The 571,829-nt window shown below is 28.8% G+C and overlaps 32 protein-coding genes and 2 long non-coding RNA genes across 55 annotated transcripts; 15 read left to right on the forward strand and 19 right to left on the reverse strand.

The window, feature by feature from the left end:
- Window positions 1-1,846: 1,846 nt before the first annotated feature.
- hop (tyrosine-protein kinase hopscotch) lies at window positions 1,847-10,318 on the forward strand. Its single transcript, XM_015514503.2, has 18 exons — window positions 1,847-3,158; window positions 3,216-3,466; window positions 3,958-4,077; window positions 4,167-4,318; window positions 4,475-4,597; window positions 4,668-4,804; window positions 4,863-5,075; window positions 5,263-5,387; window positions 5,943-6,096; window positions 6,165-6,312; window positions 6,389-6,496; window positions 6,658-6,740; window positions 6,816-6,893; window positions 7,439-7,549; window positions 8,523-8,651; window positions 8,711-8,884; window positions 9,093-9,262; window positions 9,323-10,318. The coding sequence occupies exons 1-18, from the start codon at window positions 2,403-2,405 to the stop codon at window positions 9,696-9,698; spliced, it is 3,408 nt and encodes a 1,135-aa protein (XP_015369989.2). The 5' UTR covers window positions 1,847-2,402; the 3' UTR covers window positions 9,699-10,318.
- Window positions 10,266-12,725, reverse strand: LOC107166021 (ubiquitin-ribosomal protein eS31 fusion protein). Of its 3 annotated transcripts, none has more exons than XM_015514504.2 (4): window positions 12,566-12,725; window positions 11,959-12,067; window positions 10,496-10,713; window positions 10,266-10,439 (listed from the first exon to the last, which is right to left on the reverse strand). In XM_015514504.2, exons 2-4 carry the CDS (start codon window positions 12,059-12,061, stop codon window positions 10,308-10,310), a joined length of 453 nt encoding a protein of 150 aa, XP_015369990.1. In that variant the 5' UTR covers window positions 12,062-12,067; window positions 12,566-12,725; the 3' UTR covers window positions 10,266-10,307. The 3 variants fall into 3 exon arrangements, with proteins under 3 accessions (XP_015369990.1, XP_015369991.1, XP_015369992.1); XM_015514505.2 differs by having other exon boundaries at window positions 12,555-12,673; XM_015514506.2 differs by lacking the exon at window positions 12,566-12,725 and adding an exon at window positions 12,440-12,560.
- Window positions 12,726-13,332: 607 nt separating this feature from the next.
- RfC38 (replication factor C subunit RfC38) lies at window positions 13,333-17,329 on the forward strand. Of its 2 annotated transcripts, XM_089229137.1 has the most exons (9): window positions 13,334-13,549; window positions 13,633-13,724; window positions 13,804-13,941; window positions 14,019-14,184; window positions 14,253-14,452; window positions 15,807-15,925; window positions 16,005-16,173; window positions 16,238-16,331; window positions 17,191-17,329. In XM_089229137.1, the coding sequence occupies exons 2-9, from the start codon at window positions 13,638-13,640 to the stop codon at window positions 17,238-17,240; spliced, it is 1,023 nt and encodes a 340-aa protein (XP_089085263.1). In that variant the 5' UTR covers window positions 13,334-13,549; window positions 13,633-13,637; the 3' UTR covers window positions 17,241-17,329. The 2 variants fall into 2 exon arrangements, with proteins under 2 accessions (XP_015369971.1, XP_089085263.1); XM_015514485.2 differs by lacking the exon at window positions 17,191-17,329 and having other exon boundaries at window positions 13,333-13,549; window positions 16,238-16,546.
- Window positions 15,927-17,452, reverse strand: LOC107166011 (uncharacterized). The gene is made up of 2 exons (XM_015514486.2): window positions 17,149-17,452; window positions 15,927-16,718 (listed from the first exon to the last, which is right to left on the reverse strand). The coding sequence occupies exons 1-2, from the start codon at window positions 17,450-17,452 to the stop codon at window positions 16,696-16,698; spliced, it is 327 nt and encodes a 108-aa protein (XP_015369972.1). The 3' UTR covers window positions 15,927-16,695.
- A 2,662-nt stretch (window positions 17,453-20,114) lies between these two features.
- On the reverse strand, window positions 20,115-32,437 carry Fkbp39 (FK506-binding protein 39kD). Its single transcript, XM_089229136.1, has 9 exons — window positions 32,221-32,437; window positions 31,907-32,002; window positions 26,158-26,325; window positions 25,992-26,093; window positions 24,239-24,385; window positions 22,541-22,860; window positions 22,289-22,474; window positions 22,044-22,222; window positions 20,115-20,806 (listed from the first exon to the last, which is right to left on the reverse strand). Exons 1-9 carry the CDS (start codon window positions 32,225-32,227, stop codon window positions 20,725-20,727), a joined length of 1,287 nt encoding a protein of 428 aa, XP_089085262.1. The 5' UTR covers window positions 32,228-32,437; the 3' UTR covers window positions 20,115-20,724.
- Window positions 32,438-34,472: 2,035 nt separating this feature from the next.
- On the reverse strand, window positions 34,473-38,667 carry BORCS7 (BLOC-1 related complex subunit 7). Of its 2 annotated transcripts, none has more exons than XM_015514490.2 (2): window positions 38,477-38,667; window positions 34,473-35,736 (listed from the first exon to the last, which is right to left on the reverse strand). In XM_015514490.2, exon 2 carries the CDS (start codon window positions 35,668-35,670, stop codon window positions 35,353-35,355), a length of 318 nt encoding a protein of 105 aa, XP_015369976.1. In that variant the 5' UTR covers window positions 35,671-35,736; window positions 38,477-38,667; the 3' UTR covers window positions 34,473-35,352. The 2 variants fall into 2 exon arrangements, with proteins under 2 accessions (XP_015369976.1, XP_015369977.1); XM_015514491.2 differs by lacking the exon at window positions 38,477-38,667 and adding an exon at window positions 38,013-38,427.
- Window positions 38,668-39,893: 1,226 nt separating this feature from the next.
- LOC107166012 (SURP and G-patch domain-containing protein 1-like) lies at window positions 39,894-46,976 on the reverse strand. 5 transcript variants are annotated; one of them, XM_089228921.1, is made up of 14 exons: window positions 46,661-46,826; window positions 45,954-46,234; window positions 45,800-45,897; window positions 45,295-45,351; window positions 44,091-44,365; window positions 43,780-44,011; window positions 43,493-43,634; window positions 43,144-43,436; window positions 42,941-43,080; window positions 42,620-42,868; window positions 42,378-42,538; window positions 42,142-42,271; window positions 42,002-42,032; window positions 39,894-39,912 (listed from the first exon to the last, which is right to left on the reverse strand). In XM_089228921.1, the coding sequence occupies exons 2-13, from the start codon at window positions 46,208-46,210 to the stop codon at window positions 42,006-42,008; spliced, it is 2,061 nt and encodes a 686-aa protein (XP_089085047.1). In that variant the 5' UTR covers window positions 46,211-46,234; window positions 46,661-46,826; the 3' UTR covers window positions 39,894-39,912; window positions 42,002-42,005. The 5 variants fall into 5 exon arrangements, with proteins under 5 accessions (XP_089085047.1, XP_015369974.2, XP_015369975.2 ...); XM_015514488.2 differs by lacking the exon at window positions 39,894-39,912 and adding an exon at window positions 46,864-46,880 and having other exon boundaries at window positions 41,935-42,032; window positions 46,661-46,734; XM_015514489.2 differs by lacking the exons at window positions 39,894-39,912; window positions 46,661-46,826 and adding an exon at window positions 46,864-46,976 and having other exon boundaries at window positions 41,935-42,032.
- Window positions 46,977-47,019: 43 nt separating this feature from the next.
- On the forward strand, window positions 47,020-47,761 carry LOC149055087 (BET1 homolog). The gene is made up of 2 exons (XM_089228923.1): window positions 47,020-47,197; window positions 47,269-47,761. The coding sequence occupies exons 1-2, from the start codon at window positions 47,185-47,187 to the stop codon at window positions 47,619-47,621; spliced, it is 366 nt and encodes a 121-aa protein (XP_089085049.1). The 5' UTR covers window positions 47,020-47,184; the 3' UTR covers window positions 47,622-47,761.
- Window positions 47,762-51,827: 4,066 nt separating this feature from the next.
- Window positions 51,828-54,987, reverse strand: LOC149055088 (uncharacterized). 2 transcript variants are annotated; one of them, XM_089229666.1, is made up of 3 exons: window positions 52,880-54,987; window positions 52,415-52,792; window positions 51,828-52,352 (listed from the first exon to the last, which is right to left on the reverse strand). In XM_089229666.1, exon 1 carries the CDS (start codon window positions 54,224-54,226, stop codon window positions 53,471-53,473), a length of 756 nt encoding a protein of 251 aa, XP_089085792.1. In that variant the 5' UTR covers window positions 54,227-54,987; the 3' UTR covers window positions 51,828-52,352; window positions 52,415-52,792; window positions 52,880-53,470. The 2 variants fall into 2 exon arrangements, with proteins under 2 accessions (XP_089085792.1, XP_089085791.1); XM_089229665.1 differs by having other exon boundaries at window positions 52,415-54,987.
- On the reverse strand, window positions 52,184-52,788 carry LOC149055089 (uncharacterized). Its single transcript, XM_089229500.1, has 2 exons — window positions 52,415-52,788; window positions 52,184-52,352 (listed from the first exon to the last, which is right to left on the reverse strand). The coding sequence occupies exons 1-2, from the start codon at window positions 52,786-52,788 to the stop codon at window positions 52,184-52,186; spliced, it is 543 nt and encodes a 180-aa protein (XP_089085626.1).
- A 2,066-nt stretch (window positions 54,988-57,053) lies between the features above and the next one.
- On the forward strand, window positions 57,054-60,207 carry LOC107166025 (uncharacterized). The gene is made up of 3 exons (XM_015514512.2): window positions 57,054-57,380; window positions 57,710-58,071; window positions 59,885-60,207. The coding sequence occupies exons 2-3, from the start codon at window positions 57,751-57,753 to the stop codon at window positions 60,089-60,091; spliced, it is 528 nt and encodes a 175-aa protein (XP_015369998.1). The 5' UTR covers window positions 57,054-57,380; window positions 57,710-57,750; the 3' UTR covers window positions 60,092-60,207.
- On the reverse strand, window positions 60,120-68,342 carry LOC107166026 (RRP12-like protein). Of its 3 annotated transcripts, XM_089229915.1 has the most exons (22): window positions 68,268-68,342; window positions 68,043-68,200; window positions 67,775-67,964; window positions 66,520-66,646; window positions 66,254-66,454; window positions 66,076-66,192; window positions 65,576-65,776; window positions 65,273-65,511; window positions 64,940-65,201; window positions 64,711-64,881; window positions 64,434-64,552; window positions 64,238-64,370; window positions 62,827-63,063; window positions 62,530-62,759; window positions 62,341-62,464; window positions 61,983-62,274; window positions 61,753-61,907; window positions 61,217-61,479; window positions 60,958-61,136; window positions 60,771-60,896; window positions 60,471-60,548; window positions 60,120-60,411 (listed from the first exon to the last, which is right to left on the reverse strand). In XM_089229915.1, exons 2-22 carry the CDS (start codon window positions 68,170-68,172, stop codon window positions 60,200-60,202), a joined length of 3,786 nt encoding a protein of 1,261 aa, XP_089086041.1. In that variant the 5' UTR covers window positions 68,173-68,200; window positions 68,268-68,342; the 3' UTR covers window positions 60,120-60,199. The 3 variants fall into 3 exon arrangements, with proteins under 3 accessions (XP_089086041.1, XP_089086042.1, XP_015369999.2); XM_089229916.1 differs by having other exon boundaries at window positions 60,471-60,545; window positions 68,043-68,332; XM_015514513.2 differs by having other exon boundaries at window positions 68,043-68,332.
- Window positions 68,343-68,536: 194 nt separating this feature from the next.
- On the forward strand, window positions 68,537-75,870 carry LOC107166032 (RNA polymerase II-associated protein spaghetti). Of its 2 annotated transcripts, none has more exons than XM_015514521.2 (10): window positions 68,537-68,752; window positions 69,019-69,164; window positions 69,249-69,347; window positions 69,416-69,544; window positions 70,213-70,340; window positions 70,403-70,607; window positions 70,665-70,862; window positions 71,499-71,771; window positions 71,831-72,023; window positions 72,780-75,870. In XM_015514521.2, exons 2-10 carry the CDS (start codon window positions 69,045-69,047, stop codon window positions 72,860-72,862), a joined length of 1,428 nt encoding a protein of 475 aa, XP_015370007.2. In that variant the 5' UTR covers window positions 68,537-68,752; window positions 69,019-69,044; the 3' UTR covers window positions 72,863-75,870. The 2 variants fall into 2 exon arrangements, with proteins under 2 accessions (XP_015370007.2, XP_015370011.2); XM_015514525.2 differs by having other exon boundaries at window positions 68,537-68,738.
- LOC107172475 (bicaudal) lies at window positions 73,851-75,683 on the reverse strand. Its single transcript, XM_015522762.2, has 2 exons — window positions 75,135-75,683; window positions 73,851-74,081 (listed from the first exon to the last, which is right to left on the reverse strand). The coding sequence occupies exon 1, from the start codon at window positions 75,681-75,683 to the stop codon at window positions 75,141-75,143; it is 543 nt and encodes a 180-aa protein (XP_015378248.1). The 3' UTR covers window positions 73,851-74,081; window positions 75,135-75,140.
- A 2,637-nt stretch (window positions 75,871-78,507) lies between the features above and the next one.
- On the reverse strand, window positions 78,508-85,560 carry Exo84 (exocyst complex component Exo84). 3 transcript variants are annotated; one of them, XM_089228405.1, is made up of 13 exons: window positions 84,877-85,560; window positions 84,657-84,812; window positions 84,374-84,585; window positions 84,165-84,307; window positions 83,953-84,097; window positions 83,775-83,898; window positions 82,708-82,888; window positions 81,610-81,754; window positions 81,373-81,502; window positions 81,174-81,304; window positions 79,379-79,604; window positions 79,126-79,316; window positions 78,508-79,056 (listed from the first exon to the last, which is right to left on the reverse strand). In XM_089228405.1, the coding sequence occupies exons 1-13, from the start codon at window positions 84,926-84,928 to the stop codon at window positions 78,892-78,894; spliced, it is 2,001 nt and encodes a 666-aa protein (XP_089084531.1). In that variant the 5' UTR covers window positions 84,929-85,560; the 3' UTR covers window positions 78,508-78,891. The 3 variants fall into 3 exon arrangements, with proteins under 3 accessions (XP_089084531.1, XP_089084530.1, XP_089084532.1); XM_089228404.1 differs by having other exon boundaries at window positions 81,373-81,556; window positions 84,877-85,552; XM_089228406.1 differs by lacking the exons at window positions 83,953-84,097; window positions 84,165-84,307 and having other exon boundaries at window positions 81,373-81,556; window positions 84,877-85,558.
- A 1,995-nt stretch (window positions 85,561-87,555) lies between these two features.
- On the reverse strand, window positions 87,556-88,750 carry Tspo (Translocator protein). The gene is made up of 4 exons (XM_015514492.2): window positions 88,261-88,750; window positions 88,047-88,167; window positions 87,886-87,980; window positions 87,556-87,809 (listed from the first exon to the last, which is right to left on the reverse strand). The coding sequence occupies exons 1-4, from the start codon at window positions 88,369-88,371 to the stop codon at window positions 87,624-87,626; spliced, it is 513 nt and encodes a 170-aa protein (XP_015369978.1). The 5' UTR covers window positions 88,372-88,750; the 3' UTR covers window positions 87,556-87,623.
- Window positions 88,751-99,943: 11,193 nt separating this feature from the next.
- LOC107166031 (tetraspanin-33-like) lies at window positions 99,944-106,492 on the reverse strand. 2 transcript variants are annotated; one of them, XM_089229839.1, is made up of 9 exons: window positions 105,942-106,492; window positions 105,558-105,771; window positions 105,274-105,477; window positions 103,614-104,219; window positions 102,114-102,287; window positions 101,917-102,048; window positions 101,803-101,850; window positions 101,614-101,730; window positions 99,944-101,499 (listed from the first exon to the last, which is right to left on the reverse strand). In XM_089229839.1, the coding sequence occupies exons 2-9, from the start codon at window positions 105,651-105,653 to the stop codon at window positions 101,428-101,430; spliced, it is 1,449 nt and encodes a 482-aa protein (XP_089085965.1). In that variant the 5' UTR covers window positions 105,654-105,771; window positions 105,942-106,492; the 3' UTR covers window positions 99,944-101,427. The 2 variants fall into 2 exon arrangements, with proteins under 2 accessions (XP_089085965.1, XP_015370005.1); XM_015514519.2 differs by lacking the exon at window positions 103,614-104,219 and having other exon boundaries at window positions 105,942-106,483.
- Window positions 106,493-106,694: 202 nt separating this feature from the next.
- LOC107172487 (uncharacterized) lies at window positions 106,695-108,071 on the forward strand. Its single transcript, XM_015522774.2, has one exon. It carries the CDS (start codon window positions 107,199-107,201, stop codon window positions 108,069-108,071), a length of 873 nt encoding a protein of 290 aa, XP_015378260.2. The 5' UTR covers window positions 106,695-107,198.
- Window positions 108,072-111,646: 3,575 nt separating this feature from the next.
- Window positions 111,647-115,208, forward strand: Snap29 (Synaptosomal-associated protein 29kDa). The gene is made up of 5 exons (XM_089229840.1): window positions 111,647-112,114; window positions 112,187-112,288; window positions 114,255-114,435; window positions 114,507-114,617; window positions 114,757-115,208. Exons 1-5 carry the CDS (start codon window positions 111,833-111,835, stop codon window positions 114,888-114,890), a joined length of 810 nt encoding a protein of 269 aa, XP_089085966.1. The 5' UTR covers window positions 111,647-111,832; the 3' UTR covers window positions 114,891-115,208.
- Window positions 115,209-120,901: 5,693 nt separating this feature from the next.
- Window positions 120,902-123,466, reverse strand: LOC149055090 (uncharacterized). The gene is made up of 3 exons (XR_016192051.1): window positions 123,386-123,466; window positions 123,154-123,273; window positions 120,902-121,406 (listed from the first exon to the last, which is right to left on the reverse strand). It is a non-coding gene; the product is annotated as an uncharacterized LOC149055090 (long non-coding RNA).
- A 1,058-nt stretch (window positions 123,467-124,524) lies between these two features.
- Window positions 124,525-127,960, forward strand: Miox (Myo-inositol oxygenase). Of its 2 annotated transcripts, XM_015514510.2 has the most exons (7): window positions 124,525-124,673; window positions 124,786-124,966; window positions 126,480-126,688; window positions 126,995-127,131; window positions 127,203-127,337; window positions 127,454-127,549; window positions 127,723-127,960. In XM_015514510.2, exons 1-7 carry the CDS (start codon window positions 124,671-124,673, stop codon window positions 127,829-127,831), a joined length of 870 nt encoding a protein of 289 aa, XP_015369996.1. In that variant the 5' UTR covers window positions 124,525-124,670; the 3' UTR covers window positions 127,832-127,960. The 2 variants fall into 2 exon arrangements, with proteins under 2 accessions (XP_015369996.1, XP_089085344.1); XM_089229218.1 differs by lacking the exon at window positions 124,525-124,673 and having other exon boundaries at window positions 124,774-124,966.
- On the reverse strand, window positions 127,876-132,058 carry Vps37B (vacuolar protein sorting 37B). Its single transcript, XM_015514511.2, has 4 exons — window positions 131,700-132,058; window positions 131,448-131,619; window positions 128,371-128,453; window positions 127,876-128,302 (listed from the first exon to the last, which is right to left on the reverse strand). Exons 1-4 carry the CDS (start codon window positions 131,823-131,825, stop codon window positions 128,003-128,005), a joined length of 681 nt encoding a protein of 226 aa, XP_015369997.1. The 5' UTR covers window positions 131,826-132,058; the 3' UTR covers window positions 127,876-128,002.
- Window positions 132,059-132,308: 250 nt separating this feature from the next.
- Window positions 132,309-135,190, forward strand: Sirt4 (NAD-dependent protein deacylase sirtuin-4). Of its 2 annotated transcripts, none has more exons than XM_015514509.2 (3): window positions 132,309-132,530; window positions 132,936-133,381; window positions 134,809-135,190. In XM_015514509.2, exons 1-3 carry the CDS (start codon window positions 132,461-132,463, stop codon window positions 135,124-135,126), a joined length of 834 nt encoding a protein of 277 aa, XP_015369995.2. In that variant the 5' UTR covers window positions 132,309-132,460; the 3' UTR covers window positions 135,127-135,190. The 2 variants fall into 2 exon arrangements, with proteins under 2 accessions (XP_015369995.2, XP_015369994.2); XM_015514508.2 differs by having other exon boundaries at window positions 132,445-132,878.
- Window positions 135,191-139,816: 4,626 nt separating this feature from the next.
- On the forward strand, window positions 139,817-151,296 carry coro (protein coronin). Its single transcript, XM_089228716.1, has 9 exons — window positions 139,817-140,376; window positions 142,064-142,258; window positions 146,759-146,913; window positions 146,982-147,079; window positions 147,158-147,336; window positions 147,393-147,614; window positions 147,682-147,888; window positions 147,951-148,235; window positions 148,652-151,296. The coding sequence occupies exons 2-9, from the start codon at window positions 142,064-142,066 to the stop codon at window positions 148,874-148,876; spliced, it is 1,566 nt and encodes a 521-aa protein (XP_089084842.1). The 5' UTR covers window positions 139,817-140,376; the 3' UTR covers window positions 148,877-151,296.
- An 8,992-nt stretch (window positions 151,297-160,288) lies between these two features.
- On the forward strand, window positions 160,289-181,509 carry LOC107166008 (alpha-tocopherol transfer protein-like). Its single transcript, XM_089229217.1, has 7 exons — window positions 160,289-160,449; window positions 161,641-161,784; window positions 165,867-166,023; window positions 169,247-169,499; window positions 174,090-174,200; window positions 175,750-175,858; window positions 180,949-181,509. The coding sequence occupies exons 1-7, from the start codon at window positions 160,410-160,412 to the stop codon at window positions 181,083-181,085; spliced, it is 951 nt and encodes a 316-aa protein (XP_089085343.1). The 5' UTR covers window positions 160,289-160,409; the 3' UTR covers window positions 181,086-181,509.
- A 3,435-nt stretch (window positions 181,510-184,944) lies between these two features.
- Window positions 184,945-190,511, reverse strand: Ube2g1 (ubiquitin-conjugating enzyme E2G 1). 2 transcript variants are annotated; one of them, XR_001506106.2, is made up of 5 exons: window positions 190,221-190,510; window positions 189,740-189,842; window positions 189,038-189,135; window positions 186,379-186,699; window positions 184,945-185,155 (listed from the first exon to the last, which is right to left on the reverse strand). XR_001506106.2 is itself a non-coding variant. In XM_015514516.2 (4 exons), exons 1-4 carry the CDS (start codon window positions 190,264-190,266, stop codon window positions 186,443-186,445), a joined length of 504 nt encoding a protein of 167 aa, XP_015370002.1. In that variant the 5' UTR covers window positions 190,267-190,511; the 3' UTR covers window positions 185,053-186,442. The 2 variants fall into 2 exon arrangements, 1 of the variants encoding a protein (XP_015370002.1); XM_015514516.2 differs by having other exon boundaries at window positions 185,053-186,699; window positions 190,221-190,511.
- A 1,988-nt stretch (window positions 190,512-192,499) lies between these two features.
- On the forward strand, window positions 192,500-195,359 carry Ssu72 (Ssu72 CTD phosphatase). 3 transcript variants are annotated; one of them, XM_015514494.2, is made up of 6 exons: window positions 192,500-192,689; window positions 192,760-192,877; window positions 193,380-193,523; window positions 194,829-194,968; window positions 195,046-195,164; window positions 195,238-195,359. In XM_015514494.2, the coding sequence occupies exons 2-6, from the start codon at window positions 192,798-192,800 to the stop codon at window positions 195,337-195,339; spliced, it is 585 nt and encodes a 194-aa protein (XP_015369980.2). In that variant the 5' UTR covers window positions 192,500-192,689; window positions 192,760-192,797; the 3' UTR covers window positions 195,340-195,359. The 3 variants fall into 3 exon arrangements, with proteins under 3 accessions (XP_015369980.2, XP_015369981.2, XP_015369982.2); XM_015514495.2 differs by having other exon boundaries at window positions 192,763-192,877; XM_015514496.2 differs by having other exon boundaries at window positions 192,790-192,877.
- A 9,844-nt stretch (window positions 195,360-205,203) lies between these two features.
- LOC107166027 (agrin-like) lies at window positions 205,204-402,026 on the reverse strand. The gene is made up of 26 exons (XM_089228706.1): window positions 401,881-402,026; window positions 389,206-389,638; window positions 322,788-322,826; window positions 218,322-218,570; window positions 217,409-217,624; window positions 216,134-216,355; window positions 214,152-214,364; window positions 213,945-214,039; window positions 212,173-212,287; window positions 211,915-212,106; window positions 211,559-211,828; window positions 211,324-211,485; window positions 211,103-211,225; window positions 210,901-211,032; window positions 210,699-210,845; window positions 210,236-210,369; window positions 210,060-210,168; window positions 209,638-209,967; window positions 209,397-209,574; window positions 209,067-209,294; window positions 208,796-208,968; window positions 208,535-208,666; window positions 208,178-208,427; window positions 207,763-207,930; window positions 207,366-207,607; window positions 205,204-207,273 (listed from the first exon to the last, which is right to left on the reverse strand). Exons 2-26 carry the CDS (start codon window positions 389,609-389,611, stop codon window positions 207,260-207,262), a joined length of 4,539 nt encoding a protein of 1,512 aa, XP_089084832.1. The 5' UTR covers window positions 389,612-389,638; window positions 401,881-402,026; the 3' UTR covers window positions 205,204-207,259.
- Window positions 219,782-221,141, reverse strand: LOC107166029 (uncharacterized). The gene has a single exon (XM_015514515.2). The coding sequence runs from the start codon at window positions 220,964-220,966 to the stop codon at window positions 219,902-219,904; it is 1,065 nt and encodes a 354-aa protein (XP_015370001.2). The 5' UTR covers window positions 220,967-221,141; the 3' UTR covers window positions 219,782-219,901.
- On the reverse strand, window positions 401,971-416,740 carry LOC149055091 (uncharacterized). The gene is made up of 2 exons (XR_016191940.1): window positions 416,613-416,740; window positions 401,971-402,110 (listed from the first exon to the last, which is right to left on the reverse strand). It is a non-coding gene; the product is annotated as an uncharacterized LOC149055091 (long non-coding RNA).
- LOC107168166 (GTP-binding protein 10 homolog) lies at window positions 407,999-410,674 on the forward strand. The gene is made up of 8 exons (XM_015517479.2): window positions 407,999-408,145; window positions 408,242-408,348; window positions 408,417-408,561; window positions 409,001-409,165; window positions 409,509-409,727; window positions 409,785-410,023; window positions 410,083-410,206; window positions 410,271-410,674. Exons 2-8 carry the CDS (start codon window positions 408,274-408,276, stop codon window positions 410,492-410,494), a joined length of 1,191 nt encoding a protein of 396 aa, XP_015372965.1. The 5' UTR covers window positions 407,999-408,145; window positions 408,242-408,273; the 3' UTR covers window positions 410,495-410,674.
- A 437-nt stretch (window positions 416,741-417,177) lies between the features above and the next one.
- On the forward strand, window positions 417,178-480,738 carry LOC107168168 (Glucose transporter 1). Of its 2 annotated transcripts, XM_015517482.2 has the most exons (10): window positions 417,178-417,363; window positions 420,549-420,792; window positions 465,533-465,631; window positions 469,719-469,938; window positions 474,101-474,234; window positions 474,400-474,613; window positions 474,919-475,106; window positions 475,557-475,769; window positions 476,388-476,591; window positions 477,071-480,738. In XM_015517482.2, the coding sequence occupies exons 2-10, from the start codon at window positions 420,550-420,552 to the stop codon at window positions 477,212-477,214; spliced, it is 1,659 nt and encodes a 552-aa protein (XP_015372968.1). In that variant the 5' UTR covers window positions 417,178-417,363; window position 420,549; the 3' UTR covers window positions 477,215-480,738. The 2 variants fall into 2 exon arrangements, with proteins under 2 accessions (XP_015372968.1, XP_015372969.1); XM_015517483.2 differs by lacking the exons at window positions 417,178-417,363; window positions 420,549-420,792 and adding an exon at window positions 439,926-440,369.
- A 5,312-nt stretch (window positions 480,739-486,050) lies between these two features.
- Window positions 486,051-535,654, reverse strand: LOC107168167 (neuropeptide SIFamide receptor-like). The gene is made up of 4 exons (XM_015517481.2): window positions 535,365-535,654; window positions 534,298-535,019; window positions 504,230-504,329; window positions 486,051-488,035 (listed from the first exon to the last, which is right to left on the reverse strand). The coding sequence occupies exons 2-4, from the start codon at window positions 534,758-534,760 to the stop codon at window positions 487,273-487,275; spliced, it is 1,326 nt and encodes a 441-aa protein (XP_015372967.1). The 5' UTR covers window positions 534,761-535,019; window positions 535,365-535,654; the 3' UTR covers window positions 486,051-487,272.
- LOC149055092 (uncharacterized) lies at window positions 493,445-501,122 on the forward strand. Its single transcript, XM_089228708.1, has 2 exons — window positions 493,445-493,810; window positions 500,653-501,122. The coding sequence occupies exons 1-2, from the start codon at window positions 493,496-493,498 to the stop codon at window positions 500,923-500,925; spliced, it is 588 nt and encodes a 195-aa protein (XP_089084834.1). The 5' UTR covers window positions 493,445-493,495; the 3' UTR covers window positions 500,926-501,122.
- Window positions 535,655-571,829: the final 36,175 nt, after the last annotated feature.

Consider the following 571,829-nt stretch of genomic DNA (forward strand, 5'->3'; position numbering starts at 1 on the left):
TTTTATTATTTATACATTTGATATAAAATATGATATGGAAGTTTAATTATATGGGAAATAGATGGTAAAATATTTATTTAGAGTTTAGGAAATCATTAAAAGTTTTTGTGGTCTATTGACTATTATAGTCATGATATTGTAATAATCATCAGTAGAAATACCGATTAGTTGATTATTGTCCATATTATATTTCAACCATTTGACTATTATAATATATTCCATGAATGATTCAAACCAATATCCTTTTATATGTAATAATTTTTAGAATACATTTCTGAGATATTTTTTTATGGTGGTTCTACGTAGTGTTCCCACAGATGGTCTGAATATTATAGCATTTTCACTATCATCAACACTTATCTATTTAATGGGTCCACGACCCATGTTAAACTCACTTATTGTTTATAAATCCCAGCTATTTATAATTATTTTTGACTGTAACTATGTAATGTTAACTTCTAAAGAACTTATTATATTATACATATAAAATATTATATTGTAGCTATATTGGACTATAGGACTATTCAAATAATTAAATTGAATGAAGTAGGTATAGTCCATTTTAACAACTATAAGATAAGATGCTTATATATAGAATTAGAAACTGACTATAGTTAATAATTCAACATAATAAGTCAAGAAAAATGTTTGGTGTATACAAAATGCTAATATAAACATTTACTTTTACATCGGATTTACATCAAAAAGAAAAATTTTATATGTGAATCAACATCTTTTTATAAAATTAAAAATTACGAGCACGGGTATTAAAGCTTTTATTAATAGATAAATTAATGTACAGCAAATATCATTGAAATATATGTTTTTTTTAACTATGGGTACAAGTTCAAATGATTTTAACCGTTATAAGTTCCGAGTCCTGACTGATTATACTAATTAATTTTTGAGTTAACAAGTTATAAGTTTTAATATATAACAAATCAAAATTTTAAAATAAAATACCAGGATTTGTATTTAATATTTTCTTTTACATATAATATAATAACTAACCTATGACCTATTTACTATTTAGTCCAAATTCAACACATTATACATTTATACGGCTTAATAATTTTAGCAGTATGATAATAATGACATGTTTATTATGTTTAGGTCTTTTATAGTTTTATGCAATATCTGGAGTCTGAACTAAAGCGATTGAGTGCAACGGCATATTAAAACGTAACGAAAAATGATTACCTATTGTATTGCCTACTCTACTAGCTATATAAATCTATAATGATAGTGAAGTGGACTAATTTAAACTATTCGAACATATTCAGTTACTTCTATAAGTAGTATCAAGTAGTGCCAGTGGTGGTCAAATGATTTTGTAGGATAAGTGTTGATAACTGGTAAGTTGAGAAAATATCTGGGCCTCACAATAAAAAAAAAAATGTTCTACACACAGCACGAAATCACAGAATTGTAAAAAATACGAAAACCTATTCAGTGCTAAAACATTAATCCGTGGACGACACGTCATGTCACATACTACTACTATTTCTTTAACCTAGGACTGTGGGCTTTCTTTTTCTTATTAAATAATATGTTTGGATTAATATTTATAATTATTATAATATAAGGTATGGCTGAAAGACTGGAACACATAGATAATATAAGTACTTATATTAATATAATATATTATGCTGGAACGGATGAAATGCTGACACTTTGACAAGTGACAGCCTGAAACCACCTTACGGCTCACTCGCTCACTATAGTCACTAGCAAGGCTACGCGTCGTGATGCAACACAGCAACACATGTAGTATAAAATTGCAGTCATGCGCATCACGATTCACGAATTCACGATACAGTCAACAGTCAGTGTTGTTGCACTGTTGCACTGTTGCAGTCACAACCGGCGGCACCGAGCACCGATATGCGAGCCGATGCTGCGTTATTGCGATAATCTAATCTTCCAGAGAATATCGAACGCTACTTATCAACGTATCGACATACTATTATTATTATTCTACCACGGCAATACCGTATCAGCTCACGGCTGGGTTACTGAGTAATAGTTGATTAATAATAATAATAATAATAAATGTAATAGTAACCATATATTATATTAAGTGCTCACTGCTCACTATAATATAAAAAAGTAATAAATAATAATGATATGTGCTGATTGCGATTACATGACTATTATAATTTATAATGAGTGCCTACAGTTTCCGATTATTTGTCGCGATTTTCTTGGAAATACTTATTGTGTGCCCCACTAAAAAAGTAACTTCACCGTCTTATTTTTTCTATTCGTGCAGATAAATAATAATGAAATCTTTTATCCTCTGAGAATCGCGCGCGTTTCTGTGTTTCATTGACAAATATTGTTATTTGTTTTTGAATATTCGTAGTTTCCATCCGCTCGGAAACAGTACAATCGACTAAACTATGGATTCGTCGATTTCCATCAAAGTGCATGTAGCTGTCCAAGCGACTCCTCACGAGATACCTGTCACCATCAACACGACCGTGGAAGATGTAATTATCGAGACCTCGAAACTGTTGAACATTGGACCTGTGGCCAGACACTTATTTGGACTGAGAGTGTTGAGTTTCACTGATGACAATTTGTGGTTGAGTCCTTCTCTATTCATATTATATGCCAAAAACGAACATCACGTTTATGAGTATAAATTGAGATATAAAATGCCCGATGTCAAACGACTGAAGTCGATTGATTGTTATGCATATAATTTCTATTTTTATCAAGTTAAATCTGATTTATTGAAGAGTAAAGTCGCTGGGTTGTGCTATGACACATGCAAACGAGAACTCATTGGAATGGGTGTTGCTGACATGTATAGGTCTATACTAGAAGAGGACAAATCCAGAGAAATTGTCGAACAAAATTATAAACAGTTCATGCCACAAGAAGTTGTTAAGCAACACATGTTTTTTTTGAAAAAGCCTGTGCAGGAAACTTTAAAAATACTTATAAATAACAATACCATTGGCAATCTTTATGTACCAGTTATCAAAGAAAGTTATTTAGAACAATTCAACTCTATTGCACCAGATTATTTAGAAGAAGAATATAAGGCTTTATACAGTGAAAATGGCAGCTCTGTAAATGTTGCATTTAGAGTAAATCCATTTCATTCAGAAATGCCCGGTGTAAGAATGTGTACTGAAAACAGAAAAGAAGTATGTTAAGTTATTAGTGTTTAATTAGATAAATTTATTAACATACACTTGTTTCAGTGGGTACATTTAGCAGCTATTGAAGACTTGTGTTTTCTATCTACTACTGATGATGGCACTGTTGAAATATCTAGAAAAACTGGAATACCTATTCATTTGAAATTCTTAAGTACAAGTACAATGTTTTCATTCATAACGTTACTGAATGGCTATTATCGTTTAATGGTTAATTGGAATTTTGATTTGTGCGCATCTACTAATACTCCATCTTTAAGCAAACTTAAATCGATTCGTTCTCATGGACCTATCAGGTACCTGTTTTTATGTGTTTATGTTATCTAAGAAAATCATATTTTTCCTTCTAAATAATATATTATTAAAAGAGCAATTATTTGTTACATTCATTGTACCTTAAATATATTAACTATTATATCATTGTTATAACCCATACAGTTTATCTAAGGACTCAGAAAATGTTCTAATTTTTAATAAATAGTGGTTAGAAAACTATATTATTTTACTAAAAGAAATAGCTTTTGGACCAATTTTTTTTTTAAATTCAACAAGTGTGAAGATAAACTGTCCAGGTTATAATTTAGTTAACTCACAAAACTAAACTATTAAAAATAAATGTCTTCTAGTTAAGTTGAACAATGTTAGAGTGGATTAAAATATTATTTAAATCAAGTTTAAAGTTTTTCTAATAATATATTTATTTTAATCATTTTGAAAAATTATTATTTTAACAGTAAAAAATATATCAAATTTCAACTAATACCTAAAATACTGTTTTATTTAATAGCATAATGAAATCTACCTCTATCTTCAAAAAAAAAATGTCAAAGAAACATGGAAGTTTTATTCTTAGACAAAGTATGAAGAATCACGATAATTATGTAATTGATGTTTGTGTAAATCAGAGGTAACATTAAATTATCATATATTATGTATAAATTATGTTTGCATAGTGATAAATAGATATCTTAAATAACTATACAAACAAATTTTTAGTATGAAGCCGATGACGTATGTAATTGAAAGTAAGGGTGGACTTTATAAGCTTGCTGGTGATGATAAAATAGAATATCCTTCTATTTGGAGACTTATTACTAGCAATAAAATGTCTTTAAACTTTATTGAATGTATATTTCCATCAGATATTGGTAAGTTATGTTGATTGTAAAATAAAGTAGATTAACTAGGTAAATAATAAAAATAGGTATATATGTATATACTCAAAAAATATTATAAAATGCAATGCCTATTTAATAATTTTCAATCTATTAATATTATTATAATTACTATGTTTTAATTTTTAGCTATGAATGAACTGTTATTATGTCAAAACACAAGTATTAAACATAATATAGGCAATGATGATGAAGATGATAAAATCACTGGTCCTCATTTAATTAATAGTGATTCTATAAAACTGTTAAAAAGTAAGTGTGAACTAAAGTCTCAATAAAATAATAATCCTTCTTATTATTATCTTTAATTATAATTCATTAGCCATTTGTTCACCAAAAAAGAAAATGCAGTCACTTATGAAAGTTCGAGTAGCTACATGGTGCAAATCTAAAAGAAATGAATCTACTGTTGTGGTCAAATTATTTCAAGACGATGTCAATATAAATTTACATTTAATGGTAACAAGTTTTGTTAAAATAAACAAACATGTATTAAACAGTGTATTAACTTTTATAGGATTTGTTAAGTTTATCTAAGAGATGGAGTTCGGTGTCTTCAAGTGCTATTGTAAGACTGTTTGGTTTATGTGTTGATACACCTACTGCTTTAGTCAGTGAATACTTTGCTTTAGGACCCCTTGATACATACCTAAGAACCAATAAAGACAATATATTGTTTAGCAATTTAGTTGAAGCTGCAACATATATGGCTACAGCACTATGGGATATGGTAAATTTCCTTTATTTTATAAATATCTAATACAGGTTTTTCAATGCGATTTCTATGAGTGAATACATCTTATTTTTTATTAAAATGTTTATAGGTATCTCAATAATACACACACACACATATATATATGTATATACTTTTTGTTGGATTTAGGTATTTTTATTACTAATTTAGTATGTGATTTTAGGAAACTGCATGTTTAGTTCATGGAAAAATTCGATGTCATAAATTTGTGGTAGCTGAACATACAAAAAATTCCTTCATTGTTAAACTTACAGATCCAGGCATTCATAAATGTTATACTAGCCATGAGTTAGTATTCACAGCATATTTATTCAATAATTTTTTAGAGTATGTGATACCCGTGTGTTTCCGTCTTACAAGTGCGTAACATCGCAAAAACTGTTGACACAATATAGAAGATAATATTTTCTGTGTTGTATTGTTTTTATTTGTTTGATATCTTTAATAAAAATAAAAGTTATAATACTTTTAAAAATCTAATATTTTTAAGTTTTTCAACTTCAATAACTTTTGATACATTGGTCTTATTGAAAAAATAAAAACACTGACACAGTTAAAATTCTTCTTTTTTTATGATGAAAATTTGGTTGTTTGTTAGACTTCTTGATTCTTTCCTTCGCGGAACAATTGTTGCTATGTTATGTACTTGTAAGACAGAGACAACATATATGGGTATCACATCCTCTTAATGTGTTTGTATTAATATTTTTAAAACTAATTAAAATACATGTTATTTATCTAATTAGGTATAAACATCAAATTCATCACTATAACATCTATGAAAACAATATTTAAAATATTTTGCTTGTTCACGTTTAAGTTATAATTTTTTTTTGTTTTTAGTTTATATTGGATTCCAATAGAATTTTATAACTCTATAGAACTTGCTCGAAAATCTCCTCAAGCTGATATTTGGGCTTTTAGTTCAACATTGTGGGAGTTATTTAATTATGGTATTATATTGCCTGAAGTTCAAAATGTTGAGTTGTTTAAAAAAGTGAGTATTTATTGATGGTTTACTTCCAAACAACAAATTAATTTTTCAAATATATTTTTATTTTCTAGAAATTTGAAAAAAATATAAGAATGCCAAAACCAGATTGTTGTACAAATGACATATATCACATAATGACAGATTGTTGGGACAGTGATCCTTTTATCAGAAAAAAACCACAAGCAACATTAAGAGATTTAAGACAAATTTGGCTACAAAGTAAGTGATTCATTTGAATATACTTGACCTTAACTGTTTCTTTGTAATCATTAATAATGTATTATTATGATTAAAGTATATGCTAGTCCTCAACATGAATATACACCATTAAAAAAAGAAGAAATATACTGTGATGATGTCACTTGTTCTGATGCAACAATTTATTGTACTTCAGATTATACAAGTAAGATATAAGTTCTGTGTACTTTTTTCACAATAGGTCAATTTTAAAATTCTGCCATTAATTCATAAAACAATATTATAAATATAACAATTAACAACTATTAGACTTATACTGTTATTATTAAAACTACATTAAATATATATGTTTTATTTTTTTCCTAGTTGAAACATTTTTGGATACTGTATCAAGTTCTTTTTCGGGTAGTGAAACAAAATCAGATTTTATTGATTTTAATTCTAACCCTGTATGTCATCATAGTATATACTTATTGATCTATTAAAATGTATACACCAAAAACAATTATTTAATTAATTTTTAGGATGATGGAAGAAGTTATCAAAACGAAAATCCTATATTTTCGACTACCAACACAAGCTTCAATCAATTTATGGAACAGGTAAATAAATGTTATTTGTCAATTAATAAAATATATTATTGAAGTTTAGTTGACCATAGTCACGAATGTGTGCTGTGTTCAAATATCATATTTGCTAGCTCTCACCAAGGTATCTATTTGAATTCTTGATGTTAAATCATTGCTCCTCAGAAATACCCATGTTTTAACCCAGGCATACTAATTTTAAACACACCCTTTACATACACACCCAATAAACATGTTACCAATGTTAAAAAAAAAAAACAATTTTTAAATCGACTATATTTGAATGTATTTATTCAGTCTTTTTTAACACATTGACTGCCATGTGACTAGTGGTGGTCACTTGATATATATATTATAAGCCAAGCATATTTTACAGTATCATTCCAATTTTGTTAAGTATCATATTTGAAAAGACATTTAAAATATAAATTCAATTTAAAAAAATAATAACAAGTAACATTGCACTTACTATGATACCAATAGATGGGTTAAATAATATTTATGTTAATATGAGACATTGATGCCAACAATTTTAAACCAAAAATTTGTTTCGTGTGTAGCTTACATCAAAAGAAGAGATAAAGAACAATATGCAAAGTGCTATGAACTGCCAAAAAAAAACATATCAATTCAATAACGCTACATTGACTTTACAGCAAGTTATAGGACAAGTAAATTATTTTAATTTAAAACTATATTACATTACTAGTGATGGGAAAGTTCTTTTTAAAACAAACTAGTTTATTTAAAAAAAAAAACAATTTATAAAATACATAAATATGTTATATGCTTCAGTAATCAGTAGTATGTATCATCATACATTATATTATACATTTTCAATATCATAGTAGGTACTTTTCACATATAATTTTTGAGCAAATTTTTAAGTATTTTATTCTAAAATACTGCTGCATTTTTCTTATAAAGAAATACGAATATAACACTTCAAAGAAATTCCCTGTTCTGTATGACTATGAGTTATGCAATAAATATTATATTAATTTAACTCTTACTAAAAAATATAAAAATATGTACATTTGTCAATAGAAGCATTTGAACTGTTTCTATGATAATAATACAGAGTACTTAACAATATTATATTTCAGTGACTAATGTAAATAAAAAATACCACCTATAATTGCAGTGTTAATTAATATTTAGAAGTTATAAAATTACGTTACTCATTACATTAACTATTTTTATCTAAATTACGTTTGCTTAGTAAATGATGGCAGCATAAGAGAAGTATTGTGCAAACAGACCCTACTCTGCTGTTGGTTCTAAATTGGAAAACAATAACATTCGCTTTACTCAACATTATTTTTTCATTCAAAAAGTAGAATTGTTTAAATAATCTTACTTATCTAAAATGTTGTTTCAAAATTAGTTCATATAATGAATACAGAATAATAAATAGTAGGATACTGTTATATAAATTGTATAGAAGTATAAACTAATATTATACATGAACAAAATGTGTAAACATTAATTTATGGAACCTTTAATAATATTGTTGATTATTATCTAAAAAATTTGGAATCATAAATAAATTTAAATGAAAATTTGAGTACTTTTTTCCCATCACTGTACATCACTAAAAATTCTTATTATTAATAATGTTGTTATTATTGATATTGTCATTAGGGATTTTATGGAGTTGTATTAGAAGGTTTGTTAGAATATAATGATAATAAAAAAAAAAAAGTTGCTGTGAAGCATATGAAAAGATCATTCCAAACCGAAGATTTTCAAAGAGAAATTGGGATTATAGAAGTAAGTCTTATTGAACTGTTTTAAAAATGTATTGTATTCATGTTTGATTTTCATTGTAGGGACTCAGTCATCCAAATATTGTTAAAATTGAAGGTGTATTAGAAGAACCAAATTTAATGCTTGTAATGGAATATATTGAACTAGGTTCATTAAGTAGTTACTTGCGATTACATGAAGATGAACTTGTTGAAGAAACCAATAGATTATTAAAATACTCTTTAGACATTGCTCAAGTAATTTTAAATTTTTTATTTTTCATCATAATATTATATACTAGCATTTGGATCTTTGCTATACTATAATATGCATTTTAACAATAGACTTACACAATACTAAGTTTTGTGAAATATAATACAAAAATACTTAATTTAATATATTTTGTAATTTTGTTCATAAGTTAATTCTTATATGTGTTAAAAGTATAATTTATTTTTATTTTAGGGAATGGAATACTTAGGAAGCCTAAACATTATACATCGTGATTTAGCTACTAGAAATATTTTGGTATCAAGTCAGACAGTAGTAAAAATTTCTGATTTCGGTCTTGCTCAGTTTTTGCCTGATGAAAAATACTATTACTTACAAACAATGAGAGATTTGCCTTTGAAATGGTGAGTTTTGTAAATAATGGTTAAATTAAAATGTTAATGCTAAATTGTATATACTTTCAGGCATGCTCCAGAGGCTATTTTATATGGAAAATTTTCTCCTAAAACTGATATTTGGGCATATGGTGTGTTACTTTTTGAAATTTTTTCTTTGGGTAAAGAACCAAATGTAGTCTCTAAACTGGAAGAAAGACTAGATGTTGAAAAATTAATTAGAGTTTTGGAAGAAGGTCATCGGTTACAATGTCCATCATGTCCTCCATGCACCCTGGACATATATAACAAACTTATGCAGCCTTGTTGGGCTTATGCAGCAGGCGATCGTCCAAATTTCTCAGATTTAATAAATGTTATTAAATCACTTATGATCATTGAACCGGCTGAACATTTTACTCATAGACAATCATTATGTTTTGAACCAAATAATATCATGACTTAATTATTATACCAGACAATCAACATTCTCATGAAACAGTGGGGACTTATGACACGAGAATTGTAAAACAAAAATTGTTAAAATAGGTACTTAAAATGTCAGGAGTGGTATCTATTTAATAGTCTTCAAGAACTATTAAATATAATTATATAAAAATTGCACACTAGTAATCTAGTCAAACAAAATAAATATGTTACTACGTATGTTTTTAGATTTTAATATTTTGTTTAAATGAAGGAGGAAAATAGATAAAGAAACAGCAGAAACCAAATATTATTGTATATATTATGTTAAATACTATTAATGCATTTTATGTATGTTAAGATTTATTTGACTTTTATCACATATTATGCTTATTATTCAAATACTGTAGTTATTATTTGCTTAATTTAAAAAAGAAATGTTACTTAATATTTGTATGCAATAAGACTGTACTCATTATGTAAATAGGAAAACCTAGAATTTAATAATCATAATTGAATTTTTTTAAATATGACATTGGGACAGCAAACACTCAACACAAGGCAAGGGATGTTTGTTAAAATACTGTCAAAAAGAAAAATGCAAGACTTTTGAAAATAAACTGTATTGTACATAAAATTAAAATACAATTCATTTAGTTATGGTAGAGCTACACTTTCCACAGTAAAATCTGTTGGGCATCTCAGCCATGAATACTCCAGGCCCACAGTTTTCAGCAGCACATTCTTTCCTTAATCTATGAACCTTTCCATTTTCATCAACCTATAAATAATGATTATAATTAAGTTCTGAGTATTGAATTATTTTATAATTCTTACCTTATAGAACTTAAGAATTCCTAACTTGACTTTCTTCTTTTTGTGTTTAATCTTTTTTGGTGTGGAATAATTTTTCTTCTTACGTTTTTTAGCACCACCTCTTAAACGAAGTACTAAGTGAAGTGTAGACTCTTTTTGTATATTGTAGTCAGAGAGTGTGCGACCATCTTCCAATTGCTTGCCAGCAAAAATAAGACGTTGTTGATCCGGGGGAATGCCTAAATAATGAATTCAAAGTTTTAAAAGAACTGGGCAACAAACTACCTTAGAATATTGTATTTCATACTAATACATTTTTATTGTTTATTTATCATCATTAAACAAGCAAACCCAATTACAATAGATATGTGGAAACATTAAATAGACATAAACAATATAGATGTTGTGAGAGTAATACAATATGATTTAAGTGATTAAATTGCTAGAATATAAATCAAGAGATAATAGTTACACACAGAAATTTTAGTGGTAATCTATCAGAACATATATCAAATAAGGCGATAAATAAATTTTAAGTAAATGATTTATATCCCATACATTTTAACTAATTCTTAATGAATAACATACTGAGTGATTCTATTATCATTGAACACTCATTATAAAAAAAATTATTAATATTTTTGAAAATATTCCACATAGTTTAAAGTTGTTAAAAAAACAACGTTTATACTAAAAAATTATATACAAAAAAAATTTGATCCTTATAATTTTTTAAGTTTTTTACTTTTTTGAATGACGACTTAGTTTTAATTTTATATTCCAAAGCAGAATACTTTTCTAAGTATTTTGCTTGGTATTTTGATTCATAAAAATTGAATTTAAAACGAGTAGTTTATGAGTTATGAGTATTTAAAGTTTAGACAAGCGGAGTAGTGGACAAACATTTTGCGGGGTAACCCCGTACCACTCCACTCTGCCAATCTAAACTTTAAATATTTATAACTCATTAACTACTCGTCCTAAATTTGATTTTTATGAATCAAAATACTTAGAAAAATATTCTGCTTTGGAATATGAAAATAAAACTCTATGTCATTCAAAAAGTAAAAACTTAAAAAATTATATGGATAAAAAATATTTTAAAATAAATTTTTTTTAATAAAAACGTTGGTTTAAGAACAACTTGAAACTATGTAAAAAAATATTATCAAAAACATTAGTAATTTTTGAAATAATTAGTGTTCAATGAAATGTATTGCCTTAAATTTACTTTTTGGCATTACTATTAACTTTGGACAGAATTTCAGCAGGGAATGATGCTGATATATATACAGTACTAAAGTAGTAGTCAAAAGAGAAAAAAAACAATAACATTATATAGTTCAAAATGGTTTTTTTTTTCAATAAGAAAAAACATGTAAGCAGTTTTGAGTGCTGTTGAATAAACAGTAGTGATCCAAGAGTAAATAGGTACATAATTTATAAATAAAAAATAGTAGTTTAATCGTTAACATTAAGTTTACCTTCTTTATCTTGAATTTTCGATTTTACATTTTCAATTGAATCTGATGACTCAACCTCAAGAGTTATTGTTTTACCCGTAAGGGTTTTAACAAAAATTTGCATCTTGCCCTATAAAAATAGAAAAAATATTATTATAATTTTAATACTTAAAATTGCATAACTACAATGGTTTTTAAGAAGTACTTCATATAAAATCAAAATTTATAATTCACTATATTTAACTAATTAGTATTGAAAACAGAAATTCAGTTCACTAAATAATATATTTTCTACTAAAATTAATTATCTACTAGATAAATGATTAACTAGAAAAATAAGTATTAGTACTAAATGTCTAAATCAAATTATTATTTTAGTGCTATATCGGATACTACTCAGTTAGACGAGTTTACATTCAGTTCATATAAAAATTTAGAAATTATTATTGAGAATTGTGGTTAAATGATCATAATTAATAAATTCATAATCAGGTGTTTTAACCTAGAAATCCAATGAAAACCTTAAAATCAACAAACACGAACACTTTTTTTATTTTAAAGGAGAAAGACTTCAATCAAACATGAATAAACACAAACATACAAAATAGACATCATACTTAGTACTTACGAATCAACTTCGCACAAAAAGAAACAAGAAACGCCAACCAAAACTCAAAATCTACTTCAAACCCGAGCCATAAGTGAAAGAATTTTCGTTTTTAGCACATAACCTATACAAATTTAAAAGCTATAACAAACAAATTGTTCACTCGTAAGAATTAAAAATGTCTTATAGGGACAGATGTAGAGAAGGTTGGCAACATTGTTTTTAACTTATTCACTAATTTTTAAATGTTTGAAGGTTTGAACTTTTAACCTTAATTTGTAATTTTGTATGTTTATGATTATGATTTATGACGTTTTTTACGTCTCTATGCTTAAATACTTTTAATTTTCATGCATAAAAGGCAGGGGCGTATTTAGATATATATATTTTTTTTAGGGGGGGGGGGGCTGTGGTATCTTCTCCAAATGAAATTCCTATTTTCCCTATTCAGCCTATAAGAGTTAGAAAATTTACAACTGATAGGACATAATAAGCAGACTTCATAACAATTCCTGGATTTGGGGGGTTAGGTTAGCCTGAAGCCCCCTCAGCCACCCAATAAATACACCCCTGATAAAAGGTTTTGGTTTTTATGGAATATAATACCTAAGAATATTTAATAATATTCATATTTATTAATAATGTTTTATTTTCACTTATTTAATTATCACTAAATTATCTTTGGTTTTTTAGCTTTATCACATATGATTTATGATTCCGCCCATAGAGTACTCTATGTTCCCGCCAAATAAATACCGTAATGTCTGTAACAATTGATAATAATTTTTACTTTTTAGTTTATAATTATAATTTAAAGTTTAAACTTATTAGTTATTAGTAGTTTCAGTTTGGTATATAAATATAATATAGTTATAATACAAAATACTATATATCATTTTTTAGTAGCACTATTTGTAGTTACTTTATTTTAATTTTCTAATTGTCTTTTGACAATTAATACCTACTCATTATCAAATCGTCATAGTGTCACAGTTTACAATCTAGGTACTATCATTTTTTAAGAAATATATATTAATTAATAACTGTTGTTCTTCCTAATTATTAAAATTTAAAATTTATTTATTTAGTTATAATGAGTCTGTGGGCTGATAAATATCGACCTAATTCGTTACAAAAGGTTGATTACCACCAGGAACAAGCTCAGCATTTAACAAACCTTGTTAGTACATTGATTAAGTAGTAGTTTTACTATAAGCTATGTTGTACTTTTTTTATATTTTTTAACAATAATTTTGTAGGTAAATCAAGGTGACTTTCCACATCTACTTTTTTACGGTCCTAATGGTGCTGGAAAAAAGACTCGTATTTTAGCATTGTTACGACAACTGTATGGCCCTGGTGTTGAAAGGTTACGCACTGAACACATGAACTTCATGGTATAAAACCAATATATATCTATAAGTCATCCATTTATTTAATTATTTAAAAATAATGTGTTAATTGTTGTATATAGACTCCTTCAAATAAGAAATTTGAGATAATGACTGTGGCTAGCAATTATCATATTGAAGTTAATGCTAGTGATGCTGGTATGTATGACCGCATTGTAGTTATGGAGCTCATAAAAACTGTTGCACAAACTCATCAATTAGATTCAACCAAGCAGCGACATTTTAAAGGTAACACATCCCAGGTTGACTTGTATTAATAATTTGCCTTTTTTTTTTAAACTATATTTATGTTACAGTAATCTTATTAACTGAAGTGGATAGGCTTACTAAAGAAGCTCAGCAAGCTTTACGACGAACAATGGAAAAATATATGGCTACTTGTCGTATTATTTTGTGTGCTAATTCTATTGGTCAGGTGATTCCAGCCATACGTAGTAGATGTTTAGCTGTGCGTGTTCCAGCTCCCACTCATGAAGATATTAGTAAAATTTTAAAAGTAAAAATAATTTTTCAATAGTTAAAATAAGTAAAGTTTTACAATAATATCTGAGTAATATGTTAAACGGTTATATTCAACTGTTAAAAACAGTGATTTTTTTTTTGGGGGGGGGGGGGATAAGATCTCAAAGTGAGCATTGCCCCCAACTGATTTTTAAATGCAGATCTGCTGGTTGATTTTTGATTTTTAACTGGAACTGTTGTTGGTGACAAACATATTTATTTATACAATTGTTGAAGTGATATAAATAATATTGTGTTCTGGGAAATTATTAATTGCCACAATGATAGTTAATAGTTCAATCATTCAGTCACACGGGGATGTGTTTAATATGTATACTATCTAAATAAGTGTGTGCATGTGTTATGTAATTGATAATATTAATATTATACATTACTTTATATTTATATGTATTCAGAAAGACGTAATTCCACATATTTATGTTTAAATTAATAGTATTTTTTATAGTCATACACTTTTATAAAAATTTTCATGCAGTTGAAACTATGTTGAAAAATGATATCATGTTTTGATACAGTTTTTTTTTCAATCTCACGTTAGTATCAACGGTCAAATAGAAAATTTAAATACTTTAATAATTTATGGTGACATACTAATGGTTTCTAAAAAACTTCTGATATCTTAAAATTTAACTTTTTCAGTTAACATTAAAAAAACTAGGATATATAATACATAAAAAATTAAAAACCAGGTAACATGTTTTATGATATATTAGGCATTTGTTCCATGCATTTTTTAGATTAAAATTGTATGTGGAGGTCAGATTTCATGTGAATCAAGCAATTATTTCTGTTCTATTGGTTGGTTGAAACTAATAAGTTGAATTTACTGTCTGTGGGCCAGATGTGCTCGCGAATAAGTTTTCACTGGCCCCCTAAAGGCCAGTAAATTATCTAAAAGTATACGTAATATTCAAAATAGTATTTGCACGTACGTGTCAATTAATCACCTGTATCATAATTATATAACTAAGTATATTATAAGAACTATTATTTTTTAGTATTTATAAATATATATAAAAAATAGTATATATTTATGTTGTTTTTGGCTTACTAAAATTATTAATTTTTTATATGGCTTTGAATAAAAAAAATTTAGAGACCCTCTGCTATAGAGTATAGATGATAGACATCGTATTGGGATTACAGAGTATTATTTTCAGTGTATTCCTAGCCACTTACAATTATATTTAAATATAATATGTTTGCAGATAAATCTAATTTTTGTTTCCTGCCAATAAAAATTTTGATCTCTTTCATTAATTTTTGCTTAAAAAAATTAACTTTATAAATTTTATTTACTCTCGGTAATTATGTTACATTATTTATAGACAATTTGCAAAAAAGAAGGATTAACACTACCAGATGAATTGGCTTTAATTATCTCTCAGGGTTGTGAACGAAACTTAAGGCGAGCTATATTAATGTTAGAAGCTAGTAAAGTAAAACAGTTAGTATTGACATTCATATTTTATTTCATTATTTTTAAAATTATTATAAATATTTGTAATTTATTTTTGAAATAATAGGTATCCTTTTGATGTAAAACAAAGTGTTGTTGTACCAGATTGGCAACTTTATATTGGTGATACTGCCAAACAAATATTAAGCCAGCAAACTCCTGGAAAATTGCTTGAAGTTCGATCAATGCTTTATGAATTGATAGTTCATGGTATTCCAACAAATGTGATTTTTAAAGTAAGTAAAATAAAATAATTCTATTATTGATACAGGCATACATTAATGAACATACAATTTTCAGTTTTTACTTAAAGAGTTGGTGAAAAACTGTGACATTTCTTTGAAACATGATATTGTTGATATAGCATCATTTTATGAACATAGTTTATTAAAAGGTAATAAAACTATGTTTCATTTAGAAGCATTTGTTGCTAAATTTATGTTACTTTATTCTAAGTTCATGGAAGAGTCATTAAATGGTATATTTTAATTTTTATTTGTATGCATAAGTTAGATTTATATTTACTTTAAATTAATTGCAAAACAACATTGTACATTTAATTTCTATTTAATTTTTATAATATAGAGGTTGAACATTCTTTTATTGTAATTACCTTCTTATTTAATAGCTTCTTAATTTTCCAATTCTTAGCAGTAAATAATAACTGTCACTTTTTCCCATTTTCTCATATTCTGCTGTACTGTATCCCTCCAATGTTTCATAGTTCTCATCCTTTAGTCCTGTTATTTCCTTTCAAACTATCGACTTGGTATTTTCCTTACTAGTTAATATAAATTTAATAAAAATACATATAATAATAATTCAAGCTTCTAGTAAAATATTATTGGAAATAATTGAATATAAAATAATCCTATAGTACACTTTAACTTACTGCCAATTAATCAAAAATAAAAGAATATGATACAGGTTCAGTTGACTATCGAGTTAGCTTCATATAATATTATTGATTTTACAAACAATTATGTGCTCAGATTAGCTTATATTTTTAATAATATTGTTAAAAAATACTTCTTACAATTTTCACTTTATAATAATAATAATAATATAGTAATTATAAAACCAATTAACAAAACATGACTCTTAGTTCAAGTAATAGCCAGTAAGATGTATACTACATGTCTGTTGACAAGAAAATACAACACTAGACCCATAGTCTAATTGTATATCTATATTTGATTGATATTTATTACCTTCATGTAAGTGACATACTATTATTTCTTGATCGCTTGTAGATGGTTTTATTTTCAAAGTGAACTTAAATCTATTGTTTAACACAAATTGAGGTGTCTCATATTCAAATGTCCAGTCCATTGGCCGTCGAATAAATGCTCCATAATCAATGTCTATTACGGCCATGGTGAGACGTAATGTCTTTTTCACTGTTATAGTTTTATTGATTCCACATTTTGGACATAAAGTCTCTGAATGTTGTCGAAACATATTCACACACGAATTTACATCATTTGGAGTCAAAACTAATGAAAAAAATGTCATATTGATTTATACTTCAGAAAGATTTGCTGACAAAGTGTGTGAATGAAAAATTATAAAATAAATTGTTAATAACAATCTCTGTTTATATATAATAAATATAATTTTAAATCTTATCTGAAATAGGATATTTTTTTATGCCAAATCTATAAATTGTTATAATATGATCATTGGTGGTCAAGCAAATTGCAAGTGTATTATTCCCATAATGTAAATACATGAAATATGATAAATAAATGGCCTATGTAAGTTCACACACTGATAATTTCAACAGATTGTGGTTAAAAAAAAGATTAATATAATCAAAGAACTATTTATTTTTTCTGTGCTTTTATTAAAAAGTAAAATTCAATAATTCACCATTAATGTACTAACTGATAAAGATGACAAATAACTATAATCTTAAAGACATTGATATAGAAGAGCTTTGGTACTGAACAGATTTTTGACAAATTCATATTACCCATCTTTGATACATCATTAACAAAAACTAGTAATGCAATTAAAAAAGCGTAAGTAAGTAGAGATATGATCACTCTGCTGTACAGTAGGTTAGGTTAGGTTATAAGTGGGTTACTGTAATGGAGGGTATTAAATTTAAATTCAATGATATATCATTGTATACAAAAAATGGTTTTAAGTAGAGATAGTTTGTCAGTCTAGGATATGTTATAATATATTAATTATTATATTGTTATTATCTAAAAAAAAATTAAATTAATTCCAATTTAATCAAATCAACAATATTACTAAACAAGTGTTTGTAAAGTTTTAAATTTTTTTTTTTGCAGAATTAATTACATAATTACATGAAACCTTGTTTTAAATTTTCTATCCTTAGCTATAAATTTTAAACAACGAAAGAATTTGTAAATTTTCAATTAAATAATTTTGTTAAAATTTGAACTTGAAATGGTTATAAAAAGATAACGTGCCTAAGTATTTTTAATATTTTTAAACTGTTATTATATACTTTTGGGGAACCTTATATTAAATTTACAAGTTTTATGACAGAAATTTCAAATGTCTATAAATAAATTAAAAATTATTAAAATGTATTGAAAGTTGATAAAACAAGCATATGGTGTAAATTTCAAGTTTCTTCAAATATTTGTTTTTGAATAATAACAAAATAAGAATATTATTACAATAGAAATTGAGTGAATATCCAAAGTTGTAACTCAAATGTGTTCATACAAATTTAATTTGATTTTTCGGTATACATTTTTTATTTGATAAAAGTCTCATGAAGAATCTTGTATTGCCTTTTCAAATTTTTGTAATTTTACCTATTTTCAATGCTTATTAAAAAAAAAAAAATGTTTACAATGTAGTTTTAATATTTTTATAACTACCATTGTGACAATATATAAGGATTCTTGTATTACATTTTGAAATGCTTTTATCCAAAGAATATAATTTTATTGTAAAAAAACTAAAGATTTGAAATATTTTATCAAGTAGGGAAATCCCAATAAAAATTTCAAGTGCCCATGGTTTTAGAGTTACACTAATATTTAAAATAAATTTTTTCCAAAATTTATTTTACGTAAATATTACTGTTTTTCTTTAATTCTTTTTTTTTTTTTTGTTCCTATTAAAAATGTACTATGTAATATACAAGAATCAATAACACAGATTTGTCTAATGTAAAATTTGAGAATTTTTTGCAACTGTAAAGAGAATCTAGTTTTAATTTTCGTATTGTATCTAATAAAATAAATGAATAATTTTTGTACCCTTTCAACATTATTTATAGTATTTAAATAACAAAACAGATCCATATTTTAACACAGAATCTCTTTAAAATGACTTAATTGATCAGAATAAAAACCCAATATTTATTAATTGTAGACAAATATGCTCAATATGAGTTGAATAATGGATAATTACACCAAGGTCTCGTATGACAACTACTATTGTAGAATTACATAACAAGATTTTAATTGAGACATTTAGACCAAGACTATTTTACAAATCTATTTAATTGGTTATTTAACGTAGAGCAAACGTGTAAAACTATAATTAACTTTGAGTTCGTCACCAAAAATTTTAAATTTACAGTGTAACACAAATAGCAATATCAACTAAGAATACTAACAGCCACGGAGCTAGATGATGTCTTTGGGGTACACCAGAGGTTATTGGGAATTTAGATGAAAAATGTCCATTAACTAACACTTTTTGAATGTTTTAGTCAAGTATAAACTGAACCAGTATAAGACCTTACCAGAAATGCCAACAAAAGTTTAATTTTAAAACAATGATGTCATGATTCACTGTATAGAAGGCTTAACAGCTGGTGTTAATAAATGGCATTGACTTGGAGGCTAGCTTTTAAAGGTTATAATATAACAGTGGAAGAATTCTTAATGTTAGTTTCAATAATACAGACCTGATCTGAAACACTATATTATTTCACAAAAGAACACTTTTTAGTGATTGAGAATGTGAGACTAAACAAAAAAAAAAAATGAAACCCTTAGTTCATATGTTGGATAAAATATCATGCATAATATAATATTAAAGCTTAAATGTTATGCTTTTTTTCTAAATGAGCAATTATTTAAGAATTATAATGCCAATAAATATTTACACTGCAGGAGATAATACATTTAAATATTATAGCAATAGTTATATTTTGTGTAAAAAATAAAAAATGGTATAAAAACTATTTATTTGTTATATTTCTTCAATAAAAATAAAACATTAGTCCTTAGTACTTAATTCATACAGTAGACTTAAACATCAATATACTATCAATAAATTGTATGCTTAGAAAAATTAAATTTACATAATTTTATTCATTACAAATATCCATAAAAATTATGTTATTTAAAATATTTATTATTAACTAAGTGATAATTAATTACTCAGGAAAAATTAAGTTGGATCAAAAGGTATTTAATTAAAAAATGAATTGAGTTCATTATTAATTTATGAATTAATTATTTTATTAAGTCATTCAAATACAATTGGTAAATTACTGCTTAATAGATTAGACAAAGTCATTTTTTCTACAATTGCAAAAAATTGTCAGCTAATTAATATATACGAAGTATAATATTAACAATGGTTTACTTGAATTGTTGAATAAAATCTTTTCAAATTAAAAAAAAATGATGCTATATTAAAATTACGGTTTTGATTGATTTTTTTTTAAACAAAAACGGAATACTGATATTCATTGTTTGTGGTCATTGTAAAAAAATGAATGGTAAATAACAAAAAATTCATAGGAGTATCAGTCAGAATAAAATACATATTGGATAAACTTAATTAACATGTTTAAGTTCTACATCAAAAACTAAAGTACTATTGGGTGGAATTTCAGGCGGACTTCCTTTAGCACCATACCTGAAAAATAAAAAAGGTTGTTTTTAAGCAGCATACACAATAACAATTAAATATATTTTTTTTAACATTTTTATTTTGGCACAAAAAGAATCAGTGTATTTTAAAAATATGACACCTATTATTTGATTTTTCACTAATGAATAATTCAATGAACATTGACACCAAAAGAAACATTGCATAACAATTATTTAAAAATTATAACCATATTCATACCTAATATCACGATTTCAGTAAAAAAAAAAAAAAAAAACCGAGTTATGTTAATATCATAATCCTACTAAGGGGTAATAGAACAGACAAATTTTATGATAGTTAAATATTTTTCTTTCAATTATATGGTTTATTAAACAGATTGAGTATCTGAATTTATCACCGCCAACATTTCACAGCATTTAGAATGCTTAAAACCAATTTATCAGTTGATATCTATATATTAAATTACGACATGGCCTTTTTGACATCATGAGCCATAAGTTAATCTTACTGATACAAATTTATTTCCTTATCCAAAATTCTAAATTTAAAAAATCATCAAATTGGCATACAGCATGTAATAAGATTACATACGTTACTGATTATTGAATTATTGTGTCGGCATCGTCCAGTACATATATCGACATTTACGAGTGTTTCATTTTATAGTTATGAATAATATATTGTATACTAAAAGTGAACGGGATAAAGATAAATTAATATCAAAAGGATATACAGGGTGTTCCGTGAGGATTTATTCATTGCGATTTAAAAATTTGAGTGAATAATAGGTCTATTAGGAAACTCCATGATAAGAATGTTATCGGTTTACTATGTGATTTTTTTAAACATAATTCAGTATGCAAGTGAGTTATGAGCATTTTAAAACTAAAACGTATTACTTTCTTTAAAATGTATTTACTGTAAAAACCCACATGAAAACACTGGATTTTAAAAATTTGTTTAGTTTCAAGAATTCAAAATCATACGAATTGTGTTTCCTGATAATTGACTACCAATAAAACAATATTGAAATAAAATTATTTATCAAGTTTTCATAGATAAATTTCAATATACATGTCACGAGGCTCTTTTTTGTCATACTAAATGCGTGGCCCAACTTTGTTCAATTATAATATTATAACATGGAATAGTATATCGTGTGCACCTTTAATTCATAATTTCTAGAGTACAGTACATTTATTTTAATAGGTTAGGTTAGGTTAAATAATAGTGAAAACTAGTAACAGAAAATATTACTTACGCCATATTTGGTGGACATATAACTTTTCTTTTGCCTCCTACTTTCATACCAGCAATACCAATATCCCAACCTTTAATAACTTCACCACGTTGTAATCCAAATGTAAATCCAGGCCCTTTCTGCATGGAATCAAAAACTTTACCAGTGGATTTCAGACGACCAATATAATAAACTTTAACCTAATTATTTATAAAAAAAATTGTTTAAGTATAAAATCCCAATAATAAAAATGATTCAATACGAACATTTTTCCCTGGTTTTGCTACAGCACCATCACCTATTTTGAGATCATTAATGATAACCCCGCCATTTAACTTTTGTTGTTGATTTTGCTTATCTTTGGGCAATGGAGTATCTGGTTTAGTCTTTAATTCACTGAGTGGGGTCTTCGGTTCCTTGTTTTTCTTTTTTTTACTACTTTCCGTTGAACCCTTTGAATATAAAAATAAATAAAAATAAGATACAGTTATCATAAAGTAAAATCATTGTAAATTTACATTTAACAAAGATTGATTAGCATCAGGCGTTTTAGGCATTGGAGTCTTTTGACCTTTAGGAGTTTTTTCTTGACCTTTAGGTGTCTTTACTTGACCTTTAGGGGTTTTCAGTTCTTTTTTAGGAGACTTTTGTTCATTTCCGTTCAATTGTTTATTTGGAGTTTTTTGTTGTTGTTTTGTGTTTTTAGTCAATACTGGTGTATCTTCAATATCATCACTATCTTCTTCTTCTTCATCATCGTCATCGTCATCATCATCATCATCGTCGTCGTCGTCGTCATCTTCATCTTCATCATCATCATCATCAGCCAAATCACTTACTGTACACAATCAAGACATTCATTTAAAAATTAAAAATTTTAATTAAACTTAAAAATTTAAATGCTAATAAAATACCACAAAAATTTGTGAAAAAACATAAGAGACAGATAATACTATTTTAAAATTGTAGATGGAAAATATAGGGGGGAACTAGCTGATACCTGTGCCCGTTAAAAATACCGACTCAATATGTGTGTTTAATTTGTCGTTTAATAAATGGTGTAGTTAATAATAATGTACACAAAACTTCACATGAATTTATCTTATCTTTATCTCCAATAAAGAGATTAACAAAGTCATATACAGGACGAAAATTACTGCATTCAATCATAATAATATCTTGCATTCTTAGCTCGTCATTTATATGTACCTTAATATATATATATACAGTAGAACCTCTCTAATCCGTCACTTTCGGGACTGTGGGTGTGGTCGGAACGCGAAAAAGGTTGGATTATCAGAATATACAGAACATTTTTATATACATATTACATACAAGATTATATTAGAAATTTATTATATTTTACAATACTTAGAAAAAAAGCCAGTTATAGATTTTTCTTTAGCAAATGATATTCTAGACTTAGCTAAGACTAATAAGGGAAATATTAAACTAGCAATTAATTTTATATATGTACTATAAATTAGAAAATCCAAACTGTACTTTTTAAATTACATACATAATATTCATATCAATAATACTATGGTCGGATCAACCGGAGCGGCGGACTAGCCGAGGGCGTACGAGAGGGGTTCTACTGTATTGGGATATCCATAGTATATGATAAAAGGACATGATTGTCCAAAAGTCCAATATCCACACGCATAATTACATACATATTATGTATTTAGCATGAAAAGCAAAAAATTATGTAAAATAAGAATAAATAGGTAGGTACAACATTGTGGAATACACACAATAGTCAATGCATAGAAATATAGAAATAGCTAAATTATCCAGCTTCACATGTGAGTATTTAAGGTATTTTCATATTCACAATTGTATATAATAAGAGTATTGGCATACGCGTGATGCATGAGATTATTTTTATTCATAAACTCGCCGGAACAATTCTTATCCAAATTAATGACAAAAGGATAGGTGCAGGTATATGGAAATTCGAGGGCCGCTGTACAGCATAATACTTATTGTTGGCGAATAATTATAATTGTTAATTACTCCACTGAAACTCACAACATTTTTGAAAATCCTATCTTATTGCATGTTGAAAATATAAGAAGAACCTCTATTCAAAATTTCAAATTTGCATGTTGTGTAGTTTTTGAGTAACAGCAATCAGTGACCTAAGTGCTATTTGGATTTTGGATCTTTTATGCTATGGTAAAATTAAAGTAGATAACTAAATAAAAACTTACATTTTAATCCTTCATCATCATCACTATCATCTTCAAAATCCATGGTTTCATCATCATCGTCACTTTCTTCATCAGACTGATTAGTCTCATCCAATTTAATAGATTTATTTTTTTTTGAACCATTATCTTCAGATTTTCTTTTATTACCTTTAAATCATTACAAATATCATGCAAGAATGTTAATAGTAAAACCCAATTCATTCATTGTTATGCTACTCAAAAGCATATTTAATAGTCGAAATATAACTAGATTTTATTTAAATAAATTAAGTATGGGGTATTAAGTGGTTGAATTTTATTTCTAAAAATTGATCATTATTTTAATAATTTAATTGGAGAAATTTTTCTTTCTATTTCTTAAGATTGGGATGTTTAAAATTAAACTTGCATAGATATTATATTGTAAACTATTTTTTGAGCAATTAAAATAGTTTAGATTTAGTACTAGGAAATACCTTGATAGTTCACTTATTGACAAATCAAATGAGATAATTTAAAAAAATTTTAATTTGACCAGTTTTGTAGTTTTGTCTGGCTTATAATAATTTTGACCAAAAATATTGATCTATTCTATGCAGTCACTCACATGAAATAACCCACTTATTGCGTACATATTTATAAAACCAATATATGAACATATATTATATATTATAATACATATATTCTGGCCACCGAGACCGAGAGAGCACTACTCCTTGGTGCAATCAGCAATCAAATGAACAAGCTCCACAGTTTGCTCCCACTTTACTACTTATTTGCAGAGCAAAATACCATCACTTGCAATGCAGCGACAAAATCCATGATGGCGGCCAGCAAACCTGAGGTTTGGTGATGGGAGTGGGCGAGAACAGACAAGGTTTGGATGCCGCTTAATAGAGGTTTCTCGGTGGCTGGAGTATAGATAGCTGCCTTAATTAATTCTTTAAAAATTGTCGGTATCAAATCCCCAAAATTTTGATGATAGACCCTCTACATGTTTCGAAGTGTGGAACAATTATTAAGACGATAACTGAATGTCTTCCATCTTACTCTTAAGTTAAAAGTAAACTGACCATATTACTAAAATAAAAGTAAGAATATTAATTATACTCTGTTCAAGTTAAAAAAAACAACATCAGTGACCAGTTTTGTCAGGCAAAAACTGTTTGTCAACATCTGTACATTATCTATGTAGTATTAACATGCTCTCGTGCACAAGTTAAATTCCAACTACATCTGTTAAATTGATAAATGTTTACAAAAAACAAGATTTTTTTTTAAATTAAAATTTTTTAAGAAAATTATGTGCATTTTAAATTATACAGAAAATTAACTCGCTTTAAAATTGAAATAAATAAAAACCCTCAAAAAAACCTATATTGTCAACTAATCATATCCTTACTTCTAATTTAGTGATAGGTCAATTCACTATAAAATGAAGTATTCAGAACGTACTATGTGCTGTTATATGTTTGTAGGATGAAGTTAACATGTGTCATTTTCTTGATAAACCATTATAATTAGTAGTTTTTTTTTATCAAATCAATTGATTGATATTAGTGTAGAATATTAGTAAATTAAATTAAAATAATAATCACAGTCTTAATATTTAAAAAGCTTTTCTAATATGAACCCCTTTAAACTTAATATACAATACAGTTACTTAATGACTTCATTTCACAGGTAAGTTTTAAATAAAAGAAGTATCTTCTTTTGAGTTAGTATATAACTACTAATAAAGAATACTTATACAATAATATTTAAAAAAAAGTACCTTTTCCTTGCACAGCTTTATTTTCGGTTAAGTTTTCTTCATTTTCAGATTCACTTTCTAAATCAGAATATAATTCATCGTCTTCATTTAAGTCTAAATATCCTATAAATTCATAAGCCAAACGTTAATTTAAATTATATAATCAAATCTAAAGTCAAATAAATACCAGTCATATGTATGTTAGCAGTGGCTGATGTAACAAACTTTAAATCTGTTCCTCGAGGGAAAATATGATCCAATCGGCATTGGAACAGTTTTGATGCTTTAGACAAGTGACAAAGGATAACACGTGGGTTATCATCAGTTTCGACATATACTGTATGCACATCATCAGCTATACAAAATCACCAATAATAACATTAAACAACATAAATGTAGCAATATGTAAATTAAATCTAAATCAAGTTTTTCAACGAGATCAACAATAAATAAAATAATGTGTAGATCTCTTCTACACACTACACAAAATTTGGTGGTCAGGCTCATATAATAAACTTTAATATATAAAGCAGACTTAAAACTCAATAGCGTAAATAATTTGGTAAGTGTTTCTACTGAAGCAGTATTAGTGAACACCCCTTTGAGTGGGAGGTAGAATGGTAGTCCACATTGATCGTAAAAGGCGATCAAAGTGGACACAGTCCTTCTGGCAGGGGATACAGCGAGAGGCTAACAACCTATTCCAGTAAAAAGAACTGTTACGCAACCAAAACAAAGAAATCAAAACTCTGACATAGAGAATGGGATAAAGACTGGACACGAAAATCGGACTAAGAGGATTAAACAAAGGAAAACAGATTGAACAATCGCAACATGGAATATACAAACTTTACTACAAGCAGGGAAATAAACGGATTATCATTAGATATTATAAAATATAACATTGACTTAGTAGCACTACAGGAGCTTGGATGGCACGGACAAGGATCTATACATACGAAAGACTATACATTATACTATAGTGGTCTAGAAAAGAAAACAGGAAGTTATGGCGTCGGATTCACATAAGCAAGGAAATTAACAAGTTCTTTTTTAACTTGAAGCCATATCAGCCAGAATATGCAAAATAAGACTCAAAGGAAAATTCAGAAACACAACAAAACTCTAAGTACACACTCCAACTGAAGCCTCTGACAAAAAAGAAAATCTTTACGACAGCCTAGATAAATGCATTGATAAGATATCTAAACACAACATTATTATGATGGACGACTTTAATGCAAAGATCAGAAAAGAGGAGTCAATAAGATCAGTAGCAGGACAAATTCTCCCTACACGAGAATATGAGTGATAATCGCTTACTTTTAGCTCAATGTGCAGAGATACGTAGAATGATAATTACGGGGATAATATTGTGTCACGAGAAATATGTTTTAATAAGGTTCTCACCGCTAGATCGCGTAACAGACTTTTTGCCCTAACTAAAATGTTTGTTTATATTAAAATTATAGGTAGGTATGTACTATATTTTGTCTACAATGAAATGTAAATTATATTTTATATTGTAATACATTTTTCACCATAACGAAATCAAAGTATAATAATAAATTGTTTACTTATTTGAATGTTTTCAATTGTTTTTGTGTAGAATGGTGAAGTGTTTTATAGTATATTGCAAATCTGGTTATGCAAATTGCAAGGATAAGGAAAATAAACATTAAAATATAATCATAATTTATGTCATTTTGAAATGATAATTATTGGATACATCCAATGGTTAAATTTAAAAAAAAATGTAGGTACAGTGGTGCAAAAATTAAAAGAATTGTATGTAACTGCAGATATCTAATTATATACCTACCTACCTCCCTCCCTTATTGACTAGAATATAGTTAAAGGGGTACCTATGTTCAAATATTATTAAAAGAGAAGACTTCAACCTCCCCAATTCAAGCACTGGCTACATATGCTTTACCAGTCTTATAATATTAGTTTAAAGCTCCTACAAAAAAACCAGATTTTGATAAATGTCAAAAGTTATACCAAAAAGGGATATTGAACTAAGCACAAATTCATTTGTTTGTTCAAAGCACTTCAAAGAAGAAGAAATTATATGGTTTTGGAGTTCTGGAGAGGGAGACTCACAAATAAAAGTATTTAATAATAATAATAATATAATATATGTTCTTAATATATTTTGTTTTATTTAAAATAACAATCTGTGCGATAACTAAAAAAATCATGTTAAATTAAGTAGGTATATTTACATGAATATTATTAAATAATAAAAGATACTGTAACGAAGCTAGTTATAGCTATTCCAGGTAATACAATTATCCATATATATTCTTTCATTCATTTATTGTAAATAGGTATCTATTATAAAATATTTTCTTTGAACACAAAGTAAAAATATATCTTTCTAAATATATTTTTTGACAGGTGCAATTAAAAAAGCCAAAATTATTGAATGAAGCAATTCCTTCAATATTTTCAGGATGCCCTATATTGTGCATACTAAAAATTATAAAAAATAGGAAAAGTCCCAAAAAAAGGAGATGATGTGTCCACAATCTCAAAAATTGATCTCATGAAAATATATTTAGATATTATATTATGTATAATTTTACAATTTTAAATTCATTCTGCTTTTAATTATCTATCAAAAATTTAAAAATATTTATTTAATGAAACATTTTTAATATTAAACATGATAACTTTCAACATAGTAATCCAAAAATTTGCTTTATAATTGTGCATGCTAGAACAATTTAGTGGGTAGACATAACAAAAATTAATTACTAATATATTTTTTTTTAGATTCTGAGCGGACTGATGAATGTATTGATTTTACCATGATGTGTTTTTTTTTTGTGTCTGTCATCACGTTTTGGGGCAGTAAAAATGCTTTGATTTAAAAAAAAAATCACGAAAATTCACAAATTATTTTATGCTAGAAATCCATAAAACATTTTCTTTTTATATCTAAGAATTTTAAATTTTATGTAAGGCTCCTAACATATTTTTACAATAGCAGGTGAAATATAAAAGAAATATATTGGCATAATTTTTTTTTTAAAAGCATTCAAAGTTTGAATTTTAACAACATATGTAAAAATCACGAAAATTCGCAAATTATTTTAAACTAGAAATTATTAAAAAATTTTCTTTTTAAATCTAAGATTTAAAAATTTAAAAATAATCTATAATATATCCTAGACAGATAAACTGTCTTCGCTCAGAATCGTTTTTCGTATACAATGATATAATATCCATCCATTACAGTAACCCACTTGTAACCTACTGTACAGCAGAGCGACATCCACAACTTACCCGCCTTTTTTAAAATTTTTATTGACTTATTATGCATGTAAATATTATTTATAAAGAACAAGCTGATATTCTAGCACTGTTCATTATTATTTATTGATTTTATAATTTTACCTTAATTTGTTAATGTGTATATTTTATCTAGTATAACGTCAAATTTATAATACATGTCTTCATTTACATTAATTTATGTACAATTTTGTTTTTGATGAGACTTTTTGACAAGTTTTTGTTCATTTATTGTATGAAATCTGTATTTCAAACATGAAAATTAGGGCCAAAAGACTGCAGGGTTATCTAAAGGTAAACCTACGAATAAAACACATCCACTGGGACAATTGTTTGAATTATGAATATACGGCCGTGCGTATACCTCTATAATCTACCATGGACGAGAGGCTCTAACTGCGATACAGACCACTATTTAGTTTATGCGATAATCAGACAACGCTTACCTAATATACAAAAAGACACAGGTATAAAACAAAAAAAATGGTACACAGAAAACCTGAAACATTAAGATGGCGTAAAAGAATATCAAGAAGCTCTTGACATAAAACTAAGTAACTTAGGTGACATAATCACCAAAGATCAAATAGAAGATGAGAATTCCATATAAGTATAATAGTCAACGCAGCCTAAGGTAGATGTTATAGATGTCATCAAGCACGTTAGAAACGATGAGTGGTTTGATGAACAATGCATGGAAATTCTCAATAGAAAAAACCAAGCAAGAATAAAAATGCTGCAACAGGAAACTAGACAAAACTATGAAGCATACAGAAATCTAAGAAAAGAAGTAAAAGCCATATGTCACACAAATAAAAGGAAAATGATGAAAAACGCGTAGAGAATATAAAGGAAATAAACAATATGGGAAATGGCAGACATTTCTATAAAAATGTCAACTGGATTCGAAAAGGATTCTAGCTTAGTATTATCATGTATAAAAGAAAGGCGGATCAATAATTCACAAAGAACAAGAAATAACAGAAAGTTGGGAAGAACATTTTAATGAATTATTAAATAAAGATGTAATTACAAATGAAATAATAGAGGTATCATATGGCTCTCAACCTCAGATTGAAAAACAAACAAAAAATTAATTTGATTCAGGTATTGTCAAACTACAAGCTAACAGAGCCCCAAGAAGCAGCAGGAAATACAAAGATGCTATATTTGAACTTATATGCTGTATATGGGAAAATTAAGTGATGCCAAGAGATTGTAGTAACGGAATTAAATATTCCATCTTCAAGAAAGGAAATAGGACAGAATGTGAAAACTACAGAGAAATTATGCTGCTAACTGCTAAGTGTCCCATACAAAATATTTAACGAGTATCAGTGTGGCTTCCACAGCGGAAAAGGAACTACTGATCAAATTTTTATAATAAGACAGATAATGGAAAAATGTTTAGAATTCAATACTGATGTACACTTACTATTTGTCAACTATCAACAAGCTTTTGTGACCCTAAATATATCAGCAATGAACATAGCACTAGCGAAAAATGGTGTTCCTGTTAAAATAGTAAAACTTATAACAACATGACCCTGGAAAATGCAACGGCAAAAGTCAATATAGGAGGATGAGAGACTCATTGGACATAGATTTGGGAGTTAGACAAGGTGACGCCTTATCAGCAACACTGTACAATATTGTTTTACATGAGGCTCTAAAAGATACGATTAAAACAGGAAGTATTATAAGCAAGTCATGGCAAATCTGCGCCTATTTGATGATCTAGTAATAATGGCAAGAAATAAGAACGCCATGCGAGAAGCTTTCCATGATATAGAATACAAATGACAAACAATGGGTTTAAAGAAGTATGAAGAGAAGACCAAGTACATGAGACTATCCACAGTGAAGGCGCGCCACAGGATGCAGAATATTACAATCAGTCAATATAATTATGAGAGCGTAAAAGAATTTGTGTAACTTGGATCCTCCAAGCAACCGAGCATACTTTGAGAATATTAAACTTCTCATATCAAAACTCCTAAGATGAAGTTTAGTCGACTTAGTCGACCTGTAGTCTGCTATGGAGCTGAAACTTGGACATTGAATGGAACCAGAAGACAAAGACGACTAAGGAGTAGACAGATAGACGAAGTAAAGAAAGACCTACAACAGATGGGTATAAGTAATTGGAGAAGTGTTGCTAAACATAGGGATGAGTGGAGAGGAATTGATATGGAAGCCAAGGGTCACTATGGCTTGTAGCAATTAAAATTAGTAGTAGTATTAGACAATAAAATGTTTACTTTTGATATACACAGTTGGGAAGACAAAATTGTTTGTCCAAACAGGTATGAACTTCGTCTAGACAGTGTAAATTAGCAATTATTTTTATATACCTCTCCTACCATTATCAACCCTACTTATATTGTAAGGTAAATGTAAGAGTACTGTATAGTATGGCTAGTAAATATAAATCAAGAAACAAAATCAATAATGCACAATATCAAAATATTTTAAATTACAAGCAGACCATAGGTCATTTATATTCTAATAAAATTGTTACAGTAAAAATAGAATAAAATAAAAGGTAAATTACTATTCATTAAGTGAGATTCTAACATCAAATTAGGATATAATTTAGGTATACACAGAAATTGATATGTACGCTTAAAACATACCTTTTTTAACAGTTTCTAAATCAAGTGTAGCCATAGACAGATGGAATGTGTTCTCAACGACAGTGCTGTATTTTTTTCCTGGTTCCATTACTATGCCTGTAAAGTAAACAACGTTCGTTTAGTCAATATACATTTATAATTTATATATGACAAAAACACAAGTACTTATTCATCACAAATGTTAATATTGCTACGCAGTTAGTAATTAATACATAGGTATCAACGATTTACCATTAATTACAAAACGTAATACAAAAGATTCAACAGATACACACGTGTTTATAAAAACAGAGTACCTACAATATTATACTTACTCCACATTTTGTTGGTAGTATATTATGATCGCTTAAGAATAATAATAAAAATAATTGCGAACAATTAAATAATATAAAATTAACTATAAAACACGTGTTTAAATAGTAAAATTGCAGTAGCGAAAAAAAACGTGACTTCAACAAGATGAAGAAGCCGAAAATGAACGACGAGCGGCGTTAAACACTTGTATCAAACACTAAAGAAATAGAGCTGTCAGACGAATCACGAATAGACGATCAACAAATATGAACGAGGGTTACAATTAGAGCCAACCGTACCGATAGAAATGCGAGGGACGGAAAGCACACAGTAATTTCTCAGTATGACCATATAAAGAGAAAATTTAAGTTTAAATGTTTTGGCGCGTTTTTTAAATTCACATTCACCTCATGCATCGTACTCTACGCATATTTTAATTAACCCACAATAGTTTCAATATTAAATTTATCATATACATTTTAAAAAATTATCACTTTTTCAAAAACATTTCATTAAATTAAAAATCGTTAGAAATCATCGCTTGAGTCAGTGAAATTTAAAAACGTTCAGAAATAATAGTAAAGATGATGAGATCGTAAAACCAAAAGTTAAAAATAACTGTAAAACTAAGATACAGACATACAGCTATAATGGTATGTTCTTAATCATGTAGGTTTTCCTCGCCTTTTTTAGAATTTTCTAATAGGAACAACAAAAAGTTAAATTTAATACTCTTTTTATGACTTTTAGTATTTTATAACACCCAACTTTTCATCATATTTTCATTTTTTTTTTATATTACACATTAATCACTATAGTTTAAAAATATGATTAGCTACACTTTTACTCACTTTAGATTAGAACTAGTGTAGTACTTCGGCTTATTTTTTAATGTATCATCCTTTGATATCTCCACAAAAATAGAGGGAAAATCTCCTAGTTTATGAATTAAAGTAGATATTTTCAATTGAATTTCTTTTCCAATGTAAAAATTTAGAAATTAGGTACCTAATCATTAATTATTACACAAAATCAATTTTTGAGAAAATGGATTTTAGATATTGGTGTAACTCTAAAACAAATTACCGTAGATACATGAAATTTTCACTAATTGTTTGTATTAAAATTTTCTATACTTGATAAAATTTTCCTATCATTTCAATTCTTTTAAGTTATTTGTAGATATTTTAAATTTTAAATTTATGATTTTAAAATTCAATACAAGATTCTTCATGTGTTTGTCATCTACTTTTATCAATTAAGAAATGTCTACTGGAAAGTCAAATTCATTTTTTATGAGCTTTTAAATTACAACATTGGATAATGGATGTTCACTCAAGTTCCCTTGTACCGATATTATTAGCAAATAACTGTAGAAACTTTAAATGTACACCTTATGTTTATTCAGCCAATTCCTATAGTTCATAAATATTTCAAAATATTTCAACAACTTTAAAGTTATTCATAGACTTTTGAAATTTTCAGTTTTTATTCTATAAATGTGAATACAATTTTATTCATTGGGTCAAAAATCTTGGATGTTCTCCATAAGTGTCTTTGATATAATAGCATTTGGTCAGTTGGAAAATATTAAAAATACATGGGCATGGTTTTTATAACCGTTTAAAGTTTAAATTTATTTAATTGAATATTTACAAATTATTCAGTTGTTAAGAGTTGATAAAACATTTAATTTTAAAATCTTAGAAATGAATAAGGTTCCACAAAAGTAGTTAATTCTGTAAAAATAATCTAAAAACTATAAAAAGTTTTTTTTTTGTTATTGTAAGTTCAAATTTAGTCAATATTACAAATTAAATAACCAGGAATAACAATTTTAGTTATATAGTTGACAACAATCTGCAAATTTTTCAATTTCATTATTTTCTTTTGCAATCATAAAGTCCTTATATTGGGTTCTAATTGAAATACAATATTATAAATTATTAAGACAGTTAATACTAAATAATAGATACAATCTCCCACTTTTAACTCAATTTTGTAAAATCTATCATTTGGCACTTAGTCTTTTTTCACTAGTTCTTGAGGATAATACCATGTTATATTTCCATCAGATTAATTTTTGACCAAATGTATGGTCTGCAGCAGGTATTTATCAACATATACATCATCTATTAGTTTTATTATAACCAAATTCTTTCATTGTTGGTCTGAAGTAATACTTAAGATTGGACTAATTTGTTGAACTGTTGAATTCAAAATTACTGACCTCGCGCCATGGCATCCAGTGTGAGAAAACAAAATTCTAAAATGCTTTTTTTTTTTAGTTTATTGATAATATAATTGTTTTAATATACCAAGTATTTTTACAATGCTTTTACAATGTTTTTACAATATTATAAAGTTAATTTAATATGGTTTACAAATAAGTTTTTGGATACATTTTAGCTTGATTATGAATCTGGATGAGGATTCTTCTTGAGCTTCAATGCTTCAAGTAAAACATTTTGTGGTAGCAATGGCTTTTAGTCTACGGTTTTTGGTTTTTCTCCCAATGTTAAAGTGAAAGACAGCTTTTATTGTTTTTAATTTGGAATAACATTTTTCAATGTTTCATTGATCTATATGGTATTCCAGTGTCGTTGTGGAGTTGTGTGTTTTGCATGTACCATGGGGATTAAGAAGTATTCTGAAAATTTTTTTTTGTATCGTTTGTAATTTTTGTTTGGGATGCAGTTGCCTATATTGGGCATGCATATGTAATTAATGGTCTTATTATTGATGTGTATATTACAAGTGAGCATTTAATCTGAAGTGTTGAACTGTAATTTATTAGGGGGTATAAGATTTTTAATTGTGTATAGGCTTAGTTTATTTTTTTATTTATATGCATTTTTCATGTTAATTTTTTATCAAGATAAATTCAGAGATATTCAATTGATTGATCTTTATTATTTCATAATAAAGGCTGATTTTTGATTTTTAATTGAATTGAATTTGTCTTAAAATCCTGAAACTCCACAACTCCTTAGTTCTTTGTTTATTTAATATTAATACATATTTATTCTTTCAAACAAACACATATTACAAAAATGTAAAAAATTAAGTTGTCTAAGATTATTATTACATTATATAAAATACATTCACAAATTTATATGTACATCTACTAAAAATTAATTTAATTTATATATTTATCTTTGCATGGTTTGTACATGTTCCTTTACTTCTTCAATAAGTTGTATGGATCTTCTTAACTCTCCATATTGTTGGTTGAAATTAGTAGAAACATTTCTTAACTGATTTAAATTATGTTCAGTACGATCAATATTAGATTCTAGTAATGCGAGATTTTTGACAGTTTGATTTAACATTTCATGACTCTTGGAACTTCTGTGAATTTGCTTGATAACTGATGACATATTATTAATGTTTAACTTTACTCGTTCACTCAACAAATTTTTGGAATCACCAAAAAGGGATCTAGCACTTGTGCTGGAAGCTGACGTCATTATCAATTATTAAATATTAGTAATATATTGTATTGATTCAGTAAGTCAATATCACACCATAGTCACCTAAATAACAATTCATATTATAATTATAGTTAATATTTAAAAACTATACTGTGTGTTTAACAATAAAGGTATAATTTGGATTTTTTTCTACATAAAAAACTTACTAATATATTTATTTTTGAGAATTAAATTTTTTTTTTTAAGTTTTGTCACAATACCAACAAAATAATTTATTTTAAATTGTATCCCTTCTTCTAGAGTTCAAATTACTTTATTTTTTTTAAGTAACTTTGACTTATAAAGTTTTTTCTAACTTCAAAATTGACTTAATGAGAGCGAGTCAAAATTTTGACTTATGCATGCTGTATTTTACATATTTTCCATAGTTTATTTACAATTTTACAACGTTCCATGTGATTTTGAATGTTACTTTTTAAAAACTAATGTATAAAAAACATTTTAAATATTTTAAACATATTATTAAATTAAATTTAAAAAATAAAAATATGATAAATAAAACATGTATAAATCAATACTTTGGCACACTCTCGGTAATACAATTTCCTAGAAAAAAACTTATCCTTCACTTTATAGTAGAACACACTGCATACAGTGTTATAAGAAAACGTGACCCCCCATAACAAAAAATTTTAAAATTATATTTCAAGAAATATACTCATGGCAGAAAATTTCCAAAAATAATATTTTGAAAGTTTTTACTTCTTGAATAAATTAAGAAATTTACTCAAAAAATTGATATTTTAGAAATTTAAAAAAATAAGCTACTTGATTTATGAAAAGTACAAGGTATTTTTAACTTATTGTTTTTATAAGGTTTATTTTCCTACAGAAACGATTATGTTAAAAATCAAAGTACATTTATATTATACTGTTCCTTCCAATAATATTCATTGTTATATTAATACATTGATTGATCCACTCAGAAATCGTACAAATTATATTTTTTATTTTTATTTTATTAATCACAAACCTGAAAAATTTGGCCATTAGCTTTAATTTTAAAGTTTAGATATTATAACTATAAATATATAATATTTTAAACTCCGAATATAGTTTTGTAGAACATTCCAAAACAAAAGAAAAAGTATTTATTGAAAATATCATTATTATTTTTAGAGAAGGGTTAGTGAATCTATAAACTATATATTATGATATACCTCAAATCATGCTGAGAATTTATTGTTATATACTCGTTTAGTAAATGTCAAAGAGTATATTTTGTTATGAAAAGAGTTTGTTAACTTACAGGTTGTAATTCAAACACTACACGAAAATTTGTGTAACTTTAAATCTTTTATTGTTTAAATTATTTATAAAGAATATGTTGTAACACAGTATTGTACGAATCAGTTACCTATGAACGACGAGTCGACGACTAACTACATCTTAATTTAATGTCTACTTGTCTTGGCGACTCAGTTGCTTACAATAAAAAACATATTGCTTACACTACTCTACTATTGTTGAATAAGCAATTTATTTTTTTTTACTATTAAATAGTTGCTATTAACTAGATAGATAGTATTCATAAATTGTTGGATTAAATAATTTTTATAAATAAAAATGGATTTTTGTCTGTCTTTCTTTTATGCATTCCAAAACAGCTGGACAGATTGCGACAAATTTGGTACAGAGATATATAAGATCTATGGGCAGAAGATAGACCAAGTTAAAAAGTGATAGGCCCAACCCCAAGAGGTGCTGACTGCTGAGACATTTTGAGATTTACGATGGAAATTTTTGTTTATTTGTAAATGGTTGCTATTAGTGGTGGTTGGTTATTATTATATTATTGCTACTAGCTGAACTTGTGCACTTCATAGCCCATTAAAAATCCTACCTTTTTTATGGCTCAAACTGTGTGTTACATTTGTTTCCTTTGATTATGCTAGCAGTTTAATTTTAAGTACATATAGATAAATAATGGTTAAAATATATTAAGTTATCTTAAAATGATGTTCAATTTAGTATTATGTAAATTTATATACCGACAAAAGTCTGACAATTCAAATAATAAATTGAATGATATTTGGGCCTATCACTTTTTAAATAAGGTTATTTTTTCTTAATTTATTTTAATACCTAGTTATCTATCTATAAGTACAAAAGTATACTAGCATAATTAAACGAAACAAATTTAACGCACAGTTTGAGCCATAAAAAAGGTAGGATTTTTAACAGACTAAGAAGTGCACCAAACTTTTGATTATAGGTAAAACTTTAAAGTAATAACTATTACATTAAAAAAGTAGTCAGTAAATGTAATTTATTAATTAATTATTGTAAATTGACTAGAATGTCAAACTTAGACTTACTTAGTTATTTTTGTCCTAATTCTTAAAATGTCGAACCATTACTCATTAGCTAAATAATATGAATGTTGCTAAATTAATATCACATCTGTGCTAATCATGGACCTTATACAACTTACTGTGCTAATAAGTATTACAAAAAAAGAAGTTTGTAATAGTGTAATACCACAATTATAGTCTAGACTAGAGAGCCTTGATGGCTTGATATCAAGGCTCATCAAAGATATCAATTTTATAATGATTGAAACCACGATTTAAGATAGTACTATTTTAAATCGTGATTGAAACATATTAAAGTAAGATTATTATTATTATTATTATTGTTATTAATTATCTCTTTTCCATGATATAAGCAAAACCAAGAGTCAAGAAATTCTTATGAGTTTGGGAGCTGGAAATTACAATTCTATGAACTATGTAGCCTAAACTCTAAAGCATGACAAACTATTTTTTTTATAATAACTTACTCTATCATAGACTGAAGCGTGAAGATTTAATACGTAAGACATAAATAGCGTAAATTAATTAAGCCACAAGTCATTGCTAAAGAATTTTCAGAATTTATATTTTATTGTTAAAATTTTTAAATATTAGCTGATTTCAACAGGATTCTGAATTCTGATACAATCAATAATTCTGTATTCCTGTGCACGACACAGATATAGATAATATCTATAAATTATGTGGTGCACCCATAGGGTAATATAGAGAATATGGCATTGTACTATTTGAATTTGGTTGAAGCACAAATTGCCTCCCAGCAGTGTGACCACTTTTAAAGTCGTAACTTATGGTACCGTGGTAAATGCACTCCAAGATGGTTAGATACATAATATTATACCATAGACGATTATATTATAAAATTAATTATAATATAATATTATTATACCTTAAACATTTTACTTCCGTCTGTGGATTAACATTTAACGTATAATTAGTAATTATTAATTACCATATTATAGACAAATAGTTATTATTTAGTATTGTATCACATGGATTTATTTAAGTGAGTAATAGTTTAATAAATAAACACACATTTTTTCAATTTTTTTTTTCTGTTTGTTACTTACAACATAATAATATTAGATACAATTATACAAATAACAAAAAAAGTTAACAAAATTAAATTAGAATTAGGTATAGGTACTAGGAAATTATTAAATATACATAAAATGTATCCAACAGAATATAATAAAATTAAAACTCATAATCCTAATGGAAAATTTATATTATCCATTATATTATATAATATTGAATAGGGAGTTATAAAAAAATATATACTTGGCATATTGTTGTCTATAATAAATAAATAGACACAATTTTTTTCATTGTTTGTTATTTACAACATAATAATATTAGTTACAAATAACAAAAAAATGTTAACCAATTAAATTAGAATTAGGTATACTAGGAAATTATAATAATTATTAAATATACATAAAATGTAGCCAACAAAATTTAATAAAATTAAAACTCATAATTCTAATGCACAATTTATATTATCCATTATGTATAATTGAATAGTTATAAAAAATTATATTATTGGAATATGGTTGTCTGCTATAATAAACAATATAGAAAAATGTTATACTTGATTACCTATAGTTTTGAGTTCAACCACTTATATGACTTTAAATATATATATAAGTATTGTATTTATTTTATCTTAACACTCAATACTTATCCTTTATTTCGTAGTGCCTTTGCACTTTTTACATTGGGTTTCGTTTTGATAGTTTGCTTAAATTTTAAACCTTAAAAAAAAATTGTTATTTTTACCATCATCAAATTAAAAGAATATGTTTCACTTATCTTTAATTTTTGAAATAATTTAATCTGCTTCTTTTTAAAATCCAAATGAACTAAATAATAGTATTGTTAATTATTATATTGTTTTTGATTTCTAAAAAATATAAATATAAATACAAATCAATCAGTTGTAATAAGGAAGTAAATGTAAAATTTGAATGTGTAATATTAAATGTAACTAAATAAATTATTGACCCTTAAAAAGTGTAAGTTTGTCGTACCACATTCGAAGCGATGGAGTTTCATTATGACTTTTTAAACTAAATTTAATTTTGAGACACATATATGTTATAGTAATAGATTTAATTAATAGTATAACATGATCAGATAATGGACTATTGCTTTCAGTACTGTGATATTTAAGTGATTCAAATATTCTGGAGTTGTTTATAAAATGACTAAGAACCTTTGACTGAATAAATAGTTTATTAACAGCTTTATTTTGATAATCATAAGATTTTAAGATTTTTTCAGTATGGAAACATATTACAATAACGTAATCACTAGGGTAGCTTAATCCACCTTTTTGTTTTAATGTAATCAATGAATTTAAGAAATCTTCTTTATTTATAGCACATAATGCTGTTAAACACGTTTCACATCTAAGAACAGAAGTTAATTTGTGCACAACAAATCCTGCAATATAAATTATTACTTCTTTTGAAAAATCACTATGAAGATAATTATTTTGGCAAGTAATATAATCATGGTCTGATAAAAAGTTATTATGAATAACTGAATTTTCTTCAGAAACATCTACATCATAATTATTATTTGAACTATTGTTAATAACTTTAATTTGATCAGAAATCAAATAGTGCAAAATGTCTATGTGGTCTCTGTTCTATGTGGTCTGGTTACTCTATGGGTGCACCGTGCACGATTATCGGATTATATCATTCTATGATTATATAGAACTTCCCTATAACCATAGAACAGTGCTATAACCGTGGTTCTGTGCTTAGTAAAATTAAATATTTTAAAATCAGCAGCAGATAGAAGCCAAAGTCCACCGACTACCTATAGAACTTCTGAACTTACACAGATGGAACATAGAATATAAATCATCATGATAAACCCGGTAATATCAACAAAAAATATTTTTTTGTGATCTGTGTTCTGTGTATGATTTACATGATAAATTAAAAATTAAATTTATCATGATGATTTATATTCGGGTTGCTACAACTACCTCGAGAATCATCTGCTACGATTTAATAATACTCCGAATTTATTACTTCGAACATATATTACCACGACAGACTAAAACTACTCCGATATACTATCACACCGAAATTCTATATAAATTATTATTACTTATTAAAAATTGTTACGATGTGCAACTATTCCGAAAATATTGATCTGACGTGAGAATCGTGAGATGACTCCGAATTTCAAAATTATGTTTAACATTAAGTTAAACTTATATTAAGTTGTTTAAGTAGGTAACATTATAAGTATTATGTTTTTTCACTAAAAGGCTGTCTTATTTATGTTTTATATAGTAACTATATAAAACTAATACTACCTATATAACTATATATAACTGTTAAAATATTTTGTTTCATGATTTTTAATCATTTTTTTGTAACTAAGAAAGATTTTTTTAACCCTTATATAGGTATTTATAATATATTATAATGCGTTTTTTAACTATTGTTTTCAATAAAGGACACACTTTTTTTTAATTTTGACAATTATTTTATTGTTATATTATTATATTTAGTAGTAGTAGTAGAAACGTAGGAATAATATTTTTATTTTTATTTTTTTTTTTGGGGGGGGGGGGGTTGACTCCCATCCCTGCGTTCATGCTCGGTTCTCGAAGAAAAACGAGAAACAGAAAGTGATGCCCAAATGCTTGAAAGCTGGACAACATAATACACATGTATTCTCGATGTGCTTGATTCACATTCTTTGTTTCACTGCAAGAAAAGTGGGATTGTGAAAAGTAGAATGAACCTCGTAGATAGGAATTTAATTAACTGTTTTCGATAAAACAATCAATAAACCATTTTTCATACGACATAATATAATTTATAAAAAGTATATATACTTATTAGATGAACCAAATCAAAAGGATCAGAAATTAATAATTTAACAAAAAACAATACAATTATACTATATACATACTATAATAAAAACTAACACAAATTACTGTAAAATAAATTTCTTAAATATACCTATTTAGTAATATGGTCTTCGAGGATTATTCTGAAACATTAAATTTAAATATTTAAATTAAAACAAATAAAATAAAACTTTGTTGCATGTATTATAAATTATAGTTTTTATATTGTAAATTTGTGTAAATTTATCTTACCAAAGGATTAGGACGAAAACGATACGCTAACATCATTCGTTTTCGATAAGCATCAAATTCATCATCATTTTGTCTGAGTTCTGATGGTCTTTCAACGCCCAAACCATGATTTTCATTATGAGATCCGCCTCTGAAAAATACAAATATATATTTTTAAAATAAATCAAAAATGATTGTACTTATTCATGAAATTTTAAGGCAATTTCAAATATTTAAAACATTTTAAACAAAATTACTTGTTAACAGGCTCGACGATACCAGTACCACTAGATCCTAAACCTTGCCCTTCAGACCATCCAAGTTTTTGTAACATCTGAAAACCTATATTATCTTCTTTTAATTTAAATTCTTTATAATCAGACAAATCAGGTTCACGATCTTCTCTTAAAGCAGAATACTAAAAATAAGTTATATTTAGTAAATTTATTAAATATACATAATATACACAAAAGTATCATGACAAGTTTAAATTTAAAACCTTTTCCATGAACCTAGCAAGTTCATCAGGAGGTAAAAAGTCCCCAATGTGATGTTTATCTTTAGACTTTTCGGTTAACTCTTCAGCCCATCTTTCAGTAGCAACCATTTCCTCTTTTCTTAATTTATGCTCCCATGTACCACCTTCAGTATCTTCATCACTATCATATTCATATTTAAATTTTCCAGCTTTCTGTAAGCTCTCTAATTGTTGACGTTTTTTTAACATATCTTGATACAACAAATTAATCTGTAATAATAATTTAGATATAAAATAATATCCATGTATAAATGTAAAATAAATTATATATTTTAGTATAACTTTATAATGATCTTCTGCTTTCTTCCAATCTTCTTCAGATAAATTTATTGTTCCAAATGATTGCATAGCATACTGTATTAAAGCAGGATCATTTCGTCCAACTTGACTGATCATGGGTCCAGACATACCGGGAACACCGACTAATTAAAAATAGTAAGTTATTAGTAAAAATAAAAGAAAAAAATTGAACAGTCTTTGATTACCAAGTTTTTGAGCATTAATTGGTTGGGAAACAGTTTGACCAATAATAGAAGAAGTACCACCAATTGTTGAAGTAACCGGAACTTTAACATTATCATTTGCCCAACGACTTTTACGTTTACGTTTTTTTTTATTAGTTACATCTTCACTATCAAAGTTTGTAACTAGCAATTGGTTCAATGTTTGAGGTTTTATCTCAGTTGGTGTTAATTTATTAGCTATCATTTTAGCTTTCAAATATCCTACTCTTTGCCGAAAAATTGTATAGGCTGGAGAATTTTTATCCCTCAAAAATCTATAATATTTAACAACAGTTAAACACTTGATATATACATAAAATTTGATACATACTGTAAATTAACATCTTGGGGTCGTTCACGTAGTATGATATCTTCAATTTCATCACCGTATTCAGCAACCGTAGCTGCCAAACTTTCGACATCTTGATTTTCAAGAACTGCTTGCGGTTCACATCTCATCACTGTATTCAAAGCTAGACAACTCCGAATCAGCTTATTTTGCGATTAAAACGCAAACCCCCTTTCCCAATTTCCCACAAACAACCCAATTTATATAATAAATTATAAATGTATACATGATTTTATTTATACAAAAACTACAATTTTTCGTAACAGTACCTCTCGGAACCGGAGTGTAAGTTTCAATTGTCTGAGGTGTTGCATTTAACATATGTGCTGGATCTGGAGTTGGTCCTAAGGACACGGTAGATGTTTCAGTTACAATAAGTGATGGTTGCTCATCAGCATTACGAGGTACAGTTGTTGTTGTTGTAGTATCAGTAACTATTGTAGCTGTCAGTGGAGGAGTTTGCAACGGATATTGTTGATAAGAACCATGGGGAATATTCAACTATAATATAATTTTAAGTTAGCTATATAAAATTTTTAATTATTTAAATACCTCAATATACTATTTGTAAGTTTATTACTTTTGAATTATTTTGTGTTATAAATACTGGATTTTGTGTCTGATACATTGAAGTTGGTTGTGAAATTTGTAAAATTGGATGTGTGGTAACTATTGATACAGTAGGAACTTGAACCACAGTGGTCTGAGGTTGAGTTTGAATTGACGTTACTTGAACAGATGGAGTGTTATACAAATTAGGTGGTTGGTATGATTGACTAATATTATATCCAATAAAATGATGATCTGATATAAAGGGCTCGGGTTCTTTATATGCTTCTAAGCAATAATTTGACTCTAAAACATAATTATTACAAATTATTTAGAGGATGTCAGCTCACTATTGTTTTCTCTCTCTGGCCCATGCACAACATAGACAAAATGGTTTACGCAGAATCGTTTTTCAATGTTTTTAAGTGATCTTAGAGTGAAATCAGGCATTACAAAAAAGATAAAGAATAATGTTTTTGAGGGAAAGGCATATCGATTTCTCTAAATATTGTCTCAAAATAATTTAAATATCATTTAAATTTACAACATTTTTATTCTTTATTTTGAAGTCCAATAAAAATCAAATAACAACAAAATATTAAAGCAATACCTATGTCATTCCCTCAAAAATATTATTCTCTATCTTTTTTGTAATGGACAATTTTACCCCTTAAGATTACTTAAAAACAGAAAAAACGATTCTGTGTACAGGCGTTTTGTCTATGTTGCACGTGGGCTAGAGAGAGAAAACAAATAGTGCGCTGATATTCTCTTAGAGTAAATTTACATAAATAAATAATTACAATAAACTTCTAAATTTTTACTCAATTATTAAATTAATACAATGGATAATTCTTAAGATAGTAAAAACTCATAACCTCGAAAAGTAATAGTATTTAAAGAAAAAAATTATATCTTTTACTAATTTTTATCGATTTAAGTTTTTATATTCATTTATCTTAATTTTAAATACTTTTGTTAAAACTAGAGTGCAGATTTAATTCAAATTATATGTTCTAAGAATATAATTCAAATTGTTTTCAAAAACAATAGTACTACCTACTTATACTTTGAGAGATGATGATTGTTTACTGGGAATTTATTTTCCAGTAAATTAAATCATAAACAAAAATTTTTCTACAATATTTGCAGATAGGATTGTAAATTTTTCAAGAAATACTTTCTAAAAATGTCAATGATGTTATTTAGATGTCTTAAAATATTCTTATTTGTACCTAATTTTGACCCATGTTCAACTTCAGGTTCAATATTGTTTGGAAGATCTTTTGTATCTAAAAATATACAAATTTTGATGAATAAATTAATAGTAAAAAACAAAATTTGTATACATATAATGACATAAAGTACAAAATATCAGACCATTTTGAATATTTTTAGTGTAGGTATCTCAAAATAATATGTATTGGAAAAAACTATTCGTATAACTTAAAATATAACACTTTGAACTGCATCGAAAACAAATTTTTTTTTAATCAACTTTATTTTAATAAAAAGTAATTATGACGAAGAGAAAATAGTGACATGATTACATGAATAATACCTGAAAAATAAAACAACAGACATCTACGGTCAATTTTAAATAATAATTCTGGAATAATTATGCAGTATACACTATTACTCGCCTGATAATTAAGATTCTTTTTTTGTCTAAAATTTTTCAAGGAACCTGCTATGTTTGAAAATGGTACTATAACAAAAATATAAAAAGTCAAACTTTACCTTTCTCAAAAACTTCGGCTAAACTAGGTTTATTTTTATGAACTCCAGTTGACTCATATGGTAATTCTTCATTAGAACCTTTTGCTGAAGTTGCATTCCTGTTCAACCAAATACATTAATTTAAAAGAATATTTATAAAACTAAAAAAACTAACCTTTTTGTACTTCTGGATTTTTGATAAAATGATTTTATTTTGTCCAATTTTATTGTATTTTTGGTTATAGCCAAAGGTTTTTGTGATTTATTTTCTTCAGTTAGTTCAGCAATTTTCTTTTTTTTTTCTTCAAACCTAGCTTGAATTTCACGTTTTTTCTGTTCAATTAATTGTTGTTGCTTTGACATTTCTTGAAAACGTTCACTTCGTGATTGTTTTGATGGAGTTGTTTCAGAAAATTTACCATTTCGAAACATTGTTATATAATTTTCTTATATATGCTACATACGGAATAAATTAATATAAGAATATATTTACAAAACAATTATATAAATTTATACAACACAATGGTGTAGCAGAGCCTTTCTGCCTGAAGGCTACCCCCCCTCCCCACCAAACCCAAAATTAAAGAAAATTTAAATATCAGTTATTGTTTTATATAATTATTACATTAGACTTAACCATTTATTAAAATTATTATTTATATGAAGGTTTTTGCAAGTCTAAAATGTTATTTCCATTGCATTAACATACCAACCAAATTGATGAGAAATCAAAGTCAAGCTTAACATAAATAAAGAATTAACACCCTCCCCCCTCCTCAAAACAAACTACCATAAGCAAAACCCTATAAACACCACTGGGTAAAAAGTTAGTATAAATATAAGATAATATATTTGTGTTTAATTGTAATTTAATGCACTTACAGTATGAATAATAATGTAAGTAAGTCTAATTGATGAGTCAAATCTCATTATAAATTAGAATAATAAAATTATATCTATAGAATAATATACATTTTTGAATTAATGTCAACACACAAATTATATCTTCAAACGAACAAATAATTAATAAATAAATAAAATATCAATATAGAATAAACGCATTACTGGACAAAGAGTAATATTACCTAAATTGTAAAACAATAAAACATAGTTAAGTAACTGAACCACAGAACAAATGAAATCTGAAAAGTGAAAACCATGAGATACCTAACTCTTTTGATGTTATCTCCTATCAATATATGAGAAGTAGACAACGGGGCACTGATAAGCCAAAAAAGTGAAATACAATTTCATCAATTCGTCATAGCATTACAGTCATTCATGTTTCACACATAAAATTGTAATACAATTATAAATATTAAAATACATTACATACAAATATATATATTATAATAATGAATGTTTTTTTAAAACAAAAAGATAAAATATAAATAATTTTACAGTTGATGGATAATAAAGGTTTATATTTTATTAAACTTCTATGAATAAAAATTTAAATATTTTATTGGATTTATTATTTGTGTTTTCAGATAAAATAATGCGTAGATCTCACGGAGGAAATTATTATGATCCATTGCCTTCAAACAGTTCATATGGTAGCGAGTTTATTGAAACAGAAAATGATGATTTGACAGAACAGCTCAAAAATAAGGTGAATACTTTGAAGTCTCTCTCAATTGATATTGGTGCAGAAGTAAAATATCAGGACCGCTTACTAAGAGACATGGATCATGATTTTGAAACTACTGGAGGATTTTTGAGTAATACACTTGGTCGAGTTACAAGACTAAGTAGAAATAGTGGTGGCTACAATATGCTATATCTAATTTTATTTAGTTTGGCAGTGTTTTTTGTACTATATATATTTTTAAAACTGAAATAGAAATCTGTAATGTAAAACATATATTTTTATTAATTAATGGGATTAATAATCAAAATTCCATGTTTTTGAATTGTATAATCATATAAAGATTGAAATGATATGTATATTTTAATAAATAAAAACAGATTTTACTTTTTTTATATTGGTTATGGGTATAAAAACATTTTATTCACAAAACAAAAACTGATTAATATACTGTTACACCCTGTATTGTTAAATCATTATAGTGATCGTTCTAATCGATGTGAAATTAAATTTTTTTCAAATTGAACATTCAGTCAAATATTTAAAATTTGAATAATGTTAATGATTGTGAATACATATAATGGTCGTATTGGTATTACAGAACCATAATTCATTGTTTTCATTAAGCTGATGATAAGATTTTATAATAAGTATAGTTCCAATATGTTAATATGTTGTGGCAGACAGACATTTATTTTAATTTATAAATTTAAAATTAAGAATTTTTTCTAAAAATAAATTTCAGATGTAACTAAAAATGTAAAGATAATTAATCTTTTGAGTAATTTTCAATGTAAAAAGAATACTTTTTTATAATAATTTAAAAACTGTTATGCAATATTACAGTACATTTTCAAGTGACAGAATTTTCCTCTTATTAAAATAATATCTACCATCTATAATATTATTCATATACTTTACATTTAGTAAATGCGATATATAACTATAAAATGTATACAATAATGATGCATATAATGTGTAAGTGTATTGTACTAGTGTGTAATGTGTATATTACACCCATATACACGGTGTCCTGCGAGGATTTGCCCGTCAAAATTCTGGTTTTGTAATAATACTCAGGAATAATAACTAAAATTGTTTCATTTTTTAATTTACTTTAATGATCTTGTGAAAAATTTATAAAATATATTTTTTTATTGAATTATTTACAAATAATTTAAGATGGCCATTTTGTAAAGTTTATTTTTCTGAAAATATTGAAGTTTCAAAATTTTATTTTCATTAATTTTCTGATGTTTAATATTTTAATTTGTGATTATATCTATGGTTTATCATGCTCATAATGACACACATATATAGATAATAAACATAATTTGATGAAGACACTGTCTCACTCACTGTGTAGTCCAGTGGCTCTATTACTGAATACTGAATAATATTTTATTTTGTTACAAGAATATGTATATTATATAATTAGTGTTGATTTTCAGTTATTACGATAAGTATCATTTTGAACATTGGGTTCACTAAATCGACAATAAGAATGTTCACTTTGAACAGAGTTTATTTCAAATTTTTCTTGACTAATAAATAAACTAGGGACTGCTGTTTCTTTAATCCGCTTAATATCTGGGCGTTCTATAAACTCAGTGGAAGCAAAATGAATATTACATATACTGTGATGTGTTGGAACGAAATTGTGTCTTTTTATCGCAGCTATCACCTTTTCTTTCAGTACATTATTATTTGGAAATCTACAAAGGTTTTTAGGAAAATTGTACGTATTGTGTATAGCCATGTTGAAAACCACTTCCACAAAATAGATTAAATCTATTCTGTGCTACTGCCTACTACTAATACATACTTAAAAAAAACCACTTTTTCACGACCAGAACGATTAGCACATCCAAGCACACAACAAGTTTGTGGCATTTTAAATTAAAATTGTACTTTGTTCAATAAAACAGTTAGAGTAAAAATAAGTAACTTCTACTTTTTTATTTGTAAGTGAAAGTAAAGTCAAGATACAATGATCATTTGTTTGTTTTTATAAACATTAAATGGTGATGAATATTGTTTATTTTTAGATCATATTTTTTTTGTAAATATCACTATCAAACAGCGGCGTAGTTGCATAGGCCGCGGGTGACCCCCAACCTACTTTGAAAATTAACTTTTAAACAAAATTTGATAATTAAAAAAAACAATTATATTGAAGTTGTATAGTATTAAGTTCTGTGTTGTATAATTTATTTTATTATTTTCATTTACTGAAATAAATTATTAATTACTACCTACATATACTTGCCCCCCCCGGCCCCCCAACTAATATTCCTAAGTACTAAATGTATATATATTGTCATGGCTACGCCACTGTCGCCACTGCTATCTAATATTGCTTATTATTATAATAATTAATCTTATTATTTTATAAAAGCATATTTTTACTAAATTTTAATTAATTTTATTCGTGTATAACTTATTTTGCATTATATGTTTTTTGTCAGTGGCGTATTTAAGGTTTTTCCGCCTCTAGGCACTTTCCAATTCGCCGCCTTCCTCCCCCTTCATTCTTCCTACAATTATTTCTAAAACGTATTTAAATATACAATTTATTATATTATAATATTATATTAAAAAGATACATTGAGATATATGTAGATATATGATTAATTTTGAGCGAACAAAAATTAGTTGAGTTTGATTTCATCAAATGAAAAATAATTTTTCTAATTTTGTAAAAAAAATTGTTGAAAATTGACGCCCTCCAATGTTGCCGCTCTAGGCCCGGGCCTATAGGGCCTGTACCTAAATAGGCCTCTGGTTTTTGTATATTATATTAATATGTGTGATGCGAGTATGTGACATGAAATACCCGCCAAATGATATATTTAAAATTAGATATCACATTAATCGTATTGTATTATGATAACTACACAACAGAGCCCAATATGACTTTTTTTGGCGTCGGCTGTTATCACTAGTTAGCAATCTAGTTTATTATCTATATCTGTGTAATGACCACGGCTTAAGAATTAAGATATACAGGTTAGCTATCGGCTATCTAAATTGTATTGATAGCTGGGGTCAGAACTCGTCACGGGTTTAGCGCATAATTTCACCACATCTGTAGAGCGCTAGTAGTAAGTAGGGTCATATAGCATGTTAGGGAACTCGGAACTACCTATATTATTATTGGATAATTCAATATTGTGATTGTGATTTTCTATTTCTTTTCTAATTTCTGATTGAGATTTGCGAATTATTGCGATTGCCTTTAAGTAATTATTATGCTCCCTTGATGCAGAATATTCTAATTCTATTTTGCATTTTTAGCTGTAGATACAACTTTTAATTTATTTAGGTCATTTTTCAACATTTTTAAGTCATTTTTTTTATATTTTATGTAATTTTTTGTAGTTTATGTACAATGTGGGGGCATTTTTCTCAAATTTTAGGTTTTAAAGAAAATTTGTATAACATTAAAAAAATAAAATAATTTTAATATTATTATCGTGGGAGTTTTTGGTGTTATACATTCTTTATTTATATTTTACTTTTTAATTTATTTTCAATAATTTTAAATAATGCAAAAAATGTAAATGTATAGGTACTATTGTTTATTAATATTATAATTCATATTTTAAAATACTATTATACCCATATCTCTAATAAAAATTATTATTTATAAATACATTTTTTTCACTTATTATGTTTTTTTAGGCATTTTTAAGTTTTTTTTTTAGGTCATCTACATTCTAACTATATTGATAATGTATTTCTTTTAATTTTTGTGGTCCAATATTTTATCATAGTGAATAATGCCACGTTCGTGCTGCGTTGTTGGATGCCAAACTGGATATAAGTCCAACTCTAATAAAATTGTATCTACTTTCTCTTTTCCAAAAAATGAAAGTTTGAGGCAAAAATGGATAAATGTGATACCCCGAAAGGATCTTATTGTTACCAAAAATTCAGCAGTATGTGCTAACCACTTTACTGAAGATCAAATTATTACAAAATGGACTTCAGGGGTTGGCGACAATAAAGTGTGTTTTAATATATATAATAATTGTTTTAATCATTATTTATGAATTTGTGATCGTTATTCGGTACATAAAAAATTACAATATCTTAATGTAGGTAGGTAATTGGCTGGGCTGAAGGTTATTTAAAAAGTTTTGAAGATGATTGGATATGTTCTTAAACCATCTTTTAATAATATATAATATTATATCGACATAATAGATATCTGAATAAATATATTTAAATTTATTTTTTAATTTATATTATATTTATTTAGATATTAAATGTATGATCATTAATTCATTAAATTCTATCATGTAGGATACACTAGTACACTACCTATTATAAGTAAAATATAGCCCTACCTACTACTAGCGCTTTACGCGTGTGGTGAAAATATGAACAACTGAACCGTTACACAATCAGACCGTATAGCGGGCCGGCGATAGCTAACCTGTATATCTTAACCCTTTGAGCCCGGCTATTGGAAAAAATGAAAAAAGTTAAAATTTTTTTTGACAAAATTTTTTATTGTGGTGCAACTAAAGTCTATGATTTTTTTCAAAATTTTTTTTTAGGCCCTTCACTTACTTTTTTGTCCGGGACTTCAAAGTCCCGTCAGGTTGATATGCATTACAATGAAAATTAATAGCAAATCATTATTTGCATTAAAAATACGAGAAATCTACTTCTGATAATATAATTTTATTTAAATCGTAAACATAAAAATGAACGGACTTCTTGCCAATTTTTACTTTGTTATTTTACGTAAAAAAAAAAATAATACATAGTAGTAAAATTATAAAAATTTTTGTAAATAATTAAAAAAATTATACAATGTCAACTTGATGGTATTCTACAAAACAATTTTTCCTTTCATTGCAACACAGAAATACTCGGCAGTGGTTACACGAAGAAAGTGGCCGGGACTCTACTCCTCGAACGCTGCAAAGTTCACATCTACCTCTCTTTGTACCAAAACTTGGCCAATGAATACCCCTGTGATAAAATAAAAAATATAAATAATAATAAAAAATAATGATGAAATAGTTTTATTATACCTGTTGCCTAATCTGACGTCTTTGGAGTTGGATAAAGTTTTCTTTCTTCGATTTGATGGCGTTTGTGGAGCTGATCTTTTCAGGCTTATAGATTTTCTTGATGGAGTATTTCGAGCTGTCATCAGACCAAGGGCAACTGATCGACGGAAATCAAATACATCCGTTTTTTCAAACATTTGGCAATAAATGACATATGCGTTTACAAACGTTATGTCTAACAGTCCCCAAAAAATCCTAAGCCACCACTTTTTGGATTTACGGTCAACGTTATATAATGCCCTCAATCTGTCTGCGTGATCAACTCCACCCATATATTTGTTGTAGTCTTTGATTGGATTTGGGCACGATATGCTCAATCTAGAGCCATCTTTCATAGTCCTATATCAACAGATGTTATTTCATTACCGTGATAGTTTGACCCAATATGTACCACTTTGTTATCTTTCCATTTGAATATTCCAATACCTGAAGTAGAAAATCGGTAGTCAAATTCTCCCCGAGGTATTTCAGAATCTTTTTTGAAATTTTGTGGCATCCCTTTACGATTTTGTCTGATTGTACCACAAGCTAGTGTTTGTTGCGTTCTCAACTTTTCAAGGAGTGAAATAGTTGTAAAATAGTTATCGAAAAATACAAGTCTAGATTCGTTCCAAAATGGTTTTGTCAACTGCAATACAATTCTTTCTCCCAAATTAGTGTTCTCGAACTCTTTTTCTAACGTTTCGTTTTTTCCTTGGTACACCGAAAATTTCATAATATATCCGTTCTGGTCTGCAATACACCACAATTTGTAACCCCTTTTTATTGGTTTCATTGGGTTATATTGCTTTAACGTACTGCGACCCTTGAATTTAATCATAGACTCATCAACACTAAGTTCACGTGTTCCAGATGAAGACTCAAAAAATATTTGGTTCAAACTATTTATCATAGGACGTAATTTGAACAATTTATCTTTATTGTTCTGAGGAATATTTTCATTATTATTGACGTGAATATTAGATAGTATTTCTACAAATCGATCTCTTGTCATAACTTCAGAAATAGCTGGCACATTTAAATCTTTGGCCCCCTTCCAATAATGTTTATATGAAGGTAGTTTATGATACCCCATACAAAAATTAATTCCAAAAAAAGAGAGTAGTTCATTTTCTCGTAGTTTGAGATATTTTTATTTTTTTGAGTTGCGTACAGATTACTTTGGTCCAAAATATTTTCTATGATAGGATTAATAAGTTTTAAAAATATATCCGTTGCCGTTTTACAGTTACCAAACATCACTTGGTTGTAACCTAAACTTTTTTCATAATCTGGTAAAGCTGCTGTAATTTCATTTTTTTTACGCCATTGCCTATTAACTTCAACAGGATCTGGAGTATTATTAACAGCAAATTCTATAGTCGTATTATTATCGATATGTTCTGGTGTGCGTGTATTATCAAGTATAACATGGTCAGAAATAGATTTATTGGACAAATTAGTTGAATTTGATACTCGTGGTCTCAAAGTTCTAGAACAGTTTGGTGTATTAGTGGTTTTTAGACTTACGTCCTCGGTTTGATGGGAAAAGTCAAATTCCGGAAAATCAAAAATAATAACATCCGAATTATCAATTATTAATGGTTCTTTGTCATCTTTACCGGTTTCACATTCACTTTGCAAAAAAAAATTACCAAATTCAATTACCTCTTGTTGGGCTTGCTCGTCGGTATCACCATCATCTACATCGTATTCGTCCTCAGATTCTGGATCATCCGGAACATCCATTAATAGCCAATCTTCGATATCTTGATCTTTTTTACTTGCACTCATTTTGAAAAAAAATAATTCGAACAAATATTTTTACGATAAAAATTGACGACGAAATATACGAGACGTGCGTACGGAAGACTAAATTATATTATATTATATTGCGAACACACGATCGGGTGTTTTACGACTGACTAATACTGACGGGATATATGAGTCCCGCGACAAAAATGTTGATTAATTTCGTAAATATTGATAATATGACGACCAATCATATTTTATTTCATTATTGAGAAGTATTGAAAAATAAACAAACGATTAGCGTCGTCTGCAAGCAGATTATATACGCAGAATATAACTAGAAAAATACAATTGCTGGCAGATAAGAGTACGGTTGGGTTTCCCCTGTTACAGTGTAAAATAAATAGTCTATGAATAAGTATATTTCACTTTTTTTTTTTTCAACGTATATTAGACGGGACTCAGATGTCCCGCCAGGCCAGAACATACCGATATCTAAAAGCATATATTTTCTATTACCGATTAAAGTGTCCGGGACTCAAACGTCCCGCTAGTACCAAAAGGGTTAAACCGTGGTAATGACATAACAAGTCAACAAGATAAATTAAATTTATAAAGGTGGTTTCACACGAAGCGAATGTTCGCGGAGCGAACGCGATTTTAAATCGCCGCGAACATTCGCTCAAAATTAAACATCTATATTTAAGTTACGGTGTTCAGACAGAAATAATCGCCTGGATACAAGTTGCGAACAATCGCGAAAAATCTGTCTTGTTTAATTTTAGGCGAATATTCGCCGCGAGCGGCTAAAATTAAACATATTGTTTTGACTGGATTGATATACACTGCGCGATATCCGACGCGAATGTTCGCCGTTCGATATTTCGAATTTCGATCATTCGAACATTGATCACCAAAGTAACAATATTGTTTATATTGTATACCCGGTTTTTTTTAGTAATTATCATATTAACTTTGATAAAAATTAATTCATAATTTATTATGAATATGAGTTACGACGTAGAAGAACTTATTATGGAAGTATCTGTGGAAGAATCTATATGGAATATCAGTAAGTTATAAATATTATTTAAATTTTTTGATAGAAAAATAAATCTAGTTAATACCTTTGAGTGGTCGAGATTGAAAATTCCCAGTAGTATATTATATCATATAACTTATTTGGACCTTGTATTGAATTTTCAAGTTTTTTGAACCATGAATACAACTTTATCGACATCTATAGAAAATAACAACTAAAAAAATGGGAGATTTCAAATATCTATAAATAACTTAAGCAATTTTGAAATAGGTTGAAAATTTGATCTAGAATTCATTGATAAAATATTTGGTGTAAATTTAAAGTTTGTACAGTTATTCGTTTTTGAATGACAGCAGAATAAGAATATCGGTACAAGGGAAATTGAGTGAATATTCAATGTTGTAATTCAAATGCTCATAAAAATTTAATTTGACTTTCCGGTGGACAATTTTTTATTTGAAAATAGTAGACAAACTCATGAAAAATCATGTATTGATATTTTAAAAATATAAATCTTTATGAATTTCTAACTCGAAAAATATTGCAAATTTTCGTTATTTTTACGTATGTTGTCAAAATTCGAATTTGAAATACTTTTTAAAAACAAATTAAGACTGTATGTAATTTTAACGCTTTCAATAGTGTTAAATTTATCCATTTTAATAAAAAACAATTAATGACAACTAATATAATAATATATTTTGTAAAAATACGTACAGAACGACTGCAAATGAACACTGAACACAACTAAACACAACCACGATGTCTGAACAACTAATTGATGTAAAATAAACGATCAATTGTTTGATTCAAAAATTGGCGGGAAATGATGTTTGTAGTTCATTCACATCGAGCGATTAATCGTCTAGTGTGAATCCGAAATTAATGAACGAATAAAAACCGCTGCGATTTAAAATCGCGTTCGCTCCGCGAACATTCACTTCGTGTGAAACCACCTTAATGGCCACAGGCCCACAGAAATATGCAATATCTTGCAAATTTTTGTAATTGTATTTGACATTAATTGTATATTACTATATTCATATTATATTTGTGATCATGACTCATATTGATATATAATTTATCTTCCACTATTTAAATTTTATCCTCTTTTCTATGATAAGATAATATATATATAGCACAAAAATGATAAGGAAATAATCAAATAAGCCGTGCTGAATATTTGGAATAGTTTATTGGTGTAAGATGTAAGTTATTATTTGTAATTATTAGCTGTGATTACCTGCTGGTGCCTGGTTGTCTCAATTAATACATTTCTATCAATAATAATGGTATAGCCATTAGTCGAGATCCTTGTGGCTTGTGTATAGCCAAATACTATATACGACAATACGGGACAGCTATGGTAAAAACTGGCGTCCAGTTCTTATCAGTTCCCCCCGAGAATGTAGTTGTGGTTGCCGTAATTTACCCCTAAAAAATAAATGTTATATTATATAAAAAAAATGTTTATACCAACCAGTTATTACTGCATTATACTATTACTGCATTCGTTTCAATATATTTCCATCTTTTTTTTTTCATCTGTTGGATCTGGGAGTCGGTGACGAAACTGCTTTTGCATTGCTTCAACCTAATAATATTTCATCCAAAAATACAAGTTTTGTGTCTATAATTTATTCTTTATTGTAATTCTTTTTCAATAAAATTTTATAAAATAAATAAGAAAAGTATAAGAGTATAAATACATTGTATTTACATATTTCAATATTTGTACTGATAATTACTAACAAAATAAATTTAACTTTAACATAATGTTAGGTAGGCATATTAAATATGAGTAATTTTTTTTAATTTTTTATTATTTAAATATTTATATGGTACGATTGTACGAATATATTATTATTGATATTCAAACTTCAAAAATGGTGGGAAGTATCATCATATTTTAAGGAGTAAAGTTAGGCAATTTAATGTCAATCTCGGGGGGAATTGATAAGACCGGTCGCCAGGTTTTAGAGTAGTAAGTGTCCCGTATTGTCGTATAATAGTATTTGGTATAGCCTATAGCCCATGCCCCATCCTATTCATCCTAAATCATTTACGCATAAGTGTAGTAACAGTATTGAGGTTTTATATGACGTTGATTGTTGATGAGTATTGACAAGACGTATTACATAAAAAAACACACAAGTAAGTAATGACAACTGGACTCATATTCCACATATTTTAAATTATTAAGCATTAAAAATCTAAGTTTTTTATAACTTATTGAATCCACGAATTTCGATCAAGTTTATACTAATATAGTTTACACTTTATTTATAATTAAAATATTAAGTGGGTACCTACTATTAGAATAGTCATTTATAAATGTGAAAACAATTTAGCATATTTTCTTGAGTTTGAATACTATTCTATTTCTTTACTAAAAAAATGAGTATTATTTTAATGTAGGTACTAGTGATTTTTCATACAAATAATGATGTTATTTTTATTTTTATTATTTTATTTTTGTCTAGAAATAGGATTGCAATACATACCAATTTACAAATAGAGTAAAATGTCAGATAATAAAAATTCTATTCCATCACCGACTTTATGTAAACTATTGCCTACTTCTAACAAAATGTATACACCTTGTCGTAGAGTAGGACTCAAGAGAAAGTCTACTGGTACATTAGCTCCTAAGACTACATCGAAGAAAATAAAAGTTGTCGATGAAACATCAAAATCTATTGAATTTGCTGAAAATACAATAACACAAAATATTAAACCAAAAAACGATTCGATTTTAAAATTGGAGAATGAGATGCCATCAAATTTATTAGACAAACACCGTGTTATAAAAGTACTCAAATCTGAACTCAAAAATAGTGAACAGGTTAGTGACTGTTAATAGGATGATATATATATATATATATATATATAGTTAATATAACAGGTTCAACGGTGAATATTATTTCTCTCTCTCATTGGCATCATAACTCTTCAAGAGTTTTGGCCGCCACCGATAACTCCCTCCATTCTTCCCGATTTTGCACCTTTTCTTTCCAATTTGATATCCCTAGTTTCTCTAAATCCTGCTTTATACCATCTATCCATTGCTTCTTTTGGTGTCCCCTTGGTCTCTTCCCCGTGGGTTTCCATACAGCTGCCGCTTTAAGGTAATCAGAGTGACCTTCTCATCACGTGCCCTAACCATTTTATTCTTTGTGCTTTTACAAAGTTGATTATCTTTGGTACTCCTGTCAAGTCTCTGATCTCTTTGTTTATTCTTCTGCGCCAGCACCCCAGGTCGTTGTCATATACTGGTGAATACTATAGTTACTAAATATTATTAAGCCATCCTATAATCTTTTCTAAAATAATATGAAGTTTTTATTATTAGTTATATGAAGCATTAAGATTGAAATTCCATTTTTGAATTAATATTGCCAATGTTCTAACCGCACCTTATATTTAAAATGCCCAGTTTTGTTACTAAGTTTATAAGTTATAACTGTAAAATTTAAATATAATTTATTTCTTAAATAAATATAATTTATTAGTATTTTTGCATTTGTTTTACCTATTTATTTAAAAATTATATTAAATTTAAATTAAAAATTATTTATAATCAAATTTGTTGAGTAATTTTAGAATTCAATCCAAATTATAAATTAAATAACCTTGATGTCTGCCAGCTATATCGTCATTTAAAAGTTAAGAGGACGCCACACCCGCATGTGTTGTCTCCGTCTTATAAACGTATAACATAGCAAAATCTGTTGAGCTCAGGACAACTTTACTCCCTTTGTATTTATAGAAGAATTACCAAAATTCCACAATGCATAGGTAAGAACTTTATTATATATAATAAACTTTATCTGTGTCATAGTGTCGTTATTTTTTTGATAACATAAATATAATTAAAGTTGTAAGCTTAAGAAAATACATTTATTTTTTCATTAAATTACTTAAAATTATTGGTTTGTGCTATCAAAAAAATAATGACGCTATGACACAGATAAAGTTCATACCTATGCGTTGTGAAATTTTGAAAATTCTATTATAAATATTGAGGGAGAAAAGTTGTCCCGCGCTAAACAGATTTTGCTATGTTATACGTTTGTAAGACGGAGACAACACATACAGGTGTGGCATCCTCTTAAGGCTAATACATTTTTATAGATCTCCATTAGACATTGATGTCAAGAATACTTATATGCTCTATTCAAATAAAGACAAAAAATTTTTTAATATGCCTACTGAGGTCAGTAATTTGAAAATAATCTAAATATACAGCTCTCTATGTGTACATCTTGTTATATCACAGCCCTCAACTCTCATGTTCTTTTAATCGGTAATTGAGTGAAGAAAGAACATGACCTACTTTCTTTGTTGTTAGAATGGGTAAATCTAATTTTACTGAAATATAATGATCTTAATTATCTGTTTTCTTCTTATATTTAAAAACTTATTTATACATATCAAATAATATTAAATGTTTGGAAAATTTTACAATTTTTGACTATCCTAGATAGTTTTAAATGCAATAAGAAAAATTGTATTTAAAATCCAACGCATCCATGGCTCCATTTTTAATTAAAATTTGATTCAGTGCAATCTAATCACAGCATCAGTCACTGATTTTACTGTTTATATTTTTGTTATGTAACATTATGATTTTAACTATATTAATTATTCCTTTTCAGCATAATTTAGATCAAATAAAAAGTCTATCAAAAAAATGGTTAAATGTTTGTCAAGAGGCTTTGAGATCACTATTCAATAAGTTAAATGAAAATGAAAATTCCAATGTGCATACCATAGAAGATTTGATTAAAAGTTTAGGGATATGTCCCGATTTAATTCAATTTGATTCAAATAATCAAGAGTTTTACCAAGAAGAATATAAATAGTAATTACTATGAAAAGTAAAACATACAATTTAAGTGTTATTTAGTTATTTAATTTTAGTTCATCAATCATCAATAATAAAACAATGTTCTGAATTATTAAAGAATATTCTAATTTCTTTTTCTTTTTTTTTTATTTGAAGCTCCATAACTTTTGAAATCAGTATAAGAAAATGGACGAACATTTCCATTTGATTTCTTTCCTTTATTTTTGCCGAAAGATCCTTGTGGCTCATTTTGTTTTCTATTCTTCTTCATTTGTTTGTTTATCTTTCCTTTTTCTAAATTTTTATCTAATGGGCGATGAATACCTTTGCCACCAGCTGAAAAATACATTTTCTATCAGTATAAGAAATATATTATAATATTAAATTTAACATACGAGTATATTTTAATCGTTTTTTTGATGGCATGTCATTATCACTGAAGTCGTCATCAACATCATCTTCTTCCATACCTACTAAATTAAAGATAAAAATATAAATATATATATATATATATATATATATATTCAAATTGTATTTGTTATACATATACAATTAACTATAAATTATATCTTATAATGACAAAATAATGAATGGTTGAATATATTCTAAGAAAAAAATATAAGTTTGATCAGTTAATCATGGCAATTCTAATGTTTATATGGCAAATAATATAATCTATAAAATAATAATCTTACCAGATTGTGTTGGTGCTTGAGGTTCATCTGTGATTATAAGGCGTCCATCAGGAGCAGTTTTTATACTATCATCAACAATAGATGCCTTATGAATATTTGCACTAGGTTCATTTTTAGGTTTTGACACTTAATACAGAGAAAAATCCATTAATAAAAAACAATAAATTAAAAAATTATTTTAACTTACACAAAATTTTTCTGTTTGTAGTTGCTTCAGTAAAATCTAATATATCATCTTCACTTTCGTGCAGATAATTGTCAGCAGATTTTTTCTTTCTACCTTTTTCTTGTTTAGCTTTCGGGTTTTGTTTTAAATTAGTTTCTAATTCGTCATCTTCTTCACATTCAGCCAAAATCTCCTCAAACCTAAAATAGTATTAAAAGAAGATTTTTGATTTGTGATTTTATCATACAAAAATTATTAATAAAAAAAATAATTTACATACGTTTTAGGTTTAGATTTAAGACTAAAATCAACCTCAACGTTATCATTTATTTTCTCTTTTGTTCTTTTTTCTTTATTTCTTTTTAATCGTTCAGATTCTTTATTAATGGCACGCAATCGAACATGTGTTTGAACATCAGTATTTGGTACCATTTGTATTATAAGGTGTGTACCAAACTTACGCACCAGTCTTTGGTATATACTTTTAGTTTCCTGACGAAATTTCCGTTTACAGTCATCTGTCATTTTGGAAAGAGAACTTAACTAAAAATAATAATATGGTTCCATATATTATTTTTCCCACATTTGCTAGGGCGGTCAGTCTTAGCTAGATATGTATTGTTACTAATTAAATAATTTAATTGTACGTATTAATCAATATAACTTTATCTATGAAAAAAGCATGATTAATTTACAAACATCTCTATAAAAAAAATTTTACCAGATAGATACAATCAATTAATAGAAGCTTATTTTTGTATATATTATACAAAAAATAGAGTAAATACATTAATATTTTATAATAATTTAGCTTACAATGGTTGAAAGGTAGGGCATTAGACCACTGGAGAATGAAGTAATCATCACTTTGATGAAGCTTAAAGCAGAACTAACCACTTCTCTAGTCCCAGTTGTAATAAGCAAACAAATATTACTTAAAATTGTTTCAAATTGAACTGAATTAATTTCATCTAAAATAAATAAACAATATACCTAGTTGAATACATATTTTATTTTATTTATAAGTTATTTATTTTGATACATACCTTTCCGGTTATGAAGAACTGAAGCTAATGCTAAAATAGTACAACTTATCATGGGGATTGAACCAGCTAATCCTGCTGATAAAGCATTTAAAAAGTTTTCTAAACCATTTTCAACTTTAACTGCTAATAAAGCCATTTTATTAATCAATGAAAAAGCACATTCACGGCATCGTTTATTAACAGTAGAACCTTTACAGCAAAGTACAGCTTCAGGGAGATGAGTTAGTATACTTTGAAATACACTGTCGTCATCCGTATGATCTAAGAGATGTGTTATACATCTTAATCGAGGCTAAACATTCCATTTTATAAAATATTGATCAATAAAATGAAATATATTCAAAATAAAAGCAATTACCCCACGACTGGTAGCGGCAACATTTTGAGCTGTTGACAATATAAAGTTTTGTATGTTCGCAAAATATTTTTTTACAAATTTATTGCATGTTGGAGATTTAGAACTGCATATTTCTTCCAAAATCCTTTTGAATTTATTTTATGATTTTAAATGTTTTTATGAAATTAATTAATATAGTATGTATAATACCTAAAATATTTTTTTTCTTCTTTGAAATTTTTCAATTGTTTGGCTTTAGAAATTCGAGAATCAAAAAATGACTTAAGTGTTTTAACAGTTTGATAAGGTGCTAATACTCCAACAATATCAAGAATGCTTTCTATCACTGAATGGTCCGCATCTTTAGAATTATCCAGCATACCAGAACATTTGTTAAATAACTGTTCTTTTATTTCATCGTCTGACAATGTCAAATACATCTTTAATCGAAAATTAAAAGAATTAAGTAATTTAGTTTTGCAATGAAAAAATAAATATTTAATTCACTTTAATTGTTTCCAAAGCAGAAAATCTAGTAGCTTGTTCGTCTGTACCATTAGCAGGGTTAGTATATAAATTCAAACAGATTGGTAAAAAGTTTTTTGCAAAATAAGATAACTGTTCTTTATCATCAGATACATCATTTTTAGAAACCGAAGCTATAAGTTTCCTTATTGACACAAGAATTGTATCTCTTAACTCCTTGCGAGTACTTAACATAGTACCCATAGTTCTGGCAATAATCTAAAACAAAAGTAAATTAAGATTTAGATAATTCACAGAGGAGATAAATTGAACCTATAATCTAATTTATTGCCAATTTTTGTTTATCACAAAAATTGACAATTCATTTAATGATAAACCCCAGAGAAGAGAAAGATAACTCAATAAAACTTTTAAAGAGATCAATAAAATATAAATAATTTAAATTCAAGTTAATTTTATTGATCTCTTTAAAAGTTTTATTGAGTTATCTTTCACTTGAATTTAAATTATTTATATTAGGTACTTCCTTGGCGTTGGATCAATATTCATTTTACATGTCACCTACAAAGGTGTAGATACTATAGTCAGCGAAAATTATCAACTGTTAGATATAAATATTGATGAAGTTATTGAGGAACTTGCTAGCAAATTTTGGTTTTTACTCTTTATATAACAATAATAATTAATATGAAGTACTAAAAATGATTAATTATGTCAGTTTGAATTCAATACAGAATGTCTTAGTCAGTGGCGTATATAAAGAGGACTAGTGGACTACATTCCCTCAAAATTACAGTTGTAACTGTTAAATATATAGTAGCCACTAGGCGCTAAATCATTTGTTAGTTGCTATATATTATAGACCACCCTGAAAAATATTTCTTTATATGCCACTGGTCTTAGTGATACTGTGATAATAATTGAGGGACATATAAATATAAAATAATATTTGGTTTATCATGTTATTTTACAAACTTTAATTTACATATTTTGTTTTGTAATCAAAAGCAAGACACAAAGTAATTGAAGGATATATTACTTTTATTGTTTATGTTATTTATGATTATAATAAAGAAACACATTAATAAGCATATTATATATTATGCAACATTTTTCTTGAGTTATGTATACACTATGAAAATTCAAAATGTTAGATGCTCCATGAATTTTTTTTAGCGATATGGGTTTAAAGCAGCACAAGTTTGAAGACCACTGCTAAATAGCATAATATAGTAGGAAAATATTGGAAATCCTGTAGAGGACATGGGCGGCAAAGCTCTACCCCATTTCTATGGTCGTTATTCAATGCTTTATCCCTGCCCACTAAAAATTCCTAAATATGTGGCTGGAATAAATGTGACACCTACCACATATTTAGTTATTACTTATTATACATAATAAGAAACAGATATTCTCATGCATTCTATCTTACCCGAAACGATGTAGATATATCAGAAGGATTGGAACAAAAACTAGCCAATAGAGACCAAATTTGAGACTCCAGAAGATCATAACTAATGGCGGTTATTTTATCATTAGCTTTTAATGCATTTTCATACATTTCTCTAAAATAAATAGAAAAGAAGTTCAGAAATAATATTTTAAATAATTTAGATTAATATACTTACCGACATTTTAATGCCAAAGGTAAAAAATTGTCTATAAAGCATTTAAGTGTAGAGTTTGAAATACTATCTTTTAACACTGGTAATAACCAACTACGCTTAAATTCTCCAACATCATCCACCTAAAACAAAATCAAGATACAACTAAAACTAAAAACATAATTAAAATAATTATTTTGTTGATTTAGTTGACAAACAATCAATGGTTAAAATTTTTTTTATATAAATATAAATATCATATGACTTATCTAATAAGTGTCTAAGAGCAAAAAAAACATACCTTTAATGGAATAACTTTATCTGAGATAATAAATTCAGGCCCAATATACTTGATACTAGCTCCAATTGTCATTTCCAATTCATTAACAAATGTAATTTCATTGGAATCTCTGAGCTGTCCCAATGATTTTATACAATCTAAGAATATACTGGGAGCACATTTTCCATAAAACTGTAATACCACACTTAAATGTTTATACATACAATATAACAATAATAGTTAATTATACCTTGAAAAATGTAGACAGTGTATGTAGAACTTGGGGACAAGCATTTTTATACTGATATGATAAACACTGAGTTACTAAATTGAATAAAACAGAAATATTTTGATGATAAGTTGAATCAGTGGCACGTCCAATACACTCTTCAATAAGAATGCGTAATGTAGATCCAGATGCTTTTAATAATTCTGGATTGCCATTAACCCAAAGTTCAATACATACTTTAAATATTTTTTTTAGGTGGGAGATACATAATGATAAATCACTCCTACAAAATAAAAGTATAAGTACATAAATTTATTTTTTTACATTTAAAATTTTAAGCAGAACTTGTTTTACTTTGATAAACAAATGTAGGCTTCTTGTTGCACAGCTAACCAAGCTAAAGTAGGTTGTGTATCGATTAGTGTAGGACGATAATCAAAAAGAGCCATTAATAACTTGGCGTTCAATGTAGGTGAAAGAACAAATTCTGATGATGGGTAAGAAACAAATAATCCATGAAATACTTGAAAACCACACGAAAGCAGTAATGGATGGTTTAAAGTCATCAATTTTAAAACTTCTTCACAAAGAGGCTAAAATTAAAATATAGTTATTTTATCCAATTTATTTTAAATAAATCTATAAAATTGAATATACTTTGAGTTCTTTTTTAGGAAAAATAGGCATCAATTCCTTTAATAAAGTTAAAACATGGAGAATAGTTGTTGTGTTACTAGCTGATGTACCCGAAGTTAACACTTTAGTACAATATGTAGCAGTATAGCCAGACATAGGATGCATTATCTCTTTATTAGATTTTAATATAGCACACACCGCATGTTGAGCAGCTTTACGAATCTAAATCAAAAGAAAATGTTTGTTGTTAAGTTATAGAATATAAATTTAAATGTTTAAGTATGTGGCAAGTAATCATGCACCAGTTCAAAAATTAAATTCCTCAAATTGTATATTTGCTACATTTAGGTTTAGATAATGAAACTGGTTGGTTTGAAAAAACTTGCTTTCAAAATTTAATTTTAATATTTGTTTGAATTAAATTGTTTAAAGGTTTTGTATGTGATTATGAATTTGCAATTTCACAATTAAGTCCTTTATTAAATAAATCAATATACAATACTTCAAATAATTTCACTTGCCTTAGGTTTTGAATGTATGATAAAATTTAATATTGCATCATATACTTGTACTGTAGAACTATGAGACCAAACAATTTTTTCTTGAATACGAAGCAGCAAAGACAAACAACTAAATACCTATAAAATATGTTATGATACTATATATCAATACTTCTATAAAAGTTTCATAAAAACTAACTGATTTTAATAAATTATTATTATCAGATTCAGCAAACTTTGCTAGTGTTGTTAATAAAATTTGAGTTGTTGGTCCAAATTTACTGCAAAGAACTTCTTTGGGAACACATTTTATACCCATACTTAATAACGAAACCATAGCTGTAACACTATCTTCACAATCATCCTGTCCATTACTTAAGGTTGTTTGTAAAGTTGTAATCTAAAAGTGAAATTTCTTAAATATTAGTAAATTCAACGAGATAAAATAACAAAATGTCTACTTACTAGAGCTGCAAAATATTCTGTGGAAGTTTCTTTGCCTCCATTAGCCTTAATTACTTCAGTTAATGCTGCAAGTATGGCTAACATTTCCTTATGTAAATAAGAATTTGAACTAAAATTTTTTAGTAACCTAAAATGTAATATATTAACATGTTATATATTGTAAAATCTGTATGGCATTTAATAATAAAAAATTAAAATTAATTAAGTTAGAATTATTCAATTTTTCTTTCATTGCAAAATAATTGTTACTTAAACTTAAATTTGAAGAAAATGAAAAATAATTGTGAAATGTATAGTAAAATATTAAATGGACAAATTTTATTGTGTCATTCAAATACAATTCAAAATACTTACCTATTACTTTACAACATTTTAATATTAATCATTTTAAATATGTTTATTTTATTTTCAATAAAAAGACAAGCAAAATAAATAACTATACAGAAAGATAAACTTCTTAGATAAAAATATATTTAGTCATTGAATAATTTAACAATTTACAATCTGTCTATAAGATCAAAATAAATGTTATTATATAATATACAGGTATAAATAATTAGATTATGATGAAACAAGTTACTAATTAATGATATTTAACTGACAGTTAACGTCTAAATATGATCCATTTGGTCTTTCTTATATAGGCTCTCTATTTCTATCCCTCTTAACGTTGGTAAGATAGTGTCGAATCGATGATCGTTGAGACAAAAGTACGTACAAGAACAAGGAAGTGACAATGATAGCTGTATTAGGGTATCTTTAGAGGCTAGGTTATCAGCATTATAATGCGTTGTTTCTAGTATTATAATAATATCTATACATATATCTCCAGGGCATTTCAATTATTTATCCATAAATTGATAAACTTATTTAACATATAATTTCATGTGTCCTTATACTATTTGTGATTAAATGCTGCTTTTCTCACACATACTTTGGAACACAATTATGTTCTTATTATATTAGTTTTTTTATTGGAACTATTGGTACATCCTAATAAATATCTATCTGAATATATTGTATGTTTATTAATGTAATATGCTTTCACAGATTCTATATTTCATATAGTATATTGTAATTGGGACATCAGTACATAGCAATTGAAACAGATTGTATATAAACTGTCAATGATTAATATTTCTATAAATTATTTTGCAGAATAAACAATGCATAAAAGACTTTAAAGTGAACAAGCTATCAAATAAAACTTTAAAATATAAAAACAATAAAATACACAATATTTATAATAATTTACTTATTAAAAGATGGATTGGTACATGAACTCCAATCGGAAGCAAATGTCTCAAATGTTTTGTAAGTTGATGCGGAATTCTGAGACACAACATCATCTGGTTTAGAATTGTAAAAATTATAACTATTCGTAATATTATCATGTTCCTTTAATTTGTTTTGAGTTAACAAACTTTTTCCTTCATTTTCGATTCCTAAATTTAGGCGATAGATTATTAGGATATATTTTTTATTTATTTAGATATTGTTCATTTAAAGTTTTGAATACTTACCAAATAATGGCTTGCAAAAATTCATATGAGCTTGGGAACGATATTTTTTTGAATCTGGATTGGTAACTGAGCTTTGTCCTTTTACCCATCGTTTACCTTTAGATTTTAGTTTTTTTCGAAACTTTGCCATGATTAATTATCCAACAGAATTCGAGCCACTGAATTTAAAAATAATAAAAATAAAAATTAGTTTAACTGTTGGCTAAATAAGTATAATGTATATACTTCTACAATCAAAAAATCTCGAATCTACATGAAATATGAAAATAATATTTCCGTATCAAAATTGAAAATTATAGACTATACTACCTATAAAAAAAATAGTACCTACTATAGCACTATAGCTAATACATAAGCACGTGGATAAAAAGTCAAGGACGTTATAAAGTATGTTTGTATATTATCATACCACAGATTATCTATTTTAATGTGACTTCTTTGTTATCATCTATGCGTGATCACAGAATATATATAAACATAAATACATAACTATGTTTATATATCTGTGGATCGATCTAACATCTAACATCTATAATAATATAGTATATATCTTAAATCGTGATCTAACCACAGTCCACAGAAAACAGAATATGCAAATTGATAAATTGATTAATGTTCACTGTTCAGTTTCAGTCTTCAGTGGATGATTATTATTAACTTTAAAATTAAGATTGCGGTCTTCAATTCTTCATCATAGTACTATATCTGGAGTAACTTATTTAAATATTTTTGTTATTTGTATTTACTAGTCACAAATCAATAATACATTTATAGAAAATTTTATATTATTGGATTATTGGATTTAGTACTCAGTAATCACTAATCAGTAATCACCATACGTATATTAGCAAATTTTTAATAGGTCTATGGTATTTATTACTCTTGAAACTAAAACCCCAATTATCTAATGTTTATTATAAATAGTGTTATTCTGGCTTTGATTTATTAATATTAAAGTTGCATGTAAATTCTTAAGATTTGTGTCCAATTCAACATTTTGGCATGAATAATCCATATTTACTAAGAAAACAATTACAAGAGAATGAAGAAGAGTTATCAAATTATTTGCGTGATATGAACATTTGGCAAGAACAAATGAAGCGAAAAGAACATTCTCCTCCGGTACAGTTTATAATGTTTATATTATACTGAAATCTGAATTGCTTTAAAAAAAATTGTAAGTTTATCTCACAATTTAAATTTCAGAATCCCAATGAAAAGAAAAAATCTAAAATTAATCCACCAAAATCTAGTAAAAGCAAAATTTCATCATGGGATTATTCGGCTTGGGATAAGTTTGATGTAGTATGTATTATAATTATTAACCACATTCCATTAAAACTTGAATATTACATTCACATTTATTTCCTTAGGATAATGCTTGCAAAGAACTAGATACTCAAAATGAACTCAAGAAAAATGATAATTATAGTTCAAGTGTTGACTGTTTAAATAATAAGTTACAATCCAAACAGTCAGAAGGCCTATATGAAAAAAATTTGGTAATTAATAAAACAATTATAAAATTGTTCTGCTATTTATTTTACTAACATAAAAAAAATATTCAGCTTGTTAAAATCTACAAACTGTTCTTCTTTTTGGATTTTATGGCCATCAAGACAATCCCTTCACACATCCAATCATCTAGCGTCCCCTATCCACTGCTTTTATATTCCAATCCCATCCTACTTTCAGTGTTTCCATGTCTTTCACTATCTCATCTTCTCATTTCAATTGTGGTCTTCCCAGTGGTCCCTTAACAACTGAGTTCTCATCTTCAACCATCGTTATCAGATGTTTCTGGCTTCGGATAGCATGACAAGCCCATTGAAGTCTTCGGTTTCTGATTACACTTAATATGTTTTTTTTCTGGAACATAATTTCCAGTTCCTCATTTTTTTCTTACCCTCCACTCTCATGAAACTATAACTAAATATTTTTATCAAAAGTTATACTGATGTCCAATTATGACAGTTATGTTAGTTATCATCATATCCTTCTTAATACTACTTTTTTAAAACTATTATATTTCTTATTTTCTGACTGTATAATATATTATGTTGAATTTTAATTTAATTATTTGAATACATTTTAGTTTTTGATTTGTATAAAATAAAATATATAATATTAAACTTCCATTGTCATAATGATTTAATTATTTTTAATTTAGGGTAATGCATTAGTGCAAAAGCAAAAATGGGCTGAGGCTATACTAAGGTACACAAGAGCAATAGAATATTATGATAAAGATCCAATATTTTATGCCAATAGAGCATTATGCTATCTAAAGACAAATGAGTAAGACTTGCAAAAATATAACATTACTTAGTACATTATACAGCACGTTAATTTTTTTCCAGGTTTAAATTAGCAATAATTGATTGCACATCTTCACTTGAACTAGATCACACATATGTGAAAGCATTTCAAAGGAGAAGTGCAGCTTATATGGCTCTTGGAATGTACAATGAAGCTAAAAGAGATATACAAGATATATTAAAATTAGAACCAAATAATAAACAAGCTAAACTTGATATTGAAGTTGTGAACAATAAAATTAAACAGGTTAGTGAAATAATTTATATTTGTGCCTTTAATAATTAAATAAATAATTTTTAATAGTGTGAAAAGCAGAAAATCTCTGATATTAAATGTCAAAATACAAATACAACTAATAATTTACAAAGTAAAATTATTAGTTCAAAAATGTTATGTAAAGAAGATGACAAACCGATACAAATTGTTATTCCCAATTGGCCTCAAAGAGTTGGTTGTAAACAAATAACTTCTATACAAAAGCCTCCACATTTAAGATCAAAAGTAAGTAATCTAAACTTATTCAACCATAGAATACTAAAAAAATTTAATTAGACAAATACTTTAAATGTTCAAGTAATTATGTTTTGAATCATTATTGAACTCCCTTTTATTCCCTGTGTATCTCATTACATGTAGTATGGTTTATGATACAATGACTTACTGTTAACAATTTCTTTTCAACTTTTTTTTCCACTAGACCCGCAGTATGTTTGTTTAGACTTTGATGAGTAATTACTAATTTCATTGATTATAAATAATAAAGATTGCTTACTGGATAGGTTTTCGGTTATATGGTTTATGGTCGGCTAGTTGAGAGTATTAATGGTAGTCAATGGTAATAGATACAAATTTGATCTGCAATAACCTATTCTGTACAATATTTGTTTACTTGAATAGTAAGGAATAAGATAAATATTTTCTGACTAAAAGCTAGTAAAAAAAAAGATTAATATTTCATTATTTTAAAATATAAGTACCTACATATTATAATTAAAATATTAAATTGCTGATAATAAGCTAATATATTTAAATTTACATGAGGTAATACATTTAAAACTCACTAGATATAACTGACTAAATATTGTGTAATAAAGTTGATGATAATTTAATATGATTTTGGTTAATTATTTTTGTTAGAAACCTTTCAGCTCACTTAAAATCAAAGATGTTCAAGTAGACCAAGAAAAACTAAACAACATACATTTACTTCAAACCACGCTGAAGGAAGTATGTGCAAAAAAACATACAGATCAATCTTTAGACAAAGAAATTATTCCTATGAAAAAGAATTCTGTTAAAACTGTAAAAAATCATGTCACTATACCTCCTGTTCCACTAACATATGTTCAACTCAAACAAGATTGGGCATACTTACAAAATGATCCAAAATTATTGTTTCAATATTTCAAAGTATGATTTAAATTTTAAATTCATTAACTATTATAGTAACCTAATTAAATTTATTTTAGCAAATTCCTGGAAAGCGCATACCATCAATTGTACGTAATTCAATGGATAATGATCTATTTGTGGATATTATAAGGATTTTACGTATAGAATTCATTAAAAATGGATGTGATATAACAGATTATTTAATTGGCCTTAGTGAATTACCAAGATTACAAATGTTAGTGATGTTTTGTTCTAGTGATGAAGTAACAAGTAAGTATAATTGAACACTAAAAAATAATTACCGTGATAAATAAAAAAATTGAATATTTATTCTGCATTCATCTTAGTTATTTTTTCAAAAAACAACTGAGTAATATTTAAGTGAGTCAATTAATATTTGATTATATATTATGCATATACAGCATAATTTTGTTGTTAGGCATCAGAGAATTAGGAATTTATTAAAAAAATCAAAATTACATTCTTTAATATTTCAAATTTTGTTCTCTTTATTAGTTATAAGTAATCTTCACAGAAAATAAAGCGTAAACTGTGTTAAGATTTTTTATAAAAATGATAAATAATTAAACATACAAAATAGAAAGTGTCAGTAGGTACATTATTTTAAGAAGTCTTCTTTCACAGCTATTCTGTCATTTTTTTATTTTTCACTGATAAGTGATCATATACTTCAATACTTGATAAATGATATTGATAATTATTGTGAAAATCTATTTACATCAAAGGTATTCAAACTTCTTCGTTCCACGGCTCCTTTATGTTCACAAAAATTAGACAGTTTAAATCATAAATTACTAAAAGTCAATGTGCTATCAATTTATACAAAATATTTATTTATCATGACAGATATTAGTTTTCAGTTATAGGACGCTGTAGGGGACAGCTCTCGCGATTCCTCCGAGAGCTCAACGCACGGTTTGAGTACCTCTGATATAGATTGTAAAATAATAAAAATAATTTATCTATAAGTTCCATTTTATTAATATAGTATTTTTTCAATTCCAGATATCAAGGAATTGCTGAAATACGTTTCAAAATCTGTGTCAGAAAACGCTTTTAAAAGCCTTAAAGAATCTTTTGGAGTTTAATATTGATTGATAAATAACTTTATTTCATACATTTCCACATCATACTTACACTTTTTCATGCATTAAATTATTGAAATTAGTATTTATTTTTTTTTTTACAAGATATATACAATCTATACAATTAAGCACGATAAGTATATGTGATATTAGGGTAACAAAACATCATGGAGTTGCGTGAATAAGAAGCCACCCATCAGTAGTACTTAACTTGTTTATTATGTGATTACTTACAACTTATTGAGATGAAGTTAGATGATCCCTACACTATTTCCTTTTCAGTGTGCGACAGGGATTTCCAGGAAGTGACAGGATATGTAAGCCTTTTATAAGAGGATTTTCATGATTTTCTAATTTATTATAAAATTAAAAATAGTTTATAGAAAATAGCAGCTTCTTCTTCCACTGTTTTTATATTTATACCTAAGTCTTTGTGGAGGGTCATGTTAGAGACAAGGGGGGGGGCCTTTATGATTTTACGAAAGGTAATATTTTGGTAGGCCTGAATTTTATTTATTAGCCAATCCCCAAAGTTGGATACCATACGTCCATATCAGTGGTGTATTTAAGCACAGGAGTGCACCTAATTTTTTGGGCCCCATATAAAGTTTCAGTTGCTACTTGTTGATTAGACCGATTAGGGGCTTAAGGACTCCATTTATAAAATACAGCTAAAAGGCCCTGGTGCTATGCACCTCCTACACCCCCTCTAAGTATGACATTGGTCCATATGGGTTTCAGTAGTGGTTATGTATATTAGAAGTTTAGTTTTTAAAGATGTGAATTTATTTTTAGAAAGAAATACTTTTAGAGGACGGTAGTGGGCTTAATTAAATCATTAGATGTAAAACAAATAATTATTTGTATACACTATTTTATATTATTTATTTTGTACAGTTAACATTAATCAAAGCGCCAGTGCCTGTCAAATGAAAAATATGAGTTTTCCACATTAACACAATAGAAAAATAAACATGTTAAATCAAACAAATTTTAGGTAATAATAGTATATTTTATTTATACTTAGCAAAAAGTACATCGAACAAAATATAAAGTGATTTACAAGAGAAAGAAGTATTTATGAATTTTAAAATTTACAGTTTTCAGAATCAAATGCTATTATTTGTTTGTTTTAATTTTATTATAGTTATGATTGAATATGGTCACTACTGCAAATTATTAATGTTCTCAATATGAGTTGTTGTTTTAGTCACCATCAATCCTGAAATATAAAATAATAGATATTATAACTAAAAAAAAAAAAAAATAATTTGATGGAAGAATTGTTACTAAGTTTAACTTTTTATACAAGTTAATATATTGTTGTATGCACATCACAAGTACCTTTTAAATAAATTGTGGTTGGATAGTAGGAACATAAGGTTTATATAAGGATAAAAATACAAAATGAATCCAAAGTACGTTGGATATAATCCAAATAATCCTCTTATATAAATAAGTAATGAAATACATCATGAAGTAAACATCTACTATCTCCAGTTCTTATTTATAAGACGATAAATTTAACCGAATACTATCAATTATAATTTGAAGCCTTATAGGTGTATTATTACAAGTGATTTTTAATGTAGTTAATATAAGAAGGTATCGTTTTCCTTTAATATTTTAGTTAACAATTGGCAAGTTAATTTATAAGTCTTACTACCTATCATTTTTAGCACATGAATTTGGTAATCAAATTAAATTAAATTCATTTAGGTTTAAACAATCTCATTTTTAATTTAAATACAATGTCACTACAAACTTAGCTGATTTAAGATTTTACTAATAAAATCGACCAAAAAAAACAGTTAATATTCATAACAGTCTCAGCAAGGGTTAGCTATGATGGTGAACATTACACTTTCATAGTAAGGCTTACATGTAACCTCGCATGTAACAGACTACAAGCTACTAAGATATGTGTGAGAACATCTGTGCATAAATACACACTGAAAAGTCAAAATGGAAACTTGTGTACTCTGTTAATTTATTTCAACACATAAATACTATTACCCAGTTAATAAATATAAAATATATTCATTAATTAATTGTCTTGGACGTTCTTATCATGTAAATTAATTTGAATATAATTATTGAAACATTTCACAGAATAAGAGAAAACATGAACAAATATTTGTTAATTTTCTTTATTTAATTGAATTGTTATAAATTTGAGTAGATGATAATTTAAAGGAAACATTTCTAAAAGTTAATCAGTAACTAAAATGTTTTATAACCATAAAAAAGACCTTAAAAATAAATGTGTGTTTACCAATTATTATTCCTTCTTTGAGCTCTCTGCATTTTCTTCGACAATAGCTTTCTCAGTACTGTCAGTCTTTTCTTCTGACGATCCTTTGGCTACTACCTCTTCTTTGCTGGCATCATCAAAGTTACCGACCAAATCCGGCACCTCATCATCATCTTCAATTAATGATTTACTAATGAGATTATTACTAGCAAACCCACTGGCATAACGCTTTAGTTGACCAATTTCTTCATGACCCAACTGATTTAATATGCCAGGCAGTAGTTCAGACATTGATTTTGTATCACCATGCCCCGTAATAGCAAATGTGTTTGCTGCCAGTGAAGCTTGTGCTTTTGGATTGTTGAAGTGTATCACAGTACCATCGTCTTTGATCATATTTACTTCTTCAATTCCAGGTATTGTGTTAACTGTTAACTTTTTAAGTGTACTTTGGAGTTTTTTGTCGTCTGTGGCTGCTGTTGTGTGTACAACCTTCTTCTTTCGTCGTGGTGTACCTTTACCGCCTATTCGCACCTGGTCACTGAGTTTTTTCAGTTTTTCAGCGTTCATTTTGAGTTGAAAATATTTACCGTTGGCAAATGGTAAGTCGGCAACAAATTACTTATGTTAAGCTAACTCTACGTAAAAATGTAAAAACTTATGGTTAAAAATCCACTTTCACGGACTTAACCTGAAGTAAGACACAAAGAAAATTCGCTTAGTGCGAACATGTGACTTCAGAGTTTGATCAACAAAATGGATGATCCAATCACATCTCAGGTCCTTCAAAAAAGCCGAACTCGGATGTTTTCACTCTCGGTTAACCTCGGGATATATCGTTGAAAGCAAAGGGAATTTAATATACCTGAACCATGGTTCAGTGTAACCATAGAATATTCTTTTATAGGTCTATGGGTGTAACAGTATCTCGATAGCGCTATTTTTTAAAATTACCCATTTAATAGGTATGAACTCTGATTCACGTCGTCTCACGAACATCACTATATCTTTTGTTTATGATTATTGATTAGGTATTATTAAATATCTTTTTCATCAAAGAAATTGGATGTTATTAAAATAATTTTAAGTGAACTGACTGAATAATATCGAATATTATAATAATTATATAATAAATTAACTAAATAATATTCTGGTGCTTTCATAAGTCTCATATCAAATGTCAATTTCATTGATATTACTGATTTTAAATTATACAATACCAGGCCCGGATTGAACCGGTGAGCTACCGAGAAAATCTCGATCGGCCGCGTAAAAATTCAAGATCAGTATCATATCAAACACTGATATAAACTAGAATAATTTAAAATAATAATATAATGTATTTTATCTATATACGATATACGTCATAGAATTATATAAATATATTATATATATACCTAAAAAAAAATCAAATTTTAAACTTATAGTTATAAAAAATTGATTAAAAATCGCCATACTACTCATACTTAGGCCGTGACTCATGACTCATGAGTGTTGACTGATGAGTATAAAAATAAATGTATACAAATTGCATAAATCCAGGCGATCTATATTATATTTTATTTTATCTATATTATCTATCTTATAAGTTATATTTTGCGTTTTTTTTTAAATAATATAACTGAAGTATACTAAGTAACTTAATGTAATGTACCTACTGAATAGGTAATTTGTAAATGTGCTTTAGAGAAACAATTATTATTTAAAGCACACATACTAAAAGAGTGATCATAAAAATATTATTCGAATGGGCGATACTTTGTTGAGGGCCGGTAGAAATTTAAAATCTCGGTGGGTTAGGTCTCTATCCCGCGCTGTACAATACTAAATTATATTTAGTATATTTAAGTTTTCAGTCATAAAAGATCTAGAGGTACTATGCTTACTACATTTTAGTTACTATTCAGTAAGTATAAAGTTTATTTTTGAGTTTTAACTAGTCATTTTTTTTTTAAATTTAATCTACGATAATATACCTACATAGGACATAAAATGAAGATCTATCACATTGATATTACTAACTTAAAATATGGGTTTCTAATTTAAATGAATGTTATGTAAATATAAGTGTGGTAGACTGGAGAAAACTTATTTGTAATACTAGTACATTTAAAATTTACAGCGTGGCTTCAGCCCCCCCCCCCCCCCGTAATACAGCTAATAAACTGAACCAAAAAATTAGTTAAAACAATGTACAAACCATTTCATCAAATTTTTTTAAATACAAATAATTATTCTAACAATTTTGATGTATCCAAATCAAAATTAAAACAAGATTTTAAATTATTTAACTCGAGCACTTAGGTATAAAGAACATAGATCCGTTCAAACCCTATGTTAAGGTCGAGCCATGGCCCGACATATTTTGAAAATTTAAGATAAGACCGCTTCATATCGACCATTTTCTTCTCCAAGGTATGCCATTTTTTCCGATATTTAAATGTTGGGCCTCTTAAAATATTTTTCACCCTACTAGATTTTTAGGACTTCGGCGCCATTGTCCATGCTATTAGTTTGAAAGATATGGGGGTTAATAAATTAAATTGAATACTATTAATCCACCAATATTAAATATTTTTAACGGTGGTGCAACTTAATACTAGATTCAATATTATATCAATTGATATATTTTTAAATAATGTTTAGGGAATTTACTCCTTAGTAGAAAAGTTTTAATAATTGAGTAATCATTCATTTAAATGTTGCGTATTAGTTACATATAACAACATTTTCAAAAAAATTACCCATTAAATAATTTACAGTAAATAAGGAAGTTATTTTTAAAAAAAAATGTTGTATTGCCACAGGATACTCCTTAAATAGTAAAAGAAATCTCAAGAATTCAAATAAATATATAAAAAAAATTTTAAAAATTGCAAAATGGCAAAAATGGGAATAAGCATGTTTAGTGAATCACTCTATATATTAAGTATTTATCATCATGTGTTGGAAAAGAAAATTATCATCTTTTACATAGACAATGATTTTTTATTGAATATTTAATCTAGTTTGTACTTTGATGAAGTAAAATTATTCTGAAAAACTAACAAAACCAGAAAATTTCCACACCAATTTTTATACAACAAAATATTTATTTATTTATTTTTTGTAATTAAACAAATATTAAACGTAAATAACTTGACATTTTTAACAAATATTTAGATTAGCTTTTTCTTTATATGACTTTTGTGTTTTATATTGGATATTAAACCTTTTAGGAGTAGGTTAAAAGTGTATAACTTATGACTTGGGTTAGCCACAACTATATTATAAAATACAGTTGATAAGTTTAAAATCCTTTCCTTATAATATTTTTATAACATTATAGTACTCATTTTTAGTTTTATATTTTTTAAGTACAAACTATTAAGGAAACAAAAGAGATATTCTAAACTTTTTATTTGATATATATTATTCTTTATTACCAGATAATCTTTGTAATTAATACTATTTTTCATTATATAAATGTTCTCTATATTGTATATAATTAAAGTTAGTAACTTTCTTTTATAAATTAATAATATATTAATAGATAACAATTTACATTTAAACATAAGGTATTAAATAACCAGCAAATTAATATTTTTACTAAATAATACATGTAAGAGTAAAGTAAGTATAAATAATATCATTAAATAAATACAATAAATTGCTAACATATAAAAATAATATACATATACATATATTATGAAAATACAATACGATAAATTATGGTTTATTATTCAGTATTAAAACATTTAAAACAATATAACTATTTTATGAAAATAAATATACAATTTTAAATATATCCAGTTATATTTTGGGTAGGAATTACACCAAATTCTGATTTTAAACGAGTGTGAATTTGTGGATTTACATTTCCAGTAGATGCCGAATACAATTTGAAACAATGGGATAAAAATATGTCTAGGATAAATCTGGCATTTGTTGTAATAATATTTATCTATGAATTTAAATATAGTATAAGTATTTAAAAAAATGTAGAATTGTTTAATTATTTAAAAATACTCACATCATTTACAAAGTTTTTATTTTTCATAGAGCTCTTTATGTAATTACAATGAGCAGCAAAAACTTCATAAAGTAGTTGATCAATAACATTTGCCAAATCAGTTGAATAAAGCACTAAGCAATCATTTAAAAGTAATAAGTAAGTACGAGTGAATGTTATTGTGTTTTGAGTTAGCATTATCCACGAATCACCTAAAAACACCAAATTTATTTCATTATTTGTTCTGCAACATAATTTCTAAGCTCAAAATAACCTTTATTGTAAGATTCAATGTTTGAAAAACCATAATTTGTAAATTCATCAACAATTTTATCTCTCTGTTGTTTAGTTTTTAGATTGAAAGGTTTCCATTTGTCCTCGGAAAATCTTATTTTAATTACTTCAATAGTCTTTTCCTTAATATCATTTATTGATTTTGTAAGCGGAATTCTAAGTTGCCCATCAATTTGAAACTGAAGATCTATCCCATAATCACATAACTAAAATAAAAACATACCAATATTAAGATTTCAATAAATAATGTAGACAATTAAAAAAAACCCATATATATGCCAGTTAGAAATTTAATAATAGTAGTAGTAAGTAGGACTATTAGATTTACTTTGTTTTATGGACAGAATTTATCAAAGAATAACTTTAATGAATAAATGATAAGTCGTGGGAAGTATCCTTCAAATGAATATATAAATTTGGACACAATTTACCGGGATTAATATTGGCAAGAACAACCAGTTAATATAAAATAATAATAAAAAAATATTGTAAATTTTTATATAGTCATATTTTGGGCGGTAAAATTTTTTTGACTTTCTTCAACAGCATCTTTTCTGATAGAACAATAAAATAATAGCTACTTTGAGAGCTTAAAAACAAAAATGTCCTCTTAGTTTTCAAGAAGACCAGAGATTTTTACGCAAAACCATTTTTTGAAAATGCACCATTTCTATGTACAGAAACATTTTTGAAATACTGCAACTCTTATGAGCTATTCATAGGTATAAGACAAATGTTGAGTTTTATTAGATTTTTTTTCACTAATGTCTCTTAGAAATTTTTTTAGTGGAAATTAACAAAACAAACATTTGAACTTAAATCCACAATAATTTTAAATAAACGTCAAAACTAAACATTTTGAAAAAATTCATATAAATAACAAAAATTGACAAATTATTTTGAGTGAGAAATTCATAAAGATTTGAAATTGCTTATAAGATTCCCCTTAAGTTATACTACATTTTATTAAAAAAAAATTTACTGGAGAGTAAAATTAATGTTCTACAAATTTTTAAAGTTGGACGTATGAAATTGGATTTAAGATTTTCATATTTAGTTATTAATCAAAAACTAATAACTGTAATAACTCGTTTTGAACAATTATAAATTTTTATTTTTTTTGGGTATTTTATACCAAAAATATCAAAAGATTCAAAATTGAATAAAAGGTTCTTTAAAAACTGTTTTAATAGCAGTTGATACAATTAATGATTCATAGGCAAGGCTATTTTTCTAAGTCTTTACATTTCAATTTTGAAAAAGCTTGAAAATTTAGAACAATGATTTTCATAAATAGTTCATACTGTAATTGAGAAATCTAAAAAATATTAAACATAGTTATTTTTAAAACACATTTTAAATTCAAATTTGGATGAAATTATAAATTAAATCCAAAAATCGTGATTTTAGTAATAAGTTAAAAATATTATTTGTTGGTACTTAAAAGTTTCATATTAATAATTTAAATTTAACTACTGCAGCTCTATTGATTGGTTGTAAAATTAATTACTTTAATACTTTAATCACAATGATATTATCAAATATGCTCAGAGCTCAGTAATATTATAGGTAGTCTACAGACCGTCTTCTCTCAGGATCGTTTTTGTATACAATGATTATTGAATTGAAATTTAACACATTCATTATAGTGACTCTCTAGACACCTAAAAATATCCCACTTTTATTTTTTAAACTTTCCGAGTAATTTTAAAATTTATAATAGATACTGATTAGTTCTTAGCAAATAATTACTATTAAATTAATATTAATATTACCTCTTGACAATTTTTGTGTATCACTTTTATACACTCAGATAAATTGGATAATGATGTTTGAGGAACAAACATATGTTTGATTAAAACTACCATAAAATCATTGACTTCTTGAATTGTCCATAAAATAAAAGCTAAACAAATTTTTATCATACGGCTATATCATATAAAAATTACTTATTTAAGCTATTAGTGATATTACCTGAAGAACATGATGCACTATTTGGAAAAGCTTTGTATAAAAATTCATGTGTAATTTCTATTGTAGTTCCAAAAAATACCATTGAATATTTTTTAACAAATGTTGACATTGCACCATCACGTTTTACATACTGTAATTGAGATTTTAATAAATTTGAGCAAACTTTCAGGAATAGATCACATGCCTATAATATAAAAAATCAGTATAAAACAAAACAATTTTTTTAATATTATATACTTGTGAAGATTTATCCAATTGATTTAATATTCTAACTGCTCTTCGAGCTGCTCGTAATCCACCTTTATGTGATTTATCTGGAGAAACTTGAAGTTCTTTAGTTAGGACTAATGTTAATGCTTGAATACGATTTTCCAATTTAGTTCTGAAATATAAAAAAATTATTCATGTCTAACTATTACTACTTATGTATAATTATCTTAAACTTGTAAGTATATTCATACAGGTTTTAGTAATATTCATGAAAATATTTTTTAAATATTTTCAGTCAGCGTCAGCGAATTCCAGGAAGTGGAATAATAAAAGGCAGGGATATGTAAGCCTTTTATTAGAGGATTTTCATGATTTTCTAATTTATTATAAAATAGTAGCTTCTTCTTCTACTATTTTATCCTAAGTCTTTGAGGAGGGTCATGTTAGAGTCGAAGGGGGGGGGGAAGCATTTGTGATTTTACGAAAGGTAATATTTTGGAAGGCCTGAATTTTATTTAAATTTTATTTTTTAGCCAATCCCCAAAGTTGGATACCATACGTCCATATGGGTTTTAGTAGTGATTTGTATATTTGAAGTTTTGTTTTTAAAGATGTGAATTTATTTTTAGAAAGTAATACTTTTAGAAACAGGAGTGGGCATAATTAAATCATTAAACGCAAAACAAATAGTAATTTGTATACACTATTTTATATTAATTATGTTGTACAGTTAACATTAATCAAGGTGCCAAATCTTTTTGTTTTATATGAAGTAAAATAATATAAATATATTATTATTACCAATGTAAATTTATTATTATTTTTAGTTTTTTTAGCTTTCATTTCATTATAGTAGAAGACTAAAGGAAGGATGAATCTGCTTTAAAAGTAACTTCTCTCGCTGTTGTCTCAATTTTATACACACTTAACATAACAAGTGTGTACCGGGTTTATACTAGATTTTTTTATATAATTAATCTAAGCAATAATATAAATTATAAATATATATTAGTGTTTAGTATGGATCCAATTTTCAGATGTGATTCTAATCAAATTAGTTATTCTCTAAATACCTTTTAGTAATTAAAAAAATATATAATTAAGTAAAATGTATAAAATATATACTTTATTTCTTGTTCAATTGATGTTGATATTTGATTTTTGTGTTCATCTAAATATTTCCTGGCTTTAGTTATCAAAGAATTAGCATCTTCAAAATGTCTTTGAGCAATTAATACATCTAAATCATCTGCTAAATCAATAATCCATTCTGGTAATTCTGGTTCTTGTGTTTCAGGTTCAAATGCTAAAATTGACAATCAACTATGTTTAATTATATTAATATATAAAAATGTAAAAACATAATATTATAAGTACTAAATTATTATGTATAAAATTTGGATTCTGACAGTAGCAAGCACCAATAAGTGTATATTCTAACTGTATAATTGTTTTACAAGTATTCACTTATGTAAAGCTGCATTCGCAACTCACCATGTTGATTAGTTGAATATATTTAACTTTAGACAGCATATTCCCAACATTTTGTGACCTACATATAGAATATTTAGATATCATATTACAATATAGCACGGTGATTGGTGATTAGTAAAAAAGCGCAAAAAATAAATCTATTATTTTTCCAAAATCAGAATTTTGTTGGTTAGGTTACCAAAACAGGTCATTACAGATTTTTATCAATATTTAAAGACAATAAAATTAAAAATAACTAACTTCACACATAGCTCTAAAAGAGAATTTTTATATTACGTTTGGAAAATCTTGATATTAACATATAGGTATTACTAATACTCTAAACTACTACCCGCAAATACTAACTAGTTCAAATTTTCTTCCAGAAACCATCCTCAAAGGTGGAGATCAAATCATATGAATTATCCCAAGAAATGATGACAGACAGAAAAAAATTGTAAAACCAATACATTTATTACTTTGCTCAGATTCTAATTCTGAAATATAAACAAACTAAATAAGATTTCCTAGCAGCTAGGTAAAAATGGTTAGTTTCTAGAACTTTTATTTCTAACTAACTTTTTGGGATAAATTATTTTGAATTTAGATTCAACTAATTCATCTCTATGTACTTATAATCAACTATTTGATAATAATAATTTACAAATTATTCATATTTAAATATAATTATTTCAACTTAAGTCAACTTTAATTCTTACAATTATGAACTAATTGAATGGAATCTGTTCTTTGGATCATTTTATGGTCGATAGTACTTTTCGTTTTGTTTTCAACCAAGATTTGTGACTTTTTAGCGACTTCAAATTTTGATAACCAATCATTCTATAAATAGTTATAACATGTTAAATTAATTTTAAAACATTGCTTATCGCTAACCTTAAGTCCAGTGTTTGGTGCTTGAAATACTCTTGTTTCCGGAAAAGCAAGCAATTTAAAAGAATTTTTAATATCTTTAATATTTACAACAGCAAGATTACATAAATCATACATTGACTGAAATCTATATCTAGCTGGTCCTCGTCTAAAAGTAAACAAGTAAAATTTAAAGTCTACTGTGATACATGCTTTCGACTATAATAACTAATCACCTGCTAGACAACCAACTGGTAACAATACAAATATCAGTAAATAGATAACAATGAATTCTTTGGACTGGTGTATTTTCAATAGGATCCAATTCTAATAAATCTCCTTCATGCAAACATTTACGATCAGGAACATCAACTAAATTCTAAAATCAAGCTTATTATGTATACTATTACACATGGAAACTGTTTTATAGGTAGGTAATACAAACATTGCAGTTTTCAACTTTTTCCATAATATTCAGCAATTTATGAACTCTTTTTTCTTCAACTACATTATCTATTTCAACATTTTGAACGCCATTTACTTCTTGGCCAGAATTAGAAATTTGTTCGCTAACAATTGAAGAACTAGCCAATGAATTAAGTAAAGATGCTTGTTCAGTTAACAAATGTGACAACTGATACATTTCACCTTCTAAATCTATAAATAATAATAATGTAATTATTAACTATAGAAACTCACCAAACAAGATAATTTGTTTTATAACTTACTAGCAATTTCTTTGGCGGTATCAATAAATTGAATATAATTGTAAAATACATTTTTCTTGAGCATTGTATTTATTTGTTCACCCAAGGATTGTACATTTGTTCTCTGTTGTAACAATTCTTCAGGACCCATACATCTTTGAGATAACTCTTTTACATCTAAATTAATTCATAAATCATATGAAAATTTTTTGTTACTTGAATGTATTATATTTGTACATACATTTTTCTGGTTGATAATCACTCTCACCAACACTTTTAATTAACGAATCCATGTTAGGTAATAAATAATTATTTAAAAATAAATGTGAAGATATTTATACACAAAATAAAACTATAAGTATGCTGATTGAAAACAACTATGCATAATTATTGTGACAATACTGTTCCATTTAATAATATTATATGGTAATTTAAACTCTTGTAAGTTATACTGTTATTCTATAAATATTTTATAATTTTCCTCAATGTACTGTAATCAATCGGGGATCCACAGCTAATTTCTCAAGAACTCAAAGATTAGTAATTTGAAAGTATTTGTAGATGGCCGTTCACTTGTGTTACTACTCACTAGTAATGACTAACGAATAAATAAGACCAATTTGTGGTGAAATAAATGGTGGATAGCAAATACCTTACGCAGAAGAGTAGACCAGAGAACTAACAAGAAACATAAGTGATGAAATAAAATAATTAACAGGTTAGAAGGTTAGAACGAATTCAGAAATTTAGAATAATTGTAATAATAATAATTATATATTTATATTATATTATTGTTCTGTGATTATACTATTTTGATAATGCATTTTTTACATTGATGTAGGGTCTAAGTAAAAAATGCATTATCAAATGATAACAATTAACAAAACAACATTTATCTATTCTGTGCAACAACCATAGACCTTATATACTATGGCAACCACAGACTGTGAGTGAAAACTGAAAACAACAAATTGATACTAATTTCACTCGGTGCGTCGGTGCTATAATCATTTTAAAATCTACATCTACAGTCACTCTCGCCATGATTTAGGATACATTTAGGATATATAATTACATAAAAGATATACATAAGTATTTTAAGTATATCTCAAATCGTGATATACAGTATACACTAACTTGGATGACTTTTCGGGAATATTTTTACAAAAAAAAAAAGTTTATATTTATAAAAAATAACCATTGTATATATTATTATCGCTGTAACTAATATTTGGGGCTATAACTATTAAAAAAACTTGTTTATAAAGTTTTATAAACTTACCTCCCTCCGGGAGATTTTTTTTCGGTTCCCAGAATATATTGCAATTTACATTTTGATCTATATAAAGATTAATATCTATTCCATAGATAATAGGAATTAATGAATAGATACTAGCAAAATATTAGATATCCCTTGACTACAAAATTACTGACAACCAATAATGCACTTCACCAGTGGAGGATTTACGGCGGAAAATAGTACAAGGTATTTGGACCCACCCCTAAGATGTTGATTTATATTTATTTTAATTTATAAAAATAATATGTTCGAAATACATATTATATCCCCATTCTCTTCCCTAGAAATGTTGAAAATCCGCCATTGCACTTCACCAGTACCTTCTCAATTTGTATTTGTAAGCTTGTTTATTAATAATAAAAACAATAGTTTAAAAATCATTTTTCGGTAACTATTATTTTAAAAGTTATAGTCATTTCAAATGTATGATTAGGTATTTCGATTATGACTTTTGAGTATCATACACAAAAAAAAACAATAATATAAATTTTGTCAAAAACTGATATTACCATTATTTTTTCCCCTGATTAAGAATAATAATTGGTTTTTCTACTTTTGATCTCCTAGTACAGAATATATCCAATTAACTAGGTACCCAGAAGTCTTCAAAGTAAAAAACCAATGGATTTTTTTACCACTTTAAAAGCTTTTTACACACAAAAAATAAAATATAAATGTCTACAATTATAAATAACATAATATGAATCATTGTGTTCAGAAATGATAAATTTAAGGAGGTTATAGACTATAGTGCCTTGTTCAATTTGTGTTGCAAATAATTAAACTAACATTGCTTAATGACATATCATTAAGCGAGCTTACACTTAAATTTCTTTTTAATTCCAGTAAGAGTTATTTTTATGAAACTATATTACCTATACATTAATCAAGGTTTTTAACCAAAAAATAAAATGTTTAATTTATCTAAAAAAGTTAAATATTTAAAATTTATCGTCTGATAAACACTTAATTAAAGATGGACTAGAGACTCGACACAGTTAATAAAAAACCTGTTCACAATAAACAGGCACCAAAACTTATGGATGGTCATACACTTTAATACATTTATTAGAGACCCAAGTAAACAACTCGCTCACTACCTGCCATTAATGTTGTCATAATCATAATTTATTATTTTACATTATCAATCATGTTACATTATCTTGAAAATATTCTAAGCTTTGTTATAAGTGAACCTCTAACCTCTTATGAAACTTCAATGAAAGAACATTGTTTGTGTTAGTATGTGGATTATTTTATAATTTTATAACAAGTTTTGCATACATAAAATAGCTTATATTAGAATGCTCATAAATCACTTTAAAACTGAACTATCTATCGTAAAAAAAATCACATTCAAATACAAATAATGTTCATACCATAAGTTGTATAAGAGATTAATTTACTCTAAATTTAAACTAACAAAGCTACACATGAACAACTGAGGTTAAATTTGGTATGTTACACACTTGTGAGACGGAGATAACAAATACCTTTATTATGTCATTTTAACAGATATTTTAACTCCAAAATATTAACCTAGACAATTCTTATTTGCATATTAGAACATACTATCACTTTTTTTCATAATTATCATAATTATATATTTATAAAAACATATTGTGATGACAATTTAAATTTTAATAATAAAAATAATATTATACAAACTTATTGTAATATAAATACAATTATTCATCATGAGCTTTGTCTGATATTTCAGGGTTATTTTTATAAATATTATACGTCAATGCTGTTGCTAAAGACAACCAACCTAAATATGGAATCATAAGATAACTAGCCACTTTGTTTATTTTATAAAATGTTAAAATGCAACCAGCCACGTTTGTCCACAAAACACAAATTTCAACCAAACTCTGAAAAAAATTATAATGGAATATAATTTAAAATTATACAATAGTTAGGTAATAATTAAAAATGTAATCAGTGTACCCATTTTAACTGATGAAACTCAAAGAATAAAGGTGTCCATGCCCAATTTAAAACCAATTGTGATGCATACAATGCCAAAGGAAGTTTTGCTGCACCTTTAAATTAAAAATTGACATGAATTAAACTTTTATATTAACTTTGGGCATAAGGCATAACCTTACCAAAAAATCCACCTCCACTACGGTATACCATGTATGAGGCATATCCCATTCCTAAATACAAAGTTGTCCAAACTGGAGCAAACATATAATTAGGAGGTCTCCAGGATGGTCGATTCAATGTCTAAAAAAATGTATACATAAGTTATACGAAATCTTCTGAATTAGATAACTAAAATGATTAAGATAAAAAAAAATAAATATAATTTGTGATTACCTCGTACCATCCTTTGATGTTTTTCCGAACAAGGTTACCTACAATGAAACCACCAATCATGGGTGTTACTGTAAATGTTATTGGAATCCAAGGTATGGTGATTTTGCTCATTATGATTGAGGAATGTTATTATTCTTCAAAATCACCTTAAGTAATGTGCAAGGGCAATTATTGCTTAAGTTAATTTGACTTGTAATAATACAATTTTATTTTACTACTAAGTAGTAAGTAATGACACTTATCATACTAAAAAATGAACACTATACATTATATGATTGGTATCTTTATTGAATGAAAGAAGAACCACAGAGAACTTCCTATTCAGTAATCATAGAAGCTAGATAGTAGATAACTATTTACTATTTTACTAGAGAGCCTACATAATAATTATACTAGATAATAATAATTATAATTATTATCTAGGCTCTCTATATTTTACTATACTACTTTCATAGATAATATCTACAACCAGTGACCACCACGAATTAAAATATACTGGATACCCAACGACCTATATGAACTGCTATTTTTCTTGGACCCAAACTGACTTGCCAAAACAGCTGTTGCAAACTACACCTAGCGCTTGTTATCATATTAGTAGCAACTTTTACAAAATAATTTACCGCCAAATTTCTAAATATTTGGAATTAAATAAACAACCATGACAAATTATATTCGTCAATTCGTCATGTTAATTACTATCATTGGACATTGTTTATAACCAAGAATTAAAATAGACGTACATCTTAATTCATGTTTATAACTTAAATAGATTTCCCATTTTTCATTAATCCAAAATATTTTTTTCATTAAAACAAAAATGAGTTGTTGTGTTCCACTTTGTGATTCTAAAAGAAAAAAAAGTACTTTTGGTGTACCTAAAGATTTAGATTTATGGAAAGTTTGGAATGAAGCTTTAGGTTTTACATTAAAATCTAAATCCCGGATTTGTGAAAATCATTTTAAGCCTCAGGATATAACAAGAGAATGGATATCAGGCCATATTACTATGAGAATGAGGCAGTATTCTTACTTGGTGAATCAAAACTCAAAAAAACTAAGTAAAACAAAAAAAAAATTATCTAAATTAGTTAAAACATGATTTGTTGACTAATTTAATTTAAGGTTTGAACTGTATATTATGTATTGTAATTACAGGGTGATTGATTAAGCGTAAAACACTCATTATCTTAATCAATCACCCTGTATAAGTATTTCATGCAATTTGTATTAAGTAACTATATTAATAAATTTGTAAAATTATTTGTATTATGTAATAAAAAAAGATGTAAATAATATTCATTAAATAATTAAATGTGCATTTTTCTTTTACTACCTATTAATAATACTTACCTTTCACTTAACACTTTATCAATCCATTTTGTCATAGTAGAATATTTAGAATGGTCAATGGTGCCTATTAATTGTTAATAATATTGCAGATTACAGTAATAAGAAAATGCATGAATGTTTTAAATTAATCGTTCAAAAAAATCATAATATTATTTGTTATTTATGCATAATATTTTAAATAGTCAATCCATTAGTAAACATTTAATTCCCTTGGAGCGCTAGTGCACCTTTGCACATTGAAAGTCAGTTTAGGAGCGCCTTATCATATATCGTTGGGTATCCAGTATATTTTAATTCGTGGTGACCACTTTAAATACGTAAACCTTATCAATTTTTAAATACAAATGTACAATTATGTGCAATGGGTATAATTCTGAATTGTAATTAATAATTATTGTTCAGTGTTCACTAATCATTAATCAATACTCACCACTTAGTAGTTAGAACTTGGCATTAATTTTATAAAAAAAACTTAGTATTCAGATGTTATATCTGTATAGATGTATAGAAGCATTAAGCACACAACTTGACCGCATGAATGCAAAACAACGAATGACTCTTTATTATTTAACATTAAATTAATACAAAATATATCCTGGAAGAAATAACTATTTCCAAAGACATTACAGATTCCTTCACACTAAATTAGGAATATTATTTTAAAAAAACAATAGTATTAAAGAATCATAAAAAGAACAAAATATTAAACAGTATACATAAATTTTATAAAACATGAATTAATATAATAGTATTAAAGTATACATAAATTTTATAAAACATGAATTAATATAATAGTATTAAAGTATACATAAATTTTATAAAACATGAATTAATATAATAGTATTAAGGTATACATAAATTTTATAAAACATGAATTAATATAATAGTATTAAGGTATACATAAATTTTATAAAACATGAATTAATATAATAGTATTAAGGTATACATAAATTTTATAAAACATGAATTAATATAATAGTATTAAGGTATACATAACAGTCATGAACATTACAAATAAATACAATAAGAATCATGAAAATAAAATATAAAAATTAGTTTTACAAATTTAACTTTTGAGGTTTTTTAATAATCCTATCACTCTTCCTAACCTGTGTGACTTCTGGCTTAACTTCAATAACATCAGACTTAGTATTCTCTACCTCAGTACTAACTTTTCCTCCTTCCTCAATAATACTTTCAATTACTGGTTTATTTTCACTAACTCCTGTTCCAATATCACTCAAATGTTTATAATTATCATTAATATTTTTAATTCTATCAATAATTTGATTAATATGTCTTTTCCACGCTAAAGAATTATTAATTTGAACCAGATAAGTAACAGGTGACAATACTTTAATAATTGTGCCTGGTACCCACATATTACCAGAACCATTAATTTCTGCACATGACACTATCTCCAATCTTATAAGATTTCTCTCTATTGCCTCTAAAAACATGTTTAGCATTTTCCAAACACTTGTTATAATTATTCTTAGCAAAAGGAATTAATCTATCGAACTGAGTTGGCAAAATACGCCCAATGTGTAATTCTGCAGGAGTAACCCCTGTAGAACACTGTTTAGTGCTGTTATACGACATAACAAATCTATATACATCAACTTCAATGTCAGAATTAGGGTTACATTTTTTTATAAAAATTTTGAACGTACGAACAAGATTTTCAGCTGCGCCATTTGATGCAGGATTATAAGATGAAGTTTTAATATGAAAAACTCTATTTTTTAGTAAAAAATCTTCCATCTCTTTAGAACATAAAGATGGACCATTATCAGTCACAAGTTTAGCAGGAATGCCCCAATAAGCAAAATATTCTCTTAAAATTTTAATAGTTGAAAAAGTAGTTATATTAGGCATAAATTTCACATACACCCATTTTGAAAAAGCATCTATTATCACAAGAACCATTCTTTTATTAACAGGACCTAAAAAATCCAAATGAACCCTAATAGATGGACCATCAGGCCAAGGCCAACTATGGAGAACTGCCTTTGGAGGATTCTCACTATGAATCAAACAAAGTTCACATCTTTTTGTAATACCTTCAATATCTATATCAATTCCAGGCCACCAAATAAAAGAACGAGCGACACTTTTCATTTTAACAGTACCTAAGTGAGTGCTGTGTAATTCAGTCCGAAATTTAGACGGTATTACTAAACGATGTCCCCAAAATAATAATCCTTGTTCAATTGAAAATTGATCCTTACGGTTAAAATATGGTTTTAAAAAAAGAACCTGTTTTCCAGCTGCACTTTTAATACGGTGAGTTAAATGATGCAAAACGCTGTAGAACACAGGTCCCCTGTCAGGCAGGGAGGTGGCGATCGCGCGCAAGGACAAGTCGGGGACGCACCCATACAGTTTACTCCTCTAACCGAGGACGACTTAATCGTATCGTATAGCTTAGCTTATAGACATAATCCAGATAGTACTATAGAGACTTTATATAAAGGAAGAAGACTGATAATTAATCAATACTTAGGTATCTCTCAGAACAAAATTTATACGCATTCAATTGAACAACGCTCGAAAGTTAATGATAATGAAATGGAATCTTGGTATAAAGTGAGTGTATTCGGTAACCACGGTATTGACGTAGACGTAGTAAAAAATAATATGGTTTTAATTCTTCAGATAACTTTTTAATATCAGTAGGCCACTGACCAGTGAAAACACTAAAAAAAACTTGTTTAATAATAGTATCTTTTTTAATTTCATTACAAATATCTAAATCAGAAATTGTTTTAATATTTTCAGTAATTAAATTGATAGAGTAATTATCTGATTCTGAAGTATTAGAACTCACAGTAATATCTAAAGGAAGTCTTGACAATGCATCAGCATTACCATTATTTATACCTTTTACAAATTGTATTTCATAATTATAGCCAGATAAGAATATTGCATACCGCTGTAACCGATTTGCTATCATGACAGGAATACCTTTTTTAGGACCAAAAATAATGTGATAATAATAAAATAATAATAAAATGCTTATGATCTGTTCTCAGAATAAATTCACGACCATATACATATTGATGAAAATACTTAACTGAATAAACTATAGCAAGAGCTTCTTTATCTATTTGTGCATAAGCACGTTCGGCATTATTTAATGTCCGGGAAGTAAAGGCAATAGGCTTTTCTGAACCATCTGGTAATTTATGGGATAATACAGCCCCAATACCAGTAGGACTAGCATCACAAGCTATAATGATAGGCCATTTTGGATTATAGTGAATTAATATTTCCTTAGACAAAATAGCACTTTTAATTTCATTGAATGCTTTATTTTGGTCTTTACCCCATACAAAAGGTATATCTTTCTTAAGCAACTTATACAAAGGATTTGCTTTGGTTGACATATTTCTATTGAACTTACCATAATAAGTTACTAATCCTAAAAATGCTTTTAGTTGAGTAACACTACCAGGTATAGGTACTGATGTAATAGCTTTAACTCTAGCCTCAGGAACATGTAAACCATCTTTATCTATTTTATAACCCAAAAAAGTAACACTATCCTGGAACAATTTACATTTATCTTTCCTCACTGTTAATCCTACTGAACATAATCTTTCTAACACTTCTCTAAGTCTTTTAGTAACTTCTTCTTTAGATTTACCAGATATTATAATATCGTCATAAAAAGCAACTGTACCCTCAATATTTCTCAAAATATTTTCCATTTCACGCTGCAAGATACCAGGAGCTGAAGCTATACCATATGGTATACGTTTAAATACAAAAAGTCCTTTATGTGTAGATAAAGTTGTTAACTTTTGTGATTCCTCATCTAATGAAAGCTGTTGATAAGCCTGACACAAATCAAGAACACAAAATTTGGATGCACCCTGCAAAATTGCCATTAAATCTCCTACTCTGGGTATAGGATATCTGTCTATTTTAATAAATTTATTAAGTGTAACCTTGTAATCGCCACATAATCGAATCTTACCATCACTTTTTAAAACAGGCACAACTGGTGTAGCCCACTCTGAAGACTCTATTGGAATTAATAACTTTTCACTGACTAATCTATCAATTTCCAAACTCACTTTATCTTTCAATGCAAAAGGTAACACACGAGGCTTACAGAAAATAGGTTTAATGTTTTCATCTTTCAAAAATAATTTAAACACTTTAGGTTTATAACATCCAAGTACATCTCCAAACACTGAAGGAAAATCTTCAAAAATATTTATTTCTGTTTTTGATGAAAGTGAGTAAACTTCCCCTTTAATAGGTAATGATAAATTCTCAATCCAATCTCTACCGACAATAGGAGGACCACCTTCTTTAATTATATACAAATTCAACACTTCAATTTTTTTATGAAATTTCACACTCACTTTTAAATAACCCATTGGAATAATTAATGTACCAGTATAACCTTTTAAACTTATATCACTTTTTTGAATATCTTTCAATTTAAGATTCACTCTACATGCATCACTATAAGACAAAGCTGTAATTGAAGACCCGGTGTCAATTTGAAAATTAATAATAATTCCACTTACATCTAACTTAATATTAAATGGTTTAATAAAATTTACATCAACAGTCTCTAATGAAAACAATTTATCAATATGCAAATCTTCAAAATCATTTAAAATATTAGACTCTTCTAGTATATTAACATTACCAGCTTTACTTTTAGCTTTACAAACTTTTATTAAATGACCTACTTTAGAACATTTAGTACATGTTAAATGCTTATACTTACAAAATGGTTTTGTATGACCTGCTTTAACAAACAGTTTTACGGCCATAACTTGAATTGTTCGAAGAATCCTTTTGATTATTGGATATTGAATCTGATCTGTGTGCTTTCCTTGACTTCACTTGTCCCCATGGTTGTCTGGTTTGCTTAAACTTCATTCCTCGCTGATAATTCAATTCTTGTTTTTCCCAATGAGACACATCATTGTTCGCTGCTTCCATTGACAAACAAAGTGTAACACTTTTTTTAAACGTTAACTCAGGTTCAGACATTAAACTTTTTTAATGTTGTTATCCCTGATACCGTAAACAACTTAATCTCTCAATGAATCATCTAAATTAGTACCAAATTCGCAATACTGTGAACACTTTTTTAATGCGGTCACAAATTGACTTATTGTTTCTTCTGAACCTTGTTTCCTCTCCTTAAACTTGTAACGTTCAGTTAGAACATTAGGTTTAGGATTAATATAATTAGATAGCATTTCTTTTAGTGTGTCGTAACTTTTATCTACTGGCTTATATGGAGTACAAAGATCTCTGACTAATACATAACCGTCATTGCCCAAAAGTGTTAAGAACATTAATTTCTTTTTGTGTGAATTAATTTCATTTAATAATACATACAATTCAAAACGCTCAATCCACGAACTGAAGTCGTCGACTTTCAAATTAAATTCGGAAATGGTGCCATTAATTTGCCCTTTGCTAATGTTACCATTACCACTACCGCAACCATAGAAGCCTGCGTAGTTGCACTTTGATTGTTTGAGCGACTCATTATAACACTTTTTATTTTAAAACACTAAGCGTTTTAAATTAATATTACGCACTTAAAACAAATTACATTAAAATCAAATTTCATTTCGACACGTGGTTTTTTCAATTTACCTCGTCGCCACTGTTATATCTGTATAGAAGCATTAAGCACACAACTTGAACGCATGAATGCAAAACAACGAATGACTTTATTATTTAACATTAATTTAATACAAAATATATATCCTGGAAGAAATAACTATTTCCAAAGATATTACAAGATACCTACTTAGTAGTATGGTGGTTAGTGCAACAGACAACAGTTGACTGATTCACTTAAAAGTCAGACATCAAACCGATCAGAGTTCAGACCATATTATCATTTATTTTTAACTTTTAAGCAACATATAGGATATTAAGATATTACCTTATTATGTAATTAAATACAATTTGTATTATAGCCTATAGGACATAAATACAGATTGTATAGGTGACGTTGATTTTTGCTTATAGAATTTAGGTTAATAAATAATACATAATAATATATTGATGTTAATTATATTCAGTGTGTGGTCACATGATTACGTGGTACGCTAGTATGAGCGAAGGTGAAAGGCGAAGGCTGGTCACCTTTTTTAATTATTATTTTTAATAATTTGTATCTCGTAAATAAGTAGGCATAAATGCATAATTATCATTATTATAAAAACGCTATTTTGTTATTATTTATTTTTACAATCAAAAACAATTTGTAGTCTGTACCACTAATTACAACAAGAACATTGGCTAAATGTAACAAATTTAAATAGTTTACATATTTTAAAGAAAGAAGCCACCCTCTGATGATGACTCTTCCTAGTTAATCATGAGTCATGACAATGCATTTTTTTTAAATCATAAAAACGTAAATAATAGCTCTTAAAAAAGTTAAAGTTAAAGTTAAATTCTCATAAGAGTATAAATAAAATTATGAATATCTCCTTAAAGGTAAGCTTTGGTGGATAACAAATTAATTAAGCCAAATATAATACTATTTTATTTAAATTATCCATTAAATAATAAGATACTATTTACGAAGTTCACATAATGACTATAAAATTGCTATTAATCCGTTACTTTGCTTTTTTTATATCATAGAACAGTATGTAAAGTATGGAACAATAAAATATTGAAAATAAATATTCTTATGCGCAGATTTGATTGAATTTTTTGGGGGAATTACATTTTTCTTTACAAAATAAGAAGTGGAAAAGGACATTGAAAAATGATTGATTATTTTTAATATAATTTAAATTCAATTCATAAATTTTTTATTTATTTTCTCTTTATGAGGGATAAGTCCTCCAAACATCGCCTAAGTAAAATATTGAAAATACTAACTTAACAAAACAATTTATTTTATCTACATTTTAACTATAAAATATAAATAATCAATTAATCTGATTAATTAATGAATATATATGATTAATTTAATCATATATTCATATAATACCTGTAAACCAATCAACTTTCAATATTTCAAACCTTTAAGAGGACGCCACACCCGCATGTGTTGTCTTCGTCTTTCAAGTGCGTAACATGGCAAATTTTATGCTCAGCAGTTCCAATTTAGCTCCGTTAGTTTACAACTTAGAGTAAATTGACCTCTCATAAGAATTAAAGGTAACATTATTATCTAGGTTTTCACAGAGGCTTTTTATTATATTTCAATTTTGAAGCGAGTTATGAGTATTTTAAGATATACAAGCAATTCACAGTTTTAAAAATACTCATAAGTTGCTTCAAAATTGAAATATAATAAAAAGCCTCTGTGAAAACCTAGATATTACCTTTAATTCTTATAAGAGGTCAATTTACTATAAGTTGTAAACTAACGGAGCTAAATTGGAACTGCTGAGCATAAAATTTGCCATGTTACACACTTGAAAGACGAAGACAACACATGCGGGTGTGGCGTACTCTTAAGAGGTTAGGTTAACGTTAACGGTTAACCTCGTTACTGCGGTAAATTTTAAATCAAAAAACCTTTAGTTTAAAAAAAAAATAAAATTAGCTGGCAATCCTAAAAATATACAGCTGGTTGACGTCATATTTCAATGGCAGAAAAGGTAAATTAGTTGTTCTTTTCGATGAATGTGCTTATTCAACCAAATTTGGTAATTATGTGAACATACCTAGTTATTGGTCATGGTCCTATATTTATTCTAATAAAAAAAATTGAACTCGAAAGAACATCATCTACATCTTACAGAACACTGTAAAATTAAATATGTGTATTATATCATTGTGTACTGTAATTGAAAACTTGAAAATATGAATTTTTTAACCCAACATCATAATTAAAATAAACTGCAATATAAACACATGCATTTAATATAATTTTGAACGATTTGACAAAATCGTAATATCGGATGCATTCGAACATTTCGAACACATGAGATCCGAAAATTGATACTATCAAACAAAATCAACATAAACTATTAGAGCATTAGTACTAGGAACGCATGTAGTACATCGTGTTGTCAAGATACGCGGACGACTGGACGATCAGTAACGACCGCAACGCTGGGAACGTCTTTTCCGTATAGGACCCTGGTACTCGAAACGCGGTTTTCGCTCCGTCAAACGCGGTTCCGCGGTCACTCGACTTCGCGGTCCCTTTGACGCTTTACCGCCCACCGCGATCGCTCAACGCGGTTCACTGCCACTGTACAACTGAGCGCGCACGTCGACAATGACCGCCATATACACCGAATGCACGGGCGCACGGCTATAGAATATATCCGAGGCCATAAGCCCGTTATCAGTTTTTAAGGAGTTATGTTTAGGCAATTATTTTGTTCTTTGCGGTTATTCTCGTCTAACTGTGCAATGTGTAGCAATATCACTAATTAATAACTACTAATAAGTAATAAGTAATAATATTATGATGGATATATCATCCATTCATCCCCACCGGCCACCAATCACCCTCATCATACATAATATTACGAATCCGCATGCACATCATGCAATCAATTGTTTATGGACGTGAAATAACTATAATAGCTTGACAAAAATGTAAGTTTTTCCAAAAGGTTCGATTTAAAAAATATAAATATGTTTGAATAAACTAGTTTAACACTTTCAACTTTCCATCTATTGATGCACTTTTTCGCAAATACATGACGGTAACAAATATTTAAAATTACAGACATTTTTCATTCTTAGATTCTGAGCGTAATGATATAATGTATTGGTTTTACAATGATGTGTTTTTTTTTAATTAAACTATTGATTGTTTTCTACATTTTTAATTTTTTTTTAAATACTTCATATTTTTTAATACTTATTTTGCCAAAAATAAGAACTTAGATATTTACATATTTTGACTTTTTTATTGCGTTAAACTCCGTAACATAGTTATGTTGAATAATAAGATGAGATACGTTCAAACTCATCATTACAATTTATAATTAATTTCAAAATATTTTAAACACTTATCGGGCCCGTGCAAGCCTATTTTTTCACTTTTTACCCTCGCCATTAGCAAAATAGGATAGTCTCCCCCGTTGACGAGCAATGGCTTTAACCACAACCACGAGAATACGAGATGACAGAAGAGTTGACCTACAGCTTAAGGTCATTGCAGCCACCGACTGCATATTGATAGTCTAAAATCTTCGGCGTCTGTAATTACCAATATTATACTCGATGGTTGACTTGCAGGCGCAAGATAAGCTTTGCGTACACGACGAAAATGTCTGCACTGGCTGCTGGACCATCAAAGTCTTCGTTTGATTCTTCGGACTTGAAAGGATTTTGCGGATAATCGATTTTTATATCATTCACGATAATTACATAGAGAAAGAGCATCGGTGGGTAATGGAACTATACGTATGGAAGCGCCGAGTTCCTAGGTGGTACTAATATTCGATAGATCTAGACGGCTCCGAGACCAGACTGTCAATAATCGACGCCGCCACCAATTGTGTAAAATATGACGATAGGAAATCTTCTGCACTGTGTATATAACTATGGTCGACTTTACACAAGCTGTGTAAGTTTTTAAAACGTGATACTATATAAAAATATTATTAAATGTTTTCCGCGTTGTTAAAAAGACGTTGTCATACACATAATTCGTTAGTTATGACTACGAGTATAGGGAGTCCCACCTGTAACCTACACATCCTACATGGAAGCGCGTGAAATGAAGTAGTCCATCTCAGTCAATGGCGTACTCACGGGGGGGGGGGTCATGGGTTTGAGTAATTGTTTTATGTTTTTTGCAATAACATGTGCTGCCAGGCGTATTATATAGGCAATATAGGTAAATCTCTGCAATATTAATTTCATCCATAAATTAATATTTTTAGCTCATCGCTAGTATACCTTGTTCACCGTGAACAACTGATTGTAGCGGCGTAATTACAGGTGGCCCATGAGAGGGATTTGGGTGTCATATCCCCCACTTCATGACCTTTTTATATAGGTGAATAATATTTAATTACCTACTTATTTAATTATAAATATAATTATTTATATCAATGTACTAATATTTAATAGAAAACACATAAAAATCCGAATCTCCTATTAGTAGCTGTCCATAACTAAAATTATATAATTTCACTAACCACTATTGTCATAGAAATAGAGTTTAGCTCTCAAATGATTTTTTTTGGAAATTTTTCGATCCCCCCCCCCCCCCACAAACACACACGGTAGAACCAACTTTGAATAGGAACGCCTAACTGCTAAATAGAATAGGTATAATATAAAAAAATGACTTTAATTTTTTATACATGGAATTTATATCATTTTTGAATAATCAACAATTAGCAGGTAGTGTTAAAAATATATTTTTAATTGTTTATATATTATCTTTGGTAATCTAAACAATAAAAAATAAGTAATAAAAATGTATCACACTTAATTAGCATTATTAACATCACTATAAAACACATATATGCACTATAAATACTTACATTATCATATAAAAATACATCAGATCATATTTTTAAACTACTTTTTAAAGAAGCACCTAACACAAAATATGTCATTTTCGTTTCAAAGTATATTCAATACTAAGAAAAAGGGTGTATAATTAACATAATTCAACTAATTATACTTATGAGTGATGACTATTAGAAATTGAAAATCCATGTGACGTATTTTGGCCATGCATGTGTAAATTAGGTAATTCTATTTACACATGTAAAGGTTGATCAATTCCTATGATTAAATCAGAATTTTAATCTAATATTTGATTTTTTTTCTCAAATTTTTCAAATTGTTACTAGAACTTGGCCAAAAGACATATTATATTATAAATATCTTAATATATCAAGAAAATATTAATTTTGTTTACAATGGATTTTCACTTAATTTGTTTTTAGTAGTACAGTCTACAATAGTTTAACATGTAATAATAATTTGAAGATAGTGTTTTTGTGTTGTGCGCTCTCTTAAGTATTTCAAAAAATATATAAAATATAATTTTGTAAAATAATAAACAAATAATAATAAAATATCACATACTCGATTAAAAAAAAAAAATAATGACAGATGTTATTATAAAATATATGGGAATATTGATAGTATTTCATACTAACATACAGTTATTATGAAGTATCCACTATTTTAGTTACTTGAAGTTGTAATCATCCTGTATAATGTATATAATTATTATGTTTATTGATGATAATAAAATTAATATTAAATAAGTAATAAATCATGGATGAATTTAAATTACAATATAATATAGAAATTACATAGTATTTATGAATCAAACTAATAATGAATGAGCAACAAATAAAGTATAAAATACTAATTCTGAATTAGCATCTTAAATTAAACTATACAAGATAAATATATTGATAAATGTAATCAATACATTCATTGTTTTAGTGCTGGGTAAAGGAAATAATATTATATAATTGTTTATTACATATCTTAGATAACTGAGCCCATTATCACAGGGCGATTTCAAAATTCATTAATATTTTTTTAAATTTATTTACATCTTAAATTTAAATTGACTAAATTAAAAGTTAAAATTAATTTAGCGATATAAAAAAAAATTGTTGGACAATTTAATATTATGAACATTTAAATTATAAAAAACACATACAAATATTTTAAATAGTATTAATTAAAAATTGATAAAAAAAATCAAAATAGTTTTTTTTATATATATATAAAAACACCACTTATGGAATAATTTAGATTTAAAAATGTGTTCTAGTAACTAAATACAGTATTAATTTTATACCATATAATAATTTTATTATGGAAACATCATCTCGTTTCTCATACCTTAATTATTTTTCAAGAAGCCCATCTGGATTTTTGTAAATCAATTTGCCCTTCTAACGTTTTGGCTAAATTAATAATAAGAAGCTATAACAGAACAAATTTACAGTAAATTACTAAAATAGTTTATATTAAAAATTAAGGACAGGGCTTAAAATTGACTGTCCTTCAAAATCCAAACATTATTTAGGTTGTATTTACCTGAGATAGAGCAACACCTAATGCTACTCCTGCAATTGTATATAAATTTCTTTCAGCCCATATACGAATAACTTCAATACATCCACTAGTCCAAACTCTTTTACTAGCTTCGGCAACCTTATACATATCATGAGTTGTATAAACATATAAAAAATTAATACAACATATACTTATTTAATATATACTTACAGAGCTATCTTGAGCACCATAACCACACATGACATTTACAAGTCCTTTCTACAAAATAATAGGTTGCCATAAATATTAAGAATACAGTAAGAATACAGTTAAAGTTATGCTTACTGAGATATCTGTTGCATTGATACAACACGAATAGGGCACCCCACACTTCTCAACGCTTGGTGATGAACAGTTAAAATATTCATTTTTGGACCAATCAATATATCCTTCTGAACTAAGACCACAACATTGAAACTAAAACATATTATATAAATACATTTTTTATCATAAATATGGTATTTCTATTAAGAAATTTTTACTTCTTTCTGAGCAAAATCTATGAGGTTTTGTAAATCTGGATCATCACGGTAAGTGTGAATAATTTTATCAGTGAACGACTCTTCTAAAGTAGCTTGCATGTTATGCGGAAATACAAACCCGATAATTGCAATTCCCATTTCGAGTAGAAAGAATATTAAGAGACACAATGAGTACTGAAAAAAAAAGTTTCATAATAAATTATCTCATTACGATATATTTATCAGAGCATTTGTATACTTATAATATTTAACTTCAAGAATAAATATATTTTGAAAAGTAAGAGTTAAAGCACGTCTAATACTTCCTTGGCTACTGCTTAGTTGTACAATTTGAAACTTGGCTACCTTGTTACAAGAAACTAATTAAAACTAAATTAGGTTATGTTTGATTAGTTTTATTTTTATTAATTTAATGTTCAACATTCAACAATAATAAGAATTCATATAGAATCCCCTAGCAGTGTTTAATCCTATTTGGAAATAATTACAAAAAATAAAATAAAATATACATGAACAAACCAACATCCGGCTTGGTTTTCAAAAATTTGATACCTATTAAAAAAAAAAACTAATTTTCTATCAATCTAATTTTATAGCCATTAATTAAGGAAGTCCCAATCTTATCAACAACATTTAAACATTATAATATTGTGCATTATTCAACTTGACTACCACCTGCAACAATATAAGTAAGAGCAGTATCATAGTTTATTGAGAAATTAGTCACAGTAGGTTATTATTTTTCACTAGATTAGTTAGAAGGAAGCCATACTATTCACTATACTTATTTTTATAATAAAGGCAGTTTATGCTTCAGACTAATTTACTAAAATGTAGTCATTGAATTAAATTTTGAAATGGAAATTTTAACAGACCATTCTTCCAATTCCAAATAGCCACAAGATAATACAGTTTTCTTCCACACGCCTTAGAAATTACATGAAGCATAATTCATAACAAGTGGCAATATTACAGAAAATTTGAGGTATAATAGATTCATGACAAAGTATAACTTATAGGCAAAAATATACATATATTGTCAAAAAATAAGTAAGTAGTCTGTATAATATAATTTTTAAAATACAATTTAAAATTCTTAAGATAATTTATCCATATGACTTTATAATAAAACATCTTAATTTACTGTATTTGCTAAAAAGTTTAAAATTAAGAATTAACTTTTGTTAGTTCAGGAAGGTAGTAATTGAAATAAAAAAATTCCATTTTTCTGATTAATTTTTCAAGAAATATTTCATTTCTCTTAACATTAACAGTTATGCAGTCAGATTTTGTGCAAACAAATAAATCACATTCCTCCATCCCAGTACAGTACATCTGAACTTGACACTGTGTAAAATAAATGTGATTTTGTTTTAAATCAATAGTATTGTTTTCTTCATTATATTTCAAGTATGGAACTCTTAGCTTTCCATTATCTTCATCAATCAATAAGGTATCTTTACAAGTGTATGGACATTTTATCTCCAATAATTTTTTTACTTTATTGTTATGAATAACTAAACCATCTGGACTTGCACAAATCCAAGGTTGATTTTGATGAACTACTAGGCCACACTTTATAACACGTACATTATGTACAAGTGAATACTTTTTAGAAGCAAAATCTTCCATTTTCATTCCATATTCCACATATTTTAAACCTTTTCCTAATATTGTTTTGTCTTTTATAAACCGCTCAGCCAATTCCTCATTTCTATTACGTCTTGTACAGATCTGATGAGCTTTTGAACTTGCCGAGAGTCTTGTTTGCCTATGCAACCGCCAAGCACTAATGTTTGATTGCTCTATAGTGCTAAGCATAAGGTTAAGTATTTGATCTCTATCAATAATAACATATTTTTTATAAAATTTCAATTGGCTTTCATTCATTGGTTTTAAGCTATTCGTGTATATTGGAGACTTGGCTTGAATATAAAGTAATTCATCATAACAATCAAGAAGCTTAAAAATAATTTTATCATTGTTCATGCGCTCTGACTTCTTTAATCTATCAGTATTTTTTGTACTGAAATTTGATATATGTGAAACATTTAAATTGCTGACACAAACATTTGCATTCTGAGCAGCAATATTTTTGGAAGGTAACTGAAATTAAAGGGAATTATATTAAAATTTAAGGCTGATAAGATTGATTTATATTAACCAAGTTTTAATAAGTTAAACATAAATTTAATACATATTAATTTCTACATCAAAGAAAAAAGTAAAAAAATATGTAACTCACTATCCTAATAATTCTAAGCCATTTTTGAGATATTTCACTTAACATTATTTATTTATTTTTAACACTAACATAAAATAATAAAACAAATTAATAAAAATGAATAAATAGATACTACCTACTTACCTATCAATAAAGAATTATGAGTACATTAAAATAACAATTCAAAATATTTAAAAATTCACAGTTATTAAGTTAATTAATATTATATAAACTCCATGGAAACATCAAAAAATGTTTGTGTTTGTAGTTAGCCAAATTTTAAACGCACACTAAAATGTCTAAATAAAAGTTTTTTTTGAAATTTGTAAGCTTTTCTGAGTATTCTGTTAATAGAAAACTTGAACCCAAAAATGCCCACTATTTAGATGTGTTTGCTGACTAAAGGTAGGTTAGAGGAGTTTCACTTTTAGACCATACAGTATGAATAGAGCAAAGAACCGAATTCTCCCAAATAAAATGGTTGTATATATAAACGAGTCTCTGAATTAGACTCTCGATATGCTCATAATTGGGGCGAACTATTGCATATTTAGCTGTCAATTGATTTATATTTATATAGTATATCAATTCAAGTAGATAAATATGCAACATTCTCATTGTGTGTGGGCAATTTTATTTGTATAATTCAAACTCTTTGGTAACGTCTACAATATGCTACAAACTATTGGGACATGGGTCTATCCACAGTATTTGATCTAAAATGACACTGTGTACTAATTAGTTAGATGTTACAATAGTTAAAAACATGTGATTCTTTTATGGTTGAACACAAAATATTAATCTCATATTTATTTAGATATCTACACAAATAAGTAATGGTATGCTACATTTTATAACAACAATTTGCTATAAAAACTCTGATGATGGACTATTAATAATTTGAACACTATGAAACATAGGGTAAAATATACTCACAAATTTAAGAAGTGTCGTATTTTCACGTAGAGCACCAATACATCCGGCAAAGCTAACAATGAATATGATTTGTCCGGCTATGATCAGAACTAATGAGATATTGAGTATAACGTCTGAGAAGGTGTTTAACTTTATAGAACCCATAGTATTCCATTTTTCATAAAATGCAAATGTACCAGCTGCCACCAATAAACCGCCAAACAACTAAATTAACAATAACACAGGGTTTTTAATGGATTTAAAATTAATTATTTGAAAAACTATAATAAATGATAAACATATACCCAAAATAAAAAGTTCAGCAAAAATATCATGTACTTGACGCAAGGGCTAACGTATGTGAAATTGCTCACGCGTCTCCGATTCATTGCCACGGGCATGTTTATTTTACGGATATGTTCAATTCACACTAAACAAGTTAAGGTCACTATTGTATCGTATACCAACATCAATAGAACGATGTGAAAGACTTGTTGCAAGAAAAGATATTTATATTATCTACAAAACAGAAAAACAATATTCACTATTCAGTAACAATAATTATGGTGAGTTGGACATGGCTAATTTTTGTCTAATGAGCAATGAGCTAATGATCTCGACATCATGCAAAACAATGCTCCAGCCTATGAAACACTGGAACAAACGATGATTGTTATTAAAATTATTACCGTTTTTCTTGTTTGTAGTTAGTCGTGAAGTTATATTTGATATTTATGCGTTGTCTACGGCCACGGACGATACAACGACACACGCCCAGATTGTCCAGAAATGGCAGAAATTAGCAGCGACTTTTCCGGAATTTAATGATATCACAGGACAAGACTCCAACATGATAATATTTAATTATGGATCATATTTATATTTTGTAAGAAATGCCGCCTGTTGTTGTTGTGAGACGTGGGTGAGATCAGTAGTCGTGTCGCAGTACCCACTGGCCACTGGCTACTAGCCGAGTGTAGCAGTAGTAGTCGTCGAACAAAGGAAGCGATGAGTACAGTCCCAACGATCTACTTTGTCAGTTTGTAGTTTGTCTTGACTCTTGAATACGAGCATGGCTAAATAATTTATTTAGCCATGAGTTATGAGTAGGAGCAAGAACTAACTGTTGAAGTTTAATAAGTTTTTTAGTATTTACTAATTAGTAAACATAGATTTGACATGTAAACTATATAACTATATAAGTATAGACTATAGACTACAATGACCTCAGTACCTCTCTCTCAATTCGCCAACAACTAAAATCTATTGTTATAATTCAGTGATAACAACATGCAAAGAAGTTCGAAACTTCAAAACACAGGGTAATTTAAAAAATAATATATTTATATATATATATATATGTATAATGAACTGTACCTTGATATTCTGTGATATAACTATATATAGTTAGTTATATCATATTATCATGTTTACTACCAAGTACCAGACTATCTAGGTATTTGTGGTGACCCACAGCGACAACAATGTTACCGCGGTATCAGCGCGTCAGCCGCCGCAAGCTGCGCGCCCCTCCTTTTAATGTTATATAAGCATCACCTCCATGACACGACCGCGGTCGTACCACACACACACTGTTTTTTCTCTCCGTTCGCACGTACGTTACGCAACGCACGCTCTCCGTCGCGTCGAATTGTTCCGCCTTATTACCCAAAAAACCACGTTTATTGTATTGCCTGTTAATATTGAATTTTTTTATTGTTAATTTTGACTACGATTATACTTGACTTGAATAATCAATTTGTTTTCATTTATTATTACATTGGTAACCCGTCAACCGACACTTATAACCAAATTGGTGACCTCGACAATTCGAACACACAACACGTTCGGAAGACCACCGCGAACGACATCGAAGGTTCCGGCGTGTTGATCTCGGTCTCGTTGCACCAACACGCGTGTTATATTTTTCTTTTTTAATCCACGCAATGAGCCAGTTTGACATTTTTGCTACCGACGGCGAGGTTCCGAACGAAAATCGCGTCGACCCGAACGCTGCGTCCGCTCAACAACAACCGTTACACGTTCCCGGCCTGATACCGCCTCCACAAAATATTTCCGCGATCGAACACGTGCGTCTTCCCGGATTTTGGCGACACTCGCCACAGCAATGGTTCACGCACGCCGAAGCTGTCTTCCATAGCAACCGGATAAGAGCAGATCTGACCAAGCTGAACCACGTGCTCACGGCATTAGACGAGGATGGGATTCGAACGGTGTCGGACCTGCTAGGCCCGAACGCGCAGTATTCGGCAGTACGGGATCGTCTCATTTCGGCCTACGCCGTTCCACAAGCGACTCGCTTCCGCACCATTGTTCAACACGGGGGCATGGGTGACCGCCGCCCATCGCAAATGCTCCGAGACATGCGAAGTGTCCTACCCGAAGGAATCGGCGACGCCGCGCTTAAAGAGTTCTGGATGAAAAAACTACCTCCCACCATTCTCACCGTTATCTCCGGACTTGACGGACCTTTGGATACCTTAGCCGAGCGTGCCGATCGCGTGATGGACGCGAGCGCCGGACGCGAAATCTCCGTCGTTTCCTCGCCCAATACACTCGAGCATCGATTCCAAACGATGGAAAGTGCAATTACCGCGCTAACCTCACAAATAGCCGCCCTCGTCACGTCGCAGTCGAGGCAAGAACAGCAATCACGGCAAAGAATTTCTACGCGTTCACGGTCTCGAAACCGCTCACAATCGCGCCATCGAAACAAGGACTTTTGTTACTACCACAACCGTTTCGGGAAAGAGGCAAAAAATTGCCACGACCCGTGTAGCTTCCGTTCGGAAAACTAGTGGAAGCGGCGGAGGCCCCGCTGACTTCCGCCGCCCGCGCAACACGCCGCGTGTTCGTCAGCGATACGCGTACCGGCCAGCGGTTTCTTGTCGATTCCGGTGCTGAAATATCCGTGCTACCACCTACCGCAGGCGTGCGCCTGTCTTCCGACATAGTTCTGACGGCCGCCAACGGTACACGGATAAAAACGTATGGTCCTAAAACGCTACGTCTGTGTTTGGGTGTTAAACGAACGTACGCTTGGACGTTCGAGATGGCAGATGTCGCCCGCCCGATCATCGGTGCTGATTTTTTGCATTATTTTGGACTGCTCATTGACGTTAAAAATCATCGCCTCATCGACCCGTCAGACCAGAACGTAATTCAAACTATCTCCGTAGACTGCGTCAGCGCACCGACACTCGTCGTTTCACACACACATAAGTGGACCGAGCTGTTGCAGACTTTTCCCGACGTCACTCGCGAATCACCGGTACCCGTCAAATTCAAACATAACGTGGTTCACGAGCTACGAACCACCGGACCGCCATTATTCGCACGCCCGCGACGCCTACCACCCGAGCGCAGTCAGGTCGCACGCCGTGAGTTTGACTATATGCTCAGCAAAGGTATTTGTCGCCCATCATCTAGTGCCTGGGCTAGCCCACTTCTGCTGGTGGCAAAAAAGGACGGCGCATGCCGACCCTGTGGCGACTACCGACGTTTGAATGCCGTAACCCGCGCTGACCGGTACCCGTTGCCACATCTTCATGACTTTACGGCACACTTGGCAGGTCGAACGTTGTTTACTAAGCTAGACCTGGTGAAAGCATACCACCAAGTACCCATAGCCGAGCATGACATACCCAAGACCGCAGTTACCACGCCCTTCGGATTATTCGAGTTTCCGGTGATGTGTTTCGGCCTGCGAAACGCGGCACAGACTTTTCAACGCGTTGTCAATGAAATGCTGCGCGGTCTTGACTACGCCTTCGCATATATCGACGACGTCCTCATCGCGTCACGTAACGAACTCGAACACGAGAGACACGTCCGCGCAGTGTTGAAGCGGCTCCAAGAGTTCGGCATGTCGATTAACCCCGCTAAGTGCGTTTTTGCCGTCACCTCGCTAACGTTCCTGGGTCATGTAATTAACAAGGACGGTTGTCAGCCCAACCCAGATCGTGTCGACACTATTCACCGATGGCCACTTCCGGCGACCAAAAAAGGCCTACAACGGTTCCTAGGTTCGGTAAATTTTTATCGTAGATTTATCCCAAACGCCGCGGAAATGCAGACCACGCTGTACAACTTAGCAGCACAAGTCAAGAAGAAAGACGGACCGTTACAGTGGAACGACAGCACCCGCTCTGCATTCGATACCTGTCGCACAGCCCTTGCCGACACAGCAAACCTAGCTCACCCTAAACCAAACGCAGAACTACGCCTCAGCACAGATGCGTCCAGCACATCGATCGGCGCCGTGATCGAGCAAAGAAACGGTAACGACTGGCAACCACTAGGTTTCTTTTCAAGGAAGCTCACCAACGCAGAAACACGGTACAGTACGTACGATCGTGAGTTACTCGCGGCATATAGCAGCACCCGCTACTTCATCCACCTCATCGAAGGCCGCCTAACCACCTTATTCACGGATCACAAACCCCTCACGTTCATGTTCACCCACAAAAGCGAGAAGTACGTAGACCGGCAGGTGCGTCAAATATCATTTCTGTCGCAGTACATTCACACCGTTAAGCACATTCAAGGCACCGACAACGTCGTACCCGATGCATTGTCGCGACTTGAAACAGCCGCATTGCACAGCGGACCGCCCGATCCAGCACAATGGTCAAAAGCTCAAGCGGACGATCCGGAGCTACAACGAATTTTGGCAAATCCTGACAAGTGTGCGTTACGGTTGCAAGCGCGAGACACACCGTATGGACCGATTTACGCCGATTTTTCGACCGGCACTACGCGCACGTACGTACCGGCCGCCTACCGCCGCAGTGTTTTTGACGCTTTACACGGCCTCGCGCATGGTGGTCAAAAAGCAACGTCGCGGCTGATCAACTCACGTTATTGTTGGCCGGACATCAATCGTCAAGTTGGCCGATGGGTAAAGTGTTGTGTACAGTGTCAACGAGTCAAGACGGGCAAACACACAGTATCGCCGATTATACCGTTTTCGACGGCGGAACGCCGATTCAGTCATATACACATTGACCTCGTAGGACCACTTCCCCCATCAAACGGAAACAAGTACCTGCTCACATGCATCGATCGGTACACACGTTGGCCGGAAGCTTGGCCGCTTGAAAATATGTCCGCCCACGCCGTCGCCGTCACCTTAGTGAACCAGTGGTTTTCGCGTTTCGGTTTACCCGACGTTGTCACGACGGACCAAGGACGACAATTCGAGGCCGACCTGTTCCGGGCGCTGTCAGAAACGTTCGGGATACAGCACGTGCGTACCTCCCCGTACCACCCCCAGGCAAATGGTATGGTCGAGCGACTACACAGAACTCTCAAAGACGCGCTCACCACACAAGAGTCCGCTCATTGGAGCACCAAGCTGCCGTTAGTTTTGCTCGCCTTGCGCAGTACGGTCAAGTCGGACATCGGACTAGCCCCAGCGGAATTGGTATACGGCACTTCACTACGGTTGCCCGGCGAGTTGTTCAACCCCGCACCACCAACGCCGAGCCCACCGGAACTTATCGCAACGTTGCGCGACAGCATGGCACAATTACGACCTACGCCCGGTACGAACCACAATACGAGACGGTCAATATTCGTGCCAAAGGACCTGTCCAACGTCAGCCATGTGTTCCTTCGAATAGACGCGGTCAAACCACCTCTGCAACCGCGCTATGAGGGACCACACGCAGTTCTAGAGCGAAACGAAAAAAACTACAAGCTGCAGTGCAACAACCGCCGAGTATGGGTTTCCGTCGACAGGCTCAAGCCAGCATTCGTGCTCCGCGAGAACCCGTCGCTGACCGACCACTCTTACGCCGCCAGCACCATCACAAAAAAAAAAAAACAAGTCCGTTTTTTACTTCCCGGGGGGGAGTAGTGTGGTGACCCACAGCGACAACAATGTTACCGCGGTATCAGCGCGTCAGCCGCCGCAAGCTGCGCGCCCCTCCTTTTAATGTTATATAAGCATCACCTCCATGACACGACCGCGGTCGTACCACACACACACTGTTTTTTCTCTCCGTTCGCACGTACGTTACGCAACGCACGCTCTCCGTCGCGTCGAATTGTTCCGCCTTATTACCCAAAAAACCACGTTTATTGTATTGCCTGTTAATATTGAATTTTTTTATTGTTAATTTTGACTACGATTATACTTGACTTGAATAATCAATTTGTTTTCATTTATTATTACATTGGTAACCCGTCAACCGACACTTATAACCAAATTATATTTACTATGCATCACGGTTCAAGATATATCTTAAACCGTGCTATACATTACTCAACATTACAACTACTATAATTGTCTACGATAAATGAATAAATGATTTGTACGTCATCACTCATCATATGACTTTACGGCACAACAATATTGTTTAAACCTATGGCATTATGCAATATTGCAGTTAAGAAATAACAAATTATATTTTACTCTACGTACCTACTCTACCCTGAGACACCATTTTTACTTCTTAAGTGATTTTTTACATTTTTTTCTCTTGTCACATTAATTATTAATATTATAGGTACCTAGCTGTATAATTTTTTGTATTTCATAATTGTTTTTTGCAAAATGTCTAATAACCGATACGTAAGTAATTCGACACGAGGGATATTCGACGACGATGACGATGTAGACGACAATGAATTTTTGTCCCGAGTTCGACCCAACGTCGGTTATAGAAATGACCTTTTAGGCAATAATTTTGGTAATCAAGAATTAGAAAATGCACATAGACAAAAGCAACAAGTTGTTGAAACAACGAGAGATGTAGAACAAAAAACTTTACAGTCAACTGAAAGAACATTGCGCTTACTCAGGGAATCTGAAAATATTGGTACTGCAACAGCTGAAGTAAATTATTTTAAGTAAATATGTTAAAACAAATGGAAATAAATAATAATATTTGTGATTTTACTATTACAGGAATTGGTCAGACAAAGAGAACAACTGCAAAATACTGATAAACGACTTGACGAAATCAATTCTAATTTACGTATCAGCCAAAAACATATACAAGGAATTAAAGTAAATAAATTATAATTAATATTAAAAAATTCCACGGATACCTATATTAGATAAAATTAAAATAACTTTTATTTCAATTTACGCCTTGAATTTATTACTATAACTTATACTTAAGATTTCAGATAGTCAGCCCACTATTTATTTTCACTCTAAAACCAATCAAATCTACATTCAAATTTTTGTTTAGCTGAATAACTGATTATTAACTTATAAAAGTGGATTAAGTGAATCAAACCCAAAGTTAGGAACATAATCTGTGTTTGGATGTCAGTTTTTTTTTTTTTTTTAAATATTTCTATTTTTCTGTAATACATAAGCATTTTTAAATTGTAATATTTTACAAAGGTAATCATAAAAAAGTCAATTTATTATCACAAATTATGTTCATAACTTGAAGTTTAATGATATAAGGTCAATTCACTCTTATATTAAAATTTGTCTTCAGAGCCGGCCCAAGGTATTTTGACGCCCCGGGCAATTTTTTGAAAGGCGTCCTTAATCAAATGCTCCATAATATATTTAATACATTTTATACTTACTCACATATTTTGTTTAAAATTCTTATATTTATGGATAGGTAAAGGATTTCAAAACTTATTTGGATACAATTTATAGACGTATCGGCTGTAACACATACTTTTTTTGGTTTTCCCGAGATAATAATTATATTATATCATTGTATATTATTTTTTAATTATTTGTAATATAATGATAAAAACTGGAAAGTGGAGTAAAATCTATAAAAAAAAATATATAACAGAATATTCCGGCATAGATAATTTAGTCATTTAGCTATATTATTGTCAATTTGAATAAATATTACGCTAAAATTTATAAAATATTCGTATATTAAAAGCGCCCCAGGCAACCGCCCGGTTTGCTCGTATCTTGGGCCGGCACTGTTTATCTTCACAAAATTGGATCTGCTGAATGCAGATCTGTCATGTTTTGTGTATGTTAGAGATTGAAAACAAATGGTGTGTTGACATTCTCTATATGATTTATGGTTAAACTATTATCAATTGTCTTTACCTATACTATACAATAATTAATTTAATAGTGCATCAGAGTATTTATGGTTTTTTAAATTTTTAACTGTTTAAGTTAGGTTCTATCATGGACATATAAAACAATTAAATAAAAGACCATATTAATATTGAAGTCAGCAGCCATATACCAACAGGGCAATGTTGACAATGTTTCTATTATATGAAACTATGAAAATAAATTCATTATCTGTATTGTCATCAGTATACAGGGTGATTTTTTTATCGAAGAACACTCATTGTTTAAAAAAATATTAACTTTTTTCAAAATATTTTTTTACATAGTTTCAAGTTGTTAAAAAACAAACGTTTTTATTAAAATATTATATTTTTAAATATTTTTTATCCTTATCATTTTTAAGTTTTTTACTTTTCTGAATGACAACATAGAGTTTTAATTTCATATCCCAAAGCAGAATATTTTTCTAAGTATTTTGATTCATAAAAATCGAATTTAGGATGAATAGTTTATGAGTTATAACTTATAAGTATTTAAAGTTTAGACAAGCGGAGTAGTGGACAAACATTTTGCAGGTAACCCCGTACCACTCCATTCTGCCAATCTAAACTTTAAATACTTATAAGTTATAACTAAATTAAAACTCTATGTTGTCATTCAAAAAAGTAAAAAATTTAAAAAATGATAAGGATAAAAAATATTTTGAAAAAAGTCAATACTTTTTAAATAATGAGTGTTCTTCAATAAAAAAAATTACCCTGTATAGATCTAGTATATATTGAGTTAAATATTAAATGTTGGGATATGGTTGCATATTTTTAATGTGCCCATGGGAATATGATATGCAGTCTCCTATCTAGTTGTTTTATATGTCTATGAGTGCTTTCATTTATAAAAAGAAGTTTTTGGATATAAATAATATTTTATATTATTTTTAACTAATTTTATTTGTATTTTGTAGAGCATTTTTGGAAGTTTTAAAAATATGCTCAGTGGTAAATCAAATTTACCACCACGTAGTGCATCAACTGAAGTTGAGCCAACAGGGATAGCTCCATTAACAAATGAAATACGTAGAAGTACATTGAGTGAAACCTTAACACAAGCAAATTCTAATATTAGCTCTATGGATCAACATCCTGGTAAACATATATAATCATATTTTATTTGTTCACAAGTTTTATGATAATAAAATTTTGAAATTTTGAACTAGGTTTAAGAATAAGGGGTTTAGTAGATAATGAATCAACTTCACCAACTGATGTCCAATCCCATTTGGATAACAATTTGGATGAAATTCTTGGATCAGTAACTCGATTAAAAGGTATATAAATAATATTAATTAATTTTGCTTAAATGAGATGTATATTTTTTAATAAAAATAATATATTGCTTTATATAATTTTGAGTAAATAAATATATATTATCTTGTTTCTTTTTAACATCTATTATTGTATTTATAGATTTAGCATTGGGACTTGGTGGAGAAATTGATTCTCAAAATGATTTAGTTGAAAACATACTAAGTAAAGCAGACAAAGCAGATATAAATATGGAACGCCAAAACAAAGAGATAAATCGTATTTTGAAAAAATAACCAACAATATCGAGCAACATTCCTATCACATTAGATATATTTGTAGCATAAGACTCCTATTAAAATTACTTATAATTCCATATCTTATTTATAAATTTATAATGAACCTTACTTCTCTATTTATGTTTATATTACCTGTTTTTTATGTTAGATATGAAGTATTACTGTGTTAGAATCATTGAAGTATGAAATTATATGAAATTATAATATTTGTCAATTCCATAAATGAAGAAAAAAATGTATATCAATTATATTTACCTATTATTCATTTGTATACTAATAAAGTAATAAGTAATAAATAATATATTTGCACAAATATATGGTGTTAAAATCTTTCATGTCAATAGTTATACTTTTTATTTTTTTAAATTTGAATTTTATGTGATTTATAACTAAACAAATTCAAATCACATTTTATAAATTATTCTTAGGGCTTGAAATAATGAAACTAATTAAATAACTAAAACTTATATAATCATAAAAAGTCTTTAATTTATTTTAAATTCTAGGCTCAGCAAAAAAATGTAATGATATTACAATGGTGTTTCTTTTTTTTTTTCTGTCATCGACTTTTAGGGTAGCAAAAATTGTCCAATTTTCTACTTGAGAATGTTTTCTGGTATGAAAGCAAATCTAGTTAGTAATATGTAGGGCTCTGATGTTATTGCACTAAAAATATTATAAAATTGATTGCATAATTGTTGTGAAAAAAACCAAAAATTTCAATAAAAAAATATTTTGAACCAAAAAAATAAAAAATATACTAACAAATTATTTTATGAAATATATTAAGTCATTTTATTAAGTAATATTATAAAGTTTTATTAGATAGGTTTTAATTGAGAAAATAATAAAAAAGATTGAAATTCAAATTCTCGTCAGTTGTCATTAAAAATCTGGTAAATTGTGCGGTCTTCTTATTTTTTCAGAAATCTACAAATAATTTTAAAAAAATGTAAAACTTTTTATTTAAACTATTTTTGATTTGTTTTTTTTTACCTTACCTTAAAAATTATTGCACTGTATAATCTAACAAAAAAAAGTGAAAACATAAAAAAATATATAAAATTGTATTGAAAATGACGACAATCAACAAAATTGCAATAAAATTGAAAAAAGGTCAAAAATTGCAAAAAGTTGAACTTAAAATTTTTATATATTAATTGGTACTCATTTGAAACAAATTTATAACTCATTTAGCAACGAATCGGAACAATAGAAAAAAAATTGCATATGCAATTAAAAAATTAAAAATTATTAAAAAAAAAAATTACATATGCACATCCAAGCCCTAGTAATATGTGTTTTGGAGGTCAAAAAATTATATTATTTCTGATGGCAATATCGATCTAGTTGAGAGTAATTTTGAGAGAAAAAAATTTAAAATAATTGAGAAAAAAATAAAATGTCTACAAAATTATTATTTTAATGTTTTTCGCTCAATCAATAAACTTGAAAATGTCGTACTCGTACAAGGTTCTTCATAAGTCGTTTTATTAGCAAGTAAAAATATTTTTTACCACCATTTTAAGTTAAAAAAAGGCGGGAAAGTCGTGGATGTCGCTCTGCTGTACAGTATATAGGTTACAAGTGGGTTACTGTAATAGATGGAATTAAATTTGAATCCAATGATATTATATCATTGTATACGAAAAATGATTCTGAGCGAAGACGGTTTATCTGTCTAGGGTATATTATAGATTATTAAAAATTTTCAAATCTTAGATTTAAAAAGAAAAATTTTTATGAATTTCTAGCATAAAATAATTTATGAATTTTCGTGATTTTTACGTATGTTGTCAAAATTCAAACTTTGAATCCTTGTAAAAAAAAATTGTGACTATGAATTTATTTTCTTTTTCAACTGCTATTGTTAAAATGTGTTAGAAGCCTTGTATTAAATTTTCAAGCTTTTCTACCAAACAAATAAATTTTTATCGATATTTATAGAAAAAAAAAACTAAAAAAGTTGAAAAATTAAAATGTCAGTAAACAGCTCAAAACAAATCTAAATATTTTGAAAATTTTATCAAATATAGAAAATGCCTATATAAACATTCAGTGAAAATTTCAAATATCTGCGGTCATTTGTTTTAGACTTTAGAGTTACACCAAAATAAAAAAATCACTAATTGTGAAGTCCAGTGAAAATCCAATGTTGTAAAAATTTAAATTCCAAATGCTCATAAAAATTTAATTTGAATTTCCGGTGGACTTTTTATTTGTGATAAAGATTGACAAACTTTTAAGGAATCTTGTATTAAATTTTCAAATCTTAGATTTAAAAAGAAAATTTTTTATGAATTTCTAGCTTAAAATAATTTGCGAATTTTCGTGATTTTTACGTATTTTGTCAAAATTCAAAATTTGAATGCTTATAAAAAAAAATTGTGACTATAAATTTATTTTATTTTTCAAATGCTATTGAAACAATATGTTAAGAGTATTGTATTAAATTTTCAAGCTTTTCTACCCAACAAATAAATTTTTATCGATATTTTTTTAAAAAAAATTAATAATGATTGAAAATTGCAAATACCTATGCATAGTTCAAATTGTCGAAATTTTTTGAAAATTGCATGGTGGATAGAATATACTTAAATAAAAATTCGGTGAAACTTACATGTATTTATGGTCATTTGTTTTAAAGTTACATCAAACACCAAAATCGATTTTGTCGAAAACTGAGTGTGCGTAAAATTTCCCGTTTTTCCCTTAATTTTTTAGTTTGTTTATCCCGATTATTTAGAAAAATATTAAGAATTTTTTACTTTTAACTCCCCAAAGTACCAACTAGATTCACTTTCTGATCAAACGAGGTACTGAAAACTGAAGTCAAAAATCGAAGCACTTCTACTGTTCACCAAAACGTGACACACAAAAAAAAAAAAAAAAAATAAAAACATACATCATGGTAAAATCAATACATTCATCGCTCCGCTCAGAATCTAAAATGTTGGATATTACTATAAAATATATGGGAATATTGAAATCCTCTTCATAAAAACAGTAAGTATTTCATACAAATATGCAATTATGGAATCAACTCGTATGCAGTCAAATTTTAAATCTATAGCGTAGATACCTAGGTGAGTAGGCACACCTAAGTGATTAGGTACCTACCTAAAGGTCAGAGCAGGTATACATAACTATGTGTTTTCATGAAACAGTCTAATAGATCTATATAGAAGCGCCTACCTATATTAATCAGTTAACCTACTGCCTATTATAAGAAATTATAAAAAGCATTTTTAAATAATTACCAATATAAATTATTCAATGTAAAACCAATATAAAATATATTCCTCACAGACAGGCACGTAACTTAGGGCGCGGGTGGCCTGGTTTGGCCTGGCCACCCAAAATATTTACAGGCCACCCTTATGGCCACCCCATTACATTGAAATATTTTTGAAATACCCAAGGCTCAAATAAATGGGTAAAAAAATTAAACATATTTTAATATTTCTATTATCATATTTGTTATTGTTACATAATTGTCTTTCAGAACACTAGGGCAGGTTACCAGATATCAAAATTCAGAATAGAAATCGTACATACATGTTAGTCGTATTCGTCGTATTAACGGCGACAACAATGCATCTATATTTATTATTAATTATTATTATAAAGTCGTATGAACTAGCAGGTATTATTATTATTATTAGCAGGTAATTCCTATTCCAGTAAATCAGCATTTCCCATCGCGACATGACTTCTTAGTGGGTACCAGGATAATTATTATGTGAATTTATTACTAATAAAGTAATAACTAATAATATATACGTATGCTAGGTACTATAGATACCTACTTATAATCTATAAATATAAATTTAATCGCCGAGGTCTAATTAACTATAACAAATAATATATGTGACAGAGAGTATTTTAGTACAATTTATTTTAGGGGCCTTGAGCTGGCTCACCATAAGAGCGAGGCGGTTATTCTCTCACGTAGACGTGCGTTTGTCCCCCCACGGCTGACTGTCGGTGGTCATCAGATCACAATTTTCAACAAGATAAGATACCTAGGGGTTATATTAGACAAAGGGCTCACATTCGCGGCACACGTCGACACCGCTGCCAAAAAGGCAACCCGGACAGCGGCAGCGCTGTCCAGGCTGATGCCGAATGTAGGAGGCCCAGGGCAATGGAAGAGGAAACTGCTTGGCTCAGTCGTGGACAGCTGCTCTACGACGCCCCAGTATGGATCAATTCGATCAGCTGAGCGCTCAGCTAGGTCATCGACCGACCGTGGCTGATCTTCCTAGGATTATTTGCGGCCCAGAGTTTGAGTTTCTCCGGGAGGATCTCACTGAGAAGTTCGTGATACTAAGAGACGCCGAGGAACAGTTCAGGCTGTTCTATGGTATGGTGGAAGGCATCCTGTCCGCTAAAGAAGAGGAGGAAAGAGCCCGGCAGACCACCATAGCCAGTGACGCGACGGCGGAAGACGGGACCTAGACTATTTATAATAAAATATAAAAATATGATGTGTATAATGTGATAGTAGTGAGTGGGAGACTGGCCCACCACTGCTAATAGGTTTTTGTATTGATTATTCAATAAACGATGGGGGCCGGAGGAGAAGTATTGGCAACATAGTTCCTTCTCCGGTCCTCGATACCATACAAAAAAAAAAAAAAAGTACAATTTATTTTATTACAACAGTCGACAGCAATTAGCGAATGAGTATAATATTATTATTCACTTTTAATTTAAACATGTAATATTTAAAAGTGACAATTGTGTCTCAATTTCTGTACTATTTTCTTCTTTACGACTTTACCTAGCAATACGAGTAATACGACTATACTTATTAAGTATTTCAGTTGACGTTTGAAGACTTGTGGTTGTGGTTGTCGCGAATCGTGATCCATGTACAGTGTAATAATTAAATAACTAATTATTATATTCAGAAACTACAATTTTATTATATTATAAACAATATACCTATGTCCTATACATAAACATAATTCTATTAGTGTCTAGTGTGGAGGGGGGGGGGGGTAAGTAAAAATGTTGGCCATAACTATGCCACCATAATTATTTAATCTTAGCTACGTGCCTGCTCACAGAGTGTCAAAACTACTATATAACAACAATATAATAAATAATTACAATAAGTATATCTAAAGCATGACGTCAGCTCATCTTATACCAGATTGACGTCAATATAAGATTCCATAAGGCATAAACTATTATACCTATAGCATTATAGTGTTATAGACTATATTGTTTATAGAATATTATTATAAATCTTAATTCTTATTAGTATAATAGACAATAGTATAGAACTCGGATGTTTATGTCTGCATATTTTTTTCGCGCAACTTTATAGAATTATACCCGAAAATTATATTAATTAGATTCATGAAGTTCAGCTTTACTAACATATTGTAAACTTATTTTGCATATTTTTTATGGACACTTGACATTTTTCAATTTTTGAGCATAAAAAATAAGCATATACTGATATACCTATAGATTATTTAGCATACCTTACCGCGTACCCATTTACATTGTACTTTTTTATCGTATCTAGCTATGTTGGTTATTTATTATGATCATTTTTCAAAATAATTAATAATATTGTAAACATATATATTTAATCTTTTATGTAAACTATTTAAAAAAATGTCTAATTATCATAGGTATAATAATTATAGGTACTAAGAATATTATTTTTCAATAGCTTTTTAACTTTATGTGCTAACTTCAAATGATCTTTTTGTGTTAATAACCTGCGTTGGGAATCAGCCCGTCACGGGCATAGCCCATTCGGCTCCCGATTTTCCTAAACGGCTCCCGTTTTCAAAAAGGTCAATACCCAAACGGCTCCCATCGAAAAAAGTTTCACTATCAGGTAAAATCCTGGTAGTAATCCTGTTTTTTACAACTAAAATTCCTTCCCACTTCATACAGACTTAGGATTGTCTCTAAAGAGGTGTGGTTAAAAATGTGTTGTTGTTTTTTAAGGTTAAATTATAAAAATTATATTCTGTGAATTAAATGTTAAATGTAAAAAAGTTTTAAAAAATAGACAAAAATCGTACAAAAAAGTATGCATAAAATATTTAAAAAATGTATGTATAAAAATATAAAAAAAAATTATAGAATAGGTAAATTTTTGATGCACAATTTTTTTTATATAATCTATGGTAGTTATTTTATTTGATGAAAATTCTCGGATAATGTTTTCAATGGGCTCCTGTTTTTTGTCGGTTTTGGCGTATTTACACCACTTCGAGCTTTAATTTGTGTTTCGGATTGACGATTGTATTTCGATTAGCATGTCAATAACCTTGAAAATATTAGGATAAGCAGAATTGAATTCGTTGTTGAATCTGCTGTGGAATGATTCACAGCCATTTGTGGTCAAAGCAAGGGAAGATGAACATACAGCCCAAATTTCAGGAGGAAAATGACTATCTGACATCATATAATTTTCAAAAATATAGTCGAACACTTTGCAGTCCACTTAATCGTTTATCGGTTTGATAGCCATTAAATCATCTGTAAAACAATGTTATAACCACAACATTTGAACCTTTGGGATTAATATAATAAAGGCACTTTATTATAGGAATGTATATAGTGAGCATTGTTAACTAATAACTATATTGTATACTTTAATTTATACAACCAGATAACATAATATTATATGAATAGTAATTTTAACCTTTTGACTTTTACGAATGATATCTCCACATATTTTTATGTAGCTAATATATCAAAAAATATACTTACATGTATGAGATATAAAATATAATTAGCATCGACATAATATAGGTAACTTATAATAACATAAAAGAAATAATAGTAACAGTAAGTATAAGGTTAGGACGGTTAGGTTAATATTATTAGGTACCCGTATAATAAGTTAGTACCTTAATAATAAATATGCTTACATAGATAGTATATTATAGATACTCATTAATAGTAATAACTGTATCCTATAAGGTGTATTATATTATATGAGGAGTAGTATTGTTCATACAGAGCCTCCTCTGCTGTTGGTTATAACAGGAAAAAAAAGGTAAGTATGTATTAAATAAATGTTTTGTGCCTTAGTTTCACAAACAACACACTTATATGTGTTATATGTGGTGTGCTCTATATGTATCTACCTACATTTATCTAATGATTTATAGATATTTATAGATTTCTATAAATTAACTGCACTAAGTAAAATTTATTGTATTGTAGATACTTAAGTATACTTAATAGTTCAATTAAGTATCAGGAATTTTTAAGTAGGTATACAGTTCATATTTTATTGAATCATTTGCATACACAGAAATTTGTTGCAATTATATGGACGGTCAGGCTAATAACCTAAGTTGTTGAAGACTTATCTCTTTCAAATAAAAAAAATAATAATGGGTGGGCCAGGGTAGGTTGAGCTCATTGGTACTTATACCTATATGACTAAATAGGTATTAGAGCCAATCATTTCGCTAGAAATTATTAATTCCAACAACATACAACTTACAATAAGTATTATAAAATATTTAATATATAATTTAACTATAAAAATTACAAAATCAATAAATTATAGGTGTCTACTATTGAACGTTCTAAGTACCTATCTGTTTGAGGTATTTTAAACAGGAATTATTTAATCATTAAATTAATCGAATCAGAACTAAATTAATATTTTCTCAAATATTTGTAAGGAACAATAATTAGTTAAAATCTTAATAGAGGTATCAAAATCGAGACGCAAAACGAAGATGACTATATTAATAAAATAAAAGCTGTGGGTTAATATTAATTTTATGATCGATTCAAGTTGTTTTTTTTTATTATTTGAATTAAGAACTAAGCCTCGGCAACTATGGCCATTGGCAACTGGCAACAATGGGTTTAACTCTAAATTATTTACAATAAGTTACATATTAAATTCTATTGATAAGGTTGGACTTAGTAATAAAGGTTATTATTTGTCTTATATTATCTGGGTGGAGGGCTTCTTAGACAGGATGTTTGAGATGCCTGCTTCCCGATTCAAGTTGTTGAAAGTTATACAGTGTAAACAAAATGATAAAATAAACATTTGGGGAACATTTAAAATATTTAAAGATTTTAATTTTTTAGTTACCTACACCAAAAAAAAATTATCAATTTTGTCAAAAAACTACCCAAGCAATAAATAAATATTTTAGAAACACATTTAAAACATAACAATATTGCTATTGTAATTAATTGCTTTGTACAAAAATTCCAGCTTTTCTGGATAATATATTGTTTTTGTTTTTACCGATTATTATTTTGACAAATATTGAGAATTTTAAATGTTGGTCTCTCTCTCATAAGTACCAATTATAGATTCAAATGGGTAGTAGGTACTGCTAGTAGAATGTAGAAACGTCCTTCAAACCTGAAGATCAAAGCATTTTATACAACTACTTTTCGGGTATACAAAAAAAAAAAATGATTTAATAAAATAATATTATATTATTAATATATAACTATAAAATCAATAAACTCACCGCTCACTTAAAATCTAAAGTTGTAAAAAAGCGAATGGCTTACAATGTTAAAGTTGTATTTTGATACAATTTATAGCAGATAACTTTATGTCTATAATATAATAATATAGACAATATCAATTATTTATACATAACTATAGCTACTATAATAAGATATAGATAAATACCTATATCAAGATTCCAAGAATAATTAATGTAGGTACGTTTATGAATAGATAAAAAATTGTTGATGTTTATTTATCGTATAGATTTATAATAATACAAATTCCTCAATCAGTTAGATGATATATTAGAAAAAATGCGTAAATATTAGGTATAAACTATTTAATTTAAATGTATTGAAAACAACGGAACACTTAATCAATTATTTATAACATATAAGTATACACTATACAGGGTGATACGTTTAAAATAAGACATCATTCATCATAACCATTATATTTCAGAAAACAAACGTATTTGAAAATATTTCTGTTACATAATTTTGTGGTTATAAATCTATATTTTATGGGAAAAAAATAATGATATCTTCATTATTTTTAGTCATAATAATTTTTGAAATGTTTAACTATTTTGTGTGAGTTCATACATTTTTAGTTTTATATTTTGAAGCAGAATATTATTGGGAGTATTTTCATTAATAAAAATCAAATTTTGAACATAATCCTAGTCGACCAAAATTTTGAAGGTAGTATCCTAGCATCACTCTATACTTAGAATAATGTCATAAAAAAAAATAATAATATAAAAAATATTGATTTTTACTGACCTAAATATATGTAACATTAATAGTTTTTGAAATAATGTATCTTGTTTAAATAGTTCACTCATCGCGGTAGGTTGTATATAGAAATATGATGTGTTTTGTAACTATATAATATATAGTTTATTAATGAATAATGATTTACTTATTAATGTAGGTTAATTAAATATACAATATTATAATTTCGACATAAATTACTAAATATCAGTAATTTATTCAATAAAATCTTATTATTTATTTATTTTTTACAACCTTTAGGTTGCTATATATACATAGGTATAGTAGGTTATGACGATTGTTTATGCTAATGACACGTAATTACTGATTAGTTAAGCTGTTTAAGTGTACCAAAGTACAAATTAAGGCATTTAATTAATAATTATTTTGAGGTAAGAAGGTATATAAGTTGGAAGCTTTTTACCTAGTCAGCCATTTTCATTAGCTATAACGCTATAGGCATCTATTAATAATCAATAAACCTAAAGGACTAACTGTCTATATTCGAACATCAAACATTATATAATGGTACCTATTTTTTTTTTCATTACGCTTGTTTATATATACCTTCATATTATGTACTTTTTAATTTTATACTAACAATTTGTTGTATTACATACGAATAAAAATGTAATTTTAGGTTAAAAATAAAATCGAAATGCTAGATGTATCAGAATTGCTTAGACCAGAACCAGTATTTGCATCCAAACCTATTGGACGATACAGGGACTATGACATAGACCACGAGGATCCTATTAAAGAAAGAGTGAGGCTCACATACACAGATATGCATACGAATCAAACAGTGGATTACGTAAAAAGTAAGTCCAAATAAAATATTACTGGTAAAAAAAGATTTAGTCTTAAATTTAAAAGTGGTTTGAAACTGGTTTCTGTAGTAAATTGTATAATCTAGTGCACTATAGTTGGTACTTGAGGAGAACTGCAAGGGTAAAATATTCCCAGAACTTTTCAAATTTACGAAATAACGAAGATATTTACTCAATAATTTTAACAAGATAGATTTATTTTTTTTATAGCTAAGGCATAATCATTTAATAAAAATGTTCCACATAAGTTTAATCTGTGTAACAGAAATATCAAAATATCAAAAATATATTTTATTCTTATAGACATTTTAAGTTCAAAATTTGACGAAATTGTATACAAAAAAAAAAGGGTTTAGTTATTATGATGTCAATTATAACTCTAAACGAGGAATTTTTTGCCATTACGAGTCTTTTTCGATAATGTATTGTTAATTTCTATATAAATTGTTGCTTTTTAAAAATATTGAGACTTGTTCTAATTAATTTAATAGGTAGTATGCTATAGTGCTATACCATTTAATTTATAATAGGTAATATTATTCATATCGTTATCGTTCTAATCGTTTTAATGTATTTGTTGAATATTAGTTAGGTATATAATAGTGATAAAATATAAATATAAAATAATAAATAATATATCATTAAAATAATTCTATTTCCTAAATAATTTAAAATTGAGGGGGGGGGGGGTTCTGATTAGAAAAACAAGTTTATGTTTTATAGGACACTTACCTATTTAAAAGTTCCAAAATATTAATTGTATTTATATTACATGTAGTAAAAAATGTAATTATAGGTATTCATAATTTATACCTATGTAAAACTAAATATTAATATGTAATAGTAACAAAAAGATCTGATTAAGTGACAAAATATATTTACATATTATATAGATTCTAGTTAAATGTATGAAAAATATTATGACAATTATGAATAGTACTTAAATAATTTTAGAAATATACTTGTCAATAAATTCCCAAAACGATTATTTTGAAAAAAGTTTATTCATTACAAATTAATTTACTCCAAAAAAATAATTACATTTTTAAATTTTTTTTATATTTTAAAAAATAACTACTTGACTTATATGTTTTTACCATCGAAATTATATCTAAAAATTGGTTATTTAAAAAAATGATTCAAAGAAAAAAATTATTATTTTTAATATTTAAAACTGTTATTCAGTAGTCGTAATGCTAGCGTCTATAAATTATAATAATATAATTTTATACAAAAAAATATTTGTAAATATTAATTAGAACGTTAGTTATTTTATTTGTCAATTCTTTCTATTACACCTTTGTACTATATGTACAATATGTATTTGTACTATATGTATTTCCCCAATAATTAATTTAGGTAACAATTTCATTACCATGTCCATGTGCGACGTCTATTAAATAAATATAATATCTAATAGAAAATGGTTATTAAATGTGTCTACTAAATGTTTTGGTTAATATTCTCAATAAAAATGTTAACTGTTTTATTTTCCAACCCAAAGAAAAAATGGCTGAATGGTTGTCTTTCGATAAATTTGAAGCAACTATTATGGAAGCATTGGAATCCCTCAACAATTTAGTGGACGAAAGCGATCCTGACGTAAACATTCCCAACATTGTTCACGCATTTCAAACTGCCGAACGTATACGCGCTGTTCATCCAAACCATGACTGGTTCCATTTGGTTGGTCTGATACACGACTTAGGGAAAGTGAGTAAACTGTAAACGTGCACTTAAACTATTAAGTAATCCAGTTTCGATTCTAAACAAACCTTAAGCAGGCAATAGGTCGTATGTGAATCGCGAATGTTCATAATAAAATAGACAACAATATTATACATTTTCTAATAATAAACAATGCTGGTAATACACTAATACCATTGATTATAGAATAATCAATAATCAATGCTAATACTATACTCTCTAGGCAATAGCAACCTAGTTCCCAGTTTTTTTTATTTGGTGGGAGGGTATTTTGTTCACAAACTCATATTTGTTTTCTTTGCACTTAATTAGGTGATGGCTTTCAAAGGTGAACCTCAGTGGAGTGTGGTTGGTGATACTTTTCCTGTTGGATGTGCATGGGCAGATTCTATAGTCTATAAAGACACCACATTTAAAAAGAACCCAGACACCTATGACCCGAGATACAAGTAACTTTAATATTTAATTTGTTAAAATCTATCTAAAGCTAAATTATTATTATTGTATTTTCACTTTTCAGCACCAAATTAGGTATTTATTCGAAAAATTGTGGTTTGGATAATATCTTGATGTCTTGGGGACATGATGAATACTTATACAGAGTCTTAGTACACAACAAAACAACAATACCCAAAGAAGGACTAAATATGATTAGGTAGATAATAATTATCTCGATAAATTATTTTTGGTACTTATATATTTTTTAACTTGTTTGTATTTCATTTTTATTTTATAACTAAAAATAATAATACTATGCATATTGGATTGTAGATTCCATTCATTTTACCCGTGGCACTCTGGTGGTGACTATGACTTTTTATGCACTGAAGATGATTTAGAAATGAAGAAATGGGTCTTAGAGTTTAAGTAAGTGGTAGATGAGACTTTAAGTTTAATATAGAAAAGGTTTTTGTCTATTATCAAGAAACTTATTAATTATTGTATTATTTCATCTTGTATAATATCTCAAAAACCTTGCCACTCTGTAATTAATAGAAAAATATTATGAAAACTGATATTTTTCCTTTTTCTTTTTTCAGTAAATTTGATTTATATACTAAAGGAGGTGTCATACCAGATATAAAAGAATTGATTCCATATTATCAAACATTGATCGACAAATACATCCCAGGATTAATCAAGTGGTAAAGCTAAAAGTCAAAAAGGTGTTTACACAAGTTCAAAAACAATGATAACATTCTAATAATTGTATTTTGTTCTATATACATAATTCAAATTTATAAATGTATATTTTAATAATAAAAATAATAAATGTAACATCGTTGTTTTGTATATAATTATTAATTAATAAATTGTGAATTAATATTGTCTGTTTATAAATTGATTTCCTGGCATGGGCATATTAATGGGTACATTTGGATATGGCATTGAAGTAGGTTGAAAATAAAATGAATTGGGGTATCCAGGTTGTGGATATCCTGCTGTTGTTTGTTGAATGTTATTGATTGATGGTCTGAAGGAATTATTACGTCTACTTAGCAATTCAGACATTTTATCTGCTTTAGCTTTACGCAAATGCATATCCTTACGTCGCTTTAGGAATTCTTCCAAAAAGCCTTCTAAGTCAGTGTCGCCACTTAAAAATTTTTCTGCCAATTTCTAATATAACAAAAACAAAGATGAATTCAAAAATTTTTTTGGAATTTTTTAATTTAATAGGTACTTACATCTGATTCTTCTTCAGTTTCACAAGAAGCAGTTTGCAACAAAGCTAATATAGTTTCTGGATTCATACTACTTTTGTGTTGTTCTAAAAACATATTTTAATAATTTATTAAAGGATATACAACAAAATTAATGATATTAATAAGCTACTATTTATTTAAGGCTGTTGAAAACAAACTTTTTTAAGTGGTAGTGACTTATTATTAGTGTGCATGAGTTCCCTCGAACGTTTTATGTAATTAAAGATAAATTACAGCAAAGATTATTGGAATTCCATAATATACATACGCACAGTTATACTTCACTGTATTTTTCAATTAAAAAAGTTTAAATACAAAAGTCCCAAAAAAAGAAAGAAAAATTTACCTAGGACGAAAGTCCAATTTAATTTTGAAAACATATTAGAATTCCTAATTCTTTTTACTAGGAATGCACATATTTATTTTTTAATTTGCTTTTACTTTGGTGTTACTAAAATAAAACAAAAATATTATCCTATAAGGCACAAACAAGAAACAAAAAAATTTAAATATTTTTTCAAAATTTACCTATTATTCTAAATGCATAAAAAAATACCCAACAACGGTCTTGGGTAGTGACAGATTTATTTTTAGTTCTTAAATGTATTGTACATTTTTTATATTTAAATAATAACAGATTAACATTACATGAAAGATAAACTATGAGCATTTTAACTTTATGTAAAAGAAATATTATAATAATAAACTTAGAAAAAAAAGTACATAATATTTAAAACAACAGTATTCAGCATTATAAATTAAGTTGGTAACTCAGTTGATTAATGATAAATATGATTGGGTTTTTTTATACACTTTTCAATTAATAAGAAACTTTATCATTTGAATATTGTAAATGGATATTTAAAATGTTATTAATAAAATAAAATAATTCTAAACCCGTCTAAAATGAAATTGCAGGACTGCAGGGGACTAAAATATGAAATATAAAATAAATACTGATTAATAACAAAATGTTTAATTATTAAAGGCGTATTGCTATGGGTGTGTCTAAATGAAATATGAATTCATTAATAAGTTAATGATAAGTAACAGAAATCTACAGTATTTTTAGAATTAATTTTGGTTTCTCATCAATCACCATAATAAGCATGTGATAAATGTTTTTAAAATTTGAATTTGTTTGAGGTAATTTTAATTGTTTATAAATTATACTGTAATTTAAATCATAAATCATAGATAAGATAAGTATAAATGTGAAAGATAGATGGATCATTTACATTTAAGTACATAATAATTAATTGCTTAAATAGGTAACTTATAGTAGACTAATTAAAATTATTTTTTTATTGTTCTTGAAGCATCTGATCATAATCATGATTGTATTGGGTTATTGGAAATAACTAAATTTTTTATTTTTTAAGTTTCCATTTATGTTTTAAATGATAACATTTATTCTAATTCTGTAAAACAGAAGTTTATTAAAGTACTCTGATATATTAAAATCAAATTTTGGATGAATAGTTTAAGGATTATAAAATGGGCCCAAAACAGTTATTGATTTAGATAAACCGTATACTGATTAACCTAATGGAATAGGAAGTTCATAAATCAATTCAATATTAAAACAGTATTTTTTAATTTAGTTAGGTAAATATTATTCTATTTTTATTTTTTATCGAATAAAAATGACAACAATACAAATCTAAATATCGTTTTATACTATCTCAAGGGTTAGGTTAGATTATGTAATTTTAATGGCAAAAACGTGGAGTAAGCAAAAAAATTATTTTTTGGATATAAAATAAGATTGTACTGCAGATAAAAATAAAAATATAATAATAATGATAACATTTCACATAATTTAAAGAAATTAAAAAATACACATTTGTAAAAATTTTAAGACGCATGTTATTTAACTATTAATTATTTGTTGTAACTAGGGCATGGATTTTAAAGCATAGTGAATAACAAAACAATCACAAAATTGTTTTATAAAAGCAAAAATAAAGCATGACCAAAAATTAACATGAACTAATTGTAAAACTGAAAAAAAAAAATTTTAAATTAATTTAAATTGAAAAAAAGAATTCACAAGTCACAACCATGTATTTGCAAGATTTTCAGTAGTGAAACTGACTTTATTGTCTGACAGAATGTTTTTATACATATTATAGAAAAAAAACATGTAATATAACCATTTAGTCCGTACTCTGTATTCCGGACTTTCTTATTAATTTTTTTATAACTAAAGCACAGTGGTTTTCAACCTTTTTAACAATGCGGTGCCGTCTCATCTCCTACAAAACTTTCGTGGCACACTAATCCATATAATACGTGTATCATATTTTATATACATATATATTATATGTATAGGTATTCTGTATATTTATTATAAAATTACCTAACAGCTAACTTGATTTAGAATTAGTGAAAGAATATTGAATTGATATTATTATTATTATTTCTTTTAATTTAAATTTGATAAATATGAAGAAATTAAGCAAAATAAAAAATTAAATATTGAGAGACTATTTACATGTCTTGTAGTCAATTAGAGGATAAAATTTTTTTAGATTATAACTCTAGAATAGAGACTCCCAACATGGATAGTACCGACCCTTAGTAGGTTTTTTTAAGTTTTGAAGAGGACATTTTACTAAAAGGGGCATTAAGGGAGGCGAGTCTACTGTAGTTAAGTTAGGTTAGGATTTAGCATAGTTTAACAACTTCTGAAAAATACAGTTGACATGTTTGAAAAGGAAGATTTAAGACTGAGCTAGATATAATTTTATTAGCAGGAAATCATTAACCTCAAGGTAGTTAGTAATCAAAAGTAATTAATAATAATAATAATATTTAAACAACTAAACGTTCATGAATTTATTTATTTTTTTGAGAGGGCTGAAACAACCTAGATTCTATATAAACACATCCCAACATAACATTTAAAAACAAAAAAATGATTTATACAGATTAAAAATAAATATAAAACTCTTGAAAAATCCTATCATACTTAGTTATAGGTTAGTTTTCATTTATTGTTGTTAAAACAGAAAAATTATTTTTAAGTAATATTGCACTTAATTTAAGATACTTACTTAGAGTATTTACTTTTTCTGTAACACTCTTATAAAGCTTTTCTGCTTCCTCATACATTTCACATAATCTTTCTTTACCACTAACTAATTCTGGTTCTTTAGTAAGATTAAATTCAGCCAAAGATTGATTACTTGCTATTAACATTTCTTTTTCAGTATCTATTTCTTTGTTCTAAAATTAATGTTCAAAAAAAAAAATAAAATATTAATCACCTTCAAATGCTACAGTTATTCTCAATCATAACAACTTACCGGTTTTAGTTCTTTAGCATACATCTCAAATTTACTATCATCATTTAGTATTTCTTTGAGATCAGAAGCAGTTAAATGAGACATTAGCCCCATTACTGAACTTACAGCTGTTGAATTATTAAACATGATTTACTGAGACATTCGTGAGTAAATTAATATATATAAATGAAGATAAAATGACAAGAGTGATTGTAGGAGTGAACAAAATTAAAAATTATAAATTATAAAAGTTAAACTAAATACTAAAATCATTAAAAAATTTAACCCATGAATGACGAAGTATTGAAAGAAATGAAGACTGAGGTTGTCAAGTTGATAATATGATAACAAACTTCAGTAAACAAAGTAAAAAAAATAACATCTGTATCAGCAGCTGAATGCCGATTAGCAACATCCTTCATGATCCTACATTATTATTATTATTATCTACGCGGACACCCCCGAATCCCGATCCACGATAAAAAAAAAAGTTTATATCAAGGTAACAAGGACTATAGTCAACTAGTCAAGTATCTAGCCAAGTATCCAACAGTCAAATAGTATAAAGAAAACAAATTTGGAATTTTGAAATTGATCTGTCATGACAAAATAAAAAATTTCAACCTTTTGGGCTATGGCACAGAAATCAAATCGCAAATCAACAGTAGAAATAACTTAATAGATCTACGACAGAAATCTATATTTGAAATATGAGTACATTTGATCATAATATTATCACAGAATATATTTTAGTAATAATCCTTAGATAACCCGTTCTACAGATGACTGTGATAAATGATAATACTACCCATAGTAAACTGACTAGACTACAAAGTTTTCATACTTGCATTGGTAAGTTAACTTTACCATGACTTCAGTCTATTCAGTCTAATATTTGGTTATTTTGTGATTTGTGGTAAAATTTATTTTGAACAGTGTATTATTATTTCGTCACGAATTTGATGTTCCTAAATTTAAGATAGTGCATTCGAAAATCATAAGTGAAAATTAAATCTATACCTATCGTACATTTTAATATGATAATTTTTAAGACTCGTGAAGTAATTTTAAATTCAAGTAAAAGTTTAATTTTTAGGTTCAGCTCTAATTTTGTCCCAAAACACTCGCCTGTGCAATCATCAGATGCTATTACTCTTGAACGTTTCATTAAAGAACATAAAAAAATACTTGTATTAACTGGTAGAGTGTATCATAAATGGTTGATTTAAATATTGTAATGATATTCATTTAACACAGGTGCGGGAATATCAACTGAAAGTGGTATACCAGATTATCGTTCTGCTGATGTCGGGTTGTACGCGAGAAGTAAAAACCGCCCGGTAATATACCAACAATTTATTAAAAATCCAGAAGTACGTCTCCGTTATTGGGCTAGAAACTATGTTGGATGGCCAAGATTTTCATCAATGTCGCCTAATTATGCACATAAGTTTTTAAAGAATTTAGAAGATAAAAACAAAATTGTTCATATTATTACTCAGAATGTTGATAACTTGCATACAAAAGCAGGAAGTAAAAATGTACTTGAATTGCATGGAACTTCTTACGTTGTACATTGTTTAGAATGTGATTATAAAACTGATAGACATCAATTTCAAGATGTTTTATCAAGTTTAAACCCTCATGTTTCCATTAAAGAATTGTACAGTGTCAGGCCTGATGGTGATGTTGAACTCACTCCAGTAAGGGAAAACATTTTTAAATATTTTATTTTTTATTTATTTTCACCCTCTAATTAATTACATGCATTAAAACATTTTTCATCTAAAACTTAATAATTAAACTCCTACATATTATATACCTATTACATATACCTAACATGATTTATTAGAATATTCCTGTTACATTTGTGTTGTAGAAAATATAAATTAACATCATTGCTTGATTTTTTAAGAGGGGGGGGCAAGAGGACATAGTCACCTTTATTTTTTTCCCTTTTATTGAGCTAACTCATATTTTTTGAAATGTAACATTGGGGACGTTACATTTATTAATAAATTAGTAAATGTCAGTTTTTCTGATGTAAAATATAATAGCAAACATTTTTTTACTTTGTACCTACAACAAATTAATTGTTAAAATTCCTTATAACTATAAAAAATATAGTAATATTAAAAAAATTGTATTATGCAAGATAGTTCATGTCAACATTTATAGACCTTGTTTAATGCATACCTAAGTTAATAATTTAACAATTTATTAAAAATAAATAAATGTAATTTAATATTGTGTTGGTCTGATTATTGCTGTATGGATGTATGGTAATAGATAATATTACATATATATTCACGGTAATGTGATGGATGATGGCTAATTTCGACTGGAACGCTCTTTCATCCATTATACCCACTAATTCGCCCCACTCAGTGGCGTAGTTTCAGGTTTTTTTTTTCGGGTGTGCGAAGTTTCAAGCAGGCTATTTTGAAATTTCACCAGGCCATATAAAAATAGATATACATACGTATATGTATATTATCCTGCATTCAATTATTTCCATACATTATAGACCGGTTATTACAATTTGATTTTAATCATATAAATAATTGTAACATTCTAAAATTAAGGGGTGCAACCGCACACCCTGCCACCCCCCAAATGACGCCCCTGGCCCCACTTCTAATTTTTTTTCTAATCAAGCACAAGGTAACATGTTTTAAATCAAAATGTTTAACATTATTTTCGATTGCATAGTATTATTTACTTATTTGCAGTTAAAACAATTTTTCTTCTCAGTCACAATAAAACTTGACAGCCATATGTAGTGTGGCAGTTTAGTGTAGCCAATAAGGTTTCTCAATTCAGCTATCTATAATAATAACAATAACAAAATAATAATTTATTTAACATTGTAACAAATTGCATTTAGATTTTTTACATAACTTATAATTTATTAGGTATTTAAACCATTGAAAATAATTTTTATCTTGTAATTTGTTTACAAAAACTTAATCCATAACAAACATAAAATACCTTTGTTTACTTTTTGAGGTAAAATTATCTCATTTTATTTTTTTAATGTACAAAGTATTTACAGAAAACCTTTGCCGTGATACATATTTTATAATTTTATTATTTATAATTTAATTTTTATTATTTTATGATTCAACAGGAAGAAATTGGTGGATTCAAGGTTCCTAAATGTCCTCAATGTGAAGGAAATTTATTAATTCCTCGCATTGTTTTTTTCGGAGACAACATTCCAAAAAATCGCGTTCAAAGGGTGAATGATTTTGTGAAAGAATGTGATTCACTCCTGGTTATGGGTTCATCTCTATTTGTATACTCGGGTTATAGAATAGTATTGGAAACAAAATCTGCTAATAAACCTGTTGCTGTGGTAAATATAGGCCCAACTAGGGCTGATGACTGTGTGGATTTTAAAATTGAAGCCAAATTTGGTGATATATTACCATTATTAAATCTTTAATCTATCTTTAAGATCTTATAATTGTGACCTTTATGTATTTCTAATAAAAATATATTGTTTTTTACTTTCATCTACCTTTATCAACCATACATTTTTTTACAAAAAGTTATTTGTAAAATGTAAATGTGTATACATGTGTTTGGAGTTGCGCCTGAGTAGGTATAATTGGGGCGTGAAATTTATTTTGAGTATCTATACTTAAATTTTTTTAACAATAGACATTATTTAGATAGGTAATAGGTAAAAAAAATTAACTAAAGCTCTGTTTGTCTAGTTTTTTGTCTTTTCAATTTCATTTTTAGTATTGACGCATTTAAAAATAAAGTGGGTACCTACCTAAATGGGTGGACACCCCACTCACACGTTCGTCGATCATTTTCGTAAATTCTTTGACAATTGTAAAAGGCAGGGGCTACTAAGAACAATTTAAAATTTAAATAATTCAATACACGACTAAACTTACGCAACTTATCGTTTGACTTCGAACAGAAGGAGAACAGCACGCGGGCAAATTACGAAAAAATAAATAAACCGGTGTAAGACTTGCGTGTGTCGACAGAAACAATTTTTATTATACAAACAACAAATTCCGATAACACATTCGATATTGTGAGTACAGAATAAGAACGTCGATCGTCGAATGTGCGTGAGCGGCTTAACAAAAGTAGCAAGATCGGACGTTTTGAGAGTACAAATTTAAACGAGTTTTAATTGACGAAAATGCGATTATAAAATCGATGCACGAAAAGGCTAGTTAGAGATTAAACTGAGGAAAAATTCCAGAGGGGACTGATGTCTCGATAAAGTTTTAAGCGTTCCATATATAATTTTAGGTATAATGTCTAATGTATAGTCCTAATTTGTTAAAGGGGACGCTTTTTAACCGCCGTCAGAGGTAAGAGGACTGAGTCCTCCTGCGTCCCCCCCACTTTAACCCCTGGTCGTGAGGCGCAGTTCGATGTAAATGTCACGCGTCCTGCAAATACGCGGCTAAAAGCTCTCCGTCATACGTGTTGTATCTATGTTCGACGGGACTACGGGAGATAACTTTTTCGAGAAAAAACCCAGCTTCTGCCACTGACCACTGTCGTTCTGTTCGAGGACGACTCGCACGGAGATATTTGCTGACGCGTAGTGTGACGCCCGGTCTCAAGTGCGATAATCGTCTGTATCGACGTGCGCTCGTCGACAGGCCGTCAGGCATCGAAACTGGCTTGTGCGGTCGCCGTCTACGATAGTTATTGTTCGAAGGCTGGGAATAAAACGATGATAGAAATTCAGAAAACAGAACCTAACCAAAAAATCGTTGAATCTGCAGACAGCACTTGTATTTATAATTTGAAAACAAAGTCATAGGATTATAAAACTACAAATCATAAAATGCCATGAAAGGCACGGTGCCCCTAAACTGGCGAGGCGCTGGGCAACTGCCCTTTTTGCCCTGCACTTCCACCGGCGCTGCATATAAATTATAAATGTATTGTAATAAACATGTTCAAACATCGATAGAACACTATAATGTGTGTCGTATTTATGATATTTATCTTACCGTCGTCGACCGATTCACGCGCTGGCCAGAGGCGTGGCCGATCGAGAATACGTATGTCAGCCTATATGCATGTCGCGCAGCTTTTAACAATGATCTGAATAGCAGTGATAGCACGGTTCGGGGTGCCCGACGTCATCACCATCGACCAAGGCAGACACTTCGAGTAGGATCTGTTCAAAATTAAAATCACTCGTCGCACTCGAACGCCAAGAGAAGGCGTTCTTCAAGGTGCAACACAGCCTGTCCGCTCCATGGATTTACATCAGTCGACTCAAACGCTCGAGTGCAATCCGTTGACTTCCGACCGAATTTCGCCCTGTCCTTTTTGTTGTTGTATGTTCGTTACGGATCGACGTACCTACCTTCCTGTTCTTGTGAACAGTCGCGCGTGGCTCTTTATTTTTTGGTACCGACCAAATGACTTTGCGCAAGCATCACGTCTTTTTCACGCCGCTCGCCGTAGCCTTTTCGTGTAACGAAGTAACTCGTTCAAGTTTTTATTCTCGAAACGTCCGATCATCCGTGCAACTTTTGTTAATCCGCTCACGCATACCTGACGATCGGCGTTCTTAATCTGTTCTGTTCTCACAATATCATCAAATATATTATTGCAATTTGTTGTTTGTATTATAAAAATTGTTCCTGTCGACATACACGTGCCCAACACCTGTGTATTAGCGTTGCTTTTATTTTTTTGTAGTTTGCCCGCCTGCTGTTCTCCTTCTGTTCCAGACGCGGATATTAGGGGGGCATGGGAGTCACACGGATGCTCCCCTAAAATCTAAAAAAAAAAGAGGCTGGTGAAAAAATAATACCATTCATTATAGGATAGATCCATTCTAATATATAAAAAGTATAATGTAACAAAATATTTTATAAGCATAAAATGAGATGTAAGATTGAGTAACCTAAATATTAAAAAAAAATGTTTGTTCAATTATTTTTTAGCTTATTTAAAGGTCACCTAATCAGTAATCATTATTATCCTGATGTTGAAAAATATTAACATAATAAACCCTGATAATCTCTATTAATAATATTTTATGGCCACCCATCCCGTAAATCTGTTCTGGATTCGCGTCTGTTCTGTTCGGAGTCGAACGATAAGTTGCGTAATTATAGTCGTGTATTGAATTGCTCTTAGTAGCCCCTGCCTTCTACACTTACCAAAGAATTACGATAGTTATCGACGAACGTTATTAGCTGATAATCAGAATATAATACTATAATAACCGAGTGACAGTAAAAATAAATTAAAATACCGATGACGTCCAAAATAATTCATTGAAAAAAAAATGTAATTGGTTATGTGCACATCAATTCCTTTTTTTTTTTAGAAAAGTTATATTAATAAGAAAAAAATTCAAACGAATAATTACTATGAAGTTGTGATGGTGACAAAAACTCCCGTAGAGTAGCACAAGCCAGAAGAAGAAAAATAATATCTATATAATAGAAAAAAAGTTATTTTAATGGCAACTAAATTTAATATTATAAAAACATACTTAGTAATATAGGCTAAGTGTCTTCGCTTAAAATCGTTTTTCCTATACAATAATTTTACTTATCATTATTGAATTCAAATCTAACACATTTAATTATAATGACCCCTGAAGGTAGGAATCACGATCAAAAAGATATAATATATCACATTAAATTTCATCGTGATGGTAGGTAGATACCTACTGGCTACTGTACCGCCTGTTTACGCAGGCATGCAGTAGAGCGGTAGGTACTGGAGCTTGTTCACATTTTTTTTATCCTTATAAAAATCCTTATGGCTTCCCGTCCTTCCCGAATCTCGAAGCTTTTGAAAATGACTGGGGCAGTGGGGCTTTTCAAAAAAAATGCTCAGTTAGAAAACGAAAATAGTGTTATTGCCTCATAAGGTGATGACGTACAAGAATTTAAAAAATATACTTTAATGAGATACCACATTATCATGAATGATGAATGATAATATTATAGTAAATTTTACCACAATATTAATATGTATTAACTATAATATAACGGAAAAATATACATTATAGTATTATACGCTCATTAAATGTAAATCAAATATGATTGTGACATTGTGTATTTTATTAAAAACTCTGAAACAAATTAGCTATTAAAAAAATAATTTATCTATAAAACTATGAAATAAAAAATGTTATAATACGCTTCGGATGGTTTGACAGTAAATGAAAAAATAATTATTTTATAGTTTTACACTCATTATAATTTTATAGTCATTAATTTTGATGAGCATGGAGTATCCATTAATTTGGGCTGACTTACAGTATTTTTTAGGGACTAATCTCTCAACCGTAACTTATTTTCAAGGATTTTAAGTTTGTGGGACCGAGGAGGAAGAAAGAACTACCATTTGTGCGTGAAGAGTCAAATCAAATCTGCATATTTTATTGGACCAATTATACATTTTACGCTACTGTTGAGCTGTAAAACGAAAATTCAGTTTTACAAGAATTTAAATAATAATTTAATAGTTAGGTTATAACACTACAATACATGATTTTATAATCGAACTACGAATGTTGCTATAAATAATAATCGTTCGGCGTTGCGTAATAATAATATAAAGTGTCTCTTCTTGTTGGTTGTTGATGATATAACAGGATATAGGTAATAATAATAATAATAATAATAATATGTTATGCGTGTGCGGTGTGCAAAAGATTTCACGACACGAATACGAAACGCGTGTTCGCCGCCGTGTTGACGAACAGTAGAATTAATATTAAACAATATTATATTAATAATATAGTCTGTAAATTATGGCGCAGTTCAGTAGAATGTAGATGCGTACCACAGTTACCACCGCATTTTGTGGTATGTTCGCATAATAATAATATTATAAATCATTGAGTTTATCGTATTATTCTACATTTCTACATTTCTAGTATTTCTACATGTTCATAAATACATTATTCGCGTCAGACGTGCGCGACAACGACGACCACGGGCATCAACCGCGTCAACCGTAGCCTGCTTACGTTTACCGCTTTACCGCGATGCCGCCGCTCGCGTGGGGGTCCCGTGACGTTGGCGGCACTGCGGCCGTGGCGCTCGATGTCGCACTGGCCCGTGCGTCGTTGATTGTAAATAAACCGGCGGACGACCCCCGGCCGTCCATCCGTCTCACCGACTCAGTAGCCAGCCGTCGCGTTTCCAACTCGCAAACGCCAAATATGGTAGAGTGATTCAGTGATATTAGACGGGGACCTTTTTTTTTCCCTCCGATTCACGGCCAGTTCGCCGCGCCGTTCAGCCGTTGCTTAATATTGCCTTCTCCCCCCGCATCGCGCGGTTGAAACGACGTTCCGGTTATCTTGTCCGTCTGTAATATTTATTTGGTTTTAAGTATTTATTTATTTATTTTTTTTTTTGTCAACTCGCACACATTATAACAATTTATTACTATATAAATAATATCGTCGTGTGATTCCGTTGATCGACGATATCACGCGAACTTTGATACTTTTCAAAATAATATAATATTATTCTCATCCGCTAGCGGACCGCTTTACACACCTCACGTCTCCGCCACACGCACACACTCACGGCTGACGCTATACACATACACTTGGCTGGACCGCCGGAGCTCCGTTAGCAGTTTCCGAGATAACGCCGGGAAAATAATATATCAAATATTGTACAGATTATACTCGAGAGAAATTCCCGTTGCATGAGTCACCGAGGTGAGTTTACGTTAAGCGATTTGTCTTGTAATAAATTATACTGTAGTTGTGCCCAAGTCAAATGGAATCATTTTTTTGATCCAATAGGAATTATGTGCCTAGGTTGCGGTATTATCATTATTAATATTGTGTGTTTAAATACATATAGCTTACTAAAATGTTGCCCGAGGGCGTGAGTCATGTTACACTGTTTTCAGATTACTCACTACGAGTTTCTCTGTGTGTCAATTTTATTTCATTCCTATTGATCAACGTGTATACTTGATAAATGATAATTGGAATATAAAATGCCGACCAGATTGTCATACTTGTCTGTTAGTTGCTCGTTCATTTTTTTTTTTTTTTTGAATCCGTTTGAATCTTGATGAATATTTGTCAATGACAAAAATGTAGAGGACATCTGTCTATTTACACAAATTTTTTGGCATAAGGACAAGCTCAAGGATTAGCAAACTTAAGAATAATTAAAGTTCACTTTTTAGTTTTTACCAAAAAAAAAAACCAACTGTAGAGATTATAATTGTCTGGTTAATTATTATCGAGAGTCAATATTTTGAAAACCTGCAAAATGTTTAAAATTAATTTCTATAAGCAATCATTACTAATTTGTATGTAGTTATTTATTTTATTCCTTCATTAATTTTATTGGGAAATGGAAAAGAACGTTTAGATAGGTATTGTAGGAAATCATTAAATTTATTGGTTCTCAGTTTTTATTTATACATTTTTAATTTTAGATATGATTCGATTCATTTAAACAAATTTTGTTCAAAAACCAAATATTCTCTGAATTTATCTGATCACCTTTTAGATATTATTTAAATTAACTGAATTACCTATGTGAATATTATTGTGGATATTTTTTTATGGAAAACCCACAACATAATGTTCACTAGTTAATTTAATTTGACATCTATGATTGAGTTAGGTAGTAAATACAAATTTAAACAAAATTATAATGTAAATAATTAATACATAGGCTGATTGAATTTTTATACTGAAACAAGAGTAGTATTCATACATATTCAAAGCCATCACATAATATTTTTAAGTAGATTTAGATTTTGAAGTTAAATCCAGTCTTATGTAAGGTTTTGTTATAAAGTTGGAGATAATTGTGTTATACATTTTGAGAAAAAATTATCACAGGCGCTCGTGTACATTATAGTTCTTATAAATGCATTTATTTACAAAAAAATAATGATACTAAATGTTATATGATTTTTCTTATCAAATTCGATTTTTCAAATTGTTTGTGTAACTTTAACATTTAATATGTGTGATCAAGTTTACAATTACACATGTGTTATAGGTTTTTAATAATAATTGTGTACTACTAATTTTTTGGGGAAATTACCTATTGTAACCATGAATTCAAGTCCAAATTATGGTTTTCAACCTTCTTAAATATGCTTTTTAGAAGTATTTTACAATGAGTTTACAACTTATAAGTTCCTACATATTAAACAGTCTGGTCAGGTACATTACACTTGCACACCGTGGTCAGTCATACATATTTTGTTGTACAATTTATCAAAACCATGAATGACATTAAACATAATGATATTTGAGGAAAAAATAAGTATTTATTATTTGTATGTCTATATTGCATTTAAAATAATTTAGATGTTGGCTTATCCTTATGCTGTTCAATAATTTAATTTTTAATAATTTTGTTTATTTACAGATGTCTTTTAAAGTAAGAAGTAGTAAGTTTCGTCATGTTTATGGCACAGCTCTAAAACGTGAATATTGTTATGACAATATTCGAGTGTCCAAATCTTCTTGGGATTCCACATTTTGTGCAGTGAATCCAAAATTTGTAGCCTGTATTGTTGAATCAGCTGGTGGAGGCGCTTTTATTGTGTTACCTCTTTCAAAGGTAAGTTATCCAAAATTTTTAAATTTGAAAGTTTATGTATATATGTTAAATAATTACGCATAGAAATTGAGGATGATGTTCTTACTATTGGTACTTATATTAAAATAAAATATAACTAAATTAGGTACTAGTGAAGAAGTAATTATAAATGTTTCATATTTATAGATACATATCAATCAAAACCAGAACTTATTTCTCATTCCCATGAATCTGTTCTCAAATTTTTCTTTTAAAATTAGTTATCCAGGCTTTTATTATTTTCTTTATTAGTTCATTATCATTAGAATAAAAACAAAACAAAATTGCTAATTAGATCGAAAGTATGCCAAACTAAAACTAATTTTACTATTCATAGGAAAAAAGTAAAAGAAAATTATAAGTATATTGTTGGCATAAATTGGTACTTACAGATTATTTTGGGTTGAATATGATAGTTATTAATGTAATTTTTTTAAACCACAAATAATAATAAAGAATTAAATATAAATTTTATCTTTTTATTAACAAGATAGTTTACATTGTGGATTTAATTTCATCATTAAATTGAAATTTAAGTAGTAAATTGGAATGATGTTTTAGTTATTTCTATTCTATGTGAACTTTATCATCGACACCAAATATGCATTGTAATTTGATGATTTGTATATCTATCGTAATTAAATATGATGTCATAGTAAAGTAGCTACACAAGTAGCAACTACATCAGAAACAAATAATATTATCGATAAATGTATCAATATAATAATTTAATATTGTTGGGATATAGTTGTTGACTATCTTGTTATGATATTATAATATTATAATCATTGTAAGATATTATACGATATCTATTTCTAGAAGGAAATAAAAAATTGTATATACCTACATTTTCAACAGTTTTTTTTTTTTTGTCAACAACTTTTATTGTAATTTATTAATTTATTTTTATAAAATTATTACTGTTTTAGAAAACAAATATTTTGATAGGATTTTAAAATATAGTTTTGTTATAACAAAAAATTTATATTTTTAGTGTTATATAAAAATGTAAGTTAGTTTATATATAAATTAAGTATACTTGAAATAATTGTCAAGCTGTCTTATAGTCCCTGACTAAAAGGCAATAAAAAAATTAATTTATGCATAGATTTTATTTACAATTGAAAATTATAATATATAGGTATTAGATTTGATAAATACTTGATAATATATTTTTTATATTATTTTTATTTAATAAAAATTGTTTTTGGGAAACTTAAGCTACAGATCTGGAAATCTCTTTTTAAAAAATTAATTAAATTAATTAACAATTATGATTTCCGTTAAGTGGATATTAAAAAAAGATTAATAATCAATGCATAAATAAATGTTGACTCAAGTTATCCTATTCGTAATTGATTTGCGACTAGATTAAAAAAAAAATGAGTCACGGCTCGTTATAGTACCTACTACCTAGCTCATGATGGCAAAATTCACAACTGTAAAATCTATTTTATGCATATTAATGCTTATAACTTATAAGTATACAAAACTTTAGCTGAGTTCATCCATATTTTTAAGACAAACATCCAATAACATCGTAATTAATAAGTCTGTACGGTGCCTTGTATTTATTTTGATTCGTTTATTTTCTGTGGTCAGCACTCGACATAATCAGGGCAACCCCACTCAGTGACGTTGTAAGCCTAAAATTATTTATACATAATAACTGTTCATTATGATTTCTATATTTAAAGTTCTCTCAGGAGATTAAAATCATCAAAAATACATTTGAACAGTTGCCGTGTGCAAAATGCCAATTTTTCCTTGCACTCAATTTGTAGTATTATTCAATATCGATATTTTTTAATAAATATAATTTTGTTGGTTAAGAAACAATAGTATAATATATTATTGTAATAACATGGTAGTTACTATTTATCCTATTAAAAATATTACTTTTCTTAATTAGTTAAATTGACACATATTAAAGAGTTGTAAAATGTGTTTAAAAATATTTAATATAGGATATATCATATAGGTATACTGTATACTATACTATTATTGTTAGTTATAATTTTTAACATATAGATAAAAATATATTTAAATAAAAATTTATAAAATAACTGTGCATTTTAACAATATTACGGCTATACTGGCCAATTACTTTCATTCAGTACATTTTCAATGTATTTATCTTAATGGAATGACGTCATAATTAATATTCATGGTCCATACAAACATATTGCCAAGAAATAAGAATATGGATAGAATAAAAATGATGGACCCCCTACCTATATAAATTAAATGAACAATGCTAGCCCATGTTTTGTTATTTAAACTATTCGTTTATATTGTATTCAATTATTTCAATGGCGTTCTACGAAAGAATAATAATAATGTACCATATTTTTTGCATTTTGATAGAATTCGTATTTGTGCATTGAAAAATTGGTATTCTAATTGCATTGATGTTATTGTTTTTAATGTTATATTGAGGAATATTATTATTTATTACATGAGACATAACATGCACTATGTTACATTAATATATTATTTACAAATATAATCATGTACTTGGAACAAAATAAAATCATTATCATCATTCATATTGTACATTACTACATTAGTATGAAATAATTTATTTTACATAGTTATCGATGGTACATTTATACCGATTTTTACTAGAAGTGACTCATATCACTAAGATATGACGTGTGTACACTTATTAAACTATTTTTTATTTTTTTTGTTAATTCAAAACAATAGAACAGATTATATAGTTTCCTTATAGTATTTTTTTGTATCATTACTTATTTTGTAATACCTATGTGGTTGGATACTTTATAAATCATAATTTATAAAACCATTCCGTCCATAACAGTTGTGTTTTTTGTTTGTTTGAGTTACACAAGTTAATGTAAACGTATATTTATAAACTCAAAGTACTATATATATATAGTTACTGTGTAATGTGTATACATTTTTGATTCTGAGTGAAGCATACGTTAGTGGTTTTTAAATTGTTTATTTTGACATTATAATTTTTTTTTAATGTTCTCATTTGATGAATGTAGCTTAAAAATAAGAAATTTAACAAAAGCAATGTTAGTGATTTTGTTATAATTGAAAAATATTAAGAGGACCCCAAACCCGCATGTGTTGTCTCCGTCGTACAAGTGCGTAGCATAGCAAATTTTACACTCAGCAGATCACGTTTATCTCCGTTATTTTAAAATTTAGAATGAATTGACCTATTATAAAAATTAAAGGCAAGATTATTACCGAGTGCATCTCATAGGCTTTTTATTATATTTTAATTTTAAGCCGAGTTATGAGTATTTTTAGATATAAAAATTATTTTCAATTTTAAAATACTCATTACTCGCTTTAATATTAAAATATAATAAAAAGCCTATGAGATGCACTCGGTAATAATCTTGCCTTTAATTTTTATAATAGGTCAATTCACTCTAAATTTTAAAATAACGGAGATAAACGTGATCTGCTGAGCGTAAAATTTGCTATGCTACGCACTTGTACGACGAAGACAACACATGCGGGTGTGGCGTCCTCTTAAAGGTTGAAAATGTTTACCTATAATTTGTATTAGTATACATCAGAAAATATTCAAACAATTTGTTAGATTGCTTACTCATATTTAAATTTTGAAAGTTGCTGACAAGATTGAATTAATTGATGTAGTTATTTATATAATACACAACAAATATTTTTTGAAATTTATCTTAATTAAATTCTTAGTTTTAGATATTGTAATTAATAATTTTTATTTGAATTCAAGGTTATTTGTGTAACAGTGTAACTTCATATTATATTATGTAAAAATAATATATAGATCAATAGATCTTGAATATTATGGAAAATCGAACTTCCCCAGTTGCAACGCCATATGTTATTATTAGATTGATTAGGGTTTCTACAGAAAATATTTTTAATGAATCTTTGAGTGGTTCTTATAAATTATATTATGTATTATTATTAAATATTTTGTGAAAGGAAACTATTTCGGTTCTAAATTTATTTTAAGAATAAAATAATTTATTTTAAACTTCGCTATTGTAACTAAATATTTTGTTTTAGGTTTATGATAGATTTCAGGCTAATTATTTATAGAAGACGTGTACTAGCTATAGCTATTTTCAAAAGGAATTTTTGTTAAATTACCAATACTATGTTTTATTAAAATGTGGCTAGCTTTACAGAACAGTTTCAAGAAGTTAGCTCATTCCTTAAAAAGCTTATTTTCTACGTAAAATTAAACATACTTTATTTATAAATAATTTCCATATTTAAATACTTGTTGTTCACTCTAAATGGAGAAGAATGGATATCCTCATGACCTCACCTATGCCCGAATCTTTATCCTACATCTGAATATGACTATTTTTGTTATTACACACTTGCTAATTTTATACAAAATGGAATTACAAAAGAAAATATCAATATTAAATAATCGAAATTCATTTAATTATTTTTTTATCACTTGGAATAATATTAACTCCAAGATAAATGCTTTTTTAGACTGGTCGATTACCCGCTGACCAACCTGTAGTTGGTGGTCACAAAGGCCCAGTGTTGGACATAGCCTGGTGTCCTCATAACGATAATGTAATTGCTAGCGGTTCTGAAGATTGTGTGGTAAAAGTTTGGCAAATTCCCGACGGTGGAATTTCACGGTATGTGTACATTTTCATTTTATTTTTGAAATTATTTTATTTTATTTGAAAATCAATTTTTTATGTAGGACATTGACTGAGTCAGTAGTAGATTTAATTTATCATCAAAGGAGAGTTGGTCTGGTTTTATGGCACCCAACAGCTCGAAATATTTTATTATCTGCTGGTAATTTTTTTCTCCTTAGTTATGAATTATTTATTGTAAAATTGTAAAATGTAATATTTATAATTGTTTTATTTATAGGATCTGATAATCAAGTGGTAATTTGGAATGTTGGTGTTGGTGAACCACTTATTCATATTGACTGTCATCCAGATATCGTATTTAGTGCTTCATGGAATTTTGACGGATCACAATTACTGACAACATGTAAAGATAAAAAGCTGAGGCTAATTAATCCAAGAAGTGGAGAAATTCTGCAGGTATACATTTTAGTTAATTAATTAATAATATTTATATTTATTTATAATTATTTTAGGAAGCAATATGTCATGAAGGTAGCAAAGCATCTAGAGGTATATTTTTAAAAGGAGGCCTTATATTTACAACTGGTTTTAGTAAACTTTCTGAAAGACAGTATTCATTGAGATCTCCTGAAAAACTAGATGATCCTATTGTTATGGTTGAATTAGATACAAGCAATGGTGTCATGTTTCCGCTGTATGATCCTGATACTAGTATGATTTACTTGTGTGGCAAGGTAATGTGCTACTTTTAATGATGTTTTATTATTTGTAAGATACATATTAATAAATATATATTTTTAGGGGGATAGTGTTATTCGATATTTTGAAATAACTGCAGAGCATCCATTTGTCCATTACATTAATACGTTCCAAACACCGGATCCTCAACGAGGAATTGGTATGATGCCGAAACGTGGTTGTGATGTATCCATTTGTGAAATATCAAAGTTTTATCGTTTAAATAATTCTGGACTCTGTCAAGCAATAAGCATGACAGTTCCAAGAAAGGTAACTTATTTTATTTTTTATTTTTTAAACTTAAAAATTTTAATTGATTTTTATATTTTTAGTCAGAGTTATTTCAAGAAGATTTATACCCAGATACTATTGGAGATATTCCTGCTATAGATGCTGAAGATTGGTTTAATGGTCAAGATGCTGAACCTATTCTCATATCATTGAAAGATTATCATCAGCCAACACGATTACCTACTGCTTCTGAAATGAAGGTTGCTAAAAAGCCAAATATATTGGATAAACCATCAGCAAATAAAACAGTCAAGTCCAGTTCAAACAGTACAACAGCACCACCAGTAGCTAAACCACAATTTAATCAGCCACAGCAATCAATTCCAGTTAGTAATAATAATAACATTTAAAATATTGTTAAGTAATTTTTATTAACTAATAGTTGTGTTAGGTTGGATGTCTACCAAAGCAGTTGGTAGTGTGGTCGTAGTGCAAAATGTAATTGCGATTAGTATGCTTTAGGTTGTAGCAGTTATTTTTCACTGCATTGGTGAACACTTGTCTTAGGTTGATTATTATGTCGAAGAATTAAGATGTGATAGGTTTTTTATCAATAATTTATGTACTTAACTAAAAATATAACGGACTTATCATTAGCCATTATTCTTAAGTATTATTAGCTTATTATTGGTTCACTAAATTTTTAGCAATTTCATTGTTTATGCAACCAGTCATAAAATCATTTTTTTTATGTACATCAAGTTTTTGTAAATTTTTTATATTAAGTATTATTTACTTTTAGGATGATATTGTGAAAGAATTTAAAGAGGAAATTCGGAAGTTAAAAGCCATGATCGTCAAACATGAAAACCGTATTAGAGCTTTAGAAGCTCGTGCAGCTGAAGATACTACTGATGCAGCCAAAGATAGTGGTGATTCTCTTGTTCTAAAAAATAATGACCAAAATGATGTGGAAACCAAAGATAATGATACAGAATATGTGGACACTAATGACGATGATGACTAATTGTATGATTTAACAATATTTTTTTAAACAATTATAAGGAACTTTGAGATAAACTCGGTGTATTCCGGTTATATTTGATATATTTATAACAATTTACATTATTTAATTACAAAATAACATGCTCAAAGTGGTTACAATTCTACTTTTCTCTAGTCTTCAGTGTGTGTTTTAAAAAAAATTATTATCGATATAATATATTAAGCTATGTTCCTTTTTCTCTCAATTTGTAATTGTCCTTTAATTTATAATGAGCTATATTATTATTTGTATTCTTTCAGCACTTTTTATTAACACACAATGTTAATTTACTAAATTCTTATTGAATAATTTGAATAATTATTCCCAACTAAAAATAATGTTCAACAAATACTAGTTGTTTGGTTGAATTGTTCATTTACGCATAAATACAATTTTTTTTAGTTAAAAACATTGATTAATAGTTTTGAAACTTTCAATTGTCTGATTATAGACAATTATGTTAGCTACAAAACAATATTAAATTTCTATCAACATCTAGAACTTTTAATTAAAAATGTGCTTCCAAACAAATTTAGCTATTCCATGAATCTCTAGTCTTTTAATAAGCGTTACAATAAATATTGGAAACAATATAATATTATTGCAAATAAATAAATGCTGGGTTGAATACAAATAGTTTTTATGAAACTATAATAATGTTTTTGTGCTGTTAGAATTCAAAATGATCTATATAACTTTGATAACAGAGACAATTTTGACTGTAAATTATAAATATTGTTTATTTTAAAAAAGAAGCCCATTTATTTATAAGATATTGCAACTAAGTGCTTGTATAAAAAAAATTTGAAAAACTTAAATTCAACATAAAATATTTTAAACTTATTAATTTTTTTTGATAAGCGTTTTTGATTAATTTAATATATATTTTACTTTTAACAACGAAATTGCATTACTTTGCTATACCTTAAATTAAATTTATTAATTATAAAATAGTAACCCAATTATTATTTTAGTTTTCATTCTGTCCGTAATATGATATCAAATACAATAATTTAAATAATATTTATGCATTGATATTTTGATTATATATAATATCTATTGCATTTTAAAACATACTTTTATTATTGAAATATCTAATATTACTCATATCTATGACCAAACATTACAGCATTACAGTAAGAAATCATAATCAATTCCCATTAAAATATTTAAATATTATTTGGTAAAAAATAAACATTTATATAAAGTTTTAACAATCATTTACGATAAAATTGGAATGGTCTTGTATTAATTTACATTTTTTATTTTCCTATCATGCATTTAATAGTTTTAATTTTATAAATTGATAAATAAATATCTTACAATATTCAGACACAATATTATTTTGTGATACAATCATTGTAGTTATTGCATACTATTATCATAGGAAATTCTAACAAAACTTCACTTGTTATTTAAAACAACAACATAACAATGTTTGTTTTTTTTTTTATGATAGAATATATTTACCAAATAATGTATTAACATTTCTTCAAAAAAATGTTTTTTATTAAAATAAAAAAAAAACAGTACAACTTTTTTATGATAAACAGGGTGCTTATGCGAATTTGAATATAAATAAAATAACTTATATATATATAAAAAAAACTCAAGTGCCAATTTTATAATAACTCAGCTTTAATTATTTCAAATTTTATAATAATCAATTGTACAAATGCTCAACCTGTTTTCTGATTCTTAAATACTACCATTAAAATGCAATCGATACTTCAGTAACTTTATCCCATATACCTTTTACCATACTGAGCATCACATTATTGTGTTAAGATAAATTCAGAGTTAATATGTTAGAAATAATACTGTAGTTTCTTTCATTTATAATTTTTTTAATTCATATGTAAATATATTATACTTTTAATACATTTGTTATCTATTTTTATACATTTCTGTAATATGTTTGTCATTTGAATGTATTATTATTATTATTATTATTATTTAAAACTATTAGTTAATGGCTATTTAAACATACAAATTTATATACGAATATATCTGAACAAGGATATTGCGCTTTTTTTAATCCAAATATTTTAACCATAACTTCTTCCCTTATGTCTTACCTACTGTCAACAGATAGAATTTAAAATATCTTAAGTATAGTTGAAAAATATTGTATTTTGTTATGATAATAATATACATTGTGTTTTTTACTCTTTTCTTATGTATAATATATATATATTATGTATTATATATTATACAAATGTTTGTATAATATTAGATTAAAAATTTTTGTGTGTTTATGTGTGTGATCAGATCAGATAATGAACAGAGTGTATTAAACTTTTTGAAAACAAATTGTAAAACGGTTTGAATTTTCATTATTTATTTATTTGTATTGTATTGTTTTGTTGAATATATAAATATGTTCAGTGATGTGCCATTTACACACAGTAGTTGTGTATTTTTGATATATGACAAATAATAATTTGTAATCAACCTATATTTATGTTATCACCTTTCATCCAGAAATTTAATTAGTTTTTGGTGTAAACATTTGACAGTCATAAAAAAAGTGGCATACATTGAACAAATATGCCTACTATATTATCTTAATTATTTCTTATGAAATGTATTCATGACTATACATAGGTCAGCCTATCTCACACAAGGATTTTGAGATTTATGATGAAAATCGAAAACAATTTGGACTATATTTAATGTTAATAGCTTATTTTTTTAATCCCTATATGTAGCTAAATATTTATTTTAATGGTTGTCATTGGTTACATACATGGGCGTCCACAGAAATTTTTCTAGAGGGGGGCAAAATTAATTTTAAAAATAAATGAAAATTTTTTTATACATTTTATTCATAGTAAATTATTGTGTTTCGTCGTTATTACAATTAGGTAGGTATTATTATTAGGTACAATTAAAACATTAAAAAACATTATTATACCAGAATTTTACCAATTGCTGTGGAAATAACATAATTCCAGGGGTGGCAAGTGCCCTGTCTTCCCCCCCCCCCCGGGACGCCCATGGTTACATATTAAAATACTTTTATAATTATAGTTGAAATTTGACATATAGGTACATTTTTTACAAATTTATCGATTATATCAATTTGAAATAGAAATCCTATTATCTTGGATATTTTTTAAACTAAAAAGTACATTGTGGAGTAGGTTTTAAGGTTAATTTAAATTTTATAAGTACATTATTTAACATTTAAGTAATTAATTTTTTTAAATTATGGTATAATAATAGACAATGCGCTTGAGATCAACATATGGCGCGACATTATCAGTTTAGTAGCGATGGTATTAGTTATAAGTTTAAACTAAATTTCTAATAAATACGATTCTATGCCCCTGAAAAAAGTACTAATAATATTGTTAATAGAGAAATTATACAAAACCAGTAGTTAAGTCTTAAGTAGTACATATTAATCAACAAAATAAACAAATTTTCTACACAGACAACGCCAATCGTGACAGTTAGTACCTATATTATATAGGTAGGTATTTATAAAAAAATCAATTCTTTGGCACTAGTGATGCCGAATGTCGGTATTATATTTTATTCTTATTGTTTTACTTATTTTCCTAAGTTAAAAAAAAATTCAAGGTCGAAAAACGTAAGTAGTAGTTATAAAATTTATATTTTGACCAGAGCCGGATTGGTTAGGCGAGCTACCAAGAAAATCTCGGTGGGCCGCTTAAAGTTAAGGCCGGTAGTGTCAGAGTGTGGGTGAAAATAAATACATGTTAGAATAAGTAAATAAGTTTGTATCGATTTTAGACGTAATAAACTAATAAAAAATAATAGAGACCCAAATTTTGGGACAGTGAATATGTAAATGGGCCGCTTAGAAGGGAAAATCTCGATGAGCTGATATATACCAATCCGGCCCTGATTATGACTACCTATCGGCTATTACTTAAAATAGTTTTACGATAAAATTAAATTTTAAATCATTCATAATTAATCAAGTATGTTATTTTATAACCGTACATCTAAATAATTAATATTGTGGTAAGCCGGTAATAGATTGATACTTACTGAAGCTAATGCATATTATTTCACCTTTTTCTTTAAATTATACAAAATATTTGACAGGTAATAATTATTAAACTGGTTACAAGTGACAACACATACATCTGACATTCAATATAATACTTTATAATTTCTTAAAATAATTAGTTCTATAATTATGTTGAAGCTAAAAAAATTTTTTTTAATGTATAATGATATTTGAGTTACTAGAATTTTGTAAATTGAAAAGTGTTTAGATTTTAATAATACTATGATAGTTATATAGGTATAAGAATACAAGATGATTTTTTATTGTTATGAATTATTGCATATGTAATACATTAACTAGGGCTCGGATGTTGTTGCACTAAAAATTTTATAAAATTGATTTCATTATTGCTGTGAAAAAAACTCAAAATTGCAATAAAAAAATATATTAACAAATTATTTTATGAAATGTATTAAGTCATTTTATTAAGTAATATAAAGTTTTATTAGATAGATTTTAAACGAGTAGATAATACTGATAATAGAAAAAATTCAAATTCTCGTTAGTTGTCATTAAAAATCTGGTAAATTGTGCGGTCTTCTTATTTTTTCAGAAATCTACAAATAATTTTATCAAAATTTAAAACTTTTTATTTAAACTATTTTTGATTTGTTTTTTTAAAAAACCTTACCTTACCTTAAAAATTATTGCACTGTATAATCTAACAAAAGTGAAAACATAAAAAAATATATAAAATTGTATTGAAAAAAACGACAATCAACAAAATTGAAAAAAGGTAAAAAATTGCAAAAAGTTGCACTTAAAATTTTTTATATTAATTGGTACTCGTTTGAAACAAATTTATAATTTATTTAGTAACGAATCCGAACAATAGAAAAAAAATTGCAAATGCAACAACATCCGAGCCCTATTAATAACATAATTTTATTTGATAACGTATAATTTGTCTTTATTATATTTTGTATTACTTTAAATTTTATATTAGTCAATTATGTATAGAAACTAGAAACACACCTATAATAGTCAGGGGAATTGAACTTGAAAAAATTTTAGAGCATTAAAAAAATAGAAATTAATAGAATTCCTTTTCACCCACACTCACTAAATCATCGTACCTACATCATTTGCACTTATAATGAATAATTGTCTTATAAAATACCTATGCACATAAAAATTTATTTACTACCTACTATTGTGAATGTTAAATTCAGAATAATTATTGTAATCTTGTTGTACTGATCAAATTCATTTTTTGAGGAAGTTGTGTTAAATGAAAAAATATATCAAAAATAAGAATGTTTATTTCATGAAAATGAACCTGCATACATTTTAAAATGTATTAAATTCATCTTTGATGAAGTATTAAATAGGCTCGAAAAAATTAGAAATTGTTAGAATAATTGTTTGAATCAAATATGTTCAAGATTAGGTATAGGTATTGCAGTATTGTATAGGTATAAAATATAAATTTTGCATGCCTACCTATTTCTGACATTCATTTTAATACATTCTTCTGCAGGGAGTAAAATTAAATTGTGTGTGCAGTAAGCCAATAATAAATATGGAACACGAAGTAGTAAATTAAAAAAAGTGCAATATTTTTAATTCGTATTACTATATTAATTTAGGTTATATATGATTCAATATAAGGTATTTACTAATTTCCTTCCTAACTAAAATTTCATGCTGAAATCGCCTGTCACATAAAATATAGAACACTGTAGAAAAATATTAAAGATTTTTTATGCCATAGAACAGTTTTACTAATAAGTATATATATAATATAAATATATATATATATATGATATGTAAATTAAGTCACTACATAGACAAAATACAAATAATCTGTCGGCTAAGGTTACCTTTCATTTTTATGGATATACATTTTTTCAAATTAATAATATTACTTTTCCAATAAAGTAAATTAATAATTTGATATAAATCAGTGGTTATCCTGGAAGTATTATCTCTATACAATTATCTGATTAGGTAATCAATAAACATACTTATAAAAAAATCGGGATTCTTACGTTTCTGGATAAAATTCTCTTCTGCAATTTTCATGATTGCTGTTTTTAACCTTTAACGTGTTTCCAAGGCATATTTTTCAGTGGTGAAAGTCCTCTTCACAAAATTAATATTTTATAATTTTAGTTAGTCACCACGACGTGTAAGAAGAGAACAATTAATCCGATTTGAAAATGGTTAATTGGTCGTATTCGTATGCCAAGGGTTGAAGGAAATAGTGAAGTCACATAATCGAATATTATAAGAACTTAATAATGTACACCAGTTGCTTATATTACTTATTATTACACAATATCGAAAGTTGTTCACATGCAAAATACAGAAAAATTAGGAGTATTTTTATTATAATGATATTGCAGTAATGCTAAAATTAGTTTTAGAACTTTAATTTACTTTTAAAATCTCGTCGCTTAAAAATTAAAAAGATTTTGGTAAGAAAGCTTTTTTAATATTGATTATATATAGGTATTAGGTAGTATAGTATATATATAGGTATTATTTGGTTTATTTGGTTTTTTAAGTATATTCGGTGTGATGCAGTATACATGATGATTGATGAATATTCAGGGGCCAGAGCTTTCATTAATTCTGCTGAAAATAAAGACCTTTTCACTCTACTTTTCCCTGCCACTTCTATATGCGAAAAAGAAATTTCTGCTATGGCCAATATTAAAAAAAAAAAAAACAAAGGAACAAATTGGATGTCACGCATGACATATGCATCAGCTTAACTAAGATTATACATACCTCATTGGGAAATATTATATAACAATAACATCTAAAATGAGCCGTGAATTTCAGAAGTGAAATTTATTCTGCCAAATTTAAAACCAACAATACGATTATTATTTGATTTATTTACTATCATTTATCATATTATTATAATTATAATAGTTTTTTAAGTAACTTTTTTGAGCTGTAATAGTTGATACTAAAAACCATGTATATAAAAAAAAAAACAGTTTTTATTAATAAGGGTACCTAGATAGGTAAGTTGATTTTGAGGTATTACTTACCTAAGATATTTCACCAAAATATTTTAATTTAAAAATAATACTTTTACTTAACAGAATTAGGTATTCGTTATTCAGCATTACATTATACTGAAATTAAATGATAAAATTGCTTATTATAGTATAAATATTATGATTAATAATATTATGCAATATAAACTTTTTTTCAGTGGGGGTTGCGACCTAACAATTACTAAATTAGTGGGTTGCCGTAACATATTAAGGTTGGGAAACACACATCACTGGTATATTATAGTACCTACCGTATAGTAGGCTGTAGGCTGCACTTACATATTTATATACTGCCTAAAGACGGCTAAAGTAATCTAAGTAATTTATACAATTTACCTACACAATACACATACGCGCAGATTGTGGGTATTCTATAGCCATCAATCATCATCGTCTTACATTTTAGTTTTTAGTGTGTTTTAGTTTGAATTACAATTTATTATTTTTATTATTTAGTACCTATCATTTATCAATGTAACATGTAACTAGATGAAAACTATACAATTAATTTGTGTTTTGCCAAAGATTAATAAAATACTATACCTAGTTGTAAATAGTAAAAACGAATTATTAGCAGTTCCTTATTATGACATTTTTTGTGGCATCTTATTATCGAAGGCACCTACTTATCAACTAGATTTTGCTAGTAAGTTATGTAGCTGATTTTGGTAATTATTACAACAACCTATATATGTTACTCAATACAATATTATATCATGTATATCATGTATCACCACTTACCTTACCTACTACTTCTGTCTTCTAAATAACTATTATATTACTATATTTATATACCACGTAATTAACAAAAATATGTACCCAATTTATGGATCTTATTATTATTAAGTACTATGATGGTAATATATACATATAATCTATAGAAGATAAGTGGGATTCGATATAATGATGTACATTATGTATTCGATATAAATACATATAATTAATTTTACAAACATTTAAATAGACATAACGATGACACAACACAATGTCATAATGTTAATGGCGTTAATGCAATGTTAATACCTACAATTTAAAATGCTTATCATATTTTTATTTGCTAATAATAAACTTATAATATAGAATTTAAAAAATGATACTGATCGCTGCAAGTTGCCACTGACCTGTGTAAATGTCGAACCAAAACGAGTTATCGCCGTATTTAATAACAGCAAAGTAATAGGTAGCAGTGTAGTTAGTATAACAAAAATAACAATTAATGACGTATGGATTACCTAGCCACTTAGATACATTTTTAATTATATACTGAATAATATTTAGTTGTCATATACATATATTATTTATACCTAACTGCCTAAATTAGGTATCAGATGTATTGTGTAAGTTTGTAAGCTGTTAAGTTACAGATATAACCTACCCTAAGAAATAAAAATACTCTTTGCTATTTAGTACACATTATAATAATGAATTATTAATTAATCCCTTAGATCATATACAATGATCAAAGATTAATCCTTCGTTCATAACTTATAAAGTCATCATCACGATTAACTGATTTTATAGATTAAAAACTAAGATTTCTTAATTCAAATTTTATTACTTCATGTCTTTACAATTTATGTATTATGTATAACAATTATAATACTATATATATTTCATTAAATAATAAATTGTACTTCATTTATTTATAGTTTAGTGAAATTGTTAAACTAGCTTTTAAGTATAGACATCTTATTAGATTTGCATCCATTATAGGTATGCGCAACAATTTGCCAATTTTAATTTATTAAATATTATTAAATATTCTTATATATTTAACTGTTAGGTATATTAATATATTATTATAAGTTGGTAGTGTTAACTTCAGAAACTTAGTCTTTCGTGCTATATTTATTATTTTTCCTGGTTTTTATGTCCGAATCAATATTAACCAATTTAATATGACTTTAATTTAGTTGTGATTTTGTTAATATTCGAAGTAAACAAACAACTAAATTAAATCATTATTATACTTTACTACTTTTATCTTTAGTGTAGCTGTGTAGCATACGCTTTACACATAACACATACCATGATATTTATATAATATGATGTAGGGCAGATTTAACTTGTGATTTTAAGTGTCAAACTGTCAAGCTTGTAATGTTTGACGATCAGTCGATCAGTGAATTTACTTCTGATAACAAAGCCATCACTAGACCCTTTTATTGGGGGGGGCTTCACAAATTATATATATGTATATATATATATATATAAATAAATCAATTACAAAATTTAAATAATTAAAAACAAAGATACAAAAAACAAAGTACTTATAATTAACAGAATCACAGTATTAAAATATTTGTGTAAATATTCATTATTTAAATGTAAATTAATGAATATGAACACACAAAATAAATATTATTTTTATTGATTTGAACATATTGAACATGCCCCATTCGCCCTCCCCTTGAGTGCGCCCCTGACTGATAACTAATCCGATAATATCATACACTATTTTATGTCTAACGAACTGTTGTTGTAGGTTACTAAAGAATGTTTTTTTAGTTTTAATACTATATAATATAATGTCAAATACCTATGAACAGTATATAGACGTATAAAATTGTTTAAAAAACATTTTACACTTTTCTATGTTAAATACTCTATAACTACTCCATTATGGCATTATACATAATAATAGGCACTCTATAGAGATAAATGGTACAAATCCACCATTGTTTATTGACTTATAATATGAGTTTTAAAGTAAATCTTGTTTTTTTACGAATATACCTACATGGTATAAATATTGAATAAATCACGAAAACATTCTACAGCTCATTTTCATTTTCATTTGGTAGGTACCCAAAACAAAATTATGATAAATCATGTGAATGTATACCGAGGTTAATAAACATTATGGTTTAAGATTTTTATCATGCGTATTTTTTTGGATGAATGTACATCCTACACGAGACCTACACAATTATAGGTACATTGGTTGATTCCTATATATGTTGTGGAAAAAATTACACATACAAATTCCTACATGGTAAAAAAAAATTACATTCTTATTTTAGTTCCTAGACTGAGAAAAAAAATACTTATAGTTATTATCTGCCATTCGTGGAATAATATTATATTATACATTGTTATAAATTAAATTAAATAAAATTTAATTAATTTAATTAATTATAATAAAATACAATATAATATGTATTATAATTTTGTATAATAATATGTTAAAATTAATTGATGCTAATGTCTTAAAATATTTAAAAAAATAAATATTTTACTACAAAAAATAATTATAAAATAAAAATATATTATATTTTATACATTTAAAATGTGAACTCGACCAGACGGGTAAAAAATATCATACGCGTTTAATGCACAATTTCGGACACCTAAATATTTAACATAATCGTTCTGATTAATCTTGGGTAACTATTGCATAATCAAAAATTTGCTATTTATATAATTGTCCTTTTCATCGTATACTTTTATCTGCAGATTATTGTTTCCGTATTAATATTTGTAGTTTTTATTTTAATGTACTTTTGTATGACGTGTATCTTGAAAAAGTTTGAGAATTTGAATGGTTTTAAAAATACGCGGATGTTGTTGATAAAAGTTTAGGGTATGATCGGTGTAAGATTATAGAAGGTACCTTACACAAGTATTTTTTTTCCCGTACAGAAACTTATACCAAGCTCATTGTTTTTATATTCGTGTAGGAACTTACACATATCATATTTTGAAGGGGTTAACGGATAGGTATATTTTTTACCTGCGTTACTCTCGTGTACAGCAACTTATTACTCCTTCCATATTTACATTGAGAATTTTATTATACAGAATATTACATAAATGCAGATGACGAATGTAGATTTGTATCCTCGAAATCTTGAAACATACGAAAAATACCTTCAAACATTGTATTTTTTGATTACAATAAAAATAAAAATATATGGCAACCGTTATAACTTTTCAACTGCCATGTACATAATTTATTATTACCTATCATTATTGTCATTGTTATGTTTTGTGAGAATTTTGTTATATTTTCTTAAGCAGGTATATATAATATACAGATCACTGCAATCAGTGTAAAAGAGACGTTTTGCGACATTAAATTATAATCATGGGATTAACAATAATATAAGAAAACAAATTGTTTTATAAACATAATTCCCTTCCCCTCCCCCTCCTAAATAACATCATGTACGCACGTGAATGGTAACGTAAAACTGGTATGTGTATTATACATATTATACTTGACGACCTTGCCACCACTTTTCGCTTTGTTTATTTAAATGTTTATTCGTTCCCCTCCAATTGTGCATTATTATTGCTACGGGAATAGTTAATGAAGTAATCGTGCATCTCATATACCTACACAACTATCATTCGAACTGGCATAACGATTTGATCGCCGACGTCGATGAGTCTATACCTAATTGTGCTCGAATAGAAAACTAACACGCTCGTTTCTCGCCGATATTAATTAATCATGCCTTTAATAGACGACGGATCTGGGATCGTTCTCAAGGGTAAGCCTATATGTTATGCACGCATAGTGTTTTAAATAATAATAATAAAAAAAACTCGGAATTTTTGAGTTTTTCCCAAAGACGACCGGCCCTTAGCAACCAATACCTACCCAAATCGGCTTTCATATGATGAGTTACATAACACCTATATAACACGCACTCTCAAGACTTTATTTCAGTCATTGGGCTAATGACTTGAGTAATAATTTTTGACATAAAGATGCAATTAATCCTAGATTCACGGTATTTCCGATCTCTAAATATCTTGTTTTCTTGATCAGCCACTCTTTAAACTCTTTCAACTCCACTAGTGTTATTCAGCATGTGTATTGTATTATTTTACCAATCTAACCTAACGTTTAAATATTTTATTTCGATTTTCATTTTCTGTCTCCGCCAGAAGGTTACCTATTACACCGTAACAGGGTTAGAAAACCGTTACAATATAATATTATTCATACTTATTTACACTCGATCTTACACCATTAAAGTTTCCCTGTACGTTATGGATTATAAATCTGTAGGGTATTAAAATTTTTGATATCGAATGTTCTCAAGTACTGAATTTTCGGGTTATCTATGATTATTTCATGCTTGTTGTTCTAAATGTTGATTCAGAATATTTCGAAAAAAATATTACAAAAATCAAGGTAGGCAATAATAATGCGGGCTTCGAGTTATGCGAGGATTGGTGAAAACAAATCAAAGAGAATTCGCTCAAAGTTATAGGTCTGCTGGTTGTCACTAGTGACTAGGTATAATTAAAATTATTGTTTTTGTTATTTTGACCTTATGCGATATAATTATTTTTTCATAAGTCATATAAAACCATCCTGTGAATCTTATGGGTATCAATGATTGTTACTGTTGATAAAAAAAAAATTATTCTGACGTCCTTAAGAGTATTTTTGGTTTTTTATTCATATTATAGTCTTATTTTTAAAGTATCTTTTGTATTTATCTAGAAACTAAGCTGCATAATTTTACTATCGTTTTTAAAACGCTATTTATTTTAAACTAAATTATAGTAAATATTATTTTTCTATTAAAATTAATTTGTTTTATTGTCTACTATTATAAAGTCAATATTATGTAACGTGTATTGACTTTGTTTTAAAGTTGGTAATTTGTCTTGGCAGCTAAAAGATTTTCATAATTAAATATTACCGATGGTGTATTTGTATTTTTCAGAATCCATAAAAATTTTAGAAAAATCAACTGTGCCAATTACAGCAGACGAAGAATACGAGAAAAATCCAGAAATATCTAAAGAAAATATTGAAGATTTAAGAAAATGGATAGCAACACAACCACATTTACCACAAAACATCCCAGGTGAGTCATTTTTTAAAACTAAAATAACAATAATGTTTTAAATATACAAGGTTTTTAACTGTTGTTCTTCATTATTTAATCAATTAAAGTGTATGTCGGTGTTACTGGTGTTAGTAATGAGTTTTAAAAAAAATCTTACATAGGTACGTAATTTATTTAATTTAAAGTTTCACTCTAATTATATACTTACAACAAGCAGATTATTGATCTGGTACATACAAGTAGGTATGATCATCACAAATTCAACTTTATAATTATTGTAATATATATGTAGGCATGTCCAAAGTATAATTCTTAAATTTTTATTAATTATAAACTTGATAATAATATAGGTACTCATATTCGATGCCCACCATATCATAGGTATTTTATTAAGTTATAAATACTATTAAATGTCAACGAATTTTGAAAACACATGAAGATTATATGTACCTTAATGCTTTCATTACTTAAGTCGGATTTATTTATGTATTTTTTAAATTATCAACACCCTAATTATAAACAATACAAATAGGTAAGTCATTATTATAGCACCTTTATAATAAGTAGGTGTAAGTATACTTAAAGAACCTACAATCTACTTAATTTTATACAAAATAAATGCACGTTGATATATTATTTATTTTATATGATATCATTTAATATTATGAGTATTTATAATATTAACAGTGCTATTTTATGAACTTTTTTTAGAATGAAAAGATAATTGAATTCTCAAGAAAGTATTTTTTAGTACATACTTATATAACGTAAATTGGGTTGTGCTTGATTATTATTTGCATTTTCTCTATATATTATTTCGAGAAATCATATTATTCTTATTTAATGGTTATTAAAATTGTCTTTGTTATATTTTAATGATATTATAATTATCAGGCTTAATATATTTAAATTCCATTATGATTCAATTCCTTTATACAGAATACTGAATATTTCTTATTAAAATATCCATAGGGATAGGTAAGTAACTTATGGACTATAATTATTATGCCGTTAATGAATATCCATCATTATGAATTATTATGTTAATACATTTGAGATTTTATTCATTGAATAGGAGGTATATAATTATGTTGACAAAATATAAAATATAAAATAACATTAAATATAAAAAACAATTTTAAGCACCTAAACAATGTTTATTTCATAAAAATAAATGTTGAACAAAAACACGATAAAGATGCATTTTTTAATAATATTGTTAAACGTTAAAAAAATTGGATAATTTCATCAATCGATACTTTTATTTTTTTAATTTATACATATAATCGTTGATTATTTTAAGACTGTGAAACTGTTACTTGTTTGTATGTATTTAAGACTTGTGCTGCTTTTATTAGAGAGATTAACTTTTGTTAAAATCTGTTGTTAATTGTTTTAATATTTTGTAATTTCCGTATTTTTTTTTTTAATTTTCAATAATCATAATTAAATGGGGTTAATGATTTAATGTATTACAATTTTTACACAATATCTAATTATAATTCAATTTAAGCTTTAATTGACATTATAAGAAAAACTATAATATATATATTAAATGTGTTTGTTAACAATTATTTATGCAATAAGTTCATCATATACTTTCAATGTATTAATTCTACTCATGTATTAAGAAGTATTTATATTTAAATGAACTATTGTACTCGAACAGTAAGATAAATATAACATTTAGTATATATTTAAATCAACATAAAGTTGTCGCTTACCTTCAGATTTTCATTCGAACTATACATATTTATAGGTCCTTATGTTAGTATCAAGGTTTTTTTTTTAGATTTACTTGAATTAATGATCTTATAGTAATATAGTATTACAATTTACAGTTTTTTTTTTATGAATTCATAAGAATGAACGACTGATTTATATAAAGACGTGATTTTAATTAGTAAGCATTATTTATATTTATTGTACTACGTCGTGTGCATTTTATTTGTAAGTATAACATTACAAACCATTTCATTTACGTTGGGATATGTTGAAATAGTATAATAAAAAAATAAATTACTAAGTAGTATAATATTATAATATAACAAGTTAGATATTACTATATGATCTACCGTCCTACCGAATAAAGTAAATTCGTAATCATTTTACCATTTTATTTGCAAATTGACCTTAGGTAGGTACCTAATATGATGAAGAAGCAGTTGCCTCTATAGGAATTATTGCCATATCAGTAGCCTTCTTTTTAGGTACAAATGAAAAAAAAAGACCTTTAGGGAATATTGTAATTTGTAATTATTATCCAATGACTTGGAGACACAAATATTTTTGGAAATGATCGTTTATTTTTAGTTGCAATTTGGGTAATTTTAAGTTGACATTTTGGAAATTTGAAATTGTTTTGTAGATTAAATCAGATAAATACATAACGTCTACTTAAATACACTTTATATACGTATGTTATTTGTAAATGATTAAAGTCGGAAAGTAAATATGTCTCGTCTAAAGTTAAACAATTGTTTTTACATCATATAAGTACGTAATCTCTTATTATATTACAGATAAATCCAAATACACATTTAAAAATTTAAATATTGGTGTATTGACGTAGGTACATAGTAAATAATGGTAACAAAAATATTAAATTAAGCCTGTTTTATCGTTTTGTGTTCCAAAATGTATAAACAATAACTTTATTAGTTAATTTGATAATATATTTTGTACAGTCACGATATATTGATCATATATAAATAAGAAATGTATGTACGAATTGGTTATCTAACCAGTACAAATATACTTAATAAATTGTAAGTTTATTATTAAGTTTATTTACCTTTTATTATTTACCAACAAGCTAAAAAGAAAATGTTTCAAAATATTGTGGCATTTTCATTGTGTATAATAACAAGCATATTCCAAATTATATAATACGGAAATATGCAATTATTTTGTTTATTTTTGATTCATAAACAGAATTGAATTATTAATCACGTTTATAGCTTAAACTTTTTTAGGAAATTGAATACACCAAACAACCAACTGTACAAAGATACAGACAATAAAGTATAAACATACATTTTGCTTCAAAAAAGTCCTTCTAAGAGAATTATAAAATTAGAATTTTAATTTTATAAGCTTCGGTTTTTCAAATGAGAACCCTTTTTACCGTACATTATTGAATACAGTGCTTTTAAAACTATTTTTAAAATGAAAACACTGATAATTTAGATCCATAAAAATGGCGAAACACTTGAAATAATTGCTGGATTTTTGAAAAAGTAACAAATAAGACCTATATCTGTTTAATAAATTAAAAATGAAACTTTATTCACAATTGTTTTTTCTTATCTGTGGTTTTTACCATCACGTCATAATGCTATAATAATAATGTCACATATTTATATTTTGAACATGCAGGTACAAAACAAATGAACAATTGCTTTGGTTACACAAATCAAGTTAATTTGTGACTTACTATAGTGTCGCGATACACCAGTTGAGAACCACTGGTTTAGAGAATAATTTTTCTGAAAATACTGATGTGCCTTATTCAAAATTCGCATAAGCAGTTACTATAGTTTGTCAGTTATTAAAATATTTATTTTTATGATGATAGTTTTTAAAATTTGTCTTACAAAAATATAAAACAGATGTAATATTGAATCTAGTGAATCACTCTGTATATATAGAATATAAATGTTTGTTTTGCATGATTTTTAAGACTTATCAGGGACATAGCCATGGGGGATCATGTGCAATACTGTTGTAGGTATAATTATTATCTATTTATATTCTATTCTATGAGAATCTCGATGTATAACGTATAAATATTATAAACAGTGACGTATTTAGGGGGACCTGGAGGTACATTTTTAGGTTCATTAAATTTTGTGGATCATTTTGTTATAATACGGCACCTAGGTCATTTGGGTGATAAAAAAAGTAATGTCACTCAGAGACTAATAAACTATCGTGTTTTTTTTTACGAATACACATATTGCTAAAGAAATTTACATTGGAAGGGAACGTTTTTTCTTCTTACCTGTGGCGTAAAATTCCTATATACGTCTTTGATTATAAACAATATCTAGACACCTATAACATAATTAATCGAAGTTCATCACTGTTTATTTTTTCAGAGGAAATGCTGATACTTTTTTACCATAGCTGCTTTTTTGATATGGAACAAACCAAAAGTTGCATAGAAGTTTACTACACACTCAAAACAGAAACTCCAGAATTTTTTGCGAATCGTGACGTTTTTAGACCAGAACTCGTTAATGCCCTCAATGTCTTGTAAGTAAAGTTATTCCATTTTTCTCCTTCGTGGTGTTATTTCTACAACCGTTTAATATCTTTGAACTTTTGAAAGCTATATTTAATGTTTAGTATACTGTGTAGCTAACTTGTATAATATAGAGTTGACAGTTGAATTATCTTACCTCCATATCCATTAAGTTTTAATAACTAGGTAAATAGGTATATATTATTTTATTTAGTGTACCTACTGAAAACTGGTTTATTTTAATTCATTATACATAAATCGTGATTTGTGACTTATTGATTTATAATTTTAAAATAATATGTTTGTTATAGTTTTTAATTTTATTATTGATAATTTTTTTATTGCACATGGATAAAAACTATGCGTTGTGTATAATACCTTAACAATTTAACATTTAAAAATCCCGAAATAAAAATATATGGTATTTAGTATTCACTATTTCAATTATTATTATTTGTAATAAATTATTTCTTCAGGTTTTTAACATCGAAGGCATGTTAGGAATGGCGGGCGTTTTGTTACAGCCGGCAAATATGTAAAAATGTTTTCATTATAATAATATGGCATGCCTATAATATTATATAGTATGTATAATGCATGCCTAAAACTGATAATAAATAAGTGGTCTAAGTTGGACATTATTAATATTGACAAAGCATGAGTATAGGTATTAAACATAAATAAATAGGAAATGTTTGGATTAATTTTTACATGCACAGTAAACCAACTTACTTCTTAGCTACTCTTATAAATATAAAAAGAATATTATGATATTTAAATGTACCTAACTAGTAACTATGTAATTTTAGTATAACATGTTAAGTAACACTATTTGAGTTATGATTAGTTCTTTGCAATAAGTATTGTTTGAATTGTTTTAAAATTAATTTCTAACGAGTAAAATATTTATTACAGTTTTAACGAGCAGAGTAGTAGATCAGCAAATAAAATTCTTCTGTAGAATAGGACATAAAAAAAAAATTAAAAAATTGTAACGATAAAAAAGTGTAATGATTTTATATTATTTCAAAAACTTAATAGTTCTTGAAAAAATCACCCTGTATAGGTGATTGTGTACCTGCAGTTTTCGACAGGAAACCACCGATTGAACTGTAGGTTATTTTTTCTCGTCATATAAATGTAAATTACAGGTCATATTTCAAGAGAGGCCAAAATCCATCATATACTTTTATTGTTTAGTGTAAAAACAAAAGTATAACAACAGCAGAGTCATAAATAGCATACAAAATTAAAAACTGATAGTACAGCATGGGTTTGGATTAAACTTTTAACAGTTCATTAAATTTTTGAGTTATTTCTAGGTTCTAGCTTAAAATAGAAATGTTTCTAAAACTGTTAAAAAGCGTAGGTATTGAAATATTGTTAAACACCCACGAGAAAACACAGGTAATCTTTTTAGCTTTAAGCTTGATAATATTTACTCAATTGTTAAAGCTTACTAAATGTCTACTCATCGTTGGAACTGCTGAACACGAATATCTGCTGTTTTGCACGTGTGGATGTTGCAGGCATCCTCTTAACTGCCATTGATAAAAAAAACTAGGTAATTTAAAACCAGTTCGAAAACATATGGAAATAGATAACCAGGAAATGATTTGTGTATTTAGTTTGGCCTCAACAGATAGAAAAATGTAATGATTTTAAAATCCAAAACTCAAAAATCGAAATAAATGGAAGGTAACAACTTTTGGGTCAAAAATCAATAATTGAAACTCATTTCAATTTATTGCTTTTTGTATCTTAGAACATTCATAACTATTAACTGTACTATCACTAACAAACCCTTTTCTCGAATTATCGTGCGAAAATTATAATGATATATTTTATAAATATTGTATTAACTACGCCTAACTAGAAAATGTTCGCATATTATGTTTTGTTACACACTATACACACGGCGTTTATTTTTAAATAACTTAGGACTTGAGTACCTAACACTTAATATAGCTACCCCGGGATGCACTGCAAATGAATTTAAGTACGATCTAAACTAAGCACGATATTTTCTGTCATCAAATAAAAAAAAAAAACAGTTTGAAGTTGTGAAAATATTAGCTTATGCAGGTTTGGATTTGGACCATGAGTCATGAATCATGATAGTTGATAGTTGTTAAAGATAGTTAATAAATGGATAATTAATTAATTAATTAATAGATAGTGTTTAAATAATGTTGTTTGCCTCGATGCGTATACCTAACCTAACCTTAAATTAACTTGATATGTAAGTACATAGATATTTTGCCTTTGTTTTATCTTTCTTAGATGTTTGATGAATTGTAATGATGATATGATTAATATTAATTTTAAACATTTTGAAATCTACTCAATAGACTAATATAATATATAATACTATAATAGTAATCAAAAGGTATTATTAAATGGCTATAACATGGATAACGCGTGTGGGTAATTAATTGTATACTGCACAATCACGGTGTGCCGTTTTATTTAGGATGGCTGTAACTAAAAAAATCTCTGAATAATTGAATAATACATTTTTCTTATTTTATGTAACTTAGCGTCCGATGTTATATTATATCATATAATATATCAACCGAATAAAATCATTCGTGTATCGTATGTTGTTATAATTATTAATTATACTTTGATTCAATGGTCGTTGTCATACAATTTATTTATTTCTATAAAATTTAAAGTAAAAAGTTGTCATCCTTCACAATAATAATTATTATAATCCTTGGGTAGGTTATCTACGGCTTTGTGATATTTGAGTAGGAATCACATTTATAAGCGTATGCAATTTCAAATTAGAACTCAATTTGCAATATTGTTACTATATTTATACTTTTTATTATTTTATTTAGATTATAAAAATGTGCTTGCCATAACAGCGCATTTCTATATTTTTAAAATAAGTTAAATAGAATAACACGATAAATTATAGCTATAAGATAATTAAAAGTTTCTGTTCACATAAAAAATTCTTTATTAAATTAATCGTATTGAAAATGTCAGATGAAAGTGTTTTGGTTCTTATTAGTAGGTACTTACTTGGTACTTATAAAATTTTACAACCCACAAAAACTGAATTACTGCAGTAAACATTATAACTTCCTAGTTCTTCTAACTAATCTAACCGTGGTAAGACATTTGAAAAATTATCAACGAGGGTACAACAACGTTTATATTTTTGAAATAAGATGATTTATGAACACTGTCTTAATATAAATTTATAAAATCCTTTATTTGCAGAGATTACGGTTGTTTGCCAATCCGCAGCCCAAATGACTATCAAATCATCTACCACAAATTACGAATTTTCGAGGCCAACAAATATGTGTTTAACGACGGCGTAAAATTGTTGATTATGGCAATGGATGCATGCTTCAAGGTGGACGGTACTTGTCCTGGCTATATATTCTTATTTGACATGCGTGGCGTCCGATTGGGCCATCTCACCAGACTGAGCATATCTTCACTCCGAAAATTCTTCACGTTTATACAAGTAGGTATTTACAGGATAAAACATTACGAGACCTAAATTGTAGTTATATCTTAAAATAATTTGAAAGGCGATTTTTCCTACAGTGAGACACATTTTTCACTATAGATTGTTCACTGCATGCCGAAAAACAATATGTTTTTCGTGTTAAATGCCTAAATAATTTTAATTTTCAACCCCGTTTTTTGTATTGGAATAATTGTATACACAAATCCATAACGTATTATTTTATAGACAATGTAAAAAACCGAATAAAAATATACAGGTGATTTGTATTTTTCCCCGCGACTACCTACTTACCAACCTATTATGTTTGTCCGAATGATTGGACTTTGTAATTAAATTACATGTTTTTGCTGGAAGAGTATTGACAGTATGGTATAATTTCAGTAAATAATATTATAATATAATATAATTAATATTAATATTAATATTTCAGTAAATAATATTATAATATAATATAATTAATATAATAATATCAATATTAATATTATTTACTGAAATTATACCATACTGTCAATACTCTTCCAGCTAAAACATGTAATTTAATTACAAAGTCCAATTATTCGGACAAACATAATAGGTTGGTAAGTAGGTAGTCGCGGGGAAAAATACAAATCACCTGTATATTTTTATTCGGTTTTAGATTCTGAACGAAGTGATGAATGTATTGATTTTACAATGATGTGTTTTTTTTTTGTGTCTCGAATTTTTCTTTTTAATTCTAAGGTTTGAGAATTTAATACAGGCTCATAATATAGTTTTGAAATAACAGTTGAAAAATAAAAGAAAATATATAGCCACATTTTTTTATTACATGCATTCAAATTTTAATTTTGACAACATACGTAAAAATCACGAAAATTCGCAAATTATTATAAGCTAGAAATTCATAAAAAATTTTATTTTTAAATCTAAGATTTGAAAATTTAATACAAGATTCCTTACAAATTTGCCAATCTTTATCACAAAAAAAATGTCCACCGGAAATTCAAATTAAATTTTTATTAGCATTTGAATTTCAAATATTGACAAAAATTCGTCAAAACCATGAATATTTGCAAATTATTTTGTAGTTTAAAATTCATAATATTGTTTGTATTTATATCTAAAGTTATAAAATTTAACACCAAGTTTTCCATAAGTTTTGCTTCAAATAGCTATAGAGAAAATTTGAAGCGTCATTATAGGAAAAATGTTTTGAGCGTTTGAGTTTTAAATTTTTATGAATTCGCGTAATGATAACGATTTATCCTCAAACCAGGTATTCGTATATCTATGATTATCTAAGGTATTATGAATTATGATAACTACATTAATTGATTAACCATGCCTTATGCAAAATGCGTCTTAATTGAAAAATAAAATATTTGTTTCAAAATAGAATATATGACAATATTTAAATATAATATATTATCCTAGACTGACAAATCATCTCCGTTCAGAATCGTTTTTCGTATACAATGTTACCTATCATTGCATTCAAATTTAATCCCATCCATTACAGTAACCTACTGTACAGCAGAGCGACAACCACGACTTACCCGCTTTTTTACATTGTCTATAAAATAATACGTTATGGATTTGTGTATACAATTATTCCAATACAAAAAACGGGGTTGAAAATTAAAGTTACCTAGATAGTTGTTTTACAAAGGCACCCTCTGTCGAAACCTAGGGGGGCGAGGGTGACATTCATTAGTTAAATAACTAGAAAACTAAGAATCAATTAAATTTATTTTATTAAATTATGAAACAAATGTACATTTTTTTTTTTTTTTTTTAATAATAATTGTTTATGGCATCAACTACATGGTTAATAGCCGGCGTTACATATTAAATTTACATTAATTACTTACATACTTGCTTAGTTTCTACTTATTACCTATTTTTAAAGATTTACATTTTAATCCAAGTTAAAAAATGTACATTTTATATCTGAACAAAAATAAGATTTTAAAGTATAAACTAAAAATTGAGTTTTTTCAACAACTTTTTACAGTTACAATAATATTTCTATGGAGTGACATGTCACCTCTTTCCATCCCCCTGTTGTTGTTTTACCAATTTATTAACTGCATGAAGTTAAATAGATTGTATACATTTCAAAAAAAAAACATTATTTGCTATCACTTCTCATTATTGTCCGATCGGCATACATACAATATTTTATTGTTGTTTACTTTTTTTTCTGGTTTTGCGAATGGGTCAAATAAATTAGATCAAGGCTAACAAGAGTCAAGAATACAGAAACGTAAAAATGTACCAACCTATCTAGTATATTGCAGGATACAATATTATAAATGTAACTCTTTTATTTAAAGCAAGTAATGTTGTGTCCTGATGTTTTATTGTCTAACATATATTATATTACAAGTAGCGAGGATTCAATTCAATTAATATAACTAATATTAATATATGTTAAATCACAGCTTAAGATGATGTCAGCGAACAATGTTCGTTTTCTCTGTTTAACCCGAGAAAACTTTGGGTTCAGCAGAACCAGTTTCATGTTATCATCTTTATAGAATTGATTTGCCAATTACCTAACTTATAAGATAATAATAATAACATATCGTCTGGGGCTTTCGTTGATATTTAAATATTAAAATTATGAGTAATTATGAACATTTTTATTAATACACACAACTCGATAATTACAACTCGATTTAAAATTAAAATGCCAATTAATGAGGTGCCATCAATAATATTCTCACCTTTAAGTTTGACAATCAGTCATTTTTCTCAAATAACAAAAATACAAAATAGGTTTTACTAATCAAAAATGTGTTTAGTTGCGCTTAGGTCATACATAGAAAACATATTATAAATTGGTACGCTGACACATCCTCTTAAATAATTCTATAGATATGTTGTAATTATGACTAAAGTATATTTAGTAAAAATGATTTTCGTATCAGCTCTACATTAAAAAATCGTGAATAGGCTCAACTGGATTTTAAATTTATAATTTAGTAGGTAACATAAAAATATTTTTTTTTTTGAATATTGTACTTACCTACTATTTATTTGATTTTTATACTTCGATGTTATTATTATGTATAGTAATTAATAACTAACCATCAATTACAACAATCGTGATATCTAATAATTAATAACACTATTCATTTTATTAAAATATAAATTCACAATTTTTCTTTGCCACACGCAATTTAGGTATACTTACATAGGCTACGCTACATAATATTGATTATTGTTTATCATAGTTTCATTTTGAGTGCCTAATTGTTGACATTAAAACGCATTCAATCAACTAAATCTTCTATTATTCTAAAATGTATTGTTTACTTTTTTTTTTTTTACCTCATTCCGTTTATTGAATCCAATGATAACAACGTGTTGTTGTTTACATGTTCGTGTTTACACTAGCTGTTACAGAAATGTCAATTTGTGTATATTATATTATGTTCATCGAATTTAATTGCAAATTAATTATTGGTTATATTTTATTTGGACTTATCGACCAGGAAGTTTAATAACGTGTTCTTAGAACACTATTTCCCTTACTTTATAGGCCAATGTGTATTATCCTATGATGGATATAGGCATATAGCGATATCCAATATTATATTGTATATAGCTACTAAACACTACTTAAATAACAATATCCTCAAAATGAAATTACTCATGTAAAGTAAAATATTTCATCAATAAATAGTTTATACATATCCTTTAATGTACCTATTGCAATAAAAATTCACAGTTTCTTGTTATGAATGGTAAAATAATAAATTCTTATACAATATATCATATGCAATGACCAATATATTAATAGTACCTATCTCTTAATAAGTTGTATTTACAAAACCCATAAAAAATGAAATGCGTGTTGAATTCTGTGACGATATTGGATAAAAGAGAATGGAGTATCTCTAATTAATTGTACTCATTACAATAAATATTAAAAACCAATTATAGGTATTTTATTATCCAAGTGTTACTTTGCTGGAAACTATAAGTTCAGAAATGGTATTTCGCATATTTAGAATATCTACCAATACTGGCACTAGTGATACTCAACAATATTATGGAAAAAAATGTAATTTGTAACTTTTACTATTGATTTTAATAATAATTTAATGCATTCATAATTATATTGCTAAACGTAAATGTTTTTTGTACAGCCTTGACCTATGGGCCGTATAGTAATTTTGTTGAATATCGTAGTTTAACGAACTGTTAATAATATTATAAGTATTATCCATAACAGATATCTAACATTATATAACGATTGTGCTTAGTCCTAAAAATGTATAAACATATTTGGCAATAACTTGCTTTTAAGAATTTACAATCAATACTATTGAGACTTATGAAAACCATGGTTACAATAATGGTAAATACTTAAATCAGTTGAATCTTGATTAAATGATAAATTATTAAAAATAAAATAAAATCCAAAAATAGGTTTAGTTGGACACTAATTTGTTTAGTTGTGTAAGTGTCAAATGTAATATATAATATAATAAATTAAAATAAAATATTTTTTAAATAGTGTAAGAAGTAACTAAAATAAATTTTGTTTCTTACTATGTTTCGTTATTAATTAAGAATGTATTATTGTTATTCCAGGAAGGATTACCTGTTCGTTTGAAAGGTATACATGTCCTGAACACGCAGTCAATTGTTGACAAGATTATGATGTTGCTGAAACCTTTCATGAAAAAAGAGCTGTTGAGTATGGTAAATAGGAATTAATTAATTAATAAAAAAAAAAATTATATCTGCGTATAATATGTAAGCCGAAATGAATACTAATTGCATTTTTTTGGCTTGAGTATTTCTGAACAAAACGCTGTAAATTTAGTTTTTACACGGATGTTTTATCTTAAATAATAATTTTTTTGTAATATTAATTTACTTCACGACATTTCTTAAGCATAGCTTTACCTAGTTCACGGTCCACATATAATGTTTAAACCTACTAGATCTATACATTCCATATAAACTATACAGTCAGAACGTTTATCTACTTTTTTCCCTTTTACTTGTTGATTTCATTATGTGGTAACAATTTTATTTCTGTTGTTTTATTCAATAATTAAAACAAACATATTTTGTACTTTAACAGTTCGAATGCACTCCCTCAAATTTCACTTGACGCGTAACGTGACTTTGCAGAGCAAAACTTTCCAATACTTAATCACTATGGTAAACATTGTACCATAATAAATATTATATTATACTGTTTGGGGCCGCGTTCGCACCAGTCATTTTAACGTTTAAAAGCCAATAATATACAGTCGAACGAAAATAATACGCCGAGGTTTTAGTTGTTTTAAAATTTTTAATCGAATCTCAAGTCTCGAGTGTCTGCATATACTGTTTAATACTATCCGTCCAGTATTCCGGTGTAATCATCACAGTAGATTAGCTCCTTAATTTCTGATATGTCATGATCTAACCGCGTCTGTGCCACGAACCACTATACATATTCCCGTATATATATTATAATATTATACAGTAGTCGGTGCTGGATATCGACAAGGTAGTATTACATCCAAAATCAATAATTTGAATTTGTCAGACTTTGCAGGTTGTATACGTTTTTTACAAAATGACATAAATCGTGTCAATAAATACTACATATTGTATAATAATATGCTATACAACGCAACGCAATAACTAAACCGAGCGGTGGTCAATCATTTTAATGATCCGAACCGGTCGAACTCAATATCTCGCGAGTATACTTTGAAATACCTACGCGACGATACAGCACAGATTTATATGGGCGCATGTGCAATGGCCCTCCCAGTCGAAAAAAAATGGACTTCAAAAACCCAAAATATGATTAAGCAGCCCATAGATATACACATTTTATACGGTACGCGTGTAAATATAAGAGAGTAATACATCTGTATGCATAAATTATTTTATTCCGTCGAATTAAAAAAAAAAAAAAAAAAAAACAAGACGATAAAATTATTCGCACATACCTATACATATATTAGTAGTAGGAGCTATAGTTTGGAAATGTTTTTCATACAATTTACATAAATATTTAAGTGTTATGTATTATTGTATTTCATGATATGATCAGTTATAGATCTGTATGTATATATGATGCAAAGCTCAATAATAAAATTTAGGTTAAGTTATGCAAATCGAAGTAGATCTTTGATCTATATATTATAATTTATACATATTATACACACATATAAACATTATATGATATTGATTTAACGGCGAAACACGGTTAAATCATCGTCACTGGACGGCTTCGTTTCAGGTGCACTTCTACACAGAAAGAGACGTGGAGAAAATTTACGAAGCGGTGCCGAAACAGTGTCTGCTCGAAGACTACGGCGGCCTGGCGCAATCCATCGAGAAAACGCACGGTACGCATAATACCTAATAAAAGTATTTTATTATACGACGTTGTTATACCTACACAATAATAATATATATCTACATTACGTCGGTCCCGTATACATTATAAGTCACATCGTCACGACATTACAATATAACGCAGTCGGGCGTATCCACCACACTCACAATATGCGTGCAAGCTGTATGTGTCCTCATCTAAAGCATATATTATATAGCTTACGATCGTATTGGTAGGTACCCATGACCCATCATAGGTAAAGGAACTCCTCTAGAGCTCTGGAGCACGACTCATCTGTACGTCTGTGTACACAATTATTATGTAAGTTGATTTCATTTTCTTTCCCTATATCGTCGCGATCCACAGCCTATAATACGGATTGTAGGTAAATTATCACCCGCATGAGGTTCTTATTATTTTATTTCAATATATAGTGTTTTAACGGGAAAAAAAGAGTTCATAAATAAAATATCTGTAAAATATATATCATATAATAATGCACACAAATGTAATAAGTTTGGTAAGTAGTATAATGTATAAAGAAAAAAACATATATATGTTTATAATATTCGTCTGTATAGGAGTCGCATATACCCCATGGTACCTATATATAATATATATATATGCATATGTATATATATTATATACAGGGTAATTCTTTTATCAAACAACACTCATTATTTCAAAAACTATTGACTATTTTCAAAATTTTAGAGCCATTTTATTCTAGAACTATTCATTTTTTAAAAAATATTTTCATTTTTCACCCTTATATTTATCAGGTAAACCATTATCAACTTTTGATTTTCAAATGACAACCTGCTATACTTAAAATTTCATAAACTAAAAAGGCTATTTTTTCAATGAATTTTCACGTTTAAATTTTCATTTTTCGTTAATCCGTTTACAAGATATAGCCTCCCAAAGTTGGGTGGTGTTTGTGTGTTATAGGTGTATGTTCGGTGGTATTTACACGCAAACACCATATACCTTTGATAAAAGAATCACCCGGTATATAGGATGATATACCAAACATGCTCACCCTCATTTTCCCTTCAATAATGCAGTTATTCATAATCTTATTTTTGGAATTTTCAAACACAGTGAAACCTCTAAATACCGGACACCCTCGGAAAGTGAAATTCTGTCCGTTATTTAGAACGAGCAGTTTGTAGAAAGTTTATAGTCGGTTCTCGGGAAAATATCCGCTATTGGGAAGTTTTATATTGTAAGACTGAGTTTTAAAATTCTGGAGATTTTTGTACTAATTTAAGAGTGTCATTAGGTGGGTGGATATACAAATTTTTGTTTTTAACCGACCCCCCCCCCCCCTTATTTTTGTTTTCAGTTTACAATTATTGCAGGAAAACCAAATTTGTAAAAAAATAAAAAACAATTTGAAAATATGTTAGTTTATTTAAGTATAGCTGGTACTTAATAATTCAGCAAAAAATCAAGTTTCAAATGAATTTGTTATTAAAGAAAATACAGAGGGTAAGAATATATTATATATAACACTGGGTAAATCACACTGTATACCTATAGAGTCAGTCGCCGAATTGTGTAAGTTCCGGCTTCTTATACCTACTGCGTGTTCGTATAATTAACATGATACATACCTATAATAGATTCCAACATTGTAATAATATTATATGTTTTTGGTTAGCTAGTTACATGTACGACACACACTACAAAACAAACTCGCAAACACGAGTGTACACAAATGTAGCGAGCGTACATACCTACTTACCTATATATTGTAATATTGTTTATGCAAAAATATAATATATAATTTTCTACGCATTCGTCCGGACGTCGTACTATCCTTATTATTATTATTACCAATACAAACGAAACTTACATATATATATATGAATATAAATAGGTTATACCGCACATACGTATATTACACTTAAATACGTTCTGTTCTCAAGGTCCACCGTTATTACATAACATATCGGTGTACGGGAATTTTTCGGTGGGAGTGACGCGGGAGAGTATCGTGTCTTTTCATACATAGGTACCTATATATTAGAATATAATGGCATATTAAAAATATGTATTCATGTTTGTGCATAATATTATTATCATATATATAGGTACGTGTGTATGTAGGTAGGTAGGTCGGGGTGTCATCGCGATTACAATATTATATTAAGTGTGTTATCATTATCATAATAGCGCGGAGCTGGGGTTAAATCGCGAGTCTTGACCCGGCCGGCGGACGCGTGAGATTTTTTTTACATATATAAATATATATATATATATTATATAATAATATTACTATATTAGATCTTCTGTTGCTAAATGTCTAAATGTACCTACCTATATACGCCGTGCTATTGTACACACGTTTGTATAATTAGGTCATGCGGACGACTGCAACGCATAAACGAGAATTTTTTATATTATTAACTCACATATTATTATCATGACCGGAGGACAATTCGTGATTTTTGTGTTTTTGAACGATTTATAGCATCTATACTCATAAACTGTACAAAGTATACACCACACCTGGGTGGCTGGGTGTCTGACTGATGTCCATCGACCATTATCACTTATTGTGCACATACCCCCATATCCATCGGTCCATAAAAGGATGACCAACTACCCGTTAGGTATTATATAACCACTATTAGGTATTATACATAAATATAACTGTAATTTACAACACGTAAAACTAAATAAAAGGGCATAGTGCTGTAATCTGCGTCATTGTACCTTATTAAGGTATTAACTATCTACTTAATGCATATTAAATAAGTAAAATTTCAGTTACAAATAAAATATATAAAAATCAGTAATATTCTAATTATAAATAAATGTATATAATATTATACATATACCTTGTACCTATCTACCTATATATTGTATGAATAAAACCTAACAGAAATTTCTATTCGTAATAAGAACTCGATTTAGTTGACAGTTTTTATCTCTTTTCTTCATAGCTTTTCTCTATTTGAGTACCTACATTTTTCTGTTTATACTTGGTTGATCATCCCTATTATGTTCATTCATAGTTCCAACTATTTGTACAATATATTCAACAATTAAAGTTCAAAGTGTTGTGCAGATTGCATATTCTATTTCGTTTTCCGCCATGGCGCAAAATACGTTTTAAGTATTTTTATATTTTGGCGCAAATTACAAGTTATAAAATTGACTCAAAATACAATCTTTCCCACCACTTCCTGGCTTCCGCTTAAAACCCGTTATAATATTTGTTGGTAACCTCGATTACCTTCATTATCTTGACTAGGTACATTTTTATTTCGAAGGTTATTTTACTATTTTATTTGCGTCTAAATTAACATTTCATGTGATGTATTAAACTTAAATATGAATTATATATAATAATTATTAATTTAATCTAATACCTATACATAAAATAAAATATATTACTTATATATCTCTGATCATCTTTGATATGAAAAAAACTTCGAGTATGTCATTGGATAAAAATTCTTTTTTTTCTTTAATAACATCTAGACCTGCGCTCGGATAGCTTACATTTAAAGCACCCCTAATTTGCTATGTTGATCTACAATCTATAATTAAACGATAGATAACCCAAATAAGTTATCGGTTAAGGCGGTATTCCGAGATAAACAAAATATTGTTATTGGGTCATGAGAATTAGTCAGAGATGACCAACAAGTGTACCATTTCATGAACTTTAAAACTTAACTAATATTTCAATACGCACACAGACACAATTTATACATTATAAATTATGGTTATTTGAGTTCTATAAATTGGTAATCTCAAACGGGAAAACTATATCATAAGTATTTTTACCTTGAGTTCATGTAAGTGGTAATAATTATAAAAATTCTATTGAAAAAAAAAATCGAAATTGCATGACGAGGAAATCAGTTGAATCTATTTGGTACGTTAACAGATATGCGTTAAGACTTTAAGAGTCAAAATTGTTCGTAATACCTAATAATATCTACGCCAGTACGATATACTTACTGAAATTAGTATTTCAAATACATAATAGTTACATAAGTCATCTATAGTACTTACCTAATTTTACTGAGAGTAGAAATATGTACCTATTAACACTCCAAATGTATTTAGCTATTCTTATTTATATTATTAGGTATATAAAATTTGTTTTATTAAATAAGATAAATTCCGGGAACGGGTGGGAACTGTTTAGCACAATACTGCAACGCGGACCCTAATATACGTATACCTAGATAATACGTACAGTGTATAACCTATACATTGCTATTTAGTTTAAGTCTTATAATTTTCTCTTTGAAAGTTTAAAATGAAACTTAAGTCATAGGTTTCTGCATTAATAATTGTTAATCAAAAATCGATACTATAGTAATCGATAGTTTTTAAAAATTCGAGAAGGAAAAAATCATTAAATACGTGAAATTAAAGTGTTATAAATGTCCAATGAAACAAACTGTGAATTATGGATAGTATTTTTTGAGATATGCAAATTTTAAAAGACCTATGGTTTATGACAAGGAAGAAATTTACACTCTGTACCTATAATAGGTACCAATATTATAATAGTGAATTAGCAACAAATAATAATATGCTTACATAGTGCATATGATTAATGCGGTTTGTTTTAATTTTTAATTTATGGAATACCAGAGAAAGCGGAATAACAAAAACCACTAATTACATTTCTTTTTAAAAAATTTTTATTAGAAAATATGCAATCTATACACAAAGGCATAATAAGAATAATGTGTTACAATATAATTCCAGTGATCGCACTTCATTTTGCTTAAATATAATTTGATATATTTTTTTATCTAATTAATCAGTGACGGCTCGTGGGTTTTTAATAAAGTAGTGTACATTCAAAAAAATATATAGCCAATATCATATATATATACCTATATATAATATAATATAAATATTGTATTAACTAATTGTTTACAAATTTTAGTTATTTACTAATTATCTTTTATTTTATTTAACACGATTTTTTTGAATTTCTGATAATGATCGGAATAAAATAAACGAATAAGTAAAAATAAATTATAACGCCGATCCCGACGTGTACCTATTTAAAACAAGTTTTTTTTCCTTAACTAATGACGATTAATTTTGATTTTACAGCTCATTTTGTCGAATGGATGAAATTAATGAAGCCGTTGTTTGAAGACGATTACCAATACAAAACCGACGAATCAAAAAGGCCAAAAAAGAGTAAAAAGTCCATATCAACTTCATTTAAATCGTTGGAAATCGACTGATGTTAGAAATCTTGATTGCAAATTACAACGTAATCGGAAGACGAATAATGAACCATTATTTATTAAGAAATATTCTCGGGTCGGGTAAAAATAAGATTGTTAATAAATATGTATTTAACTTATTTTGTTAGAAAAAAATCAATAACTAGGTAGGTATGATGATATTGTGGTAAAATGTAACGTTTTTATTTTTATCACTTTTATTAAGAAATGACAGAAAACTTTATTATATTCTCGTCGCTGTACATACAAACTTTACGAGTATAAACATTCGGAAGTATAGTATTAAGTATTTCTTAAGTATTTAGGTATTAGTCAACATGCTATAGCCTATAATATTAAGTTATGGCGATATTATGTGTATATAATATATATTATTAAATATAAATATTATGTTTATCATTAAAGAACAAAGTATTATATATTTATATTGATGATTACCTACCTACACGGCTACACGTAAGAGTCGAAAATGTCCGTAGTTGTTTACGTCAACATTTCAATCGTCATCCGTCGGCCATCTCCATCTGCAACCGGTCCATTATAATTATACGATTATTATCGTACAGATTCATCCGTTCCTGTTGGTTTGTATCGCTCTATAATCGTGTATATTAATATTATATATTATCATATATCATACATTTATATATCCGTATCGGGCCGTACATAGGTTGATTCAGTTGAGTGTCGACAGTATTTTATCATATACGTATTCAATATTAAAAAGATAATTATTATAATCACATACCTGAAATGTTATTGTAATTTAAAACTTAATAATAGATACGTCCATCTAAATATCATATTACATAATAGACAACTATATAGCTGTACGCATAGTATCGACCATCGACTAAGTAGACATAATTAATGTCTTAGAAATATGCATATATAGATAAATGATGAGAATAATCAAGAATATCAATTAGGTACAAATTACAATATTATATATAATTAGAACAAAACAGATCTTAATATAGTGGTAAAAAACATGCGCGTTGGCTGGTCATAAAATTAATTGTTTAAAGATTTTATTAAAAGATGATGTATTCTTACTTTGTAATGGTTAATAAATAATGTTTCTTTATAATCAAACAGTAAAAAATCTTAGACAGGATGAGCACTCTAAGCTTTTATAAAAAAAAAAAAAAATTACGAATAAGATTTTTCATTACAGAATAATATTTTATTTGCCAATAAGCTTCATTCATTACATAATGCTCATCACTTGAACAGAAACATTTTGCTCAGCACTAGTTGTAGTGTTGTAGAAATCACTGAAAAAATTTGACAATTGAGTAGTTTCAACTACTTTTCTGTTTGACTTGACCTAAATATTTGAATAAATATAAATTATTAATTTTAACATTGGAATTTTTACTATTTTGAAGTAATATAACAAATAAAAAAAATTGTCATTACCAATTGCAGATTTCCAAATATTGAAATTTTATGCTTTTTGGAAAATCCTATACATTTATAGTTGGCAGACGGTAGTAGACATAGGCAAATGTAAATATACTGTCTCTCAAACATTAAATACACTTAGAGCTTCATTGAAATAGATTTAAAATAATTTTTATATAATAACAGCTAATATCATAAGGTAGGTATAAAGTCACAATTAAAACCACATTTTTTAATAACAGTACTAGAAGTTGAAATTACATGATCTGATTTTAAATTACCCAAACTGGTATATTTAATAGGTAATTCATATTGTTTGAAAAATTAGTCTCATGTCTAGGGATTAATTTATGTTTTCAAAAAATAACCGGAAAATTACACACTTTTATATTAATTATTAAAATAATAATAAAATGTATATTTATTTAATCAAACAAAAAAGCTTCTTCTATTTTTTTATTTTTATTTTGAAAGGTACTGTTACATAATAATAATAAAAAAGCTTTCATAACAGTGTCTAAATTATATAAGTATAATTATAATAAGTTTGTGTTTTTTTTTCAAATGGCTCCTTTTATTTACTTCTATGCTTATGAGGTAATTCATATGAACCTACAATATGTTTTAAATTAATATTTGATCAACATAGGTGTTTTTTCCGATTCTTAATTTCTTATGTAGGTATTTGAACTATCCATCAAAGGATGCTAAAATTAAACTAGCACCACTAAGCAGCTCCAGCGATGATGGATTTAAATACATCAAGAACCAGTCAATATGTATAAAACCATAAAATTCTGCGATAAAACTGAGTAAACTTTCAAGTTTTAGATGCTTATAAATTAATTTAGAAATTACTTAAGATGGTTAAAAAAACAAAACTTACAGCTTAAAAAAGCATGACTGACTAGATACAGTAACATTTGAAAATAATGTTGATAAGCTTAAAAATTCTCTAATTGAAAAACCTAAAATCAAGTTAATTTCATTTCATTATTGTTACTTACCTAAGTTTGGTTAATTTAACCGAAAGCGGTATATCTTCATGTTATAATGTAAATTTTATATCGTATAGGTTTTAGGTTAGGCCCCAAACCCTATCCATTATGTTTAAGAATATATAAGTATCTAATTGGTTTTTAATTATTTTTGCACATCAAGTAACTAAATTTAGTTTATCACTTAGTTGAGTTAGTTGGTTAACTGAATTGGTTAAAAAATAAAATCTTGAATGTCATCAACCATTCATCAGACTTTTGCATTATAAATGATGAAAAATAAATTTATACTGATGATTAACTATTATAAAATAGGATATAGATAATCTTTACTATTTTGAAAGGAACAACAATTTTTGGTAGGACAACAATATTATCTAGAATTAATTAAAATAAATGATCTATAATATCCTAAAATTTAGTTATTACAAATAAAACAAAAATTCATTAAAAAAATTGTCCAAGAATGAAATTCATATGTATTAATTCTTATAATATTATGAACATTGGAACATATTAAGTTAGTACTATATACAACAGCGCTAAAATTTTGGGAGTGGAGTTATAGGCCCCACTTGGTATTATATGAAAAGAAAACTGTAGGGGTATTGCCTTCATAAAAATTCAATCAAAAATATAAAAAAATTAAACAAAGACATTTTTTTTTACTCAAGATTCATTTTTTACAGTAATAATATGTTTATATATTCTAGTTTAGTTTATAAAATGAAAGAATAATAATTGTACCAATGTACTGACATAAATCATTTCCTTAAAAACGAATACAGGCATACAGCTAATGATATTTACCAAATTTATCATAGGCAATATAAATTAATAATTTTAAATAAAAATTGAATAATTACATTTTTCCCCAAAAAAATAAAAAGAATAAGTTGAATTTTAAAAGATTCATAATATTTTATAAAACATTTAAAACGGTTATTTTTATTTTATTTTTTTTTGGGGGGGGGGGGATTAAGCCACCCAGCCCCTAAATTGTGCTTATGACTATATACATAATACAAATTTATAAAATGGCAATGTAACTGGATAATAATGATATAATAAGTGTCACAATAAGACATGATCAGTATGTTAATTAATTTCGGTTGGTATGCAACTGTGCATTTATGTATTTCTTGTTTCTAAAAATATAGCTTGACATATCCATATGTATATTTTTTTTTTATACATAAAATAACATGAAAATTAAGTTTTTATTTACACCCTAGATTGTTACAAACATTAAATTAAGTTAAGCAATTCTTAAACCATTGAAAAATATAACTACATTAAATTGTACTTAACTGAAATTCAAGCTAAACTTGTTTGAAGATTACAACAAGAATAAAAAGTAAACAAAAATGTATAGAAGACGAGAGTATACTTTTTTTTTTAAATGTACATTATTAATTTTTTATTATTTAATTTTTAAACACATGATCAAATTTAAGAATTCTGTAAAGTATTATATATTTGTTCAAGTTAATAGATAACCTTATAAAATATTTTATTGTACTAAGTAAGGTTCATAGGATATTTTTAAGATACAAATATTTAAAATATGGAACATCTTATTTTATTAGATGTTTTAAAAAAAAAACTTACATTTAAAAATCACATTATATAAAATGTTGTTGGTTGTTCTACATTTGCTACCTGAAACAGATTAATTATTATTAAACTTACGAATATCCATGGTTTGTGATACAAACATGATTAAATTGTTAAGACACTAATAGTCAGACAATTTTATTTTTTTATTTTAAATAACAGTACTTACTCAATGTTTAATTTTAGTAACAATTATAATAGTTCTTATTGCATACAAATTGTCAAATTAATTTTTATGTTTAGTTCTTGGTGGTCATGTAATCAGTATAAGTAAATGATAATAACCAAATAATTTAAACAATTACATTTTTTGAATTTGATTTATCAAAATATTCAGCAATAATTATAAGTATTGCATAATTTAATGCTTACAACTGAAATATTTATAGGTGTAGTATATTAATTATAATCATAATTACCTATATTATGAACTTAAATTATTGTCTATTCATTAAGATTCACAAAATAACGATAATAAGCTAACTTCAAATTTAATTTATTAGAAAAATAATTTATAAATGTGTGTAGTAAAAACAGTTTATTACTACTTATAGTTAAGAGGATGCTACACCCGCATGTGTTGTCTCCGTCTTACAAGTGCGTAACATAGCAAAATCTGTTTAGCGCGGGACAACTGTTCTCCCTCAATATTTACAATAGAATTTTCAAAATTTCACAACACATAGGTAAGAACTTTATCTGTGTCATAGAGTCGTTATTTTTTTGATAGCACAAACCAATAATTTTAAGTAATTTAATGAAAAAATAAAAAAATAAATGTATTTTCATAAGCTTATAACTTTAATTATATTTATGTTATCAAAAAAATAATGACGCTATGACACAGATAAGTTCTTACCTATGCGTTATGAAATTTTGAAAATTCTATTATAAATATTGAGGGAGAACAGTCTCGCGCTAAACAGATTTTGCTATGTTATACGTTTGTAAGACGGAGACAACACATGCGGGTGTGGCGTCCTCTTAAGTATTAAATACAGGAAATGAAAGTCGGAAATTTGAATACACAGTAATAAAAAGAATGTAAATTTATACGAATAATTGGATGTTTGATTTAATTTTATCCATGAATGTTTACAGGAAATACAAATAATGCAGCTGTACTATTGTTTAATAACATTATAGTTAGTAAGTAATCTTTAATGTTTTTGAACTTCAAATGATTTTAATATATTGATGACAAACACAATGTAGATAAATATAAATAAATATACACATTATAAGGTAAAATGAACAATATTGTTTACCCTGGCATCAATAATTGATTTATACGTTGGTAACATGTGAGTAGAGCAACTGGCAAATTTGTTATTAGATATCTTCTTGACTCTTACGCACACAACGTGCAACCTTGCGTTTGAATTCTGGATAATTGTCACGCCAATCTTTAGCTGCATCTACATTAGCTGGACTTTCATCATTAGGATCAGCCAACATTGAAATAACTGATATCAATATAGTCTCAACAGTATGCACTGGTAACCAACGTTCACTTGCTTTTTCATAACCCCACTTATCATCACCAGGTTCATGAAGTATTGATATACAAACGTCACCACTTTTATCAACTAAATATAAAAATAATATGAACATTTATTACATAAATTAATACATTTTTAAATACAATAATATAAAAATAAATTTTTTTGAAGAACAGTAGGGTCAGTCAAAAAATATAAATTAAATAATAAGTAATAACCTAGTGATAAAATTCATCAAATAATATGAAAATAGAAAACGGAGATCAATACAGATTGTTACAAAAGTAATTTTAAAAACTTTATTCATTTTCAGATTTACTAAAAAGAAAGAGGGGTAGTTAAACAAAATAAAGCAGAGTTGGTTATTATTTGCTTAATACTAGGTCATTCTTAATATCAAATGGTTTGAAAATTTAATACAAGATTTTTTTAAATTTTTTTTAATGGCAGTTTAAAAATGTAAGATAATCAGTCAGTAGCCACTATTTTTTTTTTCATTAACATTTAAAGTTAAAATTTTAACGAATTTTATCAACAATTTGCAAATTGTTTTGTAGTTAAAAACAAATAAAATGTTTAATATTTAGAGTTAAGGTTTGACAATTTTTCAGTATTTCATACTGTGATCATAAAGTTTAAAAATGACATTAACACTATTTTGTTTAATGGATATTTTAAGTTCAAACTTGGACAAAATTAAGTTTAAATGGAGAAAAACAATTTTAGTTGTTATTTTGTAATTAAAAAATAATAAACAGACACCTACATGGAACTTTTAAAGTATCTATATTAAATGAAATGTTGTAAATTAATTCAATTTACTGTTTGACTAATAATAAAATGAATTAATTTAAAGCTATAATAAATAATACACTTATATTTTAAAATAAGCTGACAGTCCATCTTCACTCAGAATTGTTTTTCAAATAAAAAATGTTTAAATCATTGAATTCTAATTTCACACATCTATTACACTTCTTCCCCTTTTTAATAATGTTATATGACACCCTCTTCCCTGTCTATACCAGAAAATCTGTGTTAATTTAATATGTGATCAAATTATGGAAGAATTATAAATACTTTACAAGATACTTTAACCATTTATCATGTTAGTACATTATTGACTAGTCGCTATATTGTATGTGCAATTTTAAGTGCATACCTATGTCTTACAAATATTATAATATAGTTGAACATTTAACATTATAATTTTTGAATTCTTATGAGTTATTTCTCTCTTAACATTTAACATTGGCATTCCATTTCTACAATAAATTTTGATAACAGATAAAAAATGTGGCAGTTAATCATTAGAAAATGGTATGTTTTTTTTTGGTGTGTCATTACAAAATAATAATTATTAAACATTTAAACAATTCACTTTTTTAACAGTTCTGTTGTAAAAAAATTATGTAGTACAACGGACAGTCAACCAGTGGCAATGTGATACATGTTATAAGGTGTGATAGTAATAAATCTATAATTATTGAAACTAAGGCCGGTGACACACATGAGAAATTTATTTTGTTACTTGGAAACGCATGTATTTAAATGGAGCAACACATACTGTTGTTTCCGAAACGTTATCGCAAAAATATTTTGTAAGCAAGTTTCATGAAACCAAACACGTTTGGTTTCATGTGTAATTGTTTCGTCATTTCACTATATCAACTCCCGCGTAGTTAACAACGTAAATAGGTATGTACAAATATGATAATTTATAATAATTTATATTGTTATTGATTATGATTATATTATAGTATTAACTACCTTTTTAAACTATCTTCTATATTATAAAGATTACAGAAAAAGTACAAATATCAATAGGTAACAGTAAAAATGTAAAAAAAAATAATGCAAAAGTTTAATACCTATTGGTTTCGATTTAACCACCACTGGACCACTGCAGAACAATAATGTCATCATCGGACGACATCATTAGACCAACTAAAATGAGCTGGGCGAACTAAATGGTGGGTAGGTGAGAAAATATTTATGAAACAAATTTTTTCTGTGTGTATTGACCATGAAATTTGTTTCGTGTGATTCATTGTAAAAAACAAATTTCTCATGTGTGCCACCGGCCTAACAAAAAGTTTGTCTCAATAATTGCTAGATTGAAGGTTTAAAAATCAAAACTAACATTTAAGAACATAATTTAAGCATGACAATTGAGTAACTGTTTGAAAAATAGAAATCTGATATAATATATGCCACTATTCAGCACTGAAGATTAATTAGGAAGCCAGTTTAAAAAAAAATGCAATTTTATACCTAAATATTAAATATTTTAACCTAAGTTATCACTTAATCAGTTTTAATTTAAATATGTAGATGTATGCAAATCTGTTTGTTTCTACTTATAAGAGATTTAGGTAGGTATACAATATAAATTTCATTCTTAATGATTAATAAATAAACTTACTATTAGGGTGCCAAATTTCAGTAACAAATTTCATTTTTGGTGGCCTCAATGGATACTCTTTAGGAAAATTAACATGAGCCTTGAAAAATCCTCCTTCACTGTAAAAATAATAGTTTTTAAAAATATTATAACACATTTTAACAGGATTATTCTATAGTAAGTATAATAAATTGATAAGCTTATTATTACCAATATCAGCAATAAATGGTTAAAAAGTCCATTTACTTAAATTTTATAAAAAAAAAACTTTAAATTATTGCATTGAAACAACTTGTATACTCTTATAAAAAGAAGGCACGTTCTAAATAAACCTTACAAAAGAGTATAATCTTGTATTTTCCCACGATTAGTCAGAGTATCAAACCCAGTTGTAAAATTAAATATTTTTATATCAGAATTCTAAATTTATAGGTTAGTGAATTTATCTTATCTAAGAAAAAATAGTTTATTTTAGTATTTTATTCAATTGAAAATTTACCTAGTTGTCAAAAAAGAAAACATATAAAGATAATAGCTATACAGATACTCGACAATTAAACAAGGTTTAGTAATTAGGTCAAATAAAGATGTTGATGTTATAAAAGACCAATGATCAATAATAATTGATTAAGATTATTAATATAATATATTACTTCTAAATAGTCTTAGATACCTACATAACATAAAAAAAAAGATAAACGGTTAAATTTAATAGCTACTTACTACAAGGTGTCTGGAGGTCCAATAATGAGCACTTCCCATTTGTAAATATCATTATCGTCTATGAGACCAGCAGAGAACCCTTCTACTGGGTTCTTGTGCAATTCTAAAAAAAAAAAAAAAAACAAAACATTATTAATAAAGACAGTCAAATGACTTAACCAACTCCAAAAACCCGATCGATTCACAAGTGTCAAGGAATACGATTTGGAAGGTATATAGTTTCTTATTTTTGTTGCGATAAATTACCATCGGGTAAGGTACTAAGGTTTAGTTTGAAAACATTTAACGTAAAAAAACCCGAGACAAAGTAATCATTAGGATACATGGTGGGCCAGACGGAATTTTGAAGACACGTGAAAATATTTTCGGTTGACCATCGGGATCAGACGCTAAACACGACAATCGGCCATGGACATCAAACCACCACAGTTTCGATCGCGAGATCGGAGAACAAAAACAGACGGACCGCTGCGATACTTACCAGTCAGTTGTTTTTTTAATAATAGCGCCGACTGTAGTTCTGACATTAAAATTGATTTCGTCACCCAAAAGTGATGTTGATTAAAAAAATTTTACACTTTTGAGGGAACAGGATTTGTTGAGTGCTAAGCGTTAAGTATTTTGTGCGGGTTACCCGTATTCCAGCGAATGGAAAATATTAAAATAAAGGAACTAAGGGACACAGAAGAAAGAATAATAATAATAATAATAATAATAATAGAAACTGTATTATGTTATGTATCAAACAGCAGAACGGGCGCACGGCAGTGCGGCTTATTGGAAATAAATTACCGGAACGGGTCGACGGTCGTCGTGCGTCTGCGCCACTGTCAGTGCGACAGTGTGACCACGACTTACGGAACTAGACTGATGCAGTGATGCGTTCTCTCGACCATCGCACCGTAGACACGAGTACACGAACACGACACTGGTCTGTACTTCTCACAGATATCTATACTTAGTATAGATATCTGTGGTACTTCTGTAGTAGTGTAGTGTCTGTACAGAGTGTACAGTGGTGTATACTACGCTCAACGCTGTCGCCCATCAATCTTGCCGTGGGGCCGAAAATCGGACAGCGACGATTTTTCTTTAAATTATTATAATTGTTAATATTATTCTGACCCTTTCTTTTATGTTTATGACCCCTTTTAAGACGTAAGATCCGTTTAACCGAGAGTTCAGAGATGTGACCACTAATAATCGTATAGCCATAGCGTTATGGACTTATATGTGAGGGCTATAAGTTATAAATTATATTCAATTATATTTCTGGTATACCTACTACCTACACATCATATATATTATAAAAATTTAACTAAAAAAAATTACGGGATGGAGGGGGGGCTAATTAACATTAGTTACATGGAGGCTTCAGCCCTAGATAATCATTTAGAAGATCACGACATATAACATCGTTTGTTCTTCGTTAAATATCCTATTTTTGTCCACATTTTAACTTTAAATAAAAAAGTATAAAAAAATTGTATTTTTTAAAATATATTTTTTAGATTTTTAGGTGACAGTATAAACTACCTACTTAATATGAGGAACCAGAAGAACCATCTATCAAAATTAAAATTGCTAATCCTTATATGTATAAAAATTGAACACTTAAGTTATAAACTAGAAATATAAAACGATTTGCAGATTTTCGTAATTTTATCACAATTCTGACTTTGAACATGCTTATAAATATTTTATAGTAAGTGTAATTCTAAAAATGTTAGTTAAGTATTTTCGAAATTTTTCAATTCATTGGTGCATATGATCCTATGAATATTTTATGAGTATAGTAAGGTATTTATATTTAATTTTCGAGATTTTTAACCGAATGGAAATTTTTGTATTGACATTTAGGTATAGGAACAAAACTAGAAGAATACAAATGTTTATGCATTGTTCAAAAAGATTAAAAAGATTTTTATAAATTAGGTAACAAATAACAACGATAATAAGATCAATTGAAAAATTTACTCATTGTAAAATAACATAATTATTTTCGTAATTCCATCATCATTATAATTCCCTGCCTATCAGACTCGAAATTCCCCCCTGGAGGGCGAATCTCCAACATTACAGGTTGGGAACCTTTGCTCTGGATGTTTTGGTATAATTTTAATTTTTAAATGATTCTTTTCTAAATAAAAATTATTTAGAAATCACTGAACTTAGAAATATTTTATATTATATTGTAATATTATTATTGTATTTAAAAATTAAGGCCCAGTGTAAAAATTACATTTTAAAACATACCTATCATATAATGGCTTTCTAGTTCTAATAATTTTTAATACTATTTGCATTATTTCAATTTTTAATGTCTATGTACATATTATATATTTTCATTTCTACTAAGTAAATTCCACGGTTAAAGATATATTCATATATCTTTATATCTTTAATCGTGGTAAATGCTGATTGTTTGATGCTTATAAATTATAAATCATCAACCATATTACGAATATGACGGTAGATGAATAAATTAATAGTTTGAAGATTTGAAGACTTGAAATTTGAACACTTACCTATGTGAATTGTATTATTCTAATTAACATTCTATACACTATAAATGTCTAATACATTTGGTCAAAGCGTAGCTGGCGCCGCTGGCGGCTGCCGACCTGGCCGACATGCGACATTCCGTGTTCTCACTGTTTTTTTTTTTCAAAACAAATTTTATCTATTGAAAACATGTTCATGAGCTCTTATCAGTTATCATTTTGGTCACCTTATCTGGTTTATCACAAATTTTCAAATTACAACAACATTGTTTTTGTAATAAATTGTTTCATTTGAAATGTTTGATTTTTTTCTCCTATTATATAATTTCTTATTATGTTACTAATTTTATGTACTTATTGTATTTTATTTAACTGAATCGTTCAAAAAGTATGTGACGTATAACAATTTTCTATTTCGTTTAATACATCTAATCTACATTATTAAGGTACTTTTAATAATAATTTGTATAACTAATTGTTTAAATATTAAATAAAAATGTTTTTATTTTGTAATAGTAGGTATACTTCATTTTTTAAATTTTTAAGTTAGTACTATGGCAATCAATGATTTTACAATAGCTGTGGTTTGTTCAAGTAATATGAATCGAAGTATGGAAGCACATGCTTTTTTAAGGTAGATTATTAAAAGTTATTTTATATTGTTATGAATATTCTATTTATTATTTGCCACTGTCATGACTTGTAAGTGTTGTTGTAAAATGTTTTTCATACATTTAAATTGAAGTGAAAGTATTTTTTTACTCTTATTAGTCATCAGATGATAATTCTTAGTCACAACCAATTAAAAAAAAACTTAAATCAAACATTATTTTAATTATTTTTAATTGTTAAGTCCTACCTAGTTTATATTAGTATATTTAATTTGATAGAAGTGTACGATTTTACCATTTATTTATTATATTTTTGATTTTAGGAAATTTGTTATTAACTTTAATCTATGAAAAATTGAACACTGAATTATCACATATTGTTATTTATTAAAAATTAATAAATTTATTTGACTAGCTTTTGTATTCTATTTAAGTTCCTATGTCTAATAACATTATAAATATTTCCTTTATGTATATTTATCATGATATGAAATGTTTTTGATTAATTTGTGCTTATGATTATAGTAAAAAAGGTTTCAATGTTCGATCATTTGGAACAGGAGACAAGGTGAAGTTACCCGGAACAGCACCAGACAAACCAAATATATATGATTTTGGATGTTCTTATGATGAAATTTACAGAGATCTATACAACAAAGATAAAACATAGTATCCTTTAAAAAAAAAAAAAAAAATAAAACAATTTAATTGTATTTTACTTTTTTGTACATTGTATAACTTTATTTAATAATGTTACCTTAGCTATAATTTTAAGCATTGCAGACATTATCTTTTTTTTGTGTATTATGTATTTTCATTTGATATTTAGTGATTGAAATTAACAATGATTTGTAATAACTGAATTGTTTTGAATAGACGTTAATAAGTTATACTAGGAATGGATTGAACCAAAATTTTCTGAAAATTTAAACTTGACTCAGTGAAAAAGTTAAACCTTATTCAGAGGTTAAAGTGGGAAAAAATTCCAGAGAGGACTAATGTTTCCAAAAAGTTTTAAGCGTTCCATATATAATTTTATGTATAATGTCTAATGTATAAAATCCTAATTTGTTAAAGGGGACGTTTTTTAACCGCCGTCAGAGGTAAGGGGACTGAGTCCTCCTGCGTCCCCCCCACTTTAACCCCTGACCTTATTAATTATTATTAAATAATATTCTTTAAACAATATTTATTTTTACTTTTTTACACAATTAATAAAATAATAATGAACTTGAAAAATTAATCATAGAAGTTGATCTGGCTTGTTGTAAATTTTGTTGTTTTGCATGAATCTTGTATTTTTTTAAATAACAGTAATCATTGATTATTATGTTAATCATATGGAAATGTCTAATTAAAATTATAAAACAGTCATTTATTAAATTATACAAATAAGTCTAAAAGTACAATATAGTTGAGTAAAATATAAAGTAGTTTAAACCTTTAAACTAGATGTTTTTGAAAATATATTTAATATATTTAAAAAATTGTCTTTTCTTCTGAAAATTTATAAATAAGATCGTCTAGGAGTTAATTTATACATTTTTAACGATTAATACTCATTTTTATTCAGTTTAACTTTCGTATCTTCATTTATTTATGTTTTATTTTTTGTATACAATTTATAAACAGTTTATATTATATGATTTAAATGTAGTTTTTAAAATAATATTATATATAATTTATATTTATACTCTGTTCAAGTTTAAAAAACAGCAGCAGCTAATTTGTGTACAGTGGCTTGGCAATACTACTTGATAGGTGTACAAATAGTTGACATGTTGGGGGTGGAAACTGACAAATGGGGTGTTTCGTGACTGCTGCACTATGAAAATTGTCATTGCCGATTATGCTTATTAACTTGAACAGAGTATATTATATAGTTTTGATGTTATTTATTGAAGATTTTATTATTTCATTAACATATTCTCAATTATTTTTATCATTATTTTCTTAACACAATTTTATATTTAGTTATACACAAAATGGTTTATTAAATATGTTGGATAGAAATCGGCGGATAAAGCAACATCCAGAAAGATTTCAACAATGTAATGAACAATTTACTGTAGTTATTACGTGTGAAGAAAGAGTATATGATCAAGTTCTTGAGTGTATGTTTTAATGATAATCTTATCATTTTATTATGAAAATTAAAATTAAAATCATATTTATTTAATAATATGTTTAGATTTTGAAACTATTCAAAGTTTTGGAAATAAGCCAGTTCATGTTATCAATATAAACATTCAAGACAATCACGAAGAAGCAACAATTGGAGCATTTTTAATCTGTGAATTTGTTACTTTGGTAATATTATTTTATTGATACAGTTTATCCAAATATCTAATGAATATTATTGTAATTTTTTTCTCCATTTTAGTTGTCCAGAAGTGAAGATCTTGACAATGATATTGATCAATTAGTTGTTAAATATGAAGAAAAATGTCAAAGGTCACTTCTCAACTGTGTACTTTTTTATTAAATCTTAAATTTAAATTTAAATGTGACTATAATTTATAATTCTTTATCTAAGTGATTAGATATTAAATATTGTATTTGAATCAACATGAATATAATATAATATAATATAATATAATATAATTATATTATATTGGGAATAAAAGATTTATATCATCAAGTATAATATATACTATATTTTATTTTATCAATAGAAAAATGACTCTGGGCCCATTGATTGAACCCCTTTAATTTTAATTTTAAATTTAATAATATTTATTGATTTTAGTCTTTGAGCGGAGTATGAAATGTATTCTTTTAAAAAAGTGACAAATATTGAAATATGCTTGTTTCAACTTTTGGTAACAAATTTAACTCACTTGGTTTATGCATGACAAAAATATTGAGTAAAAAGCTTGAAAATTTAATACAAGGTTTCTCATAAGTTCAGAATATCTTAATTAAAAAATATCAAAATCAGTCATAATAATTTTATTAGCATTTAAAAATTATTTTATTGGGATAAATGAGATAATTTTTCAGGATAAGAATTTTCTTTTCATCATAATTCAGATGACTGTGTTGAATGCAGTTACTGAGGTATCAACTTCATACCTACTCGTAATTGTAGTACGGATTCTTTGATTTAAATCAATTTTTTAGGCTGGAAAGCAGAAGAGTTAATTTTAACTGATATTACTGCATTGATTGCATGAAAAATGTGTAGTTATACACAATAGCATTCCTACATTGGCTACATTAGTGCTGATTGAATCATGATATGTTGAATAAATCTATCATTATTGTTATTTATCTATGTAGTACCTACGCACTTTCTTTTGAAGCAATCAATGTTATTTTAACTTATGCTTGTTACGATGTATTTATAATATGTTTTACTTTTAGATAAAAATTCGTTTATGATAGGTAATACAATTATATTATTGATATGAAGTAGTACTTACATAAATGTTTGAGGGTGTTATTATAGATTGCAATTAGAAATAAAATATAGGGATTTGATCTCAATAACGGAAAAACTGTTTTGATGGAAACCGAGAAAAGTGTTTACCATGTTCATTAAGTGTATCGTGTATCAGATTATGAAGTGATTTAATATTCACTCGTTTTGCATATTTTATATTATGCGTAAAATAAAGCAAAATCTACTCAAAATCGTTACGTGTGTGTTTCCGAGTTACGATAGTGACAACCGTGTCGTACTTAACGATAAATTTAAAATATAATATCGTAGGTATCTACGTCCAGTCTATATATCCTGAATGGACGAGGCTAGTTATTGGGTCGAGCGAACAAGTGATAAATGTATCAACTTCCTACTTAGGTGTTATATTGGGTTTTCGTTATTATTATTACTATACATAGAACTGGTACCGAACTCGAAGTTTTTTTGTGGAGCGAAATCTAAAATTGTTTGTCCACCCATCACTGCAGCGCAGAAGGGACAGTTGCCCCGGGCCCAAAATCTTTGTAACTTTGTATTGGTTTGTTTTCAAATTAAAAATACGAATGCCGTCTGCAGATTCAACGCTTTTTTGGTTCACTGAACTTCGATCGTCGTTTTATTTCCAGCGCGGCCGAATTACAAGCCAAGCGCCGAACGACTATACTTGACAGCCGAGATCAACAAACAAGACTGTTCGCTACTGTGGACGACGACATGCGCCAGCCTGTCGACGAGTGCAATGTTTGCCAACACAGCACCTGAGCCAGGGCGCCGCGGTCGAGCCGTCCTGGAACAGAACGTCAGCGGTCAGTGGCAGCCGCCGAGTTTTATACCAAAAAAGTTATATTCCGCCGAACAAAGATACAGCACGTAAGACAGAGAACATCTCGCCACGAGCGACGTTTACATCCAAGTGCGCCTCGCAAATAAATTCAATGGGTAGACTGAACATTTATAACGTAATTTATTGTATTACGTATAATCGAGTTTGTGACTTGTGAATAGTACCAACAATAAATAATAATAATATAATTACTACACGGAGCGATATAATGTCAAATAATAACTAAATTCAATGGCTTAATACGGACGCACGACAGTACGACATGGTGCAGATTTTCGTGTGAACAGAAAAAATACGCGATGACGACCGCGATGATGACCGCGATGCGAACGGTGGAAAGCCGAAAACTTTGAAATTTCAGCGAGTCTAGTCTCAATGTACTGAAGTACTAACATCTATATTCTATACCTCGTTTTCTCATTATTAATTTAAAAATAGAAAACAAAATATATTATATTAGGTATCAGTATTAATATCGAAAACCATGATAATAATTTTTTAAACGGATATAAAAATATAATACAAATTTCTTTAAACTTTTTTATTTTGTCACAATTTTTTTTGTTTATCGTGTCGTGTCGTCTCAAAGACTCCCCTGACGAGCCGTCACTGCGTTTACACTCAAGGCAGAAGAGATCGTCGATCGACAGGCGACAGGTACGACAAATTTCGTCTCTGCCTCAATTCATATACACACAACGTCGAACACATTTCCGGCAAGGACAACATCGTCCCCGACGCGCTGTGGACATTTATAAATCGCCGAGACAACAGCGCTACCGGACTCACGGCAGTGGGCAATCGACTGAGCTAACGAAGTAACGAATCAGTAACCAGGCCCGGCTCAAGTGCTTAAACTCAACTAGGCAAACTTGAGTTTTGTCGCCACTCTTACATGTAAATACTACATCAAATTTTTTTTTTTACATAAACAATACTAAAAAAGTCTTAATTTTGAGTTCATTTTATTTATTTACATAAAATTAACAATTAATTAGATTAATAAATACTGAAGTCGAAAATCGAAGCATTTTTAATGCCCCAAAACGTAATGAGACACAAGAAAATATAAACACACATCATGGTAAAGTCAATACATTCATCACTCCGCTCAGAATCTAAAATTAATAAAAATGTAAACATTTCATTAGAACTTGACTACAAAAATGTTAAATGCCGTCCCTAAAAAATGCTGCCCTAGGCGTGGGCCTATGCCGCCTACCCCTTGAGCCGGGCCTGTCAGTAACGATCTGCAGCTCCAGTGCATTATATCGCTGATCCATACAATTATACTGCAAGTTCGTTGTGTCTGCTGCACCTCTCCGAACGTCGCGGCGTTCGGATTATTGCACGGGCAAAGCGCGCAGTTTTCGACTCGTTTTACACCGGGGGTCTTTAAACCGCGGGCCGCCCTGTTGTCACAATATGCAGCCCACGATCACATTTTAAATTCAGCATGTACATTTTCTATAGTTCAATAAAAATTATAACAGTTAAGCTATCGCTGTCGCAGAAATATGCGATATGAAAAATTTGTAATTAAAAAAAAATTTTATCTATGTATATGTTTTAATAATAATAATTTGTAATTTTAGGTGTACCTACCTAATTTTAAAAATTGTAATAATAAAACTGAATTTTTGTATAAAATATATGTTTTTACTACGAATGCAGCCCGCGAGGTTTAAAAAAAAATAATATTTGGCCCGCTGCAAAAAAAGGCTGAAGACCACTGTTTTACACGGTCAAGCTCACGTCGGTCGCCGCGTCACCTCTCGTCTAATCAAATTGCGCTATTGACGCAGGCCATTTATGGATCGGGAAATCACGCGATCGTCTCGAGCCTGCAAACCGCGTCAATGTTCACAAACACACGACGTCCAGCATCACGCCGAGCGACGCTTCGGTCGCATTCGCCTTATTGACTTGATTGGGCCGCTACCACCGTCCAGCGGATACAATAGTGCCTACTAATGGTCGTCGACCGATTCATGCGCTGGCCGGAAGCGTGGCCGATCGCGAATATAATAATATGTTTGTTGGCCTATGCGGTCGCGCCGCTCTTAACAACTATAACTGGATGGCGCGGTTCGGCGTGCGCGACGTCATCACCACCGACCAAGGCAGCACAACTCGACAGTTCAAGTAGGATCTGTTTGAATCACTTTGAATCACCTTCGGCATTCAGCTCATTCGCATCACCCTCAGGTCAATGGGATGATAGTAGTACTGAAGGTCAGCCAAGCTGCCTATCGTCGTACTGTACCTAGCTGCGCCGCGTAGCGTATTTCTGAACCCTAACTGAGCTGGGGCACTAGTGCCCGAATCCGGTTAGACTCCGTAGTGCGCGTCTTCACTACGTTCCCTAACTGATTTAGGGCACACTTTAAATATTCGTGTAAAAGAATAGTTTTGTACCTATATTAATTATATTTACATAATAATACATTAAATTACGAACCATTACAATATTGTTGTCATAATATAAATATATATATGCTATATACAACTTAAAATATTAGGCTTGTACATACATTAGTAATTAGTATATATAAACTATATTCACAACACACATACTATAATTATATAAAAGTTATAACTAATACAATATATGTCGTTAGTACATTTTTTTTGTACCTAACTTAGTATTTTTAAGCTTTAGTAGTTTAATGCTAATAAAGAAGTAAGTATAATAAATAATTAAACTAATACATTTATTTATATTCCATATAATTTGGGTAGGTAAGTAATATTGTTATTTATTTACATTTTATGTTAGTAAGTCAGAGCGATTTGGAGTTACATTTATTATCGTTAATAATGCTAGCTAGATTAGTATTTTTAGACTTTAATGATACTGATTTTCAACATATAAAGTACGTAGGTATACTGTCAGTCTTATCGATAAACTTTTCCCACCCAAGCTATCTTTAAGTGTCATACAAATATACAATTATCTTTTATAATCGAATATTAGCTGTGTCCAGTGTGTGGTGCCATATTCCACAAATTGTAACACATTTACCGTTTATAAATTGTTTGGAGTTATAGTTTGCAATATTTATAATGGAGTACCTACATCAAATCAGTTATCAATGCAATCGATGAAAGTGTTTTTATTGAAAATATTGAATTCACTAGCAATGAAAGCTATAAAGTAGTTTTAAAAACGAAAATTGATTCCGACGATAACAATTCGTACACTACTAATTGTGACAACTGGGTTCGTAAATATCCTGAACACACGAAAACGAATTGGATTGTTTACAAAACTCATCCAAATTACAAAAAATTTGAATACCGTAAGGAATACGTCTGTCAACATTCCGTGAAGAATAAAACTACACATGCAGAATCCAATGCAACACGAGTACGCAACAAAAATTGTACCTACAGCTAATATTGATATTCTTATTCGAAAGAAGGCGAAAAAAAATTTAAGAGATACTCATATGAAGAAAGGATCGAATTCTAATGTACATGTAAGTACCTGCGCATGTAATCTATAGCAATTAATAAAATATAGTTTAAAATATTGCTATATTTCAATAAAAAAAACATTGTTTCAAAATGTATAAATTTGTTGGATTATTTAAAGTAAAAATTATATAATACTTTACAATTTAAATTATTAATTTATTTTTGATTCATAAATAGAAATCTTGTTGCTATGAAAAATTCAAATCGTTTGTACATAATTAAAATACATAATTTACATAATTTATTTAATAGATAACTTTTGAACATACTCACAGAATTCATGTCGCTGAGGCATATAGTTTCCTTCGTGTTTCAAAAGTGTTCAAAATAATTTTAAACAATACTTTTCAGAAGGTAATATAGCATAATATAGCATGATATGTTATTAATTATTATCATTGATAAATTAAAAATAAAACTATAAAAAGGTATAATAATGTATTGGAATGACGCCAGCAGGAACGAAAAAAAAATGCACGAGGTACAATTTATAACAGCTGAAGAAAGTATGGATGTTGTAAAAATATTAGCGAATGCTCAATGTAATCCTACTGAGAGACAAGTTTACATGATGTATGATACTTGGAGGTCAACATTATTGTTATTATATAATAATATTATCTATAGTGTTAGGTTTTAACAATTTTTTCTAAGTATTAGATTCTGAGCTGAGCGAAGAATGTGTTGATTTTACAATGTTGTGTGTTTTTATTATTTTAGATTCTGAACGGAGTGATGAATGTATTGATTTGACAATGATGTGTTTTTTTTTTGTGTCTGTGTACAGCATAACTAGTCGAAATAATGCTTCAATTTCAAACTTCGGGGGTGGTTTCCGATGACAAAGTGAATATCCTTGGTGCATTATAGAGGTCAAAATTAAACAATTTCCTACAGTTTTCAAAAAAATCGAGAAAAACAAAAAAAAGTGACGGAAAAACGGGAATTTTTACGCAAAACCAGTTTTCGACCAAATCGATTTTTTTATATGGTTGTAACTAAAAAACAACTAATCACTGTAAATACTTGAAATTTTCACCAAATGTTTATATTAGTGTTATCTATAAACAGTTACCTTTTAAAAATATTTCGATTTTTTTTGAGCTATTTATAGACCACTGAAATTTTCGATTTTTCTGAGAATTTTTTTTTGGAATGTGAATAAGAAAATTTTGAAAGGCCAAAAAAAACTTGAAAATTTAATATAAGGTTCCTTATGAGTTGTTCTTATTGTAGTTAAAAAAAATCAAAAATTGTTAGCCACAATTTTTTTTTATAAGCGTTAATAGTTAAAATTTTTACGAAATATGTCAAAATCGCCAAAATTTGCAAGTAATTTTGAAGTTGAAAAATCATAAATTTTTTGTATTTATATCTAAGGATAAAAAATTAAACACTAAGTTTCCCACATATATGTATATTATGACAACAATATTGTATGGTTCGTAATTTAATGTATTATTATGTAAATATAATTAATACAGGTACAAAACTATGCTTTTACACGAATATTTAATAGTGTGCCCTAAATCAGTTAGGGAACGTAGTGAAGACGCGCACTACGGAGCCTAACCGGATTCGGGCACTAGTGCCTCAGCTCAGTTAGGGTTCGGAAATACGCCGCCGCGTATAACACTGCAGTCAAAGCGGGCATCGAACAAGCTGCGTCCGATTTGGTACACGCGGCATTACCAAGCTCAGACACTCAGGCGAGTACTTTCAGCCCGCTCAACTCGAGTCACGACCGCCCTAGCTGGGTATAGCTGCGTTGTGAGACTCCACGATGCAGCTCACCCGGTACGAACCACGCGATACTCAAACGCGCTACGTTACCTGAGCCGGGTCAGTCACGTTTTTGTCCGGATCGACGAGGTGGTCAGACCATCACCGCTCAGTTAACGTTACGAGGGCTCTCACTCGTCCGCCGAGGGGAGACGTTCAAGGAGCAACGCGAACCGCCCACGGCGTGGATCTCCACCGATCCACTCAAACCTGCAGCATTCTTTGCACGGAATGATCCGCTTGCTGAACACTGCACGTATATACCTTTACGCAGTCCAATCCGTCGACGTCAAGTCAAGTGGTCCTGCTCTTTTTTTGAGGTGGGGGGGGGGGGCATTCGCGGTATCGCCACTCACCTACATCAACCCAATCGTACCAACCCAATTTCGCCATGTAGCTATTCACGCAAACAGTCGCGCACCGACTTTGTATTCGCATTTTTGTCAACTAACTCGTTCATAAGCTTTTATTCTCGAAACGTACGATCGTTTGTGCAACTTTTGTTGATCCGCTCACGCACACTTGACGATCGTCGTTCTTAATCCGTACTCCAGGGGCGCATAAAAGGAGGGGGTTGGTGATGAGCCCCCTCCCCCCTGGACATTTACTTGTGTACGTGGTACCTACTATGAAACTGTTTACTGACAATTAATCGAACTAAAACTAAAATATATCCACAAAAGAGTACAAAGAATGTGCTCTTCTCCAACCAGCGCCCCAAAACTTCTGATGGTAACTTAAAGTTGTACTGTAATTGTATTCCCTGCAGGTCACCTAATATCAAATACCTCGGTGTATAATAATGGACAGAAAATCAACTAGGAATCCACACATCACCTCTAAACAAGGCTACGAAAGGCTAAAAGTTCTATACCCATCATTGATGATCAACCGACAAACTGCATTAAGCTGGAGATGTACTCTTATGCTATATAAGCAAATCCTACGACCGTTATTTCTTTACGCAGCCCCAGTGTGGAGAATTCGTGCAAAATCTCACATACACAAAATACAAGTTTTCCAATCAAAAGTTCTGAGAATCATTTCTAATGCTCCATGGTTTGTATGTATTGATGCACTTCACAAAGACTTTCGGCTACCCACAATAATTGAGTACATAAAAAAATTAGCAATCAACCTCTTCGACCACATCAGCTCTGCTCACAGTGTAAAATTGTATAGACTAAGTGGCCCACCTTCTGTACACCGACCCAAGCGTGAACGCCCACACGACTAGCTGTTATAACTATTATAAATTATGAACATGGCACCAAAACACCCAAAAATATTAATGTTCACCGAGGTAAATAAATTGATAAATTGATATTTATACGAAGACAGAAATGCAATGATCAACAGGGGCGTTCCGAAAGGAAAGTTTCTATCCCCCCACCCAAGGGTTTTTTCAATTGGCAAAATTATGTAGAAGTCGGTCGTTATTCAATAGCGGAGGTCTTTTTTATTTGTATTTGACTAATATTTGTTTCATGAACATTTGCTTATTTTTATTATTTTTATTACTTTTATTATTGTTAATAAAAGTTTTCATCAATGAATCAATTTTACGCACTTCCCTGGAAGATGAGCTGAATACGCCTCTGTTGTACTCTCAAAATCGAATGTGTTATCGAAATTGGTTGTTTGTATGATAAAAATTAGTCTTGTTTGCGATAAATATTTCTTTCAAAACGGATGGGCTCAAGAAATTAATAATTCGTGCATCACATTACTTAGAGGTAGGAGGTAGGAAATCTTAATCCGTACAACATTTTAGTTATTTTCTGACTGAATAAACAATAATAATACAAGTTAATAGTTGGTAATAGGTAATAATTTGTTTGTTATCACGCAAACATAAAAATACTATTATTAGTACCTAATTAATATGTATGGCGTGAAATTAGGTATTATACAGACTATACCAATATTATAATTGGATGTATATACATTTAGGTTAAATAGTGACAATAAATCAAATTTGAGAAGAACCCACGGGAACAATGTAATATAAGTCTATATTTTATAGGTAGGTATTTTTAGTGTAAGATATTGTGTGAGTATAGTAAGTTTTCAAAAAGTTTTAATTTGTTTATATTATTAAAGTGAGTATATACAGATATACGGTATAGGTATACATTATATTATGTATAAACGTATAACGTAAATAAATAATAAACACATAGTCACATGAATGTTTCTGTTTTCATGGTATTCTTTAATTCTTCAACGGTTTTCTTTATTAGTTTTGAGTTTCCATTAATACCACCGCCGCAGGAGATTGCTTTATTAAAATATAATTTTACCTTTGACTTATTAATCTCTATATGTATATATATATAATATATATAAGTAGGTATGTATCTACAGGTTGCCACAGTGATATTTTTATACCAAAATTGATTAAAATGCAATTATGTGTACTGCATTTGAATGTTTGCGATTTTACAAAATATGTGTATGATATCGTTCTGCAGTTTGCGTGTTATGCCAACGTCATCAAATTATTGCAGTTCTATGGGCTACGTTCAATAATTAAGACGAATAAATATAGCAAATAAACCAAAATATTACAACAGTTACCACAATATAAGGTACGTCATAACCATTAGTACTTTAGTAGGCCGCTGATACGTGTAGGCACGTGACGAAGTTTGATTTAATATGGTTGCATATTATTATATTATGAAGCTGTCGCTTTTATTTTACGACAATCATTAGACGTCGTATACACACATGCTCTGTTATAACATTTACGAGTATTACACAAATCTTGAAAAAAATGTCGATCTAAAATATTGAATGATTTTCAAATCAAGTTTATATGAAAAAGTTTTTTTTTATTATATCAAATCAATACCTTAATAATGTTGTACATATTACTTAATACATCTAACACTGTAATAAATTAATACCAAAACTGAGTAAAATGCAATGAATGTTTTTCAAACATTCGAATGTTAGTGAATTTTCAAACGTCTAAGATAATATTGTACTGGTGGTAGTGTGTGCTGAAAACGCCTTAATATTATTAGTGTGGTGCTATAGAGGCTGCGTGCGATAATTAAGACAAATTTGATCGCAAATAAACCACAGTATTACATTGTAGGTACGTCATAACCATTAGTAGGAAGCACGATTAAAGATAATATGGTTGCCCAACGAACTATGATAAGAAACAATTTAATGGAGCTCATAAATTCTTTTATTATCAACGATACCCTAGAAACTTTCACTAGCGCTCATAGAATATGAATTAAGTACTAGGCATCTGAATTCAATAATGTTCTGTGATAACAGTGATAATATGCACAATGCACAATATTTTCCCGCGAAAATATGAAAAAGTAAACGTGATTAAAAATACGAACTTTTCAACGATTTTTACAATTGTGATTTCGTGATTCGTAATTTTAGTGTTAATTGTACTTCTAGTAAAGAAATATCTACTTTTGGTGTTTTACTTTGACATTTGAATGTAACGTGCATCAAACTGATATGCTAACTGATATATGTAGTACGTTTGTCATAATGAGAATGAGACAGTATACATATATTAAAAATCAGATGAATAAAAAACAAAATAAAACAAAAAAAAAATTATCAAAACTCGTAGGTAGTTAGCTAAAATTATAATTTACATTACATACAGAAAGTGACGTACCTAACTACTTTATTAATTAATCGTTAAAAATATATTGTTTTTAATTTGTGTCAAAACATAATATAAATAAAATATAAATGTGTTACAGACTTACAGTATCTATCATTCTGTGTTTTTAATACTTTTTATAACATACATAAATTACTAAATTAGTAATATGAAGATAATATGATGAAAGGTAGTATAATATTATCAATTAAAATTATTCAAATTTGTGATTCAATATTTTAACGTTTGGAGCGCCAGTTCTCGGTTCTACTTGTTGTGATAACAAGGAAACTCGAAGAGTCACTTTATTATGCTTCGTTGTGCAACCATATTATCTTTAATCGTGGTAGGAAGGATACGAAGTTTGATTTAATGATTCATACATTATTGTTATAAAGCTGTCGTTTTTATTTTACGATGGTTGTTAGACGTCTTAAACTCACATGCAGTTCTTCTGAAGGTCTGAATGGATGATTGCTGTTATAATAATATTGAATAATGAATGATTTTCAGGTCAAGTTTATATGACATGTTTTTTTTTTTTTTACATAAAATCAATAATGAATGTTGTACTTATTTATATCTTATCTTATCATTGTAATACATTATTCAATGATTTTAAATAAATATAATATTATAGCGTATGTTTCGTATACAAATGTACGGTTCTTATTTAATTTTCATGACAACATTATGTTAATTAATAATCCTAATAATAATAATAATGACAACAATAATATTATTTTTTTCTTATAACATTAGTTATTATAAATAAAAATTTATGTCGATTATTCATAACTCATAAGCCACGGATAGCAATGGAAATGATAAAACTATAAAAGTGTAGTCATGATTGTATATACAATTACAAAGTATTTATAAATTTGTTTCAAAAGTATAAACGCATACATAAAAATATTGCCTTATTGCTAAAATCAATTGTTCGATAAATGTAGGTAAACATTATCTAAATGTATTAAACTTAGGGTTGAGTACAAAAGAAAACATTTCTAGGAACTTAATTGCATAGAAATTAATGACAGTTCTCTAACATAAATCTTAAAGAAAATACAAACTTGAATCGAAGAGGATCTTTGAGCTCCAACGAAAAGTCTTTTCTCTTTAATATGTACAATATTTATTTATCAGGAATCGATTATTGAGCTCAGTGGGTGGCTTGTGGGTGGCTTCGTAGACCATTTTAGCTCCTTTCCGAATGGTGATTATGATTTATAAGCTACGGAATTGATAGTAAATTATTGTAAATTTGTAAATTGTTATAGATTGTTAAATTGTTATTGGCGGAGAAATGAGTTGAAAAACACTTACTGTGTTCGCACAACGGACCGAAGTGTTGTGGACCACAATGGCATAAAAATCTAGAAAGAACTGGGAAACATGTGCCACCGTTCAGACATGGTGCATAACCACAAGGAGCGCCTCGATAGGGCGCCACCTCCTGGCCAACTCCCGATGATAGGTTACACGTTTTTTCATTGAGTATTACCCTCTGGACGATGCCGTCGAAAGGTTTGTCGGCCAGCGACTCTTGGTTCATTAGAACGGTGGAACTGAAAAATACCAAACAATAATTAGTTGCTCATTCCCAACGTATTAATGCTGCGCTCTAACCCATGAAAAATATTATATTCTGTAGACACCCACGTCATAATACATTGTAGGTATTATTGTTAAAAACTAAGTTTATTGCAATTGTCAGACTTACGGTACACCTCCGATGTATAGCGGAAGTTCTAAGTTCAATTCGACAAGTGGGGAACTGGAGCTGATAGTGCTAACGTTGCCGTTGTTCAGCTGAATGGAAGCTTGGTTGTCGAATCTTTTGATTTTCAGTAAATTCCACTGAGGTAGAAAAACGATCTTCTCGTCGGTACTATAATTAAACGATGTAGTTTTGTACAATGGTGTTGTATAAGTGATAAACCAGTGATGCCCACAGAAAATTTGTTCAGTGGATGTAATAATTACTTCAACCACCTCTCATCAAACCTTATATTCTTATAATTATAATTTATATTTTTTATAGAAAAATCTTAGCGTGTCACATACGTCATCCACTCTTTGAACGCTATGAAGATTTTTTTAACATTCTATAATAAAACGGATCAATTATGTCTTACGTGATATTTGTCTTTCCGTTTCCCAAATCGTAGGTAAGTCTCACACGACCGTCCGTCAAGTAAACGGAAATGAAATCCCCTTGTCCAGCGTACGATTGACCACTGTACAACAACAAACCTGTGTCGGAAGTTGTTCCAAACCACAGTTCTAGGCGAGTTGTCCTACGGAGGTCCTCGGTAAGCGGTATGATGAGAAACGAGTTCTTGCCATTGAATTCTGGTGAAAAGTATTTGGTCAGACCGTACTCGACTGCGAAACCAAACGATCGTTGTATCAAATATCGACAGAAATAGCAATTTTCAATGTACGTTTAGTGAAATACATTGGACAATCAAAAAAGAAAAGAAAACGCTTACATTTATCACAATTGGCGCCTGTCAGTCCCGGTAGACAAAAACAGGCGTATCGACCGCCCGGCAAGGACTCACAAGTAGATCCGAAACTGCAGGGCTCTGACAAACAGGCCATGTCGTCGTAGCACGAATTTCCTAAAACATTGTTACAATAATAATAATAATAATATTAAATCGGCGAAATAGTATCTTCGGCAATGGATTTTATGTCCTTAAAACATTTTTTTTCAATCAATTTTTTTTTCAAGGAAACGCGCTTTTTACCTGTACAAGCACACGTGCCATTTGAACAACTTTTTTGACATTCCGTTACGCCCTCAGCGTTCGTTACTAAATCGCCGTCTTCGAATCCTAACAAGTTTATAGAGTAGCGTCCTATTTTCACACTGTGCACGCATCCGATCAATCCCGATTTTACACCAATGTTTTCGAATATCCTACGGGAAATACAATATTCGATTAATTTAGTGATGGTTTTTTTTTTGGTTGATCCCCGCGGGCGCTGACGATTCGCTCTATGCATAATATATATTACTTTTGGTGTACGATTGGGACGTATCCGATGTACGCGTTGTCGTTCAGGTCCAGCGACCTCAGCGATCCCAAAGACACTGATCGAACCGGCTCGTAATTTTCAAATTGCAACAGACCGTCTTTTTGATATCGTTTGGCTACGATCTTGTGCCGAGTGCCAATCGTTATCGGATGAACAGACGTCAAGATTACGGCCCCGTTACCCAGATTGTATTTAAATTCGACAAATCTGAAAATAAAATTAGAAAAAAATTATCGTAACCATCCGTTGGTGTGTTATATTAGTTTGTATTATGTACTATATTAGTCACAAAATAAATGTAAAAATTACTTATTGACAATTGCTATCGATATGAAATCTCCAGATCCGTCTGGTTGTTGTTGGTCGTACAACAGAATTCCGTCGTCCGAAAAGCTTTTGAATTCCATTTCCAAACTAAACCTGTGGTATGCTTTCAATTTTTTCAATTGAACGTACGAATGTCCGTTGAACGCAGCCGATTTGTGTTCTGAAAATGTAGGTACGTCGAGCATTTAATCGTTCAAACGTTTCGTGTGTTGCGGAGGTTTACCTTTAATTTCCTCCGGATTGGAACAAACGGTGCCACTGTGCGTGGTGGGACATTGGCACTGGAAACCACCGGAATCTAGTTTCTCACATTCACCGCCGTTCTGACACGGATTTGGGTTACAGAGTGACATTTCCCGTTCGGTAGATTCCGATGTCGTTCTCCCTGTAAGGTCTTGGACCTCGGGGATGATATCGACCTCGTACCCGCCGGATGTGTTGTAAATGAAATTCGGCAGTTCGGAAAATAACAGATGCCGCGTTGACTTCGATATGGCTATGTCTTGGGGTTCAGTGAATTTTGGACCTTCCGTACCGGGTATGAGATTTTCATCTGCGCAACCACCGCAAATTTGTTAATGAGAAAACCGATTCGTCTAATTATTCTCATTACTTTATGGTTGGTTATAGTGATTGGCTACTGACCTTTACACGATGTGTGTGACTTGACGACTATGTCTTTTTGATAGCGACACGCGTACAGTTTCAGTTGACACTCGGAACTATACGTTTGCCCATCACTGCCACACACCAACTAAATATTGGATTTAAATGATATTATATTTTCTATTGTAATGAATTCATAATATTATCATACTTACAGTTGTACGTATTGCATCCTCGGCACATGTTGCCCGACATACACATGACGGTTTGTCGTTGTTCATCTCGCACACACCGCCATAATAACAAACAACTTGACTACAAGACGTTAAATTTTGCATCGCCATGTCAGCTAGAGATTCAAATGTTTGTCGATAGAATAACAATAACAATACATAGCCGAATAATCATTTTGTTATTATAAAATAACGCGCTGCATTTTGAAATATACGTACGGCCACGTATACATCGTTTAATCGTTATAGTATGAAATATTAAACATACGCATTTATATATGTTGTAACTATGCAGGATAAAATAAAAATTGCATGAATTTGTGCATATTGTATAGGTAAATTTTTTATCCGAAATCAAAACAACATTTTATTTATTAGAACTTTGTTTTCAATTAGTAATGAATCAAGTTTTATATTTGATTAAAATTAAGAATGGCATACATACGTGAAACACATCCAGCAGGATTTAAAATTTTTGAACTATCTTCACATTTATTGCACTTTGGTCCTATAGCACCTGGCTTACAAACGCAACGTCCGGTCATTTGCTCACAGTCATCTCGAACTGAACCCAGCAGAGAACAACCACAAGCTGTAATAGCTTTTATTCATTAAATATTCTATTATCCAATTTAAAAACAACTTACGCATGCACCCTTGATGATTAGATGATATTTTTGGTAACCCCCAATATCCGGGTTCACATCGATCACATCTTTCTCCACCAACTCCAGATTTGCACAAGCATTTTTTCTCGACACACTCTTCTGATATCGATCCTAAAATAAAAATTGAAATTAATATTTAGGTTATATTATTATTATCATGATTTTAAACAGTAACGTTCACCTAATTTATTGCAATTGCATAACACAGGACAATCTAGGTTGTTTGGTCCTTTTGCTGGTGTCTTTTTATCAGGACAACAACCATAAGACGAATTTTGACAATTATCCGAAACGATTGTTGTATCTAAATAAATCATCAAACAGTCCATTTATACATTTATGTATTGAAATTATACTACGTAAAATATGATGTTGAAAATATAATTTTTAGTGTATTATTACCTCGATCAGATTTATTACAGCACTTGGCAAACCTAGATGTTTGATGACAATAACTGTTCGATGGGCAATCTTGCCTATCGGGACCGTGACCACAGTCTAATTCTTTTCCATTTAAATGGTTCATCAGTGGTTTCTTACCGTTACAAGGTTTAACTTCCATACCTTTAAACCGAAAAGTCAATACTAGAGCAATACAAATGTACGATAATACATAATATGTGTGGACGACATATACCTTGGCACAATTCCATGGGCCTTAATCGGAGTTCTTGTTGCCTTTGACATCCTTCCATTTTCATTAAACACAGCGAATTGTAAGTACGCACATCCGACGCGCAAACGGGTGAAGCGTCAGTTGAACAGTTAAATATACACGAACACCTTGGAAAACCATCGGGCCCGACTTCGCATGTGGCGTCGTAGTCGCATTTAATATCTTTGCACACGTCGTTGCTGTTACCGTAGACGCTGTTTTCTACCGAACCATGAGGTTTTAAAATTTTACCTGAAAGTATACATTTTCATAAAACGTTTGCATTAATGGTGTATCCACGTTGAACGGCCGACGATGACGTGAACGATCGATATTACTTATGGATGAAGATTCTTTACAGTCGCCGTAGAATAGAATCGTCAAATTGTGAGTTCCGTTTTTGACGCACGACTGTTGAAGCAGTTCGCATTCGCTGTTGTAGGTGATCAAGTCGGATCCGCAGACGGGTTCTTTTGATTTCGTGTCCACGCATGTTTCGGGACAGTTGCATTTCTGATCGTGACACGACCCTAAAATCATTTAATGCGTGTGATTTTGAGGTAAACAGTTGAAAACTAGTGAATTAATCAACGTACCGCATTCACCCGCGTAAGCAGCGAATATTTTCTTCCTTGTTGCACAACTAGCGTTTTGTAGATGACAAAGGTCTGTGTACGTAATACCGTCGGTACCGCAAACTTTACCGCTTGCCTGGGTACATAAATTATAGTTCGTTCTAATTAACTGGTGGAGGTTTCAAATGGTTTTAGAAAATGAATTCGAAAACCGTCGTTACTTTATATACTGGTTTTATGCTTTTAGATAGTATGTAACTGCAGGTCTAGTCATCTCATTTTTAACAATCAATTATTTTCACAATCTCACCATTTATCAACTAGCTGTTTCTTATCCTCACACGCACGCGTCTAGTTACATTCGATGTTTTTAATTAATTTTAAAATAAATTTCATTATCCCTTCTATAATTTATATAATATTTTATAAAATATTACAATCTATAAAAACTAAATGTGGAAGAATTTTTTCCTGGGACAAAATTAGTTGGACCGAGTGAACATATAACATTGAAATAATTATTTTGTTATTGGTTTTAAGTTGGTATATTATATAATATTCAATATTGTAAAAATTAAAATAGAGTAGGTATATAGGTATAGAACGCAATAACAAATACGGTTTTGGACTATTAATTGTATTGGGCAGAACCAGTAGAGTAACCGGGAATACTAAAACTTTATAATCCATTGTAATAAAAGGATTTATTTAAATGAAATGAAATTTGACGAAAGCCATAAACGTTACTGCAATAATAATTTTTGCAAATTCAATAATTATTAATTTTATTACATGTAAAAATGTATAAATAGGAACGGTAATGTAGATTATAAAATAAAGTAATAATGAAAAAGTGTATATGAAATAAAAAAAGTCATGTTTAGTAAATTAATTGTAGAAACTCATAGAAAGAATAAAAGTTAAAAAGTAGAGCTCAATATTATATATTTGATTAATTTTCATTCAGGAAAAGATTAAAAAAAAATGATTTTGATTAATCTAACAAGTTAACTTGACTTATATTTTTTTTATAGAAATTGTATGAAACTATTAAGTACGTAATGTAATATTTAAAATGTACTACATAAATTACAGATAATTACGTATTGTATAACGAAATATAATAAAATTTCTAGAACAAGATCATAAGACAGAATTTATAACAAGTTATCAGAGATAGTCTTATATATACTAAATAATATAGTTTCGAAGTAATTGCACAGTCAAAATTAGCGCTAGGATTTGGAAATGAAATGTTCACATCTTTGTTTACAAATATTGATTGAAATCGTATGTGACAAGAACGAAATAAGACACAGATGGAAGCGAATCTATCGCAGTTAATTTAGACTTACCCCTTAGTATTGCAGTAACACGAGAAAATATAATTTGAAATAAGTTTTTTTTTTAAATGATCAAGCGGAAGGTTATGTTAGTAATAATTTGTTATTGACTGAAAATAAAACAAAGAAGACAAGATATTGCAATGTTTGCAATATTGGATTACAGATATAATACAATATGTTATGCCACCTCGCACATTTATCACGTAAATATTAAAACAAATTATCCGTCAAGTTGTCACCAGCACATTATGCTATATGACTACAAATCTATAATGATCCAGTTAACCAGCTCTGATGAATTTGTGATATCCTACGTGTAATATTTTTGTCAATATTTAATTATTTAGCATTAAGTATATAATATTTAATAAAATAAATGAATATATATTTATAATATGCATACAATATGATGAGCAATATCATAGTATTATGTACTCGAATTCTTACGTTTGCACATTTGAATACCGGGCAAACGCACTTTGCCTCCATTCCATCGCTTTCGCAAACCGAGTGAAACTGACAATTCATTTTCGTACAATCGTCTGAAAAGCATAACGTTGTTGGAATAAAATACCGGCGAGTCGTGGATGTGGTGTACAATAAATTAGTGTGTATCTATATGATATGTGTGTTGGTTTAATAATATCATCTTACTACATGCTCCGCTGTGAGATACTCCGATTATTTGCTTCTGCTGACAGCTGTGGTACTTCAACTTGCATTCGTTACTATACGTGTTACCGTCGGTGCCGCACACGGGCTCGTGGTGTTCGGAACATAAAGGACATTCACATGCTGCTTTTCCGTCTCTCACTTTACAAGTAGCCCCAGAGTTACACAAGTATCCGTTGCACGGATTTGCGTCCCCTGTGCAAATAAACATAAGCAACATCAGTCGTATAGATGGAAATAGAAATTGTATGAGTGTGTGTGTGTGTGTGTGAGAGAGAGAATCTTTAAAATTGATCAACTTCACTCACTATGGGAGGACACTATAACACTATAATGTGTGAGATAATATCTTAAGTAATATATTTCATTTCACATATTATATTGTTTATTTTTATAGCAAATGTATTTTTAAGAAACACATTTTTTATTTAATTTTCTGGTGTAACATAAAATTAGTTTTAAAAAAAATTATTTTAAATTAAAAATATTCTTAACTAGCTTGTCCTGTTTTTACATAAGCTTTCTGTACCATCGTGTTATTGAACGCGGTGACTATCGAAATACAAAAATTATTAAAATTATATTTATGTTTTAACTCATAGTCAATACAGATCACGTTATGTTGTGGAATTTTAAACTTAAATTCATAGTTCCAGTTTGTATTTTTTAACTATAGGTAAGCTAAATATTTACTTAGGAAGCTTCTTTTTATATACATCTTTTATAACGTTATCATGGGCCATTAAAAAAATAATTTTTTGAGTATTTTTTATTAGAAATGTAGATCACGTAATTATTAATGTATTATTAGGTATATAAATAGTATTTTATTCTTCACAACCTTAATACAGAAACATAATACATAATACTAAAATCAATATTATATCTTATATTAATATAAAAAAAAAAATTAACTTCATTGGTATAATAAAAAATAATAAATTAACAAATTACCTAATTTTTAAATACAAAAAAAAAGTACGATACCAATTTATAGTGTATGTAATTAGTAATTACAGTTACTAGTTAGGTTTGTATTTTTACTTCAATGTCATACAATAATCAAACTAAAGTTAAAGATAAATAATTGAAATGAGTTAATGAATATCACTGTATAATATTGCATACTAAAATTAGGAAAATGTCATTGGGTTTCGACCAAAAATTTTCGACTATAAATATTTTTTGTTTGGAGCAATGTGAATCTCAATCACAATCACTATGTTATGTTATTATACATATTTTAATATTTATTGGCTATATTAGTTATTACTTATCATTGAAGTTTGAAGCCACTTCGGAACCCTATACTAGCTATACACTATACAGGCATAGCATTTTGTATGATACACTATATTACTATAATTTCCTTTGTCAATGTTTCTGAATTTGATAAAATGTATTTTTAATTATATTACCATTTTACCATTCTTTTTTAAATTTCTACATATTTGCCATAAAAATGTCATGTTCTATATTATAGTCTATAGCACAAAACGTTTTCAATCATATAGTTTTGTAAATAATTAACATGGAATATTGATGAATATTTCCTTTTCTTTTTGTTATTGACAAGCGCCGAGAGTCTATACGAGCGGAGTAATTATTAGTATATCACAAAGTTTTATGAGGTACAATAATATCTTTGCCATTTGACTCTGTTTATTTAAACATTAAATGTTTGAAAATGGAATTTATTTAATTTAATTTATTTTATTTTATTTATGCCTCAATTTTCGTAAACATAGTTTGTTTCAGAATGGATAAAAATTAATAATTGTCTGTAAATGTATTAAATGTCTAATAAATTTCGACAGTAACACAACAAAAATTATCAATTTTATTTTGCTGCTAAAATTTATTGTTATACAAGTGATATTTCCCCTGGTATTTCAAACTATATCAAACTGAATATTTTTACAAAAAACTTAACCTAACCTAAGCTAACTCATACGTATTCTTACCACAATGTCCATCGTATGCAACCTTAACGCCGGACCTCTTGCTGCAACTGATCCGTTCCAAGAGGCATTTGGATTCGTAAGTATAACCATCTGTACCACAAACTGGTCTCACGGACGTTTCGCAAAGTGTGGGCTCAGGACAACGGCACTCGGCAATGCCCAGACGATCGATCGCGCAATGCGATCCTTCCCAACATGTGAAGTTCTGACACGGGTTTACACCTGGAAAGGAGGTCATCGTGTTATTATTGGTAGCGTCATTAATTTAATTTAATAGAATTTTTTGTAAAGTCTACGCGAAAAATTATGAAAAAAAATCCAATTTTACATGTTATGGTAGGGAGATGTGATTTTCTAAATTATCCTTTCGAAGACAGTTAGACAGACAATATTGGCGAGGGAAGAGGTCCAAGTTCCGAGTAAAGGGTTTTGAACATAATATATATTAGAAAAATTATGGAGATATAAGTGCACGTATTATACATTATGTTAATATGCCGTTGTCAAAGTATTGCGTTACAAAATCGATTATCGATTGTCATTGTGACATACATCATTTCTCATAATTCTGTATATCATTGTTATATCTAGGTACAAGGAATTATAGTTTCTTATACAGCAGACCAAAAATCGAAGTGTGGACAGTGGTTTTTCCGTTGAACCTTTAAAGATAAATCTTTTATTCGAATCGTGAATAAATCCGGAAAAGCGCACGTCTTTAAAAGTAAAAATGCAAAAATATGAGCGGTAATTGTATGAATGAAATTGTCGTATCTCTTATATACAACCGACATGAAGTCAAACGCTCGGATCTGTCAGTACTAGAAATAGTACGTTGTATAATACTATGGACTATGGCAGAAGTTCTCAAAATGTGTTGTGAGGGGGATCATTAAACTTTACCGGGGGGGGGGGAGAAAATTTAAAAAATCAACATTGTATTATAAGGCGTATGACAAAGTAGAGAAACAAATTTAAACATGTAAATAATAACAAACTATATGGGATAGGATACAAATAATAATAATAAAATAAAATAAACATTGTATTGTTAGGACACAAAAAGATATATGAAATTTGCGTGATAATAATCACTATTAAAATTATTTGTATGAAGAAAGACTCACATCTGTGGTTGACTAAGGGGGGGGGGCTGCTTGAAAAGTTTGAGAACGTCTGGATCATGGTATTCTATCACTAGTAGTATCAATATTTTATCACTGTGTATAATATTATATGAACCACAGGCTTAAATCTATAGCGGATTTTATTTACCTTGGTTACATTGGCCGTGGAAGACGATTCTCAGACCTGGTATCATCCGACATGCTTGTCGTCGTAAAAAGCATTCGTTCGTATAAGTCCGGCCGTCGGATCCGCACACCGGAATGAAGTCTTCGCCGCAAAATTCCGAGCATACACACCTGGCACGTCTCTCGTAGTCCAAACGACATACTTGGGGTTCTTCACACGATATATAGTCACACGGATCTGAAAAAGATGATATCGTTAGACGGCGGCGATGTTAAAATCCCTAAAGGTGGCAAAAAATAATTACCCGACATTTTGGGATTTAAAATATTACTATCAAATTTTAGCTACATTATAGCTATTGTAATTTATAAATTGCATTATAATACAGCAAATAATTTATAGTTTGTTTAAGTCTATAGTTGCTTCGGAAGTTTTAGATTTAGACAGATGAAGAATTATAGTTTATAGAGTTGGATCACTTTGGATCCAGTATATAAGGCGTATCTATAAATTATAATACAATACAACTATAGGCAATTTCATTACTAACTTGTCTCGATATGGATTGCTGACATGTAATTCAATACCTACTATATAATAAATTATATTTTATACTAGGTATATAGCATATATTACACTTCAAACGATTCATGGGTGACAGCATCACTCGTCGTTATACTAGATCTATTAAATGTGAATGCCTTTTTCAATTGTTTATATTGCCAATACCATTAAATATATTATTCCTAGTTTTAGTGTAACGCAGTTAGTTCATATAACGTACAGCATACACTTTCGTGTATTTAAACATTTTAGGTAGTTTTTGCAGTTATTATAACCTAACCGGTACATTTTGTTACTGACTCGATCGGAAAACGTAATTATGAAAAATAAATAATATCCGTAATAATATTATTATCGACATTCTACGTACCACACAGCCCTCTGTATTTGACCGCTATGCTCCGACCCGTCGTACACGACGCTTTTCTGACGTGACACGCGCTTGGGTAGTCTCTCCAGTCGTTGCCGCAGACTGGTCCACCGGCACCGTCTCCGCTATCATCACCTTGACATTTTGTTTCCTCGGAGCACACACAGCGAGCTTGGGCAGTTGCCTTGTCCACGATGCACCGCTGACCATGCGAGCACTTCACCATCCGACAAGGGTCGGTTCTTCCCACTGCAACAAAACGAGACAGAAGTTGAATTTTATATTATTATTATTGTGGACATGTATTGTATATAAAGGGCGTATTTCGAGGATTTGACCATTTCTCACTGAAATGTTAATGTCTAAGTCGTCATTTCAGAAACATTCCGTGTCTGTAAATTATACCGGCTTGCTGCGGCAAGTACAATAATATGAAAATTATAAAATAGTTAAAAAATAATAGGGACCCTGCATTATAAGACTCAGGTATTTCAAAATCCATTAGAAAATTTCGAAAAACATACAAGATGCAAAAATAGCTGTAAAAATCAAATATTAATGATAATAAAAATGATATTTATGTATTTATAGTAACTACATATATTATAATCATTGAAATGATAAATATAAAATATATATAGGTATTATGAAATTTATAAAACCATTAAAAATGCAATTAAAAAACTAAAAAATCGTGGAACTCTCATCTAATGTGTAATATGAGGTTTCGAGTGATCCTATCCGAGTTCAAACAATTATGTGGATTTTAGGAGTAACATTGATCAGGTAACCAAATAGTTGTTTTACCTTTTTAGCTGACAACAGTGAAGGATGACCTGCTTGAACATTAGGTACCACACAATGTAACCAAAATTAAAAGGCTCATAAATCATATAGTCCGATTTTTATTTTTAACCTTACAAACTATGAACTAGATAAATTTTGCTACTAGAATCTCAAAATTAAATATTGAAGAATATTTTTAGCTCTAAAACGTGATAACAGATAAACACAATAAAAAACGTAATTCTTCTTTAATTTCGAATATATTATATATTATTTGGCGTGAAAAAAATAGTTTTCACTAATTTTGGTTAATAATCCAAGTTTGAAAGTTTGATTATCACTTAAGCAATTAAGAGTAAATAATATTTCATAAATAAATATATATTGAAAATTAAAAAAATATAAACATTTACTGCAAGTAGGTAAAACATTACTGAAAAAAACTAAGTTTGAACAAATTATTGGTGTAAAAATTGAAAACCATCTTCAAGCTTAAGTTAACTAAGTGTAAGAAATTCAATCAAAGCATAAAATTTCTTCGGTTAGTTTAAACATTAAATTATTGTATATACTATTAACATAGTATTATATATATTTGAATAAATTTATATAATTATGTATAAGCATTATAGGAATGATATTATATTGCATAGTATATATTAATTATACACGAGTTTAAATTATTATGTATAATTTATTGTCAAGTCATTTCAATTACAAACTTTTTAAAATCAATAGTTAATAGCGTTATTATAACATAAAATATTACACTCTTAGTGATTACAGTCCCGACGCTATTCATCAGGCAGGGGATCTAAGATTATCTTATTATAAATTTCCTTCCACTGGGAATCTTTCAAGGTTTGTATGGGCAAGTTCAAGTATAAAAAGATCATTTGAAAGTAGTTTGCGATCATGGCTTTTTTCAGTACATCATCTCCAAGTTCAGTAATATTTTCATAATTTATGTCTTCGTTGATGATTATATCTCCTTCATACATGCGCATTGTTTCAATACGATGTATTTCAATGACTTTTTTCAAGGTTTCAGTGATCTTTGTGCGATGTTTCTTCAGGTCTTCGACCATTTTGTCTCTATTAAAATTGACGACCAATGATTTGTAATAACCTTTGTGGTCAGTAGGCGCCGCGCACGTCCTAACGATTTCTTCGTACATATATGAGCTGATTTCCGGTAAGTCTTTGGTTTTGAAATCGGGATTCGTGTTGCCTAACAATTTACGTGACATCTCAATGAGGAGCAGGTAAGCTCGGGTAATCGGCTGCTGCGGATCATGAGTATGGACCACCGAAATCAATGTTTTCAAAGCCAATTCGACCATGTTTATCAGCCAGTCAAGAAACAATATTTTCTCACCATCGGGTATTATGTCATCACTAAAATTAGAATTCAAAGTATGATACATGAGCGCCTGCATCGAGATGTGTTTGAGCATCGAACACGCCATCGCGGACTTAATAGCGTCCATCGCAAAGCGGACGTCACAACCTGTGAACGTATTCGTTTTTATCAAGTCAGAAATGAAGACAAACGGCCGTAAAACTTGATTTTGGTGATGCTCGATTTCTTCGTTTTCCGGTTTCAAATATTGGTTGAAGTACACCTTCGGCTTTTTAATCTTCACCATCTCGTTGAGTATCGGCCACCAGAGGAAGTCCAGTTTTATTACATTTTGCAGGAACTCTACGTCGTCGTGGTGCGTCTTTGTCGCATGTTTCACATTGTTTAGGTACTGGAGGGATTCGTCCGGATATTCCGTTACCGATATGTCCGCTACCGATATGTCCGCCACGAACGCCAGGGACGCGAACGCGACGTGGTACATGATGAACGACATGACGACTATCGTATTACGATATAAGGTCGGGTCTTGATCTTCGATGCGACGCGTGAAGTCGGACAATGATACGGAACCGTACGATATATATTATAATGTGTATGGTATGTGCGAAAACGACAATCGGCACTGAATTGAATCGCGTCTGGCCTGAGGCGTACAACTGCTGCTGCTATACAAGTGTCATTTGTGTAAACTCGCACGCGCTCGCTGTTGTTGTTTTCCAAGTAAAGAAAAAAATCACTCTACCATAGCGTTGTGTATATTTTCGTGCAGTTGACATAATATTATTATTATTACGTGACACTAAACTTTGTACGCTTTATACTTGACACTAGCTATCTCAGTCGATTTTCGAGTTTTTTTGAAGAAAAATTAAAAATTGTATTGTTACATAATTATACTGTATACATAATATAATTAATATATGTTGTACGTATACTTACTTGTAGTCTGAATATTATTATGCATCACTACACCATTTTAGTTGTTTTAGTTTCAAGGTACAGTTAGGTTGATATTAAGACATTTCACCAGATTATATTTTCTAAACAAATTTCTCCAATTTTTTAAATGAATTTTAATGAAATCTTTTAGATTTGCAAGCAATAAGCGGAATATTTTAGTTTTAAAAAAGCCTAAAAAAATACTTTTATTTTAAGATTAATGGAAATTGAGTATTGAAAAATAAAAAATATGATATAATTCGGTACATCACATTATTACATGTAATATAATTGCCTCAGAAATACAATCAAAGATATTCATTAGTAGGTAGTATTAGTATTAGTTAATATTCATTATTTCTACATTCAAGTATAAAGGTGCTTGCATACATTGAAATCGTACTTTACCATCAAATGATGCATTAATATAAATCTATAGTAGTTAATATCTTTTAAAAAAAATATTAAATTTTTTTCTATTTTTCTTAATATGTGAAATTAGGGATTCAGCTCAAATTTAAAAAACTGGCTATTTTCTGTTAATGTGAATTTATTGATGTTTTATAGTTTCTATTAGTAGTAATTAATTATTAGATGTACCTAGGTACCAGCCACCAGGTAGAGTTATATGAAAATTATCAGTCAACATACTTACCGATATTTATTTATTGACAGTAAGCGATTTTACAACAATGTGTTTTACTTTCAGGATACCTTTTTCAAAACAGTTACCTTGTTCCCAAGTTCTGATGTATCTTATTATCTACTTACTTTTTAACTTCGCAAAATGTTAAAACAATAGGTATTATCAGAAAATCGAGTCATTAAGCTTATATTAATTCCAATTCGTATTATTAGTGTGTGATCTGTTAACGATGCTTAAACAATAATATAAATATATGTATTGTGATTACAGTTTTTTTGGATACCATCATATTATGAATATTCGAGTATGCAATTATATTTGTATTATCACATTGTTATAATATACGTTTTGAATTTCTGTAATAACGCATGGATAGTAGATACTTTATTATATATAAATATATAGTAAGCTATATTAAAAATCTATCAATAAAGCATAATATAAATGCATTTTATTTGTGATGTATTATTTTCTCATTATATTTCTATAAACATAATTTCAACTATAAAAAAGCTAAGTATATGTTCAAATTATTTTTTCGTCAGACCAATACTATAATATTATATGCAGTATGTTTATATATATATATGTATGTATATACGGTGTACACATATATTCAAACTTCCTGGTGACTTAAATTGTTTTGTGGATTTAATTATTTCTACTTTTTTTTTCGCAGTATAAATGTTGTTTGTAACAGCACGGTCAAGAAAAAAAATTACATTTGGTGTTTCAGTTTTATGTGGCAACTGAAATTTGTCGAGAACCGTAATAGAAAATGAGTATAAACTTCCTTTGACCCTTCCTTGTAACGCTCTGCAAATCTTAGCCATAAACAGATTAAACATTTTATTGCTCCGTTGTATAAAAAAAAGGGTCAGTGGTTCTTATTGTTGTTTTTAAAATCATCTGTATAGTTGATGGTAAAATTGAGTTATTCGATGGAGTGGAAGGATTTATGTATATAAATAAAATCTTAAATATTATTTTTCTTAAAGTTTTACTAGATCATAACTAGATATGATCGTGACTTGTGCTCTCAAGTAGTTTGAAAAAACTGTTCAATGTAGCAATGAATTTATGTGCACTAGAATATTAATATTTAAAAAAAAATATGTATTGTATTATCATAATTATTATACTTTCGTTGGTTATAAGATTAAAACTTAATGGGTAGGTCTTATATTAATATTATAGAACATTTTGTTCGATTTTTATTTAATTTATTTCAGTGGTTCTGACTGTTGGATATAGATGAAAATAATCGTAAAAAATCTGTGTGTAATTAACTGCAACAACGTTGATTGGTATCAATATGACTAGAAAAAACGATACAATACTAAACAATTACTTTTGATTTGGTATTATTATTCGAAATTTTCTTCAAAAATTAAAATTAGAATATTTATAAAATTTTTCCAAAATTATAATTGTTCATAAATATAATTAATGAGAAATGATTTCTAAAATTAATTAATTACAATGTTTAATGATTAATGAATGATGAAAAAAACGATAAATTGTCTAATGTTATTAAAAGAAATCTAAAAATAATATTTTATCATAAAAATACTCATATTAATGATTTCGGGAAAAATATCGAACTTTTGGATGATATTAATTTTTCAACATTGTAGTTATTTTTTAACTATAAAATCGTTGCGAGAATTATAAATCTAAATAATTGGATGATGAATGCTTTTCAAACTCATTTGAACAGTTTATAGGTATGTAATGTATTACAATATATTATTATATTAATACAATTTATTAATAATAATCATCTTCAATGAGCAAATAAATTTGCATGTTTTTTTTTTAAAATTACTTTGCTTAAGGGAAAAATCTTAGTAAAAATTTGTTTCATAATATAACTACAAGTGCATGTACAGAATTATATTTCTTACATCTAATATAATCATATAAAAATTGTAGATATCTAATATATTGTATGTTTAAAGCTGTCATTGAACTGAAACATTTAAATGATTAATCAGGAAACTTTGCTCACCGCCAGTATAAAATACGGTCATTGATTATCGTTGGGTACGCAAGCTACTATTATTTGTATATTATTATGCATTCAATTAAATAAACAAATATATGTATAAAACTCCAAAGGATATAAGTGTAAAGTAAGTAAAAACAAAATTATCGTTAAATTAACATTTAAAGAGATGACTAAATCATATCGTATACAAATTATTATACATCAAATAACTGTTTAAATTATAAATAAAAAATTTTAGCTTACAACAGGAATCAAAAAAAATATATCAAAATTATGAATTTAATTAGGTACGCATTATAGACGACCTACCGGATTATATGAAAATTTTTATATTTTATAATCAGGTATAGCATTTTTGAGTTAAAAGAGTGTTCTTTAATATTATATAATATAGGGTTAAAAGACATTACCATATTTTACTATTGCCATTAATGTGATCGAAGAAAAAAAACGCAAGTCCCACAGTCGAAATGCATAATATATTGTAGAAAAAATAAAATATTGAAACCTGTAGAGTGCATTACCATTCGATGAGGTTTTTCCTCTTATATGGCGCTTTTGCGTGTACCGAGTTACGTATTTTAAGCCATATTTCACCACCAGTAACAATATTACAAACAAGGTTTTGGTTAATCAGACCGGATAATAAGCCAACGATAAGGTGGTAGTCGATATGTGTTTATATTTTGTAGCTGTTTATCTAGAACCCTGAGCAATCCAAGTTTTACGATCGAAATACCGAATCAAACACATTATATTAATATAATTTCGATTTCCAAGGTTTTAAAACCAACGACTCCACGTTAAAAAGTAAAAATAAAAACGGTATTTTGTTCATCCTAAAAGTTACTTTTAAAGTTGCATTTATTTATAAATAATAATATAATTTGTTATTATTGGTTTCAGTAATCAAATAACTCCCTTGTCGTATTGAATGCGGAAAAAATCGTTGATATAATATATTTATATACTATGCTAGCCGACTCGTCATGAACATCGTCGTCAACGTCTGACAGCATTTCGGACAACATTTTTTAAGATTAGTTTTTAATGAGCTCGTTGTTAATAATTATAGCTATATTATGTATCATGTTTGTCCACCACGCAAAACACTTGATTCCACTTATACTCGCCGTGACACTAATTTGAGTAACGGAAAATAATAAATAAATTGGGTCTTTCGATCGCTTGAATGCATACTGACCATCTAGTTTAAACTTCAAAAGTTGAAAAACGGTACATGGTAATACACCATAACACATTTCGCGTATCGCGTGTGCATCGAACGTCATCGGGTTCAGTTAAAACTTTTAAACTTTTGATAGCGCTGATTTCAACAGACGATGACTATGACTGAAATCCTAACATTTTCTTTAGTTTTTTTCTTACCAATTACCAATTATCTACTACTGTTTATTAACTTGAAGGTGATTCGGTTGAGTAATATAAGTGTTAATAAAATTTAAATTTCTCCCGATAACAGTCATTGCAGTAGTTTCAATATCGTTCTACGCCCGTAACTCATAAACTGTTATATAATTAATTCTACACCAACGATACCCGACTAATCCGTTAATACGAATAAAATATTTATATTTACTTATGATATTATTAAATCGTAAATATATTTCGTACGGAAAGAGCCATAAAATGAAGGATATAATATTGTGAATGAAGAGCCATTTAAATTTTGTTACCGCTTTTCATTCTATTTTCACGTCCTTCAAACATGTCTGTTGGTTTTACGAGCTAATTTTAATAGTAGGACGTCGAAAACGGAACACGAGAAACAAAATTCATCGATGCAGGTTTTTTTTCGGTCACTCATACAATACAAACAAATATGCTCGTATTAAAATAATGACTGTAAACACAACAACAATAATAACATTAGAAAAATTTAAAATGAAAAGGTTGACGAGTTATTGAGATTTTTACGGAGCTTGTTGTTCATCATCGTTTAATTAATATTGAATTAATAATTGCATAGCCAACTTCTTGTTTTTTTTTTTTTTTAATATTTGAATGGTTGAGAGATGATTTGAATTCAATTTTGTGTGAAAAAAAAATATGAAATTTGTCTTAGTCGTTTATGAATTTATATAATATGTTCAGATTTAATATTCACTTCTTACAGTCATAATTTATTTGCCATGGTATATTTCAGTCTATGTTCGTTAAATTACATACGACGAGTGAACAAATGATAGGTAGATAATTTTCAGCAGAATATAATAATATTATTGAAGCGTTATTGGTAAAACAATTTACTTCAATGTTTTTTGGTCTCCTTCTATCTACACAATAGGTTAAATTTATTTCCATTAAATCACTAATTCTAATAAATCGAGTTATTATTCCGAAAAGGTACACTAATCTTTGTTAGTTGTTTATGTTTAGTTGCAAGTGTTTGGTGGTTGTAAAAAAACATAGAGACCTAGGTAGTTTAAGTCAAACTTACTTCAATTCTCATATCTTTGAAATTACTCTGAATAGTGTTCTCTGGGAAGATGTACCCCAAAAACATTTACCAATGTTAGTGAGATTTCGGATAACTGTATAAAATAGTTCGGAATGCATTATCATTACGTGATAATCTCGAACTATGGTTCTCGTGTACCCATGCGATTCCCATATTCGGTTATAAACACGCTTACACTCACTGATACCCTTCCCCCCACTCATCCACCTGTACCCGCACATACTCACAAGCAAACCAACAAACACACACACCCCACACAAATATTCACTTATTTGAACAATATATATACAGATTACAGGGTCGAACTATGGACCAAAGCTTTTGTTAATGTCAAAGTGTATAGATCTGATTTTTGGACAGAACCTCTGAAAGAGCACGACAACAAAACAAACAACATATACCAAGACTATACCCCAGTGGAATTCAAACATATTATGGATATATTTTTAAAAGTACACTTGAGTCGTATGTACAGTGTACACAGTGCCTAGAGCTTATAATTTTACTACTCTACGCACCCCACCGTGACTGAGTTGATATTCCGAGAGCACACCACCCTTGCGCGACGTGTGCTTTTGTGTACCGTAGAAAGTTAATTAAACTTCGCAAAACAAGTAGAATAACAAAAGCAGAAAAGCTTCTTACAACAAATAATAAAACAAACTGGTGAGGCGGCGGTGACGACGGTGGAGATTTGCCGTATCCAAAAATACGTTTATAATCTTCATAGTCGTTTCTCTCACATTTCTCTCGACATCACGGCCTGGACGGTTTTGAAAGCTCTGATCTTTAATGTTTTTTAAATGATAATTTAATATTGCAGTTCCTGACACACACGTAGAGAAATAAACAGATTTATAAATTGAATAATTAATTGAAAACTGTGTGTAACAGTCTAAATTACGCCCCCACACTCACACATACACGTAATCTACATATTGCATTCATCTATATATATGTTTTCCTCCTCTGGTCGGTTTTGTGACGATAGCATCGCCATAATATCATATCGTGTCACTCTCTCTTCGCCTCGCTATGGATGTGCATTATGCAGCAACAATGTGCCAACGATATTTTTTCTACAAACTCATATTTTAAGTATCATACCAAATTATGTTTTAGATTCTGAACGAAGTGATGATTGTATTGATTTAACAATGTGTGTTTTTTTTTTGTGTGTCTGTGTACAGCATAACTAGTCGAAATAATGCTTCGATTTCAAACTTTAGGGGTGGTTTCCGATGTAAAATTGAAGATCCTTGGTGCATTATAGAGGTCAAAAGTAAACATTTTTCAACAGTTTTCAAAAAAATCGAGAAAAACAAAAAAAAAGCGGGTAAGTCGTGGATGTCGCTTTGCTGTACAGTAGGTTACTGTTAATGGATGGGATTAAATTTGAATGCAATGATAGGTATCATTGTATACGAAAAACGATTCTGAACGGAGATGATTTGTCAGTCTAGGATATATTATATTTAAATATTGTCATATATTCTATTTTGAAACAAATATTTTATTTTTCAATTAAGACGCATTTTGCATAAGGCATGGTTAATCGATTAATGTAGTTATCATGTAGTTATCATAATTCATAATACCTTATATATACGAATACCTGGTTTGAGGATAAATCGTTATCATTACGCGATTTCATAAAAATTTAAAACTTGACCACTCAAAACATTTTTCCTATAATGACGCTTCAAATTTTGTAAAAATATTTTAGGAACCTGGTATTAAATTTTCAAATCTTAGATATAAAAGGAAAATTTTTTATTAATTTCTAGGATAAAATAATTTACGAATTTTCGTGATTTGTACGCATGTTGTCAAAATTAAAATTTGAATGCATGTAAAAAAAAATTGGGCCTATATATTTCTTTTATTTTTCAACTGCTATTGTAAAAATATGACAGGAGCCTTGTATTAAATTTTCAAATCTTAGAATTAAAAAAAAAACTTTTATGAATTTCTATCTAAGATAATTTGAACATTGCCGTAATTTTTATGTATTAAGTCAATATTTGAACTTCAAATGCTAATAAAATAAAATTATGCCTATGTATTTTTATAAATTTTTAATTACTATAAGAATAACTAATGAGGAACTTTGTATTCAATTTTCATGTATTTTGATATGGCCAAAAAAATTTTATCAACCCTTCAAAACAATTTTTCAGAAAAATTGAAAATTTCAGTTGTCTATAAATATCTCAAAAAAAGTCAAAATATTTTTAAAATTAAATCATGTAAAGAAAATGCCAAACTAAATAACTGATAAAATTTTCACGTATCTACGACTTATACTTCTTGAATACTAACAAATATTTTAAATCGTTTCAGGATAAATCGTTATCGGAACGCTATTTCGTAAAAATTTAAAATTCAAACGCATCTCAAATTTTTCCTATAATGACGCTTCGAGATTTCTCTATAGCTACTTGAAGGAAAACTTATGGAAAACTTAGTGTTGTATTCTTAATCTTTAGTCATAAACACAAACATTTTTATGATTTTTCAGCTTCATAATTACTTGCAAATTTTCGCATTTTCTACAGATGTCGTAAAAATTTGAACAATAAACGCTTATAAAAAAAAATTGTGCCTATGTATTCTTATAATTTTTTAATCACTATAAGAATAACTTATGGGGAACTTTGTATTAAATTTTCAAGTATTTTGATTGGGCCAAAAAATTTTTATCGACACTTCAAAAAAAATTTTTCAGAAAAATTGAAAATTTCAGTGGTCTATAAATATCTCAAAAAAAGTCAAAATATTTTGAAAATTAAATCATGTAAAGAAAATTCCAATCTTAATAACTGGTAAAATTTTCAAGTACCTAGGACTTATACATTTTGAATAATAACAAATATTTAAAATCGTTTCAGGATAAATCGTTATCGTTACGCTATTTCGTAAAAATTTAAAATTCAAACGCACTTAAAATTTTTCCTATAATGATGCTTCGAATTTTATCTATAGCTACTTGAAGCAAAACTTATGGAGAACTTAGTGCTGTATTTTTAATCCTTAGTTATAAACGCAAACAATTTTATGAATTTTCAACTTCAAAATTACTTGCAAATTTTCGCGTTTTCGACAGATTTCGTAAGATTTTGAACTATAAACGCTTATAAAAAAAAATTGTGACTTACGATTTTTAATTTTTTTTTAGCTACAATAAGAACAACTCATAAGGAACCTTGTATTAAATTTTCAAGTTTTTTTGGTCGTCCAAAATTTTTTTACCGACACTTCAAAAAAAAATTCTCAAAAAAATCGAAAATTTCAGTGTTCTATAAAAAACTCAAAAAAGTCGAAAATTTTTAAAAATTAAACTGTATATAGATATCACTTATATTAATATTTGGTGAAAATTTCAAGTATTTCAAGTGATTAGTTTTTTAGTTACAACCATATAAAAAAATCGATGATTTGGTCGAAAACTGATTTTGCGTAAAAATTCCCGTTTTTCTGTCATTTTTTTTTGGTTTTTCTCGATTTTTTTGAAAACTATTGGAAAATGTTTACTTTTGACCTGTATAATGCACCAAGGATCTTCAATTTTACATCGGAAACCACCCCCAAAGTTTGAAATCGAAGCATTATTTCGACTAGTTATGCTGTACACAGACATAAAAAAAAAAAAACACATCATTGTAAAATCAATACATTCATCACTTCGTTCAGAATCTAAAAAAATATGTGGGTATACATTTACGGAATTGAATAATGGTATACACAGTTAGAGAAAAAAACTTCAGGTATAAAACGATTAATCAATTTGTGATATTTGAAATTATTGTTCGAGAAGCAACAGATATGCACATAGAGTGGATCACATTAAGTGGTTTATTCTTTGGAAATATTTTATCTATGACAAAATACCTACAGTCCTACATAGATCCAAGAAAATTTAAAATAAAAAATATTTTTACAATATTATCAATTAATTTTTAACTATTCACCTTTTAATATTAAAAACTTTGTCAATGTAATATCTAGTACGAAATTAAACCATAGTTGTTATTTATGTTACTATCACATAATTTATGAATTGAAAATTTGTTTAACCATCGATTGACAACGAAAACTCTAAAATTTGATTATCCCACGACTTAGAAAGTTAGTACACACTGCATTGTGCAATATTAATATATTATTGTACATAAAAATAAAGTATAACTGAGTTTAGCTATTTTCTGACATTCAAGTTGTTGTTTTAAATGATAATTTTTTTTTTTGAGTGATTAATTAATATAAGATATTATTTATGAGTTTTTTTGTATAGTTTAGGTTAGGTATAAAAATATATTCATCTGTTTAAGTTTATTGATTTTTATCTTATACAAATGAATATATTTTTAAAAAACTTAGTGATTAATAATATTAGGCGACTGATGAGGATAAATAATAAAAATAAAATGATACAACATGAATAGTTTAAAACTATTTTTGCTTCATCCATCATAGATTGATTTGTTGTTCATTTATTATACCTTGTTTCTTCTATTAAAATTGAAGAAAAAAAACATTTAAAGTTTTTTCTTTAGTATTTGAAACGGAAAAAAATGCACACTTTAAATGTAGCTCCAAATGAGTTGTTTCTGTGACGGCAATTTTATTTCCGTGCAAATTTATAAAAAAAAATACATATTTTGTATTATTATTTTTAAAATTAAACTATGTCTACGTATAAGTACGTAGATTTTTTTCACTAGGAAGCGACTAATTATCCCTACCCTCCTTTACGTGCAATGACCCTTAAGAAAACTGCGGATGCATAACAAAACAAAACTATTGTTAGCATTTCTAACGAATGTCATTCCTAATTGAATACAGACAGAAAAAAAAGTATGGAATAAAAATAAAAGAGGTCCATATTTTATCTGTCGTACTTTTGAGGTAGGTACCGAAAAATATACAGTGGCTTCTTAAATTGGTACTTAAGTTCCAATTGTCCAACATTAAACATAGTTATTTATATATTTTATAATATATTGAATTATTTGTTTTGATATTGTAAAATGATTGTATAATATTTTGGTGTAATTTTTGTCACTGTTTTTACTATAGTATTTGTTGAAATGAAATGAATAAATAATTTACTAAAATATAGTGATTTTTTTTTTTAATCTGTTAATACTTCAGATATTTCGAATCAAACAGATGTGAGTTGTGTTGGTTGTGTAAAGTGACAGTAGGTAAGACGTGTCAGATTAGCGTCTTACCAATACACAAAAAAGGCGTATGTATGCTTTGTGAGTGTATGTGCTTGAGCGTCGGTTTATAGATTTTCACTACGTTCTACCTAATAATTTATACAGTATTTCATTGAGTGTGTTAAAATATGTAAAGTAAATTAAATCATTGATTTTTTTTACAGAAACCTGAGTACGGTCCTGAAAGTAGATTTACTCCGCATTTGTTAAACATTTTATTGTTTCCGGTATATATACAAAATATAGGTACATATATATATATATATATATATATATATAAACACATAGTATAATGTATGCGTGTATATTCTATTGTTGCAATCAGATGTGGTATGATTTAGATACCCAAAGATTTACATAATATTTTACCTTTATTTTACTCTCTATAGAACGAATTTTGTGCCCCGGAGCAGACCGACTGAAGTGTTTATACGAGCAGAAATATTGTATTAAATTATTGCACAGCGGGATAAGGGACACACCCTATTAAATAGCATATAATATTATTGCAGCGGTCCAACGTTCGGTTTAAATCGAATTCCAAAATATTACCACGTTTCTTATATTGGTGTGAAAATTCCACCATTAAGTCGAATCCTCCAATATAAACGTGATATTAAATGATTATACCATTCTTTCTATTTAAACTAGATTTAATCTTTTGTCGCTAATTATCAGCACAGGCATATATATTTTATTGTTTATATAGTATTACTTATAAAATAAGTTCCTTAAAAAGACTCTCTTATAAGCTTTATATTATAATACCTACTAACTTTTTTTATTGCCCAAAAAATAAATATTTTAATTCTGGTCGTAATTTCTTCGTCATAAAAACGAATACGAATAATTAATAAGCATCATGTGGATTCTTAAGACTAAATATATCTAAATTATAGCATCAAAATAAATCATTTAAGTAACTTAAATTCTTTCTTCATTCAAATAAAATAGGCTCATGCATTTAACTATTTTAACCTCATACTTTTATTATAATGAAATAATACAATTATCACGATGATAAAGCTATGAAGAGTTTAGCCACAACTTAAGGACGACAAAAGTATATATTTATTATTATTCTCGACGTAACATTGTAACTGGTTCCTCTAGATTATTATGAAAAATAAAATTGATTGTTTTCAGGTGTTGTACGACCAACAGAATAAAAAACAAGTTATAATACGTTACAGTTGGAGTGTTTAAATAAATATGTTTTTAAAATGACACATTTTGTTTGTTTGTATATACATATGACGACGGTGGAAAATGTTTCAAGTGTGAAAAAAATGAGGCCGCAGTCTTTTTTTCTTTAAAGTTGTACCAAGAAATATATTGTAAAATTAAGAGAGGATTTCAATTTGTTTGGTCTAAAAACAGTCTAAAAGTTTTCGTGTAAAAAATGAAAAATTGCCAACTTTTAGATGAACGGTGAACAGTAATAAAATATGATTTATACACTTTGTAAAAGTTATTTTTATAAATACGACCATCTTTGTACAACATTCATCTTAACCATATATCATATTTACATTTTTTTCTGTATTTTTCTATCTTATGTTATTTAAATTTACTAATATAAATATGTTCGTATTTATCATTGAAAAAAAAAATCACAGTTTGAGATATTAAGAAAATACATAATAATTTCCAATTTTTTAAACCTATTTTGTGGGGCCACATATTATATTATACACCGATGGTAAGAAATATGACCCACCTTATTTTATTGTTCTCTAAAAAACACAAAATACTATATATTATAGCGAATAATTTTATTCATACGATTTTCCACGTTTGAACCGTTCTTTATTTTTTTTTTAGCATAAATATTAATTCTGAGTAAATTTTTTGTAAGTTAATACATACAATATAGTTAAATTTAAATGCTCACTTGCGTAGTGTTATGTTGTAGGCCCAAATGTGATTTTTAATTTGCTCCAGGGAATTTGGTCAAAAGATATATTAGTGAATCATTATACACGGCAATCCGCTAGTAAACATATAAGTGCATTAACAATTGTTGCACTAACTTAGAAGGAAATAATTATCAAACAAAAACCGAATTTCAAACCGCGAGTAATTGGATAAAGAACGTAAAAATTATGTGCTATACAAACATAATAATATAAAACCTTTTAAAATAACTATTAATTGTACACTTGTATGTAATAAAAGGTTAAAACCTTTTATATAATTTGTCAGATTTTCAAGAACTAAGTTAAGTTGAACTAATTTTGGATTTAAATTTTTATCGCACTACGATCTTGACATGAAGGATCAACAATGACATCCAGTTGGTCAATTTATCCGACTATTAAAGATTAAACCTGTCAAGTAGTAAATATACGATTATTACTACAAGTTTGAAAATGGGCACACAATCCTTGAATCCTAAGAATTTTAGAATCATGAAATCCTAGTAATTTAATTATAAGCTTATTTGTGTGGAATAATGTAGTAAAAGTTCATTCTGATGTATATAATTCGCAAAAAAAAAAAATGTTTCTGGTTTCTAGAGTTAGACAATTAAGTCTAGTGTTGTTCCACGATATTCTTGAACGAACCGTCTTAGATGATTTATAAAATTGTTTAACTATTCAAATATTTATTGTTAAATAGAAAAATTTGGAATAAAGACGAAGGCATGATGAAAATACTTACACAATTGATTGCAGCCAAACTGCAGGAAATAAGGAAACACGCGTGTAACGAGTATATGTTTAGAATCAAGGGTAGACGTTGTCGAAAGAACTTTTACTCAAAAAAAAATATATAAATAATTTATATTATCATACATCTTTGTATCTCTGTATAATGAAGACATAATTTTACGATGGTAATAATAATATTATTGGACGATTGGCTTTGTAAGTTACAATTTATGTTCGGTGAATTATTAGTTTTTTCCTTTTAGTTCTCTGAAATTACGATCGTTTGCGACCGGATTATAAATAGGCACGGCGAAGTGGGTGGGTGGGCGGACAAAAGAACCACGGGAATTAAGTGTGCCTCCGGCGAAATTAATAACAACGGGCCGGGCGCGTTTGGTTTTATACGGAGGTATACTATACCCTATATACGAACATTTATGGGAATCCATAATAAAAGGTTGCGTTTCGTTAATTAAATATTCCCAGCGGTCCAGCGCGGCGGTGGCTTGTCGGCTTCCGCGGAGAGCGTATATATATATATATATATATTGCGGTATCGGAGCAAGAGAACCGTTTCGCCACCGGTTAGAGGAGAGGAGAGGTATTATAGGTAACTATGTGCGCAAGCGCGCGATTTGACTATTACGATAATAATAATAATAATAATAATAATATAGTCTATAGCGTGTATTGGTTATTTATTAACAGTTACTGCGAAGAGTAAGTCTCGTGTGTCTTGTGCGTATGTCGTATTCATAATATGAACGTGTGCATGAATACTATAATATTATATGAATACATGAAGAATCGGAGAAAAATAAGGTTGACCAAAGGAGGAGGGAAAGGAGATAAGTCGAACGAGAGAGATGCAGCGAAGGAGAGTGAAACACACACACACACTACACGTTTTCGCAGACCGAAAATGCAATATTATTAATGTGTACAGTAATAATAATAATGCGGTCTCAATACAATATTATAATATGTATGTAATATAATACCTAAGGTGGGGTATTTCGCAGGACATATTGAGTTACCGTGGTGGTATAATATACAGGGCGCCCTGTAAGGATTTATCCATTGCAATATCTCACGAAATAATAAAGATATCGAAATTTTGGTTTCTATAAGATTCACAGAGATAAGGACTACAATTATTTCATGTTTTAATTGATTTTAATGTTTTGGTAAAAAGTTAAAGATATATTTTTTAATTTAATTATTTCCAAAAACATTCAGCATAGCCATTTTGTAGAGTTTATTTTCCTGAAAATATTGACGTTTCAAAATTGAATTTTCATTAATTTCCTGATTTTTATTTAGTTTCGAGAAAAATTGCGAGTTATTTAACACCATAGTGTTATCAAATATGTGAAACGCCGCACCGCTTGCGAGCTCGTATGGCCGGTTGAACACGATTTCAGTGTGCCTAGTTATAATCATATTTTATTTCTTCAAAACTAGAAAAAATATTAAAAATCAAAAAATGGATGAAGATAAAATTTTGAAACGTCAATATTTTCAAAAAAATAAACTCCACAAAATAGTTGTCTTAAATTTTTTGAGAAACAATTAAATAAAACAATTAATTTTTTACATTTTTAACCTAAACATTAAAATAAATTAAAAAATGAAATAATCATAGTTCTTATTCCAGTGAGTCTTAAACAAAACAAGCATTTTGATATCTCCATTAATTCGTGAGATATCGCAATGGGTAAATCCTCGCGGGACACTCCGTATAAATTCCCAATTTCGTCCCAACCTGCAGCACTATTACAGGTACCATCACGCCCGCACGCGACCGAAAATCGGTGGTTTGTTTTTCCGACGATCTTGAATCGCGTATGTTAATGCTAATATGATATTATTATTATTATTATTATTATTATTATTATTATTATTATTATTAATATCAATAATAATGTATAGTGTAACAAGTCGTGGCGTGCGGAATATCAATATAATATGCTCGATGCACTGTTAGTTGGTAACGGTAGTAAGGTAATAATACCTATAATATTATTACGATAATAATGCACGTAAGCAGACATCAGAATGTAATTTGCACAAGACATATTGTATAATATATACCAAACACATGTACATACACGATATGATAATAATATGTCGATAGGTATTTCAATTTTTATAATTAGTTGTCATCTTTTAAAATTTTTTTTCTCTCATCAATTTTAGGTAAGTACTTATCCTTGCTCTTCGATTAAAGAGGTTTCACCTCGGCGAAGAGCAATGCTATAGTTGTTTTCTTTTTTGCATATTATAATTTTTAACTGCAGGTACAATATTTAAACTAGCGATATATATATAGAAATGTATTATTATCATTATTATGTATGAAAATGTTTTTCTATTCCATTTAAGTTCACGCGGGCAACGATGTGAATCAAAAAAGATAAATTGTGAACAAATTAATGAATCAGACATAACTCTATACGACATTTTCCAATATAGAAATCTTCATCGGTTTTAGGGAATTTTCAAAAATCATACGTGATGGCATCAAATTAAAAATTTTCAGGTACAAATACTCATCAGGTTTTATTTAAAATTATCTTAATTTACAGGTAAATAAACAAACTAATGTTTCATTATCCGTCAGTCGTCACGTTAAAGTCGAAAAACAGATTAAGTCATGGCTTATTATATCCGCGGAAAGCAAGACTGTCAACAATTTTTTTTTTGACGAGCAAATCATTTAGTTGGAATTCAACATTATATACTTAATACTTAATATTTATTACTTAAATAGTGTATACAGTTGAAGGAATAAATTAGTACAGTATGTACTTACCATAACTGTGAAAACACCTTTGAAGTATCTCTGATTTCGCGACAGCTTTTGAAATTATTATTGTACTGTCATTATTAAAGATTTTCTAGATTTAGTTCGTAAAATTGTTTGTCTTTGTCGTACTACAATTAAGAATATGAAAGGCTTGGTGTAAAAGATAAATTCGGAAAAATTGATGGAAACGGTAGCACTCCGAAAAATTCCAATATTTCTGAAATTTACTTTTCCATGAAATCCTTTTTAATTAAAGAAATACCTCAATATTGCGCATGGCTTAAGATAAACAGGTTACGAAACGCAGCTGTGATTATTGAGGCTCTAGTAGTCTAGTCTGTCAATTCTCGGATACCAGCGAGAATGATACCCAGCGCTCCATGTGGTACTATTTAGCTTTATTTATAATTTTCCATGATACTTTTTGATTTTGCAATGTATTTTAGTTTTAACTTGTCTAGTAAACAACACAATATTTTAAGATTTTTTTTTGATGTTTTACATAAATAAACAAATAAAATATATAAATATAATATATAACACGTATAAATGATAATATAAAACATTTATTAACACATTTTTTAAACATTTATTAACCTAACTGGATACAAGTTTTGAAAGTTTCTTTTTGGCTCTATTAATTTAATTTAATTTTTGATTTTCAACATATGTAAATTGCCTCATACGCATTGTTATGTATATCGTAAAGATATCTGTAATGATTTCATATTTATGAATTGAACATGAGAATGTCAGGTTTGTCACATGAAGAAAAAATTCATTGTAAGTATTTTCAAAGACATCACCAGCACTTGCTTGTTTACAAAAGAAAGTTTCCAATACTTTTAATATTTTATATAAGTTACCACTAGGATGAGTTAGAAATCCTTTAATTTTTAAATTTACCAACTCTGATTCCATACCTAAATTACCATCACTCTTTAAATTTTTTAAACATACTTCACACTTAGATTTTTTGCACAGTCGTCGAGCTAAGTACCTGCAGATTAATTTTTGTAATCTTTATTCTAAATCCCAAACATCATGGCAAATAATAAATAATTTGCCATGTCAAATATCCATAATCCAATAACGAAAATTCGCGGGTAAATGTTTAAAGATAACATTGATAATAAATAAAATTGTTTTTGGCCGCAGGAACGCTAGCTACTATTCTCACACAGGCCATCAGCTGTTTATATACGAGAATCTTTGGGCATCATTACTGTTGTATAGTTTTAATGGGTAGTTTCGTAACCTGTTTATCTTAAGCCATGATATTGCGGTAAAATAACGTAGAGCCGTTATAAGACTAGCAATAAGGACATGGAAAGAGATAAAAACAAAATATGGAAGGCTTGTTTTGATTAATTGTTTACTCGATAATCGATATAATATATGGTAGTGCGGGCCGCGGGGTTATAGGGTAAGATATAATATATAATATAGACACATAAATTATTATATTTTGTCATCAAGACAGGCTACATCACTGCATTTTCAAGACAGTCTACATTACTGCGATATGTTTACCACCGCTCGTAAAATTCTGTTGTTAATGTTGTTATGGGTACCCAGGTTATGTCTAATAGTATAACGTCTCACGTCTGTGCAACAACTATACAAATCTAATTATTTTCTTCCGAGTTATCATACACATCGTTAACTATTTTTTGTGGTGTTAAATAGAATTGCGAATATTGAAATGGTTACTCTGGGCAATTTGAAAATATGAACATAATACCTCCGAGTAACGACTAAAGAATAATCTTGTAAACATTATATAAACTATCTGTTAAGTAATTTTTAAATAGTTTTACTGAAATATAATTAATAATCATTAGTAGTAACATTGATTAAATATACAATTAATATATTAATATATTTAATCAATGGTAGTCATTTAAAAAAGTTGTCAATTTACAACAAAAATAATTACCTACATTTCTTCAAATTTTACAAGAACCAAAACCTTTTACTATCATTTATGAAATAATTGTATAATAATTATTACAATATGAACTATTTATGAGAAACATTGTACTTAATTTTCAATCCTAAGCTTAAAATTTTATAAATTTATAACTATAAAATAAATTGCGAATTTTCGTGATTTTGACAAATGTTGTTATAGTTTGAACTTCAAAAGCTTACAAAAAAAAAAAAACATGATAATATGTATCTTTAATATTTTTAATTATAACTAAAACAATAAATTACGAGGGATTTTAGAGTCAATTTTTTTTATTTACATAATAATAATAAATTGTGATATATTATATTGACGTTTCAATAAATTTGAAGTCAAAATAAAAATAGTTCTACATAATGCAATTTTTAATTAACAAAATCAATAAAGCTAATATAGTATTACAATTATTGTTCATGTTTAGATGTCTTACTCTTTGTTGATTTTGTGGTTTACTTTTTACGTTTTTAGCATTTTTCCGGCTAATTTTTATTCAAAATAGCCAATTATTTTTACTTCAATGAACGGTCTACATTAACTTTTTTTAAAGTAATTCGTCATTATATCAGACATTTTTTAAAATTAAGATGTCTTATTTTCTTTCTTTTGTATTATAATTTACTGTCGGGTTATTTTGATTTAAAATGCAGACATGAAGTACCTGGTTTTATGTTTCTTCTTTCTTAGTAAAGTATTTATTATTATTTTTGTTACATTTTGCTCGTTTATAGTCTAGTAAATAAATGCGTAAAGTTTATTATTTGAATGTAATATTTCATTTATGTATTATGTTCATATTTGTTTTTAGAGAATAGATACACATTTTTTATTTATATAACATTTGTTATTAATAGTACCTCCTATTTCGTATATAGTATTATGCACCTAAAATTACTGTAGTTGTCATCTGTATACAAAAAAAAAAAAATGGAATTATAAGTAAAGGTAATAGTTATAATGTATAATATTATCTATATTTGTTTTCAATTGGGTTGATAGTAATGATAGCTCATTCTTAGAGTAGTTTCTGTTTTTTTTTCAAAAAAATATTTAACAAAAACAATTTAGTAGTTAATTTTATAGTTGTAGTTAACCATTATATATCTTTCATTATTGTGCAGAAAAACAAAAATGAAATAGAAAACGTTAGGTTGCAATAGAGTGGCTTAAGAGTCGTTTGCTCAACAGGTTTCGGACGTGACGTTAGACTTCTTATATATGTGAAATGTACGACTGTGTGAATGTTAAAAACAATTAATAGTTGAAGCAAATAAAAGGATGGATTGCACAAATCATATAGGAGTAAAGTAAGTACTCGGATCAACCATGCGTGATGAGGGCATTTACCGATCGTACCTACGGAGGAATTAAACATAATATTAAAAAAAAAAAACCATTTCGATTCTCTGTTGGACCGAATACATACGCAAGACTTACGACTGTGAACGGTTTACGTGACGAGTAAAGGAATATTTTCTCAAAATTAGCGTGTAAGAATGTTGCGGGTCAGTAACTCGTAAATTCGGCAATCCAAGGAATAATAGGCATTCGAATGTGGTGGCCGTGGATGTTTGTGTGTCATTTACAACGGATGCAGTGGTGTGCGAGTGGGCACAGTGGTAGGTTTTTTGACGGCGGTGGTTGGTTAGCTACAGACAGGGCGGTTCGGTAGAAATTATCGTAATTCCCCGAGGGTTGAAATTACATTTTAAGTCAGGCGCGATGCGGAATAATGGAAACGGTGGCGGCGGCGGCGGTGGTGGTTTTAATGAGTATCGAATTAATATTACGAGAATAGCTGCGGCGGCAGACGACAAATGCAAAATCGATGTAAACCAGGCGCAAAAACCGGAACCCGTTCACGGCGGCGCCTATGATTTACGAATGTACAATGTACATACCATTCATTATTTCCATTATTTTAACTACGACATAGCATATTATAATATATAGACAATATATGTAGCTACTACTAATATTATTATTTTAAGCACGCCGCACATATATATTGAGTTGTTACTTTAGGCGATGCGCATTCGAAATGCGAAAAATGCGTTTATGCCCAAATTCGTCAGGATTATACACCGCCGCCGTAGTTATAATAATATGTTAATTATGACGACGGCGTAGCAGGTCGTGTCGTCGGCATACGATGATTTGTTGTCGATAAAATGCATGGTTTATGAACGTAGGTATATGGTATACGCGTCTCACCCCGTACGGGAATAATTTATAATAATAATATATGTACGCCGTAGGTACTCGGCAACGACCGAAATAAACATGATTTATTCATTATTTTTGTTAATTGTGTAAATTAGTCGATTGATAGACACGTTAATATTTTGTAATTCTATATGTTACATGAACGAATAAATTAATCGAAGTATTATAATGTTACGCTTTTTTCTTTTATATGTATTTTAATGGCACGTGAAGTTTTGCCACGATATTCCACATCATTTTTAATCAGTAACTACGCCGTAATATGTATTATTAAAAAAAAAAGTATAATAATAAAAAATATAAATAGTCTAAGTAAACTTTAAAGACAAGAACCTAAACTGACGTTATACTAATGCTTTACTTTTTATAAAAAAAAGAATAAAGGTATTGTTTTACAGGAGAAAAACACAGTTTATCGAGAAATAAACTTTGTAAAAAATTACACGTAACATATCTATGAATAGAACAATGAATATGGTTTGTTCTCTTTAGAAGTAGTTTTGGAAACTTTTTGGTAGTACCTATTCGAAAAAAAATGATAATGAAAAATATATTTTCTCGGATAGCTCTCGATTTTATGGTATTAGAGACACCGGTTACTGACAAAATAATACCTGATATCCAATTATTATAATTATTGTTGTGTTCAAACTAAAAATAATAATTAACTGAAATCTCTTTCGATTTGGGTATGCTGTAAACATTTAAGAATAAAATAATTATTTATAGCTAATGTAAGTATGAAACATGGGTTTAAATAATTAAGTTGTGCCCAACATTAAAAACAATAAGAATCGATTTGGTGTCTTTCCAAATCCCAATAATTCTAAATTAAACAGATTGATGATGGAAGTATTTATAATTTAATAAGATATGACATGTTGTATATTTTAAAAATATTTGATAGTGCTATTTTAACGTATAGAATTATTGAATGAGTACAATGAATAATATGAAAATATAAGGATTACCATTAATTGGATGAATTGGTAACGTTAGATTTTTAATTTAAAAAATATAATAAATTTGCATATATTCCCATTGTAGTTGTTACATCAATAATTCACAGTACATATTCAAAGAATATTGCCAATTGGTATTTATAATAATATGCATTTTTAATTTATTTTAGATATTCATTTTACAATAAAGTGAAATATTTTCTGAATGTACTTTTTTCAATTTCACTGCAGTCCAATTATTTTATAATAATAAAACCTCTTACCCAATTGAAAATACAAAAAAAGTTAACTGTTGTTTAGTGAGCTATTTGAAATTATTAATGGCATACAAATTATTTTTAGGAAAATGTAATGCTATACAAAAATTGTTTATTTATTTATTTATTTTGTTATGATTATATTTTTAAAATCTAAACTTTAAATCATAAATGTTATTTTTTAATTTAAAGAAAGAGTAACTTTTTTCTAATTGCGAATAATACCGTCCAAGTAAAATAAATAGTACCTATGTACCTAAGTTAAAAAATGTTATTGCTTAACAAAAATATATGTCGTGTTGAAATGTGTAATTACTAAACCAACCTAAAGTAATAGGGTGCATATAAAATATAAAGTCATGATTACAGCGATTTCGGAAGTATTGGTATTCCGTTATTTATATAGGTAGTTCGACTAGGATCTAAAAGTTGCGTGTTCCCGTATGAAACAACACAGAAATCTGTATGTATTTTTATTTTATTGCAAGTAATAAATAATATAATATGCACTTAATATTATAATTCGTTTTAAATTTAATATTATATAATTTGTGGATAAATTGCAGATGTCTTTAGATTAATAAAGAGCGTTTTGAGCAGCATTAATGTTTTCTAGTCAAATCCGCCGGGTTTTGTCGTCGAAAAAGCGACGGAAACCTTATGGAGACGGCGGCAGTGGTGTTGGTAATGTGGAAAAATATACCACAAAAACTCAACTATGTGAATACACGCAATGAGTCTTATCGCCCTACGAAACAATTTTAACTTATACAGTTGTGTTGCGAAAGGGCGAGGGCGAGTGGGTTGAGATTTAGCCGTGAAAAGAACGGGCACACGCACACCTTTGCACGCATACCTATCATCATAGTATAACCCATTATAGCTACACATAGCTATTATAATATAATATAATATAAATATAAAATAGGTAGGTAATACTATATAAATAATATTAATCGTTATATAGTGTGCGTTATAGGAGGTATAGAATCACCACCGTAGTCATAATCTATTCACGATGGTTATTATTAATGCGGACGTGATGGCGGTTAGACCCCAGGTAGGTCCAATTAGACTGATAGCTTTTGGTGCTAATTTTCAGTCGATATATTTATATAATACATGTAGCGCGTCGACTGTGGGTTTCGGATTTATTATCCACCGTGCAGGCGTGGAGGCAGGAAATCCATTGCCAACACACGTCAAATTCGTTTATTCGGATGTTCGTGCTTGTGTGTGTGTGTCCGATGCAATAGACTGGGTACGATGAGGGAGAGAGTACGGGGTCAGTGGCTATTTATGTCCGGTGGTATACATTGTATATTATACTAGTTGCTCGCTTGTCAGTGCGTGTTGATTGTTCGACCTCAAAATTCCGCTATTCCGCACGAGCAAAAACGATAGGTTATACAATATCTGCCATATATAGGCGCCCATGGTGGTCCACGGTCCACGACTACGATGGTCCAATAGATTTATTTTCGTCCATTGAAAATTATATTATATTTCCCGACGCTCGAAAAATGTGTAAGTGTACGCAACAGCCAAAGAGGAGCGTGTAGTTTCTATATATAATATACATATGTATATATATATTTTTTTTTTGCGAAAAATAACTACCACAAATGTAGCTAAATGATCTCCCTCTCTCTCTTTTTACATAATACGTATATCAGGTAAATATAATACTTGTGTAATATCTATATGGATAAATAAAAAATACCTATTATAATTTATGATATAATTATTTTTTTTATTATTTACATTATAAGTAATACATTATTATATTTGTCAAGACTCAGGCTGGATATGAGAATATGACATGGATGTTTGTTCAAGACTCGATTTTCTGAAATGTTGTAACACTGCACATCGTTATACAAACGAACTTATAGTCGACGACAAAGTGAAAATGGATACTGAAATCGGCCGTTATGACTAGTGAGACTGGCGAGTATACCTAGTTAACGACGGCTACGTCCGTTGTAATACTCGTATTACTTCATTACACTGATAACTCGCGGAAAATCCCTAATATAAAAGTAGGTTTTCGCTACAAACGTGAAGGTATACCTATACATTACGTGCGTAACAGTAAAAACTAATTGGCTCGAGAAAACTATTTGATGGGACCTCCAACGTCCCTATATCGTATTGGATATATTAAGTCATTTTTTTAGGGTATAATAATTTATGTATACAAATAGAATAATAAACAAATTACATCAGATAGGTCTATAATTCTTGTTCACTGGTACAATAAGTATACAGAAATAAAAAAAGAAGATTTACAATCAGTATTTCACTGATTTCACTATTTAAAAATTACCAAAAACGATTCAAATGGCTAGAATATAATTAGTGAACATACGAGTCAATTGCATGTAGCAAAAAAAAAAAAAAAAAATAATGAAGAAATATGTGTAATAGTTTGAAGTACGTGAAAAATATTTAGCATTTGAAATTTGAATGCACTTGTTTAAATTACTCCATAAAATCAATTATTTGTAAACACTTTCATACTACTACACTGAAAAAAAAAAAAAAAAAAAAAAATGCAACAAAAGTCGGAATTGTATTTTACATTATCTAGAAAAGTGATATAATTAAAGTAAAGAAAATGTATTCGGAAACATATTCATTTTATAAAAGTAATAGTAAACAATAAAGATATAGATGCACTTAAATTTTAATAAATGCATATTAATTATATGATATTGATAAAATGATAACTGATAAGAGATTTTAATTTATGAAATGGGTACAAAAGGCATGCGCAGAAGATTCACGATTCAGTTCAGTGTTTAGACGATCTTGCTCATATGTTATACGGAGTACACAGATCAAGATGTATCTTAGTCCGTGTTTTAATCTCGAACTCGTGTACCGATGTCAACTAATATGAAACGTGCGTTCGACATACACGTACAGGTATGTAATGAAAACCTACCTTAACGAGTACCGATGATATGGACGGCAGTCGCGAGCTTACCACAGTTGCAGGTGTACTGTTGACTATGAGTCAATAAAAAAACCTTATCGACGCGTCGGATAGTTTCCGCCGAAATTTTTAACTTTTTTGCAGCCCTTGCAGTATGCGTATACGATTAATACACGATTGTGTTTGCCACACAGACAAGCACCCGGAACTAAATAATCCCATTGTGAATTGAGTAAAATAGACGATTTATCAATAATCAATAAAAAATTTTAAATATATTTGAGTTCATTAATAATATTAAATTATATGTGTATTTTAATATGATATTATATCAAATAATCGATATTTTCTAAATGTAAGCTGATACTTAACCGAAGGTACTTCGATACGTAGGTAATTAATTTTGTTTTTATATAGTTTAAACTATACTATAATAATGTTTGTTTATAGTTAATAATATTATTCAAATTGATTTACAAAACAAAGCAACGTATTTGTACTATCTAGTACTCGTAAAATATTAATTGCAAGCATTATCCAAATATTTTTCAAATAAATAATCAAAATGAATTTGAATTTATTTAGACAATACAATTCCACAAATTAAAACATGTTATTCGACAACTTTATGTTTATTATTATGCATAAATTTTCCGTTTGTAGTTAGTGAGGAATGCTGATCGAAAATATATTATCATATATGATTTACCATTTACGCTTTCTACAGTCACACTAAATGCGGCTGCATCGGTGGCTATAATTCAGAATACGGTTTGATAATTTTTCAGTGAAATTTAATCTTATTTTACAAAACTGTATGCATTATTTTAAACGGATAATTTTTAATATATCGTGAGTTAAATTTTGTAAGCGAAAATCGATGGTTTATAGAGCAGTTTTAAAAGAACATTTACCCGTTCATTATATTAATAATAATTGTAATCAAATGTAAATCTAAATTCTAAATCATTTATGTACTTGTTTATTAGTAGTTGAAATCAAACGTAAAATGTTTTTATTACTAATATAAGTAATATAAGTAATATCTATTACTATGATATATATCAATATTAAACACTACAATAATTTATATTATATGTTATATTATACACGACTTGTAAAGAATGATATTGTAAATTTATAAACATATTGTACTCAATGAAGTACATACAAATAAAATAGTAATTTATAAACTGTTGTTCTAGATATTATTTTGTATTACTTCAAAAAATTAATTTTATTCGATATTTGCAATCGTACCAAACCTTGTGAACCATTTCAAACTTTTAACTTCCATTAGTGGTTGTAGTTTTCTTTAACGGTTGTGTTTGTGTAATAGAAGTTGAGAATAATATTATGATAACGAATGATCCGCTTTTGGATTATAACTCCACTGAAACTTTGTAAAGGCTTTATCAACTATTTGTCTTTGTGGAATATTTAGCAGTCCTCGAAACGTGTCGATGAACTGTTTACCTAGAACCTTTAGACAAAAGTTTTCAATTCACAGGAAAGTGATACGACAACAGAAAAGAATAAGTAATCAAAAAATGTATTCACTAAACATTGGCCAATAAACACAACAACTGTAACTGTAAACATATTTACAATTATTATTATTTTTCATTATTTACTCATAGTTCTTGTCGCATCACACAATGATGGAGTACAATAATATATCAACTTATATAAAACTTTAAATTTAATTGTTCGCTAAACTATAAGCATATATATTAGCTGATAAATTGAAGTTCAATGATTCAACTACATAGATATCTACTGAGCTACATAGATTGGACACCGCGAGTAAAATAATTAAATGTTGTACTTTAGTATATCTGCCTAGCTAATAACTCGTTTTAACGTTTATAGTATTTTTTAAATTTTATATGTAAATTCTCAATACGATGCGATACCTAGCTATAAAACAATACGTTATATGATGTTAATAGTCATACTATACCTAAGGTAGTCTTTTTGTTCCAATTGCCGATTAGATTTTATATTATTTGCATACCTCGACAATAGGATATAAAATTGTTATTTAATGACTTTTAAACTACGTTATTCTATATTTTCATTTGTTAATGATCATTACTTAGTGACAGTTGTGACAGCTGAAAATATAACAGAAATCCCTCAACAACTGAGTATCTGATCAACGTCATAATTGAATCGTATTGAAAAAACGTTTAAAATAGTTTTTCAATATTTTATCGGGTTTTCATGTCGGAAAGACATGATTGACTTAAAATAAATAAAACGGTGATTTTGAGTTCGCCCGAAAGGTGAAAAGTACGCAAAAGTAAATTTTTACACAGTTTTATAAAGAACCATTGGTGTTACGAGTGTCTGAGGACCCGTTAAACAGAAAGAAAAACTCAAGAAGATGAAATGAAAAAAAGTTCCGTAAATTGTTATCAAAAGAATATTTACTTCGTGTTAATGGGATTTAATAAAATACCGCATTTATGAAGAACGAAAAGAATATACACAACGTCTAGCAATTTAAAATTTAAATACACCGCATCCTTAACGAAAACACGTTGTCTATTTCTATTTTTTTATCGGTGTATCACTCCTATAACAGCATAATCATATAGTGTAGACTTAAATTTCCCTCGACAAGACGTAATGGTCATAAAATATGTCCTTATCCTCTGTAATGTAAATGTCTATACCCAATGTATGTTGACTAATTTTGTCCAATACGATAACTTAAATTAAGTCTCCGGTAATTGCAATGTGAAACTTCAAACTGTCTCTTATATAGATTATATTCCGTTTAATACTTAAGTACGACAATATTTATTGATCGACGATTAGGTATAGTTTGGTAGGTAGTATTCGAAAGGTACGTGAATAAGTTTTTGATGGATGGTAGGCGGTATAGTGTCTGTGTGGTTTCAAAAAAAAAAATTAAAAACATTCCCTCTTTCTCAACTATTATAAATACTTTTCGAAAGGACAGAGGTTTATTTGAAATAATATTTTCTTGCACATAAACGAGCGCGTAGATACTAACTAATTCGATTTAGATCGTAGCTGTAAACGTTAATTGACAAATTTATATGAACGCCCATCTCTGTCGTCTTGCATTTATTGTGCATTATATTTTGAAAGCACTTATTTAGTGCGCGTCATGTCAATAAGTATAGTCCGTATCTAGTGAGACACATAGTATGTTTTTTATTAATATATATAGATTAATTTTATAAATAATTGTAATTATAATTATTAATAGAAATTTTATTATTATTACAGAATGCAGTTATCATAGAGTTGTCAATTAATATATGTTTGGCTCAGCGATCTATGATACTAATCAATTATTTTATAACATTTGTTATTAAAAATTGATCATATAAACTTGGCAGCTATGGCCATTAGTTAAAATTTAAATTAGGTTACAGTATTTACAGTTTTATTTTAAGAAATATTATTTTTTTTAGATACCAAAATATTAAAAGTAAAATATGATTACATAATATAGTAGGTATATAAAACTAGTATACATATTGTAGTTTACACATTTTTCTAATTCTATTTAGATTAGATTGTAAAGACCAACAGCTTTCAAAATTGGTATCATCTAACTATTCTCCTCGGTTTGAGTGTTGAGTCCCAGTACAACGTTGAGGCTATCTAGCCCGATGGTTTGTCGATTTGTTATTTTTTGCCAATACAATTGTCAGGAGAACGATCGATATACATTTCTTCGAACCGCTGATCGACACAATATTTAAATGTTTTTAAAATAAATTATTATGGTTTCATTTTATGCGGTGAATTAAACATTATAGGAACTTAGTAGCTGTCACAAAACAAATAACAACACACAAATTTAATTTTAGAACGTCGTTATTCGTTTGCAGGCTTGCGTAAACTCGCTGTTTTTTTCTATCAACTATAATAATATGGTCGATAAAGAGAACCACGCAGCACAGCAACCCGAAAAATTAAATCTCATGGCCGTACAATAATCGTTATATTCTGAGGGTCAACACGAATGTTTGCATACAGGATGATTCACCAGGCATGCATACTCACTATTTTTTCTAGTATAATTAAATAAATAAATTCACGAAATATCAGTTTTTGGTTGATGTTTCTCTTTGTTAAAACAATGTTTTCAAATATAGAAATTTATATTGGTAATTCGAGAGTAAGATTTTTTTATTATTTTAAGGAGCGTCTTATGGAGACAAAAACTCATTATTTTCAAATTGACTATACGTTTTTCATCATATGGTAATTTTTTAAGATGATGATATATTTTTTTTTAAACGTATAATAGATGTATTTAATTCAAAATTTGAACGAATATAGTGTCTAAGCCACTCAATATTGTAGTGTAGGCGGTATGTACCTAATATAGTTCTCATAATTTCCTCAATGAATGTTTTTCTATTGTTTATAACATATATATCATAATGTTACGTTTAGTTTTGCATTAATATTTGTAACGAATCAATTCTGATAATGGCCTTTGCCTACATACAGTCGACCGCCGACGACACTTCAGGGTGACGACAGAGGGCGCTGAGGGGATTCGCGAACTGCACAAATATATTGATGTACGCTAAAACCACGACAAGCTTCATCGTACCGGGTAGTGGCTATGTTTATATAACTAGCCGTGCCACTCCATCCTCTTCCCTGCTCCGGGACTCTACCCTACGAGCAGTCGTCTGGTAAGTGATATGACTACTCGCTCGGGCACCTATCATTAGGAGGGTTAGCGTAATCATATTCACTCGGCCGGACTATAATCAGTAACGAGCTCCCGATCCATGTAGTAGTACCGTACCACTATCCCCGTCCATCATAATATTCGTCTATCCGTGTGTGGTTGCTCGTTGATTGCTCCGGGCAGTCTTTATAACTGTTGGCGACAGCACCACACACACCATCCGCCGCCGTCCATATTTTATTGTGCGTGTATGCCGCTTCTGGCAGTATATCACTGTTAGGGGGAGTTGCGCTCTGATACCGCACTACATCGTATTATTCAATCGACGAAAGAATCCAAACTACAGCTGATACCATTATCGTGAGTAAATGTCGAAATCTTACTGTGAATGGCAAATTTTGTATTCGCGTATTTAATTTATATTCTATCGGTACAACATTTCGTCTAGTGTTATACCCGAAAATAACACAGTATTCTGTATTATATAAAACTATAGGGAAAAAAAACGATATATTATACATATTTTGTATAATCAATATATATATTGTAATCTGTTATAAAATATGTTTTCCTCGTGATAATTGTTATGAATGCTACAAATAAAATAAAGATAATAATTATGCTATAAATATTTTGTTGACTTTCGATCAACTGGCGCCCAACACAGTCGAGGTCATGAAATATTATGTACTCGGAGAAATTTTTAAAAATCATTGATATAATATGGTCTATACCCATAGACCATATCTCTCTCTGTTATTATATGTGAAATAGGTCTTAAAAATTCCACATACCAGAATAAAAAATAAAAGCACTATCAAAAGGAAAACGGGGGGGGGGGGGGGTTGAATTAGCGACGAGTGTGTATCGCGAATCACTCAGTAGAAACGTACATAATACTATACACACGACATATAGGTTTATTTTGTTTATCGTTTCTTTTGGTGAGACCGTACTACACTCGGATCTCGTTTTCAGTGAAACGGGAAGTGGTGGTCCGCGTGAGGGCGGTTGTCGGCGAACCGTGAGCGTGATTTTCGGGAAAACGAAATAACGTCCGTTCAATTATTGTGATTAACTCGGCGCAAAACGTAAAAGCGAGCGACTAGGTCATATTTATTAGTGTAATATCTATGATATTAAATTGTGATCTGTGTCCGGTAAATATTTATGCTTGTCGCCCATTGACCAGCGTGTGCTTTTATACCATACGCAATATTCTTTCGGCCGGTTGTCATTGTGAAAATAATAATATAATCTATAAGGTGACCGCCACAACTGGACTAAAGTACGATGCAATATTATATGTATATATAACCCACGCTGACACGCTGCAGTATATACACTGGTCGCGCTCCGCCCGAAATGATTGCAATAACAATATTTTTTGCCGTCCAATAATGATGACGTTCTTATTGGCCCTCATTAGATAACACAATCATTTTATGCATACCGCATCATCAGCTAACCCTGCTACACTATATATATATATATTTTTTTTTAATTTTTAAAATAACAACCGGCGTTTTCATTTTTGCTGTATAGCAGGTTCCGAGAGTAGGCACTTCATTCGACCGAATAGGTCTCTAAAATGGACGTAATAAAATATGTAGTCGATCCAATTACCAAACATTAACCATTGTACGTATACGAAAAACCAATTTTTGAACAATGAAGGTGAGCGTTTTTTATAGACTGTTTATGTTGTTGAATTAATTATATTCATAAAAGTATCATTAGTATTTTTATTAGTAGATAGACAAAATGATTGCATACTTTAATTTTTCGTATGGAATTATGTAATACGATGTAAACTACATTTTTTGTTTAGTACAAAATAACCAAAACAAATTGTTGAAAAATTTTTATTTATCGTTAAGCTATTAAATTTATAAAAAATTTTAACTTGAGTAAATAGTTATGGAAAAAATGTGATATTAAAATAAAAACTTCGATCCTTTGTGTGACCGATACATTCCTGTTCAGTACACTGCAGAATATAAAATATTTTTAACTATAAATAACTGAATCCAACGAAAATTTTAAATTAATTTAAATATTTTACACAACAAGCCAGAATACATAGATAATCCACGCTAAATATGTATTTATGTATAAATAAAAAAATATTGAATAAATAATTTTATTGATAAGCATTTAAATAATAAATTATTGATAATATGAGTGGAGTATAAGGGATACCCAAAGAACTTACCTGGCATTGGGGGTGTGTTACTTATTAAAAAATATTGATAAATTACGATAAAAACATCAGATTTTTTTTGCAATATTACAAACTTTCACAGAGAAAATTACAGAGTAGAAAGATACATAGATCATACGCCATACACTCTATATAAATATAGTTACTACGTTGCTAATAAACTTCAGTATATAATACATATATATATAATCATAATTTATATTCAACGTAAAATATTTAACTAAACTGAACAGTTTTATGGGTGTGACACGGTCGGTTTTTTGAGGCAAATTTTTTCTCAACATGTTTATTTCAACGTTCAAAAAACATAATTAACAATCAGGATGATTTAATGTTTTACATCTTTTTTATGGGTTTTTGTGCTCCCTCGTCGAAAGCGAAGCGGATAACGTTTAACGAACGTGACGTTTAAGTTTGACAATTCAATTTTTGTCCGTAGATGTACACGACCATTACATTATATTTTATTTTTAATTATTCATGTAATTTATAACTCTAGAAAAAAACAACGTTACTCATTTTACTCATATGTTGTATATTTTCTTGGGGTAAAAAAGATTTATGTATAGGTAGTAGATAAATTAACATCATGAAATTCTACCTTTAACTTTGTTAAAACACGTAAATATATTTATTTGTTTGTTAACGCAAAACACATCAAATAAACCATGTTGACTATATTAGTATTCCATATATTAAAGTAAATGTATAAAAAGTTTTATACGATTTTATGATTTGTAAGTATATTAGCGTTGCAGGGGTTTTTTTTTTTGAAAGTACCAATGTTTTCATTATTTTATGTATTATATTTATTTCTATGATATAATAGTGAAATTTTGTAGTTTTATTTTCACATATGCGTATTTAAAACGTTTGATGCTATTCGATTAACGCAACAGTTTATTAAACGTTATATAATATGTATTGTTCTGTACGAAAATGACTATATTGTCATCGCATATATGAGCACACTGTGTCGACATAATATTAGCAAGGGCACGATATTTGTACATTACAAAATATAACAACTATTATGAATTATGATATAATATTATGATATTTGCATTTTAATAAGTAATTGTAATATTTTAAGTCAATCTAGACCGCAATAGTTGTAATATATACCTGATATATATTATCCTTCAGCCGTGAGATCCGAAATGTGTTGGTAAACGATCATATCCGACGGATATATGCGCATTGGACCGCTGACACATATTCCATTTTCAATTATTTTCAGAGTCCTGGAGCTGAATGCCACGAGACCGGCAAAGTTTCGACGATGTAATTCAGAATGCTACGCTACCCCTCCCCTCTCTAAACCCTCATCCGCACCGACGATCGAAACTGATGGTCTATATGTATACAGTGCAGAAGTGTTGGACAGATTCGATTTCACTGCAGTTTCAATAAATATACGGTTGTAACGAATAGGCGCACATAGGAGGGTGTTTGTGGGTGCTCAGCACTCCCAGGTTTAAAATTAGCACCGCATTAACTATTTAAAATATTTATTACATAGTCATATCTTTTAAAATATTATTATATAAATGTGTTTATCAGGATATTTTCAAAATATCAACAGTTAGTTTATCAACAGAAATGCTGGTCTTAAAGAATAGTCTACCAGTCAGCTTTATACCAATTTGAATACATGAAAAATCAATGTTATAAAAGTTCGTTTCCAAATGTCTATAAGCTATTTCAAGTGGGAATTCCAATTTTTTCTTCAACGTGTGAACGCTCCTTCTCAGCTATGCGTAGATTGAAAAACTGGTTACGCACCAATATGGGCCAAGAAAGATAGACAGATATACCAAGCTATCTACACTTAGCATTGAGAGAGATCTTACCAATAAAACAGAGGGGGAAATTATATTGCAAAAATTTGCAATATAAAACAGAAAATTAAATCTTGTCTAACATTAATAATTAATGATTACATGTTATTATAACTTGTAATATAATTACTTTTAAATATTTATTTTTATTTTTAATAAAAATTTATAATTATCGCAATGCAATTATTATAGTATTAGGGCGGTGTGGGGGACTTTGCTCCCCACGGGTCTGTGTACTATAAATTATTTCAGCACCCCCTAAATTCATACCCTATGTGCGCCTATGTTGTAACGGACAGTGTTAGGAAGGTAAAAAAAAATCCTTTCGCATTTTCAAAGAAAAATATTAACCATTAGTTAGACATAGGACCTAACCTACGGTTATAACGATCTGAGATATCGGCTAGAAAGATGTCGTAGAACATACGAATCGTTGTGTTTTTAAGATATTTTATGACTATTAATTCTATGAAATTGTATTAAAAAACTATGAAAACCTATTTGTTTTTTCCGAATAGATACGCCTCATTTTTGTATAAATGTTGGGGTCGTTTACTTAGTTTGGAGTGCTTGGTTTATTTTAGGTCGGTTTTAGGCGTTTCAGAATTCTTTTTCAGCATTTCAAATTAACATATTGGTTTCAACCGGTTGGGTTATATAATTTTGAATTTCTATACTTTTGTCTGTTTTCATTGGTCATAGTATTACGACAACAAATTACTGTTCCTATCCGTAATCTGCAGCTGCGCTTTCCGTGCTTTGTTATTTTTCGTCGGTATTTTTTTCTCCCAATTTATCTGCGTAAAACAACACCGTCGTGGTTTTGGATTTTATCACGAATGTGTTGAAACGGAATCGTCGTAAGTGTGTATTGATTCTGCTAATCCATCGTTTATGTCTCTTTAGTAATTAACGTTTAATATTTATTTGATGAGCGTGATTACTCTACCACGATTCATTATTAATTATGCTTGCTAATCTAATAATTAATACAAATGGTTCAATATAATAATGAATACCTACATAGATCCCTACGAATTAAACTTTTTGTCAATGTAATTTCTAATTGGACTGCAGGTTTTATAAATTTAATTAACATTCATACTGTAGCTATAAAATAATAATATAATATTAATAATTATTAGTACAATATATCACTTATTGTTCATTAAATCATATATCAAATAATTTCGATAATTTATCTTAACTAAGCATTTGATTTATTAAATTCGATTTTGGTTATAATTGGATAGTTTTCAGTCTAGGTCTATAAGCGAGTGAAAAGAAGAGAAATTCAATTAATTTTCTATGGGTTTATTTTTTTCTTTTGACAACATTAAATCAGAGACCAGTTTAAGATTGGATAACGACTATTATAATTTTATTCTTATAACTGACTCTTTTATATTATATTTTTTAGTTTTTTTCTCACTTTTATCCCGTGTTGACTTTATTCGCTTTTTTATGACATCATTAAAGTTTACGCCTTTTGCGGCAAAAACGAATCGTGTAAAGTGGACCGACTTCTTCTCTACCTATACACACACGCAAACGCACACACATACGTATTTGTTTTACCATCGTAATAAAAGATAAGCATTGCAAAGGGGGTGGTCATGGGCAAAAAAAAACTGGATAGAAACTTTCACAATTATCTTGTACAGTACTTTTTCACGCTTTTCTGTAGATTTGACTGAAAACCAATTGGTTTTATTCGCATAAAAATAAATACAAAACTTTTCACACTAATGAAAAAGTACCAGACCAATATATTAGTAAAACCATACAAATTATATTACTTTGGTTTACCTATACTAGTGTGGTATAGTTTCAACGCGAGAGCAAAACCGTATTATTTTCCAATTTAATATATTCCAATCGTATGATATGTATTATAGATTAGCACGATCAAAATTATTTGATTATAAAACTCTTTTGTTATTATTACTCTCATATTGCTCTAATTTATTTATAACATGCCATTTTAATATCATCTGTATAGTGAAATTACTGTTAGAATAAAAAACTGATATTTACTGTTGTTTATATGATTGACTTTCGTTATTAATTAGTTGAAAAAATTAAACAATTGAATCTAACGATATTAGTGTTGTTATGTTAATCGTTATAATATAATGGGCAGACGTTAATAACTAAAATTAAAGAAAATCATATGCAATTAACAATTTTTAATTATTAACTTGGCGCGTAGTATGTCTGAAAGTTTATAACGGGAAAGGCTTGTATCGTTGGTTTTTATGTGAAAGTTAATTTTTGAGCTAGGTCACAACATACAAAATAACTGTGTATGTTTTTATTAGGCTTATAAAATAATTATTTGGTCACGGTAACTACGTAATCAGTTAATTGAAATGTAATAATAATAAAAAAAAATTAGCGAAAAAATTGATATTTAATATTTTTCGACCAAAAATGTTTTGAAATATAAACAAGACAACATATTTTTGTCCACTATTGAAAACTTTAATATAATAAATATATGATTTTAAGTTGGACTCAAACACCGGATGGATGGCTGAAGACGTTTATCGGAAAAGAAAAAACCTTTTAGAACGAACAACATAATATATTGAACGTTGAAATTCACTAATTTTTAGTTTTGCGATCGTTTTAAACTGTCTATAAAACGTCATTGGACGAAATTGAGTTTAACAATATGTATTGGACGTCTTCCATTTTTTTATGAAAAATCTGAGTTTACCGACTTGCCAGTTTCCGAACACATATCATTGCGTATTCAAAATGAAATTATTTTTTTCACCGAACAAAAACTTTATTATTTATATATCAATTGTACGAACAATGAGCATATTATTGTGGAAAATATTACTATGGTAAGTGCGTTGTGTAGTTTTAGTTACTTGTTTGTGTTTTTCTTGGAAAATTAACAAAACAATTAACAGCATTTATTTAAAACATTAAATATTGGCGTTGTGAGATATATTCGGATAGATGTCTGGACAAGCAGACGAGACGGATCGTCTCGACAGTTTATTTAATTTTGCCAACATCCAGGTTGGCGTATAATAATACTAGCTGCTGCACTTCTGATCACGTTTGGACACGTCGAGTAACGACGACGATGACGACCAAGCACGACGATGGTCGTGTTTACAAGTACACTTGTGGTCAAGTGTCATGCGAGGTCATAAAAGCCTGCGAATCGGGCAGAGCACGTGATCAAGTCAATTCCGCACATAGTTTCATAATCACTTGTTTAGACACTGATTTTAAACCATCCTCATCCGACTTCCGCATAAAGTACACCGAGCTGTTACGTAGTCTGTCTAGTTCCGTTTAGCAGCAGCCCGTCTTAAATATTTCGTTTTAGCGTTTCCGGTTGTTTTTACGCGATGTCGTAATAATATGCGATTCTACGGTTTTTAAATATACTGCTATTTGCGGACCATCGTATACGTCGTCACGAATGCTATTGTAAAATATTAATATACTTATTGCTGTAAAGTCGTGCAAAATTTAATATAATTATATTATTATCGTTTAATTAATTAAACGATTATCGTGTATCGTAATAATGATCAAGTTATAACAGTACGACGTGGGTTCAAAATGCGTAAAAACTATGGTCTGTAATAATTGATTATGTTTTTTAATATAACGACTAAGTAGTTATACAGTACGTTTATCATATTGCGAATGACGATGATAATATAACATTATTTTTCGAATACTAATGTTATTGTACACTTATATAATTGATTATAAAATACTAGAAATTATCGATATATATTTGATATTAATTTCAATATCTATACTTGTAAATCGTATAATGATTTTTGTTATGCTGTTGTTCAGTGGATCAGATAAAAAATGATTAACTAAACAATTATTATTTGTTTGTTACAATAACTGAAAAAAAAATAGTTAAATAATATATTTTTTTTTCAGTCATCAAATAAGTTTTTCGTTTTTATTAAACAAAGTTCATTTATTCATAGATAATAATACTTAATTGTGTAGACAGCAACATGTGTTTATGAATAATTCATTTATTTGAGCTATTCATTTTCTATAATTACATTGCTATGTAAAAATGTATATCAAACATTTTGGTAGTATATATACTCATATAAATATTAAATGTATACATTAATTTTTATTTCGATTTGTGATGGCAATAACGAATTTATGACGTTTTACATCAAACGGCGTGATATATAGGCAATTTAGCTACACGAATGCGTGCAGAACCATATTATTATACAGTAGTAGTTAGGTATATTATTGATCCTTCCAAGTCTTATATTATAATGTGTAGGTATGCTAAAGGGCTTTTTACCACATTTAGTCACAAATTCACAGAACAATTATTAAAATACATCACATGAACAATATATACATTAAATATGAAATGTGCCTCACGGGAATCGCTCTGTTGTATAATAATAGAGTAGGTTTCGATTGTACCTACTACCTAGTAAATGGGTAGGTCAATGGACGTGTTAAATTTGAATTCAATGATTATTGAATACGAAAAAGATACTGAATAGACATGGTGAATTTACCTCTAATTCTACGGATATATATTTTATAATAATTTATTGTCATTATCATCATTTATATGTTAACAACTGTTTGCTGAGATAATTTTTGACAAAAATATTACATATTTTTAATCATTATAATATTATCATGTTATACATTTACAACTAATTATCTCATACATCATTGTTATTAAATTAGAAATCAAATCCAAGTACAGTAGTAGGATGTTGTGAATAAGTCTGTTGTATGAATAGCTTGAAATTTATATAAATAATATAAAGAAAATCTAATTTTCCAAAGAAAACAATAATTTATAATAAACGTAATGGGTAAACCCCTAATAATTTAGACCCTATATCTTCAGTTATAATAAAATAAACTAAAACCTTTAGAGAAAAATTGTTATTTTTCGTTTAAAATGTTAACTAATTTCGTAAGAAAATAGCATTAAAATGACTAGAAAAAAATTAAAATGATTGTATGAAAATGTATGCTAAATATTTTTGTATGTTCTTGTAAAAAACTTATGAGAAATCTTGTATTTTATTTTTAATTGTATTAATTGTCAACTACAAAATAATTTTCAAAGTGTGACAAATTTGTATAACATTTAACCATTAATCGCTCTAAAAAATTCGGTCTTTTGTATTTTGATATTTTTTAAAGTAACCCAACTTCTCGCATTGTAACACAAAATACACATTTATTGTGTTATTCCTAAAATCTAAAATTATTTAACTAAGTGGATTTTAAATTTATTTGTATAACAATCAATTTTTTTCATAAATGATTAAAATGTATACTTATTATTAACTAGTAAGATTCACTCAGTATTTAATGTTCTGATACATCCGTTTTTATTTAAATAATTTTCGTAAATGTCAGAATAAAAATAATGATCTTATAATACCATCTTTGTTATCGATCATTTTGAAAAAAAAATGTCTATATAACTAGAGTCAATTAAATTTAAATTGCATTTTTAAAATAGTATTATTTTTTACATCAAACATCGTAATTTAAAAAAAACAAAAGACGTTAAACCAGGTTTTTTTAATTACCCCTATATTAAACTGAAAAACTTATTCAGCTGTATTGATTTGACAATAAAACTTCAATAGTAAATGGTAACAATACGAGTAAGTAAAAACATAATATAGGATGAGTGTAAAGACCCCACTGCCAAATATTTGGAACTGGCGATTTGATTATTTTAATTATTATTTTTACAGTAATGGGCGCTTATGGCCATTATCGTCTGGAACATTGTTCAACAATTCATATTTATGGCTTGGCAGATCGCATCGGGTATCATCGCACAATAGTGAATTCACGGTAATTATTTTGTATTGAGAATTTTCCGTAGTAATTTAAAAAAAAAATGAAGAAAAAAAAACCAATAAACTTGAGATAAAAAAAGAAACTTAATTTTTTTTCACATAATTATAACAGGAAAAAAATATAATCTTACCGAAACGGATACTTTATCATCAAGTCACTTCAAATTATTTTGGAGATTATAATTTACTGGAATAATTTATCAGAAATTTAAAAGTGAAGTCATGTCATTAATTATGTTTCTCGTAGAGTTAAAATGAAATATTTACATATAATATTACATTCAATATTTATATTAATTTTCATCATTCTATCAAGCTAATTAAATAAAAATTTGTTTTAATACGTTAACTACGCGCTGATGCAACATTTTAGAAACACAAAATGATTATTATAATTTTGCAGCATATTACAGCATAATGAATCATTGTATGTTCAATATATTTACATATATTCATTAGGGATTTAATTAAATTGTTAAAAACGTATTATTAGTTACACAATTAAATGGACATAATATAACGTATTGATGGTTTAAAATATGACAAAACAATTTTCTAAGGGATGTTTACCTGGCGGAAGCGCAATTAATTTTTGTGTTTTATTTATGGAAGAACATTAATGGTTCGATCCAATAGCCTCACCTAAAATGCATTAACCCTAACCGAAAAATAGTTTGTACTAACGTTCGGTCGACAATAAGTATTTAGATTTTGTTGGATTTACGCCAAAATCCTTTTTGTCCTAAACAGTTAAAACATGTTCTATAATACCTCAGTATCAGTTTATTAGTTTAATTTATTGCATCAACAACACGAGCCAAATACGATAAAGTGAGATAATTTATCATCTATATTGATTTAATGAGAGGTCACATATAAGATAAATTATTTGTTTTTAATGTTTGAATATTAATTTTACTTCATTATGCTAACCTATACTAGGTTTAACTGTTTAAGGTATATCATAATAATAATACTCAATTATTATTATTATTTTTGTTAGAAATTATTATACTATCTCTATCTCTAGAGTATAATAAGAATATATGGTACAAGGAGAAAACACGAGAAAAATGTAAAAGAAGAATAGGTCCACTGATAGCATTATCTAATAAAAATAATATTAATAATGGAATTTAGGGATTTAATGAAAAATAATAATATGTGGTTGATCCAAGTTTAAATATCTCGGTTGTATAATTGGATTATCAGCCTTTTTTAACGAGTTTATATTATGTATAAACTTAAAAAAAAAAAAAAAAACTAAAAACAATAGAATATATTATATAAACACTATTTTATCGATTACGATTTAATTTACTCAAGTATTAATTTTTATAATTTGTCACCGTGGACGTTTCTGAAAATTTATGTTTGGGACGCATCTTTTTGTTGATGTAAATAATTTATTGTTACCAAAGTGAGTGAAATATCCGATAGGATCGTTAAGTATAATATATTTTTTAAGCTCGCTCTATCCATATGCTGTTATATATTTTTAGTAGTTACATATTAACTGTATACAATTTCATTATTTTAATGACAATTTACAATATTCCTCTTGAAAAATTGTATGTGTTAATAAAACTTAGTGTGGTTTTTATAACCAATTAATGGTATCTAACTGTAAACACGCAAGATATTATTTTTTGCATATTAAAAAACTACGATTATAGCTTCAGTGTTTAGAACACCGGACATGTAGAGGGTTAGAGTCTATGGATTTGATTTTTTCACTGTTAAATTCCACCTGCATATATATTTTTGTGTAATTTTTTTTTTGTGAAGATTTAGTGGATTTCTAAGTGAGGCAATATTTTTCAAGGATGTTCAGTCGGTTTGTGAGTGAATTATGATAGCAAGTGTGTGACAATGTTGCATACTGGTTGTACTGTTTTCAATGAGTTTATCTCTTTATTGTAAGGATTTTTTTTCTATATAAGTTATAAATTAAATATTAATTATAAGATTAAAAATGGTGTAAATGCTGTTTAAGTTCTATTTGATTTTTTTTTTTATTGTATGTATATTCTCGCCATTCTTGGAAATGCAAGTTTTTCTCATATCATTATGATTACATACTACGTGGTCGTATATAATTATGTGATTTAATAAATTGTTAGAAAATATAATAAAATAATATATATATTTATATAAACTATAAACATATTATATTCAATAATAATTACCATGTCGATTAAATTTTATGATATTATAAGCATTATATGCTTATGAGCACATTATTAAAAATTTGGTAAAAAGTGGAACTTTTAAGCATTACAAATCGTACCAACTAGGAAGTTTTTTCAATGCATCGTCCTCATTCAGAGCTTTTTGTTTTACAGCTTTACAAAAGACCACCGAGAATTCGGTTTCATTAAACCATTAACCCGAATTCTCGAAACAACCCTATCATAAATCATGGACTCCGTTCCATCGATTTGCCATCACCGTCGATGGCGGCGTTGGTGACATGTATAATATGATCTGAATGGAAAACAGTATTGTTTAATAAAGAAAAGGAAAAAAAGTCATGATATAAAAATTATTGAAAAACGAGTGTCGACGAGACGAAATATCCGACTAGAACTGTGTAAGTAGCGTGTTTTTCTAACAATGTTTTTTCATTTAATTTCAGTAGCTCAAAAATGTTAGCAGACAAGGGTCCAAGACAAATCTGTAACAGTTGGCGTTGACTAGATTCAGATTCAGATTAAAACAGAATGGTTCACGGGTAAGAGATAAATTATGAGGACAGGTTGGAAATTGAATGCTCTCGCCGGGGTCGAACTGAACGAATTGGTCAGCATCTGTGCGATTGGTGGGCGGCAAGGGTGAAAAGCATAATATTATTACCGGAAGTCATTGTCACCGGAAACGGACACGTTTAATTACGAAACGGTCGCGTAAATAAGGGACCTTTTGATGGGACAACAATTTATCAAGTGGAAAACGTTTAAGGGGAGTTTCTTTTTGATATCTGACTCCATTATTCTAATTACGTATGTCCCTCTGCGTGTTTGATACTTTTCAAACGGCTCAAATTACACATTTTACGTCAATTACTAAAACATTAAACGCTCATTCATAAGAATAACTATGTGCCTTGTGTAAATACTTTTAGTAGTTTTTAAACGTCGTAGAACGTTTACGCGTAGAATCTCATCATAATGCATTTGACTATATTATACAAAAATAATAATAATAATGCTTCAACTTCAAATATACAATTAGTGTACTATACTTGCCTACCATGAAACAAAACAAGTATTTGCTCGTCCATACGCCTAGAATGTCGAGATATCAGCCCCGAGAATAACGAACAATAATATTATAAATATATATGCTATTACGGTATTACATGTGCTGCATTATAAAAAGTTACATAACTTAGAAAATAAAGTATTTAAGTTTTATTATCTGTATAAAATTAAAAGGGTTTTTGTAATAATACGCATTTCGCGTACATAATATAAATTTAATGTATTAACGAAATACCATATTATACGTATACCTATTATTGGTACATCATATATTGTTATAAAAACTTAATATATTATATTGTACGACTTAAAAGTTTCCCGCCGGACATCGAGCAAACAATTTCAAAACTCGTCGAAAGGTAAAAGAAAAAAAAATTGCTTTACCTTTCTATTTATCCATCGGAGTACATCATATGACCTCAATTAGCTGCTTTCTTATATATATATATACACACACACGCACATATCGATAATTTAATTTTACCGGTGAAAGAAATGGAAGAAGCCGAGCACATGCCGCCCCGTGCCCGTATATACGGACATGAAGAGAGTTTATACGATGGAAAGAGACGCACAATGAGAGTCTCCGGCCACACTGTTCGTTTTCAATCAAAAGTTAGACTCGGCAAACAGTGTGTGCAGTTTATACGTATATATATAATGAATATCGTCGAACTTTGTCCGGCCGCAGTCCGATTTAATGGAAAGCTCGCGGTGTTTTCGATTATCCCTTCGCACTCTACCCGTGCCCCGTATGCACTGTATAGCTGTACAACCAATACTGCAACTTCCCGTTATAATATAATATTTAATGTGCAGTAATAATAATGAGAATGATAATTATAATAATAATAACAATTATGATAATAACGATAATAATAACATTATTTGAAGTGCCGTCGTCGATTAACAGCCAGAAATTGCACAGGAAATAGTGGTGGTGGTTGTTCATAGCGACCTTTCACCGATTGACTATAATTATACTAAATTATTATTCGATTCGATGGTATGTTATATTAACATCACACGCCGTACGTCGTTTTCGCATATCACATACGTATGGAAAATATTAAATAAAATCGTACCGGACAAACTAACCAGTTGAAACGCGTCGTACCGTAAAAAAAGAAAAAGAAAAACGATTTATTTTTTGTCTATCGCCCACCGTCGCGATCCTACCCGTTGTATGTGCGTGTGTGTACCACACTGTCTCTCAATGCGATCTGACGCGGTAAAATATATTATCGAGAACAATATAATATATATTATAATAATCAAATAACCCGCGCCAATAAGCATATAACATAAACACGCGACAATATAATAGAAAACTGCAATTTTATTATGTCATGGACGTTCTCTATTGTATAGCCGATAATATAATATATTATATTTTATACCCGTGTGTCATCGTAAACGAAACTTTGGTCTGAAATGGGGTAGGCTATATGGTCTGATACACGCATAGATTTGATTCAAAAGTTCGAAGAAACAATAATAGTGTTAGGTTCGAAATATAATATAAATTCATTATTCGGCAATGACATAAACGTCGAAAATAATAACTGTCCAAGCTCGAATCGTCAAATACTTCCGGTCGTATAACGACGATTTAATGTTAGTTGTTGTTGTTGTTGTTAGTTGTTTTCATATTATTTTATATTATAATATGAAGTAACAATAAAGCTAGTCACATCAATGCGGTAAAATATGCCCCGGGGACATAATTTGATATTTTGAAATTTTATTTGATTATCGGCTGTATATTGCACAAAAATATACTTACACTGGCTGATAAATTAGTGTATTGTTTTTTCTTTTGTACATGTCAATAAAATAGGTCAAGAGTGCTGATAACCTATAACTTATACAAAGCGTAACAGAAAAATTTGACAAAAAAAAAAATGACGTCAGTTAAACATATGACGAAAATTGTGAAAATAATATATAGGAATGGATAATAAAGGATACCACGAATTCACTGACGATAAAAAGACATTTGTCTCATAAAATAGGGGAAAAAATTTCTAAGGTTTTGTTAATGAACGCGTGGTCTCCTCTTCACGTAGTTGTTCATGTTTGTATATTTTCTATGTTATCCTGATTACATTATTATTGTTTTTTATTGTAAACAAATTGAATATATTTAAATAGAAAAAAAAATAAATAAATTTTCGAAAACAGTATTTTGAAAAGTTAGTTATATCAGTTGATATTTTAAGAAATTCTAAACAATAAACTTAGGTAAATGTTTTTACCGTCAAAATTGTTTTAAGATTTACAAATAGGTTATTTTTTTTCTTTAAATCGAATCAAATCAAATATTTCATTATTTATTTTTAAGAAATAAATAAAAAATAGCGTAAGATTTTATGAATTTTTATAAAAGACAAAAAAAAATATATATATATAATATTGATTATAACAAAAGTTATCGCATAATAAGTCAGTTATTTTAGTTTTATCCTGTATAATCTATTAGGTTCAATAAGCTAATCAGTTTTGCCTTAAATTATATTATGTATTATACCATGAAACATTACGGGTGTATGTATATCACATACGAAGGAAAAATTATTATATGTTACGATATAATATTATGTTTTGCGATTTTTTTTAGATAAAATTCCCATTAGGTGTATTATAGTTTCATGTATCAGATGTTTTATCTTAATCGTGAGTCAATGGTGAACCATTTTATATAAAATATGCTTTTCAAGATAACATTTTATAAGAAATGGCTGTCATCACATGAATTTTGGTGGCTTTTTATTTATTTGTTTTTTTAATTTAAGTATTTAAAACGTAAAATCGATTATATATATAAAATGAAAACAAAAATGTTAATAAAATTATGGAATATTATGTTTCACAAATAATAACTATGTCTTAAAGAAAAAAAAAAATCAACAAACATTATTTTCTATGCCCGCATTGTACCTCGTTGTGCAAATTCAATTAAAAAGTGACATAAAAGTTTAGAATCGAGTGGTTCGAAAACCATTAAATACTTTATGACCTGTAAATATTTAATATATAAATGCTATTCAAGTTGGGATTTCACCCTTCGAATAAATTAACATCTGCCGGTGGGTATGGCGAGTTCAAATAATTTAGAGGGCGGTACATATTTTATGTATTATATCATTATTATTATGGATTCAGTTGGCTCGCCAAATCAATTGTCATAAAAAAAAAAAAAAAACGGTACGAATTTTATACGATTGCAGGTTGGGTGATGGTATTCGTTTCTTATCGTTTCGAAGGCGATTGCAAACATTAAAGGAGAAACGTACGGCAATCTTTAATAATAAAACAAACATAAATAATTGATATTTCGTTCGTGAGCAATGCGTGACGAGTCGAATGCCGACGCGAAAGTAATGCGATCACTATAATAGGTACCTACGTATAATAATATTATTATGGCGACGAAGCGTCTGAGGCGACGATCGGCCAAGGTTTCGGTGGATATAAGTTCTTATGAATGCGCAGGTATGTGGGCGGGGTTTGGGGGTCAGAGAACGTTATTAATAATAATGTTTGAACGTACATGTATAAATATTTATTTTTTTCTTTCTTTTCAATATCGCTTTGTGCTTATTTGTTCGAAACTCGAACCGATCTTATACATTCCTTTTTACCGAAACAACTTGCGGAAAGAGTTGGGCGCAGCTGACGGATGAATATTACCACAGTTTATGATTGCAGGGTATTGTTGTCGCACAACGTTGGACCGCCTAACCGTGCAGATAAAACCTCGACATGTGTCGGTGGCCCACGCGTGTTTAATATCATTGCGGTACCTGCACACGTGCGTATTGTGCCCAGCATCGCTAATACAATAATAATAATAATAATAATAATAAAGTGGTAGGTGTTCCGGATAATTTATCGTCGCCCGGGAAAAAAAGACGCGGAATATAAATTGAAACTCGGGGAAATCCAAAATGGCTCGGATGGGAGCTTAGTTACACAAAAAGAGTGCAAGAGTACGTACGGGATGGAAGAAAGAAAAAAAAAATAGTTGAAGTGTAAGAGAGATGGGGGAAAAAACACGAGACGTTATATTCTCCATGTCAGGTCCCGGTTCGTTTTGGGATTACTTTGTCAACCCGTCTCTTGGCGGCGCCTAGAAATTTTATGGTAACCACCGCTGCCGCCGCCGACTGAAATTTTTTTTTAAAATAAAATAAAAAACGAGGCGATTACACTATTATTAACATACACTTATATATCAACGTGTGTGTGTGTGTGCGCGCGCTATTATATATAATTACGTATGATAAATACTTCATTTTAAGCGCACGCGAGTAGGTTTGAATAAAAATAAATAATATTATGAAAGTATGATAAATCCAACGTCTTTTTAAAATTAAATTACCCTTTCGATAGCAGAAACAAAATATTGTCACCGTAAAAGAATGTATTTATTGTAGGTATATAATGATAATATATCTGTATATAATGAGTTTGATTAACAAAATATCATGTAATTTTTAATCTGGAAAATCTAATTTAGTTTGCTATAAAATATACAGTAGGAATTTCACTATTTAACAATCATATTTTAAGAGATGATGTCAAGTACAGTACATCTCAACCTATGAAGATCATATTAAATTAATTTAAAATAAAGTAATATTATATCTACAAATATTGTTTATGTTAATATTGTCTGAATTATGTAAAAGTGAAATCAAAACGTGATTAAATCACTAGTTACTCTTTAACAAATAAAGAAGATTCAAAAATAAACTTCAGTGAAATTGCAAAAAAAAAAATAAAAAATATATTCCAATAAAGTTATCTATAAAGTGTATAATATACGAGTATTAATATCTACTGAATGTTTTAAATATTTTTTTAAGCGTAAATTCATTCATAAAGATAATATTTGAGAAGACATTTTTATGTATTTTAACCGTATTTACAATTGTTTATTTCCTTCTGTTGTTTTTATGTTTAACTTAGTTCTTAAAAACCATTCAGCCATAAAATGTGTTTAATTTATTATTAGAAATTCACACGATTCGCTTAGTTTATAAAAGTACAATTATTAATACAATTTTCTGAAAATTTTTTCACTTTTATAATATAATTTCATTAAATAATTTAAAGAACTTAAACGGAAATGAACAAAACGATATTGAAAATTTTATAATTGTTATTACATATGCGTATCTATTTGAAAGTTCTTTTTCTTTATAATTCTTAAACTACGCATTAAAATATGCATAAGAATACATCGAGTGAAAGTTTTACTGGTCCATAAATAACGATTAGAGAATTAAATTCCGCTGAATTTTGTTGAAAGGTAGTAGAACATATTATTTGAAGTCATGGCGAAGTTGAAAGTGTTTCAGAGCAAGTTTTTTGTTAACATAAATCAAAGAACTGCAAAGTGTATAATATAATATATATATAACTATGTAAGAGTAAATCTCTCACCTTGTTAGTTCCTATAATAGTTTCTGAGGTAATATTAAATTTCGTTTAGTGTTAAGTTTATTGAATCATAAAATATATATTATATATACATGTGTGGCACAAACCAATTATCTCACCAAATTGTTAAAAAGAGTTTAAAAATACTCCGGTCAAAGAAACTTATAATTGTGTTACCGTCGATTCAATTTTTAATTTTTTTTTATACAATTCTAAAATAATCTCCACACTTGCCACTTTTGTTTCAATATATATTAACAAACTTATTATTATTATTATTATTATTATTATTATTATTATTATTAATATAATTATGTTGAGAAAAGCGATCGACACACGATTAAAAGTATTACTTTTAAAAATACATTAACGAGGAGGGTGTGTGTGTGACGAAATCCTTTTCGTGGGTTCAATATAAAGTAATATTGAACGTTGGGCCTTATTTCTAAATATCGTAGACACCGATCCATTTGGATTGGGTATGAGGTACTGCAGAATGGTGAAACTTATAAATTGAATTCGCCGTCAAACAACAAATAGATCCTATTACCATACAGCGATTGGGTTACACTTCTCATTACTATTTCCTGATATCACGCACGTCCGTGAGTCAACATTGTTCGGGTGTGTGATAAAGTTTTGCAGTAAAAGAGGTCAAAAGTTTTTATTTGAAAATATCTCGTTGCGTGAAGAACTCTTCGAACATTGACATGTAAATAAATATAAGGAAGGAGCGAACGCGTGGCGGGGTGGTGAATAATGAGAAAGTGAACGGACAAAAAAAAAGAAGTAGATAGTATCAAGGACTTTTGGAGTTTTATAATATTATGAGTCTAAATTTTTTTTCCCCGCTGTCATAAAGTTCCAGTGTATTCTCCTCTGAACTCATTATCATATTGGTATCGCATATTGAGCTGCTTTATAAAGCACCAGATGCAAAAGGCGACCCGTTGGTTTCAAATTATTTCGCACAATAACACTAAACAATTGGAAAACTTTCTTTTCGAAACAAAGCTTGATCTACAGAGGGCACATGTTGTACAGTGATTTTTTTTACACACCCTACATAAAATAATATATTATTATTATATATATTTCTATATATTTTTGTCTCTATTTTATTATTTTACCACACAAGTCGGCTTATGTATTCCAAACTAATGTTAAAAATGTATGTAAACAAAAGCATTAAAAGCTCTATAGTTATGGTTAGTTATTTTTATATTTTATTTTAAAAGCATAAAATACCATTTAAAACCACAAATATTAAGGTTTATCTATCCCGGCTTATACAATAATCTGTGGTTAAACCAGGGATAAAAGTGCACTTAGAATACTAATGGAAACAAATTGAAATATAAAATGAAAATCGGATAAATAATGTAATGGGCTATATATTTTTTTACTTTTGGGTTATTTTTGAATCAATTTACATGTTTCTAAATTATGCAGGTTGTACTATTAAGCACTAGAATACACTAGACATTTGTGAAATTAGTTTTGACTTAAGTTACACAATTAAAGTCGCAAATATATTATAGTGTAGTTGTTAACTTTAGTCGCAACTCCCAAGGTATATTTTAACGTCAATGTATAAAGTTGTGAAGAAACTTAATAAGTTAATAAAAACAAACTGGGAATTAAAAATATTTTATTAAAAATAATATTAAAAGTCATTCGAAGCTCTTAACACTTAATACTACAGTATAAGTAGTTATGATGTTAAAGAAAATAATCAACAAAATAATATAATATGAAGTTTTTGTGCCCTTATTACGTGTATTTATGTGGACATTTTTTTTAAATTTTTTAAACGATTTAAAATAAAAATGTAATAAATAAATAAGCTATTAATTTTAAAACTAGGATAACTAGGATTACTTATATGAAATTTAAGATATTGTTTTTGAAGAAATTCTTTTGGTACCTCAATAATACATTATTTGATAATAGTTTTCAGAGTTTGAGAGTTTGAGACTTAAGTTATATGTATATAGATTTTACTCGTATTGAATCCGTAAGTTTTCCTAATAACGCATAGCTTACTAGTAACATTTCACTATAAAGGTCTTGAACACAGTGAATAAGAAATATACCATTTATTTTACCCTTTTCTTACTATTACCAACCGTAAGTTGTTTAAAAATTAGGTCAACCACCCATTTGTTGTGGGGCTCTAATAAATTACCGTCTTGGGCGAGATACTATGGGAAATGTTTCCCAACGGATAGCTACGGTATAATGTTTATTGGATGTAACTACGACAGACTTCAAATAGTGTGAAAGAGAGAGGGGAGCGAGAGATTATGCTGTGAAATATATAAGTTTAATAGTGGTTAATTACTAAGCACATAATGTATTGAATTTTAATGATTTTCATCAAACTGATCGTTACTTAATTGTATACGAATCCATAGACAATAATAATATATTATTTGAAACATTGCGAGTTATCGTCTATATTTTAATTACTTTCTTCACATAAATATAAAATTATTCGATGGTTAATTAAGATACCAAATTACGCATATAGCACTTGTATTAGCGTTAACATTTTACATAAATATGAGTAGTAATACATAATGTTTTATAATAATATTGGTTGTTTGGTGTTTTATACGTCGCACGCACTATATCAAACAATCACCAAAATCGACGATATTTCTTATGTGCCGCAATAGAACTTATATATTATATTATACATAAGTTTTTTAGCTATTTTAGATTATGGATTATGAAATATTAAATATCGTACCTACCTATGGGAATTCTTGGAAATATTATATTTATTATTTAATGCGCATTTCGAGACTGTTGGCACAAATCAATACATTTTTATTTTCAAAGTGAATTTAAGTTTCTACAGTGTTAATAAAATACTATAACCACTGCAGTATGACCTATATGGGCTAACCTTTTTTTTTTTAATTTAATAAAATTCATAATATGATTTATTGTTTGCCATTCTGAATTAAATAAAAAAAAAGGTGTGTAGTTTAATTTTCTAAGAGTTAAAACGCACAGGTAAGAAAATAGGAATGGAAATGAATAAACCATCATGCTTTGTTCGGCTTGATGAAATATTACGAAAGATCTTTTCACACTGTCGTAACTTCAAATAAAATATGTTAAATTCTCATGGATTTGAATTATTTACAGCAGACCCACCGCGAGTTTACTGAGTTTAGCACAAAACACGTCATAACGATCAGTAAACAATTCAGGGAATTTCATCATAAAAACTGCACACGGCAATTTCGCCTATTTTGTCCTGTCGCGTATCCAAATCTTGCGTGGTAGCATTCGAATCTGTACGACAATTTCATAGGTAATCTATTAACATTTCACTGCGGTGGTAAAAGTTTTATACCGACCAAGGTAATCCGAAAAACTAAATAAATTGTAGTTAGGTGCAGTGGAAATTACACCGAAAATGTCCTGCTATGTATAATATATATACATTGTATATAGTATCAGTCCTAGAATCAACTTTATTGGTGTTAAATTAACAGGTGATCTCGAGGTGACACAAAGGAGAAAAATAATAATATATAAAGGTGTGTAATAAAACTTTAAATAAAGCCTGAAGAATCGCAAAATAAAAAAAAACGGAAACGGAAACTTGGAAAACTATTTCAAATGACTTGGCCTATATTATTATAACAGTAAAGTGCCGCGTGTACTTCCATCGGTATCGTTTTCCGAGAAATACATTAGTATATGTGTATTTTGGTTAAACCTAATTTTTCGAATTCAGATGAAAATTCAATAATATTGCAAATAATATGTATTTCAGAAAATACGTACCCGCATTCCTGTATAATGTTTGTATGTTTATTCGGTAATTCGATTTTAATATCGATTTGAAACGGTCAAAAACGGATCGATGAAATATTTTGACATAAATGGTAAGATATTCATAATATAGTCTAAAACGGCCGTCAATAGCAGACGGGTGTACACTATAGACCCACGACGTCTGTCACATCCAAATCGTATACGGAAATAAAACATTCAGTTGCACAAAAATAATTATGTATATTTTACGAATATCGTCTGAAAGACAGTAATATAGGCGATTTGGTTTTGCAGATATTTCATGTCATTTTAACAATTTAGCCTCAACACGGTTTTGAGCGTTTTTCAATTCATTGTCAGACGTTTATTTTTCTAATTTGTTTTTTGTGCTGTGATAAAAGCGTAATGTTTCATAACGGTTTTGGACCATTCAAACGCATAGCGGCGCGAACACAATATAATGTAATTCACGAATGCTGTTATTTAACAATCGGCAGATTTGATTAATTGCAAAAATATTGCGCCCGATCCCGAAACTCCATCATCTATTTTATTACGTTTAGCGACGAATGCTCTGCAATATTAAAAATTCGTATGTATTTTATCAATTTATATAAATATGTAATTAACCTAAACCATATATTTGTATACATATTTATCGAATAATCTGACATTAGCATTCCTGTCCATTTATCATTCTTTGGATAATGGATTTTAGAATAATAATAATAATAAAAAAAAAATGAAACATAAAATATAAATAATAACGCGAATTGATGTATAAAAATTATCGAAATTTGTTTTAAAATCGAATTCTGATTACAACAAACGCGTAAACTACTAACTTCGAAAAGTCTGATTGAAATGTTTGTGTACAGACATTTATTATGATATTATTATATTTTAAGCAAATGTTTAAAAAAATATTATTCTGATGATTCTGTTCGAGCGCTTACTTAATTAATCAAACTGTTATTGTAATGTTGGGGCCGATGTGTATACATAAATAATTACAGAAAAAAATTTGGTTCAAATGTTAGCGCACTGTATTATCCGACGAAAGCTTCCTGAAAGTGGTGAGATGGGATGTTGACAAATTGACTTTGATCCATTAATATTATAATAATGTTACGTACCGGCTTAGTTATAATTTCATGGTGAGAAAATAGGCAGGTAATTGGACTTAGTTGCGTATTATTTTTCGAGTGCAATTATCATAGGAATGTCGAAAAGAACTTTGATAAAAAAATAAAAAATAAAGTGTCTGTTTGGCATATTTTTCTATACATTGTGTAATACCCAATTATACGATAACTGACAAAATCGAAGAAAAAAAAAATGAATACGAAGTCAAATGTATTTATATGTACCTTATATAGGTACTATACATATACATAATGATATTATACATTTTTCAATTATTTCTGCTTTTGAAAAACGTACGAATCGAAACGGTATTTTGAAAAATAAAACATGTTTTTTACGTTTTATTGACTCCAGAGGTTTTGTGGGACTATGATATTGGTATGTGTAACATTACCTTTAGGGGGGTGGATGTTATATATACATACATACACTTTGTACGCACTAAAACACATACATATATTCATGCCTTCACATACACACACGCACACATATATATATATATATATATATATATATATATATATATATATATATTTACTTCCGGTTACTGCGACTGGATCGTTTGGGTAAACGTTTAAAATCGTTCGAATTGCATTATTTATCAGTCTTTCTCTCCAACCCACAGCATCGCGTACACCCACAATACATATACCACCGGTAGTTCACAGTAAAGGTACAGTTAAAACCTTATTGTATATGTATACACACACACTCTCACAGTGACATGGTTAGGTGGACGGTCGGCTAAATATCGGTTATCGATCGATCGTCGTCCTTGTCGTCGTTAAACACACGTCCACATATTTTATACCGGAACAGCCGAAAAGTTTCCACCACCTCATACATACCTTCCGAGCCAGTCATCCCGCAACCCTACTCGCTTTACGACTAACACAGGTCGTTATAAGTGCGCGCGCACACACACACACACACAATGACACAATTACACTGACCGTCGTAATTCAAAAACATAACCCTACACCCCGGTGTGTGTGTATATATGATGATGCGTCGGACGGTCGTGCGAAGCGGCGGAAAGGTAAGGTAGATGTGTGTGGTGGCAAAGTTGGTATAACGGTTATAGTCGGGATTTCTTATACCGGATGTTGGCCACCCCGATCCGCACTCCCACCCACGCAGCAAAACTGATATCCGTTTAGTACAAACGCGCGCGGGGCTAAACAAAAACGTACCATCTGCCGGTGGCGGCCGTAGCGTGACATTGCAGTCAACGGGACCGGAGGATTTACCGATACACTTTGAGACCTTCCGGTATACATATTGGCTATTTGTACAAACATTTTCTCGATACTATTATACGATAAAGATAATATATATATACACTCTGTGTGTGTGTTTGAGTTTGTGGGTAGGAGTGGGTGTGTATATGTGTAAAGGTAGTTTTATCGTGACTGTGCGGAGGGAGAGAAAGCTACACGGTGGTGCCTATTTTATTTTTTATTTTTTCGTTTGCCTAACCCTTTTGACAATCCTGCAAACGATTCGAATCGCGTCCCCGCGAGACACACTGCACATTCATACACCCACCACGCACGCATTTACGCGGCGGCGGTGGTTTGATGGCTCTCCCACTCTCGCCCCTTTCGCCCCCTGCCCCGGTGAACCGATTTTATAATTTTTCATTTTTTTTTTCATCCCCCTCCCGAGAGATAAAAAATAACACGTGGGCGTAGTGTGAGTTGTCGTCCGCGATCGGCGGTGGTTGCGGGGGGGGGGGGTAGGTTGGAGGAAAACGAAATAAATGTACTCGCGTTTTATGCACACACACGATTTTCTTCACTTCCAGTTTTCGCAATAAATTTCTATTATAAACAGTAATCCACATTCAGCAGCCTTTTATAAATCACACGCAGCAGCGAGTCGCGGTATAATAATAACAACAGTGTTATTATATTTCATTGATGTGTTTGTGATATAAAAATCAAAAATCTAATAATGATCTAATACTTCAATGTAATATAATATATTGCGCTATTAAATATGACACAGCGAGCACACTTTACGACCCGTGAAATCTTTAACCAGCAGCTTCTGTCAATATATTTTTATCGACGACCCCCGTAAAAACACAAAACGATCATTTTATGCTCCACCGAGTTCATTAGCTATTTACCAATGATTATCATATATACTATATATGTATATCATAAATGCTATACGTGCTGATTTTTAAACTTCAAAGCGCCGTTTTAGTTGAATATATTTCAACGAGACTTGCGAATGCTGTGAATGTTACCTTGGGTATCTTGTACGTACAAGGATACAACATCCAAATGCTTATGACCTGTTTTTATATTATATACTTCCTAAAATCTAATAATAGTATTATATAAACGTATTTTATAACAAAGCATACATCAGAAGATACGAAAAAAATATCATTTATGGAGGGTTTTTTAATGTTTAGATTAAAAATATTATATCGTTCATATTATATAGACTTATAGTTTTATTACTATATTGTGCTCAAGTAGGATTTTGGATAACAACATATCATTATTACGTAACTTCGCAACAGAATCGCCAAGATTTACAAATTACATTTCACTCGTTTAAAATGTTATTGAAATTAAATAATGTTATTTGATGTCATAACAAAGATAAATTACATAGTTCCATATATTCGCTAGAAAACCGCACTTATAGTAACGATATAAATATTCTAATACTAATATCATGGTAAAGACAGATCCACCCCTAGGCCAAACATGCAATAAAAACTACTCCATAAAACACATCCTTTTTCCAATGCCCAAAATTCAATGAAGCTAGGAAAGACTTCAACATCCCTGGCAACCTGTACGAAGCAATCGGTTTTAACTATCAAAACATAATTTTATATCTAAATAAAATTGAATTTTACAATAACATATAATAATGTAAAAATGTAATACTTTTGTTAAAGTTAGTAACCTATGTAGTTGATGCTTAACCAATAAAATAAAAATAAATAAATACTAATATCAAACATAATCTAAGAGCTAACCAACTACAACAACTCTAAGAAAAATACTACGACGTTTTATCATTTTAATTTTTTCTGTTTAAATTTATCTTGTACTTATTTAAATTTAAAATCATAAATCTTTGGAGAATTGACATCGTTATCACATCATTTTTCGGGATTGCAGTATTTATAATTGGTTTTGATGCAACAAAGTTATAAAACCGAATGCAAGATAAACCATCAAATCATACAATTTAAAAATATAACGACGTTATGAAATTTTTTTTTAAGCGGCTTTTCGAGAAAAATCAGGATCACTAGTTAACGTTATGCATTAAAATGCTCAATCATAATGTACGCATTATATTCTTATGTTGTGTGCATATAATATCGATTTCAATAAAATACATGGTGTACTCCATTTCAGTTCATAATGAGCTCATAACGATGTGCCACGATAAGAATATGGCATAGAAAATTGAGTTTATTCTTAAGATTTTTAATGTTTAATTTTTATGTAAATACAATCAACAGCAGCAAAAATTGGAAGACAATATTTTAAACATAATAGTATAATGAAAGATTTTTAGTACCGATCGCATTGCTTTTGGCGATAAATTAATGCAATTTTCGCACACCAAAATAATACGTATCAAAAGTACATATGGATGTGAAAACATGAAGTGATAAACAATGTAAAAAATATAATAGTGGAAAAAATACGAATGGAGGGGAGGGGGGGGGGGGTTAAAACTCTCTCTCCTGGATACAACGCTAATAAATGTCTGTGTTCGACGGCCGGGTTTGACGAGTAGAAGTGAAGACGAAGACGGACATTGCAGTTGAATTATTGTTTAATTTATTATGACAATATCAGTATAATAGTTGACGTTGTGCAACCGCCGAACGAAGACAATATATACACTTCCGTCGAACTGCGTAACTCGCCTTTATTAATTTTAAATCCAACGTATGGTAAAATGCGTGTTCGTCGCCTTGACTCAATTATCATTCGTAGTAGATTAGCTCGGAGCTACCCAGGTGAGACGTAGTTTGTTTATTAATTATTTCACTCGTTACGTGCGTGTAATGTTTTGTACGTAGTATGAGACAAGCGAGAACCTAGGCGGCTAATCAAAATATTATATCCTCGCGCGAATTCCAGCGAACTCGTCAATAACTCTCGGGACCTGTACGCTCTGTTTGCTTTTCGGCGAACCAGAAGTCTCGGAGTAAAATTAATACAGTGCTTCAAAATAATATAATTCCGTTTCTAATTAAATATATATATATTATAATATTGTTTTAATAGTCAATTTGCATATTACATTTTCTAGTTGAGTGAGCAAATTATAATTACTTGGATTATGATTGTAGAGCAAACTTCAAAAATGTCTAAAATATTATGCGATTTCATAAAATTATTTCTGAGAAATAAGTAGGTATACGTAAAAAGCGTAAGTTAATAATAATTCGTATCAATTGATAAAATTGCTTATTACGTTATATATATTATATTTTTAACATAGCCGATGAACTAAATAAATAATTGTTTAAATAGATTGTTTAGTAAAAATAATGAAAAAAGTGTGGTAAAATATTTCAATGATGAATATTGTTGGTTATACAGTTATACTATCGCTTGAATATTCACATTCATATTCAGAAAAAATCAGAATATTCTTTTTTTAAGCCTACATTTGAAATTATTCACTATAAAATAATTATATTTTTAAATAACAAATGTGTTATTATAATATTATGCACTATAGTATTATATCGATGCATCATCCTATAACAATAAATTGCATTACCTAACTAATAATTTTTATTATTAACGAAATAACGTTAGGTTTCACGGCGATATATATAGGCAAATCTGGTACACTACGGTCGTGTATTAATTCTCGGTAATTCATATTATTGTAATAAATTCATAAAAATATTATTATATTACCTTGTATAACATTTCAATACATCAAACATCAATATGTAATGAAAAAAGTGATTATGAATGGTAAAATCCAAAATTCAATTATAATTTTTTTATTAAATCATTACCTACTACCCACAGTCGTTTTAATCTTTTTGACATGAAGCATTATTATTTTAATTTCTGTATCGATTCGTATCATAAAATTGTATTTCTAAATATATAATGATAAAATACTCCACAAACTTCCTTGTTTCGGCCACAAACTGTGTAGGTACGTTTAATATTGTATACGCACTTTAAAAAAAAAAAGAAAAGAATTTATATATTTGTGTTTTACACATAGGTACATTATATGAGTAATATATTTCATAGAACATTTAATGATTTAGACTTAAGAACGATTACAATATGTATTGCTCATATTCAATGTTTAATGGATGCACACCGTAGAACGCAGACAAACCAAACGACCATTTTTATGTTTTAATATTAAATTATTTAATGGATGTATCCAGTCTGTGTAATTTAGTTGTAGTGGAATTCAATTATGTGTTCAGATGTACGAATACTTATTCCGGACGCATCTCAGCGTTGTTTTTTTCCCCCCGTCTACGGAAATTTACGATTTTCAATCGTTAATCGTTTTTAATAATTTAATACCTACGATACCGTGCGGCGACGACGGCGGCAGTCGGTATCCTAATTGGTTTTTTTTTTCATTACGAATTTTCCGATGCATAAAAACCAGATGGATTTTTTTTAACGTTTCGAGCACGGATCGTGTGCGCCATTTCCCGGTAAAAAATCTACGACCGTCGACATCCTTATTAGACTACAATGGCAAGTGGATCACATTTTGCGGAGCGCGGCCAAGCAGACAAATCGGCGCCGGCGTTGGGAATCCCGTTAAAAGATCGGACAGAAATTAACTTTCCGAAATTCTAGGCACGCTGGATTTATTACCTAAAAAATCGCCGAGTGAAAGTCATCGGGGCCACTGTTCGTTTCAATATCGTCTAATTCTTAGTGAACGCCACGCAGTACGCACCATTATCGTCTCCGGTTTTCCTGGCACAAAACTGCGACTTGATCGTTCGTTTCGTCTCGTAAACGTCGTCACGACCGTCGTTTTAACGGAACCGGAAACCGCGAAGTGTTGATAACGAATCGTCCAAAAAGACTAATGACCAACTCGAGTACCACACCTTCACATACTATAAATTATGAATTATGCTGAAAAATAAGTAATAGTATAACAGTGTTTGATTATTCCCGGATTTCGTGTTGGAATTATCAGTCAGGGGAAGAGTTTTTTCATAACTTATGTGTATCCGGCCAATCATGTACCTCCAACAACACGACTTAGTGATTGTGCGGAATTTTCGCCGAGTAAAATAACATATCGAGCTTGTTCGCAGCACAAAAGTTAGAAAACCTTTCCATTGGAAGTCCAACGCTGCCGACACAGCATGTCTACAGAAAATTAGTTGGATATATTTCACATTATTATAATTAAGTGTCCGTTGTGATAGTGCTGCTGACTTTATGAAGGCGAATACAACACGAACTCGGACGATCTGAATTGTCATTAGACAATATAGTACTATACTGTCATAGCTACAATAACTCTTGTTCGTGACCCAGTGACACACTCGACCTGTTTCGCGGGCTTGAAAAGACAAAATCTGTCAGCTGGTGACGCCTTAATGAGATTCGGTTTTTTTTCCCTGGAGATGGCAGGTTAGGTGATATACTAAGGCTGACGTGTTTATCAAATCCACGAAAACTTGAGATTGCGTATACTCTTTTCTGTTTACGGCTGCTACGACCTACCCATCTCATACTATATTATACCATGGTGGTTGCATGTTCGTATAGTGTAGAGCCACAGTTTATCAGTATGAATGTGTAAACAACAGTTTCGATAGCATCCCACGAATACGAATACGATATTAAATATTTTAATTTATGTAGTCATGGAAAATAATTGTTTTATTGTTTGTTTTTATTTTTATGATTTGTCAATTTATGCTTTATTGTTTCATCTCTTGAGTTGTTTTAATTTGCTTGAAAGCATTTCAAATGTATACTAATTTTAAAAACAATACATAATAATTTCGTTACCATTTTTTTTTTTTTTTTTTTTTATTCAACTCTTGTTACGCCCTAAAAATTGTGTTCTAACAAACCGATTATTATTGCGTAATATATTCCCGGCGTGGTCTCGAAGTTTAGTGTGGAAATCCCGGGTCCGATATACAATCGTTTTGTGAGAAAGCTTCATGACGACACTGTCAAAAACTTATTAAGGGCGGTCTGTATAGTTATCAGTTTATGACAATAAGACGACCAGAATACACGGACACACACAAAAAAAAAAAAAAAAACAAAAGCAAAAAACAACGAAATTCCCAAGCCTCGCCCCTTTTTAACTACTCATTGTCGTAAAAACTCGAGTGCTGAAACACAAACGATTCCCGACAGTTGTTGTTAAACTAAAATAATATAATAATGGCTATTAAACGAAAGTTGTTGTTGACATTCTATGTGTAATTATTGTCAGAGCGATGAAACGACATAATGAGACTCAATCGCATTCTATTCGTGGGGGTTGGTTGTATCGTTTTATAGGTAACGTAATGTTTGGTGGTTGGTTGAGCAAATGTTTTTTTTTTTTTTTAATGCTCTTTTAACATTTCGAAATACGTATTTTAACAAATTCGATCGGTTTATTTAAACAATGGCGTAACACTATGAAAACATTATATAGCAACCAACTAAATAGATTAATATTTTTATCATCGTTATATTTAAGTAAACATTTTAAGGGAGGTAATCAACGTGCCTAACAAGTTGGAAGTATAAGACCTAAATGTACTGCATAAAGTTATTATTACATACCTACAAAAATGAACAATAGTAAAATCGCAAAAATGAATTCATAGTTTTTCAAAACCTTTCTTTATTTTAATTAAAATATAAATTAATGTAAAAAACCGTTATAGAGACTTAAGACCTAAGATTTTAATTAAACATTTAAACTTTCAAATGTTTCTCACAGAATATTTAATTAATGCATAATTCATATATTTTAGTGATAAATTGTATAACTAAAACCAATAATTATACAAAAATAGCTCATTTAATTGTTCAAATCACTTAATATCTAATAATTCACAAATATATTAAAATGATTCGTCAGTAATTCTTACATTGGATTTTTCTTTATTTTATTTGTTAAGTATCAACTTCACAGGTTATTATTATACTATAAGCTTTTTATAAAAATTTAAAATTTTTACAATTTACATTTTACCATACAAAATTTGTATAATACAATTTGTATTACAAATTGATATGTTTTAGATATAAGATTATATTATGGTAGTTTACATTGGATTTGTAATCTTGATTTAATAATATTTTATACGCATTGTATACGAGATGTCGTTTTGTAAAAAACCGATGATAATTTTTTTATGAAATTCAAAACTATACTGAGGACTCTGATACAAATGTCTTACTATTTTAACGAATCTTTATAAATGATAAACTTATATATATTATGAGTTAAATATAAATTTTAAAGTGAGTAGAATTTAATCGTATCGTATATTCGTATATCAGAATTATCTGTATAAATGCAACTTTATAATTGTCATTTAAGGTTTTTTTTCCAAATTGGAAGGCCAACATTATTTTATTTTTTTATTTTATAAAACTTATTTTAATGTCTGAATCGTATTGCGATTGTCGTGAAATCTATTTGCGCACCAGTTGGTTAATTTAGTTTTCTCGGTCATCTTGTAGTTTGTTGTTCAAAACTAATTTCCATAATGACTCGCATGCGAACTTAGTTAATTAGACGTGAAATATGTTTTCCGATGTAACTCTATTTCGGCAAATGAGTAATTCCGTTATGGTAGGTTGTACACAGCTGATTGTATATGGGCTATTTTATTATGCACGAAAATGATTAATACGAAATTAACTTAAATTCAGTATTTTAAACTCGTTTCTGGCCACGGCGAGTGAGGACTTCATTTTCCTAATCGGCGTAGTGCATAGTAATTAGTTGTACGCATGACTAAATAATAATACTTATCTCATTTTTCTGATACACATCCTCTACTTTTTGCTTCACTTTTATTGTAGTTCTCCGCTTTTTTTATGTCAATAGTATATAAAAATCAATCAATCATAACTAATTGGAAGTGAAGCGCGTACTGAACAAAACTATTTAACTGTGATGATACCTATAAAAATAGATGTTCATGATGGTTGTGTTCATGCTGTTTAAAAAACATTCTTGTATACATACACAATATTGATTTTTGTAAAACACATAGATATGCCCGAATACACTGGTCCACGTTACACTCATTCTATGGTCTATGGTAGCAAACACCCAGAGAAAGAGATGAAAATCATGTTGCATTAGCTGGTTATATTCTATATTATGACATTATAATTTTATATTGAAATAATTAAGTAATGAGCGTTTCCGAAAAGTTTATGAATGTTCGTGTTTGATATTTGATTGACGCAGAAGGATGTAACCTAACTTTGAACTATATATTTTGTATTAGGTTTGGTTTTTTTTTTTAGTTTGAATGTCTTCCTATCCTTCGAACTATTGATCACTTTTTAAGCATCGACATTATTGTTAACTAGAAGTACGAAGTTATTTGAAAGGATTTAATAGTTTTTAAGCAACCCAACTAACTGTAAAATAGAAGTTTTATAATTTAATGAAAAATAAATTTAACAGTAAATAACCCTTTAGTATAAACATATGTAAATAAATAAACAAAAACGAATTGTGATTGCTTTTATGTTCATTAAGATCTCTTAATAGCCAACAATAACGAATTCGTTTAATGAATAGTAGTGAGTCGTAAATCTTTCACTCACCACATTTAAATATTTATTTCTTGTCAACCGACGATTAATTGATTATGTACAATTAATTAATGACAACTTATTCCACTGGTTTAGTTGTTGCATAATACACGTCCTAAACAATTTTTCTCCATAAGTTGTATTTATGTATTTAAATTATTGTCATTGACAATAATAGGACTTTATTATTGGTTTCTCCATTATAATTATGGTTCCTGCAAAACTTTTCGGACGTTTTTAAATTTCAATGGTTTTCTTTATCATTTTTCTTTTTTTTATTATTAAAGATCTCGAAGTTGTTAAATTAAGTTAACCGCGACCTTCTTTTCTCTATGTCCCCCCCCCCCCCCATAGCCAACTTTTTACTTTTATTATCATTTATGTATTCTGTGAAATGATTTCTTAGTGACAGCTCTGTTTGTCCAATATATAATTTCTCACATCTGAACGGGATTTCATATTATCTGCAGTACATCCAAAGTGTTCTATAGAATGTTTCAACTTTCTTAGCAGTTAATAATGAAAACGATCTTCATGTTATTTTGGTTCACAATATAATCTTAGTGTACAAACAGTCATTTTCTCAAAACATTATAATTGAGGTTTATTTCAGTGACGTTCTCCCGTCGAATTGATTTCGATTTTGTGGATTCCAATATGAATACACTGCTAGGGAAATTCGAGTGGAAACTCGATAACGAGTTGATGAAGAAAGCGGTTACATCATAATTTAGTTTGAATTTTAAACTTGTAAACTATGATAAACGATATTACTTAACTTATAATAGGTAACTAAAACTGCAAGAATATTGAAATCAAACTCAAGTATGATAAACAATAGATGTCTATGGAGTTTTTAATGATTCTTAAAAACACTAATTTATGTACTTAATTGATTTCATTTAAATGTTTGGAAAAATTATGTATACTAAAAATGTAATAAAAAACTGTCTAACCTAACCAATGAATAGCTCTTAATAAAACTTTACTGTGTTCTTAAAATATATGCAATATGTTTAGTAAAATTTGCACAAAAAAAAACCAAAGTCAATAATAAAGGTCGAATTATTTAAACGTCATGAGAATTTTACTTGATGGAGGTATATTAAAGTGTGTAATTAAAAATGTCTGTTAAAAAAAAATCCAAAATTGTGTAGAGATCGAGGGTCACTCAGATGAATAATAATCTCTGGCACATGGACCGATGACATTTATTTTCGTTGCAATTTAATTACGACCCTGTTTCTAGATATGAGTGTGTGATAATATACAGTAATGTTTAAAGCTTCTAAGCCCAAAAATATTATCTTATTATTTCCAGTTGGTGAAATTATTTACCGACTGATATCAAAAACGCAAAGTGGACTACTTTATGCACGAGAAGATAAACAAAACGGGTTTGTGATTATGTACGTCTGGTCGAACGTGTCTGAAATTTAGGACCACACTAGTCAGAATATGTGCTCTTTAACCAAACACATGACTGTGTACAGAGCGATATGCGTGAAACATTCGATTAAACAAATAGTTTGGTAGGTTTTACAAAAAAAAAAACTCCAGATTACAATGAAACATATATTTAAATTAAAAAAAAAAAACACGTTAAAATAACTAAACGAATTCAAATTCCAACACGAAACAGAGGCTTAAGAATAAATTACGAATGCTAGCAGTCAAACTCGTCTACAAATGTAGAGACAGTTTTTTTAAATATTTTAAAAATTATTATATAAACATAATAATATTTTTTTTTTTATAAGAAGACGACGAATGAAAAACAACCATTTCTAATAAAATTATTATAATAAAATTAATTCATAATAGACACGAGCTGGTAAGGGAAAAGTGATGTTTCACAGACTTGCACATAGTTTTAAATGATGTATTATATATTGTTAAAATTATATTATGCATATATACATTTATATAAACACGGATTTTACAAAAGCCTAACACATTAAATTAGTAGACTGTTTGAGGTCTGTTACCCCAGTACCACCAAAGCATATTATATAAAGGTAAAAAATTATCTTATCGATTGTTATTTCATTTACACACATTTGTAATCTAAATTTAAACATTTGTACGACTCCAAACTCGGGAAAATCAATTTTCCAGTGGCGGTACTGGTGGGTATGTACGTTTTAAACAGAATTAAGTTAAAAATCACTATAATAAAAATTTAATTTGGATACTAAAAATCTTAATAGATTAAAATCTAGATTTTATAAAAAAATACAATTTGAATAAACAAATATAAATGTGATTTTAATAAGAAATTGAAATAGAATTAAGACTAACATCGATTTTTCATAAAAAATAAATAAATAGAATAGAATAAGTTGAAAACCTGAAATCAAGATTTAAAAATAAATCATTTTTTTTTTAATAAAAAAAAGCTAAAAATCAAAATTTCATAGATCTTATTTGAATAAAAATTTTTTTAAGAATTAAAAAATTGGAATTTAAAAAAGCAAAAAATCAAGACTTCATAAAATATCCCAATTGTAAGGATATTTTTTATTTTAATCGAAAAAAACCTATTATAATTGATAATTAAATTGAATATTAATGAAAAAAATTGAAAAGAACAAGATAAAAAAAGCAGGTAATTAAGGAGATGTCGCACTGCTATACAGTAGGTTATAAGTGGGTTACTGTAATGGATAGTATTAAATTTGAATTCAATGATATAGTATAATTGTATACGAAAAACGATTCTGAGTGGAGACGGTTTGTCAGTCTAGGATATGTTGTACTATATTAATTATATTATTATTATATTAAAAAAAAAAAATGTGGATTCAAATTTGAACTTTAAATGGTTATAAAAAAAAAATTGTGCCTATGTACTTTTAATATACTAAACTGCTATTATATTAACTGATGGGGAACCTTGTATTACATTTTCAAGTTTTTTGACCTAACGGATAAAATTGTATTGATATTTATAGAAAAAATTTCATATGTCTATAAATAACTGAAAAATAGTTGAAATATTTTGAAAATTCTATGAAGTATAGGAATTACTTTTTTTTTTTTGGTATAATATAAGTAAGTGTGATGACAAAATAACATTAAATACAGAAAAGGAAGGCTCTCAGCAGTGCTACCTAACAAGAAATTAGGGTTTTAATTTTTTAGTATTTTCTCCTTAGTTGATTTTTTTTTTTACTAGGCATTGAGCAGATCTCTAGGCCATTGCCTTTTTAGCCTTCTACTTATAGGAATTAACAAAATAAATATGTAGTGTAAATTTCAGGTTTCTACAGTTATTCGTTTTTGAAGAACATTATAATAAGGATATAGGTATACGAGCTATTGAGCGAATATCCAATAATGTAATTCAAATGCTCATAAAAATTTAATTTTTGATAGACATTTTTTATGAAAAACTCGCGAAGAATCTTGTACTAAATTTTCAAATGTTAGATTTACAAAGAAAAATTTTTATGATTCTCTAACTCAAAATAAATTGCAAATTTTCGTGATTTTTACGTATTTTGTTAAAATTCAAACTTTCAATACTTGTTGAAAAAATCGTGGCTATGTATTTTTAATATTTTTTCAACTACTATTTTAACAATATATTAAAAGCCATGTATTAAATTTTGTAGCTTTTTTACCTAACGAATAAAATTGTATTGTCATTTATAAAAAAAAAAAACTAAAATTATCGAAATTTTCGAATGTCTTTAAATAACTTCAAAAGGTTTGAATTTTTTTGAAAATGTTATAATGTATAGAAAATACCAGTATAAACTTTCAGTGAAAACTTCATGTTTTTACGGTAATTTTTATTAGAGTTACATCAATATCTAAAATCGATTTTTTCAAAATTATTTTGTGTAAAAATTCCCGTTTTCCTTAATTTTTTTTTGGTTTTTCTCGATGCTTTTGAAAACTATTGGGAATTTCAAAAAATGACCTTCATAATGCATCAACTATAGATTCATTTTCCAACCGGAAAAGTTACTAAAGTTGAAAATCGAAGCGTTATTTCGACACAAAACAAATGAATAAATAAAAAAAAACACAACGTTGTAAAATCAATACATTCATCGCTGCGCTCAGAACCTAAAATTAGATAAAAACTTCTAATTCAATAAAAAGAAAAAAGAAATTAAAAATTTAAATTTAATAAAAACATATTTTTAATTTAATAAAAACATTGATACTAGTATCAATGATGTAGGGGAAAAAAGGTAAGCTACTTGAAGATGGCCCACTGTTATAATATTTTTTCCGTAATTTCATAAAGTACTCTAAAATTTATCAGCGATATCAATGCAAATAGTTATTATCAAATTAAATTTATATTAGAATTAAAATTACTTTTTTTATAATATACTCTAGATCTTAGATCAATTTAGGAAGAAACCCGAAAGTAAGAGGTTCTATAATTAATAACGATATAATGAAATATAAGGATGAAATTATTTGTCAAAATAGTCAAAGTAAGTACACTAATTATAACAATTTTTATATAAAGTCCAACCATGAATATTTAAAATGTATGTTAATTCTTAATAAATCTGCCAGTAACCCCACAACAAACTTTCAGTATTAATTCTATATTATTATTTTCCTATTACGTACTTCATTTTTTTTTTAAATTTATTTTATTTATAAAACATTCCTAGCCAACAGTAGACTATCTAGTATTTACAATTTTTATTTTTGACTTTGATAACAAGATAATGATTAGAAAAAAAAATTGATTACAAGATAACGTACTTCATAAATAGCTGGTATAAATGCGGGCGTTTGGAAAAAATTGCGGACAATCTCATTGTGGGTCTTATGGATAAAGTAACGCCTGGATCAGTACGTTTGCGAATATGCCATGATGGTGGAAAATTACTTGAAGCTTTAGGTTCGGTACTATCAACCAGATCTACCAAAACTGATGACCACTATAATAATACCAGTTCAGAATAAATTTTATTAACAGAGGCTAATGTTAATTAAAAATTATTTGAATATAAAGTACTTTTAAAATAAAAAACAAAATACTTTTAAAGGTTAAAGATATAATTATATATATTTTACCTGTTGCACAAATTTTTACAAATAAAATAACAACCATGATACAATTAAGATTACAAAAGTGTACAATTGAAATAACAGTCGATAAGATATTTGTTGACCTTTATATATGATTTGGTTGAATTGGGGTACGGACCTGACTGTTTGTTAAGCTCATTAGTTCTATAATATTCATAAAAATGACTTTACGCAATTTTAGTTGTGTGTAAAATCATTATATGATTTATAATTTAAAGGAATTTTAATTTTTTTTTCTATTTTTGATGCTCTAAGCTTATTAAAGATTACAGAATAACAATAGTATATCTAGGTATGTTAGATTATGTAACTGCATATAATATTGCGCAGTAAATATTTTATTCAGCACAATGTGAATCAGAAGATTATTAAATTATAAATATTATTAAAAAAAAGGTCTCGTCCTCGGGATGAAAAGATAAAAACCATAAATAAATTTTAAATATAAGTATTAAGTATGTTTAATATGGCATACTTACACATATGGGCGGGATATATTTGAATAGTGTACCTATACATATTATTATGTATACTACAAGTTATAATATTAGTAATGGAATAGTATATTATATAATATATTTATAGACTAATAATTTTGAGAGAGCGGTACAAACGTAAACAAAACTTATTATTTACTCATAATTATAAATTGTATCTACTAATTATTTGTATGGTTATGAAAACGATTAGAATATAGCGTAATAAAAGTCATTGTTCAAAACCAAAGTCAAATTTATAAATTATAGCCAAAGGGACGTTATAATAAAAATGGTCAATTTTTGTATAGTTACCTAATAAAATACATTTATCATAATAAGAATTAACTGTTAATTTAAAATGATAATGATCAAGTCGTTATTATTATTACAGCACAATGAAACGTTAAAAATTTTCAATTTTCAATTAAAATGAATTAGTATTTACTGAGTCAGATAATTTTGTTTGGTCAAAATTACATTTGCCATTTACCCTCAAACAATAGCGTTTAAATATTCATACTAATTATAACATAAAAACAATAGCTGGTTTATGAATATCTAAAACATAAAAATAAATAATTATGTGTAATTATCAGATTTAAAATGTATTTTAATCATCCCATTAAACAATATATTAAAGTCGAAAAGGCTTTTTTGGCCTAATTATGTAAAAAAAAAAAAATGGTTAATCCATTACTCTACTTTGTTCAGTATAAGCAAATGAGTAATTTTTTTTTTAAATATCGTATTACTACAAGTATTATAATAAAAGCATACGCATAATGGTAATGATTTTTTTTTTTTTAACAAAAAAAAATATTTCTACTTGATTAAAAGTTATTCAGTAATATTATTGTTCGAGTATTCGGATTTACAGTCGAAAAAAAACCCGCAAATCTAAATAATACATAAAAAGTCACGGTACATCGTATATATGATGATACTTTTCTCAAAATAAAATTGATAAATTGATTATATTGTATGTTTCAGAAATTTTTTTCATCAATCTTAAAGTTTTTTATCTTCAGTATTAAAAAATAAAGAATGTAAACCAAAAATGTGGCGCAAGTGTCTATGCATTATTGTATTAAAAAAAATTTTTTTTTATAAATATCGATTAGAACAAAAGTTATTTAATTTGTCAGATTTTCGCGGACACCACCCTGCAGCCCTGCAGTATAGAGATCATAATAATATACATAATATGTCCATCGGTTGACGGGTCTGTGGACGTCATTGGTCGGAATTTGGTAACCGACTATTTTTGCGTTCGACTGCTGTGCAATATAATAATTATATTATTGTTATGAAAGCGACGGCCGCGGCCGGTCTCATAAACTATTCAAAAACTTTTCGCCCGACCGGCAAAAATTCGGAGCGCACAATTTTGGGAAAAGTGAGGTCGTCGGTGTTATCGCTTTATTTAATGTTTTTAAATTTTATCACTCCATCGTATTCAATTCAAATGTTTTCGGTCGCGGGTGGCGTGCGAAACCTGCTCCTCGGGGTACCAGAACAGAGCGTTCTAAACGCGTCTATAGGCAAAAGTCGAATGTTTTGCCACATCCCAAATTTTTTTTTCTGTATAAATCATAATTACGGTTTACACCCCCCCCCCCCTCCCATCGGTATAAACCCTCATCGACAGCCGGTCAAGCAGACGTACATCGGTCAATATCGATTCCCTCTCATCCCCTTCTATACGTCACACGAGTGTCGCTAATACACCCGCACCAGTGATATGCACACATAATAATATAGTATTGGACCTAATAGTATTGAAATAATAGTTGGTCCATTATTAAATTTATCACCTGCAGGACGAGTTTTCGAGAGCAATCGAATATATGTATAGCACACAATAAATTATATTATAATATCATAATCGGCGCATTCGAATTGCGTTCCTAAATGATATTTTGTCCGAGTTGCGTCCGCGATTTTGTCACGACACACCCGAGTTGCGTCCGCGGTTTTCTCGTCACATATACGAGTTACGTCCACAGGTTATTCAGCGACTGAGAATAATGTTAGGTGATAAACTCGTAGATGGTATAGATATCTCAATTATCGATACCTTATCTGTCCCAGAAATTATAAATACACCCTTACAATTTATTATTGGAAATGAATTTTGTTAATGTTATAGCATCAGTTACACTTCGACATTCCATGTTCGACAAATCAACACAAATTGAACAGGTCTTAGCTCGTTCAAAAATCGGCATACAAAAATTTACCCATTTTCTAAAATAATATACAATTACAGTTTTTAACCACACCATTTCATAAAATTAACATTTCATTTTAGAACAATAAATAATTTAATATATATAATCATTAATTACAATACATCATTAAACCACACCATTTATACAAATGGCAGTCCTCAGTCTGTAAAAGCGGGAAGGAAAATATGTATATGGCGTATAATCTATGTATATTATTAACCAGGACGCAACTCGTACTTGTCGCAAAAAAATTGCGGACGCATCTTAGATGTGTTGTGCAAAAACCACGGATGCAACTCGGATATCGCGATGTATACATTCGTATTTTGGGACGCGATTCGTATGCAGCCACCATAATGATTGTCAGTGCAACGGTGTTATACAATTTTCACTCTCTAACATAAAGGCACGGCGGCGGCGCAATTCATTACTTGCAGCAGCTATTATAATATACATTTTATAACACCTGCTGTAGGTTGAAAAATTAACGTTTTCCGTTTCCTACAAAATGTATACGTCATATAATTATGCGATTTCAACACAATAATATTATTGTTCCCTGGAACAATCACCGCGAGCACCCGTCCGTTTTGATATTAATATATTAATTTAAGACCACACAGCACATAATGTAGACACGCCGCCATCGAGAGCACGCTGTGTATATGTAGATCATTCGTACAGGGCGTATCTGGTGTGCTTGAAAGTTGTATCACTCGGTCGTATTTAATTCAAATGTTTTCGGCCGCGGGTGGGTTCGTTTTGAATCGGTATTTCGTGTTACACTCTCAGTTTCGGGTGGGGGGGGGGGGGGTGTCGGCGGTCGGGGCGATTGGAGTTGATTTGGGTCGGCGCGAGCATATATTATATTATTGTTATTGTTATTATTATTATTATTATTAATACGCGACCGTGAGTCGAAGACGCGTGTGTCGTATAATATAAATATACGTATTAAAGGTAGACCTGTTAACGTGTGTGCGTGTGTGCTCGTGTGGGCTGCGGTCGTGTGTAGACAGACCCGAAACCACACGCACGCGCCTCAGGAATAATGCGATACGACGCGACCGGGGCAATCCATCAGCGGCCCCGTAATCATTTAGCCGCAACAATCCACTGTTGGTGTGCTTCCGGGCTTATAATAATATAACGGCATATACATCGTGTACATATACAACCGAGTGGGTGTGGGTGTGCGGGTGACGTGTGCGTGTCTATAGTATAATAACAAGCGCGGAGTATAGGTGAGTGAGCAAACGGACGCATTTCGCGCGCGATGAATTTATGGTGGCAAATTTATCGCCGTCCGAAAATTCTCTCTCGTCGCGTCGACGTCGTATACGTGTAATGCGTGTGCAGCGTGTGTGCATGCGTGCGAGTGTGTGCGCGTGTGCAATGTACCTATACAATGCGTAGCTGCTCGTTTTTCATCATTTTTTTTTCTATGCAAACCGAGAAAACACCACAGAAAATATAAACGCCAACCGTTTCTTCTCGTTCGATTAAACCGCTACCTGCAGCTGCGATAATAATAATAAAATGTTTTTGTTGTTGTTGCTGTTGTTTAATAACATAATTTTATACAATAATAACCACCCACCCCATATATGGTCCACGTGATGGTCAGGGTACGATATCATAGCCGTTTTACGTTAAATATATATTAAGGGGATAATATGAGCGCACAAGTCATAGTCATCAAAAATGCACGTCCCTTCCGGTCTCAACTGTCGATTATATCCGTACACCTTTGTGTGTATTGTGCAGTACAAAAACTCGTATTCAAATACTTATGATTTTTCCCGTCAAACTTGAAAACGTTCAATAATTAAATCAAATCGCTATTCCGTCTTTGATAGTAGTCTCGTTCGTACGTGGTGAGAGTAGCGTATTTCCGATTTTATGGTGTTTCGATTTCGTTTTACACACTTTATACAAATGTTCATTTTTGCGAATAATATCTTATACGAACATTTTGTTTAGCATAATAAATTCCTCGAATCGGTTTTTATACTTCATCTGATACATCATAACTTCTGAGCAAATTGCCGTTTTATTATTTTTATTTTGTAATTGTGCAGTTGAATATTATTTTTTGTTTACGCTATTGAAATTGAATTGTTAAAAACTATCCGTTATATCGTTTTTTGGTGAAAAATATGAATCTCGTTTTTCATTTCAAAAACGAAATATATTATCGTGTGGTCCGAAAGGGTGTTTGGTTGGAGAAATAATTTTTACAAACAGCATTTTTTTTTTTAAATATTATGAACGTTATTATTGTGCAACAATACTCAGAATTTTAATATAATTGTAAAAATGTTGTCCGCAATTTGTTTAACGAAAAACTTATACACTATACGTGTACACGGGAAAAAAAAACTGTACACTTTCCCACCACCGTCTGTGTACCAACGAATAATTAAAACTTATTAATTATTATCACCGTATAGTATGTTTTCCCCGAAGTACTCGAAATAATACGACGTACTATGTAGTGTGATATATTTCTACAAGTTTTACCTAATTAATTTCATTAAAAATATGTTTGTAAATACTTGTCTGTTGTTAGGTACAGTTCTACAAATTGCTTAAAATATTTCGTAGCCGTTTGTTTGATCTATGTGGAGTTGTTTTTTCCATATCAATTTGAATTTAGAAAATTACCTGTGAAACGATTTACATAATATATATACTTGTATATTATGATTGTATGTAATGGACTTATTTAAACACATTAATTATTATAAATCGTTTTATGTTCCCGAGAGTTGATAACATCAAAGGACGACACTGTGAGCGAGCACAAATAATACGAATAGAATGGCAGATGTAGAATATAACACCACATCAGGTACGGGATACAGCATGCATACATACTGACAGTGTGGCTTAAAGCTTCCGATGGTTTAAAAGCGGTCGGTATGAATAGAATAACGAAAGAATTTTTTTTTTTTTATTAGATAGGGATTTGTTGACGTTACAAATGTCATTCAGAGGTCAAGTACCATTTTTCATATTTAAATAGGGAGGAAACCCGCTTCAAAAATAATTTATCAAAAGTCGTGTAGAAACTCGTGGCTACCTACCTAATCTTTATCTCGTTATGTATGAATAGCTTTGATCTAGTTTGTCATAAAACATAGTATTATTTAAAAAAAAGATGCAAAGACCTAACCTTTACCCTACTTTTAGATAAGTTTTTTCCGAATTCCAAGTATTTTATTTACCAAAATATTTTTAAATAAATATTAAATAATAGATTTCCACTATTAGGTAATAAAAAATACATATTATGCGTATAAAGTCATATTTTAAACAGAATCCTCTGAATGCAATCAAAAGTTTCAAAGTTCTCGGAATTGCAGTCTTTTAAAACATTAGCAAAATAAATGTAAGTTTTCAGTTTTGTAACTGTTTATTTATTGTTGTATTTTATAGTTTATTGAATGTTGTATCATATAAGGGCGTAAGATAAACGTGTCGCATGAACAGACATTTTGTTAGGTTAGCAATATGTGGGCAGTATAAAACATATTTGAATAAAAACAATGAACTATATAGAATTATGTGGGTAAATTTAGTGATAAACTTTAACAGTCGTGTTTAACATACAATTTTAAATAGATACCTATAAATTCGTTAAAACATTGAAACAATAAACATAACGAATTGGGTAGGTATTTACTATTTAGTGAGTGAAAATCATCTACACAAAAACCACCGTAATTAGAATTCGAAAAGATTAGGTATTTTGCTTCTTCTTTACTGTAGTATAGATTCTGAATCTTACCGCGTTGATCACCTGTTGGTTCACTGACCGACCTTTGATGTACTTCAATAATACACGTATTGTTCATTCGCAAGAGGTTTAATAAATTCCGGTTCGATTCTCTAGAATTCCGTTATTTGATATATCAAAGACAGCGTGTATTGGGTAACTTATGACCACCGTCGCCGACATTTGTGCCTTTTGAATTATAAAAGGGAATTATTTTCACTCTCCGTCTCTATAGCCTTCTATTTTCTTATCCACTATTCCATTTCAATGGGCCGGAAAAATGACCACAGACAGTAAAATGGACGTTCGAAAGGAAGTTATATCCAAGAAAAACTTCGGTAATACCATCAACTAAATAATTTCTGCGCGCTGCCAGAACGGTCGGTTCGCAAAACTTACTTGTAAATGTCCATTACGGTTTTTTTCATTCACTCCAATAGTTTAAAACCGTACAATACTTAATATTTTTTCGCTCGATAAAAATTTTACCGCTGCGCGCAGGATTGTGTGTATTTATTCAAATGTGGTCACCGCGGCTATAGTGTTATAGTCGTTGCACCATTGTGCGGTTCGATAGTTATTTGTCAGGATTTACTTGGATAATGGTCGAAGAGAATATACACACACACACACACACACACACACACACACACACACACACACACACACACACACACACACACACACACACACACACACACACACACACACACACACACACACACACACACACACACACACACACACACACACACACACACACACACACACACACACACACACACACACACACACACACACACACACACACACACACACACACACACACACACACACACACACACACACACACACACACACACACACACACACACACACACACACACACACACACACACACACACACACACACACACACACACACACACACACACACACACACACACACACACACACACACACACACACACACACACACACACACACACACACACACACACACACACACACACACACACACACACACACACACACACACACACACACACACACACACACACACACACACACACACACACAACCACTACAGATGCAAATAATTCGATTCCAATCCGTCGGATCATTTATCACCAGAAACGTCTAGACATCGACGATATCAATTGATCGACGACACTCGAGATTTACCAATGAATATCGCTGTTACTATATTGTAGGTTGTATTCGCAGAAAAACATTTCGTTACAATTCTTTATAAACATCCCTGGGAACATCATTTGTATGGGATTATTTATTTTCAAAAAAAAATTAAAATTAAAAAATGAGATGAAACAACATGAACGAAATATGTAGATTATGAAAAAAATGCTAGATTGTAAATGTCGTGCAACATTTTAACAATATTATTATTTAGAACTGATCGTAAACATATTATATTATTGTTAATGCCAATGGTGTATTGGCATTAACGATTTAAATCGTAGCAAATATAAAACTGCATTCGTTATTTTGCCGGAGGTAACTACGATTGCGAGTTGATAATATAGACCAATATATTTTTATTTTTGTATGTTTCTGTTTATTTGACGCCTTAGGCTAAATATCACTTTTATGTGTTTTCAAAAAATATTCTCATTTTATTGTTTTTGTACACGGATAAAAATAAACACGCAAGTAGGTATAGCAGTAATTGTATAAACAATAGGAAAACGCGATTATTTGCTGTATTTTTAAAACTTATATCACATAAAACACATTGTACTTTTCAATAAATATAGACGGAAAATCGATTATTTTTGGGTTCGAGTTTCTAAGACATCATTGTGACAATATCTTTCGCTTAAATCATTTAGGATTTACCTTGGGGGAAACAATCATACATCATTTAAGCCTTTCCCTCCAAAAATAGGCAATTTCCTTATTGGATTTTTTCATTCATTTTAAATGCAATGAATTAGATCCGATAACAGACTTTTCGAGCAATAGCCAATTTAGTGATCGGTTATTCAATTGTTTACTTTACGTACACCGTATATAACAATACTTTTTAACATTTCAATGAACAAAAAACGTTTTACAAAGAATATATTCCTCAGACATAAGAAAGTTGTGTGTGTGTATATATATATATATATATAATATTATATACTTTTTTAAGGTTATCCGTATTATTTTATTTTCTTATATAAATTGTGCGTTCTTCCTTTTGAAAGGTCGAATTTCCGTTCGATTCGCACGAATAGACATAAGTAAATATAATGTATATAGCAGGTATCTATATATGAAATATACTTATAGACGCATACAAATAAAAAAATATTTAATAAGATTATTTTTTTTATATGCTTGATTTAATTATATAACCAATATGGCTGAAATAATTATGTAATCAATAATGTTATTATTGTACCTATCCATAAAATTGCATCCATTAAAAACGTTGAAGCTATTAATTATTTAATTTTGTAATTCACAGATACTTGCAACAGTTAACGATATCAGAATGATAACATATAATATGCGTTTTTAAATATTTTAACAGAGTTAAACAAGAATCAACAGAAAAAATTTATTAAGTCTTAAGCTAACATTACTAAAAATAAATATTAAAATATGTGAAGTATATGATTTGATTTTGTTCAAAAAATATTATAAATCAATAAATTTGTTCATTTATTTCAATATTTTTTTGAAATTACAAGAAAAATTACTCAAGTTTACGTCAAAAACGGTTAACTACTGAATCGAACCATTTTGAAATACATAATAGAAGGAAGACCATATAACAATTATAAACTATCTCACATAATATAGCACCAAACTCCAAACATGATATGTTTCATTGTTAGAAGTTTCATTTGGAAAAAAAATTGTTTGTAAATAATATATAACTTAAATGCGCTATTGCACTTGAAATATTATCACGCATTGTTCTTCTACGACATATTATTACAAGATATAGTCCACAATGTGTGTGTGTGTGCGTTACGGATTATAGTGTTTCGTTCTAGTTACAATTATTATCATTTTAAAAACAAATAGTTTATTTTTAATACATATAATACAAGTGTGTGTTTTATGATTTAGCGTATTTTTGGTAGCCGTAGAGTGCACTGCTAATATATAACTGACGACACACACAAAAAATATGAGTATTTCACTGCGATTTCATAGCAAAACATTAACGAAAACATTATTATATTGTTTTAGTAAGCGACCGGATTCTAATAAATAACTACGTTTGTCAATTGAGCGGTGGGTAAATCGATATCATATTTTGAAATAATAAACTGTAGTTTTGTATTGAAACGAAACGTGGTAGTGCATTGTATACATTTTTAATAAAATCCCTTTCATTTATCTTTACAGAATATTACTATTTCGGTCTCAGTGAAATGCCGGTAACGGCGGTTACATTGAATTTGAATTTTTATACCTATATATCGGTATCCACGCAAGTTGATTACGGGTTGCCTTTATGCACGATAACCAGGAACGTTGGTATACAGCGAGTGCAGAGTGGATGAGTTACTACATTATATTTCTGAATTTCATTATTATTTTTTTCCGTTTAATATTTCGAGTTGGGCTTTTAGAGGAGTACCTACCTATCGATTGATTTGTCCGTACAACTATATACCAGTTATTGGTGGTTTATTTTACGATACGGTACAACATATTGAACAATATTAATGGTATACATTTGCAGTATGTTCTGCGAGTCAGCTCGGTTTTTTCTCCGTGGTAATTACATCATGAGAGAATGTTCGACTTAAAGGACACCGATTTTACCTGTCACACATCACGGGTACATTATACACTCCTTACCGACCTATTTTCTCACTCACACAAATATATTTACCATATTGTATTTTACCGGAAGGTTTCACTATTTTTCTCCAAGAATTCGTCAAAAATTTTTTACCGTATTTTAAAATTACAAGGAGATTGTACAAAGCAGCTAACTCGAAAATATTTACCGTATACACACTACATTATAGACATCGATACTCATATCCTCAGCAGTGGATGTTCAATTGGAATTTAAAGCATCACAATTTCTTACAGGTGTAACTGCTTATTGTCTATTAATTCATGCAATCGTTCTATATGGAATATGTAATGTAAACCATTTAGTATAGAGAAATAAATAAATTGTGTAATTATTTAATATAATTTAGAATTATTAATAATTTATAACTGAACACAAAAAAATGTGTATTAAATAACTTGTGTTCTACGTTTAAAATATTTTTTTAGTTTTATTTTAAGGGAAACCCCCGATGGAAAAACATTTGATGTGTATATAGTAAATATTTTCGAGTAAGTGGCAAAATCGATTTTTGAGTGTGTAATTCTCTGTGATCTTAAAATATGGTTAATATTTTGTGTGAGTAGAAAATAGGCAGACAACCAGTGCGTAATCTCCCAGTGATATGTGGTACAGTAAAATATGTGACTTCTGAGGGGAAAATGTCCACATTGACAAGGTGTAATTACTGAAATGAAAAAAAAGAGCTAGCTCAGACCATTACGAATATATGTATACTACTTATACTGGATATGTAAATATCATTGTTTGAAGGATTCAAACAGTTACTTTATTTGTTTCATTATTTTACGGTAACTTTTTACAAATCCACTAGAGTACTAATATACAGTATCACTATCATAATAATAATAATTGTTTAATAAATTGGACGGAAAATAACAAACGTTCAGTCTCAATACATAAAGCGTTTTAACAAAATTTTACGATATAACTTAAGTTTTATAAAAAAAAAAAAAAAACAAGTTCTAATTAAACAAATGTCAAATGCATTCAACGTGTGTTCATTAAACAATGCACCGGATAAATTATTTCTCTTGCCATCGCAAAATAACTATAATTCTTCAACTCGAATTCGTATTATTATTCGTGTATTTCGTACACACTCACAATAGCTTGACGGTCTGAAATATAAAAGATTTATCATCTCCACAGCACCGAAACCTTGCACCGAAACCTTTTTAATTCTGACACCAAGATGGTAATTTATCTTCTACTCCTGTTGTTTTACGTCAATCGATTCCGTCGATAAAATATATAATTCGAACTCGTAAGACGATAATCAGTTACGTTTATTGTCAGCTCGTTATTCTATGTTCATTTTGCACGCACACAAGTATAATTTGATACACAAGCCGACTCGTTTGTATAAGCTATACGTCCGGGGCCATAAATTCCATACCACTATTTCACTATTATCATCATCATCATCATCATCAAGTTAGTAGGTACATATCAAATACAGATAAGCATTATAACGATCGCTAGTATATTATTATAAAATTGTATTCTTAAAAACTGATGATAAGATTATTTTAAAGGCCGAAACCAAAAAAAAAAAAGGATATACAACCTCCCAAATATTGACGATTTTAGAGTGGGCGGTACCTATTTCGTGGTTATCTGAATTCGAATAATATATGCACAAACGTGATGACGAAAAGAAATAGGATGATAAGAACTCACGGTAACCATATTTATATGATTTATTGAACGGCAACGTGTCGAGTGCGATTCGAAGGGTCGTTAACTCGTTGGTTCGTCGTGTTTTGAAGTCGAACGACTAAAGCAACCGACGACGACGTAACTAAATCGATTTCTTAAAACGTAGGACGTTCTATAGAAAAATCACGATCGCTCCTGAGGGGAAATGGCATGCTGGTAACAACGATGTCCTTATTGATATTTATTTACGGCACTTTAATGGTGGCAGCCGGTATATGTTCCTATACTGATGATAGCCGGGAATGAAAACAAACAACACGAAAATAAACTTCGACCGTAATACAAGGAGCAGGAGAACACCGTTTTTTTTTTCTAAGAACAGTTGAGGAATTGCGCGTAGTCCGCCCCTAGGTGACGGATTAACGTGACATATTTTGATTGTCACGCGGGTATAGTCCGACGTGCTCGTTTTGCCAAACGACGTTTTGTTCGCAGAAAAGCCAATTTTCGTGGTGAAAATAATATAATTCGTCGGAAGGTCGTTGCGAACCGTTACTGCACATTCGGCAGGCGTAACCTTTAAAACGGGGGCCAAACTCGCCACGCGGCCGTTTTGTTATAATATAGACGAACATTTTAACCGCGGCCCGCGCGTTATTGTTGCCAAACGGCCAAAGTGTCTCTCAAGCTAATATCACCTAGGCGTACATATATAGGTAAGTACCTACCTTACCACATGCAGACGTTGGGGGGGAGGGGTGACCACGGAATTATATATGGTGGCCAGTTGTGTGCAGCATTATTATAGGCGATATGGTATACTTTATACCTTTAAGGAGTTGAATGAAAGTTCAGAAAGTCCCGTGGGAAGTCCCAACTAATGCACTGCGGCGAGTGTTGACCTTATGATGCGTGTGTGCAACGGGCGGTGTGTGTGTGTATGTGTGTGTGTTTTGCGAGACAAAAATGCACTTTGAGAGCGAAGTGAGAATGCAGCAGGAAAAGTGAAACACAACGTTTGCCAGTGGAAAATAATAATAATAATAATAATGATAATAAAAAAGTTTCCTCTTCCGAATGCAACAATAGCGTGAGCTTTTGAATAGAATTCTCATCTCAACGATTATTTCCGAGTGTTCGCACTGAATTGTGTGCGAGAATTTACAAAAATATAAATAATAATATAATAGAACACGACGAATACAATTTTTCTACCTCAATATTCTTCGTATTTTATTCTCATAAAAAAAATGAAAATAAATATTATATTCTCATTTGGTTAATTTGTTTGTTTCCCCTCAGCTTGGCTGAGTGTTTTAATAATTTATACTTTTGACAACATTTTCATGATTTATAACCACTAAAATAAATAATAATAGGTATAACTTTATTAATTGCATAAAATTAATTGACACACGAAAAGAAAGTTGGTGCACAGTTCACCGACAACTACAGTAATGAATACACTATTTTAATAAAAAAATGATCAAATATTTAATATATATATCAGAATAATAATAATAATTAATGGTAAAAAACAATATAACTATAGATCCTTTATAATAATTGTTCTTACTTGCAAAAATTTTTTTTTTAATTCCGCAAGTGTTTAAAAATAAAATCTCAACAAAATTCTATATTTTGACAAATTTTCTAAAACCAATAACAGTTATTTTTAATAAACGATACAAGTTATTATTTCGTTATTCAATATACATATGTTCTTATAGTAATTTAAAAATATTAATAATCATAACAATAACCTTTTTTTAAGTAGTAGACGGAAAACTGGTACGGTCTTTATAAACGCGGAATACTGGTACAATCCACAAAGGTTCCTAAACTTTTATGAAAAAAACACTAAAATATAAACAATTATTTTTAATATTGTTTTACCGACGATCGATGGGAAACCTCGAGTGATTTTGCGAGTGAAAATAATCGTTATTGTACGATACAATAAGATAACGATAAGATAGATAAATATCTATTAATCAGTAAAATGATTTGCAATAGAGGATTGAGTACGTATTATTTTTCACTCAAACAAAAATTATACTAATACATATTATACAATGGATAATTTTGAAAGTCAAAGATGCAATGAGTTAATAATATTATATAAGAAACATTCATATGTGGTTTTGAGGAAGAATGAAAATTCTATAAGGTGAAAGTGCACACAAAACACACATTTTAAATACCAGGGAAAAGTAACAACAAATTTGATCAAACCGGTTAGTTATAATATTATTATATTGTAATATATTTTTATTAATATATTTACAGAAATAACTTAAATTTCAGTACATAAATTATTCTAATGAAACTCTACATAACCACATAGTAAATAATAAAATAGAGGATATCATTTTTGTGGAAAAAAGTATAAAGGAAAAGTCTTTAGGATCACGAGAAACCCCAAGTCAAATATTGTCGTCTATCGTGCACAATATTCCAAGTTAGACAAAAATCATTTTATTATTAAAAAATGTATAGAATATCGTTGTAATTTTATAATTATATTTGTACAGTGGATACAGCTGTAGCAGTCGGAAATTTTTCTTCGTTAGAACGAAATATTTGAAATTATCGCCTATCGGCATAGACAGAGCATCTGATTTCAATATCCCAGAAAAGTGGAAAACCACAATGGGGGCGGAACCTCGGACATTCAAGATATTTGACAGTGAGCAACCTGATTCAAGAATTTTAGTATTTGCTTCTGACTTTGCAATAGATATTCTAGCAAAATCTGAATCTTGGTTTATGGATACTACATTCAAGTGTTTATCTAATATTTTTCAACAACTCGACGTTGTAAGAGGAGAATATAAGAGTAAAGTATCTACTTGTGTGTACGCGTGTTTGTCAAATAAATCAAAGCAATCGTATACAACTATTTTACAACAAGTTATCATTAAATGCATTCAAGTTTCTCGACATCGTAAACCAAAATATGTAACTATGGATTTCGAAATTACTGCTATGAGTACAACAAATTATGTTTTTGGTGATAGCGTGCAAATCAAAGGGTGTTTTTTTTTCAATTATGCCAATCTATATGGCGAAAAGCTCAACAATTAGACATATGTTCAATATACAGAAATAAAATAGATTTTAGAATAAGTTATGGTACGATTAACGTTTTAGCATTTTTACCCCTTGGATGGAATGGTTTATTTATATACAACGAAACCTGTATAATTGTTACCATTACTAAATTATTTTGACGAAACTTATTTTAGTGGGAAGTCTGGGAGCCCAATATTTTCTTCCCACTTTCGGAATGTGCATGAAATTACTTTAAATAATGGCAACAGAATAAATAATTTTTGTGAAGGTTGGAATAGCTATTTTAATAAGCTTGTAGGAACAAATAATCCATCATTTTAGTTAGTAGTTAAGTGTATCCAACAAGATGAAGCGACAATGTGGATTGAAAGAACACAGAATACAAATAATACCTTAATGTCTAAAAGTTCAAAAAAACAAAATAATTTGCAAGACAAACTACACAATGAATGTGAGAGGTATTTGAATAAAGAAATTAATATAGGACAACTTTTAAATAATATTAAGCGTATTAATATTAAAATGTTTGATAAAATTCGTTTAACGTCATTATTTTGTAATTAAAAATGTCTAGGTTTTAAAATCTGATTAAACTGAATAAATTTGCCATAGAAAATTAAATGCATACACACACAAATTTAGAACTTACTTTAAATAAATTGAATCAAATAAAAATGAAACTGACTTCCAACTTATTCCGAAAACCATGTTCAGCTATTTGAACGCTTTATGACAATTATGATTATTTAGTAAATATTTATAATTTTAAAATTGTTTTATTTTTTTTATTTTAAAATTATTGCAGTTTTTTCAATAAATATGTCTAAGGACTTTCCATTATTCATAATAGATTGTAATAGTCAATGGTACTATCCATATCATACAATATTATTTGATATTTTTTGTAGGTTAGGAAGTATGTATGAAATCAGGTTTGTTTGTCGACTAACTGAGAAGACACGAAAAACTTAATATTAAATATGTTTATTTTTCGTTGAATAACTCTGAAATAATATATATATATATAAACAAGACGCTAAAAACATTGTATTTCTGCAATCCGACAGTGTAAATGAGTACTCAAAAAATAAATAGTTATACATATATTGTACTTTATTACATTTTGAGTGTAATCAATAAATTGTTTTAACATATTGAACAATGAGGTGCATAAATGAAGCAAATTATTAAACTCATTTTTATCATAAAAATACTTATAGCAGTTCATGAGTATAAGTGTATAACTAAGAATATCAAATTATTACGATTGAGTTATTTTTATTTAAAAAAGTAATCATTTTAAGGGTATTTAATATAATATAAAACTGTTAGTTATATAATTATTTATACTGGAAAAAAACTACAGATTTTATATTAAAATAATAATCATTATTCATATTGTATTATTTCAATGAGTGGCTTCTTTTAACAAAATCTCATGACTAGTTAACTTTCATCTCATATTTCTATTCTATTGTGTCTGGTATAATTGATATTTGATAGATTGTTTATTACTTGTAAAAATAAAAATATTGTATTATAATATTTTTTTTTTTAATGGTCTTGAAATTTATACAATTTCTGCTTCGAATACTAGGTCATTAGCAAATCACTATAAACATACATTAATTATATTTATAATAAAGAACAGAGCAAAGAAATAAGAGAAAAAACAAAAAAATGAAAAAAATACATGAGAAATAGTTACAATTAATTTGTTTGGTATTTTATACATTGAAAGGTTGGCTAAAGTAGTTTGAGTAACTTGGTTGTTTTGAAGAATTCAATGGTGTTGGTTTCATTGTCAGGATTTGGGCCTAGGCTTGTTCCAATTTGATGGCTTATATTGAGATCCTCTCTTTGTTTGATGTACGTTCTGCATTCTTCAAAAATGTGTTTGATTGTGATTATTGTGCCACATGATTGACATATTGGTGGGTCACTTTTTGTCATTAGGCACTGTATTATAATATTATTGCACATACATTTTGTCATATTTCACTACAATTTAATTAACTAATCATTTTCATGTTGAAAATATATTTTTATGATGTACGAAATATATTATTTAAATATTTTAACTATAAGATATTCAGAAAATGAAAATATCTAATTAAAAATGTTAATTTAGAGCTACTCGAATTTTTTAATGTTAAAAAGATGGAAGTTTTGCCCCTTTTTAATCATCTTTTTTTGTTTTTTTTATATGAATATTAATAGACTCATTTTACAGTTTTAAATAATGCTTATGCCTCATGTACATGGTACATCTATTTAAAATGTGAGTCATTTCAATACAAGTTTTTTTTATTGTTTATACAAATTAAGTGCGCACATTCGAGCTTTATGTCCCAAACATCATGTAGTGAATAAAATATTTTAATATTTATTGTTAAAGTTTCCCAAGCTCTACGATGACGTGTGACCGGGTGATCAAATAAAAATATGTATTCCCTCATAAAGTATAAAATGGGCAAAATCCCTTAAAAACGCCTACTAATCTAAATATGTAAATTGATACTTAAACTCGTCAATAAGCAGTGTTTCAAGAAAAGGTGTTATAATTTTTTTTTTTTAACATTGTTTTAAAGTGAGTGCCTACCAAGCTTTTAGCCGAAATCTGGGGTGGAAAATTACGTTTTAAAAAAAAATGTTTTTAACAGTCCATTACATGATATATATATTTCACTTCTGCAGATACGAAAATGTGAAGTGTGTGCCTTATACCTAATAATACGTATAATCGTATAAACATATTACAACTCTGTATGCGTATAACATTATTCGTATATTACTAAGTATGGTTTTATGAAGTGTAAAAAATATTAACGAAATCGATTTAATAATTTTGTGCGTTAAGCGCGATGTTATTTTCACTAACGGTATTTCGTAAATGCGTTTTATTTGTATTTTTATTTCTTTTTTACTCGGCATTAAGCAGAACGAAATGGCTGATGTACTTATGCATGTATGTGTCTCAAATACTTATACATATATATTTAATAATAACCACGTGTTTTGTACATCTAAAGTATACCAGCACTTCGCGGTTGTCATCGGGTCCCGGCGACCGCCACTTGTGAAAAATGAGTTCATTTCGGGCAGCAGTGTTCTCAATCATCGTTTTCCGGTGGAATGGTTGGAGGTGGTGGGCGAGCGGGCGGTCCCAAGGCCATTTATCACCGGAGAGGCAGATTAGCGGCTGTCAACGGGCAGGAAGCTTTTGGAAGGCGAGTAGTGAAAAAAAGGGAAAAACCCCGTCCTCCGTTGTCTAACAAATTGATTAAAAGCTTTAAGCTACCCAAACCGACGCGCCGAAAACTTGACACACTCGTCTGGCTTATGGGGTGAAATTTCGCGACGAGAAGGCGAAAGCGGGTGGTGGCGAAAAAAAGTAGGTGACGATAGAGGCCGAGGTGGTTTTGACGTGGGAAAACCGAGAGCGGAGGTCTCGGCCATAACAAGCGACAATAATGGAGGTGATTAATAAAATGAGAGGCGTGGATATAAAACTTCCGAAACAATAGACCATTCGGGCCCGGCGCATAGAACCTGGGATTTTCGAAATGACCTCGTATACACAGTATATATACTTTACACAGCTCGAGTAGCCAACGCAAGATTTTTTTTGTTTCCATTGAAAACATTGGTTTTTACCAGCCGTTAGGCCGTTAAAATAAAACATATATGATATTATATTTTAAGGGATATTTTATATAAAACGCGATTATATTTTCAAGCGACAAAAAACCAACAAAAAAACCCGTATATCGCTGGAGTAGTTTTTCTATTTTATAAAAAAATAAAAATAATATTGTATAGTGTAAACGTTTGCAGAACGCATAGTGATTCACCAAACATACTCATCCCTTTTTTATTTACTCCCTACTACTGTAGTCAATCAAAATCTATTTTTTGGAATTTTTAAATATTTACTTAAAGATGACTTACTAAATATTTTTTTATGCTATTCAAGGAGTGCCCAGCGGGCTGTGATGCTAAAAATATTTGTTTTTAAGCCCCCGGCCTCTTTCATTTTTTTTTTTTTTTTTGTTAATTTTATGGTGACTAAACCAAATTCAAACGAGTAGTTTCATAATTATGAAAAATTCAAAGGGTGATAAGTTTAGAAATTTTAGAGACAACGATGATTCGAAAAATGTATAGTAAGTAATTTAAATTAAGCTATTAACATTGTATAATTTGTAAAAACTACTCGTGTTTGTAATAAATACTAAATTTAATAGTAATTAGGTATATTTTATATTTCTATAAAACCATCTTTAAGGACTATTATCTTTACATATACATTGTAATAAGTTTGAAACTACTTGTTCAATTTTTGTTTTGGGCGGATCAAAATTTTTCTAAAAAAATATTGTAAACTGAATAATTTAAAATGAACATGAATGGTTCTTATTTGAAAAAAATACCTCTAAAATATTGCCATTTCAGTCCTGTGGAAACTCATACAGCTGTAAAACAAAAAATATCAAGCAGACAAGAATATGGTCTTAAAGTTAAATATTTAAAAATTACAAAAATTAAATATTTTGAATAACTTACTGCATTGTTAAAAAAAAAAAAAATAAAATATTGACTTGCTTAGGGGGTCACTCGATATAATATATTATACTGTACTATATTGCATGAGTAATAGTAAAATGACTATATAATCGCACATGGTCCAGTCGAATTCGGTTAACGTCGCCGCAGTATAGGTATCTCATATTTGCGCGTCCTCATGATCGCGATGGAGTGCGTTTCGTTAAGTTTGACTTACTGAATTAATTATGTATCATATTATTCTCAACTTACAGTTTTACTGCAACGCCCACCAAAGACCATCGCGCACGAGAGGACGCAGTACACTGTGTTTTATTTTTAATAGTAATGGTGGAATGCGGAAGTTAGAGGGAGCGAATATAAATAAAATAAACTATTCGTTCCCCCCCCCCCCCCCCAAAAAAAAAAAACAAATTAAATTTGTGTACTTACCACGTTAAAAACGTATAAAATATACAAACTATACACTTTTGTGTCTTTTGGTTTTTGTACGAAACGGAAAATTGAATTTTTCCGGACTTCACTATACCTACTTATATAGTTATATATTGTATTATTTGGTTAGGTAAGTATAACTATTCCATAAGTTCAATTGGCTCCTACAACTGAATTATAAAATAAAAAAGCTATATAGCTGGAAAAATGTACTTAAATAATGAATGATGTATTATAAAATATATTATTGATCCATTTTTTTAAAATGTATTCATGAAACTAATTTGTTCATGGATAATGTATCTCAACACGTAATATGATTCGTGTAATTATTTTAACAGTGTTTTAACTATTAATATTCATTAATACTTTTGTGTAAAACAATTATTTATACCAACGACAAATAAAAAATGTACAAATATTGTCATATTAAATCTCAATTATTATTTTCATTTTTTAATGACATAATTTTAATATTAACACACGCGTTCGTAAACGACTGCATAGTAATGCTCGGATTTCTTTTTACGAGACATAAACGATTTCTGCGTACTTTATCCTTCTTATGGAAATTCTCTCGATCGTGAGTAACGACAAAGCTACACGTCCGCTTTATATAATAGCTTCATCCATCCAAACATTAAACCATAATATTCAGTACACTTTTTCAAGATAACTATAAATATCTTTATCTTAGACTTGGAGCGTTTACCATAATGTTTTTTACGCTCGAAAAACTTCAACATTTTAAAACATGTATTATATGATATACAATTTAGGTACTTAAAATGTATCATTTCTAACCTAATATTAACACTCATCGTGTTTATATAATATATAACAATATAATGTTTTATTTTCTGTTGACAAAGGGGGCGTGCGTAGAAGGTAAAACCGTCTTTTGCAGTCTAAGTATTTTACGAACGTCGTTCGACCTTTAGACAATCCCAAAAGGGGCGGATCGAATGTTCTGGATGCGCCAAACTTGTAATCTAACAATCTTGTTGGATTTGTCTCTAAATAGCTATTCTTGTGTAGTAACACTCGTATTATTTTCTTCTTGTCCATCAATCATTTTTTCTACCTAGTTATTCGACATTTATAATTGTCATTATTGACTTCACTGTGTAGTTTTTAGTTATATGCACAGTACCTACAGCTGACGTATATACTAATTCATATACATATTATCGATATGGCGTGTCACATCATGTATATGAAAATTATTGTTATGTTTAAAACGATAATATATATATATATATATATACAGCTTCAGGCTGTAAAATTTTAATTATAATATGATACAATTTAAAATAATATATAAGGAATTCATTTTAACCAGTCATGTACACAATTTATGAATTACAAACGAGATGGATTAAAGTGAAGTGATATATAAATAATATTCATCAAATATTATTAAATATTTCGTCAGGTATTAATTCAAATTACTTAATTGAAATGTTTTACATATATTTTAATTCAAGTACATATTATTATACATTTATATAATTAATTCAACCGGATATTCTTACAGAATGTAAAAAACGTTTAATTTTTATTTAATAATTAAAATGATTTATTATTATTTTAATCGTTCTACAAATTTGTTATGCTAAGATTAAAATATTTATTTATATAAAACGTATATCTAACGATAAATTAAGTTTGAAATGATAACTTACACGATATTTTATTATTTTGAATACATAATATTATGTCTTGGTTAAGGAGATTCAGAAAAAAGTAAATATGTATGTTTATTAATACTGAATAAGTATAATAATATGTCATAGTAAGTTTAATAACCTATAAAGCAAATGCAAAATAAATGTATTAAATATATTATATTTATATTTATTTATATTTATTTATATTATATTTATATTAAATAAATATATAAAATGTATTCTATCACTAAATAAATATATTTAAATTAGACGTTTTCTTTTCTTTGGCGTTAGTATCAAATTATTATACAAATATTCAATTAAGTACTGTTAGCAATTTATTAGACTAATTGATTGGTTTCTTTTAATTCTATAGTTTTATGAAATAACTTTTTCAGTTATTGCACACATTAATAAATTATGTATGGCTTATTAAATGTTGGTTAAACATTAGAAATCTGATTACTTGTGGTACCAAAAACGTTCATAACGATCAATAAAAAAGAAAAACTATTCAACGGTAAACACTGTAAATGCAATTTACTAATTTTCATTAACATTTATTGCAATACCTCATTCTTTTATTTAAGTAATAAGCATCCTTTTAAAACTTTTGATAACATAAAATACCGTTTCAAAATGTGTTATACAACTTTTGCAAGCGTAAATTGTCGTATTAAATTAAAATGTTAATGATTTAAAAATCAAAATATGAGATAAACTCTTAATTTATTATAAAAGGTAAACATAAATTTAATATTATTTCTACAAACAGTTTGCTTAAAAAAAAAGTTCAAATTTCAAAATACCTATAAAGAAAAACAATTATTATTTCCTAATCAGCAAACAGAATTTTAAACTTTTTACTAAATCGAAATTCTTCCAGCGTTAATTGTATAAGATTATAAACAATATATTATATAATAATATATATAATTTTCTAGTCAAATTTAATGCGTGTAATAGCTTGAAAATATCTAAAAATGAAATGCACTTTGCTTTTTATCATAGGTGTATAATTACTATTTGCAATAGAAAACAAAATGTATAAAACGAAAGTATATACGCATTACGCAATAAAATAAGATAAGTGCACACAATAAACGGAACCACATAATTACTATTTTAATTGGTCATTACTTATAAAAGTTTTAATTATATTGTTAAACTATTGTATCATATCGTAAACAATGAAATAATCTTTAAAGATAATAATAATATGACACAAAATTTAGTAAGTATAACAATATTAGGATATTACATGTATCATATGTTATATTTGGTTACAGCTGAATAATAAATATTAATAAAAATGTTCGTTTCTTTGTTAAAAATTATTAAGTGTTTATGTGGGTATAACAGGTTTTGTTTTAAATTGTTTGAACATAAAATAATTGATCGAAATTAATATTTTATTGTTCTAAAACTATCTTTAATCTATTTAATACAATAATTGAACGTGATCAAACAAACGAAGGGTTTACTTAATCACTAAAGATTGTTTTGTGTTGATTTTTTTGTTGCCAATTTACTGACGATTAAACTGTGCGAGTATCGAACATATAACGTTCATGTAATAATACAGTGTCCACGATTGTACCAGACAATGAAATCTCATTGGGTATTTTCTTGTTTAGTAAACGGGGAAAAATGATAAACGAAAAAGTAACGACGTTTTTTTTTCATTTCCATTCATCGAAAACTCATTTTAGGGTGATCATATATTTCAGTAAACCCTACATTCTCTAAGTCTCTGACGTCTATTTCCGACAGTGTTTTCAACAATTGATATTTTTATTTTAAAATACTAATATATTCGTAATAATGCAATATGTATTATCAATATAATATTATGAATTTATTATTTTAACGCACATTTGGCACTTACAATATATGAGAAATAATGATAAAAGTTATTCGTTATCAAATATTTAAACACGGATTAAATATCAAATTAAACGAATGGAACGTAACTTTAATATTGGCAATTGAAAAATAATCTATTTACCACACTTTTATTCACTTTATAAATATGCATTAGGTATATTACAATATTATCAAATTAGTTAACATTATATTATATTGATAAAAATCCTTGATTACCAAACAATAGAAATCATATTTTTTTTTTCATAGAAAATAAATTGTTCAATGTGTAAACAAACTTTAGTGCGATGTAAATGGTTTTAAAATATGTATGATAAACGAAAGAGTATGGTTTCTTGAACAATACCAAGGTAAATTTTTTTTAATTTTATACGATTTGAGTTTGAACACCAAATATTATCTCTTACATGAACTTTGCACTATCAAATGCATAAAACTTATCTATTTTTTAATTAAAAATTAAAATACAACGAGTAAAAAAATTTTATTCTATAAAATGAAAAAATAATCATTAAAGTTGTTATGAAAATACTTTTTATTAAATTAATATTTATTATGCTTTTGTATATTTTTTGTTTAGCTAGATTATACCTTCAAATTTGAAGTTAATAGAAAAGGCAACTTGAATGAAATGAGATATTATTAATAGTAGATAATATATTTAATTAAGAATAGTAGGAAATAAGTAAGTTCATTTTAACGCAAAACCGTAAAACGATTTAAGATCTATGTTATTGAATTTTATAATATTAATATTAATACCTATGTAAATAATGAAAGAAAAAAATTATTTTTGAGGTAAATACGTCTAAAATATGTATTCCTTCTTTTTTTAAGTTTCATACGTAATCAATTTTTCAAGTAGGAGAACTTTTAAAGTTTTTTATACAGAATTTTATAGATTGAAATTTGGTAGCGTATAATTTTTAAAGAAAGTAATTTTTTTTTAGTTTATCAAAAATCTCCTATAAAAAGAAAATTACTTTATGATCTTATAGTATATATATGGTTCTCAGGAGGAAGTAACTTTCTATATAATTTTCAACTAACTTCTAATTTCGAAAGTCATTTTCGGGTTTTTATATATTTTATACCTATGAAATTTATTTAAGATTTTATCATAATATAATGTGTTTTTATTTTTAGAAATATTTAATACTTGATGTCTTTATCAAAAAAACAATGTTTTTGCATTTTTTCGTGTAGTTGATTTTTGAATTACGGAGAAATGTATTAATTTGATTTAACAAATTACGATGGTATTAATTTAAAGAAATTTTTATTACAATCTGTAATTTTAAATACCTAGCTAAATTATGATGACTTGTACAATTATATAAAATCATTAAAAATATTACCCCTTTTTTTTAATTAACATTAAAAATAATTTATAAAATGTCTATTTCATACCTTATACCATATTAATAATACAAAGTTTTATTCCAATTCGGCAGTAATTAAAAATATGAAACATATATTATTATTTATATACATTTATTTACCAAAAACCATCTAATAGATCTCATTTTATAAATTATAATAATTTTATAATGAAATGGATTAAATTTATTATTTACAGTTGCTTGCGCAAGCAAGAAACAAGACGTGAAATGCTTGTTTAGTTTTTCTTTTCTTTTATTTCCGATATCTAGTAAAAATATTGTTATATTATAATACCCATACAATAACTACACAACAGTGTAGCGATATTGCATATCAAACACGCCGTCAGTGCCAATAATTTGCATAAATATACATTTTTTGTAAGGCAGTACATTTTACAATAATGGGTATTTGGGAACGAAATTTGTCGTTAAAACTCCTATTCGTATTAATTTTTTTATTATTGTAGTAGTTGATCATGGAGAAAAATAATATGTGCATAATAATGTTATATTATATGAGTAGCAAAAAAATTACTTATTGTTGCAGAAATTCATATTAAATTATGAATATGAAAAACATCATTACGACTCAGTCGCTGTATCAGATAATATTACATTTCCCCTCTCATACTTTTTTTCATTATAGTTTTAGGGTCTAGGACATTTCGACGCGAGACATATCGGCACTGGCCGTTTTTGCACGAGGGAATTTCGGCGCGGCTTTTTTTTAATTACAGTTATGAAAAATAACCATAATAAAATCGCCAATAGTACAATCCAGTCAAATATTTAAATATTGCTGTTATTGTATAACGTAAAAACCGACTAAATAGATAAGAAACAGGTACTGCTACAGCAGTTATAATAAAGTGATGAATGTTTAGACGTGTAGTGTATCAACTGTAAAGCAATTGGTTTCATAGTTGAATAGTCGATCTGTCATAATTTCTGTACAACAATTTAATTTTAATTAATAAAATGTCTAATTTACTTTTAAATCGCGGATGTGAAATAGGAGATTAAATATTGAAATGGGAGTGTGTGGCGGTCCAACGATTTGGACATAAATCGCTTGAGAAGAGTTCAAACAGGCCATGATGTTTTTATAGCACAACTAACTGCTGGAGGGAGTCCACCTAAAAAATTAAAAAAATATACTGACCTAAATCGTCGATTATATAAGATAGTAAGCGAATATAATATTAGAAATTGCATTGAATATTTAAAGGGAATCGCACATAATATTTCTTTAACATAAATTTCAATTTTATATTATTAACATTTTATTTAAAATATTATTATATTATTAATTCATTTTTTTTTTTTTAATATTAATTTTACCCCAAACACCTATATTTTACCTATATTAAAGTTTTTTTTAAAAATAATTATCTAACATATATTTAACCACGTAATCATGTATTATTAATTATTTTGTATTTTAAAAACTGTAATATTGAAATAATGATATAACATTTTAATTTTATATGTGTAAAATTGTTTTACTTTATTATTATTATATTTGCAGCGTCAATATATCCATGCGTCGAAACAGCAGTGCCGAAATGTCCGATCCCCATAGTTTTATACTCTTCAGTCGTCGTGTACGCATTATATCGGATAAGACGTTGTGAGTTTCTATTTTAGTTTATAAGGACGATTCATGTATTTTTTTATGGTAGTTACGGATTTTTTTTAAATGATAACATATTAATTTAATAAGAAATGCGTACCAATTGAAAATGTATCTTAATTTAATTTTTAATTGGTAACCTAACCTCTAAGCTCGACATGTTATTATAAAATGACTAAATTAGCTAGATTACAGTTATTTTTTGGGAATTTCGATTTTTTTAGGTTACGAAAGCAGTTACATATAACACAATTATATAACATACATACATCATAACTTTTTTATACCGTTTATTTTACTGTACGAAATTGATGCAAATCAAATTTAGACGCCATCCAATCGTATAAATGTACAAATCGAACGCCAATCCCTAGATTCTAACGTTTTTCTTTGGCTAGACGTTTTTGGAGCATTAATATTTATATTTTTGTAATGGTTTTTATAGTTTGATCAGTTTGATGGCTTGATTAAACCCTGCTTGAACGTAAATATGAAAAAGTGAATTTAAAATTTTAAACGGGAGAAGAGACGAGGTAGACTTTTTCAAAATAATTCAAAATATAATTTTAAGTAGGTATATGATTATGTATTTTTCAAAATCATGATACATTTGACAATTAAAAAAATAAATGTACCATTTACCTATATAAATTTTTTTTTGACCAATCTTTAACCATCATGCATTTTTAATTTTGTTTCAAAAATGTATTGATTACTTCTTGCATAAATACTCAAAATGGGAGGAATCCTAGGTCTATTTTAAGTATTGATTGAAAACGAATAAAAAATAAATGCATTCATTGTGAATATATTAAAAATTATAAGTCATACATAATTTTATCACGTGAAATACTTTTAATCTATACAATATCGTAATGACGTTGTTAGAGCTTTTGCATTGCAAAGAGAAAAAACAAGAATATTAGAATTCAAGATCATTACTACAACTAGATAATATGTTTTTACTATGTGTATACAATATGTGTATATTATACGTATATTTGTATGCAGTAACATAACTTAAAGTAAAATACAGTTTAATAACACAAAAACAAGTATTTGGTTTTTACTCGTACGTTTAGAACAACATTCTCTCGGTTGTTCAGACAGACATTTTTCACGTTTTAGAACAAAGGAAAAAATATATAGAGATAAAAAGAAAAAGAAAAATGTCTTGCGGTCGACACTTTAACTGGTCCGTAACATATTTTTCGTGGGTCCGATATATTGTCCACGCTTTTTATTTTATTTTTAAAGGCCGCGTGGAAAAATAAAAATAAAAAAGTAAACACTATAAATCTTAGTGGGATAAAAATTTACGCCGTCTGATTCCGCGACATGACCTCGATAAGAATTTTTGCTGCCATATACACACACTTGCGGCATTTTCATATAAATAACAATAATAACAATGAAATAAAGTATATAAACGGAAAGGAAACTGTACGCAACACAGTGAAAATCTCGAACGAGGTCATAAAAGTGATAAATGTCGGTGGAACTTGTAATTTGATTTTTCGTTGTGTCCCAAAGGGCCGGAAGAATTTACCGAATTGCTAAAATATAGGCTCAGAAATAAACGAAAAGCAAAAAAAAAAACGCACTCAACGAGGCGATCACCTTCAAAAGTCTAGAAATCAAAGTGCTACTTATACTTATTGAAGTAGAGCCGCGTCAGGGTTGGTTAAGTTTGTTTGTATATGATTTTTGTTTTCTCAATGGTTCGTTAATTGACATATTAATATTTTATACAATATTTATTTTGTTCATACATGGCTTATACACATTGATCATAGGGAATATTTTAAATGGCGTTCGCAACAAAACATATTTTAATAGTTTTCCAATCGAATCGCGCGTAGTTGATAGAATACTGTGCACGGCTTTATATTTTATAAATTATAAGTTGTTTTTTTTTTTGTTTTTGTCACGAAACTAGATGATATAAACTACCAAAAAGTCCGACTTAAAAAAGATATCGTGGTAAGAAAAATATACAGGATTTCTGTATTCACTTTATTTTACTTTTTTTATAAATTTAAATGTCGTTCAATATGAATAGGCGAATTTCCGACATAATATTTTTACCATTACAGATTTTCTATTATACGGAAGTGGTATTGTGTACGGTAATGTTATGTAACGAGATTTGTTGTAAAAATGTTGCTTGAGAAATTACTAGACGTTCACAATAATATATCTAGCTAGGTTTACCCATATATGTAGGTACACTGTATCACTATTGACATTTTTCACTGAAGATTTTTTGATCGGTTCCATTGAATATATGGTATATAAGGTAGTGTATGCATGTATTCAAAAATAGTTAAGGTTTAAAAAAAAATTATCTAAGATTTTAACGATCTGATGTAATAATAATATTATACATATTAATATTTTATGATATCATAAAAAATATTATATAAACTCAGGAATAAGCAGGAACGCTAATCTAATAGACGATTCTTTATCGTTTAATGTCATAGATTTACTTTGCCAAAATATAAAAATTATAGGAATATTATTTTTTTTATTAAAAACTTGACAAATTGTTGGATTATGCTTTTTCAGTTGAAAAAAAATATCACAAAAGTATAATGTTTTGAAATTATGATTATAATTCAAGAAACAATACAAAATATATAACTTAAATATTGTTAAACAATTTTACTCAACTTCTTTGTCTTCATCAAGAGATGTATAGTTCAAAGAAAACATAATGTATATCAGTAAATGAGCTTCACCATATTTTAACGAGTTTAATCAAATTTATATTTAATTTTAAATAACGATAACATTTTAGATCAACAAAGTAGTCAATATTTTTGTATAAGTTGTGTGTTTTTCATACAAAATATATTAAAAATTATTAAACAAATGAGTTTTATAAAAAAGAAAAGTAGATATCCCTCTGCTGTACAGTAGGTTAAAAGTGGGTTACTGTAATGGATGGAATTAAATTTGAATCCAATGATATTATATCATTGTATACGAAAAACGATACTGAACGGTGACGGTTTAGGATATACTCGTATTATAAATTATTATTACTATAGTAGACAAATTTATAAGGAATCTTGAATTAAATTTTCAAATCTTAGATTTAAAAATAAAAATTTCTATGAATTTCTATAGAAATTAGATATATCTAAGATAATTTAAACATTGCCGTAATTTTCAAGTATTTAGTTAAAATTTGAACTTTAAATGCTTATAAAAAAATCGTGCCTACCTATGTATTTTTAATATTTTTCAACTACTACTGTAACAATATGTTAGGTTTCATGAATTAAATTTTAAAGCTTTTCTACCCAACAAATAAATTTTATCGATATATTTTATAGAAAAAAATATTAAAAAAATATTAAAAAAATTGAAAAATTAAAATACTGGACAACAGCTAAAAACTAATTAAAATAATTTGAAAATGTTATCAAATCTAGAAAATGTCTATATAAATATTCAGTGAAAATTTCAAGTATCTATGGTCATTGTTTTAGAGTTAGGTTAGGTTAGGTTAGGAAAATCGCTAAATGATAAATCCAGTGAAAATCCAATATTGTAGGTAAAAATTTAAATTTTAAAGGCTCATAAAAATTAAATTTGAATTTCTGGTGGACATTATTTTTGTGATAAGGATTGACAAACTTGTAAGGAATCTCGTTAAATTTTCAAATCTTAAATTTTCAAATAAAATTTTTTTATAAATTTTTAGCATAAAATAATTTGCGAATTTTCGTGATTTTTACTTATTTTGTCAAACTTCAAACTTTGAATACTTATAAAAAAAAATCGTGACTACGTAGTTATTTTATTTTTCAACTTCTATTGTAACAACATGTTAGGAGCCTTGTATTAAATTTTCGAGCGTTTCTACCCAACAAATAAATTTTTATCGATATTTATTTCAAAAAAATTATTAATTATTGAAAATTTCTGATACCTATGAATAGTTCAAATTAAGTCGAAATTTTTGAAAATTGCATGGTGGATAGAATATACTTACATACAAATTCGGTGAAAATCTCATGTATCTATGGTGATTTGTTTTAAAGTTACAACCTAACCAAAATCGATTTTGTCGAAAACTGATTGTGCGTAAAATTTCCCGTTTTTCTCTTAATTTTTAGTTTGTTTTTCTCGATTATTTAGAAAAGTATTAAGAATTTTTTACTTTTGACCCCCCAAAGTACCAACTAGATTCACTTTCTGATCGAACGAGGTACTGATGTCAAAATCGAAGCATTTTTACTGCTCCAAAACGTGATGACAAACACAAAAAAAAACACACACACATCATTGTAAAATCAATACATTCCTCGCTCCGCTCAGAATCTACTAATGAAAATATGAATGTCATTATTACTTCAAGGGTTTAATATTAATATATTTTTCATGACGCAAGGCGTTATTTAATGCCACTTAATATTATATAAGAACTGAAACAAATTTCCTTTAAGAATATACTAATAATAGTTACATTAAAACTTAAAAACTTCTAAATGCGGTTTATTATTAATTGTATTTCATTCTAAATTTCATAATTTTGAATTGTTCTGTAATATAGCTTATTATATTAATAATGTTTTTTTTTTAATTCGCTTTTTATTAGAAAATAATTACCTATAGCAAAACTAATAATGTTTAATTCAATATATTTCAAGAGATTTCATGAATATTTATGATACATAATTATAGAACGATACTTCATTTTTGACATTTTACTGATTTATAGTCGATTTTTTTCAGTTTTCTTTCGTTTTCGTAGTGTACGAATAAACATGTTTTAAACAAAAACATCTTGATTTAAATACGTACATGTTGGCGTATTCACTATAACTTAAAGTAACGGTAACGTTTACTAGAGAACAGTGATGTCTAGACATTAAATCTGTTAGATTATAATCAACTAAAACACACTTAATCAGTTTAAATAAAGAAGTTTAGCGAGAACTTCAAGTTGTGTAACGAATTTTGAACATATCTCATTCGAAATTTCCCTGTCATCATCAGAGTCTTGTGAATAATAAACGCATTTTTTCATTAATATGTTATTTACCTTTTTTTTATTTACTTTTATCTGAGTGAGAAAAAATGTCTCTTACTTATTTACTGTAAGAGGCTGGGAAATAATCTGTATACAGTATCATTTTTCACGGGCGTAACAAAGTTAAAAGACTTCTTTTGACTCTCTCTGGTTGTTGGAGTGTGAATATAATTAAAACTAGAACAATGGGCCAATATCTTTAGCGAGAACCTCAACAAATAATATGAACGGGAAAAAATTATGTTAAAGTTATTCCTATTATTTTAGTGTTTTTTTTTTTGTCTTTTCACCTAGTAAATCTATAAAGTTTGTTAGTGGATCACGTACAGTTTATTGGCTATATACCGGGAGCACACTTTATGGTGGTGGTAAATTTTAAAATATGTAAAATACAATTTACTACTACTAAGCTACGCTATATGGGACCCGAAAACGTGCTGTATGAACATTATCAACGACCCTTTCGTGTTTATGATTTCAATAGTACTTTTTAGTAAAGACTAAGTACATTACAAATTCATGTAATTTTTCTGATTTTAATATTTACTCGATTTCTAAAGTGTGTTCGAAATATCACATACATGAAGTTCTTTATTTTTTTTTATATTTAAAAAAATATAATTTAATTTTAAGCTTTTAATACAATAGAATACCTTTTTTGTGCAATTCAAAGCTTATAAAAATAAAGAAAACCAATTATTACCGTACAAATAATAGTTTCAATAATTTTATAGTGGTAAAATAATTTTTTTTTATTTCCTTAACGGTTATTTATTTGCATAGTAGTTAATTATGTAGATTTCGCAAATTTTAAATGCTTATAAAAAATTTAAATTTCGGATGTATTTTTATCATAAAGATAGAAAAATGTATGAAGTATCTTATATTAAAAAAACAAATCTTAGATAAAAACATTTGTAGGAATATCTCGAATAAATAATTTGCAAATTTTCATAACTGTCGAGTGTTCTTGAAATTCTAAATTCATGGGTGCTCATAAAAATTATTGAAGATTTATGCTCGAATTTTTTTAATTCCCACTAATAACAGCTTGTACCCAAGTGAAATTTTTTTTATCAACAGTAATTAAATGAATAAAACCTATAAAAGTTGAAAATGTCTTGTACCAAAAAATGTGTAGCTCATAAAGAGTCAAAACATTTTAAAAATCATATGGCACATATGAAATGGAAACATAAACATTTTACGATAGTTTAAATTATCAATGTTCATTTGTTTTTGAGATACACCAAAAACAAAATCAATTTTGTTGAAAACTGATTTGCGTGAAATTTAGGTTTTCCTTCATTTTTTTTCTGACCTTTATGAAAAATACTGGGAATTATACTGAGAACCAACTAGATTCACTGTCTCACTAGAAAAGAAACTGAAGTAAAAATCAAAGTATGACTTTGATTACTTATCGGGAACAAATACACAAAAATATTTTTTTTTTAAACACATCATTGTTAAATGAACATATTCATCGATTCTTTCAGAATCTAAAAATACATCAGCAAAACTGATTGTATTGTCTTTAATTAGAGGTAAAAATATGTCAACCCGTGACAATGAATTGATTAATGTAATTTAAACTTGCTGTTAAAATTGAAATTTTACTTTTTATATTTCTATAATATGAACAATTTTTTTTTTTAAACGTTTTACCGATTTTGAGACAGACTAAAAGGGAGAAATTCTTAGGTACACTATTTTAATTGAATCATCAAACTAATAGTTTGACTATAATTGTTACATAATATGTTGATAAATTAATCATCGACTATTCTTAAGGGAATAAATGTACGTAGTAATAAATGTGGAAGCCATATTTTCAATAACAATAACATTAAATTAAATGCATGACACTCGAAAACTGATCAATAAAAGCTTAATATATGAAAAAAACTGTGTTCAGTGTAAAATATGTTATGAACACAATTTAATTTATGTTTTATGAAAATACATTGAACAAAGAACAAACCGAAGAACAGTTAATTCAAAGTCATCAGACATTCAAGCGATAACACTTTATACAGTCACGTAGAAATAATAATACTTGAATAACTAGATATACTAGACAATCGATTTTATTTGACGGTGAGCCGTTATTGGTTCACCGATTTTTTCGAAAACACAATACAAAGTAGCTAGGCACCTTGCCCAATACCTCTCAGCGGCATTTGCATAATTATATTTTTGTTGGGGTCAAAGCAAAGCAATCCATTCGTATAAAACCCCATTTGACATTTTAAACACTTCTACCAGACACTTGTTTTTAATATGTCAACTGTGGTACGTAAATATCGACTTGTTTATAGTATTCATTGGTATTATAATGGTATTCATTAATGTCTTACCTTGTAGAGCCACAGTCTTCGGAGACCAATTTAAAACATCTGAAACAGGTGAATTACGTAATCAGTTTATGTGCTATAAATATATACATATATGTATGTACTAAATCATCGGTAAATTTAAAACTTAAAAGTCATTATGCTATACATAATTTAATGGTATTTGTTGAGAAAAAAACTCTACGAACGTGTGTCCAAAAAATTAATAAAAACAAATTCATGACTTTAATACAGATGTACATTTAAATGAAGGAATTTCATCTTATCTTCACGTATAAATCGGCATATAGTTGTCTACCATACAATTTTAATCTCAGAAGTCATAGATAATTTAAATACAATACTCAGAGCAGAGAATCACAAAAGTAACGAACAATTTTCAAAAAGAGATTTAATTTTAAATGAAAAAATACATGGACAGTAAGAACAGATATAATAACTTAAATAAAGTACGTACATTATTTATGCATAAATTCTATTAAATATTCAGTTCATAATGCATTTTTATTAATTTCCATTACACCTGAAAAGAGGTGCCGATGTAAACCGAGACCGATATGTATAATCTATTTAAATTAAATCACAATTTTTTCGTTGAAAATAAAACTAATGTTCGAAAATAACTTTATTCTCAGTCACTTAAATCTACATTTAGCAGTTATAGAAATTTGGTTCCGTTATACTAGGTACTAAAAACTATTTCCACATCATTCGTAGGTACATTTTAACTAATTAAATTATTTTCAATTGATGTATAATTTTACAAAATATCAACGAACACATCAATCCTGCTCACGGTGCGAAATTTTATAGTCTAAGTGATCAACCTGTACGCCGACTCAAACGTCGACGCCCACACGACCTGTTGTTATAAATATGATTATTAATTTTTATTTTATTTTGATTTGTAAATACTTCAAAACGTAGCCGATTGTATCTTTTTTACTAATAATTTTTCTAATGATTACTAATTGTTTTGAAATGTAAAAAAAAATGTTTCTATTCAACACTAAGTTGATGACATACGTCAGTAAGACTTTATTTAATAAAAAAGATGAAAAAATAAAAAGTAAAAAATATAATCCTTCTTACAAGAAATAGATCCAATAGTAGTTCTATATAACGGAGAAATAAACAAAAAGAGCAAGGCTGCATCGAAATTGTATGATAAGTATACCAATGTTCAATATGTTGTATTGTCGCCTAGAGACACTTAACATCACTTTTAAACTATACATATATATTATATATATATATATAGGTATATATTATATTTTGAGTAAAAAAAAATAGGGTATTCTATGATATCTTGGGCTAAGAATCAAAAGGTTGTAAATCGATTTTTTTAAAATCAAAATGTTGTTATACATAGGTTTTAGTTATCAATACCCAATCAGGCCAATCATTTAAGCCAAACTAATAAGCATTTAGACGCACAGTTTAAAAAGTTATCAATAACCCAAATGTTCTAAATAAACATGATCATTTACAGATTTATTATTTTTTAAATTTTATGGCAGTAAAATAATATACAATTTATTTAATATTGATTTAAATAGAATATTAAACGAGTAACTAACATCTATGACATTGCCCTGATCGCCGAAGTATAGAGACTACCCGTCGAAAAATTAGTGTACAATTTGATAATTCATAATTTTGACTTAGTGTTGAGGTAACCTTTTGAAATAATTTATAGGCGATCGATCAGGTATTATCTCAAATAAGGATATAATTATTTTTAATTTTGGTTTATTTTTAGTGCTGGTGTTTATTTTTTCCCAGAAATGACTTCATCGTTGATCGTCGATAACAATAATATACCATGTTGACGTATTCTATGTTTTAATACTTAGTATACTATAGTATAACAAATTTGACATCATTAATAATATTTTTATTAAAAATATTGACTGATTTCTACAGCGTGTCCTACAGAATACAGAGTGATTGGAAAATATAAAATTAGTTTTATAATTAGGTAGTATATTTTATTTGTAACGATAATTTGATTTCTATTGGTGGTTGGCAATTCTATAAACATAAGATGAACTATTTAATTAACATTAAAAAATAATCATTATTAACTAAAGTGTTAAAACCAATAGGCTATATCTACGTGATAATATTTATTAGTAATAAGTACTATAATGACAAAAAAGTAACTACTATTCTAGTCAAGTATACTACAATTATGATAGATTAGTACAATAGTGTTAATTATTGTACATTTACTCAACAAAATAAATAATTGTATGAATTATTAATAATTTTTATTTTGCAACTTTGCAAGTATAATCATATAATATCGGGTTTAACAAGTTATTTTTAGTCTTTTGTTCAACCAAATTTTGTTTTGCAGCAAACTAAGGTGACTGATATTATAATAGCAAAAAAATGGTCCTATATATTGAACGTTATGATTCTTAATCGAAATTATAACAATATCGGTTTTTTTAATCATAAATTTTGTTTAAAACAAAACAAATTTCAAGATTTACCTAACGTAGAGAAATATTTCATTAATTTTCATATTAACTTATAAAATATTACAAATTGCTCTGCTGAACAGTGTATTATATTTTGAGATATTATACTTATCGATGACTGACCTCATGATTTCGCAATGTTAATAATATTATCCGATCTTTATAAATTTGTAAAGACATAATTAAGACTCACATGCTGATTAAAATTATGTCTTTGATTTTAAAACAACGGTACATCTGGCAATGACGTGGGTGGAGATCAATGTTTTCAATTAAAATCCTTCAAAGCATGTTTTTTGTTTTGCCGCTATCAATATGTTCAAATTTTTTTTCTTTTAACACACGTCCGGCCTTTGGTGGAAAAGAAACATTTTTTTTTATACTACTCAATAAATAATAATATATTTATATAACCTACGAAATCCATGGAAGGTTTGTGTTTTTGACGTGCAGTTTCTCGCAAAGAGAACTCAATTATAACACACGCGTATTTTTATGGCATATACGAAACATAGGCAGCGATATTCGCACGATTCGTGCGTTCTCCCATTCACCAGCTTTGCGGCAACACCAAATATCTGGTTTGATCAATAACAAAAAAAATCGTACCGTAAACACACGTACAGTAATATATCTGACTGTCGGATGTCTGATATTATACCAAAGGTTTAAGCCGTTTAAGGTTTATTTTAATACATTATATATATGTTAAGTAATATAATAATATTATATAATAAATTAATACATATGTATATGTATATATATATATTATGTTGGTAATGAAAATGAAAGGATAACACTGTCTTTTGAACGTATATTCCAATTATGTAACTCGTATTTCCGACACGGCATATGCACACGATGGAATTTTAACATGAATGACATTACACCAAAAATATGGTATAAAGACAATAATATTATTAATATTCCCATAGCAATAATATACCATAGCTGATAAAGTTGTTTTTAGATTTTCAAAAATACTATTTATAATACTATTATAGTTTAAAATTGCCATTTAAACACTGTGGCAGGAATCGTTGATAACGAATTCGTCATTTTCGAGCAACAGGAATAATATAGTGATTTTATTTTAATAACGGTCGATTTCGAGTTCATTATAAATTAAGAAATCGTGTAAATAAAATGTAATACAGTTTTCAAATTGCACATTCACTGTTTAAAGTTTATAATATACAAGTGTTGAAAACTTTATATTAATTTAACTATACGATTACGACAGACTATCACGGATGGTCCCATAAGAAGTTAAATTATTTTTAGTTAAACAGTTGTACAATAATAATACAACAACCGTTTACTTTTATTGATGCGCAAAATATTACATATAATTATAACAACATGGTAATCTGTATTGTAATCATTATTCATACTTTAAAAATGCATTGTATTATAAAAGTGATGTAATTTTAGCCTTCGGGTGCTTAATAATATAATAGTACTATCCTCGAAATACTTGAAGTTATTTTAATTACAAAGTAGTGACTGCGCGTCTTATTGTTCTGATAAATTTATATTGAATGATATAGTTTTAAAAGAATGAAATAATTCGATATAGACATTAAACAAACTAAAAACTTTTTAAGTGGAAATAATATACGCCTTCATGCAGTAGGTACCCACGTCAAAATGACAATGATAATCTGTATTGTTTCTTATCTTTGTACGAGAAGTTTTAATTTTCACTCCAAAGCATTAAGTATTTAATATTTATTAGTTATTCGACAATAATTACACTCAGAAACGCGCAGGCGTGTAAATGTTTTATAACGTATTTACTGCGGAAAACGATGGAACGGTAAACACCGTTATCGCTAGTGTAACATAAATATGTGCGGTAGGGTAGGGATGAGGAGCATAGCATAATATATTATAATAATAATAATATATAGTAGTATACATTATTTACTGTTGCTGGTGATGGGGAGAGGGAGGGGAGAAATGATTAACAAAACAAAATAAACGAATTTATTAAGCTCGATATACGAAAAGAGCTTTTTAAAAAGTAAAATGTTATTCAGCTGACTTAAATATAACCTACACAGTATAGTGATTTATAACATAATGGTTTTTTCACCATTCGAATTATTCATAAAGTCCATATAACTCAATACGCCACGCGCAAACGCCGTAGATAATAATATGTAAAATATAGGGTATGCGACTACACTTGAATTTTTGTATTGAAAGTTGGAAAATACTTGGAAAATCAAAAAGAAAGAATTAAAACAAAATTAATAAATAGAATAACTTAATAGAATCAATAAAATAAATCATTTTTCTATCATGAACTTGGACCAAAAATCTCGTCAGTGTATGCAAGTCATTGCTGCAAATTTGCTAATGTTATTATTATGACTGCACGAAAAAAAATATAGGTATTACTCGATTTTACAATATAAGGAAAAAGCATCAACTGGTTAAAATGTCGTTTGAGACGTTTTCTTTTAAAGTAGGTATCCGGTACGTGCAAGCGGCAAGCCAACGTATTTGTACTACTGATAAGCATTTATTGACAACGAAGAAAGTAGGTATTGGAGCAAAAGCTCCGTTCGGGCGGGGTCGGTGGTGACTGTGCAGGGTGAGAGTGTATGGGTGTGTTTTATAAAGGACCAGCAGCCTGTAGGATTACGTATAGAATTTCTCTGTTACGGAAGTAATACCGTTAAATAGGATAGTGTGTAGGATTTACTTATCGACATGTTTAGACGATGACCGATTGACGGTGTAATTTCTCTGCAGACTCCACTGCCATTTTATCGCAATCTCCTACATTGCGCGTTGCATTCCCACTTCACCAACTTCAAAAATCCAATTATTTTTAACAGATGAACAAATAATAAACACACATACGCGTTCGTAACTATAGCATTCGAGTATTTGTTGTTTTTTATTTTTTGCAAAATATTATACTCGCTGGGTAAACTGTACAGGTTTAGCCGTATAGTTATTGTTTCAATAAATATTAATAGTACCTATATAGTAAAATATAATGTATTTTGTTAAACATATTTAATTAGAGTTTTTTTTTGTACATAAACACACGACAAAAAAAGTAATCAAATTAATTCTTCTCTATTACGATTGAACGTTTTAAAATCATTTGTAAAAATTTCGTTACGTTAAAAATTTCGCATTAATCTATCTGTTATTACCGAACAATAAAATTGTGTAATAATATATAATTTACTTTAAAATTGAAATCAATAATGCGAGAATAGCAGTATCTCCATTCTCCACTCTTTAAAAATAAATAAGAATAAATATAACTTGAGGAGAAAATACGATGCACCAATTTTCACATAATAGTACGCAAAAACTAAATACAATTTTAAAATGTCCAAAGAAAAACCGACTTATACAATTCTGCTAACGATAACGATAATATTAATGTAAGAGGAAATCACACAAAATTAACACCATATTAATTGTATAACTTTAGTTCTAGAGATCACTCATTATTTACTAAGCCAAAAATAATAAACTTTGCTGTTGATGTTTTTAAGTTCAATAAAAAAATAAATAAATTTATTATTTATACAACCAATAACGATTATAAATAATATTATTATAGAAATGAAAAACGTATGATATTATATTATTGATTGCACATAATTTGGTCAATATATTATAGTAAGATGTTGAGATTTAAAAAAAAAAATAACTCAATCAAGTAGTATACGCATCAGACCTTTAATATTATATACGACTATAATACAGTATTGAATTATATGTATATTTTATTTTTATATATCGTTCTTATCGTCCATTTCCGAAAATGTTTGTTGTATAGAACAATCCATATACCATTATACATAAATATAAATTGTATTTATGATTAAAAACAATAACAAGGAAGACAGCTGCAGTTCAAATGCACAGCAACTCGGTCACGCATAGGAAAATATGATAAAAATAGATTTTTATGAAGTTCGCGTATATATCTTTTGTTTTTATAGGAAAACGCGCAACGGTTTCCCAAAGGGGGATGAAATCATCTTGTTCGTCGACCTGGAATCACGATTCGTCTACACTATACAACCGGGAGAGTAGATTTCGCCCATCTCTGGATTATATAAAACGCTGGAACCCTCAGGACATCAAGGTTTAGGTCTAGATTGTAATCCTGCAAGAGTGTTTTATTGCAGTTTGGTTCCATGCAGTGGAAGAAGAAGTCCGTGTCCGGTGAAAAGTCGCGCTTCGTAATTATTTATGGTACCATAAAACATTTGCTTATGAAATAAGAATAAATAAACTTTGTTTTCGCAGGAACTCTTTATGCTCGTAAAATGCACGAAAGTTCAGTGGCTTTTTTTAACGTTCCGAATACCCTTAGTGCAGACGCGTTATAAACGTAGGTTACGCTGCCGATGAAATATAACGGTGTTAACTTTTGTTATTAAAAAAACAGTACCTATGCAAGGAAACGTTATTCATTTGAGACGAACATTTTTATTTTTTGTTCTACACACGTATATTATATTTTAAATATTTATATAAATTGTTACAATAATATATCATTGTAGCTTTTGCTGCGATTGTCTCATTTTCTAAATCCAATAAACTGAAATTATGGTCGTCGGTTTTCCGACGGTTGTAAAAAATAATTTAAAGTAGTCTGCAAGTTCAAAGACGAGTGCCACGATAGTAGATATTGCTACTCGTATATTGATTTCCGAAAAAAAACCCACTCGTACATAGAATGTCAAATCAAATTAAAATTAATAACATCAATATATAGGTGCATTATGGAAGGAATTCACGGAATAAGAGATGTATTTGGTCATCGAATAACAAGACTACTCAACCTAATATCTATTATCGGATACCTATATAAGTACCAAACTAGGTGGAAATAAAAGTCTATAGGCAGCGGAATTTATACCTTTCTATCATTTGAAAAAGTTTATTAAAACCTCGAAAAATCGTTGAGAACATCATTCGTTGTATCTGATATATTATTATAGTATAATTAACACGTGATATCAACCTAACCAGAGTTTTTTTTTTTTTTTTAATAATATCATAATATAGATTATGATAGACACTTCCGGACGGACAATGGATGTCGTATCCGATCGATAATAATATTATGTTTTATCTTATTTCGTGTACGATATGAGTACTTGACACACAGGCACTATAGATACCTGCGGTTATTATTGTTTGGATCACCACTGGGATTATTTCGAACGGTTTATCAGTTAAACTGATGCAGTGTCGAACTGATATGAATAAAGTTATTTGACGCGAACGTATATAATATTATGCTGATGCAATTTATTAGTGGGGGACATTGTAGTAAGCTCCACACTATTGCCGCAACAACAGTGTGCCTACTTAATATTATTTCTGACTAAAATTGTTTCCATTGAACGAAATATCAAGACACCGCAGGTGTACTCACCCGTTTCTCTCTCGTTCTACATAACTAAGACGTGGCTTATTTGAGTCACATGTCACATATTACAAATATATGCGTTCACAGCGCCGATTTCATAATGACATTATGATTAAATAATCATGAAACATTATTCAAATTCAAAACTGGTTGTTACGTTTAGAAAAACAAAAAAAAAATTGTACGTTGCATGTGATCATGCAAAGGTTCACTACCGAATTTCGACACATAAGTTGACAAAATAAGAGTGTCTAAAAAAAAAAACTATGTCAACCATGTTTTACATGAAGTCCATATTAGCAAATAGGGTTTTCTATCTCATGGTTTTTGGTAACAATAACACAAATTATTTGTTTCTCTTTTTTTTCAGGAGTTTATTTGACAATTATATGCTGTACTGTGTGTGTGTGTGTGTGTGTGTGTGTGTGTGTGTGTGTGTGTGTGTGTGTGTGTGTGTGTGTGTGTGTGTGTGTGTGTGTGTGTGTGTGTGTGTGTGTGTGTGTGTGTGTGTGTGTGGGTGTGGGTGTGTTTACACGTGCACGAGTATATTACAAGTGTGTGGAAAGTTTTATTTTATATAACCAAGTTTAGTTTGATAAAATTATTAAAAAACGGATTTTGATTATGTTCAAGTCAAAATTAGTACTTGACATAATTCACTCTTAAACAAATATTACGACACACAGTGTAATCAAGTCTATCGGTATATAGCTAAATATATATATATATAGGGCTTAGGAGTTGATATTGAACGTACATATGAACATGTATATTACCTATATGTGAATACACTGTTGTACCGTCCGTAGGTGAGCGCCGTCAGCTTAAAGAAAATAGGCAAAAAAAAGACAATCCCTGATTATCATATATTATACAAGTATACGGCGAAACAACTCTTTTTGTATTTCTAGTTTTGAAAAAAAAAAACGCTTTTATCTATATATACCGTTAGAACTGAAGCAAGAACATGACTTATATGTTACACCAATTACCTATAGGTACCAATAAATTGCCACTCTGTTCCTATCCAACACCATATTTTGATTTGTTAGACGCCTCGGTAACGAATCGACTATAGGTAATAATAATATACTTCGCCTTGCAGGTAACTTTTGTGTTATTATGATGGTTTATTTATCTGATTTTAACGATCTGGCTATAGATTTTGTGTTTCGTAAAAAGGTTTTGCAACAATAATAATAATAACGAGTGCGTGTAAAAGACGTTACGGTTACATCCTCTTAACTCGATTCAAACTCGTCTGGTGCAGTGTTCTAGTGATGTACAATTTACGGCCTTAAACGGGTGGTCAGGTGGTTTTGCGAAGCTAACCAGACTCGGGGCAAGACAAGAGAAGTAATATATTACGTCATTGTTTACGTCCGAGAATATTATTTTTATCATATAGAGGAATATTTGTATACGCCACACCACTACACTAACACTAGTATATAATACTATTAAACACATCACACCGTTGCACGTAATATTATGAATGTAATATTAAGCAGAACAGTAGATTATTTTTTGCTTAATTAAAACAAATCATAGAATTAGTCTGGAATTTAGTAGACATTTTAGCTTAAGTTTCGAGAATTTAAACTGACCGTCTACAGAGGTTCTTCATGTCATAATACACGTGATAATCAATGATAAGCCGAAATAAAGTTGAAATTATGCAGCAGGTTATCGATTTTATTGCTCTTTTACAATTTATTTTATAACTATTAAAAATGACAAACAAAGTAACAATTAATCTAATCTGTTTTAATTGATCATGGAGGTTAATGAGATTTTATTTAGGATGAAAAAATTTCAGTGGGCGCGGGGAGGGAGTTTAGAACTCTAGTAGAACCATCTGCGTACGCCTCTGACTAGCTGTATTATCTATATTTATATTAATTATATCATTATCCAAAATTTGCGGACTCGGATCAGCCGCTCATCGTGGACATTATACGACCTCCCCCACCTGAGACTAAATAAAATCTTCAGCTAAAACTGTTTACATTGAACAGCAGGCAGCAGCTGATCACAACCATCGATAAAATGTCGCCCGGCTGGCTTTGGCGTGTGCGGCGAACACGTCATAATATAATATTTATTTATTTTACACATCAGCTGCAGCTTATGAACAGCTCCCAAAAAACAATTAATTGTGCAAAAACGTTTGAACGTTTTACCAGACGTTTGAGACGACATCCTAAAGTTCAATTCCTTAGCCAAAACCGATTATTTTCGTTTGTTTTTCGGAGCTGCACTAATGATAATTGTGTTGGCGGAAAAAAAGTAAAACAATATCGATAAACACCTTCGGAGGAAACGTGTTCGACGACGCGTCCGTGATCATCCGTTCGTGCGTATCCGTGTGACGTTGTCTCGGTCGATTACGCACATGAAATCAATTAACTCACTCGTTATTATTATATATACCTACACCGTTGTCGCGTATACATCCTGCCTGATAAATATCGTACAATAATATAACGCGTAAGTCGGATGCCTGCGCAGAGTCGTTCCATTAAATTGTCGAGCAACGTTTTATTTTTTCAATAGTTCGAGTAAACGTACGACAACATTATTATTATAGCTGATGGCTCCTGAACACTATTGCATTGTCCTCATCCTATCGTCGATCATTCAATATTAACAGTTGACGACCGTTTTAATCGTGCAACCTAATTAGCGCATATTGTTATTTTCATTTTATTTTTTACGTTGATGTTCATTTTTCAATTTCGAAAATAATAAAAGAAAAGTCAGTGTCGGCGCTCAGCATAATATTAGGTAATAAAAATCTAGACAACACGCATGTTTATATTTATGTTCGTTATTTGGTTTTTATCGCAGAACGATCACCGCCTTTACAAAACAACGTTTTTACAAAGCCTTTTATTATTTTTAAATTACAACATACATTTTTAATTTCATATTCGTTTGCATAATTATTTTTATAGCAGGTACTTCGTTGCAACATAATAAAACATTTGCTTAGTGGTACCCTTAGCTATTATAGTTCCTCAAAAAAATGTTGGCCTCTCACTCTGCTCATTTCGATTTTAAATACTATAACAACAATAATTCTGAAACTGTATTTTTATATTACACCATCCGCTAAAAATTCTGCAAATGAATCAGAGATTAAAATTATAATATGTTATATTATTTGTAAGTTGTCATCGTTAATAATAAAAACGTAATGACTTTTAAAAATATAATATATTATTTTTTAATAATATTAATTTCAATATCTAACGTTAACTATTTTTAATACAATTATGAATTAGTACTTTTTAATAGAAAAATAAATTTATTCTGTATAATATGCCTACATGGATGTTTTGTGTGTTCAAATAAACACGTAAATTAAAATATTATAGCGAATGATTTCTGACGAATTGTTGATTTACATTGCACTATTGTTATTGTGATCACTGACCAGAGTTGTGACGTTTGCAATCCGAATAACGGAGAGCTGTTCATAAAGCTATAACCCTCGAGGATAGTTGGTAGAGTCCAAACCATAAGCAAAAACTGTCGTTATCAAAATTGAACCGAGAAAAATATATATACTCATGCCGGCCAGTGTTTGCACTCCGCTGATCCTTTAGATAAAAGACAATTTTTCCGCGTACGTGCTTATCTTGTCTGTCCTTTTTTTGGCTTTACCTCGTGCTCTCCATCCTTTACATATTATATTATATATTTTTTTTTGTTCAACCAAAAATAGTTATTGCGCACAATAATAGTAAAAAAAAAAAAACAAGAATAGCATCACAGAAAAATTACATCAAAAGTTATTTCATTTCTTTATTGATACTTACAGAAATTTTATAATCAGTATATAAACATAAAAAAATGACTACCTTTTTACATTAACTTTAAACAAAATACTGCACATAATATAATAGTCACAAGACGAATTTACATAAGCATTTAAAAAAAAAAATGCATATGTAACATATTACGCACTCTGTACAATGTCATGAGATATGAATTAATAAATTAATAAATGTAATATATTTTCTAATAATGTATAATAATTAAATCATTTTTCGTAATTTGAACCACCAAGCTAGTAAACCTTATTAGTAAAATAACTGCATATTTTTTTTCAATATTAAAAACAATATACATAAAAAAAAAACTAAAAACGATTGTGCCCCACCACATATTCAACATAATTTATTGAGCTGGGAAACGAGAAAATAACGTTCTCAATTTCCATGCTTTTATTAATTAATAGTTCTTTATTATATATAATATTTTTTGTCAATGAATCCCTTTGAAATGACACCATAGAAAAATCGAAAGTTGACAATTCCATAAGACGATGTTAATCATACAATGTATAATAACTACCGTAAGATATATTTTATCTTAGCATAAATTATTCGAAAATCTAATTTATAATAATAAAATATCATTTAAATTTACATAATATAAAATAAACACTTTATTAAGGTCTTACTGTACGGGCTTATGTTCGGCGCAATTTTGCAGCTTGTCAAAAAACGTCTCTCCATTCATATTACTTTATTATCCTGGTTGCAGCTGTTTTAAATGTATCATGTAATTTACTACATTTAATGATTATAATATACAATGGCAATAATAATTTAAACGGAAAATTCCCGTCGACTAAAATAATATGTGTTATTTTGAACAATCCTGCACGTACTAACTGATTATTATTTGATTCCATTTCAATTCTGTTTTTTGTTTATTTTTTTAATGTTCATAATATAAATATTTCCAATAGAATTATTTGAAACTACATCTATTAATGCAAATCAACTATGTATATGAAAATAAAAGAAAAAAATAATTTAATATACAGATATTGGATGAAGTCTAGCTCCGCTTATCACAACACAGAATAGTAGTGAATACTGATTAGTGATGATGTATTGAAGAGCAATGATAAATCTTCGAGCTTGAAAAATTATTGTGATCTGAACAAGGTTAACCAATGCTTGTTGAGATTATATCAACTCTTCAGACATAAGAAAGACCAACAGAAACTATCTGCTGTGAATTTTGAAAAATTACTTCTTTTGGAAGATAGAAACCACGTAGATTATATGTTAAACTATGACGTCGCTAAAAGAAGAATTATTGTTAGTACTTCTTCAAACACTTCACAAAATAAAAATTAAATTAATAAACCTTATTGTAAAACTAAGTAAAACCAACGAGTGATCTTTAATAGCAAAAAAAAAATAACCACCTTGTAAGTCATTGGATTAAAACAAATTATATAGTTAAACAATTTATATTACAATTAATAAATTCGCACAAAATCATATTTTGTTAATTATATTATATTATAATTAGAAATATAATATTTTCTATAGATTTTTCCTGACTTTTACATTGCGTAAATTTGTTTGCCCTCCTGTCACATTTAACAACCAAGTAATTCCTTCGTCAGAAGAAGTTAAATACCTAGGGCTAATATTTGACAAACGCCTCAACTGGAGCTCGCATCTTAAACAAAAACGCAAATCAGTGAACTCAAGACTTCATCTTTTGAGACCCCTATTAAAATCAAAACTTTCTTTAACCAACAAACTTATGATATACAAATCGATAATTCACCCGGCTTGGCTCTACGGCATTCAACTATGGGGGCCAGCTAAACCATCAAACACTAAAACCATCCAAGCATTCCAATCCATATGCCTACGGCTAATAACCTCTGCCCCTTGGTATGTTACCAATAAAAATCTACATAAAGACCTGAACATACCAACCCTAAACGACTTAGCCAAATCCTATTGCTCAAAATTCCACTCAACGCTCCGCACTTATTCAAACCCCATAATTAAAAGTTTATCCTCTACCTCAATCATTCCTAGAAGGTTAAAAAGGCAATGGCCGAAAGATCTGCTCAATACCTAATTAAAAAAAAAAAAAATTAAAAACCCTAATTATAAAAAATAAAATAAATAAACTCAACCCCTAACTTCTTGTCAGGTGGCACTGCTGGGAGCCTTCCTTCTCTGTAATAAATGTTATTTTTTTTCTTTTTAAGTCACCACACTTACTTATTATACACTGTATGTATAGATTGTAAATAAACTTTTATCTTCAATAAAAAAAAAGATTTTTCCTGGGTATTTATCACGATTTATAATTAAAGTGAAAACTTTGTATTTGTATGGTTGGAAGTTCTATGTTAATCTCAATTATTTCTCAAACGATTGTATATTTTAGTATAAATAACGTACGAGTTAATATTGTAAATATTTCATCAGGAACAGACGACTGACAAGTAATGATTCACCAATTTAACTAAATTAATTAACCAGAAACCAGAAAAAAATCTATAAATCATAAATGAAATGTATTTATTCAAGTCAGTACAACAAATACAATTCGATTCTACACTAATGGCGATTTGTTTGATCTTCGACGCAAACAAGCAGATTGTAATGATTACATATAGAACTCATTGAAGTGTAAAAACTACTTTAGTGCTTTTGTTTAAAAAAAGATAGAAAATTTTTATTTCATTATTTTTCTACTACTTCATTAGAACCATAACAATTCGTTTACTTCCAATTGAACAATGTGATATTATTATAATACCTCATAAAAGCCAATTTTAAATTATCATATTCATTTGAATACCAATGTATTATATTTCTATGTTAGGTTTTAATTTATATTAGTTCGATTCTTACTCTAAAATAACCACAAAACCAAATTATGGTTTTTAACTAATAGGCGATTTTAAATTCATACTAAGTACATCAGTTTGTAAACTATTTTGTCTGTATTCGAATAAATATCCAATAAATTAAATATCAATAACAAATCTAACAACAATGCTTACACATCAATTATTTTCTATGAAATAGATTCATTTTCAGACATATAGGTATATAACAATATACGAAGAATAAATACTTTTGGAATAGAAGTCATTCTTGGCAACTATCTGTAGTGACAAATGTTAGAAAAGTTTTCTGCGTTAAAAGTTTATAGCAAAAACGTTCATAAGTTTTAACACGTGTTTCCAAGTATTTGATTTGATTTTTTTTTTTAAATACAACATTAAATTGATAAAGTTAAATTAAAAATAAATAAAATAATTCGATATTTATCTCAATTTTTAGAATTTCAACAATTAAATCACCATTAAAAACATATAATTAAAAGGCATCTTATTAAGTGATTGCAACTATAATTATTAATGAAACAATGCGTTTATAATTTATTTTTAAAACTAAAAATTTTTAAAATCATTCATGTTTTAAATGAAACAATGTGCAATTTCCCAAAATGTTATGTACATATTATATTTTATGTAATGTAGGTAGGTATTATATTATATAGGTATTTATTCTTCTGTGAATCAGTGAGTTATTAACAGAACATACTTTTAATTAATATGTTGCAGCAGTAATAATCAGCTGTCTTATTGTCTTACATAATAATATATTTACTACATATATTAATAATGGTTATGTTCATTTGAACCTTTCTGCTAAAACCCTTATCCTTAAATCCAATATTATTAAGATTGCACATACTGGTATCCATTAAGGTATAAATGTATAATAATAATAATAATAATAATAATAGCAACAAAATATCGAAGTGTATAAAAGTGGATATTAATGAAGTTTTTAATTTTTTAATTGAACATTTTATCTGTGTGTTCTGTCACGATCTAAAGAGGTATTATTAATTTGTATTTTAATAATTATTGTCCATTACAAAAACTCAACAAAAAATATCTTTCTCGAAGAATAATTTATTAAAATTGTTGAGATCCATATGTTTAAAAAGAAATATTGAATATTCTTTGTTTATAGTAAGTTCTAGTATAAGCATTTAAAAACTATACTACTGTTAAACGTCTAAAAATTAAATCAACATTTTAATAGTTAACAAATTAATTAATTATTTGCATAATGTTTTCATTGAAGTACAACCTTTGATATTCATCAAAGATTAAATAACGACTTATGCAAGTTCCAACCAATAAACAATTTAACGGAGAAAATAAATAATATTACTGGAGCTAGAAAAAAAGTAATTAAATTATTCGAACTATAAATTTTTTTTTTTGTTACAAGTCTTTGAGCACATTTCCGGAAATGATTTTCCAGAAGAACTTTATTACTACGTATATATTACTGTTGTTGACTTTGAGTTCAAGTACAGTCATGTGATAGTAGCCATTAATGATTACAGAGTCAGTATAACGACGGTTGGTCTGTTACAATTTAATAATAATATTCACTCCCCGAACGCACTTTTAGCTCTGAAATCATCCAATCATTCAATATTCAAACAAGATTTTCCAGGGAATCCATAACATTATTACCATGATGCCTAAAATGAACGAATTTATGTGAGTTGTTTCCCTAACGGATTTTAAAGGCAATGAAAGAATCAAGTCATTAGCTAAAGCGAGTTGATCATTTAACCCACAACCGTATAATATACCCACAACCGTAACTGAACTTAAAAAAAATATATGCACTACCGAGATGTGATTGTGAACTGCGGCCAAAGAAATGACAAATATGACTAACAAACCACAAAGAGAACATAAATAAATTGCGCATTTCATCTCAGGAGGTAAGCAAACCTAATCGGGCCGTTCAATATTAACTACCCAAACGAGCAAGAATTAGCCACATTATCCTCATCAGTGCAAATATATTATGTACACCCAATGGAACACGACGTTTATTTACAACCTTTCTACCAGTCCACAGAACCGCTCACGATAAAACACATTGCCTTCCATTGTTCTATGTTCGTCACGTCGAGTGGCGTATTAAATCACCTCTTCTGGACATCATTGATAGAAGGTGCGAGGAACAAGACATCCACAACAAACACACGCCAATATAACAGAATGTGGCTTTTTCAGAACCATCATCAGTATTGGTATCAAAATATAACTGGTACTTATTAAGTTAAATAATATAATTATAGGTATTTGCTGGGTATGTAATTCATTGAAGGGGGGGGGGGTGGTAATGTGTACCTATGTCTACCATTGTCGTTATAATATTCTACCAAAACTAACCGGTTAACTGTGTCATTAATGTTGTAATAATGTAATTATTCTTGGTTAATGACCCAGTTGTGGAAGCCTTTATACTTGTTAATAATAATTCTACCTATAATTATAACATCGGCTGGCGAAACCACTGTATTATTATAGCACACCTACACTACACTGGCATTTAGTTGGTCATAATATACATGCATACGTTAAACCGTGCACGCGTATCGTCGACTAGTTTGACCTAACCATGCACACCGTGTTGTTAATACACGCGTTATGTGTATTATAATAATATATTATGTCATTGTGTATGCGGCTACTGGTCACCCGAAGTATTTAACCACCAACGGTCAAACATACACATACCGCGTACACCTATATATATATTATATATTATAATTTAATAGTTTATAACACAACAAGATATACATATATATATATATATATTATTATTATTTATACTTAATATTTGAGGTAATGTCTGCGTATTATATTATATTATTATAATGAGATGAGTACGCCATACGCGTGCATATCGTATAATAGAATCGTGTTTATACCGATTATTCGGGCACGACCACGGTAGTGGTTTAATTCACCAGAACGGGCTAGACGCTTTGTATGGCTGATCCTTTCCGCGTTGCAGCAAGCTCACCTCGTCACTCCGTCACCACCATTTGAACACTCACACAGGATAGAGCTAAGCGCCTCCAATCCGAATAATACAATATTATTATACGATAATATCGTTGTGTATACGTAATTCAGTCAGTAATCTGAAATAATTTAGATCTAGAGCAATATAATCGATTGTTTTGCTTATTTATAACATAAGGTTGGACGGCGTAATGAATAGGCAATATATAGATATACCGCACCAGCGTAGAAATATTCCGATACCATATATACGTCTTATAGAACCTATAGACGAAAAAAAGCATTCGATTCACCTTAACGTCGTGATGGCACTCAACATAATATCGTTATATCGTACGATAATTAATTATTTGAACACGCCCGAGTCTCACTTTGAAGCAATAAATATTGTTGATTTCAAAACACGATGGCGATGGTAAGTTACAATAAGATGAGTGAATAATAATTTTGGCGGACCATTCAATAAGGGCACGACGCCCATAATATTATCACTTGTCAAGATCTTGCTAATGCATTAATGGTCGATTGAAGTACCGCCGGAGCACAAGTTTGTTGAAATATTTCTCTGTCTAATTGAGTGTGATTTTTCTTGTTTTCCAAAACTATTTGTGGCCGAAACCCGTACTTTGGAGAGCGGCCAAGTACAATTTTCCGGCTTGGTTCGCCTTCAAATAACATCGGCCCAATCAAATGATCACGTACGATTTCAAAGAAAAAATGTTTATTTTCATTTTCTTACCGTGGCTTAATAAAACTGGACGTTGGCAAAGCAGACTTAAATCACTAGTTATTGAGCAATTAAAATCACTAGGTATACTTGTAATTGATTTATGAAACATCGATCGACCGTGGTTAGCGATTAAAACGACCACGATATGTATTTAAGACGAAAACACTTATAATTACTTTTTAATTTTAAAACTTCTAGGTTTATGTTTTTATAAAACCGTATGATATCTCAACATTTTTCATTCTTATATTTATTGGTGAAACGACTGTCAACTTTTGATTATCAAATGGTAACAAATAAATATCATGAATTAATAAAACCATTTTTTTTCATGAATTTACGCGTTAAAATTTTTATTTTTCGTTGATTGGTTTGCGAGATACAGCTCCTCAAAGTATTGGTGGTTTTTAGTATTTTAATTTTTTTCAATAATTGTAAAGTCCAGGAGCTAGTGATAAATTCGATGTCGTTGAATCCAAGGTAACAAAATAAATAACAATTAATTAAATTATGGTCAAATTGGCATATAGGTGTAATATGACTTTCAATTAATCGGGTACTAAGTACAACAGTTATCAATATTGTTAATTATTAGATCGAACGGTATCAAATTTATCAGTTAAAGATCCCAATCTTTACAAATGAAAAATAGCACGAACAATACCGCATCTACAGACTATAACACCTCGTTCAACCACCAATACTTTGAGGAGCTGTATCTCGCAAACCAATCAAATAAAAATAAAAATGTTAACGCGCAAACTCATTATAAAAATGGTTTTATTAATTCAGGATATTTTTATTATAATATGTTACCATTTGAAAATCAAAATTTGATAGTGGTTTCACCAATAAATATAAGGATGAAAAAAATTTAAATATCATACGGTTTCAGAAAAACATAATAAACCTATAGAAGAAAAAAAGTTAATATTTATCTAGATAATTAGTGTACCCACTTAAATGGATCTGTATAAGTATAATAAACGATTTATATAATATTATAATTAGGTTTGAAAAAAACTCGATCGATTGGGTTTCTAGTCCCCTACCCCCCCCCCCCCCCCCCCCCCAATCCACCATCAACCATATACAACCGTAACTGACACTAAGCGGTCACGGTCAATATTTCACTCGCACGACTACTCGAACAACATCAATTATGACCTTTTAAACTGTATATGCCGTTAAAAAAAAACATACATTGTAATGAATTCTTTTGATAACAATTATGTTGTGACGTGACGTGACATATCCATTACTCGTGTGCAAACTAAATAATAATATTTATTAATTACGTATTACCACCGTAATATGACGATAGTAATATTTAATGTTTTTACGGTGTGTAATCTCGACTTGATGCTCTCCTATCACTCAGTTCCGAGGTTTTATAGTAGCCACATCGTCCTATACAATTCGCGCAAATCTCGCAACGACATCAGTTAAAATTTTCCTTTTAACAGCCCATTTGTCAGACGTACGCGAATACGTCTTCATCGTTTCTTTATTCGTTTAAACATTAATAACAACGAACGGCTTTTTGATTTATGCCATCCAAAAGTCACATTATGTATTTCTATTCAGACATATCTTTGGCTTAATTCTTTAAATGATCATAAATCACAAATTCAAGAATAAATGCGCGCCATGCAGGCCATTGTCATGTCGTAGTATAACATAAATTCATTTTTACTATATTAATCCAACGACGTAAGAAGAAAATATTATATTTTCTTATGAATCGACGAATTATTTTGATAACTGCATATTATCTAGCCTATCTATTTTCCGTTTTAATTATAACGCTAAATACCTATCTATACGAATAGTATAGGTCGGGCACACCGTTCAAAGTTATCGTTGTTATACACGTTAATTATAGTTTCATAATATTATGTGTTCGTATCATTAAAATATTTTTATGAAAACACTTGGAATATAAATATTGGTTTTGTAGACACTGAAAAAATATATTTATATTTTTAACTTAACGAGTACTATTAAATGGAAATTTGAAGAATTTATCAGAGTAGCTAACCACGTTGTGAAATTTGAAATTATAAAAAAATATATATTTATATATTGTTTGTTTGTCATCAGTATACAGAATTTCTAGAGTTCGTTAGCAATGTAAGCCAGACGATAGTTCATTTTTATGTCTGTTATTTTTCTGGGTTCCTGAGAATATATGGATAATATAAACTAATATTATCATTAAAAATTGACCGTCATATTTGTACCTAGTCTATTTAATTATTCTATTTTTAAACACTACATGTGATTATTAGTTATTACACACCTTTATTATGCACCTAGTGTATGTTTTATACGTAAAACTTAACACATATCACAAATCAAAATATTTATCATATTTTAGACTTCTTGTAACATCGGTGATTTTATTGTTATTTTTTTATTGTTAAAATTTAATATTATATTTCATTTTAATGTATCCATAGTTAGTATGAATCGTATTTAATGTTGAACAATTATTATCAGCCAGATAATATGAAATTTCATTTGTCTGGTTTTCAAAATAATTAAAAGTAATTTAGCGGCGAATGACAAATAGTGACAGAATTGTAAAATTTCCTCACTTCCATTACATCGCAATCGCCATCACACACGATGACAGTCACAAGTTGACGTTAATGACATTTGATGGTGACTACTAAATGCATTTAATTTGCGTACCAGAAACTAACCATAGTAAGTAATAGCAGCTGAACAGGTATACCAACAACAAATGGTCGTCGTGATGCATGTCTCATTAAAATAAATTTTCATTTCATACAATATACCGACATACTTTTCGTACGATTTTAGTATGAAATCAAGTCACTGCTATTAATTGTATTAAACAAACTATAAGTGTTTCGAAATACTTAATAAATAAACGATTTGCCAATGGGCTTTTGTGTTTTGTGTTTTTTTGTGTTTTTTTTTTTTTTTAGGGTTAAGGCTTCGACAACTGAGGTCATTAGCCTGGGGGAACTGTAGGGGAAGGTACTGTAGGTTTTAAACACGTGGGTATTTTGGCAGAATTTTGAATGGGCACCCGTTGGTTTTCTGCCATGCCCGGTTGGGGGGCGGCGGCCTCTCTCTTCAGACACCGCGAAATGCCCAAAGAGGGATGCCCGTGACCGAGATTCTTTTGTGTTTTATAATACATATATGTGTTTCCTCTTTAAGAGCTGCGTAATGCATCATACATGTTCACAATATATTTCAATTAATTCAATACTCGCTTATTATAATGATACTAAATATAGGCTGTTAACTACACATTATCATATAAGTACTCTATTATATATATATTTTTTTAAATAACTGCGTTATAACTCCGATATTATCATTTGCAATACCTATATACAGGGTGTCCCAGGGAGATCTGACATCCTGACAAATGAAATAACTTTTGTTCTAATCAATAATTTTTGGTATACACTTTTTATTTTTTATTTTTTAATACTGAAAATTTAAAATTTAAAAATTCATAAAAAAACATTCAATATAGCCAATTACTAAATCTTATTTTGAGAAAAAATGTATACGGTAAAAAAAATTATTTAAGTCAAATGGATGATTTTTTATAATTTTTTTAAATATCAATATATTCTCGTTAAGTAAATTATTATCTAGTTTATGTTAGAATCGTTTATAATTTCAAAAAATATAAATTTACCTAGGTGCATAATATGATATTTAAAAATGTTCATGTAAAATATTTAAAAAAATTTATATTTTTTGAAATTATAATGTTTCTAACATAAACTAGATCGTAATTTATTTAATGAGAATATTGATATTTAAAAAAATTGTAAAAAATCAGCCATTTAACTTAAATAAGTGTTTTTAACATATACATTTTTCTAAAAATCAGTTTTACAAATTGGCTATATTGAATACTTCGAAAATTTTTTTATCAATTTTTAAGTTTTTTATTTTTAGTATTAAAAAATAAAAAATAAAAAACGTATACTAAAAATGTAGCGCAAGTGTCTATAAATTATATTTAAAAGGCATTTTTTTTAAATATTGATTACAACAAAAGTTATTTCATTTATCAGATCTCCGTGGGACACCCTGTATATATATATATATATTGAGTGAATTGTCATCGTTGCGAGCTTTAAGGTTTATCAGAATACATCCGGGGTTCAGCCTTGTTAGAAAGATATGTCCGTTGATATTATACACTTTTTTTGCTCGTTCAATTGTAGAGAACTGGTCTGCGGTGTGGTCCCCCAGAACTAAATGTAACGTGTTCAGCATACTTTTTTTGTGAAAATTGTTTCCCGATCTATGGACATTAATCACAGACCTACCCCATGACTATCTGCAGCCCGTCTTAATGGCGCTTAATCTATCTACCCTGAGCAAAATGAGAGAGATATGAGTGATATAATATTTTCAAACGGTTTAGTTTCTGTCGTGATTTATTCGCCTTGCTTGTTTTCCGGAATAGGTTTTCGCATTCCAAGAATAACCCTTTCACGAGACCCTTACTTCCTAACTCTCCAGTAACAAGAAATTATTTAGGTGACGACCCTCTGAGGAGAGCCACGTCTTTTGTTAACAGTCAGTCAAGCAGTCTTGGAAAGTTATGTAAAAAGTATTCAAACATTTTTTTAAGTACACAAATACGTATTTTAAATATTTTAAAAATTACTCTCTCAAAGTATTTGTATTCAAAATAAAATACTAATCGTAAAATACTTATTTGTTTAAGCTTATTTATTTTCTATTTGATTTTTGATTTTAATTGCATAAAAAATGAAACATTTTTTTTTTGTATTTCTACTCAACCGAATCACACTAATTCTTCGACAAAAAAAATCAGGTGTGTATATTTTGATAGTTACACTAACTGATATGATGTAAAATCCTCTATAAAACTAACTTACACGATGAAAATCAGGTTTTGTTGATAAATTATACTATAATTATTATTTTAATAGGTTAAAAAATTTAATTATGTATTAAAAAATTGAAAGTAGGTATTTGCAAGTGTTTATGTTTGTACTTAAATACTTTTTTGCCAAGTATTCTAATACGTAATTTAACTGATTTTCTAAATAAGTATTTGTATTTTTACTCGAATACTTTCAAAAAGTATCTGTTACAAAACTGCAATTAAGTATAATGAGCCTCTCATTTAGGTTTTTTTTTCTTTATATGTAGTAATTTATATTTTATTCTTATTGATGTTATTATCGTCAATAGCAATTAAGCTTATGATGTAAAACTAAAAATTAGGTGTATTTATAGAATATTCAATGTTGCAATTAAAATAAATATGTTACTATGTAGGTACATTATTGTACATTTATCAATGTGTACTATATTGTTTTAAGCCGTATGGCGTAGTAGGATACAATATATTATGTATGATATCATGTCGTCACTATAATCGTGTTAGCCTGTACTTACTTAAAAATGTAGTGGTGCCTACGATAATATATACAATACAGCTAATGCTCCAGCCAAAAGTGTGTAATTTTGAAATTCAACAAGCATATTAACAAACCCCAAGTGTCTTTACTCGAGTAATTCTGCTATTCCTGTTGAATATTATTATCAAAGCGGGAGACAGGGATGAGTTAAGGAGAGAGGGAGACGGAGGTAAAGAACACGACGTTATAACAAACACAATGCCGAACGATTTTCGAGAAGTTGTATAAGCACTTTTGGCATTCTCATTAAATCTCATGAAATATTTGAATACATTTAAATAACACTCCCTGAATATGCATAACTGACGAGTGCATAAAAACTGTTCCATCGACGATACCCGGTAAGTATACACGCATAAGTCCGAATTTGTTCAGGTGTGCGAAAATTATTACAACTATTTGGGAAAAAAATTGAGTCACGAATCATTTTGTTTTTTTTGTAAAAATATTAACAAAACATTAATACGAACCACAAATATTACTAAACACATTTGGCACATTTTTGTCAAAATCGATATTATGCGATATCGGTATCAACGGACAAACGTTCAAGTATTCTTAACGATAAAACTATGATCACAAAGTTTCTTTAAATAAAACTGATGTCCAAAAACTAACCAAATTCTTATATACAGTATATCCCGTGAGGACATACCTACTACCTGTAGAATGGGACTCGTCACCCAGAAAAAAACAGATTTTGCTGTTTTATCTATAAGCTAAAAAAAATATTACAACTCGTGAGATTAATGAAAATAAAATATTCAGAAAAATAAACTCTTTAAAATAGGTATCTTTTCTTTTTTTTTTAATTAAAAGATTAAAAATAATTTTTTTTAACTTTTTTACCAAAAAATGTATTTAAATTAAAAATTAAAATACATGTATCCCTTGTCTATATGAGTCTAATAATAAAAAAAAAAAAACAGATTTATGATATATTTATTACCTTAGGAGATATCGCAATGGGTAAATCCTCGCGGGTCACCCTGTATATTATACTATAAAACCCAAGCGTGGGTTGAAAAGATTTACAATGTTGATCGAAATTAAAATACAAAATAATCGTTTATATGACAATATATAAATAAAAACTGATTGTGAGATTTTAAAATATTTTAAACTGTTTTTTTAACTGTTGTGAACATAAACTAACATGACATTATATTATTCGTAAAACAGCAGTAAATACGGTGATTTACGATTGAAAAATAAAAAATCAATTAACGACAGCGAAAATTGTCTGTAAATAAATTCATAGAGATAACGATATAATCGATGATGGTATCTTCAAACTTTATTTAAATTTAGCTGTTCTACGAGCTACTCGAATTACGTATTTTTTTTTTAATTTGTTAAAAAAATATAAAATATAATATTCAAGCCCTCAAAACGACTCGTGTTAACGAGTAAATTTTTAGAACATAAAACGTCGACATTATTGTACACGCTAATAATTTACACGGAATCGTCGTAATTATCGTCGTACGAAATCTAGTTATATGTGGGTGACTGATGTATATAAAATCATTTCGTCGGAATCGCGTATAATAATCCGTTGTGGTGGACGGTGGTCTCGTTATTTCCAAACCACAAAATACGCGTGGACTATAGCCACATGACCACCACGCGTGATAAACGTGGTATTCGTTGACGGTTTTGCACCGCACGCGTTAAAAATGTTGACTCGATGTACTTCATCGTTAACCTACGAATTTCGTTACGGTGTTCTACCGCGATCTATGTGAAATCAATTAAACGACAACTCGAACTATGTTCTTCTCGCCGATGAAAATATCGTTTTTTTTTCCCTCCATAATCTATACTCTGGGCTGCTATGGTTGCAGTCGGGCTGATTCGGCCGAGGAAAACGCGTCCTGCATGGACACAGCTATTCTCGCATAACCTCATTGGACCTCTGAAATTCTGAATAAAACGAATGCCTACACAAAAGTCCAACAGTCCGGAGTTTATTCAATGAATTGAAAAAATATCCAAGGACACCGAAATAGCTACTATAAATATTATATTAATTGTGCTTCGATTAGCAAACACCGTTGAAATGGCGAGACTAGATTTATTTCTGACGGTCTAGTTAATCTTCTCAGCCAGTGTATAGTAAATAAAACGAGTAATTATAGCCATGCGTGGATTATATTATATATATTATAGGTATAAGCGTATCGGAGTGGGGGTGGTAAGACGGCGGTAGCATAAGTCAGTTTTTGATTTGAGGGATTATTATAATGTCCGTGGTCCGAATACACGTCCGACGATTATTTATCGTCTAATTTCCTATACGGATCGTCATCGCCAATAATATGACCGGTATTGACCTACCACGATTGTCCAGTATTATACTCCGCACATTCTATTATATATTATTATATAATGTATAATATCTGCTCAGCTCGATTACCGAAAAGCTTTATAGACATGGACATTCGGGTTTAATTAACATAGTAATATTATATTGTCGTTTACCATGTGGTTAAGTTGGACGCGTGACGCATTTCAAGCATATTTTCGAGGAAAGATGTTCAGCTCGGATCGCGAGTGTATTTTTTTTCCCTACGCGATGCCGGGAAACATCGAAGTGATGCGGTCGTACCTCATACTCGTTTCAGTGGCATCCGAGTCGAAATCGATTGAAAAGAAAATATATATTAAGCTCCGTCCGATACCTACGACCCTTGAACGAACATCGTCGGTATTCGAAAACGATATTAATATGATTATTGTTTTTCGTCGAGTATTTATATCGGTATACGAAACTGCAGACGAGAAAATACGAGACGTCATCGATTCCGGTGAGCACCGATTCGAACCGAAAGCAATCGCACGAAAACGCTTTTACTGACGTAGTTTTTCGTCTTTGGTCTCGCCAGCCGCCTATTATTATACGCGTGTGATAATGTTTATATATATATGTACGCGCAGTTGCAGTATTTGATAATAATATAATATTTTCAGCCAAACGCTCAGTCGTTTTCCCGTCTCGAACCGTTTTACGTATAACACATTAAATTGTACGCTTATCGTCTGTATAATATTATACGCCGTTATATGATAAGTGTATATTGGGCCTCGAAGCAATGACGTAGTCGCGGCCGTAAAAATATTACGCGTACGACGCAGACGACGGGAGAAAATTAAACGGAAAGAACGAAAACGATAACCGTAAAAATATAATATAATCTCCGAACCTCCGACCGCGGTGGCACATGTATTTCCGCACATGTACAATACACCACTCCGACCGGGGCAAACAAGTATGTAATAATAATAATAATAATAATAATATGGTTATTATTATATTTTGCGCACGTTGTAACCGTATAATATAATAATATATGTATATACCGGGTGATCCATTCGACGTAAGCTATCCAAAGACGAAGGAAGTGCAAGCCAGAAACGTATTTTTATTCCTTAGCAAACAAAATTATGGAACACAAAAACCATTCGTTCGAATTCTGATCGTGATGTATCAAGATTTTCAGAAAAATTATTCACTGTGTAATTTTTTACAGTCGAAAAGGGATGTTCTCATTTGAAAAAAAGAAATTTATGTTTTCACAAGACACATCTCGAGTAGTACTTACAAAAAATCTTCAGAATTCGAACATAATATTATGGTCTTAAAGTACATTAATTAAGAATTCCAAAAATCACATTTTGAACGACTGCGTTATTGAAAAAAAAAAATGGGTAAGCATATGCTTGATGAATCACACTGTATATAGGTACATGAAAATAATATATGTTGTTTTCAACGACTATAAACTACGTATTTTTTTTTTTTCCAATAAATATTTAAACTTATTAAAATAATGAATGATAAACGATAAATGTATCACCCGATATATACATTCGCACGCACGAGGATCGATGTGTATAAATTACTATATATAATGGTAATATATATAAAACGTGTCTCCTCAGACCTTAAAATCATATGCGTCGTCGCGTATATTTTGAATATGGCACTCACCACGTGCTCGGCCGTGTTTTGCCGAGTGGGTACAACGCGTTTTAAACCCACTGTATAATAATGTGGGTATACGCTTCCACAGGTAAGGGCCCTGAATAAAATATCGGTAATTTTCGGATCGAAGTCATTTCAACTTGTTTGAATAGACTCTAATCCACCAACCACCGAGGTTTTCACTCCGAGACATTATATGTACCTACCTAGTAGGTATATATTATATTGTGTGGATATAATATTATGTTTATGTATATACTATACGCGTTTTATTTTCAGACGGAGAAACAACAAAAAATGTCATTCTATAAAACATTATAACTCGTGCGACGGCGTTAGTCAATTTCTAACGGATACGGTGTGTTGATAATATATTATTCAGTTTTAAAAATTAAATTTTTTTCTACTTATGAAAAATTCATACACTGAAATGGTATGAGAGCTTCAAAAATGTGATAACATTACAATAATAATATATTCCGAATGCGATTGCAATTTTATGTCAATGCTTGTCAAACTTTCAGTGTAAAAAATCAAAACTAAGCCTTTTATCGAAAATGGATATGAACACTAATAGACCATGGCCCTATAAATGTTACTGACAGAATAAATTTAAAACAAACAATTAATACGACGATTTAAATTATTGTTGATGGTTTACTTTTTAACTAGAGTATGCTTATATATCTAAAGACTTTGATTAAATAGTGACGTTTGTACTATTTGTTGAGCATTAAAGCAGCAGCCAGCATTGTGTTAAATAAAAACAAATTTTGAAGACAGTATCAGAGAACTATCACAGTTATTTTTACTGATATTAAAAAATTTCACGAAAGAGATATGACCATAATAAAATACCAATATTAGTAATATATTAAATTAAATTTGATTGAAAATTATACTTTCTGGAATAAGGAGTTTATATAATAGTATTTTAGTAACTCACCAAAATCAAAAATAATTTAACAGTGCTCTTGCGTCTTTGCAAACGTAAAGCTAAAATAATATTAAAACCTTTCAATGAAATATTATTTGAATAACTCAGACTTTGTTTCGTGTCTGAGATAACAATAAATATAACCTAATTTTGCAAGTAAGACGAGATTATAGATTTATATTGAATTGCTTATTACTTGTTCTTTCTAAACACTAACGTAATTTTTAGCGATATTCATAAATAACATTAAAAATATTTCTCTTTGTATTTCAAAAGTATTTTTACATAAATAAGTTCGATAAATTACCATACAAAAAATATTTTCGTAAAATTAGGATTGAATTAATTAATATATATCAATTTATTATATTATTCGTTACATTTCTATTGTGTAATATTAAATATATTAGAACAGTATAATATACATATTATATATATATAAATTTAATATTTCAAAAACAATCTTACGATTTTTATTAAATATAAATTATTAAGTATGTATATTGATTTTCTGACCTTATATAAAAGCTCCATTTTACTACAAAAAGTTATAGTAGTTAAACCTAATGTATTAAAAGAAAATTTATTATTATTGTATCCTTTTAAATTTATTTATTTATTTTTAAAATTATAATGAATTAATAAACTATAAATTATATTATTTCAAGTATTGTAAACATTAGTAAATTTCATATTCGACAGAATCCCTTTATGGAGGTTGTATAATAGTCGAAATAATTGAAGTTTATCAACGTTTTTTCTTTAGAATTTTATCATATATTTTTTATTTTTTAATTCGCAAATAATTGCAATAAATATTTTCGAAAATAGAATTTAATATCACAAGTATACACGTATATCAATATAGAATGATAATAATGATGATATGTTGTCGTACGCTTGTCTCATTGTTGTTTTAGAAATGAAAACTTCAATTTCGTTATATTTCAAACACAGTAATCACCTAGGACTTAGTTGACATGTAATTTTCTACTTATTCTATCGACCAGTGTAAAACCATGAAGCGATATCAATGAGTGCGGTACACACACACTCACACATACACACGAACACACGGGTCTATTCTATTATTCTGATACACATAGAGGTCACCTTGTGGGTATAATTTTAATTCAAACGAAATTGTGCACAGATTAAATATTCTGTCAAATATCAACAGTATTGTATTATATAGTGTAAAAAATTATTACCAAAGAATTTAATCAATATGCTATATTATTTTTACAGTATATTATGTCTGTTATTCAAATTATTGTTTTGTTAAATTGTAAATTATTATAGCTGGTAGTCGACATTTGTAATTTATTGTATAATTGTTAACAATGTTTGTATTTTTATTCGGTTGCAATAGTATTTGAATAAAAATAAAATAATTTATAGTTACAATATTCATAATAATATGTAACTCGAATACTATTAACAAAATCGACGAAAATCATAATCAACCACGATAACGAAATTAAAAACATTTTTTTTTTTGCATTCAGTTTCAACAATTACTTAAATATAAAATATGTATGTATATTGTATATAAGTAAGTAACAATATAATATTTAATGTGTACAATGCGAATACCATCAACAAAGCATTGGAAACCATCAACCTTGGAAATGAAATCTAAAAATATTTCGAAATATGGAGTAAAGCACCTATAATTATAAAGGTTCTTGAAACATAAATCAGAATTATAACAAATTTTTTATCAACTATGCAGTCTTGGGTAGTATTTCGAATATTTTTAAATTATTTTCGCCAAAATTGCCCTGAATAACTTTTAGAATACTTTTTATTCACAATAATTGTTTTTTGGACAGTTTTACAATTTTATAGATACAATATATTATTATTAATACTCATTTTAAATCAAGTATCAACAACTTCAGTTGTATAATATTTAAAACTATTTAATTATATAATATATTGTCACTAATTTCAATTTTTCTTAAAAAAAGTACCATTTGTTTAATATTTAAAACAAAACCTAAAATTTATTTTAAATACTTTTTTCAAAGTTTTATCCAAGTCTGAAACTTGGTAATAATAATGTTTCTTACTTTATATAGCTAGATTTGCGTACAACGATTATAGTAAGTCAATATCTAAAACAATTTAGGTAATATCAGAAATGTCAAACATGTCATTCGTGATAGTAAATATATGTATAGATGTTTGAATCGATTGAAATAAATAATAAATTACCATTAATATTTTTTTTTAAATGACGAATAATCATTTTAGTTTTTAATAATAGTAATAGTAAAAAGAACATTGAATTCAAATAACGTAGGTATTTAAAATTTTGAAAATTCAAATTGATTACTAACGTCTAAATATCATATAACAAGTCTTTGGAAAGTCAATTCGCTAACATTTTTGAAAATTCGATAATGTTTAACTATTATAACATGAATAAATTAATATGTAGTAAGTTAAATTAATACTCATTATTACTTATTAGCTATTATTAACTTTTATAAATTTGTATACTAATTCACATGATGACCTTTTTAATTTAGATCAATCTTATAAATATTTTATAATCACTTCTTGTTTATGTAAATACTTTATCCTAAAAAATTGTTAGCCTTAAACTCCTTTTATGCCAATGGCCATAGACGACTATGCTTATTTCTTTAAATTACAAAAATTAAAAAAATTGTATAATATGTATGAACAAAAACGTTCATACGTTGGAATTTCAGTAATCAAATTATTCTTCAATATTGAACGCAAAATTAAAATTAAAGCTTTGTTTAGTGTTATGTATGTATTTTACATTCAATACCAAACTATGAGTGACGATACCACATCACTGTAAGTTTTGATAAAATCGGAAATGTAATTTTTATAAGCTTAATAATAGTATTCATATTGATGTAATATTTTGTAAACACTGAAGTTAAAATATCAAATAAGTGTTCATAAAAAAAATGTTACGACCAAAATTAATGTTCCACGAACAATTTCATCAGTACACGTTTACCGTAAATATAATGTATGCAACTAAACCCTCTACTTTAATATCTCTTCACCGATTTATGTGAAAATATTATACTAATATTACCTCATATTATGGTCGCGAACGATAAAATATGTAAAATGTATAGACTGGTAGAGATTATACAACACGCACTTTAACGCTTAAGTAAGTAAAATAATATACCCGACCTGCAGTGATATCAAGTGATTCCATCAAAACCACTTAGAAAGTATAAGGCATTTTTGAGAACGGGCTTATAAGCCTACAAAAAGTAGTAGTAAAAAATGTTAAATACAACCACAATATACGCAATAGAATTTATGACATTAACCTTTTCCATATGAGATCGTGTTAAAAAAAATATATCTAGGTTTTGATGAAATAATTAAAGGAAAAAAAACAAAATTAAAGAATACATATTATAATTTGATTGTAAAAATGTTTAGAAGAGAAGTAACTGAGTAACATTGAAATCGAAAAGGTAATAGAAGTGAATTTATTTTTAATTCGAAAGCAGTGATGTTCAACAGTGATTACAGCAGATTTTCTAGAAAATACTGAAACATTTGAAAACTGATTTGACTATAATATAGTATAATCCAAGTTCAATTTTAATACATAAAATAAAACTTCTTAAAAATTTTGTAATAATCATATAACTTTCTTATAAAATTTATAATTCATAATTTACCTTCAATAGTTTCCAAAGAATCTGTATCAAATATGTCATTCACTATTTCATATTCATCGAATTCGAACGTACACCGATCAATATCGATGTAATTTATAATTTGCAAATGCAATTATTAGTTTAAATTAATCCAAGTATAATAAATAAAAAAACAAAAATAATAGTATTTTTTATCAATATTTAGAGACTTGTGATATAATATGGCCTGTAATAAAATTTTATATGGTTTATAATATAGGTAATATACGTTGCTTAAATAAAAAAATGTGAAGAATTTTAAAATATGTGAACCAGTTCATTATAATGTGATATTTTTTTTTAAACATCACCGTAAAAATACCCCGTTTTATTTTTTCCGATAAAATAGACATATTATTATATAGTTTATCTAACAATAATGCGGTTTTTTTTTCCGATGCGCTCGTTATTCTTATGTGTAAACTGTTATAGCTAAAGTTTACAATTTAATATTATAGCTAAGAAAATCCGACAAGAAAAAATATTAACTATTATTATTATGGTTATCAATCGTTTTGTTCTTCCGGAAGAACACGTTTTGCTCTCGGAAGACCGATTATTACACACATATCGTTTTGACTTTGAGTAATGACACAACGTTGTGCGTTGTTGCTGAGAAATATTATCAAAGTAAAACAAAAATACTTTGTACGTATATTGGCGTTTAAGAATTAAATGTGAAATGTATATACGATATGTATATTATTAAAGCGTAGCTGAGACGATTTAAGTATAAATTTAATGTAAAAAATAATAAAAGTATTTGTAACTCAACGACGAGGAAACGATCATGGGAATTGAGAAATTACGGCCCAGTGAATAAGAACTTTACGTATACCGTGACATTATTGATATCGCTTCTCACTTGTTATGCGCTATCTGTCTTGGATTGACTGCTTAAATAAAATCATTTCATAATCGAATAGTTCACGAAATGTTGAAACTTGCGAAATGCAAATTGCATCCAGAATTAATTTATGTTGTGGAAGAAAATAATTATACCAACTCAAGGCCATATAATTAATCCGTAGACAGTGTTTACTTATGGATATATTTTAATTAAAATCACACTTAATTATTATCAATAGTTAGGTATAATTCGTGTACACATTATTTACAATAGAAAAAAAAAAACAGTAAACTGTTTTAATCATTTACAGGAATAAACATCTGTAAACAGTGTTTATTCAATTTAAAATAAATATTCAATAGTATTAATGTTTTAACTGTAGTATCCGCAGAGAGCTGTATCATAACTTTAAATCTAATTTATAAGGAGTTCAAAGATTTTAGTCAAAAAATAAACAGATTTTTTTAAATTGTGTATTTTAGCAATTTAAATCCATCTGAATACATTTATTTTATTAAAAAAAAAAAAAAAAAAAACATACGATAAAATTAAAATTTCAAATCTATATAGGTATAGTCGTTAATATAAAATTTTAAATAAATATTTTTTTTTACCAATGTCACATATAAAAGTTATTATAGCATTGGTTTCCATGGTTTTTATTAATTTAATAATCAAATTTTGTTGTTATAAATAGAAATAATTAATATTATCCATTGCATAGGTAAATAAATAAAGGAAAATAATGTTATTAAAAAAAAAAGAGAAACTATTTACTTATTTGTTACTTAATTTTGTAAATTTATTAGTTTGATTAAGTTCTATAAATTTATTTATCGAAATATCGTTAAAACATGAGATACTTTTTAAATAAATTGTGAGAAATTTATGTTAACATTATGCAATGTTGTATGCAATATATTTTTTTCATTTCACAATAATGTTTATGATACCTAAGTAAATGGATACCTAATTATATGAGACTATTATATTAAAATGCTTTATTTCTATTCTTAACACGATATTATTAATCATTAACTACAATATTCTCACCCAATACCTGAATAACTGTAATTTAGTTGTAAATTTAAATTTAAAAATGTTTGATAAATTGTTTTAATACCGGCTTTTATACTAAGTACTATTAAGTGTTTCAGCTAAAGAATATTTTATCAAATGCTGTTTTAATAGTTATTAATTTACATAATTCAATTTTAAAATAAATGCAACTCATTGTTGTGCAGATAATTATACAAATATTATCTGATATATTTATACCTCCGTTTTTAGTTCAACAGACCAAGAAGTTAGAATATTTTATCGAACTACGTTATAATATTATTATAGTATTTCAAAATTTAAATTTATGTTTATATTCAAACGACGGTATGAACACAACTAGCTCTTTATTGGATTCAATGTTGCCACAGGGCTTACACATCAGTAGAATTAGGTATGTTTGAATTGGATGAAATTGGTTCAATGGTTATTACAGTACAAGTTAGTTAAATTTATTATTTTTTTTTTTTCATAACCACAACTACGCTACCAAAATGGTCATAATTATTTCTTTTTTTTAAACTGATGAAACTTTATTTCTCAATGTGTTTTAATGTTCTAACAATGCATTTTATATACATTCAACATTATTATTTTTTTAAGAAATTTTTAAATTAGTCTCAATATTAGGAATTGGGACATTTTATTAAACTGTTGAAAAATCTAGACAATTATAAAAACATAGATATTACATTTAAACAAACAATACCTACTCACTAGATATAATTGTAATATATAATATAAAAACCTAAATATACATATTTAAAAAAAATAAAATATGATTAGTGACTTAATTAATTGACCGTTTAAAACTCTAAAATAGTACAAAATATAGTATCTATATGATTTTAAGTCATACTTATAATAATTGAGCATGACTTATTTATTTTTACAAATTCGTGTAAAAAATCATTGTACAATCTATGATGTGATTAAATAATATGCGTAAACAACTAATGATATCAATGCAAATAATTTTGTAACACTGAAAAAAATATGACCTTTATTTCGTTCTAAAGTCAATGATTTTGAGTTTGATATTTTTTGTATAATAAGAAATTGCTAAACAACTGTTGTCGGTTAGTTTACAATGAAAGATGAATATAATATTATAAATTAGTTTATTTTTTCGTGTAAAAAATATATATACGTAGAATAATGTCTGTATAATAATATTGTACAGGAATTACCCTTTTTTTAATTTGTTATGTTTGATCCCGTTTTCTATACAACTCTCTTGAGAATATGAAAACTTTCAGCCTTAAAAAAAAGGTATGTCTACCGGATTAATCAATGTCCTTTTATTAATGTTTGAATAAAGTCAGATCCAATATTGTCCTTTAAATCTTTGATGAATAGAAAATTGAATGAAACAAAATGCATTAGAAAATATTATTTAAGTACAAAATAAGAATTTTAGAAATTTGTTAGAATAATAATAAGCGATGAGTTAGGACTATATAAGTTTATTTTTGAAAACTTCGGTGATTTGCAGGTTATCGATTAAAATTATATTGCAATAATAGTTCACGTTGTTACCTATCATTTATTCCAGTGTTAATTCGATACACACTATTGCCCAACTTCAATTAAACAAACAAAAAAAAAACATTTAAACAAATAATTTGCCTTGTTGATATTTTACTCAGAATTCACACCATACATAAAAACATTTCTGATAACTTTGCCTATGTTTTTAGTTCCATTATAACATTAAAGTATCGTCAGTATAATAAATTTAATTTTATCGTGATTTGCATTATTATATCATTTATTGAAACAAATGTATACATAAATCAATATAATATTAAAGTTTGGTTTACTTTCTAAAAAATAAAGTTAATAAAACAAAAAATATATATATTCCCACAATATGGGTTTTTATCTCATCATTCAGCCCCGTCGATCAGCTAACTGAGAGACACGGCATCGATATTATTTTCTTATTAACTTTACTTTAGTGCCACATAAAATTTCACTCGGGGTAAACAGATTTTTTTTTGCACTTTTTCCTTTTCTCCCGTTCCATGTTTCTCACTTCTTCTCCCACTGGATCCTGTTTTTTTCATTTTTGTTCTTCTTTATACTATCTATACATTTCTTTGCTTTCTTCCCTTCGCCTCACACCAAAAACCATGGACTCTCGCCAAGGGATAAAATGTTTTATCCGAAATTGTTTAGGCTACCTGCCAAAGGACTCCGAAACGAGTGCAAAATAGAGTGAAGGGGTGGTAATTTGAAAATGTCAACGCACAGTGCATTAAGATATATCTCGTACACTGACTTACTTCGCTTCATTACTCGTCGCCGTATTTCATTCCGAAATTCACATCGACGTGGCAAATGGAATGTGCAAACACGTGCGAAAGAATTTTTTTCCATTTCAAAAATAACATATTACAATAACAGTCAAATTGTATTAAATAACCATATAATTACATTGACAAAATAAAAATTGTCATTGTAATTTGTTTCAATAAAACATGTGAAGAAATTAAAGTTTAATGACCTCTATTTTCTTTGATTATTAAATCAAATAATATAAAAAATATATACTATATAATGTTGTAATAAAATGTGAAACATGTAAACCTTTTTTTTAAGCCAATAATCTTTGTTGTTGTGGCTCTTTTCAAATAAAAAAATATATATATGCTAACCTCCATCTTATTCCTATTACAAACTATTAACAATCTCAAAACGCGATAGTATTTATTTAATTAGGTACCTACTAAATTAACGTTTATACCTGAATATATAACTGAATAATATATTTGAAATATGTACCATTTTTTATTTTTTTATTTTGTATATTTGTGTTTACTGGATATAAATTATTTCGATGCTTCAATTGATAACGCTTGTGTTTCATTTTAAACCATTAGTGCCTTTATACTTTATTGTTTTCAACTCGGCTGAATTACACTTTTTTATCTATACTCATTCCTTAAGCTCTTGTTTATATTTAAAATAATTTTTTAGTACAATTAACACGAGTTTTAGGTACCTATACGCATATTACCATCATAATTAATACTCAAATGACTGACGTGTTGGCGTTTATTTTCTGATAATAATCTGCAAAAACCTAGGTCATAAATATTAATATATCGTCAGATTTTTCCGTTTATTGTATATTAAATATTAAACAAAAAGTTATACGCTTACGCCTCTCATTTAATCACTCACATATATTTTCCAGTGCCAACCGGACATAAAAATAATTACATTAAAAAAAAAAAAATTGAAATGTATAACTTAATTTAAACTAATTTATACATTTATTAAACTTCATTGTAAAAACCCCTTATGTACATAACTACTTAATCTAATTGTAAGGTAATAACCATGATGTTGATGCTATAACAATAAAAAAAATAAATATATAGATGGGCCGTTCATTGGGAAAATGAAGAGTATAAATTAATTGTTCAACATAAATTGTCCTAATATTCAATGGTTCTCTATTATGCAAGGAGTAATATAAACACGTATTTTCTGAAAAATGGGACCACTTAAAATACATTTATTATTTATTTTTATGGAAAACGAGTGAACAACACAATTATGTAATATTTCTTCACGTCATAGGTTGATTATTTATATGGGTACCATATGTACCTATTCTCAATGCATATTTTACAAATCAAAATCGGTTTGTTCCAAAATCCATCCCGTGTAGTTATTTCTAATTCTATTCATATATTAATTATACAAATCATAATAATATGATCAGTATAAATTCACATTTTTTTTTTTTAATATTAGGTTAAATAAAAATAAAAAATAAATATTAGGTTTAAAGATTATTTTAAGTTTAAGTATAAAAATATGAAAACATGACTTGAATTGAACAAGCAAATAATTATATATAAAAAAAAAACAATAAGTATTCCTGTATTCCGAGAATCGCTTGAATATTTATTTTGCATTTGTTATTATAATATTAACTTTAAATAAATAGTATCGATAGGTACATAAAAAAAAAACAAATAAAGGCACCCATTTCTCACAGCAAAGAGTCATAATTTGAACAATGGTGACACATGACGGTTATCAAAGAAATTAATTACAGTTTTAGTTATTGTTCAGTAGCTTTGCTAATAGCCTTAGGTAGTGCATTGTTTAGTATTTATTTAACTATGAAAATATTGTAAGACATCATCTTTTCAGTTCTTTATCACTATTCTTACGAATTTTTTTACCAGTTCAATAGATCCATTCATCAGAAATCATTATGCCTAGTTGATAAGTTACAGTTAATACTCGTATATCTTATTATAAATATTTTAATATAATAAACTATGCAATAAAAGCTGTTAAAATAATACAATAAGAGTTTGTGTCTAAAATTGTTTTTAGTATAATATGAACTGTAAAAATGTATTTGTGTGCTATCTATTTTTTATTATTTTCCCAAACTTGGTTTACTGCTAAGCAAATCAAATTTTCCGTTCGAAAAAATTATGACAAATATAATATATTAAATTCAAATAAGAAATAAGAAATTGGAACGTTGCCTTTTTCTGTCGAAACGGTTTTCCATTGTATTGATTACTATTAATAAGAAACCACACTGACACGACAACTTGTTTTAGTCGATATTTTATGACCTGAATAGAATTAATAAGATTTGTACTGTGAAAAAAAAACAGAATTTATAATTGACAAATCCCTAATTATCTGTAATGCGCAACAATCTGTTTTACCAACTATGCAATAAATAAATTTAGTTTGAGCTTCAATTAGACAAGACCAAAATTCACCAAAGTTGATATCAAGTTGGATGAAACACTAACACTATAATAGTAGACTAAAGTCAACTTAAAGTTAACTTTCTCAACAGTCATAACTACATAAACATTTAACCAACTACGATTAATAAATAAATATATTTGGCATAATTTAAGTGAAAATAATACTATTAAATTCAATTATTTAAATATAAAGTATGGTTATAAAATTAATGTTACTTTAATTAAATTCGCATATCTCAAAAAAAGTTACCAGACGATTTACAATTCAACACATGGACAATAAATTAAATTACAAATTATTTTCACAAATTTGATTATGATTAATATGCACAAACCAAACATTTTTTATTGTTCTTAATTGAGTTCAATACAGTATCAAGACGTACAACACAAACCAAAACCTGACCTTTCCTCTTAAAATAAACATTGCTCTTCGGCTAAAAATTTCTTATCAGACTTTAATATTAACTGCAAACCGTTTTTTCGTAACTTTCCCGAAAAATTAACAAACTTAACAACAAATGCCCGAAAATCCTCGACAGTATCTTAAAGTTTAGATGGTGTGTGATATTACAAACTAATAATAATAAACAAAACCTTCTTTTAAAAAAAGTTAAATATTGATAAGTGACTTAACTCTCGTGTAACTTTAAGTGAACGTTGCTCTCATGGCTCAAGCTTACTGTATATTAAATGTTACTTATTACATTGAAATAATATTATAAAAAGAAGTCATTTCAATAAAGGTACCTATTAATGTAAGCATTTAAACGAATAATTGTAAATGTGTTAATAATATTATATACTTAAAATTTCATTCTTAGATTTTTCAAAATCAAAAGATATACACATTTTCGAGATTTAAAATAAAATCGTTATTAATCTTGACCTGGTAATTTTATTTGTGTTTCAATAAAACTTTACATTTAATCATCTAACGTGATATTAAGAAGTTTCACAGTATTGAAAAAATCATGAGTGTCTTAAATTAGTTTTAATGGTATCTTATTCAATAAAAGCACATCTAGATTAGTTCATATTTCTTAAGTTTATTAAAGAACAGTAGCATATTATAATATAATACAGAAACTATTGAATTTGATCAAAAATAAACTCTTTAATAATTGTGGTATTGTGGTAATTTAATTAGGTATATAATTTTAAATATTTTGAAAGCACATTTTAAAATCGAATGTATACTTAACATACATATTTAATCACATCTACTAAAGTACCTAGTGAATAAATTATCTATAGTTAATATTATAATATTTTTGCAACTTTATTAGACATACTTTTTTTATTTAAATAAAGACCTGATTGAAATAATAATGCCAAGTACGATGTATTTTGTCATTATAATATCTTGAGATAGAATTTTAAAACAGAAAAAATATTTTTAAGAATATCATGTAAACTACGTGAGAGAATGTGTAATCAAATAGGCCACACAAAGGAGTCCCGATGTGAGACCTTTTCCGCCCTCTTTCTTTTTTGTTAGGTAGCAAATTGAGATTTATTTCATCCTTCCTATGTACGGATTTCAAGTAACTGTAACGTGATGCAAAACAGAGGGAAATCCTGAGGCTTTTTTTACTTCATTTCCAAAGGAAACGCTTGGTGAATAAATTGAAAAAGGTGCTATTGAGGTCTCTAACTTTTTTGTCACTAATGTGAACAAATATCTCAATTCATTTAACGGAGTCATCCTGTCCTCGACAAAGACATTTTTTTTCAGTAAAATGAATGAAAAAAATTTGACCATATGATTATTACTCAGATAGAATGATTTTCACTAACCAAGTTTGATGACAATATAAATGTGTAATTTACATAAACATATACATTGTATGTAAACAGAAAAAACCAATAAGAAAAATTTTTACTGTGGAGTTAAAATAACTAACAAAAATAACAAGAATATCAAATCAAAAAAATTAAAATATATATGTATACATACTGTGTTGTGTCTAAAACAACTGAAAAAAGTTTTGGATGTAAAAAGTGTAAAAAATATGTAAAAAAAAAATACACCTACCATAAAATAATTTTAATAGTTTGTTTCTAAATTAATTTTCATAAATAATAAATAATTATTAACTTCAGTCTTCGGCCAATTTTAACCAGTATACATTTATATTAATAACTATATTTTAAGTAAAAATTTGTGTATTTTTTTAACAACATTAAAGTAAAAATAGTGGTTTTAACCAACTTATTTAATAACTATGTTGATTTCAATTTCATCTTAAACTTAAAATCTTTATAGGCACATAACGTCTCAATGAAAATCGTAACGAGTATAAAGTTTCCGTACTTTAGTACTATAAAAAGAATTTTAAAAAATGTATGCCATAAAACAAGCCTTAAGATCCTTTCAACTTAGATAAATGTTGTATTTCAAAAATAATTGTATAATCTTATTTGTTTTAGTATAATTATTTTCTTTGCTTTATTTTTTCTTTAATAATTTTTGTTATATAATATTATATGCCCTTTTATTAATTGTATGTTTTATTTTCACTCGATGTATAAATATTCCATCATTAAATTATTATTAATCAACTACTTAACATAAATTTAAATTATTTTTAATTCATTATTATATTAAATTCTTGCTATGAAAAATATACACTGTAAATTGTTATAATTTGGCAATACTTTCCGCTATGAGAATAATTTTTTTTTTTTAAAGCTTATTCTAGGCCATTTAGGACCATCGCACCGCTTCTACTACCTACCTCCATGCTTCTCTGTGTTCTATCAATTCTTCTCCATTCATAACTCCCAACAACCTGAGGTCTTCCTTGACTCGGTCCTCCCATCGTTTCCTAAGCCTTCCTCTCGCTCGACGTTTGTTCGGTTTCCATTTCATGATGGCCAGTATAAGTTGGCCTTCTGCTCTCCAGACGTGACCTGCCCATTTTATTCTCTGGCTCTTGAGTGTGGCAGCTATATTGGGCTCGTTAAATAAAGTATTCAGATCTCTGTTTGATCTTATTTCATAGCCACCTTCATCGTTTCTCTTTGGTCCAAATATTCTTCGTAGGATTTTACTTTCGAAAATCGTTAATTTGTTTTTATCAGATTTGGTAGACGCCCATGCTCCACAAGCATATACAGTACAATCGGTCTGACGAGGGTCTTATATAATCTGATTTTTGTTTTTCTTGATAATAGGTATTTTAGATTTAAATAATTGGACTAATGAATAATAGCATTTGTTTCCATCTGCGATTCTCCTGTATATTTCTTCGTGGCTATCTGTCTGTGAGTTTATGTCTACTCCTAGGTAGAGAGCTAAAGCTCAAAAGCTCTAAGCTCTAAAGCTAACCTACTCCTAGGTTAACTTTAAGGTTCCAAACTCTTTCAAATGACATATCTTTTACTGTTATAGCGTTTTGTGGATGTTCTCTCTTAGATACAATCATGAATTTGGTTTTATTTTCATTAATGATAAGTTCAATATTACCCGCTTCCTCACTTAAAATGTCAGCTGTTCCCTTGAGGCTATCTTCTGTTTCTGCTATTACAACTATGTCATCTGCGTTTTAATTGTATTAATATATTTATTATTTATAAAAAATATATGTTCATTCTCATTAATAAACGATTTTTTTGGTTGTGATTTAACACTAGATAATTTACAAACTACACTACGTCAGTGATCATGATTTTAAATTTTATTATTCACATGTCACAACTAAACTTTAATTTAAAACTTACTAATCATTAATACCGACTATTGTATCATTTTTTACCTTTTATAATTATTTAATTCTAATACAAATTCAAAATTCATTTTTTTTTTAAACATTTTAAATTCAACCGAATTACCATATTTATCAAAAAACGTACAGACATTGCTAGCTATAAAATATATATTATATCAGTTGGGGTAAAAATAGTAATTAAAGTAAAAAGTTTTACATGACAACGCAAGGATCAAAGTATCAAGATAGATATGTCCGAAGGGACGTTATTATATTTAATTTAGATGTATTATTCTCTTGAGATGTAATCCTAATTTGTTTACAGTGCCTAGGTAATTAGTCATTTATTCGATTAACAAGTATTTCATCTTTTATATTCGATGTCTTCATCAATTATAATTAAATACCAATTCTACGTATATTGAAAAATAACTTTTTATAATTTTCATAATAATAACATGAAGATTACTAAAAAAAACAAAACGACATTCAGTGATACTGTATTGCTGAACTCGATGTATAAGAATTGCGATCGTAAAATGAAATAGATTTCTAATGCATACGTATGACGCTCCGTAACCTCTCGTAAAATAAATGGAAAACTAGAACAAATATGGTCAAAAAAACTACGACAAGCTTTTTGTCAAACTGTTGACATCCAAAACCTTATCTAAGAAACCTCTCCATCATCAGTGACAGCTTCACTTCCGGGGGACTTAACACGACGAAATGCTATATGTATCTACCTATTACTGTTGTACAGAAAATTATATGACGTGCACAGAACTATACTTCGACTTTTATCTACCCTACGACATCTATTTATCGCTAAATAAATAACCTAAATAGTATCTTGTCTTGATTTAATTGAGTTTAATGATTACATTAGTATATCAAGCATCATGCGTTTTGGTTTTTGTTATAACACCTATTTTCCGGTAAATTATACTGCCTTATTGAAACATAATTTTGGACAATATTCATAATATAATTACTCGCATCATATTATTATAATTTGTCGTAAACTTAACAGTTTTTTTGACGAAAAAAACAAATTACATGTAAATAATTAAATAATTAAATATATATAATACATATTTTCGATGACAACTATAATAAGCTCGTCTCATAATTTAATATTTATGATGTCATCATTAAATTAAATGTCTTTCATTTTTTATTTTATTAAAACAAAAAAATGCATATTAACTCAATCAAATCATTAGTCTAATGAACGCATGACATGTTTTTAGCAATCGCAACGTAGTTTCCAACTTTATCAATCATTATATGTATCGATTGTTTTTTTTTAAGTTTGAAATAAGGGGAAAAGGAAGTTAAAAGAATTTATGTATCTTCGGTCAAATAATTACAAATGGTTTATGTTATAGATATATATATATATATTAGACAAGAAACTCTCATCCTCGATTACACACTAATTTTAATTGTATCTATTAATACATATAGATATAACTTACACAAAGTAACCAGATGTCCGTATTACCTTTAAGTTATGTTTTGAAACGTGTATAATATGTATTGTATTTGTGTGTTTAAAATATTTTAAGTAGTCATATGTGAACATCTCGCCAAAAATTAACAATTTTATATTTATTTTCAAAAGACATCAAAATAATTAGTTTATTTTTAGATAATTTCAATAGACAAAGTGAATTCAAAAGGCTCCGAAACAAATTAAAAACTAGATACCTATGAATAGAACGAGTATAATTAATACATCTTTCAATCGACTATATTAAGTACCAAGTGTACGTGCAATTTTTAAACAAACGTTTAATGTTCTAGTCATAATATTTATATTCTAACCGACTAGTTTATATACTAAAATACTAAATAATAATGGCATTTTCATTGCTTGAATAATGGTTGTGTATTTTTTTATGGTCTTTAAAAAAGTTAACGAGCATGATATTCACAGAACCCATTGAAAATAGTTACGTGCAACAAGAAACATCGTGTTTTATTCTTCAGTACTTCTGGACAGTTAAAAGGGAACCAATTTTAATATAAAAAACATAAATTAATATTTATATGAATAATTCCAATCATAAAGGCAGTCGCTCAAAATAAAATACAAAGAAAAATCAGTAAATCAAATTTAATAATTTATTAAAAAATCATTTAACTTGCAAAGTTTAATACGATTCTTGTTTAAAATTAGCAGCATTATGGGTACTATCATTATAATATTTAATTTTTTAAGAAATATGCTTTTAAAAATATGAAAATTTTAATACATTTATATTGACGTGAATAAGTCTAAGAGAAATAATACTATTTAAAATGTTGATGAAATAAGTATAATCAGGGCTTGAAACCGGTATTTGATACCGTTTTTGAATACCGTTTAAAACCGTTAAAAAACGAAATCGATATCAAAACCGAAATCAAAAACAAAAAAAATCAATAACGGTATTCAAAACCGAAATCGAAATCCTAATAACTAAATACCGATATTCAAAACCGAAAACGAAATTGAAAAAAAAAAATACCGATATTCGAGAGCAAAAACGAAAACGGAAAAAATAAATACCGTTATCCAAAACGGAAAACAATTTAAAATGAACATATCACATTTAAACTTAAATAGCTAAGCTGTTATAATTACGGTCAACTGAGGAGTGTTGGGTCGTCCGAAGGAAATAAAGTATAAATATAGGAGTCGTGAGATGCGTGATAATGTCGCCATTATATTTTAAGGATGTTATTTGTGTCCAAATGGACACATAGTAAAGTCCAATGGACGCCCATTAGAGTAAGATCTTTCTGACTGTCCACTATAGAATTATAGTATTAACTATTAATATAATTTAGTGTTGAAGTTTTAGTGGCCACCTCATTAAATGAAGAAGTCTCTTTGGGTGTGTGTTGCTCCCCCGCTAACCGCATTACCGCAAGGTGAAATAGTTTAATATTTTCAACCAGTGGGGACCACGGGAATCGAAAATGAACCCAAAATCGAAAAAAAAATACCGGTATTCGAAAACAAAAACAAAATCGGAAAAAATAAATACCGGTATTCGAAAACAAAAACGAAATCGGAAAAAATAAATACCGTTATCCAAAACCGAAAACGAAATCGGAAAAAATAAATACCGTTATCCAAAACCGAAATCAAAATCGGAAAAAATATATACCGTTATCCAAAACCGAAATCGAAATCGGAAAAAATATATACCGTTATCCGAAACCGAAATCGAAATCGGAAAATTTTTTTTCGGTTTCAAGCCCTGAGTATAATAGTATAATAATAGGTTATTCTAATAAAAAATAAAAAAAAGTATAATAATAATTGAATTTATATTTGAACCTGTTTTTTTCCATAGATCCACATTAAAAATTTGATATAAGATAAAACTGATTGTCAGTATCAAAGAATAACACTTATATTTACAACTTATCAAAATGGTTATTGGTTTAGTCAAATCAATATAACTATTGAATGAAACATTTCTAATATTTCTTAAAAGTCTTTCAAAGAAATTTAATCTGTTTGTAAATTCAAAAAAAAAAAATATATATATATATATAAATTAACTATAGAACCCCAGTGATATAATATAATGATTATAAATAATATAGACGAATGCATCATTATATGTAAATTATATGTTATAATATAAATAGATTGAAAAAATATAGATGCATTATGATAATATGATATTGTAGAATAATAAATGAGATTTAGAGTTACAAATATAATTTCTGGATATACATTTTTCAAATATTAGATAAATCTTCTATTATAATATTCAAATGGTAAATATATTAAATACAATATTTAGATTAACGTAGGTAACAACAAATTCAGCTACAGAAATTTGTTCAAAATTTATTACTTTATTTTCAAATTAAAGTTTGTAATCGAGGAAGCACTTATATTAAACAATTAGTAAAGTTACACGTGGAAAAAGAATGTCATAACTCGGCCCCCCTCACTTGGCCTACAACATTTGGGTAAGTTACAACTTCGAAATAGTTTTCCTTAAAGAAGGTTACATTCCAAGTTCTATAACCAGTGGTTTTCACGAACATAAATTACACCCTCGGTATTCAGTTAATTTTAGCAATTCAATTTATGTTCACGATATTATTTAATAGTTCTAGAACGCCTGCCTGGGAGTTGCTAGCACAACCTATCCTGTCCTAGATCCTTTCGTATTTATACCTTGAATTTACAACTCTAATTGCAATTATTGTCGACGATAAACGACAAACATAGACTAATATAAGTACCTCTTTCCTACCATACACACTATTAATGCAATTAAGGTGTAGCGCAGTTTCTTAACAACCTAGCTATACGTAAGTATACACACGAAATCTAAAACGTTTTTAAATGCAATATACATACAGAAAGTGAAATGGTAGAAATTACAATTAATTTTATACTCATGAAACTCCCTAATTAACTATTTTGTAGATCTTTGAATCGCTAGTGATGTTGTATGTAATAGGTACTTACGTATATATTTCGGTATTGCTAATTGATTTAAACTTTTTTTAAATATAATATTTAAACAGGAAACGTGTAAATGTAAAGGTAACAAGGAATATTTTTAACGAAAGATATTGAATTCCATTCAAGTTTTTATTATGGCATATAGAACTTTATTTTATTTTATTTTTGAAAAGTTCTAATTTTTATTTTTTTACCGCGTAATAGAACAACATTTTTTTGTTAACAACTTTTATTTCTAAACTATATCTTAAAACTCAGCTGATTTAGATCAAGTTAAGATTTTAATTTATTAAATTTGTATTCATCCCATTCTTAACATTTAACATATACATATAATTTTACAAAATTTTAAGTCTATGAAATTTCGTGTGTTTTATTTAGTTACCTATATGTATGAATCTATGTTCAATTATCTTTTGTTTATGACAAAATATTATATCATAACTTAATTGTAGTTAACAATATATTAGGAAAACCTAGGGTATATGAACTGCAGTGAATGGATGGATACAGAAAGATGTTCAAAAACCATAACCTTTTTAAAAATGTAACAGCTATTGTAGCTGACATTTAGTTTGACATTATATGTTGATTATGCTTATATTATGATGAATAAAATCTTAGCATAATAATTTAAAAGTGGGGGGGGGGGGGGGGTAGTGGCCGGACGGATTAAGGCGTCAGTTGCGACGCGCACCGTCGCCTCTTTGAATCCCGGTCATGGGCGTTATCGCTTTCCGGGTAGTTCATCCTGTCTGGAAAGAGAGATCACAGTCCCCCCCCTCGGGCATGGCAGAAACCTTCGGGTGCACATTCGAAATTCTGCCAAAAACATCCACGAGTACCAAAACCAACAGTTCCCTCCCCCCACAGTTCTACAGGCTAATGGCCATTGTAGTCGAAGCTTCAACCCCAAATAAACAAAACAAAATTAAACGCCTTCCAATATAATTCTAGTTCCGAATACATATAGGAATTGAGTACTCGTCAGAAAAAGTCAATTTTAATTCACTATAAATTATTTTAATCATCTATCAGAAATTATTGCCCAATAATTTGTAAACAGAACACGGAACGGCGTTATTATATTTTTATATTTTAGAGAAGTATATACTTTACATTTATTATATGAACCATGTTAGAAAATGTTACTATTATAAGTTGTAAGTATTATAATTTATAAGCCATTTATGGTCTCAGATGTGTTATGGCTAAATGTTCTGAGCACATTATAATGATGTATCCGACCCTTTATTTTAGTACCAGCCAATATAATCAATTCATGAATAATTAACTAGGTTCCCAGAAAATTACTCGACAAGGGTACAAGACTGATTAGTGTACTAAACCGTAATAAAATATTCGGTGATATTTAAATTTACGGTTTAAATTAAGAAAATTGAAATTTAAGGTAGTAAATTCGATCATTATTATTGTTATATCCGTATTAAACATCATACATTTTAAAATGATCAACTTATCCTTACTTCTACATTCCCTAAAAAAAGTAATTAAATATGAATAATCTGTATTGCCATGTCTTAATTCTCGTATAAAATAAAAATATATTATTGAAAATCCATTTAGTTACACATTAACTTTTATTTTTCCATTATAATAATATATACATACTATTGTTGTGTATAGCGAGACGGTACGCGACAGTGTAAACGTTTATTTTCTATGTCATATACCTACCTACTCCTAATCACTTTTCTATTAATGAACCGCAAAGAATAAAATGCGTATTATGGTTGTACGTCAACCGGCTTAGTTTACAACGACTGTTAATTAAAAAGTATATGTACGCGTGGTATAATATATTCCGTATATTTCATCATTATGTTTTCATTACTCAGTATACTTGGTATAATAAGCCAGCTGTAAAATGTTAATAGATGTATATTATGTTATTTATATTTGTAATATTACTATAAACCAGCCTCAAATTGGTGATAATATTTCTGTGATAAGACGTAATGTAGTTACGTAATGCAGGTGAATAATAATGTAGGACATTGTTTTCGAAAAGCATATCAACTAGATAACAGCTCTTCTGGGGAGTAATGAGAACATGCAGCCACAAATAATGATTTTGCACGGATGGCCGGCAACCGAGAGAGGTTTAACGAATCGCTGCACTCGGTTATCCTAAGTAAATGGAATCATCATCATCGTAATGATAATACCCATCTCTTTGGCCGTTAGCTAACACACGGATTTGACAAGGGTTGTGCGGTGACGAGGAACGATGGGAGGGCTAGTGGTAAAAGGATAGACCCGGTAAAATATCGGTTTCAACAATGCTCCTGGCGACAGAGATTTATAATGTTTTATCGAACACGAGCGTTTCAAATATATCAGAAACCATTTTCAGGTATACCTATATAAAGTCCGGGCTTTTAGAATTATGTATAATTTATGATAACGAGATAATCTATATATTATGTATAAGTAATAAAGTGGCGTCAGCCTGGATAATATTCGAGGACGAACAGGCACATAGATGCACAGATACAAAGACACTAGACAGACAGACAGACAGACACACAGACACAGATACAGACTCACAGACACACAGACACACAGACACACACACACACACACACACACACACACACACACACACACACACACACACACGCGCGCGCGCGCGCGCGCGCGCGCGGGTACTAGTAGGACAAAAATGGTGTGGGAGAAAAAATAATTTCATTACACTCTGTATTTATATATATAAGTTTCACAAATTCTGTTGAATTTAGTAAAATTAATTTTATATTAATTAATACTTCATTGTAATACTAGGTAAAAAATAATATTTTATCATTATATGTATACTTTATAGCTTTAACTTTGACGTCTGTTGAATGAAGGCCAAGATCGTTTTCAGTCACAATATCTCACAGTAATATAGTAGATATATTGTACAAGTTAATAATTAATTTACTCTGTGAAATTAAAGCGTAGGTATATAATAATATTATCATTTATAATATTAAAAAAAAAAAAAGTTCCATAAATACTATACCTCTGTGTATAACAAATATACATTTGGACATCTATTAATCAATGCATTTTAATAAATGACTAGCGGCTTGGTGAGGCGCGGTCGTACGCTCAATCTGGGGAAACGCACTGAGCGTACGTACCGGCCGCAGTTGCTAGTTCCCGGATGGGTGACCACCCGGGATTTTTAGCAACATATCCCTGCCACACATACACAAACATGTGTTACAACCCTACCCACTTAAAAACCTACAAACAAACATACAAAAATAACCCCTACCGTACCACCCCACACCCAATGGCCTATGTTTCCGCAGGTTCTCCTTACAAAAAAAAAAATAAATAAATAAATAAATAAATTACTATAATATAATATCATTCAACGACCAATATTATAGTTATTTTGAATAAATAGTAAATGTACATCCAAAATATTTTATCATACATAAAATATTATGAAAAACAGTTCAATGGAGATTTCATCAAGACTCGAGGTTCAAAAATCATTTGATGTTTGTTTTTTTTTACAGAACGTCTAAAAAACAATTATTGTGGTCATGTTAAGTGTGCGACATTATTCAATTCGTAGCCACAATTTTGTTTTAAGTCTCGATCCCAAAATAATATCAGTAATTAACCGTGGTAATAACTCGTCGAATCTATAATAATATAGATATGTTTAAAATAATAATGCAGGATTATGTTCAGGAATAACTTGTGCTTAATGAGGGGGCCACGTATACATTTCTGACAATATACGAAATATTTGGTGAAACTGAAACAATATTATTATTACCACTACTATACAATTATTATTAATTTCTATAATAATACCATATACCTATAGTGGTAAATTTCTACTGGTTATGTTGTGCGTAAACATGTTATATCGATACTAATAAAGGTATAAATGTATATTTATACATAAACGTATAAAATGGGTAGACGTTATTAAGTAGGTACCTAATAGTAATTCATCAGGAAGGCATAATCATATTTGCATAAAATTATCGATGTAGTCTATTCGAAAACTGACAAATTAGAAAAAATATAATGTATTATTTATTATTCATATAAATCAACAATGTTTAACTCCATAACATTATGGTTATAAATATTTATATTAACTTTCCCTACGAAATAGCTATTATAATTACATTTTTAACTTAATTAAAAATATAATTACATATTTTTTCGCATACATTTTTAGTATTAAGGGTACATTTACACACGATCCGACCATTTTATGTAACATTGTGTAAAGCATGTAGGAGTAGGACGGAGGTAGTAATATTGTAATATTTTCACCAACGTATAACATGCGAAGTTTCTGAACAATGTATCCTTAAATTAAATTTTAGAGAAAAGATAAATTAATATTAAAGATAATTAATTAAGTATGTATAAAGTAAAAAACCAAAGGATTATGCAAAACTTATAGAATATGTTTACTGACGCGTGTGTTTAGTTTGGTAGTTGGAAAACTCAGTCATGTAAATAAGGTATTATATCACAAAAATAGTTTAAAACACATTTGGTTCTAACATGTTACATTTCAAGAAGAGCCGCTAATAATTATTATGATTAAAAACACGACGACAATATTGTTTATTCGAGCTGAATCGATTTGTACGATCGATTCGTTTTACATTTATTTATTTATTTACGGAGAAAAAAAACTCCTATAGAACTCCTGTAGAGCTAAACGGAATTGATCTACATGAACAACAATTGTCGCGATATTATGTACATATTATTATACGCGCCATCGCGACCCGCCAACTTTCGGGGCAGTCAACGCTTTTTAATATATAATACCTGGAAAATATTTTATCGCACGCAAAAGGTCACGGAGCCTCTACCACTGGTTCATCAGAAATTCAACACAAGTCGTACACATATCACATATACGTATCTTTATATAATTTTGTGCATATTATTATAATATTATATTGCGTAACCCTATAGGTAGAGCCCAACGGGTATCCAATATATTAGTTTTTTTTTTTGTCGAACGTTTATTCAGCCCGAATTCGTGTAAAACAATCAAACACAAAATAAATAATAAATAATTCATAAAAGGTTCATTATTTTTATTTTTCAAATGAATAATAAATTTACATAAGAAAAAATCAAAAATAAATACTTATATAACTACTATTATTATAACAAAAGATAATTATACATAAATATTTTATAGCTATATTATATGTTTATTATACCTAGATGTTAGTAGCGGTCGGTGGTTACTTTTTTTAACTTTATTGTTTCGATTTATTAAAAATTTAGACGATCCATCCCTATGCCAACCCTCTCTACTCACCAATTCAAGGCTCGTTAATCACCAAGTATAATAATATGCAAAAAATAAAAAAGGACCACGCAAACGTGTCTTTGTACACTATATATAAACCAATAATACATCAAGCTGAAAAACTTTTTCACACTTTTTGAAATTATTATTGTCAGAAGTTAAAGCTTTGTGGATACATCTAAAGATTAAATTTCAGCGAACTGAAACTGATGATACATTAAACTGACACAAAGATAATAATCCCGTAGATTATTATTACTATTTATTACGACACGAATTATATTAGTTCACTCGCGTTAATTTCGTCTAATCAAAAATGGGTATTATAAAAATGTATAGGTGCTTAATTTTTCGTAACTAATAATTAATACGTTAGTGGTCGACGATAATATCATTTATCTGACGAAGAAATTAAACCACTCAATCATTCGATACCGTTTTCGATTGCAAATTTGTCATGTTCGAATAAAATTATTGGGCGCCAGAGAGCTTTTTTCGCAGCAGCCAAACGATAACAACAACAACAGCAATGGTAATATAATGTTGTCCGGGGAGTTTTTGAAATTAACGGTACGCTTCGGCAATTTATTAATACCTTCGGTATTTTCCGATGGGAGGTGAATACGTTTCGGAATTTCTGTTGGCCAAAACAAACGGTTCGACGATTGCAATCGATTTTTGAACTTGTTCGTCGCCTCTTAACCCCCACATCGCTACCTCCACAACAACTGCTTTTCAGACCACCACACCCTTCGTACCCCTTTGTCTAGACCAGTCGACTACTACCACCTACCGTCCTTATTGCCTACAACGCCCTTCCCTCTTCCCTCCCTCAGTACGTACACCGACGCACAATTTACATCCGGCTAACACTTTTCGGGTCATGGCTGTAGCCGTATATAATATTATGTATATATATACATATATCGAAATAATATAATATATCATTATAAGCGACGTTTCCACAGAGGCAACACGCGCCCGTTGCTCCCGACAGCACGTCAAATGAATATACTCATATAATAAATTTTCAGCCGGCCAAACACCTCCGACGCAACCTCCAAATCGGCGTACGGCTGCAGCGCACACACCCTTCCATACCACCACTCCAAACAACCTCGTGGCTATCAGTCGCAGGCCTTCGTTACCGCGAATTATACGACCGATATTCGTTTTTTTTTTTTAAATTGTCGTATTGTGTTATGATTTTTATCATCATGACATCATTTACTTTACCTTTGTTATTCATGGACAGCGGACAGCGTAATAATATTAAGTCTGATGGTGTGGCAGGTATAATATAATATAATGGGCAAAAAAAAAGAAAACAAGATAATATATTGCCTAGGTACAATATTATTTTATGAGGATTTTGATCATAAAGTTGTGTTAACGGAAAACTATAATACTAACAAACAATAAACTATGTTATTGCCGGATGGCAATTATTATAATAATAATATATAAACCATGTGCTAAAATAAAAAATAAAATAAGTTCGTATTCTATCAAAAGGTTAGTTTTTAGTTAATGCTGTGAAACTGAGCAAATTCAAACACTAAAATGATGTTTTACTACGTTTGATTCGATAAAAATAATACAGTTATAATTCATAACAAGATAATTAACAATAATATTTTATAATATCAATAAATTATTTATTTATTTAGTTATATTACTATAATATGTTCGTGTTTCAAAATTATATATTCATATTTTAAAGTTTATTATTCATTCACAGTAAATTAATTCTAAAATTTAAAATGAAAAAAAAAACAATAGTAATCGAATATTTGATATTATTGTAATTTTATTAAGTTATGTTTTGTTGAAGAATTGTAAGCAAAACTTTTGATTTTTATTGTATGAATATTAATATTGAAATTAAATGAACCATATACTTGGAACTTTTCAAAATGAATTCTCTTTTTTCCGCGGTAAAACTTTATTTTGTCATTATGAGCCAATGTCTTAAGTATACATGTATTATATTTATTAAGATAATAATCAGAAATTTACAATGTAGAACTTTAAAACTACTTTGTGGTTTTACTATCGTATCAGAACACTAAAAAAATATAAAATATAATAATTTGTTGTTGGTTTGCGAAAAAAATATAATTCAGCTATAAGTATGTTAATAATATACAGTTAAAGTCTGTGAGTAAATTATCCACAAATTAATGGCGTCACTAGGCAGCCTAAAAAGTCATAAAAAATTCACAATATATTTAAACCAAGTTAAAATCGCCATAACGTTACATATAAAAATTGTATAATCAAATTTAAAAATACATAAATCCAAACAGTACTTAAATTGCACAACAATATTAGAACTTGTTATATAAACATTAACATTTTTAAGAGTGTTATTTTTTAACGTTACCTACGTAATAAATTTAATATAATATTTATATTAATGTTCTCTGAATTTGTAATGTAAATATAATTCAGATGCAAATAATTACCATAAATACTTTATACCATGAAAACTATTGATTTTTATATCTAAAAAAATTATCTTATTACACAATATTTTAAGCAGTTCAAAAAATTATTTGAATGAAAATCTCAAATTTGTAAAGTCGACTACCTCGAAATTAAGATAGAAAGATAAAAATGGCTGATTTCGTGATTTTTCAAATGTTTCTTGACAATCTAAAGCATCCAGACAGGTCTTTCATGACAAAAACATGAATTGCATAAATTAAACTTATTCATTATAAAAAGTAATGAGATTTTTGAACTAAAAAAAAAAGGTATTTCTAATATCATTTATCGCTATCAATTATTTATTAATGTAAAAGTCTATATTCTTTTAAATATTTTATTTTCTTGAAATAAATCCATTCATCTATTTTAGAAAATTAAATGAATATTATTTAAATAATCATGAATAATAATAAATTAAATCTCAATTTCGCTAATTTAATTACCAAGTACGTTTCTAAAATTTTATTCCGCGAAAGATTGATGTATTAATATAGTACACTAGTTAAACAATCAAAATTTACATCAAATACCTTCGGATAATTTATTAGTAGGTGAATAAATACCATTAAATATCCATAGCAAGATAAAAAAAATGCTAAACCGAATTGTACAATAGCATGTATAACATTGTTAAAATTTAATACTTTTGTTAAAACTAATAACCTATGTAGTTGATGATTAACAAATAAAAAATAATGATAATAATAAATGCATATATAGAATCTCTTATATAATAATAAAAAAAAATTAAATAAACCAATTATACACGTTGAGTGCTTAAAGTACGTTAATGTCTATTGACAGGGACAATAATAATTTTACAAAAAGTTTTAATGTATATTATTATAATATATACTTTTGTCATTCAATTTTCTAATAGATACGAAACTAATATTTATATTACGCCATGTAATAATAATAATATACAAGGTGTAACAGATAGAACTGACTTTTGAAAGAACTTTTGTTCAAAATAATACCTTTTATTTATTAATTTTTTAATACTACGTGTATAATAGATTGTTTTATGTTTATTTTTCAGAACTGAAAAAAAAATTAATTTAATAAAAAATGTTTTGGATAAATTCAAAATAGCCTATTTATGTAATCTGATTTTAAGAACAATTTTGATGGTACAAATATATATCAAAGTCAAGTAGTTTATTTTTAGAGTTTTTTTAAAATTCAATATTTTTTTGGATAATTAATTTAGAACTTTATAACTTTTTTAAAAATATAATTTTTGAGAATTTTCGGACATGAGTATATTTCTTAAATTAATTACTTATTATATAGTATTTAAAAATGCAATCATACGTTGAATTAGCATTATTTTTTATTTTTTGGCCAGGTCTTTTTGTTACACCCTGGCACCTTGTATAAATCACTTTATATAATAATAATAATAGAATTCATTGAATAAAAATGTATTCCAAGTGTTTATTCTGTTGTGTTGAGCTTTCAAGACATATATAAATAAAATTATGTAGCAATAAAAAATATTATTAAAAACTAGGTTAAAAAAACAATCGAGGGGAAAAAAAATCATACTGTATTTACAAGCTTTGCAACAACATACATTTGTCAAAACTAGGTTAGGATAACATTTACGTAATTAAATACCAATTAACTAGATTAAATTTAACGATGCATAAACTATATAGGAAGACAGAAAAACTGAAAAAGGGTAGATACAGGTATAGTGATCGTTTGACTCAATCATTATTGAATGCCATTTTTAATGAAGTGCTTAAAATATTATTTGTGTACGACTGGATTTATCGGCGTATACAGTTGTTAAATTCATATAAATGACACTGATTTATTTTTATTGTGTTCACCTTTTAAAACTATATTTTAGAAATAAAAATATTAAACTAAAATATTATAATGAAGATAGGTACTACAGTTTATTCTTTATCGTATTTAAATAGTAAAAATATGTAAACAGGTACCTATATCAGATTTAATTAAATTTGGGAAATCTAAATATACCACTGCCACATGATTTGCTTTTCTTACATTTTATAAGACGTATAAAGTTGTTAAAACATTTAAAACTTAAAAATAATGTAAATATGTTGATTAATAATACAATTATGGAACATGGCGCATTGTATAGGCAAATCAGCTACACTACATTCTGATGGTAATATTTTTTGTTATTGTTAGTAGGTATACCTAATTATTATATTATTTTCCTCATAATAATATTATAATGCTTAGCAATAACAATTTACGACCCTTTAATAAGTGCATTGGAATTTTGTCACAGCGATTATTGCAATCATCCATGGAGTGGTATACAGCGACACGTGGAAGCATCCGCCTCAGACTTATTGTATTTCTCGGAAGCGGCATGCACGGGGTGGTGTGGACAATAAAAAAAAATTAATGACAATATAATGTAATTATAACAGCCGATAGTAATAATAATAATCTATGGCATAACGTTCTTCTCGTCAGGTTTCGGAAAGAAACCAACCCAACAAATTATCGACGAACGACCACCATAACGTACTTCTTTCACATCGATCACCGTCGTTCGCTGGGCACGGCTGCTGCACGATCTCGGGTTTTTTTCTGGGGATTTTATACGTGATACGTGACTGACGTTTTTTATGCACCGTATTTATATATATATAATAATAATAATAATAATAATAATAATGATATAATAATAATATATAGACACTCGGCTCTAAGTATAAATAATAGATATCGTATAAAACGCGTATTGATGAAAAGTGACGGGCGTGTGTATCATGATATATATATATATATATATATATATGTATATGTATATATAAACGTAAATAATATTGTATTATTTAGATGTTCGTTTTTGTGATAGGTAATATTTATGATACAATATATGCATGTAAACGTCCTCTAGTCTATCTGGCAATCCTATATTACACGAGTTGTATATATATTATTATTATTGTACAACGATATAAAGAAAAAAGAAAAAATATAGTCAGGTTCCACTGCTGTTCAATATGTGTCGCTCCACTAACCATTCAGTAGGTGATGCGTTTCAATTTTTGCAACTCACTAAAAAGGCGCATGATATTATCACTATATACATTATACATAAACATATTTCATGTTTTTGTTTGAAGATTCACTCCACAGCAATGGCCATTGGGAGTCGTCCACAAATATTGGTTATCATATAGATAATACCTACATAATACATTCACATTCGTATTTATTCATTTATTATTATGTTATGCCATAAAATATGTCTTATCCAAGTGTACATTTTTAATTCAGAAATTTTAAATGTAAGTAGGTAAAAATGGTCGTATTTGGTTTGATTTTTTTTTTTTTGTGTTTTAGTATTTATCACTTCGAATAAACTTGTTATAGAATATGTTTTGCAAATCATAATATTACGCAAGTGTTAAAATCCTTTTAAAAATAAATAATTCATATAATCCTTTTTTCTCTTACCAGTATGTTTTTATATTTATCACATTTTTTTGATTAGTTTCATTAAAATGAAAATGAAAAAAATGTTCGATAAAATATTTATGAATGCTAATCAAATTTCTATTTGCAAAAAAAAAAAATATCGAAATCTTATTAATATACGTTTTTTACGACATAGATTTATCAGTCATTAATTAATTAATTGTGTATTACAGTACTTTTAGAACAAATTTTGTTTTAATATCTTTTAAATATCTAACGCATTTAACTTGAAACAGTTAACGTATAGTGTAGTACAAATTTTTATTATGTCCTTTGTAGCAAAATTTCACTTATGTTAATTTTATTGGCATGAGTAGAACTTCAAACATTTTTTCTTCTATTCATCACAAAAAAAAAAATAATAAAAAAAAATACTTAAGTGATTAATCTTAACTGTTAAAACATTCACTCTATGTATATTGTTTATACTTATAATATTGGTATACTCCCCCACAGTTCCACAGGCTAATGACCTTTGTCGTCGAAGCCTCAACCCTAATAAAAAAATAAAAATATTAGTGCACATAAATTATTTTTATTTTTATTTAATAAAAAAAAAAATTGAATATTGTTAAATTGAAACGATTTCAGTAATTGATTATACTTCTGTAACTCCAACAAACTAAAAAGTTTATTTTATTTAAATTTTAAACAACCTACTTTAAGTCCAATAATTATCGAAAAATAAAAATGTACATGAATGTACTAAGATTACAATTCCGGTCCTTGGAAATGGTCCCAGAAAAACCAACCGAAATATAACCACGGACCACAGTTTAAATCACGAGCGTCTACATGGTAAAATATTGTGGTTATAATAAATATTATTGTTATAATTTCACGTAGGTACTAATGGTATTATTAATACTTATGTATGTTGCGTTCCGAAATAGTTAAGAATCTTTTTTCCAAAATCGCATCAACCGATACAAGAGAAACTTTAGAGAACTTCTGTACATTAAGTCTACCCATAACTAATTTGTACTTACATAACATAATTTATTTTATACTAAATATATTATTATCTAAACGTAGACATTTTATCTATAATTTAAATTTGTTTGTATTTTACGTCCTAGTAAACTCACACCCACGTTTTTCATTAAAAGTTAAGACAACATAATTATTATAATAATTAGGTTTCACGGCGATGATAATATTTTTGAACAATATTATAATTTGCTATGCTGGTTCTAAGTGAAGAACTCTTTGAAGGTCCTATAATTTTACAATTTCTCAGAATAGAAATAATAACAATGACGACTAAGGTAGAAATCATTTAAAAATAAGTAATTATACCTTTTCATTTGCTCACTGTTGAACGTGCTGATAAAAATGAAATGGAAAATGTACGTGATGCCTGGTTTTTTCGTCGTAAGATGTTTTGAAAATAATGTCATAACGAAATTTCTATGATTATTGTTTCATTTTATATCACGTATAGTTAGAATAAATCATAATTAAAACCTATAATAATCATAATATACAGTATTAAATATAAATTAATATTTATGAGTATTTATTTATAAGTTTTGTATATATTGCATGTATGTATGTACTTCGTGTCTACATGTAGTAATAATGAAACATTTGATCATTTCGTATAATGTTAAATGTATATCATAAGAAATTTTATAGAGCTAAGATCAAGTGAAAAATTAACTGACGAGATTTTTGTTTTTATACGGTCAAAATAATACAGTCACCATTCGGACGCATTGTCAAATAAGAGAAATGCGTATTCCTCCAAATTTGTTCAGACACTTAAATGATATTTTATTTTCATATATCTATTATATTTATAGTTTACTAACCATTTTTACGAAACAGTCAAATACTAGTGGCTTAATAATAATAAACGACATTTTCATCTACTGAAAATATACATATTTTATTATCATAATTATAGTCTCTCGTTGAACAAAATGTAACATGTATGTAGTTTCATATTATATTATTTTATATTTTTTATAATAATATTTTTCTCGATTGTTTACATTTTATTAACGAAAGTGATATTATTAAATTTAAAAACAAAAAAAACCTACAATAATTACGGCAGGTATGTTGGGAAAAATTATTATTAATTTAGTTAACCCTATTTATTTATACAAGCATAAATTCTCCATACATTGATAATTTACTACATAATAATATCGACACAAAACAAAAATAAAATAAATAATCAATACGTAAAATGTATTGTTTTATTTCAGTTTTGGTTTTAATAAAATGTTAAGAGTTTTTAAAATCTTTAAACGTGTATATAACACCTATCTAAACATTATACTTCTCCGGTTGCGTAAACATAACCTTTATTCGGTAGCTTGTAATTATTCAGGTAAATGTCTTATGCGTTTGATACAATTAAAGATCTCTGTCGATTAGGTCGAACGTAGTAGGTAAATTCCAATTGGACGGTGAACGTCAATTATCTAGCGACACCCCTATAGAGACGTCTGTACCAAAACTATGCCAATCAGACAATTTGACAGCCCCTCTTTAAGTTCTCCCGCATACCAAGACTTATTGTGGCTTCGTAATCGTTGGAGGTATGGTTCGGTTTCACATTTTACGCGGGCCGTTGATATCACCTATACGCATAACCCACATGCTAAAAATTATAATATTATTATCATGTAACACTGTCCATACGTAAACAGTAAGCACATGCAACGTGCCCATAGTACCTTGTAATATTATTATGTAGTGACTAAACGTTGGATAAAAAAAAAAATGATTGTGTTCTCGGTGAAGATTTCTCTAGAATAATATAATAATACGACAACAATACAACATGTATTATACTAGTTGGGTTTAAACTAGGTACTCCTATCATGACAAAACATTTTGGTGCTCTTAAGCAAACATCTACTTTATGCCTTTTATAATATACGAGTATATTATGTAGGTATATACGTTAATCTATGCGTGGGTTCGGTGCCAACTAATGTCAAAACTATATGTACCGGAATATTAATCTCCTGGCGCACCGCAACCATCCTTACAACCCTCAGCCATATCATCGTAAATGTGAGGGGAGGGGTAGTGAATATTTTCGTGTACGAAAGACGCGCTGTCCACAAGTCCGTATTAATTATTATAAATTATAACATACCGGACGAGTGTTGGTTCGGCTTTGCGTTTAGACGGATGGCAGCAGCCGCGAGTGTGTTTACCTAGGTACATATACATATTATAATATGTAAATCTAACTCCGATCGTGACTGCTGCAATACTCCGAAGTTGCTGTCGTATTTTAATTTTAATTTGAGCACTAATAATTTATACCTAATGAATAAAAATAAAATATACAATCAACTGTCACAATGTTGTTATATATTGTCATAATAGATAGGTTTAATCATTGATCATAAATATAATTTATAATCAATGGTGTAACAGTATAACTTATCACGTTATTCGATCTGGACTATCATCATTTCGAAGTTTGTCGCGTCGTTACCCTATCACCGAATTTCCCACGAATGGTTGAAAAACATAAATATTATGAGGTCTATACTCTATACCTATAGTTTATTTTTATTGCCCATGGTAATATCGTAAAACAGTGAATGCATTTATATGGGTTAACCCGCTTACACTAGAAATATGGCTGTGTGATACGACAGCACGATAAAATGCTTATTCCTACAATATACTTCTGATGTTTACGGTTTGACATTAAATAAAAAATAAAATTTCGTTTCTACAACGTTATACTGCGGGTGAAAAACTTTAGGAATCACTTATAACACCTATATAATTTCCATGTGGCGTTCAAAATAATTTATTTAAGCATAAATACTTAACCGAAAATATTGACAACTATATTACCCCCTTTATTTCTACCTCGGTTTAAAAATAAATGAAAATGATGATTCTGGACGTGAATTGACACATTAGTGTTAAGTGCACGCTAAACAACAATTGTCCTCTGTGCTGTACCTATTTTATAATTATTGTTAAAGGTCAAAGATAACGTAGAACAGAGGTAAAAGATTAAAAAATATCGCAAGTGTGAGATTTATAAATACACAAGTCATAATATGCTATAATTATTTTATAACAAAAGTATTTTTTATAAATTATTTTCGTTAGTTTTTACAGTGAAAAATGAGTTAAATTCAGTTGTATAGGTACACATACTTAATGGATACTTTTAGATAATATTTATATATTGTATTCTCGTTTTTAAGAAAAATATTATGACATTAAATGGAAATTTAATAATTTCATAGAAATTCATCTCACCTTGTAGATTGGTGGTTACCAGTTTTTATGGTAAAAATGAACTTGTTAGTAAGTTAAACACAACGGTAGACGTTATCCCACATAATTTCCACTTAGTCCTAATTTTACTATATAAGTATCATATTATTTAGAAAATATTAAAGTGGTAAAAATCAATTAAATTTATTTCCTTCAATAATGCGAGTAAGCATGAACTTACCATAATAGTAAATATGTTATGACACTCGAAGTGTAATAATATGATGTGGTACCTATAGTGTAATATTATGGGTTCAGAAAGTTCCTAGGTGGGTTAATAAGGTGGATAATATTTAAATTTAAAAAAAAAAGAAGTTTTATTCCACCAACAGTTCTACAACCATTGTGTAATTACCATTAAGATATAGAAATATATTATCCCTAAACTGTTTGCATTTCTTCAAACCGATTGTATTTAAAATATTGGCGTAACTCTTTTCTAATAACACGGTTAGGTAAGTGTCTGAGAATATCATTTCGACAGTGGTCCAGTCTTACTCTCGAAACTCTCGTATTATATGAATAAAAATAATGATAATATATGTTCAACTCAAACCGTTATTTTTAATCACGTTTGTTCTGCAATGGAAGTAAAATAATATTTAGATAACTATATTTTTACGTCTATAAATTTTCATAAACGAAAAGTTTTTATTTTTTATATCAACATCCAGTTACTTAACAAATGTACTGCAGTATTCATAATATTTTATAGATAAATAACGATATGTACTCATGGCGTGATTTTTATACGACGTAATTTTTCTGATTTTTCAATTTAAATTTAAATTAGAGAGAAAAGTAAAACGTAATACAATTATTTCGAAGTGACTGCAGTGCTCTTTGTCAATACCCTCACTGATTTTCTTTTCCAAACTAAAATTTTAAAAAAACTCCAAAATCGTTATGATTTAAAATAGAAAAAAAGTTTTGATTGTTGTAGAAATATTCAGCATAATATTGTTTTATGGTTATACGTACCTATAAAGTCTAAAATTTTAAAAGCTAATAGCTACAGAAAAAAAAAATGTTCGAAAACACAAAAGTATCTGGAATAATGGTAGTGTTCTGCGTTAAAATAATCACCCTACATTCGGTAAACTTCTATTAGTCATTATATATTATCGTCGTTATATAACATAAACGCTGTGCGTAAAACCAGATATTTCAGAAAAATGTTTTTGTTTTTATCTCCAGTGATAAAATATCTCCTTTGACTTTGCCGCTTCTCCCCATGCTTACGCACCAACCGTTGTTATCGTCACCGGCTGTAACTCATCGCATTCTCTCTACGTTTGTCTTATTGGTTTTTATATAAGTATACCTAATAAAACCAATATGTTCAAATAATATGTCTACCTCTACACAATAATGTCTGTCAGTCCAGTAACCATAGATTTTAATAACTTCACCTACTCATGGTTGTAGCAATACTAGCAATGCATTGTAAATGTATGATAAATTATATACTCAACGTATATAATAATTTATGTACATTTACGGATATTAGGCAGTTTATGTACTATAATGATACATATACGTACAGTGAAAATCTATAACTATAATGATATATGATTAATATAATATACTCTCTGCGCTCGGACACTATATTTCTCATAGAGTTTGTAAAGAATTATTTCTACAACGTATTGGCTTTTATTTTATTACCTACCAACGTATATTTGGCTACTTAACAGAGATACTGAATGTCATAAAAATCATTCAGTCGAGCGGCTTCAGTCTACCTGGTGAGATGTGTTTGAAAAATCTTCTTAACAAATATCATTATACGAAAACGTATAACATAAGCGTCGATCATTTCAGTACAATATTATATTGTATATTCAACGACCTAATGACCGACACGACACAAAGCGATGCACGTCCCTATCATATTATACGAAACACCCTTTGCAGCATACGTACATCAATTCAGTAAAACGTTATATTATATCAAATATCTAGGTGTCCGAATAGTCTATGGTTGTCCGCCAAAACTGTAATCCCGGTTAAATCAACTACATAACTAAGTACATAACCTTCAAAGTCATCATGCACTTATTTATGAATTCCGTTTCGGAACATTGCAAGTTATTACAATACTTTCTTGACGAGAATAATATATAAGACAACAATAACATTATTTTTTTTACTTATTTATATACGCAATACATCCGTTCGGTATACCATTACAATGACTATAAGGTTAAAGGTACCAAGTATTATTAGTAGAGCTAAGATTTATAGGTTAGTTTTTTTTTTTTTGCAACTTATTATTACTACTTTTGTAGTAATGCCTAAAATCATTTAATGATGAGGTATTTTCACATATTTTGGAAGTTTTATTGCATATCTTACCAACAAATATACAAAAATAAATGCATGTTTTATGACATATTTCGCTAAAATGTATTTCTTGGCTGTACAAAAATATTTAAAATTAATTTATAATGTATCTAAGAAAATGTCTCATTTTTACTTGATCAGAGTTATGAAATCTTTGAATATCCTAAATTTAAATTTAGCTAAAACAAAGAACCTATAGCTGAAAAATTGACAAAAAATAAAAAATTTGTAAAAACTAACTGAAATCTATTTTGAAATACGTAATATTTTAAATGTCAATCATCTAGGAAAAAATTTCCCAAATATAACTCCAGGAGAAGTAACCACATTTTAATATGTGAAAATTACGTGATGTACTGTCAAACGGAGCTCTAACAAACATAAAAATGTATTAGGTCAAACAGAAGATCGTTCATTTTTGAAAATTTAAAATACCATGTTATTGTTTTCTATAATTCATTTAAATAGCTTGAGTAGTGTTAGAAATAATTTTATAGAATTTAGATTTTTCTTTTAATGTTTTTGTATAAATTTGTGTTCATTTTATCAGAATTTTTTGGCATGTTTTTAACAAAACAAATACTTAATGCATTTTCATCATTTTTTATTGCACATAATGCTAGCCCTAATTATTAATGTACCTCAGTTAACGAACAAATCGGCGTCCGATAGCATTGTGATATTTGACCTAGATGTGCTACCGAAAGTCATGATTGGATTTAGCACTTGGGTTTTTTTTTGACATAGTTTAAAATACTTAGTTTCTAAACTTTTCTGACATCTCTTAAAACAATCTCTGAGATTTTCATCAAATACAATAGAGTAGTTTTTGAGTATATAAGCTACACACATATACGTATTTAGTTTTAAGATAAAGTTTCTTTATTCGAGGTCATCATGAGTACGGCAATTTGATGCGTGCTTATAGCTGATCTGCCTGAGATGTAACGATGAGTGTTACTTACATATATATTATTAAAGTACATATTTGCTTTGTTTGAGTTTAGCCTGTTTCTCTTTTTATCAACTATCAACCCAAATGTTGAAAAAAGCCTCAACAAACAATGCCAACATACGTAAAGCCGAAAAAAACCTGTACCGGTAAAATAATCATGCTAGATTCTCAAAGAACCGATGGAACCAAAGGACCTGCAGGAACTGATATCGGCCCATCCCTAATAATAATTATAAATAATATATGATGTGTTGCACTCACAGTTGTAGTAGATGAAAACAACGCACGTCACGCAAAACATTGTGGCCAGCAAGGCACTGATGGTGGCCAATGTCGTGGTTCGGCACCAGAACGACCGACGGTGACGGCGCTGGCCACCGACGCCACAACTACTGGCACCGGTACCATTGCCACGTGCAGAGTCATACGGCTGCTGTTGGTGCGGATGTTCGCCGTTGTACCGTCCGTTGACCGTTTCCGCGATGACGGCACCACCGCCGCCGACCCCACCGCCACCGACACCGTTACCATTGGCCTGGCTCCTCACGCAAGATCCGTCCGGTTTCGAGAGCACCACCACTTGGTGATACAGATCGGTGTCATCGCCGTGCGCGTAAACGTCACCGCCGCAACTTCCGTTACCGTACACGCCGTACGCGGCCATCATCTAACGCTGCTGCTCACCTGATCACGCCTGTAATGTTAAAACGGTAATAAAAGTTGATTCTGCCGATACGGGCGATACGACATGAATATATTAAAATATGTATTATTATAGTCGAAGACCCAAGATCAACAACAAGACATCACCAATTATTACAGTTTTTCAGGAAGCACTTTAAAATAGTTAAAAATTAACCAAAGATTTATTTAGATCCATAGTGTGTGTGTAGTAATTCACTAGCCAGTAAGGCATATTACCATTATTGTTGCTGCGGACCAATATGATTATAATTACGACAATTCGTATCATCATGATGATATATGGAACTGTATATGTTAACAATGGTAGTGGAATAAAAAACTTTGTCCGAATGAGGTGAAAAACGGTCATTGAATGTTATAGGTCGAACAAAATGGATGACATGTTTTATATAATTGCCCCAAACCGTTTTTCTCGTAATCATTTAATGTTATAATACATCAATAACATTTAGTAATAATTTCAATCGATTTCAACACATAGGTATACATTATTTGAGTCGATTTATTGTAAGAGGCTATTAGTTTGTTGAAATGGAAAAAAAACACCGTTGGTTACTATTACAACTACACCCCATTTCAACATTTGAAATTGAATTAGAGATAAGCTAACTACGTTTTAAAGCTTGAGGTTCACAGGCTTTCTACAGTATAGAAGAGATGACCGTAATTTGTCAATAAAACCATTCAATATTATCCATTTATGATCTTTTGAAAATGGACATTATACAGCTTTTTTGAGTTTGTTCGATAGTTTGATACAAATACATAATTTCATTCGTAGGAAAGCCTTTTTTCAAGGCAAGTAGATAAACAGAAAAAAATGTGTAGTTATTTTACACCTGAGAACCAAAACAAATTACAAAATCAAATTTGATTATTCTGAATTTTAGTACAGTAGATTATATTATTTCAAATTAATTATAAGAACTGACTACAGTAATTTTACTGCACTAGTTAGTATAATACAAATAGAATAAACATTAATCGAGGTATAATATTGAATAATATTGCAATGTAATTAGTTCAAATTAATTTGTACGTAGGTACCTATTTATAATAATAGAAGTTATGCGTTTCATGTGGATTTTGGAAATATTTATAACTTCTTATTATTTTTTATACAAATAATTTTTTTGGATTCTAAATGAAAAAACAGCAAATTATCTAATTCAAAACGTTTTTTTCTGGGGTCAAGTATGTAGAGGTACATGTAAGCTATTGTTAGTACTACAATATACAATAAAAACCATAAAATATTGTTATAACACTCATGAATAGTTTTAATAATATGAATACATCATCAAGATAATTGGAAGCTTTTACGAAACCATCACCGCGTTGTCATTAACAACTTACAAAAACTTTCTAGTGTTTCTGAATTCTCTCCAACGTCAAGTATACATAAATGTAACATTAGTAACCGAAAATCGATAAGAGCTTTATTATAACCTACCTATAGAATAGGTACCTACTACATAGCACTTAATATTATCATATTGTAGCGACTAAGTGACTGTATCATGTCGTCACTATACATAATAATTACTTATAATTTACTCAACCAAATCAAATTAGTACCTTATGTCCTAATTTAATAGCCTTTATATACAGTCAAAATTATAATTTTTTTTTTTAAATTCAATTGTGAAAATAATAACAAGTACATTTTTTCTTAATTACGCGTTGCTAATTGTTTTAACGTTAAAACACAAGTAGCTTATAATAATACTTTAAATGGACGAGATTAAAATGCATTTTAAAAGGTGCTTTCTGTTTGAACTATGCAGGGTATTTTAAATACTTAATAACGAGGGTTTTTTTTATGAAATATACTTCGCACCACAAAATAATTTTTTCATAACTTTTTATGCTATAATATAGCGTCATAAATATTAATATCAACTGAACTGGCCAAACGAAAATTGATAAACAGACCAAAATTATAAATAATATATTACAAGGATTATAATCGGTACACTGATTTAAAGCGCTATACGTGATATGTATAAATGTTACAGGAACAAAAATAAATTATTATATTAGGTACTATTATTCTTATTATTACGATTAATATTAATATAGCACCCATTGTGTCAGAAAACTGGATTAAGAATGATTTCTGTTCAAAGAGAATATTATGATGACAACAGAAATGAGAATTAATACGTAACATGCACTCACGAACCTGTGTCGAGTAAAACAGACGTCAGACATACATATACGTAATAAAATGTGCATTATATTATATAGGTAGATCCATGTGATAATTAATTTTAATTATATCTGCAGTGTTCATTGACTCAATATTATGATATATACAAGGTGAATATTTTAACGTGAACACTCATTGTTTGAAAATAGTTTATGTTAATACATGGCTAAAAATTTTCAAATTATTATTGCTGTTTCAATAAAAGTATTATTTGAAGCACAGCATTTTTATGAAATTTTAAACGTATCGTATCACTAATGTATAGATAGGTACTCAATTTGTTTTTACTTTAAATATTAAAATTTTATTTTTTAAGTATTTTAAGTTTAAAAGATAATAAATGGTTTCAAACTTGCAAGAAATCTACTCCTCTCGTCCAAACTTTAAAAACTAATTAAAAAATAACTATTTGTTAAGTATTCGAGTATAATAATATAAAATAATTAGAATGATTATTGATTGAAATTAGTTTTTTTTATAAATGTAATATGCAATTAAAATTATAAGTTAAACTTTCAATAAAATATTTAATAAATATTTATAATATTTATAATATATTTTCAGAACAAAATACCAATACATAATTCAAATTTCATAAGAAATACAAAATACATATTTTTTCTTAGTATCAATAGTCGACTGAAGAAAATAGTATAACCTGCAATATTATAAATAGATCAACCTGTACAGTGTTCATATCACGTAGATGCGTAGCGGTACGTACCATATTTTACTTTATAATAATATAAATTATATAATTAGTGAAAAATTGTGACAGAGAAATAAAATAGAGCAAAAACATGCGTTCCGGACATAGTTTTTCGTATGACAGCGGTCAGGGAGACACCACATCATGATATCACTCTGCGATAGTTTCGCACTCACGCTCGTGTGTGTGTGTAAGAAAAAGAGAGAGTGAGAGAGTGAGAGGGAGTGAGTGAGGGTATGTGGTGTGAGAGGGTCAAAGTAGTAATCCAAGGACGAGAAAAAATAACAGAAAAAAAATAAACAAAAGCAAAAGATCCACACCGTATATCCGCTGCATTCGAGGTGAATGGCTGCCACCCGGTGGCGTTTCCTTGATGGATAACCCTTTTATGTACCTACATACTTTTTCGTTTTCTAATGTTAAGACCAAAATGTGCAAACCGAATTTATTATACCCACTTTATACAAGTATAAGCGCGGATCCATTTCATTGTGTTACGCATACTGCGCTATCTGCTATAAAAGTTACATTAAAAACGAATATATATCTATAATTATATTTATGTATTGCGACAATAAAGATGTTAACTGCAATACTATTTGAAACGTGTGTACGTGTCTGAGGTTCAGAAAACTAAAATATAACATACTTTTTTCTTACTGTGTCAGACTTGTGGATTTGGAAAATAAATATATTTATGCTATATTAAATATATATGTTACACATAATGTGTTTGAATATAAAAATTATATTTTATATTGTATGTATCATATATATATATATATAGTATATACATATATATGGGTATATAATATAACAGAATAAACTCAAGTTAATAGTCGATTCATCATTACATATTATACATTTGTATTTTAAAATCTTAAAATTTCGCTAAAATAAAAATAATTATTTATGAACCCATGCATGGTAATTATTCAACTCCTGTAACATCCAATATCAAAAGGTTTAAAGGTCAAGTATTTTTTTTTTCGTTTTTCGTTAACAGAGTACAATACTGCAATTTGAATAGTTTAAATTAGATTCGTACATTTTAGAAAAAACATTAGTATTAAGAGTATTACTATTAATTATGATATTAAAAATGGCACATATATGTTGTAAATTACGCTTTTTTTTATTTATTAAAACCACATACTTACCTAGTTTTATTGATGTGTAAATTGAATATTATGTATAATATGTTTTAATCATAATATTTATAATAACAAAGCTCAACAATCTTTAGGCTAGAAGAAAAATATTGATAATGTTTATGTTACACTTATTGTAAAACTGAATGTAAAACTTGTGCTCGTTTGACGAGCAGTCGCAAGTAAGACTGTACTTGCACATACAAATTATAAATATAATCATGATATATTTTTCCAGCTACGCTATTGTTTAATGACTTCTATCTATTTTAAAATAGTTATACTTTCTGGCAGCATGTTTCTGCTAATAATTATTGTTTATTTTTTTACTGCAAGTCACACATTAAATCACTTTTGTAAAAAAATCAAGCGATTAAGATATTATAATTATTAAAATGGATACGTAATAAATAATATTATAAAATAGTTGTAACATAGCAATGAAATGAAATGCAACAATTAAAAAGTTATATTTTTTATACAATTTAACAAAAAATGAAACACATTATTTCAAATACATTAATGCAAAAAAATAAATAAAAACCTACATCAAAGGTGAAGTAACATTATAACATAATAAAGTAACAATAACATTGTTTATTCTACTGTAAGCAGTAAGCATAAAACTAAATTCGCACACATCATTGAATTTTTACATTAGGATTACGTATATACGATGTCCTCAAAAGTATTTAATTAAGTGAATATATTCTATGTAACGAACTAGGATATTTTTAATTTTAATATTATTTTTAAAGAAGTATTGCAAGTTGTAATATAACAGAAGTATATTAATTCAACTAGTATAGAAAAATTCGAAATACCTTTAATGATGTATTATTTTTTGTAATTCTCTTCATCCAACATAATATACCTACCTAATGCATAAAATATTTGTTAATGTTATCAATTACTTACCTATTCATTAACTGTAAATTATCCATTTGGTTTCAAATATTATATGATGATAATATATCATGTATTATTCGTCAAAAATTAAATTTACTAGAAAAATACTTGCACATACTCTCCTATTAAAATAGTAATGAATTATACCAAGTAATATATTATACGTATAACACTCACTATACAAGAACTATTAACATTTTTAAAAATATTTTTTTACAATACTTCAAAATGTTTAAATAGGTAGTTATAAGGTAATATTTTTTATGTCTTTGCTTTATTAAATGACAATATACAATTTTTAATTTTTAATTTCATATGCCGAAGTGGAATATTACTCTAAGTATTTCAATATATTCAGAAATTTAGTCGATTAGTTAGTTTGTTATACCAGTTATAAGTATTTTTAAAGTTAAATTGATCAAAATAGTGGGCCAACATTTTGCAAGGCATCCTTGTTTGCATCCAGATCCGCTTATCTAAGCTTTTGAGTACCTACTAGTAAGTTATAACTCATGAACTGTATGCAACCAAAATTTCAAATGATATTGTTATTTGTTTATTATACAATCATTGTTATACTAAAAGCGGAAAACTGTGTAATATCTTTCGTGCACATAATATATTGTATGTATTTTATTATTTTTTATTTCATTTATTTTCGTGGATTATTAATAATAATGAATCTATAACGATGTACTGTTATTTATTTAACTTTAAATTATGTTTCATAAACATATCATAAACAAAATGGACGACTTTATTTCTAAAATTTATACAGAGTGTCCCACAGAGATTTTACATTTTGACAAATGATATAACTTTTATTCTAATCAATATTTTTTAAAAATTTCTTTTAAATATAATCCATAGGCACTTGCGCTACATTTTTTGTTTTTATTTTTTAATACTGAAAATAAAAAACTTAAAAATTTATAAATTTTTTTCTTCGAAATATTCAATATAGCCAATTTGTAAATTTGATTTTCAGAAAAATGTATATGGTAAAAACACTTATTTAAGTCAAAAGGCTGATTTTTTAAAAATTTTTAAATATCAATATTTCGTTAGGTAAATTATAGTAATTAATAATTTATACATCACATATTATTAAAATAAATACAATAAAAAAAAAATTAGATTTTAACATGCACTTATTTAAAAATGTTTTTGTAAAATATTTTTAAAAAACTTTATTATTATTTGAAATTACAAGGTTTCTAACATAAACTAGATCGTAATTTACTTAACGAAAATATTGATATTTAAAAAAATTGTAAAAAATCAGCCATTTGACTTAAATAAGTTTTTTTACCATATAAATTTTTCTTAAAATCAGATTTACAAATTGGTTATATTGAATATTTCGAAAAAAAATGTTATCAATTTTTAAGTTTTTTATTTTCAGTATTAAAAAATAAAAAATAAAAAATGTATTCTAAAAATGTAGCGCAAGTGTCTATGAGTTATATTTAAAAGAAGTTTTTTTAAAATATTGATTAGAACAAAAGTTATTTCATTTGTCAGAATGTCAGATCTCTGTGGGACACTCTGTATACTATATAATATAAAAGTAATACATAAAATAACTATTTTTTGTACATTCAATTTGGATTAGGGGGAATAAACACAAACGGTTAAACAAATTAAGAACTATGTTATATTGTTATATAAATAAAAAATATAAAACTCTTTAAGATATATACAAGTAGTGTGTTACATTGAATATTAAATCGATTATTAAGATCACTATATGGATATACCAAAATGTAAGAAACATTAGGTACACATACAAAAGTAATTACACTTAACATAAAACATTTTACAGTTCACAACCAACAGTAACATTAATATGTATTATTATTTAAACATAATATATTAACATACTACCAAGTACTTACCGGAAATTGAATGACTATTTAGATATACGGATGTTGAGATTTCTTTTCAAAACGAATTACGAATAACATAACAATTAACAATAAACGTACCTACGTCTATACGGAAACATCTTAATTTTTAATCTAACAAATATCCTAGGTAAAAAAAAAAACTTATGTCATTGAAATGTCTTTAAGTAAAATTTCTTTACGGTGGCCGGAGCATAAATAACAGGGTATGTGAACGAAAAAATTGTGAAAAGCTCGGATTGTCACATTGCGTTACTTTACCATGAACACGATTTCATGGAAAATAAAAATAAATTAATAAAATATACTACCTATTTTTTCCAATTTTATTTTTTTTAACTTTTATACCAACAGAAAGCATTGTATCGATAACAATTACAGGCTGTCCCGAGTTTCCCGTCTCTCTCTCTCTCTCTCTCTCTCTCTCTCGTGTTATAAGTTATTATAACATAGAATGGATATAGTATTTCACTTCATCCGAGAGTACACACTACACGCACACTTTTTTTTTAAATTTATACATATCGAATGAAAACAATCAAAGCAAGGGTTTTAGTTAGTGGGTCATATATTATTTTTTTTTAAAACCTTGTGGACTCCATTCACAATAAATTAAATGATTCAAAATGTATCATATTTCCTAAAAATGTGTTCATAGGCCCCAAATAAACACCGTGGACTGTAAATGGAAAACCACTTCATTAAAGCCATACTTAATCATAGAAATACCAATTACCTATTAATAATAATTACAAAATAGTATTCAACTTTATTGTACTATTTGAGAAATATAGAGTAGGTACCTACATTTAGATATTGTTTGCAATGATATAATTCATCGTATGAAAATTTTATTGTATAACTTGAAACTTTATATTTAAAAAACCAAAATCATTATACTCGTTCAACAAGAAACGTATTTTTTATCAAATCGATTGTTCATCGATTAAAAATTTAATGCATATGATAATAAATAATTTTAAATACTTATGAATATGACTAAATATAGCATGAAAATGGTCAAACAAATAAATAACTGCTACATACTTAGCTACTATCACTATATTCTATAATTCCTACATTTTCAATCAAAATAGTCTTGTACTATTGTCTTACATGTTTAACTTTTTTAGGAACAATCGTTTTTCAAATTATGATTACTATTTACTATTTGATTACAATATTCCCCAAGACATTGCCTCCTATATAGAATGCTAAGACTTATAGAGCTTGTTTAAAGATTGGACATTTCCAATTCTGTGTAATCGTGTTAGTTAAAACCGCGAGGCAAATGAAAACAGATAAACCATTTCATGGAACTTGTTGAGTTGTTTTATTAGCAAACAACTTCGATTTTATATATATTTTATAATATTATTATTATTATTATTTCGTTTTAACAAAGAGTAACGGCAAACATGTCTTGTATAGATTTAAAATGTGTAACAATGTAATTTATTGGTGTGTAGGTTTTTTGTTTTATCATACGAGTAAATAACTCTTCAGAATCCTTTGTGTCCTAAAGAACCAGTTAATTTCATCTAAACTACTTAGCTTTGGTGTTAAATATACATTTACGAGTTCGTTATACCATATACCTATGGGTGTATTTGTGCAGTACAATAAGTATATTTTTTATAGAATAGTTTGTGTGTTCCACTTTTTGCTAAAGTGGAAATTATAAATAATAAATGTACCTACATTTTTGATACAACAGCTAAAGTTATTGGTTTTTAAATAATTTGTTTATTTTCTATACAGCTTTATAGTGAGTTTTTTCTAATTTTAAAGTTTACAAGTGTTTTTCGTAACCTTTAAAATTACCGAATATGGTATGCATTATTTTATTTAACTAGGTTCAAATTATAAATATTAAATATATCAACTTTCAGTTGTAAATTGATTAAATAATTGATATTTATTAGTGACCAATTTTACCTATAAATAGTTCCCAAATATTCTTATCTTGTATAAAAACAATAGGTGATATAAAATTAATCGCCAATTTTATAGTTTAAAAATACGAAAATATGTTAATTTAATTATAAAATAATACTATCAATATTATTGTTGTAATATAAATTGAATATTATTATTATTATTTTTATAAGTTGAAATTAAAATACTAAAATACTAAAACTCGATTTATATACATTTTTATAAAACCATTTAAGACTTTGAATTATCCTTATTCTTTAGATGTTTTAATAACTCAGAAACTAATCGTTAAAATCTTAGTAATATTTAAAAACGTTTTCAAAAAAAAAAATTATCTATCCAACAGTTTACTGTAAAAATAGAAGATTTTCATTTAAAAAACATAAGTTTATGTTGCCACAGGACACTTCTAATAAAGTATACAAATCTAAGCCATTAAAAACATGCTTTTTAAGTACTCTTGGCAATTCCAAAAAAACAGAATTTGAATAAGTGCCCTATCAAAATGGGAATGCTGAATATGTTTAATAAATCACCCCGTGAATTCACAAAATATATGAACGCGTGAACGATACCTATTTAAAAAATATTATATCATATGTGCACCTACCTAAAACATTGGCAATATTATATAACTACATTATTTTTTAAATAAACAAATTATATTTAAAATAATAAGTTAAAATCTGCAATAAAATAATATTCATCAAAAACTTTTAACATCATAGTTAAGTACATTATTATATTTTATTTGTTTTCAAAAGTTTTGTATAACTATTTGAGATAATTTAATTGTTACCTAACAGATAATGTTTTAATCAGAGATACTTTCATTGTATATAAGAATTAAATTTTCCCGCATTATTCATTTTTAGTCACGCAAATAACTTCAACTTGTTGTAACTATTACGATTAAAAAAATTAAAAAAACTAACAACAAATCTTAATAAGTTGACTCGCGTGCTCCGCATGGTAAATGCATAAATTGAGGCTACTAATTAACCTCAAAATGTACGTAGGTACATAAATTCTCAAACTTGTAGCAAGTTGCACTTATGTGTATTATATAGATTTTTAAACCCTTAATTACACTTGAAACGATTCTAGTCAACTATAAAGTATTCGTTTACACGCATTTCACATTAGGTAAATACAGGAGATAAGCAAATGTCCAAACATTTCGATTATTAATTATTTATCAATCTTCCACCATATGTATTGCTGTTGATTATTAAATTATTAAATTATTAAATTATTAAAAAATCATCCTTATTAAAAGAATACTAATTTAAATTATCTTCAAAATATTGAAGATAAACGTTTTGAATATTTTCATTCATATAGGTAAAATAAATTATATACTTATTAGATTTTTCTTGAAATGAAAAATAAAATATTTTTCAATAAATAAAATAGACTGAGAGTTGTGTATAATACTATAATCACATAAATGTTAACAGTTTTTTTTTTTTTTTAATTAGAACAATTTTATCTACTTTACTCTACTCTTTTACAATGAAACTTTTAGATTTTGTATTTTTACTTTACAATTAATTGTTTGGAAATGATACAGAGAAGGGTGTTTCATATCTCATTAAAATATTACTTTTTAAGTGATAAATTGTGGGCTATCAAAAATAATGTCTTCCCTTTTAACAAACACAAAAAAGAAAGTTTTTAGTACTAATTTTTCAGTGTTAACGTTTATATGCCAAAATATTAATTTATATTGTTAATATAAATACAATATTTTTATATAAAAAATATATGCAGCGCTATAAATCTTTAGAATTACTTCGTACCTCATAAACAATATTAAAAACGTATTAAACTTACAATGTGTTATGATTTATTATATTTAAAAAATGTGAATACAAATTATAAAACTAAATAAATAGAAATTAAACATTTTTATAATAATACAAAGTTGAAATATTATAGTATAGGAATATAATAAATAGATGCTGGACTTACATCTTATTATTACCGTATTTTAATAATAAAAAATTATACACATTGCAAAATTATATAAAAAAAACCTGAATTTACTTTTGAAGAAAAAAAAATTATCTAACAAGACTATTTGAGTTAAATTCCGTAACAAAATGACTTATACATGCAAATGATCAAATATCGTTCATTAAAATTAAAAATCGCTATATAGGTACCTTAAACACATTTTTTAAAATTAAAAATCAATTTTAAGTTTTTTGCCTTTTATTATTTGGATATTATTAATCACACAAAAATGAACAGTTACTTTTTATATCAATTTAAAATTATTTCAACTTCATTGAATATTTATACTAGGTTTCAAATAAAATTTATTATTAGACAAAATTAAATACCAATAAAAATCGTTGATACAATAATCGATTTTTTTTTTAATCATATCTATAAAATCTCAAATAATTATCACCTTAATTTAAATTGTCAAATTTAAGTTTTCTAAACCTTAGCAAAAAAATTAAATACTGTTAAGGTTGATGAAAACAAATGCAACTATATTTTGATTACATATAACTTATTCTTTTCAGAATATTTCGCATAATTATACGACAATTTCGATCGATAAAATATTAGTTATCGATACTTGACAAGTCATAATACATCAAATAAGTCTTTAGAATACTATCAGAAAATAACAATTAATGGCTGATATATTACATTATTTTTTTTAAATACCAACACATTATAATTGTATAGGCAGTATTAATATACGCGTATCACGAATCTATAGTACCTAAAGTTTTGAGCATTCGTTTCGAGACGATTCGTGCGTGGATTGTCGCAGAACATAAGCCACCACTGACGACTTAACGTTAACAATATGTTTAATAGAATATAATATTTCAGTCCGATCGTATTACAAGGGCGTACACAGATAGTAATAAAACAGCAATGTACGTACCGATCGTCGGTTAAGATCAACATTTATTTATTGTTTATTTTTATTTTTTTCCATCAACACTGTCGACAGCACGCAGCACTTTACGTAGTTTAGTTGGTTATAGGTTATTAGGTTAGGAATATAATGTTATGTAAATAACAAATTAACATTAACCGCATTTATGCGATGATTTATGTGGATACGGAATTCAGCTAGGTAACCAAAAGAAACTATCTATCACGACGGTCACACTTATACATTTTTTGTCTTAGAACTTTTTTTTGTTTAATCGTTTACGCACAAACATTAAACACTATATAATAATTCATATAAACGTCGAGCCTATCTATTTACGCATCATTGTGTGATATCACATAATTAAAGTACGATATTGTGCAACAGGATTAATTATTGTTGCCTGTAGGTCGTATGCATAAAATACGTAAAAAAATCGATAGGCACGGTGAGGATCTGCTTTGCATAATATACGGCTCATTGTAATGTTATATACTTACTGCGGGTTGTCGTAGGTTAAGGAGCGATACGATTGAGACACGTGGGTTGCATTTCGTCGGGTCGACAGACGTGCGTGCATCTACCGCAGGTTACCGCGAACGACTGCCGACGGTGGTCACTGGTCGTGGCGTTGCGGCGTAACCAGTAACCACTTCAGGCGCGTTTTCTGTCGCGCGCATGTCCAAAGTCTCATCGGTTCCCGTGTCGCCGCTGTTGTCCATGTGGAGACCTAAACGCGATCAGAAAGAAAAAATGAAATAATTTAAATCCACCGTTAATATTATTATTAGGTTGTACAACTATTATTAAATACTAACACAGATGTGCATTATAACGCCGTTGTGGCCAGTGCAAATGAGTTCATAATTATTATAATATAGTTTTTAATGTTATTTGAAATGTAGATGTGTCGAATACCGTTTGACAATAAGGTTTCGACAAAGGTGGTATCCACATGACCACATAATATTTTGTCCGTCTCACCAGACCAAACCATAAATCTATATAAATCTATTTTCCACTCGTTGCTCATATCCACAATTATATCATACATTAAAATTTATTATAGGTACACGTGTAAAACACTGTTTTAAAAACAGTATAGATTCATCAAAAATTATTATTTATTAAGCAGAATGATGTAATGCTTACCTGCGTGTAGGTACCATGTAACATACTAATACGATTATTTGTATGTAGATATAAGACGCACCGCGTCTTTTGTTAAGTAGCCAAGTAGATAGTAGGTATACATTCATTACAAAACAATGCGATTTTGATTAATGATAATGCATTATCTACCATAGAATATAATACCGTTGATTAAACGCCATGCTCATCGCTCCATTTTATCCTTTAAGAATTAAGTACTATGGTAATATTATTAACAAATATTGCATTTCCATCATCGGTGGAAAAATTAATACTTAGATTTTGCGCAAATAAAATGTTTTTTTTTTTTTTGGTTTTTGCAAAGATTCCATTCAAATTCAAGTTTTAATAAAAATTATGAAATTGATTTATCATATTTATATGATTGACCGTAATTATATATCTATTATATTCTCTGTGAATTGAAATTAAAAAAATTGGCTGGTTGCATTATTTTGTTCGTTGTCCGGGAGATGGTCACCATAATGTTTATTATACTTTCGGCAGGTAACGAATAGAGCATAAAATTTTTGTCGTCAGTTAAAATTTAGATTTCATTCCAATCTCGTGCAAAAATAATTGTTATAGAGTCTTTTTATATAGTTATTAAAATATTTCTTTTCTTATAAACAATTATATCGAAACCAATGGGAAGTTTGAACAACAGATATCGTGGATTTACTTTTGGAAGACTTCATCGACGCCCGACGTTAATATAATAGCAGGTATAACACCGCGCCGTTTAAAACAAATATACCTATTCGATTTTGAGAGGAGTGATGAATGTTATATTGATTCTACAATGATGTAAGTTTTTAAATATATTTTTTAGTTTTGCATCAAAAAAAAAGAATGTAAACATAAGGTTAATGCAAAGACTTGAATTTTTACCAATTATTTATATTAGCGTCTTAATACAAAATAACAATTTATCAATATTTTGAATTTTTTTAATGTATTTGTAAACATTTTAAATGAATGATTTATTTTCGTTTATTTTCCATTTGTATAAAGGTAAATTAAAAATATCAAAAATAGGTATATGGTAATTCTTTTATAAGTGTGTTTCGAGTTAAAATTGTTACAATTCTTAAGGAAAAATAACAATTGTAAGTCGTTTGTTAAAAAAAATTAATTCGTTAAAATTTGAAATTTATCATCATTTTATATATTATTATTTGTAAATTATTATTATTAGAATTTTTTTACATGAACACAAATACACAATGGAATTTTTAATATATTTAAAATAATTATGTTTAAACTTTAATCTTAAGATATTTATACCAAGAATTTTTTAATGCCGTTCTACGGTTTGCTTGTGAATTGACTGAAGTTAATAGGTAATAGCTAGTTGTGTTATATAATTATATTATATAGGTGATTTATTGAAAAAATTTAAATTACCACGAATACGTGGTAATACCGGGAAGAATTAATATAAATATAAATAACATCAAGTGACTTAACAATTTTTTTTTGCGTTTTCAATTTACATACTTAGTGGTAATCTCCCCCAATGGGACCCACCTTGTCGTGGTGGGGGAGCTTGCGGGCTCAGGTATTCGATATCTGAGTCCCACTAAGAGGTCCTGAGCCAGCTCTTACTTTCATTAGTTGGGGCTGGTAAGGTCGGAGAGAGCCTTCTAGCTATTAGTAAATCTCTTCAAACCTTGCGGTAGGTTAAAACCGCAAAAAAAAAAAAATGAAAAACACAAAACACAAAACAAACGTTACTGGTGCAGGGTGTTCGGATCACCCAGGCCCGGCAGTTGGGAGCATGTGGTGCGCGTCCCAAAGGTCGACTCTATCAAACTTCAGCACCACCACGGGTAATGCGCAACTGAATACGGAAAATGGATTAAATGTAGATAAAACTGTAAACGATTTAAACACGACTGGACCATTGGTAGCTGAAACTACGGGAGCGCTGGACGAGCTATTCGAAGAGATACGTTTGTCCGTGGTACGGCAGAAGTACTCATTGCCGATTCCCGGAAGCTCGTGTGATTCGGATGATGATTTTTCGAACTCGGACTCGGATGAATTCCGACACCGGTCACCGGATGTGCGTCTTCCGGAAAAACTAAAGGCAGAAATAGTCGCGGTAGACACAATCTATCATTTGCAAACGACAAAAATATATTCAGATAAACAAAGCACTGATGAGAACTCCGACCCAAGGTCTGCAGAATTGCACATGTGCTCTCCAGCGTTCGATAAGCGAATGAACAGGTCATTTAGTTTGGAATCACAGTCTGAGCCACTGCAGTCATTGGGCTTGGAGCAGTCTGCATGGCCATCGGACTCTGAATCAAATTATTTAGCATCGGACTGGAGTCTAAGGCCTGTAGTATCCCATTTGGAACTAAATCGGCCAATAAACGATGAGGACACACATAATGAGTGGTGGCCATCGAACTCTGGGCTTTGGTCAGAATCATCGCACTTAGACCTTCTTCAGTACTCAATGGACGATGAAGAAATGTGGTCAGCAATAGGAATGCAGATGAGGTCATTGATTATGGAAGAATGGTCATCATCGCAGTGGCTAACAGACGATAAACAATTGATGCCATCATCAGACTTAAATCAGAAATTTCCGTCAAACCAGATGTGGCCGTCAGATTCGGACCTAACGATCTCATCGCACTCCTCCGATCTAGCGTGGTTAACTGATGAAAATAAATTGTATCATTCAAACTCTGAGGTGCAGAAGTGGCTGTCAGAGATAGAGCTTATTGTCTCCAATATGATAGACGATGAGAAAATCTTGCCGTTAGACGAAGAGCAAAATACGATCTCGTTGCCGAAGGAGGAGGAGATAACCATGGCAAGTATCGATGTGGCAGAATGCGACGATGCGACAGAAGCAGCGGCAAGACAGCCTGCGCCTAAACGTAGGTCATTTCTGTCAGCACTGGGGAGACGAGTTCTGAGCACTGCCAGAAAGCTGTTTTGCTGTGGTGGCTACGGGCGCAACCATTGAAAAATCGGTAAAAAGACGAAATGAAAATACTACCCAGGTATGAGTTTTCTCCGTCAGAAGTCCGTGATAACTTGCGAGATACTTAAATAGCCACTTAAAAAATTCAAACAGATTCTATTTTATGTAGACAAAATTCTTGTTGGTGTAGAGGAGATGACGAAATCACTTTATTGGTATTGACTTTACACAATCTTGTTGTAAAAATTACAATTCGCATAATATTATTGCTATTGCTAAATTTAATTTATTGTTGATAATAATACTGTTCATTTTTTATGATTTGTTAATTGCTTTAAATATTACTGCAATTTTTTTAAATTTAATTCAACTTTTCCATGATTGTTTATACATTTTAAGTACTATAAAATCACATTTTTTTATTTTATAATTCAATTATTTGTTTATTCATGTTTCTAATTTGTTTAAAAATAATAACACAATGTTTCATATTTTATTATTAATAATAATACAGTTATTTTTTTATGATTTGTTAATTGCTAAGTATTGCTGCAATTTTTTGAAATTTAATTGAAATTTTTTCATGATTATATCATTTTTAAAAACTATATAATCACATTTTTTTATTTTATAATTCAATTATTTGTTTATTCATGTTTCTAATTTGTTTAAAAATAATAACACAATGTTTCGTTTTTTATTGTTGATAATAATACTGTAATTTTTTTATGATCTGTTAATTGTTAAGTATTACTGAATTTTTTTTTTTAAATTGAATTGAATTTTTCCATGATTATTTATACATTTAAAAAACTATATAATCACATGTTTTTATTTTATAATTTAACTATTTTTTTATTGATGTATCTAATTTGTTTAAAAATAATAACACAATGTTTCGTTCTTTATTGTTGATAATAATACTGTAAATTTTTTATGATCTGTTAATTGTTAAGTATTACTGAATTTTTTTTTTTTAATTGAATTGAATTTTTCCATGATTATTTATACATTTAAAAAACTATATAATCACATGTTTTTATTTTATAATTCAACTATTTTTTTATTGATGTATCTAATTTGTTTAAAAATAATAACACAATGTTTCGTTTTTTATTATTGATAATAATACTGTAATTTTTTTATGATCTGTTAATTGTTAAGTATTACTGAATTTTTTTTTAAAATTGAATTGAATTTTTCCATGATTATTTATACATTTTAAAAACTATATAATCACATGTTTTTATTTTATAATTTAACTATTTTTTTATTGATGTATCTAATTTGTTTAAAAATAATAACACAATGTGTCGTTCTTTATTGTTGATAATAATACTGTAAATTTTTTATGATCTGTTAATTGTTAAGTATTACTGAATTTTTTTTTAAACTGAATTGAATTTTTCCATGATTATTTATAAATTTTAAAAACTATACAATGTTAACTGTACAATTACATTTTTTTTTATTTTATAATTCAATTACTGATTTATTCATGTATTTAATTTGTTTGAAAATAATAACACAATATTTTATTGTAATATTATAGACAGACTTTGTTCTAGATATTTTTTTTATGATTAATGTTAAACTTTACAAATATTTATTATTTGATATATACTTTACTTTAAATTTGTATTATTTTTTATTATTGTAATTAATATTTTCTTAAATAAATTATTTTGTTATCTTTGAAAGAAAAACTGTTGTTATTCAAATCAGATAAACTCTGGCATAGTATAATATGGCTTTATCCCATTACTTGCAAATAGTATTGAATGAAGAACTACAAACATACACAATCAAAGATTATAGTAGATATCTAAAATTAAATACATAAACAAGTTTAAAGCATACAATGTATGCAATTTCCGATATCATAGAAAAAAGTTTAAATGTAATACAATTATTACATTGGCTTTTTTTGAAGTTCCAAAGATCAGTAACCAATCAACCTTTGTCATATTTTAACTATGTTTAACTAAAACCCATACGTTGTTATGAAGTCTTGAATTTTCATAAGAACTATTAGAAACAATATAACTATCATGACTATTTTTGATTGAATACATATTTTATAAGATTGCAGTTTCTGCAGTTATTACATATAATGGCTAATGACTATTATTGATAATTTATTGAAATTATTTATGAAATTAATTATCTAAATACAAAAGACATGAAATTAATAACAAATAATTGCAAAGCTTGTTTTAATATTGCTGGTATAGTTTTAATAATATTGAATAGAATAATCTCGATAATAATAATAATCATAATTTATTCGTCTTGAATCCTGAAATCTTTAACATCTTGAAAATACAAGTAAATAGGAATGTTTATTAAAACTCCTTTTAATATATATATAGGCAATACAATATGCAGTATTTCGGTTACCACCTTATCCTTTAAGTGATAAATTGGAAATGTACCGAATAACTGTTTTGTGGTATAGAAGCATAGCTGATAAATAAAACGGTTGATAAGGATTTGTCTGAAAATTGATAAGAGTGGTGCACTAGCGGTTACAGACTACAGATAGATATTTCTTAAGCTTAACTGACTAAGACACCAAGTATCGAACAATTGAACACGTTAAAACTTTGAAAGATCAAACATTCTAATATTACCTATAAAAGCTATTTATTTATTATTATAATTAGGTAAATAATTTATAACTTCAACAGTAATAATATTGCTAGGAAAAAGCATTACACTAAAATAATTATAAACACATCTAATAAATTGTAATTATGTAGGTACACTACATTGTAAATATACAATTTCAACAATGTTTTGTTTTCACAAAAATTTGTTAATACATACAATTGTTCGTCAATATAGTTCGTCGAAAAAAGATGCAAAGGTAAAATAATTGTGAGGTATTTACTAAAATTATTATTATTACTATTGCATATTTTTTCTTTTTTGCAGCCGATACGAAACTATTTGAAACAAAACTCTAAATTTTTGGATTCATTAAGAATACATGTTAAAGGCGGTAACGGTGGATTTGGTTTTCCTAGATACGGTGGTGAGGGTGGAAAAGGAGGTGATGTTTGCTTTGTAGCGACAGAAGGTATCTATTAAAATATGTTTATTTATTATTATTTAATTGATTGTGTCAATATACTTTATGTTTTTCCAATATTACAATAAAAATATTACTAAAAATATATAGAGAAGTATCTTTTATTGGTCTGGTTGATTTTCTTGGAATATATCTTGAGGTAGAAGTAGTTTTAATTGTGATTTATAGTTTTTTTCTTGAATGAGTTAATTGAATGTTATATTTCATGAATAATTATAATGTCAGTATTATTACATTTTATTATTATTTTGATTATGATTTTATTAATTTACCTAGTAATAAATTAGTTTTATGGTGGATTGAAATAGTCCATGTAAAATGATATTTAAAACTGTTTAAATCTAAAAATCAAATAAGATAATATATTTAATATAGTTATATTTTTGTTGGTTTTGATATTATTTGTTTAACATGTTTCAATTTTTAGGTATGACGCTGAAGGATTTTTTGAAAAAATGTCCACAAAAAAAGTTACGCGCAGAAATGGGTGGTAATAGTCACTCTAGACGTATACTTGGTCAAATCGGCGAAGATAAAAAAGTAAATGTACCTACTGGCATAACTGTTTATGATGATAAAAATATGTTAATTGGTAAGCAATAGTTTTTTTTTTAATTACCCATTTAATTTTGTTTCATTCAATTTATGTTGTTCTGTTTGTTAAAATTAAATATGTATTACACTTATAAGTGCAGTATTAGGTATTTTGATAGTTTGTTAATTTATTGTATTATTATTAAATTTTAATTTCTTTTTAAGCTACTGTGATCGCTATTATATATACTTTCTATTATAGTTTGATTTGATATTTCTTCTAGAATTATGTATTCAAAAAATTATTTAACATTATTTATTAGATTTTATTAAAAATAAATTTAATGTCACCACCTATTTTTTAAAATAATTATTTTATGTATATTATTTTTATTTTATAGGTGAATTAAACGAGGCAGATTCTGAATTAATAGTTTGCAAAGGTGGAGATGGAGGCAACAAAACAAATGGATACTGTGGTTTAAAAGGAGAAAGCAAATCTATTAAACTTGAACTCAAATTAATTGCTGATATTGGTCTTGTTGGTTTTCCAAATGCTGGAAAATCTACATTGCTAAAAGCTATTTCTAACGCTAAACCTAAAATTGCTTCATACCCATGTAAGTAAAATATTTTTAAAGAAATTAATTTTATGAATTTATATAATTTATTTACAGTTACAACCATAAGACCCAATATTGGTGTTATGACTTATAACGACCTGCGACAAATATCAATGGCAGACTTACCGGGACTTATAGAAGGAGCTCATTCTAATATTGGAATGGGACATAGATTTCTTAGACATGTAGAGAGGACAAAATTACTTCTCCTTGTTGTTGATATAAATGGTTTTCAATTAAATCCCAAGAATAAGTTTCGGTCATGTTTAGACACAGTAGTTTTACTAAATAAAGTTTGTACATTAATTTTATTGTTATCAACTAATCAATTAAATAATTATTTTCTTTACAGGAACTTGAGTTATACAGAGAAGAACTGCTGGATAAACCGGCCATGTTAATAATTAACAAAATGGACACTGAAGGTGCTAATGAAAAATATTTAGAGATCAAAAATCAATTAGAACATTTAGATGGTAGGTTATTGTTTTTTTTTTTTCAATATTGTAGTTTTTAAAGTCTATATATAATTTTTTTCAGATACTATTGTATCTTATCCTGATGAAATAAAACCATCAAAAGCTATAAAATTTGATAAAATTTTAAAAATATCTGCTAAAGATCAGCCGGATGATGTGCAACGAGTAAAATCAACGGTTCGTGAACTCTTAGATATCAATGAAGAATTGAACAATAATATAGAATACAAATCTTTAAAAAATATCAAAGAACAATTAAGAGAACGTGGTCCTGTGTTGATATAATTTGATGTTCATTATTTACTTTTGTCACCAGGTTATGTTTTATAATTATTATTTTTATTTTTATTTTTTTCATTACTGTTCCTGGTTAAGACTGTTGATTTAAATAAATTAACATCTTATTAAATAAATAAATTTTTTTTTTTTAGTTTATGAATAAAATTAATTTAATGAGACAGTGAACTAATTTTATTCTTATGTTACTGAATTACACGAAAAAAAAAGTAATTTGTTAAGTAATAAGTTACTTCTAAAAAAAAGAGTTTTTAACTTAGTCAAAAGTAATGTGACTTTTACTCTTTAAATCTTTAATACTCAGCCTTTTTTGATGATCTTATGTCTGAAAAATACAATAAGATCAGTTTGGGGACAAGATATTGGCCAAAATGAAGTTGAGAGATTAAAGTCAATGGTTATAAGAAATAATATAATAAGTAAAATGTTTTTATCATAAAATTTAAAATACTCAATATTCTGGGCCATTCGTGTTTCAGGCATCCTGCTGAAATGTCTAGAAGAGTATTGGAATGTACTTTAGCGATAAGATTGTTTGAATGCTGTTTCATGTTAGAATACATGTGTAAGTAATATGTGGTAACTGTTTTGTAACTTTTTTAGAGTAGTGGCAGAAAATAGAGATAGATGGAGAGAAATTTGTTTGGCGGTATGGTCTCAATGACCGAAAACCAAAGAAAAACTGTTTACACTATGGTGGGGATTTGAAGGACATTATACATTGTGATATTTGTGACTTATCAATGAGCTTTAGCAATCATGCAGAGACAAATGGCTTGAAATGGTTTATGGTTTTTGTTTTCAATTTAGCACTATCCCAGAGAGCGTTTCGTATAAGCAGATAGGATGCAGCAAATATTTATAGAGTAATAAGCGTTTAGATGTGTACATATCAGATTTCAGAAGAGGCTTTAGGATATGTAAACTGAGTGGGTACTTATGAAACTAGATCACATCACAAATCACGATAACATTCTGGAGTGCTTCACATTCAAATTTAAAATTATTAACAAAATTTACGATTAATTATTTTTAATGGTTACTAGTTACAATCATTTAATTTAGTTATTAATACTGAGTTTTTTAATTTTTTTTATTATTTACTGAGTTTTTTCCTTCTAAATAGGTAGACATTACACAATTCAGGTATTTTATATGTACCTATTATATGGTACTTATTATATTCAATATTGTTAACAATTAAACAAAAGCCAAACATTTGATCTACCTAGTTGTTTCTAAAATAATTTAATGCAGATATCATAAGTTTGAAAAAATTCAAATGAAATATTTACACATAACAAATTTAATAATTAAAAAAATATTCAAGTCAAAAATTGGCCCAAAAACAATAAATCAAATATCAGATATATCAAAATTAAATTAGAAAAGAGTAGAAAATCTGGCAATAACTATTTGTACTTCACTTCTATTGGTATAAATAGGTAAATTGGTGACGTATCTCTTAGATGCCCATATTACCAGATTTTTCTTATTTCAAAAAATGGGTTTCAGTTGTATGGAAATATTTAAATTCATAAGTGATATTAGATTTAAATAGATATTATAATATTTATAATATCTATTATATTAGACTTAAAGATAGGTGAGTAACATTGATTTTTGAACATTAATTGTAAATAATAAAAATTGACTAACTATTATCTTTTAGTCTTATGATTCATGAGTTATGACTTATCCTTATAAGTTATAACTTTACGTATGTGTTATGCTTATGTCTACGAGACGAATACAGTGAAACCTCTTTCTAACAGAATCGCATGGGACCAAACATTTTTCCGTTATAAAGAGTTTTCTGTCATAGAAAGGTAGAAATTGCATATACATTGCACGGGGACTATTGATATTTTCCGCTATAAGGAGGATTCCATTTAATAGAGGGCCCGTTATTGAGAGGTCTTACTGTATATATTGCCGCCAAAAGGGGGTTATCTATAGTAGATCAAGGGAGATCTAAACGAAAAATGGGTAATTTAATCCCCAACTAGGATAGTGTCAACTAGCTCCCTATGGTTATTTAAATCCCCTCTCAAGTAGATCCTGATGTGTCATTTAGATCATGGGCATCTATGTGGTCGGGGATGTAGGTGGCCGTTCACCGGTAAATTCATTCAAAACTCAAAAGTTATGAATCTAGCACTCTTTTTACTTTTGAAACCTTTTTGGACTCAACCCCTATGCATTTGAGGAGTGAGGCCGACCCTATTTAGTATTTATATCCATGTGTGACTTGAAAACAATTTTATTTATTAGTTCTTATAAATTAAAAGAAAGTAAACATATAGATTAGAATACAAAGTTACAACAATAATTGTACTTAAGAATAAACGCGATATAATAAAGGAAGTGGGCAATGACAAAAAATTTATCAATTTGTTAATAATTGTAGTATTTTTATTTTCAATACCATCCTTGTACATTCCATAATAATTATTAATTTTCATTTACAGCCTGCTATACAATCGTATTTAATAGGCAAGCTAAGATTGTTCAGATCAATGTAGGTACAATTTGGTATTAATTGGTAACTATAGTAACTACGTCTAGGTGATAGGTCATAATAATTCATAACTAAATCATATACGGTATACATTTTATAACATTTTTGACAGGTAGGTATTAAACGAAAAATTCATAATAAAACTTTTATAATTATCAGTCTTATTTCATATACCATGGTCCATGGTCAAACCAATTGAATATAAATTACTAATAATTAGTATTGTTGTATAAACATTTATTCTTTTAGGTTTTTTTATTTTTTTACTATTCTTAGTTTCCATCGGCGGCTACGACCATTAGTTATATGTTGTTTTTTTTTTTATGACCATTCAAAAATAGTACGATGCTTATTGCTTATACTGATCTACAGTAGTTGCGTTACGATGCTTCTCATTAAAATGTGTTGTACAGGTAGAATTTTATAATTTTATAAGTCTCATTCATATTTCATAACTCATTTACCAAACTCACATACATTTTAAAACTATTGTTGTTTTATATTACGCCTGTGACCAAAATGCAAAGGACAAATTCAAATTTCCAGATGTATACGTATAGAAGCCAAAAATTAAGGTACCTAGTATATTGTACAATGCTTAAATAATACAATCTGTGATAAAAATTTAAAACCGTACCTATTATTAACAAAGTAATAAACTTCTCATTTTTGGAAAATAATATTTTTCATTTTTATAGAAAAATTGTGATAGGTATCTCAATATTTTTTGGAGCCTTCAGATGATATAAAATATAAATTTATCTAGAGTTATTGGGTACCTATATGTAAATACGAGAAAAATACAAATCAATGATTACCTACTTACAATAATTTGATTTTGCGTGTCTAAAATAATCTCGTTTGATTTTTGATTGAATTCATTTTTTAAAGATTGAATTTCTTTTCAACATTTTTTGCCCATGTTTCTTCACTGTATTTTTGCATTTGCTTACAACACTAAAATGATTATCGGGCTTGATGATAGCACGGCGTCGCTGAATGTTTAGCGACGCGCAAACCGTACTTAAAAAACTAAAACTGAATGATTTTTTTTTATTATTTTATAATATACGATCTTTATATATTATATTAGAGACTTATACTCGTATTAAGACTTACTGAATGTTATATTATTCCAGTGTGGAAAAGTTGCATATATTATATATATACATATGCAATATCTATACAAATTATACGCAAAATATATAAGTATCATAATATTGGTATATTTCTATTAAGTACTTCTACTTTGTTACACATAATACTTTTTTTGTTTTAATGACTGTTTCCAAGACATATATGTTATTAGTTGTTATCAACCTATTTAAAACGAGACATAAAATTATCAGTTAGGTCACCAAAGATTTAAGTTAGATACCGAGATACTGAGTAATTTATTTAAGTAATAACTATGTACAATTCAATATTTCTAATAAACGAATTTTAAATTAATTTTTAAGCTGCGCATAAATCGAGACATAAATTCAATTCAAAAGATTCTTTTGGTGATAAAATAATACAGAACTTTTCCCCTAAAGAACTGAAATTAATTATTTCAAATAAAACGTATGACAAATTATTGATACTGAATATGATAAAATATAAAGTTTGGAAACTTTTTCCCCCTGTAGTAGATACAATATTATGTGTTATTACAATTGACACAACTACTGGGTCCAATAAAAATAAAACGGGGTGCAAAATATGAACAACTTTCAGAAACAATTATGAAAAAAAAAAATGACACAAAAGCATCATAAAATATCATGCCTGATAAAATAAAATGCAAATTTCAAAAAAAAAAAATGGTTCTAAGTACTGTGTACTATATTACACTGTGTTTAGCTCAAAAAATTCTAAAGCACTTGTAACTACAACTTTTGCGATGTAAAAAAAAGTCTTGGCCAAAAGGAAAAAAATCATTGCTAAATCTAAATAATATTTTAAATTCCCATAAAAATTCTGGTTTATGAAAAGAAACAAGATAATTCTACTATAGGGGTAACTTTTGTACAATGGTGGCTTAAATCTTTTTATATTTACCAGAGTTTGTAACAGAATATAGTTCTCAATTGATATTAATGTTTAAAGTAATGATTAAACAAGAAATAAATGTGTCTAAAGTATAATAATTCATTGAGTTGTGAAGATATAGAATAATAGATCAGATAAGTCTGTAAAACTTGTTCTTTTTGTAATGATCCTAGGACTTGCAACAAATGTAAACTACCTTTTGTTTACTAAATTAGTAGTACTACAGTCACAAGTTGAGTCACAGTAAATGGACTTTATTAAACATTGTAGGAAGTTACGTTTTATCAAAGAATAAGTAATCACAAAATGTTTTCCTGATTACCAGCAAAAAATTTTTCCAGTGTATGATATTCCTCATTTGATGAAAATCTTTAGAGAGGAATAATCTGCTTATTCTGCCTACAGAAAATATCATAGTATCTACAAATGACTGACGAAAAAAATGTTTCAATAATTTCCGTGTAATAGGTTATACTTACTTACTATCTACAATCTACATGTATAAATCGACTCGAGTAGCAAAACGACTATAGTAATGTGTAAAATTGATCAACTGAATTTGAAATTAAAAAATATATTACATTGTACAACTTCATAGGGTTAGTTTGGTTCTCTGAAATCAATTTTAGAATTTTTTCGTATTTGAAAAAAATAAAAACACATCACGTCATCCATACCCAATAATATGATTATTGATTTTAGATTCGGAGTGAGGTAATGAATGTATTGGTTTTAAAATAATGTTGGGTGATGGGTTGTATCCCCAAATTGTATGCAATTATTCTTTACTTTTGGTACTGTAGGTATCTAATATTTGGCACATTGTAAAAATTATAGTGCTGAGTGTTGTTATTCAAAATACGTGAGTTAAACCATAAGATATTTTTCCGCCCACATAAAAACTGTTTATTATTCATTTTATTTTTTATGCATCTGTATAACATGTTTAATTGTGTAATGTGCATTTGACATGCAAATTCTATTGTAGCTTGCAATTAGAAAACGGTTTCCATATATTTTTCGTTGAATTAGATTACTATAAAAAATAAAAATTAAATTAAATTTAAAAATGTATAGTGAACCTGTATAAATTTATGTGTGCAACAGAGGTAGAACATCGAATTTTAAAAATAGACATTTGTTCTTAGCCAAAAAATTATTGACCGTAAGATCACGTTAAATACAAGGTGACTAAAAATACTGCGTCAAAATCGTTTTTAGTACCCTACTCACAAAATATTAAGTAGGCGCCATTTGTTATTTTGTGTACAAGTTCCTATTGATAAATTGCGCAAATTGCGGCATCCTATTTATATTTAAAACTAATACGAATTCATTTCTTGAAAACAATTGTTGATATCTATGAAGATTATTAATAGGTACCTATATACTCAACATTGTTACTAAAAATGTTTTGGTGAATAGAGAAACCCACACGGAAAGTGTAACAAAAACAGATACATAATTAATGAATATATTATAATATTCGATTGACAATTAATTTTTCTCTATGCACAAAATTAATTTTGTATTTTTAAATGACGTACTTACGATTTTCACTTAGAGATTTTTCAATATAATATGTCATATTTCCAAACTTATCGCTTTCGAGTTCATTGACAATTTAGTGTTAACCATCACAATGACATATGAGGTAATCATCGCAATTTAATAATGTGGGGTTTCTGTTGTCAATTACAATTTTCAGGCCGACGCACGACGTATACAGGGCATTTAAATCGACAACAGAGGTGACCATCAAATAAAAACATATTTAAAACATAGAAATTAAATATAATTTTACCAAATGCGTACAATCCGTTGAAAATGTGAAATATGTCGATGTGGTTCGTTTATAAGTGCGAGTTAAACACTTTATTCGCGTGATATCCGACGTGTTTAGCAGTTATACAGTCCTGTATAATGCAATTTATGGCTTCAAGAGGTTGTCTAAACATATTTTCCTACTCTAATTTTGTCCCTCAATGACCGCCATGTGGTCCTTTCTGGTCCATTGCCAGTTCTAGATGAGAATCCGCGGACTGATTTTCTTATTCGTTTTCTAGTGACAAAATCGTTTTCATTTTATGAGTTATAACAAAACTCGTTAGTTTTTTGTTTTGGTGGAGCGATAATCTCAAGCTTTTTCTATCGTTATTTCCGTTTATAATTTGTAATTTTATTCAATTGTTTAATATCGCGTGATACATTAATTTTGCAACTATGTTTTCTAGTGATAAGTGATGCAAAGTTCTTTTTGGATTGATCAAGAACAATTTTGAAGGTTGAAGATAATAATTCTGTAAGTAAACAATATTATATTACACCTCAGATTACCTTGTAGTTATTGGATCCAACTCATTATTCTTTTAATCATTGAAGTACGTCTTTATGATATTATATAATGTATTGTGAAAGCACACCTATACTAATAAATTAGTTATAATTTTATTTTATATTAATACATTTAAAAATTATGCTGGATATTCAATGTATCAACTTCCATATCTTCTTGGCGTAATGATATTCCTATTTATGATAATTATGTCATTAATATCATAATAATTAATAACTTGTGTTTATTGGAAAATAATCTATGACACATACCGTACATCATGTTTTAAAACTATAAATATACATGTTTTTAAGCAATTGTTTGAGTACTTAATGTTATGCTGTTTTTAAATTTGTACAAATTAGATTTATTACACTTTATTTACAAACCTAAAAACAATAAATAAATAATAACATATGATAAATATGAATATTTAAATTAAATTAAGGTGAACAGCATACATCTAGTAAAAAAATAGTTTGAAACCGAGATTAAAGATATCTAAACATAGGAGGGGGGTCACATAAGAATACCTAGTAATCTCAAATTATATTTGTGGTTTCTGTTATACTATTATGGCGTACCTATAAGCTTAAACCTGATATTTCTTATACAGTGCAAATATTTATAAAAACTACCAGTAAATTGTCTTATATTTCAAGCGAAGACTTGATTTACTGATAATGTTTACTAAAATTGAGTTTCGAACGAGTAGTTAACTATTGGGTTAATTAGATTTAAGTAGGACTTTAAGTTTGAATAAGAGGAGTAGTTGTGGATTAATATTTTTCTGGGTACCACTTACTACTCAATTCAGATCATCAGATCATCAAAACTTTAAAATTTAAATACCCCATATTTAAAAGTTATAAATTATAAACAATTAGCCACTCTTTGGAGATTTGATGTTTTCTACACATTGAAATTTTTAGAAAAATATTCTACTTTGAAGTAAGAAGCTATTAACATATTATTATGATATAAACCAATAAAGAAAAAAGAAAAAATACATTAACATAAAAAATATGTTTTCATAAATTTCGCATTTCCATAACTTTAAATTATATATATCTAAAAATAAAATGTAATACTTTTCAAGAAAACGAATTCACTCTTTATAGTAATTGACATTTTTTTAAAATATTTCACAATTTTTTCGATTTTGCAATTATAATTTTCCAACAGTTCCGTTATTTTAAATATAAATAAAATAAATATTATGGGCACCTGATATTAATATAAAAACGTTATTAATATAAAAATAAATTAATATAATGCTTCTTAATTCTTTAATGGAAATAATATAAACCGTCATGACTCGTGAGTATAATATTATACAATATAGGCTGATAGACATTAAACTTTATATTATTATATTATTATGTATACCACTGTTCCATAATATATTATGCACTTTTTTTCCTAACCTAACGAAGTTATAAATATTGGTGATTACAGATACCATTATACATATAGGTACTGAAGTTGTATTATATATTATTATATTGATATGCACCATAGGCGTACTCAGGAGTTTTCAATGGGGGGAGGGGGTTGAACATTTTGTTTTTTACCTGGGACTTTGTCACCTTCTTTTTAAAAATATTCTTACTTACCTATCTAATCTTACAGTTCTTAACAGATAATGCATGCAATCGTTGTATATTGCATGTTGACATACGATTTAAAATAGATATATTTTGTTTATTTTTTCCATTAAAAAAAATTTTTTTTAGAAAATTGCTCCTGTGAGTTATATTATATTTAGGGGAGAGGTGGCCACAGTGAGACACTAAAAATTACTTTTTAAATATTGTTTTTGTTTTAAGTGATAATCCTTCAACAGCGTTATGGTTCTATTCTAAATATTATTGAGCATTAAAAAACATATTAATACATTTTAAAATTTAACGAAATTTCAACCCAGAGAATTTTTTTTTTTTAATGTCATAGTGTCTCACTGTGACCCAGCCTTGTGCACAATGAGACACGTCACGGAGCACTATGGTACATAATATAAAACCTTTTAAATTTGTAGTTTATCTTTTATATTTAAACTTTTCATTTCACAACATTTATATAATATGATAAAACAATTAAAGAGAATTTTTTTAACAAATTTTAAAATAATTAATTGTGTTTTTGTACAATTAAAAAAATGTAGGTATTCACTTTGTTTATTTCAATAGTTTTATGTTTAAGTTTTAAAAATGAAATAAAAATCATAAACTAATATCACTTTATTATGATCACAATTTATTTCAACAGTCTTGTTTTAGAGTTAACTGATGTTGGGTACAGCGAGACAACAGTATTTATTTGTCTCACTGTATATCAATCTATTATTTTGCAGATTTTTTATTATTCTCGTATGAATATTTATGATAAACAATTGTGCATATTACTAAATTGTGCACAAGAAAAATTTAATTTATACATACCTTAAAATACGTAACTTTGAATAAAATTCGATACCAAAATTGAAAAAAACGAAGCTCACATTTTTCACGTTTTGATAACAAAAAATAACAACATTATGATAAGATGATACTATGATAGTATCATTTTTGACCTGAACTTACTAATAGACTAATAGTTAACCATTACGTTTATTATGATTTTATGAATCTTCTGGATTCTCCATCTGATGGTTAAATATTAAATTAGTCGACTTAAAGTTAATGGATCACTGTGCCCCGTGTCTCACTGTGGCCACCTCTCCCCTAAGCACGAACGCACAAGACTACATAGGTTAGTGAGGTCATGGGGAAGGTTAAAACCCCACGAACCCCCCCCCCCTCGAGTACGCCCCTGATATGCACTATATTAAATAGAGTTTTTTCAACGAGTTTTAAAATTGTATCGTATTTCAAATCAAACGGTAGTTATATATAAATGATACGTCCATATAATAATAATAATATCATAAGTGTAAGATTTTGATGTGTTAATTTTTTTTTTTTTTAGATTATTAATCACTATTTTTAAAATGTTTTTTCTTTAATGCTTGATTACTCTAATATAGTAATGTATACCAAAACAATATATTTCTAATAATAATAAAAAAAGCACCTTAAAAGGGCATTGCGATTGCAGTCATTTCATTGTTTGTTCTGACGACCACTATGATTGGTTTTGTATGTACCTACTAGGATGCCGCGGCCTACAATGTTGTATTATGACGATGAGGACGGTGATGGATCTCCTGACAGCGTGGGTTTCATTGAGGAGGATCATCCGCTGCAATTGCACGGCAACAGAGAATTAGCTGCGCAGGCCGTTAAGCTGCTCCAAGTTCCAAGCAGGCCGGGCGATGCGTCATTTGCATCGTCCACCACTGATATGGACGTGCCCATTTATGTAAGGGGTCCTTCGTCCAGAAGCACAGAAAAACGGGTAAGTGTTTGTTTTTGAATTTTGTACATATTAGTTTACCCGAACATGTCAACTTATTCTTAAGGGTTACGCTGAAATGTATTTTTGACCCTCAGTCCGATTTAGCATCGATATTGACTGTAGGTACCTAATAGGTAAGAGTTTAGTAACTAATAAGAGACGTAATATTTGTATTGTTTATTTTGAGTTCCAATCATTATAATATTACCACTCTTGTTGACGTTATTGTATTAAAACTATTTAATTATTTTGAAAATGTACAAATTCGTGTATTACTAGAATCAATATTAAAATTTTTGAGTCTTTTAGTAATATGAGAAATTTTGAACTGGATTCTAACAAAATGTTCAACTTAAATCGCACGTATTAATACGTTATTTAAATAATTTATATAATATTTAATATTATACACAACTATTATATTCCAATATATAAGTACAGGTACTATGATTCCTGGGTTTTAATTTTATAAGTCAATTGAGTTAAAAAAGTAATAAATATGGATGAATTCATGTGCACACTATTAAGTTATTATCAATATTATTACTATTATATCATTATTAGCACTCTGACATTATACAAAAGAAAATGTAAAATTCCATATATTTATAATTGTTCCAAATAATAACTCTATGTTGTTATTAAAAAACGTAAAAAGCTTAGAAACTAAAAAACTATATGGATAAAAATATTAAAAATTATGTTGAAACACACAAGTTTTATTTTTTATTTTTTTATAGTACATATACCCTTGGCCTCTTAAGCCATTGAGCTTAAAGTAAAATAATTAACAAATTGTTTTGTTACGACTTTAAACCATGTAAAAGCAATATTTAAAAACACTTTATCAAATAATGAGTGGTTCACGATATAATAAAAGAATCAGCCTGTATATGTGTAATATCAACATGGTTGTTAGGTAATAGGTTAGTAACAATGATATTATATTTTATGTTTGATTTCGATATTATTAGAATTTTGTTTTTATGTATATTATACAAATTTATTATCCAAATAGTTTACACGTTTTAATTAGAGATTCAACTAACCATAAATAATTCGTTTATTAATAAGCTACTATAACTATTTACTAATTATTGACTGCAGAAGTATTTAATCAGTTATCATAAAATAGATTGATGTACGTTATGCATACATTTTTTTTTAAATTTATCTATCTAGAACCAAATAAATACAAAATATGATTATTTCAATGTATTAGCATTAATTTTTTTTTTATTCTGTGAGAAAATAATAAACCATGCTCAACATGTTCATGTGAGAATCTGAGTTCATAATTTATGTTCAGATATAATATTTTAACTATATTAAGTATAATTTGTATAAAAAAATATGTTAATTTTTGAAATTACAATAGGTACTATGACTTACCTTCATTAATTATAAATTGTACGGTTCGATACGCTATACTCTAATTTCCTTAAGTTTTAAACTTTTAAGACATGGGTAAAATTTGTTTAATCAAATTCATTTATTATGAGTTTTATATAGCCAATAACAATTTTCTTTAAGATTACAGCACATTTCTACAGGTACCTAAATATTAACAGGTTTTAACTATTTTTAAAAATGTTTGGCATAACATATATTTTGATTTAAACGTATATTATCATGAATTCATGAATATTGGACATATTATGCATGATAATCGACTAAATAATTTATGGCTGGTGATAACCAAGTCCACGTAAATGATATAATCACAATAATTTATTAGTTAATAAACACTTAAAAATGTATATCTTTGGTATTTATGTTGATTTTTATGTCAATGTAAATTTTATGATATAATTAATTCTTCGGACATTTTTACACATTACACTCTCAAATATTATTTTTAAATGTTAGATGTGTATTGTACTATTGTGTGTAAACACTGTTAACTTCCTAAAGGATGTGCTACTCAACAAAAAAGTGTTTTTATTATTTATAAATATTTAATTTTTACCCGACCTATCCAATATGTAAACATGGTTAATGTCTTGGCAGCGATATATAATAGGATTCATATTTATGGCTGTATTTTATACCTAAAGATAGTTTAAGAATAAATATTATCTTTGATGTAGTATTATTTAACAACAATAACAAAAACAAAACTATAATATTTAATTAACTAAATATATTGATCGCGGATTGTTATAAATTAGTTTATTTTGTATATTTTGACCTAAACCTTTAGGAACAGAGATAATAATTGATTGTTTGAAATTTATTTACATTAGGTTTTCATAATATCTGATTAATTATTGTCATAGTTCTGTATGTTATAGAACATATACTATTTTATTTGTTTATTAAATTTGTTGGTCAAGTATAAATCAGTAACCATAATAAATTACAACTAAAAACTTTGCATTTATACTTTAACTTTTTACTAGTAAAATTTCATTTTTAAACAATGTACAGTTGTTTTAGTCTATAAATTTATTAATTTTAAAATGTCTAATTACATAATATTTGCACTTGCCAGATACCAACTTTATTTTATTTAATGAACTGAAACTGTAGTATCAAATCAATTGATAACGAAATACGCATTTTAAAACCTTAATTAAATAAACAAGTAACAGTAATGAATTATTGTAAACATATTTTCATTATTCTTTTCATTTTATCTTCAATATAATCTAGTTGGACTTCTATAACCTATCATGATTTTATCATATTATCATGGATAAATGTAATTTATATAATATCATGATGTGTTCATAAAGCTGATTTTCTTACAAAAATAAAATAAAGGATTCATTGTATTATTGTACTTTGAATTGTTTTTGTTATAATGTATTGATTAATATATGATTAAAAACTTTTGATTTGATATTTTGGATTTAAAACATAGAATTTGTATTTTTAAACAGAGATTCAAATGTTTACCTACCATAAAAATTACCTACTTCAACTAAAATATTGTTTAAAATACATTAAATTTAATAATAATAATATTTCAACTAAAAAAAATATTTATCTCAATACATGTACATATTTAATTTACATTAAACATTAAAATTGTTGTATAGTAAATCAGTTGAGTAATGATAAATTAAGAATTGATATTGCCTATCCTAAACGCCTTATTTTTGTCCGAGTTTTAACATAACAACAATACTTTCACAAAACAATGAAACCACCTATCCTCCATTCCAACATCATAAAAACGAATCAGAACGAACTTCGAAAAAGCAATAACATCGATTCTTTCGTAATCCTAGCAATAAAGGTGATATAAATAATCTGATAAAATGTTTAATATATTATTAGTTATCTAAAATGACATGTTTCTTAAAGTAAATTAAATAATTAAAAAGTTTCATGCTTCTAATAAATAAAGTTATCTCATTTTAGTAATTGACTTTAATGTATTATTTTAATATATTAAACATACTTAAAGATAATATTATAATTTTCGACCTATTATGGCATATTTTTGTTTTTATCCATCACAAAAAAGGACCATACAAATTAGTAGTATATATTTTTTTTATTGATTTAAAAAAATAACATCTACAGCAAAGACCATTAATTACAAAAAAGAAATAATAATTTGTTAAGATTACTAACTTGACATTCAACTTTTATTTAATGTTAATTTGAGTAATCTATCATCTATCTATATCCATACATTAATTTATTGTACTTCGATTAGCTTATTTTGTTATAGTTATTATTCATATATTATAAATGATTAAGATTATAACACATGTTAATATATTAAATATTTAAATGAACTTTTACATTTTGACTTTGAACTGATTTAATTTAAAACTGTTCATTAAATATATGCATAATAATTTATTGCGTTTGGTGTAAATAGGTATTTCAGACTGTTTTATAATAATTCACAATACTATTATACAATATATTATTATTTATTGCAATATAGTATCCGAAATCGTAACGGTTTTAGTTCAAAAAAATTGTTTTAATCTAATATTTTTTAAGTAATATTATGTTTGCGTGCTTATAATCTATTACGTTTTCAACGAAATCGAGGTTTCATTTTCGGAAAGATATCTATTGTATTAGTAACTATCATTAACAATATCTAAAATATATCTTACGTAAATTCTATCAAGTGTAAAATATATTGTAATTTAATTTTTTCATTTGATATCATATTTATTTTGTATGTGCTTTAATTACATATTGATATTTAATTTTTATAGTCTTAACAGCAACAAATCAGAGCTTTATCAGAAGGAAAGGTTTATGAGTAATGATTTATGACCCTACAATATATTATTAAGACATAAAATTAAATTTAAATTAATAATGAAGAAGTTAAATAAAAAAACACGTTAACCTTTCGCTTATCTAAGACAACGCTGCTATAAAAAGTAGTGTAAAAATTTAGTTAATAATATAATATCATTATATATGAAATATCAAACAAATAAAGTTAACTTTTATATCATCAAGTAGATTAATTTAAAAAAAAAAAAGTATTTTTTAATACGTCATATATAGCTGAAGTTACTAATATTATGCAGAAACATAATATTTTTAAAGTAGAATTTTTGGAGTTACACAATGAATTCTGTTATTTATTTTATATTAAGTATAAATGCATATTAACAGCCAGTTTATTAGAATTATAGATGAGAAACATATTAATTAGTATGTAATATGTTACGGGCAAAGTATACAATTTGGGCATTTTATACATTGTCCGGACATTTTATACAATGCCTTTCGTATATTGGGCAATATAGATAACGGATGTGATGATTTAATAAAATATGATAAATCGTAAAACATAGTTAAAATAAAGTCAAATTATTATCTAAAAAAGCGGGAAAGTGGGTATCATTTTGCTGTACAGTAAGTTACAAGTGTTACCGTGTTACTAGTGGTTACTGTAATGATGGATGGAATTAAATTTGAATCCAATGATATTATATCATAGTATACGAAAAACGATTTTAAGCGGAGACGGTTTATCTGTCTAAGATATAATATTATAGATCAATATTACTTATTATTGATACTTATTAAAATATTTGACTTTCCGGTAGACATTTAATTTTCTGGTAAAGTAAGACAAACTTATAAGGAATCTTGAATTAAATTTTCAAATCTTAGATTTAAAAATAAAATTTTTTATAAATTTCTATCTAAGATAATTTGAACATTTCCGTAATTTTCACGTATTTAATAAAAATTTGAACTTTAAATGCTCATAAAAAAAAGTCATGCCTATGTATTTTTAATACTTTTCAACTGCTATTGTAACAACATGCTAGGAGTCTTGTATTAGATTTTCAAGCTTTTCTACCCAAAAAATAAATTTTTATCGATATTAATTTAAAAAAACTAATAATGATCGAAAATTGCATATACCTATAAATAGTTCAACTTAATTCAAAATATTTTGAAAATTACATGGTGAATAGAATATACTTATATAAACATTCGAGAAAAGTTTCATGTATCATTTGTTTTAAAATTACATCAAAAACCAAAATCGATTTTGTTGAAAACTGATTGTGCGTAAAATTTCCCCTATTTCCCTTAATTTTTAGTTTGTTTATCCCTATTATTAAGAAAAATATTGGGAATTTTTTACTTTTGACCCCCCCCCCCCAAATTACCAACTTAATTCACTTTCTGATCGGATGAGGTACTGAAGTCGAAAATCAAAGCACTTTAACTGCCCCAAAATGTGATGACAGACACAAAAAAAACACATCATTGTAAAATCAATAAAACTTATTATATTTTCTAATAATATAAATACATGTCATTATTCATTAAATCATCTCATCCGTTATCTATATTGCCCAATATACGAAGGGCATTGTATAAAATGTTCGGACAATGTATAAAATGCCCAAATTGTATACTTTGCCCGTAACATATATTATATAGGTTGATAATCATATTATTTACATAAGATATAAAATTAAGAAGTTTATAAAATCGATTTAAAGTTAGATAATATTGTTGGTTTAAATATTATAATTTAAATTCCTTTTAATGGAGGAATTGTGTATATTCTGTATTCTATATTTTCGAAATTGTATGTTGCTAGAATTTCACATAGGATATGAGTAATATTGAGCTTATTTAGTTATTTGTGATCGTTTGGTTCTTAGTAAGATCTAAGAAGGTATCAAACTGAACGATAATGGCTGGATCATTAGGCTTAGGAATTTTATAATAGTATATGAACGATTTGGGATTATGTTATTTGTTTTATGTATTTTATTTTTATCTTATTGTTCAGAAAAGTTTTCAGAATTTCCTACTTTTAAGAACTGTAATAAGTAATAATAATAATTCTACCAATTTCTAACGGTATTAAAGATGATATACATGAAATATGTTAATGCTTCACCTAAAACGATTTTATATTTTTATGGATAACACCTATGTAGTATAATATACCTACCTAATTTTTACACCTGACAATTAATATTATTTATTACATTGTATAGGTGGTTTGTATAACATAACAATTCCGGAAGTTAATAAATTTGATTAACGTTAAACTTGAAGTAGCATGATTGTTTAATTAGAATAAAAAAAAAAACGTAAATAAACCAATGCAATATAATAATAATAATATTTAAAATAATTTTGTAATATTGTGTAGTTTTTTCATATTTTCTTTATTCGCAAATATCACTCGTCTAATTATTAATTTAACGTACACTGGTAGTTATGTCAAGGAATTTCCGCAGGTGCTTGGAAGACTTGCACGTGTTTGAGGTTTCTACTTGGGTTTTATACCAACCACACTTCTACAGTCAGTTAGGTAGGTAGAAGTTCACACCATCACACCAAGTTTATATATTTGTATCAATTCGTCAACCAAAATTTTATATATTTTCAAAAAATGTATGTGATTGTGTGTTCGACTTTCGAGGTGTCCTATAATATCAATACGTTTGTGGCGTTCAGTGGCGCCCACGTAGGGTACCAAGTGGTGCAATTGCACTGGTTTTTCGTAGGTCTCGGGGCCTACATACATTCGGGGGCCCCACTCTGCAGGTCTCTTGATCAGACACTATAAATACATAACATTGGTCCATCTGAATATTTAGATCGTTGAATAAAGCGTAAAGAATTGGCAGTGCCAAATATGCAAACAAATAAATTTGGGGGCCCTATATAGTAAAATAACTGCACTGGTTCGTGGAAAACCTGTGGGTGCCACTGGTGGCGTTAAATATCGAACTGGTGAAATGGATACCTAAAAAATATTATATCAGAGATGTATTATATCATTTCATGTATGCATATAATATAGATAGGTATACATATAATATCATCATTATAATACTATAAGTGCATCGTAAGTCTTTTCGGCATAGGTATAATGATCGTTATAACTCGCAAGAGTAAACTCCGCAGCACACACTAAAATTAATACCTATATATATATTATGTACTTATTATTATTATTATTCACTGTACAGTAGGTATCTTGGTATATGTATATTTGCATGTGTACATAATATTGTAGTTTCACTGACCGCATTGTGGCATGTATATTCGTCTCGTAAACATGTAATCACCAGTGCACGATATATACTTGTAGCTGTTTCAGATAATAATAATATAATATACTCGTGAGTAGGTATAAGTGCGGCTCTATAAATCCTTTAGTGGTTTGTGATTGACGTGAATTATTAGAATATCACAATAATACATTGTAATGGCGCGTATATAGGTAGTACACGCCCTGTATATAATAATACTACATAGATACATTTATATTTTTTTAAATATATCACTTTGTGTTTGTTTGAAGTGTAAAAAATGTTCCATGGGAAAATCGAAATCCATCGGAACTCTGCAAAAATTGAAAAATGTACTAAGTTTTTTCTCTTTAAGTGCTTATACACTATATACATGTAGGTATATTTACTGCATGCCATAAAAAATCAGCATTCAGCTCTAATGTAATATTTAAATGTTAAAATAATGTTTAGCATTAAATGATTATTTAATCAGCCGCGGTTGATAAGATTTTGTTTTTTAGAATGATTCAATTTGTATTAAATTCTATAACTAACGTACCTAATTTATATTCACTCGTTTATTTCTTTATAAATATGTGGCATTGCCCATATCAGAGTTTTTTTGGCGGTGTTATTCTTCCGAATCTTACGAATATTAATTTATTGAAAACGCTTTATAAATAGCTATAGATTATATTTTATCATGACTGTTATTTATAACTGCCAATAATAACTTGCTCTAGTGTAGGCAACCTAAACTATGAAATTTAATTTATTTTTCATAATACACCGCAATGTCCAGCTGTAAATAAGAAAGGTATACAACTTAACATTTTTAGTACCTGCGTAATATATATTATATTACGGTAACTATACAATATTTTGTTTCCAATATAGATTTCAATTGAATAATTTTCATACAATCACTTTCACCGAACAATTTAGTACATTTTTCAGCTCGTGATATTTGGACAACGATTAACGATTTTAAGTGATATATTAAAGATTGCCATGACCTATTATATTGATCTATAAAGCTATTAGATATTAATTTACTATTATAAATATTTGAATGTACATTTTTTGTTGATACTATCATTATGCCACTTTATTTATATTCCTATATAATTGTTAAAAAGCTCTACTTAGGTAATTTATGTATGAACTACGAACTAGGTACCAATTACTATTTGTTTGGATGTATACTATTGATGTATTTATAATATAGGTATACTTATTGCTGCAGATTAAAAATTATACACCAAGTCGTCTATAAATACTTCATGTCGATTATATTTCCTAGATATTTAATATAAATACATTTATACAACTGCCTTTTTTTTTGTTAGTGATATCGTTGATCCCAAATAAGTAATATGTTTTAATTTCTTCTACGGTTCATATCTAATTTTAAAATATTTTAATACCTTCATAATATATTTCCAGACATCTACTTGACTTAAGATTTATTTACCATGTTTGATTTCTGTAAATTATCACCTATTTTTTTATAAAATGCTTATTTCTTCAGATTAAATTATAAAATCATGTTAATAAATATATATCACTTATAAATATGAATGTAGAAAGATGTGTTATACTGTTATAGTCTTATAGGCAGCTCTATAAATATAGTTTACTATTGGTGTAATAGAGTATCAATAAATACATACAATATTACTGTAAATAAATAGATTGTATTAATAAAAATTAATAAATCTGTTACCTATAGAAATGTTACAGATGCCTATTTCATACTGAGGTAGAATATTGTTTTGAAATAAGATTTGATGTAGCGCGTGGATATTTAAATTAAATTTATTATTTAAATATAGATACAAAAAATAATAACAGTATAAAAAACACTTACTATTTATTAATATAGAAAAATAAATACTTAAATAATAAATTAATGAGGTATGATGAGTTATTTTATTTCATGTTGCAAAAAATCAAACATAAAATACTGATTAAGTTGATTAAAACAATTATGCATAATCTATATCTCAATTTTAATAATATTATATTAACAGCTATTGACTAATTATTATTATACACGGTTATTTTTTTCTCAATAAATTGTAATGAACCTTTTAATTATCCAGTATACAAAACCAATATTGAATGAAACTAATAAGTTGTTGCTAACAACTTATTTTAACAAATATTATTAATTATTATAGACAGGGAAATAGATAATATATAAACGGATTATTCTTATGACTTAAACTAAGAATTACATTTATTAAATATATTTTAGTATTATACCTCGATATTTTGCTTAATATTTTAATACATAACAAAGTATGTGTGTTTACTACATATGTATCAAACTTAAGGTTTTTTATTTTTGCACTTTTATCTCCATATTGTTTATATTTTGGACTGAAAACCTCGGAAAAAAATGTGAAAATAAAAGTACTCACAAAAATATTAGTATTATGTGAATAAATGATAGACTAATATCTGAATTAAATCAATGAAAAAAAGCATACATATAAGTAGAAGACAAATTTAGATTTTTATTTGAATAAAATCTAAATTAAAGAGAAATTTTCAATCAATATACTATATTATTATACAAATAAACTAAATTTAGATTCCAATTATTTCCCTGAATATGGTTTCAATTTTGTAGTTTAGTCTATTCTTAAAAAATGTCAAGGGATCATGCTAACATACTAATTAAAGTCATTAAAGATATGAAATATCACATGCATTCCAGAATGTGTTCATTAATTTTTTTTTACTATGCCTATCACCAACTGCTTTAGTAAAAGATAATTTTCATAGTTGAAACATATAAAAATAGTTTAAGATCAATATTAGGAAAAAGTAGACGTTTTGGGAATTTAATCAAACATTTTATTACAGTCAACATGAATGTTGAGTATTTTTAGTATTAATGAGTTATCAGAAAGTTAACCTGAATACTGGTTAATGTTATATGAAATGTACATAGAATTAATATTTATTTAGATTGTTAAAGTTTATCATACCTATTTAAAAAGTGATATATCAGATTCGGTCCATTTTATTTTGGAGATGACTCTATAGGATAATTAGAATTTATTAAAGCGTTGTAAGTATAGTGTGTTCTTAGATATTCAGAATAATAGAATATTACTATTATCTATATTTAATAATAATAATTGGTTCACTGATATTGTCCGACAACCTCTTAGGTTATGTTAAAAATAATTAATGTATAATCTTGAACAACATTTTATCGAAACTTTGTACATTGGTAATACGTTTTTTATATTGTATTTAGACATTATTGATATTATATACAAAAGTTATTGGTAGTAATTTTTGTATTTTAGGTATTTAGTTTCGATTTGTGTTTTCCACATTACTATTATTATAGGTAATAAGTTGCAAAAATATCGAAACATAAATTATAAGGAAGTTGATAATGATGAGAAGGGGGAGTATTGATATGTGCAAATTATGCAATTGATTTGGTCTGCTCATTTCTGTAGCTGTTCATTATTAATTTATTATCATAGAGGACGTGATATGCGCAATATGTCCATCATTGATACCTACCTATGTTCACAAATGATAAGATATAAGTTGTCCTTGGTACTAATATTATTTTCTACTACGCTGTTACAAATTAATGTAAAATTTGAATCTGAAAGTTATTCGACCAGAAATTAAATTTAGGGTTGTTTATCAAGGCTTAGATTTCGTTTCATTTGTTATTTTTCGTTCAGAAGTAGCTATGTTTATTTTGTAAATGTCCCGATAAATGAGTAAAACATATCTAATTTTTTAATCCAGTGAAACCAAAATTAGCTAAATTAATACAATGATACCTATATTTATTATTCACGAAAAATGTTTTAAAACATCTATAGTTAATATTATTGTTGGATATTTCTAGTTACAAGCTTACAACCTTTCGGATCCAATTTCTTATTTATTCTTACTATTTACCGTCATATTATATTACATTAAAGATTTTTTGATGGTAGCTTTATATTTAAGTACACTTAAAATCGACATAGTATCACTGGGTACCAACGCCCCACTAAACAATTTAACAATTTACACTCATCATAACTTATTACTGTAATAATTTGCATACCAGATGGTTGTAAGTGGATTTTATTGAATTCCTTGACCATAATTAAGTTAAAATAATTGTCTGTATAGTATAATAGTATACATAAATAAATTATTAAGTAAATAATTTGTATGTTTATTGTAATATAATATACATATTTACAATTTAAATTCCTATTTAACCAACATGTAATCATCATTTGGATAAAACAAAAACAAATGTTTCATAATATTGATGTTACGTAAACAATTTAAATCCATAAAATTACCTTTGCATCCCACAAATGTATGTTTTCTAAAAAAAATTAAATCAGTTTTCATAAATAGATCTATGGTAGACAAAATAATCGTGAAAACCTAGTCATATGTGAATAGCATGCATGACTTATAGCCTTATAGAACATAAATAGGTAACACTTAGTTCATATTTTGAAGAAAGGGTGTCTGTTTTAATTTTTTTTTATCTTAAATAATTTTCATGATTAACGAATAAATTGAATTTTTTTTCAAGAAGGTATTATAAATATTTTAGGGGGATGGGGTTCATTATATGTTCAACCCCCGAGAGTGGATGAAATTTAAATGTGTGACTTGAATTTTACTTATTCTATAGCCTGAAATATTTTAAGCAATGCATGTATTCAACTTTTGTATAAAAATTTACCTTAATGTCAGAATCAGATAAGTGGCATTTTATAAAATTCATTAGTAACTGCGATTTGTATTGCTGCAGTTTCTATCAACCTATACTTTAGCTATTTTCATCTTAACTTATTAAAGATTGAAAAGTATTTAAAAATGTCTGTATTTATCAGAATAGTGGTTATTTTTCTTTCTAAAATTCTGAAACTTTTGTATACTAGTTTTCAGACTTAATGTATAACAATGTATGAAGTTCAATTATTTTGTCATTAAAAGCTGGTAAGTAAGTGATGGATGCCACTCTGCAGTACAGTAGGTTACTGTAATGGATGGTCTTAAATTTGAATTCAATGATCATTGTATACGAAAAACGATTCTGAGTGGAGATGGTTTATCAATCTAGGATATGTTATACTGTATTAATTATTATATTGCTATAATTTAAAAAAAAAAAAGTCGTCCGTAATTATTTAATATTATAAAATTGTGAAATCGTACGTTTTTTCCTTTAAGCGCTTTTATTTTGAGTACCGTTTCGAAAATCGAAAAATGACTTTTCTAAATTATCAGCTCAAGAACATTACCTTTCAGAAAAGATGCTACACTTGATACTTTTGAGCAAGTTTAGAGGGAGAAAACAGAAAAAGTGTTTACAGAATAAAAAATAAAAATAAATAAACATCATTGTAAAACCAATACATTCCTCGTTCCGCTCAGAATCTAAAATAATAATTGAAACAAAGTACAATAAATAAAATTCCATATACATTAATTTGTATTAAAGAGTATTTATAACAATATTTTGTGCGCAGATTAATGAAATTTCGTTCGTCTAGACATACCTATTATTATTTACCAACTGTACGATGTTTAACGAATTTATAACGATCTAAGAAACTTATTTATTTATTAGTATTGTTAATCGAGGGATACATTAAGGATTCTTCATATTAAATGTGAATATAAGTATGATATAAAGAGATAATTATTTTTGAATTAATAAAATCTATTAGAATCTGCTGTAAAGGTAAAACAATATAATATGGTAGTTAAAATGCTAAATTTCACCTTAGCCATTATTGCCATTATATATACTATTATATACATATATTGTCGTATTGATGTATATATGCAATATTTTAAATACTGTCAATATTTTTAAAATTACTTTTCAATCTGTTGAACTGTTATGACATTTACTATTTACATCATTATTTGTCGATAATATTAGAAACACTTAAAAATAATATATATTATATATTTAAGAAAAGAGCACTCATTTTGAATTGGATGGTTTTACTTTATTTATATTACCGATAAATGTTCTCAATCGTCATTATATATTTACAAAGGTTAGAAAGTAGACAGTAGATATATAATAATATAATTATTGTAATTATTTCGCTTTGTTCCACGTTCGTTAATTATTATTTCCATTTTTTATTTAAGAAAAACTATTAAGTAAATTAATTTCAATAGTAGTTATATCACACTAAAATTATATTTATTTTATAGAATATATTTGTCACAGTAATAATATTGTGTTTTAGATTGGTCGAACAATGGATATTATATAATAATAATATCTAAACTGAACTACTAAAGTAAATATTTTATTAATAGGTACATACTCGTTATTCGACCTATAGCCCGACGAATAATGATGTTTACGTCAAAAATCGACGTACATACATATTTTTTTACAAATATAGTTAATTATAGGTAAGCTTAGAGTAAATACATGAAATACGTATATATACACATATATGTATATGTTGTATATGTTCGATTAAAGCTATTAACACCATAAACCATAATAAAGAACATTGTAAACGAATTTGAAATGTATTATGTATATGATAAATTTCATTAGATTATGATACTTAAAACGCTCACTATGTTTCGTAAATTATTTTAAATCGTTGCTCATAAGTGTTTTAAAAATATTTTGAATATCTACTTTTTATTTATTTATATAAATCAACACTCAAACGGAAAATTTAACAAAAATTAAATAGAGTCATAGAGATTTAATGAAACATAAATTTGTAACATATTTAGTAAATGCATTAATGGCCAAATAACAAAAAATAGTTGGGGATCCTCGACCATCGGGCGGCATTTTTCTCCGGGCAAGTCACGGTGTCCGGAGAACAAGTGCCGCCATCCCCCCACTCCGGGCATGGCAGAAACCTACGAGTGCCCCAATAGAAATTCTGCCAAAACTCTCACCAACGTGTAAAACTAACCTACAGTTCCATAACTACCTACAGTACTACCCCCTTTCCAATGGCCTTAGTTGCCGCGGGATAATTAAAAAAATAAAAAAATAAAAAAATAATTAAAGCTAAGTAATTCCTATAATTCATAAGATGTATCATTCGGTGAAGTGGGTGATTTTGTCTAATGACTGATTTAAAGCAAAGTTCAAAATTTAACCAGAAATCTCACAAAAATCGCTCTTATATTCGTAAGCGCGCCTTTCACTCGCCGTTTTGTTATAACTTATAAGCCATTAAACACGTATCCACCATGCACATATTGTGACCACCGCTTTTCTCCCTTCCAATTTTATTTAAAAAAACGGCTCTATGCAAATTTTTGACTTAAATTTGACATTTCTTCCAATTATTTCTTTCTTAACATCCATTCCTTATTTACAATAAAAATACAAAGCAAAATAGTGCTTCTCTTTCACGCACTTAATAATTATCAATCGGTTATGTATATAGGTATCTATATATACTCTATATGGTTCATACGCATACCTATATATTATTATAATTTGCATGGTAAACATTTATTAGTACTATTATACATATTATATTGTCAAATACCTAGCTTGAAATAATAATTATAGAATCATTATTATTAATAATGACAGTGTTTTTTCAGCGTATAATGATATTGAGCGCGTGGGATCGATGGTTGTCATAATTCCATATATATAAATTATTAATATTATATTAAAATTACGATACATCTTCCATCTATGCAATATATAGTGTCAGTTATATCACATCCATATATAGTACTGTCCGCATATTTAAAATAAACAAAATATATTTTTATTGTTTTGATTAAAACGTCGTCACAGCTGATATGCGATGATGTGGCGTGTGTTGAAATTATTCAATTAAAACTTAAAAGTAACTTGTGTTAAATTTTTTAATTCGCTTTGATGATACAGTTTATAAGCACACAGACCTGTAAAAAATACTTTTAAAAAGTATTTGAGTAAATACTCAAATACATTTTTTTTTAAGTATTTAAAATACTACTCAAATACTTCAGTTGTATAGTATTTCAAATACTACTCAAATACTTTTTTAAAGTATTTGGAATACTTTTCAAATACTTTTTGTTTTTAAATTAGATTTCTAATTAACGTAATATAAACACAAAGTAAGTTAATAATCAATTTAATTTTATTAATCAATTAAATAAATGTTTATTACATTTTAAAAACATTATGTATTCAAAATTTTGGTCCGTCATACTGCTTCTTTTTTTTGTCATGGTTGCTCCACCCACACTAAATACCCGCTCCACTAAAGCGCTGCTTGGCAATGGAGTATTGAATTTGATGAAAACCTATTTAAATAATGTAAAATAATGTTAATATTAAACACTTATACTAAAATCAATAAATAATACCTATATAAAAAATAAAACTATCATTAAAAAATCAGAAATAGTTCTTACTTTTTTAATTGTCGGTAAAAGATTTAAAATGTTTATATCTTTAGTTGAAGATGTTCCCAAATATTGATCTATTTCTTTATTTAAATTAGTGTCATAGTCATCAGAAGTTTGAGACCAAAACTGAAAAAATGTAGAAGAAGGATCTTCTAAATTATTCTTTTCAACAGTTTCAATCTCAAATGTATTATCTTCATTGTAGTTGGCAATAATATTTTTTCAGCCAAATATTTCGAATAAAAATAAATTGTTCGGAAAAAAACCAAAGTATTCAATACAAATAAGTACTCAATACAAAAAAAAGTATTTAAAATACCATTCAAAATACTTTATGCTGAAAGTATTTAAAAAGTTATTCAATACTTAAAAAAGTATTTGAATACTTTTACTCAAATACTTTACAGGACTGTAAGCACAACAACTAATGACCAACAACTATTGAATTACCTTGAAATGTTGTTATATTAAATTAATAACGTGATGGTAAATAATTTTTAACTCCAATGATGCTTATTTAGTCCATATAGCGTAGATATAGAATATATTATCAATATAAATAATAAATAGTTATTTGTAATTTGGATTCATTCGTGAGATATATGTGTGGCTGCAGTATATATACATATATTTGTTGCATATACAATAATTATTTGAAGTGCATTTACTTATTTAATATTGTTTTTATACTACCTATAGTAGGTATATGATACTTGCAATGTCGTATTTTTAATGCACCTCTCTTTATTGGGGTTGGTGTAGGGTTGATATGTTAAGCCGGGACGAATATTTTTTTTTTTTTTTTATTGGAAAAATCATACTACTTCTTCATGTCTAATCAACAATTTGAACATCATATTTTCTGTAACAAACAATTGATATAGTTGGAATGGGCAGAACTCTTACGTCTATTAACAACTTATACTTATGCTCATGAAGTAAAATCTAACTAAATTAAAATTGAAACATTTTTTTTTCCAATTTCGTGCGTTGCTTACTATAATAATGATAGTATAATTATATTTTTTAAATTTTTATCCATCAATCGATCATACTACATAATATAGTATATACATAAAAATTTTAGTTACGTTATATTATATTTAAACACAATGAAATCTCATAACATTTTACCACCCTTTAAGTTCCATCAATGGGGGTCAGCACTAAGCAATTTCCCATTCTAATTACCTAACCTGTTTGGTTACATCGCCTTCTTGAACTGCTTAAACATTTCCGAGGAAAAAAATGTGATTTAGATTTTAGATATTCACAATTGCATAGTGGTTAAACTCGTTATTAATATTTTTCTATGATTTATTTCATTTGTAAAAAATATTTCACCCACAAACCACAATATTGTATTTAGTATTTGCTATATTTTTAGTACTGCAATAGTATTATATGATTATAATTTATATTGTTGTGTTTCATACGTTGTTACTTATATAATATACGCATATTTATGCATGTTATTCTTTGGCAAAATTTAAATTAATCTGTGTACTTTTGTATTATATTTTACGTATAGGTAAATACTTTTTAAACGTTGAGTATGAAAAAAATACTGTGTTTTATAATATGATCGCAACGGATATTGACTCGGTGTTGATAAAAAACTGGCAAAACTATATCATTGATCGACGGTTAAAGTTATAAGAAGTAAAATATCTATAGTTTAAAATGCATGCATGTATTTAATCAAATACATTAATTAAATCATTACCTGGTTAAAATATAGAAGTGATCCAAATGTTCAATTCAATATAGGTATGAATATTCATAATAACTTTTTTTTTCAATTAATAAATGTAAAGTTTAACAAAACCATTCATGGGTGATTGCAATGGTGTACCTTTAATTATTAACTAACTGGTTTTTTTTTTTGTTCATTGTCAAATCATATCTATTTCAACAAAAATTGTAATGTTTAATGATGATTACATCATCCATAATCATTCTTAGTATTAATAAATCCAATGAATATTTATTAATTTTTATTTTTAAATAATTTACCTAGCATTTATAACCAAATATTATCATTTTTAAATTCAGTAAAAAAGATTTTGAATTCAATTTAATTTCAATTTGTATATTGCTTCTTTATACATTATACATGTATAACGTGTGCATTTATTACTATTTACTAATATTTAACTGGTTTTTACAAAAATATTATAACGTATTATTGTATACAGTTCTGTTTATCAATTACATTTACCATTTAAAATGTATATAGATTTATAGTGTAAAAAAAGTGTCTATAGATACAAATTTTACCGGCATGCCACAATAAATTACAACTAATAAGCAATAAGTGATTCACTCTGCCGAATTTCCGTCACTTCAGGATGGTTCCTTCAATCGTGTATTCGTGTTTATGTTATATATTCTTTTCTTTTTCCCATCTTTCTTGTGCAAAGGGTTTTTTTTTATAGGTGTGTTATATTATTTTTATTTTTAGAACGATGTATTATTATATGTATTAGCTTATGGCTAATAAACGATGTATAATTTAACAATTATTCGTATAGGGGACTTCTCGGACAGACTAAGACGTCATCGCCTGTGAAAATTTAGTGTCTTGAAATAAATGTCTGCATTAGGGGTTGATTCCCAGACAGGAAACAGTTTTTTTTTCGAAAATTAAATATTTAGTTCCGACACCTGAAATTTAAAATGTGGCATTTGATGTTTTTTGATTTTAGTCAAAACAACCTATCTAAAAGAATGCGCGTGTAGTGTGTACAGACAATATATTGTTTTGGGATTGGAGCCTCAGCAGTGTGAAACTGTCGGTTGGTTGTGCAGCTAGCGTATATTTTGGAAAAGAAAAAAGGAACGCGAAGAACTGCACACAAATCTCGGTCAGCGGTAGAAGGGTAGAGTGGGGTTAAGACGGGGTTGAATTGATAGTACGAGTATTTAATTTGAAAATGATAATAATATATTTTAACGCTGTTCGCCTATATAGTATAAACATTACGGCACGCGACAATGATAGTGCGGGTAACGTTGTGAACAGGCTGGCAGGTATAAAATGATTGGTAGGTACGCGTACTAACACCTATGCAATGTCTTACGACTGAACGCGCGCGCACCACCCCGCTGCGGACGTACGTGCATTGAGAGAGCGCGCGTGTGGATGCGTCGGGTGGGGATGCGGCGTTCGTGGCGGAGGGAAGGATGACGGGCCTCCGCTACCGGTGCTCGGGAGCGCTCCCATCGTCACAACGCGTTTGGCCGTGTGCAGGACGAGGAGGACGCAGCCGGGGCGCGCTCGATATCGTATATTATTATTGTATATCGCATTTGTACGTCGACGATTTTCCACGCGCGCGCGCCACAAAGCGTTTATATAGATCCTTTGAACGGCGGGTCGCACCCTCAGTCGTTCCTAGTACGCGGCTTGACGTGTAGCGGCGGACATATACGTAGGTACCTACCCACACCGTCGATCTTAGGTATTTTTGAGAGATTGAGAGCGAGCGAGTGACGAACATCACACGGCGCATCACGATATTATACTCGGCCTGGTCGACAGCGTTCCTGAGACCGATAACATTGTACGTGGTCACGACGTCCATTAACTTACTGTCCGTGGAATAGATTATGACCGAAAAACAAATGGTGAAAGACGCGGAAAAACAGGCGCCCACGCCTCAAAACCAGGTAAGACAAAAGATTGATTTTCCGCCGTTGTTATTATAATATTATATAATATTAGTATTGTTGTTGTATTGCTCACCACCAACCGCAGAGAGCAACCCCCTTTTTCTCTCTCGAATTCGCGTCTCCCCATCATACTGTATTATTTAGTGGTACGATCATATTATTTACATCGCGCGCTTTCCGCCCGGCAGCACCTTATCACAATTAATCGTCTTGGAAAAACTACTTTCATCTATACGGATCCAAGGGAACATAGTATACACAGACGTTTTATATTTTCTAAACTACCGCATAAGAATAGAATTATTACGATTCTTATAGCGTCGATGGGCAGTACTTTTCTAGTTGTTAATACATAAGGAAAATATACTTTTTTCAATTTTTCTGATTGCGTATCTCTACCAATAGTTGTAACTCATTGTTATTTTGACCATAGATTTTCCGTTACTCTGCGTGTATGAAAATATAGAATACCTAATTATTGTCATTGTTGGAGTCATGTTTTATGTATATATTTGTGTATATACCTATTGATTATTATTTATTGCAACATTATATCTATTAGATAATTGATTTGATTTTTTTTATTGAAAAAGGAATTAATTTTTTTTTTGTAGATATTGAGTTAAACACTATTAAATGTCTATTATCTAATTCTAATAAGTTATTTAAACCTCATATTGAAAAACTTGACGAGAAAAGGTTACATTATCTAATCGCAAATAAACATATATAGTATGCTATGGTAATAATGCCGAAAAAAACTGTAATAATTATGTATTTAGGTACCTAGCTAGGTATACCTACTTAGCTATTGCACATTGTAGTTTCGAAATATTTACTAATCCCTTGCATATTGTGTTAGTCAACAAAATGTTAATCTAATGTATTTAATATAAAACTAAGTACGTATTTTATATTGTTGTATAAGTTATAGTGTTTATAACTAAAATTGAAACATATGTATGTCTCTTGAATTAATGAAAAACATAATCTATGCGTATATATTATGGTACATAAATGCCGGTCGCCTGTACATAAAACACTGAATTCTAATATTTTTTCATGATTAATATTATACTGCTATTAATACAGATATATAAGTCGCGTAATGTATATGGGAGCATTTAAGTTCTATACATACGCTATTATAAATATTATATTAAATCTGCTTTTTTTTATTTTCAATACCATTCTTGACGTTTAGCTGAAATAGTCCTGTGTATAGACGAGTGAATTAATTTTAAGGTCAATTCAATAACCATTAAAAGTCGACTTGTCAGATAATATTATATTATCACGTATATAAAAGAAATATTGGTAAATTGAGAGTAATGAATATATTATTTACTGGGACGTGATAATTATGAGGTCACATAATGTGACATATTATGTACGCGGATGAATATTCAACGACAATATTTACACTTTAAAGCTTTGAACCCGATTGAGTATTAATAATCAAAAATGATTTCAGTCTAAAGATAATTCAATGGAAACAATGTTTCGAATTCATTATTATTTTATACAATTATTATTTATTGACAACAATGACTGTGGTCATTCATCTTTTAAATTCATACCATTTGAATATGGTAGTAATGACAAATTAATTTACGTTTTCGACGCCTCTATAATCGTAATATATAGATTATTAATTATTATTTTATAGCTAATCAAGATATAATTATTCAGTGAAATGGAAAATTTTGTAATATTGGAATTATGCAAATCATTTATAAATTATATTCATATAACATAATTTTTATGTGGCATCTGGAAATAAAAGACAAAAGTGCGTTTAATATTTTGTCATCCAGTTTAATAAATTTTGATTTTTGAATTTTTGTCTCATAACAGTCATAACCTTACTTTTGATAGCCTAATTTGTTTTTTAACTGAGGAAAAAATATGTCATACGTATAGTATCTTATTGGCTTTGAAGAGGCTTCACAATTTCTTAATTTTATTAAATTGTTATATATTGCAATTTACTTATATTACGTAACATTTTTTTTAAGTATTCATTATTGGTTTCCTACTTACCTATATTTATTCTCTCAAGTACTGTATTATGTACTAAGGCTATAAAGAAAAACATGCTATTAAAAAAATTTTCTGACTAAACCAGTATATACGATTTTATAGTGTTTAAGGGGAGGAAGAAATCATAGCCAAATGGCAGATATTAGTAGATAGGTCAAGAAATTTGAAGGGGTGGTTGGGTGATGGTGGAGAATAATTGAGAGTTATAATATTATAAGTAGGTATTACATTATGTAAAATTTGCACCTCAGCAGATCTTATACATTTTGATATATAATTCGAGACAAATTTTACTCAAGGTTATGAAGGTGTATATTAAGTAATTTACTGCACCGACATTTCAAAGTTATAAATTTTAATGAATACCATTTATTTGATACCTCAATACCTAGTTAATAATGTACAATTTTTCCTCAAATCAAAATAATTCTCATAGAATATAGCTGCGTGTATTGCATAATAATAACTATACATATCTATGTATATGAGTAACTAAATTACATTTTAATTAAATGTAAATTAAGTATTATTATTTTTTTTTAATTTTAAATTCAGATAATGATTGAATTACTTATTTTTTGAATACATTTATTTATTTATTTATAAGTCTTTCTAACATTTCAATGAGATCGATTTTTTTATAACAATGAAATAATGAAATACTTACTTATCCACAATTAATAGTTTTGTATTAAAAGTTGACCCCTTCTCCTTCAAACAAATCTGAGTGATATCTTATTTTTATCTGTACATTATCCGCCCCAATGTGTATAACACTAGTCTACTTGTGGCTGTTTTTAATACTCATAGTGTTTATAAGGAAATTATCAATAAAATAATTGGTTTTTAGTAAAAAAAAAATCCTCTGTGTGATATTTGCCTACGAAGAAAATATGCGAGTGTATATGCTGTATGATAGGTATATAACATTAATTGTAAATCGTAATATACCTAATATAATAAGTATTAGTTAACAATTTATATTATTATCGACTATTTAATGGTCATTATTTCTAATTGTATCGGGAATTTGAACTTAATACAAAATCATTAGCTTGACGAGCCGCATGTATTTGAGTATTTACACCTATTAATAAACGATAATCGATAATTATTAACAAATATATTTACGAAGAATTACCTACGTCAAAAAAGAAAAAAAAATATAAAGAAAATCTATTAATAATAATATTGTCCAGCAATTTTTTATAATGTAGGTACGTATTTCCGGACGTGTGTCCTATTGTATACGCAACTCGAAGTTAATTCCAATTATGTTATACACCGGAAATAGTTATCCGAAATGGTTTATGATGCGCTCTGACTACAATATTAGACTTATGAAATATTTTATTGTGTTTCTAGATAGAGATATACGCGTATCCGTTTGCATTTGTATACGGTTTTGTGTAATTTTTTCGTTTAGAACAAGTTTATAGTTTCCGATCAGGTTGCCGTGAAATAAAAAAATTAAATGATTGTATATTAATATGCACTTGAACCATACTTACAGTCTAGTTACAAACATTTAATTCCAAACGCCTTCGTCAAAATTAATGCGGTTATTATTATAAACGGACTAATAGGAGGTTTATTTCGAAAATCGGAGGTATAGGGTGGCGTCAAGGAGACAAAGGTGAAACAAATAGTGGTTTTGACTTTGGTTCACTGTATACTAATTGAGTCCCTACACCTGAACGGGAAAAAAATAATATACTAATTGAGTCCTGGGTTAGGAAACTAATAGTGTACGAATTGAGTCCAGGATTATTTTGAGTAAAATATAAAATCAACCATCCAGAGTCCAGACATGGCGGAAATTATGCCGCATAGCTGTGCCGCGCGTCAAAAGCCGCTCCAAATGGATATACCTATATATATTATATATGTATCACTTTCATATCATTTTTATTTATATTTAATGCTATGTTTTATTCAGTCCATCCAAACATTTACCAATTTATAAATATTTCGTTGAATGTACAATGCGAAACGTATATAAAAATTAGAAGTGTTCATATAATTAATAAAAGAAATTATATAAAAGAAAAAGAAATCATTGAACAAATTCAGCTGTTGCAATCGAACACAATAACTAGATTTGAATATATACGATGTTGATCCCATACATTTTTACTGGTATAAAAATGTAATTTTATCATCTATTTTTATTTAATTTATACAATATCTGCTAGTAAAATATTTTTAACCATACCTGTAGAATTTTTTGTTACAGACAGACTGAGATGACAGTCCTAAATCTGTAAAAATGGGAAGGAAAATGTTTTTTTTTTTTTAATTTGATGGGACTCGGTTAGTATTAAAACATGGACTCAATGTCTCAATTGGTATATATCTTAAAACAATCCGGCACTCAATTTGTCATAAAAGGTTATACTTGGACTCAGTTCGTGTGCAGCCATTTAGTTCGGTCAGTTTATTAGGATCAAGCACAGAGTAATAATAATAATAGTAATAATAGGGATCAGGTCTGTGAGTTACATGTATAACAACTGCAGTGCAGTCTAGTAGTCTACCGGAAACGCATATTATTTTACATTGTGTATAATCACGGTGCGTGGCTATAGGTACCTACATACCTGTAATGTGTCTCGCGTTTCCGCATTGGTGCCTACAGAAAAATAAAACATAAACACATATTTTATAACAAATGTATAGGTATTCTATTTTATGAAGTTCACATAAATTAATTACAACTGATATGTACGTTTTAATTTCATTAATATTATCGTTTCCGTCGAGGTGCAGCACAATATTTTTGTCTAAAAATTTAAAATCTAATACTATTTATCGTTTATTTTTATTTTTAAGCTCACAATTTTAATTGTTTAACGTTTTATTTTTGTAGTGAATACATGTATTTATGCATAAACATATTAGTTACAATCAAAAGGTATTAGGTATATCTATTGAATTGAATATAAAATTGAAATTGCTATAATTATGTAAGTTTGTCAAAAATGATAATTAGATATTATTCAAATGTTTATATTGTTAATTTTTCCTTAGCTTCCAATGTCCTATATATACAAAGAATAATAAACCTCTCGATGATAAATGATATTTTTATATTTATATCTTAAATCAAAACATGTCTTTGGTATTTGGTATACTATTTTCTAATAATTGGTTATACATTTTTATAAACTGATTTAACATCATCCAATCAATTGCATATTTGCATGGATCAAAACCGTGATCACAATACAAAAAATTGTGCATGCAGCGGGTCGCTAAAATAATTTTGGCAACAGAAGCCGGTTATATTCGCATTGTTGTTCGAAATATTCTCCATTTACAGCCGACAGGATACCACACGAATTTTAAATCACATGTCGAGCTCATTAGAGGCGATAATTAAATATTTTATTATTCTATGTTTTAATTATTAATATTAGATATAAGATTAAAAACTAGTTGACAAACGTAAAATCACATGGCATTATTATAGTGTGTGTTTTTTAAGTGTAACATATCTTATTAAAACGTGGAATGATAGAGCATGTTAACACGTTATGTGTTAATAGTGTGTTTATACCTTTACTTTTTACTATACGTACTATACCATTATGCTATTATATTTTTTACGACAATATTTTAATTGGTCTGAGTATTATTTTTCATATCGTATTAAAATTGCCAACTTTTTAATTTATCAGAAAACATAATATTTTAACGAGTTAAGTAGCTATATACTTGCTTGATTATAAGTAGCTAAAGTTTCACATTATTGATTAGTTTCATATTTAAAGCCAAATTAATGATTATAATAAAATCAGTATGTGTATGAACTAGTTAATGGTAGATATTACTAGGTAGTTAAGGAAGTTATACAAGTAAAATCATTTACGACGATGTTATTATTCGCCCCTTAATAAATATTTTACTTAAAGTCTGTACTAGCTACTTTCATTTACTTTTATGTCTTTTCTGTAAAAAAAACTTTCTATGCAGTGGGCTTAACAGTTATCTCATAGTATCTACAATATCTATAATATATTAATATGAATAAAAAGGTAAAAATAAAATATATTTACAACCTATTTCACCTTACTTTTGTGATTTTTTTTCCGATAACCTACATATTTGATGAACCGAATAGTTGTTTTCAATCAATGTTTATAATGGTAAATACTATGTGCATATAGGTATTATATTATTTAACTTGTAAGCGCGTGACATATTTGTGATTACAATGTTTTAATAAGTACAATAATATCGTTCATCAAGACTCATGATTATTATTAACATTTTATATTTTAACGGGTTATAACTTTAAAAGAATAATCTCGGTAATTCAACCAAGTTTTACAACTGCATTGCATACCGTATATACCACGGTATAAGTATAACTACTCTAATACCAAAATGTTAACATAAAATCGATATTCGAAGATATTTTCCGTCGTTTAAAATATATAAGTCGTATTAGTTATATTTTCCCCTTAAAATTATCTATCCGTTTATGTATTTCAGGCAGACGATAAAATACGTGAACATTTAGCGGTCACTTGTAATATATGATAACATCGAATAATAATCGCGGTCGAATAAATCGTAAGTTTAGAGAGTAAGAGTGCGCGAAGGTTAAAGTTTATCGAACTCTGTACATTTATTTCGATGGACTCTTATTAATAATAATTTCTGCGCCAGATTAGATAACGAAATAACCCGTCCTGCACCGCGGCCAAGGCGGTTTCCAACTCTGTTTTTTTTTACCTCCATCCGTAGTCTTAGGTATGGTTATCATCGGACACCGTGGTTTCACTATACTTCAAATAATTTTTTATAACGATTTCAAACTATCGTTACCAATGTTACACAGCTTACGATATGTCCGTGCGCAACATATCACATAGATAATAGTAACACTATGTGCAGCATTGGAGTCTCTGAATTACATGTATCAGATCCATCACAATTATTTATTTTATTATATGGCGTTAATAATATACAAATTATTAAACGTCATACTTCTAGTTTATATTATTATAATTAAAGTGAAACCGATTTTCACCTAGGTATACAATAGACACATCAATATTTTCTCGATAGTCGACCAACATTAATTTTCGCCATGAACGCGCACGTGTTTACTCAAACCCGTATCACACAATAATATACCTAATAATATAATATTATTATATAAGTCAAAATTATTAACGTTTTCTGTTAAATCGTGGAGGTATTGGAGTCAAACTCGGTACCAGAGTACGATTTTTGAGACTGTTTAACATTTTATAACTATTATATGCAGTTAATAAAAACGGTCATATAGTGTACAATGTTCATTAAATTCGAATAGCACATATACATAAATAATTTGGGCAATCGTTGCGATAGATCGTATGATGTTTGTAGGAATATATTAGTATTCGGACAGGGATCAAAGATGTTAAATCTTAAAAGACTCGTACGTGTTATCTAATATTCGACGATACGCTTAAAATGTTAACGATATACCTGTCTATGTTTTACAGACCGTGATCTTTATATCAATAATAATTTTTAGCATTGAAATTTCATGTGTATGTCTTTTTATCTTACTTTACATTATAATGAAACTTGTATAGTGTAAATTTACTCGGTATTATACTTTGTATATTTGAGTTACCTAAATAAAATAGATATTTTTATTATTGTGTCACGCCGAAAGAATTTTTATACCGCAGATATCTCTTAACGATTATATAAAAACGCAGTTTTTATGTGTTTTCTTTATTATGCATTATATATTTCATATCTATCTATCTATCTATCTATCTATCTATCTAATACTTATACATGATGTTTTTTTTTTTTTTTTTAATGATCAAAATAATAATTTCTTAATAGTATTTTGTTGTTTTTCAAAAACAAATTAAACCGTTTGCTAAATATAAAAATAAAAATAAAAATTTTGTTTTAACCAATTTTCTGAACATGAAAATGATTATTAGCCATTGATAAAAATTTACCTGCAGTATGAGCTAGAAAAATAATATTAGACTGAAATATTATATACTTAGCATTTTTATACTATACGATCGTGTGTCAAATGAACATAAAAAAATTAAAATTAGTGTTTATTATTGCAATATTCATAATATTCATTTTTTGCAACCTTATTAAATTGTGTGATGCTAAAAATCGAAACTTAGAATTAGTACGCCAGTAGTCTTTATAAGAATGTATCATTTAGAAATATTATATTTCTACTAGTTTTACTTGTATAGCAATGGATCGGTAAAGATTATAGAAATAATCTGAGAAGGGTTATGTCGGACATAATATGTCCCTTTACTTTGTTTCTTCCCAGTTTCCGTCAATATCCATGCACCAGCGTATCAAATGGTGGTGTAGAAATTCTGTGCACTTGACTGGATACCGAATAAATTACGCATAAAGTTTGTCGATTTTCATTTGCAGGATGTCTTAATTTTATTCGTAATTTACTTTATAATAACGTTATAATGCAAACAATTTTTTTTTTTTTAAAGTAACTTAGTCTGATATAAAACGGCGCACACGTGCACACTACGAATACATCACACACACACTAACAACACACTCGTGCGCTTATTACGGTTGTCCGTCGGGCACGCGAGTCGTCGCGGTGATTGAAGTCACTGGACCGAGGATGTTTCATCACAAAGCTCGAAACGTCACATGAGATCCGAAAATCGTATACCGTTTTTTGGTTATTATATCGCGATTTGTGTTTATATACAAATTTAATGTATATAGGTACACAACACTTTATGTACCTATATGTATAGGTACAATTGATGCAAAAGAGATTGCCGGACGATCCAAACTACCGTTGCGTAAACACGCCGTGCACACAACCTTGACGGACACTGTACGATGATTTTACGTAAATATATTTTTTCGTTGGCGTCACACATGCACTCAGACACACTCACACACGCACTTGTGGACGTACCCAGTGTTTTAACCTTGGATGCCAATATTATTGTGTGCATGTATACTCAATAGGTAAATTCGTAATATTATTATATTCACATGAATGTGTATTTAATGAAATATGTCGCATGATATTGTTATAGTCGTTACAATATTATACCATCGCTTCCTGTGATGTGTGTTGCACAATATTATTATTTACCCTTATCCGCTTTTGCCGATGAGACATCGTTTGGGGTCGAACCCCAAACCAACAACACTGCAGTACTGCACCGCCCTTATTTGATTATAAATATAAATGTGTATGGGTGTGTGTGTGTGTGCTTAATGTTTATGATAAAGGGGAGACGATAAGCATATTTTAGGGTGGGTTTGTACTTTGTATGGTCCAGAATATACCTATACCTACGAAATCGTACGAATACAGTACAAACCTATGTTCCTGTAATTTCCTTATTTCGTGGGAGCATTATAATTTTTAAGATGAAAATTAGACGGATGGTCTGAACGTTTAAGAAACCTTATTGAACGTACACGAGAGTTGATTATATTATGATTCTGTGTTCACGAGTTAGGTTGCCACTAGATTTAAATGTTTATAGAAAACTAGTTACATTTAAGTATATAAGAGTGTTATTCTCACCAAACCGAAGAAGTGTGTACGATTAATATGTTAGAACGATATGGTAGGTACAATTAAGGTACTCTTAATTTATACGACGATTATTGTTTTTGAATCACCAATCCTCCACGGGACAACAGCTAGACGATTAGATTAAGTATTATAATTCTCGTAGTATCGACTTAAACATTCAAAATAATGTACTTATACGGGCTGTATTACGATAGGTTTATCATTCATTAATCGACCGTTAATATCAATTATTTAGTTAAATCCGTGTCACAATAAGTATTTCAACTTGACAATATCTACTGATTTACTATAGTTCAAGTTTATAATAATTATTGTCAATGGATTAATTCGTTTTGATTTTTTTTTTTGTTATCGGATTTATACAATTACAGTTTACCAATCGTCAAGCATTTCGTTACTGAAGCGCGGTATTACGTGGATATTTTAGTACCATACATAACTATATAGTATTTAGTATATCTACTGAATACCTTGTAAGAGGTCTCCAGTAATATCATATCGATTTTCAATATTATCTTACAGTCCGCACAAAATGCATCGGTGGCGGTAGCGGTTACGGTTAAATAAAACTGGACACAATTTTACCACCACCGCTGCAGTGTGTGATGAATGATGACTATTATACGAGATTTCCGCATGTTTTCGTTGTCCGAGTCAAACATTCGTAAACACGAGACTTTTCCTGTCAATATCTTAATAATTTTTTTTTTATGTTTGTGTTGAATGATATATAAAATATGATGTTTGACGTTCATATAAATATATTTTCTCTTTATTCGATTGATTCATTTTAAGCCAATTGAGATATGAAATGCGTTCATAATGTTTCATTTCGTAACTATTATACATATACGAGTAATAACTATTTAAACATACAGTTATTATTGTTTTTAATCCGTACTTGATGAATGAAATGGTTTAACGATATGTTCAATATTATGATGTGCATTAAAATGCCCAATTCAATATTATAGTATAGTAAACAAATCGCAATAACTTATACGATCTTTGTGCAACAAGTATGCACGTTGTAAAAATTGTGTGTTTGCCGTGGTTTTTTTCCCCATTCCGCCCGTCATCATCCACTGAATATCCTGTGCATACAACACGCACGCACTGCATTGCAGTACTGCTCACGGACGTCGAGCGCCTGTGCGTAAATAATAATATTACAATGCTATCTAAACATTTGTATAATAATTTATAGGTATATTGAATAGATGGCGTGATTCGCGGGTGTGTTGCATGTTGGGAGATACACTTGCAACAAAAAAATTATTTTTGAGGCGTGGCCAAGTGTTTTATGTAGGTAACTGCTATGCGACTGCACTTTGTAACACGAAAAATTGAAAAAATATTCAAACTCAAAACACTCGTGTAGTACCTACAGGGGTACCACCTATTGTTAACGATTATAATATTTCATAAAACTGCGTGTAGACTAATCATATGTGTCTATAATTATATAACAAAGATGGTTTTATTTTTTTATTTTATCGGGTAATAAATAGACCTATTTAACTCTCAAATGAAGAAAAAAACGGTCACCTTTCAAAAACAAATCAATATTCAGTATCAACTTCTGATTAAATAATATTGAAAAATATCTTTTTTAAATTTCTGACAAATACGAGTTATGCCTTTACTTTAAAATTGTACGATAGGTGAATATTCTCTTTAATATTAAATTTAACGGAATTAAATATGAACTTCTGAACTTAAATTTACGATCGTATGAAATCCCAAGACGAAGACGAAAAAATAATGAGCGTGTGTCGCATAGGTAATTTTAATTTTTAAATTATTGATCCAATTACAGACATAACATGGCTGCAGTATAGCATCATAGTATCAAATTCCAATTTATGGAAAATCAGTTTTTTCTGACTTTTAGTTCGTTTAGAAAATTTTTATCAAATACCAGTAAACAAACATTGCAAATTTAAAGCAACAATAGTAGTTTAAAATTTGTTCCGAATTGATATTTATTAATTTTATTGACTTTTTAATGTTTCCGATGAAAATTTTGTTTTTTAGTTTAATGAATATTATAATTAGTTCGTGGTTTGCTGGAGTGAAAGATGATTTCAACACTTTGACTAAATCACGTCACTGGTTTTAGCACCCATACTTGCGGTTACCGTTGCACATATTACAATAAATTTCACATAAACATTATATTATACTTAAAACTTAGACACATAGTATTGAAAACCAATAATATTATAAACGAGAACTGCAGGATGTTCTGCATAATGTTAATATCCGTCAAAGTTCTCGAAACGGCCACTAACTGATAACCGCGCATATTGTATAACATAATGTTAACATAATAAAAATAATAACATATAATATTATGTTCGCATATTTTATCTGCGGTACATGTTTATTGTCGAGCTCGTGGAATATTGTATGTTCGACGTTTAAGTTTTACGTAACCTCATCAACTGTGAAAATATTCAGATGCAATTCCGTCGCATAAAAGTGTATGTGCTATAGTATAATATTAATCAATTACTAACTACCCATGTCTGTTAAACAGAAAAAAAAGCAAACGTTGTTCATTTGTATACGATAGCATTCAATATTGTATACGTTATAATATTATTTGTAGAGTATAACGCTCCTTCGACAAAACGTATACCTCGATAATAAATCACTTTTTTTTTTCAATCGCCAGAAATATTTTTAATTTCCGTCTCGACATTTGTGCATTAATTTTTGTTTTTCATTAAGTAATGTTTCCACTCGCACATGATATAGTACGCTTTTTAGCTGCAATATAGTTATCGAAATAATTCATTGGCTACAAACAGTTCGAACAGAATAATGTTAACCGCGTATTACATTAAATAGAATAATAATTCAGTTATAGTCGAATCGCCGCGGCTGAATATTAAAATCAATCTATTATAATGTTTCCGACACGCTTTAGCATAGGTATTTTATTTACACTTTGCGCAATGTGTTTCGTGTCGATCAGAAAACATATTACACGCCACGTGGACCTATAATACGTATCAAATAAGTTAGATTGAACATTTTTCTCTTTCGCTTTTAAACCATTATGATGATGATGTGATCATGTATATAGGCATTGTTGAAAATTCATATTCTTATCTGCTGCAGCGACATGCCCGTAAGATATTATTGTTACCATCATCTGAACCAGGCGCCGTCTGGTCAGTCTCGCTGTGTAAGATGTATATACTATATACAGATGTTACGGTCGGACAATTATTTTTAAGGTTCGAGTCTAATAACGTCATGGTAAAGTATAATCAGTGAAGAGTAGATTTTAAGCGCGTTATTTCTGGTCACTGAATAGTTTTACTGTTGTAACATGTACCTACCTACCTACCTATATTTATTGTTATACTAATCGAGAAGAGCATCATCATATACGTTCACTTTTATGATATTACTTTAATCCACTATAACTATATTACTTATTATTATTAGTATAACGAAACGAATGTAATAAATATTATAGGACGTTATTACGTTATTTTAATTTGTATTATATTGTATTTTTTGACAATGGGGCGTTGTACGGATAGTTGCCGCCGGTTAGGTAACCACCTACATTTGTACATACAATATCAACACAGCACGTGTTATACATCGGTAGAGGGTAGAGGACTGAGGATACGTAATTTAAAGTACACAGAGATCAAAAACAAAAACGCTTAAAAATAACGTATATTTTTATAACTATTACAATAGTTAATGTAATAATATAGACCTATGAATATATTATTATACATTTTTTATTCGTCCTCAAAAAGCATAAAACCCTGTTTCAATAGTATGTGATAAAATAATAATATTACGTCTTATACTTATAGGTACCTATTATAAATAGTGTATATTATGTATAATTCAGTACTTATATGCTCTTGGTACGCATTTAAACATAAACACATAAGTTCAGACACACTGCACCTATATCTATACAAAGTGGTACCCATATTTTGACCTGCCTAAATAGTTTTCTTAGTAATTTTAAAATAAAAATCATGTCTTATTACTTATTTTAAGTTTTAAATTTTTCTTATGATCATTTTTAAATTTCATTTCGTATTTTTGCATAACATTTTCGTATCCTGTTTTTTGAAAAACCTTCCTTTAAACATATCATTTAAAGACCATATAGATGATCACGGAGTAGAGCATTACACATTTTTGTGTAGCACTTTCCACTTCAATCGTTTGAGAAAAAAAAAACGCGCGTAGTCAGATATATCGATCACTCTGTATACGTAATATGTACATAACGCGTACTTATAGTGTAGACGAAAATTGTTTGTGGGCCGCACCGGGTCATACACCATTATATTATTACGCGCGATCGTTAAATTTAATATAAGTATGACTATATTATTATAATAATATATGGTCGTTCATCCCGCCGAATATTTTCTATTGTACGGATTACCCGCAGTCTGCCATGACAAAGCTGGAATTTAATTGTATATCCGTACCTATATATAATTTTACAAATAATAATCATTATTATTGGGAGGCTTCTTTACTTAGTAAAATATAATAAAATGCCACGGTGACGCTCTGACGCATATATGTATAGAATATAGATACTACAATAATGGTCGTTCGAGCGAAGATTCGCGGTGGTTATATAGCACGAGGTTCCTCATAATTGATTTAGTACAACTCTTTTATTATTATTATTATTATTACCGTAATCATCATCATCATCATCATCATCATCATAATCTTTATTTTAATTATTATTATTTCTTAAATACAATGGATCATAACAATATTATGTGCAGTTGCTGCTTTTTGTTTTTTTTCCCAACTTGTCACATACATCGGGTCTTTATCTCGTCTCAACCGGGTGCAAAACTAATGCATATTACGTTAATAACGCACATTGTTTCGTAGTGATTTCTGCACTCAAATTTATGCCACCGATGAAACGGCCATCAGCATCTAAAAAGCACGAATCCAGCCAAGATCATTAAAAATTAAAATTAAAATTATTTAACATTTAGCATCGAAATTCAAGTACTGCTATATTTTTCAAAAATTATTAGCGAGTGATAAACACGGTAGGACACTCTGTATAATGTAGGTAATATTATGTTATACCTAATAATATACGCGACGTAGAAGAGTAAACTAGGCACTCTACTTTACACGATTAAACTCGTATTAGTGTTATAATTTAAATTGTAAGGCTATGATTTTTTTTCAATGAGTTTCTTATCATTAATCCTCAGACATTAATCTCAATCATTAGATTAAGTAGACAGGTACCTACAGATACCTTACCTGTTTCTAATAAATCTTTCCATATAAGCTTAGTTCAATCGAAGAAAAAATTTGATAGTGTACGGATCCCAAGGTTAATTTTAACGAAATTAAAAACAGGAAAATAAATTATTATAACGCCGCAATTGATGTTGTAATAACAACATTTATTAAATTGGAAATCAAATTATATATTTTGATAAAGACAATTGATCACATTTTACCTCGCATATACTGTATATAATACTGTATAGTATTTGTTAATTATTAGTATTATATTTTTGTTGATTGATTTTGTTAATATTGGTTTTCAGTTTTGTAATCGCTGTGATTTAACTTATATTTTATATTATATATTTCTTAAGTACCTATAATTTATTTTGTCCAGCTACATGTACGTTATTTTGTTTACTGAACTTTGGATCAATATTATGTTGTGGAAAGGGGGAAGGAGTCGAATTGAAGAAAATAAAACTTAACTGAAATAGTATATCGATGACTATTGAGAGGGGATATGACCCTAAGTATTATTTCGTAAGCTACGCCCCTATTGGTTTATTATAAAACTTGTACTCTTTAACCTTTAACTTTTGACGCTACCTTAAATATTAACTATTCATTTAGTGGAAAGATAAAAGTATTATTTTCTACATACTTCTAACAATACTATATCTAACCAACTTTAATATAATTTTTAATATGCATAGAGAGAATTTTAATAACATATGTTTTGTTACAACAAAAATAATTAGATACTGCTTAACTTTTACTTATTTTTTTTGTGGTAAAAACAACATAACTTATACAAATGTAATTAAATATCTGGTGAAGTTTGACATTTAATTTTTTTTTAACCAACGTTATGGCCAATCATTATATTTTTGTACTAGCTTTTTGTTTGGAATTAGGGGTGAGGTTACAGTTGGTGTTGGTTGAGGATCGTGTTTTTCGGGGGGCAGAACTAGGATTTATCAGCTAGAATCCGGATGATCACACATCCTGGTACCAACGATGCTCTTGACTACAGCACATATAGTGACTTCGGCCAGCCACAGTTTATAAGAAACCAACACTTGAAAATATAACCTGATAATTTATTATGTTTGTGAAATGCTCGTAAAAAAACTTGAAATTTTTATTCAACAAAATATCATATTTGTTTTATGAACAAACGATTTGCATTTATTTTTTGTTCGATTCAAAACTCTTTTAACTATTATCAATTATCATATGATAAATTATAAAATATAGATTTGAGATTTGCATGATAAGCACATTTTTATATACAGGAAACTGTCGAGTCCAATGTATTGGACATCAGGACATGTACAAATATTATTACTTATGCACTACATTCGACATACATAAACAAACTGTTGGCGTGTTGTAGACAGTAGACATTAATGACATTGATTCACTTCAAATTCGTCAAGGTGGCATTGAAACACGTGTCACATTATGATCAAATCCGATCTTCGGCAAATTCGAGATAAACTAAAGAATATATGATAGTATGTCATCATTTTAGTTATTATTATTATTCATAACATAAAAAAAAAAAATGTTTATGTTGTACATAATTATATTATTGTATCATTTGTATTTAAGTGAATGCATTTCGAAAATGTCGTTGATTTCCTTCGAATATCAGCCTCATATTATGTTACTATTTCGTGAATCATAATATAGGTACATCTTATTCACCGATTAACTTAATGCGGATTGTTAAGCGATGACGGGTAAATCGTCAGTAATAAAATATACCATTCATAATATAAGTAGTATAATAATATAGTGCAATGTTTTGTTTTAAACTTTAATTGCCGGTAATTGGTAATAATCAAAAGAAATTCTTTGACGGCGATTGGTTTAACCTTCGAAATGCCACGTGCCTTTTTAGGTGCGTGCGTTTGGGCGGTTAAGTATAGCTATACGATTTTTTACGAAAACGCAGTAACGATGCTCATCGAACACAAAATACCTAATGACTTCATTACAATATTATTCTGCTCGTCAGTTACGATTTTTTTTTTTGCGTCTAAAGGATTTCGATATGATGGTATACATTGCGGGCAGGTATTTATAAAAGGTACTATTATAATTATATCTCACCACGGCAAAAATAATATACGTATCTTGTTTATCCGATGGAAATAATTATAATTATTGTCCGGAACATATAATATTATATCAGTTGCGCACGTGCTATTATAGTAATTTTCGTGTATTGTTTGTCGGACACAGTTCATGATGCGATTGAATACAAAACAAAATAAAATATCGAACACGAATCGACCTCGTCGACGACACATAATAATAATTATGCACCCGACGATGATGAAAAAAATATAAAAATTGGAACATTCGTTTTGTGCCATCATTTGAATAAAGAGCAATAAGATAAAGACGCGCAGTGATACGAATTACGTTTATTATGGGATACTAATGTATATATTATTACCACATGGGAGATAGTTTTTCCGCCGAAAAACCTTTTATCTTGCTATAATTATTTTTTAATAAAAGGCAAATTAAAAAAAAAAAAAACCTTTTATCTGAGTATGATTTAATATTTAATGTGCCCATTCGTCGAACAAGATTCACCTAAACACCGGTGGCCGATAACGTTTAGTTTGATGACAGAATGGCTTGTCTTACCGATTTCTTTTCGCAGCAATCGCATTTTATTATTTTTTTTTCGTTTTAACAGATTTAATTACTGTTCAGTAATTCTGAGTATATAATAATATAATAATAATATAATGTATGGCGTACGTTGAAAAATATAAGTAATATTAATATTATGGACGAAGTGCCAACAAGTTAAAAATCACTATGTACTTTTCTAGTTTTTTTTTTTTCATCATTATTTACAAACTATTAACTAAACTAATAAGTACATTTTGAACATGGTAAATAATAAAAATTTCACATGAATAATTTATGGGGGAAGCTAACTATTACAAATCACAGGAAATGAATAAAAACGTTTCATTTTCCTAAATTCACATATTTTTTGACTAGAATTTTTTACAAGGCTAATATTTTAAGATAAAGAAAATATATAATACAAGTTTTTAGCAATAAAAACTACTTATACACACGGTATGGTTTTCCACCAGATGATATAATTATCAAAAATGGCAAAATCTGACTTATTAGTCCACGTGACTGGAACGACGACCACCTAAAATACCTAATAATTGTTGATTTTCTCTTAGTCCACCGACAATGTTCGACGATTTCTACGATTTCAAACTTTAGTTAGAGGCAAACCTCATATGGTTTTTATGCTTATCATCCGTGATGTATTACGCGTCGTAATTACTCATCGTAATAACCTGCAACTATTTTATAGGGCAACATTTTTTAATAAGCTGTTGTAGCCCTCGTATTTTTTCTTTATAATTTATGAAAATTTCCCCCCGAACACTCTTCTACAAAATGTATAATTTATAATTGTAAATAAAGCCATCAAGTAATAACAATTAGATTAGTGTATACATTTACACTGATATTAATATAGGTTTATAGTTTTTTTTTTGTAATCATAAAACAATATATATTTCACAATCAGTAAGTTGAATTTTTACATTTAGCGAAAGTGTTTTGTATTTTGATTAAGTGGTTATTTAGACCATGCTTGACATATCCATTCATTGATAAAACTTCATGGCAAGTGGATAATATGTTTTATATTTGTAAATTATACATACTACGTTACTGAACAAACAAATTAAAATTTTAAATACAAACTTGCACCATTATTTGATATATATATATATATATATATTATAATATTATATATATATACATTATATTTTTAAATAATCAGTAAGTAAACTATACTTGTTCGCTGGCCTGCAATATGTTGTCTCATCGAGTAAAACGTTTTTCGTGACTTATTACTTAAATAAATTATAAATCATGTACTTGAAAGGCCATGAAAATATTTGTGTGGCTTAGACCTAAATCAGCTCCCTTAACCTAAGTGTTACTTCGTTGTACGCAACCGTTATTGCAGCATAATATTATCATACGATTACACATATTACATTTTAGTATCGCATATACGCGGTAATATGTCATGGAGTTATATCATGATATGTCTTAAACATTATATATTGACGTCAAAAAATAATAATTTAAGACAATGTAGTTAAATTGCCGTGACTAAAATAATAGTAGACTCGCTGCTCACATCAGATGGTTTTCGTTTGACGTGTACACACAAAAAAAAAACTAATTTTGTCTCTTGCCGAACTCATTTATTATAATAATTAATATAAAAATAATATAAAGTATAATATAATATTATTTTATGATATATACTTAGACGCTGTATGACTGTTGAATTTTTTTTTGTTTCACCGTGCAGTGTGCATGGCATACAATATGCTAGACCTGTGACCTAACCTATATACATGTGTGCACTGCTGCAGGACAACGGTTTTTCTGCGTAGTCTAATTTATTGGTTTCGTGTGTCTATAACAAGGGTAAAAAGGTAAATCTTGCGTGTCACCCTGTATATATGATGAAATTATAATAATATATGTATTATGTGTACCGTATGTATTATTCTATCCAAACTCGAAAACATAACATCCGTATACAATTTGACATTTAAACGTAGGTGCGTATTAATATGTCCACCATTACTGCATTTCCCCTCATCCCCTCACGATTCGAACCATATGATATTATTACCTATACGTGGTATTGTATATATATAGGCGCCTAATTGCTAATATATTATAATATTATGCGATGTATGAAATAACTCGTTTGATGTAGCTAAAAAGTGAAAAAAAAAATCATAATTTATTTAACATAAAATCGACACCGATAAACATTACAAATCTCATTGCCTAATAGAAGTACTCGTTTAATAAATAAACGCATCGTGCAATAATATTGCGGTAATAAGCAAATCACACTTGAAAATGTTTACAGTGGTGTGTTTAAAAAAAAAAATACGATACTTGTATATCGGACATCAAACAAACAACAATGAAAAATATCACGGTCGTATATTATAGGTACGTTCAAACGTAAAAGTTAGGTACAAAATATGATATCGCATAATATTTAGTGATCACAAGTACATAATACTGGGCATAGTTAATGTATATACTTAATACAATAAATAGTTACGTTTTATACTATAACTACTAACTATCATTCACAAATTATATACGCGTCCATAATATTATATTATGATATTAAAAAATCCTATTTTATGATATATTATAAATACCTATCCGTTATTTTTCAAAAAAAAAAAAATCTCTAAACCTAATAGAATGTTAGACGAATAGACACTATGACGCGAAATTATTTATTACGCGGTTATTAGACAAAATATAATTAATTTTTACAGACATTAAAATCGGTATTAGATACTATATTAATTAAAACCACTTATTCTGCTAAATATTTTATTTACAATTATCATTATATTAATATAGGACTGTTCTAATACGCATTGTCGGAGGAGATTGTGTATGAAGTAATTCATATTATTATATTGCATTACTCGCTTATATAATAAATAATTATTGTTAAGAGCATCTTGCTATTGACCTTTCGATTGTTCCTTAATACAGTTATAAAATATTATTTGTATTCCTATGTTAATTTAATTAATTTAATATTCTAGTATTGGCGTGAATTCTTAAATTTAATTTGTACCTAATTTTTATATAGTTGTAAAAACGTATTATAATAATTTATATTAGGTATAGCCCATGGTTGGAGCTGTTTTTACACGCGTTGATTAAATAACAAAAAAATGTTTATAGATTTGTTGTTTTGTTTATTTGCCGATTTCCGGCAAATTTTATAACAAAAAAATTTAATTTTCCTCTTGCAAAAATGTAAGTAGGTATACTAATTTATAATATAATGAAGTCTTATCTTAAAATTACAATATATATTGAATATTCATTATCTAATATAAAAATTATACCAAATCGTAGATTTCTTCACGTAGATATTGATCTAAAATTTTCGGGAAAAAAATCTTATTTGTTTTAACAATAATAAACTTATTGAATAATTAAAATATGTTTATTATACGTGAATTAATATTATTAATCGGCTAATTTAATAACTATTATTTATTACGTAATAATTGTCTAATTGTCCAAAATGATAAATAGATAGGTAATTAACATTTAAAAAAAGAGTTTAAAAACCCAATGGGATAAATACCAAAGTTTATCAGCATTTGAATATAATGAAATGATAATAGTTGTGTGTTATTAGTTCATTATGTTCATTACTTATCTTTTGATACCTACTAAACAGTCTCTAAACTTTTAAAATCAACTAATTATAATAGTTGATTGAGCCCAATGTAACATTGAAACTCTGTACGTAAGCTTCATTTATCAACCATTTTAATAATTATAGATGAATTTAAGCAGCGCATATTAAATTAAAAAATCTGTTTAATTAGACGATTTTGTTTTTGAAATATTTCGATTGGCCCTGCTGTTGGCGTATAATATTATTAGTTTTCTGGTTTGAGTATGACATTTTGTATATTTTTTTGGGGGGAATAATTTACATTAGTTTACTGCATGGTGATTCTCGTCATTTATATTATTCTACACGGGATAGTAAAATAATACAACGACTGGGTTCAAAACAAGATGGAACTATAAAAATGCACTCACGATGCGCCATAGGGGCCGACATAAGGCCAAGTAAATTTCATCCAACAAACCTGTCTCTGTGTGTGTGTTTGTAACCGGTTTTTATTTACATTCTACCAATCCATATAAATTATTTGACTTAATGTAGTTTGACACTCTGGTGTAAATGCAATTATGAGATAGTAGGTAGTATGGAAAATTTTTTTTTGAAATTTTTTTAGGTTATTCTAATAGTTGTCTATATTTTTAAACAAACGAATATCCCACAAAATTTTTAAAATATTGTAGTAAATTTACATATACGAATGATTTTGGTTCCATCACTATCATACCTAATAATTTATTACCACATACTTAAATTATAACCTATATAACATATTTCAATGATTTATGAATTTATGATAATTCACAACAATTTTTCAAATGGCTACCTAATAATGTTACGAAAATCATAAAATTAAACGATAATGTGCGACGTGCGTACTCTCAAAATAATTGGCAATTGTGATAAATCATAGATGATAATAAAATTACAATATTCGCATTTTTGATAAACCAAATTTTTTTTTTTTATTCTGATGATCACATGAGTAAATAACAAATTAATTTTTTACTCTTGTTGATTATCATAATATGAAATAATACAAATCAATAATTTTCAAATTTGATCATAGAACAACAGAATTCAGATGATGTAATAATTTAGCAACTATTATAATTATGCTAATATGTTTATTTTTAATATGTTCGTCTATATTTATGTATTAATTTATATATAATAGATATGTATCCGTTTACATTGTTTTAGATAAAACTAAGATTTCAGCAAAATGTATGTAAGTAGGTACTTACATTAAAATTATTAATTGTTATAAATTAATTTGTATTTGAAATTTACCGTATTAAATATTAATTGATTCTCGATTTTTTGAAGTATGAACATTTTTTCGTATAATTTTATTTTATTGAAGTGATTTCTGTTACTATAATTACTCATATAGATGTTTTTTCTTTTTTTTTAAGTAGGTAGATTAAAAAATATACGCTGTTGTTCATAAATTCATAATAATGTATTATAATAACATTATAGGGACTATAATTATTAATTATATATTTTATATTCCTTAATCGAATATACACATTTGACTAAATTTAAACTCGATTTAAGTTATATCTTATATACGAACTGCAACTTATTTACAGTCAAAACAGGGTTTAATATCACTAGTATATTATGCAGCTGAACAGGACTGAATATAATATAACTTTAAAGATGTCGCAACTCGTTTAAGATGAAAATATTTATGTTTCGGTAAATTAAATTAATCGACGTCATTACAACACGAATCACAGTCCAGTTTTTTTAAAATAAAATGATAGGCATATTTTCTCTTTGTAAATTTCTACTTATTTTACTCTGAAATTTGAATACAAGTAATTAATGCATCATATACATTACAAACGTAAGTATTGCGATTGTCGATAGGTATAAATGGTTTTTAATACTAAATAAGTAAAAGAGAAAGTCATGAGAAGTATCAGAATAATCAGAACATAAATAATTTAATATGTAAATATATAATATACATAACATAATAGTAATACAGTAAATAATACTTTTTTTAAATTCTTTTATTAAATATTCAATCTGTTTTACAATAAAAAAACAATAAGAAATAGGGATAACAAAGAGGGTAGGTATACAAAACATGAATAACGTGAAGAGGAGACAGTTCATTAACAGAACCTCAGAAAATTTTTTTTTTAATTTTTTTTCCCCCCTAATTAAGGAGATATCTAGCCCAGTTTCTTTTTAATCGACGGCGAGTTGGTAATGTAAGAGAGGACATATTTTTAATGGCGTGGTTTGAGTGATTTTTAATTTTGAGTGGAAATTATTATAGTGACTTTTTGCAAGCTCATTTACTGTTGGTATTTTTAAGTCGTTGTGGAGGGCTGCATTTGTTAAGTACCAAGGGGCACCGGTGATAAGTCTAAGAATGTTTGACTGGAAGGCTTGTATAGGACGAATGTTTGCGGGTTTAGCTGGGCGCCAAATTTGAATGCCATAAGACCATACTGGTCTGATGATTACTATGTATAAGAGTAGTTTGTTTTTGAGACTCATGTTTGATTTTAGTAGAGGTTTAAGTAGGTGGAGGCGGGAGTTTAATTCTTTTCGTTTTTGTTTGGTGTGGTTTGACCAGGTTAGTCTTTTATCTAAAGTTATACCAAGGTATTTAGTTGACTGGTGAAGCGGAATTGGTTTGTTATTAAACCTTAGTGGGGGACATTCCCATTTGTTTAGTGAAAAATTCACCTGTGCGGATTTGTCATCATTAATTTTAATTCTCCAGTCTTTGGACCAAGATTCTATTTTATTCAACTGTAGTTGTAAATTTTGAGACACGATATCAGGAAACTTGTTTGACGAAAGTATTGCTGTGTCGTCGGCAAATGAGGCAAGTAGAGTTTGATTTGATATTGGTATATCAGCAGTAAATATGTTATAGAGTGAAGGCGAAAGGTCACACTACCCTGAAGAACTCCTGCTTTTATATACTGAACAGTTGAGTAATCATTTTTTTGGCGAACGAAAATAATACTTACTATATTTATCTTTTTAATTTAAAACCACTCGTTTAATAAACTACGAGAGAACAATATGAACGTACAAGTATAAACATTATTCAGTCCATCGATATTGACCAAAAATAAATAATAATAAAAACATTTAAATGCTTGACCGTTGATAATATTTACCGCCGATTGAACACCTAAAAAAATTTATTTCAATTTTATTATACTGTATTCCAATTTGTATCGTAACCGATTAATTGACGAAATCTGATAGGTATCCGATGACAATTTTATAAACACATTAATGTATTATTATATACTATTAGTATTACCTGTCACGAGTCTTCTCGAGGTTTGCCCGACCAGTCGGACAGATTCCGATTGTATACGGTCGTAATAATAATAATAATAATATTTGCGATAAGAACCAATAGTTATTGACTTATTGTATTACCTATATGTTCTTAAACATTAATAGCAAAATATAATGTTGTAATAAACGAAGCACACCACCGCCACCGTTAACCGTCAGTCGTAGATTTTGGACTTTAATGCTTGTCGGGCTATCGACGATAGAATACGATATCATTATAATTACATTCGTATTATAACCAGTCCATGACGGCATTTTACGTGAAATTCGTGAACGATATGGTAACATTAATGTCGCGCGTGATCATCGGTTGAAAATTCAGTTGCACACATAAAGCACACACACAAAAAAAAAATTATAATTATAATAATAATAAAATATCGATTGTATTATTATTATTGTTGTTGTTAATATTTTGTCGAACGAAAATAAAAAAAAATGCGCAAACTCCGGGACACGGCGGCCGCGGGCCTTTGCTGTTGCGTCACGATTCGCGCCTTTTCGCCCGCCTCGTGTGACAGCGGAACGGCAGCGACAGATCGCGCGGGTTGCTATTCCATTTCCGGCGAACGATCGGAAATCACCGCCGAAATCCCACCACAACCTGTACAACAACAACCAACCAATTTTTCTTCTTTGTTACAGAGCCTCAATGGAAGACTGTTGTTTGCCATCATAGCTTCGGCTTTCGGTTCGGCATTCCAACATGGGTACAACACTGGCGTGGTGAACGCTCCACAAGCGGTAAGTACTCAACAACTTGTTATGATATTACGTACAAACCCATTTATGTACTTAGACGGCTAAACCTCGTTTGTACGCGAAGACCTAATCCTCACTGACGTTACCTACTTGCCGAGTGGCGAACTTAAAAACTGTCATATGCAACAAGTGGTATAACCAAATAACCCTCCCCTGGGCAAGTGTGAGTAGGTCGGAATCCCCAAAAATAAATCGCACATTTCGCGACCCCTTCAGGGTCCACAATGCCGAGACTCCATCTTATAGCAACATTTCGGCACAGGACGCCAATCGAATACACATATTTTTCCGTACTCAAAGCATCATCAACTGCAGGTTGTATATTCAAATAAGTGTAATAACATTATTGGAGGCCGCATGCAAGAACGCTCCTCGATGATGTTATAATTTTTGTATTCCACCCCGGCGGAGTATGCGAGTGGAGGCAGGAATAGAAATTCCAAACAGCCGACGGTGAACATTCTTCTTTTTACAAAAAAAAAAGATTTAATAGGGTTCGGATGTCTCGGATCCTATTCGTATCGTCTTATAGTTTTTTTTATACCCGTACGGTCGCACGATTAAAATATTATTATTATTATATAGTAAATCATGTAGTCGTCTGCTCATATATATATAGTACTTACCCATTACCTGCGTGTGAGTTTATATTCCGAGGGGTTGCACTACACAGGCACAATTGGTTTTTAGTGTAGATTTTTCGTTGCCCGATTCCGGTTTGATGGGTAGGTAAACGCACGGCTGATGGTTCCCGCCATCGGTTATGCACCTTAAATATTCCAACATAAGTACGATACCAGCTTGTTGTACCACGCTAGCGATAAGCACCTCGCCCATACTTACACACACACACACACTTACACATACACACGAATGAAATTTTATTACAAGTAATATATTATATTATTATTATTATGGCCTGACGATTGCAAGCGACCGCTACAGATGTTTTTTTTTTATACATATATATAAATGTAATCCGTTCGGTACGGTAGAGATCGAAATATTAATAATATTAATAAAAAAAATACCTAGGCACGGCACATCGTCATAAGATTCGGATTCCCGACCCGAGACACGTCTCATCTTACCTGCATTCTTTCGATACTAACATAACTGCAGTAAGTACTATAAAAAAAAAAATATATAATATTGTTGCGCCGAGCGATGTACACACGACGAAAGGGGTTGGTTTTTTTTTTCAAAGCAGTAATGCACTTCGGTTTTTTATCGGTACATATTTTCGTTAGATTTTTTTTATTTGTACCCGAATTCGGTTGTATCTTAGATAATATTATTACATCACATAATAATATGTTGGTCCTATCATATTACAGCGACGTACTATGTGATACACTGATACGTAGAAAACGTATAATATCTGAACGGCACATTACGATGTACGCAAATAGACGCCGAACGTTGAACCTACACAATCTTATTATCTGTATAGACATTTAAAGTTAGATAAACGGAGCTGCGAGGGATTTCCCGCGAATTACGTCTCGCACTACTTAAATTTTAATTGCTTATTACAATATTATATATTATCATTAATTGTGAGACAATTATTGTTGTTGTCCAAACTTGTGCAGATGATCGAAAATCCCTTATTGTACTACAATCACCCAAACAATAATATATACAGATCTTCGTCATAATTAAAAATTAAGATCAATATTCGTTAACATTTCAATATGACGCGCAGGCCGTGGGAAAAAAGAACGACACAAAATTATGTATTTTTCAAAAACTTCAAAAACACCAGAGTATTAAGTATCAAAATTAACCCACTCATATGGAACGTAGGTAGTCATACGATATTATTTTAGTTCTATAGTGGTGGCTGGTACGAACGATAACGGACACACGTGTCGGTCTAACCGCTCGACGTGAGCGCGCTCGAGGTTCACCTTCGATATTATCGATTTTGAGAGACATGTATATATTTTTTCATTTCTACTTTCCATGATAAATTAATCGAGTTGTTTCTTCGGCACCAAATATATTCAAAATAAATCCCCAAACAAACTTTTCGGCCCACACACACATGGACCGGACGGAGGAATGCATGTCGTCGGAATATCTGTGCGCGGACGGCTATATAAAACGCGTTTGGGATACCTACCTACTTATATGATAATATAATATTATTATGCTTAGATTGTGGAAAATAAAATTAAAATACAAATCCCAGGGAATCGTTTCTGTATGCGTCTCCTATGATCTAGTGCCGGCGTCAGACGACTGCAACAGAGGCATTGCCGTCGGACAACATGTTTCCTACCCGATATAAATCTCGTTTCAATTTCCAACGCAGCGGAGACCATATTAAAATGTATTTTTTTTTTTTCGAAACCCCGTCTTTGGAACGCATTCCCGTGTCTGTGTAGAATTACAAAATATATTATTTTTTTCTCTCAGGATTCTAATGCACTCTGAGTGCGTATTAGTAGGTAGTGGGTTGGTATAGTGCGCACGCAACGCGCATTACGTTATTTCCACGCACGGTAAATAAGAACTAGAAAACTTGGTAATTTGATATGATATGCTGACTGTGCATTGTGCAAGCACAATAATAATTATAATACTTTACAGATTACTATTCGAGTGATTTTTTTTTAATTAGCTGCCCTCGTCCAGCCGTACGTAATTGTCATTATTATTATTAAGCCTGGTCCACAGCAGACTTTTCGTCAAATTTAGAATTCGCACACTTAACACGTTTGTCGAATTATGTATTAATAATGTGCGTTTGTGTAGTAGGACGCTTGTCGAACGGTTTTTTTTTCATTTTTAAATAGTAGACTCTGAATATAATATATTGTAATGTTTTACGAACGCAAAATAATAAGCGCCACTACTGTTTAGCTTTATTAATAATATAATATTAATATACCAACATCAATCATCAGGTCACTAAGTTTGTTTTTTTTCCAACAAAATTCGTTCTACCTGTGGAAACTCCTCGTTTATGGAATCGATGCTCTATCACGGTGTATATATATATATTTTTTTTCCGTTAGTATCGAGAACCGGAGTATATATATAGCTTATGGAGAGCTTACCTATCTCGCTTAAAATTACCTTTTGATATTATACTAATTGTGTTCGCTATTTTTTAGTTCGATATACCAATTGCGCTCGGTCTTTTATGGTTCAATAAACCAACTGCGCTCAATAAAATAAAACATATCTAATAAACGTCAATATTAATAATATTTATAAATTATACATCCATACCTAATAATACACATACACATATAACTAAAATTTAATAAATTACTTTCATAAAATTATAGTACATTATTACACCTAGTATATACTTTTATAAAAAATGTGTATTAATAAATTAAATATATTTTTTCAGTTAGTAAAATAAATTACATAATGAACGTTAATAATACTTAAAAAAAAATGCATACGAATATAATTTAAATTTAATGAACTACTATCATAATATTATGCTACACTACATCTAGTATATACTTTTATAAAAATGTATAAACCTTAGTTGTTGAGGCTTTAAAGTAATAAAAAAAAAAAAAAAAAAAAAATGTATAAGCAGCGCGACTGATATACTGACCTAAAATACAAATTTTGATTTTTGCGCAACTATAGTCCATGCCCAGATTATCCAACAATCATTCCGAAACCTCTCAATTAATTAACGTGACTCTACTGGATATTCTGCTGTGTTTAAAAGTGTGTTACCATAATAATATAATATCACGCTGATACGACCAATCAGTGATGGTCCCAAACGACGCAGGTCAAACCATTAGCGCATAATGGGGGAGGGGGTGAAATGATCTCCAGAGTTGAAATAATGTTTGCTTACTTTTTATTCACTGATGAAGGAAAACCTGGTGTCTCTCAAACATCTTCTACCTTTTTACAAACTGAATTATAAACCTCACCTATTTTTCATGATTCGTCGTCATTCTTCGCCGTGCTAAAATGTGCAGCACACTAAAACATGACGTGTAAAGCATTAACAATTATGGAAATATATAATATTTTATACTGTGCAGTGTGTGATTCTATCCATAATATATTATCGTTACAGCTGATCGAAAAATGGATTAGCGGTGTGATATCCAACAGAAACGACGGCAAGCCAACGGATCAAACGCAAGTGACATTGATATGGGCCGTTGCGGTGTCGATATTCTGTGTCGGCGGTATGGTCGGCGGTTTGAGTACCGGCTTCGTGGCCGAGAAGTTTGGTCGCAAGGGTGGTTTGCTGGTGTCCAACGCACTGGTCATCCTGTCGGCTGCACTCCAAGGTAAGCGCAAATCGATCGATGCATTTTACACAAACGAACAAATAACAGTACCTGCGATAGTTGCAATATTATTATTAGTGCAGACGGTTTTATACTTTTCGACAAAAACTCCTTTCCGTCAAAGATATCAATTTATAACCTGTACCTAATTAACTGATATATGCATAAACAATACACATAGGTTTATGCATTTGACGGTTGTTGTCGATAGATAATTAAATATATTAACACAATACACTGATGATGATGGCCTATACAGCGTATATACAACACGCTGTAAAGCTACATTGTTCTTAACCAATGAATAAAACATTGACATTAGTTCACTGTCTTAATCTAATGGTAATTTATTCAAATATAATTTCTAATTTCTCTTATATTTAAAATATATTATTACATCGTATCCAACGTACCAAGTCCCGTACCGTTCTTTCCAAAGTCAGGGTCGACTGGTGTTATTAATGTTATTTATTACATATTTACATGTATTATAGGCAGTTGTACGAGTTTTATCCACTATGAAAACGTCAATAAAATTTCATATAATTTATCACCTACGCTTTAAATTACATGTATATTAAATCCCAGCCAACTGATTGTAATTTTTAACACTTAATAATAATGATGTTTTATATAATTTTATTTTCACAAAACCTCCAATAATCGTTTCTATATGCATTGGGTAATTTTTAACTTTATTAATTTGAATAAATATTAACTTTAAAATACTATAGGGACCCACTTAAATAAATCGAGTTTAATAAGAAATGTAAAATGTATTAGGTACTATATGTAGGTTAACAGGTTCATTGACAAAATTATTATTCTTAAATTCGTACGTTGACGAATACTTGTCACATGCTACCGAGTCAAGTTGTTTTTATACCGACAAATTTATCTGTGTGTACAAATAATGGATGTATTATTTTTTATATCATACCGAAATATCGAGTGAACCGAATTAATTAAAAGTCAGAATGAATATTCTATAGAAATTATATTATAATATTAACTTTTAAACTCGACGTTAATACGGTCTTTGTATAATAAGTGACATGAACACTTTATTATTTAACACCACCCAGCTGTATTATAATTATAGTTATATTGACCACCTCTTCGGCACGAATGATGAATCTAAAAATGTTCTGAAAAATAATAAGTAAGAATAATGTGCACACATAACGAAAAACGATCTCGTCAAGTCACAGGGTATATGGTGGGCTTGGGCTTACAGAAAGAGACGGTTGTTCAGTGCTCATGATATCATTACAATGATCGATAATCTATAATAACATTATTCTAAAAACGGGACAAATCGCAAGTTTGAATCTAGTCGAACTCGCATTTCAATATTCTGCAGTCATCGTGGCACTAATATCTGTCAAAGGTTGACTGAAAACGAAAATTCAACGTTCGTAGCGAAACGTTATTTAAATATCCAACGATTAACTGAAACTGTCGTCAAGAGCACATGCACGTATAATATTATTATAATTACGATAGTTGTTGTTGTTATTATTATTATTATTATTATGTAGTCGATGGCGGTGTACAACATAATGTGTTACATTTAATTTATAGCAAGTCGATGTTTATACGTAACGTCCAATTGATGTTAATTGGGTCCATTTGCTGAGGGATTTCCTCCCGCATCTATAAATTATGGTTCTTTCTTACTCCATAATGTATACGTAATGGAATCTAAAAAATTGATTATACTTATTAACCGGTCGTTTAAATATTTATTTGTATTATTCAAAACGTCACTTGCTATTTTATTATCATACACCATAAGACATTATGGTCGTATAGAATTTTATAATTTTTTCATTTAACAAATATGGTGACAAGAAATATACGTGCTGTCGCATCTGAAGAGTGTAACATTATATACAGAGGGATTATTTTAATATGCACATGTTATTATCCTGTATACATTTTTGTATTTTGAATACCTAACAAAAATGTGTTTACATTGTAAATACCATGTATGCATATACGTACGTCGTACATGCAAACTTCCATTATGTTTTTTCAAATCAAATTATGCATTTTTATTACATTAAACAAATTCGATTTCTTTTCACTCTCGATTAATACCAAAAAAAAACCTTAAACTGTATAATATTCTTAAATAAGAACATAACCTTGCATTATAACTCTGTCTGAATAATTTATCTTTTTTTTTTTTTTGATGAAAACATTGCAGTACCTACGTATTTTGGTATAATGTCTTGTTAATCGTAATGATATATGTGTATATGGTATAGAAATTATGGAATTCCCACGTATCGTAAGCATGATATCTATTCGAATAGTTTATGATTTATATTTATACATCTATATCAGACGTTCTCAATATTTTCTGATTCGCGGCACAGTAGGGTATTTTATATAATGACACAGCAATGATAATGTTTATTTTTATTTTTTTATTCGTCATTGGCGAGATCACAGTATCAAAATAAAAATAAATTCAACGTCACAATATTCACAATATTGCACAAAATATCTACTCACAATAAATTTAATATCTTTCATATACAATTTTTTGTAAAAATTGTGAAAAATGTGTATGGTTCTGATCTATTTTAAATAATTCCATGGGACGCTGACTCCAAGTTGATTTCATCATCTTTGGGAACCTCTGGTTTACACGATAATATGTCGATATATATATACGTACATAATATTATAATCTATACGATAATTTTAGTTAAAAAATATTATCCCAGGTTGAAATTTAAAAAAAAAAAGTAACGAACGTCGCTCATGAATTATTAATTTATATGGGTGTACGACCCGTAAATATTATTATCAATTTTTTTTTGTTATACTTATTCGAATAGCATACAGCGCGTTGTACGCATTCGTTTTCGGGCGAGTTCTATATAAGTAATATTTTGATTATTATTACTATTTTTATGATTTATAACGTTTGATATTTTTACGTTTTTAATATAAATATTTGCAAGTCGTCTGGCAACGCAATAGACGACGAAAGAATTAAATAATATTTTCTCTGTAAGAAATGTGATACACGTGTGTTTGTTATTTATTTGGGTTATGCATTTGAAAGCTAATTATTATTATTTAAAAAAAGCTAAAAAATCTACGAAAAAAATTATCTCTCGTATACTCTATTTAAAAAATAAATAAATATTTCAGTAATATTTTCATAATTTCATCTAGTGATACATTCGAACAAAATAATCAGTCAATTTTAGTATATAAGCAGCATAGATACTGCAGCTTTCTACTTACGTAATATTTTTTCAGACCAACTATACGCACGTTCCTTGTTTTTCTTTTTTCTTTTTTTTTTTTTACAGCGATGAATGGGTGAGGGGTTGAGCGGGGTTCTGAAGTCCAACATTGTTGGCGGCTATAAGTCTAATACCAATATAGATCTTCCATTGTAATTCACTCGATGACTTTTACTCGGCGTGCGCATAATATATTCTTGCGATTCGCAAGCATCATCAATATAATATGCTCGTACGAATTATCATCAGATTCCTGCAATTAACTATCTATATGTAATAATAATATGTACGGCGGTATCATATAAAATTATGTACCTGTAGTGTGTGCATGTGTGCTACCTATAGAAAACACAGGCACGTGTGTGTGTGTTTATTTATTATCATTATTATTTTTTTTTTGCCTACACGCGATTTACGTGCGAATGCTTTCACCACCCATGTTGACCGTTCGCCAACGTTATTCGCCATTTAAGGCGCGGTGCCTTTTAACGTGCAGCACATGATTGCATCTGCAAGGAAAGTGGAAACGTTTGACGTTCTTAAGTGTTTTTTTATTCAAATCGTATCAAATGTAAATCGATACATTTCCATGTAATTATCATATACTTATAGGTACTGATTCTACCGAAGTGCGAATTGTATGGCTTTGAATATAACGCAATTATTATTCTGCATTTATTATTATATACGAAATAAATTTTAAATCAACCTGCAGCAGCAACAGCATTATACTATACATTTTATTATATACTTGGAAAGATTGTTTGTTGTGTTTTCTGAACATACCCATTACCCATAATATATATTAAAATCAATTATTTCAAAAACCATAAAAATGTTTTTCGATAAACATATATTAACTTTATTGAATTTATATTGTTTTGTCTACTTAGGCGTCTCAAAGATGTACTCGTCGTATGAACTAATCATCATCGGACGATTTATCATCGGTATCAACTCCGGACTTAACGCTGGATTGACCCCAATGTATCTGGCCGAGATCTCTCCCATGAATTTACGTGGATCCGTAAGTGTACTATTTTCATGAACTGCACTTTTCGTATACGTTAACTTTTATATGTATAAAAATATACATACTTAATCATATATATATATATATATACATCATTTTTGATTTTTGATAATTCAACGGCTGAGCACTAAAAGATTTTTGTTTGGACGGTTTATACAGGTCGGAACCGTTTACCAACTGGTCGTTACCATTTCGATTTTGATTTCCCAAATATTGGGTTTGGACTACATTCTGGGTACAGCTGAGCTTTGGCCCATACTATTGGCCTTAATTATCGTGCCAGCCATATTCATGTTCGTCACGTTGCCTTTCTGCCCGGAATCGCCAAAGTACACACTCATCAATAAGAAGAAAGACATCGAAGCCGAGAGAGGTAACCATAATACATATGTACTTAGTATCTACCCACCTATTATGACGTATCTTCGTGTTGTAAAGTATGCTTTTTGAAATTATTTAAATAACTTTTAAAGCTTAAATTTATCATACATATTGTGTGAGTGATCTAGCAGGGGTACCTGACTAATATCGTTTTTTGATCTATAGTCTTGAACTATTACATTGCGATTACAATAATTTCAATATTTGCATACATAAACCTAATTTTCATCAACGTTTTTTTTTTTTTTTTTTTTTTGTAAATTACGTTGACTTAAGTACATTATAATTTTCATATAGGACTGCAGTGGCTGAGAGGAACAATCGAAGTGCACGACGAAATGGATGAAATGAGAGCCGAAAACGAAGCGATGAAGGTCATCCCACGAGTAACTCTTCGTGAGATGTTGTCGAATCCGATGTTGAAAACTCCTCTTGGAATTTCTGTGATGATCATGTTGTGTCAACAATTATCCGGTATCAACGCTGTAAGTATATACACCCATAACTTCTAGTTGGTATGGTATGAAACGTTCGAGTATAGGTATACACAATAATATGTATTTTTTATATTAAATATAATTATTATTCATTTGGTATAGTGGTCCGCGAAATTGTATATTTTGTCTTAATATTATATTATTATGTCGAGACACATGTTACGTGTGTAACTTTTTTTTACATCGTGTCTTTCACAAACATTTTTCTAAAGTGTTTGGCTTAAATTTTAAACAAGCTATCATTATACAGTCGAAACTGTACACTAATACATCAAGTTACTACCATCGTTTCTAATATAAGACTATCGACCGGTCGTTTGTTCTGTTATTTATATCCAACACTCGAACGCTTTATAGTCAATTTAAAATGATTCTGTGACTCAGACTCTACTGCTGCACCCTATATACAATAATAGTAAAACTTTTTATTATTTCCAGGTCATGTTCTTCTCCACGAAAATCTTTAATATGGCTGGGATGAGCAATGATGGAGCCAAATACGCCACGCTCGGTATGGGTTCACTCAACGTGTTAATGACGCTGATCTCTCTGTTTTTGGTCGAACTCACCGGCCGCAAGACTCTGTTGATGATTGGATTCTCTTCCATGTTCGTCGTCACCGTTATGCTTACCATCGCTCTGATGTTTGTGGTAAGTACATGTTTACGACATTTAGATTTCAGCCATAAAATATGTTTTCTTATATATTAATCATGATTGTTTACGTATTATACTAGCAGAAAGTATGAGGTTTAAGGGATAGTTGGATATGACCTTATAATTAATATATTCAACTACGAAACTATTGGTTAGTCGGTTAGTTTAATTATTTATTTTTAGAATTGAATTTCGAAAATATCACAACCCATAGAGTAGTATAATATCATGACCATTTATGCTATTAAACAGAACATTAAATCAATGTGCAACCGCTAAATGCTTAAGTTGTATGATGAAATTTAAAAAAGCAACATCGAAAAAATTAATCAATTTTATTGACATGTTCAATTATTATGGCCATACAATATGATAGATGTGTACCATGTAATTAATCATGTCATATTTATTAAAATGTTAAAACAAAAATATTGAACAACGCAATTCAAAATTTTTAATCATTAAGAGTGTGGGCTGATTTATTTCTCATAATTCCGAATTCACAACTCTCTTCGCAGTGCTTTCAGCAAACAAAAAAAAAAACAGCCATCGAACGCATATTATAATACAATTTTATGAATAATTATCGATCGTTTCTTTTTGTCCAAACAGAATGCCAGCTCCATTGTGTCCGGCTTGGCCGTGGTACTCGTCATGGCTTTCGTCATCGCGTTCGCCGTCGGTCCTGGATCCATCCCGTGGTTCTTAGTGTCCGAACTGTTCAACTCGTCTGCCCGACCATTGGCCACCAGCATAGCCGTCGGAGTCAACTGGACTGCCAATTTTGTGGTTGGCCTGGGTTTCCTACCGCTGCAGGTAACAACTATATTGCACTGCTTGCACATAGATTTTGTATATACCTACGATGTTATATATATAGGTTAGGCTAGTTATGCCTGTCTGATATAGACCATTGTGGTATCCGCAATGGTGGTGAGGTTAAGATCACGAGGTTAACAACAGAAACTGATGTGTGTTGCGATCAACCATCGCAGGCGTACCTGGATGGGCGACCACCCGAATTTTTAACGATCTCTCCTTGATCCAAATTAATATTATCAATACTGTATTCATTTCGCTAGCAGAATCCATCCTCAACATTTAAAATGTTATCTTATTTTTCTCCATCGTCTAAAAGCAATGTCAGATAAAACCTCTCCCACCAACTTTATAAAACCATTATAATCAAATCAATACGCCCAGAATCTAAAATGTACAATAATTGTCAATAACTAATGATGTAATTCACAAATTTATTAATTCATACATAAATATCTCTTGTTTGCCCTATGTAGGAAATGTTGCAGTCAAACGTGTTCCTCATATTCGTCGTGTTGCTCGCGCTATTCGTGTTGTACGTGTACAAAAAAGTTCCAGAAACCAAGAACAAAACATTGGAAGAGATTCAAATGGGTTTCAGACAGGAATCGTACAAATAATCAGGCGTGCCCTGTATTACATAATAGTAATAATAATAATACTATGACACCTCCACCGAGAAAAAGATTCCTCAGCCAGAAGCTATATATAATACAAATACATATATTATATATATATTATATACGAGTACCTTTTTCATAACAATATAAAAATATTTATTTGGTAAGAAAAAAAACTTAAATCATTATACAGTTGTAATTAGATAATATTAACCCTCTCCCCCTTCCCGAGTTTATTATGTTAATAATCGTACATGTTACATATTGCACCGAAATCACTTTACTCGCCCGCATGAAATAATATTATATTTTATACCGAGTCCGTATTATTTCTGCGCTGCCCACAGTTTTATAGTGGTCATCATCAACCGAATTCGGTTCGCAAAAATTCGTCCCTTTCAGTGACCGTCGTCGTTTTTTCATTAGATAACATTTTATTTTATTCGAAGATAGTATGCGTTTTATGTTTTTTTTTCTCCATTAGCGTTATAAACATTTTTGCCAATAGTTTTAATACTCGTAAAATTGTATTTTATCACGGGTAATTATAATATTTTAATTTATTTTATTATATATTTTTTTTGTGTATTTTTTATGAAATAAAAGTGTAATTCATTTTATCATTGCATCATAATACTATCATCCTGTCTACTATTATTGTTCTCTCAATGGATATTAATAAATCGTGCCACTAAATTCTACCATAGTGGAGACCGATCAAAATATGTATCAACTATATAACTGTTTAACTATAATTTTAAAAGAGAATAATGTTTGATTGTAATTTAAATAGTCTAATTATTAATGTGTTATTTGCATAGTTATTTTTTTAACTGACACATTATTTTTATATACATAATATATATAATTCGTAAGTTTTCATATGAATCGTGATATTACTACTGACTTAGTAGTTAACAGATGATAATAATTAAATGTTAGATAAAATATATTTTATTTACCGATAGGGAAATTTAAAAGAGGTTGCATTTAACTACGTGTCATTTGTTATACAACATTATTATTTTTTTTTTTTAACTATTCATATTGTACATTTTGATATATCATAGTGAAATTAATATATAATATATCATTAGATAAATAATATTATAATAGTGTCCTTTCTAATACATAACATATTTTAACCGAAACGCTGAAATGAATTCAATATTCCAGTGTAAATTATTATTGTTTTTTTTTAAACTTATTAATTAGATAAAATACAAACACCTTTGAACTGGTATGAAATAGAAAAAAAGTATGATAAGATTAGCAACAATGTTTTTTTTTTTTTTTTTGGTATAACAATTAAACTACATACGAGTTTTATATTATGCATATTATATTATGAAAATTTAATTTCTGATATTAAGTTATATTTCAGTAACTAACACAATATTAAAATTTAGGTATACTTGTATATATTTATATATTATCTAAATTACAAACAATTTTTATTAGGCAAATATAATTTTACTAGTTTAATTTTAATTTTACTTAATATACTAATTAATATGATATTGGATTTAGAATTAGAATATATAGCCATATACAATATTTTTAATTTTTTATGTATATTAGTTATTAGACATCCATTTTAAGACAATACGTTTTATATTGGTGATCGATTGAATATAATTATATTTTTCAGTACGAACAATAAAAAATTAGTATACCTCTACCAAAAACTAAAAAATTTAAACGTAAGCCAAGTAAATAAAAACCATAATATTGTATGTATTATAATCCTAATTAAATAATGTATAATACTGTTATTTATAATGCACACATGTTAAATACAAGTACCCATGGGAAGTAGGTGTCTTTTATTTAAAAGGAAAAATATTTAATATTATTTCGAAAACAATAAAGATTTAAAAAAATATATTTATCTCGAAGTTCATTTTTTTCATATTATTCATACTTTTCTTTTTTCTTAACAATGAACCAATATAATTCTGAAATAATTAATTGAATGTGCTTATTTATTCTACGTTTTAGTTCGAAATTGAAATTGTATGAGAAACTAGTGTGTGAAAACTAATTATTTATTTATCCTTTAGAATAATACGTAGTATAATGGGTATGGGGTATATTATTTGTATTAATGTGTGAATATTATATTCTATAGATTCACTTAATTAGTACTTAATTAAACATTCAGTGCAATAGCTACCTTTCAGTTATAAACTAATAAAACATATATATGTATATATATATATATATATATATATTACTATATACTTAAACAATTCCTAAACGCAGTATGATAACCTATCAGTGAACTTGACATTTCAATGTGTTCTACATAAAAAAAATAAAAAAAAAAAACATGAAACAGAAAAACCTAAAAATAAAACAGTTATAAAATGTGAATTAGAGTTATTCTGACAAGCTACCTGGTCGATCATGATATTTGAAAAAACACAATCAAACTTGGAATTGGGTAAAATTTGTATTCAATCATTTGAAACACAGACGTATCAACGGGGGAAAACAGTGACTTATTTCGTGTCTAATTAAATTCAAAACTTTAAAAAGTTTTATTTTATATCACAATTTATGTTTTTTTCCGTATTAAACAAATCGAATCGAAATGTTTAATAAATGGTATTCTAAATCAATATGTATCTAATTTTTACATATGTACTGGCTAGACTGGCTAAGCATATATACACATTGAAATGTATAAATTAAAATACAAATTATATTTTTATAGTAGCGATAGCTTACTATAAACGAATAAACGTATCAATAGAATAATCAAGCGCGTAGTTAAATGTTATTATAAGTATGTTAAAACAAGTGATATAAAACTCTATTTATAATTATATTATTATAATATAAAGAAATATTTCGCATCAATAATTACGTTTATTTGGCAGGAGGTCTAAAATAACAGATTAAGTACATTGCATAAAGTCAAAACGTCGGAAATTAACGTGTGTCTACCTGCATACCTAAACAGTATTACGAAACGATATCATAATAAAAACGATATTAAAATAAAAACAAAATCTAATATTGAGTGCATAATATTATTATAACTGTTGCGATTGTATTTTTTTTTTAAATTTTTTTTTTTAAGTGTTATGTTTATTGTGAATGTACAAATTAACACTGTTTGCTTAGCTATTATGCAGTCGAGCTTCGATAACTCACGAACCTCAAAAGAGGATAATAATTAATCCCACTTATGCGTTTTTCGAGTTGTATGCCTCAAATGTAACTTGTAAACAGATCAATAATAGACAAGACGAAAAACGCATCGAATTATGAAGGCTTTTGAGTTATGGTGACTCGACTGTATTATAATATTTAAGTAAAATTTCCCTCGCTTAACTATACATTATTGGCAATGACAATAAAACTCGTTTGTATAATGTTATTATATACCTATACTGATAATCGTATATAATTATATATAATCCGTTAGTAAACTCTTATCGACACCTATTATTGGTGACTTAGATTATAACAATTATTTGGATTGATATCAAATAAATCACTATATTATATTATTATTGGTTATTGGATTTTGTTTATTTTGTGGCACCTCCCGGCTCCCTTATTTATATACTTATAAGTATATACATACAATTGATAATGATACTCTTATGAATGTGTCGAGTAAAATTATTTGTCTTTACGTAGATAAACTTACTATTTTTATTTGTATCTTGTGAACATGATGGTATCGAAGCGATAACTTTTTTTTTTAACTGCCTACACGTACTTACCCGAACCAATAGCGTAAATACGAAGAATACGAGCGAAAGTTCTCTGAAACATTTAATTCTCGAGGATACGTTGTCTGAATTCCAAAACGCATAGTCCAAACATATCGATTAATTTGTATACGTTTTATGTATTATATTTTCTGTGTATTTTTTACCTTGTAATCCCGATTTGGATATACCCCGTGTTGCAATAAAAATTAATTAAATTAATTATTAATTAATATCCTCGAGACCCGAGGAACGAATTTAAATAGCTTTCATTAAACGATTATGCGCTCTCGGTAGGTGACGTTTGATATTTAAGAACATTAAACACATAATAATTATAATGTGATGTTACATTTATCGAAAAAAGATTTCGTCCGGTTCACCGATGATGCATTTCTTGTGCTTATATAATATGTGTATAATATCATAAACTTATAATACGGTCGAGTCTCGATAACTCAGATCTCGTGGAAATTAAAAATTAATTATAATAATTTTTTTTTCTAGTAATACACATCCAAATAAAACTTTAAAAAAGGTTCAAAGTGCAAGAAAAGAATTCGAGTTGTGGAGGTGATCAAGACGACTGTATTAATTGATAATATTGTAAATATAAGGCGGCGCATTGGATAGGCAATTCGTGGACATAATATGGAAATATTATTTCTATCGCTATAATACTACAATATAATATTATAAATCATATACCATAATACTGTATTGTAATATTTTGATGTTTACGATCGTATAACAATAAAATTATAGATTGTGTTTGTATATTAAAGGTACCATATTTATATGAAATATGTCCGTCTTGGGATAATATTGTTACACCATGGAAGTGATAGGCAGCCGCGGAAACAGTAAGTTATTTGAGGAAAATAAACTGTGGGTTATTATTACGTAGTGAGATGGTGAAAATTTGATCAAATCATTTCCGAGAATAGTTTTCGATATTTTTATTTGTCGAAAAAAGGTTGATAATATATATAAATAAAAAATAGTATCCGTGCGGTTCTATCATGATATTTATGATTTTTGTAATATCACAATGACGTCTTTCACAGCAGTCGGCCCGTATGTTTCGAACGTATGCAACTTTCAATCACATCATAAAAATGTTCAATAAAACAAATAAGGATATCAATAAGCAAACAACAATATTTTTTTTCTCATGATTAATACGTGTATTTCGTTTTAATGTGTTCACAATTGCTCACTCGTTCAACATACCAAAAAAAAAAAGCAAAAACAAAAAACGAAAAATACAATTGCAAGAGTATTTTTAATATTAGGTTCTTAAATATGGTGACCTAAGTTATGCAACGTTCACTAGGTTCAGCCGACGACGGTTTGACCAAGTCTTCGGCGTACTATCGTGGTTGTTCGGTATGGTGCATATAACTACGTTATAATATAATTTAATAATTGCATATTTGATTTTGTTTGTTAGGTATTTTGACTATTTATTCGAATCTAACAAAATTACTATAAAATGAGCACACATTGCCGACATTCATTAGATACGCGATATTATTGTTAAAACTGCGTGAAAAATACACCGAGTAATTATTTAATATTACGTTGCTTTCAAAGTGTACACAAACGATAACAAAATATTAGGTACAATGTTTATATTATAATATTTATAGAAAGGTTCTAACGAATCCGTTATTTAAATTATTAAAACATCGCAAAGGGATCAAAATTCATAAATTAACATAGCTACGGGCAACAAATCAGTGGAATTAAAATACAAATAAAAAATAGCTCGTTTTTTTGTTGAACATTTCAATATATACCTATACATGGTTTGTGTTTAAATCGGTTAAACTCGCTTCGGTACAACATTATATCGTAATAATTATTAATAATAATTAATCATACTGCGGCTCATTTCGCTATTGTTATGATTATAATACAACATTGTTGGAATCGACTATTTCAAGTACAACGTAACGTGTAATTAATTATGAATATTTAAATAACATTACTAAATTAGTGCTCGCCCGCAGACCATTCAACGGAGAACAAAAAAAAAAAATCAATTTTTCCTACGTATATGACAAGGCTAACACGCCATAATATTTTGTGATCTAATTTTTCTTTGTCGAACATATTTGTGTTACTAAATAATATTATTATGAAATAATGAATGAATTCATAAAATTATATTAAACAGGAGTTAATTATAAATTCAATATTAATTTATCCATCTTTTTTAATACATAATTACTATAAACAAAAAAGTACATGACATTATGTAACTATAATTCAATAATAGTAAACTAAATTCATACTTCACGCAGTTATGTTGTCATATATATTTTATATATTAGTATTATTATTATTTTTTATGAAACACGTTTAAAAAACACTTGTATATTATTTTTGATTAAACACCGAGTTATATAATTGTCATTTAATATTATAGTAATATACTCTAAGTGTCTCTATATTTATTTTAAATATCGTAATATAAACGTACATATAAATGAATATAATATTGATATAATATCATTGTTTGGCAATCGATACCTATTCAATACCATTGTGTAATCGATTTACCAAAATATGAAATGAGTGTAGTTACCTTGGTTAAATCACTTAAATCTAAATCAAACATTTTCATATTGGATTTAACACGTATAATGTTCATAATTTAGTTGAAGTCTAATATTTTTTATTTGCGTCGCATTCACTGCATTACCGTTAAAATTAAATTAGACAATATTCATCGATAGATGTTATAAAACTTAATACAAACAATTATTCGCTATTATTATTGTTTTATTTGTATTATAAAATATAATATAAATATATGTTAGTACGTTAAACATGAATACAAATATTAGTTTAGCTCTATACAGCACTACTACACGAACATATGTGTTGAATTTAAAATGCGTAAATTGAATTAAATTCTAGTTTAAATTAATAATCGTACTAATTGTTTGCTCTCCAAACATTTGAAAGCTGATCTCTCTTAATATTACGCACGTCTATATAATACAGTATCATGTCTGCGTGTCAAAGATAAATTTATTTTTATTATGTTTTTAGAATTAATTAAAAAAAAAAAATCTATTTATCCGACAGTTTCGGAGAATTGGTTAATCCTCTACACTCTCTCGAAACTCAAACGTATACCAACTATGTTATGATAATATCTTAAGTAATTATTCACATAAATTTAGTAAGTAGGCATCGTCGTATGTGTAAGCTACGTAGAGCGCATGCCATGTAGGTATGTATTATTACTGCGATGATTAAATATAATATTAATATTTTAGGTTAAATCTATCTATGTTGCACCTACCAAATCTCGAAAACGAGTTACGTTTTCCATTCAAACCCAGTGTGGGTAAGTAAATTCAATATTGTTCCACGCTCGCGTGATCGTTTGTACTATTATTATACATTGTGATAATAACATATCATTGCAAAACTATAGATCAATGCTAGAGCCCCGAGGCGTGGTGGGATAAAATGTATAATATTTTTATCGTGATTCGATAACAATAATATTGTATTTCTCCTGTTCGTCTGTTTCATACGTTTCTATGAACGTTTTAGGTGTTAATTTTCACACGTGGTGTGTAATATGCCAGATAAATCTGCGCCAAATCACTTCTCTGGAGTTGTTGCAGATGTATCTACAACCAAAACTTTTCCGTTGTCAAAAAAAAAAAAAATTAAAAATTCCGACCTTCGTCGTCGTCATGCACTTCGTATGTAGTCATTTTTACGCCTTTTCCCCTCTGTCTCGTCTGTACATGTAATAATCATTACATCCAACTCAAGTCGCGATCTATCGATCGATTTCCTGGTATACCGCTTGAAAATACAATATTAAATAATTATATAAAACGATATCGTTCTACTTGACTCGGTGGGTGTATGGGTAGGGCTCTATGGGTGAGTCCATGGGATTTCAAACGAATCGAGTACACGCTTTTGGGCCGACATCGAGACGTAGTATAGGTAAACCGTTCGAGTTGGATTTAGAAATTTTGTGAAATAGAAAGCGTACTCCACTGAAAAACGGTAATCATCGCGAGCAGGTTATAGTGAGTCGACAAAGACCTCGACGGAAACGGGTGTGGGACAGTGGGACGTGTAGATACTACGCGTATAATATCATACGGACGGCGATGCTTACAAAATGTCCTCCAAGGTCTGGATGGGTATATTTATATCATTATGTTTAAATCGTATATAAGGTTAGGTTGTTTTTACTTTTCTGCGCTTTGCTTGACATCACATACAATATACACAAACGAGTTAAATAATATAGAAGTTTGTAGCAATGTATAAATTATATTATGCGGTTTCGTATAGTTGTGAATATTATTTTGCATTTATATTCATTGACATAATTGACGCGCTAACCGTTGTAATGCCGTACAACTATACAGCTGAAACGTAATAATAATATCATACCTATATTACAGTAAGTGTACGGATAATAAATTATCGGCGATCCTTTGATAACTGAATTCCATACGGTAGATGAATTTATGAAAAAATAATCAAAACAAAAAACATGTTTTCGAACCTTTAATAAATACCATATCGTTCGTCGTATTACTTGTATTATATACGTGCAGTGGTCTTATACAAATCCGGTCACGTTATATACATTTATTATTCATTCGGAACTCGCGACGATGTTCAGCCGTGTGGCCTAAACCGTGGAAAAGTTCAAAAAAAATCGTGCCGGTAAAACTAGGCGATTTCCGAACGATTTCCAAGCGATTATCGCAAGTCTCCGAGCAACGCGCACCGAATGTCCCTTAGACCGTTCGTAGGTACACGCCGTGATTATGTATTATAATAATATGTACCTATACATGTCTCGGTTGCCTCCATGTCCGCGGTCGGATGGGTGGACGATTATCTTGGCGGTGGGGTCGGGTGGGGGATGTGTCTGAGCGGACGGGTGTGGGTCGGGCGGCGCGAAACAACGCACGCCTGCGATTATAATATTTTCACGGCGGGTGGGTGCCGGCCGGAGGAAGAGCAAGATGTGAAGTACGTATCGAATACACCTCTAACATAACTTGTGTATACTATATAATATATATGTACAGCGTGCAAATCGACGATTTTACGTTTTAATATTATTATTATTATTATTACATTACGAAAAGTTATTTTTAATACACCCTATATTATGATATATTTTAATATATAATATGCATGTCTTATACATTATGGCAATATTAATACATATTATACACGTGTATTGTATTTAATAATTATTACAATCATTTCGATGGACTCCATTATGCGAACAGCATGTAATTACTATCAGTAGCGTACGCAGGATTTTAGTTCGGCTAGGGTTTTACACGAGTAAATAATTTACATTGTTTTATGCTCAAACAGTTTTTATATAATAATTAATCATAACAAATTATAATTAACAATTCGTTTTATATCTGTTAAAAATGATCAGTAATCGATCGAAATGGCGGTAAATAAGATTTTTTTTTGTAAATTGGAGAAATTTCAAGAGAAAAGGGGGGGGCAGAAACCTAGTACCCTACCACTGCGTACGAAACTGACTATTATTATTGTTGTTTATATCGTTATAATATTATTATTAACACTATTATAATAATATGCATTATAGATGTGAAAATTGCGCGTTATTTCGCGGCGGTTTCGCATTCCGTCTAAGACGGTTTAACATTATCGTTATAAATAATATTATTTATCATTATAGTTATTATTTTTATTATTATTATGAAATTTAGGCGGCGATATATAATTATTATAACATAATATACACGTACAGTGTGCATTGGCAGTAAAATACGTATGATGGAGGCATAATACGTGTTAGGTGCGATTATTTTATTTTATAATATTACTATCATATTATGTCATAAAATGTGTTATCGATATCGATGTTTGGCGACGGGAAACGTGACGTGTAAAAATATATTTATAGTCGTTACATTGTGTTACGTTAATGGTACGATCTAATCGTAGGCATAGGTAAAATAATATATAACAACAAGTGTCCCGCCGCCGGACCTGAAAACACTTCCGACGTCATTGAAGGAGGTTTTTTTTATTTCGAATTATTATTATTGTATTATGATTATTATTGTTGAGTTTAATATAATATTGTTATCGTCGATTATTGATCATCAAAATATATCGTCGACGCGATAATATTTGACGACGACGACGACGACGACAACAACAACAACACCACCAATTACGGCAACGTTTGACGACAATATAGTTCATGACAATATTGTCATAATATATTTGCATCGTTGTTTTATAGTTCGTTTGCGTTGCTGTGTGACGTGTTCAGACGTTGAATATGTACGACACGTTCGTCTCCTGGCTGGACTGCCGCTTGGTGTACGCGTGGTGATTGGTGATGTAGTACGAGGACGCCTTGCCGCCGCCGTTGCCGCTAGCGGACGCCGAGTGCTGCAGGTTCTCGTTGTACCGGAGCGTGCCGCAGCACCGGCGGCTCTGGAGCACCGCGGTGAAGCCGCGCCGGAACTTCCGGTTGAAGAACGCGTACAGCACCGGGTTGATGCAGCTGTTGGACGCGCCCAGCCATTGGGCGATCGGCGTGGCCACCGGCAGGAAATCCTCCTCCCACGGCACCAGCCGGCCGCCCAGCTTGATCCGGGCGAATATCGCGTACAGCGGCATCCACGACGCGACGAACAGCACCACCACCATGGCCAACATCTTGACCACCTTCACCTTGCTCTGTTGCTGGATGCGCTCCATGCGCGCGCACTTGTTGTCGGTGGGTATGGTCCGCCGCCACACCTTCACCCAGATCATGACGTAGCACAGCGATATGGCCACCGTTGGCACCACGTAGCACAGCCCCAGGTTTCCCAGCAAGAAGTACAGGTTGCCGTCCAGGTAGTCTGGCCACACCTCCAGGCACAGTTCCAGGCTCGGGGCGTCCTTGAATATGGCCACCATGTCGAAGAACAGCGCCCACGGTATGGTGATGGTGGTCGACACCAGCCAGATGACGCAGATGATGTACCGGGCCCGGCGCGTGGTGATCTGACACTTTAGAGGGTACCAAATGGCCAGGAACCTGCCAACAAGATAACCGTCATGTCAATGCTGTTTATATAATTCATAATAATAATTTGTCGATCGCGACATCAACATTTTTCAAAATTGAAATTTCATATGACGTGTGCTTATACAATATTGCAGCAATGCCGTTAGGCAAAGCTTGTGATGTGGAGAAATACTTGAAAATTATCATAACATTATTATATAATCACAACAAAAACCCTTCGTAAACTACGTGTAAAAATAGCTGAATAAAAAAAAAAAAATTACATCTTTAAGCACAATAAAGATGATGTGATATCATGAATAGATTCTAAGTGTATTGAATTTAAGCAAACTCGTTTTGTTTCAATAATTTATTTACTTGGCGAGGAATTATTTCCTCGAAGGAACAAAATAATTAAATGGCGAACGACTATTGAATTATAACTCATTATTGTTTAAAAATATTCATATTAATATTTATATACTATATACATTTCCTCGCCAAGTAAATAAATACACATTACATAATATCTTCAAAGAAAAAATGTTTCGCCGGATTCATTAAACACCGTGAATTTACCGTACGATTTTCCTCCGCCCGTTTGGGGGGGGGGGGGGTGTCACAGTTTACATGGGTTTGATACACACGCCAAAATCATTTATTATTTGGCCCCGTCCAATCAACGACGGTCCTGCACATCAACAGCGACCTAGTTTTGAAAACTACATTAATTTACAAAACGCCAAGATGAATATTATAATCGCCACATCTCGTATACGTAAATAGAGACGAGTGATTTTGCCGTCGCCGTTCTAGGGCCTGCACACGTTACAATAATATACTATATTATACGCATCGACGGCCACAAGAACCTATTATATGGCATGTATGTTATTTAGACGGTTATGGGCTATTGGCCGTCACACATTTTGACGACAAAATAATAATTATAATTTACCTTCGCGCGATATACTACACGTCGAGCCGAGTACGACATTATGTATATAACTATATGACTATAACATTATTATATAACAACAAAACGTTTTAAAATGAAAACTCGTGTTTTTGACAACACTCGAGCGCAATATTTTTGGACCCTCGGCCAGAGGGGTCGTGTTGTGCGTATAATATGATGACGTGTTATATTTTTATGCAGCTGCGGGAGTTGAAAAAAAACTAAGTTGGAAAAGTGCGTAAGGGTCTGCTTGTATGAGAAAAAAATTACGCTCGACAACAAAAAAAATTATATAATATAGTGCTGATCCGAATGGGACGATCCACGACTGCGTATTATCGTTGTTGTTATTATTATGCAAGTGTGACCAAACAACATACTAGATGGCCTATCTGAATCGAACGTCGCCATCTTTGAAACATGTGGCCTGCGATGCTGCAAGTATAGACAGAATTCAAAGAATACGCAGCCCGGCGATGGCTACAACGGAAATTATTTTCGTTATTATCAAGAGTAATATTTGAAGACTATGTAAATTATTCGAGTTGGGCATTTTTAACATTTTTTTTTTGTCATTTAGCTGTCATACCTCGGGCACGCAGCGGCATACTTAACACTTTTAAACGATATTTTTATCCAAATGACATTCGTTCGTACTTTTATAATTGTTCTCGTTAAAAAATCTTATTAAACAGATGTTCAATTGGAAAGAAACAAGTTTTGTGCAAACTCATAATACCTATTAAGTTAAATACTTTTCGTTTAAATGATATTAAATTAATCGTTATAATTTTCCCAGTCAAACAAGCTAACAAATTTTAATAGCAAAATATATTATGTTAAACAATAATGTCTGACTACTAACGCATTGTTTAATACCTTAAAAGTAATGATTAATTAATTCATAATAACAGATTTATAATGCCATTGCAATATTGAATAAAAACAATATCAAACGGTAGTATTTCATATTACTCAAACAATACCTACTGGCACCAAATGGCTATTATACTTCGTGAAGCAATATATTTAAGGCAGTCGTTTGAATCGATTGGAACATATTTCATGATATAATCACTTGCATTATATCACTAATTTATTCCAAATCTCTCGACACACTATTTTTGCTATTTTGTAATTTTTATTATTGATTTAAAGCAAGAAGAACAAAATTGAAATAAAATAAAATCGTCGAATATTCAATAAATTAAATAGCATCGATGGCGGCATGTTCAGACTTACTCTATATATTATTAAATTAACCTATAATAATAAAATTATTTCCAATTTTCACTATACAGTTTACGAAAGTCTGGATATTAATAACGATGAACAATAATAATGTGGTTTATAATTTATACAAATCAATTGATAATATTGTAATAACATAAACAATAACTTTAAATAAGTTACTTAAGCATAAAATCCAATAATATCTTCATCGCTCCACTATCAGATATTAATCACCAATATCCATCGGTATAGTTATTCAATAGAAAATATTTTTGCGATTAGAGTGATTACTTACGTTCAAAATAATTCTGTGTAAATAGCAATAAGGTAGAACATGTGCAATTTATTCAACTCACTGAGAATAATATTATTAAATTGATGAGTCAATATATTTTTTTTATATCATTCGAATATTAAAAGTATAATAAAATCGGATATACAACGAATTCGTGGATTTAAACTTTTTATTCCTTCAATTGCAACTCATTGCTTTCTTGACATAAGGTTTTCAATTCGATTTTATTTATCAGAGATAGATAATTATTATGCTTGATTAAGTTCAGTTTTCGTTCAGTCGTAGTACAATAAAAAGTTATTAGCTATGTATGGAATTATGTATAAACTCAATCATAACATACAATGTCAAAGATTTGACATAATATTATTATCAAATGCTGAGGTTATTCCATTTCGACTGGGGAAATACCAATTTGTGTTTTGATACAAACAAAAACGAAAAAAAAAACAAATTAAAATATGATTCCGTAGTACATAATTTAATATAGTTGAACAATTATTGTTTTAGGTCGGTACTATACAATATATAAACAACTGCCAATATGAAAATATATACCTGTATTATTTTTGTACATTATTCCGGCCAGAGTTACGGTAAGGACAAATAAACAATCCATTGACCTTCTTGTCCATCGCGACATTGTTGCACGAGAATATAAAATCAATAGTGGTTTACTGCGATCATTGTAAAAGCTTAAGTAATTGTGTCAACTGTCGCAGTGGAACATTGTTAATGAAAACTAAATCGCATTTTTTAGTTAATTGAATGAGATGTTTATTTAGTTTTGTACGAATACTTTATATTTACGCATTTAAAAATTAGATCAATTAATGAATGCGATTTAATCGATGACCTAAAGTAAACCGGCGTATATCATAACATTTATTGTACATTATTTCAGCAAGAGTTAAAAAATCTGAAGAAATTTTAAGAAAATACCGTGTTTTTGAGGTCACGATTCGAATATTTGTTTGAAGTTTTACTTATCTCTCGTTTTACATAATGCATAGGATTAGCAGATTTCAAGCTTTCTAACTTTCTTATGAAAAAAGCGATTTTATACCACAAAAAGTGCTGAGTTAATCAAAAAATGATTTATCATGATAATAAGGTTACGAAATTGTGTAAATATACATTGAAAATAATGAGCAATTAAAAAATCCATCATCCAGTTTCAGTAATGTAAATTAAAATTAACTAAACAAAATTTAAAATTTCTGAATTAGGATAGTTTATTCTCGCGGGTATATCGTTTTAATTATTATTATAGTGTAGATATATACACCGTATTGGAGTCTTGCAACAAATACTTTAAAAATTATATTTAAACACAGATACCGACAAGTGCGTTAATTCATTAAGAATTTAAAGTACATTTCAAATACTTTTTAGTTTTTAAATTGTACTTGTTTTATCGTACAAATATGTAAGAAAATAAATTTTGCAATGGGATGTCGAATTTAACTATCATCTGCAGAACCTTATAATGTATACTACCTACTCCATTTTATAGCGGGGAAAGAAAATTAATTAAAATGTGGTAAATTTTAATATAAAAATACTTAAGTATTATAAATAAACAGTAAATAGTCATTAATTAAATATAAAATAATTAATATTCAATTAAGTGTAAAATAATTATAAAAAAATATGCGATGAATAACTTTTTTGAATTTTGAAAATTATTCATACAAAAGCATTTGATTTTGAAATACAAATAATACGTCTTACATAGTGGGTATTTAAAATACTTTTCAAATACTAAATTTTAAAAGTATTTAATAAGTATTTCAATATCTAATCATACTTTTACTCAAATATTTTACAAGACTTTATCACATTCGTATTATACCTTATAATAATATTATGAGTAGTTGGTATCATACTATCATCTTCATTTATAATGAATAAGAAGTCACCGAAGTTTACGTTAGTGCCAAAACGTTCTTCGTCGGCAAATCACTAAAACGAAATAATGACATAGCTACCTACGTTTATCTGTACGAGTATAGTCCGTTAGCGCCATTATGCACAAATTTACGGTCAAAATCATTTATAATGTACGTTCATTGTGTGTATAGAAACATCATCAGCTTTGTATTTCTAGAAAATATATTTTGCCAGATCTAAATTTTTTGAGTGAAAAAAAAAATGATCACGGATACACAATAATGCTCACTGAGATAATAGTCGGTGTCTAAGACATAGGCATAATTTGAAAGTGAAAAGATGGGCCAAGCACTTTTTACAGTAGAAATACACCGTTTTCTCTCTGCCATCATCCTTTTTTTATTAATACTACAACGCATAATTATTTTTTTTTTTTAACATCGTCATGCTTAAGCTCGAATATAATATTTTTAAGATTTTACGCGTGATTACTAATAATTTATAGGTACACTTAAGGACGTACACTCAAAGTTTTTCTGATTATAAAATATCACAGAAAGTGCAGTATAAATTTTCGCTAATTTAACAATATTGTACAAAACTTCTAGGAGAGCAATAAAATATGCGGTGTTTACATGATGATGTATATTATTATGGAATTATGTGATCGGTGAATTAATCGAGTCGTATAAAAAGGTGTAGCCTGTTTTATCATCAGATATGATGAAATAGGTCTAAAATATTTATTATATTATTTTGCCCTGGTCCCTGTCAAAAATAAATAAAAAATAAATATTTTCCAAGTTTTATGCCCGCTTTATGTCCATCCAATACTAAACATTTGTCATACGCGTGCATAGAGTAGCTTTTGTAATAATGATATGTGTGACATCTGCAAGTTGTACATTATATTTATGTCAGACACAATATATTATTGTTATAATGCATTAAATATTGCATCACCGTCGTCTTCGTCATTGTCGTTGTCGTTGTTTTTGTTGTTGTTTTGTTGTTGTCTTCGTCGTCGTACTAACTGTGCGGCCTGCAGGCCAAGGTGGATTACGGCGATGGTCGTTGCGACGACGACGACGATGGGAAAACGCCGTCGAAAATGGTAACGGTTGCGCCAGCGTCCGGTTTGACGGGGAAAAAATCCCGACGGCCGTTTCCACGTACTCGACGGCCACAGACGGCCACAAACGTTTGTATTTCGCACAGTTTACCGGGTCAAGTTCGGCGGGACGACCGTAAATGGCGGCAAGTTCGGCGACCAAGTTTGTGCCACAGCGATCGTATAAAAACCACCGACACGCGTGCAACGGACACATTACGGTTTTGTGTTTTCGTGTCCAGCGACGACCATTCGAACGTTTCGACGCAAGTCTCTGCTGCAGAACTTCCCCAAGTCATCACGATGAAGTTAACGGTAAGCGCCGTGAAAACTGTTATTGACACAATAAACACACTTATTTTATGAGGCGGTAACATCGATGATAATATTGTATCACATACACACTATACGTACAATATGCTATAAACGTCGTTTTTTTTTTTTTTTTTGAATCTCCGAAAGGATTTGTTTTCAATGTTTTTTTTTTCTTCGACTGCATTGCCATGTCCGTTGTTACATTATTATTATTATGGTCTCGACTGGACGACTTTCACTAGCGGCTGATCTGTAATTGTTATGATTATTGTACCCATATTATCATCAATCGTTGTCTTCACACGTGGTCGAAAACCATTTTTATTTTTTTCGTTACCTACGCGAGTAGTATTATATTGTTTCGAATAAATCGAATGACCAGTGCATTAGTGCAATGATAATAATTGTGACGCATACTATATTCGGTCGACTAATTTTTATTATAATAACTATTAACTGACTTTTAATGAGATATTATTTATTAATTATTAGTATTTTTTTCGTGACGTATGTTATGCTTGTAGAAAATCCAGAACAACAACTTACGATACTTTTTAACTCTTATCGTTATAATAGTAACACCTTAAACGTTTTAAAGGAGTTAAGTACTATAAATCGTGAGATAATATTCTCGCTGCATCATTTCAGTTTAGGTTTATCATTCCAATTATTACTGCGATGCTAACAGTGTTTACGACTATTGTGAGAAAATAAAACTAAAACACTTTCATCACATAATATTATTGTTATATGGATAACAGCTAAATACCATAGGATGAATATTTCAACTGATTTTTTTATTAACAATCTCGCAGATTATATTATTAATAATCCGAATATAGAGGTGCCGTGAAGTCTTATAAATTATGTATAATTAATTTAAATAATCACGTCATCATTGTAATAACCGTATCATTGTAACCGTCAATATTATTGTGATGTTCTAAGATCTGTTCATATTTATTTTTGGATTCGGTTCAAAAAGTTTCATCTAAATGAGTAGTAATAATTTAATGAAAATACATCACTTCATTTCAGCATCATTCCGTACCATATTATTGTCTTGTTTAGGGTGCAAAAACAAGATGTATAGTCTTAGACGATTGTCTGTCTCGTGCAGAAGACTGAACACCACGCTAGCCGAATGGAAATACATATTATCGCTATTGTATCACTCGCCGGCCGACTGACAGTGGCGCCATACGGGGAGGGGCTGGCCCCGGGTTATTGTGCCCGATGTGCATTCGCTCCCCTATTTTACGGACGTTTTACGCACGCTCTTGTCGTAAAAATCACATTTTCACCGATGCAATTTTACTGGCTCACCATATATATATATATAGTGTTTTCTGTGTATATAATTGACTGTCAAATCGGTCGTTTTTCATCCCTCTCTGGCCCTCATAAGTGGACGGTGATCTCGCCACGGGTGTAGAGCGCGGCGATTTCCTGAAAAACCGTATAATGACTCTGCAGCGAAAATACGCGTATCGGCCGTTCAAACATTTCTGCTTTATAATAATTAATATTAATCTGTTTAAACGCTCGGACGCCTAACCAGTAACCACTGCGGTAGTTGTACTCGTATAGTCATAGGCTTGTAACGGTCATTAGAGAGGTCGTAATAATGTCACGCAACAACATTGATATATTATTATTATATTATATTTGCTGTGCTCTGCAGTCATCAACGTCGTTGCGGTACAATACATATATATATATAATATACACATACATTAATTGTAGTCATATATTATAAATATATAGCTAGTTTTGTCGTCAGTGTCGTCGTCGGCGGTGGTTGCTACGGCATAAAACAACCACGATGGCGTAAATCATTTATGCCGCCGAGTTGACAAACAATCAATTTCAGGAACGAATCACACATACACACACTTATATACATGTTTAAATGTTTAAATATTAAATATATATATATATAAGACTGTATCACTTAATCTTTAATCATGTAACTTACAATCATAACTAAAATATTCATTGACAATATTGTATTTACAATCGCATGCTTATGACCTAGTTGTTGACGGCTTCAACTATTCTCAAAAAAATAAATACATATATTGTATATAGTATACTCGTATACTATACATATATAATATACATGTGTATGTGTGTATTGTAATTAATAATTATTTTAATATTACATTAGTCATTATGCATTATAGATGTGAAAATTGCGCGTTATTTCGCGACGGTTTCGCATTCCGCCTAAAACCTGTTTAACATTATTATTATAAATAATATTAATCATTATAAGTATTTTTATTATTATTATAATATTTAGAAGGTGATATGTTACATATTATTATTATAACATATAGACGTATGGTGTGCGTTGGCAGTCAATACGTATGATGGAGGTATATACGTGTTATGTCTTATGTGCTATTATTTTATTTTATAATATTATTACTATAATATGTCATAAAATGTGTTATCGATATCGATGATTGGCGACGGGAAACGCGACATGTAAAAAATCGGGTTAGTTGTGGATGTCGCTCTGCTGTACAGTAGGTTACACAATTTGGTTACTGTAATGGATGGAATTAAATTTGAATCCAATGATATTATATAATTGTAAACGAAAAACGATTCTGAGCGAAGACGGTTTATCTGTCTAGGATATATTATAGATTATTAAAAATTTTCAAATTTTAGATTTAAAAAGGAAAATTTTGTATGTGTTTCTAGCTTAAAATAATTAATGCATTTTTGTGATTTTTACGTATTTTGTCAAAATTCAAACTGAATGCTTATAAAAAAGAATTGTGACCACGAATTTAATTTATTTTTCAACTGCTATTGTAACAACGTATTAGGTGTTAGGAATTAAATTTTCAAGCTTTTCTACCCAACAAATAAATATTTATCGATATTATTTTTTTTTTTAACTAATAATAATCGAAAATTGCATATGCCTATAAATAGTTCAACTTAGGTCGACACTTTTTGAAAATTGTATGGTGGATACTGGATAGAATATACGAATATAAACATTCGGCGAAAATTATGTATCTATTATGGTCATTTTTTTTAAAGTTACATCAAAAACCAAAATCGATATTGTCGAAAACTGATTGCGCATAAGAATTCCCGTTTCTTCCTTAATTTTTAGTTTGTTTACTCCGATTATTTAGAAAATTATTGAGATTTTTTTACTTTTGACCCCCCCCCCCAAAAAAAAAAAAAATCGAAGCACTTTTGCTGCATCAAAACATGATGACAGACACAAAAAAAACAACACATCATGGTAAAATCAATACATTCCTCGCTCCACTCAGAATCTAGGCAATCTGTAGGCATAGGTAAAATATATAACAATAGGTGTCATGCCGCTGGACCTGAAAACACTTACGACGTCATGGAAGGAGGTTTTTTTTTCGAATTATTATTATTGTATTATGATTATTATTGTTGAGTATAATATAATATGATTATCGTCGATTATTGATTATCAAAATATATCGTCGACGCGATAATATTTGACGACGGCGACGACGACAACAACAACAACACCACCAATAACGGCAACGTTCGACGACTATATAGTTCATGACAATATTGTCATAATATATTTGCATCGTTGTTTTATCGTTCGTTTGCGTTGCTGTGTGACGTGTTCAGACGTTGAATATGTACGACACGTTCGTCTCCTGGCTGGACTACCGCTTGGTGTACGTGTGGTGATTGGTGATGTAGTACGAGGACGCCTTGCCGCCGCCGTTGCCGCTAGCGGACGCCGAGTGCTGCAGGTTCTCGTTGTACCGGAGCGTGCCGCAGCACCGGCGGCTCTGGAGCACCACGGTGAAGCCGCGCCGGAACTTCCGGTTGAAGAACGCGAACAGCACCGGGACGATGTGTGTGTGTGTGCGCGTGCGAACGTGTACCTATGCTATAGGTTTTTTTTGTGCTTACCTTTATACACGTGCACGGTATTACAATATATAGGTAGACATAATATAAAAAAAAGTTTTACGTGATGGTCGTGTAGGTACTTGCATAATGCTCGTGAAAAGGTCAAGATGCACTATACCGTGGCGATGACTATAATAAACTTGTGTTGTGTTGTGTTTGTTTTTTTATACTCGATAGTAATATGCGGCATACCATTATACAAGTATGGGACATTGTACTATTAAATATTATGCCTCTGGAAACAACTCGACGACGAGTGAATTTTAGTCGTGTCTGTATATCAGATAACACTTTTTTAAAACTTCAGTCGTTCGTTTTGGTGGTAATCGTTCAATACCCGCCAATGTAAAGTAATTATTTTTTCAGTCGTTTCTTCGAAAACCATTACGAGAAAAGTATTTTAAATTGCATTGGAAACACTTTGCAGACTTTAACTTCGTGTAGGCCATGATTACAAGCGATAGGTCGTGAGGGAAGGTGCAATAATATATAATATCATTATATTACATTCCTGCACGGCTGCACAACGTATTTTAACACTTTTTGCGCGTTATCGTTATCACTCACAATTATATTATTTGCCACTAATTCTTTTTAAAAATGAATCATGTTAACATAACGAAACCGGTGTAACCGCGAATATTTACCCCACTAAGGTAAAATATCACTAGCGATTATTTACCCCCGAGTAAAATTTCACTAGGTTAATTTTACCCCTCCACAGGTAAAATTTCACTAGGTTAATTTTACCCCTCCACAGGTAAAATTTCACTAGTTATTATTTACCCCGATAAAATTTCACCAGTGATATTATTTTCACTAGCGATTATTTACTCCCGGTGAAATTTCACTAGGTTATTTGCACATTTTTTTTGTTTCAAACAGTTTGTACACTACCTAATACCTATACCTAGTTGTATAAATACTATATTACCGAAATAATTATTATCTATTAAATACAAATTTAAAATAACATTTTACTTTAAAGATACAAGAATATTTCTAAATGTCGTGTTAGTGAACCCAAAACAATATAGATACCTAGCCACTGATATTGACCATACACATTGTAATGTATTACTTCTTGAACAAATTATACCATTTTGGCGTCTAGTTGAACAAAAAGTCCAGATTCATTTTTTTAATGTCGGACAAAAAGTCGGAGCACATTTTTATTGACACATAAAATGTCCAAAAATACAAAATATTTTATTTGAATTTGATGATTATTCTTTAATAATGGGGCATCCTCTCCTTCTCACATAATTGGTCTTTACCGAATTATTTTTGTTAACAAAGTATATGAATATCTTTAAGACAAACAAATTCCAAACGATATTTGAAATTTTAAAATTTGGGGCGTTTCCTGGCTCCCCTAAAATAATTGATTTTTAATCCTCAATGGATTTTATGTATATGTAAATGAAATAAGTATCATCATAAAACATTCCAAATGGAGGCTGAAGAAAAGAATTGGTAACATTTATTTGGGTTTTTTATTGGGGGGGGGGGGGTGTAGGGGTGGCTGGGGAAATGGACGTTATTCCTAGTTAAGTTAACGTAAAATATTAATTTATATAAAAACATTTTAATAGCGTAAATTTATGAATTTGATCTAGTGGAATTTTTACCGGGAGGTAAATATTCACTAGTGAAATTTTACCAGTGATTATTTATCTTTGTTCAATATTCGCTAGTTATATTTTACCCCCGGTAAAATTTCACAAGCGTTATTTAACCCTGTCGGGGATATTTACCTCCAATAAAATTTCGCTAGTGAATATTTACCCCTCCTCCCCCCCCGTAAAATTTAACTGGGTAAAAATACACGGTTCCACCGGTATTCAATCGAACTGCATAATACACCATGCCAAATGTATGAACGCTTTTGTTGCGTTTTTATTATTGCGTTTTCGTATTTGGATATTACGATTAACGGTCGTTCATCAAATTTATCTAATAGACGTTTCTTCAGAAAATTTGTGTCAAAACCCGTTAAGAATATAAAATTTTGACCTGTTTGTATAGCGCCACATGTGCCCTTTTTTTAAATCGATAACGCGCCGATGAGGCGATGACTACTATGTATATTATGCTTCTTTTGTAGTACTTTTACTGTCTTGAAAAATGTTTGCCCAAAACCCGTGAATTTCTAAACATTAAAACTTTCAAAGTTTAGATTAACATTTACAAGCTGTTTAATAATCGCATTGACAGATCTCAATAAACCAAACTATTAGCAGTATTGATCACACGTATGGAAATTTATTATTTATGATCTTTCGTATTTTTTTTTTAGGTACCTTTTATAATTTTTTCCCTTTTTCTCAAATTTTTTTCATAAAAAATGTCCATCAATATAATATATAAAATTCAATTGGTGACCTCAATTGAGCGAGACTGTACAATAGCATAATTTTGTTACACCGCCGCACTCAAAGCTTGTTTCGTTAGGAGTGGTTGTCTGTAAATTTCTTTTCGTCACGGACGCAACTGTCGTCTTTCGGCTCGACGGTTAATATTACAATGTCTAGAGTCCTGTGATCTAAAATCTTTATTTTTGATCTAAAATTAAATTAAGTATATGCAGGAATCAATCATCTGAGTATATTTATTTCAAAAATTATAGGAAATCCGACTGCGGAATTCCGGTAAAAGGACCTACATCAAAGGGATAATTGTGTAAAATTTCGAGCGTCTACGATTGGTTGTGTTGATAGATATTAGATACGTACCTACTAATTATTATGTTTTTCGGGTAGTCTACGCAAGCTTTCAACAAGTGGTTTTATTTTTATTTTTTATTTACTTGCAGCAGGAATCTAACAGAATTTCTCTCATGTTTATTCAATAATCAATTATGACAAAAATTATTAAGACTGTTTAATTTTTTTTTTTTTTAGATCGCATTAATTCTGTGTTTGATCGCCGTTGCCTTCGCAGCACCGTACGTGCCTGTTGTACCGGTCATTCCGGCAGTCGTACACCATCCGGCTTCCGTGGTGCGCTCGTCCACCGTCGTACAATCGCATCCCTCGCCTGTGGTGACCCGCGTGGTAGCTGTACCCGCCGTCCATCCGGTTGCCGTCCACCCGGCAGTGTCTGTACATCCGGTGGCCGTCCACCCGGTAGCAGTCCACCCCGTATTGCCCGTCCATTCTGTCGTGCATTACTGATGTTTGACTTCGTTTAACGTAAATTATTTATCATCGTGCACATTCACGGTTGCAGTGCACAATTTTTCTTCCTCTATATACTGTCGCCATATTTATGAAAATGTTTCAAAAAACTACCCGAAAAACTGTTATATTATAGACTTTGGTCATAAAAACAATACAATTCAATTGATATAATTAAAATGATTCTCATGAAATTGTGTACTTATTTATTTCTATCCAAATATTGTGCAATAGTCCATAACTTATCATTTCCATTCTATAATAATCTACGTTAATAATAATAATAAAAAAAAAAAAACAAAAAAAATATTACACTCATAGATATAACATAAATTATAGACAGAGTGAATGCACACTCACCCCAATATTTTAAATTTATATCAAAGTTATTCAAATTCTTAATATTTTATTGCACTACTTAGGAGTTAAGTAATAAACGATTATACAGGTTCTGTGATGATTTATTTTTATGAATTTCAATTGAGAATCTCACTTGTTTACTGTAAATTATTAAGAGGTAAATTTTTTGTAAAAGTTGATGTATCCACGTATTTAAACGTCAAACAAGTACTCAACTGATTTTTAAATGCATACTATGGATAAAAAACCTTAAAAACGATTTTATAAAAATATAAAATAAATATAATACTTGTTAGATTCAGTTTTAATTATACTTTGATCAAAAATTATAAAATAAGTTGGTAGGCTAATAATATAACTACTAATTACTAAACTGATCTAATCACTATAATAGTTCCTGAATTATCCAGATTCATAATCATAAAATTAAATAACTAAAAAATTATTGAGTTGATTTTGAAACATCAAAACGTCCAACAAAAATGTTCTCATAAATAATTTGCCATAAAAGTAGGTATGGGTTTCTGATTTAAAGAAAACATAAGTCAAAAACTCCATCGGACACTCCTTAAGTAGTATAAAATATATCAATAGCATAAAAATATAGTATTTATGAATCATTGATAATTCCAAAAATTCTAATTTTGAATTACTGCATTATTGAATAAAAATTCAGTAAGCGTGTTAGGTGAACCGTTCTATATATAAAATAGTACTAAGTGTGCATTGCAAAGAAATTGTTTTGATAAAACATTTTAAATACACTGAATGGCCAGATTATTGTAGTCGTATTTAAAGTGATGAGAGAAATGCATATATTTTAATAGACGAGAAAATATGTGATTTTTATAATAAATATGGGACTTTTATTCTTCAGTGAAAGAAGAAACTTTATGTATCTAATCTCCAAATGTGATAAACCTAAAACCATTGAACAGCAGTAAAGTTAAGATTCGATTAGATTGTTGTCAAATATTTCCCATGCACTAGTGTGTATTTGTAAATTGTACATAGAAGAGGCCTTTGCACTGTTGTGAACTTTCTTGGAGCATATTTTATCGATCGCATGCAATAGTATAGTACGATACTACTGTTCTAAACGTAATTTATATATATATATATATTTATTTATTTATTACAGTGTTATAATAACGAATGTTTCAATTTATATATATATATATAGGATTTTGCTATTATCTCCTGTGATTATTAACAATTTAGTAGCAAAATTATTTGACTATATAATAGAACAGGAAAAGAAATATATCAAATGCATTTATCTTAGCATATATTACACAATACAATATTGTATTATAGTAGTTTATTTCCATTTTAAATTTAACTTTTGTACATTTTTAATTTAATACAAAATATAGTGCTTATATATTTGTTTTGTATTATGTTTATAATTAAGTTGTATTATTATGTCTATTTAAGTTTATTTTATACTCATTATTTTTAATCAAAGTAGTGACATATATGTATGGTAAAACTTGATTATTAGTAAAGTTCATACGTATTATTTCAATTTTAATACCATGTTTGAACGAACTATTGTCTTTTAAAAGTTTAAGTAATGGTACATAAAACAAAATATAGCATACAATTCAAGAACTTACAAACTTCTGAGGAAAAAAATTGTATTCTGTTTCAATTACATCAATAATATACATGAAACTAAAAATATATGTTTACCTAGGAATTATTTTTGATTGCTTCTTGTAATCAAATAAAACAATCATACCGATTGTTATCGTACAATAAAAGTAATCTTTCAATTATATCATAATATAAAACTATACCAATCTATATATTATTATTGTCTATTATACTAAAAGTCTATCAATCGCTAAAATCTAATTTATTCTAACATAACATCAGTTTCACATGTCTGATCAAATTCCGTTCTGTCCATCAAATCGAAACAAAATAAATCGTTATTATATTGAACATTTTGCACAGGGAATTTCTAATAATATTCAAAGGTATATATTTATTATGTAAACACAATTTGGTTATTTTTTTGTTGTGATGTACAAAAGAAATAAGTATTAGTATAATATTTAAGCCTATAAAACATTGTATTCTATTTTTTTGCTCATAATGACAACATCAAAATCGATTTTAAATCTCCAGAATGATGGTTTTATTAAATATTATATCATAACAATATAACCAAGCACTTAGGTAATATTGTTATGGTGTATGTTTAGTAGACTATCAATAACGCCTACAGATCAAAAGCTTACTATGATCGATTATTTATATTGGTCGTCCTTAATGTATATTTTCTTGTATAAATCATTCACTATATAATATACAATATGCTCATCTAATCTCAATAAATATGTTGTAATTGTTGAACTATAATAGTTATACTGAAAGTTCTTAATAAAAAAAAAAAATCTCAATAAATGCACTGCCTATTTTATATCAATTATCACAGGATACGGTAAATTTATATTAAAACAATGGTGTTGTGGGATTCTGTATACGATAAGTCGACCGACTGCTTATATTTAATACTATTTATTGATCTTATGAAAACATATATAAACGTGTACACGCTTAATTCGAATGTCAAAACCCAATTAAAGTTTATGTGAGTACAAATTTCATTATTCAATAACAAAAATAGAATAAATATAAATTCTGTTAAATGGAGCAGAACTTTATCTGTGATTTGCGTTTAATTATTTTTCCCCATAGCGTAAATCGTTTAAAAAAAAATTATAATTTGCGATTATTTATGAAAAATTAAGAGAATTATTTTTCAATTAATTATATGGGACCTCAATAATTAAAGTTATTGTTGAAAAATAACCATAATTTACTTAAAATACCACAACGACAATACAACATGCATCGATCATATCGATCATATTCAGTTAAACGCGAATTGACAAGCGTTTATTTTAAAATTTATTTTTTGTACACCAACCTGTCCACTGAAACGGCGATCAAACTGTACACGGACGCTGCCACTGAAACACCTTGGACATACGGCACGATCTTACACATCCACGATCCCAAGATCCACGCTAAAAAAGAAAAGAAAAAGAAAATGAAGTAATGTCAGACATTTCACAGCTGATTAGATTTTCACCACATGTATAATATTATTATTTAATTTATTAAGTTTTGGTTACAAAGGGTGTATGATCGAGTAGTAAAAAAATCACGTTTCCGTACTTCATCATCAGTCAAGACGTCTCGATAAACATTTGTAGATTATAGAACACATTTTTTTTATTATAATTTCCATTGTCAGATGTAGTATAACTTTAACCATATGCATTTTTAGAGCGCCTTTTTTAGATTCTGAGTGGAGTGAAGAATGTATTGATTTTAACATGATGTGTTTTTTTTTTGTGTCTGTCATCACGTTTTTGGGCAGTAGAAGTGCTTCGATTTTCGACTTCAGTACGTCATTCGATCAGAAAGTGAATCTATTTAGGGGAAGGGGGAGGGGGTTCAAAAGTAAAAAATTCTCAATATTTTTTTCTATATAATCGGGATAAACAAACTAAAAATTAAGGAAGAAACGGGAATTCTTATGCGCAATCAGTTTTCGACAATATCGATTTTGGTTTTTGATGTAACTTTAAAAAAAATGACCATAATAGATACATAATTTTCGCCGAATGTTTATATTCGTATATTCTATCCACCATACAATTTTCAAAAAGTGTCGACCTAAGTTGAACTATTTATAGGCATATGCAATTTTCGATTATTATTAGTTAAAAAAAAAAAAAAATAATATCGATAAATATTTATTTGTTGGGTAGAAAAGCTTGAAAATTTAATTCCTAACACCTAATACGTTGTTACAATAGCAGTTGAAAAATAAATTAAATTCGTGGTCACAATTCTTTTTTATAAGCATTCAGTTTGAATTTTGACAAAATACGTAAAAATCACAAAAATGCATTAATTATTTTAAGCTAGAAACTCATACAAAATGTTCCTTTTTAAATCTAAAATTTGAAAATTTTTAATAATCTATAATATATCCTAGACAGATAAACTGTCTCCGCTCAGAATCGTTTTTCATTTACAATGATATTATATCATTGGATTCAAATTTAATTCCATCCATTACAGTAACTCACTTGTAACCTACTGCACAGCAAAGCGACATCCATGACTTACTCGCTTTTTTTTATCTTACTTATAATATGTAAATTTATTTTATTTTGAATTGAAAATCTGATCGTTTTTATTTTTCTTGAACATAATATATTATATGCAATGTAAAACACGGAAAAAAAAACCCGGACAAACCCCTAGATAAAGTCATCTTCTTTATAACAAATAGAAATCGATCTATGACCATTCTACTAGTCACGGCCAACGAATTAACTACAAAAAGGTTTTCCCGGTAAAATGGCGTGCATGTGCGACAATAAAAATGTATTAAAATGTCGTTTAGTTCTTTAGTTTTTATTTCTATTGTTATTTTGTCGAATAATCTTAAAAATCGTAGCATATTGCCGATGGAAACGATGATTTTCCAATGGTCGCAGAACAAAAAATATCCACCGATATGTACATTAGACGCAAATGATAGTATACGACATGTGTTCTATTAAATTTCAAATCGTTTTCGTAAAAATATTCTCTATTACGGAAAATATAAACAATAAAAACGAAAAATGTTTGACATTTCAATGAATAAAATATGATAATGAATATTTTTACCACAGTTTTTCTCTGGTAAACATATAGCTATTACAGACCATACCAATGCAGTTAAGCGCGCACGCAAAGTTTTATTTTAATATTTATGCATTCATTAATATGTAAACATTATTTTGACTTCACAGTAAGGTATTAAATTTTATGTTGTGTGTTTACTAAATTATTGTATTTTATTATCATTAAATAATACGAAAATCGAAAATCACTTCACTCAGAATACAGTAGTCAACAATGAAGACACAATATGGTCTTTTTTTTTTATTTATTATTTATATTAAGCCTCGGCGTCAAAGACCATTGGCGTTGGTTTACAATAGGTTACATATATATACAATTATTTACAGGTTATATACTATTTATAAGCTGGGACTTAATTATAAATGTTATCATATTACTAATATTGTCTGGGTGTAGTGCTTCTGATAAAATGTTGGATACACCTGCTTCCTGTTTGTCCATTTCGTATAATATGCGGCATTCGGATATGATGTGTTTGATTGTGAGAGGAATACCACAACTGCCACAAATGGGAGGGTCTTCCTTTTTCATCAGATATTGGTGTGTTAGCCATGTGTGTCCTATTCGCATTCTGTTTATTGCGGTTTCTATTTTCCTTGAGGAGTCCGACGGATAGGGCCATGGATGTATGGAATTTTTAATTTCATTTAATTTTGTGGAACCTTGATTCCATGTCCGTAGCCACAATATGGTCTGTATATGTGCTCAAAATGTATCATATCAAATATTTTCCCTGAAATATAATGCGTATTGCAAGCGCATATTGTATGCTAGGTCGAAATATTTTAAAACGATTAGATTAAAAAATATATATTTATAATAGTTTTTTTTTTCGCAAACGAAAACGACTACAATAATATTAAATTTTTTTCCTGTGTAGATACACATATTACAATAATAACACAAATATAAAATATTATAGCAACCCTTTTTTTTTTTTCCATTGAATATCGAATGCCGATCTCTGTAGCGTATATTGCAGTGTCTATATAGCGCACGGACCAACATGTCTATTGTTTTTCACCTCCACATCACAGCACACACAAACACATAACGTCACATTATAATATTACAATTTAAAAGTCATAATATTATTATATTAGAATACTCGTGGCTATCGTTTCGCTTTCGGTGCCCCCCTCCCCTGGTCGTGGAAGACACCGTTGTAGTTTTTTTTTTTTTAGTTTCGGTGGATCGACGATCGAATTTTCTCGACGACAATATTGCACATAATTCGATATACAGTGGTGTGCTTACGAGTTTCGTAAAAAATATTATATTAACTGTGGTGAGCTGCAGCTATAGACCTGGAATGTCGGAATGGCAGACTGTCAAGATGAAACTTACAGCAGGTCGTCGCTGTGACGACATGTCTCGTGTGTAACAAATAACAATAAAGTTTATCAGGGTAAAAAAGACCATCCTCGTTTGTGTTCTGTCGTTAAGCATTATACGCGGTATCTACAAAATACCGTCAGACCTGTGTTTGATCGAGTCCTATTGCTGGAAATAGTCACGGTTTTGTAAATACCAGACAAGTAGTATTAATTTTTAATCTTTTAAAGATGGTTTATTGTTTTACAAAAAATAATTTATAATGACACGCTTGAAATCCAGAACTCGATGCCAATCCTATAGATATATTTATTAATTTTACTGCATTCTAGAACCCATGTGATGTAGTGATTAAAAATTATGTTATAGTACTTTTTTTTTTTATATATAATTTTTTTTACTATACAATCTGTAAATATAATATTTTACCATAAGTAGGTATAAGTTCTGTAAGGACAGAAATATTATATTATATTAATATTATTTTGATGAATATTTTGGAAGAAAGAATTGTATAATTAATAATATAGGTAATGTAACTTTGCCCACTAAAATTTTGTATTGTTATTATATGGTGAATGTATAAAAATGCTTTTATTAATTTTTACAACAAGTAATATTAACATAAAATGCATCGAAATGATCGGAATTATCAATTTTATTTTATGTTATATAAGACCTAAATTCAAAAATTTAAGAATTAAAAACACATAAGTAAGACTCGTACGACTTTGCAACGCTTTTATAGACAAAGCTCTGTCTTCATGCTCCCAAAAGTAAAAATTCCCGCGGTAAAACAAATACTTACAGATTGCAGAATACAATATTTAGACATCAGAAAAAGTTTAAATATTTCCGTGTCAATAGCCGAAATTATACAAAATCATCTTCAATTAACCTCAAACATTTATCTGATAAATCTCTTCAAAAAGCACTCAATTTGTTCAATGTATTAAACGATTAATATTTTTAAGCTAAAACAATATACATCAAATGGTTCCATGAGTCTTTAATTTAAAAATATAAGTAAGTTAAATGTTAAATAGTAAATTATGAAATACGATGAATAAATCATAATATCGTTGTAGTGAAGTTCCTATATATTATATATTTCTAATATAGATCGAATATAGATCGAATGTCCACGGGAAACAAAAAACGAAATAATAATTTATAATTCAATACTTATCTATAAAATATATTATACAAAAGTGTATTATTGACTGTTTATTTCTATTGCACTATTTTTAATAATATAGTTTCTTGTCATCTCAACAGGAATATTATATACAAGGAACTCAAGAAAGAGTCTTACCCATGCCATGTATATTGATTATATTGCTAGATAACATAATTAAAAGTGAAATGCATCTTCTGACTGGTGTAAATATTCAATCATTTTGTATCGACGGTATGAGATTGATAGTTTTTCCAAATCTAATTTCCTTAAAGAAAATCAATCGGGTTTTCCGTGACAAGTAGATGAATCGATGGGACATTTAAAAGGTCTGTTGAAAAAAATAGTATCGATTACCAATGTTTTAGGTATATATACAGTGATTTAGAACGATAATATTTTTTTATTATTTTTATTTTATTTGCGGCCATAATCAGAGTAAATATTATGTGTTTGCTGCAGTTTTAGAGAAAAATTTAAAAACGTCTAGTTTTAGAGCCATTCTAACGATTCGATTGACGCAGTTGTGTAAACATAATAATATGCGAGTAAATTGCAATATGGCGACCACAAAAGAAGTTAAGAAATCGAATTAGATCTAAACGCTACGTTTCATAATGATTTGTTATATTATATTTTAACTAAAACCCGACAGCATGCATACCCATAACTCGTATAATGCTATAGACGGTTCAAAAATGAATCAAAAATGTGATTTTACGTAATTTGAATTTTATTTGTATAGAGCGCACGTATTGTCGGCGCTCCGGCAATTTCAACACGCCAACAACGAATTATATAGTTCATATAATGACGATATTTTTTAACACACGCGAGTAATTTACCTAAAAAAAATATTATATCTTGAAGAATATGAGGCGAATGACGACGCAAGACACCAAAATAATAAAAAACTATACATACATTGTACAAGGTGATATTTTTTCAAATACGATCCGACGAAAAGTGTCAGCTCACTACTGGTTGGTCATAAAAAATTTAAATATTTATGAATAATTAACTAAGATGTGTAGGTATACTTGCTCGAAATTTTATTTTTATATAAGTAGGTACTTGTTTTTTTGATTCTTAGAAAAATATAATATGGAATTAAAAGTTTATGGCTCGACAATCAAAAAATGAAAAACTTTAACACCGAAAATTGTACAGAATTGAATAAATAAAAACGTTTTTTTTTTTTTTTTTTTTTTTTTGAATTTATTTAGAATTATATAGGTAATAAATAAAAATAAGTTTTTCCAAAACCACTAATATTAAAGGAAAATATCCTTGAAAAGGATTACTGCACAGTACACGTCAGCTGCCAGTCTTAGTGTGCGTGTAGCCTATATAGGTACGCTTTATAATTGATAGTCAAATAATTTATCTGACGACGAAACACGCTTATTATTAGGTGATTGCTCAGTCTTTCAGCAAATTTATTGCATTAATGACATAATAATTATTAATTAGGTGTGATATTTTAATATTATGTATAGTATTGGAGACCGATTGTGAAATAACGGTTTGTGATAATTATATAGTGTTATATTATTATCATAAAATCGATCAGCTGAACGCGTATGGCGTATTTACCGTATTTATCGGAAAGTAACGTAATACACGCAAGTTTTGTGCCGCAAATTTTTGATTAACCTGCATTGTATAATATTATTATTGTTGCGTTAAGTCGATATATTATACCTACGTCGTCGCCGAGAGTCTCAATCCGACAAATGCGCCGAAACAGTATGTATGCTATATATATTGGGCATAGTCCTAGGACAACTTGTTACATAATATTATTGTAATAGGTACTAGATTATACGTTGATAACAGTGATTTTTTATAGCAAAAATAAAAAAATCGATAACAACATCAACAATAATAATAATAATAGGTAATAATACTAATAATTACTATGAAGCAGTATATTTTTGGAGGAGGATAAGGAGTAGGAGGGTTATTACCGAGCAATAATATTTGGGTCAAGTTATTCTATACATATTATTATTGTTATTATATACTTCTATCATCATATTATTGTATAACAAGGGGTTCAAACGTAGGTTCACATCGCGTGGTATTCTATAATAGTAACGATAATAATAATCATAATAATTTTGATAACCGCGCTAGATTCAATGTTAACGTTTCTTATTTTTTTTTCGGTCAATCGTCAACTAACCTATAATACGGTAACTGTAGTAAGCCGTTGCATTTTCCACGCAGTTTGCCACCTTGAAATTCAATAATAATAATATATTAATATCGTGAGCAGAGTGAAAAAAATCGTTTACATCATCTTCGGACCATCGTCGTCGGTGTTGGATAAATAATACGTTATATTATATTATACTCGTGAAAAAGGAAGATAACTGAATGGACATCGACGAAGTTTATGATTTGTAGTTTAATTTATAGTGTCGTACGCAAACCGCTTCCCATCAATTTTATTTACGGAGAATATTATTATTTTTTTTGCGTGCATTTTATTTTCGACCAATATATTATAACAGTATTAGGTAACTGTATGCTAATATGACTTACTACTTATATATAATATGAAATTGTGCGCTGGGTGGTTGACCACGGTGCAGATTACCCGTCTTAGTTTCGCTGGAAAACCGCACCCTGTATATATATATATTTTTTTTTACTTGATGAATAAATACACAATCTATATGCAATCGTCACAATAAGAGTATGAGCTAATGACAATGACAATATAATGAAATTTTGAATGAAGAAGCCACCCACCGATGACACTTACGTCTTTAATTATTTTGTTTTAACCTAAATATTATTATTTTTTTTTTTTTGTGTTAGGGATTAAGTAGGTCTCTGCACCATTTACGCTTAAGGCGAAGAGGAGGGTTACCAGGAATGGTTAATGAAGCTAGATTTTTTATAAGTTCGTTGCGCCCTGTATATTTAAAATTAAAATATTCTTTTCGAAATTTAGTCTTGTGCAGCTATTCTAAGTAATGGAAAAGAAATGTATAATCAGACGGTACAAAATTAATGTATGTTTTTTGATGAATACACACACACACACACACACACACACACACACACACACACACACACACACACACACACACACACACACACACACATACGTAAAAAAATATAGCTGCAATTCAAACTTCACCAAATCATGCTAAAGAATGGAAATCGTTTCGGGAATGTTAAATCGCGTATCGTTCTTAAATATGTATTTAAATCATGCAATACGTATATGCATGTTACTTTTATTCTGTTCGTTCGTACATATTTTATTGTCAGATTTGTCAAGCTTGATGTTTCAATAGAATATCATGTTAAAGTTTTATACACATAAATGTATACATACATATTATATTATAAACGTATTCTAATAAAAGGAGAAATGTCCTATACTGAATGTGGGTTATTATTAAAATATATGTTTTATTAAGAATTTTTGTATATTCTAAATTCTCGTAAAATACGTGTTGTTTGGATAAAAACCGTCTAGTTAAAGGTTTGATGAAATCGACCGATTTTTATAGGCCGGTTCGGCAAACAGCCCTTGGGGAGGGCGTACGCCTTGCCACGTGTACGGGGTGAACGAGGTCACCGGGTCAAACTCAACAATTCAGCCCAGTATAAAGTATTAACTCCGGAAACTCAAAGTGTGATTTTTCGTGTTAACTATGTGTTTACCAGTGTAATCAAAAGTCTAAAATTACTTTAAACATGGAAACAAACAAACAACAATTAACTGAACACAAATGTTATAATTGAAATAAATACATTATAGGTATACATACATAATATAATAACCTACACAGTGCAGACTACAGAAAAACGCTTGTTTGTATTTAGTATGTAACTCACTCAAAGTAAATTAATTTATATGTTTTATTGATACAAATATAAAATTTAGCTTAAAAGCAAACTAAATATAATTATTGTTTAACATTTTCCATAGGTTTCTCGATTCGTCAATAAGGATCAAAAACAAAATTCATTGTCTGGAGTACCTATTAAACTTAAACAATTAAAATTTTATATATTCTCAGTGTACATTATACATTAATATACTCTATATCTCAATAAATTAACTTTCTAATTAATATATTGAAAGATAAAATATACATCACAGTATTATAGAACCCCATTCACCTAAAATATTTATTATTTTCATAACTTAACAGAGAAAATAATTATGAAACTATATAGCTGACATTTGGTAACTTGAATTAAAGTTTTTTTTTGGAACTCCCTTCAAAACGTTATGCTAAATTTCCCTTTCTTTCGACACAGAATTTTCAAGAGTTAATGTATAAACTGTTACTGTTATATTGTACACTGCATTGATCGTTTATGTCGTTTTATTATATACAAATTTTCTTTTAGATAGATTGATAAGATTAATCTAGACAACGCACTGTAACTTACAAATTAATTGAACATTTTTTCTATTTTAAGCATGGGATTTTCGTGAAATGAAAAACTTAAAAAGCAAGTCTATATTGATATTAACAATATATGATTTTTTAATCAATGTTTTACGATATTATAAATATCAATAGTGGTTTGACCTATGACTAAAAACTTGAAAACAATTTTTTGATGAATATCGAACATTTACGAGGGCACCTATTTAAATTGGGTTTTTGTTGTTTATAAAGAACATACATTTCACCAAGACTCGCATATTTTTAATTAATAAGCATGTATAATGTTTTGTAATTTAATGTCAATACATGTGTCATTTGTTTTCGAATCTCAACCGTGGGCGCCACCGTGCTTAAATCTCGGAGCAACAAGGTTGTACGTAATAATAGTAATATGATTCTATCGTGGCGTGGACACAAATTTAATATAATATCATATTGATAAATAATTTTCTACGTAAACTTATATAGTTTATTAACAAATGAAGCAACGTAATAACATGCCACGATGTTCATCTATTCTGAAGCAATACCTAGTAACTCGTTAAGTACTGGTTAAGGCACCTATTCAAAAAAAATCAAAATAAATAATTGTATTACTGCACGCACGCACGTACACACATACACAGTCGTATGTGTAGTTGCGTTTCAGAACTAATCTATTTTTATTATATTATATTTAAAAAAAAAACTTAAATGTGACCGGGTGAGGCAGCTACCGAATAAAAATTATTAAAAATATTAATGTGGTCTATTGTAAACACCTATTTGACCATATTATATTAAATGAGTACCTATAACTATGGCTGTGCCTTGTCGATATATATGAGTTATTATAGATGCCTACTGCATAAAATATATTTATATTTTATAAATATAATTACTCTGTGGTGCACTCGTAATATTATCATCTATACCATAATATACATTATTGCATTATTATATGGTATGTCAGGATTGCCGATTAACAAAATGAATATATAGTACCGCAGACTGGATTGGAAGATGAAACGTTTCCGACGCAAATACGCAATGTTACCGGTGAGATAAAAAAAAAAACAAAATAATTTTTATTACTAGGAATAATTTTTACAACTTTCTTTTTTTAACGACTATTAATGACAAACATTCAAATGACAATAATAATAACAATGGTTTGTAACCATGTGCGGATATCAAAAGAATTAAACCAATAATAATAATTGGTCGACCATCATAATTCACGCATTGTACATGATCACTTATTCACATATTATATATACATAACATCAAGTGTATTTATTGTGTACATATTATAATAAATGGACGTGTATAATACATAATGCTATAATATAGGCCGACACGGTTTTAAAAGTTCGTCACGCAAGCGCCGTGCGGGTATCACGTCCGCACCAAATGCGGAATAAACCCTAAACAACCGATTCGTTTGATTTGCAATTTCCTATATGTTCTGGCGGCGGAGAAAAACATCAAAATTGCAAGAAAATAATAGCTCAGGAATTCATGTTATATTATATGTAAGGATGGTTTGGGTTCATATTGGGTTGGGGTAAGATTTCGGGTTGATATATTCTATATTACGCTGTATTATTATATTAGCCATTAGGATATTGAATAAATATTATTATTAGGGGGTGTAGTGGCCGGGCGGATTAAGGCGTCGGTTTTGCACCGTCGCCGGTTCAAATCCCGGTCATGGGCGGCATAACCTTCCGGGCAGTTCACGCTGTCTGGAAAGAGAGGCCGCCGCCCCTCACCCGGGCATGACAGAAACATAAGGGTGCCCATTCGAAATTCTGCCAAAAAACATCCACGATTATCAAACCTACAGTTCCCTCCCCCACAGTACCACAAGCTTATGGCCTTTGTTGTCGAAGCCTCAAACTCCCCCCCTCAAAAAAAAAAAAAAAAAATTAAAAATTAAAATAGAATATTATTATTATCGCCATTATTGTAATATATTAAAACCAACACAATATAGATATAGATAATAGGAATCGTGTGTGATGATGAAATATCTTAATTAGACGAACGACATTATAATAATATCTGCTTAAATTATTGATAAAAAATATTTATTTTTTTAATGGCTTTAAGTCCGTATGGATTAGATAAGGTAACAAAAACTGTATAAACACTACAAACACAACTATCAGCTGCAGAGCTTTGTAAAAAATTGTTAGAAACGAGATAAACGATGAAAAATGGCTCATAAAAAAACACTAAAACTATCATAATACTACATTCTAGTGTAAAATTTTTAAGCAAGCTAAAGAAATTCTCGGAAAATGAATAAAAGAGATTTAAATTTTTAAACAAATACCACTGCAAGGTATGCTGTACAGCCATAATTTTTGTTTGAAAATAAATATAGAAATGGAATTTTTCACAAAATTAACATGATACAATAGGTAGGTAGCCTTATTGTATTATATTGAATAATTAATATCATAATGAGTATGCCAACATATTATACCTATCATTATGCTTATCTGACACAAATCAAGAGTAATTATTCCTTTATAATATAATATAGAGTGAATCAGAGTTCATTTATGGTTTGCCGCTAAACTCCTTTTTCCTTTTCCAGATTTTCAATATTCATTTTCTAAATCACGAATTTCGAAGACCAAAAAAATTGTACCGTAATAAAAAAAAAGTCTACAGTTGAATTTTAATTTAGAATTTACGAATCAATTGGTATTGTTGACTTTTCCAAAAAGCCACAGATTTCATTTTAAGGAGACGCAAGCTCTCTTGCTCTATATCCATTGTAATATTTTCATATATAGGTAACGAAGGTGAATTTGTACTTTTTCAATTGGGAGGACAATCGTTAACAGATATTTGAATTTTTCTATAGTTTAATATGTTACAATACGAATATAATATATAATATTTCAGTAATTGTTATATTATGCTATTATCGGAACGTAACGAATATTGATAAACACTTTAAATAATTATAAGAATCGAAGCGCCTGCAAAAATAGGAGACGATAATTATAGGAAATGATTTTAAAAAATCTGTTGCATAAACTGTATTTACTGAATGCCTTAAATGATTTCAGATCGAGCGTGATCAAGTGTTTATTAACTATTTTTAGAGCCGTGTGTTAGCTGTTACATTGAAATATTTTTAAATATTCAATAAAATATTATTGAACATCATAATATTATAATTTAAATGAAACTGGAATGAAAATGTGCCTTTTATAAGTCGTACTATGCGTATCACATAATATTTTTTGGAGGGTGTGCACACTGAGCTGTTAATCCGTTTACCTTTTTAGTTTTTAATTTAATGGGATCGCTCTGTTTCGAAGCATGTTTTTCGCCTTTTTCCGTTTATGATTATTCATATTTGTTTTGAAATTTCTTGTGCCAACAGAATTGTCCAATATTTCCGGATACCCCTCTCCGGCCCTACACTCACGAAAATACATTTACCCGGAAATTTCACGACCCCCACATAGTACGATATGATCAAGACGGTCGCGTTTCCGGAAACAAAACGAAGATCGCAACGTCGTGGCAAAAAGGGAGAGATAGCCATCGCGTGCGGGGTTGTAAGCACCCCGCACGTACATCCGGTCAATAAACTCTGATGCGTTGAAAATAGGAAGCGAATGCGGCGGAAGTCGTATGCACAATATACGTTTATTATATATAATATTATGTATACAAGGTACATATAGGTATATTATTATTTGAATAGGATGATATGGATCGAGGAAACATCGTATTGTGATGGGGTTGGGGAGATACAAAAAAATAATCGATGGTAGATGTATAATATGTTGTATTATTATATTTATGTAAGGACGACAAAGGAATAGAGAATATTCAAAGGAGACAGATCTGATATAATACTAGTAATAATAATAATGACTGCTGCAGTCGCGTAGCTTATTATTATGTTACCGTGGCGTTTGCGGAGAAGACCTGCTCAAAAGTCCAATCGCAACAGTATAGGTCACAAAACAGAAAAATAGGGCTCCAGACCATCATCATCATCATCGTGGCGGCAGCTCAATCGTTATGTTATTTTGGAAATGGCGCCCCGATGACTTTTCGATAAATTTCATACCAGTTTTTATTATCGTCGCCGCATTTTGCGTGTTTTTACACCGATTTTTCATCACCGCTCGTACAGTTTAATAATATATATTGTGTTTATGTATATATTATTGTGTTATTATTATCGCTGTTTCCTCGGCTGTTTTATTTACGATGTCTTCACGCAATAATAATATTATTTGCTATAATATACTTTATCGCCTGTATAATATATATATCTGTTTCGAAACACTATAATAATATTATTCTTTTTTACAATGCCTAAAATCGAGTTTGGCCATCACTGGCGGGTCGGTTTCCCGTGTATGCGTGGCTGCTATAAAAACGAGCAAAAAAGAACCGACAAAGTACTTAATAATATTTTCATATCGATTATTGTATTAAATTTGCGCGTACATTATGTATGTATGGAAATTAAATCCCGTACGTATAGACACTGAACGACGAAATGTCAAACTGTTCGGTGACCGCATATATATAAATGGGGGTCGGTTTACGACCTTTCCAGAGGACCGACCGTAAAAAGGTCTACTCGACGGGTTGTTTTCTCGGTTAATCTGAATTCGAGTATATAACATCATTTTTTTCCAATCGTATTATGTATTACGACGGGTTGAGTGAATATAATAATAATTACCGGCGTTTTAGATTTTAACACATAATTTAGCCCAGCGTCGAAACCGATTTTGCACACGCTATAATGCACAGATGTTGAAAAAAACTCATTTTTAAAATTATTATTCCAAATTTAAAATTACCTTAATTTTATTAAAAGTTACATGATATGTAGATACCCGAGTAGTCGTACAACCGCAAACGTATGCCAGCAGTTCTGTTAAATGTCTAAATTACCATCGATTCAGATATTTTTACGACAGGTAATATATCCGGCACTTCGTCCAAAATTTAAATTCAAACATTAATGAGAAAAAAATAAAAATTAACTGTTTTCAGTATTTTTGAACTGTTGTAAGAAAATTAAATGTGAAAAACCTTGTATTGAATTTTCAGGCATTTTTATTAACAACTCACGTACAAAAACATATCATTCGTAAGCTAAATAAACAAGTCAAAACTTTGTATGAAATGTCTTAAAATGACTAAAAAATAAACCAAAATATTTTTAAAATGTATCGTGACTAGAAAATGCTTGTCTCGTTTTTTCCCTGATTCTCTGTATAGTACTGAGAAAATTTTATTTTTAAAACATCCTTCAATCAAATATTAAACTAGAAACGATTCTACCAGCAACCTCATCACATGATGTCAAATATTGGAGCATGTTTTTTGATATTAAAGGTATTTTCAATACCGGGCAAAGAAAAGAACAAAAGAACAAGTATGAATCAAGTAAAACGGAGACGGAAATTTCTTTGTAAAACCAATACATTTATCGATTAGAAAAATTAAATCTTCAAAATTTTTATTTTAAATCCCTAGAAATTTATATGTACTTGCAGGCACGTCGAAGAATATAGTTGACATTTTTCGTAAAATAATTGAGCCTAAAAATTTTTGAAGTTATTATAGTCTTTGGGATAAAATATTTGATATTATTTTTAAAAAATAATTCTGAATAAAAACAAAACAATTTATTAAATATGATATTTTATTTGAAACGAGTTTGGTAAAACAAATATTTTACTACAGTTTGTTAAAAACTTTCCGACATTTCTTCAAAATACTACAAGTGCTTATTGCGATAGAATTCCAAAAATGACTCCCAAAGGAACTTTCGTGTTCAATTTATAACCGATAAAACGTCCATATAAAAGTTATGGAGCGGTTTTTTTTCTCAAAAATGTAGATGCCAATACAATAAAATCGTATGTAAAAACAATTATTTTCGCCATTGTATTGGCTGAGAAAAGAAGACGACACGCGATACATCTTGTACATACTATTTATATACACTTATTATTATTGTAATTTGTAATAATATAGACATAGAACGTACGTGCAATTTATATTTTCTACATTGTATGAAATACATAATGATATTATTATGTGAAGATATCCGTACGTAAAAAAGGCGTTGAAAAGAAATAAAATATATTTGTACGTCTGCAACGATCGTCGACAGTTAAGGCCACCATTTATACGCAATCGAATTCGAGAGATTTGTTTTTTTTTCTCTCCAAATTCGAATGAACCCATTCGGTGCGTCTTTTGAGACACACGTGGTAATAATAATATTGTAATCTTGACCGTCCCTCGACCGTCTAACATGATGATATATATGTATAACAGTGCACTTACGGACGTCCGGGCTAACCGTGAGGACGTCTGAAGACGTTCACTGTGTTGTACGTATCGTTTTACGCGTTACACAATCGAATTATGAACAACTCTGTTGGCTGTTGTTCTATATACTCGTTATAATGATCGTGTATCCCTCACATTACGACTTGCGGAATCGTAAGATTTTTGCGTATTTTGCGTAGCCGTCGTCCGAAAACAGCACGCGGCGCGTCTAAAAAAACACAATGCACAACAGGTTTTTTATACGCAATTTTTCATAATACTATACTGCAGCATGCAGAGATAATAGAATTCGAATACTGTCCAAATCGAACACGGAGGACGAATAGAATTACGTAACACACATACACATGTATATATGTTTTATAATTGGGTACCGCGAAATGCCAGTGCAAAATCGTAATATTGAATAATGATCGATGGGATACGTGTAGGTTATAATAATACATATACGATCTTTGCGCTTAGTTAGGGTCATAATCTCTGACCCGTATAACAGTGTACCAATTCGTAGAAACTCACAACTATCACTACATTTTTAATGTTTATTATACATAGGTACAATACCTACACAGTACACATGATAGATGGGTAATTGAGCTGCATAATGTATACAGCACACACGCGGTACACATTGTACATATTATATTATTACTTGTACTTTACAGCACGATCCATTAAATCGGCCACGCTGAATTTCTCATGTACACCTTTGTGATTTTCAAAAAAAAATTTTAAGAATTTATAACTTAACATAGCTTTTAAATAAAATAAGTCCTACATTTAGTTGATTTATGGTTTTAAACCTCTTTTTATTATTATTATAGAAACCTATAATACTTACATTTAATAATCCAGAGCGTACCTAATGTTTTTCTAAAAATGTAAAATGGGAAATACCAAAATTATACAGTGATGTTGTCGAAGAGGGGCTATTGTTGCGATTGTCATCCCCCTTGGGACTTAGCTATGAAATAAATATTCATTTTAAATATTAAAAAATAATAAATTATGGCAATTATTAACAACAAATATCATAAAAGTTTTGAAATATAACACAAATAAAACGTGAGTAAGCTTCGCCAAGTGGATGAAAATATTTTATTTTGCACATTATTATTATTTTGTGCCATGGAATTGAATTTTATTATTCCCCTCCGCCTGACTTTTTTTTTTTAACTACTACCACTCAACGAATGATTTCTTGTTTATAAGTTATGAGCATTCAAATTTTAAATGACCAGAATAGTGCTCCTGTCCAGAGCCTGATTTACCAAATATATGGCCCAGGACAAAATAAAAAATTGGGCCATATGTAATATATTACAAAGTCAGTATTAGTCACCGGTGGGCTCCTTACCCACGTGGGCCCAAAACAAATGTCTATTTTGTCCGTGCGAAATATGACCCTGATCGTGCCGCTTCTTCCTCATTCAATAAACAGGTTTTTTTCATGTATATAAAGATTTGATATAATATCAAGTTGGACCACTCTGTACAGACGAATTCTATGATCGGCGTAAGTAGAATATTATTTGACCTCAATACCTCATAGTTATAGCCATAGAAATTCATAATCGTGTGGCGTGTATATATTATGATGTACTATAATAATATAGCTGAAATCATACCGATATTACGCAAATGTACAGAAGTATTACAATGGTCCTTCGCAACAATACGCAGTCAGAAGAACCTATACTTACAGGGGCGTAACAAACGATAAAAAAATAAATAGGTAACCTATACCAAAAATAAATATGATGTTGTATTAATATTCACCGATAACTGACAACAGATTAGATTTGCATGTATAGTATACATACAAGACCAAAACTTTAAACATGGTACAATACACTCATGAATATCACAATAATAACACATTAATTGTATGTAGGTGCCTAAAAATATGTGACGTTGAAGTTTGTTAAATGCAATAACGATAATGATTGGTAATCTCTATTTTATAGTAGGCATTGAGTATTGACTATAACGACTAACAAATAAAATAATTATTCCAAATGCGATGAAAACGAAATCAAACAAAACATAGGTACTAAAACTGTTTCATGTTTCAACACCACCGCTGTAAATAATAGACTATGAAAACAAAAATTATGAATTTAAATATTTAAAAATGCAGTATAACGATGAATCAAGACTTGACATATAGACGACGAACGTAAAAAGTGAATAATATTATGGTTAAGTATATCCAGTGTTTTGATTTGGGAAAAAATAGTCTCAGCGGATGTTGGACGGAAGAGCGTTCCACACTAAGTTCACCGTCATATTATCACAGGAACTTCACCCTTATACCGAATATTTGTTCTACAAATTTATATATTTTTAAACACTAATCGATTACTTATATTTTGAAAAACATAAAATTGGTCAATAATTAATAAACTACCCATTAAACAAGGTTCATAAAAATGATGATATGAACTATAGTTCAAAAATTCTTATCACTACAGTATTTTACGGTTATTAGAAAACCTTAATTAATTAACTTTATAATATTGTAAAAGCATTGTTAATATGCTTAATGTATTAAAACAATTATATTAATAAATTTAAAAAGTGGTATTAAGAATTTTAATAAATTTTTTTTTTGTGAATACAAAGTAAAAATATTGGGGATATTATATTTAGCATCAAAAAAACTGACGATTTACTAATTCAACAGTAAATGTTGCATTCAGTTTTAAAAACAGATAGTTCGTAAAAAAAAAGTGGACTTCGTGTCCCCCACATCTTCCCACCGCCACATATCAAGCAACTGAGTACATACCGTACTCAAGTCTCTGCACGAATTTATAATATAACCAATATAATATGTTCGTCTAAAATCTATATAATATACGTTCTACATGCGTTCGTGACGAACAAGTTGGAAAACGAGAGAATACTATTGCGTGTGTGTTTGTGTACGCTTTTTCCTGCAACAAAAAGGAAAACGGTGTATATCAACACAAGGTTAATCTCGAACACTATATATAGCAGCGCGGGCGATAAATCTATACACTCCTCGAGACTCGCCGAATTAAAACGTCACAATATCGAACGCAAAGAGTTATTTGTTATATTCAATTAGATATATTTTGTAGCTAGCTATAACGCCCACCGAGGACAAGTTTAAAAGCATTTACGATGCATTTGACGATCTTTTTGGTACGCCGTACACAGTTTTGGCGTAGAAGCATACTTTTGCGGCCGATTCGCCAACATCTCGGAGCCAAGACGTATATTATATCGGATGAGTTTCCACAATATTACATAAAACATATTATTACTATTACTATAATCAGTCAATGTGCACAATACAATAAATCGTGTGTTCGACGTGTGTGTTATGTGTTTGCGATACGCAAATCATTATGACGAGTGATATAATAACACATTTATTACTATTGTATCAATTATGTTTTGTTCAGATATTTCGTAATTGTATTTATTATTAGGTGCTGTTATACACATATATAATAATATTTCTATATAAACTGCAGACGGCGAATTTTGTTTCGCACCTACTTACAAAAAATCCTACGTAGGTATACCATATACCGCAGAAGTTCTCAACCCTTTTATATCCGCGTACAACCTGGACATTTGAAAATTGTTATGAACCATTTGACCAAATAATGTTTTTATATATATATATAATATATATAGATATTATATGTAAACTTAATACATATAAATAATAAATATGTGCAATAATTATTATTAACATCAACTAAACCAAATAAATAAGCGAATGAGTAAAACAATACACCTACATTGCTAAAACTATGGTTTGCCATTCCAGTAAACCGAGAATTATATTTTTTAGAGTGTTTTACATAATATAGCCAGAGTGGAATTTTAAACTGTTTTTTAGTAAAAAAATCTTTTTATATTATAACATTTATTTGATGTAGCTGTGGAATATATTTTTTTTGTCTGGTACATTGTATTATTCACAAACGTTGAGAATATAATAACTCTTTGTATTCAATTTCAAATTAAAATTAACTCAATACAACCTATTTCTGAACAATCTGTCACTATACAAGAAAAATACAATGCTTGTTAAAGAAAAACGAAGATAATATGACAATTACATTTTTTTAAATACTTTCTTTGAAGCACCTACATATAGGTATTTATAATTCGACGATATTATTTCGGAAATTGTCTAGAAAATTATCAAAACATTATGTTAAGTTCACAATGAAAATATAATTTCTCAGCATACTAGTATGTATCGGATATCCATAAGACTACAGTTTTTATAAAACAATATCAAAAAGATCCATCACAGTGTCAGCTTCATCAATCAAAAACTTTCTCTCGACTATTCTGATAACTTAGAAGTGGGGGTATTCAGCTTAGTAAATCACGGTAGCTGTTTTTTGTGATGACTGGTTAACGCTTAAGGAGTGTGTATTATATTATTACTCCATAGACAGTCAATAAATTTTCGATACCTTTGCGAATAATACAAATAGCGTTACAGTTTCATTTATGACAGGTATTTTTTTGTTTTTTTAGGTACTCAGTGTTGTCAGGGTGCTATTGGTTTTGAAATGATGTATTGGACAACTGACGTGTCGGTTTTTACGATGTTTTTCCTGGTACACTTTTGGGAACAGTAAAAAATCTTATAAAGTTTTCCCTAGACTGGGAACTTGAGCACAGATGATGGTTGATACTTTAGAGAGGTAATTTTTCTGATTTTCCAGTACCTATAGTAATTCGGTTAACACCGTGAAAATTGCCAAATAACACCAAAGAAAGATGAATAAATATTATTCGTTTTAGAAAATCATAACGATTTGTGTTCGAACCAAATACCGTTACAGAATCGTTTTTGAATGCAATAACTCATCGTGGCTTTCTAATTATTTGAGCATACCACCTTTGACGACCCACACTTTTATATTCGCAATACTATCTTTTACCAACATTCGGCATCGGTTTCCATAACGACAAATGATTCTCGTATGACTAACTCAAGGGCCGAAAACAATTGAAGTATAAATAATAATGATCGTGCACAATGATAATAATATGTTGAATGAAAACTTACGTGGCATACAATAAACATCAGTTTCACGTTAAGTAATTAAGCTATTGTGGAATACTACCGTGAACACTGCTGCGCAGTTCTTCAAAATCGTGAATAATGCATTTTCAAAGAAAAAAGAAAAAAAAACAAAATGAAATGATAAATCGTGTCGTAGATCAACAATAGAGTAGTTTAATACACATTATCCGTCATTTGTTGGGGTATACCTCACACATGGAAATTTGGCAACGTAACAGTTATGCGAAGACCCACCGCAATAAATCATCCCTTATTCTCATCCCCAAACACGAACACACACAGCTCGTTGCCGTATTATGTAGACGTCAAATCTGTTTCTATTTAGTTTAACGTGTTGAACTCTGTTGAATATTCATATAAAGCGTGATGGGGTTTATATTCTATATTATGGTACGTTTTGTTTCTTTCATTTTTAATGAAATTATATTATATTATATTGACAGCTTATTACACGCTTAGAATAAATTCCATGACGTCGTTATTATTTTTATTAATGGGTTTTTTGTTTATGTGATTTTATAAAACTGTCACAGTGTAATAGAGTTATTATGTACCATTCTAAACATGACCACATCAACTCACAATTATTTCAAAATTAATTTGAGTGCACGAATTAAAATTAAACAGTTTGCATTAAAAATGAAAAAACAAACTATGCGTCAAAGTTTAACAGAATTAATAATAATTATTGTTTAAAATATTAATACGTGTTTTATATTTTTTTTCGCGCAAAACCTTGCACTCCGCCATGACGTGTAACAGTTTCGTATAATATTATGTTCTCGTTTATAGATGCCAAACCACCCAAAGTTCTGCGTTGTTGTTTTCTTTTGAAAAATTATGATTTATAGTTGTAACCAGCTGCTATACCCGCTTAACGTTATAATTATATTACCTTTATGTATTTCTAGCTCTGTGTGCTCGCAATTTACTCGCATAATCCCTCTATATACATCCGATGTCGAATAAATGCGTTGCTTTGTTCCTTTGGTTGCCCCGCGGAATACACGGTCTCGGCACTTAACAATACTAAAGTGAAAACTCCAACCCCCGACCCACCCTAAGCGATTTCACCCTGCCATAGCATACCGTTTTGCACATCCATAGCAAAACCATAACACTGCACATTATACTACCCATAATATTATAATCGCGTTATAATAATATTATATCGCCGCACAACACGCGAACCTATATGAAAATATTATATCATACATACGACGACGTACAGCTGTTCGCAGAGCAATTATTATTATTATTTATACCGGTCGGAAGTTCGTGCTGTTCCGATCGACCGCCGTCGGGCGATCGCCTCGGGGTGCTGGCACCACCGAAAGACGAGTGTCACACTCAGCTAACGCGCCACCGAAGTGTGAAACGGACTACGTTTGTCTGTGGTAGACACGTGACTTTCTGCAGTGTTCAGTTTTCGGGTAACCGCGGTAAAACGGCTGGTCGCGCAGAAAGTCTGTAAAAGGCCTTAGTAAAAACCGCGCAGTAACCGCGTATATTATCATTATTCATTACCTATATCCTAATAATATGATAAAGAGCCGAAAAATTTGTGAAATTTTCTATGAATATTATACCATGGTATTATATTTTATTATTATAAAGCTTGTCGCATCTGTGACGGAAAAATACCAAAACACAATAATTATGCATACAATATGTGTATCGAACATTTGACCGTTGCGCTTGAGTGAAAATTAATTAAGAGCATTGCGTCTCTGTTCGTTATGGTTAATCTATACGATTTTGCATATACCAATGAAAAACTTTCGACGATTCCAACTGCAGCCTACCTCGTGAATTTTTATAAATATCTGTTAAAATAATTTACGATTTTAATAATTTTTAAATGATGAAACTTTTGCCACATGGGGATGATCTACCGCGGCGTTTACTCTGGCTATATATTATTATACAACATTAAGTTGTTAAATATTATTATTTTCAACTATTGTATTATTTGTAATTTAATACGGTACCGTTGCAAATAATATTAATATAGTATATGTTGTATAATCGAGACATTTTTATGAATCTAGGCTCTTTTACACAAACATTATATTCAGCAGCTGAAACAGAAATGAAATACTACGATAATTTGTGTTAGGGCCAACAGTAGAGATACTACGCTACATACACCAGTAAAAACTGCATTAAGATTGTAAAATGTGATTTATGACAACTGCAATGTAGTTATAATACTAGTTTTACACTCAAAAAGTTATTGCACGCGTTTAAAACTCTCAAGTAAAATATGTATTATAAAGAATCTTATGTCATAAACTTTTTTTTATCTTATATTATTTATATAATATCTAATAATAAAGTTGATTTGAAATATATTGGTATTCAATAGCTTAATCTTATATTGTATATCAGATTTCAGTTTTATATAAAATACAAGTGCAATATCTAGAACAAAAACAGAAGTTAAATAATTAATATTAAGTTTAAGCATTTTTAAACAAAATATTAACTTTGGTACATACTTTAAAATGTATCGAAAGATCAGTAAAACAATCTGTTATAGTTAATATTTTCGAGATATTTTATGTACAGTCAAAATATGGTAATACAAATAAAGTATTATGTTTTCAAGTCTTTTAAAAGTTACGACTTAGTAAAATTACACGTTTATCATAAAAAAACAATTTACTAACAATATCGTCATAATTCCTGAAATTAATTAATTTTAAAATAATTGGGGCTGGTTTTTTAATTATATAATGATATTAATATTCTCGTATTAAGTAAGTTAAGTTTTCAGGTCTTCGGAATTTAAATTGCAAATCTTATAAACGTTGTACAACAAATATTTAAAATACTGTACTCGGATGAGAAAAAATCAATACCTCATAACATTTATATTGTAAAAAAAAAAATCAAATCACAATAATGAATGCTAAAGTTTGAAATATATTTTTTCTCGTGAGTTTCTCTTTGAAAACTACTGCAATGTAGTCTTTAAGAAATAACTATGGTAAAACTAGGCGCGCACTTACCAAAACAAATATAATTAAAAATTAAAAAATGCTTTCCTTTCTTTAAGTTTATAATTAATTTATTATTTATTAAATAAGTGGTTAAGTCATAAAATAAATTGTGTGATACAATAATTTAAATCAATCAAAAAATGGTATACACCTTTTAATTTTAACCGACATCAAGAAATCGCAATCACCCGCACCAGAATAGGACACCCTTTCCTTATCCACTCATATTTAACTAGTAAAGATCTCCAACCAATATACGAATCTTTCCATACTTCATTAACTATCAAACACATAGTGGAAGAGTGCTCACAATATTCTACAACTCGCACCGATCTCAACATGCGTAGCAGAAGCGCTGGGCGAAATTCAAACTCCAAAATTAATAGCATTTTTAACATAACATCATTAAAAAAATGTAGCCTTAAAACTTGTATATATATTATGTAATACCTAATCTTAAGAAAAACACCATGTAAAATTTAATGTCAGGTTAATAATCTAAGTTTTTGAAGCCACATTTCATTCAAATAAAAAAAAAAAAAAATAATAATTTGAATATTCTTGTATCGTGTTCATTACATTGTTTTGTTTTTTTATGGCTATGTTCAATTACTTTCCAAATATCATCTATTTTATGAAATGCATCATAACAGTATTCTGCAAGGGTTTTGGAACGCTTTAAGTTCCCCGTAATTATTATACAAGCACCGTGCGAAACAATAAATCTATAATGGTCGTATTTTAACAATAAAACTATATAGACCACATTGTGAAATTGCACAGACAATAATAATAATTGTTATTATCTGATCAAAACTTCTCAATGATACATTGAACTCTATGACAAGGACGCTCAGCAATTCAATTATATTTTCCGTATATCCAGTGCTTTCAGAATGTACTGTTGAATAATTTACAAGACCATACATTTTAAAATTTTTGACTATGCGTATTTTCTTTTTTCTTTTTTCATCGAACTGATATTAATTCGGTCATAATAAAAAAAATGTCAAAGATATCACGATGATCCTGAGTCAGTAATGCATGTATTATTATTATGTATTTCATACCTAACTTATTGTAAAACGACGATTTAAAGTATTTCGTCAAATGACCAATGAACCAGCTGAACTCACTAATATTCATTATTTATACACATTAATTATTATTGATTAACTAATAATATTATGGACACAACATGCGGTTCAAGACCAGCGATTAGGTATCTACTCGTATTAGCAGCAGACCATTACCGCTAAAGTAAATAAGATTGTACACGAAAACCATGGAATAAAATACCTATACTCGAGAGGTTACCTAACTTATCTTGTTGAAATTAAAAATTCATGTTTTATAATAATACTCGCTAATAATTAATAGATCGATATTATTGAAAGATATTCTACAAAGTATTTTCATATAAGATCACAATTCACAATTATTCACAGTTGACATAATTAAAGGAGATTATTTTAAGATGGCTGATGGCTGCTCATGAAAGAGGATTATTATTTGTATTTTTTTTTCTTTTTAATAAGGTATTTCATTATCCTATGGTGGTTATATGATCGGCTAACAAATGTAAAACAATGTAAATAATTTAAAAATATCGTCACAAAGCGAATACATTATTTTATTTCAACCGCGGGACACAATGAAAAACTTATTCCGTATTAAATATTCCTACGATTCAAAAAGTTAAATAATAACAGTGTCTCCTTCATAACTCGGTTGCCGCAGTGCGATGGTAGGGAACGTTGGTTCTTGTTATTGCATTTCGATCGGACTACATTTTGAAATGGCCGGCTATTCAGGTCATGGTTTTGTAAATAATATGACATATTATTTTTTGTTCGGAAGACAGGCGGGCGCACAATAGTTGAACGTCACTTGAATCCGCATCCGTGAGAGTTGTAAATACGGTGCACACTGCACGGGCCAGGGAGTTTTACGAGATTTTCTCTGCGGTGTTGTGCGGCTGGGAAATGAAAAAAAAAAACTCTGATTCTGATTTCCTGAAAATTGGCACATACCTGAATCTCCTCACGATTTGAATTGCATATTATTATAATAGCACGCTACTGTCACTGTACTGTACAAAATTGAACGACGTAAATGGCGTAAATTGGCGGTGTAGGTAATAATCGGTTGGCACAGTTGTGTAAAGGCTTAGCGTGAACCATAAAATCGAGTAACATCTCCGCATAGATTTTATGGTGTAGCACAAGACGGGCAGTTATCGTTATAAAGCGGTGTATATTGGCTTAAACAAATACCATGATATACTTCATTTAACGTGAATGGGAAGGGGGGGAGGGTCTAAAAAAATTAAACGTCCCTGTAATTGTTCGCCGGTGCAGTGCCTATAGCGTCATATTGGTAGCAAAACCAAATATCTAATGCAAGAATATAATAGGAATAAATTAATATTTAATAGTATATTATAAAGATGATCGGATTCCGAGAAAAAAAATGATCAAATCGTCTACTGCAATAATAGCTGCACATTATGGCCGTAAAAACCAGCGTTGTAAACGAAATACTCGTATCGTTTATGTGGACAGTAAAAACAATGAGTCCACATAAATATAATATTGTTATTGCTGCTGTAAAATGGTTCCTCGGCACTCAATATATAGATACGTGTAGCGTTTAGCGAAATATATCAATTTCGGCGACGATATTATTGACGATGATTCGGTCGATAAAAAAAACGAATTCTTTACCTCAAGTCCGTCGATCTATCGAGGTTAATTTATTATTCGACCAATTATAGTATATAATATACTATGTTTAACGAAATCATGATGGGTATTATTAAGTATCCGAGGCGTACCATTATAACAAAACATTGGACTTTTAAAATAATGGTATTGAAAAATAAACTAATAGATACTTATTATTATTATTTTATTATTATTGTGGTCAGATTGAATACGAGACTGACCCAAATGATATTTTAAGGTATGTAATAGATTTATAATAAATAAAAAATGTTCATAATGTGTATTGTATATTATAAAAATACAGAATCCTGCAGTTATGTAAATTCAGAAAAAAACTCAACGTTTCCAGATAATGACTGTAGATAAATTATTACAATTAGGTACCTCATTAATTATTATAATAGAACAAATGCAATTAATTCGTATAAAAATTATGATCAGCAGAAAACATTGAGATATTATTTATAGTTAAATTTGAAATATTAATATGAACTTCAAATTGCATTGAAGTTTACAGAATAGCATGATAATGTTATATATGACCTCGAAAATGAAACATTTAACTAACTTTAGAGGTAATAATTAGTAATACTGTACATCATATCTTCATTGAAAATGTTAAAAAAAAAGCCATCAAATAAAATAATTTAATTAGACATTTTCCTATTTAATACTACATTGCAATTTGTGACTCAGGTGCAATTTGGACTACCTACTTTGAATATTTTATGATTTTGCGTCATTTATGTCTACATTAACGAGTGTTTCACACTTGTAGTCGAATATATTTTGTTAGATTACAATTTCATAATAATTACATCCATAAACTGTAACGGCTAGCCATGTAGATACGATACGTACAACGTAGGTGTACAGCGATCGAACGGATAGGTTATGCATAAAATATGTATGATAATATTAATAATAGTAATAACAGGTTAGGTTGGGCAATACATTAGTAGATTGACAGTGGTTATGATCAATGGACATTTGGTATAGACACTTGCTATACAGCAGGCTGACTACAAGATCATTAAAAACGATAACATGATTGAATATGGGTTAAATCGTAACGTGTGTAGAAACATTAAGAAATAGTAGTTATTCGCAAATAAATCACGTCTAGAAATTGGATTTGATTGCGTCAAAAAAAAAAAAAATAAAAATAATAATCATAAACGTCTTATATAGGTTATGGCAAAAAGAAATTATCGGAAACCCGATTTACGTGATGGCAGGTAGCAGTTTAGGACATTTCACCATCAGTGCAGGCTTTAATGGGCCTACAATTATATTGGATCGCACGCCGATGTATGTACAATATAATATTATAATATAACAGTAAAAGATAGCGGTCTTTAAACATTACTATATATAGTTCGAATTTTAAACGGCTAAATGTAAACTTCGCGTGGCCCAAATGACGCCACTGCTGCCGAACACGAAGTCCTTGAGGTGGCTCTAAAATACGTACGCAATGCTTTAAGCTACTGTGTTTAACTAATTAACATTAACCAAACTGTGCCCGTCTTAATTGTATTTAAATGTCATTATGGGACGATAACAATTAAATGATTTTGCCGAAGGACGCCGACGGCTGACGAGAACAAGAGAGATAAAATTATTTTTATGCGATATAGGTACACTTAATATCATATTATTATTATTGTGAATTCGTATCGTTTGAATTTAATTGAATAATTTTAACTGAGAGAACTTCAAACCCGTCTCCGCATGCATCATAAACATTTTACAAACGAAATTGAAAAAAAAAGTAATAAAAGAAAGAATAAGGCTTTTATCTATTTTTTTTTTTTTACAATAAATATTAGATAATAATGTTGTTTTAAGATTATCAAACTGCGTTATTAATGTTTTCATGTCCACGATCGTTTTCACAGGTTATATAAAAATTGTTTTTATCGATAAATAAATGAAACAAAGGTGGCACATATTATAGAGAGGTATCAATGATCGGTTTTCACCGTTGTCAGCAGTCGTTCTGTATAATAAATTACTTGTCGCAGTTGAAATAATAATGTTGTAAAAACAAATTAAATTTACTTGGTAATTAGTAATCACTGACGGACGAGTGCTAACGTCGTCATTTATTTTCACGTACCTACGTTTTAATAAAATATACATGGAAGTTGAGATTTTAAATTAACGTCGTGTACACAAAGATGGAGCTTAACAAAATTAATTGGGATCGTTCTACTCGTAATTACGTGTGCTTAAAACACCCAAGTCCCACATGTATATAATATGCACATATATTAATTAATCACGTTATACTTTAATTGGTAAGCGATGGTATTTAAAGCCATATTAACGCTTTTCCGATCATTCCAGATACATCGTTTTTTACCACTATATACAGAATCTATATTATGTTAAAAGCAATTGAACAAAATCCTCTGTGGGCTCTGTGTATACTCACATATTCTAAACATGCAATATATTCGTCGAGTAGTGATGGTGTCACTTAAGGGGGCATTGCGTGGCCAAATTCCTCCTCCCTCCCAAATATAAAAGCAGTAACTAAGTTAGCTTGATCAAGCCCGGCAAACAATATTTTTTTGTAATTATTATAATAGTTAAGTATTTTTTTTTATTATTATTATTACTTAATATGATGTATACTGGGAAATTATGAGTGATGAGTATAAAAAATTTAGAGAGTCTGATTTTCGTAGACAAACTTTAATTTTTTTTCCGGCTTTCTAGATTTTGCAGGGAATTAAATTTTATTTAAAATGTGATATAAATCTTGTTCGAATAACAAATCTATTAGAACCTTTGCCAATATTGTTTTGTCGATTTATGTAAAATGTTTCTCATCATGAGCCTCAACCTCTTATAAATTCCGCAAAATGGAATTGTCTCAACCGTTTCTATAATTATCGATACACTTTAATTTAATAATCTATTAATCTTTAATAATGCTTTTCTCTTAACTCATCATCTTATACTTAAGAGTTACTTATTAGCATATCGAATAAATCTAGTTTCGCCTGTGTATTACGTTCCGGAAACACTTTTTTTTGTATTAAGTATTGTAATATATACAATTATATTGTAGGTGCACTGACACAACGTCGCTAAATTGTGCACAATCACTGGTACCTGCTTGATGTTTTCTTCTTTTTTTTTTCGTCATTTTTATAGACTAGAATTTATATTTTAAAGGTAGGGTTGTTGAATCGTATAAATTGGTCGCTGGAATTTAAATAAATAATAAAAAAAAATTGTTGGCCCATAACCCTAAACCTCTCAAGCGTTTACGACGCGTAAAGGTAAGCAAACGGGGGAGGGGAATAAAAGGTTTTCGTTGGAGAAAAATATGAGATACTCGCCCCCCCCCCCCCCCCCCGTTTGGTGATTTCCAAGCACGTCCTTTCGGGTCTTAACAACATCGTACGCAAGTGTACTAAGTACACACGCATATAATACCACCAGTGTTAGGACTTATCTAGATAAATTATCCAGATAATAATTATTTTATCTTTTATCTTATCTAGATAAATAAATATAAGTTATCTAAGTATTTATTTTAGATAAATATTTGACTTATCTAGATAAATTTAAAAGATAAATTTTTTAGTGAAAATTAGATAGATTTGTACCAACAATATTATTAACTATGTGAATTTTGTTTTTGGTCCACTCGACAACTTCTTCAGCAGGGTGACTTCCCAAATTTTTATTTATACTTTGTTACTCCCTAGAGTCCCTTGGATCTTATTGGTTCCTTATATAATTATATGTGTTGAAGTTAATGTTTGGTGATACACATCATGATATAATAAGTTAAGTCGAAAATAAACATATTATATAGGCATGTACTTACATGACATTATATATGTTTTTTTTTAAATTAGTTGTTTTAATTTTAATTTCTATAATTATCTGTTATTTATCTGGATAAAATATTTTTATCTTTTATCTTTTTGTTAGATGAATTAAATTTGTTTATCTTTTATCTGTATCTTAGATAAAATTTAGTGTTGTTATCTTTATCTTTATCCAGATGATTTTTTTGTTATCTGTTCCTAACACTGAATACCACATACGATAGTAGGTATACAGGACGCGTGTGTAATAATAAAAATATCACAACATAATTTATACGAAAAACAAAATGCCTAAGTCGAAATGGATTTAGCGAATTAGAGAGTGAACTCACGGACATAGATGTTGGACAAGAGGGTGGCGGGTAGGCAGAAGACGAGCACCAGTATGTCGGCCACGGCCAGGTTGACGATGAAATAGTTGGTGACGTTGCGCATCCTGGGCGACCGGCAGACCACAGACACCACCAGCAGGTTTCCGACCAGCCCGACCAGGAATACCATGGTGTACGCGAAACAGTAGACGGCCGTCATGGCTGGGCTGTGCCTGTACCAGAGCTCACCTGGGCCGATGCCACCGGAACCGCCGGCCCCGGAACCACCGCCCATCCCAGTGCCGTCGTCTTCGTCGTCGTCGACGGACGCACCGGATCTGTCGCCGTGGCCACCGGAACCGTCGCCGGAACCATGCGCTGACACGGTGGAAGCCACTGCCGACGAATCGGTGGACGTGACTGGCGCAAGCATGTCGAACAGTGAATTTCCCAGCATGTCCATCAGGCCCGGTTCGATGACCATCTTCGACCAGCTGTTGTTGCTACTTGTCTTACACTCTTTGATGATCTCGACCCACTGATCTCGGTCCTCCTCCTCCTCTTCCTCCTCTGCACAGTGGCAGTATGTATATTTTTATTATTATCTCGATCGACGAGGGTTGATATAATGATTCGACGCCGGATACCAGCGATACCGCAGGATTACCCGGCAGCCAACGACGATGTCATCGTCGTCAGTCCAGATTGTCTGCAGTGCGGGAGTAACACTGCACGTGGTGTACCTACACGTATAGATCATACCATATTATGTTATACACAAAAAAAAGTAAATATTTTTGCAGGGAAGGGGGCGGGAGAGAATTTTAAAGATTAGATCAAATTAATGCACCAAACGTGACACATTGAATATACTCCAAAACGATATGCGGTCGCAAGACTTGAACTGCGGACATTCGCGAGTTCCCACAATCTCATAAATCCTGCAACGGCAGTCAAGTCGTCGTACGATCCTCGCCGGATGTATGTGACGGTTAGGTTTGAGTTAGGTGTATTAGATAGGAGTACAATATCGTTATTTTTGAGTTTTCGTTTTTGCAATCTATTTATGTAACAATTTAATTACTTACCACTGAAATATTTTCGGACAGGTACCTGTTGCCGGGTCTCGGTACAATACTGTGAAATAAATACACAATAATTATTCGCAAACGTTACGTCACTGTACGTGTGAACAGCTCGAAACGTGCGCAATGTAACACATTTAAAAAAAATATATATATATTATAATGTGTCAGGGCACACATATATGCTATCGTTACGATTAATATCAGCGGTGCTGATACGACGTGAAGGGTGAACGTCCGGTTCGGCGGGCAAAACGTCCGTACAGCGTGGCGCTCGGCGACCGTGTGGCGTGCGTACGTTTTCGGTTTTGCGGAACTCCCGGGCGGTTCCGCTGCCGTATATCCTCCACCGCCGCCGCCACCGTCGACCCCCGGTACCCTTCGACCAACCCCTAACAGGCCGTTGCTCTACTACCCCCCCCCCCACGAAATTGCGAGCGGACGACGCCTCGCTGCCGTTCCTTTTATTTTTTTTACTCGCTACATCACATAATAATAATAATATATATCTATACTCATAATAATATGTATATGTGTATTGTGTACATAGGTGGCTAGGGCAGGCGGCCATAAACCGTTCGGCGTGCGATATTCTCGCTCGGAATCATTTTTATATTCATTCGAATTTTTTTCTTTTTAATATTCTTTCCGGTCGAAGCTCGTTGAATATTCCCATCGAATTAACCGTAATTATGAGTGTATGGGTGTGCTATATTCGTAATTATTTTTATTGTTATTGTTATTGTTATTGTCTCTGAACTTCTGAACCTTATTTTTATATCGGTGACAAACTACAAGATCGATTGAAACGTTTCACGTAGGTTCCCACACCTTCGTAAAGATCAGAAATCAAGACGAATCCCGAGCCACGTCACGGTAGTTTTTATGATCTATAAAATAATATGTCATCGTCAATTTTCAAATAAAAGGATTTTTCGCCTATCGTTTTCCTTAAAATGGTACACTGTAAATTGAAAATATATAAAATGATCCCCAGAAAATGTTTATTGAGTTATCAAAAAATAAAAATATTTCATCAAACCGTTTTTTGTCACCATAACGTTTGAGGAGTGGTAATTCACATCACTGACCTAGACGCGGTACGTTTACGTAAAAATCGTAATGTCCCCACCGTGTACAGTCATTACCTACCTCGCAGAAGGGTTGGCAGGAAAACTTCCTGAGGATCGTAGAAAAACGTCGAAGAACGCCAGTAATCCCGATTAAATATATTGTAAAACCAATTTACATTCCTCGTCACTTTGCTCGCCCTCCAAGACACGACCGCAATAACCCTCCCCCCTTAATGCACTCCATCCAAGAATAATATTAATATATTATACATCACTGACAGCTGCACGCAATAAACAAACTTATCGTGTACCATTATGGTATGGGAATAGTTCTCAGTAGTTTTTAGTTTTTTACGTAGAGTTTTTATGCATTTGAATACACATAAAATGTACAGTGATATTAGGCATAATAGTATAAATAGTATTTTATCACAAATATACCGTATTTGAACAGGATTTAATTTCGAGCAAACCTGTACTGTCTACAGTATATACCATACATCGATATAAGTAGTATGTTCACAGCCAGCTTTTACGCGGTAAAAAAAAATTGTTCAATGGGAAATGTTCCGCTTCGAGAACACCGATTCGTCGCGTAACACAAAACGGTGATTACACAAAATTGTCCGTCTATTTGTCGCTTGCACAAAAATATTTACCGTATCAACTATTTTTTTTTTAGATTTTCAGTTTTTCTTAATTTTTATAAAAAAAGTTTATCAAATATTTGTGATCTTTACTTGAAATATTATTTTTATAAAAATTAGTGATATTTGACTGAAAAATTAAAAAAAAAAATCGAAAATCTAATAAAAAAATAGTTGATACAGTAAATATTTTTGTGTAAGGCGCAAATAGATGGACAATGTTGTGTAATCACCGTATTGTGTTACGCGGTAAATCGGTATTCTCGGAGGCGAACATTTCCGCTTGAACAATTTTTTTTTAACCGCGTAAAAGCTGGCTGTGAACATACAAATACATACTACTGATATAAAATATAATCATAAGGTGTTTTACAATATTGTAATAGCAATAATAATTTGGCCTTGGATACTATACCATATTGGAATATTAAAATTGAATACTAGTGCGATCATCCACGTACCGTTTTAAGCTTATACTAAAATACTTTTTTCGTTAGATGGTTTGGAAGAAATTACTAATTTGCTGTTTTAAAAGGACTTTGTACGACTTTCGTTCGACAGAACACTATTTTAAGCGAGACTTAAGACCGGAGATGTTATGGTTGATTAAATTATGAACAACGTAATACCAATCGTATTTTCACTTAATTGTTTATTAATAGTGAATATCATCAAGTAAATAGTAAATTCTTCAGTTATTGGGTTATTATAATATCTAAATTATATTATGCTCAATAATTTTCAAAACTTTTTTATAAAAAAAGGCGTACGAGGACAATCTAGTGTTTCATATTTCATCACTTAAAAAACAATAAATTCATTTTTATGTTACATGTATACTATTAGAATATAGACTGAATAAGTATTTTACTCAATATCGTTATTGCCATTGGATAGTTAAGAACATGTTATATACAATATATCTACATATTTTATTAAAATGATAAAATATATTCTAAACATAAAATACACAACACGTTGCGCTAATAGCTTTTTTTCATAAGAAAAAGACGTAATTGTGTTTCGTTTTATCTTTTACATAATATTATGTATTTTATATTACGAAAAAAATATTGAACAAAATTTTAAAAAATTGTATTAAACTGGAGCGATGACCATTAAAACAAAAACTGTTGATATTTATTTTTCATAAAGACATATCCTACGCAGATTTGGAGATATATTTATATCGTAATTTATGAGAGCATGTATAACAGCATACCGTTTTATCATATTCTGGTGTTATTAATTTTACATAAACTATATAGAGTGTCTCATGATGATTTTACATTCTGATATATGGAATAACTTTTGTTGTGTTTAATACTTAAATTTTTTCCATATAATTCATAGACACTCTGGCACTACATTTTAAGTATAATTTTTATTTTTTAATAGTGAAAATAAAAACCTAAGAATTGATAAAACTTTTTTCGAATTTGACAGTAAAAAGGTTTATCTAAGTCAAGTAATTCATTTTTTAGAATTTTTTTAAAATTCAATATTTTTTAGTTAAATTAATTTGGAACGAAATAATTTTTTTTTAAATGTGATTTATGAGAATTTGCTAATGATTATATTTCTTAAATTATTTACTTATCCTATACAATTTTTTTCTTACGTTTATTTAGCATATTATTTTTGTTTTTGGACCTTTCTGATACACCCTGTATATATACATATACAATATGTGTATAATAAAGACCAAGTTTCGGTTAGATTCTTTTATTGGCATAAATTATTGTAACTATACGATTTATTTAAGTTATACAAGCATAAATAAGTAGAACAATATTATTGTTGAAATACGACGTAAATTAAGCGAGTCTTGATGAACAAAACGTCTCAGGAGTATATGTTTTCTTATTTATGTGACTAGATCAGCAGAGTCAAATTGTTCAATCGTTAATGTGTAACAGGTGTCCATTTGATAGTCGTTCGGACTAATAATGCCTCAAGGGAAAACCGGTTTCAATAATAATATATTTTTGGGCAATCAATCAACTCCCACAAGTGATGTAGCTAAATTGCCTGTTCAGGGCGCCGTGTTAGCATATTTGAATAATTTAAGTGCATATACTGCATATTATAAATGTTTAAAAATGATATTATGAGACACCAAAAACTGACTCATTAGTAGTTCATGAACCAAAATAAAAATCTATGGTCAAACATTGAATTCAAATGCAATCTTTACAAATTAAGCATATTATGAAGAATATATAGGTCTGCAGGGCTGTTTCAAATAAAATATTCATTTTTTATTCTAATTCGAAATGGTCAATAAAGAATAAAGATGTATAAGTTTCGAATTCTGTTTGGATTATACTATTATTAAAACTTTTAATTGAATAAAATCCTTTTAAAATGTTATTAATTTTTTTTTTATTAGAATAAGCCTCGGCAGAGAAGGCCAGTGGCTTCCGTTTGACAATTAACAATGACATAAGATTAGTTATTACAACGATTTTATTTGTACATTACATATTGATATTATGATTAATTTTTTTACGATAAATTTTCGATTTGTATATCTTTGATGAAGCTTAGAGTATTTGTGATGGTTTCTATGTTTGGGCCTAGTGATTCGTATAGATGTTCTGGGATGTTATGCTTATTTTTGGCGGCTTCAGTTTGTCTGCATTCGACAAAAATGTGTTTGATTGTTAGGGGGACTCCACATGATGCGCATTCTGTTTGTTCTTCTCGGTTCATTAGGTAGCCGTGTGTGTAGCGAGTTTGGCCTAGTCTTAGTCTTGTTAATGTTACTTCGTCTTTTCTATTAAGATTAGCGATGTTTTTCCAACCTTCTGTTGTACGCTTTATTTCGTTGAATTTAGTTACTTTTCTTCTCCATTTAAATGACCATTTTTCTTTAATTGCAGAATTAATACATCTTAGCGTGTCTTCATAGGTGCAGAGTATTTTGCTAAAATTTTATTTAGGAGGTTTCCAATATAAAAAATGTATTTATAATAATAATCCATATTGGTTATTACTGTAATTAATAATTCTTGTAATACTTTGTGCGATAAATACATACGTTATGACGCTTATAAATATTTAAAATAAGTAGCTATTATGAATGGTGGATCAAATATAATATTAAAAAAACGTTAATCACGTTACCCATATAAGACTAGGTGACCAAATCCGTATAATAAATATTCTTGTAAATAAACATGAAACATTCTGTACCAAACTTCGAAAAAGCACTTATTGAGTAAATGCAAAAGTATATGCGTTAATGATACGTTACGCTTTTAATAGTTAATAATAGTTTTCTGTACAACGTTTTTATCTTCACCTAATTAATTATTATTTAAAAATTAAATCACTTTTGTTTAAATAAAGGTTTAAACATGTATTTTTAAAACAATTTTTACTATTATTATAAAAATATTTATATGGATTAAATTAATATGATGAAACGTAATAACATTTTTAAAATATTCTTTTTGGGGATCAATTAATAAAAGTTTATTTCTTAAATTGTATGTTATTCATATAATTTTTGTTATACGTTTAACTAGTAGCAATTGCCAATTAGTATTAATTTTATACGCCATAATACCGTTTTTTTTATCGTATATACCACACATTATTTCACCCTATTTCATTAAATCCGTAACTCGGTTTATCTTTTTTGTATGATATATTATTTATCATAATATGGAATATTGGGATACGTAACATACATATCCTTAATCCTTGAGATCAATTTTAACAGAATTAAAAACTATATATCATTGTACATTTTATAATTTTTTGTTTTGCATTATTAACAACAAGATCACAACACACAAAACAACTTTCAGGCGGTTCCCCACCGTCTTGTCAAAACTTAACATACCCGACATTGAAAATAGAGTCCGGCCTGTGCCCGACTAGCCACAAGCACCACCGACTGTACCACCTCACTTATCAAGTCTGGGTGGTGCAGATCGACGCTTTACTTGCCCCAACATTGTATAAATTATTATTCGATATAGCAATAGATTAATGTGATTACCAATACTCGCAATTTGTTATTTATTTCACGACGCGGAACGTTAGAATTCAACGCTCCGTATCAATATCAGTAATAATTATTTATACTTCTCAAATAAACGTTAAGATTGTTAGTTTAGCTTTATTTTAATTTCTAAATGGACAATATAAAATAAAATACCGAGTGTCATCAACTTAAAATATTGAGAATCTCGGCTCCTGGGAATAGTATTAATGTTCTTGTCCACACCGAAAATTTCTCAAATAAAATTTAATTAACCCATAAAAATATCAAAAGTTGTCATCGAATATTTTTTTTTCTCGGATAATGTACATAATTACCAAGAGTAATCGTTTATAAATCAATAACGATAGATAGTGATAATTTTGGATAATTATATGTAATTTATTCTATGTCTGCATATTTAAGGTACAAGTAATCTTCGTCAAAAGTCATGTTTTCGACCTAGTAATGTGCCGTTTTTTATAATTTAAATTTGTCATATTGTTGTTTCCATGGCAGTTTTACAACAATAAACCCTTAGATTATGGACTGAAATACAATTTATTTTCTTTAAAAATAAAAGGGTTTAAAATCTTTAGTGCTATCAGAGAAGTATGAAAAAAAGTTTTATTGTAAACAAAAGTTTTGGACACTGAAACGGAAACAAGTGAATTGCCTATTTAGAACGCCGTAAGAATTGCATCACGTAACAAAGCAAAACACGACTAGGTTTCAGTTTTTTCCCTCCTTTTATGTCTTGACAAACATGACTATGTGACTTGTTTCAAACTTGAAACAAACAGAGTTTTTTTTTTATATCCCTGTATTTGAGCGCTTGAATGAATGATTAATTTTACAACTTTAAGTTATAGTGATATATTATATTGTATAATTATGTTTTTATGCTTAATTTTAGTCTCAGATCCAGTTTTAAAGACTTCATTTTAATACAAATAATTTATATGAATAATGTTATTAATATGTATGTTATTCGAAAAATATAAAACATGATCGTCGTTCTGCATTTTGATGAGAATATTAATATTATAATATATGTACCTATCTACATTAATAAATAATATTTCTCATCGATAGGGTATTATGATTATTTATTTTCATTCAATTTGTTGGTATATTATATGCAATAATATATCTGAATATTTCTAATATTATCATAAGTAACGTCCAAGTTTTGAGCTAAAATAAAATAATATCTAAGTCTTTGCAGTTATTGTTATACCTACGTTCAAAATTATTTTTCAAAACATTTTATTTATTATTGTATTTAAATTCTAAATAATACTAAAACATTATATCGATTAACTGCAGTGACCGTCTGTAATATTGACCTATTCAACATCAAGTAATGTCCGTTTAGTTTCCACTTGATTTTTAGATTCTTTAAGTTTTCAGAGCTACCATGAAAGTGGATTTATATTTACACTATAATACATTTATTACCCTAGGTATTACATTATAAATCACAACTGATGTTATGTTGTATTTACTTTTATGGAAAATTTCTAGAGTAGATGATATTATGGCATTTTGCAAAATATGCTTATAGATAATTTTAAAAGTGGACATGATAAAAATAAATAAAATGCGTCTCAATTTCTATTATATTTCTGCTCGAGGTACTGCTATAATATGTTATTATCATAAATATTAGCAATAATAAACCATCATATTCGAAAAAAAACCTGAATGAGCTTTAGTTTAAATATTAAAGTATGTATCTGAATTACATAGTTTTATGTTATTTTTTCAAATTCGTGTTTATGTAAGATAATATTTCATCTACACATTTTTGAAATCATCGGTAATAAAATACATGATAGGATTTCTGTATTAAACTTTCAAGTTCTAATACTTGAAACTACCAAAATATAAACAAAGTAATTTCACATTCGGCAGATAAGTTAAATATAACTTTTGGAGTAATAATCTCTACCTATATTTATATCAAAATATATGATCACAAACGAATCAAATAAATAAGATAAACAATACACAGCTAATTGTAAAATCAATATACGTACTTGTAGTTTGCTCAGAGTTTAAAAATAATTAAATCCAAAAGAACTGTTGTATCAGAATATTTTTGACTTTGTTTGTATTATGTCGGTTTAATGAGACTTGTAATAATTTTATGATACGGAGGTAGATTTTTTTACCATAATAATGATAAAGAAATACAATTTTCCATTTTGCATATTTGATTAAAAATAATCAATAAATTATTTCTGTATAGAATTGATCGATTCAGTATATTAAAAAATGTCTTGATTAAAATAGGGTTGCTCAGCAGACAAGTCATATTAATCCAGGAAAATATGTTCTTCCAAGTTGTAAGTATAAATGTAGTAATCAATTTTATGATATGGAAAACACGCATATTAATTTAAAATTATAACAATAGTAACAATTTGAAGAAAAAAAATGGACTCTTCAGTTCGTTTAAAAAGTTAGGTATCCTAGTACGCAGCAGGCAACAACACTGCAATTTAACTGCATACGTGTTTTATCAGTCGATTTCTTACCAAATTACGCGGCATTATAAATAAAACACATAATTTAAAACGTTAATTAGTTATTATGGCGTAGACGTCTATAGTTAAATACTTGTGAACTCGCTGTTTAACAAGTTAGTTGGAGTTTACGCGGTTTCTCGAATTACGCGTAGCGGTTGTGCCGGAGCGGCGGCAGATGAGTGAAATATCGAATATGTCACTGTTTCACGACTCCGTTAAATCCATTTCACACTTGTCACGGCGTCACTATCGTAGATGTATGCATATATGCATAGTATTTCGAAAAACTGCCGATTTATTCAAACACGTCTTGTCATGGCACCTATAATGATATTGCAGTACCCTACCTATTTAATTGTCGACTGTACGGGTACACCTCTTAATATCGTATCCAATTACTAAGTCTACCACTTAACATAAAATTTAATCACCATGTTTTGTACTGATCATAACAATACTGCAATATAATGTTATAATTAGATACTTGTCTACTCGTTGTTAGGTTAGGTTAGGTAAGGATACACAAAACATAATATGCTCATCCCTTTAATAATGATAATTCATTCAAATTCTGATTTTTTGAAATTTTCAATTATATACCTACCTACACCTACTCAAAGACCGTGATATTATCAAATAGATTTTAAAAAATAAATAGGTATTTTCAAATTAATCATTTAACCTGAGAACAATAGTCCTTAAAAATAGGTCTATACAAAACTTGTAAAAAAGACGTTATATTTTAATTAGTACTGATTATAGTTTGGCCATTTTTTATAAATTATTAAATGTCGATAGATTAATATATTAATGACTAAAATATTCAAATCACCAAAACTTCCATTTCTCATGAACCCATCACCATGAACCTTTTATCTTTAGAACACAAAGTCAATATAACTACAAAACATCTCGAACGAATTTTGATTTTGATACGTACAAATTTTCAAAAAAAAATGTATCTTCTGAACAATTTACAATTTAAAGGGGAGGTGGCAGTTCTCGTTTGAGGAACACAAACTTTAATATGCACAAGACAACTCCTTAGGTTGTTACCTTATAGGCACCTACTACAGAATTTGAAAATATGGCCCTAAAAATAAGTATATAAATATTTAAAAAAATCAGATTTTGAATAACTACATTATTAAAGAGGAAAAATATGGAGAGAGCATAGTTGGTGAATAACTATGTATAATTAAAGAGAGTTGTATACTAATGAGCACAGCAAGTAGGTATACATTTTACACACACATATAACGACGGCATGGTATAGGTTTAAATTCGGTCGTTTATTCTTATTCTTATTATTGTTATGTTTTTGAAAAACATGTAAAATAAAATCGTATGAGACACAACCTCGGTCGCGATATTTCCGATCGGCCTTCTTTTTTTTCACGTCAGCGGATGCGCGCGATATGGATTTTTACACGCACGTACGATACGGTAATAGTAAAAAAACATATTATAACGATGAGAGACCGCGTGGCGGTAACGGTCGACCGGTGGGTGGAGGTGGTTACGAGCGTGGAGGTCGGTTGTGCGTCGGGGGGAACGAGAAGAGGAGAAACAATTATCGCCGTCGTCGATGCCGACGCGGCCACCGCTGGCGATGACCGGGTGACCCAGTCTGCCCAGGTAAAACGATCGAAAACAGGCCTACGGCGCGGCGGCCACGAGTGTCCCGAGCTCCGTCGATCCGGTGGCGGCCGCGTCGACGGTGTCGGTCTGGCGGGTGGGCCACGGGGGTTTGTAGTGGTGCGGTGGCGGCCGATCGATTTGCTTACTATGTATACACACACTGCACACATATACAACGCACGGCGTACTACGACGCGTACTACGGGCGACGGCGGTGATGGCGGAATACGCGATTTACGCGGACGACCGGCGAAGCGGTGCGTGGTGAACGTTTTCAGGTGCGCGGCCGCCGCCGCAGTCCACTGCACCCGCAGGTAAAGTCCACCCGCCCGCCGGCACACCGCCTACGCTTCCGCAGCCACCTGCTGACCTAGTACGCTGGCGGCGGCGGCGGCGGCGCGCACACACGCACACATCCGCTCGGTCGACTGCACGCGCGCACACACACACGCACATTCGCGCGCGCGTACACCACCGCGGCGAGTTACGCCCACGCAAGCGATCCCCCTTTCCCGTCGCGTAGACTCCATCACCCCCTCCGGAACTTCCAACCGGTAGTATTCGCGTAAATTCCCGGGAACTCGCGTACTCCATCGTAGTCGTCACAAACGACGCTCATCTCTCTACCGCTTACTCGCTGTCCCACTCCCACTCGCTCTTTCTCACTAGCTCTCTCTTACACTCTCCCCCCCCCCTCACTCACTCACTCACTCTGTCACTCACACTTTCCATATCACTGTCCCTCTCACGCTTATCTTCACCGTCTGTTTCTCGTTTTGCGCACGTCCCCCTCACCCTGCTCCATCATCATCACCGACTCCGTCGTGGTGTTTGCTAAAATAATAATAAACAACGTTTTTTATGATATTAATAATAATAATGATAACTCCGATGTGAGTATGACGTCGCGAAAATACAATACATTTATTATACGGATACCCTTGAGGACCGAGAGACGGGAGATGGTAAACTGCGGCAAAATTTACCTTTTTCTAAAAGTCGATATGTAAGCTGCGGCAAAAAAAAAATTAAGATTATACAATCTGCGACAAAACCGATAAGATACATCATACAAACTGCGGCAATTTATTTTATATACTTTCTATATATATACTATACATATTACATAGTGCATACCTATGTACGTATATCGTTAAATTAATTATGTGATGTTTCGTCTTGAGTACAAATTGGTAAAGTAAATCCAAATGTATTTTTAAACTCTAATAAGAGATACCAATAGCTGCCACAACACGTAATACGTATTATATTATATTATTATTTTTTTTTTTTTTTGATTATACGAATATTATACGATTTTTTTAAATAATTTTTAATAATAATAATATTTTTTTAATTTTAAAATTGATTTTTGATTATACGATTTAAAAAAATATTTTTTAACAATAACATACTTTTCAATATTTAAAAATTGGTTTTTCTTTATATTTAAGCCTTATACTCTAAGAGATCCTTATAGCTGTCATAACACGTAATAGGTATTATACCTAATTAAACGATAAACGTGTATATAGATTATCGTAACGATATGTATACGTAGTATATATAGAAAGTATATAAAATACATTGCCGCAGTTTGTATGATGTATCTTATCGGTTTTGTCGCAGATTGTATAATCTTAATTTTTTTTTGCCGCAGCTTACACATCGACTTTTAGAAAAAGGTAAATTTTGCCGCAGTTTACATACAGCCCGAGAGACGTGTAAGTCCGAATAGTGACAGAAATGCAATCTTTTTTATTTTAGCCTATTATTACAGCAAGAAAGGTGGTTGGTTTGCCGACCAATCAATATGTAAATACAACGTATTATAATAACATAGTATATTGTAAAGCCAATGCTCGCAGAAATAATAACAATATATTTTTTTTACCTCATAAAATAATTAAAAAATATTGAATGATTCGATTTTAATATAGTAAAAAATACAAGTTTAAATTGAATTAAGTTTCGCGATCTTTTAAATATTAAAATAGGCACAGATTTTGGGCAGTTTATTTAATAAAATATAAAATTTTTAAATTATATGGTCCATATATATTATGGTTAAGACGTCTAGAGTTATTTGAAGTCTACAAAACAGCACAGCGATAATAATTATATAATATTATATTATGAGTCACTAGCTGATCCCCATGCACTTAGTTTCCCGTTAAAAATACCGACTCTATATGATTCAACATTTTTGGTCGATTCGTTATTTATGCTTGGTGATTTTTTTTCATTTTTACCCCTTTTACCCCTTTTAACCCTATAAGAGTTGAACTCTAAGAAACCCTTTCTTATTGGGTGTCTACGTCATGAAACAAAACTATTGTCCAAATTTCAAAGTTATAGCTTCAGAGGTTCTGGCTAGGCGATAATGAATCACCTTAAACAAATAATTTTATATATACAGATTATAATCATCGCATAAGTATTATAATACTTGTTACTATTATGTTAAAAATTAAAGATTGTGTGTACCTTAATGCAAAATAAACAAAAAAAAAAAATCTTAGATACAAGAGATATTGTTTTACGACTTTTGTCCTATATAATATGTGAATGTTTTACATAAATCAGTAATTTAGTTATTATTCAATGTTAATAATTATCTAAAGCAATAAATAATAATAAATCTCAAATTCGAACTGTTAAAATAACATTTATACAGTTTATAATATTCGGACTGTATGCAACTTTTAGGGTACCTCTACTTAAAAAAGTATATTTATGGAAAACCTAAATTAATAAATTAAAACTATTCAAAATACAAACATTATCAATTAATAGAAAACATAGGGTAAGTACCTATCTATAACATTTTAGCTCATAGAACTCGTAGGCTGACAATATTTTTGTGAATTTTTCCAACAAGACATTGTTGATCCTTTCTATTAAAACTTTTCAAAAATGGTTTAATATTACGTACTTACTTTTTACAATTATATTTAATATGTTCATTTCCAAGTCGTAACTATACTATTGGTATTTATTTTATTTAATACTACCACCGTCCAACTCGAAGGATTTAATTTTCATTTTTACATAATTTTCTTGATTGTTATTTTTAATACATCATTATATTTTATTTAGTTATTGTCTACATTCAACCACATATATATACTTATACAACTTTTCACTAAGAATCATTTATAGTTTGTCTGCAGACTAATTAGTAATTAGTGATTATCAATATATTTTCCTATTGTTTAAATCTTTGTTACAAGATCACATTTTTACAAGCATTTTCTTGGACGTAAAATCTATTGTTTTATATTATATGTAGTTAAAAATCAACATTATTATAACAATATTTTAAAAAGCATTTACTTTTATCTCAATTGAGATCCATGCTGTCGCATACATATATCACGTTCAAACAGGTTTCCAGTGTAGACTTAGCGTAGCGATACTAACTTAAAACTATCGTATAAATATAAATTAAATTATTCATATCATTTTGAATTAGTAAATATTTGTCAGACATCACTCGAACACCAACGTAAATAGGCGAGTGTAATATTAGCACACGAGTATTGTTTGTTTCGTAGTTTGTTTGGCGAATGTAAATAACAAAATATTGTAGGCCTCATATCACTCATATCAGAAATGGTAATACCAAAAAATATGACCTACTTTATTAAAGTTCTGAAGTGTATGAAAACTCGCATGAGAAAACGGTTGGATGCTTACCGAGTTTTTAGACGTTTCCTTAAATGTGTATGTTATCCCATCGCCCGCAGTTGTTAAAAATTAAATTAATTGAGTTCACGCGTCATTAATATTAATATAACCATGTACCTATATTTTATCGATCGTTTAGTGAGCAAAATTAAAATTAATAATTAATTGATCACACACACAGTACGTTATTTATTGATACCTTGAAATTGAGCTTTTTTATTTTAGCCCGAATTTGTTTTGCACAAGATCACCTAGACTGGACTGTATTTTTAAATTAAATAATAATCATTACAAATCAGTCTTTTTTACACATTGCAAATCAGTCGGTCTCGAAGTTTTATGTATTCTATAAAATTAGGTATCTAGTACGGTCATTTTGATTCATTAATATTTGGCATTATCAATAAAAGTGTTGTGTAAAGAATTTTGCTATTTATTTTCGTATATTTTTATATGAGTTGCCTAATGTTTGTGTTAAATGTAATTTTAAAAATTATTTATTACACAGAATAAATCATTTTTGTTGAATTGTTCTGACCTTAGTTGATGAAAGAAATATGTTTCTGATTGTTATTAAAAGATGGTGATGTTAATAATATTATATATAATTGTATGATTAACTGATTAATGTTGGATAAAAAGTCTCGACTTCGTTTGAACGATTTGTTTTGTATTTGTAAAAATATTTGTTGTAATATTATTTGTAATAAAACCGATTTATTGACAAATGTTCCGGCTGATTTTGAAAGAAAAAAAACTAGAACGGGCAAAGGCTTTCGTTAAATTAAATAGGCTTGTTATGAAACTGAACTTATCACATAATTCTAGTAGGTACTATGTCTACTATAATAAAACTATGCGAAACATTCTGTATTTCAGCGAAAAGTTTACAACGTCAAGTTCACGACCAAATAATAAATAATTATAATAGTTGTTCTTGTTTCCTATAAATCAGCATATAGTAATAATATGCACAAAAATATATAGAATAAGTTTTTGGTGCCTATTAAAAAAATTATACAGAACATGTTATAATTATTATAATATGCATACGTTAAGGATAAAACACGATTGCGAACGAATGTCGCTTATTGATGAATTTGTTTTTTTAACCGAAAACCGAACGATTGCGAACGTTTTTTTAGGCTACGTTGCCAAGTTTATATTTCAAAATATATATATTATATATAAATAATATAATGTGACATTATAACTATGTTACAAACTAAAATAAAACTATACAAAATAATAGTTGATTGATTAAAAAAAAAATTCTGTATGAATACTAATAATACTGTTCAATAATGTTTAATAAGTTACAAGCAATTAAATTTAAAAAATTTAAATTGTTTTTAAATTGTTTTTTCTGTATTTTTATTTTTTATTTAAATTTTTTCCTTGGTAGGAATTTTCAGTTTTTTATAAATATAAAATTAGATTCTTGTGGATTTTATAGTCATTTAAATATTTTAATGTTGATTCAATTCCAGATCTATCTTTTTTGGCCATAGAATTATGTACTTTGTTTTTAATCGAATTTATTATTGTCAAAGTTATTTGCTTGTGTTTGTTTTAAAACTGAAAACATTGCGTGTGTTGGAGGGTGGAGGTTATAAAACTGACTCAAAATAATTTATAATATAAAATTAAAATATAATTTACTAACAACGAATCTGGCAACGGTGTACGGAAAAAGGCAGGTAGAAATCGCAATCGTGATACGGGAAAAGGTCCGTTCGCAATCGTTCCATTCGCAATCGTATATCACCCATACTTATTAAGGTGTATAATTGTTAATTTCTAAATCAGAGTATCTATATCGAATGATTTATTTGGGGTAAACAAAATTCGTACCTACCCAAGACGGCACATAATATGCTGGTGGTTTAAATATTATTTCTAATCAAGGCTTAATTATTATCGCATTCGAAAAACTAAACTGATTGGAGTTCAGTTACCGATAATAATTAAGATTTAGATTGCAACAAATGTGCTTGATCATAAATTACTTAGCCCTAAGCCTTCATGCCTACTCCCGGACATAGCGCCAAACGAAAAAAATAAAATAAATTTATTTAAAATTGAACCATAGCCGATAATGCTTAAAAAACTATAGGTACTGAGAAATTCGAAAATTATTCGGCGAGTATAATTTGTGTTTCATTTTCGTTTTTAAAGGCACTTCTTCGAATCGTTTGAAAATTTTACAGTTCATAGAAACTTTTACCAAAAAAGAAAAAATTTTCCTCCCATATTGTGATCCAAAATGAAATTTGACTCCTGTCCGAAATGTAGAAAACATGTTATTCACTCGTGATCATACTGTCAGCCAATGTTTTATGTGAGCGACAATAGTGAGTGTATAATATTATCATGTTAAATAGAAAGGGGATTGTTATCGAAATCTCAAAATAATTCTAAGAACGCAGTTTTTTCAATCTTAAAAAAAGTAATTGAAAACCTGAAAACTATTAATTTATAATATAAGATCTCGCATAAAATAGTTTGTAAAGTGCCATTATAAATATTTAATTGAAAACTCAAAACCAAATAACCGTATATTTTGATTTCATTTAAAATAACATCTGGAAAAAAATATAAGTTTACGATGAATTAATACACTTTTAATAATAAGATTTTAACGAAAACCTTATTTTTAGTGATTTTTATTATTTGCAGTTTTTCAATTCTAAATAATAATATAGTCTGCATTACTAATTTGTACAGCTGAATGAAATTCATTGCGACAGCTGTGCAGTGAGATTTTTTATATTAATTGTATTGGGTTCTTATGTTTCGAATTTATAGAAAACGTAAATTTTATTTTATTTTATAAACGTTCACGAATAGAATTTGACAAACGAAAAACCATTTCTCTCGAATTTTGAATTTAAATACAAAAATACATAATAAACAATCAAACAAATTTGTAAAAATCGATAATAATTATCTTCAAAACTTACATCGTAAAACAAAACATACAGATTATATTTATACAGTGACCTAATGTAACAACCTAAATACCGTGAATTACCCCGATGGGCAAAAATATTCTATGATATAATTTAATCGTTTATTAATTATATTTTTTTGTTCATTATATGACCTTCAAAATGCATAGTACAATGGTGACGATAGCTTTCGTTTTTGTTTGTCTAATTTGTGTTTGTGGGAAATGTGCAAAAACCATAACAATCATACCACATTATTTTATAAATAATTAACAATTTCAACATACTTTTTTGGTTAAAATAATTTGGGAATTATGGAATTTGAAAGTTCATGAAATATAAAATGGCTGTTGATTATAAAATAGACGCCTTTTAAAACGAATTTACTAAGGTGTAACGAAACTGAAATAATTGTTATAATTATATTTACTATTATTTATTTAACGTATAATAAAATATCACAACGTATGCATTATTAACATAATTATACAATGTACACTCATATATATTATAATAGATATACCTACATACTAATCAACAAAATTACTGAAAATAAAAATAAATAAATTCTGTGGCGAAACGGGTTTGAACTTATTTTATAAAAAAATTTTATTTAAACATCCTAAGTTATTAGAATAATTCAAGATTTGGTAACTTCAATATACTTTTTAGATTCTGAGCCGAATGTTAAACATTTTACGGCGACGAGTGGTTTTTACTGTCTTCGATTTGATCGACTATTCAGACAGTAGAAACGTTTTGATTTTGAACTTTAAGGGAGTTTTCTGGTAGGAAATTCGATCTAGTTAGTACTTTAGAGAGGTCAAATGTAAAAATTCATAATAATTTTCAAAATAATCAGAATAAAAAACAAAAAATTGAGGGAAAACGGGGTAAGTTCCACAATAACTATTACAATAATAATATGTGCCCCTAGTGATTTAAAAAAATGATTTTCTCTTTTTAACTGAGTTAAATATTAATATTGCCTTAATCCACTTTAAACTTTTACGAGTAGGTACATGCAGTTAATTATAATAGTGTGTGTAGATTTTTTGAAAGAGATTTAAAATTAAAATTTGCAAATAATCCAATATTTAAATGAAGAATAAAAAAATAATAAATATTTTGTTGTAAATTAAAAATATTATTACTGAGAACTTAAAATTATTATTATATTTTATACACACAATAAAATTCGTTAATGCAATATTTTCGAAAAAAATTAATTAAACTTTCCATAATATTACTATAATATTTAATAGATTGAAATATAAATACATCATAAAATATACTGAGTGAAATAAGCTTATAGACTTTGATCAGAAATTAGAATTGTTTTACATAATTATATAATTCCTATATGCAGTGTATTATCATTGAATTAAAATTTAGCATGTAACAAGGTATGCTCGATATTACTTATTGCACAGCAGAATGGTTACCTACTTTTCGTCTTTTTGAATTTATAATTTTCATTATAAAAATAGTAATTTTTACTCCACTTCCCACTAAATACCAAATATTACCAACAATACTTGATTGGTTTCATTCTAAACACAAACATTTAAAAATTTCGATATAATGTAATTTCAGAAGAAGAAAATATATATATATATATATTTATAAATATACATAATTACACTCCAGTCATCAAAAATTAAAACCATTTATTATTTAGTATGGTGTTTATTAATTTTCTTAGAAGAAAAATAAATCACGGAAAATTGCGTGTTTGAATAAATTATTGACCATCAATTTTCTATGTAAATGAGTAATGGCGGTTAGCCGTTAGGTAATAATATTATTTAATTTTTATTTATCAATTAAATATGCTATAACTATTATTCAATTAGGTATAAATTATGCATTTATGCTCAACCGAATAATATAAATCGAGATTTTTATAATTTAAAACCAATTAAATTCTTTTCGTATAAATTGTATTGTAAGTATAGTTACTACACTATTACAATGAGTGATTATTCAAGCACAAATAATCTTACTCGAAATTTTCTTTATTGTAAATATTGAAAATAAATTGATTTTAATTTATTACTTAAAAACCAACCAATTAATAACAATTTTGCTTCTGAGAAATTTTAAAAATAAGAAACCACAATTATTCAACAACAGGTTAACAATTATTTAAAAAAATAAATATATTCGCTCAATCACTTGTACTTAAGTACTAGTCTCTTTTACTCTTGTATACTTGTCAATAGTGGCATACTGACGAGGGAGATACCCTCTCCCTCAAAATTCCGGCACTGCAGCTTGTCGAATTTTTTATGTTTCTTGTTTTTGGTATTACGAAAATTGACTCAAAACTCATAATTTACTAGTGATGAGTACAATAAACCCTTTCAGTTTTCACACATCACTAACAAATTCATCCGCAATCGTAATTATTTGAATTTCTTTTGTGTGCTGAAAACTGGACATCTGCAAATGTCAATTTATATTATCATTTGTCGTTGAAATTACAATACAAAACTCTACCGCATGGTCGATACATTGAAATATTTTATAAAAATCTTAAAACGTGATAAATATTAGAATAGTTATCAATTATATTCAACGGATAGAAGTACTAAATATTTAAATTATTTTAAAAATTTCGAGAAAAAAAATCGTGTTCTATTTTTATTATAATTATCAACTTAACACTGAAGGTATGGAAATGTTTTAATTTTTACTGTTTGAGTATACTTACTAGCCACTGATTTAATACACCTGAATCGTGATATAAAAATATGAATAAATTAATAATTATGGATAGGTATATTCAACAAAGGTAAACGTATTATATTTTCAAAATTTTATTGATTTACCAAATTCGATATTATTAAAAATCTGTTGTATTGTTAAAAAAACAGAATTGTACAATTTAATTTAATGTAGAAAATTTAAATACTTAAATACTAAAAATGTAACCAAAAAAAAAAAATTATTTTACTAATGGCCTAGTTGTCGATGTATTTTGATCAATAATAAAAAAAAAAATCTGTTGCAATCATTTTACAGAAATAATTGGCTTAAATATTTTAAAAGTATATTTATTGATTTCCGTTAAGTATTCAAATAGTTATAAAAAATTGTAAAGTTTTGGCAGCAGAAATTGGAAGAGAAGTGTTTCAAATAAAGTTTTAATATTATATATATATTTATAGTATATGTGGGCGTGTATGTACGAGGGCAAATATTATAAAAAAATCTGTAGGTATACCTAGGTTAAATATGAAAGAAAAACTCATGAAATGTAAAATTATTAAAATATATTGATAACCTATTGGACATTATTTATAGTAGCTCATAGACCTTCTTTTATTTGAAAAGCCCACCTGGCCCACTCAAATCCAATCTCCCACTCTTTAGTTGTAACCGTCTCTTCAATATTGTCAATAATTCGATTATTAGGTACCTAACATTTGTTTATGACACTATAATAATTGTTCAGCTGTTAAAGGATCCTGTAAAAATAGTAACTATTATGCATGTGAATTAATCAATATATATTACATTTAATTGTATAGTTAAAATTATGTATATTATCAAAATAAATAATAATGGAATCGTAATAAAACCAATCGATTTTGATACAATTGAAACTTTAAACAGTTACAATAAAAAAATTAAAAAAATATTGCAATAAAATTATAATTTTAAAATTTTAAAAAATATCATTATATCATAATACGAAACAAATATTTATATTATATTCGCATTGTGAATATTTAAGTCTTTTAATCTACAACTAAAGATGTTATGGGGACAATAAAATAATTACAAACAATATAGCATTCATTTATCGGAAATTAATATTACATAAATAATTTTAGTACAAATTCTCAACCGACAAATATTGGTTTTGGCTTTGAGCCATCTTCGGGTAGTATAAATAAACAAAATAAAATTATTTTATTCATTATTTATTAAAATAATAATATTATATAATGCATTATAACTGTTAATAAATATAATACAAACACATATAGAAATTAGTGTTTCAAAAATTAATCAAAATTCAAAAAAGTTTATCAACATTTAGTAACTATTAAATTTAATATTCTGAAAATTAAAATTGCTATATATTGAACATTATTGGTTATATATTATTATTTATTATTTAAAAATCATATCGTCAACAGTATTGGTGTTTAATATTAGATTGTTTTAAAATTGTAACATCTGTTTTTTTTATTTAAATAAATGCACACTGCTTTTTTCTCATATTTATGAATTAAAAAAAATTAATTTAGGTTGAGATTATTATTATGTAGATAAAATCGCAATACCGTTCAAATTCGAACCACCACTACAATTTCGAAAATTTTAATTGCAGTGCATATATTATAATATATAATATGATAAGAACTCTAATTTATTTAAGGAAATATATCTTAACATTTTGAATCAACAGAATGATAAAAAAAACATCAACAAAGCAGTCAAACAACTCACATATCATAAATAAAAATTGTAAAAATAAATAGCTATAATAATAATATTTTAAATAGATTTATATTTTGGAAAATAACATTATCATTACTTATATTATGACTCATCACAAATTTGATTATCCACACACTTAATCTAATACTTACTGCTAAATAATGTTTACAGTTGGTCATTTTAATTATTCATTGTGTTTTGAATTATACATTTATATTAATCAATTAATTTTTCGAGGTTTCGATTGATTTATAATTATTTATTTTATTAGGTTTAGTTTTTTTAAATTACATACTTATATTTCGTAAAAACTTCCTATGGAAAAAACTAGTGGTTTTTTGATTAAATTTATGACGATACATTTTAGAATTTGTTAATCAATATTTAACTTATTTAGGACACATTATTTTTTAACATAATATTACAAGTATTAACTCGTTGTTTTAATTTTTTTATCAACCGATACGCTGTACCTGGATCGAAATTATTCGTGAACATTTTTCAGAACGATGAAAAAATTCGTTATTTTAATTGATTTGACGATGAATATATTTTGGTTATTACAATTTTAGATACTGAAAAAAGTGAGGAATGTATTGATTTTACAATGATGTATGTTTTTATTAATTTAATTTTTAATTTTTCTGTCTGTCATCACGTTTTGGAGTAGAAATAATGCTTTGATTTTCGACTTCATCCTCTCTTTGAAAAGGAACATTCATCTAGTTGGTACTTTGGGGGGGTTAAAAGTAAAAAATGTTTGTGTTATATACCTAAGGTTAAAAAATCCAACATAAGATTCTCCATAACTTTTTCTTTCAATAACTGTAAAAAAAATAAGTTGATTTAGAAAACTTTTTGTGAGCGTATAAAAATATATTATAATTTAAATATGGGTAATATAATATATCCTAGACTGACAAATCATCTCTGTTCAGAATGGCTTTTTGTATACAATGATACCATTGCATTAAAATTTAACACAGCATGCATTAAACTGACCTACTCTTCGTCTCTACTATACAACAGAGTGAACCTAACCCACTTGCCCACTTTTTTTCTTTTATTGATAAATACACAATTTGTTTCTTATAAGTACAATAAGTGTATTAGCTAAGAAATAATATGAATGACATGAACACTTGAAGAAAGAAGCCACCCAACGATGACACTTTTTAAAATGTGTATTACATTAAAAATAAAAAAGGAACCGATAAGTGTCCTAACACTTAAAAACAGAATGAAAATGTGTATTTGAATAATGTTTTAAGTATACGTTTTCAAAGTATTCTCTGGAGCGTCGAGTATAATAAAACGTCTATCACAATATATTACGCAGTCATTTAAGTCGTAGACGATCGTCGTATGTATAAAAATAAAAAGTACAAATATATGTGCAGTGTACGACGACGTATCGAATATATAATATGCTTCATCAATCACCGCGGTATTACCATTTATATTAGGTATATCCTATTACAATATATTATTTTATTATGCTCGCGCGTATATCGTTCACCGAGCGGATTCCGCAACAGTTGCATTGGGCGAAATGATAATAACAACTTCCGTTGACGCGAAGAAACGTTTCAACGATTTCCCAAACGCGTAATTTATGGGCAGAGTCTCTGGCCCGCGAGACGAAAGCCGTCAGTGTATATGTACTGTACATAACGCGTAATCTATCGTCATCCGCCGTAAATCGCGTAAACAATGTCGTGTGTGCGCGTATCCGCGATTCCGTCGAGCGGAAGTTTTTGCCATCGGTTTGCAGCTCTTCCGGCCTGCAAACAGATCGTTGCCGGGAGTCGCGACAGAAACGATCGGACCTCTTTTCTAAATCCCCACCGAGTGTCGTCCACCGATATTATTGCATTAGGCCAGCAACACACAAGCGTTATTTTTTACTGCATCAAAAAAATAGATAAAATGAAATATTAACGCGCCGTAAAAACATCGAACAACAAACAAGCGTTATTTTACGGAACAATATTTCTCAACTTGGCGATACTATAAATTCAATATTAATAATAATAAAATTAACTTTTTTTAATAACAATGTAAAATGTTTAGAAAAAATACATAATATAAAAGATGGCCAACCCACTTACAATATACGCGCGAGCATAATAAAATAATATATTGTATAATGGGATATAGGTACCTAATATAAATGGTAAAACCGCTGAAATTGATGATTTATTATTAAAGCTGTTTATAGCTTTACAACTTTTTTGCACGGTATGTATGTTGTTTGACTGCGTTGTTGATGTTTTTATTATTATGTTGATTTAAAATGTTGAGATGTATTTCCTAAAAAAAATTAGAGTTCAATACTTTTGATTATTAGAAGTGTTGAAGACGCCACACCCGCACGACGTGTTGTCTGCGCCACATTACCAAACGTACAACAAAGTAAAAACTAAAAAGTGCTTTGCGCAGGAAAGAACCGAGTGGGCGATATAATGATCATAACTACAAAACGACATGTTAACACAATAGTGTAAGATGAAAGAACACATTTTAGTGTGTAACATTTTTTTTTCGACAACACGAATTCGAAAAAAGTTCTTGTATTGTTTAAAAATTCATTTTTTTAAGATTGAATAAATTTTTTTCTAACTGTGCATCGAAAAAATAAAAACGATGTTACATAACAAAATATGTTCTCTTATCTTTTCACTGTGAAAATTTAATTTCTTAGTTATGATTCTATAGTTTTCTCGGCCCTTTCCAGCACAAAACAGTTGTTGCTCTGTTGTAGGTATATTATGTATTTATAAGACAAAGACACAACACACACGAGTGGTATTACCTGCTGAAATCGCTTTTTGTATATGGTGTTGAAGAAGGTGTCACTTTTTTTTTTTACAAAATGTTTAGAACAATTTAATCAGCATATTAATATGTACCGATCTGCAGCTTGTGAACTTTTGTGATTAGCATGATAATGGTTTACACGCTAAATATTAGCATAGGAAAATCCGTGGAATTCAGTGTTTCGTTTTTGGGCGGAGCTGCGAAGAAAGTATATATTATGCGGTATGCGAATTCAGAAAATGGACTTTCGAGAACCAACTGACAACGATATAGTTTTGGAACATGTTTTACGACTTCATACTAGTTGCACACTAGTTATTTGGGTGAAAAATTGAGTATTTCACATTGTTTCATGTTTGAGTGTAGAAGAATACGTCTGGTTTTCGAGAACGGTTGTGTAAACACATGCTAATCACATTTTGAATATTTGGCGAAAATATTTTTGAAAATGATATCATGCACCTGGTGTCGCATACTTATGTAGGTTTTGTTGGACTTGTTAAGAGAATTCCTCAAAACTTGCAAACAAGCAACATCGTCACGCATACTATTATATCCGCTAAATATGTATGCGTTATCTCAGTTACGGTTAAAGGAGAATTTTCAATTTTCACGTACCATCCAGCTGAAGCGCTCACTACTATATAATCACCTAGATCTACGCCAATATTTGTTTCATAAAATCTGGAAACTAGTTTTCCCCTAACTGATATTATCTCACGATAGTTTTCTAGAACTCTCAAACATACTTTAAAGATTTCATTCTCGATGTTTTATAAAAATATAAATACTCTTCGTATACTCGTATGTATATAATTATAGAATAGGTCCACTGTGACGATAAATATGATTTGACAATTTGACATTGATATTTTATTTCATTTATATATATATATAAGTAAACATAATCGTGCGTATATGTTAATATGTGTTAATTTCATTATATAATATGACTCCTATATTCGTTACCTGTCGTTTTAAACCGGATAGTCGCGTATTTCAGAAACGTCAATAACCTTAAAATGCAAGGATATAATATTATTAGCCAGTTAACCATTCGACATCTGAACGACCTTGCATAGTTGCATGCACATCTTTGTATGAACTTATTTTCACCCTATTTTGTTATCCGGAAAGCTAAGGAAATTACGTTAGCAAGGTTTTTTTTTAAATTTTCTTCATAGATATGAATTTTATTCTTCTATTTGACTTTTGTCGTATATGTTGAGTTAAACATCTCCAGTATAAATGCCAGAATTTCCGATTTTCTTCGTCAAACCTAAAATGGTGACAGTATATAATATTGAAAACTAGTTTTAAATAATTATTAATTAACGTAATACGTATTTCAAATATTATCAATTATTGTCTGGTCAATACGTAAGCAAACTAAGAAATTGGAGATACCTAAAGTGCTAACATGGACTACTTATTAGCTAAAATGCAATAATTACCTAATTCATCGATAGTGCTATATTATGATGGTATACTGCTGAATGTAGTATTTTTTTTCTTAATAATGTTATAAGTTTTTATTGAAACACGAAAAGGAAAAATAACATTTCGGGTTGTTATACATTTCTGATATCGACATTTAGGCCAAAGCGTTTTAAAAAATAAAATCCTTGACCCAAACTCTCGAGTTTTTCTGTTATGAACCCATTGAAATAGTTTTCTCATAACTCACCCAGTAAGTAAGTAAATGTAGGTACGGACCAAAGGCTGCTCGCTCGTTGTTATAGCTATAACAGTTTTTCGAGTTCTTTCTTTTATCATTTTTACTATTAATTCTATTGTATTTTTATTAGGTATTATTCATCGACTCTTCATTTTAGATTTCATTAATACATTTTATATCTTATTTTTATCTTCATGTGGATGGTAATATGCTTAAACTTATAAATTCCGTTACACCTATTCAAAATGTAGATAACGTTATATCATTACAAATGGGTGTGGGTACATATTTAATAAAAATAAAACTCATAAAACTTGAACAAAAAATCGTTAAAAAAACAAACAATATCAACAATACAAGCTAAGTATTCACCTTGAAACTATTCTTGCTATCTTCTAGTTATCTAAATTTTCCTATATTGAATATTGCCGTACCTAAACCATTTTAATTAATTATAACTTTGTTTTAGCATATACCGTAGTCGATTTTATTTCTCTAAATTACGAACATAATCAAATTACTCAATTATAAATCAACATAATATACTTACTTAACTGACAATTTTATTGTTGTATATTTATATCCACGAATAAAAACCAATAAAAAAAATATACATATACAATAGGTATACATTAACATTTTCTAGCTATATACAGTATTCACTCACTATGCTGATTTGTATAACTTATACGGAAGAACGATACTTATAAAGAACTTAAGCTAATCATTTATAAATAATTATGTTTAAAATACAAATGATCTAAAATAACTTGATATGAAAAATTAATCGTTTTACTAGAAATGCGTATAACGTATAACTATGTCAAATTTCCCAAATTTCACTTTTCAAATTTTTGACCCCCCCCCCCCCCCCCATCAAAAAAAAATCGAAGCACTTTTGCTGCCTCAAAACATGTGTGTGTGTGTACATTTTAGCCAAGATTAATTGCAAGTTTAATTCTAGTAATAATTGTTAGAATATAATACCTGCTACCAGTCCAGTCCGGTTTTACATGTATATCGGTCAAACGCAGATGTTAATAATTATAGTATCGTTGTATATGTTGAGATCGTTAACCACAAAACCGCTATTTACTATGTAATTCACATCAAAATTATAATTTCGTAACTTTAAAGTTATTGATAGAATAATACAATGATAAACACATATCCGCAGTCTCGATTTTATTTTTATTACAATATGATATTATAATATAGGTGGTGGGTACTGGTGATAACCTATATTATTATTTATCTCAACTTTTCGCGCAGTTTACTGTTCCTTTATTATAGGTACAATTAAAATTCGGTAAATTGAATGGAATTTTCAGTAAGTACTAAAACATTATTAAGACATTTTAAAATATTTGAAATTGTTCAAAACTCAAAAAATGTACGTTATTTCAAGACAATTTGACGGAAATTGTGCAGTTGTTCTTAATTCTTGTTTCATAAATTATTCTGCATTTACCACAAATCTAACGAACATAATTTTTGTAATTTACTCGAAAGTTGTTACTTATTTAGACTGCAGAACTATTTTTTGTCAAGATAAAATAATAACAGTGTAAAACCAATATCTCCATGGGCGTAACACGATTGAGTGCGTTATCAAAAATATATTTGAAAATTGAAAATCGTTTGGACGCATTTATGAAAAATATAACACATTTAGAAACGATAGCTACTGAAGATAAGAAGATAAACTAAAGTATGAATGAAAATATTGGAAAAATTATTAAATTAAAAAAATATATATATTGAATTATGTACATGAGGACAACGTTAAAGCTCAGAATTATATGAGCCTAAACATGGTTGTAAGTAGAAAAATTCAAAATAGCATGCCCTACAGTGTCTTAAAAAAATGTACCCTAAAGTAGTCCTCTTATTTCCTCCATATCGTTTGGAATCTAAAATTTAATAACAATTGGTTGTATTTTATTTATAAATATCTATAAAATTAAGTAAATTGCTAAGAAATAACATAAAATGATTAATACTAACACAGATCTATAAGTGAACTTATTTTTTAAATTATTTTGTTCCTCTATTTAAAATATAAATTTTTCACAATTTTCTTCTTCAAGAAATAACTATATTAAAGAAAAAAATTAGTAGAAATGTATTCTTTACTAGAAAAGTTATTCCTAGATTTTAATGTTCAGCAATACACATGGTTAAGTATATTATGATCTAGATGAAATATATTATGGTCAGAGTTTGGCCTGCAGTTAAGAACATGTTTTACGTAATTGATGAAATTTGTATTTGAAGGGCATCGTGTTAAATTGTAGATGTATATAAAATGTTTAACGTAATTTTATGTTGTAACAATTTATCGAAATAATATCACATGAAAGCGTACGTGCACTTTGTTTTTAAAATAAAATAATGTACTTATCAAATGTTTACTTAAATTTCGTCATCTCATAATTTTCTAGGAAATCTATTTTTCATGAATAAAACATGAAAAAAAAATATTAAGACAACTTCAGCTATGGTGTATCCATCCAAAAATTAGTTTTTGGAAACTGCTACCTCAGCAAAATCAGTATCTATATAGTTATTAGCTTAAAATAAAATAGCTTTACCATGACAACTTTTCGTATTACTTTATTTTTACTTAGGATGATATAAAACGTTTGTGACTTTCAAGTGTTTATTGTTTATATTATTATTCAGTTACGCTTTTATATTTTATAGACGGTTTTCCGTGATGACATAATTAATATTCTCATATAACATAGTAATTAATTCTGTTTACTCATTTACTGATAAGTATTAAATAGTTTATAATATGTAATTAATAGGAATTTTAACACACCGTGATGATGTCCATTAAAAACTCTATTCATATTATAATAAATTATTTATTGTATAATATATACAATGGGAATTAAAAGAGTGTTCTAAATCAACTATGGGTACAGTAACCTATAGGTACAGTAACCTATTCGTCATACGTCCGAAACAAATTTGTGATAATGGCTCGTGCAATTCACAGTTTCAACAACTTTTATTGCCATTGTAACTTATTATTATATATATTATATATAGAAACGAATGAAATGTGTAAGTAGAGGTACTCTATATAAATAACGTTAGATTATGATTGCATTTTATTATTAGTACATTCTACGATAAACTACCAATATGCGCAATAGTTATTTCGAATAAATTAATGACTATTTTGTTCTAAAATATGAGAAATGTATATACCTAAGTGTAATATATTTCACTAATGTAGTACTTGTGGTTTGTACCAATAATATATAATATAATGTACAGGGTAAATGTATTACTACGACATCCAATGATAATTTTAGTTTCGTTAAAATAGTATATGATATGATAATATTTTACAGAAAACACGACAGATGACCGTCAAATATTTTCAACAAATGTCAGCAACCGTAGTGATTTTCAATGACCTTCGTACAAAATTTGTTTTTGATAGCTAATTCAAATTAATTATCCACTAGATAATTTTGTTCAGAAAGCCTGCTCCAAACGAGGATGATCGAATCGAATTCAGCTATGTATTCCGTCCAACACAATTAGTGTATTTTGACATGAGCTTAGCAATATACATAACTTATAGGTAACTAAAAAGTATAAAAGTAAAATTAAGTTTAGTATCGTAAATAATTTTTTTTGAACTTTCGTTTTAATTTTATTTTTAGCACAGTTATCAAGTAAACCGATGTGATTCAATTGGGCATGATAATTATTTTTATTTAAATACAACTAGAATTTCATGAGCAGTCAGCACGAAATAATGAAATCACATATTTGTAATAATGAATGAGTTGGTTTGAAGTATTGAGTTATATGAAAACCACGCCAGATTAAATTTATTTTTATTACACGTATTCATGTTTTTTGCGCTCGTAAAACAATTGTATTTCACACATTCACACTAAACATGCCTAAACCTATACAGTTATTAAGCCAACGCATTTTTTACATATTTCTATAAGGCTATAAAAAAATTATTATTAGAAATATTGGTATTTTTAAAGTCTACTGTATTTGAATAAATTTATTACTTATGTTGTTATACAACTATTGTGTAAATATACTATATAGTAAAAACATAGTACAATAAATATTTTAAAAAACTATGATAAAATGTATGATACTTATTTTTTAAAAAAACAAACAAAAAAAATACACTTATATAAACTCGATTTAAATTTTTTTTCCTAGTTTTTGATACTTAAAAAAAGCATCTGGAAATATACCCTAGCTATAATAATAGGTATACCTACATAATATTTTCATTAAACGAAACATTTATTGCTCGTAAAGTAATTAACGTACCAATTGTTATGTATACATTAAACTTTTTGACTATAATGTGTACCTAAGGAACGTTTTTAAAAGTTTTGTACCTACGTATTCTAAATAAATGGTACGACCTAGTTTTTTAGCCCTGAATTAAATACACGTGTAATGTTCATAAAAGTTACCCATGCAACTAGATGCTGTATGCAATATACGAACATTTAATATGGGAAAATTTAACCTATACGGATTTAAAATACATCAACATTTTGGAAACGCACGGAATCAAATTTCGAGTAGGTACCCATCTACCTATAAGTTATAACTTAAATACAAGAACACAAATTTCAGGCTGACAAATTCTACGAGGAATAATTACCCATAGACAATGATACAATTAGTGTACCGACTACTAAGTAAGTTATATACGAGTATATACCTATACAGAGAAAATCGAACAGTACATATTTCGTATTAATCTAAAATCAGAGTCAATATTGTTTATTCTAATTATTTTACATACTATATTAAACTGGTATACATTGGTGTGTATTATCATCAATTATAAAATGTATAGTTTATAACCAATGGTAATACCTATGTACATTTCATATACCAATGATTTTTTGATTAGTTGTTTTTTCTCGTGAAAATGTCAATAATTAAATTATGTATATATTACACTTATACAGTTTAATCAGATCTTAAACGTCTCGATGTTCATGTACCTCTAGACTTTATACCCGTTAGCAATGCGCCATAAAACTGCAAAAGCGGAAAAAGAATCTAATATTTATGCACTAGATACCATAATATACTGCGCTCCGTGCAGGTTGTCGGGGAGGAGTGCATTTTCAAACCACGAAACTTCGCGACGCTATACGCACCTATTATATCGTGTGGTTTATATTTTATATATATATATATATATATATATATATATATATATATATAGGCAGGTAACCATATACCTATGGATAGGTAAGAACGCATCGGCCTGTGTACCCGACACATGCAGTGCAGCATATATTAATATAGTACGCACGCACGCTACCCTATATACGGAAGCACTTCCGGACGAAACCCAAAGACGAATATTTCGACGGAATCCCGCGGGGTCATTTCCGCAGCGGGTGTCTATAATACGCGTGTACAACATAATATAATATACATTAATAATCGCGTACACGCACGCACCTCTCTTGTCCTGTGGCCCAAGTCACGTCGGGAGTGTTCACACGTCGCGCTTGTATAGGATTTTCTATTACGGTTTTCGTGAAAAGAGCAACTCGTACTATTTGATCCCGTTCGGATGTGTATCAGTTAGGTGATCGTTTCACCAATAATATCGTCCGACCGACTATACCTGCACCAGGTATATAACCGTATCGTCGTATAGTCTTTCAACCGTTATGACAATGACGCGATGATAATATTTATATATATATACATAATACTCATTGTCATCACTGTAATGTAGAACGGGCCATCCTTTGTTCGGTCGGCTCGCGTGCAAATCGTCTCCTTTATACGATCGCTTTATATACATATTATATATATATATAGAATATGTATATATAGAATGAATTTATCGGTAGCACCGTCTAGCCATTGTTTTTACTCGAGTGCGGTTCGGCCTTTTCCGCCCCCCACAATATAATATACAACATTATACCTACGCGTATATACTTCGCGGCACTGGTACTCGGGCTTAGACGAGGTGAATTTTTTTTTTCGAGTCGCTCGTCTCTTGCCAAGGTTTAACGACCGTCCCGTTTTTCTAAAGGACGTATAAGTATAGCTATAACTCGTACGGCAGTCGTCGTATATATAGTCGGCACTAAATAGAAATAAAAAAAAACCAATTTATAAAATCGAAAACTTTCACATCACTATACGTGTACAACTCGGCCGTGGCACATGTTACACGAACACACAATGAAATCGGTATACCTGCACTGCAGTATTGCATTATTGCTTCCGTGGTCCATCAGGTTTGTCGAGAAAATAATATATATACATAATACATGATATTTCGTCGTACCTGTAATTACGCACCGATTAGCCTAGTGCGCGTATTCGCACACGCCCGCAGTTTGGTGTACAAGGTGATTTTTTCAACGCAACACACACGCATTATCTCAGCCGAATTATGTCAACGTATATAATATAATCATCATCGTATTATGTCAGACCAGATGGTCATAAATTAAACAGTATACGCGCACCACATGTTTTGTAGTTATTTGTAAGCATTTCAATTAAAAACGAGTAAATTAAGCAGCGCACTTCTAACGGGGATTCCCATCCCTCACACTCCACTCGGTTCATCTTGTACGGTGTCTGATGGTAATATGAAAACGTTAATTCAAAATTCGATTGTTGATTACCAATTAATGTTCAGAACAAAACGTTTAAAAAAAAAAATAGATCAAAATAAAAAAAAAAAAACAAGAAAAAAATTAAATTTTAAATCAATACACAGGAACTTCATAGTTCTAAATATTAATACACAAAATGAGTTTGTATATTTTTTTTAAATCATAACACCTATTGGCAAAATAAACCATAAGTTTTATAACGATACTCGTCGGCAGTATACAAAGCACTTAAAAATGTATATTTGTATATTGTACAGATTATACTATCGAAATGTCAAATGTGCCACATTTCAGAAAAATTTAATATCATAAGTAATTAATCATAAATTATATTTATATAATTATTATATCTTATTTATTTTTGAACAGATTAAAATAATATTTCGTAAAAAAAAATTGAACATGCTAAATACTTAAAATTTAACATTGGGTATACATTTTTGTATGACTATGTGAAAATATTTATTAAATATATATTGTTTGAACCAATAATTTAATAATGTGAATTCGCTATTATTTCTTATGTAGTAAAACGTATTATTTAATATATTAACTTCTAAACAACAGCTAGTAAATCATCTGAAACTTGAAAGGTATAAATAAATAATTAGTTAACAATTCGAACAAAATTTTTTTCAGAAAATTATGTATATGAATACACAAATAGTAACAATATTACGCGGACACTGAGATGTTGTTTTGTCTGAAGCGTACCTCCTCTAAACCGTATGTTAGACATTTCACTAATTTCTCATTAAATTTGTTATTACAATTCACGCCGAAGTGCCTTTGCTGGTTGGTTCTTCCCTCAAGACACTCAAGCTAATACATAGGTATACAATATAATTTAAAAAAAACATAATTTATGCTTATGATTGTACTTTTTTTTTTATGTACAGATTGTATAAAATCTAGATTAAAAATAATAAGAAGAAAAAAATTTGTTATTAATAAAGAAGACAACAGTATTAATGAGTTCAATTAAAAGAAATAAAATATTAACATAACGATCTGGCGCACACGTGTAATAATCATTGCGGTGCGGCACGCAAACAATTTCAAACGTAAAAAACCTGAATATAATATTCAAGGATAAAGTTACAAAATATATCGTTTTGAATGGTTTACTGAGACCGAGAAAAATACACGTATTACTATTAACCTATTACTATCACCAGTGAATGCATCAGCAATATTTATTCACTTTCATTTTAATACCATTACGTCTGTCGCGTAATTATTTTTCGCGCCGAATACAAATTGCATTGAACGTTTTCACACGGGTTTTTCTTAAAACTACAATATTTTCACGAAATTGTGTAGTAATTATTACGTTTAATGAAAATATTATAATGTTATTTAATAAAGTGCAGTAGGTATACTAATTTATGTGGGCAAACCACAAAAATATGATTTATTCGTATTATTAGTAACTATTATATTTTAGGTAAACCTTTGCCTTGAGCCTACAAATAGGTGGACAAGTTATTTATCTATCTCTTCATTAAGGTACATTACTTTTTTTAATTATCTACCTACAGTGTCTATCATTTGATGATTCAATATTTTGGCAAATCTTAAATATAATTTATAATTTTCAAAAATCAATATTTTCCGTTTTTAATATTTTATCCATTGAACCATTTGTGCCATGAAATAAAAAGTACATAACAAAATAATATTCAAACCCTCTTCGCTGCAGTGCAGATAAATGCTCTTTACTTATAGGTACATGCATTATAGCTATACAGGGTGTCCCACAGAGATCTGACAAATGAAATAACTTTTGTTCTAATCAATATTTTAAAAAAATTTCTTTTAAATATAATTCATAGACACTTGCGCTACATTTTTAGAATACATTTTTTATTTTTTACTGAAAATAAAAAACTTAAAAATTGATAAAAAAATTTTTCGAAATATTCAATATAGCCAATTTGTAAATCTGATTTTTAGAAAAATTTATATGGTAAAAACATTTAAGTCAAATGGCTGATGTTTTACAATTTTTTTAAATATCAATATTTTCGTTAAGTAAATTACCATCTAGTTTATGTTAGAAACCTTGTAATTTCAAAAAATAATTAAGTTTTTTAAAAATATTTTATAAGAACATTTTTAAATAAGTGCATGTTAAAATCTAATTATTTTTTTAATTGTATTTATTTTAATAATATGTGATGTATAAACTATAAATTACTATAATTTACCTAACGAAAATATTGATATTAAAAAAAATTTTAAAAAATCAGCAATTTGACTTAAATAAGTGTTTTTACCATTTAAATTTTTTCCAAAAATCAGATTTACAAATTGGCTATATTGAATATTTCGAAAAAAAAATTTATCAATTTTTAAGTTTTTTATTTTCAGTATTAAAAAATAAAAAATAAAAAATGTATTCTAAAAATGTAACGCAAGTGACTATGGATTATATTTAAAAGAAATTTTTAAAAAATATTGATTAGAACAAAAGTTATTTCATTTGTCAGAATGTCAGATCTCTTTGGGACACCCTGTATACACATATAGCTCACTCAAAAGTTTAATTAATTTCTTAAAAATTCTCAGTATATCCTTTCCTCTAAGTCCTCTGACATATTGTTATTTTATCCTCAATTAATTAATAATTCTGCAGTGTTACAAGCTTTACAATTTAGAAATTCAATTTTTTTTCATTCGATTAATATGACGCATCAATTATTGTTTGTACCTATAAAATACAATATAATATTGTTGAGACTAGTGATTTCGACCAAGTTCACCAAAATGAAAAACGTATAAATTCAATACATGATATAATATATATATATAGCGGCTACCTACTACTTATGATAGTCTACATACACACTTGTAATTAATATTTTTTCCTTTCCGCGGTATAGGAGGTAAGACTATACGGTCCATACCGAGGTCGTGTTTAGTTATTTTGGGTATCTGCGGTTCATAATAAATCTACTCGTTGTATTATTCATATTAACACGCGCACCCGATACTTAAGATTAGATTCCACAGAATTTCTCATTACCACTTCATAAAATCACCTCTATATGTTATTTGTTATCCGACGATTCCATATGTCTCATATTCTATATATTTACCTTCTCAGAATTTATACTTTACCTATCTTATCTATTAATTAGTGTTTAATTATATTATACTCGTTAAAATATAATATTATTATTAATTAAAACACTATCACGACTATTACGAGAATATCCTATTATTGTTTACCATTTGTAATCGCCGAGCTATAATTCAGATATTATTGAAATCAAAAAAAAAAAAAAATTCACAGAAACGTACGCCACACACGGTGCAGCGAATTTTTAGGGAGGGCGACAAATGTCTTTTCACCAAACTACTTGTACGTAGTCGCAAATACTTTTACTCGGCGCTTTTAATACACGCCGTGCAGTGCTCGTATCACATAACCGTTCTTCGCCTACGCGTGGACTGCTGCGGCTGGTGCTCTGCTACTCCTCTTTTCGTAAGTACTCAAAATAATATATCATAGGTTCTTAAATATTTTAAAATTATCCGAGGCGATTGTTTTATGTCAACCAACGGTCATAACTTTTCGGTAAATTCGCGCGTCTTTTAAAAAATAAATTCCACGTTTTACAACATGAATTTTATCGCCGTCAAAGTTTTTTTTTTTTTTTCAATGACTGCCTATAGCTTTATGCGCTTAGATATGTGAACGATTTTTGTTTTTTGTTTTCGAAATGCTTACCCTTGTTGCCACTTCACCCGGCTCATCAACACTAAGTGTGTATAAACATTTTTTTCGAGGTATCAAATAAGTTAGTATACATCGCGTGTTGTCATTTAAAAAAGTAAAAACTTGGAAAATCGTTAGAAAAAAATATGTAAAATTATGTAAAAAAAACAATATTTAAAAGCACATCAATTTACCAAGAAAATGCATATTTTTTTTAACAAAATAAATAATAATCGTCATTTACTACCCACCTAAATATTATAAGTTTTCACTTTTTCAAACTCTATTGAAACTCAAACCCACATGTTTATTTTTTTTTTTTTTATTGGTCTTTGGACAAACCCAGTAGCAAGGGCCATTATAGTTCAAATTTTAATTATTTACAATTTTTGTAGGTTTTACATTTTATGTTACATGATTTACAATTACAATTGTATTTTTTCTTAAAGCTTAGTATGTTTTAAAAAAATGTAGATTTTCTTCTTTAGATCAGGGTTTGGTTAGAGAATTTTATCAAGCAAAATATGTTAAATAAGCAAAATAATATATTAATATTACTGTTACCTATACCATTAACACCATATACCTGT

The sequence above is a fragment of the Diuraphis noxia genome, unplaced genomic scaffold, assembly GCF_037042655.1.
Source record: "Diuraphis noxia isolate RWA-SAM2 unplaced genomic scaffold, SU_Dnox_SAM2 contig0005, whole genome shotgun sequence".
Lineage (NCBI taxonomy): Eukaryota > Metazoa > Arthropoda > Insecta > Hemiptera > Aphididae > Diuraphis > Diuraphis noxia.

Coding starts and splice junctions, on each gene's coding strand:
- LOC107166008 (XM_089229217.1), top strand. CDS start 160,410: ATGCCTTTAATAGACGACGGATCTGGGATCGTTCTCAAGG. Junction 161,785..165,866: donor TTTACCACAAAACATCCCAG/GTGAGTCATTTT, acceptor TTATTTTTTCAG/AGGAAATGCTGATACTTTTT. Junction 169,500..174,089: donor AATTCTTCACGTTTATACAA/GTAGGTATTTAC, acceptor TTGTTATTCCAG/GAAGGATTACCTGTTCGTTT.
- Ssu72 (XM_015514494.2), top strand. CDS start 192,798: ATGGCAATCAATGATTTTACAATAGCTGTGGTTTGTTCAAGTAATATG. Junction 192,878..193,379: donor GAAGCACATGCTTTTTTAAG/GTAGATTATTAA, acceptor TTATGATTATAG/TAAAAAAGGTTTCAATGTTC. Junction 195,165..195,237: donor TCTGTGAATTTGTTACTTTG/GTAATATTATTT, acceptor TCTCCATTTTAG/TTGTCCAGAAGTGAAGATCT.
- LOC107172475 (XM_015522762.2), bottom strand. CDS start 75,683: ATGAACGCTGAAAAACTGAAAAAACTCAGTGACCAGGTGCGAATAGGC.
- Vps37B (XM_015514511.2), bottom strand. CDS start 131,825: ATGTTTAATAATTCAACAGCTGTAAGTTCAGTAATGGGGCTAATGTCT. Junction 128,454..131,447: donor AGAAAAAGTAAATACTCTAA/GTAAGTATCTTA, acceptor ATATGTTTTTAG/AACAACACAAAAGTAGTATG. Junction 128,303..128,370: donor AAACTGAAGAAGAATCAGAT/GTAAGTACCTAT, acceptor TTGTTATATTAG/AAATTGGCAGAAAAATTTTT.
- LOC107166031 (XM_089229839.1), bottom strand. CDS start 105,653: ATGCCCGTGGCAATGAATCGGAGACGCGTGAGCAATTTCACATACGTT. Junction 104,220..105,273: donor ATACGACACTTCTTAAATTT/GTGAGTATATTT, acceptor CTTTAATTTCAG/TTACCTTCCAAAAATATTGC. Junction 101,731..101,802: donor ATGGTGCTCAAGATAGCTCT/GTAAGTATATAT, acceptor GATATGTATAAG/GTTGCCGAAGCTAGTAAAAG.
- Sirt4 (XM_015514508.2), top strand. CDS start 132,716: ATGATAATTTTTAAGACTCGTGAAGTAATTTTAAATTCAAGTAAAAGT. Junction 132,879..132,935: donor AAAAATACTTGTATTAACTG/GTAGAGTGTATC, acceptor CATTTAACACAG/GTGCGGGAATATCAACTGAA. Junction 133,382..134,808: donor GTGATGTTGAACTCACTCCA/GTAAGGGAAAAC, acceptor ATGATTCAACAG/GAAGAAATTGGTGGATTCAA.
- LOC107168166 (XM_015517479.2), top strand. CDS start 408,274: ATGTTTTGTTTTCACAAAAATTTGTTAATACATACAATTGTTCGTCAA. Junction 408,562..409,000: donor TTGCTTTGTAGCGACAGAAG/GTATCTATTAAA, acceptor TTCAATTTTTAG/GTATGACGCTGAAGGATTTT. Junction 409,728..409,784: donor TAAAATTGCTTCATACCCAT/GTAAGTAAAATA, acceptor ATTTATTTACAG/TTACAACCATAAGACCCAAT.
- Fkbp39 (XM_089229136.1), bottom strand. Junction 26,326..31,906: donor TTTAGAAACTGTTAAAAAAG/GTATGTTTTAAG, acceptor GATTTTGTATAG/CTGATGATGTGCATACAGTA. Junction 24,386..25,991: donor TAAAGCTGTGCAAGGAAAAG/GTACTTTTTTTT, acceptor AATGATTTAAAG/GTAATAAAAGAAAATCTGAA.
- Tspo (XM_015514492.2), bottom strand. CDS start 88,371: ATGAGCAAAATCACCATACCTTGGATTCCAATAACATTTACAGTAACA. Junction 88,168..88,260: donor ACATCAAAGGATGGTACGAG/GTAATCACAAAT, acceptor ACATTTTTTTAG/ACATTGAATCGACCATCCTG. Junction 87,810..87,885: donor AGTTTCATCAGTTAAAATGG/GTACACTGATTA, acceptor AATTTTTTTCAG/AGTTTGGTTGAAATTTGTGT.
- coro (XM_089228716.1), top strand. CDS start 142,064: ATGTCTTTTAAAGTAAGAAGTAGTAAGTTTCGTCATGTTTATGGCACA. Junction 147,337..147,392: donor GAAGTGGAGAAATTCTGCAG/GTATACATTTTA, acceptor TAATTATTTTAG/GAAGCAATATGTCATGAAGG. Junction 148,236..148,651: donor AGCCACAGCAATCAATTCCA/GTTAGTAATAAT, acceptor ATTTACTTTTAG/GATGATATTGTGAAAGAATT.
- BORCS7 (XM_015514490.2), bottom strand. CDS start 35,670: ATGACGTCAGCTTCCAGCACAAGTGCTAGATCCCTTTTTGGTGATTCC.
- LOC107172487 (XM_015522774.2), top strand. CDS start 107,199: ATGAGCCAGTTTGACATTTTTGCTACCGACGGCGAGGTTCCGAACGAA.
- LOC107166012 (XM_089228921.1), bottom strand. CDS start 46,210: ATGTTTCGAAATGGTAAATTTTCTGAAACAACTCCATCAAAACAATCA. Junction 45,352..45,799: donor AGCCGAAGTTTTTGAGAAAG/GTAAAGTTTGAC, acceptor GTATATTTTTAG/ATACAAAAGATCTTCCAAAC. Junction 43,635..43,779: donor TTACACTCCGGTTCCGAGAG/GTACTGTTACGA, acceptor GGAGTTGTCTAG/CTTTGAATACAGTGATGAGA.
- LOC149055088 (XM_089229666.1), bottom strand. CDS start 54,226: ATGAGTGCAAGTAAAAAAGATCAAGATATCGAAGATTGGCTATTAATG.
- LOC107166027 (XM_089228706.1), bottom strand. CDS start 389,611: ATGATGGCCGCGTACGGCGTGTACGGTAACGGAAGTTGCGGCGGTGAC. Junction 211,486..211,558: donor GCCCATGGAATTGTGCCAAG/GTATATGTCGTC, acceptor TTCGGTTTAAAG/GTATGGAAGTTAAACCTTGT. Junction 210,169..210,235: donor AGGATGCAATACGTACAACT/GTAAGTATGATA, acceptor TCCAATATTTAG/TTGGTGTGTGGCAGTGATGG.
- LOC107166025 (XM_015514512.2), top strand. CDS start 57,751: ATGTCAGATAATAAAAATTCTATTCCATCACCGACTTTATGTAAACTA. Junction 58,072..59,884: donor AACTCAAAAATAGTGAACAG/GTTAGTGACTGT, acceptor ATTCCTTTTCAG/CATAATTTAGATCAAATAAA.
- Ube2g1 (XM_015514516.2), bottom strand. CDS start 190,266: ATGTCAGAACTACAGTCGGCGCTATTATTAAAAAAACAACTGACTG. Junction 189,843..190,220: donor ATTAAAAAAACAACTGACTG/GTAAGTATCGCA, acceptor TTTTTTTTTTAG/AATTGCACAAGAACCCAGTA. Junction 189,136..189,739: donor GGACCTCCAGACACCTTGTA/GTAAGTAGCTAT, acceptor TTATTTTTACAG/TGAAGGAGGATTTTTCAAGG.
- Snap29 (XM_089229840.1), top strand. CDS start 111,833: ATGTCTAATAACCGATACGTAAGTAATTCGACACGAGGGATATTCGAC. Junction 112,115..112,186: donor TTGGTACTGCAACAGCTGAA/GTAAATTATTTT, acceptor TTACTATTACAG/GAATTGGTCAGACAAAGAGA. Junction 112,289..114,254: donor AACATATACAAGGAATTAAA/GTAAATAAATTA, acceptor TGTATTTTGTAG/AGCATTTTTGGAAGTTTTAA.
- LOC107166029 (XM_015514515.2), bottom strand. CDS start 220,966: ATGTCGTTCATCATGTACCACGTCGCGTTCGCGTCCCTGGCGTTCGTG.
- LOC107166032 (XM_015514521.2), top strand. CDS start 69,045: ATGAATAATCCATATTTACTAAGAAAACAATTACAAGAGAATGAAGAA. Junction 70,341..70,402: donor TGCTATCTAAAGACAAATGA/GTAAGACTTGCA, acceptor ATTTTTTTCCAG/GTTTAAATTAGCAATAATTG. Junction 72,024..72,779: donor TTCTAGTGATGAAGTAACAA/GTAAGTATAATT, acceptor TTTCAATTCCAG/ATATCAAGGAATTGCTGAAA.
- hop (XM_015514503.2), top strand. CDS start 2,403: ATGGATTCGTCGATTTCCATCAAAGTGCATGTAGCTGTCCAAGCGACT. Junction 3,467..3,957: donor CGTTCTCATGGACCTATCAG/GTACCTGTTTTT, acceptor TTTATTTAATAG/CATAATGAAATCTACCTCTA. Junction 5,076..5,262: donor CTACAGCACTATGGGATATG/GTAAATTTCCTT, acceptor ATGTGATTTTAG/GAAACTGCATGTTTAGTTCA.
- LOC107166026 (XM_089229915.1), bottom strand. CDS start 68,172: ATGGCAAAGTTTCGAAAAAAACTAAAATCTAAAGGTAAACGATGGGTA. Junction 66,193..66,253: donor ATAATAATTTATTAAAATCA/GTTAGTTTTTAT, acceptor CATATTTTATAG/GTATTTAGTTGTTTGTCTTT. Junction 64,371..64,433: donor CCTTTGGCATTAAAATGTCG/GTAAGTATATTA, acceptor TATTTATTTTAG/AGAAATGTATGAAAATGCAT.
- LOC149055092 (XM_089228708.1), top strand. CDS start 493,496: ATGGTAACGGTTGCGCCAGCGTCCGGTTTGACGGGGAAAAAATCCCGA. Junction 493,811..500,652: donor TCATCACGATGAAGTTAACG/GTAAGCGCCGTG, acceptor TTTTTTTTTTAG/ATCGCATTAATTCTGTGTTT.
- LOC107166021 (XM_015514504.2), bottom strand. CDS start 12,061: ATGCAAATTTTTGTTAAAACCCTTACGGGTAAAACAATAACTCTTGAG. Junction 10,714..11,958: donor GAAAATTCAAGATAAAGAAG/GTAAACTTAATG, acceptor TTCATTATTTAG/GCATTCCCCCGGATCAACAA. Junction 10,440..10,495: donor GAATTCTTAAGTTCTATAAG/GTAAGAATTATA, acceptor CATTATTTATAG/GTTGATGAAAATGGAAAGGT.
- LOC107168167 (XM_015517481.2), bottom strand. CDS start 534,760: ATGGTCATCGAACCGGGCCTGATGGACATGCTGGGAAATTCACTGTTC. Junction 504,330..534,297: donor CTTGTCCAACATCTATGTCC/GTGAGTTCACTC, acceptor TTTCTTTTTTAG/CGTGGATCTTGGGATCGTGG. Junction 488,036..504,229: donor ATCGCCGTTTCAGTGGACAG/GTTGGTGTACAA, acceptor TCTTGTTGGCAG/GTTCCTGGCCATTTGGTACC.
- LOC149055089 (XM_089229500.1), bottom strand. CDS start 52,788: ATGAAAGATGGCTCTAGATTGAGCATATCGTGCCCAAATCCAATCAAA. Junction 52,353..52,414: donor GACGTCAGATTAGGCAACAG/GTATAATAAAAC, acceptor ATTTTATCACAG/GGGTATTCATTGGCCAAGTT.
- RfC38 (XM_015514485.2), top strand. CDS start 13,638: ATGAGTCTGTGGGCTGATAAATATCGACCTAATTCGTTACAAAAGGTT. Junction 13,725..13,803: donor CTCAGCATTTAACAAACCTT/GTTAGTACATTG, acceptor ATAATTTTGTAG/GTAAATCAAGGTGACTTTCC. Junction 14,453..15,806: donor ATATTAGTAAAATTTTAAAA/GTAAAAATAATT, acceptor CATTATTTATAG/ACAATTTGCAAAAAAGAAGG.
- LOC107168168 (XM_015517482.2), top strand. CDS start 420,550: ATGCCGCGGCCTACAATGTTGTATTATGACGATGAGGACGGTGATGGA. Junction 469,939..474,100: donor CCTGTCGGCTGCACTCCAAG/GTAAGCGCAAAT, acceptor TTGTCTACTTAG/GCGTCTCAAAGATGTACTCG. Junction 474,235..474,399: donor CCATGAATTTACGTGGATCC/GTAAGTGTACTA, acceptor CGGTTTATACAG/GTCGGAACCGTTTACCAACT.
- Exo84 (XM_089228404.1), bottom strand. CDS start 84,928: ATGGATTCGTTAATTAAAAGTGTTGGTGAGAGTGATTATCAACCAGAA. Junction 82,889..83,774: donor CATTCAATTAGTTCATAATT/GTAAGAATTAAA, acceptor TGTCAATTTTAG/CATTTGAACCTGAAACACAA. Junction 81,755..82,707: donor TCAATTGAACAAGAAATAAA/GTATATATTTTA, acceptor TTTATATTTCAG/AACTAAATTGGAAAATCGTA.
- LOC107166011 (XM_015514486.2), bottom strand. CDS start 17,452: ATGACATTTTTTTCATTAGTTTTGACTCCAAATGATGTAAATTCGTGT. Junction 16,719..17,148: donor AGTATGTCACTTACATGAAG/GTAATAAATATC, acceptor TATATTAACTAG/TAAGGAAAATACCAAGTCGA.
- Miox (XM_015514510.2), top strand. Junction 127,132..127,202: donor ACCTATGACCCGAGATACAA/GTAACTTTAATA, acceptor TTCACTTTTCAG/CACCAAATTAGGTATTTATT. Junction 127,550..127,722: donor AAATGGGTCTTAGAGTTTAA/GTAAGTGGTAGA, acceptor TTCTTTTTTCAG/TAAATTTGATTTATATACTA.